The sequence below is a fragment of the Gobio gobio genome, assembly GCF_949357685.1.
Source record: "Gobio gobio genome assembly, chromosome: 19".
Classification (NCBI taxonomy): domain Eukaryota; kingdom Metazoa; phylum Chordata; class Actinopteri; order Cypriniformes; family Gobionidae; genus Gobio; species Gobio gobio.
The window spans coordinates 8,983,056-9,491,680 of NC_137112.1; the positions used below are offsets into that span (position 1 = coordinate 8,983,056).

Sequence of the window (508,625 nt, forward strand, 5' to 3'; positions counted from 1 at the left end):
TATCAAATTTAGGACTAAGATAGTTCCTTATTAGGTAATCAATAATTACTGAATAGGATTGGCATCACTAAGAACTAATAGGTAACTATGACAAATTATAAAGAATTACGAATCACAACATTAACGTGTTTGAGATGTGAGAAATAGTCTTTTTTTACTCTCAATGTGGTCATAAAATGCATCACTAATTACTCAAGGGTTGCCGGCTCTTCAGAGGTTCTTCAGCGGTTCTTTGACATATTAAGCCCTATTCGGACGGGATTAGTTTAACATGGGGAGGTGGGGGTAAAGTAATTTTACCTCAGGACGTCTGTAATGTTAATGGCCAATTCGCACGGGATAAGACATCTCAGTAAATCTAGCAGAAGTGGGAGGGGTAACCTGCTTTACGCACCACAATAACCTCCTTGTCGTATGACGTTGCTTCCTGTTATCACGTGAGCAAACACACCAACAAGAAAAACGCGAAACTGGAGCAGGGAGGAAACGCTGTGTTTAATCTCGGAATATTAAAAAAATCTTTAACATTTTTATATTATATGAGTATTAAAAAATATTCTAATGTAATGCTAAAAGAAGTGTTGTGCCTCTAATAAGTGCTTTCAATCTTCTTTTTGGTTTAAATGGTAGGCGGAAAATACTGGAGGTTTGCCACAGAGTTGTCCCACCACCTACAACGCAACCGAGTGCTGTTTGAAGCGGCTCCATGCTTGCAAAACGCGCCAAAAACTACTTTTAAACAGTAAATGACGGAGTTTTACCGTACACTTTTACAGCAGATCTATTCGAACGGGATTAGTATTACCCGAGGTAATTTTTCCGGACCTTTTTTTTATAGAAGGTAAAAGTCTCCGTAATCTTTACTGACATTGTCCGTAATGATTACCGAGAGGGCACATTCGGACGGGACTAAAATCATAGAGAACCTCTGGTAATAATTACTTTACCCCCACCTCCCCATGTTAAACTAATCCCATCCGAATAGGGCTTAAGGGGCTATATAGCACCTCTGAAGAACCGCTGAAGAACCACTGAAGCACCAAAATTGGTGCTATATAGCACTAAAAAAGGTTCCCCTATGATTACGAGCCAAGAACCATTTTTGGTACCATAGAACCTTTTTTTTAGATTGTAGGTAACCCTTGAGTAACTAGTGATGCATTTTATGAATTTATTCAGAGTAAAAAAGATGATTGATTACGTCTCAGACACACAATAATGTTCTTTATAATTTGTCAGTTAGTTAATAGTTATTAATGAGGCTAATCTCATTCAGTAAGTATTGATTACTTAAGTATTGATTACCACACATTCAGTAAGTATTGATTACTGTCGCCTTTGGCTTGGCTTGCTCAGTTAGGGACACAACATTTTCAACTAAATATCCAAATAAATCTAATTAGTAAACTAAATTAACCATATAAACTAAATTACTGATCTAATCACTGATCTAATGCCCACATTGTCACTGTCTGATAATTGAAATGAGCTAGATGACATCACCGGTACTATCTCCTAAATGTGATATTACTTAATTAGTTAATAGTCGTAGCTGAAGTGTTAATGTAGTACTACTCATTAGCCCTGCATTACTTCCTGCATAGTTACCTATTAATGATGGACCATTATTCTAAAGTGTTACCCATATTTTTATTGAAATCCCAGAGCTTCTGACCCTCCATAGACATGCAACGCAACAAATGATAGACATCTATTAAGTAATAAATGTGACTCCAGTGTTTGGGTTTTATTTTTATTTTTTAATGAAGTGACGCGAGTGCTTTGTTTGTGCAGAATTTTTTTTTTTTTACCACTTTATTCACAAAAATATTGTCTACAACGCGGATTACATCATGACGCATGCGTGTTGTGTTCAGGCGCGTCAACACAACGCACATGCGCGAGTGTTCATGAGCGCACCACGATGCATGCGTTGAGCTGACGTTGTGAAAACACTTTGGATAATATTATTTTGTAAATAAAGTAGTAAATTATGTGTTGTTGTGCAAACAAAGCACTCATCTCGCTTCATAAAATTGAGGTTAAACCACTGGAGTCACATGGATTAACATACTTTTATTGATGTAGGCTATTCCCTACCTTTCTGGGGCTTGAAAGTGGTAGTTGCATTGGATCTATATCTCATTACATTTCATTTCGAAGGCTACGTCCTCCGGAGGACACATCCTGTGAAGGATGCGGTATACGGAGGCTGCGTCCGAAAACCTAGGCAGTGACCGCGCTGCCTTATCAGACAAAGACTTGTAAGGCAGCGTTTGTGCATGAAGGTACCTCACGAACTAATTTCGGACAGACTTTTAAGGCAGTGTAACAGTTTAATGATCTACAGCAAAATAGAGAGAGCTTTGGTGAGAACTAAACACATATTTAATTACTATATTAGTAATTTCTCGCTAGAAATTACATCAGAAGTGGAAAATGTTGGTAAAAAATGGACATTTACACACAAACGGACCAGCAAACGCAACTTTCGGATGCCATCTTTTTTCCCCAGCTCAACTGTCACAGAATGAAAAGCACAGGATTGTGGGATATCAAAGGCAGTGAAGGATACATAAATGCTGCCTTCGAAAATCGATCAGATGAAGGCATCTCAGGAGACAGGAAGTGAAGCTAACATTAGATTCGGACATGCCTTGATGCCTTCCTGCCTTGAAATGCGTCCTCCGAAGGCAGCGTTTTCCAGGTTTTGGACGCAGCCTGAGTGTCCTTAATCAGAATTAAACGAGACGTCCTTCGTAGGACACACAGGCAGGAAGTATCACGTTGCTATGCCAACACGTTCACAGAGCCGTTGCGCTCTCACACCAGTTTCACGAGTTCACACTTACAAATAAGTCAGATAGAATGAATGGTATGCGTATTTGGCGTGCTGTCCGAGGAGAGGGCTCTGAGCTCGGTATCTGGCCCGAACCCAGAGTACTCCCCCCGTGTCTCTGGTTAGGAAAGTAACCAGGTGAGTGTGAGGAAGATGGCGTGGTGGAGGTATGCTGAAAACCTGTCAAGGAACTTTGTTGAGTTGACTGGGTATTTATATGATCCTCCACTTGTGCTGATTGGGTACACTCTAAAAAAAAAAGGTTCTATATGGCACCAAAAATGGTTCTTGGCTCGTAATCATAGGGGAACCTTTTTAGTGCTATATAGCACCAATTTTGGTGCTTCAGTGGTTCTTTAGCGGTTCTTCAGAGGTGCTATATAGCACCTTAGTCAAAGAACCGGTGAAGAACCTCTGAAGAACCGGTGAAGAACCACTGAAGCACCAAAATTGGTGCTATATAGCACTAAAAAAGGTTCCCCTATGATTACGAGCCAAGCACCATTTTTGGTGCCATATAGAACCTTTTTTTTTTTTAGAGTGAGACTTGACGATTGTCCAAAAGATGACCATTGACACCTTGCACAAGGAGGGCAAGACACAAAAGGTGTCCAAGCACATTAATAGAGAGGCGAAGGGCAGGAAAAGATGTGGTAGAAAAAAGTGTACAAGCAATAGGGATAACCGCACCCTGGAGAGGATTGTGGAATAAAACCCATTCAAAAATGTGGTGGAGATTCACAAAGAGTGGACTGCAGCTTGAGTCAGTGCTTCAAGAACCACTAAGCACAGACGTATGCAAGACATGGGTTTCAGCTGTCCCATTCCTTGTGTCAAGCCACTCTTGAACAACAGACAGCATCAGAAGCGTCTCGCCTGGGCTAAAGACAAAAAGGACTGGACTGCTGCTGAGTGTTCCAAAGTTATGTTCTCTGATGAAAGTCAATTTTGCATTTCCTTTGGAAATCAGGGCCCCAGAGTCTGGAGGAAGAGAGGAGAGGTACACAATCCACGTTGCTTGAGGTCCAGTGTACAGTTTCCACAGTCAGTGGTTTGGGGTGCCATGTCATCTGCTGGTGTTGGTCCACTGTGTTTTCTGAGGTCCAAGGTCAACGCAGCCGTATACCAGGAAGTTTTAGAGCACTTCATGCTTCCTGCTGCTGACCAACTTTATGGAGATGCAGATTTCATTTTCCAACAGGATTTGGCAACTGCACACAGTGCCAAAGCAACCAGTACCTGGTTTAAGGACATTGGTATCCCTGTTCTTAATTGGCCAGCAAACTCGCCTGACCTTAACCCCATAGAAAATCTATGGGGTATTGTGAAGAGGAAGATGCAATATGCCAGACCCAACAATGCAGAAGAGCTGAAGGCCACTATCAGAGCAACCTGGGCTCTCATAACACCTGAGCAGTGCCACAGACTGATCGACTCCATGCCACGCCGTATTGCTGCAGTAATTCAGGCAAAAGGAACCCCAACTAAGTATTGAGTGCTGTACATGCTCATACTTTTCATGTTCATACTTTTCAGTTGGCCAAGATTTCTAAATATCCTTTCTTTGTTTTGGTCTTAAGTAATATTCAAATTTTCTGAGAAACTGAATTTGGGATGTTCCTTAGTTGTCAGTTATAATCATCAAAATTAAAAGAAATAAACATTTTAAACATATCAGTCTGTGTGTAATGAATGAATATAATATACAAGTTTCACTTTTTGAATGGAATTAGTGAAATAAATCAACTTTTTGATGGTATTCTAATTATATGACCAGCACCTGTACATTGCTCATCACCACAATGTTCAATGATTCTCATACGACACGAAGGATGAATCAGTCTCACTAAATCCCTCTGCTCTGATTGGTCAGATGGCCCAGTCTGTTGTGATTGGTCTACCGCATACAGCGCGTATCGTCCATTACCATAACTGAACTCCAGCTCCGTCTGGAGGCTTCCTAAAGCTCAGCGATTAATGTATACACTGTAAAGACAGTAACGATGACGAAAATTTTACACCAATCCCAGCGCAAGTCCGAATTGATGATGAAACATTGAAAGAACTAGTTATTCAACCCGAACCGTGACGTTTCTCAGTGATGCTACTCAGTTTGAGGTACATTATGAGATGTTTCAACTGTAATTCTTCACCATCAGCATTATCCATCATTATCTATGTGTGTGTGTTTCTAATTTATTGTGGTGCACATTCGGGAACTGTATCAATAACAGCTCATACGTTAGCCGAGCACTAACGTCAATGACTGACGTAACATTAAAGTTTGCAAAACAAATCTTGCTCCATCCTTTATCTTTACTCAAAGTAGTAAGAATTACAGACAATCTGCATTAATAGACACAGTTTTAGGTAAGTGGCCCACAGCTGATTTACAGTTGTATTTCAGTAAGACGGTAATAACGTGAGTAAACCGGGTACCTACAAAATTTGAAACACATTGTAGAGCCCAGCTTCTTCTCGACATGATGTTGTCCAGTATCCACAGGAATCAGCTGCAGTGTTTGAGCTGGTTCAAGGTTTCCTGGTGTCTGCGCATGCAATAAGTGAACGGGCAATATGATAATGTTTTGTCTTGACGTCACAATGAAACAGCTTGTGATTCGTGTAAAAAAAACTATTTGTTTAATTGACTCAGAGTCGACTCTTACTTTTGAGAGACAATAACTTTATATACGGTGCACTTTCAAATGTAAAACTTTGCAGGATGTTTTCATTCACTTAGAACTTTGTTACACATGAAAGGTAACTTTTGAAAATCCATAATTTTTGAAATTTTTTGGGGCACTTTAAATAATTTGTTGGAAAAAACCCGAGCTTTTTGCAAAACACACACTTGCAAAGAAATATATAAACCATCCACATGCACCAACAAGTTAACAATAAGCTATCAAGTTCAGCTCTGTTCTATTTAGATAATGCCAGCTCCGTGTCTGCAGGGCCAGGCATCCAGACTTCCCCGCTTGTGGAATTTCACAAACCTCTAGTGAAACAGTAGAGAATAGTGTGTGTGCATGCGTGTGTGCATGTGTGTGTGTGTGTGTGTGTGTGTTTTGAATTTTAACTAGATGCTCTAAAAGGGAAGTGGCGTGATGCTACAGGAGGTCACAGGGCCCGGTTCAGGGTTATCATGCTCGGTTTCACTTTAATGGGTCCTCGTGGAGTTTTTTTATTTTCCACTGATGGAAATTCTCCATCTTGCCCTCCATCCAGCTTCTCGATAGCTTCTTAATTAGAGAGACAGGTAACACTATATCCCGAATCACAAGACCCTTTGTCCACAAAAACACGCTATCCACCTCTAATCTGTTTAATCCCTAAGAATCTTCAGGATCCGATTTGTTGTGCTCTAGTAAACAAGGGCTAAATTGTTTGACGCGAGGCAGTTGTAAACCTGAACTGAACGATGGCACACCTGAACTACAGGCAACACAACAGCCTGAACATGAGCACAGTGTTTTAGTGAGATGCTACAGGTGCAAAAGCAAACCAGGCCAACACACAATGCATCTGCTATGAATCATTAATATGTTTAATTTTCATTTTAAATCAAATTAATAACCAAACTATTGAATCCAACATGTAAACTACAAAAATGACAACCAGTCATAAGTCTCACGGGTATATTTGTGGCAATAGCCAACAATACATTGTATGTGTCAAAATTATCGATTTTTCTTTTATGCCAAAAAATCATTAGGGTATTAAGTAAAGATCATGTTCCATGAAGATATTTTGTAAATTTCCTACCATACATATATAAAAAAAATCTATTAATATATTAGATATATGCATTGCTAAGGACTTCATTTTCTACAACTTTAAAGGTAATTTTCTCAATATTTAGATTTTTTGTTTTACCCTCAGATTCTAGATTGTCAAATAGTTGTATCTCGGCCAAATATTATCCTATCATAACAAATCATACATCAATGGAAAGCTTATTTATTCAGATTTCAGATTATATATACAATCTTGTTTCTGATTGAAATCGTGTTTCTTGTTTCTGTCCCAAACAGAAATAAGATTATTTTTCTTACCCCATTGGCAGATAATTGAGCTTGTTTTAAGCAAAAACTCACTTCATTTAGATTTTTTTCCCCCAGAAATTTTTACTTATCTAGTAAATGAATCTTGTTTTAGAAATTTTTTAATATTTGGACTGGAAACAAGAAAAAATGCTAAATAAGAAGAGCATTTTTGCAGTGTAGTCAAATCTTTTGATCATGTAAAATATAATAGGCCTTTTTAATGTGCCTTTGTTGACTACATTCTAAATAAACTACAACAAAATATATTTCCTTTGTCCTGTTGCTTAGCTCCCTGTCACATGCCTGAAGCTCATTCATTATGCAGCTCATTATGCAGGTATTTTGTTCCATCAGGTGTGATACCCAGCATTATTCATGATCGTTCACGCCTCCTCACATATGGCCTTCGATCGTCTCAGGGAAGCTCGTCTGCATCGGGGCCCCGTCCTCATCGGGGTCTCGACCTGACTGCAGTTCGTCATCGTAACTGACTTGAGTGGGCAAATGCTCACATTCGATGGTGTCTGGCACTTTGGAGAGGTGTTCTCATCACGGATGAATCCCGGTTTTCACTGTACAGGGCAGATGGCAGACAGTGTGTATGGCATTGTGTGAGTGAGCGGTTTGCTGATGTCAAGGTTGTGGATTGAGTGGCCCATGGTGGCGGTGGGGTTATGGTATGAGCAGGCGTATATGTTATGGACAACAAACACAGGTGCATTTTATTGATGGCATTTTCAATGCACAGAGATATTGGGACGAGATCCTGAGGCCCATTGTTGTGCCATTCATCCACGACCATCACCTCATGTTGCAGCATGATAATGCACGGCCCCATGTTGCAAGGATCTGTACACAATTCCTGGAAGCTGAAAACATCCCAGTTCTTAATGGCCAGCATACTCACCCATTGAGCATGTTTGGGATGTTGGTCCACTCCTCTTCAATGGCTGTGCGAAGTTGCTGGATTGGGAACTGGATCTGCGTATACGACAATGTGTTCCAGTTCCTGCTAATCCAGCAACTTCGCACAGTCATTGAAGAGTGGACCAACATTCCACAGGCCACAGTCAACAACCTTATCAACTCTATGCGAAGGAGATGTGTTGCACTGCATGAGGCGAATGGTGGTCACACCAGATACTGACTAGTTTAAGGACCCCCAATACAGTAAAACTGCACATTTTAGAGTGGCCTTTTATTGTGAACCTGTGCAATAATCATGCTGTCTAATCAGCATCTTGATATGCCACACCTGTGAGGTGGATGGATTCATCGGCAAAGGAGAAGTGCTCACTAACACAGATTTAGACAGATTTGGGAACAATATTTGAGAGAAATAGGCCTTTTGTGTACATAGAAAAAGTCTTAGATCTTTGAATTCAGCTCATGAAAAAAAAAAACCACTTATGGTTTTGTAATTTATGTAACCACTGTGGTTTATTGTATTCATATTTGCCCAGCAAAACTATGACTATTTGAACTGTATAAACTATTTTTAAAAACAAGCCTAGGCAGAGACACTTTAAGCCTATATTTACGTGCATGATAGGTTATCAATATATGCGTACCCACTCACCACATCTAAAATTTACTGAAAGACTATAAGCAGCATAATATTCAGTGACAAGACAATAGCTCCTTGTCTGTTTCTTGCTCCTGGCTTGCCCTGTGACCAGTGTTTACTTCTCATAGTTTCTGATAACATCTTAAGATGTGCAGTAGTTTGCCCAGTGTTGGCTAAACTGCGCTGTGGTTTATGTAAATGTACATTCCTGTTTTGGTCCAGTTCCATTTGTCAGGACGGATGCTGAAGGTCACACCCCTCTGGTGTGGGAGGGGCTTGAGTCTCAGGTGAGGTACAAAGCAGCAGGATTCTGAACTCAGAGCTGAGATGAGACATGGGGCCACACGGACAGGTGATACTAACGCTACTCGTCCTGATGTTTGTGACCTACATCTGTGAGGCAGGTATGGGAAACTTGTGCCATTTTCCTTTTTATGTTTTTCTTATGTTACTTTTGCTTTGTTTATGATAATGAATTATCAGTATCCGATGAAGAGCCACTTATATATATATAATATTTTTATTATATTTTTGGAGCTGTGGTGTGTTGGAGCTTCCTTTTTTATCAGATAGTTTAAGATATATATATGATATTTTATACTATTATTTATATTATTGTTTGTTTCTATTTATATTAACATTAATTTTAATTAACATTTACATTTATAATTTGATGCAGTGCATGTATTGTGAACATAGCCTATGTTTTTACATTGCATTATATTTTAAAAATCCCTGTATGTAATTACTTCTGTAATTAATTTCTCTATTTATATCTATAATTACACTGTTGACCCTTCACTTACCCCTTAACCCACCTTTAAACCTAGCAATATCACCAAACCTGTCCCTAACCTTACCCATATCCATCATTAATAGCTGCAAATGCTGGAAATGAAAACAAAAAACTTATTTTTTTTACTTTGTAGTACATTGTAGTTAATGAAACCTAATATAAAGTGTGACCATTGCGATTAACATGGAAAGAAGATACACACAAATAGTTACATTTTAATTATCAGTAATAATCGCGGAACAAGATTATTCAGACATTTTGTATAAAATTGAACTCCAAATATGTAAAAAAATATTTTTTATATTAGTAAACTAAACTTAATTTACTGTGTTTATCCAATTGACTTGACCAATGTATTTGAATTGACGAAATGTTGAGTTGTCCTAACTTTTGGAACTTTTGAAAAAAAAAGAAAGAAAAAGAAACAAGTTGCAATTTGTACAGTGTAGAAGTTTCACAACAATAAACTGATGATTTCATTGAGTTGTTTTGTTGCAGCACTGCTCCGGAAGTCTTCCGCAGAGGATTTTCTGCGGTCTGGGAGAGAGAAGCGTGCCGTGAGATGTCAACACGGAGGCTGTAGCTCTGAAGACAGTGAGGCAGAAGAACTACAGGAGGCCAACTCGGATTACGTGAGTTGACTAAAAACTAATGTCAGAATAGTCACTAATATTTAGATATCATATTGAACATCAGCCATTCCAAACCTTTTATTTGTATTGGTGGTTTAGTGAGACAATCTTAAGGGTTTGAACCCTGTCAGGTGTATTTGATAATGTGATGTAAGATGTTTTTGTTCATTTTGAAACTGAAAAGCACCTCATGAAAACAGCTAATCTATTTTCACTCATCAGGAGCAGGACAACTCAAAGATGTTCTTTAATGGTGGATCTCAAGTAGGGGTGCACACGGTAAGGACAGACAGACAGTTAGATGAAAACACCACAATTTTAATTTCTTGTACATACCCTTATGAAAAAGAAGTATAGGCTACTAATATCAGTGTACTGGAAGTATACTTGTAACTGTTCAATACTGTTCAAAATTTCAATACTTTTTAAAATATAAAAGTATACGTTTAAGTGTACCATAAGTGTAACAGTAGTAAACTCTAAGGGCCCTATTTTAACAATATAAGCGTATGGTCTAAAGCGCACAACAAAAGTGCACTTAGGGCGTGTCCGAATCCCCTTTTGCTTGTTTAATTACGGGGAAATTGTCCAAAAGGGTTGTACCTAATCTCTCAATAAGTCATGGGTGTGTTTTGGGCGTAACGTGCAATAAACAAATTAGAGTCTCATCTCCCATTCCCTTTAATTTGCGAGAGGAAAGACTGAACTCTTCTCCAGAGAAGAATCATTTTATTTTTCATATTTAAAAATGTTTGTGTGCTGCTGCGTCCCTGTGTGTGTATTAAGCAGTGTACGCATGCTGTGCAACCATCTATAGACCCATATACTAACGCGCTCTTTAAATAACACAAAAACTACTCCGCTATTGACTTTAGAGCAGGTTTTTGTTGGTCAATGGCTCAGTCGTTTTTAGTTTCCTCAAAATAGCAACGCGTCAACAATGCGCCTGAACACACCTCGTTTTTCAGACCAGCACGCCCATGGGAGAACAGATGGACACAAATGCATTTGCTATTTAAACAACATGGCGCAGGACGTGAAAATGATAACTGCATCGGGCTGAAACTAGCAAAACACATTTGCGTCGCGCCTGGCGCCACATTGCACCAGGTGTGTGATAAGACCCTAAGTGTAGTAACTAGTTCACAACTACATTTCTCATTTGTTCTGCATCTGTACTATTAGTGAACTTATATGTATACTAGTAGTTTACTATTTTAGTGCATTTTATAAAAGTAAACTTTGAGGTGTGTACTCTTAGTACTAGTTTAGTAGTTTTATACTGTAAGTATACTTGTAAATTTTCTTTAAGTGAACATAACATCTAACTTATAATTTAGTATTTGTATATTATTTTTGCACTTTAAGTATTACATTTTTATACTTGAAATATGCCTTTAATGGTACTTTAATTTTTTCCATTTTAAAAACATTTTATTCTAGCTTCATGCATCCTTTTGTATCAACACTTGAATGTGGGTAAGTTTCAATAAAAAAAGCAACATTTTAAACAAAAACATTCACCCCTAAAGACATGTAATTTCCTCTTCATGGATTCGACATTTCATTTAGTAACGTTTGACAGTTTTGAATTTATAGGCTGTTTTAATGTTTGTTGTTAAAGTTATTTTACATTTGCATAAGCAATCTTCTATCGCTTGTTTCTGCTTCTTCTTCACCTGTGTTTTGATCTGGAGATTCTGTTCTAGAAGATGTGTCATAGCACCCCCTACCGTATAACAGTGAAAACATGGCATCTCATGTCAATCTTGAGTACATATAGAGTAGTATTGCATCCTTCATATCTCCGAAAAGTCTTTAGTTTTATCATATTTATAAAAGACAGATACGCTGTACTGAGTCTTTCCGGATAAAACCGAGAAGCTGGAGGCGTATCGTGTGGGCAGAGCAAAAGAGTCATGAGCGTGCGCAGCTATTGCGTTGAGAGCGTCTGAAAGCTGTGACATCCTTAGAAAACGTGGAAAAAAACATTGTCCTAAATAAACGATGGCTATCAATCAGATTCAGCCATACATATATGATACAGAATCAGATCCAGAGGCAACATCGTCTCTATGTGGTATGTACTGTAACTATATATATTTGCTTAGCGGCTTGTGTAAATTACTAATTTCTACTTTCATTATGTCGTCGTAATTGTTTTTCTTTGCCCGTTTTAAAAGGTGTACATGTGAGAAGTGCACATCGTATGCTTCATTGATAAATTAACTATACGTTCATGTTGTCCACTTGATGTGCACTTACGCGCCGATAGCCAACAACACACAGACATTTGAAGCAGTTTTACACACCGTCCGTGGTTCCAACGCATCATAATTCATGGTTCGGACTGCTTCATCTTTCAGCATTAGATGATCAGCAAATAGCCGAAATTCAGGGAACAAACAAAAACATTTGCGCAACTCCGTTGCTGTTAAGGAAAAACAAACTCCATACACTGTCCCCTTAACGCTGGGTTATTTGGGAAGCTGAACAGGGTTGTCTTGCCCTGACAACCAAAATCACACTTCTTTGGTGAAATTTTTTATTTCGTGAAGTCCTGTGACCTGTGAAGTGCAGCCCACGATTTCCCTAAAGCAGAGCAAAGCGCATTGACACTTCCGGGAGAAGTACCCGTACAAGGAAATTTCGCCCTGGTTGACGTCACGTAGGCCCATACTCAAAAAACATTTTCCGAAACTTATGAGAAACCGGAAGGAGTATTTTTGGCACAGAAATACTCCATCAAACGTCCAACTTATTTTTTGAAACATTGGCCGTGTTTTGCATGGGAAAACAAGTCTTTAACAGTGTAAAAAATGTTGAATGCATGAACCCCCCCCCCCCCCTTAAACTTTTCTGACAGTATAAGTCAAGTATAATTAAGTACAATTTTAAGTATATTTCTGAGAAGAACTAGCCTGACAAGACACCATTGGCAGGGCTCAATCCGAGGGGCGGGATAAACGATTGTCTGTCAAATTCTCTCTGCACGCAATAGAGACAGAGCGTATTTAGGCCACGCCCACACCGGGGGGGAAAACAATCCAACGCTCTCCATTGACTTTGCATTGCGGGAGGCTGCCTCATTGTCATTTCGGACTTATAATAAAAAACAGAACAATGTCTAAAAGCTGATATGTGACAAGGTGTACAGCAAACAAGCTAAAAAACACAGAAATACGTTTTTATAAGCTGTCGACCCAAAAAAACAAGAGTTTAAGGAGAAAAAAGTGGATACAGGCAATACGAAGTGACGCTTCAGCAGGATGAATGGGTAAATTTTGGGATCCTGACACTCAGTATGTCTCAGTATGTGTATGTGTGCAGTAAACATTTTGTCACTGTTAAGTCAAATATCCAAATGTCCGTTTTATATATGATATTTCCTGTCGTTGATTACATTACCCTCTAGTCGCCTTAGTTATCAGTGAAATATGACCAGTAGCGCTTTGCTTACAAGTAGCACGCGGAACCACCACAACTCTGCCATCATTATGTTAAGCCCGCCCACCGACCCTATACACGATGTGATTGGTCTGACCAGAGTTTGTTTTTTTCCAGCTCGCAAACCAATGGAGAGTTGCTAGACTACCCTGGCTGCAAATTAGATTTCCTGCCGCTAGGGTGCGTCTAGGCTAGAGAAGAACATAAAAAGTAGACTGAAAGTACACTTTCTTATTTTTATTTTAAAAGAAGTATACTAAAAGCACACTTGAATGAACTTTTTTTTTCGTAAGGGTAATGTTCCCAGGATAAAAAAAACAAAAACAAAAAACTGTACTGTATGTCCAGTGTTTGCTCACATGTCTCAATTACTAACATGTAAAGTGGAATGTAACACAATCCATCCATTGGGGGCTTCTCTGAACTTCTTCCTTTTCTCTCTGCCCGCCTCTCAGAGGCCTGACGGCGAGCCACAGGGAGAGGGCTCAGGAATGTAACCCTGCGGCTCATGGCTTCAGAGCTGTGAAGACAGAGAAAACCTGGGGGAAACTCAAGGCCTCTACTGTACTGCATGATCGGATACAAGCACAGGTGCTCCAATGTGGAATAAAGTCAGATACTATAATAAAATCTTAGAATGAATTGTCTTAAAAAATGAGAATAGCCTTCTAAAGTGTTTCTGGATGTTAGAAAGTCATGCTGAAAATGATGATTCAATCTGAGACGGATACATTTCTCATGTAATTCTAACATAGATGTGGTGATGCCAACTTTGGTGCTTTTTAAAGAATGCTGCTGAAAGCCTTTACCTGTTGTACAACCTGTTATGACACTATAGTCATGGTGCTAAATTGACATTCATTCTAGAGGACAGTATTTATATACTATAAAAATATAATGAATAAACCTAACACAATATAACTTCACTTACCAAAAAAGGTACCTCAATGCTACCATGCATATTCCATTACAACTTTTTTTCCCTGGTGTCAAATGGGTCGATGTATTCAGTATACTCAGATGCAAAGAAATCTCTGCTATAACCATCACTTCATGCTTTAATTTCCTTGTCATAAAATATGTCATGGAAAATACCTTGAATGTAATGCAATAATATTCTTTGGAATGCATTACAATGAAACGTAAATACCATGGTATATGAATATGCTAATCATCAAAGGACGAAGGTATTGCCATCATGTTAGGCCTGCATTTCTGTTTATGTCAGTGTATCCAAACACGTACAATACAACCTATATTATTAGCCATACTGTATTTAATTTACAGTGTAGATCATTAAACTCAAAGCTGACTATATTATTTCTTTGCTTAAAAGTGCACCCTATTGATTTTTCTCAGTGCAAATGCTATTATACCCCCTAAGGTAATTAAAAATAAAGATTAACTGCTTTAGAAATATTACATATTTCCCTTTTCTGCTTTGTATTCTGGTTTTAATGTCTATATATGCTGTATACAAAAGCTTGCTGACATGAATAAACAGCATTATGCAATCTTGCTGGAACATTTCATTCATAAAACTAACAGTATATTGACCTTGACCTTAAGCTTGGCTGATCGATCAGGCATAACATTATGACGATAATGATTGCCAACACAATAAGATTGTGTTGGCCCCCCTTTTGCTGCCAAAACATCCCTGACCCGTCGAGACATGGACTCCACTAGTCCCCTGAAGGTGTGCTGTGGTATCTGGCACCAAGATGTTAGCAGCAGATCCTTTAAGCCCTGTAAGTTGCGAGGTGGAGCCTCCATTCGGACTTGTTTGTTCAGGACATCCAACAGATGCTGGACAAGGGTCAGCATGGGCACCCATCTATATAGCCCCACACGCAACAAACTGCGATGCAGTGAGTATTCTGACACCTTTCTATCAGAACCAGCATTAGCAACTTGAGCAACAGTAGCTCGTCTGTTTGACCAGCCTTCACTCCCCACGTGCATCATTGAGCCTTGGCCACCCATGACCCTGTCGCCGATTCCCCAATGTTCCTTCCTTGGAGCACTTTTGATAGATACTGACCACTGCAGACCGGGAACAGCCCACAAGAGCTGCAGTTTTGGAGATGCTCTGACCCAGTCGTCTAGCCATAACAATTTGGCCTTTGTCAAACTCGCTCAAATCCTTACGCTTGCCAATTTTTCACATCAACTTTAAGGACAAAATGTTCAACATACATCCCACCCACTAACAGGTGCCGTGATAAAGAGATAATCAGTGTTATTCACTTCAGTGGTCATAATGTTATGCCTGATCTGTGTATTTGCTAGATTTTGATTGTCTTCAGATGGCCTTTAAAGTGTTTCTGCTGCCACCTCCTGGCTGTAACTCATATGGCACCAACGCAATACCAGTCAGTCACTTACATTCCACAGGTTGCGCAACATGCAGAGAAAAGGGAGAAAATCGTGTAGAGGAAAGCAATACTTGCAATTGTGATATCTACACCTGCTCTATGGGACAAACGAGGACATTTTCTTCTACCTGAGCTGGAATGTTTAAGAATGTTGAGAGGTAAAGCTTTTTTCACAGGAACACCAGAGAACCTCAGCCCACCTGACACCACTTCTTGCGACTGTGTGTGGCGTCCCTGGTGGCAGGTTGCTAGGCGATGCCAGACATGTAAACATGGTAAGGTGTCAGCTATACCGTGGGAGACCGAATGCTTCAGTGATTTGAGGAACCAGAAGGCAGGAGGGCAAGCCGGGGCCATATGAACAAATTTCAGGAGGAAATGGAACACCCCGGAGCCCCACAATAAAAGGCTGATCAGACTCTGCAGGGAAGTTTATGTATACTAGCCTTCTGCCAAATTACACAAATGCTGAAATACGACAGGCTACAAGGGAAAATTGTATACGTTATAGTATTTACTATAACAGATGTGGGTTTATGTGAAGAAACATAAATGGTTTGTAGGAGTATAGTTTTATGAGACAAAAAGCAATAGTCTGACATTTTAAAATCAGTTTTAAAATAAGAAGCAATGCAAAACCTGTGATACAAATGTAATCCACCTGGATGCTATTTGTTCCTTTAAATGTGCCATGAAGGTATAGCTTTCCAAGATGCTGTAAACATGCCAAAATGCTTGCCATATGTTTGTAAATCTAGCAGGCTAGTTCTACACTAGTTTGTTTTCAACCAACCTCACTGTACCATTTGCCCCCCATCTAGTTTATTGCTCTCATAAATATAAAAAGTATTCTATATGCAGTACATTTTTGAAAGTTTGGACAGTTTTACACTAACTTAAATTATCTATAATCAATAATAAATCTATAATCAATATATAACAACATGTGTTTTAACTTTTTTATAAGTTATAAAAGATACATTTGTTAAGTGTTTAATGTCATTTAAGTTTAAATGACTTAAAGGGATAGTTCACCCAAAAATGAAAATTATCCCATGATTTACTCACCTTCAAGCCATCCTAGGTGTATATGACATTCTTCTTTCAGACAGATACAATCGGAGTCATATAAAAAAATGTCCTGGCTCTTCCCAGCTTTATAATGGCAGTGAATGGCAGCCCAAAATTTTGAAGCCCAAAAACGTGCATCCATTCATTATAAAAGTGCTCCAGGGGGTTAATAAAGGCCTTCTGAAGCGAATCGATGAGTTTGTGTAAGAAAAATAGCCATATTTAAAACTTTATAATATCTAGCTTTCGCCAAACCACCTTCTATTCAACTTATGGTGAAAGTGTAATGCCTCTTGCTGGAACGATATTCCACTGAAGGCAAGTTGCAGAACCCAAGTGCAGTTTTATTCGTGCCGGAGCTATGGGGTCATGGACTGGAACCGTCTCTGGACGCTGGTCAGGGGCTGGACTATGGACGTGGATGTTACAATCCACACCTGTCCCGGACTCCATTTCCCAGGATCCTCCCTGTCTCTCACCTGAACTCACTTCCTCATCGTCTCTCCCGCTCTCCCCAGATTCCCTGCACCTGGTCTATGTCATTAGCAAGGTGTCCCTTTATATTGCACTCACTCCCTGCACTCCTTGTCCGTTGTTATTGTTATGCTTACATGTGTTTGGTGTTTAGTGTTCATCCTGTTAATAAACTTGTCTATTGTGGAAGCTCCGTATTTTCTCTTCCCTGCTGCACTACACACCGTGACAGTGGATAGGCCTCTGGACGTGGACAGGACTCTGGACATGGACAGGACTCTGGACGTGGACAGGACTCTGGATGTGGACAGGACTCTGGACGTGGACAGGACTCTGGATGTGGACAGGACTCTGGACGTGGACAGGACTCTGGACGTGGACAGGACTCTGGATGTGGACAGGACTCTGGACGTGGACAGGACTCTGGATGTGGACAGGACTCTGGATGTGGACAGGACTCTGGACGTGGATAGGACTTTGGACATGGACCGGACTCTGGACGTGGACAAGACTCTGGATGTGGACAGGACTCTGGATGTGGACAGGACTCTGGACGTGGATAGGACTCTGGACGTGGACAGGACTCTGGACGTGGACAGGACTCTGGATGTGGACAGGACTCTGGACGTGGATAGGACTGGATGTGGACAGGACTCTGGATGTGGACAGGACTCTGGATGTGGACAGGACTCTGGATGTGGACAGGACTCTGGACATGGATAGGACTCTGGATGTGGACAGGACTCTGGACGTGGACAGGACTCTGGATGTGGACAGGACTCTGGACGTGGACAGGACTCTGGATGTGGACAGGACTCTGGACGTGGATAGGACTGGATGTGGACAGGACTCTGGATGTGGACAGGACTCTGGATGTGGACAGGACTCTGGACGTGGACAGGACTTAGGACGTGGACAGGACTCTGGACGTGGACAGGACTCTGGATGTGGATAGGACTCTGGACGTGGATAGGACTCTGGATGTGGACAGACTCTGGACGTGGACAGGACTCTGGATGTGGACAGGACTCTGGATGTGGATAGGACTCTGGATGTGGACAGGACTCTGGATGTGGATAGGACTCTGGATGTGGACAGGACTCTGGATGTGGACAGGACTCTGGATGTGGACAGGACTCTGGACATGGATAGGACTCTGGATGTGGACAGGACTCTGGACGTGGACAGGACTCTGGATGTGGACAGGACTCTGGACGTGGACAGGACTCTGGATGTGGACAGGACTCTGGACGTGGATAGGACTGGATGTGGACAGGACTCTGGATGTGGACAGGACTCTGGATGTGGACAGGACTCCGGATGTGGACAGGAGTCAGGACTCTGGACGTTAACAGGACTCTGGATGTGGACAGGACTCTGGATGTGGACAGGACTCTGGATGTGGACAGGACTCTGGACATGGACAGGACTCTGGATGTGGACAGGACTCTGGATGTGGACAGGACTCTGGATGTGGACAGGACTCTGGACATGGACAGGACTCTGGATGTGGACAGGACTCTGGATGTGGACAGGACTCTGGACATGGACAGGACTCTGGATGTGGACAGGACTCTGGATGTGGACAGGAGTCAGGACTCTGGATGTGGACAGAACTCTGGACGTTAACAGGACTCTGGATGTGGACAGGACTCTGGATGTGGACAGGACTCTGGACATGGACAGGACTCTGGATGTGGACAGGACTCTGGACATGGACAGGACTCTGGACATGGACAGGACTCTGGATGTGGACAGGACTCTGGATGTGGACAGGACTCTGGATGTGGACAGGACTCTGGACATGGACAGGAGAGGTGGTCGCTGGACTCTGGAAAGGACTCTGGACGTGGACAGGTGGCGTTGCTGAACTCTTTGGTGTGGTGGGTACTAGGGATGGGTCGCGATTTTCGAATATTCGATTAGTTATTTAATTATAGAATATCGAATAGTATGTGCGATTATCGTCCAAAAAAAATCCCCATGTTGTCGGTGCTGATGTGGTGCTGATGCGTTCATGTAACCAGAGGCGCTGCCAATAACGCTCCTAAAAGCTGCCAGTCGGCTCTCAGGGTGTTTTATACTGGACACGTTTGCTGCGTTCTGAGTCTGATTGTTCCCTCCGCCTCCGCAGTGTTGGTCTGGTTTCACACTCAACTTGAACCCTGGTGCGTTTGCGTTCATCTTACGTCATCACAAACGTGCACGGGCGTGATAGAAAACAGAACGCGGGTCAATATATTGGGCTTTTTTCAATTAATTTGGTGCTATTATGTGCAGCTGAGTAAACGACACTTGGGTTAACGGTATGTGTGTCGCTTGAAGGCGGCTTTGCTGCTTGCAAACAGACTCTTTTGAGGAGACGGTGAATTGCCATTCATTTGCTGCCCTGATTGCACTCTATGCGCGAATACACTGCAGGCTCGCTCTCGCGATCGTATCTCAGCTAAATCATCAACACTATCATCTCTTACGTGTATGTTATTGAACTAATGACATTGTAATCGGCTAAAACGCATGCGCTGGTTACTTTCTTCCACAACAAGTGCGCACCCGAGTGCTGTTTGCACATTCACGTGAATCACGGCTCAGCTCCGAGAGCAACCGAACTCCGGTTGTGTGTTCTCGGGTTCGGTGCCTCAGTGCACACCAAGCTCTGTAGGTAAGCTTTCACATTAGCAATTTTTCATGCTAACCGTGCCCCATTCCGAACTAAAATGCCAGAGTAAAAACGCCCTGAGACAACAGAAGAATAACGTCTCACGCGCACGCTGTAGACTTGTGGCATTTATCAGGTAACTTGGGGCGATGTCACATTACAGTCATATGTTTCAGCATGTTACAATAATATGGCTTGAGTTGATATAGCCTATTCCCTAATGAATTAAACAGTTTGTTATCATACAGATTGAGAGTGTGAATGGTCTAGCTCTCTCTCTCTCTCTCTCTCTCTCTCTCTCTCTCTCTCTCTCTCTCTCTCTCTCTCTCTCTATGTGTGTAGCCTATACATGCGTGCATGCGGGGGAGGAGTTGCGATTTTCGAATAAAAATCGAATAATTCCCAGCGATCTTCGAATATCATTTTTGCTTGAAATGCCCATCCCTAGTGGGTACTGTGAGATTGTGGGGGTCCTTGTCCACAAAAAGATGAACGACATAACAGCAAGGCATAGTCTATGTACTGAACCAGTGTGGGGTATTTTCAGGCATTAAGTAGCTTATAAAATCATTTAAGCCATGCCGAAAAATGTCCTTTAAAGCTACTTCATTAAACCCCTGGCAAGAAAGCCCACAAAATTTCTCCACATAGTCCTCAATGGCCAGGTTACCTTGTTGGAGGCGAGTAAAGCATTACAAGCAACATGCATTATGTAATCAGATTACCTTTTGATCTAACGAGTAAAGTAATGCATCACAAGTAACATGCATTACGTAATCAGTAATCAATTGGATAGTCCTTCAACCAATCAGACCAACGACCCATCGCTTCTCTATCCGTCATTGTGTTAAACCCACCAATAGCGCGCCAGGTGGATAAGCCGGTTTGGGATTGATCCCTGCAAATTTGTAACAGAAGCAGGATAAAAATATTTACAGGTTTCCAGCCTGAGCTGGAGGGCGACATCAAATCGCCGGCAGATTATAAACTTACATTGTTGAAAATATTGATTTATAAATAAAACAGATATGTTCCTAATTCTGAGTATCTGAATTTTTGTGTAGGCTAGTCCACTGGTAGTGTACATGGGAATTTACTTTTAAATCAACTTCACTCTTTCCCCGCTATTGACTGTTTTTTCCAGCTCCCCATGAAGGGGGCTCTATTACGCTTCTTTTAGTACAGAATCTCCAGATCAAAACACAGGTGAAGAAGCAGAGCCAAGTGATAGAAGATTGCTAACGCAAATTTAAAATAACGTGATCATACAAAATTAAACAGCATATAAGTTCAAAACTACCTAATGTTACTGAATAAAATGTTGAACCCATGAAGAAGAAACGACTGACAAGCTTAAGAGGTGTTGATGAACTCGATTTACTCCATCTGTGTTTTGATCATCATTCTGAATCTGATCCGGATGAAGTCTCTGACTAAAATGCAATTTTGTTTAAAATGTTGCTTTTTTTAAACTAAACTTGCACATTCAAGTGTTGATAAAAGGATGCATGAAGCTACAATAAAATGTTTTTTAAATGTAAAGAATTAAAGGTATTTCAAGTATAAAAAATTAATACCTAAATAGGAACATAGTAGTATACTTAAAGTGCAGAAATAATATATACATAGTAAACTATAAGTAGGATGCAAGTATGAAACGTATAAGTATATACTTGCAGTATAAAACTACAAAACTAGTAGTTTACTGAGAGTGTTTCAAAGTGTACTATCATAAACAAATAAAATGTACAATTATTAAAATAGTAAACTACTTTTAGTACAGATGCAGTACAAATGAGAAATGTAGTTGTGCACTTAAAGTTTACTACTGTTACACTTATTATACTGTTATACTTTTATATACTAAAAGTGGGCCAATTTAGTCCCAAGCAGTATTGAAATAGTACACTTACAAGTTTACTTGTACAGTGATATTAGTATACTTACTAAATAATGTATACTTATACATGAACATTACTTAAAGCTGCACTATGTAACTTTTCTGTCCATTAGAAGTCGCCTATTCAAAACAAAGGCGTAGTTTGATGACGCCACGTTTGAGCGCAGAATCTTGGGACATGTGGTCTTCACCTCACAGCCGGTGGAAAAAAATCAGGATAGGACTCGGGCAGACATCATGTTCATGGATAGCACGTTGCGCACGTTGCCCGGAAAGGTCACGCCTCTTACCATAACGGGGAGATGCATGTGCTCAAAGTACAGCGTCCCTGAAGGCCAAAGGTGATTTGACTCCGGAATGAAAATAACAGCGTCTCGACGACATGGTGACAAACACACTACAAATGCAACCGAACGCAACACTTCCTCTTCTCCACGTGGGAGAGCAACAAGACCACGCCCCCTTTTTTGCATATTCTTGTGGGCGGAGGTTAGTCAATAAACTTTTCTACTGACGTCATTAAAGCAGGGAGTACAGGGATATAGTCCAAACCGGCCGTTCGCTGTAGGCTTTGAAAGGGAACTTCTGTTAAATAAAATATCTTTGAGCTTTATAATTTTACAGGTATTATTTATGCTCTAACAGCAACATTACACACTAACTAAAGTTTGAAAAATGGGATCACGAAGACCAGGACCTTTAACGTTACTGTAGTATGAAGCAGAGCAGGACCGAGTGTTGAGGAGCTGAGCAAGGCCGCTGGAGCGATTGTTAAAGGGTTAGTTCAAAAATGAAAATTCTGTCATTAATTACTCACCCTTATGTTGTTCGACACCCGTAAGACCTCCGTTCATATTCGGAACACAAATGAAGATATTTTAGTGTAAAGCTGATGGCTGAGAAAGGCTTCAGATAGGCCTCCATTGGCATTCAGTACACTTATACTCCCAAGACCGATAAAAGGCACTTAAAATGTCGTTACAAAGTCCATCTCACCTCAGTGACTCTACAATAATCTTACGATGCGACGACAATAGTTTTTGTGCGCAAAAAAAAATCAAAATAACACCTTTATCCAGCTTGTTATTGCCTTCCGCGTGTGCCTCCACGATGCATGCGCGAGAATATGACGTAGCGCCGGGGTTCGGGAATCCATGAAATGCACACTTAAGCCCCATTTTGAGAACTACGCCGAGACCTAAAGCACGATCAATGTAGAATCCAACAGCTTAGATACGCGCGTCTTCCTCTGCTCGTAAACAAATCACTTCTGGGTCATCTGTCCGAACGCCGGATCTGCGTCATATTCTCGCGCATGCGTCGTGGAGGCACACACGGAAGGCAGTAACAAGTTGGAAAAAGGTGTTATTTTGATTTTTTTTGCGCACAAAAACTATTGTCGTCGCATCGTAAGATTATTGTAGAGTCACTGTGGTGAGATGGACTTTGTAACGATGTTTTGAGGGCCTTTTATTGGTCTTGGGAGTATAAGTGTACTGAATGCCAATGGAGGCCTATCTGAAGCCTTTCTCAGCCATCAGCTTTACACTAAAATATCTTCATTTGTGTTCCGAATATGAACGGAGGTCTGACGGGTCTCGAACGACATGAGGGTGAGTAATTAATGACATAATTTTCATTTTTGGGTGAACTAACCCTTTAATAAGATGAACGCAACACACGCCTCGCGAGCAACTGGACTTTTATTAAGGCATAGTTGCCGGGTGAGACTTTTATTATGCCACAGTCGCCGACGACACTTCCACTTTTCCGGTCATGAGTATGAGGTAACGTAGCTCTGTGTATCATATTAGACATATCCGAGTGTTTTGAAAATGAGGTTATGACGTTACTCTATGCGTTCGCTTGGCGGCTGCTATGACACTTGTTGCACACTGCAGTGAGAGTAAAGCATTTCTGCAAAATAAAAAAACGGAAACCGAGGGTAACGCAGATATGACGCAATTCACAGGCGACTTCCTCACACGTCCCGGTTCCTTGGTTAAAATAGCAATTTTCTCATGATTTACAAATAGTTGGCAACATTTGGGATATTGTAAGTACTCAACTGAACAAAATATATAACACTAGCCTAGTGGTTTTTGGATATTTTACTGAACAAATGTTACATAGTGCACCTTTAAGTATAGGCCTACTTCATAAAATGAACTTGAAGTATAGGCTACTTCTTTTTCGTAAGGGTAGCCAGGACATATTTAATATAGCCTGGTATATCTCCGATTTGTCTGAACGAAGAATGTCATATACTCCTAGGATGGCTTTAGGGTGAGTAAATCATGGGGTAATTTTCGTTTTTGGGTGAACTCTCTCTTAAATATCCAAGTTGATTGAACTTAAAAAAAAATGTACACGGCACTTGCTAAATTAAACGTGCAATGTTGTATAATATGCTACTGTTTTAAATGTTTATCTTTGCATATTGCATAATGTTTCAGACTACTTAATAGTTAGAAAACAGTAGGCTATAGCTATAGCTTACTTGTGCAGTAAGCAGAATGCATAGAATTCCAGCAGCCTTTGCTATTTTGGTGAACAAATGCAATTTAATAAAACAGACTTTCAGTCAGTATAAAAAAAAGCATTTATGAAATGTGCCATGTGTTACGATACTGATATTTGTTTTGCTTCATTTACATTTCAATGTTTCAGAGAAGTGTGCACAATGGTGACACACACCTACAGGTGGCAGTAATGCTCAGGATAAACATAAGCACATATTTTCACACTCTGTAAATCCACTGTCTTAGATACAAAGAGTCATTTTCTAAATGAGATCTCTTTGCAACTGAAAACAAATGTGCTGAAATGTTGTGCAAATAATATGAGATGACATTGATCGCTTCAGCCTGAAATTAGACTGTGCCTTCAGCCAGAAATAAAAGCGTCACAGCAGTGTGTATCTGCAGCTTGATCCAATAAATGAGCCGCGTGGCTGATCAAAGTCTGAGTATCTTGGTCCCGCGTGAAATTCTATTTTGTGCATTAGATCTGAGCTTCAGGAATCTAAATCTCTTTGAAGCCTGCGCAGACTGAATTAGACATGAACAAACGATGGACTTTATTATCCTGACACAAGAGTTAACAGTGGATTATTCAAAACCTGTTATTTGTCCTAGGCTTTAAGATCAGTTTTTTTTTTTTAGAACAAAGATTTATTTCCAGTGAAACTATTTCATTTAAATATGCAAGAAAGTCAGTCAAAACACTGATGGACATCTTGCAAAACATGTTCCAGTAGCTACAGTTCAAGTTACTGTCTCAAAACATAATGAGCATCCTACATTGACATCATAGGTGTGTGTCACTAGAAGAACAACTTGATTAAACATCACATGCTTCCTTTTCTATCCGTATCAATCATGTCAGTCCAGCAAGTATAGTAACAGGAAGATATTTGGTCTAATTAACTAAAATGCATAATTTCATCTGCCAAATGCATAAATGTAAAATGGTTAGTTCACCCAAAAATGAAAATTCTGTCATTAATTACTCGCCCTCATGTCGTTCCAAACCTGTAAGACTTTTGTTCATCTTCGGAACACAAGTGAAGATTTTTTTGATGAAATCTGAGAGATTTCTGTCCCTCCATTGACAGCTATGCAACTACCACTTTGACGCTTCAAAAAGTTCAGAAAGAGATTGTAAAACTAATCCAAATGAATTGAATGGTTTGGTACAAACTTTCTGAAGAGACACGATCACTTTATATGATGAACATATTGAATTTAGGCTTTCATTCACATATAAACATTCATCAGTGAACATAAATAGAAGTTCAACCGTACTTGCTTGAAGCGCAAGAACAAACCTCTTGCTGAAGCTCAAACGTGCTGTGTAACACGAGAATGAACCTCATTGGTTCTTGAGGAAGCTCAAACGTGCTGCGTAACACGAGAATTAACCTCATTGGTTCTTGAGGAAGCTCAAACGTGCTGCGTAACACGAGAATTAACCTCATTGGTTCTTGAGGAAGCTCAAACGTGTTGCGTAACACGAGAATGAACCTCATTGGTTCTTGAGGAAGCTCAAACGTGCTGCGTAACACGAGAATTAACCTCATTGGTTCTTGCTGAAGCTCAAACGTGCTGCGTAACATGAGAATGAACCTCATTGGTTCTTGAGGAAGCTCAAACGTGCTGCGTAACACGAGAATTAACCTCATTGGTTCTTGCTGAAGCTCAAACGTGCTGCGTAACACGAGAATTAACCTCATTGGTACTTGAGGAAGCTCAAACGTGCTGCGTAACACGAGAATTAACCTCATTGGTTCTTGCTGAAGCTCAAACGTGCTGCGTAACACGAGAATTAACCTCATCGGTACTTGAGGAAGCTCAAACGTGCTGCGTAACAAGAGAATGAACCTCATTGGTTCTTGCTGAAGCTCAAACATGCTGCGTAACACGAGAATTAACCTCATTGGTTCTTGAGGAAGCTCAAACGTGCTGCGTAACACGAGAATGAACCTCATTGGTTCTTGCTGAAGCTCAAACGTGCTGCGTAACAAGAGAATGAACCTCATTGGTTCTTGCTGAAGCTCAAACGTGCTGCGTAACACGAGAATTAACCTCATTGGTTCTTGCTGAAGCTCAAACGTGCTGCGTAACATGAGAATTCACTTAATTGGTTCTTGCTGAAGCTCAAACGTGCTGCGTAACACGAGAATTAACCTCATTGGTTCTTGAGGAAGCTCAAACATGCTGCGTAACACGAGAATTCACTTAATTGGTTCTTGCTGAAGCTCAAACGTGCTGCGTAACACGAGAATTAACCTCATTGGTTCTTGCTGAAGCTCAAACGTGCTGCGTAACATGAGAGTGAACCTCATTGGTTCTTGAGGAAGCTCAAACGTGTTGCGTAACACGAGAATGAACCTCATTGGTTCTTGCTGAAGCTCAAACGTGCTGCGTAACACGAGAATGAACCTCATTAGTTCTTGAGGAAGCTCAAACGTGCTTTATAACACAAGAATGAACCTTATTGGTTCTTGAGGAAGCTCAAACATGCTGCGTAACACGAGAATGAACTTCATTGGTTCTTGCTGAAGCTCAAACGTGCTGCGTAACACAAGAATGAACCTCATTAGTTCTTGAGGAAGCTCAAACGTGCTGTGAAAACACAAGAATGAACCTTATTGGTTCTTGCTGAAGCTCAAACGTGCTGCGTAACACGAGAATGAACTTCATTGGTTCTTGTTGAAGCTCAAACGTGCTGCGTAACACGAGAATGAACCTCATTGGTTCTTGAGGAAGCTCAAACGTGCTGCGTAACACGAGAATTCACTTAATTGGTTCTTGCTGAAGCTCAAACGTGCTGCGTAACACAAGAATGAACCTCATTGGTTCTTGCTGAAGCTCAAACATGCTGCGTAACATGAGAATGAACCTCATTGGTTCTTGCTGAAGCTCAAACGTGCTGCGTAACACAAGAATGAACCTCATTGGTTCTTGCTGAAGCTCAAACATGCTGCGTAACATGAGAATGAACCTCATTGGTTCTTGCTGAAGCTCAAACGTGCTGCGTAACACGAGAATGAACCTCATTGGTTCTTGCTGAAGCTCAAACATGCTGCGTAACATGAGAATGAACCTCATTGGTTCTTGCTGAAGCTCAAACATGCTGCGTAACACGTGAATTAACCTCATTGGTTCTTGCTGAAGCTAAAACGTGCTGCGTAACATGAGAATGAACCACATTGGTTCTTGTTGAAGCTCAAACGTGTTGCGTAACACGAGAATGAACCTCATTGGTTCTTGCTGAAGCTCAAACGTGCTGCGTAACATGAGAGTGAACCTCATTGGTTCTTGCTGAAGCTCAAACGTGCTGCGTAACACGTGAATTAACCTCATTGGTTCTTGCTGAAGCTAAAACGTGCTGCGTAACATGAGAATGAACCTCATTGGTTCTTGTTGAAGCTCAAACGTGTTGCGTAACACGAGAATGAACCTCATTGGTTCTTGCTGAAGCTCAAACGTGCTGCGTAACATGAGAATGAACCTCATTGGTTCTTGCTGAAGCTCAAACGTGCTGCATTACACGAGAATGAACCTCATTGGTTCTTGCTGAAGCTCAAACGTGCTGCATTACACGAGAATGAACCTCATTGGTTCTTGTTGAAGCTCTCTCGTGTTGCGTAACACGAGAATTAACCTCATTGGTTCTTGCTGAAGCTCAAACGTGCTGCGTAACACAAGAATGAACCACATTGGTTCTTGTTGAAGCTCAAACGTGTTGCGTAACACGAGAATGAACCTCATTGGTTCTTGCTGAAGCTCAAACGTGCTGTGTAACATGAGAATGAACCTCATTGGTTCTTGCTGAAGCTCAAACGTGCTGCGTAACATGAGAATGAACCTCATTGGTTCTTGCTGAAGCTCAAACGTGCTGCGTAACATGAGAATGAACCTCATTGGTTCTTGCTGAAGCTCAAACGTGCTGCGTAACACGAGAATGAACCTCATTGGTTCTTGCTGAAGCTCAAACGTGCTGCGTAACATGAGAATGAACCTCATTGGTTCTTGCTGAAGCTCAAACGTGCTGCGTAACACGAGAATGAACCTCATTGGTTCTTGCTGAAGCTCAAACGTGCTGCGTAACACGAGAATTAACCTTATTGGTTCTTGCTGAAGCTCAAACATGCTGCGTAACATGAGAATGAACCTCATTGGTTCTTGCTGAAGCTCAAACGTGCTGCGTAACGCGAGAATGAACCTCATTGGTTCTTGCTGAAGCTCAAACGTGCTGCGTAACACAAGAATGAACCACATTGGTTCTTGTTGAAGCTCAAACGTGTTGCGTAACACGAGAATTAACCTCATTGGTTCTTGCTGAAGCTCAAACATGCTGCGTAACATGAGAATGAACCTCATTGGTTCTTGAGGAAGCTCAAAGGTTCTGCGTAACATGAGAATGAACCTCATTGGTTCTTGAGGAAGCTCAAACGTGTTGCGTAACACGAGAACGAACCTCATTGGTTCACTGAAAAAAATGATTAGTTGAATTTACTACATTTTTTTATAGTAAGTGGTCACAATCAATTTATTTTTATCTCAATTTAAACAAGAACACATGCAATTCCCATAAAACCAATTCATTTTTTTATATTAAAATCAAAAAACTAAATTTAAATTATTTAAACGAGCACAAATTAATTATGCTTAATTTAATCGGGCAATAATCATTTTTTTCAGTGTTCTTGAGGAAGCTCAAACGTGCTGCGTAACATGAGAATGAACCTCATTGGTTCTTGCTGAAGCTCAAACGTGCTGCGTAACACGATCATCATTTCTGAGAGAAATAGTATAGGTGATTGCATATACGAACAAGTTCTCCGTTTAGGATTAGAACAAATTCAACCCAAGAGCTCTTTGGTGACGTGATGATGATGTTACTGTTGATCATCTGTCCATCATCGTATAAAGCCCGCCCTGACAATTTGATTGGTCCGAACAGCTCTGGTTCGAGCCTAGTTGCTCCACAATGGATCAAGTCCAGACCGAACCTCAAATGTTGTGGGCGGGGCTAAGTTCGGCTGGCATCCAGGCTAGGTAACTGGTGACAGAATTAAAATTTTGGGGTGAACTATCCCTTTAAATCATTAGAGAGCAATGTGCATTAAGGTTAAAGCCTAGAGTTGACAGTCTGGAATCTGAATTCTTTGTAATGGATTTAAATTAGGTAAAATGTGTTAAATTAAACAGATAGTACTACAATTTTACTGGCTGTTAAAAGCATTTAAAGAGTTTCCTTAGGGATGCACAGCCTCTGTAGCTCAGTGCATGAAGGTTGAAGAAAGAAGAAGATATTTCAAATTGTCCTGTCCTGTAGGGTGATAAATGTCCTGCACGCCATTGCATGTTATGCATTAATGATTTGCTTCAGGGTTCACTTGACTGTCAGCTTGGAGAGGTTTATTCTTAACCTTAACCTCATGTAATTTGCAAATGGTTCATTATCCTAATTTCTGGTTTATTATCCTTACTTCAGCTCACCATTATTTAAAAAAAACAACATTAAATTGGTAAAATTCCAATCTGTACACACACACACACACACACACACACACACACACACACACACACACACACACACACACACACACACAAAGAAGATACTTAAGAAAAAAAGTCAATTTCACATTAGGACTATTTTATTGTCCATTATAGATAAGACTATACATTTTTGTAGTGTGTGTTATGAACATTTTGCAAATGTTTGCAAGAGGAGTACACACTTTAAACAAAATTAGCAATGCAAATGCCAGTAAAGCAGATAGCCTATATGATAAGATTAATTATGTAACTCATGTAATGAGTAAAAAAAAAAAAAGTGAAAAACCGAGACTTCCGAGAAGTGCTCATGATTATTCGCTAACGGACATAATCCAGAAATGGCCAAATATTGGAGGATTATTGGTTAGGCAGACATATCAGTCTGTCACTCTTTGTTTCCTCACAGCAAAGCCAACCTGGAAACAAAATGAGTTAAAGATGTGGCAACCTCATATGCATGACATACGGGCTGAGAATGTGTTTATTCTGGTAACATTTTATAATAACTTTAATATATAAATGGTTTCATGACATGTCTTGGCATTACTTTTCAGTTCCCAGATCACCACACATTTCGCGGTGGAAATTTACACAGTGAACAATTTGGAATATATTTTCAGACTTTTTAGTCCTGTTTGGCATTATATAACGTATATTAATATCAGCAGTTCATGTTGCTGTTTCTGGGGGTAGCCAACCGAAAACTCAGACTTTGTCAATAAAAACGTTTAAAACTTGTTTCGCCCTGCTTTCTTGGAGCCCGCATTGTTCAGGCGTGAGATGAAAGCTGAACTGAAGCGTTTTCTGCAGGTCTGTAGAGGAGCTGAGCGTCACTGAAGGGCTCTCCACCAACCGCTGCGCGTAATGCACACGGCGCACAGCGAAGAATGGAGAGGGATACGACCTATAGATCAGTCTAAATTCACAGAGATGCATTATACCTACAGCAGATAAAACAAACTGCAAACTTTTCTATTAGATCAATGCGTATCCTTCACTGCATTGGAGAGTTTGGATATTAATGGTGTGCGTTTTACGCGGACCTGGACCAGTCTGTTTTAGAGGGATATCAGAGCGAACCGCGCGGAATTGCTTTTATTAGAGGCAGTTTGCACGAGTTAAGGGCGCATGTCATGTGTTCTCTTCTGGCATTAATATTGGCGCTCTCCCTGAGCGCGTCATGGGGATGCCAACTGCCCCACGACTGGAGACCTCAGACGGAAGCGTGCCGCGCCGAGCTCGCGGAGATCATCGTTTTTGCCAAGGTGCTCGCCCTTCATAAGGAGTCTTACAGCGTGTACAACTACCTGCCGTGGCAGTACGACACGGATCTGTTCTTCTCCGCGGAGATCGAGCTGCTGTGCGATCAGGCATGGGGCAGCATGTTGGAGGTGCCAGCCGGCTCCAGGTTCAATGTCAGCGGGTTGGGATATTTCCCCTGCTACTCGTACAGCGTCATGGAGAACAACTCCTACTATTTCTTTTTGAGGTGAGATTACATGACAATACGGAATTTAAATGTCAATACGGACTCGTTTAAGGTGCACTGAGTAAGGTTTTGCTAATTAAAAAAACACTTATTTAAAAAAAATGAAGATGAAGAGACATGACAAAATCAGTTTTTTATATTGAGGGTCGCCCCCTCATGGGCACTGCCATATTGAGATCACATGACTAGCCATGTCATGTATACAGTAGTTACTTTATATAGTGCTTTTAGTCAGTGCTTAAGGCACAAACAACAGGTAGCCTATATCATAACAACAATAGAAATACTACAGGCACAACATCAATGGAGCCTGAATAGTCAGTAGTAATGTTATGGATCAGCGTAGAACTACAAGAGTATACATTTTTAAATAAGCTGCCCCTGTGAGAAACAAACACACAAACAAACCACAACGACCTGCAGCTCCTAGGACACAGATACTGTGTGTGCAGATCCAAATGAGTGCAAATCATAAATGAGACAATAGGGATGTTTACATGCACAAATATTCGTCAATCCGAATGATTTCATGATTTCTGAAAGGTCTACATAAACTTTAAACTTTGCAATCTGATTCACGTCTTCATTTATGTGATGTTTTGTTAACAAATTTCGGGAGGAGCACGTTCTGGGTTCCGCCCTCCCCGGACAGCATGCCAAAAACGCATAATCTTTACTCTATTTAATTTGATGTAAGTGTGAACTTGTGAAATGAGCATTTATGTATTCTAAATAAAACTTCAGTGCATGTGCAGAGTGCTCTGGTAAACATATGCATCACGACAAAGCGTATTTTTGAATCTTATAATAGCCTATTATAATCTTATAAATACTCACAACACAAACAAATACAAACAAAACAAAAAAACGCTGCAAAAACCACTTTATTGGGTTTTTGCAGTGCTCTTCTATATTTGGCTGTGTTGTGAACTTTTGCTGTGTGTTTCTGTTTTTGGTTGTTTTGTGAACTTTTGCTGCACGTTTCTGTATTTGTTTGTGTGCTTCTGTATTTGGTTGTGTTTCTGTATTTGGTTGTTTTGTGAACTTTTGCAGCGCGTTTCTGTATTTGGTTGTTTTGTGAACTTTTGCAGTGTGTTTCTGTATTTGGTTGTGTTGTGAACTTTTGCAGCGCGTTTCTGTATTTGGTTGTGTTGTGAACTTTTGCAGTGCGTTTTTGTATTTGGTTGTGTTGTGAACTTTTGCAGCGCGTTTCTGTATTTGGTTGTTTTGTGAACTTTTGCAGCGCGTTTCTGTATTTGGTTGTGTTGTGAACTTTTGCGGTGCGTTTCTGTATTTGGTTGTTTTGTGAACTTTTGCAGTGCGTTTCTGTATTTGGTTGTGTTGAGAACTTTTGCAGTGTGTTTCTGTATTTGGTTGTGTGTTTCTGTATTTGGTTGTGTTGAGAACTTTTGTAGCGCGTTTCTGTATTTGGTTGTGTTGTGAACTTTTGCAGCGCGTTTCTGTATTTGGTTGTTTTGTGAACTTTTGCAGCGCGTTTCTGTATTTGGTTGTGTTGTGAACTTTTGCAGCGCGTTTCTGTATTTGGTTGTTTTGTGAACTTTTGCAGCGCGTTTCTGTATTTGGTTGTGTTGTGAACTTTTGCGGTGCGTTTCTGTATTTGGTTGTTTTGTGAACTTTTGCAGTGCGTTTCTGTATTTGGTTGTGTGTTTCTGTATTTGGTTGTGTTGTGAACTTTTGCAGTGCGTTTCTGTATTTGGTTGTGTGTTTCTGTATTTGGTTGTGTTGTGAACTTTTGCAGTGCGTTTCTGTATTTGGTTGTGTGTTTCTGTATTTGGTTGTGTTGTGAACTTTTGCAGTGCGTTTCTGTATTTGGTTGTTTTGTGAACTTTTGCAGTGCGTTTCTGTATTTGGTTGTGTGTTTCTGTATTTGGTTGTGTTGTGAACTTTTGCAGTGCATTTCTGTATTTGGTTGTTTTGTGAACTTTTGCAGTGCGTTTCTGTATTTGGTTGTGTGTTTCTGTATTTGGTTGTGTTGTGAACTTTTGCGGTGCGTTTCTGTATTTGGTTGTTTTGTGAACTTTTGCGTTGCGTTTCTGTATTTGGTTGTTTTGTGAACTTTTGTATGAGGCGCCACGTAGGATTTAAATGTGTGTGTGTGTGTGTGTGTGTGTGTGTGTGTGTGTGTGTGTGTGTGTGTGTGTGTGTGTGTGTGTGTGTGTGTGTGTGTGTGTGTGTGTGTGTGTGTGTGTGTGTGTGTGTGTGTGTGTGTGTGTGTGTGTGTGCGTTTTGCTATTTTCAAACAGCAATGCTATTTTCTGATTGGCTGTTCGGTAGCTGTATTTTTTATTTGATTGGCTGGTGCATGGCAGGGACTTCTGAACTCTCTGTGGAACTCACTTGATTCCTCTCTAATAGCAGCACAATTTGGTGGGCATTGTCCTGGAAATTTCTCTGTGTGAGAAATACAAGGAGTGGCGTGTGAGCAGGTTGAAATGCATGTGTGAGACTTGAGAGCCCTGCGATATACGGCAGATGATGTTGGCCTGTTATTGATGCTTTGTACAGCAGGCGCCGATGGCCGAAACAAAGTGCGCAATTCAGTTTCTGATTCTGACTGCAGTTGAGCAGAAGGCGACACATTCGATTAAAACTGAATTAGCAATTGATCTTATAATAATAGTGGGCAAAGCAAGCACATTTCGCTAAATGCCAATTGCTTCAGTTGTAGCACGATCCCTCTCCATGATTGCAAAGTTGCAAATGCGGTAAATAGGCAGGTTACAAATGACTTCCTTTTACACTGAAATGACTTCCTTTTACACTGAAATGCCTTCCGTTTGCACTGAAAAGTTCACGCACATCTACATATGAAATCACTCGCATATACATATATACACAACTAAAGCATGCATCCACGTTTTATTTTGTATGTGTGCGCGAGTGTTTTATGGATGTGTATGGGCGCATCGAGTTTATATGTATGTGCGAGTGTTTATAGGTGTATATGCATGGAAGTTTATATGTATGTGCGAGTGTGTATAGGTGTGTCTGCGTGCAGTGAGTGTATATGTTCGGCGAGTGTTTATAGGTGTATATGCATGGAAGTTTATATGTATATGCGAGTATTTATAGGTCTATGCGTGCGTCAAGTTTATATGTATATGCAAGTTATTCAAGAGTGTGTATGCATTCATTACTAACATAATATGTATTGGTGTGGATTTCATATTAGTGTGCTCGTGTATTTCATATATGTATTTTGAACATCCAATAGTATAAATGTATATGCGAGTAATTTATAGGTGTATATGCACGTGTGTTATGTATGTATTGATAAGCGAAGTTGGATTTAAATCCTACGTGGCGCCTCATACTTTTGCAGTGCGTTTCTGTATTTGGTTGTGTTGAGAACTTTTGCAGTGTGTTTCTGTATTTGGTTGTGTTGTGAACTTTTGCGGTGCGTTTCTGTATTTGGTTGTTTTGTGAACTTTTGCGGTGCGTTTCTGTATTTGGTTGTTTTGTGAACTTTTGCGGTGCGTTTCTGTATTTGGTTGTTTTGTGAACTTTAGCAGTGTGTTTCTGTATTTGGTTGTGTGTTTCTGTATTTGGTTGTGTTGTGAACTTTTGCAGCGCATGTGTTGTCAAACTGATGAAGATGTTTTCTTTATTTGCAGGTGTTTTTTTCTATTTGCATGTGTTTCCTTCAGTGTCAGCGCGTTGAACTCTCTCGGCCACCGTATAATTATCATTTTTGGGTGAACTATCCCTTTAATATGAAGGCTTTTCAATCCAACGAGCCATCGACCCAATTACTTATTATTTCACAAGCAAGGACCACGCCACAACCATGAATGTTGAATAGGGAGAGGATGAAGGGGAAGAGAGAAAGGGATGGTAGTCAGGCTGATCTGGGCATCTGGTGTTGGCGGCCGGGTGACTCAGAATGGGGGCATCATTTCAGTTAAATGTAGACCAAGTTATGACCCCCCGATACAACCTGGAAGGGAAGAGAACAGGGAATGGTAAAGATGGTTGAATGGATGAGAGATGGGAGGGTTCGAGAGAACAAGACAAACAGTACTGGAAGGGGCGGCCCGATATTAGAAGGTTTTGAGAAGTCAGGTGATTGGTTGAGGTGTGGCCCCGCTCCTGAACCTCAGTTAACTTGTTAACTCCATTTAATTCGGGTGCATGTAAATGTAGCTTTAGAATGACTCACTATGAGATTACTTATACATCACATCATTGGCTTGTTATGGCATTGCGTAATACATTTTTTAGATCATTTAATGTTTGTGACATTTATGGTTGTTTGACATAAGGGGAAACATACTGAATTAACTAAAGTTGGCATGGAACATGGCATGAGCTGGCTTCAAAAATACAACTCAGAGCATTGGTGCTTCTAGGCCACAACTGTCTGACATCTGTGCTCATTTGTTACCTTAGAACTTGAGAATTTATTTGCCTTTGGTTCGGTTTTGTTAATGCATGGTCCACCAGGGATATTCAACAAAGAATGAATACTGTGCCAAACAACCCAAATCTCCCTTCTATTTTCTTTCGTAATGAATGGAAAATAGCTAGCTTGTGTATAATGATCAAAACTTTTGTCAGACGTAATTAGCTCTAGCTTGTCTTTGTTTCTGTGTTTATATTGAGAATGAAATCACACTGGCAGATGAACAAAGGATGAGGTAGCTAACAGAAAACAGATGATTATATGATTCACTATTGTTGTGATTTCACTTTTTCCTAAAGACATGCACTTCGGAAGTGATTTATGTAGTAATAGCACAAGGCTGGAATCTCTTGATGACTTTTTTGCTTGCGTTTCCTGTCTCACCCTACAGTCCAGTCAGTTAAACTGAAGGATGTTTAACTCCCTCATGCAGTGATATACTGAATCCATCACACTCAGCACTTTTCTGGCCAAGTCGTTTGCTATGTAAACTGGTATCTCTGGGCTGACAACATAATCTGTTTTACCAAAGTATTCTTGCTTGTTGGGTCTATGACACTCTTTGGCACTATGTTGTTTCTTTAACTCTTTCCCCGCCAGCGTTTTTGAAAATAGTTGCCAGGATATTTGATCATTTTGACAAAAGTTTCATGGCCCCCTGAATATTTTGTTGTATGAATATCAGAACATGCAATATGTGAAAAGAAAGAACAGACCTATATAAATCTATAAATATATATACACTCACCTAAAGGATTATTAGGAACACCATACTAATACTGTGTTTGACCACCTTTCGCCTTCAGAACTGCCTTAATTCTACGTGGCATTGATTCAACAAGGTGCTGAAAGCATTCTTTAGAAATGTTGGCCCATATTGATAGGATAGCATCTTGCTGTTGATGGAGATTTGTGGGATGCACATCCAGGGCACGGAGTTCCCGTTCCACCACATCCCAAACACTATAAAAACTAATTAGTTCAGTTTACTTAATTAAATTGTGCAAACTTGTTGCCTTAATTCAATTAAGTAAGCATTACTTAATTGCATTAAGTTGTTCTTACTTAAACCGTCAACTTAATTCTATCTGGGATCTGAGGAAGTGTACTCCCAGAGTGCATTGTGGCGTGAATAAATTAATTGCTTCGTTTGACTATTTTTGGCTTTATTTTACTATTTGTATTTTGTCAGTATAACCCCAATAATGACAGCAAGTAAAATAGTAAAGGTCGTATTAATAATAAAAAATAAAAAAATAAACAAAAAAAATCCTTGTTACCATTATTGTGTTTTGCATGCTGAATGTTGAAGTCTGTGTGTGACACACTCAAGCTTGGTCAAATGATATTGTGACAAACATAGAGGGATTATATCAATTCAATTAAAAGGTTATGCCATAAATATTAGCTAAATTATTTGACATGAAATATAGTTATGTTTTATATCATTAATGGACAAATATCACATATATATATATATATATATATATATATATATATATATATACATACATACATACATACATACATACATACATACATACATATATATATATATATATATACATATACATATATATATACATATACATATATACATATACATATACATATATATAAACATATACATATATATATATAATTACTATAATACGAATTAAGTTCCAAGTGTCCAACCAAAGGGAACACTAATCACAATTATGGTGAGAGGAAGTGGAGGAAATGAGTGATAAGTCTATAAAAAATTGCCCCACCTCAAAAACACTTTGCCGGTCCGCCCGTCCGCCTGCTTGTTTTTTTGCTTTGGCCAAATGGTACTCAAACCAGTCAAGTAATGTTTACTTGAGTTTTCTAAGTAACGAAGGGATAGCATGCAAATAGTTCAGATTACTTACTTGTTTTAAGTAAGGTCAACAAATTATTGGACATTAAGTAAAGTTCACTAATAAAGTCTTAGTAAGAACAACTGTTGGATTTTACAGTGAAGATGCTCTATTGGGTTGAGATCTGGTGACTGTGGGGGCCATTTTAGTACAGTGAACTCATTGTCATGTTCAAGAAACCAATTTGAAACGATTCGAGCCTTGTGACGTTGTGCATTATCCTGCTGGAAGTAGCCATCAGAGGATGGGTACATGGTGGTCATAAAGGGATGGACATGGTCAGAAACAATGCTCAGGTAGGCCGTGGCATTTAAACGATGACAAATTGGCACTAAGGGGCCTAAAGTGTGCCAAGAAAACATCCCCCACACCATTACACCACCACCACCAGCCTGCACAGTGGTAACAAAGCATGATGGATCCATGTTCTCATTCTGTTTACGCCAAATTCTGACTCTACCATCTGAATGTCTCAACAGAAATCGAGACTCATCAGACCAGGCAACATTTTTCCAGTCTTCAACTGTCCAATTTTGGTGAGCTTGTGCAAATTGTAGCCTCTTTTTCCTATTTGTAGTGGAGATGAGTGGTACCCGGTGGGGTCTTCTGCTGTTGTAGCCCATCCGCCTCAAGGTTGTGCGTGTTGTGGCTTCACAAATGCTTTGCTGCATACCTCGGTTGTAACGAGTGGTTATTTCAGTCAAAGTTGCTCTTCTATCAGCTTGAATCCGTCGGCCCATTCTCCTCTGACCTCTAGCATCAACAAGGCATTTTCGCCCACAGGACTGCCGCATACTGGATGTTTTTCCCTTCTCACACCATTCTTTGTAAACCCTAGAAATGGTTGTGCGTGAAAATCCCAGTAACTGAGCAGATTGTGAAATACTCAGACCGGCCCGTCTGGCACCAACAACCATGTCACGCTCAAAATTGCTTAAATCACCTTTCTTTCCCATTCTGACATTCAGTTTGGAGTTCAGGAGATTGTCTTGACCAGGACCACACCCCTAAATGCATTGAAGCAACTGCCATGTGATTGGTTTAATTGATTAGATTAGATAATTGCATTAATGAGAAATAATCCTTTAGGTGAGTGTATATATATATATATATATATATATATATATATATATATATATATATATATATATATATATATATATATATATATATATATATATATATATATATATATATATATATATATATATATATATATATATATATATATATATATATATAATATATATATATATATATATATAGAAAAGGAACTGCCCCCCAGGTGTGTCCACAACATCGAATCTGGCCCCCTTTTAAAAAAGCTTGGACTCCCCTGATCTACATCAATGGCAGGGAAAGAGAAATATTATTATGTTTTAATATTATTGGGGGGGGGGGGTTGGGTTATTTTCATAGCTAGTATTTTATGTACCCTAAATACTCACCTTTAAATAACATTTCACACGTATTAGATTATTTAAAATTTGAAAAGAAAATGAAAATATTTACTGGAAAAAGTGCACAATGTGCAAATTGTTGGTCATGGTGGAAAAACTACAGTAAATAACAAAAAAAATGTTATACAGTACATCATTTTTGCATAATAATTACTGTAATTGTACTTGTTTATAATTAATTCAGGATTTTCATAGTTTTATAAATTAATATTTTTCTTAATAATTTCAAATTGAAAGATTGGTCACATGACTAAAATGATTAAACTTATACATAAGAGACGTTTGAAAATGAACAACAATGAATAATGCATAAGCATAAAAAGTGTCCGCTGACCTTTTTAAAACTATTAATAATTAATAAAAAAATATATATATTAAAAGAATAACTAATATCATGCCCTCAAACATAAAATTCCTTGTAATTGAAATAAAAAGAAGTTTTAGCAAAGGGACACTAATATACAGAACCATATTGCAATGTATCTTTCTTTTTTCTTTTTCTTTTTTAACTACAGTGTCAAACTAGGTCACTGCGAATGAAATCATAATCATTAACAGAAAGAGAGAGTTAAGGTAGCATGTTGATTTCATGTTATTCTAAAATAACCTGACATTAGTTCTCTGAAAACATTAGCCAACTTTCATGCCTGTCAAAAGACCAAATATAAAAAAGAAAGAAACTATTAAGAAATAATGGAAAACAGATTATAGTAAGTACGATCCATGTCTGTATTACAGTGAGAAAAATCATAGCCTTCGCAGTTTATAACAAATTATTAACATTCTTGAAACATATGTCAACCAGTCAGAATAAAGAAATAACAATGTCATGGCACAAATTGTATTAATGCATTGCAGCTACAACTGCTTCTTGTTCCTTGTCACAGTGATGTGCTGTGAACATAAAATATAGCTTTTCCCAATGTGGGAAAGTTAGGCTAATTTTTCAGAGACTGAGCATTTAAAACAGCCCTGGAATTTCTTACACTCAACTTAATTACACAGAACACAGTGTCGAACTGCTCGGGTGACCTGAGGGCAGCAGGTTATAGGTCTAATAGAGTGCTAACAGGCTTTTTTGGCATTTTATCAGGTGTTCGGGAGTTCAAGTTTACAGTTTTTTTCTCTTGTTATCAGTGTTGGGGAAAGTTACTTTGTTAACACCTTACAATACGAATGCACTAATATGCATTAATTCATGCTTAACTATTGCACAGATAATCAAGAATTAAATGTATGACTCATGAAGAACTAAACCATGCATTAATGATAACTGCATCAGCAACTAATGAACATTCTATATGATTAATAGATTAAGTAATATTGCTATTAATTACATATGACATCATGTATTCATTTCCTAATAACATATTATATTAACTAATAATGTAAATGAATGTGTTAATTACCACAATGGGTCAAAGCCATGCATTTCAAATTCCGTTTTCTGCTTTATTTAATTATTAGCTAACGATTTGCAAAGGCATCATTATGCTATGCTATGCTACTTTACTTGCTGAGGCACATAAATATTAACTAATTGTTAAGTAATATGTCATTGTGGTTATGGCTTGTGAATTAATTTTGAATTAGTTAATAGTCATGTGCCTCAGCAAGTAAAGTCATAACATAATGATACCTTTGCAAACCTTAGCTAATGATTAAAGGGTTACTTCAGCGATTTAGCATTAGGCTTTGTAAAAACCCGGTAGTATATTCAAATGATCGCACTTTCCCCCCTCATATCCCCCTGAGACGAGAGAATTATGCATTGTATTTCTGGAAAAATTCCTCCGATGACGCAAATATCGTCGTTATCGGATTTTTTGGCCTGAGGCTAGAGACTACAGCCAGTAGAAGGAGCTAGTTCCCTCACAGAATGTGCGGAGCAAAGTGAGTGTTTCAACTTTTCAATTAATTCCTTTGAAAGTTTAGCTACCATAGGCATGATCTGATAACGCGCCAGACTGGACATGCGCCGTGAATAACTGCCGTGCTTACCTCAGCTCTGCTCAGCTCTTCTCGTGATGAATGCAATCTGACTCCTGCTGCATTTGTTCTGTGCCTTTCGTTCGGCTCACTCACACGTTATTGAAAAGACACATTCAGTGTTTAATTGTAGTGTCTATTCTCTACTGAACGATATGATTTTATTACTATGAATATCAAAACGACGGTGGGGGCGGTGTCATGGTGGGTAAGGCTGCGTTCACACCAAACGCGAATAGAGCGGCAAAATCGCGTCTACCGCGTCTAGTTTGACGCGTGAACATTTTGAATCCATTCGCGCGTCCACAGTGAATTGGACGTGCGTATAAATTGAGCGTTTGAAGTGAAATAGACGTGCGTTCAAGGCGCTCCAGGAGAAATATGTCATAAAACGCCTCTTTTCATTTTCATTAAAAATATATATTAAACATTAATAGTCACACAAATGTGGTCCAGGAAACTCCTACATTATCTTCACTGTATGTATATTTAAATATCCTTAAAAAGTAAAGTTATGAAACTTCTCTGTGTAATGAGGCGGAATCGCGTCCATCGCGCCACGCAAAACACATCTATCACGTTGCAGGACCTCCAGTTTCCTTTGACTTAACATTCAAATCCGTCGCTCCTGACGCTCTATTCGCGTTTGGTGTAAACGCAGCATTAGAGATGTAACCAGTAGCCGTGGCTTTGGGAGTGGCCTCGTAGGGCAGCGAAGCAAGTGCATTCTGGAAGTTGTTGTCTTTCATCCACATGAGACAAAAATAAATGTTCTGTCTTTTTTCAGTCTAGGAGGGCACCAAAGGCACCAAATTAAAAAATAATCACATTTCTACTAAATAAATGACCCAGTTTAAATACACATTCATCTTCCCTGTGCTGAAGTACCCCTTTAATAATGTCACAATTCACCAGTGAGAGTGCCCCTGATTTCCACCAGAGGGCACTCCACCCCGGACTGTCATTCCATCAAAGACTACATCTCCCATAATCCTTTGCCCGGACTCATCATCCCTGATTACATCCACCTGTGTCTCATTCCCCTGTTTACCTCACCCTATTTAAGCCTGGCAATCTTTATCATTCATTGCGAAGTCTTGTTTGTTGTTTAACTGCATTTCTGAGCGGTTTCCCTGGTTTCTTGCCTGTCGGTTTTTGGATTATTTGCCTGTTCTGTGGATTACCCGTTTGCCTGATTGGACTGATTACCTGTTATGACCTCTTGCCTGTTTGTTGACTACGAGTGTGGATTACCCTTTAAAATAAAGCTGCATTTGGATCCTCTACCTTCTCTCTCAGAGCAGTAGTGATGCAAAAGCTGATTCATAGGTTCCTGATGTCATCATGCATTGGTGTCACAATGCATTTCTTTTATGCTTTTTTTATGCATTTCTCAGTGTCATGTTATATCAAGTAAACATTGAAATAAAGTGATCTGTGTCAATGCATATTGAATCAATCGAATAAAGTTATTTGCGTGAGTTATTTTGCATTTGGCTGATTATTGCCTTTCATTCACTTAAATTATTGGAGTTTGTGTTCACAGTTAATTCATTTATCGACTGAAAGTTGCACAACTGCACACATTACAGGCACTGATCAACAAACGTGGATATGTGTGTTTTATGTCTAATAAAGAACGAGTAAACCAAACTTACCAACTGTGTGTTTATTGTCCTTATAAACTCATTGATTTAAAATATATTCTGCATGCACAAAACCATAGTAAAAAATTTAATTAAATAAATGAAGGCCTATTTAATAAAACCAGTTCACTTAAGTTAATGGTTGGTGTTTGTGGTTACAGTTTCAATCGCGGATCCTTTATGGCGTATAACCTATGATGGATTGACCAAAATTTAGTAGCCTACATCTTGGATAAGATTCCTAAAAGTTGCACACATTACAGACATGCATAAACTAGGATATGTTATAAAGTAGTCTATATAGAAATAATAAACCAGTCTTATAAACTTATACATTTTGCTTGACAATTTAAAATATAATCTGCATGCACAATAAACTAGAGTAAAATGTATTTAAATCTCTCGACAGAAAGTTTTTTGCAGGTTTTAATAAAATGTTTTTTAATAACAGTAGTCATAATGAGCATATTTCTAGTACCTACGTGCCTCAGGCTTGCGTCGCCAACTCAATCATCAGAATCCTCGGTAATCCTCTGCAAACTTCGACAGCTGGTTGAACCGTCTTGTTCGGTTCCTTTTGAGTCCTCGGTAATCCATTGCAAACTTCGACAGTTGTTTGAACCGGCTCATTCGTTTCTTTTTTAGTCGGACGTGCTAATTCGGCTTTTGCGTCTTGCGTCATCAAACTGGAACTAAAGTTCGATTCAGTCCGATTAGTGAACCGGCTCGACCGGTTACTTGCTGAGAAACGACTCAAAAGAACGATTCGTTCAAGAACCGAACATCACTACAGGGCATACGTTACAAATAAAGTTAGATTAAATACATAAAGTACACAGTATTATTGCAGGTTTGCGTAATGTTCTGAGATTGCATTTGACTGTTTTTATTCACTTTGAGGAATACTGAATCTGTTTTTTTTTTTGCAAGTGAGATGAGTAAATGCCTGCTCGCATTTATTCTAAAACTACAATAAGCATCATGTTTAAACAGCGTACACAACACCTCTGCGCTCATGATTCCCTCAGCATCGGGACAGAAGAGCTGTCAGCCAATACATGGAAAATCAAAGTAACGTCTCGGTTACGGATGTAACCCTCGTTCCCTGAGAAGGGAACGGAGACGTAACGTTAGTGAGTAACGAATGGGGGTTTCGCTTAGAAGCCTATCAACTTCGAGTTTTGAGAAAGGGAAGAAACCCGCTCACTGCGGAGACTTACGGTGAAATACACATGTGGGGGTCGCCAGAGGGAACCATGCACATGGGGCACCTGGCCGGACATGAGGGTCTGGGCTCGAGAGAGCAGACTGAACTGATGTCGGCGTCGACAGTGCTGGAGGAGCTCAGGGCTCTCGGGGAACTCACCTGAGGAAATATCGCACGTATCCAGTCCGTGGAGTGGAGTGGCGAGCAAGCGAAGACACCTGAACCTGGTCCTTACCGGCCCCTCGGGGGAGCGAGTACATAGTCGGACACTGGCTCCACTCGGAGATTATAGAATCTTGCGAATGTGTTGGGTGTCGCCCAGCCTGCAGCTCTGCAGATGTCTGCTAGCGAGGCGCCATGCGCTAGAGCCCAAGAGGAAGCCACACTCCGGGTGGAGTGTGCCCTCACACCAAGGGGACATGGTCGGCCTTGCTGCTGGTAAGCCAAAGCAATGGTGTCCACTATCCAGTGAGACAGCCTTTGCTTTGAGAGAGCACTTCCCTTCCGCTCTCCACCATAACAGACAAAGAGCTGGTCTGAGGTCCTGAAACACTGCGTCATGTCTACGTAGGCGCGGAGAGCGCGTACTGGACAGAGCAATGCCAAGGCTGGGTCTGCCTCCTCCAAAGGCAGCGCTTGCAGGTTCACCACCTGGTCCTTGAACGGAGTGGTGGGAACCTTGGGCACATATCCAGGCCGGGGTCTCAGGATCACGTGAGAGTTAGCCGGCCCGAACTCCAGGCATGCTTCGTCAACCGAAAATGCCTGCAGGTCCCCGACCCTCTTGACTGAGGCCAATGCGGTCAGCAGAGCCGTCTTCATAGACAGAAACTTAATATCGACCGACCGCAAAGGCTCAAAGGGAGGTCTCTGCAGAGCAGTTAGTACTACTGCGAGGTCCCAAGAGGGTACGAGAGGAGAGCGAGGAGGATTCAGTCTCCTAGCTCCCCTCAGGAACCTGATGACCAGGTCGTGCTGACTTACCTTTTTGTTCTCCAAGAGATCGTGGTGGGCAGATATTGCGGCCACATATACCTTGAGGGTGGAGGGAGACAGCCTTCGCTCCAGCCCCTCTTGGAGAAACTCAAGCACGGACCCGATCGGACATTTCCAGGGGTCTTCTTGGCGGGAAGAGCACCAGGTGACGAAGAGGTTCCACTTCAACGCATAGGCATGCCGAGTGGACTCTGCCCTAGCGGAAGTGATGGTGGCGACCACCGTAGGTGGTAGGCCACTCAAACCTGCCGGGTCCCGTCTAGGAGCCACACGTGGAGGTTCCAAAGGTCGGGACGCGGGTGCCAATGGGTGCCCCGTCTCTGAGTAAGGAGGTCCGGTCTCAGAGGAATAGGCCAGGGAGGGGCTGTCGCAAGGAGAAAGAGTTCGGGGAACCAGGTCCGGCCGTGCCAGTACGGGGCGACCAAAAGGACCTGCTCCTTGTCCTCCCTGATCTTGCACAGAAGCTGTGCGAGTAGGCTCACTGGGGGAAACGCATATTTGCGTAGGCCCCGCGGCCAGCTGTGCGCCAGTGCATCCGTGCCGAGCGTGCCCTCGGTCAGGGAATAATACAGGCTGCAGTGGGAAGAGTCGTGGGAGGCAAACAGGTCTACCTGTGCGTCGCCGAACTGTTCCCAAATCAGCTGAACCGTCCGGGGATGGAGTCTCCATTCTCCCGGGAGAGGCTGAAACCGCGAGAGCTCGTCGGCTGCGTGGTTCAGGACTCCCGGAATATGGACAGCACGAAGGGACCTCAGGCGCTTCTGACTCCATAAGACGAGATGGCGGGCGAGTTGAGACATGCGGCGGGAGCGTAGACCGCCCTGGTGGTTGATGTACGCTACTACGGCCGTGTTGTCTGTCCGGACAAGCACATGTTGACCCTTCAGCAACGCTCGGAAGCGGTGCAGGGCGAACCGTACTGCCAGCAACTCGAGGCAATTGACATGCAGGAGGCGCTGGGGTCCTGTCCAGAAGCCCGCGGCTGCTTGTCCATTGCACATGGCACCCCAGCCCGTGGCAGAAGCATCCGTCGATACGACAACATGCCTGGAAACTCGTTCTAAGGGCACACCGGCCCGTAGAAAGCTGAGGTTCGACCACGGGGTGAGTGTCTGTAAGCAGGCCCGAGTCACTTGGATCCGGAGCGTGCCAGACTGCCATGCCCATCTCGGGACTCGATCGCGAAGCCAGTGCTGAAGCGGTCTCATATGAAGCAATCCGAGCGGCGTTACCGCGGCTGCAGATGCCATATGCCCCAGGAGCCTCTGAAAAAGTTTCAGTGGAACCGCATTCTTGCTCTCGATTTGTCGTAGGCAAGTCAGCAGAGACTGCGCGCGCTCGCTCGAAAGCTGCGCGTACATGGCGACCGAGTCGATCTCCATACCGAGAAAAGAGATCCTCTGCACTGGGCAAAGTTTGCTCTTCTCCCAGTTGACCCGAAGGCCCAGACGGGTTAAGTGGTGGAGAACCAGATCTCTGTGTCCGCAAACCTGCTCTCGAGAGTGGCCTAGTATGAGCCAGTCGTCGAGGTAGTTCAGGATGCGGACCCCGTGCTGCCAAAGGGGCGCAAGGGCTGCCTCGGCGATCTTCGTGAAGACGCGAGGGGACAGAGATAACCCGAATGGGAGAACTGCGTACTGGTATGCCCGCCCCTCGAAAGCAAACCGTAGGAACGGTCTGTGTCGAGGAAGGATGGAGACATGGAAGTAGGCGTCCTTCAGGTCGATCGCTGCAAACCAATCGTCCGGACGAACGCATTCGAAAAGGCGTTTCGCAGTCAACATCTTGAACGGAAGCCGGTGAAGGGATCGGTTCAAGATGCGAAGGTCCAGGATTGGCCGTAACCCACCGGTTTTCTTGGGTACAATGAAGTAGGGGCTGTAGAACCCCGACCTCATTTCGGCTGGAGGGACAGGCTCGATCGCACCCTTCGCCAGTAGAGTGGCAATCTCCGCACGCATGACAGGGGCATGGGCCCCGGTCACGGTATAGCGGACTCCCCTGTAACGGGGAGGAGCCTGCGCGAACTGAATCGCGTAGCCGAGCCTGACGGTCCGGGCAACCCAGCGGGACAGCCCCGGAAGCTGAAGCCAGGCTTCCAGAGACTGCACCAACGGGGTCATACGGACAGTAGGCGTACCCCGGGTGGGGCAGCGAGGCAGCGTTACCGGCGCGGACAGGGGAGGCTGTTGGGCGTCCCCGGGTCGGAGCACGGTTAACGGCTGCGCCCTGACAGAGGAGACCAGGGAAGGACTCGCGTTCCACGGGGGTCTGCTCTGCCAGGGGGCTGGCGACAGAGAGGGACGAGAGTGGCGTGACCCGAGGGTGGCGCGCACTGCCGTCACCGATCTCTGGGGGCTCAGGGATGGGTTTGTCAGTTCTTTCTTTAACCACATTAGGGAGCTGAACAAAAGATTCTCCCTCGGCCCTCCACCGGGGGAAGGAGCGGCCCTGCCGCCGTCTCCTGGAAAGAACTGCCCATCCCTGAGCCGTCCGCATCAGGAGCGCCGCTTAGCCTGGCGTTTCTTCGCGGGCTGCGGGGCTGGAGCGGACTGGGACGCCTTTCTGCGGCTGCCTCTGCGCGGCCCGGGTGGAGGCTGCTGCTTGGGTGGCGCAGAGGCGGAGGAAGCCGCGGGAGGGCGTCCTCGGCGGCGAGCAGGCTGAGGCACCTGCGCGGGCGGTGGGGTGGAGGCAGCAGCTGACCGCCGGGGCAGGATGTATTTTATAGCCTCAGTCTGCTTCTGAGCGGCCGAGAACTGTTGGGCGAAGCTCTCGACCGCTCCGCTGAATAGCCCATCCTGTGATATGGGGGCGTCGAGGAAACGTGTTCGCTCGGCGTCGCGCATATCAGACAGGGTGAGCCATAAGTGTCTCTCCTGGACCACATTTGTGGACATCACCTGACCCAGGGAGCGCGCGGTCACCTTCGTCGCCCGGAGAGCGAGGTCGGTGGCGGCACGCAACTCATTGCTGAGCCCTGGATCAGCCCCTCTCTCGTGCATATCGCACAGCAACTTGGCTTGGTAAGCCTGAAGAGTTGCCATGGTATGCAAAGAAGCGGCGGCCTGCCCCGCAGCTCTATAGGACTTCGCCACCAGAGATGACGAAAACCTACAGGCCTTGGAGGGGTGCTTTGGGTCACCACGCCAGGACGAAGCGCTCTGTGGACACAGTTGCATCGCAACAGAACGTTCGACTGGGGGGACCCCAGTGTACCCATGAGCCGCGGCTCCATCGAGAGAGGTGAAGGCGGAAGAGGCCGCCAAACGTTCACGGGAAGAAAAAGGGGCCTTCCAGGAACGCGCGACCTCTTCATGCACCTCGGGGAAGAAAGGTATTGGAGGAGCGGCCGGACGGGTGTCCGAACGCGCCGCCCCCAAAAACCAATCATCCAACCGCGAACGCTCGGGCTGAGGCGGAGGGTTCCACTCCAGTCCAAGCGCTGCGGCGGCCCGAGAGAGCATGGCTGTCAACTCTGGGTCCGACTCGGGCAATGCTGGGACACCCGAAGGTGGCAGCACAGCCGAATCCTCATCCTCAGATGACTCCAGCCCACCTTGTGATGCGGCGATAGACATCACTTCCTCCTCCGCCGCGCCAAACGCCACAGTCGGGACAGCAGGAGCCGGCCCCGATGTAGACGCCTGAGCGCGGGCCGGGTCAAGTGCCTGAGAGGGGGGTGTGGGCCGAGGAACTAGCGTCGGAGCTTTATTCCACACCGTCACCCTCAGATCACCCTGGTCACCAGCCAAAGTGCCGCCTCCAGAGGAGACCGCAGATTGGGGGGGGACGGAGGGGACTCTCGTTCCGGCATCAGCACGGAATTCACGGAGTCTCGATCGAAGCACTGAGATGGCCAGGTTCCCGCAGAGAGAACATGAGTCATCCACGAGCGCTGCCTGAGCGTGCTGAAAGCCCAAACACGTCACACAGCGCTCGTGCCCGTCGAAAGAAAAAAGCGATCTACCGCACCCAGAAGTGCACGGACGAAACATCCTGAAAAGGACGCGTCACGTGCAAGCTCTTTTGTGAGAGGAAACTTCACAGTCGATGCCGAAGCGCCCAGGGAAACACACACCAGCTGGATGCAGACCACTGCACAGATCAGCAGGCAGGAAGTATGCGATCACTGGAACGCGCCGTCACACCAACACCGACTGGAAAGCTGCTCGTCTCGAAGAAGCTGACAGAGTCTCAGAAGGCTGTAGGAGTGAAGAGGTAGGTACTCTTGGCTCCGAAAGCAGAAACATAATGCGATATTGCCTCGTACTTCCTTATATACTCACGCAGTGAGGCGGAGCTACGTATGCAAATTCCGCATGCCCCATGGCATTGGCACGCCATTGGGCGTTTTCTCAAAACTCGAAGTTGATAGGCTTCTAAGCGAAACCCCCATTCGTTAGTCACTAACGTTACGTCGTAGTGACTGAACGAAAGGGAACTTGCATTACTTGAAAATGTAACTCAGATATTTTGTTGTAAATTTAAAAGTAAAAAAAGTAATCCGATTATTTGTATTGCGTTACCCTCAACACTGCTTTTTTTCTGAAAGAATATTCATCAAAAAGTATGTTTATAGCAGGTCAGAACTGACCTCTCCCCAACATTCTCCACATTACCCTTGATTTCATTTCTCAATAAAGTGCTTGGGGTGTTGGGCTTGTTGAGACAGGTAGACTAGCCTCCCTTACATTGTACATAAAGACAGTATCATTGGAGTCTTTTGTGCATTTGATGAAAAAAAAAATCCTACAACTCTAGATTTCAGAGACATTGCCTAAAGAAGTTAGCTTGTCCCTCATTTCTTGATCTCTTGTATTTCACAGTAAAACCATTGAGACATGTCCTGATGTCATTCAGTGAACAAATTCACTTTGGGTTCATGAGGTCAAGTTACTCTCCAGCATGTTTCACTTAGAGTAATGGTGAAAGATTCTGTCATGCATGTGTGCTGCGAGAGAACTCTGGAATTGCCATATGATAGCTTTGTTTGAGGAACAGTCTAAGAACATCTAAGAACAGTCTAAGCAGTTATTCATGTGATGAGCTTGCACACACATCTCGTCCATTCTGTATATTCTTATATGAATATTCATATTGTTCTGACACACATAAGAACCGATACCAGTGTCAATGAGGTCAAACCTAGGTGTCAAGGCATTTAAAATGGCAATGTTTGATTTAAAATGGTTAAATGAGGAGGGGTTAAATTCTGAATATCGACGATGGCTAGGAGTTATACAGTAATTTGTTGTACGGACCATGTTTATGGTACTTTTGTGTGCTTTTGTTTTTTCAATATTTAAAGCTCAATGGCATCTCATTTTACTTTCATCATATGAACGAGTATTCAGTCTGCTTTCTTTTGGTGTTCCAACAGAAAAACAACAGTGTATGGTTTTGGAATGGTATGAGGGTAATAATGACAAAAAAAAATGTATCCCTAGATCTAATAGAAGACCTCTGGTTCTGGTTCTTATCCTGAACTTTTACTCCATTGTATGGGTGCTGAAGTAGTGAACATTTCCATACTGCTGTCTTGTGACTTCCATATTTCCTGTGAAATGTTCCGAACAAGAGTCCACAAAGCCATACTCAATTCATCATGGCATGCACTGCCTTAATTCCGAAGAAGACAAAGGGAAACACAACTTCAAAATGGCCCACTTGTTGAGCAGACTTGGACTTTGCCTCAATGCCAAACTTTTCTTCTCTAACTTTTAATGTCCCATATGACATGAATCTGAGCCATGAACCAATCAGACAGCTGGTTCCAGTTTGGCAAGACAATTCTCACCAGTCAAACCATCAAACCATCAAAGCCTGAGAAACTGGAGACTCTCTGCATGGAAACAATAATTAATGCAATATGGTGCACAGAACAACTACATTCAGGTTTCCTTGAGAGTCTCTTTTTTAAAAGAGGGTAGCCAGTAAATTATTAAGCTTATATCCTGAAGATGTATGAACATGTGTAGGATATCAAGAGGAACCATCTGAAAGTTATATAGTATTGGTTTTTAGTTAGAATTATGGTAGAATATTCAACAGGGCTGGTGCCACTTTCAAACACTGCTCTCAAGAAATGTAGGAAGATGTTCATACATCCTTACCTTACAAAATGCATTACGTTGCAGCATAAACTGTGCGAAATGATATGCCATCACATGTTCCATTGCACACTAGAGCCTGCTGTAATCCACACTTTATCTAAACATTTGTATCTCAAAACCTTTACAATAAAAAGGCACTTTGATTAGGCAAGTATTCAACGCTTTGCCAGTAAGAATGTGTTTACTAAATATTTATCTCTTACTCATAGAGCCTATTTTTGGATTCTCAGTGTGACACTTTGTCCTTTGGAATGTTCTTGGAAAATAAAATCTTGCCTTAATTTTCCTTTAAGGAATAGTTCTTCCATAAATGGAAATTCTGTCACCATTTACTTAACATGTTTTTTAATAAAAACACCGACATCAACAGAAAAACAGAAAAGAAGAAAATTCGAAGGATGCTCCTGAAAGGAACAAGCTGGCAAGCTGGTAATCTCCAAAAAGGACAAGAAACCCCCTTTTAAACGATCTTAAAAGTTGTCTGTACAACTCCATCCATCCATTCTCCAAATCACTTGTACTAAGTATTAGTACTAATAATAGCCTTTCTAATGCATTACAGATGTCATAGAAATATGCTCTCTTTTCTTTCTTTTTTTTTGCTTTTTAAGGGGCTCAACACCCATGGTCACCATGAACTGACATTGTACAGAAAAGAGGAGAGTAAAGATATTTATTTTTCTCCACATAAAACTAACAGCACAGCTTTTTACTAAAAGTTTGCTAAAGCTGAGACTCAAGGCTTGGACATTTAGTACAAAATAATTCTGAAGCTCAGTTAAAATCCATCAGAGAATTCTGGAACTCTAGTTGGATCTAGATGTTCCATGTCTGGCACTGAGCACAGGTTTTGTAAAAGCCCCTGAGCTTGTGATGCCCCTCTAAAGAGGCTGAATTAGATCCAGATGGAGGGACTCTCTGCTGTCAAGTTCCAAGGCCAATGTTTCCGTCAGGGAAAAAAGGCCAAAGGAGCCAGGTGGAAAACCATTCACCTCAAACCGATTTCCCTCATTGAGAGCAATGGCATTTGAAGCCAACAAACCTATGAATAAAGCTTACATATGATTGTATATACCTAATCATATAGTACCAATGGGGAAAAAGCCTTAATTATCCAGACTGTTCAATAAACCATAAAAAAAAAGATGCCTCATTGTAATTCTGGCTCTCTAACATATGCACATGCATTAACTTATCATTTGTTTTGAGTAACTGTGTTTTCCATAAAAGCCATTAAAGGATTAGTTCACTTCAATATTAAAATGTCCTGATATTTTACTCACCCCCATCTCATCCAAGATGTTCATGTCTTTCTTTCTTCAGTCTAAAAGAAATTAAGTTTTTTGAGAAAACATTCCAGGATTTTTCTTTACACCATTGACTTCCATGGCAACCAAAATGTTGAAGGTCCAAATCAATGGAGTTTCAAAGGAAGGGCTTCAGAGGCTCTGCGCGATCCCAGACGAGGAATAGGGTCTTATCTAGCGAAACCATCGGTCATTTAAAAAAATATACTTTTTAACCTAAATTGCTCATCTTGCCCTGCTCTGCTACGTGCCAAGGATTGCGCAATCACGTCGGAAAGGCCACGCTCGACATAGGCAGAAATGTTTGCAAAGTGCTCAAGCCTAATTGTGCGTTCACACCAGAGGCGACTTGCGTGAATAAATTGCGCTATTCATGCGTTGGACGCTTGAACATTTTGAGTTTACGCGCTTCATTCGCACATGACATTTACTTCACAACAGACTCAAATTCACGTCATGGAAGGGGCTTCTGCCAGGCAGCTCCAGTCTCGTTGCGAAATGGCTGACATGGATTGTTTTAAAATACAGTGAATAAGCTCAATTTGCTGGCTTTAGCCAGCTGTAGTCTCAATATACACTACAAGAACAAGCTCCTGATTGGTTAACGTGGCGCGAATATCCGCCAAAGTTCAGATTTTTCAACTTGCGGGATTCACGCGAATCATGCGTTTCGCACGCCAAATGTTCAATTTGCGTCTTTGCATTGACTTAACATGTAAATCACTCGCACTTAAAGGGTTAGTTCACCCAAAAATGAAAATTCTGTCATTAATTACTTACCCTCATGTCGTTCGACATCCGTTCATCTTCGGAACACAAATGAAGATATTTTAGTTGAAATTTGATGGCTCTGAATGGCCTCCATTGGCACAATGCACGGTTCACTCTCAAGACCCTTAAAAGGTACTAAAGACGTCGTTACAAAGTCCATCTCACTACAGTGGTTCTACAATAACTTTATGAATCGGCGAGAATAGTTTTTGTGCGCAAAAAAACCCTAAATAACGACTTATATAGTGATGACGATTTCAAAACACGGCATCATGAAGCTTCAAAGCGTTATGAATCAGTGAGTCGAAACAGCAGTTTGGGTCGCCAAATTTCAGCAGTTTGGCGGTTTGACACGCGATCCGAATCATGATTCGACTCACTGATTCATAACGCTTCGAAGCTTCATGATGCCGTGTTTTGAAATCGTCATCACTATATAAGTCGTTATTTAGGGTTTTTTTGCGCACAAAAACTATTCTTGCCGATTCATAAAGTTATTGTAGAACCACTGTAGTGAGATGGACTTTGTAACGACGTCTTTAGTACCTTTTAAGGGTCTTGAGAGTGAACCGTGCATTGTGCCAATGGAGGCCTTTCAGAGCCATCAGATTTCAACTAAAATATCTTCATTTCTGTTCCGAAGATGAACGGAGGTCTTACGGGTGTCGAACGACATGAGGGTAAGTAATTAATGACAGAATTTTCATTTTTGGGTGAACTAACCCTTTAAAGGGATAGTTCACCCAAAAATGAAAATTCTTTCATCCTTTACTCGGCCCTCAAGTTGTACCAAACCTGTATGAGTTTCTTTGTTCTGCTGAACACAAAGAACAAATCAGATAGTTGCTTGGTTACAAACATTCTTCAAAATATCTTCTTTTGTGTTCAGCAGAAGAAAAAGACTCCTACAGGTTTGGAACAACTTGAGGGTGAGTAAATGATGACAGAATTTAAATTTTTGGGTGAACTATCCCTTTAATGCTTCATTCGCATCTGGTGTGAACGCACCATAATACAGACGTCCTTTAGCAAAAAAAAAAAAAGGTAAAACAACGATGTCGGATGATTTTGAGGTTGAAGATGGAGGGCCCTATCTTGCACCCAGCGCAATTGACTTTGTACACCGACGCATGTGTCATTCCTATTTTGCACCCGCGCAAAGCGCGCTTTTCCCTCCACAGAAGCACGTCGCTAAACTAGTGAATGAACTTGCGCTACCTGGGCGGTTCAGCGCAAAAAAGGAGGCGTGTTCCGGCGCAAACAATCCCTGGTGCTATTTTGCTGTTCCATTAAACAATTGCGCCACTGACCAGAAAAAACCTAGTCTAAAGTCAGTGGCGCGTTGCACGTTGTTCATTATGCTATTTTAAGGGCGCATGCTTGACCATAATGTATAGCGTGCACAACGCGCATACACTTTGCTCATGTAATCTACACAGATGCAACAGTTATTTTTGCAAATCATAAATTGTTACACTAAAAAATATTAACACATGAGATGACGGAAATCATTGTGGTGTGCCACGTAGATGTGAAAAAATAGGCATAAATCTAGCTTACAAATTATTCAGGCTAATTGTAGTCTAATAATTAAGGAGACCTGTTTGCCCAATAGTGGCAACTTCTGGCAAGACATATATGTATATAAGGACATCTAACAAATTGGTTTGTCCGTCAAGAACCAGGAAAAAAAATCGGTGAGGGTGGACGCAGCGATGTCCTCTGCTGGCGTCAGGTCCTGAGTAGAGGCAGATCCACCTCCCGTTACACGGCGTGCCCGATTGATGCTGGCAAGCTTGGACTTTCCCCGTCTTCTGATGTCATTGTAGCGCTTGCGGCACTGGTGCGACGTCCTGGGGATGCCAGCTGATGAAACAATTGTGGCTATTTCCTCCCACGCCTGTTTAACCGACGCTATTTTGGGTGGGTTTCTCCCATCCCCATACAACACAACTTCTCTGTCTTTCACTGCTCTTACAAGCACATCAGTCTCCTCGGCTGTGAACCGCTCCTGGTAAATACGCCATAATAATAGCAATCCATAATGGAACTTGCGCACCTGCTTTTACAGGGAATGTTGGATGACGCTCTGATTGGTTTATTCACGTTACGCCCAAACCACACCTATGAATAATGAAGCTACTTCAGACCAACCCATTTTAGATTTGCGCCGGGCGCAAGAGCCATTTATCCCGCCGGGAAAATAGCAACAGCGCCGAGACCCGCCCACAAAGTTACTTGCGCTTCGCGCTTTGACACTTGCGTTTCAGATCGTTAAAATAGGGCCCGGAGTGTTTTTTGGTAAAGGGCGTTTTATTAGTCGCTTGGGGCGGTACTTCCGCCTACGTCTACACTCTAAAAAAAAAAAAGGTTCTATATGACACTAAAAGTGGTTCTTCGTCGTAATCATAGAGGAACCACTTTTGATGCTATATATAGCACCATATCTTAACATGTTCTGTATATGGTAGCAGTGCAATATAGCACCTATGTCACTTTTGCACCTTAGCAAAAGAACCGGTGAAGAACCACTGAAGCACCAAAAGTGGTGCTACACAGCACTTAAAAAGGTTCCCCTATGATTACGAGCGAAGAACCAATTTAAGTGCCATATAGAACCTTTTTTTTTTGAGTGTAACGCGACCTTTCCGACTCGATTGTGCAATCCATGTTACGTCGAAGTGCAGCGCAAGATGAGCAATTTAGGTTAAAAAGTATGTAATTTATTTATTTATATTTTTTAAATGACAGATCATTTAGCTAGATAGGACCCTATTCCTCGTCTGGGATCAAGAAGAGTCTCTGAAGCCCTTCCTTTGAAACTGCATTGATTTGGACCTTCAACATTTTGGTTGCCAAGGAAGTCAATGGAGTGAAAAAAAGTCCTGGAATATTTTCCTCAAAAAACTTAATTTCTTTTCCACTGAAGAAAGAAAGACATGAACATCTTGGATGAGATGGGGGTAAGTAAATTATCAGGAAATGTTCATTGTGAAGTGAACTAATCCTTTAAGCTTGTATTTTGATGTCTTAAAGGACCACAAACACATATACGGGGCATGAAATGTGAGAGATTTTCCTGTAAGCTGATTAGCCAAATTACACACTGAATAGGGGAGAACAAGCGTTGTGAAGAGTCTGTATGAAAAGCATGTCTCATTTCCCCACATTGTGCCAATGTAACCATGTTTTTTTCATTAGTCTTTTTAAAACCACCCTTGAAACTTTGATAACAGGCTTTCCTCATTTCCTCACCACTGGGAGGTTTGTGTGCATGTGTGTGTTGATGTGTGAAATTCTGCAAGCCTGCAGGCCGAAACAGCAAGAGACCCGCCAAAGAGCAGCTTTGAATGCCAGTCATAAGTAATGAATGCTTCACTCACATAGATAGAGATCCAAGAGAAAGAACAAGCTATATGTATAATTCTTGTGACACTTATGCTGTATAATTAACCTCTTATTTTTACTATGTATGTTTTTAATACTCACTATTTTCTTTAAACGTAATACTTAAAACTTTAGCTAATACTTAAGGAACACAAATACAACTCTAATACAAACACACACATGTAAAGAACACAAACAGAGCTGTCCCAGCATACCCTTTATCGGTACCTCCCCTCTCCTTGGCTGCTTCCATGTGTAAAAACATATGGGTCATTGACATTAAGTGTCCCAAGTGGTGGTGAACTATTACAACACTGAGGCCCACACAGGAGAAACACAAATACACAAAGATTGTGCGAGTTTTGTAGTGTAGCATGCTTTTGTAGTGCTAATTTTGTTCCTCGTGTTTGATAAAACCCTCTATGGTGAGTATGGACATTGTAACAGGCCAAAAATATGCCTTATAAAGCAAGCTTTTACTTTTTTTTCACGACGCTAGCGTCTTGCAAGGCCATTGATGGGTATTCCAAGTGGTTTTGAGGATGTAGCTATTCACTAAAGTGCCAAGTAGCTTCTAGATGGTTAGTTACTGGCTCAAATTAGTCAAAAGACCACCCTAAAGCTCTATGATATGGATATGGTTTGGGTTATATATATATATTTATCATCCACTTTGTGAAATCATAAGTCAAATTGCTTAGAAAAGTCATAGTACACCTCTTTTCAATAAGCCTGATAATTTATCATTCCTGACCATAGCATATATGGTGTGGGAAGAGTTTAATATTTAGAGTAAGTGGTTTGTTCAAATCATATTTTAATCATATTCCACACATGATGATTATTATTTTTCATATAATGTTGTGTGTGTGTTACGTTTCTTCTCAGGATGGACGAAAACTACAGTATCATTCCTCACGGAGTCAACTTCCAGGACCCCATCTTCCCTGACACACCGGAGAACCACCGCATGTTTGCCAGCTTGTTTCAATTTTCCAACTGCACTGCTGGCACCCAGGTTCACATGTACACCCCAGATTGGGAGGTCCAGGAGGACAACCGAGTAAGCTACTTTTAATATATAAAAATAATAAAATAATACACCAAAAAATACACCATGTCCCGGTTTCACAGGCAGGGCTTAAATAGGACATTTAAGTAACATTTATAAACATGCCTTAGAAAAAAAACATTACTGGTGTGCATCTTGAGACAAAACAATGGCACTGACATATTTTAAAGGGGTGGTTAATCAGCTTTTTTCAAAGGCTTGATTCTGTTTACACTCTCAGAAAAAAGGTACAGTGAAGGTAAAATTTTGTTCCTTGGGGAACAAAACGTATAACTGTACCTTTAAAGGTAAACGATTGGTCCTTAGGGTACAATTATACCATTGTTTTCCTCTACTTAGAGCAGGGGTAGGCAAGTTCGGTCCTAGAGAGCCGCTGTCCTGCAGAGTTTGGCTTCAACCCTGAAAGACATCTATAGAAGCTCTTATTGAGAATTAACAGAGGTTTAGATGTTGATGTTTTATTGAAAATGTTTGGTCACTATTATGGAGATGAGTGTTTCCTTTAGTTGGGCAGTTTGACTCTTAACTTTTTATGTGAGTTTGTGTTTTTTGTTACAGTGTTAACAAAACACATAATCTGTTCAAATCAAAAGAAGCCATAAACAAATATTATCATGGATAAAAATGTTTGACTAAACTCATCACTGACTAAAAATGTTAATAAATAATATTCACCAACACTACTTTCTTGCCACAGGTCAGACATTCTGAATTTTGATTTTTAAATACATTCTAGGGGGGAAAGTATAGACGCACACAGATATCAAGAATCAGCATATGAATCTCAACAATGGTGACATAATTAATGCTGCAATGCATGCTGGGAGCCATGAGTTTTATACTGTGGTGGCTTAGTTGGAGCTAAACTCTGCAGGACATCAGCTCTCTAGGACCGAACTTGCCTACCCCTGACTTAGAGGTACAAAAACTTACCCTTAAGGGTACCACCCCAGTGACGGACACTTGTACCTTACAGGGTACACTTTTGTACTCTTTTTTTTTTGAGAGTGTATGGGGTGCACTGTAACATGGGTTCATGCTTCGTTTCACATATTTTACTTTTATTCTACAACGCTAAGTCCCTAAAAATGGCTAGAGAGCTTCCTGGTTCTATGAAGCCCCTCCCTCAGAAATACGCAATGGCTCAGAATGCTCACCTGGCCCCGTGAGTTGTGATTCACTAACCGCCTAGTGCACGCATTTCCGGAAACGTCACGCCCCTTACCATTATGGCTAGTTGCATATGCTCATGTGTATTGTAATAAACATTGGCGTCAATATTGCCTTATCAATTTGAGCCCAAATCAGACCCAGAGAATATTATGCTGCGTTCCAGGCAGGTTTTTAAAACCGTAAGTTACGACTTCAAACCACGACTCACAACTTTGTAGCGTTCCAGGCAAAGTCACGCTAAACTGCCTGAGCGGTAGCTAGATGTAAACAAAGCATGGTGGACCGTACGGGGCTTATGCTCATTACAATCATTTCTATCACCAAAAGTGCTTACTCCTTGCTTATTTGAGTGAAATGGAGGAGAAAAAACGGCACATATAGCAAGAGAAGCTGTTATAACATTTATTACACGTTATTTGTATCCACTGTTGTTTCGCGGGCTATGTGATGTCAAAGCGTAACTGGGAGCACATCGATCTAGTACGAGTTCATGGGTGGGGAGTCACAGGTTTGACTGCCGTTCCAGAGCACTTTCACGGGTAGAAGGTTGGAAAAACACAAGTTACGGGTTGCCTGGAACGCGGCATTAGTGAAGAGGATTGAGCAGAACCTGTGCAAGAACAGCTGTTACAGGACATTTCAGAATGGTATGTTTTTTTATTTGTAGTTGTCTCGTACTTTGTAGATATGCTGTTATTTGTAAATGCAACTAATGTTAGCTTTTGATATACAGTTTTAGCCTTATTAAAGCTTTAGTACAGCATGATTGCCTTGTAGCTTTTTTTTCATATAATAGTTCTAACAAATTATACTACAGTTCTCGAAGGGATTAGCACCGTTAGTTTTGTATTTATACAACAAGTATAGCAAAATATCTGTCGCCAGGACGATAAGACCATTACGAAGACTAATCATGGACTTATTACAGTGGCCACATCAAACACAGAACCATGTTTAGCGTGCCTGCATTTACACTGATCACTCAAACGCCAACAAACACCAAGTTCGAAGTTCGCTAGTGGGATAAAAAGGGAGTTTAGGTGTTTATCGGATAAATTTGAATTAGCAATTAAGTGTTTTAATCTTATTAGATTATAAAATTTGCAACTCATTTTTGGATTACAACCAATCCGTTAAAAACCTCTGTTATAGACTCCTTGAAAATTACTTTTTCAAACACTTTATTAGTCCATTTTAGTCTTTCTACTAACTTTGACTAACTTTGCAACTACATGTCAGCTACTTCAGAGTAAACTGTCTGCTTAATATCTGCTAACATTTTATTTTGATGCACCCCCAACAGACATTCTTATTGTGCAAATACATGTCAACTTATTCTACTAACCCTAACCCTAACCTAACAGTCTACAATACTCTAATTAAAGTTAGTTGACATGTAGTTGTAAATTAATGAGGTAATTCACTTGTACTTCTGGAGACTCTATGTAGTTCCCTTTCGTTCAGTCACTACGACGTACGTTAGTGACTAACGAATGGGGGTTTCGCTTAGAAGCCAATCATCTTCTTCGTATTCAACAGCGCCCAATGGCAGTGCCAATGCCATGGGCATGCGGAATTTGCATGCGTAACTCCGCCCCACCTCGTGGGTATATCAGGAAGTACGCTGGCAACATCGCATTATGTTACTGCTGCAGGAGCCAAGACTGAACTCCGCGTTCCAGGCAGCACAGCTGACGTGGCAAGGAAACGTACGTCTCCGTTCCCTCCTCAGGGAACGAGGGTTACATACGTAACCGAGACGTTTGCAGTTCTGGACTATGGTGGCACTGGAGACTAAGAATTAAGGCGAAGAAATAAGTGTGAAACCACAAGTAACTCTTGTCTTTTGCAGTTAACGTGTGGCTCACTTTCAACCTGTTTTGTTGTTTGTTTGTTTTTTGTGACCTTGCTGACCCAATGAGCATTCCACTGTCCAGTGTTCATACCTTAATTGTGCAGTTTCTAGTACTGCATTGGTTTTGCATGCTTTTCATGGGCATTTATTAATTGTTGACTTTTCAGTGTGAGTTAAATCTCTTTCTTGGCCCATTTTACTTGAAAAAGAAAATCTCTGAAAAAGAAAATAGCTTAATAATTATGCACATCTGAAAATGAGGTCTCATTTACAATATCCTCCTGGGACCCAGGAATAGACTTTTGTCCATGTAGTGGACATTATATTTTAGTGAATTTCTTTGACATCATACATGTCACAGTTTTAAGTCTCAGTCTGGATGTCCTATAAAGAGCACATTCGGGGCTTTGCAGAGATACCAAATGTTTGGAGGTTTCACCAGGACAACAACTTCTTGGTCTTTCAAAACGGCTGACATTAATGTTTAGCACTCTTATGATAATATGATAATATTTTGATAATATGATAATATTTTGTAATTATAATTTAAATCGGATTAATTTTCAAATTGTTTGCTATAAATCAACAAAAATGTTATGGGGTGTCTTATCAAAATATGACTTTCTGTTACAAAGCAGGGCATTGAGTTCATACATGTCCACTGTATGGATGCCAGGACTTAAAGAATGTTTATCAGGCATTTTGGAGACACAACAAGTGAATAGGGAAAGAAATTGCATATCAATATTCCTATAAAATATTAGATATTATTATGTAAATGTTGCCAAGTATTCCTCCCATTATTACACTTCTATTTTCTTTACATGTTGCACCAAGAACACATGAATATGCAAATTAGATGCAGTGTATTGATACATTGTATTGAATGGGAAAATCCAAGTATGGCCATTTTACCCACATATTGCATAAAGTAAAATATTATATCAATGCATTTCGTTATATCTTTCATAACAAAGTTCATGAAACAAAGTTTAAAGAATCATCTTTAAACTAAGTTTGGTTTTAAAAAAAAATCCTAAAAATTGATTGGTGAATTAAAAATAAATCCCATTGTTTTTGCCTATACATGCAATTTTATGCCATTTTATTTTGAAAAGTGGTGTATGCTACAGAGGACATATCCTAACATATGAATAAAATAAATGTTTTCAACAAAAAAAAAATTCTAAATATGCTGTCTAAACAATGTAATGACATTAAAAAATACTAAATAATACAACAAAAAAAATTCTGGGTCCCATCACTTATAAATAAATCATAGTAGTTATTAAGATTGATGTGGTTTGGAATTTGTAAAATGTGCTTGGAAAAAAATGCATGCATGCTCTGTAGTTAGTAGAGTTTCTAAAGTGGAATATCGAAATAAATTGTAACCTAAATAAATTAATTAACATATGCCCTGACATGACTAATGATCTTTGCACAAAGCAGAGAATATTGCTGACAATTCTGTTCTGCTTTCAATCAGAATCAACCTGGAGCATGTTTATTGTAGTGTTAATTAGAGAGACTTGCTGTGTGCTTGTCTGTATGCCCATTGATGGATGTTATTAGGGAGACAGACTCACCATAGTGAGAAAACAAGAGTGGAATGGCAGTACTGCTTGTTCGGGTCTTTTGCATGTCTGTTTGTGGTTCTCTTGGCTTGTGAAAGCATCAGGGGCTCCAGAGAAGTTTTTGCGGCTATTGCATGCTGAACACACAAATCAACATTTCAGTTGAAGATGTGTCTAAACATCAGCTAGTCTGCCAGAGAAATCCTGCAAGAATAAGTAGGCAACTTCTCTCGAGAAACCAAACTTACTGACATTTTTAAACCTCTATTTTGCTTCCAAAGTGTAGTTTAAGTGTAGTTTATGTCTGGGTCCAAGTCTCAAGAGAATTAAGAGAAATGATTGCAGGGATATTAACATTCCTCTTTGGACATCTTTTCTTCTTTAGCTTTTCACTTGGGAGAACATGTTTCTTATAATGTTGGTGGTATGTTTAAACTTAAAACCAGAGATCCTCCGAGGATTGCGACTCCACATTGGGTTGTGGGAGGTTTCTATGAAAAGTATGTTATTGTTGGCATATTTTGTAAAGTTGCTTGAATCTTTATAGCCAAATAGTTTTAAGCTGCTAGTACTTAATGGTAAAAAATTATTTGTATTTGGACCAAATACTGATTCAAGTGATATAAATGCTGCATCATTACAAAGGGAACGCCACCAGGCATGAACGGTGTCTCAAGCACATGTGAAACACGTCAACTAGTTGGTAGACGCTAGTCCTATGACGTCACATGGAGCTTCTGTGCGTATAAAAGTGTGCCTGCATTAGATGTCATCAGCTTCATTGTCTGAAGGAGACCCGCAGGCATGCCTGGTTTTGGCTTCAGCAAGATCCTTAATTATATCCTCCATGTTCAGGGATCTTCTGACTCTCTGCTCAATAGAAATCATTGCTAAGCCATTCAGTCGTTCCTGACACGTTGTGGATAGTTTTTCCTGTGGATAGTTTCTTCTAGTGAAATCCAGAGGCTTAATGCTCTTACTATGCTAACCTGCTCCTGGTAGCAGAACTTACCAGGGAATTCATGGCCCTAGCTATGTTGTCGATAACACTGCAATAAGCTGAACCAGACAACTGATGAGACACAGAACCACTCACCTCAACTCTACACATCCTAATCCGTTACTACCTCTTAAGCTCTAGGAACAACCTTACCGAAGGAAGCAAGCAAGGTAACATCTCAGCAGACTGATCTCCAGACTTACGTACTGGAGAGGGCGACCGACAAGAGGCTCAGTCCACCTTCACTCTGTCAAGGTGCCCGCTCCGACCTTCGTTCCGCCTCTTGAAGAGGGGCATTATTAAAAGCAACCCATTCACAGGGGAATATAAATACCCTGTTTTAATTCCCAATTAATAATTGTGGAGGGCCAATAATTGCGCTTTACCTTTAAACCTTATTGGCTGATGGTTGACTATTCCTAAAGTTCTATTGAGAAGCAAATCCACCTCCGGCCAAAGTGTGGGATGGGAGGACAAAGTAAAGGCAATGATGTCCACTTTTCCAGGTCCACACTGGAGGGGCGACAGATGAGGGAGTTGTACGCAAGCGTGGGTATTGCCCAATCTTCCCAATCTGTACTGTATTTGATTACAGGGGAAGCACATTGATACTACCTCTGTACTCGTTAGCCATACATATGTGAATATACAGAAAGCTTGTAAATGCTTCCTTAGTACTCCAGGTACTGGAAGCAACAGATGAGGAAGTGGGACACAAGCAGTGGAAGGCCAACCTTCCTCTCCTGTAACAGCTAGGCCGGTATTGCCCAGACTTCCTCAACTATAACTGCCTATCACAATAGGGAGCGGCAACGGCCTTCACATCTTATGTACTGGAAGGGACGACAGACGTAAGAGTGCGACAAAAGAGGTGGCCATGACCAATCTCTTTATCCATGCCCACTTTTACAAGGGAGGGGCATCAATATCAATTACACCCCAGCAAGCAATTTTGTGTTTAAAAGACATCTAATAGCCATCCAAACACAGCCCTGAACTCTAGGTTGCTAAAACAAGGCAAAATTTGGCCGTCAGTGAAAATTTTAGACATCTAACCGTAGGCCAAGAATAGACTAGTTATCTAGAACATGAACATGGCAAAGAAATGTAACCAAACACCTTGTAATCACTGTCGACTTTGCTTACATGTTGGAATATCATACGTACATCTCACAAGTTAATTTAGCAAAAACAACATGTAACCAAATTCAAAGTTATTTTGGCAAGAGTGAGTTACTCATAGCTGGGCTATATCGGGTCTATAGTTACCCGAGATGGTGAAATGATGGCTATTGCTTGCTGAGATACCTCTGGTACTGGCGACACAGATTTGAAGTCCCACTACTTCAATGATCTCTGTACCGGGAAGGGCAACGTGTGAAAGAGTCACCTTCTACTCTGGAGAGTGCTAGAGATAACTGAGATGTCTTGTAGCGACAAGGTCCTCTTTATTTCATCTATCTGCCCATACCTTCCACATTTTATGGCTATATTCTGCAAGGCTGGAGGGAGGGCACCCGGGAAAAAGGAAGGGGTAGTATCATCTCACCATGACCAACACCTTCAGCGGCCCTAAGTAGAACTTACATCATAGGACCATGCTAAATGACAACATTGCTCTGGATCAGATAAGAATGTGGATTGCTCATTTCACCACGACTCATGCTCTCACTTAACATAGTCCAATGTCTGAAGCTAAGTCCCAGAGGACCATGCGGTACCATGAAAGCAGACCCCGACTTCTGTGGAGTGTGGAGGGGGATGATCCTAGAACAAGAGAGAAATATGCTTCCTTCATCTCTGACCCATACTACTTCTTCAACCCTCACAGACCCCAAGAGAGGGATATATTTCCTGAAAAGCTGCTGACTGAGATCACACCTCTATGAACTTCTCTATGACAGGTCAGAAGAGGCCAGAGTGCAAGATCAGAGCATCAAGGAGAGTGCGCTGGGCTCTCCGCTCCGTGTGTGTGCCGACATGAAATTTCTCTAGACTTGTTTCTGTTTGCAATAGCCCTACTGTGCTGTAATATGGTATGGTATAGCCGTGCTGGGTTAAAATGACGCTTACCCTAGGACTATACTTTATTTTGATAATTGGTCAAAAAATGAATTTATTAAATCTGATTCTGTTGCATAGAACTGAAAAAAAAAATATATATTGATATTAATATATTGATATTTAATATTATTTTAATATAGGCCTATTTTCTGTTATTTTCTATTGTCTGTTACCTTAAATAAAATTGTGGTTATTTTACCTTCAGATTCAGTAAAATTATTGAATTTAATAAAAAATTCTAATAATAATACAATTATACAAAAAACGAAAATAAAAAAATTAATTATTTTTAAAAAGTCATTTTTGCTTTTGGTTCTCGGCCAAGTGTATCCAGAAATTTTGGTTTGGGCCCAGAATTTTCATTTTGGTAGATCCCTACTACAACCCCAAATCAGAAAAAGTTGGGACGGTGAGGAAAACATAACAAAAAAAAAAAGAAGTGATTTCTAAATTTACTTTGACTTGTATTTCATTGCAGACAATATGAACACAAAATATTTCATTTTTTGTCTGGTCAACTTCATGTCATTTGTAAATATGCATCCTTTCCTGTCATTCAGACCTGCAACACATTTCAAAAAAAGTTGGGACAGGAGCAATTTAGGGCTAGTAATGAGGTAAAATGGTTAAATAATGATGTGATTTGAAACAGGTGATGTCAACAGGTGATTGTAATTATGATTTGGTACAAAAGCAGCATCCAAGAAAGGTCTAATCCTTTAGGAGCAAAGATGGGCCGAGGATTGCCAGTTTGCCAACAAATACGTGAGAAAATTATTGAAATGTTTAAAAACAATGTTCCTCAAAGAAAGATAGGAAGAGATTTGGATCTTTCACATTCAACAGTGCATAACATAATTAAAAGATTCAAGGAGTTTCAGTGCGTAAAAGACAAGGGCGCAAGCCTAAGCTGAACAACTGTGATCTCCGATCCCTCAGGCGGCACTGCATCAAGAATCGTCATTCATCTATAAGCGATATCACCACATGGGCTCAGGACTACTTTGGCAAACCTTTGTACCACAATACGTAGTTACATCCACAAATGCCAGTTAAAACTGTACTGTGCCAAAAGGAAGCCCTATGTTAACAGTGTCCAGAAGCGCTGTCGACTTCTCTGGGCTCGGAGGCATCTGGGATGGACCATCACACATTGTAAACGTGTACTGTGGTCAGATGAATCAGTATTTCAGGTATTTTTTGGGAGGAATGGACGCCGTGTGCTCCGGACCAAAGAAGAAAAGGATCATCCAGACTGTTACCAGCAACAAGTCCAAAAGCCAGGGTCTGTCATGGTATGGGGTTGTGTCAGTGCCCTTGGCAAAGGTAACTTGCACTTCTGTGAAGGCACCATTAATGCTGAAAAGTACATAGAGATTTTGGAGCATAATATGCTGCCTTCAAGAAGACATCTTTTCCAGGGACGTCCATGCATATTTCAACAAGACAATGCAAAACCACATTCTGCACACATTACAAAGTCCTGGCTGCGGAGGAAGAGGGTACGGGTACTTGACTGGCCTGCCTGCAGTCCCGACCTGTCTCCAAAAGAGAATGTGTGGTGCATTTTGAAGCGCAAAATGCGACAACGAAGACCCCGTACTGTTGCCCACCTTAAGACTTTTTGCAGGAAGAATGGGACAAAATTACACCTGAAACACTTCATCACTTGGTGTCTTCAGTCCCTAAACATCTTTTAAGTGTTGTGAAAAGGAATGGCAACATTACAAAGTGGTAAATGCTTTACTGTCCCAACTATTTTTGAAATGTGTTGCAGGTCTGAATGACAGGAAAGGATGCATATTTACAAATGACATGAAGTTGACCAGACAAAACATGAAATATTTTGTGTTCATATTGTCTGCAATGAAATACAAGTCAAAGTTAATTTAGAAATCACTTCTCTTTTTTTAATTTGCATTTTCCATACTGTACCAACTTTTTCTGATTTGGGGTTGTAAATTCACATGAAATGTTTCAGTTACGGTAATGCAATCTGAATGGGTTAGATTTACATGAATTACAGTTTTTCTGCTTGTATCAGTAATTGGCGTGAAGGCGATAAAATCATTAGTCTCCTTTATGATTCAATTTATATTACTTATTCAAGAAAAGCAAAATATATTCTGAAAGTAAATGACAAGTTCTCAGTTGTTGTTGTTTTTTCTTTGTTTTTTTCTTTTTTTATGTAATGTACAGACAGTTGACCCATAAATAAAAATTGAGATTAATAATTGACATTATTTACTCTGCATCAAGTTGCTCGAAGCCTATATGACTTTCTTTTTTTTTCCGTGGAAAACAACAGGAGAAATTTAGAAGAATATACTGGTCTCTCTTTCAATACAATTAATTAAATTCTTGCCTGTCAATTTTTTTAAATTCCTTTTTTTTTTACTACATTAGAATGGCATTAATGTGATAAAATGATGACAGAATTTTCATTTTAGGTTAATTTTAAACTGTAATCATCCAATCAGTCCTGGGTGCATTTTATGTGAAACTGGCTATGATATTGAATATAATTAAGCAATAACATTTCCCATGTCAGTGAGAGCAGTCAACAAAAGATTACTTCCTATTGGAACTGAAAGTAGCAGCCAATGAAAATCAACCCTGTCTTCTTTTGTTAACAATCATGTAAAGACATTTTATTTTCTTTTTTCTTTTTTTGCAACACTGAAGTACTTTTGTATGATCTCAGTACTTAAGTATGACCTCTATTTAGTTTCCTAAATATATTCCACATTGATGACAGTCTTTACATGTTTATATCACGTAAATCTACAATCACATCTGACCTACACACAGGTTCAGGTGCAAGCATGATGGTTAGAGCTACCCAGGAAATCTAGACTTACAGAAAAGCCCAGCTGTGACAAATTTTCAGATGTAAAATATTTCCAAGACTCGGGAACACATGTGAGAGGCAAGCATCAAATGCTTTGCTTTTCCCAGGATTATAAAGTTACCATTACGTATCAAGAATAACAAATGCTATCAAAAGTTTCAAGTGAGTTTCAGCTGCTTTGATTTCCAACTGATAATCAGAGCCTGATTAAAATACAGCCACATTAATCATGTTTTCTCTCTTCATCATACTCCTTGTACATAAACTACATGCCTCATGCACAGCAATAAAGGAATTTACACTGTACTTCCAAAAAAAAAATTGTTATGTTTTAAAAGGCGTCATGAACTGGCTTTTTATGTATTTTTTATACTGTTGGTTAAGTTGAGGTTAACTTATGACGTTTGCGTGGTTTTTACATTCAAAAACATCATAATGAATAAGTAATAGGCTATTTTCTACCCTGGTTTTGAGCCTCTCTCAAGAAACGCTCGGTTTTTATGGGCGTGCCGCACTGAAGACTTGGAAGTAACGCCCACTGCTATGATTGGATAAGCTTTGCATATTATAATGAGCTCCGTCTCCCCCGTGAGTACACATGAGGAATTGTTTTGAAACCGTGTGGGAAACAGCAACCAGAATTATTCGTCCCTCTGGGCTCACAAAATGTCTTTATCAAACAAACACAATGGTTTATCTCTCATCCACCCGCAATTAATTGGAATGTTATTTTTTTATTACTTGGCCCACCCGATCGGTGGATATAACCATGAACCGTGCATCACTAACACATACGCACACACCAAGCGGCAATCTCCCGCAGTTCCTCTTGAAGTCAATACGGAAGTGACTTAAACTGCAATTCATCGAGTGGCTCCATACTATGGAATTCCAAACCTGCCATTATTAAAAATAAATAAATACATAAATAAATAAACAAATAAATGTAAAAATAAATAAATAAATATAAAAATAAATATACATTACATTATTTATACATTTATTTCCTTATTTATGTTTGTATTAATTTTTTTCCATATTTATTTATTTATTCTTTTATTTATTTCCACATTTATTCATTTCTACATTTATTTATTTCTACATTTATTTATTTTTAAAAAATGTTATTCCTTCATTTATGTATTTCTACATTTATTTATTTCTACATTTATTTCTTCCTACATTTATTCCTGCGTAGGGTAATGAGGAGGGCATACTTGTTGTATGTCGACCACAGGGTGTCACTGTGGCCTCAACCCTTCGCCCTCGTCTACTCTGAGCTCAATTGCTATGTCTGAGGTAGACCACGCCATCCTCAATACCCTACGCAGGAATAAATGTAGGAATAAATAAATGTAGACATAAATAAATGTAAAAATAAATAAATGTAAAAATAAATAAATGTAGAAATAAATAAATGTAGAAATTAATAAATGTGGAAATAAATAAAAGAATAAATAAATAAATATGGAAAAAAATAAATATATACATAATGTATTACATTATACATTATTTATTTTCGTTTTTTTGCTTTTCTATGTATATTTATTTATATATTTATTATTATTATTTTTATTTTTTTTTACATTTATTTGTATATTTATTTATTTTTAATAATGACAGGTTTGGAATTCCATCCCAGAAGGGAGCAGAATCTCATTGAGCCCCATGTTAAAATGCCCAACTTTACAGCAGATTAAAACATGTTTACAGTCTGGTACAAATTGTGGTTTTGGTCTATACGGTTAATTTTGCCCTTCATGACAACTGTGAGGGGGGTGAATTTTTTTATAACTCATTCGTTTACATTATATAAAGTATTAAAGTTCTGCATAATTAAGGGCATGGCCACTTCGAGTGACAGGTGGACAGCCATTTATCTGCTGTCTGTTAGTCATCGCGTCACTTTAGCTCCGCCCACGTCCCGCCTTTTTGCCCATTTTCTGTTATTCGGGAGTGACGCGCGATGACACGCTGCCACGATGGCAACGGCTATCTCGTCCATACTTTGCGCTTCAAAACTGCTCATCAGAATCCTATGGGTGACGTCACGGACACTATGTCCATATTTTTTTACAGTCTATGGCACACACACACAAGCCTCACTGCAGAGTCAGACAAATCTAAGCATGATCAAAACTTCCACGATTGTATTTTTCCTTCAAATATCAAGTCAAGAGAGTGAACAACACACATCAAGAAAGGAATGTTTTTTCACTATTTAAGCCCATTGCCAGGCCCGTGATATGTGTTGGTAGCCCGTCTGGAAAATACATAGCCCGGGGATGTTGGGCTTTGCGAGCCCTGTGACAGTGTGGTAAGTTATGTTACACAAACACATTATCAATAGATATCAAACGATCTGTAACAATGCAATAATGTCACATTTAAAAAAAATTATAATTTACTCACATTAGTGTGTTGCTTCATTCAATCATGTAATCTCGTTCTGTCTGTAAATCCAGTCTCTTGTTTACAAATGAATCCGTGGTGAAATTAAGGAACAAACGCGCAATGTCTTACCCAGGTGAGCTGGATATTCATTAAAAATAAAGTTCATCCATGCATTCATAATATTGGAATCCGAATTAAGCTTATGCAGCATGTTTATTGCTTGGAAGTTCGATCCGGTTTAGCTCCACATAGGCCTATAATCGGTAGGCGGGGCTACAGAATCAGACGTTGTTCTCCATCTGTTGAGGCGGTGTTTCACCACACTCTGATGTCACAGCTTGGCACATTCTAAGATCTCTCGTCTGCTGGGCCTGGTGTCTATAAAAGCTTTTCTTTGACTAACAAGGAAGTTTTCAGCTCCAACACGTACAGGATATTCTTATATCACAATTAACTTTTATATATCAACGGCTGAATGAAAAGTTGATTTCTCAATTCATGACCAGTTAAAAAAAGGACCACAAATTAATATTAAATAGCTATGTTTGCTATTGGTGAAAACAGAAATTTGCTTATTGCTGGAAACGTTTATATTTCATTAATATTTTACTTGCTTTAAATTGCCAGAAAGCAGCATTCAATCTGCTTCTGAAGTTTACTTTAGACCATGCTTATAAGTATAGGAGCCAAACAGATACTTTATGTATTTTGTACTTCCTGTTTACTAAAATGTACTTCCTGTTTACTTTCATTTAGCTATGGTGCTCCAATGTGCAGAAGGCCTTATTTGAGGAGGAAGAGAAAGTCAAAAACCTCTCTCAGAAAGTGAAGATCCTGGAAAAGGCCAACAATCACCTGAGGGACAAGGTGAAGAACATGAAACGTCTTTTGAGGCAGGCCAAACGAGAGACCAAAGAGCCGGTTCAAAGCTTCAAAGAGCTTCACGAAGCCGAACCAGAGTTACCCCATCCACAACAGGACACCACCCAGGACCAGAAGCCTACTCTCAGGAAAATCCTGCCCAAAAAGCTTAAGAACTAAGAGCCGTTCCTGCACTGAAGGAGCATTGATTGAAATGATGGTGCATTGGCAGATCTAGACTAATGCTGAAAGGTCATAGGGATCTATGAAGATACTGTAGCCTTCAGAAGGTTCTCATGTGTAATGAACCTTCTTCTGTGTTATCCTTCAAAATGGATAGACAAATAAATCCATCTTGCAAAGAGACATTAGACTAGTTAAATTGTTCTTTAATGACTTCAGAAGGTTTAAACATACAACCTTTCATTTAACTAAGGCTGCTGTCACTGCAGGCAAAAGTGGCCCAAATTCGATTTAGTTTTTGCTCATATGTGACTCGAATCTGAATTATAACAGTGTGAACTGCACAAACCACATGAAATCTGGTCTGAGTTCAGACTGTCAGTCCAAATCCGATTTTTGTGCATATCCGATTGAAATCCGATCAGATTTAGCATGTGTGAAATTTGTTTCAAGCTAAATTCATATGTGGTTTAAAATCCTATTTCAATCGCATTTCTACCAGAAAGACTCGGGAGATAGAATGATGAATGAAGCATACATTTATTGACAGCCCAGCAAGCATAATAACGTTTTGGCATAGGCCCCGTCCATAGTTTATAATCCGAGGCTAGCGGATCTGCATATTCCTGCCTGAAGATGAAGGCAGGGGCGCAGCCGACCCCCCTTTGGAGGTATGGACGGAACCATCCTGGTGGTGGTGGGGAGGGTGGAGGTTGTTGTCGCATCGGCATCTGCGAACTCAAACATGTGTAAGTACGACCTTTATACAGAAAATATGAAGACGTGATTGGATAGAGATGAAGTTAATAAGTGACGAAGTGATTAAGTCTTCCTGGCAGAACTTAAGCTGAAGCTTCCATTTCTGGAAATCCGTTTCAGTCTAACCGCTCTGATCGTATTTTGCATGGTTTGTGTGACTTTCTCATGCCAGACGTTGTTGTAGGAAACAAAAAAAGTGCCGGTCAAGCAAAAAATGACAATATAACGGAGACATGTTTTGAAGCCGGCGGAAACAACAGCACGGAATAAAGCTGATCATACCTCCTATGGTTCAGCCGCTGCCAGCAGTAGTTCAGCGTGTTGCGGCTACACAATGTCATGTTGTAAATAAGACAACATCTCTACTGCAAACCCCTCTGTGTTGCGGTTGTTGCTGCTGTTTTTGGCTTATGCCTACCAACGCAACGTCATTGCCATAGAAACCAATGCAGATATTCTGGAAAACAAAAGAGCTGCATTGACACACAAATCGGATCTGAACAGTTGCGATACACAGTGTGGACGTCAATAATTTGAGATCAGATTCCAATCGGATACACAAATAATCGGATTTGGACTGACAGTGTGAACATAGCCATACATATGTGGTCCTAAATCAGATACATGTCATATGTTTAGCAATGCGACCTCAGTCTGAACAGAATGTATGCAACATTAGCCGCGTTTCCACCGCGGGAACTTTCCCCAGGAACTAGGAACTTTGGGGTGGTACTCGGTGTGTTTCGACCATTGGAACCGGGGTCTAGATGAAGTTCCGGGTAAAAATATTTCCCCCTCAAAACGGCCCTGCTCGTGAGGTAGTACTTTTTCAAAGTTCAGGAACTTTCAGGGGTGGGACTTGGACGCTGAACATGCTGATTGGTTGAGTTCACGCAGCATTTTGATTGGTCGACGCGACACAGCATTTTAAAAGTCTGTTGCGGACGCGGTGTGTGCAGTAAGAGTTGTTTGCTATTCGAATCAATGGAGTTTAAAAATACGACCGATGGGCAGACGACAAGGTTCAGGCTTTATTACGTTTATTTGCAAAGGACGAAATCCAGTGGGAACTGTAAAGTCGCTTGCAGTCCTACGTTACCAGACTAATCTTCACGGTACTTTAGACAATGATAGAAACGCAGACAGCAGCAGTTCTGGGGGAAAAAGAGTTCCTGGGCAAAAAAGTTCCTGGGACAAATTGTTCCGGGTAATTTTGGTGGAAACGGGGCTATTTACGTCAGTCTAGATCGACATTCATCATAATTCTGCGCTGATGAACATCACTTTAAAGATTTCACATACCATCAGATCTTTGAATATGGAAGACAGCAGCGAAGTTAGTCAGCAGAGGGATGGTGAGCTGTTATACTCTGTTATAGTATTATGGTGACAGCTCTATAAGCAAAACTGTACATGAAAAATGTTGCTCTCTTTCTCCTCATCTGCACTCTTCTTATCCCCTGCGCACAAATGCACTGGCTTCTGCAGCACATCACCCTATAAATGAACACGTAAATGCTGACTTCAGTAACTTCTGTGCTTACTTCCGTGTGGCAGCATGCTGTGCGCCCGGAACAATTTGTACCAGGAACTTTTTTAAAGGAACTTTTTCCCCCCAGACCTGCTACTGTCTGTGTTTCCACTGCGGTCTAAAGTACCGTGAAGATTAGGCAAATTAGTCCAGAGACGTGGGACTCCGCACAACTGTTCCTCCCAGTCACCAACGGACAGTAATCACTTTTGTGCGACACTGTCTGCAACAATAACAAGAATGGAGGAGATGCAAGCAGCGCTGCTTTTGCTAGTTATGTATTGGTTTACTAAAGAGGTAATTAACAAAACGGCGGAAAAGAGACGAGCACTGATACTAAAGCGTATTCTGAAAGCTAGATTTAAAATAAGACAACGTATGTTATTATCAGCTATTACGGACATTGACCGTGAGATTGCTGAGACGAACGTGCGCCATCGGACAGAAAGAGCAAGACTGATTTTTTACTGAAAGCAGAACGAACCTCGCAAGACTTTTAAAAATGCCGGTTGAAATAAAATGCTGCGTGAGCTCAACCAATCAGCATGTTCAGCGCTCAAGTCCCACCCCCGAAAGTTCCTGAACTTTGAAAAACCCCAAAGTTCCTAGTTCCTGGTGATAGTTCCTACGGTGGAAACGTGGCTTTTGCTATCGTTCTTTTGCGCGTGTGGATCAGTTTAGGACTGCAACCAGTTCACAGTCAAATCTGATATTGGCCCTGTTTAAAAGATAATCTGAACAGCCAAACAAAAAAAATCAGATCTGAGCAATAAATCAGAATTAAGCATTAAGGCTTGCAGTGTGAACATAGCCTAAATATATAACATCAAAAGGCAAAACAACAAAAATCAAACAATGTTTTGACTTCATAATCTTCAAAGTATCATGATCCTTTATCAAAATGTGAAAATGCTGATATACATCACAACGTTCAATTACAGCATGAGGTTTAGGTCTGTAAAATCCAATGATAGTTGAAAATAATGTTTTTGTGAAAGCAAATTTGGTCTTTCTGCCTAGATGCAGATGTCATTGTTAATCGGGCAGAGCCTGACAATCACTAATACAGATGTCTTGTGAATTTACTTGGCTAGGTGTTTATATGGAAATCATTTTGGCACAGTGTAGCAGCATCGACTTTCAGTCCATGAAAAAGTCACCCTTTTCATATTACTCTAAAAGTCTTTCAGCTGAAAACTCCAAGAAACATTCATTTTCTTGAACACAAGACAGACACAAAATCTGGTTTGGAGCTTTTGTTAAGAAGTTCCATACATAGTCTTATTTGACCATTTATGGCTAAAATATTATCCGACGAGTCAATGCACATCATGAATCTCCTTGTTTAGGATCAGCTTTCCCTTTTACCATTTGAATCTTTTTTTACGAGTTTTATAATTGCAAACAGGGTGCTGAGCACCTGATATATATAACCTTTACTCAGTGAAGCTAACGTGAAAATGTTCACCATTTAAGGAAGCGTTTACTAAAAATTGTGTTTTTTAATTGCAAAACAATATGTATTATCATTTTCTGTGTAACACATTCACATGTATTCCAATGAGTAATTAAATAAAAATCACATTCCCCTTAATAATTGTCCATACTTTTTTATGTTTCTCTAATGTAATGAATCTAAAGCAATGTTTGTGTCTTTTAAGGTGATGTGTGAAGTTTCAACACGTTCTCATGAAATGCATACATATAGCACAAATTGTATTTAGCATGCAATTTATACGCCAAAATGAGTTTTTACGTGCATATGATGCGCATTGTTTTAGTGGTGTTTTAGGTTTAGTGGTGTGGGGTACATGCATACAGCATAATATACACTCTAAAAAATGGTGCTATATGGCACTAAAAGTGGTTCTTGGCTCGTAATCATAGGGGAACCACTTTTGTTGCTATATAGCACCGTATCTTAACAGGTTCTGTTTATGGTAGCGGTGCTATATAGCACCTCAGTCATTTAAAGAACCGGTGAAGAACTGCTTAAGAACCACTGAAGCACCAAGACTTGGTGCTATACAGCACTTAAAGTGCTTCCCCTATGATTACGAGCCAAATAACCACTTTTAGTGCTATATAGATAAATTCTTTTGAGTGTATATTACACTTGGGTAAGTTTAGTGGTGTGGGGTACGTGCATATAAAACGTTTTATTACACGGCTCTGTGGAATACTTGATTCTGATTGGTCAATCGTGTATTCCAGCGGTATGTTTCTTCCAGATAACAACCACTAAAGTGAATAACACACCGCTCATCCGGGTACTACGAGTTATCTTGACCGGTACTACTTATATGCTTAACGTGTCACTCGGCTGTCGTTGACTGTCTGGCGCCATCTTGTGACTGAAAAACACTTAACCACCACGGGTTGCAATGGAAGACTTCAAGGATTTCACGGCCGGAACTTTACTTTATAAAGTTTTAAATATGGATATTTTTCGTACACAAACGCATCGATTTGCTTCAGAAGGCCTTTATTAACCCTCCAGAGCCATGTGGAGCACGTCATTTGATGCAGGACTTTTTTAATATAACTGAATAGAATAGAATGTCATATACACCTAGGATGACTTGAGGGTGAGTAAATCATGGGCTAATTTTAATTTTTGGGTGAACTATTCCTTTCGGCATTCATTTCAACATATATATGGTAAAAACAAATCTACTTGAGAAAGTGAAGTAAAAACTAATTTACTTGAGACAAGTAGCCGTGTAATAAGTGGGATAATGTACATTCAGCCGGTTGTTATCGCAGAATAAACCCCTTCAGAGTGACGCAAGTCCTGATCACTCTGTCAGGGATTATTCTGCGATAACAACCGGCTGAATGTACAGTATCCCTTTCATAAAGTGCGTATCATATGCACACAAAAACTGCGTATCATATGTACGTAAAAAAAATATATTTTGCTGAATAAATCGAAGCACTTTACATGATCTCCTCAACCACCACCAATGTGTAGCACCACCTGGATGATGTGATGGCAGCCATATTGCGCCAGAACGCCCACCACACACCACACACCAGTTTACTGGTGGAGAGGAGACAGAGTGATGATACCAATCATATAAATATATATATATGGGGATGATTAGGAGGCCACGATGGACAGGGGCCAATGGGCAAATTTGGCCAGGATGCCGGGGTTACACCCCTACTCTTTTATCGAAGGACATTCTGGAATTTTTAATGACCACAGAGAGTCAGAACCTCAGTTTAACATCTCATCTGAAGGACGGTGCTTGTTACAGTATAATGTCCCATCACTATACTGGGGTGTTAGGACCCACACAGACCACAGGGTGAGCGCCCCCTGCTGGCCTCACTAACACCTCTTCCAGCAGCTACCTAGTTTTTCCATTTGGCCTCCCATCCAGGTACTAACCAGGCTCAGCCCTGCTAAGCTTCAGTGGAAACCAGTCTTGGGCTACAGGGTGATATGGTTGCTGGTAAGGGTTAGGGTGGATTTATCACCCTTGGTTTCTGGTACAGTAAATCAAAGGTGAAGGTAAATTGCTTTCACTCATAGTACAAGCTGTCAAGTGTGGTCTTGCCAAGCTATAACATGAACTACAGGCAGGAAGTACATTAATGCAGGTCGGGTTTGATTGGCACATTTAATTGGATAGAAGAAGAAGGGATGATATATTGCATCCAGAGTACAAAATATCATTCAGTCCAAGACTTGTCACTAGAATTAAATTTAGTCCATAAGGCCTCTGAGGCCTGAGAAAGATATCTTTCGTCCTTTCATGTCACATCTCAGGAATTTGAAGCCCTTGGAGGAACGTTGTTTCCAAACACATGCACACGTTAGCCAAATTTCTGACTCAGACATGTAATAAGAATCATTTTTAGACCTTAAAATAGGCTGAACTCTACTGAGGATACAGAAGGGATCATAAAGGCTGTCTGGATTTTTCCCTGTGCTTGAGAAACTCCCAATCTAATGACCGTTTTTGACTTATGCAATGTGATGCTAAGCCAAGTACAAAGCGAAAATGTTTCCTCACATCCCAAATCTCTTCTCTAAGGTTTTTTGAACATATTCAAAGATAAATCATATACTTTATCGAGGAATTGTCTTGGCAGACCTATTGCTTGATTGATTTTTATCAACACTATTTCCAGGAGGTTAAAACCCAATCATTTCCATATGCGTGTGAATGTTCCTGAATGGGGGAGGAAGGAGGGGTATGGCCTTAACTAGAACAACTGAGTCTTAAAAACTTTACAGTGTGTTCTCTTTTGCAATCATCTGAAAAAAGTGATATTGTGGTGAATGTATGAAGGGGAGAAGTGTGACAGACATTTATAGACTTTTTACATGCCAAGAGCAGGGAACTGGCATTTTGAACAGGATGCAGACATTGAATTGGAAAACTCGTTCCAGTGACCTCTTTTTAAAGCACTACATCATAGTAGAGCTGCACCCTGCAAGAATCTGTCATTACTCCATGAACACACTCCAAAAAAATATATGCACACACTGCGTTTTAAACATAAACCATTTTCTCGGCCAAGCTGCAGACCAGATGTCTTGACAATATGGTGTGCAGCAGTGATCTTCCTTGGAGACTTCACGCTTGTTATAGACATGACTTAATATGTTTTATTTTTATTTATGTTTTTGCATTCCATTCAATTCAGAAATTTGGAGTTTCTTCTTGATTTCACTAGAATGCAACATGATATCGGATTTCCAACCTGGAACCTTTCATAGAAATATGAACATTTACTTTTTGCTGAGATGGTGCTCAAGTAAATTGCAGATGGAATGAGTAAACAATCGCTCCGCCATAACAAGAATAGGGGAATCTGGGAATCTGCCTCAGTGAGCTGAGCTGGGGATCGGGAGGCCCAAGGCAGAGACGGAGAGTTGGACGGGGCTAACGTAGAAGGCGGAGCCAAGAAGCTGGATGACATCTGCACGGGCGATGAAATGGTTCCAGTGGAGGAAAAGGGACCAAAGGGGGAGAAAGGACTCTGGATGGGACAGTTGCTGGGCCCATTACTTTTCTTTGTTATACTCATTTTGGTTGCTGGTTATTCTTTCACACTCTGTCTTGGTAATCCAACAAGCATGACGCAGATAGAGATATAAAGTCTATAATAGTAGTAGTAATAAAGAGAATACACAGGATATACAAGGAGTAACAACTAAGCAATCCACACATTAAACAATGCATATAACTGGCAAAGAACAGAATGAAACAGGGAGCATATATACAAACATAACGAAACACAGGTGATAATCTTAAATAACCATAGCAACAAACAAAGAGATAATCAGACACCAGTGGTGCGTCCCAATTCGCATACTATCTGTCCTAAATAGTATTCGAAAATAGAATTAGTACATCCCAAATCGCAGTATGCTGAAATTAGTATTCCAACGATACCCAGATAGTCTACTATTTCCGGTTAGAATTCGAAGTGCAGATTGATCCACACTCTAACGGCTGATATCGCCCACAACCCATTGCTTATTGGACGAGGATTTCGATTAGAACTACAAGCGCGGATAAAAAGTGTTAAAAAATTACAGACATGGAGGATGTGCGAGTCCGGCAGTTATGTAGAGAGGTTGAGGTTGAGTTTGAGTTATAAATGATCAGTATCTAACTTGACAAAAATATATTTATTTAATGTTTTCCATTATATTTCACCTGCAGCCGCATTGTGAACTTTTATAATGATACGTTTGGCCATTACCTTTTAAATGCACCATTATATTCAAATTGCAAACACATGAGGAGAGTTTCCGCTTGAAAGATGACTGGCAGATCAACGTGCTACAACATTTATCTCCGAAACGGTAGGAAATTAAATTAGATTGAATGTGGAGGATTTTAACTGTGACTGGGCAGTTTACGGTGACATGATGCACGTAACTAAGTGACAGAGCATCCGTTAATGATGATGAAGAAGTATGTCCCAAAGCTTGCCTATACTCTTCTGCTACACACTCAAAAGATTTTCTTCATAAAAAGAGTACATAATTTTATGGCGTAGTATAAGTAGGAAAATTGGGATGCAGCACAAGGAAACTGGAACTAAACAGAGCATTAACACCTGCCAACGTGCCAAATGTGGGTGGATTTCAGCAGTTGCGTGTAACACAGTCACTCCTAGGCAAAGTGGCGGATTTAATTTTATATATATCAATATCAATATATCAATTGTAGTCTTTTAAAAAGGCATTAGTTAATGTCAAGCCCTGTATACATATATACATATATATATATATATATATATGTATCACTCAATTAACCTTTAGATTTTAATGAATAGCAAAGATACCAGAATTATATGTCAAACTCATGAAATTATTTTGAATAATAACCCCATGAAGTACAATAATTGTTACACTAAAAATAGTAACATTAACACATCTTTATGTGAAGCGATAAACCATTTTAGCAAACATTTTCATACTGTTATTTAAAATGTTTATCTGTTCTTTATGTTAAATAACTAAATACTATTTATAGTAGCAATACAATATATGCAGCACAGTATTTAGTAAGCAATATTCCATACATTCCAGTTCTATTCATGTTTTCATGCCTTTCGGCGAATGCAACTGAAAAAAAGCTAAAAAATATGTTTTGTTCATGTATCATACTTCCCAGTCATATCTGAAATGTTCACATAACATTTGACTTGAACTCTAAACCTGCAAACCTGATCTTAAACCCCAACTCTTAGACTCCATAGCCAATTCAAAATGGGAGGTAGCCCTCAGGCATGTGGTAAGTAGAAAAATTTTCAATTTTCCAACTATAATTAGGCTATGACTAGGCTATAATTATTCAGAAACCCTATATTAGTATGATGTTTGGCAAGCTATACCCTCTCTTTCTTTATTTTTTATTTTTTTTATAATATAAAACATGAAACATGACAAATGCATTGGTCTATATCTTGGAGTGGGCACTGTACTTTCCACTTTTTTTTATTTATCTTTTCACCGATCAGGTGAAATATTTTAATATCCTAATATTGTGTTGGTCCCCCTTTTGTTGCCAAAACAGCCCTGACCCATCGAGGCATGGACTCCACTAGACCCCTGAAGGTGTGCTGTGGTATCTGGCACCAAGATGTTAGCAGCAGATCCTTTAAGTCCTGTAAGTTGCGAGACAATGACACCTTTCTATCAGAACCAGCATTAACTTCTTGAGGAATTTGAGCTACAGTAGCTCGTCTGTTTGATTGGACCACGTGGGCCAGCCTTCACTCCCCGCGTGCATCAATAGCCTTGGCCGCCCATGACCCTGTCGCCGGTTCACCACTGTTTCTTCCTTGGACCACTTTTGATAGAGACTGACCACTGCAGACCGGGAACAGCCCACAAGAGCTGCAGTTTTGGAGATGCTCTGACCCAGTCGTCTAGCCATCACAATTTGGCCCTTGTCAAACTCACTCAAATCCTTACGCTTGCCCATTTTTCCTGCTTCTAACACATCAACTTTGAGGAAGAAATGTTTACTTGCTGCCTAATATACCCCACTCACTAACAGGAGCCGTGATGAAGAGATAATCAGTGTTATTCATTTCACCTGTTGTGCCTGTTATAATATATGTTATGTCTGATCAGTGTGTGTGTGTGTGTGTGTGTGTGTGTGTGTGTGTGTGTGTGTGTGTGTGTGTGTGTGTGTGTGTGTGTGTGTGTGTGTGTGTGTGTGTGTGTGTGTGTGTGTGTGTGTGTGTGTGTGTGTGTGTGTGTGTGTGTGTGTGTGTGTGTGTGTGTGTGTGTGTGTGTGTGTGTGTGTGTATATATATATATATGCAGACTTGCTTGATATGTGAGACAGGGAAGAGAGGGATATGATGAACCTGTGAGTAATTTCACCCACCCCCTGTATCTGTCACTATCCCAGTTCTGTGTATTTTGTTTTGTATGGACTTTTATGTTGAAGTGCCTTCTCTGTTTTTGTTGTTTCCATGTTCTCTTCCTGTTTGGTTTCTGCCTCTCCTCGTTGTCATATCAGTTGTTATGGTTACCTTCATTGAACACACCTGCAGTTGATTATCTACTCATTGTTCTGTGTATTTAAAGGTCCCATGGCATGAAATTTTCATTTTATGAGGTTTTTCAACATTAATATGAGTTCCCCTAGCCTGAATATTGTCCCCAAGTGGATAGAAATGTTGATCGGTGTAAACCCGAGTTCTGGCTGTCTTTCTCTGCCTTTGAGAAAATGACAGGCCAGACTAGCCAATCCTGAAGTCTCCTGGTTTGACGTCCAAGCAGGAACGGTTACCTCCCTTTCCTCCGCCCAGAGAATCTGGCACGCCCATGCAAGCGCTCGAGAGATCATTCTTTGTGAACGAGTGAATGCTGGCAGTTTCTCAGTGTTTGGATGTACAAATGAAAACAGAAGTCTTTTTTCAGTTCCTTCTGATCTGTGATCAGTAATTTCTGATGTGTAGCTAATTATTTATTATTCGTGCACACAATGCGGCTTCTCTCTCTCCAGACAGAACAGTGTTTTCGTGTTTTCTATCTTGTGAGTCCGTGTTTTTGTACGTCCTCGTCGCGTCTATCGGTTCTAAAATGAGCATACAGTCATGAGTTTCTGCTCAACATCGGCCTCACACACGCCGAAGCTCGGGCTGCACTGGCCATTGGCCTTCAACATCCCCGACCCCCAGTACTGCATCTGGCCCACAGCGGAGGCACCAAACGCGGCGTGAGATTAAGCAGAAGGGGGTAAGCGTGAGCATATTCGGGCTAGCCAGGCTAGCCCCACAATAAACTGGATTACATTCGATTACTGCTGTTGTGTCTTTGTTTGCGCTGTGTACTCAACGCGCGTCACTGACGCTTTTATTTTATTTGAAAAATAATGCTATTATCAACACTTACTTTTAACTCGTTCATCTCGACAGCTGTAATGGTACTTTGCATGTGTTACAAAGTTGGTAATAATGATGAAGACGGACTCGGCGTGACTGGGACTCGTGTTTATTCAGAACTCTCAGATACAAACACAATAAACTTGCGCTGACTGACAGCGCTCTCACAACTCAATAGTTACTATAAATAACTTTGTTAGCAATCGCTGATCTCCGTCTCTGGTGCGTTAGTGATGTCCGGTTCGCGAACGATCTTTCTTTTGAACCGGTTCTTTTTAGTGAACCGAATCAGTTCACCAAATCTGACTGAATCGTTCTAAACGGTTCGCGTCTCCAGTCAGCGCTGATCCATAATTTACTAAAGTTACTAACTTTCTGACATGAGTGACAGTCCCTCCGACTAGAAATAGACTAATAACCTGAAGTATATGCTGTAACTACAACAGTTCAGACATGCTGAGAACTGATGTGAAGTGAACTCCGGTCCATCCGTCTCTCTGGCAGCAGCTCGTGCCTGCTCGTGCCTCATAGACCAAGTTAAACCACGCCCCCTCCGCTCATTTAAAATACAAAGATGTCAGCCAATCAAAACAGTGGGCGTTTTTACTGAAGTCTCACAGTAGACACGCCTCTTGAAGCAGGGCATTCAGCCTCAGGGCAAACAGCAATATTGAAAAAATGCCTTTTATTTCTAAATTATGACATTTTATGATGTAAAAGTCATACTAACAATATAAGTACACCTCAGGAAACATTATAAAATAATAGAAAAATGCCATGCCATGGGACCTTTAAGGTCTTGGTTTTCATTCATGGTTTGCTAGTTGTTAAATGTAGGTATCTGGATGTACTGATGTGTTTGTGTTTGTGTTTGTGTTATGCTGTTCTCTGTTATGGATTGTGTTTGTGTTCTGGATCTGATGTCCCTGTACTTTATTGTGGAGTGTTGTAATTAAAGCGTGTGTGCAAGTGGATTCTCTCTCAGCCTCTTCTCTAAGCGATTCGTTACAGAACGACTAGCCAAAGATGAATCCAGCCGCACTGATCTTTCGCCTCTGTCAAGGAGATTGGACAATTGAAGAACATGTCAGGGAGTTTATTGAACTGGCACATTTAACTTCACTGGACACACTATGCCTTATGATTTTTTTTCAAGGAGGATTATCTGAGCCACTCAAATCGCTCATGCCCTTGCATGACCTTCATTGGACTTTTAGAATATTATAATGAGATCGCATTGCAGCTGAGTGGCTCCGCATTTACTGTGGGTGTTGAGGAAGAACAACACTGCACTCCCGCAGTACCCACCAGTCCAGAGTCTAGTCCCGTCCTAGTCTCCTTCCAGAGCCCAGTGACGTTCCCTGTCTTCGTCCAGAGCCCAGTGACGTCCCCTATCTTCGTCCAGAGCCAAGAGATGGCTGCAGCCACTGACCAGCGTCCAGAGATGGCTCCAGCCACTGACCAGCGTCCAGAGATGGCTCCAGCCACTGACCAGCGTCCAGAGATGGCTCCAGCCACTGACCAGCGTCCAGAGATGGCTGCAGCCACTGACCAGCGTCCAGAGATGGCTCCAGCCACTGACCAGCGTCCAGAGATGGCTCCAGCCACTGACCAGCGTCCAGAGATGGCTCCAGCCACTGACCAGCGTCCAGAGATGGCTCCAGCCACTGACCAGCGTCCAGAGATGGCTCCAGCCACTGACCAGCGTCCAGAGATGGCTCAAGCCACTAACCAGAGTCCAGAGATGGCTCCAGCCACTGACCAGTGTCCAGAGAGGACTTTGTCTCTCGTTCTTGTCCCGAATCTCGAGAGTATATCGTCTTCAGTCCCGAGAGGGCTCCTTCCACTTCCTGATCTCATACAGAGCAGACGTGCCTTCTATCTGCTCCCCGCTCTGCTTTGGCACTGATCTTTTTGTCTTTTTTTCTTGACTCCCTGCTTGCTGGACTCCTGAAAATACTGAAATTGAATTATTAACTGGTCTCTCAGCGCGATTGACAAGATTTTCTCACTGAGGAAGGGTGCTCCGGGAGAACCCACCTGCCCGGATGGGACCTTCCCGGCGGGCTACACACGGGACGCCTGGAACAGCTGGCAAGTCCTGTGCATTGATTGCGGAGCTGTATTGTAACATCTCAGCCCGGACTGCGGAGACGCAGGGAAGATTGGGCTCCATCGGGGGTCAGGCTAGTGAACTGCTACGCAGTATGTCTGGTCTGACCATGAAATTGGATGAAATGTCCAAGTCCATTCATGAACCGGACGCTCGCCACTGACGCTGAGGATCAGAACGGATTGATTGATTATGGTCCGGAAAATTACAGAAGATCAGCTAAATGGATTAAGATATTTTCCCTCACCCCAACGTCCAGCGTCCCTATCTCTCGGTTGGGAGGTCAGCTTGACAGCTGGGTCCTGCTATCTTGCTTTCGTTCCCTGTGCACTGCCATATCTCCCTTCAAGGACAAGCCACAGAACTGAACTTTGAAAACATCTGAAGTTATGGCTAACATTCTCACACAACACAGGAAGCTTCAAGACTTTTACTCGCATCATACATACCTCACCCCATCCAACAGTCTGCCTACCCTTTCCTCCTTCCTATCTCCCTTACTATTCCCAACAAAAAATACCATCACGTGACCATGTGTACTGTGTGTACTATGTATATAATGTTTGCATGTATGCTTAGCAATCTGCATTTCTTTATTTCTGGAGAGCGTGTGGCGGCGCTTTCAATAGCTGCGGCTCGGAGGCTTGCTCCAAACTTAATTTCGTTGCATTGTACTTGTACATGTGTAATGACAATAAACTTGAATCTCATCTCATCTCATCTCATCTCATCTCATCTACTGTCCTGAATCCAGAGAGAGCTCCAGTCCATGAGCTTGCTCCATAGCTCCGCCCAAGAGATATTTGGGAGGGGGCTATCCATCCACGGAGGCCATTCCTAAACTTTCTGTGCAAGCCTGGTCTCCTGAATGGCCTGGCCTCCAAAACCGTATGTGCCTCGACGGTCCCTTGAGCTGCCCGAGGCACTATGGCTCTCTAAACCGCTCCACGGCCCAGGTCCGCCCATGCTCCCAGGCCTATCCATGCCTTGCCAGGGTCCTTGTCCTGTTCCGCTTCACGGGCCTGGCCTTCCATCTCGCCCCCAGGTCCGCCTCCGCTCCACCACCCTCCTGGAAATTTAAATCCAGTTCTGTGTATTTTGTTTTGTATGGACTTTTATGTTGAACTGCCTTCTCTGTTTTTGTTGTTTCCATGTTCTCTTCCTGTTTGGTTTCTGTCTTTCCTCGTTGTCATATCAGTTGTTATGGTTACCTTCATTGAACACACCTGCAGTTGATTATCTACTCATTGTTCTGTGTATTTAAGGTCTTGGTTTTCATTCATGGTTTGCTAGTCGTTAAATGTAGGTATCTGGATGTACTGATGTGTTTGCGTTTGTTTTATGCTGTTCTCTGTTATGGATCTTGTTCGTGTTCTGGATCTGGGGGGTATTCCAGAAAGCAGGTTATGTGACATACCCGGGTATGTTTAAGAGTAAGTTAGCGGATAACCTCAACTTTTGATTACAAAAACGGAGGTAACTTTCAGGGTATGTAAGCAGGGCTTAAAAACGGAAAAAAATATCAATCGGTTCACTCCGAGCAGAATCGATATTATAGCGTTTCCGTTTTTGCGTTCCTCAATAAACATTACTGTTCCGAAAAGGGTTTGATTTAAAAAAATACCGGTTAATAACGTTATTTTAATTTAGCCTATACTTTAAACAAATATGTGACTTATTTTCACTCAATAATAATATAACGCATGGTAATTAAACTTGAATATTTATTTCATAACATTTTTAAAACCACAACAGAAATACATGCATTAATTACAAAGCATAAACAGCGGGACAAATATTGACCTTTTTTAATGGAGCGTTAGACAATCGAAAGTGGCCCTTATGCCTAATTCTTTTCAGAAGAGTGATAACATTCTTTGTACATAACTTTTTTTCAACACGACTTGTTTTAAAAATTGCATGAATAAAGAATAAATAAACTAGATAACCATTGCTCTTTTAATGCACCGTCAACTGGTAATTTCAAAGCAACACTGCGCAACACGTCCTTGCATCACATAATCAAATTCAGTCAGCTAATAAAGCTTGATCATTTAATGCATAACATACCATTTAATACGAAGCATCAACCGTCTATATAGAAAACATTGACCTGTCCTGTATTGGCAATCTGAAAGAATAGGAAAAATGTTTGATAGATGCTAGTAACCTACTTTGATAGGCTTAAACGGAATCCATAAACTAGACTAAATCAGACTATTTGAGCTTAAAGTCCGTACTGCTTATTTAAACATTCGAAAAGAATGTCCTCCAATACCTGCACATTCATTGTAGACCTCAGCGGGGAAAGAAATGTACTTGAGGCATGAAAATGCGCGCTCTACACTGACTTCCGTACCGGTAGATTCATAGATGATGGTGCGCGGGCATTTCACTCACGCGTGATCCGTCAACGTCACATGCTGTACTACTCTATTCATGATTGGTCACTGCAAAATTAAAATATTAAAGAGAACGATAAAATAACGTTATTAACCGGTTAATGGTCATTTCAAATTAACGTTTCTGTTCAGAACGATTCAAATTGATTTTGATTTCGTTTTCGTTTTTGTTCCTCTTAAAATTTCGTTCGTTTCCGGTTTTCGTTTTCGTTCCTTGAACCGGTTCGGAGCCCTGTATGTAAGTAACCATGGCAACTCACTCTCTGAACATGTGTTTTATATAATTAATAGTTATTAATATAACCACATTTCTTTCAGTTATATAATATACAATATTATATATTAATTCTAAAGAATTAGAATAAAAAATACATTAGGAATAAGTTTAAATGTTAATTCAATTAAAATATATTTATTATTTGTTTTATTGTCATCTCACACATGGATCTGCATTCAATGAATTAGCATGAAACACACAATATAATTTTTTAAAGATTACTTATTAAACAAAATAATTATTGCATACCCACCAAATAGGTGGCAATGTGCACTAAGTAGGTTATGTAAATCGCCATTACACAAAAGAAGAGGAAGAGGCACACTTTTTCTTAGCATCTGTTTCCATGGGGAATCGTTGATTTGTCACTCTGTTGAGAATGCCTTGTGTGTTAAACGGGAACATACTCTGAGTTGTCTGAACTTACTCCCGGACTCGTTTTTGGAACCAGCATACCTCGAGTAAACAAGGTTTGGGTTAGTCAACCGAGAGTTCAAGGTATATGTGACAGTAAGTTAACCTTGCTTTCTGGAATAAAAATTAAGATGTGATGTTATATGTCCGTTAGCAATACAATGAAATATTGAGTCAGAAAAGAGATCTAGTTCAGTCTTCTACAAATAGAAGGTCACTTGCCTTGTATTTGTCACAAGGTCACAAGCTCATTGCATTGTGGGATACAGGAATAGTAAAAGAGTATGGTACACTACTCTGCATATAACCCTGGTCTAAAATCCTCAATAGGTTCTAGATTCACCAGTCTGAATTTGTTGAGATGGGTTAATTGCCTGAAACTAGATTTAGGCAGAGGTTAAGGTTAATCCTAATTTTGTTACACTTACTCTTGATGGTGCCACATTTTAGGTAAACTGCTTTGGGACAGAACCGTTTATTTTAACCTTCAGCTGTAATGCGTTCCTATAAAATGCACTTCTGAGCTGCAGTAGAAGTTTTGGTACCTTAACTACAGAGACTGAAATACTACACAGAGCAAGAATTGGTGAGATGGGGCAAAAGAGGGGGGCTATGAATGAACAGAGTCTTGTAACCTTTGGGCCCTTTTTTCCTCAACCCAAGAGACAACAAAACAACAAGACTGCCAAGAAAAGCAGTGGAACAAGCTGCATTTTAAACACAGAGCCACAGGCATAACAAAGGCAAAGACAGCACACATATAATTAAAGAGTAAATTAGGGGTGGACAAGTGCCAGGACATTCTGCTCCGTTGCAGATGGGAAAAGAGCAAACCTGCTAGATTAGCCACATGTGATTAGCAAATTTTTTGTGGGTGTCTGTGTGTGCGTGTGCAAAATCTGGCCTATAGACACAGCCTTCCAAGCATGTTTTATGGCCCTCAGCATCTCAGACAGACAAGAATGCTGGCAACAATACAGTCTCTGAGAGCTGATGTGTTTAACAGTTTCCCCTGCTTTTGATTCTGTAGGAGGGTTTCTATTCCCAGAATTTCCCCCAAATTATTCGGTTTATCCTTTGAACAGAAGCCAATGTAAATTTAACAATTCTATCTCAATCCATTTCAAGATGGCGGCATTAGAGGTGGACGCTTTCGCTGACGTTCCTGCTACACTACATCTACTGCTACATCTACGGACACATCATCTGTTGATACAGCAAAATGCGCGCCTTCAAACCCTTGCTTGCCCGGTTTGCCTGAACACCAGGATGATTTAGATCTTGTTCAATCTTGTTTCTTCAGTCATGACTGCTGGAGTTCCTCAGTTTTGAATCCAAATCGGGGCTGGTTGAATAAAAGTGTTTGTTTTCCATCAAATGTTGTCCAGTCTTTTTTACTCACAACATTGATTCTTTGGTTTAGTGTCGAAGAAGGGGTACTTGAGACTTATTGATGCCGTTGTGGGGGTACTTGAGGCTAAAAAGTTTGGGAACCACTAATGTAGTTGAGGTGTGCTTTTGGTTGAGCATTTGAAATCTTACCATGATGTAATCAAAAGAAAGAACATACACGTTACAGTCAGTGGTGCAAAAAGTGGGTATGCACTATATGCGGCGCATAGGGGCGCAGCACCTTGGAGGCGCCAAAGCGATGGTATGAAAAAAAATATATATTGTTGGTATTTTCTATATGTAGCTGCTGTTGTGCATTTCTAAATAATTTCTTTATTTCCTCAATATTATATAACATTTTAGTGGACTAACAAGCTAGAGTAGGCGCCCTCATAAGATTCCATAATATAATTTTGGATAATAATGGAATATCGCGAGTGGGCGCCCCGGAAAGCTAAAGTGTTCATATACGCTTGGGTTCATATCCCGTTTTCCGTGACCCCAGAGCATTAAGAACGTTAAGAACGCGCGATTATATGGTAAATAATGCGTCGAGGATGTGCGCTATGAGTTGGACAAAACGCCCGTTATTAACGAGTAGGCTGAACAGGTAGGCCTAAACCAAACAGGCAGTGCAAACTTGTGTTTGAAGTATCCAAACAGACTAAAGAACGTGCTCTTTCCTAAACTATTTTAATTATAGAAATATGAAATTATTCCAGGCCTATGAAACTATAAACTGCCAGAATATTTGGCGGCGTGAGTGGATTGTTCAAAAACTGTGAATTATTCGAGAACGAAACCTATACTTTGTTTGAATCTATATTTGTTGGAAAAATAGAGCAAAACTGTAAAAAATGACAAGTTGTTGTTTGTTGAACTGTTGTATAAAATTAATATCGCATTTTGCAATCGTGCTAATATAGGCTACTCTGGAAAATAGCACTCTTGCTCGTATGATATTGCTTAACTCAAAATTCCCTCTTTAATTACTTTTAAACAAATGTTTATTTTTATGTTTGTTATTCTATTTTTAATGAAAATACAACAACAATAAAATAGTATTTTATAGTACCCTTTAAAACGGGGAACCCTCAGTTTGTGGTTTGTGTTTTGTTTTTTTTTATTAACAAAAGTGATCTTGCGCTTGTGCCTCCGCTATCGTCCTGTCAATCATCTTGCTCACGGCAATGATTACAGTTACAGTAAAATTTAAATTCACCATCATCGGTTCCCATCCTCAGCCGATCTGCATGACAGTTTTTGCAATGACCATCAAATTGGGCGCCAAAATTGTTGCTGCATACCCCTCTGGCATTGGGTAGTTGCGCCCCTGGTTACAGTACACACTGTGGACTGAGGCCGGTGGGACTGAAGTGGAGCCGGAGGGAAGGTGGAGCCAGATCGGTGGAGAGACAGAGCGGCAGGTCCATATCACAAAAAAAAGGCTTGTAAGTCACTGGTGCAGGCAGGACGACGTTTGATCAAGGCAAAGCCAGAGGGTCGAGGGAGCCCGGTGGAACCACAAGGACAGTGGAATCTGTTGAGGCCGTGGGAGGGAGGGGCTAAGACTGACAGGTAGGTGGACCAAGGTGAAGTAACAGGATCAGCGGCTGAACCGATGATTTAATGAGTCCATTTGAGTTAATGACGCAACTTAAGTAGTGAACAGAAACAAGATGATTAACTAGACAAATAAGCTGGGACAAATGAACTAACAAGGGTAACCATGGGAACAAAGGATTGGCGGGAAACTGAACAAAGGAATTAATCAAAATACAAACTGAAAGTCCAAAATTCAAAAGAGCTGAAAAGTGATTTGGAGTGGTTCCCTGTGTCTCCTGTGGTTGGCCGATTCTCTTTATAGAAGCAGTTAGAAGCAGATACTGATGTGAAAAAAGTCCCAGATAACTTGACACTGAGGAGAATACACACAGTGGAGTGGTGTCAGAGGAGTCGTCGAGGGGCTGAAGTGAAGCAGCAGAGGTGGAGTTGACAGACTGGCTGAGTTTGGAAGAGGAGGCGAGAGAGGGAGACTGGACGGGTTATCTCAGCAAACACAGGAGATTTCATGCTGGACGTGACCAGCGGGGTCACAGGAGACTTGTGCTGGATGGGAACAGGAAATTATCCTCTTCCAAATCAATTGTTCCCAGAGGCCAGGCACAACACATCCACAGAGGCGGGTTGTGGGCGGAGCATCCCTCAATGCCTGAACTTCACAAGCAACCCCACAGAGACGGACAATGTAGCCGGTTCACGCATCTGGTAAGACATTACGTGATGTTAGGCTCAGTCATCTTTATTGGCGCTGGCTTGTACAATCGCAGCTCGCTCAAGTTCTCCGTCTACGGTGGGCTCTGGCGTTATGTCAATGCAGCGGGGTGATGGCTGGCTAGGCTCTGGATGCGGAATGGGGCTGGAAATGTCCTCCTCAGCAGATGGTAAACAATGCTCCATTACATTCCAACACCCGCTCCACTAATGCAGGGAAATATTCCTTTGGACCGTCCACTGGAAGGTGTGCCATGGTCCGAACTGCAAATCAGGCACGCCAGATCGATAAAGCCCTGGGTATGGTTCTCCAGTAAGTGTCAACTGGTCAGAGATATAATGTTCATTCAGTCTTCTGAGCATAGTCACATGTTACTATCATTTTTTTCTGAAAATGTAAGGGGCTCTTTATTACAATTAATGTTCTTCATAGACATAAAATCCAAGTTTGAAGTCCAACAACAAATACAAAACGACAACATTGGAAATGAATGTAATAGAGCCTAAAGCTGATAATGAAAGCGGTGAGGCTGATCACACAGGGTGAAGCTCAAACCATAAATAAGTCTAGCTGTAGAAAATTAGAAGGAATTTTTGGCTGTTGCTACCAGAATGGTGGGTCCATTAAAACTCATTCAGTCATCTGTCTCTTTTTATCAGTTTATTTGACATGTAGGAGTAGTTGTTGGTTTCTAATAAACCCATAAACAAAAATAGAAACAATTCATGTAATACAAACACATTAGCATGTATTAAATCATACATCTGAAAGCAGCATTAACAAAATATCTAGGATCAAAGAAAACTAAACATAACTAGAATTCAATGTATTAAAAATACAATTCACTCGGATGTGCGCCATTCCTTACGTTGGCTTGCACGAGTGCCAACTACTGGGGGAACCTTTGCAATGGACTGAATTGGAATGTCCTAAGCCCTTAATCACTTGGAATCCACTATGGAGTTGATTTATTCATTTATTTTTCCTTACAAAGTTGTTTAAAGCCCTATTCGCACAGGATTAGTATTATCTGGGGACCTCTGGTGATTTGTAATAATTGCAGAGAATGTCTGTGATCTTAATCCCGTGCGAATCGACCATGTCTGTAATTAGTAAAGTAAAAATTCCCCCGTAAATTACCTACCATATTTTGCAGAAAACCGAGGTCCTGTGATAATATTAGTCCCATGCGAATCGGCATCTCTGTGATTTGGCCGGGATTAGGCGGATCGTATATAATTTTTGCAAGGTTTTTGTGTCCTTTGGGCATTTTTATCTTTATCTTTCACGAAGAATGGCGCTAGGCTGCATATAATGCGCAGTTATGAATTATCATGCAGCCGCGCGGATTATACTTTCACTTTAGAATGAGCACCAATTTGGGAGTAAATTGCTTGAACGGTGTGTTAAATATTATTCTTAATGAACCCAATTTGCCTACTTATACTACGCCCTAAAAGTACCAGGCCAGAAACCTGACTGATCTAGAGAAGATCTGTGTGGAGGAGTGGGCCAAAATCCCTCCTGCAGTGTGTGCAAACCTGGTGAAAAACTACAGGAAACGTTTGACCTCTGTAATTGCAAACAAAGGCTACTGTACCAAATATTAACATTGATTTTCTCAGGTGTTCAAATACTTATTTGCAGCTGTATCATAGAAATAAATAGTTAAAAAATCATACATTGTGATTTCTGGATTTTTTAGATTATGTCTCACAGTGGACATGCACCTACGATGACAATTTCAGAGCCCTCCATGATTTCTAAGTGGGAGAACTTGCAAAATAGCAGGGTGTTCAAATACTTATTTTCCTCACTGTACATGTACAGTCATAATTTTAATATTTAAACCACTTCTATTATTGATTGCTATCAGGATGTGAAGAGTTTCAACCAGACTAACAAAAAAAGTGTTAATCAAGTCAAGTCACCTTTATTTATTACAGATTGTTTCAAAGCAGCATTACAGTGACAACAGGAAAATAATGCAACAAAATTTGTTTTGGTTGTACAGCCACTCTGGAGACCAGTGATGTCATTGTCCAGCTCAGTTCAATTCTCATACAATGGTGTCAATGCGGCGGATCAGTAATATAGTTGAATATTTATTCACCAAAACTCCATCAGGTGACAGAATGGAGGAAAAAACCTTTGGAGAAACCAGGCTCAGCCGGGGGGCCAGTTCTGGCCAATGAACAAACAGTGCATGATTATGATTCAGGCAGCATTACAGGTCAGAAGTCAGATGAGATCGGAATAGTTGTCCAGTTCCATCTGATTGAAGATCGGAATCATCACACCGGAGACAAGCTTGTTGAGGATCAGTGCCACTGGATGACGTGTCGATGAGGCCTTCACAGGGCAGATTCTGGTTGACGAAATCTCTGCAGACACTTCAGGGAAGCGTTGTGGTCGTGTCTAGGCGCAGGTCCACCATCTGATCTGGATACGGCCTGGACCCGGCTGCAGTAAACCTCGGGATAAACAGAGACTAAAATTAGCGTAGATGCCATTCTTTTTATGATGTAAACAAGAACATCAGGTGTTATAGGAAGTGTTTCCGGCTGACCTTGTTAATGCAGCCTAAAACAATCATTTAACTGATTTGAATAATATAAATTAAAAATGTTCTATGTGTATGCCATAGTAAAGAGATGTGTTTTTTGTCTAGATTTAAACTGACAGTGTGTGTCTGCTTCCCGATCAATGCTAGGAAGACTGTTCTAGGGTTTAGGTGCTAAATAGGAAAAGGATCGACCGTCTGCAGTTGATTTTGATATTCTAGGTATTATCAACTGGCCAGAATTAGATGGAGTATAATGCATTAAGAGCTCGCTCAAGTACTGGGGAGCCAAAACATTTAGAATATTCAGCAACCCAAGCTTTATCATTTGTTCATCTGTATTTTATCGTTTTTTTATTTGTTGAACAATTAAATTGGGAGTTTTTTTGCATTTACTAATTCAGGGAACAGACACAGCCTCTATGTGATGATGTCTCTATGTGTTGGGATTTATCTGATTTCTGTGACGAGACAGCTAGCAGACGGTCAGTTTGTCTGCTTCCTGACCTGGGTCCCAGTTAGTCAAGGTTCAGCTCTAAGACTATGTGCCATATTACTAGAGAGAGGAGTGGCACCACCCCAGGAGGGATGAATACCATCTCTTTTTAACAGGTCAGGTCTGCCCCAAAAACTTTTCCAATTGTCTATGAACCCTGTTATTCTACGGACACCACATAGACAGCCAGCCATTGAGTGAAGACAGTCTGCTAAGTATCTCATCAATCCGGCGAATGGGAAGGGGGCCAGAGAAAATTTTAAATTTTAGTGGCATACTGGCAAAGGCCAACATCAATACGTAAATAATCTTAGAGAACGTCTCGGTTACATATGTAACCCTCGTTCCCTGAAGAAGGGAACGGAGACGTACGTCGGAACTGACCGACGAATTGGGGATCTGATTTCAGAGACCAGTCTACTTTGAGAGTTAAAAACGAGCCAATGAAGATTGGCATGTGATTCACGCATTCCACGCTCCTCCCCGCGGCGTGGGTATAAATAAGGAATTAGAATGCCAAATCATTGTTTTCTGCTGAGGAGCCGCAGCACCTGGCGACGGGACGTACGTCTCCGTTTCCTTCTTCAGGGAATGAGGATTACATACATAACCGAGACGTTCCCTTTCAGTTGGTCACGTCAGAACTGGCCGACGAATTGGGGATCCTACCAAAACGGCAGGATGCTGGCCCTTCCAGCGTGGAATACACATAAGGACAAAGCTAGGGTTGGGTCTGCCTCCTCCGAAGGCAGCGCTTGCAGGTTCACCACCTGGTCCCGAAAGGGAGTGGTAGGAATCTTGGGCACGTATCTAGGCCGGGGTCTCAGGACAACGTGAGAGTTGTCTGGCCCGAATTCTAGGCACGATTCGTTGACCGAAAGTGCATGCAGGTCCCCTACCCTCTTGATAGAGGCAAAAGCGGTCAGGAGCACTGTCTTCATTGACAGGATTTTAAGCTCTATGGACTGCAAAGGCTCAAAGGGAGGGCTCTGAAGTGCTCTGAGCACTAGAGCCAAGTCCCAAGAGGGTAACGAGTAGGGGTGCTCCGATTGATCGGCAACCGATCTCGATCAGTCGATAATCGCTTTGGGATGATTGATCGGCGGTCTCCAAAAAGGCCGATCTCATGAACCGATCGCATGCTGACGACACATAAAACCCGCACCTGCCGTGAGAGGTAGGGCATGATATGCAGCGACACCGTCTCATTCTCTTTCCAGCGCGGGTAAAACAATTATAATGCTGAAGGTGAGGTACAATTCATATTTCTATATTAAATAACTTACGCAGTCATTTGAAAACTTTCTGTGGGATGTAAGTTCACAAACAGCGCGAGTGAATCACCGCGTGCGCGCGCTCTCTCTCTCCCTTTCAAAATGCTCAAATGGCTTCACATCAGCGCATCGCATGTGCACTAAAATCGAGCTGCTCAGTTGACACAGGATTTGCCACTTTGCACAATCGAGGCAGTGTCGCATCGTCACTAAAGTTTACCATTTGCATTTATTTTTAAGTCTTGCCAGTGTTCAAACCGCTCAGCACTCGCGCGCTCTCCAGACCGTGCGCGCGCACACACACACACACACACACACAGGCCATCTGATCTCACAAAAAGCTTGCGAGACAAATTGCGCTGAAATGGTCAGATACACACAAATGTATGTACTAAATTACCGTCTTGACGAGTATCCACGTAAACCCCGTCGTGACTCGCAAGTGAACATTTGTGCAACTGTAACTGTATCTGTGTTCGCTCTTAAAGTGACAGCTGTCGAATAAACTGCTGCTGTCTCTGAGTTTCTCTTTGTCTTGTGTTGTTTGATGAACCTTTATGACACTCACTGCTCTTGAATGACTAACTTTTGCAACCTTAAGTGTAAGGATTAATCTGATTTAATTTATTCAGGGAAGACCAATATTAATTTACATTTGATTTCTTGTTAAATGTATTTAGTATTTCTTACCTCAATACTAATGTTAGACCTACCTGAAAAATTGTTTTTAAAAACAAAATGCACTGCATGATAAAATATTTAGGTGAGATAATTATATACATTTATTATAAACATTTATTTGGGAAAGATGGCCTACAGTAGCCTTAACCCTTTAACTGTCACCGTCCCACAGGTGGGACGCCTGGTGCTCTTTTTTTGATCGCCTTTTTTTCATATCATATATTTAAGTAATTATCACAAATTAGGTATCATTTGAAAGCTTACAAACTCAAAATTCATCCTGTGAAAACCATTTTGAAATCGGACATTGTGTTGCCATGGAAACGTTACTCTAAATTATTCTAGTGGGCTCCTCCCCTAGTGGGCGCTGTCATGTTTCATATTACAACAATTATTTTAACTACTTTATATTCAAAATCTTTTCCAATCTTAACAAAACGCATATTGTCGGAAAGGTCTGAGTCTCAAGGGTCCATATTTGGTGACTGTTTTGTGATGGAAGTAATATTTGGACAGAAATTTACAGGAAAATGCATCAAAACAACAATAAATGGAATTTGAATGACACCCGGTGGCTATTTTTGGTACAGCACCCTAAACAATCTCATGGGGACTTCAATTTTTGTGATATCAACTTCAAATTTGGAACACAAATTGGTTAGACATATGGCTTTGATTTTATAGTAATTTTAGAGTAAATGCTTTTTTGTAAAATATATATTTTATATGAAATAAAAAATATTTAGTACAGTATTTTTCATTTACAGTAAATTTAAACTTCCATAACTATTTCATACTTTCATATTTTGAATTGCTTTCACTTCAGCAATAATCTGCAGAACGTCGTCTTTAAAACGAGACCAAACTTTGGTCTATATTCCAAAGCATTCTTGAATTACAGCCCTTTAAGTTTGGATAGTGCATTTTCATGTGTATTCTCAAAAAGGGGGGTGACAGTTAAGAGGTTAAGTTATCTCATTTTCTAAAATAAACACTTGGTGGTTCTTCAAGATCTCGACTCAGTTAATTTAAAGTTCGTTTCATGTCTACAAATGGTGCAAACTCTGCAAGATTATAGATAAAAGATTGCCATTCCCCTGCCATTCTGTGATCGGTAATCGGCAGATCATGATCTTGGTGATCGGTAATCGGTGATCGGCCCCAAAAATGCTGATCGGAGCATCTCTAGTAACGAGTTTGGACGAGGAGGATTTAGCCTCCTTGCACCTCTGAGGAACCTGATGATTAGGTCGTGCTTCCCTAAGGACTTACCTTTGACTGCGTCGTGATACGCCACTATTGCTGCGACATACACTTTGAGGGTGGAGGGAGACAGCCTTCGCTCCAGCCCATCTTGCAGGAAAGAAAGCACAACATTAACCAAACACCTTTGGGGGTCTTCCCGGTGGGAAGAGCACCATTCAACGAACAGGTTCCACTTCAAAGCGTAGAGGCGCCTCGTAGAGGGGGCTCTAGCAGAAGAGATGGTGTCTACCACTGTCTGTGGTAGCCCACCTAGAACCAGACATGGAGTTTCCAGAGGTCTGGACGCGGATGCCATAGAGTGCCCCGTCCCTGAGAAAGAAGGTCCTTCCTCAGGGGAATCGGCCAAGGAGGGGCTGTCGCGAGGAGAGTTAGTTCTGAGAACCAGGTGCGGTTGGGCCTGCTCCTCGTCCTCCCTGACTTTGCACAGGGTCTGTGCAAGGCGGCTCACTGGGGAAAACGCATATTTGCGTAGGTCCCGGGGCCAGCTGTGCGCCAGTGCATCCGTGCCGAGGGTGCCCCGGTCAGAGAATAGTACAACTGGCAATGGGTCGAGTCCAGAGAGGCAAACAGGTCTACCTGTGCGGCTCCGACCGCTTGAGGATGGCGGTCAGCTGGACCGCCTGGGGATGGAGTCGCCACTCCCCTGAAGGTGTCGGCTGCCGTGAGAGCTCGTCGGCTGTCCGGTTAAGCGCACCTGGGATGTGAATGGAGTCAGAAGCAGCTGAGGTCGCTTCGTGCCAAAGGAGGAGGTGGCGGGCGAGTTGGAACATGCGACGGGATCGTAGACCACCCTGACGGTTGATGTACGCAACGGCCACAGTGCTGTCCGTACGGACCAGTACATGCCTGCCACGTAGCGGCCCCTCAAACAATGTACCGCAAACAACTCGAGGCAATTGATATGCCAATGCAATTGAGGTCCCGTCCACAGACCCGCAACTGCATGCCCGTTGTATGTGGCCCCCCAGCCCGTGGACGAGGCATCCATGAAGACCACAGCATGCCTGGACACCTGTTCTAAGGGCACTCCGGCCCGTAGAAACAAAGGGTCCAACCACGGGCTGAAAGTTTAGCGGCAGTAAGGAGTCACTGGGACCCTGTACTTGCCGCTCTGCCACGCCCACCTCGGGACTCGGCCGTGAAGCCAGTGCTGAAGCGGTCTCATATGAAGCAATTCGAGCGGCGTTACCGCGGCTGCAGATGCCATATGCCCCAGGAGCCTCTGAAAAATTTTCAGTGGCCGTAACCCACCAACTTTCTTGGGTACAATGAAGTAGGGGCTGTAGAACCCCGTCTTCATATCGGCTGGAGGAACCGGCTCGAATGCGTCCTTCACCAGTATGACATTGATCTCTGACCGCAAGACTTGAGCATCGCTGCTTCGCACGGAGGTGAAGAGGATGCCCTTGTACTTGGGCGGCCAGTACGCAAACTGAATCATGTAGCCGAGTCTGATGGTACGGATGAGCCAGCAAGACGGTCTGGGGAGCTGTAGCCAAGTCCCCAGAGACCGCACAAGCTGGACCAACAGCACCACAGACGTACCCAGGGTGGGGCAGCGAGGTAGAATAGACAGACCCGACTCGGGAGGCCCAGAGTGTTGTCTGAGTATTCCAGGGTGGGGGCTGAGTGTGGGTGAGAAGGCCTGGGGGCGTCCTCGAGCCACACACTGCTGCCCCCTGGTGAAGAGAGGGGAGGAAAGGAGGCGTCGCGCACCGCTAACCTGGCCCACTTGGCGCCCAGGGAAATAGGAAACTGCTCTTTTATTGAAAATGTGGGACTCCGGAGAGCCAGCGGCAGAATGTTGTAACCAGTCAGGGCCCCTAGTCCTCCTCCGGGGGGGTGGGGGAGGGGTGCGGACACCATCTCCCTCAGAGCAGCTCCTGATCTCCCTGGGCTGCCCGTCTCAGGGCCGCTTGCTTGGGGTTTAGCAGCACCCTGAGCGGATTGGGCGCCTCCCTTATAGGGGTGGGGGAAATTTTGATTCTTAGATGCATCGCGATGTGGACGATTCTGAATCGATTCACAAATTTAAAAAAATCGATTTTCTAAATGTTGATAGCGTAATGTTGACGGAACGCAAAAAGCGCAACTCTGAAGCGCGCGCCCGGTGGACTGCCTGTGGCGTCAGCGTGCACATAACAGAGACTCATGATAACGACATCAGACCAGCACCCTCTGCATTAAAAGCTAGCGTATATATGGAAGCACATTGGCTTCTATAAGTCGAAGGGGAAAATAACCTGGACAAGAGCCACACTATATGCAAGTTGTGTCAAACTAAACTAAAATATTTTCGAAACACGCGAAACCATATCACACGTTTGGCTGAACCGGTAACGTTAGACGCTGCCAACCAGAGGACCACAAACTCAATCACAAATTTGATGGTCAAGGATTTGCGTCTGTATTCTCTGCAGATATTAATTTAGTGTTCAGATGTTCGTTGCATAAAATATTTTTTTATTGTGGTATAACAAAAAATTGTCTGTGCTAGACTTTATTTGTGTATAAGAGCAGCTGTATCAAAGTTATTCAGAATATGCTGAAGTCCACAAGCATTACTTTTGTATGAGAGCTGCTGGTACAGATTTCTATATTTTTTGTATAAAAGCTGTGATTTTGGTACAGCAACATTTTTATTTTATTTTTATGTCTGAAGGATTATATTATTCATTGCACATAACAGGAGGGTATCGCTCATTACTTTATGTTAGTGATTTAGAATATGCTGAAGTCAGTATTAATTTACAAGTATGCTGCTACACATGTATCCTGTTGGTTCTTCGAATGTTGGGACATATTCTGGCAAATGTAACCTTTCTATAACACTTCTATTTGTTTTATTAATACAAAATATTGGAAGTAACTTCATTATGGGTCATTACAAATACTTTGCTTTAAAATTACCAATAGAGAAAAAAGAAAATCTGTATATAGAAAAAGATGCATCGATAATCGTTTTATAATCGCATTGCAGCCCTCTGAATCGTAATCGAATCGAATCGTGATGTGCCTAGAGATTCCCACCCCTACTCCCTTACGTCCAGCACCATGCTTCCCGGATGGAGGCTGCTGCTTGGGTTTCGCAGGGGCGGAGGCGGACAGGGGGACGCCCTCGGTGACAAGCTGGCGGAGGCGTTGCAGCCAACGACTGTGTGGAGGCAGCAGCAGGTCATCGAGGCAGGATATTCTTGATCGCCTCCGTCTGCTTCTGGGCCACGAGAACTGCTGGGCGAAGCTCTCGATGGCGTCGCCGAAGAGGCCGGCCTGACAGACAGGAGCGTTGAGGAACCGCACCTTGTCGGTATCACGCATGTCTGCCAGGTTCAGCCACAGGTGGCGTTCCTGGACCACAAGTGTGGACATTGCCCGACCCAGGGAGCGTGCGGTGACTTTCTTCGCCCTGAGAGCGAGGTCCATCGCTGCACGCAGTTCCTGAATAACGCCTGGGTCGGAACTACCCTCGTGCATTTCCTTAAGCGCTTTGGCCTGGTGGACCTACAGGAGCGCCATGGCATGCAGAGATGATGCGGCTTCTCCACAGGCAGTGTAAGCCTTGCCCGTTAGTGCGGACGTGAACTTACATGCCCGGGAGGGGAGACGCGGAGCACCCCGCCAGTCCACAGTGGTTTTGGGACACAGTTGCATCACCACAGACCGCTCGACTGGGGGGGGATTTCCACGTACCCCTTAGCCGCACCACCATCGAGGGTAATAAGGACGGAGGAGTCAGTCGATCGGTTTCTGGCGCTGTAGGGCGCCGTCCACAACTTCGTGATCTCCTGATGCACTTCTGGGATGAAAGGTACTGGGGCGGGGCGCTGAGAACCAGCACGGGCCGTCCCAAGAAACCAATCATCCAACCGCGACAGTTCGGGACACGGTGGAGTGTTCCACTCGAGCCCGACACTCGCGACGGCCAGGGAAAGCATAGCCATAAGCTCTGGGTTAGGCTCGGGCAACGCTACCACACCCAAAGGGGGCAACGCAGCAGAGCCTTCCTCCCCGGAGCCCAAAAGCTTGTCCTCCGATGCAGCAATCGGCATGTCCTCAGCCGGAGCCCCAAAAGTAACAACTGGCTCCCCATGGGAAGGACCAGCGTGCTCTTCTGAAAACTCCACCGGCGAAGCGGAGGGGGGAGGGGCCCGAGGAGCCGTTTGACCCGTCGGGGAAGCCCTCACAGTAACCCTCAGGTCTCCACCAAGAACATCAGTCAAAGTAGCAGCCCTCTGCTTTGCAGCGGGAGGACCACTAGATCGGGGGATGCGCAATGGGACTCCACCTGCCCTGAGGTATTGGAGCCTAGACCATAGCACTGCGATGGTCATGTTCCCGCAGTGGGAAAATGAGTCATTCACGGACGCTGCCTCAGCGTGCTTAACGCCCAAACACGTGAGACAACGATCATGACCGTCAACCGGGGACAGAAATCGACTGCATCCAGTGTGAGCACTCAGAAGGGAACGCTCAGCCAACCGACACTCTCTCTCTCTGAAGCGACCACCCGCTGAAGCGCGCCATCATACCCGCACTGGAAGCTGCAGTAGACCTTCTCACGAGACTCGTCGTAGAAACACTCTCCGTAGAAACAGGAAGAAACATTCACTGTTCGGCTCCGAAGTAGAAAGCAATGATTCGGCATTCCACTTCCTTATTTATACCCGCGCCGCGGGGCGGAGCATGGAATGCGTGAATCGCATGCCAATCTTCATTGGCTCGTTTTTAACTTATGAAAAGCTCCTTTTCCCAGCTTATTAAGGTCAAATACACAAAAAAAATTGTCTCAATGTCCATCTTGGTGAGTATTAACGCAAACAGTTTGCATCGGGTCTTAAAGGGCCAGCAGTTATTTATTATTCAAACTACAAAAAGACAAACGATCACTTACTGCTCTTGATTAAGATCTTAAAGTATCTTTAATGGATTAATCTGTATTTAATTTTTTACAATGAAGATCCAATGTTATTTTAAATTTGATTACTTTTTTTTAATTCAGTTTCATAACTGAATACTGTTAGACCTACCTGAAAAAAATAAAGCAGTCTATTTCATTTGTATGTTTATTCTATTGTATTTATTTGTGCTATTGTTTGTAATTTGTTTGTTTGTTCTTATTTTATTACTGTTTACACGTCTTTTTAAATTCAATTTGAAATCAAGCTTCCTTGTGCTGTAGCTATTCCAACACAATTAGTTTAATTGTGAGATAATTGTAATGGTAATTGATCCACGTTTATATATGAGAAAAAACTTAAAAGCTTAATCATATAAAGTGATCTCTTCAGAAGAAATTTAACTGCCTAGACTTTCAATAGATGGACAAAAAAAGAAATTACATTAAAAATATCTATTTGAGAGTATATGCTATGCAGCGGTTTACCCCCGTGGTATCGAATATTGATATTGTTTTAGGTATCGTATCGAAGTTAGAAATTCCAGTATCGTGACAACACTAGCGCGGACAAATACGGATGCCGTGCGTTGTTCACACAACTTCATGAATGAACTCAGTGACATTATTCTGAAGTTTTCTCTTCTCCAAATCACTAAACTCTGTCAACACAACTCGCTGCACAGTCTCTGCTCCTTATCTTCACCCAGACGGCGAGAAGAACGTGACGACAGCGCAGGAAAACCCGGCATTGTGATGTTCATCGCAGGGCTGATTTATATGCAGTATGTCCATAAAAATGTATTTTAAATTTGATGCGAGTAGATTAAAACAGCCAGTAACATGCATAATGAATGAAAGGGAAAGTTACTTTGAAAAGTAATGCATTACAATATTGAGTTACTCTCTTAAAAAGTAACTAATTGCATTACTTTTGCATTACTTTTTCTTACCTGGGCTGGGCTTGTTTTTTATTTAAAAAAAAGGTTATATTTTTGTGCAGATGTTAAGAAAAATGTAAATAAGCCTCAGGCTGAGGTAAAAATGCAAATTCACCCATGAACAGTTGAGGGCGCAGCTCTGCTGTGCTGTCATTCTGGATAATGGAAGAATAGGATGCAGGAGAAAAACTTTTACCAATAAAAACAAAAAATCTAGTAATTTTTGTTCATGGTTTAACTGAATCATCAAAGGTCAGCAGCAAGACATTGGTCAATAAAGGTAGATTGAATGTATAAAAATATTTGTTTTATTTAACGTTTAGTTTAGTTAGATCTTTCTCGAGAGCTGTCAGTCACATAAATGTGAAAAACTAACTCATATTTGTTGTAAGTTTGAAAAGTAATGCGTTACTTTACTAGTTACTTGAAAAAGTAATCTGTTGATGCGTTACCCCCAACACTTAGTGAGTAATCCGAATAATAAAAATTGCAGGTAAACTGAATGAAGAGTTCTGCTTGTGTCATGTAAACATCTTACTGCGATTAGGACCTTACTCGGATTATTAGAAATAATCCCCTGTTATTGACTATGTTTACATGTGCACCAATAATGTGAAGATGACATGACTCACCATGTTTGTCGACTGATCCAACTGATCCACAGTTGCCTACCTCAGTGGTTTTCAAACCTGTCCTGGAGGACCCCCAGCACTGCACATTTTGTATGGCTGCGTCCCAATTCGCCTACTTATACTACGTCCTAAAAGTATGTACTCTTTTTGTGAAGAAAAAGTACATACTTTTGAGTGTGTAGCAGAAGAGTATGCAAGCTTTGGGACATACTACTTCATCATCTTTAACGGACTCTGTTACGTGCGTCCCGTCACCGTTTAAACTGCCCTGTCAATCATCATCACAGTTCAAATCCCCCACTTTCAATTTAATTTCCTACCGTATCGGAGAGAAATGTAGTCGCTCGTTGATCTGCCTTTCGTGGGTCTTTAATGCAGAGACTCCTCTCAAGTGTTAGCAAAGTTAATGGCCAAACGCATCATTACAAAAGTTCTCAATGCTGCTGAAGGAGAAATATAATGTGGATAATATTGAATAAATATCTTTTCGTCCGGTTAAATACTGATAATTGCTCACTCAAACCACTTTATCTAATTCTCTCCACTTAACCGTCAGACTCGCGTAACCGTCATGTTTGTAGTTTTTAAACACTTTTTATCCGCGTTTGTAGTTCTAATCGAATCCTCGTCCATCTCGCAATGGGTTGTGGGCAATATCAGCCGTTAGAGTGCGCATCGATCTGCACTTCGGATTCTGACCGGAAATAGTAAACCATCCGGGAATCTTTGGAATACTTTTTTCAACATACTAAGATTTGGGACATACTAATTCTTTTTTCGAATACTATTTAGTACGGATAGTATGCGAATTGGGATGCAGCATATGTCTCCCTCATCTAACACACCTGATTCAACTCATGAGCTCATTATTAGAGACTGCAAGACCTGAAGTGGTTGTGTCAAATATGGGAGACATACAAAATGCGCAGTGCTGGGGGTCCTCCAGGACAGGTTTGAAAACCACTGGCCTACCTTACCTTTAATCTAACCTTTATGATATGATCTATGGCATCCTCTGCAATCATGTTATGGTGGATTTTCCAATATGCCAGAAAAAGTATAGAGGAGTGGCTGACACCATACCTGCAGTGAATGAACACCTTATCTGTGGATATATAAAAACAAAGACAGTAAAAAAAAAAGAAAGCAACCAACATTGAGGTCAAAAAGTTTGTCACAGCAGAACATTTCATAAAAGATCTTACGCTGCAGCGTTCAGGATGTGGGTAATATAATATCCATATCCTTCAGAGTGGCTCGGTTCCTTGCGGTCTCTCTGAATAGGAACACAACAGCCTAGATTAGTCTTTTAACTAAAGAAATATAATTGTTTTTGATTCCGGTTCATACTCCTGTATTACATTAGACTTACATTTTAGACTTATTTCCTACGAAGACATCGGTTCAGACCTCAGCGACAGGCCACAATGGCCCTTCAACTGGAAAAAGTAAACGAAAGATTAGCCACTTTAAGATCATGCTTGGAAGGCTGTGCTGAGACCCCAACAAGCTTTTGGAGGAATGCACTAATTTTGTTCATCTTCCTCACTTTGTTTCTTTCTGCTGGGTCGGTAAGATCTTCAGACAGCAGTGTGTGGCTCTACAGCTTTGAGACGGCATTGTTGATATCAACCTCCAGTTGCACATCTATTTCTACTGAAGGGCAGTAACTGGGTGGGATGTTCTTGATGTTAACCTCCAGACCTTCTGAGGACACAGCTTTCGGCTCAAGAACTGGGAAGCTTTATTGCTGAGGAACTACCAGATTCGTTTGAAAAGCTTTTGGAAGAATGCACACAATTTGCTCTTCTTCTTCACTTTGGTATTTTCTGAAAAAGAAGGAAAACAAACAATATGTTATTAGAAACATCTCCAACCACAAATTCAACATGAATACTTTGTAAGAGTCTGATTTGTAAGACATTTCTTTTTGCTTCTAACTGTAATGTTGCATCTCAAAAGCTTTGTTGACAGTCACCTATTGGGCTGTTCTCCTCAGGGGTTTCAGGAGAAGCATCCATGCCACCCGGATCGATCCCACTGCTGCTCCCTGCCACTTCTGATGAAGGGTCGGTCAGATCTTCAGACTCCAGTGACTCAAACTCTGAGCTGACATCATTGTCCTTAGACTCCAGCTGCACATCACTGTTGACCTCCAGACACACCTCTCTCATGTTGTCTGTTTTCTTCTTTCCAATACTGTCAGATCAAACAGAATATGAAAATGCCAGATGTACAGTTGTCAAACTGTATGTACAGTTCATGCTAAGTACAGACTATTTGTGTGAAATGTGTATTTGCAGTTACCATTTTATGCTGGTGTATCTCTGAAGAGGGGCGAGGATGTCATCAGCATTCTTCTCCTCACTCTCTTTATACAGACTGTGATCTTGAATATATCGCTCCACGGGGTCGGGCAGCAGGTAGCGTACACTATGTCCTTTGCTTATGGCAGAGCGCACATGTGTGGACGAGATGTCATTGGTCACCCATTCTTGAACCACATGAATGTTTTTACGGTGTCTGGACAGCACATCAGACTGACTGATACATTTCTCAGCGTCACTGCCAGTTCTTGAGATGCACACCACACCGTACCGCCCCACTATCTCTTCAATGTCCTCGGGCGTCCATAGGTTGGGGACACCAAATGACTCCAGGAGATCAACACCACACAACAGCTTCAGTTGAGGGGTGTCTAAAATATATGTATATAACAAAATACACATCATATTAATGATTTTGACTGCTTTAATCACAGATCTTTTTATAGAAGTCATGATTTATTTGAAATACTATCCAAAGCCTCATGGACAAGCAAACACTACATGTTAATTATGGTTATACCGTTGTACTGCAAGTAAATATTATTAAAACATAAAGACAGTATGAAGAATGAACTAGAATGCCGCAACAAAAATAAATTGTATTTTAGCTTATATTTTTAAAAGTTACATTACAGTTTAGTGTTAATTTCGTCAGACGAGACGAGACTAAATATGTTCGTCAACGATTTTTTCCCCCATGACTAAGACGAGACGATGACGAGACACCAATGTCAAAAAAGCTGACTAAGGCCCCGATCACACACAACGCGATTTTGCAGCGAGAGGCGCCTCTTTTAAATAGATTTCTGTTGGCAGAGAGCGTTATGCGCGCTGCTCATGCGCCCCGGGCACCTTGTGTTTTAGAAGGAGCGCTCTGAGCGCATGAAGTTGAAAAAAACGCTCTGAGCGGAAAAGCATTTTTTTTCTATTGTCCAATCGAATGAATGGAGAGGCGGGCTTTCCGCTGTGGCGACCGTTACCTTGATTAGACTGACAGCACAGCTGATTCGGGGATTTCCTAGCAGCGTAAAAAAAAAACAGCGGCACACTGCTCTTTTCTCAATTAAAAAACGTCAACCAATAAAGGCAGTGCAGTGCACCTCGCGTTTTCAAACCTGAAAAACGCGTTCTGTGTGATCTAAGATCTTCTGTGATCTTCTGTGTGATCTAAGATCTTCTGTGTGATTCTAAGACTAAATTAACATGCATTATTGTTGACGAAAAAAGACGAGACTAAAATGTTTTGCATAGAATAAAAACTAAGGTAAAATCTCTCTTCATTTTTGTCTACAATCGTCTCCACTTTTTCATCATGAGGTATTCAGCTGTTACGCCTTCAAAATATTCCGAATGAGTTTGTGCTGTTGCTCAAGTACAGTCTCATACTCCTGTGGCTGCAACACGAAACTAGGGCTGGGCACAGAACTGCGATACTTTTATGGTATCGAACGAAAAACTCCAATACTATGAGTATCGAAAAAAAATTATTTCTCTTTCGGTGCCAAATTTCAGTTCCAAAAGCCAAGCGGCTGTGTCTGTGTGAGCCTGTAGCATACTTGCATGTAAGGACCTAAAGCACCGGCGATTGGCTGTCCAACACCACGTGGCGGGGAGGATTTCTGAAGATACTCGCAGTCACACAACACAAGTGTAGTTGTTTTTTCTCATGTGTTCTACTGCGTTGTTTTACAATGCCAAAGAGGTCTAAAGTGTGGCTACACTTTATAAAAGTGGAGTCAGCAAAGTGCAACAAATGCGGTATAAGAGTATTGCAACCAAAGGCGCAAAAGGAAAACTTTCTGTGTATTTCTTACCTCAATACTAATGTTAGACCTATTTGTCTTTAAAAAAAAAAAACACTGCATGATCAAATATTTAGGTGAGATAATTATATACATTTATATGACAAGAGTCACCTAAGGGGGGATTCCCCCATTGTCAGAAATAAAATTCAGGCCCTGAATGAATGTCTGTAAAATTCCCTATAAATAATTCTACATGATAAAAAGAAGGCTTCAAATAGATCGGTATCGATGATCGTATCGGCAGATACTGCTTCGGCTCCAAAAATCCTGATCGGAGCACCCTTACAAAAAGCACAACCAGTTTTATTAATAATGTTACCCTGAGTGAGAAGTGTTACTAGAATTTGTTTTAATTAAGGTGAAAAATAAAAGTTGTGTGTTTAATGTATTTTTGTTGATGTTGAAATTTTTAAAACATATGGTATCGAAAAAAGTATCGTTTGGAACCAGTATCGAAAGATTTTGAACAATACCCAGCCCTACACAAAACTACATGGAGCAAGAACACAACACCCATAGACAGTAGCGAACACGAGCGACGACATAATAATAATAATAATAATAAATTTTATTTGTACTGCACTTTACATTTGGAACAAATCTTAAAGTGCTACAGTTAAGATCATTTAAGAAGGATAAAATACTAATAGATTGAATGGTTAAAAGTCATAAGTTCTCCTAAAAAGAAATGTTTTTAGTCCTTTTTTAAAAGTCTCAGTAGTTTGAGGTGCCCTCAGATGGTCGGGGAGGGCACTCCAAATCCGAGGAGCGGCAGAACAGAAAGCCCGATCACCCATAGTGCTGAGCTTTGTCTTGGGGAGAAGGAGGCGGTTTGAGTTTGTTGATCGAGTTGTAGTTGAAGGTGTGAGTAGTTCTTTCAGATAGGGGGGGGGCATTTAGGTGAATGACATGCTAGGTAGAAAGAAGAGGCTCGATATTTGGTCGTCTTTTGCGAAAGGCGAATTTACGAGTATGTCCCTCTTTGGCTAATGTACTTTCAAGATGGAGGGGCAACATGGCGACCCGCATTCGAACCCCTTATCCGTATGTATTTTCAATGGCATATTATGAGCTTACGAGAATACTTTATTACATGAAAGAAGTAAATATACATTAATGAGCACATATATTTTTGAAAGAACTAAGTGTTTTTAGCTAAGAATAAACTAAAAAAAGTTACACAGTGTAGCTTTAAGCGACGTCTAAAGGCTAACCACCCACACATTCACAGGGTTGCCAACCCTCACGCATTTGGCGTGAGACACTTTCAGGCTCTGTCTCTCACTCTCACTCTGCCCAAGTAAATCTCACGCCAAATTCAAACCATAAATATCGTTTTGGCGCACTTAATGTGGCATAACAGTTAAAGCCAGAGCCGAGTTGCGACATGCTTTCATCTTGCGGTGGTCGCGGTCACGTGGTTCATGGAGCGCTCAATACTTCTAGCGCTGTCAATGCATTTGAATGGCTAAAGCGGATAGACAACAGCTCCACTATACAGGTGATTGCAGCAATTTTTGGTAAACAGTACAGCACAGTGTGCATTGATTATTACGTCAACCACATGTACAGTATCATTTTATTATGGGTGATGGAGATGCAACATTGACTGTTAACATTAATGTTTTTCTTGTATTTAGCCCTCAGGTTTTCAAGTGTCCAGACACCTTAACTATTTTTAAATTAAATGGCCTATATTTTAGTTCTTTTGGTACTAAATACTATTTGTGCAATAATTATGGTCCATTAATGACCACTTAAAAAAAAAAATCTAATATTTTTTATTATTTATATTACAATTAGTGTAGTAATTAAGGTTAAAAAAGAGAATTCCAATGCGAAGAGGCAAATTGGAGTCATTTTGTGGCTGAAAAAACCCCCGATATATCTGAATGACTAAATATGACTAAAACTAACAAGGACATTTGGCACAAGACTAAGATTAAATTAAAATAATAGGTGACAAGAATAACACTATTACAGTTCCAAAGTTTGGGGTTACTAAGATTTTTTTTTATTATTATTATTAAAATGATTTTTTATTCAACAAGGATACACTTAATCAATCAAAAGTGGCAGTAAAGACATTCATGATGTTACAAAATATTTCCATTCAAAATAAAATGCAATTATTTTGATTTCTATTCATCAAATTTTAAGATTTGCCATCACAGAAAAAAACAAACAAAAAAACATTTTTAAATATATATTTTTAAAACGACCCCAAACTTTTAAACAGTAATGTATATTTCATACAACAGTTAGTATTTTTACCATTTTTATATTTTATTTTATTTTATATTTTTAAATGTATAGGCCTACTATGTTATAAATGATATTGTTTTGGAGTTAATCAACTAATCACAAATATAACTCTTATAATTTCTCTACTGTCCTGAGGGCATATCAGCCGTTCATTTTATTCCCGGTTGCTCCAGGTGTTGTGACAGAGTGATATTCTAAGATAAAAACCAGTTTAAGTGCACTGAGAAGTAGGAACATTCATTCTATGGAGGATTGCTGTGGATTGTTTCCATACCTGCTTTTGTGTTTATAGATAAACGGATCCGGCAGATGATTCTCCTCTTCTCCTCTCCTCCACACCTCACTGTGTTCCCATCATTATTGTTAGATATCGTTATATTATTGTTGCAGCTGGAAATGAGTTTTGCATGATGGTGCCTAATAAAGAGAAGAATGATCTGATTTAAGGTCAATTTTGCATAAACGCTTTGATCGTTTTCACATAGTAGCACATCAAATATGACATCCAACCACACAAGACGACATTATCAGATGTGACATGGAACTCATGCAAAGGTAAAAAGCCCTACAATAGATGCGCTTATAATAAATGTGTCAGATTTAATTTTTACGGCTATCAAAATGAAACGTTCACTAAAAGCACATGATTTTAAGATGTCCCCACCGAGCTACTTTGGCTGTCTCCAGCCACACCGGCTGCTGAATCTCCCAGTCATCCACAGTGATCCACTCAGAGTTCTCTGTGGCCAGTCTAGCCATCTCTACCCGATCACAGCCGGCAATCAGACCTTTCTTTTTATACCCATCTCCAACTGGCGAGATTATTCCTTTCACCACCGTGTAAGCTCCTATGTCAACAAAGAAATACACAAATATGAAGTTATAGATGTTACATATGTAGTATGTTTATCTCAAAAAAATATTAAATATAACGTTATAGAGAATTTTTTTACCAGTGTCTTCAAGGTAATCTCGAGCCAGCTCGAACATCCGCAGGTGCATGTTAGTGATGGGGTTGAAGGATCCACACGCCAACAGCACCACTTTGTTCTTCTTTTGGCCGGTCATGGTCATTCCTATTTAGCGGAGTAACACAAGTAATACAGGAATATGAAGAAGTTTTGTTAAGAGCAATGTGTCGCTGCATGAGCTGGTCACGGTCAGTGAAGCTGATAATATTCTGAAGAACTCAAGATTCCAAAACTCTATCGCTTCACGCGCTGTGACGTCACGCGTGGAATGTTTTTGTTTAAAATGTGGCGCCATAGGTAGAATGGGTGACACTTTCCTCAAAACCTGTTTAGGTTTAAGGAGTTCGTGTTCAGAACTAATTTGCAGGTGTTGATATTAGTAAATAGCCTAATTTTAACGCTCTCTTGGTGTACCTTTTTGTTATTTGCGTTCCTTAGACGCTAATCGCTATAATCCACGCGCTACAAACCGCTCACTTTTGAATATGGAAGGGAAAAAAAAAGTTATGAAAGCATAATCTGATTTGGATGCAGTTGCTGGACAGTGGTTTCGTGCAAAGTCCTGATACACCAGGGGGTATTCCATAACTTACCGTCACATATACCTTGAACTCTCGGTTGATGAACCCAAACCTCCAAAAACGAGCCCGGGAGTATGTTCAGACAACTCGGAGTATGTTCCCGGTTAACACACAACTTTCTCAACTGAGCAACGAATCGACGAGTCACCATGGATGGAAACAGACGAAAAAGCGCGCCATTCTACTTCCTCTTCTTCTTTTGTTTAATGGCGATTTACATACCGTAACCTACTTAGTGCACATCGCCACCTATTTGGTGGTTATGCAATCAATCAATATCTTCATTTTCATTTAACTGAGAATAAGGATTATATTGTTTGTTCGATGCTAATTAATGGAATGTAGATCATGTGTGAGATGACAATAAAATAAATAATACATATATTTGAATTGAATTAACATTTAAACATTACCAATTCTTTAGAATTAATATATAGTATTGTATATTATATGACTGAAACGAATTTGGTTATATTATTAACTATATTAATTATATAAAACACGTCTGAATACCTCTTAAGCATTAAATAAATGATGTATTACAAAATGATTCCCTTTGTTAGAGAAGAAATACGTGGGTTCTTTTTAAACATGTGGCAGGTTGTTGGATTCCAAAGAGATGATGCATTTAAAAGTAAAATGCCCAGCAGACAAGCGATATGCATATTTATTTCACACAAATATTATTTCATATGAATCAGACTTAATAGTTTCTTGTCTCAAAGATCTTCTTATTCCACATTCATCTAGCAGATTTTTAAGCTCTTCTGATTTTCTTCTGTATGTCCCTCGATCCTGTTTAAAAACGAAGGGTCAGATTTACTAACAGCTTGTGCCAGCGCAAACCCTCTTTTGGCGTTAAAAAACTACTGTCAGGATTTACTAAAGACACGCAGTGAAAAAGGGCTGTCACTAACGATTATTTTGACGATTAATCGAGTAATCTGAGAATTTTTTTGGTAGTAAAAATAGACCTATGCAAAAATAGCCTTTAAAATGTCCTAAAATACATAGGCTATATAAAAACAATGAGGCAACTGTTACGGAAAGCAATTTGAAGACGCACGTAACCTTAACGCATGTAAATAATTAAAGCACTCAATAGCACTATCTTTGAGAATTACAATTATATTTACAAAGAGCCTTCGAGTCATCTCCCGCCGCAGGTGTAATTCACATTTTGAGAGTTGGTCACTCTCCCACTCTTTACAGTGCAATTTATATTGAGGCCACTTTAGCATTTCGATTGCTTTAATATACAGCTACACGCAGTGACGGCGCTACACCGGGGCTAGGGGGGGCTACAGCCCCGTCAGAATTTTGAATAGCCCCGGTTTAGCAGTGGAACGTTTTTTGATAAAGAATACAGAGTGCAGGTAGGAAACACTGTCTCTGATGGGGTCCAAAAGGAGAAAAGAAAGAGGAGTCAGAGAGAGAAATGCCCTTATCGAAGGCCATTAGGCTACAGACAGTGCTGCCGCTCCCACCATGCGCATCACACGCTACGCATAGGGCACCACAAGAAAATGCTCTCTCTACCTAAGTGACTCTAAGTGATCTACTCTAAGTGATCACGCTTAGGGCATCAAAACGGACTGTGTACACACCTTAATCTAACTAAATCTAATCTAATCCGTTAATAAGACGTACGACGAAGTGACTCCGCAGGATTTGTGATGCACAATGCGCATTAATGGCGCACTTACTGACGACCATTGTCGTTATAGTGAGCGTGTACACAAATAAAAGTAGACAATCTATAATTTATAATTATGTCTCACAAGCACATTTATCTGTATGGCCAAAAATGACGGAGTATTGTGAGTTATTCCCGCTGTCATGAGGAAAAAAATCCATCAGAATGTGCCACCGCCTTCGTCGACCAGAGGGTTAAAGAAAACGTATAGCCTATTTAGTTTCATATTTATGTTTAAATAGTAGCCTATTTTATAATTTTTTTTAACATCTATGTTAAAAAGTGAACTGCTTGAGCAAGATCACTACATCATAAGACATATCATAAGATGCCCAATATGTCGGGGGACATAGATCAGACATGATTTTGACTTCATTACGTTTTGTTTTGCAGAAAGCCTTTCTTTAAAGTGAATTTCGTTTTATTTAAATTGTATCTTTACTTTAATCAATAAAGAAGCAAACCAACCAAGAACGTCAGGAATGGATTGACGTGCGTAACGAAAACCTGCCTGTTTCCGCGGCCTTTAAGACTGAAACGATAGCGTCTTTCTGTTTTTAATAGCCTACATTTCTTATAGATCATATTTGTTGTGTTTTTTTTAATAAGTGTGCAGCACATATTCACATAGGCTATTCATCTAAATGCTATCGCACTGCAAAAAATGTTCTTCTTACCTAGTATTTTTGTCTTGTTTCTAGTCTAAATATCTAAACATTCTTAAATCAAGATGCATTTACTAGATAAGTAAAATGACAAAATATATTTTTTCTTGTTTTCAAAATTTAGTTTTTGCTTAAAACAAGCTAAATTATCTGCCATTGGTCTTTCACCTTTGCATGTAAAAGGTTTTTGTCGTTGTCTTGTGGTCACCTAAATAAATTTCTATTTATTCTAAATAGATTTATTCTATTCTAATAAAAATCTATTTTGTTGAATATGTCTATTCTTTGACCATATATAATTTTAAACTACACTTCTGATGAATGTGGTGTGTACCATAGCTGCTTTTATTAAAAGTAAAGCTGACGTCATGAATACTGATTATTTTCTTAGCACCCCCACATATTGGTCTAGCCCCCCCTTAGCACCGGTAGAGAAAAAATTCTGGCGCCGTGCATGGCTACACGTTCAAAATCCTGTCCCTTATCGTGCTGAAACCCTGTGACTCATGCTGCGTCCCAATTCGCCTACTTATACTACGCCCTAAAAGCATGTACTCTTTTTGTGAAGACAAAGTACATACTTTTGAGTGTGTTCAATTCAAATGTATTTATTTCAATTCAAATTTGTGTAGCAGAAGAGACAAGCGCTGCGTCCAAAATCGAATACTTCCCTACTATATAGTGTGCGAAAAACAGAATGCCAACAGAGAAGTATGTCTGAATTTATACGAAAAACAGTAGGAGAAAAGTCCCCGGATGACCTGATCCACGTGCATCAATGAGGCTTGGCCGCCCATGACCCTGTCGCCGGTTCTCCACTGTTCCTTCCTTGGAGCACTTTTGATAGATACTGACCACTGCAGACCGGGAACACCCCACAAGAGCTGCAGTTTTGGAGATGCTCTGACCCAGTCGTCTAGCCATCACAATTTGGCCCTTGTCAAACTCGCTCAAATCCTTACGCTTGCCCATTTTTCCTGCTTCTAACACATCACTAATGTTCACTTGCTGCCTAATATATCCCACCCACTAACAGGAGCCGTGATGAAGAGAGAATCAGTGTTATTCACTTCACCTGTCATAATGTTATGCCTGATCGGTGTATATTTTATGAGTGCTGGGAACATACTCAAGGAAAAAAATGCAGTATAGGATAGAGGGATAGGTACGCAATTAGCCCAATCAATGGGAATGGACCAGAGGAATTATAGCCAACATGTGCCATTGCCCCGCATTGCCCGCTATTCCACCATGGATGTGTCCAAAGCCATATATAGACATTCGGTTACACAAAGAAATTGAGGAAAATGAGAACCTATCAGAAGAATAGGCTACATGGTAAAGACAAATGATAGATATTTTCACTGACAAATCAAAAGATCCAATCTCAGGGAAAACTGGAGCAGCTGTATTTATTCCAAAATATCAGATTACCATCAAAAATTCAATTCACATTTATTTGTATAGCGCTTTTCACAATACACATGGTTTCAAAGTAGCTTTGCAGAAAATGCATGCGTCTACATTACAATTTTGAGGAGACCAAGTTGTGCATTTCAGAAATGTACATACACAAATCACGCAACAATGTACAATTTAGGGTGGAAATAAACTAATTGAAGAAATTATTACGAGTTGTGGACATGATGATTACAATACTTGGGAAATTTAGCATTGGTACATGTTGATTCAGAAAAAGAGAGCAGATCATTTATCAGTATCCACTGTGGAATTAGTTGCAGTTCTCCTCACTTTACAGTGGGCTGAGGAAATGAACATTGTGATAGGAGCTATATGTACCGATTATATGGCAGCCCTGGAAAGTTTTTAATTCGGTCATTCTGATAGCAGACAAGATATTATATTTGAAATCTTACATTCATTATACAAAGGAAATTACATCAGATTTCTTTGGGTTCCAGCATATGTAGGGGTGGAGGGCAGTGAGGTGGCAGATAATCTGGCAAAGAACTTAAAGGCAGTGTAGAGATGCATTTACATTTATGCATTTGGCAGACGCTTTTATCCAAAGCGACTTACAGTGCCCTTATTACAGGGACAATCCCCTGGAGCAACGTGGAGTAAAGTGCCTTGCTCAAGGACACACTGGTGGTGACCGCTGGGATCGAACCAGTAACCTTCTGCATATCAGTTAAGTGGTTTAACCCACTGGACCACCATCTCCATAACAAGAGATCCATAACAATATGAGCAAATCAGAAGCTAAGACCTGGAGAAGGAGAATCTTCGCACAAGACACACGGGATCAAATGCCAATTTACAAAAAAATCAACAAACATCCTACAGGGACGTGCAATAAGTGTACTGAACCAAAACATGTTCTCATACACTGCATAGCATATCAAAACAAAAGACATAAGCTGCAGGAAATTGAACATAAAAATAATGCACTATCATTAGAAAATCTGGAATAATTCCTGTGCAATTTTGAGGTTTTTGAAAGACACAGGAATTGATATAGAATATAGTCTATAATATATAAATTGATATAATATAGAATATAATAATATATAGATAGATGCTTCACTCCAGTTTATTTGGTCTGCCAACCGCCAATAAATAAAAAAAAAGAACAGCTTCACTGACCTTTACCAGCAGATACAGCGAAAATGCTTTAAACAAACAGCAAGACTGACAAATTTCTTAATATTCATATATAACCTGTGTTGTGACAACAGTACTTCAACTAAACTAAATACTGTAGGACTCACGAGACACAATCAATGACCGCACAAAAAAAGAACAAAGTGGTGCTGTTGGCGTGTGGATCCTTCAACCCCATCACTGACATGCACCTGTGGATGTTCAAACTGGCTCGAGATTACCTTGAAGACACTGGTCAATTTTAAATAATAAATGTATTAATGTAAATATATATATATATATATATTTAAATGTCGTATGTTTTTGTTATCAGATTATAGACTACATATTTAACACATATAACTTCATATTTGTGTATTTCTTTGTTGAAGATACACGGTGGTGAAAGGAATAATCTCGCCAGTTGGAGATGGGTATAAAAAGAAAGGTCTGATTGCCGGCTGTGATCGGGTAGAGATGGCTAGACTGGCCACAGAGAACTCTGAGTGGATCACTGTGGATGACTGGGAGATTCAGCAGCCGGTGTGGCTGGAGACAGCCAAAGTAGCTCGGTGGGGACATCTTAAAATCATGTGCTTTTAGTAAAAATAAATTTGGAGACCCCAAACTTTTGAACTGTAATTTTATTACTTTTTAAAATATAAGTTAAAATACTATTTATTTTTGCCGCGTCAATCTAGTATGTTCTTCATACTGTCTTCATGTTTTAATAATATTTACTTGCAGTACAACGGTATAACCATAATTAACATGTAGTGTTGGCTTGTCCATGAGGCTTTGGATAGTATTTCAAATAAATCATAACCGCTATAAAAAGATCCGTAATTAAAGCAGTCAAAATTATTAATATGATGTGTATTTTGTTATATATATATTTTAGACACCCCTCAACTGAAGCTGTTGTGTGGTGTTGATCTCCTGGAGTCATTTGGTGTCCCCAACCTATGGACGCCCGAGGACATTGAAGAGATAGTGGGGCGGTACGGTGTGGTGTGCATCTCAAGAAGTGGCAGTGACGCTGAGAAATGTATCAGTCAGTCTGATGTGCTGTCCAGACACCGTAAAAACATTCATGTGGTTCAAGAATGGGTGACCAATGACATCTCGTCCACACAGGTGCGCTCTGCCATACGCAAAGGACATAGTGTACGCTACCTGCTGCCCGACTCGATTTATACTGACGATACTTTAAATACGATCAAATACACATTTCTGACAACCCTTCGAAACCCTTCAATTGTCTGTGTGTAGACGTTACCAGCCAGTCTTCAACGACTTTGGTTCACTCGTTTAACTCACCCAATCGAAAACTGAACGAACCTTTGAAAAAAAACGCTCGTTCCTCGGCCACCGGCCAACGGACCAAAAGAGAAGGCCATGTCGGACTTTAGGAAGACGCAGGTCCGGCCAATACCGGATATTAAAGAAAGAATTTCGAATGTAGCTTTTCAGCCATTTTGACAGCCCTATAGTGTACGCTACCTGCTGCCCGACCCCGTGGAGCGCTATATTCAAGATCACAGTCTGTATAAAGAGAGCGAGGAGAAGAATGCTGATGACATCCTCGGCCCTCTTCAGAGATACACCAGCATAAAATATAGTGTTATGCAGAATATAAGAAGGTAAATATTTGTATGATGCGTTGTCAATACAAAATATAACCAAGAGTATGATGTTACCCCAAAATTCAACATATCTGACTCCAAATACACATTTCACACAAATAGTCTGTACTCAGCGTTAGGGATGGGTATCGAGAACCGGTTCCAAATTTCCCAAAACCGGTGATTCGATAAGAAAGGTGCATTTAAATTCCTGTGAGTGCATTTTAATGTGATTTTAAACCATTCAAACGCAAAAGACTCTGCACACATACAAAACATGCACACAGAAAGGGTGAGCAAATTCACTCGCTGTTCTAGACAGAATCACTTTTGTAACTATTTTTGTAATGTATGGGCTATGTTTTATGAATCAAGTGCAGTGATATTTTACATTTGATTAAGGTTTCTGTACCTGAATACCTGAAACTGTCTCTTTCAATTATCTTTGTTCAAATGTATTTATTTGTGCAATTGCTAATTTGTTTATTTGAGTGTTTAGTTGTCTTTAATAATGCTGGAAATGTATATTAGTAAAGCTAGTTGTTTTTGCTTTGGTATTTTTAAACCATAGGCAAAAGTTCCTAGCCTGTTGATTTTTGTTCATGGTATTCAGCCACAATGAAATGTTTCGATAAGCAGAATCGATAATCAGAATCAAAATTCAAACGATACCCAACCCTACTCAGCGTGTACATACAGTTTGACAACTGTACATCTGACATTTTCATATTCTGAATGATCGGACAGTATCAGATACAAAACGACAGACAACATGAGAGAGGTGTGCCTGGAGATCAACGTCAACGATGACTTCTATTGCGGTGACAGTTGCTGGGTACCAGATGAGGAAGATCTGCAGCTGGAGACTTAGGACAATGATGTCATCTCAGAGTTTGTGTCACTGGAGTCTGAAGATCTGACCGACCCTTCATCAGAAGTGGCAGGGAGCAGCAGTGGGATCGATCCGGGTGGCATGGATGCTTCTCCTGAAACCCCTGAGGAGAACAGCCCAATAGGTGACTGTCAACAAAGCTTTTGAGATGCAACATTACAGTTAGAAGCAAAAAGAAATATCTTACAAATCAGACTAATTAATCATGTTGGAGATGTTTCTAATAACATATTTGTTTTTCTTCTCTTTTTTTCAGAAAATACAGACGCGAGGAAGAACAAAAGTAGAGCATTCTTCCGTTTTTTGGGATCTCAGCACAGAAAAACCACTTGAATTTCGAAATAGTTTGAAGCTCAGGTGTGTAAAGATTCAGATTGTTTTATTTAATGCCATGTCAGCATCTAAGGCTATTTTCATGGCAAAATTTTAATTAATCATAAATAAAAATAAAATATCATAAAAAATACACTAAAACCAAGCAAACAAACACGTTATATTATACAAGATTTTTTTTAATTAACATATGCAACCCTCTACAATGCGAGAGAATCTTCACTATCTACACAAATCTTCGACTAAATAATATCTATCATTAGCCATTGGCTAATAAATGCTTAGATTTAACTCGCCAGTGTGTGTTAGAAGCTAAGAATAAGTTTAGCATAGATATATTTTCACTCGCTGAACAGCCAGAGAAACAGTGTTTCGCTCTCCGTCAAGCGATCGCCTATACCAGTTCAGCTCAACGGATGCGCAGCGTCTCTGTATTTGACGTCCCGTAAACCCTAGTGTGGAGGCGCACAACTCGCCGTCGCATTGCTGAGAGCGCTAGCTGTGTTTCTCTCACACACACACACGCAAAGAGAGAGAGAGTCTTACATACCACGCAGAATCGACGCGCTACAAGTAAACCACATTCTTTGTTGTATTTTCCTGTCAAAACAACGGAGTTCATTTGGAATTGTTCAGCTTTTCAGAACAAGCAGAAGAAATGCTGGTCTCTCCGGTAGTGGGCAGGACTAATGCGCAAACGGAAATCTCATTGGATGGTGCTCATTTATTACCGGCCCTGTTTTGATTTCAGCAAATCAGTTTTAACGAACGCAGACAACGCGATTAATATTCATGAACCCGGCAGCTCATCAATCCTCAGTGCGATGGATACATTCAGAAACACTGAATGACCAACAATATCTTAAGCACCACCACCAGTCCTCAATTCAATTAAAAATATTAAATATGCATTCATCCATGCTGTCAAACGATTAATGGCGATAAAAGTTTGTTTACATAATATATGTGTGTGTGCTGAACGATTAATTGCATTTGCGATAATATCGCGATATGATAAAACACAATTTCCTAACCGCAAAGGCTGCGATTACAGTCTGGTCACGTGACAAGAAGGGAGAGTAAAGTCTGCAGAAGCATCAACTTGGCACGTTACACATATCATATGCCTGGCCTATAGAGGTGGGAGAAAAGATACTATCTTCAATGATTCTGGATCGATTCTGAGCTTAGATTTAAACTGCAGGTTCGCGGTGGCTCTGCGTGTGTTTTAGAAACAATAATATTCTGATTGCTTCCATTATATCTCTCTCTCTCACACACACACACACACACACCACTCAAACCATAAAATAATATTTCATAACGTTCGGAAAGGTTGAAGCGAATTACAATGACATTCGCGGGCTTCATTGCACAGGATATGCGCTGTGAGAAACTTTGCTTGATGTGACGCTTACAGTGCGTGTTCTTGTCCGCCGGTATTTTCCTTACAAATGCTCAACGAAGGCTTCCTTTATGTCGTTAGGAATGCAGTGTGCTTATATATTAAAAATAAGAAACTCACTGACAAAAGGCTTTCCGTTTCTTTGTGAAGAGTGCTCGCGCTGTGCTTTGTGAAGAGTGCTCGCGCATTCGTATGTGCGTCTCAAAATGCTTTTATGACGCAATATTAATGTAAACACCGTCAGTAATGTCTTAATGAATTAAACAGGGCAAACCACATCTTATATTACAAAAGAGATCTGTGCATTAGTGTGAGTGCAGATCTCCCGCTGTCTATGATAATGTCATTAATTAGCAACAGTAAAGGCAGTTCAGATACTCTTAAATACTGAAAGCACTCTTTGTTCGTTGCTTGTAATATGTTTTTTTGTTCCTCTTTATGATTTACTAGCTTTTATGTTTTGCAGCTATATTAGTTTATATATTTAAAATTATTAACATGCAATTGTTTTAATTGAAATGTTATAATGTGTAGTTATTTTAAAAAGCACTTATAATTACATATATCATTTAAAAAAAAGATTTTAAGATTTTAATAAATGAATAAGATTAATTAATAAGGAAAAAAGTTCAAGAATTGTTTTGGAGTCAGATCGTGACTCCCAGAACCGGAATCGGATCGTGAGGTGCCAAAAGATTTCCACCATTACTATACAATGATGTATTATTGAATAATACAGAAGATATAGAGTTTAAAATAATAATGGCATATTAAATCGCAATCGCAATATTGGTTTAAAAAAAAAAAATTTGTAATTCAATTTTTTTCCAGAATCGTTCAGCCCTAGTACTGTGTATAATTATGTATATTTGAATACACACACATACATGTATATATTTAAGAAATATCTGCATATATAAAGCTAGTAAATATATATATATATATGTATATACAGTGAGGAAAATAAGTATTTGAACACCCTGTTATTTTGCAAGTTCTCCCACTTAGAAATCATGGAGAGGTCTGAAATTGTCATAGTAGGTGCATGGCCACTGTGAGAGACATAATCAAAAAAAAAAAAATCCATATTTATTTAAATAAATCCACTATTTATTTGTATGATACAGCTGCAAATAAGTATTTGAACACCTGTCTATCAGCTAGAATTCTGACTGAAAAAAGAGACTAGATGAACATGTGTTTGGACAGCATATCTTTAAGTTACCTGATGTTGTGGAGTCTCATCTTCCTCATCAGAGATCTTCCTCAGTGTCAATTGTAGCCTGAACAGAACAGAAAGTGCATTGCAGAGGGGAAGAGAAGACAGAAGAGAGTGTAATTATGAGATAAGACAAAAGTTATAGAAATGAGGCAAAATGAGAGAATGGAAAAAATAAGTGGATTAAATATTAGATGGGACTATTTTAGGGGCCATATCTCATACATTTGGTTTTGATGGAGTTGCCATTTTATTCGTCTCCATCCACTGACGCTAAGCCAGGGGTGTCCAAAGTCCGGCCCGTGGGCCAAATGCGGCCTGGGGATGAATTTCTAATGCAGGGTTTTTCCTACATTTAATTTTTTTGGTCCCGCCAAAGCCTTATTTGATGAGTTATTGTGATTTATGAGTGATGTAAATGACTGTTGCGCTTGTGATAGGGCGCAGGTTAACTGATGACAGAGAGAACGGGCAGAGAGCCTTCCCCGCGCGCACTCTCTCTTCAAAATCAACACTGTCTAAGCTTTCTAATATTTCACATATTAATCAAAATCAAAAGGTCGGAAGACCGAATCCATGTTGCACGTGGCGCATTCAGACATTTTTTTTCCTTGAATTACCGCTGGGTGTGAATTGCGCTCAAAAAACGTTGACTCTTCTCTGACCAGCTGACATAAATCATACTTTCAATAAACGGGAAACAAATCCTGTCCAGTTATTAAGTGTTCCCTTTCAAAAGCTACACTCAATGCTGCATAAGCTTATGCAAATGGGAATGTCTTTGACATAACCAGCTGTGAAAATAGTGTGAAAACACGTCAATGAAATTGACCCGGAGGTATTTATAGCCTCGGCCGGTGACGTCATAGGCGCACCTGCTGCACGAGGCTATAAATAGATGAGCTTCCGCTGGAGCAAACCAGGTCTTTTTGTTTTCAGACCAACTCTGTGTTATGGTGTGTTACAAAGTCTCTGAAAAAAAAAAAAAAAATTCTCTCTGTCTTTCAAGACTCAACTCGAGATCTTTGTTAGGAGTTAGTTTTCAACATGGCAGTGTGCAGATTTCTCTCTCTTTCTCATCTCTGTTACAAAGAAACATTAGTGGAAAGAGTTCTAGTTAAATCTGATCAGTTGGAAACGAGTCAGCAGAGTAAAACGCTGTATATCCATGTTCTCTTTCAAATAACAGAACTGGATGCACACGTTTATTGCTGTGTGTGTTTGGGGAAGAGTATGCGGTTGCTGCATTGAGTCAGACGAGTGCGAGCATTGCAAGCCTTTACAGTTAGAATGCTTTATGCTCGTCTGGGCTACTTTCAGTCCGCACCAGTTTTCGGAGCTCTCGAATGGGTTTGTTGACGAGCAAGAGACGGGTCCGTCCCTTTCGCTTGCTCGCTCAACAAATGCATGTTTCCCCGCGTGATCCCGAAGCGCGCTCCAGCGTTTCTTCGGCTCGCGCGGGGAATGATGATGAATCTCTGGGTCCGCGGACCTCGAGCAGCCGCCTGCGATCGTTCCTCACATGATAGTGAATCCATACGAGGAATTTATCGAGGTGGTTGTTCGCGCGGTGGCCAGGGCAGTTTGTCTGGTACCGTGAATGAGAGATCCCCGAACGCAGTGAGCTTGAGGTTTCTGTCTAAAAAAAAAAAAAACATTTACTTCACGTGTTTTTGTACCCTTGACGTCGACATTTTCGACTATCATGGGTGCGAAATCGCGTGGATATGTGAGAATACCCCAGGTGGGAGACGCTCACGAGCTATCTCTCTGGGTCTGCATTTTCATTAAAGAGACATACCTCCCCACGAAGCCATGTAGAAAATAAACGTCGGCTGTCATGGGCAAAGCTTATATATATGAATTATATATTGTATATTATTTTATATGGAATATATATATATATATATATATATATATAATATATTATTTTATATGGAATATATATTGTATATGATTTATATAAGAATAATACATATAAAGGGACAGGCTGGTGCTGCGCTGCACACTATGGCTGTCTTGCAAGCATATCAGGCTGACCTTCTGAAGGATTTGAGTGGTTCATTTGGTGACTCAGTTAACTCTGTAGTGGCCAGATTTAAAGGAGTGGAAAAAACATGAAGTGTTCACTCAGTTTCTTCCTCAATGCACTCAAGGGGAGGGGCTATCAGCCACACAACCTCTCTTCGGTCCTTCAAGATTTAGGGGGGTAATAAGCAGAGTGTGGCGAGTCGCGCTCTCCCTCGTAAAGACTGGAGACCGGCTCGTCATCCTCAACAACCTCCCAGGGCAGACTTCGTCAATATAAGAAGTCCGGTGGTCTGGTGCCCAGTCTGCCCCCACGGGACAGGGCATGTCAAACATTTGCTCGCCCCACCCCGTTATCCTCAAAACTACTCCATCCCCGCCGCCTCTGGTGATTCGGGGGGGCAGTGGTTTCCAGTGAAATGTTAGACGTTCAGTGTTTAAATCCTGCTATCATCCAGGACATAGAACGTCTAACATCCCCTCAACAGGAAGTGTTAAAATTGTCACTCTCAGAGTCTCAGGCAGTGAACTTCTGCCAGGCGTTTCTGCATGGGTGTTAAGCACAGTAAAAATTAGTAAACTAATTTATTTGTCATCCTCCTTGTTTGAACGGCGTGGTCTCCACTTCCGTGAAGGCGGAGTTGGCGTTCGTACTGTCACAAGTGACAGCAGTTACTTCCTGGTCCCCAGTAGGGTGGGGGGGTGTCTAATCTCAGATCTTCGAGTCTTAAACCGTGAAGCAGTTAAAGTACTCAAGGTTAAGATGTTACAGTGAAGGCGGTCGTGTCGCATATTCAACATTGTGATTGGATTCGGCACGATTGATCCGAAGGACGCATGTATTCGCATATAAAGTCTGCCACAACACAGGAAGTTCCTGAGGTTCGCTCTTGGGGGCAAAAGCTTACCAATTTCGGGTCTTCCATTTGGCTAGCCTTGTAACCGCACATAAACAAAATGTATGGATGTATTACCGGCTCCATTGGGATTCCGGGGCATTCAAATTTTGAATTACAAAGGCGATTGCTAAAATTAGCACAATCACATGAGATGGTGCTTCAACACAGTGTGTTGGCTCATCTAGTTTCTCTAGGGTTGAGACTCAACACCAAGAAAAGTGTTCTTTCTCCTGCCCAGAGAACGACTTATCTAGGGTTTGTTCGGTTTTTGGTCACAAGGTGGGCACAATGGTTTCCCGCTTGAATCAAGACCATTCAGTATTCCCTGAGCAAAGTCAGGCTAGACCAAGATCTTACTGATCATCAGCACCAGAGTGTTAGGTCTAATGGCATCAGCATCCACGGGTTTCCCTTTGGGGTTGTTGCACATAAGACCGTTTCAGTTGTGGCTCAAAGCCAGAGGACTTAGGGCCAATCCTCAGGCAAATAAAGTGGCGTGCCATGTGGCTTCGTACACTAACTATGTGGTTCAGACCCCGGTTTTTGCCTTGGGTCCCACTCTAGGCGTACCTTGTCGTCGCAAGTTGCTAACGACGGACGCTTCCTGACGGGCTGGGGTGCGGCCTTAAGTGGTCGTCCAGCCCAACGGGAATGGGAGGGTCATCAACTCAGTTGGCACATCAACTGCCTCGAGTTGACGGCTGTATTTCTGGCCCTGAAATACTTTCTCCCCCAATTGAGGGGCTGTCATGTCCTAGTGCGGGTGAACAGTACAGCTAAATATCTTGTATATAATCACCAGTACAGAGCTGACCACAGGGAGTGGACCTCTTCGCCTCTTCTCAGACAGCGCAATGTCCCTGCTTCTCTCTGTCACCCAGCCCCGCTGGGTCTGGATGTGATGGTTCATACATGGCCCAAAATGTGTCTGTATGCCCTCCTTCCAGTCGCTCTGCTCCTGGGAGTTCTAGCCGGGGTTCGCCAACAAGGGTCTTGCTTCTTATCAATAGCGCTGCGTTGGTCGAGCAGGGTTTGGTTCTCGGAGATAGTGTCTCTCCTCAACGGCTCGCCTTGGGCGATTCCGGCGAGGAGGGACCTTCTGTCTCAGGCAGAGGGCACGATATTCCATTCCAGGCCCGACCTGTGGAACCTTCATGTTTGGCCCCTGAAGGGCACCAACTGAGGGACACGGGGCTTTCGCCTGCAGTTATTGAGACCATTCTAAGTGCTAGAGCTTCCTCCACTCGGAAGTTTATGCTAATAAATGGGGTGTCTTTGAAAGGTGGTGTACGACACAATGTAGATTCAGTCAACTGCCAGGTAACTTCAGTTCTGGATTTTCTGCAAGAAAAGTTGTCATCAGGCACCTACCCCTCCACTCTCAGGGTTCATGTGACCGCTCTTTCGGCTTGCCACGCCTTGGTGGATGGGGTGCCGCTCGGGTGTCCTCTACTCGCTCGCTTCATTCGTGGGGTAGGCGGTTGAGGCCACCTGTTAGAACCAAGATCCCTTCATGGGACTTAGCTTTAGTCTTCGAGGGTCTGGTTGAGACCCCCTTTGAAACATTAGCTTGCCCCTCCACTCTCAGGGTTTATGTGGCCGCTCTTTTGGCTTGCCACGCCCTGGTGGATGGGGTGCCGCTTGGGAGGCATCTTCTGCCTGCTCACTTTGTTGTGCCAGGCAGTTGTGGCCTCCATTAAGAGCCAAGATCCCTTCATGGGACTTAGTTTTAGCCCTCGAGGGTCTGGTTGAGACCCCCTTTGAACCTCTAGAATCAGCGTATGACGAACTTCTGACTCTAAAGATGGTTTTTCTTATGGCTATAACTTCTCTGAAGAATTGGGGACATGCAGGCTCTGTCAATATCGCCATCCTGCATAGACTTTGCCCCAGGTTTGGTGAAAGTGATTTTGCATCCCCGCCCTGACTACCTGCCTAAGGTTCCTTTGTCGACTGTACATCCTGTCACTCTTGAAACCTTCTGCCCTCTGCCGTTCACAACGCCGGATCAGGAGAAACTTCATAGACTGTGTCCAGTCCATGCTCTTCAGGCCTACGTCCACCGCACTAGCCAGTGGCGTAAGTCAGAGCAACTGTTTGTTTGCCATGGGGGCCGTAACAGAGGTTCTGCCACCATCAAACAATGTCACATTGGGTCAGGGATGCTACTGCTCTTGCCTATGAGGTGCGCGGTCAAGCTTCGCCTATAGGATTAAGGGCTCACTCCACCAGGGGAGTCGCTTCTTCTACTGCGTTAGCAAGGGGTGCTCCCTTACAAAGTGTTTGTGATGCGGCAGGTTGGTCCTCTCCGCACACATTCTTAAGACTTTATAGCTTGGATGCTCATGCCACTCTGGGCTCTCATGTCCTTGAGTCGACATCACAGGCTAATGCCTGAGGCTTCTTGCGTTCTTGTGCACACCTACACAACCGTAAGGGGTCCAGGCACCATCAAGCACGGCGGCGTGGGTATTCTCGTTCCCATTTGCATAAGCTTATGCAGCATTGAGTGTAGCTTTTGAAAGGGAACACTTGGGGTTACTTGACTGTAACCCTGTTCCCTGATAAAGCGGAACGAGATGCTGCATTGCTAGGCCGTGCTGATGATGCTTCAGGACTGGTCTTCAAACAAAGAAGATCTGGTTTGCTCCAGCGGAAGCTCATCTATTTATAGCCTCGTGCAGCAGGTGCGCCTATGACGTCACCGGCCGAGGCTATAAATACCTCCGGGTCAATTTCATTGACGTGTTTTCACACTATTTTCACAGCTGGTTATGTCAAAGACATTCCCATTTGCATAAGCTTATGCAGCATCTCGTTCCGCTTTATCAGGGAACAGGGTTACAGTCAAGTAACCCCAAGTGTTTTCAGTGTGTTGACCAATCTTGCGCGATGTTCTAACAGACGGGATTCGCACACAACGCGTCTGCTAATGTCTGATTCGTGACCTAATGACTCCTTTGAACCGAATCATTTTAACGACTGAGTTAGAACAACAGATCTGTCCAACACTGAACCAACAAATCAGTTTAATCAATTACTCAGAACACATCTGAAATCAGAACACAAGAGTGCTTACACAAGAGTGGCTAGTAAGAATTAAGTTTAATTATCCAGTCTTTCAGCTTATTTATATTGACAATGTGTAGTAAAATAAATAGCCTTTACTCATTTAGTTAGACTGTGAGGTGAAACCAGAACAAAGTTGTTATTAGCTAGCTGATCAATTTATTAAATTGTATATGGCAGAAAATTAGGCTATTTGTTCATTTTTGAATACTACTTCTTAATATTGATATGTTTCTATAAACAATTATCTGTAAATAGTGTAAAAATTATGAGAAACAAAAACAAACATCAAGGTATCAAAATAAGATAAGCAAAAATGACAAACATTAAAACACGCCAAAAGCGGAATGAAAAATAAAGATAAATGGCTATCCACCTGTCACTCATAGTGGCCACGCCCTTAATTATGCAGAACTTTAAGGCTGTATACAATGTAAATGAAAGAGTTGTAAAAAAATTCACCCCCCACACAGTTGTCACGACGGGGGAAAAGTAGCCATATTTAAACCACAATTTGTACCAGGCGGTAAACATGGTTTTTTTTTCTGCTGTAAAGTTGGGCATTTTAACATGGAGCTCAATGAGAGTCTCTAGTGGTCCGTCGATGAATTACAGTTTAAGTGTATACAAATGTGTTTTGATCACGCGACCACTAAACAGCCAATGAGAAGCGTTCGAGTTCAGCGCAGAGGTCTCCGGTACGAGCTGCAAATGTCTCTGTGATTTCATTGCGTTTAAAGGTAGTTGAAACAAATAGCGCTGACTTAATCAACAACACTAACGAGCAAACCAGGAGAAACAGTTAAAATACTTTTCAAACAACAATTCACCAACATTTATCATGGATGTACTGTGGTAACACTAACTTTAACCATGGTAATATGTCAGAAATGTAGGTTAATATCTCATTTTATTTAAAATATAAATTATCATTATGTATTAAATGAGTAATAAAGGCCACATTACAGACCATAAACTTGCAGTTGTGTGCATTTGTATTTATATTAAATGTGTTTATAGACTAAATACCATAAAGCCATTCTAGATATAGAAATAATGTCTTACTTTTTACCATGTAGTGAAGGTGCCGTGTGTGCACTGCAAAAAATGCCCTTATTTAGTATTTTTGTCTTGCTTCTAGTCTAAATATCTAAAAATTCTTAAATCAAGATGCATTTACTAAGTAAAATGACATCAGATATTTTTCCTTGTTTTCTGGAAAATTAGTTTTTGCCTAAAACAAGCCAAATTATCTGCCAATGGGGTAAGAAAAATATAGCCTGACAAGCCAGACCCACATCAAGATGTTGGGTCTGGAAACTCACCATTAGCAGGGCTCAATCCGAGGGGCGGGATAAACAGTTGTCTTTCAAATTCCCTCTGCACGCAATTGGATAGCGCCATGAGCGCCACAACCAACCAGAGCAAAGAAGAAGGTGAAGCCGAGCTAACGTTTAGTTTATAGAGTAAACTTTCGCCGTATACGGTTGGCAAAACTCAGAACACATCTTCTTTTCTTAAGAATGACTTCAGTGCCGTTCTTTGTTCTTTTCTCAAAGAAAAGCTTAACTCCAAGTCTTCCGCTGTTCGCCAGCTTCTTTGTTTACGTGTAGCACGTAGAACCTCCGTAACTCTGCCGTCATTATGTTTAGCCCGTGTCATAATCTGAAGACCACGGGGGGGGGGGGTAATCCAATGCTTTCCATTGACTTTGCGTTGCGTGAGGCTGCCTCCTTGTCATTTCGGACTTATAACAAAAAACAGAACAATGTCTAAAAGCGGATGTGTGACAAAGTGTACAGCAAACAAGCTAAACAAAACCCAGAACCAAAAACCCAGAAGTTTTTATAAGCTGTTGACCCAAAAAACGAGCGTTTAAGGACACAAAAGTGGATACAGGCCATTGAGACCGAGCGCGACACGTTATATTACACTGAGAACTACACCCACTAGAGAGGAACGTAATCAGCGACAGGAAATATAATATATAAAACTGACATTTGGATATTTGACTTAACAGTGACAAAATGTTTACTGCACACATAGGCAAGCTGAGTGTCAGGATCCCAAAATGTACCCATTCTTCCTGCTGAAGCTTCACGTTTTATTGCCTTTATCCACTTTTTACTTTTTTGGGTGGACAGCTTATAAAAACGTATTTCTGTGTTTTTTAGCTTGTTTGCTGAACACTCTGTCACATAACAAAAAACAGAACAATGTCTAAAAGCTGCTACAAGTCCGAAATGACAAGGAGGCAGCCTCACGCAATGCAAAGTCAATGGAAAGCGTCGGATTGCCCCCCTCCCCCCTTGGTGTGGGCGTGGCCTAAATCTGCTCTGTCCCAATACACGATGTGATTGGCCTGACCAGAGTTTGTTTTTTCCAGCTCGCAGGCAAATTAGATTTGCTGCCGCTAGGGTGCGTCTAGATTTCTAGGCTAAGAAAAATAATCTTTCTGTTTGAAATCTTTCTTTCCCAAACAGAAACAAGATTATTTGTCTTACCCCATTGGCAGATAATTTGGCTTGTTTTAAGCAAAAACTCACTTCATTTAGAACAGGGGTCTTCAACGTTTTTCAGGGGAATGACCCCTTAGGCGATAAAGACTTAGAGCGGGGACCCCCGATACAAAATGTGTCAAACAGAGCTGTATATTAAGCATAGAGCCTTCGATATTAATAGAAACTAACTAAATTATGATTAAGAGTAAGATATAATATTTATATATATATTAAGACAGTAGATCAGAATCAGAACATTCTCCAGAGCGCAAATTCAAACGCAATGTTTGCCAAATCTGTTTCTACAATATTATTATACTATTAAAGTATCAACGGAGGGTGCTCTGCTTTTGTTTCAGGGTGCTTATAATTGAATTTGACTTTGTGATGTTTTCACCCCATTTTATAATTTTTTTTATTAAAAAAATGATATGTGATCAAACATTAATTGGCGGACCCCCTGCAGTTCAGCTGCGGTCCCCCGGTTGAAGACCCATGATTTAGAATTTGACTTATCTGGTAAAAGCATCTTGATTCAAGTTTTAGATAATTGGACTGAAAGAATAAATAAATAAATAAGAAATAGAGTTCTAACTCATTAATAATATTTAAATTTTACCCTTTAAAACCGAGGTAGTTGAAAGTTTTACAGATATTGTTGTATTAAATACACATTTGTGTCCCATCTCAAACTACTCTACTGTCAGCTCAAGCTTTTTTCAAATCTGTCATGTTTATAAGAAACAAAACCTGTAATATATATATATATATATATATAATAGAAAAGGAACTGTGCCCGGTTGCATAAAGCACTTTAAGTTTTTCCCTCAAGTATGATACTTAAGGGGCGATTTCCCCTTACCTAAGAGAATAACTTAAGGGTGTTGCATATAATCTCTTAAACGGTTCTCTAATGGTGCGTTCACACCGGACGCGATTCGCGCGAGTGAGTTACATGTTAAGTCAATGCAGAGACGCGAAATGGCATTCTGCGGCGCGATTCGTGCGAATGGGGCGGCGCGAAGGACGCTAATTGAGCGTTTTGAACGCGCGATTCGCTCAAGTTGAAAAATCTCCCTGCGCGAGTGTCTCCACGTGATTGTGTGTGTCTCCCCGCGCGAGTGTGGGCATGTTTTTGTGAAATATCAGGACACAAATGTGTATAATGACATGGGTATGACATAGGTATTACAAAAAGAGGGTGAAATATGAGGACGTTCCCCATGTTCTCACTTTTCAAAATGCTTATAAATCACACAGAATGAGGTTTTTTTCACAGAAAGTAAACTGCACAGTCTCCTGTGATGGGTAGGTTTAGGGGCAGTGAAAGGGGATAGAAAATACGGTTTGTACGGTATAAAAACCATTACGCCTATGGAATGTCCCCACATTTCACAAAAACCCCCCAGTGTGTGTGTGTGTGTGTGTGTGTGTGTGTGTGTGTGTGTGTGTGTGTGTGTGTGTGTGTGTGATTTAGTGTTTGTTTGATATTTTGCGAGTTCTCTGAGGATTTCCCCTAGACGATTCCTGGGACAGACGGTAGCTGAAGCTAGGGCTGAACGATATGGACAAAATTTCATATCTCGATTTTCATGCCTGATATCTCGATATCGATACAATACGATATGACTACGTGTTCGGTGAAAACCAGAATCTGAATTAAAATCTATTTGATTTAAGCCTACATTTCAAAAATTTGTGTCAGAAAATGTATTGTTTTTAAGCCTTTGGCACGTACGATCACACAGGTGTAATCAGTCTAGGCTGGAGCGGATGATCAAGTGCATCACATGATCAACAGAGACAGGCGCGCTCAGAGCGGTCATATATCACAACTTTTAAGTGTTTTCAACCACATACTGTTTACTTTAGGTTTCAAACATATAAGTACTAAAAAAAACAATACATTTAGAGTTTGTAAAATACACACTGATGTCTATGGAAGAGGTAATAATAATCCTTTCCATTATAATTCGACACGTTTTATTCATATCAGATACACATTGTAAGTAACTTCAATGCTTACTCTATTCTATTCCCAGTTCACCAGCCACTTACTTTTAAGTATTTCGGGAGAAGTGGATGAATTCACGTGTTGTAAACATAGAGGTTGTAAATCCAACAGATCCGATTCTCTGAACTGCGTCTGCGGCACAAACTAATGCTGCCTGGATGATTCCGACTTCTGAAATCGTGATTACGAGCGCATTGCATTCAAGTTTCAAAATGTGAGGGCGTTCATGTGCAATGTTTACCTAGGAAACTCGTATTTACGATAATTCCGAGAGCACGTGAAGGCAGCATTACACGGCGGCGCCCATCGCGCATACAGCTCAACTAACGCGATCGTTATAAAGGTGTTTAAACAACAATATACTTCCACTTGCATGTATTTGACAATCGGAATATCAGATATTTCATGCCATAGCTAACACATTTGTGAATATTCTGAAGAAAAAATTCAGCGCTGTTGCTGCTGCGGTGTGTCACGTGACAAGCAATGACGTGTCACCATGGAAACGCCGCCCCCCTCTCAAGTCCCTGTAGTGCGCGCGCGCGCACTGGCTTTAGCGGTGCATTCAAGGGCACTCAGTTGTATGCAGGGCGAGCGCGGAGAGGGGAAATCTATATCGTCTATATCGTTGCTTTTTTCGATAGTAATATCTTGAAAGTTCATATCTAGATATAGATACGATAACGATATATCGTTCAGCCCTAGCTGAAGCTCATAAAATATGCAAATATTATCCAATCTTACTTTTTAAGAGTTTACTTCCAAGTCTTCAGTGCGGCACGCCCATCAAATCCTAGTGTTTCTCAGAGAGCCTCAAAACCAAGGCAGAAAATAGCCTCTTTTTGAATGTAAAAACCACAAAATGTTGTCTGAAGTTGACTTCAGACAACAGTATAAAAAATGTCAAAAAGCCAGTTCATGACCCCTTTAAGAGTTGTTCAGTCGAGAAAGTAATTGTTTAAAGCTCAAATCTGTGGTTTATTTGTAAAGATAGTGCCTATTTAAAAATGTTGTGAGATCCCGGCGATCACCGGAAGCTCGCGCTCATGTAACCTGCCTGGAACAGCCTTACCTCGGCTAGTCCTCCTGACTTTTGCAGCTGGTAAACGAGAAATGTTTAAATTCACAATCTATATAGCTTCGGTTCTATTATATGAAAAATATAAGTTAAAAGACATGAATTACTTGTTATAACGTCAAACGACTTCTTTAATTATGTGAGTTTTTCTTCATCTCATTCAGAAATGTACGCATGACTGCAAGTGTTCAGTGTCACAGTGGTTGTGATGTGTGACGGTCAAATCGGTATTCTTGCTAGGGTTGAACGATACATCGAATTTTCATTGTCATCGCGATATGAACTCGCGCGATGAACACATCGCAACAGACAGCCTGACACGATGAATAAGGGAAAACAGTTTACATGCGCCAATCTGAGTAACGTATTCTGAATACTTGGATTACTTCCACATTGAATTGCGTTTTATAAGTGTAGGAATGCGACCATCAAATCCTGCTTACTAAACATATATTATAAAATATTTAGCTGACGTCAAACGGGGTCATCGGCTCTTGGGCTGGTAAATCAGCACATAGGAGAATGTAAAGTTGCACGTCAATAAGCAGGAGCACCGGCGGTGGTTGGCCAAAACACTTTTTTTTTTTGTATGTGAAGCTGTTTTACGTGAATAGTAGGCTATGACACGAGTGAAACAGTGTTAATTTCGTTGACGAATAATTTGTGTCACAATTTTCGTCAACGACCTTTTTTCACTGATGAAAACGAGACGATAACTAAATAAAAACTAGTGATGGATGACAAAAACTATAACGAAAATCAACTGTCATTTTCGTCAACAAATAAAAACTAAATAAAAACTAGTGATGGATGACAAAAGCTATAACGAAAATCAACTGTCATTTTCGTCAACAAATAAAAACGAGACGAAAATGTTAGGGAGGGACGATTAGGGAAGAGATCCAGTCAGAACTGATGTCCTGTGTAACAGACGAGCACGTTTGATGTGAACGTGCTGATCTAACCGCTGGAGAACACGGCGACGTTGAGCTTTTAACGTTACAGGCTCACGCATCCCCAATACAGCGCTCCAGAGCGGCTCACAATCAATGAATAACACACATTTATGCCAGGCAATTGTTTATGAACTAATGATGATGAATAATGACAATGTTTACTTTACGATGTTTATATAGTAATGTGTTTTAGACGGTTGTAACAATGCATATTTATCTCCTCATCTGAACTTGAATGAGCTCCTGCAACTGCAACAATAGTAAGGCGAGATTTCAAAATAAGAGTCCCGGTGTATTTCCAGCTGGTTTATAATTAAAGTCACGCATTATATATTTGTTTTTGCTTACACAATAAACTGTATTTAATTGAATTCCCATTTAATTCATATTCAGGAGGAAAGACCAGTATTTGACACATATTAAATAAGGTATCAGGGTTATAATAGTGAACTAAAACCATTTAAAAAAATCTTTGTTACTTGAAATTAAATAAATGTTAACTGAAATTAAAAAAATAAATAAACAAACTTATTTGAAGCTTTAGCTTAACATGATATACTAACTAAAACAGAAATACAAAGTTTTAAAAACTATATAGATGTTTTTAAAAACAAACAAAAAAGTGAATTGAGCTCTTTCGTGTATTTTTAATGTCAAAAACAAAATGATGTCAAAATGTCAGTTCAAGTGACAGTCGGTTACTTAAATGCTTAATGTATTACAATTTAACTAAACTCATTAGATTTTAGGAGACTAAAACTAGACTAAAACTAAAAACAATTCAGGTGACTAAAATATGACTAAAACTAAATGGCATTTTAGTCAAAAGACTATGACTAAAACTAAATCAAAATATGCTGTCAAAATTAACACTGGAGTGAAACACAAAGCTTTATTTACAAAATAAATAATAGGTTCGCAATTAAATGTTACATCACAGCCATGGAAACATATGGATTCATGCCGAACGAGAGAGGAAGCTTTGTGTGGTGAGCCAAATTTAAGTTTGCTTGCGTTTTGCGATCTGGTCACACAATTTTCCACGAATTTAACAATAGGTTTACTCCATTTTATAAACTACGAACGCAAGGCAAGTGGACTTTTACCTCAATACCAAAACTACGTCTGGCAAATTATAACGTGAAGTGAACGAACAAATTCAGACAAGACTAGGGTGACATTTAAGGGATAATAATCAGGGCTTGACATTAACAACCGCCATTTGCGGGTGTAACGTTATTTCGGCTGCACACTAGTCACTCTGGCTGTTGAACTTATTATAGTCTTCTCAAAAGCCATCTGTTATAATCACGTTGCGCATTATAACCACTCACACGTGTTTCTATTGAGTTTATGAATGCTAGGTCTCATAATCAGAGGCGTTCAGATTAGCCGGAGTTATGTTCAGAGCGCGCGCCGCGCTCACTCGCTGAAATCTGCACTCAAAGCGGAGATAAACGTGTAATGTATGCAGGAGATTCATTCATCATTCAGTGGATGACTGTTTCTGTTCTATTTCAGCAAATGGTTTAAAAAAACACAGCAGAACCACAGCGCATCTGATATGACTGGCATAACGCTGGCGAATTTAGGGACCGTCTCTAAAGTTACATTCAACATTGGTAACGTTACACGCGTTTCAAACTTCAATAGCATTTGAAGAGAATGACAGTCATAAAACTGACTGTAAAGTGATCATTTAGGTGTCCGGTATGATGCACACATTTTGATATTTAATAAAATTAACTGTCAAATCATATGGAAATATGGATATGCATTATTTCACTAGGATACTGTTTGGGCTCTAACACAAAATATGCTAGATTTAAATGCATCATTGCTGAACACTGATGAGAATATTGCATGAGAATATATTTACAGAGATAATATTAGAGATTATATTTTCGACAAATTATTATTATTATTTATGCGTTGCTATTGACCACGGCCATTAAGGAAGGAAATCCCACAGAATCTAGCTTAAAAAAAGTGCTTAGAGCTGCTTTAGTTATTTGTTGATTTTCAAATATAAAACTTGTTGAAATGTTTTAAGTGAGTGCATCTGTTCTTTTTGAATACTTTCATCTCGTTTGAACAAAACCGTGATAATATTGATAACCGTGATAATTTGGTTAAATTTCCATACCGTTTCATCCCTACGTTTCACTTAAAGAAAGTGAAACGTTTCACTTTTTTCTGCAACATCCTTAGGTTTAAGGGAAACATAAGGGCGAACTTAAGGGAAAATTACACTTGAGGTGCTTTATGCAACCGGGCACTGGCCCCCAGGTGTGTCCACAACATCGAATCTGGCCCCCTTTTAAAAAGTTTGGACACCCCTGCGCTAAGGCCTTACTTGTTTTTAGTAAAAGTTTTCCAGCCTCATTATGGTGCCTCCTACCGCTCAGTGATCCAGCAGGACATTCCTCTCTGGGTCACTTAACATGTTTTGTTTTTGTTTATCCATTTTATGAGCACATACATGGTTGCAGCTTTTACATCTGATTGTCAGCCTCGGCACGCCCAAGGACCGCCCGTACGGGTTCATCGTCTGCCGTCAGTGAAGGTCTGGCTACGCGAGATTTTCCTGCAAAAAGAGCGGCAATCAGATCTGTGACTATCAAATCAAATTGCGCATCATTTTTCGTTTGTCGACCACACAGACTCTGAAGGAAGAATTCTACTTGATGTAGTCTATATTTGTTCAATCATTTTAAACTATTGGAAGTTACTATTGTCATGTTCACTGTTTGTATTGTGACTGGCATTAAAAACACTCTAAAGGAAAGGGTATTATAAGGACAGCTGGATCTTTAAAATCGAGCCGTCCTAGAAAAGGAGAACAGAAGATACTTGCAACTTAGCGGAGAGTGGGGACGGTCGCAACACTTTTAGCATTTTCTTCAGTTTCTCAGAGACTGTTATTGGAAAGCCAAAATTTTAATACATTAAAAAGCAAATCAGTCAGCTACCCACCCACACCGTTGTTGCAACTGACCTCATAAGAGGGAACGGTTGCAACATTCATTAAAATATAATACAAATAATTCCTTTAACATCATATTGCAATTTCTTTATTTTATTTGAACACAGGGTCTTCACTAAGTTATATTAACTGTATAAAGACTGGGGGGGGGGGCTATTTCCAAGTAACACAACCATATTTTGGTTAATTACCTACATTGTGGCCTAGTCTGACAGAAATTACTTAAAAAGGGGGATATACCTGCTGGCTATTGAAAGATGTGATTAGTAAGTTAGTTATTAATAAAATAATTTTTAAAGTACCTTACACAATACTGGTCATATAGCTTACATTAATTGTTGTCATAGGGGACAGTTGTAACAACATTTTGCAACCGGTCTGTTGTCCCATTTCCACCGAATCAGCGCTGGTTCTCGAGCCTGAGGTGGACTCGCGATCTGCGGGTGGACTTCGAACTTCAGACCGCCGTCCCGCGATTCACTCGGAGCCGAAAGATGCCGCGACGCGCCTGACTCCATAACCTGCAATAAACAAACAGTCTGAGAACATTTTACCATACGAATTAATTATATTCATTAACTTTAGAAATAAAGTCGTGTTTTATGCAAGGGGTGTTTCAATCACGCAAAAAGACCGACGAGACACTCGTTACATTGCGTCCCTGTATGTTGTTCTGCATTAAATACAATTATTTAAAGCACAGTAATGATATTATTGATCAAATAAAACACACAAACCTCAATTTCACAGAGGAAATACGCTGAAAAGGAACTGCTCCGGAGACTGGAGAGGAAAACAGCCGCGCTCACTCAACCGTTGAGCTGTCTCGTCTCGTCGGAGGGTGGGGGAGGGGCGCGTGTTAACTTATGCCGCGTTCCAGGCAACCCGTAACCCGTGTTTTTCCAACCTTCTACCCGTGAAAGTGGACTGGAACGGCAGCCAAACCCGTGACTTCCCACCCGTGAACTCGTACTAGATCGATGTACTCCCAGTTACGAGTTTTGACGTCACATAGCCCGCGAAGCAACAATGGCAGCCCCCTACGGATGCAGTGTTTATGAAACAAGTAACGTTATACAAATAACGTAAAATAAAAGGTATAACAGCTTTTCTTGCCGTCTGCGCTGTTTTTCTCCTCCGTTTCCCTCAAATAAGCAAGGAGTAAGCACCTTTGGCGATAGAAATTATTGTCAATGAGCATACACCCCGTACGGTCCGCCATGCTTTGTTTACATCTAACTACCACACAATTCCTTGCACTCAGGCAGTTTGGCGTGACTTTGCCTGGAACGCTACTGGAACGCTATAAAGTCGTGAGTCGTGGTTTGAAGTTGTAATTTACAGGCTCAAAAACCTGCCTGGAACGCAGCATTAGGCTACTCCGTTTTTGTAATATTTGTCTTTCTTGAAACAGATCAATTTAATTCTCCATTCTCAAATATTTTTATAGAAAAATCAGAAATATATTAAGTATATTTAAAATAAATAATTGGTTATTCAAATACTACATAATTTTAGTGAAAAAAACTTAAATATATCTGTACATTTTAGACTAAATTAACTGTTGGATTTTTAGTCAATTATTTTGGTATGTTCAACTGAAACCATCAACTAGCTAAATGATATTCAGAGATTTTATTAAGTTCATAAAATTAATTATTTCTGTGATAAGCAATGTTGCAACTGTCCCACTCTCCAAAATATTGGAGAGATTTGCTAATGTGGACTATTTAATCATAGGAAAGTGCAGCATCCAGTGCTCGACAGTGAGAGCTCCTGTCGCATTTCCCCCATTACGATATTATACATTTAACAACATTATACAGTAGTTTAATGTAGTACTGACACTAAAACTCTGTAAACTTTAATTTTCCTCACATACTGTAGTAATTTTCATTTTAGGTGAACTATTTACAATACATATTCTCACTATCCACGATACATATTGTTGCAGTTTTGTATTGTGATATTGTTACACCCCTGAACTCACTGCATCAGCATTTATTATTGTCTCCCCTCAGACGTTTCTTGATGACCATGCAGGCAACGACATTGCCCCTTGCTCAAGCTTGGACTCTGACTCTGAGGTAGTGTTAAAAATGTACCATTTTTTGATGGTCTTTGGTCTTGTCTCGACCACATTTGTTCTCAAGACCAAAACTGCTGGGATATCTCTAAATTGCCAGTGCTGCCTGATTTATTTATTACATTTATTAATGTGATTGGATGTAAAACTCATCCGATGCAATCAATAACTTATTTCTGATTTATTTTGTGTGCCAATTGGTTAATTATATTGTGATATAATTAACCAAGAGCTGTTTTCACAAATTTGTGCATTTACCAATTCAGATGCATCTTCTGTAATATCACCTCTGTAGCGCAAATATGAATTTTGTTGTTAATGGTTTCATTTTATTGGTAACAGCTCTATATAGTGTCTTAATCTAATTATATTTTTAAGTCATTTGTTATCAGTTATAAGTAATTTCTTTATCAGGTGGCAATGTGGATCTCTATGAATTTAAGGAGTGCTGGTCTGGTCTTGGTCTTGGTCTTAACCCCTCAAAGTCTTGGTCTTGTCTTGGTCTCAACACACATTGGTCTTGGTCTCGGATTAGGTGGTCTTGACTACAACACTACTCTGAGTTTTGTTCACATTTTAAATGGTTTAGAGCTGAGAAATAGTGATGTTTAGGGTGATCACTTGGATCCAAAACATAATACACGAGTTGTGCTTTAAGCTAAATATACAATATATATATATATATATATATATATATATATATATATATATATATATATATATATTTATTTATTATTATTATTTTAATATAAAAAATATTATCTTCTTTTTTACTTTGCCCCTTATCGGCCAACCGAAACATAGAGAATTTAAATCTGGGAGAGTATTTGAACTACAAAAGATCAGGCTTCACTTTTAACTCTGATGGTGTTGCTATCTTCAAATCCTCCTCTATATGGCCCTTGCTATGTAATATAAATGAGCTCCCATCTAATATAAAGAAAAAGAACATGTTTTTAACAGGACTATGCTTTGGTGTGGAAAAAATCAACCATCTCCACATTTTTTTAGACCATTTATCAGCAAAATGAAAACTCTTGGTTCAATCAAAAAATCAAATCAAATCACTTTATTGTCACACAGCCATGTACACAAGTGCAACAGCAGGTGAAATTCTTGGTGCAGTTCCGAGCAACATAGCAGTCATGACATGTACAACATTTAAAGCACATCATTACACATCTGATGCGCCCACAATTACTCACAGCACAGTAAACACTACAATAAATAATTTACACAATGTGAGTGTAGTTCTCACAGCTTTAACCAATATACACATACTTACAATATACATATACTTTAAACAATATACACTAAACATACATTAAACAGTATACATTAAGCTATAATAGTAATAATAATATACAATGTACAGTATCCATTATTATTCACAGTAGAGATCCAATTTACAATAGGTGCTATATGATAAATGATAAATAATAAATTATAATAAATGTGTATATAATGTGTGTGTATCTACAGTGGGTTGTGCTGAGTGATATTCTGTCCGGTGTGTGTTATGATCCTGATGGGTCAAGAGTTAAGGAGTCTGATTGTTTGTGGGAAGAAGCTGTTCTGGAGTCGGCTGGTGCGTGTTCTGATGCTGCGGTACCGTCTGCCTGATGGCAGCAGTGAGAGCAGCCCATGGCTCGGGTGGCTAGAGTCTCTGATGATCCTCTGAGCTCTCTTCACACATCGCCTGGCGTAAATGTCCTGGAGGGAGGGAAGCTCACCTCCGATGATGCAGCTGGCCGTGCGCACTACCCTTTGCAGGGCTTTGCGGCTGCGGGCGGTACTGTTGCCGTACCAGGTGGTGATGCAGCCAGTCAGCAGGCTCTCTATGGTGCTGCTGTAGAACCGTGTGAGGATGTGGCGGCTCATTCCAAACCTCCTCAGCCGTCGCAGGAAGAAAAGGCGCTGATGAGCCTTCTTCACAACGGCCTCGGAGTGGACGGACCATGAGAGTTCCTCTGTGATGTGGACACCGAGGAACTTGAAGCTGCTGACTCTCTCCACCGGTGCTCCATCGATGGTGATGGGGCGGTGTTCTCTCTCATTCCTCCTGAAGTCGACCACCAGCTCCTTGGTCTTGCTGACGTTGAGGGAGAGGTTGTGCTCCTGACACCACCGTGTCAGAGTGTGCACCTCCTCTCTGTAGGCCGTTTCATCATTGTCAGTGATGAGACCTACCACCGTCGTATCGTCAGCAAACTTGATGATGGTGTTGGAGCTGTGGGTTGCCACACAGTCATGTGTGTACAAAGAGTACAGGAGTGGGCTGAGAACACAGCCCTGAGGGGCTCCAGTATTGAGAGTCAGTGGTGAGGAGATGTTACTGCCCATTCTGACCACCTGGCGTCTGTTTGACAGGAAGTCCAGGATCCAGCTGCATAACAGGCTGTTTAAGCCGAGAGCCCGGAGTTTCATGTCAAGTATGGAGGGCACAATGGTGTTGAATGCTGAGCTGTAGTCTACAAACAGCATTCTCACATATGTGTTCCTCTTTTCCAGGTGGGAGAGAGCAGTGTGAATTGTTGATGAAATGGCATCATCGGTGGAGCGGTTTTTGCGGTATGCAAACTGCAGTGGGTCCAGTGAGGGGGGGAGAACAGAGCAGATGTGGTTTCTGACTAGTCTCTCAAAGCATTTGCTGATGATGGGGGTCAGAGCAACAGGACGCCAGTCGTTTAAGCAGGTGGTTTTTGCTTGCTTCGGTACAGGAACAATGGTGGACGTTTTGAAGCATGTGGGGACCACAGACAGGGAGAGGGACAGGTTAAAAATGTCCGTGAAAACTCCAGCCAGTAGGCGCGCGCACGCTCTGATGACGCGGCCGGGAATCCCGTCTGGACCCGCAGCTTTACGGACATTCACCCGCCGGAAGGATCGGGTTACATCCGCTTCAGATACGGAGAGTGCACTAACCTCTGTATCTTCAGCCGCGAGCTCTCTCTCCGCGAGGGCGGTGTTTGTTCCCTCAAAGCGAGCATAAAAGGTGTTGAGCTCGTCCGGGAGAGAGGCAGCGGTGTTCACGGTGGAGTTTGAGTTCCCTTTATAGTCTGTGATGATGTTAATTCCCCTCCACATGCTTCTGGAGTCGGTGGTGTTGAACTGTCCTTCAATCTTGTCCCTGTACTGGCGTTTTGCTGCTTTGATTGTTTTCCGGAGGGCATAACTTGCTTGTTTATGCTCCTCCGCATTACCGGAGTTAAAGGTGAGGGACCGCGCATTGAGTGCCGCGCGAACATCCCCATTTATCCACGGCTTCTGGTTTGGGTACAGCCGAATTGTTTTGGTCGGAACAACGTCATCTACGCACTTCCTGATGAAACACGTTACGCTATCAGCGTAGACCTCGATGTCGTCATCAGAGGCCGACCGGAACATCTCCCAGTCCGCGTGATCAAAACAGTCCTGTAGCATAGAGTCCGATTGGTCCGACCAGCACTGGATGGTTCTGAGGGCTGGTGCTTCCTGTTTCAGTCTCTGCCTGTAAGCGGGCAAAAGTAGAATGGACGCGTGATCTGATTTGCCGAATGGTGGGCGAGGGAGGGACTTGTAACCCTCCTTGAAGGGGGAGTAGCAGTGGTCTAAAACACGGTTCCCTCGCGTGTTGATGCTAACATGTTGGTGGTATTTGGGTGCGATGCGCTTGAAGTTGGCTTTGTTAAAGTCCCCGGTCACAATAAACGCAGCCTCAGGATGCGCGGTTTCCTGCTCACTCACTGACCTATACAGTTCCTTTAGTGCCCGGTCTGTGTCGGCTTGTGGGGGAATATACACCGCGGTGAATTCCCTCGGTAGCCAGAATGGTCGGCACAGAACCATGAGAAATTCCAGATCAGGAGAGCAGAAAGACTTGATAGAGTGTACGTTCCTCTGATCACACCAGGATCGGTTGATCATAAAACACACACCCCCGCCTTTGCTTTTCCCGGAGAGATCTTTTTCTCTGTCCATCCGATGCACGGAGAACCCCGTGGTTTCGATGGCTGAGTCTGGAATCTCAGCGGACATCCAAGTTTCTGTAAGGCAGATAATGCAGCAGTCCCTCGTGTCTCGTTGGAAAGAGATCCGCGCTCTCAGCTCGCAGAGTTTATTGTCCAGAGACTGAACATTTGCCAGTAAAATACTGGGAAGCGGGGGTCGGTTTGCGCGGCGTCTTACTCTGACGAGTACGCCAGCTCTACAGCCCCTTCTCCGGCCGCGTCTCCGCGGCCGGGCCACCCAGACAAAGGGTTCCGCTGCTGTGTTTGTAAGCGGCGTGTCGTCGTTGATGAATTTAAAGTCCGGTTTTCGGTGTGCGATTGCCGAACCAATGTCCAAAAGTGTCTGTCTGTCGTACGTAGTAAGGCAGACAACATCCAAGACAAAAAACACAAAAACTATAAACAGAACAAACAAAAAACTACAATGCTTCAGCAGAGCTTGCGACGTTGCGGCCGTCCTCGGCGCCATCTCAACACATCCAGCATGTTTGAGTGCCGTTTAAACGGTAAGATTATAAAATCTTATGCAATAGTTTATTCATGTGATAATGTCGGGCTATGTTACAAAATATCAAGCAATTCAATGGGAATTTTGGCTGCAACTGGTGCTACATCCAGGGGAAAAAGTCAAGCAGCGTTTGTATTCGTCTGAAAGAAGAATGTCATATACACCTAGGATGACTTGAGGGTGAGTAAATCATGGGCTAATTTTTATTTTTGGGTGAACTATCCCTTTAATCCTACCCAATATACCTAACCTTCACTACATTACTAATTGTTTATAAGCAGTCATTAGGAATTAATTGAGGGCAAAGTGATAGTTAGTTAACAGTGAGAATTCAACTCTAAACTTAAAGGGTTAGTTCACCCAAAAATGAAAATTCTGTCATTAATTACTCACCCTCATGTCGTTGGACACCCGTCAGACCTCCGTTCATATTCGGAACACAAATGAAGATATTTTAGTTGAAAGCTGATGGCTGAGAAAGGCTTCACACAGGCCTCCATTGGCATTCAGTACATTGACACTTCCAAGATCCATGAAAGGCACTTAAAACGTCGTTACAAAGTCTCTCACCACAGTGGCTCTACAATAATCATACAATGCGACGACAATAGTTTTTGTGCGCAAAAAAAAATCAAAATAACACCTTTATCCAACTTGTTCTCGACTTCCGTGTGTGCCTCCACGACGCATGCGCGAGAATATGACGTAGCGCCGGTGTTCGGGAATCGATGAAATACACACTTAAGCCCCATTTTGAGCACTACGCCGAGACCTAAAGCACGATCAATGTAGAATCCAACAGCTTAGACACGCGCGTCTTCCTCTGCTCGTAAACAAATCGCTTCTGGGTCATATGTCCGAACGCCGGATCTGCGTCATATTCTCGCGCATGCGTCGTGGAGGCATACACGGAAGTCGAGAACAAGTTGGATAAAGGTGTTATTTTGATTTTTTTTTGCGCACAAAAACTATTGTCGTCGCATTGTATGATTATTGTAGAGTCACTGTGGTGAGATGGACTTTGTAACGACGTTTTAAGTGCCTTTCATGGATCTTGGAAGTGTCAATGTACTGAATGCCAATGGAGGCCTGTGTGAAGCCTTTCTCAGCCATCAGCTTTCAACTAAAATATCTTCATTTGTGTTCCGAATATGAACGGAGGTCTTACGGGTGTCCAACGACATGAGGGTGAGTAATTAATGACAGAATTTTCATTTTTGGGTGAACTAACCCTTTAAGTGTAACCATATCTTCAAAGAATATCATGACTAGTCATAATCACATTGTATATCTGTATCAAAATTGCAGAATATATATTCTTTGTTGGCAGAATTAGGTTTAGGGGGCTATTCCAGAAAGCAGGTTATGTGACACATCTGGGTATGTTTAAGGAAAAGTAAGCGAATAACCTCAACTTTCAGTTCCGATAACGGAGGTAACTTTCAGGGTATGTAAGTACTAGTCATAGCAACTCACTCTCTGAATATAGCCAGAGCAGGTTATGGTCCAGGTTAGTTTGCTTAAGAGGTATTCAGACGTGTTTTACATAATTAATATAGGCTAGTTATTAATATAACCAGATTAGTTTCAGGTATATAATATACAATATTATATATTAATTCTAAAGAATTCAAATAATTAACGAGGTAATGTTTAAATGTTAATTCAATTCAAATATATTTATTTTATTGATCATCTCACACATGGATGTGCATTAAATTAATTAGCATTAAACAAACAATATAATCCTTATTCTCAGTGAATAAAGATTACTTAAAGCAGCACTAGGTAGTTTTTGCTCTCGGGGACCCCCTACAGTTGGGAAACAGTATTGTCCTCTACTACTGTCGTAAACTGTCATTCTACATCAGTGGATGCATCGCACATGCATTTATTGACATGACAACCATGATAGCCCTGAACACTGCGGGAGGAGTTCACCTGTCTATGGAGTTCACATGCAGGTGTTCTGCTTGCGTCGCGTGTGAAATGTCTTCATCCCAGGTACAGTGGCATATGTTTCAGCATGTCATATGAATATAATTTCATGGGTTTTATTTTTTTCAAACGCCAAATGATCGCGATGCTCACGTTTACAAGCCAGGGTCATTATAGTAGCCTAGTCTATTGGTTCTCGTTTTACAGAATCTATATGATACTTCAATTCAATGTTTGAGTGGTAGGTAATAACCATATATCGTCAATATTATAATATCAAGCTACCCTAGATGAATCTGCAAATGTGAAAAATCGATTTGCATTATAGCTTGAGGCAATACAAATAAACCAATATCACAGACATGTTAGGTATCCTAAAATATGATTTTGTACGTCTTACGTATTTACTAGCAAGAATGTAGCCCCTCCTCCTTCAGCTCACGCCAACGAGCAAATGCTGGCCCAATGTTGATCTTTGTCCTGCCTTTAATCCGATCACTTTCTCGTTTCCTCTTTTTGCTTTCCTCCGACAAAACCTTTGCTTTCTTATTTTTCTGTGCTGCTTCGGCCATGACTATAACATTCGGCAAACAAATGATAGTTTTTCTCGCACGTCCGAATTTAAGGAAGTGGGGGTGGTGGTGGAAGTGACGTATATGCCGTAAAGCTTTTTTTTCTCGGGTTACCACCCGAAACCCGAAGTTTAAAAGTACGATTAAAAACGATACAGACCCCGTCAGGCTATGGCAGACGTGTCATTCAACCTATTGTAAGTCGATGTATCATCACAAGAGGTTTGAAAATATATTATAAAGGTTGAAAAGTTACCTAGTGCTGCTTTAATAAACGAAGACATTGGAAAAATGATTGCATAACCACCAAATAGGTGGCGATGTGCACTAAGTAGGTTATGTAAATCGCCATTAAACAAAAGAAGAAGAGGAAGTAGAATGGCGCGCTTTTTCTTAGCGTCTGTTTCCATCCATGGTGACTCATCGATTTGTTGAGTAAGTCTTGTGTGTTAACCGGGAACATACTCCGAGTTGTCTGAACTACTCCCGGGCTCGGTTTTGGAGGTTTGGGTTCATCAACCGAGAGTTCAAGGTATATGTGAAGGTATATAGTACCCCCCGGTGTATCAGGACTTTGCACGAAACCAGACTGTCCAACAACTGCATCCAAATCCGATTATGCTTGCGTAAATTTTTTCTTCCATATTCAAAAGTGAGCGGTTTGTAGCGTCTAAACGCGTGGATTATAGCGATTAGCGTCTGAGGAACGCAAATAACAAAAAGGTACACAAAGAGAGCGTTAAAATTAGGCTATTTACTCATATCAACACCTGCAAATAAGGTCTGAACTGATCTTTTTTTTTTTTTTTTTTTTTTTCTTATTAAACATTCACTTACAATATGCAAAGGTGAAGCCATAAACCAGAAAACATAGCCAGAGGTTCAGGGACGGAGAAACGTTACATAATTTGAGTTTGGAGAAAAACAAATAAATAAAAATGAAAATAAATAAACAGATGAGGAAGCATCAATTAAACACAAGTCTTCCCACAAAATATAAAATAATAATAATGAAATGAGAAAAAGAAAAAAAAAAAACTAAAGAAACAACAACATTATATTAATTACCAATACATTAATTAAACAAAAACGCCAAAATTTGAGCATACATTCAGAGTTTTAGTAGCCTTTTTGTTACAAGAGGTAGATATGGATTTAATATAGATCTTAACATCTTCTTGAAAGTGAGAAAAATTGGGGGTAACTTTAATAGTTTTACATTTGTGGATACAATATTTAGCAAGAAAAATTATTAGGTTGCAAAGAAAAAAAATATTTTCATCTTGCTTCTCATAAATGAAAAACCCAAACAAAACATCCTTGAAATAAAGCTCAAAATCTTTATATATATTGTTTACAATGAACTGGCAAATATCTTGCCAAAGTTTTCTTGTATGACCATAATGCCAAAAAAGATGCAAGATTTCTGGTTGTGAATCACAAAAAGTACAATTTGCATCTATACTTAATTTAAACTTTGACACCATGAAAGTTTTGACTGGGTAATATCGATGAATAAGTTTAAAAGAAATCTCTTTGACCTTATTTACCAAAAGGTACTTGTCAGAGAGAGTCCAAACCTTCTTCCATGAGATATTTTCCACTAATGTATTCCATTTTGTAACAACATGATGAGTGGAAACACAGTCATTGAGAAAAAGAAAACGAATATCTCTATTATTTTTTAATGTAGATTTAAAACATATCTTGCCTACATACGTGTCAGCCGGGTCTCTCCATAGGAACGCGGCATAAGTTAACACGCGCCCCTCCCCCACCCTCCGACGAGACGAGACAGCTCAACGGTTGAGTGAGCGCGGCTGTTTTCCTCTCCAGTCTCCGGAGCAGTTCCTTTTCAGCGTATTTCCTCTGTGAAATTGAGGTTTGTGTGTTTTATTTGATCAATAATATCATTACTGTGCTTTAAATAATTGTATTTAATGCAGAACAACATACAGGGACGCAATGTAACGAGTGTCTCGTCGGTCTTTTTGCGTGATTGAAACACCCCTTGCATAAAACACGACTTTATTTCTAAAGTTAATGAATATAATTAATTCGTATGGTAAAATGTTCTCAGACTGTTTGTTTATTGCAGGTTATGGAGTCAGGCGCGTCGCGGCATCTTTCGGCTCCGAGTGAATCGCGGGACGGCGGTCTGAAGTTCGAAGTCCACCCGCAGATCGCGAGTCCACCTCAGGCTCGAGAACCAGCGCTGATTCGGTGGAAATGGGACAACAGACCGGTTGCAAAATGTTGTTACAACTGTCCCCTATGACAACAATTAATGTAAGCTATATGACCAGTATTGTGTAAGGTACTTTAAAAATTATTTTATTAATAACTAACTTACTAATCACATCTTTCAATAGCCAGCAGGTATATCCCCCTTTTTAAGTAATTTCTGTCAGACTAGGCCACAATGTAGGTAATTAACCAAAATATGGTTGTGTTACTTGGAAATAGCCCCCCCCCCCAGTCTTTATACAGTTAATATAACTTAGTGAAGACCCTGTGTTCAAATAAAATAAAGAAATTGCAATATGATGTTAAAGGAATTATTTGTATTATATTTTAATGAATGTTGCAACCGTTCCCTCTTATGAGGTCAGTTGCAACAACGGTGTGGGTGGGTAGCTGACTGATTTGCTTTTTAATGTATTAAAATTTTGGCTTTCCAATAACAGTCTCTGAGAAACTGAAGAAAATGCTAAAAGTGTTGCGACCGTCCCCACTCTCCGCTAAGTTGCAAGTATCTTCTGTTCTCCTTTTCTAGGACGGCTCGATTTTAAAGATCCAGCTGTCCTTATAATACCCTTTCCTTTAGAGTGTTTTTAATGCCAGTCACAATACAAACAGTGAACATGACAATAGTAACTTCCAATAGTTTAAAATGATTGAACAAATATAGACTACATCAAGTAGAATTCTTCCTTCAGAGTCTGTGTGGTCGACAAACGAAAAATGATGCGCAATTTGATTTGATAGTCACAGATCTGATTGCCGCTCTTTTTGCAGGAAAATCTCGCGTAGCCAGACCTTCACTGACGGCAGACGATGAACCCGTACGGGCGGTCCTTGGGCGTGCCGAGGCTGACAATCAGATGTAAAAGCTGCAACCATGTATGTGCTCATAAAATGGATAAACAAAAACAAAACATGTTAAGTGACCCAGAGAGGAATGTCCTGCTGGATCACTGAGCGGTAGGAGGCACCATAATGAGGCTGGAAAACTTTTACTAAAAACAAGTAAGGCCTTAGCGCAGGGGTGTCCAAACTTTTTAAAAGGGGGCCAGATTCGATGTTGTGGACACACCTGGGGGCCAGTGCCCGGTTGCATAAAGCACCTCAAGTGTAATTTTCCCTTAAGTTCGCCCTTATGTTTCCCTTAAACCTAAGGATGTTGCAGAAAAAAGTGAAACGTTTCACTTTCTTTAAGTGAAACGTAGGGATGAAACGGTATGGAAATTTAACCAAATTATCACGGTTATCAATATTATCACGGTTTTGTTCAAACGAGATGAAAGTATTCAAAAAGAACAGATGCACTCACTTAAAACATTTCAACAAGTTTTATATTTGAAAATCAACAAATAACTAAAGCAGCTCTAAGCACTTTTTTTAAGCTAGATTCTGTGGGATTTCCTTCCTTAATGGCCGTGGTCAATAGCAACGCATAAATAATAATAATAATTTGTCGAAAATATAATCTCTAATATTATCTCTGTAAATATATTCTCATGCAATATTCTCATCAGTGTTCAGCAATGATGCATTTAAATCTAGCATATTTTGTGTTAGAGCCCAAACAGTATCCTAGTGAAATAATGCATATCCATATTTCCATATGATTTGACAGTTAATTTTATTAAATATCAAAATGTGTGCATCATACCGGACACCTAAATGATCACTTTACAGTCAGTTTTATGACTGTCATTCTCTTCAAATGCTATTGAAGTTTGAAACGCGTGTAACGTTACCAATGTTGAATGTAACTTTAGAGACGGTCCCTAAATTCGCCAGCGTTATGCCAGTCATATCAGATGCGCTGTGGTTCTGCTGTGTTTTTTTAAACCATTTGCTGAAATAGAACAGAAACAGTCATCCACTGAATGATGAATGAATCTCCTGCATACATTACACGTTTATCTCCGCTTTGAGTGCAGATTTCAGCGAGTGAGCGCGGCGCGCGCTCTGAACATAACTCCGGCTAATCTGAACGCCTCTGATTATGAGACCTAGCATTCATAAACTCAATAGAAACACGTGTGAGTGGTTATAATGCGCAACGTGATTATAACAGATGGCTTTTGAGAAGACTATAATAAGTTCAACAGCCAGAGTGACTAGTGTGCAGCCGAAATAACGTTACACCCGCAAATGGCGGTTGTTAATGTCAAGCCCTGATTATTATCCCTTAAATGTCACCCTAGTCTTGTCTGAATTTGTTCGTTCACTTCACGTTATAATTTGCCAGACGTAGTTTTGGTATTGAGGTAAAAGTCCACTTGCCTTGCGTTCGTAGTTTATAAAATGGAGTAAACCTATTGTTAAATTCGTGGAAAATTGTGTGACCAGATCGCAAAACGCAAGCAAACTTAAATTTGGCTCACCACACAAAGCTTCCTCTCTCGTTCGGCATGAATCCATATGTTTCCATGGCTGTGATGTAACATTTAATTGCGAACCTATTATTTATTTTGTAAATAAAGCTTTGTGTTTCACTCCAGTGTTAATTTTGACAGCATATTTTGATTTAGTTTTAGTCATAGTCTTTTGACTAAAATGCCATTTAGTTTTAGTCATATTTTAGTCACCTGAATTGTTTTTAGTTTTAGTCTAGTTTTAGTCTCCTAAAATCTAATGAGTTTAGTTAAATTGTAATACATTAAGCATTTAAGTAACCGACTGTCACTTGAACTGACATTTTGACATCATTTTGTTTTTGACATTAAAAATACACGAAAGAGCTCAATTCACTTTTTTGTTTGTTTTTAAAAACATCTATATAGTTTTTAAAACTTTGTATTTCTGTTTTAGTTAGTATATCATGTTAAGCTAAAGCTTCAAATAAGTTTGTTTATTTATTTTTTTAATTTCAGTTAACATTTATTTAATTTCAAGTAACAAAGATTTTTTTAAATGGTTTTAGTTCACTATTATAACCCTGATACCTTATTTAATATGTGTCAAATACTGGTCTTTCCTCCTGAATATGAATTAAATGGGAATTCAATTAAATACAGTTTATTGTGTAAGCAAAAACAAATATATAATGCGTGACTTTAATTATAAACCAGCTGGAAATACACCGGGACTCTTATTTTGAAATCTCGCCTTACTATTGTTGCAGTTGCAGGAGCTCATTCAAGTTCAGATGAGGAGATAAATATGCATTGTTACAACCGTCTAAAACACATTACTATATAAACATCGTAAAGTAAACATTGTCATTATTCATCATCATTAGTTCATAAACAATTGCCTGGCATAAATGTGTGTTATTCATTGATTGTGAGCCGCTCTGGAGCGCTGTATTGGGGATGCGTGAGCCTGTAACGTTAAAAGCTCAACGTCGCCGTGTTCTCCAGCGGTTAGATCAGCACGTTCACATCAAACGTGCTCGTCTGTTACACAGGACATCAGTTCTGACTGGATCTCTTCCCTAATCGTCCCTCCCTAACATTTTCGTCTCGTTTTTATTTGTTGACGAAAATGACAGTTGATTTTCGTTATAGCTTTTGTCATCCATCACTAGTTTTTATTTAGTTTTTATTTGTTGACGAAAATGACAGTTGATTTTCGTTATAGTTTTTGTCATCCATCACTAGTTTTTATTTAGTTATCGTCTCGTTTTCATCAGTGAAAAAAGGTCGTTGACGAAAATTGTGACACAAATTATTCGTCAACGAAATTAACACTGTTTCACTCGTGTCATAGCCTACTATTCACGTAAAACAGCTTCACATACAAAAAAAAAAAGTGTTTTGGCCAACCACCGCCGGTGCTCCTGCTTATTGACGTGCAACTTTACATTCTCCTATGTGCTGATTTACCAGCCCAAGAGCCGATGACCCCGTTTGACGTCAGCTAAATATTTTATAATATATGTTTAGTAAGCAGGATTTGATGGTCGCATTCCTACACTTATAAAACGCAATTCAATGTGGAAGTAATCCAAGTATTCAGAATACGTTACTCAGATTGGCGCATGTAAACTGTTTTCCCTTATTCATCGTGTCAGGCTGTCTGTTGCGATGTGTTCATCGCGCGAGTTCATATCGCGATGACAATGAAAATTCGATGTATCGTTCAACCCTAGCAAGAATACCGATTTGACCGTCACACATCACAACCACTGTGACACTGAACACTTGCAGTCATGCGTACATTTCTGAATGAGATGAAGAAAAACTCACATAATTAAAGAAGTCGTTTGACGTTATAACAAGTAATTCATGTCTTTTAACTTATATTTTTCATATAATAGAACCGAAGCTATATAGATTGTGAATTTAAACATTTCTCGTTTACCAGCTGCAAAAGTCAGGAGGACTAGCCGAGGTAAGGCTGTTCCAGGCAGGTTACATGAGCGCGAGCTTCCGGTGATCGCCGGGATCTCACAACATTTTTAAATAGGCACTATCTTTACAAATAAACCACAGATTTGAGCTTTAAACAATTACTTTCTCGACTGAACAACTCTTAAAGGGGTCATGAACTGGCTTTTTGACATTTTTTATACTGTTGTCTGAAGTCAACTTCAGACAACATTTTGTGGTTTTTACATTCAAAAAGAGGCTATTTTCTGCCTTGGTTTTGAGGCTCTCTGAGAAACACTAGGATTTGATGGGCGTGCCGCACTGAAGACTTGGAAGTAAACTCTTAAAAAGTAAGATTGGATAATATTTGCATATTTTATGAGCTTCAGCTAGGGCTGAACGATATATCGTTATCGTATCTATATCTAGATATGAACTTTCAAGATATTACTATCGAAAAAAGCAACGATATAGACGATATAGATTTCCCCTCTCCGCGCTCGCCCTGCATACAACTCTGGCAGTCACAACAAACATCAGTTTGAGTGCCCTTGAATGCACCGCTAAAGCCAGTGCGCGCGCGCGCACTACAGGGACTTGAGAGGGGGGCGGCGTTTCCATGGTGACACGTCATTGCTTGTCACGTGACACACCGCAGCAGCAACAGCGCTGAATTTTTTCTTCAGAATATTCACAAATGTGTTAGCTATGGCATGAAATATCTGATATTCCGATTGTCAAATACATGCAAGTGGAAGTATATTGTTGTTTAAACACCTTTATAACGATCGCGTTAGTTGAGCTGTATGCGCGATGGGCGCCGCCGTGTAATGCTGCCTTCACGTGCTCTCGGAATTATCGTAAATACGAGTTTCCTAGGTAAACATTGCACATGAACGCCCTCACATTTTGAAACTTGAATGCAATGCGCTCGTAATCACGATTTCAGAAGTCGGAATCATCCAGGCAGCATTAGTTTGTGCCGCAGACGCAGTTCAGAGAATCGGATCTGTTGGATTTACAACCTCTATGTTTACAACACGTGAATTCATCCACTTCTCCCGAAATACTTAAAAGTAAGTGGCTGGTGAACTGGGAATAGAATAGAGTAAGCATTGAAGTTACTTACAATGTGTATCTGATATGAATAAAACGTGTCGAATTATAATGGAAAGGATTATTATTACCTCTTCCATAGACATCAGTGTGTATTTTACAAACTCTAAATGTATTGTTTTTTTTAGTACTTATATGTTTGAAACCTAAAGTAAACAGTATGTGGTTGAAAACACTTAAAAGTTGTGATATATGACCGCTCTGAGCGCGCCTGTCTCTGTTGATCATGTGATGCACTTGATCATCCGCTCCAGCCTAGACTGATTACACCTGTGTGATCGTACGTGCCAAAGGCTTAAAAACAATACATTTTCTGACACAAATTTTTGAAATGTAGGCTTAAATCAAATAGATTTTAATTCAGATTCTGGTTTTCACCGAACACGTAGTCATATCGTATTGTATCGATATCGAGATATCAGGCATGAAAATCGAGATATGAAATTTTGTCCATATCGTTCAGCCCTAGCTTCAGCTACCGTCTGTCCCAGGAATCGTCTAGGGGAAATCCTCAGAGAACTCGCAAAATATCAAACAAACACTAAATCACACACACACACACACACACACACACACACACACACACACACACACTGGGGGGTTTTTGTGAAATGTGGGGACATTCCATAGGCGTAATGGTTTTTATACCGTACAAACCGTATTTTCTATCCCCTTTCACTGCCCCTAAACCTACCCATCACAGGAGACTGTGCAGTTTACTTTCTGTGAAAAAAACCTCATTCTGTGTGATTTATAAGCATTTTGAAAAGTGAGAACATGGGGAACGTCCTCATATTTCACCCTCTTTTTGTAATACCTATGTCATACCCATGTCATTATACACATTTGTGTCCTGATATTTCACAAAAACATGCCCACACTCGCGCGGGGAGACACACACAATCACGTGGAGACACTCGCGCAGGGAGATTTTTCAACTTGAGCGAATCGCGCGTTCAAAACGCTCAATTAGCGTCCTTCGCGCCGCCCCATTCGCACGAATCGCGCCGCAGAATGCCATTTCGCGTCTCTGCATTGACTTAACATGTAACTCACTCGCGCGAATCGCGTCCGGTGTGAACGCACCATTAGAGAACCGTTTAAGAGATTATATGCAACACCCTTAAGTTATTCTCTTAGGTAAGGGGAAATCGCCCCTTAAGTATCATACTTGAGGGAAAAACTTAAAGTGCTTTATGCAACCGGGCACAGTTCCTTTTCTATTATATATATATATATATATATATTACAGGTTTTGTTTCTTATAAACATGACAGATTTGAAAAAAGCTTGAGCTGACAGTAGAGTAGTTTGAGATGGGACACAAATGTGTATTTAATACAACAATATCTGTAAAACTTTCAACTACCTCGGTTTTAAAGGGTAAAATTTAAATATTATTAATGAGTTAGAACTCTATTTCTTATTTATTTATTTATTCTTTCAGTCCAATTATCTAAAACTTGAATCAAGATGCTTTTACCAGATAAGTCAAATTCTAAATCATGGGTCTTCAACCGGGGGACCGCAGCTGAACTGCAGGGGGTCCGCCAATTAATGTTTGATCACATATCATTTTTTTAATAAAAAAAATTATAAAATGGGGTGAAAACATCACAAAGTCAAATTCAATTATAAGCACCCTGAAACAAAAGCAGAGCACCCTCCGTTGATACTTTAATAGTATAATAATATTGTAGAAACAGATTTGGCAAACATTGCGTTTGAATTTGCGCTCTGGAGAATGTTCTGATTCTGATCTACTGTCTTAATATATATATAAATATTATATCTTACTCTTAATCATAATTTAGTTAGTTTCTATTAATATCGAAGGCTCTATGCTTAATATACAGCTCTGTTTGACACATTTTGTATCGGGGGTCCCCGCTCTAAGTCTTTATCGCCTAAGGGGTCATTCCCCTGAAAAACGTTGAAGACCCCTGTTCTAAATGAAGTGAGTTTTTGCTTAAAACAAGCCAAATTATCTGCCAATGGGGTAAGACAAATAATCTTGTTTTTGTTTGGGAAAGAAAGATTTCAAACAGAAAGATTATTTTTCTTAGCCTAGAAATCTAGACGCACCCTAGCGGCAGCAAATCTAATTTGCCTGCGAGCTGGAAAAAACAAACTCTGGTCAGGCCAATCACATCGTGTATTGGGACAGAGCAGATTTAGGCCACGCCCACACCAAGGGGGGAGGGGGGGCAATCCGACGCTTTCCATTGACTTTGCATTGCGTGAGGCTGCCTCCTTGTCATTTCGGACTTGTAGCAGCTTTTAGACATTGTTCTGTTTTTTGTTATGTGACAGAGTGTTCAGCAAACAAGCTAAAAAACACAGAAATACGTTTTTATAAGCTGTCCACCCAAAAAAGTAAAAAGTGGATAAAGGCAATAAAACGTGAAGCTTCAGCAGGAAGAATGGGTACATTTTGGGATCCTGACACTCAGCTTGCCTATGTGTGCAGTAAACATTTTGTCACTGTTAAGTCAAATATCCAAATGTCAGTTTTATATATTATATTTCCTGTCGCTGATTACGTTCCTCTCTAGTGGGTGTAGTTCTCAGTGTAATATAACGTGTCGCGCTCGGTCTCAATGGCCTGTATCCACTTTTGTGTCCTTAAACGCTCGTTTTTTGGGTCAACAGCTTATAAAAACTTCTGGGTTTTTGGTTCTGGGTTTTGTTTAGCTTGTTTGCTGTACACTTTGTCACACATCCGCTTTTAGACATTGTTCTGTTTTTTGTTATAAGTCCGAAATGACAAGGAGGCAGCCTCACGCAACGCAAAGTCAATGGAAAGCATTGGATTACCCCCCCCCCCGTGGTCTTCAGATTATGACACGGGCTAAACATAATGACGGCAGAGTTACGGAGGTTCTACGTGCTACACGTAAACAAAGAAGCTGGCGAACAGCGGAAGACTTGGAGTTAAGCTTTTCTTTGAGAAAAGAACAAAGAACGGCACTGAAGTCATTCTTAAGAAAAGAAGATGTGTTCTGAGTTTTGCCAACCGTATACGGCGAAAGTTTACTCTATAAACTAAACGTTAGCTCGGCTTCACCTTCTTCTTTGCTCTGGTTGGTTGTGGCGCTCATGGCGCTATCCAATTGCGTGCAGAGGGAATTTGAAAGACAACTGTTTATCCCGCCCCTCGGATTGAGCCCTGCTAATGGTGAGTTTCCAGACCCAACATCTTGATGTGGGTCTGGCTTGTCAGGCTATATTTTTCTTACCCCATTGGCAGATAATTTGGCTTGTTTTAGGCAAAAACTAATTTTCCAGAAAACAAGGAAAAATATCTGATGTCATTTTACTTAGTAAATGCATCTTGATTTAAGAATTTTTAGATATTTAGACTAGAAGCAAGACAAAAATACTAAATAAGGGCATTTTTTGCAGTGCACACACGGCACCTTCACTACATGGTAAAAAGTAAGACATTATTTCTATATCTAGAATGGCTTTATGGTATTTAGTCTATAAACACATTTAATATAAATACAAATGCACACAACTGCAAGTTTATGGTCTGTAATGTGGCCTTTATTACTCATTTAATACATAATGATAATTTATATTTTAAATAAAATGAGATATTAACCTACATTTCTGACATATTACCATGGTTAAAGTTAGTGTTACCACAGTACATCCATGATAAATGTTGGTGAATTGTTGTTTGAAAAGTATTTTAACTGTTTCTCCTGGTTTGCTCGTTAGTGTTGTTGATTAAGTCAGCGCTATTTGTTTCAACTACCTTTAAACGCAATGAAATCACAGAGACATTTGCAGCTCGTACCGGAGACCTCTGCGCTGAACTCGAACGCTTCTCATTGGCTGTTTAGTGGTCGCGTGATCAAAACACATTTGTATACACTTAAACTGTAATTCATCGACGGACCACTAGAGACTCTCATTGAGCTCCATGTTAAAATGCCCAACTTTACAGCAGAAAAAAAAACCATGTTTACCGCCTGGTACAAATTGTGGTTTAAATATGGCTACTTTTCCCCCGTCGTGACAACTGTGTGGGGGGTGAATTTTTTTACAACTCTTTCATTTACATTGTATACAGCCTTAAAGTTCTGCATAATTAAGGGCGTGGCCACTATGAGTGACAGGTGGATAGCCATTTATCTTTATTTTTCATTCCGCTTTTGGCGTGTTTTAATGTTTGTCATTTTTGCTTATCTTATTTTGATACCTTGATGTTTGTTTTTGTTTCTCATAATTTTTACACTATTTACAGATAATTGTTTATAGAAACATATCAATATTAAGAAGTAGTATTCAAAAATGAACAAATAGCCTAATTTTCTGCCATATACAATTTAATAAATTGATCAGCTAGCTAATAACAACTTTGTTCTGGTTTCACCTCACAGTCTAACTAAATGAGTAAAGGCTATTTATTTTACTACACATTGTCAATATAAATAAGCTGAAAGACTGGATAATTAAACTTAATTCTTACTAGCCACTCTTGTGTAAGCACTCTTGTGTTCTGATTTCAGATGTGTTCTGAGTAATTGATTAAACTGATTTGTTGGTTCAGTGTTGGACAGATCTGTTGTTCTAACTCAGTCGTTAAAATGATTCGGTTCAAAGGAGTCATTAGGTCACGAATCAGACATTAGCAGACGCGTTGTGTGCGAATCCCGTCTGTTAGAACATCGCGCAAGATTGGTCAACACACTGAAAACACTTGGGGTTACTTGACTGTAACCCTGTTCCCTGATAAAGCGGAACGAGATGCTGCATAAGCTTATGCAAATGGGAATGTCTTTGACATAACCAGCTGTGAAAATAGTGTGAAAACACGTCAATGAAATTGACCCGGAGGTATTTATAGCCTCGGCCGGTGACGTCATAGGCGCACCTGCTGCACGAGGCTATAAATAGATGAGCTTCCGCTGGAGCAAACCAGATCTTCTTTGTTTGAAGACCAGTCCTGAAGCATCATCAGCACGGCCTAGCAATGCAGCATCTCGTTCCGCTTTATCAGGGAACAGGGTTACAGTCAAGTAACCCCAAGTGTTCCCTTTCAAAAGCTACACTCAATGCTGCATAAGCTTATGCAAATGGGAACGAGAATACCCACGCCGCCGTGCTTGATGGTGCCTGGACCCCTTACGGTTGTGTAGGTGTGCACAAGAACGCAAGAAGCCTCAGGCATTAGCCTGTGATGTCGACTCAAGGACATGAGAGCCCAGAGTGGCATGAGCATCCAAGCTATAAAGTCTTAAGAATGTGTGCGGAGAGGACCAACCTGCCGCATCACAAACACTTTGTAAGGGAGCACCCCTTGCTAACGCAGTAGAAGAAGCGACTCCCCTGGTGGAGTGAGCCCTTAATCCTATAGGCGAAGCTTGACCGCGCACCTCATAGGCAAGAGCAGTAGCATCCCTGACCCAATGTGACATTGTTTGATGGTGGCAGAACCTCTGTTACGGCCCCCATGGCAAACAAACAGTTGCTCTGACTTACGCCACTGGCTAGTGCGGTGGACGTAGGCCTGAAGAGCATGGACTGGACACAGTCTATGAAGTTTCTCCTGATCCGGCGTTGTGAACGGCAGAGGGCAGAAGGTTTCAAGAGTGACAGGATGTACAGTCGACAAAGGAACCTTAGGCAGGTAGTCAGGGCGGGGATGCAAAATCACTTTCACCAAACCTGGGGCAAAGTCTATGCAGGATGGCGATATTGACAGAGCCTGCATGTCCCCAATTCTTCAGAGAAGTTATAGCCATAAGAAAAACCATCTTTAGAGTCAGAAGTTCGTCATACGCTGATTCTAGAGGTTCAAAGGGGGTCTCAACCAGACCCTCGAGGGCTAAAACTAAGTCCCATGAAGGGATCTTGGCTCTTAATGGAGGCCACAACTGCCTGGCACAACAAAGTGAGCAGGCAGAAGATGCCTCCCAAGCGGCACCCCATCCACCAGGGCGTGGCAAGCCAAAAGAGCGGCCACATAAACCCTGAGAGTGGAGGGGCAAGCTAATGTTTCAAAGGGGGTCTCAACCAGACCCTCGAAGACTAAAGCTAAGTCCCATGAAGGGATCTTGGTTCTAACAGGTGGCCTCAACCGCCTACCCCACGAATGAAGCGAGCGAGTAGAGGACACCCGAGCGGCACCCCATCCACCAAGGCGTGGCAAGCCGAAAGAGCGGTCACATGAACCCTGAGAGTGGAGGGGTAGGTGCCTGATGACAACTTTTCTTGCAGAAAATCCAGAACTGAAGTTACCTGGCAGTTGACTGAATCTACATTGTGTCGTACACCACCTTTCAAAGACACCCCATTTATTAGCATAAACTTCCGAGTGGAGGAAGCTCTAGCACTTAGAATGGTCTCAATAACTGCAGGCGAAAGCCCCGTGTCCCTCAGTTGGTGCCCTTCAGGGGCCAAACATGAAGGTTCCACAGGTCGGGCCTGGAATGGAATATCGTGCCCTCTGCCTGAGACAGAAGGTCCCTCCTCGCCGGAATCGCCCAAGGCGAGCCGTTGAGGAGAGACACTATCTCCGAGAACCAAACCCTGCTCGACCAACGCAGCGCTATTGATAAGAAGCAAGACCCTTGTTGGCGAACCCCGGCTAGAACTCCCAGGAGCAGAGCGACTGGAAGGAGGGCATACAGACACATTTTGGGCCATGTATGAACCATCACATCCAGACCCAGCGGGGCTGGGTGACAGAGAGAAGCAGGGACATTGCGCTGTCTGAGAAGAGGCGAAGAGGTCCACTCCCTGTGGTCAGCTCTGTACTGGTGATTATATACAAGATATTTAGCTGTACTGTTCACCCGCACTAGGACATGACAGCCCCTCAATTGGGGGAGAAAGTATTTCAGGGCCAGAAATACAGCCGTCAACTCGAGGCAGTTGATGTGCCAACTGAGTTGATGACCCTCCCATTCCCGTTGGGCTGGACGACCACTTAAGGCCGCACCCCAGCCCGTCAGGAAGCGTCCGTCGTTAGCAACTTGCGACGACAAGGTACGCCTAGAGTGGGACCCAAGGCAAAAACCGGGGTCTGAACCACATAGTTAGTGTACGAAGCCACATGGCACGCCACTTTATTTGCCTGAGGATTGGCCCTAAGTCCTCTGGCTTTGAGCCACAACTGAAACGGTCTTATGTGCAACAACCCCAAAGGGAAACCCGTGGATGCTGATGCCATTAGACCTAACACTCTGGTGCTGATGATCAGTAAGATCTTGGTCTAGCCTGACTTTGCTCAGGGAATACTGAATGGTCTTGATTCAAGCGGGAAACCATTGTGCCCACCTTGTGACCAAAAACCGAACAAACCCTAGATAAGTCGTTCTCTGGGCAGGAGAAAGAACACTTTTCTTGGTGTTGAGTCTCAACCCTAGAGAAACTAGATGAGCCAACACACTGTGTTGAAGCACCATCTCATGTGATTGTGCTAATTTTAGCAATCGCCTTTGTAATTCAAAATTTGAATGCCCCGGAATCCCAATGGAGCCGGTAATACATCCATACATTTTGTTTATGTGCGGTTACAAGGCTAGCCAAATGGAAGACCCGAAATTGGTAAGCTTTTGCCCCCAAGAGCGAACCTCAGGAACTTCCTGTGTTGTGGCAGACTTTATATGCGAATACATGCGTCCTTCGGATCAATCGTGCCGAATCCAATCACAATGTTGAATATGCGACACGACCGCCTTCACTGTAACATCTTAACCTTGAGTACTTTAACTGCTTCACGGTTTAAGACTCGAAGATCTGAGATTAGACACCCCCCCACCCTACTGGGGACCAGGAAGTAACTGCTGTCACTTGTGACAGTACGAACGCCAACTCCGCCTTCACGGAAGTGGAGACCACGCCGTTCAAACAAGGAGGATGACAAATAAATTAGTTTACTAATTTTTACTGTGCTTAACACCCATGCAGAAACGCCTGGCAGAAGTTCACTGCCTGAGACTCTGAGAGTGACAATTTTAACACTTCCTGTTGAGGGGATGTTAGACGTTCTATGTCCTGGATGATAGCAGGATTTAAACACTGAACGTCTAACATTTCACTGGAAACCACTGCCCCCCCGAATCACCAGAGGCGGCGGGGATGGAGTAGTTTTGAGGATAACGGGGTGGGGCGAGCAAATGTTTGACATGCCCTGTCCCGTGGGGGCAGACTGGGCACCAGACCACCGGACTTCTTATATTGACGAAGTCTGCCCTGGGAGGTTGTTGAGGATGACGAGCCGGTCTCCAGTCTTTACGAGGGAGAGCGCGACTCGCCACACTCTGCTTATTACCCCCCTAAATCTTGAAGGACCGAAGAGAGGTTGTGTGGCTGATAGCCCCTCCCCTTGAGTGCATTGAGGAAGAAACTGAGTGAACACTTCATGTTTTTTCCACTCCTTTAAATCTGGCCACTACAGAGTTAACTGAGTCACCAAATGAACCACTCAAATCCTTCAGAAGGTCAGCCTGATATGCTTGCAAGACAGCCATAGTGTGCAGCGCAGCACCAGCCTGTCCCTTTATATGTATTATTCTTATATAAATCATATACAATATATATTCCATATAAAATAATATATTATATATATATATATATATATATATATATTCCATATAAAATAATATACAATATATAATTCATATATATAAGCTTTGCCCATGACAGCCGACGTTTATTTTCTACATGGCTTCGTGGGGAGGTATGTCTCTTTAATGAAAATGCAGACCCAGAGAGATAGCTCGTGAGCGTCTCCCACCTGGGGTATTCTCACATATCCACGCGATTTCGCACCCATGATAGTCGAAAATGTCGACGTCAAGGGTACAAAAACACGTGAAGTAAATGTTTTTTTTTTTTTTAGACAGAAACCTCAAGCTCACTGCGTTCGGGGATCTCTCATTCACGGTACCAGACAAACTGCCCTGGCCACCGCGCGAACAACCACCTCGATAAATTCCTCGTATGGATTCACTATCATGTGAGGAACGATCGCAGGCGGCTGCTCGAGGTCCGCGGACCCAGAGATTCATCATCATTCCCCGCGCGAGCCGAAGAAACGCTGGAGCGCGCTTCGGGATCACGCGGGGAAACATGCATTTGTTGAGCGAGCAAGCGAAAGGGACGGACCCGTCTCTTGCTCGTCAACAAACCCATTCGAGAGCTCCGAAAACTGGTGCGGACTGAAAGTAGCCCAGACGAGCATAAAGCATTCTAACTGTAAAGGCTTGCAATGCTCGCACTCGTCTGACTCAATGCAGCAACCGCATACTCTTCCCCAAACACACACAGCAATAAACGTGTGCATCCAGTTCTGTTATTTGAAAGAGAACATGGATATACAGCGTTTTACTCTGCTGACTCGTTTCCAACTGATCAGATTTAACTAGAACTCTTTCCACTAATGTTTCTTTGTAACAGAGATGAGAAAGAGAGAGAAATCTGCACACTGCCATGTTGAAAACTAACTCCTAACAAAGATCTCGAGTTGAGTCTTGAAAGACAGAGAGAATTTTTTTTTTTTTTTTCAGAGACTTTGTAACACACCATAACACAGAGTTGGTCTGAAAACAAAAAGACCTGGTTTGCTCCAGCGGAAGCTCATCTATTTATAGCCTCGTGCAGCAGGTGCGCCTATGACGTCACCGGCCGAGGCTATAAATACCTCCGGGTCAATTTCATTGACGTGTTTTCACACTATTTTCACAGCTGGTTATGTCAAAGACATTCCCATTTGCATAAGCTTATGCAGCATTGAGTGTAGCTTTTGAAAGGGAACACTTAATAACTGGACAGGATTTGTTTCCCGTTTATTGAAAGTATGATTTATGTCAGCTGGTCAGAGAAGAGTCAACGTTTTTTGAGCGCAATTCACACCCAGCGGTAATTCAAGGAAAAAAAATGTCTGAATGCGCCACGTGCAACATGGATTCGGTCTTCCGACCTTTTGATTTTGATTAATATGTGAAATATTAGAAAGCTTAGACAGTGTTGATTTTGAAGAGAGAGTGCGCGCGGGGAAGGCTCTCTGCCCGTTCTCTCTGTCATCACTTAACCTGCGCCCTATCACAAGCGCAACAGTCATTTACATCACTCATAAATCACAATAACTCATCAAATAAGGCTTTGGCGGGACCAAAAAAATTAAATGTAGGAAAAACCCTGCATTAGAAATTCATCCCCAGGCCGCATTTGGCCCACGGGCCGGACTTTGGACACCCCTGGCTTAGCGTCAGTGGATGGAGACGAATAAAATGGCAACTCCATCAAAACCAAATGTATGAGATATGGCCCCTAAAATAGTCCCATCTAATATTTAATCCACTTATTTTTTCCATTCTCTCATTTTGCCTCATTTCTATAACTTTTGTCTTATCTCATAATTACACTCTCTTCTGTCTTCTCTTCCCCTCTGCAATGCACTTTCTGTTCTGTTCAGGCTACAATTGACACTGAGGAAGATCTCTGATGAGGAAGATGAGACTCCACAACATCAGGTAACTTAAAGATATGCTGTCCAAACACATGTTCATCTAGTCTCTTTTTTCAGTCAGAATTCTAGCTGATAGACAGGTGTTCAAATACTTATTTGCAGCTGTATCATACAAATAAATAGTGGATTTATTTAAATAAATATGGATTTTTTTTTTTTAGATTATGTCTCTCACAGTGGCCATGCACCTACTATGACAATTTCAGACCTCTCCATGATTTCTAAGTGGGAGAACTTGCAAAATAACAGGGTGTTCAAATACTTATTTTCCTCACTGTATATACATATATATATATATATTTACTAGCTTTATATATGCAGATATTTCTTAAATATATACATGTATGTGTGTGTATTCAAATATACATAATTATACACAGTACTAGGGCTGAACGATTCTGGAAAAAAATTGAATTACAAATTTTTTTTTTTTAAACCAATATTGCGATTGCGATTTAATATGCCATTATTATTTTAAACTCTATATCTTCTGTATTATTCAATAATACATCATTGTATAGTAATGGTGGAAATCTTTTGGCACCTCACGATCCGATTCCGGTTCTGGGAGTCACGATCTGACTCCAAAACAATTCTTGAACTTTTTTCCTTATTAATTAATCTTATTCATTTATTAAAATCTTAAAATCTTTTTTTTAAATGATATATGTAATTATAAGTGCTTTTTAAAATAACTACACATTATAACATTTCAATTAAAACAATTGCATGTTAATAATTTTAAATATATAAACTAATATAGCTGCAAAACATAAAAGCTAGTAAATCATAAAGAGGAACAAAAAAACATATTACAAGCAACGAACAAAGAGTGCTTTCAGTATTTAAGAGTATCTGAACTGCCTTTACTGTTGCTAATTAATGACATTATCATAGACAGCGGGAGATCTGCACTCACACTAATGCACAGATCTCTTTTGTAATATAAGATGTGGTTTGCCCTGTTTAATTCATTAAGACATTACTGACGGTGTTTACATTAATATTGCGTCATAAAAGCATTTTGAGACGCACATACGAATGCGCGAGCACTCTTCACAAAGCACAGCGCGAGCACTCTTCACAAAGAAACGGAAAGCCTTTTGTCAGTGAGTTTCTTATTTTTAATATATAAGCACACTGCATTCCTAACGACATAAAGGAAGCCTTCGTTGAGCATTTGTAAGGAAAATACCGGCGGACAAGAACACGCACTGTAAGCGTCACATCAAGCAAAGTTTCTCACAGCGCATATCCTGTGCAATGAAGCCCGCGAATGTCATTGTAATTCGCTTCAACCTTTCCGAACGTTATGAAATATTATTTTATGGTTTGAGTGGTGTGTGTGTGTGTGTGTGTGAGAGAGAGAGATATAATGGAAGCAATCAGAATATTATTGTTTCTAAAACACACGCAGAGCCACCGCGAACCTGCAGTTTAAATCTAAGCTCAGAATCGATCCAGAATCATTGAAGATAGTATCTTTTCTCCCACCTCTATAGGCCAGGCATATGATATGTGTAACGTGCCAAGTTGATGCTTCTGCAGACTTTACTCTCCCTTCTTGTCACGTGACCAGACTGTAATCGCAGCCTTTGCGGTTAGGAAATTGTGTTTTATCATATCGCGATATTATCGCAAATGCAATTAATCGTTCAGCACACACACATATATTATGTAAACAAACTTTTATCGCCATTAATCGTTTGACAGCATGGATGAATGCATATTTAATATTTTTAATTGAATTGAGGACTGGTGGTGGTGCTTAAGATATTGTTGGTCATTCAGTGTTTCTGAATGTATCCATCGCACTGAGGATTGATGAGCTGCCGGGTTCATGAATATTAATCGCGTTGTCTGCGTTCGTTAAAACTGATTTGCTGAAATCAAAACAGGGCCGGTAATAAATGAGCACCATCCAATGAGATTTCCGTTTGCGCATTAGTCCTGCCCACTACCGGAGAGACCAGCATTTCTTCTGCTTGTTCTGAAAAGCTGAACAATTCCAAATGAACTCCGTTGTTTTGACAGGAAAATACAACAAAGAATGTGGTTTACTTGTAGCGCGTCGATTCTGCGTGGTATGTAAGACTCTCTCTCTCTTTGCGTGTGTGTGTGTGAGAGAAACACAGCTAGCGCTCTCAGCAATGCGACGGCGAGTTGTGCGCCTCCACACTAGGGTTTACGGGACGTCAAATACAGAGACGCTGCGCATCCGTTGAGCTGAACTGGTATAGGCGATCGCTTGACGGAGAGCGAAACACTGTTTCTCTGGCTGTTCAGCGAGTGAAAATATATCTATGCTAAACTTATTCTTAGCTTCTAACACACACTGGCGAGTTAAATCTAAGCATTTATTAGCCAATGGCTAATGATAGATATTATTTAGTCGAAGATTTGTGTAGATAGTGAAGATTCTCTCGCATTGTAGAGGGTTGCATATGTTAATTAAAAAAAATCTTGTATAATATAACGTGTTTGTTTGCTTGGTTTTAGTGTATTTTTTATGATATTTTATTTTTATTTATGATTAATTAAAATTTTGCCATGAAAATAGCCTTAGATGCTGACATGGCATTAAATAAAACAATCTGAATCTTTACACACCTGAGCTTCAAACTATTTCGAAATTCAAGTGGTTTTTCTGTGCTGAGATCCCAAAAAACGGAAGAATGCTCTACTTTTGTTCTTCCTCGCGTCTGTATTTTCTGAAAAAAAGAGAAGAAAAACAAATATGTTATTAGAAACATCTCCAACATGATTAATTAGTCTGATTTGTAAGATATTTCTTTTTGCTTCTAACTGTAATGTTGCATCTCAAAAGCTTTGTTGACAGTCACCTATTGGGCTGTTCTCCTCAGGGGTTTCAGGAGAAGCATCCATGCCACCCGGATCGATCCCACTGCTGCTCCCTGCCACTTCTGATGAAGGGTCGGTCAGATCTTCAGACTCCAGTGACACAAACTCTGAGATGACATCATTGTCCTAAGTCTCCAGCTGCAGATCTTCCTCATCTGGTACCCAGCAACTGTCACCGCAATAGAAGTCATCGTTGACGTTGATCTCCAGGCACACCTCTCTCATGTTGTCTGTCGTTTTGTATCTGATACTGTCCGATCATTCAGAATATGAAAATGTCAGATGTACAGTTGTCAAACTGTATGTACACGCTGAGTAGGGTTGGGTATCGTTTGAATTTTGATTCTGATTATCGATTCTGCTTATCGAAACATTTCATTGTGGCTGAATACCATGAACAAAAATCAACAGGCTAGGAACTTTTGCCTATGGTTTAAAAATACCAAAGCAAAAACAACTAGCTTTACTAATATACATTTCCAGCATTATTAAAGACAACTAAACACTCAAATAAACAAATTAGCAATTGCACAAATAAATACATTTGAACAAAGATAATTGAAAGAGACAGTTTCAGGTATTCAGGTACAGAAACCTTAATCAAATGTAAAATATCACTGCACTTGATTCATAAAACATAGCCCATACATTACAAAAATAGTTACAAAAGTGATTCTGTCTAGAACAGCGAGTGAATTTGCTCACCCTTTCTGTGTGCATGTTTTGTATGTGTGCAGAGTCTTTTGCGTTTGAATGGTTTAAAATCACATTAAAATGCACTCACAGGAATTTAAATGCACCTTTCTTATCGAATCACCGGTTTTGGGAAATTTGGAACCGGTTCTCGATACCCATCCCTAACGCTGAGTACAGACTATTTGTGTGAAATGTGTATTTGGAGTCAGATATGTTGAATTTTGGGGTAACATCATACTCTTGGTTATATTTTGTATTGACAACGCATCATACAAATATTTACCTTCTTATATTCTGCATAACACTATATTTTATGCTGGTGTATCTCTGAAGAGGGCCGAGGATGTCATCAGCATTCTTCTCCTCGCTCTCTTTATACAGACTGTGATCTTGAATATAGCGCTCCACGGGGTCGGGCAGCAGGTAGCGTACACTATAGGGCTGTCAAAATGGCTGAAAAGCTACATTCGAAATTCTTTCTTAAATATCCGGTATTGGCCGGACCTGCGTCTTCCTAAAGTCCGACATGGCCTTCTCTTTTGGTCCGTTGGCCGGTGGCCGAGGAACGAGCGTTTTTTTTCAAAGGTTCGTTCAGTTTTCGATTGGGTGAGTTAAACGAGTGAACCAAAGTCGTTGAAGACTGGCTGGTAACGTCTACACACAGACAATTGAAGGGTTTCGAAGGGTTGTCAGAAATGTGTATTTGATCGTATTTAAAGTATCGTCAGTATAAATCGAGTCGGGCAGCAGGTAGCGTACACTATGTCCTTTGCGTATGGCAGAGCGCACATGTGTGGACGAGATGTCATTGGTCACCCATTCTTGAACCACATGAATGTTTTTACGGTGTCTGGACAGCACATCAGACTGACTGATACATTTCTCAGCGTCACTGCCACTTCTTGAGATGCACACCACACCGTACCGCCCCACTATCTCTTCAATGTCCTCGGGCGTCCATAGGTTGGGGACACCAAATGACTCCAGGAGATCAACACCACACAACAGCTTCAGTTGAGGGGTGTCTAAAATATATATATAACAAAATACACATCATATTAATAATTTTGACTGCTTTAATTACGGATCTTTTTATAGCGGTTATGATTTATTTGAAATACTATCCAAAGCCTCATGGACAAGCCAACACTACATGTTAATTATGGTTATACCGTTGTACTGCAAGTAAATATTATTAAAACATGAAGACAGTATGAAGAACATACTAGATTGACGCGGCAAAAATAAATAGTATTTTAACTTATATTTTAAAAAGTAATAAAATTACAGTTCAAAAGTTTGGGGTCTCCAAATTTATTTTTACTAAAAGCACATGATTTTAAGATGTCCCCACCGAGCTACTTTGGCTGTCTCCAGCCACACCGGCTGCTGAATCTCCCAGTCATCCACAGTGATCCACTCAGAGTTCTCTGTGGCCAGTCTAGCCATCTCTACCCGATCACAGCCGGCAATCAGACCTTTCTTTTTATACCCATCTCCAACTGGCGAGATTATTCCTTTCACCACCGTGTATCTTCAACAAAGAAATACACAAATATGAAGTTATATGTGTTAAATATGTAGTCTATAATCTGATAACAAAAACATACGACATTTAAATATATATATATATATATATATATATATTTACATTAATACATTTATTATTTAAAATTGACCAGTGTCTTCAAGGTAATCTCGAGCCAGTTTGAACATCCACAGGTGCATGTCAGTGATGGGGTTGAAGGATCCACACGCCAACAGCACCACTTTGTTCTTTTTTTGTGCGGTCATTGATTGTGTCTCGTGAGTCCTACAGTATTTAGTTTAGTTGAAGTACTGTTGTCACAACACAGGTTATATATGAATATTAAGAAATTTGTCAGTCTTGCTGTTTGTTTAAAGCATTTTCGCTGTATCTGCTGGTAAAGGTCAGTGAAGCTGTTCTTTTTTTTTATTTATTGGCGGTTGGCAGACCAAATAAACTGGAGTGAAGCATCTATCTATATATTATTATATTCTATATTATATCAATTTATATATTATAGACTATATTCTATATCAATTCCTGTGTCTTTCAAAAACCTCAAAATTGCACAGGAATTATTCCAGATTTTCTAATGATAGTGCATTATTTTTATGTTCAATTTCCTGCAGCTTATGTCTTTTGTTTTGATATGCTATGCAGTGTATGAGAACATGTTTTGGTTCAGTACACTTATTGCACGTCCCTGTAGGATGTTTGTTGATTTTTTTGTAAATTGGCATTTGATCCCGTGTGTCTTGTGCGAAGATTCTCCTTCTCCAGGTCTTAGCTTCTGATTTGCTCATATTGTTATGGATCTCTTGTTATGGAGATGGTGGTCCAGTGGGTTAAACCACTTAACTGATATGCAGAAGGTTACTGGTTCGATCCCAGCGGTCACCACCAGTGTGTCCTTGAGCAAGGCACTTTACTCCACGTTGCTCCAGGGGATTGTCCCTGTAATAAGGGCACTGTAAGTCGCTTTGGATAAAAGCGTCTGCCAAATGCATAAATGTAAATGCATCTCTACACTGCCTTTAAGTTCTTTGCCAGATTATCTGCCACCTCACTGCCCTCCACCCCTACATATGCTGGAACCCAAAGAAATCTGATGTAATTTCCTTTGTATAATGAATGTAAGATTTCAAATATAATATCTTGTCTGCTATCAGAATGACCGAATTAAAAACTTTCCAGGGCTGCCATATAATCGGTACATATAGCTCCTATCACAATGTTCATTTCCTCAGCCCACTGTAAAGTGAGGAGAACTGCAACTAATTCCACAGTGGATACTGATAAATGATCTGCTCTCTTTTTCTGAATCAACATGTACCAATGCTAAATTTCCCAAGTATTGTAATCATCATGTCCACAACTCGTAATAATTTCTTCAATTAGTTTATTTCCACCCTAAATTGTACATTGTTGCGTGATTTGTGTATGTACATTTCTGAAATGCACAACTTGGTCTCCTCAAAATTGTAATGTAGACGCATGCATTTTCTGCAAAGCTACTTTGAAACCATGTGTATTGTGAAAAGCGCTATACAAATAAATGTGAATTGAATTTTTGATGGTAATCTGATATTTTGGAATAAATACAGCTGCTCCAGTTTTCCCTGAGATTGGATCTTTTGATTTGTCAGTGAAAATATCTATCATTTGTCTTTACCATGTAGCCTATTCTTCTGATAGGTTCTCATTTTCCTCAATTTCTTTGTGTAACCGAATGTCTATATATGGCTTTGGACACATCCATGGTGGAATAGCGGGCAATGCGGGGCAATGGCACATGTTGGCTATAATTCCTCTGGTCCATTCCCATTGATTGGGCTAATTGCGTACCTATCCCTCTATCCTATACTGCATTTTTTTCCTTGAGTATGTTCCCAGCACTCATAAAATATACACTGATCAGGCATAACATTATGACAGGTGAAGTGAATAACACTGATTCTCTCTTCATCACGGCTCCTGTTAGTGGGTGGGATATATTAGGCAGCAAGTGAACATTAGTGATGTGTTAGAAGCAGGAAAAATGGGCAAGCGTAAGGATTTGAGCGAGTTTGACAAGGGCCAAATTGTGATGGCTAGACGACTGGGTCAGAGCATCTCCAAAACTGCAGCTCTTGTGGGGTGTTCCCGGTCTGCAGTGGTCAGTATCTATCAAAAGTGCTCCAAGGAAGGAACAGTGGAGAACCGGCGACAGGGTCATGGGCGGCCAAGCCTCATTGATGCACGTGGATCAGGTCATCCGGGGACTTTTCTCCTACTGTTTTTCGTATAAATTCAGACATACTTCTCTGTTGGCATTCTGTTTTTCGCACACTATATAGTAGGGAAGTATTCGATTTTGGACGCAGCGCTTGTCTCTTCTGCTACACAAATTTGAATTGAAATAAATACATTTGAATTGAACACACTCAAAAGTATGTACTTTGTCTTCACAAAAAGAGTACATGCTTTTAGGGCGTAGTATAAGTAGGCGAATTGGGACGCAGCATGAGTCACAGGGTTTCAGCACGATAAGGGACAGGATTTTGAACGTGTAGCCATGCACGGCGCCAGAATTTTTTCTCTACCGGTGCTAAGGGGGGGCTAGACCAATATGTGGGGGTGCTAAGAAAATAATCAGTATTCATGACGTCAGCTTTACTTTTAATAAAAGCAGCTATGGTACACACCACATTCATCAGAAGTGTAGTTTAAAATTATATATGGTCAAAGAATAGACATATTCAACAAAATAGATTTTTATTAGAATAGAATAAATCTATTTAGAATAAATAGAAATTTATTTAGGTGACCACAAGACAACGACAAAAACCTTTTACATGCAAAGGTGAAAGACCAATGGCAGATAATTTAGCTTGTTTTAAGCAAAAACTAAATTTTGAAAACAAGAAAAAATATATTTTGTCATTTTACTTATCTAGTAAATGCATCTTGATTTAAGAATGTTTAGATATTTAGACTAGAAACAAGACAAAAATACTAAGTAAGAAGAACATTTTTTGCAGTGCGATAGCATTTAGATGAATAGCCTATGTGAATATGTGCTGCACACTTATTAAAAAAAACACAACAAATATGATCTATAAGAAATGTAGGCTATTAAAAACAGAAAGACGCTATCGTTTCAGTCTTAAAGGCCGCGGAAACAGGCAGGTTTTCGTTACGCACGTCAATCCATTCCTGACGTTCTTGGTTGGTTTGCTTCTTTATTGATTAAAGTAAAGATACAATTTAAATAAAACGAAATTCACTTTAAAGAAAGGCTTTCTGCAAAACAAAACGTAATGAAGTCAAAATCATGTCTGATCTATGTCCCCCGACATATTGGGCATCTTATGATATGTCTTATGATGTAGTGATCTTGCTCAAGCAGTTCACTTTTTAACATAGATGTTAAAAAAAATTATAAAATAGGCTACTATTTAAACATAAATATGAAACTAAATAGGCTATACGTTTTCTTTAACCCTCTGGTCGACGAAGGCGGTGGCACATTCTGATGGATTTTTTTCCTCATGACAGCGGGAATAACTCACAATACTCTGTCATTTTTGGCCATACAGATAAATGTGCTTGTGAGACATAATTATAAATTATAGATTGTCTACTTTTATTTGTGTACACGCTCACTATAACGACAATGGTCGTCAGTAAGTGCGCCATTAATGCGCATTGTGCATCACAAATCCTGCGGAGTCACTTCGTCGTACGTCTTATTAACGGATTAGATTACATTTAGTTAGATTAAGGTGTGTACACAGTCCGTTTTGATGCCCTAAGCGTGATCACTTAGAGTAGATCACTTAGAGTCACTTAGGTAGAGAGAGCATTTTCTTGTGGTGCCCTATGCGTAGCGTGTGATGCGCATGGTGGGAGCGGCAGCACTGTCTGTAGCCTAATGGCCTTCGATAAGGGCATTTCTCTCTCTGACTCCTCTTTCTTTTCTCCTTTTGGACCCCATCAGAGACAGTGTTTCCTACCTGCACTCTGTATTCTTTATCAAAAAACGTTCCACTGCTAAACCGGGGCTATTCAAAATTCTGACGGGGCTGTAGCCCCCCCTAGCCCCGGTGTAGCGCCGTCACTGCGTGTAGCTGTATATTAAAGCAATCGAAATGCTAAAGTGGCCTCAATATAAATTGCACTGTAAAGAGTGGGAGAGTGACCAACTCTCAAAATGTGAATTACACCTGCGGCGGGAGATGACTCGAAGGCTCTTTGTAAATATAATTGTAATTCTCAAAGATAGTGCTATTGAGTGCTTTAATTATTTACATGCGTTAAGGTTACGTGCGTCTTCAAATTGCTTTCCGTAACAGTTGCCTCATTGTTTTTATATAGCCTATGTATTTTAGGACATTTTAAAGGCTATTTTTGCATAGGTCTATTTTTACTACCAAAAAAATTCTCAGATTACTCGATTAATCGTCAAAATAATCGTTAGTGACAGCCCTTTTTCACTGCGTGTCTTTAGTAAATCCTGACAGTAGTTTTTTAACGCCAAAAGAGGGTTTGCGCTGGCACAAGCTGTTAGTAAATCTGACCCTTCGTTTTTAAACAGGATCGAGGGACATACAGAAGAAAATCAGAAGAGCTTAAAAATCTGCTAGATGAATGTGGAATAAGAAGATCTTTGAGACAAGAAACTATTAAGTCTGATTCATATGAAATAATATTTGTGTGAAATAAATATGCATATCGCTTGTCTGCTGGGCATTTTACTTTTAAATGCATCATCTCTTTGGAATCCAACAACCTGCCACATGTTTAAAAAGAACCCACGTATTTCTTCTCTAACAAAGGGAATCATTTTGTAATACATCATTTATTTAATGCTTAAGAGGTATTCAGACGTGTTTTATATAATTAATATAGTTAATAATATAACCAAATTCGTTTCAGTCATATAATATACAATACTATATATTAATTCTAAAGAATTGGTAATGTTTAAATGTTAATTCAATTCAAATATATGTATTATTTTTTTTATTGTCATCTCACACATGATCTACATTCCATTAATTAGCATCGAACAAACAATATAATCCTTATTCTCAGTTAAATGAAAATGAAGATATTGATTGATTGCATAACCACCAAATAGGTGGCGATGTGCACTAAGTAGGTTACGGTATGTAAATCGCCATTAAACAAAAGAAGAAGAGGAAGTAGAATGGCGCGCTTTTTCGTCTGTTTCCATCCATGGTGACTCGTCGATTCGTTGCTCAGTTGAGAAAGTTGTGTGTTAACCGGGAACATACTCCGAGTTGTCTGAACATACTCCCGGGCTCGTTTTTGGAGGTTTGGGTTCATCAACCGAGAGTTCAAGGTATATGTGACGGTAAGTTATGGAATACCCCCTGGTGTATCAGGACTTTGCACGAAACCACTGTCCAGCAACTGCATCCAAATCAGATTATGCTTTCATAACTTTTTTTTCCCCTTCCATATTCAAAAGTGAGCGGTTTGTAGCGCGTGGATTATAGCGATTAGCGTCTAAGGAACGCAAATAACAAAAAGGTACACCAAGAGAGCGTTAAAATTAGGCTATTTACTAATATCAACACCTGCAAATTAGTTCTGAACACGAACTCCTTAAACCTAAACAGGTTTTGAGGAAAGTGTCACCCATTCTACCTATGGCGCCACATTTTAAACAAAAACATTCCACGCGTGACGTCACAGCGCGTGAAGCGATAGAGTTTTGGAATCTTGAGTTCTTCAGAATATTATCAGCTTCACTGACCGTGACCAGCTCATGCAGCGACACATTGCTCTTAACAAAACTTCTTCATATTCCTGTATTACTTGTGTTACTCCGCTAAATAGGAATGACCATGACCGGCCAAAAGAAGAACAAAGTGGTGCTGTTGGCGTGTGGATCCTTCAACCCCATCACTAACATGCACCTGCGGATGTTCGAGCTGGCTCGAGATTACCTTGAAGACACTGGTAAAAAAATTCTCTATAACGTTATATTTAATATTTTTTTGAGATAAACATACTACATATGTAACATCTATAACTTCATATTTGTGTATTTCTTTGTTGACATAGGAGCTTACACGGTGGTGAAAGGAATAATCTCGCCAGTTGGAGATGGGTATAAAAAGAAAGGTCTGATTGCCGGCTGTGATCGGGTAGAGATGGCTAGACTGGCCACAGAGAACTCTGAGTGGATCACTGTGGATGACTGGGAGATTCAGCAGCCGGTGTGGCTGGAGACAGCCAAAGTAGCTCGGTGGGGACATCTTAAAATCATGTGCTTTTAGTGAACGTTTCATTTTGATAGCCGTAAAAATTAAATCTGACACATTTATTATAAGCGCATCTATTGTAGGGCTTTTTACCTTTGCATGAGTTCCATGTCACATCTGATAATGTCGTCTTGTGTGGTTGGATGTCATATTTGATGTGCTACTATGTGAAAACGATCAAAGCGTTTATGCAAAATTGACCTTAAATCAGATCATTCTTCTCTTTATTAGGCACCATCATGCAAAACTCATTTCCAGCTGCAACAATAATATAACGATATCTAACAATAATGATGGGAACACAGTGAGGTGTGGAGGAGAGGAGAAGAGGAGAATCATCTGCCGGATCCGTTTATCTATAAACACAAAAGCAGGTATGGAAACAATCCACAGCAATCCTCCATAGAAGGAATGTTCCTACTTCTCAGTGCACTTAAACTGGTTTTTATCTTAGAATATCACTCTGTCACAACACCTGGAGCAACCGGGAATAAAATGAACGGCTGATATGCCCTCAGGACAGTAGAGAAATTATAAGAGTTATATTTGTGATTAGTTGATTAACTCCAAAACAATATCATTTATAACATAGTAGGCCTATACATTTAAAAATATAAAATAAAATAAAATATAAAAATGGTAAAAATACTAACTGTTGTATGAAATATACATTACTGTTTAAAAGTTTGGGGTCGTTTTAAAAATATATATTTAAAAATGTTTTTTTGTTTGTTTTTTTCTGTGATGGCAAATCTTAAAATTTGATGAATAGAAATCAAAATAATTGCATTTTATTTTGAATGGAAATATTTTGTAACATCATGAATGTCTTTACTGCCACTTTTGATTGATTAAGTGTATCCTTGTTGAATAAAAAATCATTTTAATAATAATAATAAAAAAAAATCTTAGTAACCCCAAACTTTGGAACTGTAATAGTGTTATTCTTGTCACCTATTATTTTAATTTAATCTTAGTCTTGTGCCAAATGTCCTTGTTAGTTTTAGTCATATTTAGTCATTCAGATATATCGGGGGTTTTTTCAGCCACAAAATGACTCCAATTTGCCTCTTCGCATTGGAATTCTCTTTTTTAACCTTAATTACTACACTAATTGTAATATAAATAATAAAAAATATTAGATTTTTTTTTTTAAGTGGTCATTAATGGACCATAATTATTGCACAAATAGTATTTAGTACCAAAAGAACTAAAATATAGGCCATTTAATTTAAAAATAGTTAAGGTGTCTGGACACTTGAAAACCTGAGGGCTAAATACAAGAAAAACATTAATGTTAACAGTCAATGTTGCATCTCCATCACCCATAATAAAATGATACTGTACATGTGGTTGACGTAATAATCAATGCACACTGTGCTGTACTGTTTACCAAAAATTGCTGCAATCACCTGTATAGTGGAGCTGTTGTCTATCCGCTTTAGCCATTCAAATGCATTGACAGCGCTAGAAGTATTGAGCGCTCCATGAACCACGTGACCGCGACCACCGCAAGATGAAAGCATGTCGCAACTCGGCTCTGGCTTTAACTGTTATGCCACATTAAGTGCGCCAAAACGATATTTATGGCTTGAATTTGGCGTGAGATTTACTTGGGCAGAGTGAGAGTGAGAGACAGAGCCTGAAAGTGTCTCACGCCAAATGCGTGAGGGTTGGCAACCCTGTGAATGTGTGGGTGGTTAGCCTTTAGACGTCGCTTAAAGCTACACTGTGTAACTTTTTTTAGTTTATTCTTAGCTAAAAACACTTAGTTCTTTCAAAAATATATGTGCTCATTAATGTATATTTACTTCTTTCATGTAATAAAGTATTCTCGTAAGCTCATAATATGCCATTGAAAATACATACGGATAAGGGGTTCGAATGCGGGTCGCCATGTTGCCCCTCCATCTTGAAAGTACATTAGCCAAAGAGGGACATACTCGTAAATTCGCCTTTCGCAAAAGACGACCAAATATCGAGCTTCTTCTTTCTACCTAGCATGTCATTCACCTAAATGCCCCCCCCCTATCTGAAAGAACTACTCACACCTTCAACTACAACTCGATCAACAAACTCAAACCGCCTCCTTCTCCCCAAGACAAAGCTCAGCACTATGGGTGATCGGGCTTTCTGTTCTGCCGCTCCTCGGATTTGGAGTGCCCTCCCCGACCATCTGAGGGCACCTCAAACTACTGAGACTTTTAAAAAAGGACTAAAAACATTTCTTTTTAGGAGAACTTATGACTTTTAACCATTCAATCTATTAGTATTTTATCCTTCTTAAATGATCTTAACTGTAGCACTTTAAGATTTGTTCCAAATGTAAAGTGCAGTACAAATAAAATTTATTATTATTATTATTATTATGTCGTCGCTCGTGTTCGCTACTGTCTATGGGTGTTGTGTTCTTGCTCCATGTAGTTTTGTGTAGGGCTGGGTATTGTTCAAAATCTTTCGATACTGGTTCCAAACGATACTTTTTTCGATACCATATGTTTTAAAAATTTCAACATCAACAAAAATACATTAAACACACAACTTTTATTTTTCACCTTAATTAAAACAAATTCTAGTAACACTTCTCACTCAGGGTAACATTATTAATAAAACTGGTTGTGCTTTTTGTAAGGGTGCTCCGATCAGGATTTTTGGAGCCGAAGCAGTATCTGCCGATACGATCATCGATACCGATCTATTTGAAGCCTTCTTTTTATCATGTAGAATTATTTATAGGGAATTTTACAGACATTCATTCAGGGCCTGAATTTTATTTCTGACAATGGGGGAATCCCCCCTTAGGTGACTCTTGTCATATAAATGTATATAATTATCTCACCTAAATATTTGATCATGCAGTGTTTTTTTTTTTTAAAGACAAATAGGTCTAACATTAGTATTGAGGTAAGAAATACACAGAAAGTTTTCCTTTTGCGCCTTTGGTTGCAATACTCTTATACCGCATTTGTTGCACTTTGCTGACTCCACTTTTATAAAGTGTAGCCACACTTTAGACCTCTTTGGCATTGTAAAACAACGCAGTAGAACACATGAGAAAAAACAACTACACTTGTGTTGTGTGACTGCGAGTATCTTCAGAAATCCTCCCCGCCACGTGGTGTTGGACAGCCAATCGCCGGTGCTTTAGGTCCTTACATGCAAGTATGCTACAGGCTCACACAGACACAGCCGCTTGGCTTTTGGAACTGAAATTTGGCACCGAAAGAGAAATAATTTTTTTTCGATACTCATAGTATTGGAGTTTTTCGTTCGATACCATAAAAGTATCGCAGTTCTGTGCCCAGCCCTAGTTTCGTGTTGCAGCCACAGGAGTATGAGACTGTACTTGAGCAACAGCACAAACTCATTCGGAATATTTTGAAGGCGTAACAGCTGAATACCTCATGATGAAAAAGTGGAGACGATTGTAGACAAAAATGAAGAGAGATTTTACCTTAGTTTTTATTCTATGCAAAACATTTTAGTCTCGTCTTTTTTCGTCAACAATAATGCATGTTAATTTAGTCTTAGAATCACACAGAAGATCACAGAAGATCTTAGATCACGCGAGGTGCACTGCACTGCCTTTATTGGTTGACGTTTTTTAATTGAGAAAAGAGCAGTGTGCCGCTGTTTTTTTTTTACGCTGCTAGGAAATCCCCGAATCAGCTGTGCTGTCAGTCTAATCAAGGTAACGGTCGCCACAGCGGAAAGCCCGCCTCTCCATTCATTCGATTGGACAATAGAAAAAAAATGCTTTTCCGCTCAGAGCGTTTTTTTCAACTTCATGCGCTCAGAGCGCTCCTTCTAAAACACAAGGTGCCCGGGGCGCATGAGCAGCGCGCATAACGCTCTCTGCCAACAGAAATCTATTTAAAAGAGGCGCCTCTCGCTGCAAAATCGCGTTGTGTGTGATCGGGGCCTTAGTCAGCTTTTTTGACATTGGTGTCTCGTCATCGTCTCGTCTTAGTCATGGGGGAAAAAAATCGTTGACGAACATATTTAGTCTCGTCTCGTCTGACGAAATTAACACTAAACTGTAATGTAACTTTTAAAAATATAAGCTAAAATACAATTTATTTTTGTTGCGGCATTCTAGTTCATTCTTCATACTGTCTTTTATGTTTTAATAATATTTACTTGCAGTACAACGGTATAACCATAATTAACATGTAGTGTTGGCTTGTCCATGAGGCTTTGGATAGTATTTCAAATAAATCATGACTTCTATAAAAAGATCTGTGATTAAAGCAGTCAAAATCATTAATATTAGATTAGATTAGATTCAACTTTATTGTCATTACACAAGTACAAGTACAAGGCAACGAAATGCAGTTTAGGTCTAACCAAAGATGTGTCCAACCTATGATGTGTATTTTGTTATATACATATATTTTAGACACCCCTCAACTGAAGCTGTTGTGTGGTGTTGATCTCCTGGAGTCATTTGGTGTCCCCAACCTATGGACGCCCGAGGACATTGAAGAGATAGTGGGGCGGTACGGTGTGGTGTGCATCTCAAGAAGTGGCAGTGACGCTGAGAAATGTATCAGTCAGTCTGATGTGCTGTCCAGACACCGTAAAAACATTCATGTGGTTCAAGAATGGGTGACCAATGACATCTCGTCCACACATGTGCGCTCTGCCATAAGCAAAGGACATAGTGTACGCTACCTGCTGCCCGACCCCGTGGAGCGATATATTCAAGATCACAGTCTGTATAAAGAGAGTGAGGAGAAGAATGCTGATGACATCCTCGCCCCTCTTCAGAGATACACCAGCATAAAATGGTAACTGCAAATACACATTTCACACAAATAGTCTGTACTTAGCATGAACTGTACATACAGTTTGACAACTGTACATCTGGCATTTTCATATTCTGTTTGATCTGACAGTATCGGAAAGAAGAAAACAGACAACATGAGAGAGGTGTGTCTGGAGGTCAACAGTGATGTGCAGCTGGAGTCTAAGGACAATGATGTCATCTCGGAGTTTGAGTCACTGGAGTCTGAAGATCTGACCGACCCTTCATCAGAAGTGGCAGGGAGCAGCAGTGGGATCGATCCGGGTGGCATGGATGCTTCTCCTGAAACCCCTGAGGAGAACAGCCCAATAGGTGACTGTCAACAAAGCTTTTGAGATGCAACATTACAGTTAGAAGCAAAAAGAAATGTCTTACAAATCAGACTCTTACAAAGTATTCATGTTGAATTTGTGGTTGGAGATGTTTCTAATAACATATTGTTTGTTTTCCTTCTTTTTCAGAAAATACCAAAGTGAAGAAGAAGAGCAAATTGTGTGCATTCTTCCAAAAGCTTTTCAAACGAATCTGGTAGTTCCTCAGCAATAAAGCTTCCCAGTTCTTGAGCCGAAAGCTGTGTCCTCAGAAGGTCTGGAGGTTAACATCAAGAACATCCCACCCAGTTACTGCCCTTCAGGAGAAATAGATGTGCAACTGGAGGTTGATATCAACAATGCCATCTCAAAGCTGTAGAGCCACACACTGCTGTCTGAAGATCTTACCGACCCAGCAGAAAGAAACAAAGTGAGGAAGATGAACAAAATTAGTGCATTCCTCCAAAAGCTTGTTGGGGTCTCAGCACAGCCTTCCAAGCATGATCTTAAAGTGGCTAATCTTTCGTTTACTTTTTCCAGTTGAAGGGCCATTGTGGCCTGTCGCTGAGGTCTGAACCGATGTCTTCGTAGGAAATAAGTCTAAAATGTAAGTCTAATGTAATACAGGAGTATGAACCGGAATCAAAAACAATTATATTTCTTTAGTTAAAAGACTAATCTAGGCTGTTGTGTTCCTATTCAGAGAGACCGCAAGGAACCGAGCCACTCTGAAGGATATGGATATTATATTACCCACATCCTGAACGCTGCAGCGTAAGATCTTTTATGAAATGTTCTGCTGTGACAAACCTTTTGACCTCAATGTTGGTGGCTTTTTTTTTTTACTGTCTTTGTTTTTATATATCCACAGATAAGGTGTTCATTCACTGCAGGTATGGTGTCAGCCACTCCTCTATACTACACTCCTCTATACTATACTCTATAATCCACCATAACATGATTGCAGAGGATGCCATAGATCATATCATAAAGGTTAGATTAAAGGTAAGGTAGGCCAGTGGTTTTCAAACCTGTCCTGGAGGACCCCCAGCACTGCACATTTTGTATGTCTCCCATATTTGACACAACCACTTCAGGTCTTGCAGTCTCTAATAATGAGCTCATGAGTTGAATCAGGTGTGTTAGATGAGGGAGACATACAAAATGTGCAGTGCTGGGGGTCCTCCAGGACAGGTTTGAAAACCACTGGGCAACTGTGGATCTGTCGACAAACATGTTGAGTCATGTCATCTTCCCCTGTTATTGACTATGTTTACATGTGCACCAATAATGCGATTATTTCTAATAATCCGTGTAAGGTCCTAATCGCAGTAAGATGTTTACATGAACCAAGCAGAACTCTTCATTCAGTTTACCTGCAATTTTTATTATTCGGATTACTCACTAAGTGTTGGGGGTAACGCATCATCAGATTACTTTTTTAAGTAACTAGTAAAGTAACGCATTACTTTACAAATTTACAACAAAATATGAGTTAGTTTTTCACATTTATGTGACTGACAGCTCTCGAGAAAGATTGAGAGTAAGTGCAGAGGCGTTGTGTGTGAACACGAGGGTTATTGTAGTTCTAGACTAAATGTGAGGATTTATTCATCTCACTTGCTCAATAAAGATTCAATATTCCTCAAAATGATCAAAATCAGTCAAATGCAAAATCAGAGTTCTAAGCAAACCTCCAATAATTAAACGTTAAATAAAACAAATATTTTTATACATTTAATCTACCTTTATTGACCAATGTCTTGCTGCTGACCTTTGATTCAGTTAAACCATGAGCAAAAATTACTAGATTTTGTTTTTATTGTTAAAACGTTTTTCTCCTGCGTCCTATTCTTCCATTATCCAGAATGACAGCAGAGCTGCGCCTTTAGTGATTTGGAGAAGACAAAAACTTCAGAATAATGTCATGGAGTTCATTCATGAAGTTGTGTGAACATTCATGTGGACAATAAAACAACGACAAAAAACATTTTGCTCTACCAAAATCACAGCTTTAATTAAAAAATATAGAATTCTGTACCAGCAGCTCTCATACAAAAGTAGTGATTGTGGACTAATATGGAGCATATTCTAAATGACTAGCCTAACATACAGCTGCTCTTATACACAAATAAATAATAGAGTCTAAGACAAATGACTTCAAACTAAATCCTGAGCACAGACAAATGTATACCACAATTGAAAACCGCTTCTATTAAATGAATATCTGAACACTAAATTAACATCTGCAGAGAATACGGACGCAAATCCTTGACCCTCAAATTTGCGATTGAGTTTGTGGTCCTCTGGTTGGCAGCGACTACCGGTACAACCGAGCGTTGGAAATGTGTAATATGGTTTCTCATGTTTGTCGCGTTTCAAAAATATCTTCGTTTAGTTTGACACACTTGGCTATAGTGTGGCTCTTGTCCAGGTCATTTTCCCCCTCAACTTCATAGAAGTGCTTCCATACGCTAGCTTTTAATGCAGAGGGTGCCGGTTGGATTTCTCGCTCGGCTATCATGCGTCTCTGTTATGTGCACGCCACAGACGGTCCGGGTGCTGCACTGCCCGCATTTCAGAGTTGCGCCTTTTGTGTTCCGTCAACATTACGTTATCAACTTTTTTTTTTTTTGACATTTGTGAATCGATTCAGAATTGTCCACATTGCAATGCATCTAAGAGTCAAATTTTCCCCCACCCCTAGCATACGTATACGTCCGCGCACATGCGCACTTTGGTCAGAGCGGCAATATTGTGATTAAGGTTTACATGCCGCTCCTCTCTCTAGTAATATGGCACATAGTCTTAGAGCTGAACCTTGACTAACTGGGACCCAGGTCAGGAAGCAGACAGACTGGCTAAACTGACCGTCTGCTAGCTGTCTCGCGTCACAGAAGTCAGATAAATCCCAACACATAGAGACATCATCACATAGAGACTGTGTCTGTTCCCTGAATTGGTAAATACAAAAAACTCCCAATTTAATTGTTCAACAAAAAACCCCCGATAAAATACAGATGAACAAATGATAAAGCTTGGGTTGCTGAATATTCTAAATGTTTTGGCTCCCCAGTACTTGAGCGAGCTCTTAATGCATTATACTCCATCTAATTCTGGCCAGTTGATAATACCTAGAATATCAAAATCAACTGCAGACGGTCGATCCTTTTCCTATTTAGCACCTAAACCCTAGAACAGTCTTCCTAGCATTGATCGGGAAGCAGACACACACTGTCAGTTTAAATCTAGACAAAAAACACATCTCTTTACTATGGCATACACATAGAACATTATTAATTCAGATTATTCAAATCAGTTAAATGATTGTTTTAGGCTGCATTAACAAGGTCAGCCGGAACCGGAAACACTTCCTATAACACCTGATGTTCTTGTTTACATCATAAAAAGAATGGCATCTACGCTAATTTTAGTCTCTGTTTATCCCAAGGTTTACTGCAGTCAGCCGGGTCCAGGCCGTATCCAGATCAGATGGTGGACCTGCGCCTAGACACGACCACAACGCTTCCCTGAAGTGTCTGCAGAGATTTCGTCAACCAGAATCTGCCCTGTGAAGGCCTCATCGACACGTCATCCAGTGGCACTGATCCTCAACAAGCTTGTCTCCGGTGTGATGATTCCGATCTTCAATCAGATGGAACTGGACAACTTTTCCGATCTCATCTGACTTCTGACCTGTAATGCTGCCTGAATCCTAATCATGCACTGTTTGTTCATTGGCCAGAGGAGAACTGGCCCCCCGACTGAGCCTGGTTTCTCCCAAGGTTTTTTCCTCCATTCTGTCACCTGATGGAGTTTTGGTTCCTTGCCACCGTCGCTTTTGGCTTGCTTAGTTGGGGACACTAAATATTCAACTATATTACTTAGAGATGCACCGATACCAGTACTCGGGTGTCGGTCCGATTCTGTGCTCAAGTACTTGTACTCGTAAAATTATTCCGATACAGCCGCACCCGATACCACTTTATGGCAACGCATCTTCGGATGAGGATTTTTGCTGCGCACCCCGGGAGTATAACAAGCCTAAGTAAGCTTAATTGTTATACTAGTTTGATATTACATGGAAGAAAACGGAAAAATTGTGTAAGCTTTCAAAATCGGCTATATTCTCCCAGACTATATATCGGCTGATATATCGGAATATCGGATTTTTAAATGACCAAATATTTGTATCGGTATCGGCCTTAAAAATCCTTTATCGGTCTATGCAAAACTTAAATGTATGCAAAACTTAAATGTGCCTAAACTATGTAAACGACTAGTATTTTCCAAGTCATCTAGCAGCAGCAGCACTAACGTTGAATCGACCTAACGTTAGTCACTAACGTTTTTTATGAAACTTACCCATATTCAAGTGTTGATTAAAAGAAGAATGCATGAAGCTAGAATAAAACGTTTTTGGGTTAGAAGCAGAGGCTCTGTTCTTTCTTTTGATATATAGCTTACCGGTATTCAGATATTCATTCAACAAGATATTCTGGGGGCCATTACATTTTTGTGAAAATGATCTAAAACCCTAGTCTGAATGCCAGCCGAATTTAACCCCGCCCACAACATTTGAGTTCGAGAAATTCGGTCTGGACTTGATCCGTTGTGGAGTAACTATGCTCGAACCAGAGCTATTCGGACCAATCAAATTGTCAGAGCGGGCTTTATACGATGATGGACAGATGATCAACAGTAACGCAACCATTCACGTCACCAAAGAGCGCTTTGGTTGAAATCGTTCTAATCCTAAACGGAGAACTTGTTCGCTGTACCGTCGCAAGGGCTGTGCCATATGTGCGACCGCACAGGGCCTCGCGCAAAAGTAAAGTGATTCAGTGAGAAAGCAGTCCAAACTCATTCAAGTGGATTCAGGCCGTTTTGCAAATGAGTTTGACCCATTCATAATTTAGAACATAATTTTAGCGTCAAAATGTGCGCACTGCGCACATTTCTTCTACCTCTTGAACCTAGTTAAACTGAATATACAAGTTTTTTTCTTAAATATCCACATAAACAACAAATTGTTCGTCACTATAGAAACAGTATACCCTGTTAATATACCCCCGGGCCTCGCACATGATGCATGTGTTTTTTCTGAGGGACTGCCGTTTTGACTGTTTCCACCTGGACATATTGTCATATTTTCTAATTATCTTTAATGTATTTGCCCTGTTTTGATCCGATTCTTTTTTACAACACCGTCAAAAATCGTTTACACTCATCTTCTTCTTCTACTTCTTCCAACATGCGTGCAGTTGAGTTCTGTTGACAAACATTATGCGTCACTCCGTTGCTCTGATTGGTTGTAGGTCTATCCAATTGAGGTCTTTCCTGGTTCGGTTGGAACGCCCCATAATCAAAGCTCAATGGAACAGTATCAGACTCATATTCTGACTAGAATTGAGTATGACGACGTCAGGCTACAAAAACGCTGGCGCTGGCTGGGAACCTTTTTTAAAAACGCTGGCGGGTAAAGAGTTAATATGTGCATCATCAGTAGATCGCGCACAGAACTTTCCACTGCCATCTGTGCTTTTTTTAAATAGCGCTCTCACACTATTTTGCCCTTTTTAGTAAATCTGGCCCTAAGCCTTTTCAGTCGCTGCCCCTCGTTTATGGAATCAATTGCCACTGGACATCTGCTTTGTATCTATTGTCATTTTTAAAAAGAGGCTGAAAACGTATCTCTTCTCCCAGGCGTTGAATCTAATTTTAGTATTGTTTTATTGTCTGTTGTCTATTTTGTTTTATTCTGTTTTTCTATTGAACTTTTCCTTACTCTGTTTAGCACTTTAGTCAGTTTTGCTGTTTAAACTAGGGATGTCCCGATTAGGGTTTTTTTAGCCCTCGAGTCCGAGTCATTTGATTTTGAGTATCTACCGATATCGAGTCCCGATCTGATACTTCTATAATACATAAAAAAAAGAATAAAGAAGAGCGAAAAAACAGATCCAGGATGTTCCTTATTTTTTATTTAATTCACCTTATTTAACCAATAGCGTCTCTGCAACAAAGTGATGTCATGCCGCACGCGTTGCTGTTTCTGTGTGGAGTCAAAAGGGTCTAACTCTGTGCCAATGTATATATATGAGAATATATATACATATATATCCGAGTCCTGATCGGGAGGTAACGTCCGATTCTGATCGAGTCTGAAATCACATGATCGGGCCCGATTTCCGATCACGTGATCGGATCTGGGGCCTCATTTATAAAACTTTGCGTAGGATTTGCGTCAGAAGTGGCGTACGGATGAAACATAGGACGTGCGTATGCACAGAAATATTCGCATTTATAAAACCGTGCGCACGCACATCCTACGCAGTTTTCCCTTAATAAATCACAATCAATTCTAAATGTAGCGCAGCTTTTGCGGCTTCATGTCACGCCCATAGTTGCCCATAAATAGTCCGTGAAACGCCCACAAGTTAATATTCATCGATTGCGAAATCATGGCAAATACAGAGAGGAAATCAAAAAAACGTAACTTCACGTAAATTATCGTTGGCGAGGTGGAAAAGAGGAGAAAAATATTTTTTGGAGGGCACAGTGTGGGCATTACTAATGCCAAAAAGGCACTTGAGGTGCAAAAGGTTGCAGACGCCGTAAATGCTGTAGCCTCACAACCTCGGACCGTGGCCGAAAAAAAGAAAAGAAACGGACAACAAAGTCGAGTCAAAAAAGCGTCTAGCCGCTCCATCGCCAGAGTGTGTCTGCCACGGGTGGGGGAAAGGGGACACCCTCTTGATGAGAGACAATTATTGGGGAATCCCTATTAATCCCTATCCCTATTATCTACGTGGAAATGGGAAATAGTTCAGTGCAAATGTAATTTCTTGCAGCTTTCTGAATGGTTGAGGCATACGTCATATGTTATTTTATCGAAAATAAAACAAACTAAAGGCATTTGCATGAATACCATGATTTCGTAGCTGATGAAGAAATTTTTACTATGAAAACAACTTTCCCCAGTGGACAATTAATACATCTATCTATCTATTTATCTATATATCTCCCTAATTATCTATCTATCTGTCTATCTAATTGCATCTATATCTGCTCCGCCAGACGAACACATTGACGAGAATATCAGTTTTGTACATTATTTCGTTCTGTTTACCATATTATTTGAGGATGAATTGCATAACATGCCAATATTGTTTCAGAACATATTTCACATTTTTTTTTTTTGGCATTTCTGTTGTAATTTTTGTTTGATTTTGTTTGTTTTACACTGCAGATCGATCAAACGGGTGTTCGTGTAGGCTGTAAGTTGTAATACTTGCTTTGTGAAGTCTTCAAGTTATTTATGAGAGGCAGTATTGCCATTTCTTTTACACAACGGTCTACAGTTTCACACACTTTCACGTGTTTCTTCCATCTGCTGACGGTGTCGCCATTTCTCATTTCACCCGTTTTTGTGCGTACGCCTGGGTCAGAGCTTGCGTGAAGGACCGCACATTTTCCCGTCAAGTTTGCTTTTTATAAATACCAATTATTGCGTAGAGAGTGGCGTACGCCTTCTTTTGTGCGTACGCAACGTTTATAAATGAGGCCCCTGGACATCCCTAGTTTAAACCTTTCATGCATGAATTATTGAATCACAAAGTAATATTTTTTTTTTATGTTTGTTCCAGTGTTGTAGTCGAGACCAGCTCATTCGAGTCCAAGTCGAGACCGAGTTCAGAGAGGGTTGAGTCTGAGTCGAGGCTGAGTTCAGAGAGGGTTGAGTCTGAGTCAAGACTGAGTTCAGAGAGGGTTGAGTCTGAGTCAAGACTGAGTTCAGAGAGGGTTGAGTCTGAGTCGAGGCTGAGTTCAGAGAGGGTTGAGTCCGAGTCGAGGCTGAGTTCAGAGAGGGTTGAGTCCGAGTCGAGGCTGAGTTCAGAGAGGGTTGAGTCTGAGTCGAGGCTGAGTTCAGAGAGGGTTGAGTCTGAGTCGAGGCTGAGTTCAGAGAGGGTTGAGTCTGAGTCGAGACTGAGTTCAGAGAGGGTTGAGTCCGAGTCGAGGCTGAGTTCAGAGAGGGTTGAGTCCGAGTCGAGGCTGAGTTCAGAGAGGGTTGAGTCCGAGTCGAGACTGAGTTCAGAGAGGGTTGAGTCTGAGTCGAGGCTGAGTTCAGAGAGGGTTGAGTCCGAGTCGAGGCTGAGTTCAGAGAGGGTTGAGTCCGAGTCGAGGCTGAGTTCAGAGAGGGTTGAGTCCGAGTCGAGACTGAGTTCAGAGAGGGTTGAGTCTGAGTCGAGGCTGAGTTCAGAGAGGGTTGAGTCCGAGTCGAGGCTGAGTTCAGAGAGGGTTGAGTCCGAGTCGAGGCTGAGTTCAGAGAGGGTTGAGTCTGAGTCGAGGCTGAGTTCAGAGAGGGTTGAGTCCGAGTCGAGGCTGAGTTCAGAGAGGGTTGAGTCCGAGTCGAGACTGAGTTCAGAGAGGGTTGAGTCTGAGTCGAGGCTGAGTTCAGAGAGGGTTGAGTCTGAGTCGAGGCTGAGTTCAGAGAGGGTTGAGTCCGAGTCGAGGCTGAGTTCAGAGAGGGTTGAGTCCGAGTCGAGGCTGAGTTCAGAGAGGGTTGAGTCCGAGTCGAGGCTGAGTTCAGAGAGGGTTGAGTCCGAGTCGAGGCTGAGTTCAGAGAGGGTTGAGTCCGAGTCGAGGCTGAGTTCAGAGAGGGTTGAGTCTGAGTCGAGACCGAGTTCAAGACCAAGTTTGAGTCTGAGTAATAAAACACTTTTTTTCTTCTTCTTTTAAACAAGTGAAAAATCATGCCAATAATTTTTTTCAGAATATATTTTATTTTTAGGGAATTACATATCTGTCCACTGCAGTGGACACCATGCATCAATAGTATAAAAAGTGATTAAATCGAACTCATTGTTTGGTCTGAAAAAAACATGTTTTTAAAACAAACTCGAAAAATTCAAATTCTCTCACCTAGGCTATCTGTCTCTCTCTTATTGCTAACAGAAACAATATAAAAGTCTGAGATTTTTCAGAGTGTGGTGAGATGTAACCTCTGAATCGAGGGCACTGGTCTTTTGTGTTAGACAGCTATCACCTCCATGCTGATGGATGTGGTAACCACACAGACTCTTGATGACTGACCAACACAATGTGCTGCTGTTGAAAGGTAAGTCTGCTGAGTGTGTGCGTTCATTAATCCTGGAAACATTCATCACATTGTGGTCTCTGACATGACTGCATGGTTCTCTATGATACACATAGTGAAGACAGAGGACTATGGAAACAATCCAGAAAGACCCTCATACATACTCCTTTATTCTGTGATGAACACCTGCAAAATGTAACATATTCATATCTGAATACAGTCTTTTCGGGGTCATTTTGAAGATGTTTGCATAAAAGAGTCTAAAAAATGTTTTGTTTAAAATAGCAAGGGGTTGGTTAAGCAAAAAAATTTCCATCAATGGTGGAGAAAGAGTTAAAGGTGCACTGTGTCAATTTTAGCGGTATCTAGTGGTGAGGTTGTGAATTGCAACCGCTCACCCCTCCCTTTCGAAGCACATAGAGAAGCTACAGTGGCCGACACAGGACAAAGATGTCGTCATCTGAGAAATTAGAGAGTAGCTAGCGCTCTGTAGAGCAGTTTGTCCGTTTAGGGCCACTGTAGAAACAAGGCGGCGCAAAATGGCGATTTCACTGTAAAGGGAACCTGTGGTGTGTGTAGATAGAAATGGCTCATTCTAAGGTAATAAAAACATAACAGTTCATTATGTAAGGTTTTTATACACCACTGAAAACATATTATGCATATTATATTTCATTTCTGTCAATATATCCTCATAAATACACACTGCACCTTTAAGTGATTTTTATATAACATGTCTGACATTCTGCATAGGCCAAGAACTCCAAAGAATTTCCACTGTGGTGCAGGAAATACTAAACCTCTGAACAAAAATCCCACTTTTAAAACATACTTAAGTAGGCCTATTACCATAACCTGCTATTATTCACTTCTACCATATCCTTCCACTCATCTCATCTCTCTCTCTCTCTCATTTATTCAACACGCTAGATAGCACACAGAAACAGTGCGTAGACAAGGAAAGTTTAATCCACTTTACAGTTACAAATGTTTTAAAAATACAAATCATTGGCGTCAATATCGAGCAGTACTCCATTACAAATACAGTAAATACCTATGATGCACTGCATCCATACAAGTTATGGCTCAAAACAGCTTTTACATGTCTTACAAAAAGGCTAAACACAGTATGTATATTCCAATGGTTATAGTCTACACATTTATACAGCATACTGTTAATATTTTGTTCAAATCAAATCAACCTTGAAATACAATCTAAACACATGTATTATGGAAAATGACAAATCTCATTTTGGTTTAGAAATAATTTGTTTAGATGCGTTTAGAAAGAGGAATGAATCTAACGTCAATTTTAAGACTATTTGACTAAAATTAGCAAGACATTTGTTTTAAAGAGTCAAGCCCTTGAAAATCATTTTGCATATTTACTAAGGCCAATGATACACATTTTAGGAGTGTGGGAAAATGGGGCACTTTTTTAATATGCGGATTGAAATTCTAGTATTGTTGCCATCCTGAGTTGTTTTAAGTTGGTGCATTTTCACACCGTGTTCATCCCCAAACTTCTTCCAAGATACTGTCAGAAACACTTTGTCCAAGAGAAATAAACACACAACTTCTGCAGAAAGCATTCAGAAGCCAGAGAGGTAGCTATCAACACTTTACTCCTAGTCATGGAGAGCAGGGATAGTCAGAATAACATATTACTCTATTTGTGCGGTGTGCAGTATGCATACTTAGTGCGGTATACTGACCTCCTGTAAATGTGCAGTATACAGCAGAGCACACTGAGATAGCCTGCTATATCCCATGATGCAATGGACATGCAGTTTATTTTATTTTAACTAACTGTTACACAAAATGTAATTAGGAATGCAAAATAACATTTCTAAACCGTTTCACATCCCCTTTTAAATGATAGGAGGCAGTATACAGTAGGCCTATATAATGTGCAGTATGCAGTACACAGCACACTTGTGTTCCACTCCGAACATAGTTAATGACAATCATGACCCCGTCTCTACACTGTAAAAAAAAGTTGCTGCTTTAAATTTTTGAGTACAATCAACTTGAGCTGAATCTTGTATAACTTATGAACAAAGTTGAAAATTGCTTAACTTAATTTGATGAGTTAAAGCAATGTAAAAACATACTATATTGCCAAAAGTATTGGGACACCCCTCCAAATCATTGTATTCAAGTGTTCCAATCACGTCCATGGCCACAGGTGTATAAAATCAAGCACTATGCATGAAGACGCTTCTACAAACATTTGTGAAAGAATGGGTCGCTCTCAGGAGCTCAGTGAACTCAAGCGTGGTATCGTGATAGGTTGCCACATGTGTATATAAGAATAAGTCCATTCGGGAAATTTCCTCACTACTAAATATTCCACGCTCAACTGTTAGTGGTGTTATAACAAAGTGGAAGCAATTGGGAACAACAGCAACTCAGCCACGAAGTGGTAGGCCATCTGTGAAATCACAGAGCGGGGTCAGCGCATGCTGAGGTGCACAGTGTGCAGAAGTTGCCAACTTTCTGCAGAGTCAATAGCTACAGACCTCCAAAATTTGTGTGTCCTTCAGATTAGCTCAAGAACAGTGTGTAGAGAGCTTCATGGAATGGGTTTCCATGGCCGAGCAGCTCATCAAAGCCTAACATCACCAAGTGCAATGCAAAGCATGGGATGCAGTGGGGTAAAGCACGCCGCCACTGGACTCTAGAGCAGTGGAGACGAGTTCTCTGGAGTGACCAATCACGCTTCTCTGTCTGGCAATACGATGGACGAGTCTGGGTTTGGCGGTTGCCAGGAGAACGGTACTTGCCTGACTGCATTGTGTCAAGTGTAAAGTTTGATGGAGGAGGGATTATGGTGTGAGGTTGTTTTTCAGGAGTTGGACTTGGCCCCTTATACCCCTTTTCCAAAAGATGAGAAAGATGAGACGTATATAGGGACGTAAGATATAAGTATATAGGGACTTTGTGGTGGCTCTCTAGCATGTGGAAAGGCAAATCGGTTCTTAGAAGGCTCGTCAGTCAAACCAACTCCGAACCGGCACTAGCACTAGCACTAGCTCTGAACTAGCACACCGTTCATGCTGGTGGAAAAGGGGTATTAGTTCTAGTGAAAGGAAATTTTAGGGTCATATTTACTAAACAGGGTAAATTAGCGTGAGAGTGCAATTCCATAAAAGCGCCAGTGGGAGTGTACAGTTCTGTGCGTGATCTACTGACGATGCGCAAATTAATGAACACAGACGGATCGTTTCCATAATGATCAACACAATCTACCCATTAGTGTGCGGTTTAAGGTGGTAAACAATGGCACAAACACCAGTAAATTGACGAGCGCAAACCTTTGTAAATCACCTTGCAAGATTCATTTAAATACTCTCCTCCCATACATTTTGCATCTGAAAGGGAAACTCCTACCAATGTATTTGCAATAAGGTCAGCCGCAAAAATAACTGTCCACGCTTTTCAGCGCTAATTTATCACTGCGTGTCTTCCGGACAGTAGTTTTTTAACGCCAAACGAGGGTTTGCGCTGGCGCAAGCTGTTAGTAAATCTGGCCCTTAATGCTTCAGCATACCAAGACATTTTGGACAATTTCATGCTCCCAACTTTGTGGAACAGTTTGGGGATGGCCCTTTCCTGTTTCAACATGACTGCACACCAGTGCACAAAGTGTCAGTCCATAAAGACATGGATGAGCGAGTTTGGTGTGGAGGAACTTGACTGGCCTGCACAGAGTCCTGACCTCAACCTGATAGAACACCTTTGGGATGAATTAGAGCGGAGAATGTGAGCCAGACCTTCTCGTCCAACATCAGTGCCTGACCTCACAAATGCGCTTCTAGAAGAATGGTCCAAAATCCCCATAAACACACTCCTAAACCTTGTGGAAAGCCTTCCCAGAAGAGTTGAAGCTGTTATAGCTGCAAAGGTTGGGCAAACTCCATATTAAACCCTACGGATTAAAAATGGGATGTCATTAAAGTTCATGTGCATGTAAAGGCAGGCGTCCCAAAACTTTTAGCAATATAACGTATGTTGTCATAACTTATTTTTTACAGTGTATCGTTGGATCCATGGTGCCATTTAGCCAAGGAAAATATTTTTGAGGTTTACATTGATCTTAAATTGAACTAGTAAACTTTTATTTTTTGCACATTTAACAATAGCATATATTTCTGAGTAAACATATTTATCTGTGTATTTACAATAATCTGTTTATGTATGTACATAAATCACCACAGCATGCTTAAATCATTTGCTTCTGACTATATCAACATATATATGGATATCAAATCCTCATTTCCACTGTCTCAACCACAATCACTATGCAATATCTGTGCATTACTGTGCAAAATACAATCATACATATATTTTTTGATAACGCCACAGCATGTAAAGGGCTACCACAGCAACGACTGATTAGTTCAATTGAATTTATTCTTTGACCCACCATCTCACAATGGCACCTTGATCAATACAGGAAGTCTGCGCAAGCGACACAGCAGGCAAAATCACATGACAGAATGTTCCTCACGTTTTGGTTTTCACTATAACTCTTTTATACTTGTTTAAAACTTCATTTCATCCTTCACCACGTATCGAAAATAAATTCAGAAAGCAGATGCAGATATAGAACAAAATCATCTTATAGTTGTTCATCAAAATGTATAATTCTTTGTTTTTTTTTTAATGAAGAAGTTAAAAGTTAATTTCTAAAAATGTTTTTTCCCCCAACCTCACATTTTCTTATCTATTGGTAAACAGATGCACCAGAATGAAAAGTTTAACCCTATGTTGTTATGAGAACCTTCCAACAACCATTCCAAACATTATAGACAGATGACAAAGGGTCTATGAAACTGCTGTCACAAATCAAGCAGTATGATGTACTTTTACAATATCAATAAATCCAAAACGTTTGGTATCGTTTGAGAATGTAGCACTGTGTATTATATTCATCCAAAGCATTTAACAGCATATATACATTTTTGAAAATATTCCCTAAAAACAAAAAGTTTCAACGCATTATGGAGAGCCACCATCTTGTGGACCCGTGGAAAACTCTGCGACTTTTATGAAACGGTTTTTCCACCTAATGGTTTTTTTTGGGGGGATGGGAGTGAATGGAAACAAACAAAACAATAAAATTGGAGTCAAGTCAGACATTCATGTCATTTAATGGAGGTTACTTTCATACAGTTCCAACATGAATATAGCTATATAATTTGGACCACAGTCTCGTACTAGTGAGTGACATGTTTTCAGTATCCTCTAGTTTTTTTTCCTTGTAAAACGTCCATTTAATATATCAAAATTCTCTGATTTCTATATATCTCTAAATATTTCCTCCCCTGAGTACTTTTAATGTTGTAATAGAAAGGGGTTTACAAAAAAACAAAAGCTTTGCAGTATTTACAGGATGGCAGCATTAAACATTAGACATTTACAAAGCGTCCACCGACAGTGCATAGCCTAGGATAGCCGTATATATGCCTTGTAGATGAATTTGACGGTAAACAGCTATGTGTACAGCTTCCAACATTCCCAACAGAAAAGACGAAACGAAACACCTTTGAACAAATAAAAAAGTAAAACATTGATACTGAATCCATGAAGGCACCACAGAAAACATTTGAAGCGAGAAAGACGCTCTTAAACATACTGACAATGAATTCATGATCTGTTGAGAAGACTTTAGTGTGCAAAAAGACGTTAAAAAAAGATGTCTCGAACCCAAACTAAAATATATTTTACACCTAATCAGCGCTTCTTATGGAAGAGACAAACGATCATGTACAATCTCATGGATGTAAAATCTGTTCGTACCTTAGTTGAAAAAGGTGTGAATTTAAAATGGACGATTTTAGCATCAATTCTCAATCGAATAAAAAATTTTGCCGAATCTAAAATGTGTGTGCATTAAACTAGGCCACATACCAACAGCCACTGTGGCAAGAGCGTGCATTTTGAATGAAAAGAGAAACAGGCCTGCATACTTGTAGTTTAGGAAAAGAAAAATGAAAGTAGACGGTGTTGTTTTAAGAAATGAGTTAAAACACTGTCTCTATCCAGCTCCCATCAAAGCATATATTACCCATGAAGCGCCTGTGGCAATCTTCTTGTCTCTTTTCTTTTCGTACTCTCGTTAAACAGAATCCCTCCATTGGAATAGTAGTGACCCCGTTCCCACCTGGGTTCTTTACACTGCAGTGCCTCCAAGTGGAGGCACCAGGATGCTGGAGCTGCTCAGTATTCCTGGCCAGACTGGGGGTGTGGCAGGACTCCAGTGGAAAAACAGGACAGTCAGTCATTGGTTACTGCAGGATTATTGACACTCAGACCCGACTAGTAGGATGGACATGGTAGGTGCAGTTCTGGATGTCATTCCCTTCACCGACACCCTCAGAACAGCCACTATTTTCCCTCCGCAGGGCTAGGAAAGAGAGAGAACATTTTATTAGTTAAATTTTGACCCCCAAAAAGTCATCATCATCAATGCAAAAATGAATTGAAATGAATTTAATGATATATTATTTCAACTGGAAACTTTATGGTTATATGTGTTTAAATTTATGCTGATTTGAATAAATAAAAAAAAAATTGTCTGGACAGGCTGATTTTCGATACCGTGTTCCTCTAATTAGAATGAGATTTCTTACACAGTACAATAATGAAAATGAGATTTAACATTACAGTTATGAATCTTTGTGGGACATTTTTTTTTCATTAAAAATAGTGTTTAAAAAGAATTAAAAAAAAATTGGTCTTTATGTAAAATATAGTGCTGTCAATCGATTGAATCTAAAATCGAAATAGTCAATCTAAAAAAAATAAACATTTACATACTTTTTAACCTCAAATGCGCGACTTCTGTGTGGTTCTTCTTCACGGCGGAAAGGTCACGGCCGTTACATACGTGTAAGTACCGACCCAGTGTAAAAACGAACGTGCAAAGACTATGGCTGTGTCCGAAAACCTGGGCAGTGACTTGTTGCCTCGCTGCCTTATCAGACAATGACTTGTAAGGCAGCGTTTGTGCATGAAGGCACCTCACAAAATTAATTTCGGATAGAGTTCTGAGGCAGTGTAAACGTTTAATGATCTACAGCAAAATAGAGAGAGCTTTGGTGAGAACTAAACACATATTGAATTACTACATTAGTAATTTATCGCTAGAAATGACATCAGAAGTGGAAAATGTTGGTAAAAAACGTACATTTACACACAAACTGACCAGCAAACGCAACTTTCGGACGCCATCTTTTTCCCCTAGCTCAACTGTCACAGAATGGAAAGCATAGGATTGTGGGATATCAAAGGCAGTGAAGGATACATAAATGCTGCCTCCGAAATCGATCAGATGAAGGCATCTCAGGAGACCGGAAGTGAAGCTAACATCAGATTCGGACGAGCCTTGATGCCTTCCTACCTTGAAATGTGTCCTCCGAAGGCAGCATTTTCCAGGTTTCGGACGCAGCCTAAATCAAACGTCCTTTACAAAAATAAAGGTAAAACAATGATGTTGGAAGATTTTAAAGTTGGAGGAGAACTTGAGAGTTGTTCGGCACTGGGTCGGTACTTCCACCGTGACCTTTCCAATGAGATGGCGTCATACGCCGTGAAGAAGAACAACACAGAAGTTGCACGTTTGAGGTTAAAAAGTATACAAATGTAATTTTTTTTAGAAAATGACCAGTGGTTTGGCTAGATAAGACCCTATTCCTCGTCTGGGATCGTGCAGAGCCTCTAAAGCCCTTCCTTTGAAACTGCATTGGTTTGGACCTTCAACCGTAGAAAAAAAAAATATATATATATTTTGAAGTAGGGCTGGGCGATATGGCCTGAAAAAAAATCCCTTTTTTTTCCCCCACAAAAAAGCCGATTTACGATTTAGATCGATTTTTTCCCTCCTACTTACCCTTAAAATCAATCTGCCGATGACAAAGAAATTGTCAAGTTCACTTTATTTTGTTTTTGTAAAATATTTGCGGCTTGGTAGCACATACCTGGGGTCCAAAACTTTCAGCATGTGAATAAACTAGTCAAAGGTTTATGAATTGATATGCAGATAAAATTAACTATTAACAACAGTAATGTGCAAAAATTTAAATATTCTGCTCTTATTAAATATAGGTTACCATTGTTCTTTTATAGTATCACACTGAACTGACCGACAGCTTCAGTGACTATTAAAGGAGTGCTCTTACTTGGTTTCTGGGTAATTTATTCACAATTTGAAGAAAAGTTTTGTTTTCCATTAGACATTGTGACTTCCTACTTTTGTCCATATATTAGGGAGTGTAAATGGCTAATAGATCAATAAGTGCTCCTATGCCGCCATCTATTGGTTATAGTGGTAATTTCATGTCTTTTTAAAATAAAAGTGCTTGTTTGCCACAAAGTGGTCTACACCTTTAAACTTTATTTTTTACAAATCATCACATTCAAAATAACATTAAAATTGGATAATATTTAGAGCTTTGAAGTGCTGGGAAAAGTGTGAAGCACTTGAATGTTTATGATTTGTGGACTGTAACCCCTGAACTTCATTCATGGCTCAATGTTTCTCCTGGTCTCCACATCAGCTCTGTTTGATCTGATGTCTGTGGTTTATAACAGAGAGTTCTGCGCCGAACGCTTCCACTAGATGTTATTCGCAGTAGCGATGTTATTAATTCTGTGGTAAATTCAAACTCTTTCTCACTGGATCCCCCAGCGCTGTGTATCGGTGTCACGAGATCGTGTGTATGAGCTCGCGCTGATAAACGGTCAACGCAGCGCAGCTCAAACGAGTAGCGCGGTTCCGTTCAGACTTCAAACACACTTTGCGGCGTGGTATTGTTTGTTCTGCGACTGATCCTGAAAAACCGAACCACTTACGAATGACACTGTATGTTGTAAGATGACTGTCCTTGTTGTTTGTGTATCTCTATGGCAAACGCGCGGGGGGAGGGCTGAACCCATTCTGATCTACAGGAACCCAGAGGGGAACGTTGGCGGATGTTAAAGAGAAAAACGATTTTCATTCAAACAAGTCAACGTGAACTACACATTCGAGTTAATCGATAAAATCGATTTATCGGCCAGCCCTATATTGAAGTGAACTAATCCTTTAATGACAGACAGCATTAGTGGCCGCTGTCACTTTAAGATCTGCCACTGCTGAATATCTCACACGCGTCTCATTTTCTCACAACTCTTTACGTTCATTCAAGACTTTAACTAATTTAAGACTGATCTTATCAGGATATTCGACAAAACGGACATTTTGGCATAACTGTGTGTAATTGTTCGTTCAAGCGCAAAAGAGTACTCGATTCTGGCGCACGTCTATCTGTTGCAATTATTCTGCTGATTGTAAAAGTAAAATACAATAAGTTTGTATCTGTAATCCCATATTCATAACTGTGACCAAACTGTCTGCTTACAGCAGCGGTCGGGAACCTCTAGGCTCGCGAGCCATTTTGTTCATTATATTTGTGGCTCGACAGCAGGAAAAAACAATCCCGATTTTGAAACCTTTTTCATCATTAATCAAATATATATATATAAATTACATTAAAAAGTATAAACATCACTCATTTTTATAAAGTAACAGTGTCCAACAGCGACACCTGCAGGTAAAGTTACAACGGGTTGCCTGAGCCCATAAAATTTTAACAGACCTCCCAAAGTCGCGCTATGATTGGACCTGGGACAGCGTAGCGTGGCATGGGGACGTGCCATTAATCGAGCTATGTTCTATAACATGTAAAACAGGAACATGAACGGAATATTCTAAAAGCAACTCATGTAAACACTTTAACCCCTTCGAGTCGTTGGTCGCGCCAGCTCTCTTTTTTATTTATCAGTGCCCAAGAGACTCAAATAACTCGTTTTTTATCATTCAGGCAAGTGTTATACATCATTATAATCAGAATATTGTCTTATTCAGAATAAGGTCAATAATTAGATTACTGCTGTCCATGTTAACATAGTGAGTGACAGGACATTCACAGACAGCGGGTTCTCTTTAGTCTTATTGCGCTTAAATGGTAAAAAAACATCACATGCGTTAACACGTTAACGTTGACAGCACTAGTCAAATATAATTTCGGTCTTCCTTTCTTTATATTATGAGGTGAAATATGTTCTGGCTTGACTAAAAATTGTACCAATACTGAAATATACAGATATGTGATGCACAGATAAATGATAGCCATAGTGGTTTCAAGTTCAGACAGTGTAAATATTTGGTTTGCTTCAATATGACTGGCAGTTAACAGTAATGTCCGTCTGTGTGAAAGGGTATGCAAAAACAATAGGAAATGTAAATGTGATATGTTTAGATACTGACAGCTCTCCTCCTCGTCCCCCTCGGGCAGCAGCAGGTTTCCGTGGCACGGGCTGGGCAGGGTGGACTGCATTTGGCCCTCCTGACTGGTTCCCAACTGCAGCCTGCGCATGTGACGAACTACAGCTGTGGCATTAAATGCTTGCTGTGAATGATAGAGAAAAATAGCCACCGAAATCAAAAACCATGCTTTTCATCTGTAATTTGCAGTACAGTATATAAGAAAAAAACACTCCTTCCACTCTCATATCCAAGGATTTACCTTCCACTTGCTTTTGGCAAAGTTCTTCTTGATTTGGGCACTGACAGATTCATGGATGTTCTTATCCAACGCTGTGTCTCCAGCGATCCTGAAGTACAAAACACATTCATGTTCAAGTTTCCAATGTCTCAACTAGTAGTCTGTGTGCCAATAAAAGCAAATGATCTCTTTGAGTAGCCAATCTGCTGTTTTAAGCAACGGTTTATACAAAATGCAAAGCTATGTCAACATCTATTCCCACTTCCGTTCCAAAGTGGAACGGCTTACTTTCTCACTACATTGGAATTCTTATGAAGATACAGTAGGTAGTCAACCACAATGTTTCAGGAACTGATCAAAATTTCCATCGCTATACACTGAAAATGTTCCCCTCAGCCCAAGCGCTCAAATGTCACTTCTGCGTACTCAAACTTCATATGACATGATGATGTGAAAACCAACGGCATTCAACATCATAAGCCGCATTTCCACTGTGGGGCCAAAAGCGAGCGTGCTAGTGTGTGCCAGGGCCGGGCCCAGTCGTGTTTCCACTGTCACTTCCGGGGCTTGATCGGGCCTCGCCAGGGTTTTTTGGCCCGCTGAATACCTTGGTCCAAAGCGGGCCAACTGGGGCTTGAGGAGTGGTTATAAACAAAGGTGGAGTTTAGTCAGGAGACGGTTAGTCTTGCGCAACTAGACCTTCAGACTGACGGCAGAAGGTATGGACTTTCATTGGTCAAGGACCGCCCAAGAGGACGTTTGACTGACATGTAACGCAACCAATCACAGTTCAATTTGTTCCACGTCATGTTTAGGTTGAAAATCTAAAGTCAATGTCCCAGACCGCCGTGCATCTATAAATTATTGATGTGCAAATATACTGCAACAATACTTTTGAAAATCCAGCGTTTAGTTGATCCTGGTAAGCACTGCCACAGGTGTAAACACGACGGCGTTCTTCTTCCACAAAGGAGTTTGGAGTCACGGCATTCGTTTCCAGGCGGACCGTTAAAGAACGCAACACACACACGTCTCTGGACATCCTGTAAAATTGAACCTATAAGATGATGACTTTGCAACTCCTGGAGTGTTTCCAGAAAAGTGTCCCATATGCATCAGACGTTCAGCCAACGGTCCGTGGACGTGACGTCTGAAGCTGAGACTAGGAGATGGGTCAACACCGCTGCTCATTTCCCACGTTATTATATCAGGCTATCAGCTAACTCCAACATTTAAACAATTTTCAGCTCAAAACGCACTTTCAGAAACAAGCGAATGTTTGAAATACTGATTTCATTTCACAGTTTCATAAACAGTTAATTAACATTAAGTCACTCATATTGATTGTTTTTGTTCTATTTCAGCAGCGAAAATATTTCCAAGATCACATCAGAACCATAACGCACCTCACAGCAACAGTGTGTTACTGAATGATTCAGAGTTTTGAATGAATCGGTTGAATCAAAGATTCAATGACCCGCTCATAAACGTTTGAACGAATCGACTCAATGACTCACTCTTTAAGACCTGCCGCAACATCCCTACAGTGTCTTATTCTAGCTTAATTTATTGATCAAATTTAAGAATATAAAAGGAAAGCTGAAGAATAGCCTATATTTAATAAGATTAGGGAAAAATGCCCTTTATAAAAGGTAAAAATATCATAAATGTAAACTGGTCCACAAATGGTAAGCACAATTACATTAACCCAAAACTAACTTAATTAAAATGCCACAACCCATATTGTTTTTTTTAGTTTTTTTTATTATTAGAATATAGACATTAAGAGAATAAATTGTTATGCAAGTACTTTTACTTTTAATACTTAAAGTACATTTAAAATCAGGTACTTTTTACTTAAGTAGGGTTGTCATTGTGGTACTTCTACTTTTACTAAAGTAAATATATCTCTGGTTATTTGTACTTTTACTTAAGTACTGAGATTCAGTACTTCCTCCACCACTGAGGGTGGGTTTAGGGAAGTGCTGCAGGGCTACTGGCCCGACAGTGGAAACGTAACTTGATTTTGGCCTTGGTGCTTGATGTCTGAGGCTATTGGCCCTGCCCGGCACACCTGGCTCACATTGACAGTGTATTGATGACAGGCCAGGCACCAAAACTTTTCATGAGTATTCAAATATATGAATGAGATTTTAACGCTGTGGCAGATTTTCAGTGAATAACGGCTTAAAAGCCAATATCTAAATCTAAATGGACAATACAAATTTTTCATGGAATATTGCAGTGTTTATTACAAATGATTTATTTCTGCACATATTTTTTTTAAAAACACATGGCCTCATAATCTCTTCTCTGATGACGTGTCATTTTCGGAGCTCTTTAGCATTCATCCCTTCATTTACTTTCACTGTATGGAAAATAGCAGCGTAAACAATATTCAAAATAGTCCTTTTTTGTTCCATAAAAGAAAGTTATATGGTTTTGGAACGACACAAGGGTCAATAAATTACGCTGCTGGAAAGAATTCCACAAGCTCTACATCATCAGGAAAAGGCACTCATAGTGTTCTTGGATCTGTTGACAGATATTTGAAAGGTGATGGTTCATGACAATGTCTGATTGCTTTTTCAAGCAGTAAAACCACAACATCTGGTAACCGTAATATTTATGGCAATAAATATCTGTATGCAAGCTGTATTTTTTTTTTTTAATTGCTATGCAATATGAGAGACTGTAAAGTGTGGACTGTAAAGTCTCAGTGTGGAGTCTGAACTCATACCATGGGTGCTGAAGAGCCTGTTCACACGTGTAACGCTGGCTGGGATCTTTTTCCATTAAATGCACAATAAAATCTTTGGCTGAGAAAAGAGCACATGGTTAAACTTAAGAACATGACTGTTAAGAACATTAACTGTTTCCATAATGTCAATGAGAAACAAAAAGAACTGTCAGAGGAAGAAAGAAAGAAAGAGAATATAACTTGGGTTCAGATTTCCCAGACATAAATTTAATATTTTGACTCTCTAAATGTAGAGTTTGGTAAAAGAAAGCATGAAAAGTCACATGTCATCAGCATTAAACTTCATGAAACTTTGAAAGTAGTTTGTGCCATACCTGAGTCAGAGATATCATCCCAGTATGGCGAATCAAACTCATACTCCGCCTTCAGGATCTGCTCAAAGAGCTTGGCATCATTCTCATCGTAAAATGGCGGATAGCCACATAAACTGAGAAGAGACGGACAGATGGTGAGCCCAGTTGAAATCTTGGGAACATATTCAGTTCAGGTACAACATGAGGAAATGATAAATGAAGAAACAGAGAGGAGAGAAAGGAAACGATGTAAGAATGCACATATAAAAAGCAGCAGTAGTAGTCGCACTCACAGGATGTAAGCGATGACCCCGATCGACCAGCAGTCCACTGCTTTACTGTACGGCTTCTGTGCCAGAACCTCAGGAGCTGAAGATCAGAGTAAACGAGATCAAACATCAATTCATACATTGATTTAACAGTTTAGCCTTTTCTAGCAAGTAGACCCACCGGGTCGGAACGCTTTACAAATGACAATTTAACCTGATAGTTTGTGATTAATTATATAAAGATAATGTTATTAATCATTCCCCTTGACCCATATGTAAATTCTGCAAGTAACTGAGGCACCAATATTGCTATGTGCAATTAATTAATTGGTATATCGTATAATCAATTTGTTAATATAATAATACAGTCAATTTAAAGGCACAACATGTAAGATTTTTGGATTCAAATATTCAAAACTCACTAGAACTATTTGATATATTTTGTTGACTTATGTACTTACATTATCCCAAATGTTTCCAAGAATGTTTAAATCGAGAGAAACAAGCAATTTTAACCAGGACACGGGTGTCCGTGCGTTGCCTATTAGTGACATCTAGGAGTGTAACGGTACACGTATTCGTACCGAACCGTTTCGGTACAGGGCTTTCGGTTTGGTGCGCGTGTGTACCGAACGGTTACGAATGCAGTCTTTAACAGTTAACAGTCGGCTTGTTTTAAGAGCAGAACACACTTTAATCCGAGCTCCCACACGAACATATTAAGTATTCAGTCCATTTTATCACGAAATTCAAACGATAAATGCCGTTTTGACGCTCTTTAATGTGACGACTGATCACTGTAGACACGTCAGCTCAAGCGGCCGCGGCGCGAGCGTGTGAGCGCGATCATCTCTTCCTAAAGAATAAACATGAATTAATATCTTAAGGTATGTTGAGAATACATTAACACCGAAACGTATCATGTGGTGTAATCGCTCAATCAGTGTTTCAACCACGGAAAGACGTCAATATTAAAACAGCTTGTAAACAATGTCATGTTGCATCACATTTACCTCAGGCAGTCATTCAGTGTCCACGGCTGTTATTTCACTGGAGAAATCAACTATTTCGCTAAATATATGCTCTATATTAGTTTATGTATTCATTATATTCTACTTTACCTGTTAGTGATGTCTTGATTATTTCATAAATGTTTAAATAAACCTGTCATGAAAATGACACTCGCTGTGTATAAATGATTAGGCTATAATTCAACAACGAATTGGAGAAAAAACATAATTTTAGAAATTAGATTTAGAGATTCATGCAAAAACAGCCTTATGTGAAGCTTAGGAGTGTTGAGTATTATACATAAAAATAAATAGCAACTGAATTTAGGCTAATAGTTTTGGCTCTGTTGTTAACCTTTAATATTATAGTAATGTGTAAGTAAGGGCTCCCTATATAATTTACACAGCAATATCTTCAATAAACTTTTAGTTATAATTTAATTAATTTAAGGACAGACACTTTTTTTTCAGTAAACCACTGTTTAATAAAAATAAGTAAAAAGCAATTTTGTAAAACTGCTGTACCGAACCAGTACCGAACCGTGACTTCAAAACCGAGGTACGTACCGAACCGTCAGTTTTGTGTACCATTACACCCCTAGTGACATCATACCCGCGTCAGAGTCCTGCATGGATGCGGGTACCAATATTGCTGAAACGGGTGAAAAACATCCTAACTGTGTTGGATACGGGTGCGGGTCGGACAAGGGAGAAACACGGGTCTAAACATGGGTTTTAAACAGTCACGTGCAAACGAATATATATATAAATATATGCTTGTATATTGTAGATGTGTTCCTAAAAAATATATGCATATTTTTAGGAACACATCTACAAAAATATGCCTTGCCTGTATTTCAAGTTGATAAAATAATTTAAAATCCATATCAGTTTATTTGTGGCCGCACAGAAGAATCACAACCGCGCGCGCGATCTGCCTGCACTGCAGTCGTCGAGATGGATTGAAGAAAAGATAGCCGCAAATGTTGAACTTAATCGCTGAGAAAGCACGCAGATAACTGTGGTAACAAACAAAGCACAAGCGGTTCTATCGAACAGTATTTTTCAAAAGGGGACAGAACTGAATGTGCCTCGTAGGGATGATAAGGACACATAACCATGTTTGACAGCTTCGGCTGAAGTTGTCCTTGGGCCCTATCTTGCACCCAGCGCAATTGACTTTGTACACCGACGCATGTGTCATTCCTATTTTGCACCCGCGCAAAGTGCGCTTTTCCCTCCACAGAAGCACGTCGCTAAACTAGTGAATGAACTTGTGCTACCTGGGCGGTTCAGCGCAAAAAAGGAGGCGTGTTCCGGCGCAAACAATCGCTGGTGCTATTTTGCTGTTCCATTAAACAATTGCGCCACTGACCAGAAAAAACCTAGTCTAAAGTCAGTGGCGCGTTGCACGTTGTTCATTATGCTATTTTAAGGGCGCATGCTTGACCATAATGTATAGCGTGCACAACGCGCATACACTTTGCTCATGTAATCTACACAGATGCAACAGTTATTTTTGCAAATCATAAATTGTTACACTAAAAAATATTAACACATGAGATGACGGAAATCATTGTGGTGTGCCACGAAGATGTGAAAAAATAGGCATAAATCTAGCTTACAAATTATTCAGGCTAATTGTAGTCTAATAATTAAGGAGACCTGTTTGCCCAATAGTGGCAACTTCTGGCAAGACATATATGTATATAAGGACATCTAACAAATTGGTTTGTCCGTCAAGAACCAGGAAAAAAAATCGGTGAGGGTGGACGCAGCGATGTCCTCTGCTGGCGTCAGGTTCTGAGTAGAGGCAGATCCACCTCCCGTTACACGGCGTGCCCGATTGATGCTGGCAAGCTTGGACTTTCCCCGTCTTCTGATGTCATTGTAGCGCTTGCGGCACTGGTGCGACGTCCTGGGGATGCCAGCTGATGAAACAATTGTGGCTATTTCCTCCCACGCCTGTTTAACCGACGCTATTTTGGGTGGGTTTCTCCCATCCCCATACAACACAACTTCTCTGTCTTTCACTGCTCTTACAAGCACATCAGTCTCCTCGGCTGTGAACCGCTCCTGGTAATAGCCATAATAATAGCAATCCATAATGGAACTTGCGCACCTGCTTTTACAGGGAATGTTGGATGACGCTCTGATTGGTTTATTCACGTTACGCCCAAACCACACCTATGAATAATGAAGCTACTTCAGACCAACCCATTTTAGATTTGCGCCGGACGCAAGAGCCATTTATCCCGCCGGGAAAATAGCAACAGCGCCGAGACCCGCCCACGAAGTTACTTGCGCTTCGCGCTTTGACACGTGCGTTTCAGATCGTTAAAATAGGGCCCCTTGTGTTAATGGTCGTGTAATAACTTCTGTATGCTGGCAATAAACATTTTTGTAAGTGTGTCTATAATGTGATATGCTAAACTGATTTTATTTTGGGTGCGGGTCGGGTGTCGGTTCTATTTTAAGCGGATCGGGTCGGGGGCGGATTTTAAATAGTGCTGTTGTCGGAAAACGGGTCAGAAACGGTTTTAAACACTGCGGGTTCGGGCGGGTGCGGATTTACAAAATCGGACCCGTTCAGGACTCTAACCCGCGTTACCCTCGATTTCCCGTTTTATTTGATCATACCTAATATCGATCTAGCTTACTGCAGTGTTATCTCATAGTAGCCGCGAGTAGCATTATAACATAACTTTCAACACACTCAAATGTATCTAATATGATAAAACAGCGCTGCATACACATGAGCGGAAGAAGCGGAGGCGTTCGTTTATGGCATAATAAAAAGCTCTGCGAAATCAAGGCGTCATCAAGCTACGTCTTTGTTTTGAATAAGCGAACTCTAGCAGCGAAAAATACATATTGTGCCTTTAATATAATAAATTATATGAATTATAAATTACTTACTAATTAAAATTATGAATTGATTGGAAACCCAAAGGCTGTAATTCAAACCCAACGAAGGATCATCTTCATCACAATGCAATTCATGGAAACAAATTCCAAAGGGCTCAGTAGTATGACAAAAAATACTTTTCCCGTCATATTCAGGGGCAGGGTTTGTACACATTTTTACCAATAAATTTCCATTACTTTTCCATGACTTTTGAGGCAATATGCATGACCTAATATTCCATTAAAGTCTATGTATACATGTAAAATAAGAACAAAATCAAATGTTCAAATTTATCATAGTGCATGCTATTTGTTTGCTTGCAATTTGTTTTAATAATAAGTATTAATTTATTCATATGATCACACCATAGAATAAGAGCGGCTTTCAAGCTTTGGCTGGCACTGAGCCAGAAAGGGACTCAAACCAGTGCTTGGCATATATCACAACTGATCTGTGGTTTTAACCACATAATGTTTATTTTAGGTTTTAGACATTTAAATACACATAAGCACTAGCTAGAGGCGGACTGGGACTAAAAAGTGGCCCTGGACTTTCTGGCACAGAGCGGTCCGCAACACACCACAGATAATATACTGGCTCATTTTGCACAGAGACTTTTTTTGGTCTTTCCTGGTGGATATTGCAAATAGAATTTGAAAGTATTTTTCCATTCAGGGACAATTTATTATCAATAAAGCTGAACTATAATCTAGCATAAAATCAGTCCAAATATGACAAATTGCTCTCAGAAGACTTGGAACATAGCGCAGAAATGATGTGGATTGTGTTTATGGTGCCTTTGTAGCGGTTACGCATTTGTGCTCCTTTGGAGAAATTCACCAAATGTGAGCAGTAGTTTGTCGGGGTGTGACGAGATCTTTAAAACGTGAGGATGTTTCTTGTAGAGGTGAAAAGTTTGCATGTTTTGATGTCCACATTGTATTTCTATCGTAAAGAAAAGGCCATATTAAAATTTAAGTGGACATTTGAATTAAATGTTGGATTTGATCATGCTGTGCAGGACATTTATAGGCCTAATATGTACATTACATTATGTATTTTAACAATGTTGTTCAATAAAACCATATGATTACTTGCCTTTGATACTTTATTTCAACCAATTATCATTACCTCATTGTTATTATATGTATAAAGACTATTGTTCACACAAAAAATAATCTGATTAAATGGCAAAATAATCAACCGATTACTCAATTAATTGCAACTAATTTGATCTGATATTCTGACAGTGTTGAACAAATATCCATGACTTTTCCAAAACCTTCTGGTTTTGGAACTATTCCAGGCCTGGAAATTGCCATTTTAAAATTGTATGACTTTTCCAGGTTTCTCGTGAGCATACGGAACCCTGAGGGGTTAATCCTGTTTGATTTTACAACTGTTCATGTTTTATGTTTTGGAAATAGTCAAGATGAGAATAATGGTTGTAGAAACATTTTTAGATTTGTTGTTGCTTGCTCTTCTGCAGTCATCCATGCATAGTTGGCAAAAATACTTGTACCCAAGTTTCACTTCTCGCCTTTCTGTTTAAATAACCCACATCTAATTTCCCTGACACATTTACAGGATATTCTTTAGAATCAAGCTACACATAAAAAAAAAAACTAGAGATAAGGAAAAGAGATGAGGGTATACCACAGGTTCTTACAACACAAATTTTATCTGCAGAATGTTATAAAATCAGAAAAGATGGATGATAGACCAAGTTTACACCTGGAATTGAACTACAAGTCCAGGCAGAACATTTCACTGATATTCTTAGAAGCTTTATATGTATTTTTCTCTTCATTTCAGAAACAAATAGTGTTTAAACCCTTCATCCAAATAGATACCATACTTTTGCATATTTGCATATGAAGGTGTGTCTTACCAACATATCCAGGAGTGCCACATGCAGTGCTCATCACACTACCCGAACCCTCAATCTTTGACAGACCAAAATCGCTGATCATGATTTTGGAGTCTTCATCCATACTGTAGTACAGCAGGTTCTCTGGCTGCATCAGAAAACAGACACAAATGGGTGATTGAAACTCTTGTGTGAGTGGTAAACACAATGTAAAATGGATATTTACTGTCAGTAAATGATCAGACATAAACACACATTCTCTCTGTATTCATGTGTTAGCAGAGAGACTTATTATAATTAACCCGGGCAAGAATCACACTGAACATCCTTCACTGCACCGGTTATAAACAAACAAACTTTGCATAACTGTAACACACCAGAAACCATGAAGGAAAGTAACTGTTGGAAAACTTGTTTACGTATGATAATAACTAACTCTGTTGCAAAATTGTAAGGGTTGATCAACACCTAAAATATGATGTGACTTCTTGTGGATAATAACACAGTACATGAGCAAAACTCGTATTTACACTACTGTTCAAAAGTTTGGGGTTCAAAAGAAATGAATGCTTTTATTCAGCAAGGATGCATTAAATTGACTAAAAATTACAGTAAATCGTAAGCATCAAATCAGCATATTAGAATGATTTCTGAAGGATCATGTGACTGGAGTAATGATACTGAATATTCAGCTTTGATCACAGGAATAAATTATATTTTTAAATATATTACAGTAGAAAACAGATATTTTAAATTTCACAATATTTTTTTTCCTTTTTTTTCTGTATTTATGATCAAATAAATGCAGCCTTGGTGAGAGACTTCTTTCAGAAACAAATTACTTACTGAAAAAAAAAAAAAAAAAAAAGCTAAATAAAAAATATAAAGAATTGTGGTTGCTGAGGTGTACCGAGTGTTTTTTTAATATATTTCTACACGGTTTCTAGGGCGTTAGCTAGGTGGTGACTATGGGATTCAGGGTGGTTATTTGATGGATATCTACTGGCAGAATTCCAAAGATATGACTTGAGTCGCTCATAATAAATACATTAAAAAACATAAACTGTTAAAGGTGCACTATGTAACTTTTCCGTCCACTAGAGGTCGCCTGTTCAAAACAAAGGCGTAGTTTTATGACGCCAAGTTTGAGCGCAGAATCTTTGGGACATGTGGTCTTCACCTCACAGCCGGTGGAAAAGAATCGGGATAGGACTCGGGCAGAAATCATGTTCATGAATGTGATTATTAACATTACTGTAGTATGAAGCAGAGCAGGACCGAGTGTTGTGGAGCGGAGCAAGGCCGTTGGAGCGATTGTTGATAAGATGAACGCAATACACGTCTCACGAGCAGCGGGACTTTTATTATGCCACAGTTGTCAGCACTACTTCTGCTTTTCCGGTCATGAGTATGAGGTAACGCAGCTCTGTTTATCATATTAGATACATTTGGGTGTGTTGAAAATGATGTTATGGCGTTACTCTGTGTGTTCGCTCGGCGGCTGCTATGATACTTATTGCACACTGCAGTGAGAGTAAAGTGTTTCTGCAAAATAAAACCAGAAACCGAGGGGAACGCAGATATGACGCCGGCGACTCCCTCACACGTCCCGATTCCGTGGTTAAAATAGCATTTTGTAACCATTTACAAATAGTTGGAAACATTTGGGATATTGTAAGTACTCAATTTAACTAAATATATAACACTGGCCTGGTGGTTTTTTGATATTTTACTGAAAAAATGTTACACAGTGCACCTTTAAATAAATATAGTGTATATATATTTGAGAGAGGACAGGAAATGATGGCGGGAAGAGGACCAGGAATTACACAAGCTGGACTCAAACTCACATTTCACATATGAGAATGAGTCGATGGGAGTGGACAGTTCTGCACGTGATCTACTGACGACATGCAAATTAAAGAACACAGACCATCCAGATCATTTCCATAATGACCAACACAATCTACCCATTATCATCTGCTTTAAGACGAATACCAGTAAATTGACGAGCGCAAACCTTAGGCCCTGTCCGCACTAATATGTTTTCGTTTGAAAAAGTATATTTTTCTCACCGATTTGGCCTTTCGTCCACACTAAGATGGCGTTTTAAGTCAACAAAAACGTAGCTTTTTGAAATCGCACTCCAAAGTGGATACATTTGAAAACGCCGTCTTCACGTCGTAGTGTGGATTGTGAAAACGGAGGTATTTGAAAACAATGACGCATGTTTAATCATGTGACGCATATTGTACCAATAGGTATTCATGTTTATACCGCTATTGTGCCTGTTATGTACTATGTGTAAAATATAATATTCCACATTCAGGTCTAATTTTTCACGGAGTGTCTTTAGTAAATCCTGACAGTAGTTTAACGCTAAAAGAGGGACCAAGAATGTGGTACAACTCTTCACTAGTGGTATAACGATGTCATGATTCGATACATCTCATGGTACTGAGCTCACGAAATGATATAATTGGCCCCCTGAACCGAATGTACCGCCATGGCATATGTAACCATATGGTAAAAGGTTAAGAAAAAATATACTGTTGATTAAAATGCAAAATTTGGTATCACATTGGGGGTGTAAATTAACAGGCCTGGACTTGGTGCTGGTAACCCAGTGCACAGAATAAAAATATTCATGATTCTGAAGCTGAAAATACAGAATTATTTTAGATGAATATGCTTGGACTAGATATATTTGAAATAATGTAGGCCAATTTTTAATGGTAACATAAGACATTTGGCATTATCAGGACCCACAAATATTACAAATATCAACATTATATATAGTAGTTTAATGTAGGACTGACACTAAAACTCTGTAAGCTTTCCTTTTTTCTCACACAGAAATTTGAATTTTGGGTGAACTATATACAACATTTTGTCACATACATATTGTCGCATCTTTGTATTACGATGTATTGTTAAACCCTGATTCCTCACCTTGACTTTATTATAAAGTTTAAAAATGAGACTGGAGCCATCGATTGATCCATTTACCTAGAACTACTTTCCTGTTCTCTGGGGGCAAAGACCCAACTATTAATATCAAGAGCACTATCAAGGACTCCTGAATGAAATGATGAAGCTCTATGGATGGGAAAAGATGATTTCTGACACTTTTTTGGTCGAATTTCATCAGACCCGTTTCATTCCAGAGCAACTGCCATCTCACCTTCAGGTCTCTGTGGACAATGCCCATGTCATGCAGGTATTTCACAGCATCCAGGATCTGCTGGATGAGCTTACTGGCATCTTTCTCAGTGTAAAATCCTTTTTCCACAATCCTGTCGAAGAGTTCGCCTCCGGACACTCTGCCAATGGAAAAACAGAGAGATGCTTGAAAAGCTGTTTGTGGTTTCTGCGTCTTTCACACACACCAACGCACATGATCACTCTCTCTGTTTTTTTTACCCTAGACAGACTGGTGCGCAGCAGGAACACGGCAGAACCACATGGTGATGCTGTACCGCATCATAACCACCAGATGAAGCTGTTTCACTCACTTTATGTTGAAAGACTAGGCAGTCGGGCCTCTCTTACACACATCTCATTGTGGTTAAGTATACTTCATGACTCATTAAAGATCTGTAGTAAGAAGTCAATTCCCTTCCTCAGAAGTGGTGACACTACCTATACTACCAGATTCATGATTATACTCTTGAACTAACAAAAGGGTACCTTGGTAATATAATATAAAGTTTGGACATGTAGTAAAAAGTACTGTAAAATACCTCAGAATAGCAAGTAAATTCCATGGTATATGAATATGCAGTTATATCAAAGTAGCAATACCATGTGGTATAAATTGGTCCATCACTATAAATTGGTGCAAACATACTATTCTTTTTTTTGTAAGTGTGATCTGGGTTTTAATAATAATAATGGAAACAAACATTTAAAGGGATAGTTTACCCAAAAATTCTGTCAACATTTACGCACCCTTACTCACCTGTATACATTTCTTGGTTCTGCTGAACACAAGTAAAGATATTTTGAAGAAAGTTTGTAACCGGGCCACTTTGGGGCACCATTAAGGCCCCATTTACACTGCATGGTTCAAGTGACCCAATTCCCAGTGCCGCTGCTCCCACCACGCGCATCACGTGCTGCGCGTAGGACACCAACTGCTGAGGGCGGCACCACAAGAAAATGCCCGCCCGTGCATTGTGCGTCATTGAAAAAAGGGACGGAGACGGATGACGTTAACTCAGGTGGACACGAACTGCAATCACATGACACTAATGGTGCGATGTAGGACGAAGGTACGAAACAGTGGAGTAATGTGGAGGTTTGCTGACCTTTAAAGGGTTAGTTCACCCAAAAATGAAAATTCTGTCATTAATTACTTACCCTCATGTCGTTCGACACCCGTAAGACCTCCGTTGATCTTCGGAACACAAATGAAGATATTTTAGTTGAAATCTGATGGCTCTGAAAGGCCTCCATTGGCACAATGGCACGGTTCACTATCAAGACCATTAAAAGGTACTAAAGACGTTGTTACAAAGTCCATCTCACTACAGTGGTTCTAAAATAACTTTATGAATCGGCGAGAATAGTTTTTGTGCGCAAAAAAACCCTAAATAACGACTTATATAGTGATGACGATTTCAAAACACGGCCTCATGAAGCTTCGAAGCGTTATGAATCAGTGAGCCGAATCATGATTCGGATCGCGTGTCAAACCGCCAAACTGCTGAAATTTGGCGATCCGAACTGCTGATTCGACTCAATTCGACTTAATTTGTGTTCCGAAGATGAACGGAGGTCTTACGGGTGTCGAACAACATGAGGGAAAGTAATTAATGACAGAATTTTCATTTTTGGGTGAACTAACCCTTTAAAGATTAATACATTGAATAATCATTTTGTTTGTGTCCATTGCATATTGCGCTGTTTTACTTCCTTTTTTCGGGTCAGAACGTCTTGGGCTGTTTCGCCAGTGTATAGTGTAAATGCAAATATCAGATACTGGTCGCTTTTAAAAGATGATGTAAGTGGGTCGTCAAAAAAAATTGGATATAGTCACCAAATCAGAATTGTGCATCAAGACCTGCAGTGTAAATGCGGCCTAACTCCCATAGCCGGAAAATAATACTATTAAAGTCAATGGTGCCCCAGAACTGTTCATTTTCCCACATTCTTCAAAATATCTTCCTTTGTGTTCAACAGAACAAAGAAATTCATACAGGTTTGAAACAACTTAGTGACTAAATGATGACAGAATTTTCACTTTTGGGTAAACTATCCCTTTAAAGGAAAAACTTCTCCACCCTTTCTAAAACACTCCTGCTTTTTCGGTTTGGGTGAATTTCATGGAAATGTCACACATTAAAAATCAAAAGAACAAAAAACAAAAGAAGCACTAGTACATCGGAGACATTTTCTCTTCCAATTATAATCACCATAATGCAAACAAAATCCCATTCTCTATAGGACTGCTATAGAGTGCTATATACTCCTTTTTGCGGTAGCTCTCTATATAGGGTGAATTCAGGTTGAATGGGACACTTTTGAATGGGTCATCTCAATGGCAAAAAGTGTCCCAATCAACCTGAATTCACCTTATATCTATGGCATCGCTGTCAAAGAGTAATTAGCTGGTGAAGTGGATTTACACATTAACTGTAATTATGAGCCCGAGCCCGATTTAAACCCGACCATTTTTTAATACGTGGGTGTTTTGACAATAATCCGCTCTATGCCAGCGCTCCACTCATGAACTGCTCACCGGTAAAATTACATTCTCTCAAATCCCACTCAGACATAACATTTATCTGTACTGTAGCCTACTATACTTGTTGTAGCCATTAAACAATGTATTTTGTTTCATATTATAATGTTATTTTAAAATTTAATCTGATTATGAAAAGTGTAAAGATGCGAGAGGGTCCGAAATGATTTTGACCACTTCATTAAGTTTTGTAGAAAGCCTTTCTGTAAAGTGAATTTCGTTTTGTATAAATTGTATCTTAATTTTAATCAAGGTTTCATCAGCCAATTGCCTGGATTTAATAAATAAAAAGCAAATAGGCGATTGCAGACAATAATCGTGACACGAAGGCGCCGGAGCGATCACTTTCATTGCACATGAACTGGAGCGCGTCTCATAAATAAACCAAAACTCAGCAGGCTACTTGCCTCACAGACGTGAGAAATATGTGTATAGAAAGCTTGTCTACTTTTCAACAAAACAATTCGAAACGAAAAGAAATAGTTAAGCAAAGCGCAGTGTTCACACGAGCAGCTCATGACTTGCGTCTCAGAGCGTTTCTGTTCAGAATGATGCGCTTCTTCACTGCATGTGCTGTGAGTTTAACACATATTTTTAGACTAATCCTGACTTGTGCAACTTTTTACACATTGTTTCTTAATTGTAGTATTAGTTATTACTTTAAAAAACCACAAATGCTTGATCAAGGGCCCGGACTGGCCCAGCCCGGCACAAGGACAGTGGCAGGAAATAACGGCCCGACTCGGCCTGCGGGTAGGGTCGGGTCAACTTCGGGCTCGGGCAGAGAATCTAAACTCTAATTTACTCACCCCCACATCACCTAAGATGTTCATGTCTTTCTTTCTTCATAGACCGTAAGGTGAAGACGTTTTTCGTTTAATCCCGTTCCCATGTATGGGGCACTAAATTATTTTCATTCCAATAAAAAGATCTATTGGTTTTGAGCGAGAAAATAAAAGTTCTCCATATGTAATCCTGCAGTTTATTTTTTATCAGTGTTTAAAGTCGGCAATAGTTCCTCCCTCGCGTAATCATATTTTGATCATGAGTGATGCGGCTTCGCGGAACATTCGTCACGTGCTTCCCGCTAGACCAATAAGGTGGCTGCTTTTAGGAACGACGTTTAAATGTCAGTCGAAGATGTCGTCAATATCGAGCAGCGAAGATGATGAAATTACGGCCAGACCTCCTTTTAAACTCCGTAAAAAGCGTTATAAACAATGCTATATGCATCTCACGTCCATAAAGAATGAACAAACAAAGGATTTTACACACACACGTTGGGATACGTTCAGAAACAGCGTCAAACGGTGGCTTGGCTTGCAGGGTGAGAATCAGAGAATAGCAGAAACATACAAACATTGTCTTGAAATCGAGTTTGACAATGTTCCCGAAGACGCTGGGTTTCACTCCACTTGCTACAGGCGTTTCATTGACAAAAAGCGTTTGGATGCGGCCGAGAAACGGGTCACGCAGCGTCCTTACGCTCAAGTTCAAGGCCAGTACGCTCAAGTTCAAGGCCAGTCTGTGTCATCGGCTAGTAGTACCTCAACAATTGAATGTCCGACCAAGAAACTAAGGTCCAGGACGGGCCTGCCAGCAGCTTGTGCAGGTCCTGTGCTTCCTGCCTTGTGCATAATTTGTAAGAAAACGGACAAGTACATTACTGTTGCAAGCAAACGCCAGAAGGACCATCTTTCACAAGCAGAAACATTGTCAGCAGGTAAGAAACAACAACAACAACAACAACAACACACACGTTTGAACTTTAAAGTTTAATATAATATGCAGGTTACCATGGCTAACTGTCAAATTCAATTACATTATTTATTTAATATTTATTGTACAGTCAGATTATCAGTGTTTTGCATACAGTGTCAGAACACTTAATATTGTTGGTGTTAACAGTTTTTATTTGATGGTTTTTATTTACAATTTTTTATTATTATTATTAATTACAGGCCAATTGCTGAAAGCTGCTGAGATTAAAGAAGACACTAGCATTCTTGTGCATATTCGAGACAAAGACTGTGTGTCTCTGGAAGTGCGATACCACAAGTCCTGTTACAGACAGTACACCAGATTCTTGACAAAGTCTACTGCAACAGTTACTGGGACCTCAGAAGAACAGTGAGTTGTTATATTGCATTATCAAATAACAATTCATAATTCCCTCACATTATTGCACATTTCAAAAGTAAAGCCCCATCATTGCAGTGTTAATTTTGAAAGCAAATTTTGATTTAATTTTTATCATTAGTCTTTTGACTAAAATGCCATTTAGTTTTAGTCATTATTTTAGTCACCTGAATTTGTTTTGTTTTAGTTGACTAATTCTACAGTAGATTTAGCCTCCTAAAATGTGAGTTTATTTAAATTGTAATGCATTAATTGTGCATTTAAACAATACATAACCGACTGTTACTTGAATACATGTCAGAATTTTGACTGTTTTTGACAGTTGAAGCACAAAAATACACGAATTAAGCTCAATTAACTTTTTTTTATAGTTTTTTATAATTTTGTATTTCTGTTTTTGTTAGTATATCAGGTTAAGCTAAAGCTTCAAATCACTTTTTTAATTTCAAGTAATTGTTTTTTTTAAGGTTTTGATATGAATGATAAAATGTTTAGTGGTTTGTGAAAGTAGAATAAACTAGAAATAATTTATTACCAATGCATTTTCTTTCTAAAGAATAAATTAAAAAAATCTTCACAAATCGCTTGGTCAATTGCTTTGGATTTTCTACTATTTCTACTATATTTTAAATAGAATGCATGGTGAAATAGTTATGGCACACTAAATAATATATATAAATTCGATTTTTAATGTTTTCTTTTCAGAAATGATCCAACCTTCGATGCCAGCTACAAGATCTTCTGTGAGAGGATCATCCGCCATAGAATAATTGTAAACCAAGAGGTGCTGACAATGACGCAGCTAAGAAGGATCTTTTTAAATCTTGTGAAAAAACATCAAGATCTTGATGCTTCAAACTACAGGTAATTTAAATACCATGAGTTTCTTTGGCAGCTTTTATGCAATATATATATTTATTAGGGGTGTAAGAAAATATCAATACACGTGAGTATCGCAATATTTTGTTTAACAATACTGAGTGTGGCGTCATTTCGGCCTAACTTGTACAAGGAAGTAAAAATGAGCGTACTAGAATCTCTTTTGTACCTTGTCTGTAACGAAAGCTGAAATGACACCACACTTCGGTTTTTGTACACCGAATCAGGAGCTGGAACCCCATTACTAGCAGCGAACTATATTAACATTAACATTAATGATGTGCCATTATGCTAGTACTATTTTTGTTCAGATCAAAATGTTAGGACACTGCATGTTACAATTGTAAACTGAAACTAAACCTTTAAAGCAGGGTCTATAAATATATATGGTCTGTTTATAACAGCTTACATTTTATACATTTAATATACCGGTAACTAAAGAATCCTGCAAGCACTTTATTTTTCACCCTTTACTCGTAATGCTCAAAAAGGTTTTTTTTTTAACTAAGGTTTGTATTTGGTGGTGTGTTCTTTATGACAGCTTTCCTAAAATTGTATCATATAACTAAAATAAGAAATATTCCAATATATCGCCTTGCTTACAGTATCGCAATTTATCATATCACAACCCCTGTATCGTGCTGCGTATCGTTCATATCACCATATTCTTGCCGATACACAGCCCTAATATGTATAATAATGATAACCATATTTTATAATGTGTAGAAGCTGACACAGTGTATGTTAACTTATTTGTTTTCAGTGTTAATATATCTATATTTATACCGTTGTGATAATTTTTCACTGTATCTTTGTTTCAGGCAGGATAAATTAAAGAGGAGGTTGACCCGTGATTTCCCCCAGCTGGTGTTTCACGCCCCTAGCAAGCGCAACATCAGTGAGCTGGTTTTTGTTGAGACACTCTCTGCAGATAAGCTAATAGACAGGCTACCTCATCCATCAGGTACAGAAACAACGGAGTCAACTGAGGTAACTAGCCAAAGTGACAGTGAAAACACGGCAAGTACAGTGGCTGGTCCGCAAAGACCAATTTCAATGGCCTCTGTCAATGCTACAGAGGACACAAGGACACTTTACAGTGCGGCATTGATATTAAAGATGCTTCTATGTGACTCTCCCAGTATGACATGCCCGTGGCCACCCACGTCAGATGATTTAAATGTGAGCGAAGCAAAATCTGTTGTGCCACTCGAACTGTACAATCTGATTTCCTGGATTATTGGTGCAACTGAGGAACCAACACTGGCCCATTATGTTGATATTCCAGATGATTTGAACCTTAAAGTAATATCTATTTGTCAAGACATTGTGTATCTTGCATCTAAGGGACGGAGGCAGACCCCTAAATCATTGTGTCTTGGTCTAACTGTTCGCCATTTAACAGGTTCATCTCAAATTGTGTCACTTCTAAATAGACTAGGACATTGTGCTTCATGGGACACAGTTGTTAGTCTAGACACTAGCCTTGCCCAACTACAACTAGTAGAGGGCAGAGACAAAATACCAAAGGGATTTTCAAAGAAGGTTCCTACAATACTTGTGTGGGACAATATTGACTTTGGGGAGGAGACACTGTCAGGTCGTGGAACAACCCACCACACAAATGGGATTATGCTGCAAAGTTCTGTAGTTGAAACGGTGTCAACAACAAACAGACAACCATTACAGAAGGGAGTTTCCTCATTCAAAGCACCCCCTAGCATCCCTGTGGAACAGTACCATCAGTCTAAAAGACAAGGACCACAGAACTTGTTCCATCATGAAACTATTCCATTACAGACAGACACATACAAATTGAACACTGTGTCTGCTGCACAAACTGAACTGGCATATGTTTTTGTAAAGTCCATAGATGCTGAAAGATGCACAATCCCAAGCTGGACAGGTTTCCATACATTGCTTCAAGGTGATGGCACTCTGCAAAAGTCAGCACTATATTATCTTCCAGTCATTGAGGCTTCACCTACAGAGATGTCAACAGTCAACACAATTCTGAAGCGAAGTGTCCAAATTGCTGATCAGCTAGAACTGGATCATATAGTGTTAGTTTTTGACCAAGCTATATATGCCAAAGCTCAGCAAATCCGCTGGAAAGATGATGATTTTACTCAGCGTCTAGTGATTAGACTAGGTGAGTTTCACACATGCATGTCCTACCTGGGCATTCTAGGAAAAAGGTTTGGAGATGCAGGACTGCAAGACATACTCATTGAGTCCGAAGTTGTTGCCCCAGGATCCATCAATGGAGTGATCAGTGGTCATCACTACAACCGCAGCATGAGGGCACACAAACTTCTGTATGAGAGTCTGCAACGCATCAGAATTCTCACCTTCTTAGACTCTTTGCCACCAGAGGAGAGAGATGAGTTTATGGATGTTATCAATGAGCTCAGATGTGCATTCCAGGACAGAACAATGGATGGTCTGTGCGCAAATGAGAAATTTGACAAAATGTGTTCAAAATATGAAGACTTTGTGAAAAAAAGAAGTGCAGAAAACCCAACATTTGCCTTCTGGAGTTCATACATTGACATGGTACAGATACTCCTTCTGTTTGTGAGAGCAACACGAGAATCGGACTGGCAGCTTCACCTGTCAACAGTGCGCTTGATGATGGCATGGTTTTTTGCATACGATCGTGTCAATTATGCAAGGTATTTACCTTCATACTGGCTGGAAATGGTCAATTTGCCCCTCACACATCCTTCTTGCCACAGTGAGCTCTGTGTTAAAGGCCAGTGGACTGTCCAACGCCAAAGTGTCCATGGGTTTGCCTCGATTGCTTGTGACCAGGCCATTGAGCAAACATGCAACAGAGATTCCAAGACAAAGGGTGGTTGGACAGGGCTTACACAGAATCGAGCTGCATTATATCGCTGGATATTGTCGCAACATGAAAGGGCAGCCATAGCAAGACAATGTGAGGCAATGGCAGGTAAATCTTCTGATATAAGGAAACGAAAAGACCTTGACAGCACACGAATTCATGCTGATGAAAAAGATGTGACCAGAATCATTTCCACCCTAGATTCCATGCTGAATCCTTTTGACTCACACCAAGATGGCATTGTGTGTCTTAGCTCTGGGACAGTCGCAGCTGAAGAAATCATGAGGGATTTGCTCACAGCTTCGGAAAAGGGGGAAAACGCTGTCAAAGAGTTTATGGACCATAGACTGTTATCACCATCAGTTGACATATTTGCTCCCATCAAAACACAAAAACTAAAGACCTTCAGTGATCAAGCAAAGACAAAGAAGAAATCTGCAGCAGGCAAAGAAGTGATTCTGCGTGCTGACAAGAAGCTATTCTCCAGACTACTCGTCATAGGTCAAAGTAGAAAGATAGACCTGCGGGAAATTCTGTCCTACTCCTTGGGAACTGTGTCATATCCTTTAGCTAGTGCTGATGGTTCACTTGCTAAAACAAACAAATCCGCTCTTATGGATCTATTGGAAACCAAAGGTGGAGACTGTTTAGTTGACAAAGTTCCGGCAGATGGAGCTATTCTCTTTGATGGCATGGCAGTCATTCAAGCCATTCGATCCAGACCAAGTACCTTTGGAGAGCTCGCCGACACCATTCTGCAGTACATAGTCAAGCTTGCTCTGAAGCACAACTGTACACGGATAGACTTTGTGATTGACCGGTATCCGGAAATGAGTATTAAAAATCTAGAACGGTCACGTAGAGCTGCTGGTGGTACACAACTGGTGAAAATTTATGGACTGGATCAGAAGACACCAACACAATGGAAAAAGTTTCTATCAGATGGAGCAAACAAAGAGGCACTGGCAGAATTCCTCTATGTTGCGTGGAAAGATGCTGATCTTACCGCTGTGGGCAAGGACTTAAGCTTGTACATAGCACATGGAGACCTGTGTCACTGTGTGACTGTAATGGAGGGTTTACAAACTCTCAGTGCAGTTGAAGATCTGACATGTGATCATGAGGAATGTGACACTAGGGTGTTTTTACATGCACAACATGCTGCACAGGAACATCAAACTGTAGTCATCAAGAGCCCTGATACTGATGTGGCAGTGATTGCTTTAACTCTGCAGCCAGACTTACCATGTAGGTTGTATTTTTTCACGGGGGTTGGCAACAAAACAAGGATCATTGATTTAGCTAAGGTGGCATACGCTCTTGGCACCAGTGTGTGTTTGGCACTTATTGGGATCCATACCTTCTCAGGCTGTGACTCTACAAGCGCCTTTTATGGCAAAGGCAAAAGAAAGACATTTTCTGTTGCTTGTGAGAAAGAGGAATACCTGGCTGCATTTACAAATTTGGGTAGCAGTTTTAACCTGGGCCAGTCTACCTTTGAACTTCTTTGCAAATATGTGTGCCACCTGTATGGCCAGTCATCTGCTGAAAATGTGAACGATGCAAGATACAAAGCATTCTGCATGGCATCGTCAGCTTTGCCAGAACTATCCATGCCCCCAACAAGTGACGCCCTGTACCAACATTGCCAAAGGGCAAACTACCAAGCAGCCATAATGAGACACTCTCTGAAAGGTTTAATGTGTGCCCCTTCACCCGTTGGCAATGGATGGCACCTTGAGGATGGGGAGTTAACGGTGACCTGGATGACTAGAAATCCTGCCCCTGAAAGTGTGTTGCAGGTAGTCCACTGCAGTTGCAAGCAAGGCAAATGTGAGACCGGAAGATGTTCCTGTATGTCTGCAAGACTGTCTTGTACTGATTTATGTCGGTGCCAAAATTGTTCAAATGTTTCACAGGAAACAGAGGAAAGAGCTACATGGGATGATGGCTCTGATGATGATGATAGTGATAGGGATGATACTGATGAGTAAAGACGTGCTGTCATATTTTAGACTGATTTTGAGCTGTAATGAATCTATTGTGAAATTTTTCAAAATTAAGGGGGCAGGGAAGCATTTTGAGTAATTTCAGCCAACTTGGGCCAAAGTGTGCTGCTTTTTTAACTTTCTGTGATTACATAGTACCTACTGAAATTTTTGATGTATAAAACATCACAGTTTTGCTACATTTAAAATGTGTATGTTTAATTTTGCTTGGTGCCAATCTATTAAGTTGAAGAGTATTTTCTACAAATTTGCCATATTTCATGGTCTACATTCAAACTTGAGTATAGTAATGCACCAATGTCAGTCTCAAATGTTAAGGTACATGTATAAATGTCAGTTTGAGATATATTTTGTGTTGCTAAAATGAATAAAAATACAGATACAAGCAAAACCAGCAGTATAAGATTTTCGTTTTTTTCAATTCACAATTATATACATTTATGGATTGTGACAAAAAACTGCAGGATATTTTGTGGAGAACTTTTAACATAAAGTTTAAAAGGGTGTTGTCTATGCAAAAATTCATTTAAAAAGTAGTGCCCAGGTGTGGGAACAAAAATCACTTTTTAGACCCTTTTTCCTAGTTCACCTTATGGCCTATCAGTCGAAAATAAATTTCAAGTGTTTGAGGAAAACATCCCAGGATTTTTCTCCATATAGTGGATTTTAACGGGGTTGAAGGTCCAAATTCCAGTTTCAATGCAACTTCAAAGGGCTCTACACGATCCCAGCCGAGGAATAAGGGTCTTATCTAGCAAAACGATCATTAAAAAATGTAATGGGGGAAACACTTCAAATCTGCGAACGCAAGGCAAGTGGACTTTGACCTCAACACTAAAACTACGTCTGGGAAATAACATGAATCTTCCATGAAAGCAGCAAGTGGCTTTGAGCCAAAGACGAGCAAACAAGTTCAGACAAGACTAGGGTGACATTCAAGGGAAAATAATGTATATTCATTGTACACATACACAGATTTTCTTTACCACATAAATAATTACAGGGACATATTGAATTGAGATTAATGTTTTAAATCTTGCCTGTCTATAAATCCATTTTGTACAGCGTACAAAACCATCATCCAGACAAGATGATCCCAAGAAGTTATAGTAATAATTATAGTAGTATTAATAGTAAAGTCCTCTGATTTCATTTTCAATACAATCAAAAACAGAGACGCATTGCATTTGAAGGAAGCGAGAGTGAGTCCGTTGTGATACGTGGATGTGCGCTGTTATAATGCGTTGCTATTGACGACGGTCATTATAAGGAAGGAAATGCCACAGGATATAATCTTGCCTAAAAAAGTGCATAGAGCTGTTCGCTGTATTTGTTGTTTGTTGATTTTCAAATATAAAACTTGTTGAAATGTTTTCAGTGTTTGCATCTGTTCTTTTTGAACAATTTCATCTCATTTGAACAAAACCGTGATGATACTGATAATCGTGATAATTTGAGTCACTATAATCGTGATATGAAATTTTCATACCATTCCATCCCTACTGCATTGAAACTGGAATTTGGACCTTCAGCCCATTGATTCCCATTGAAGTCCACTATATGGAGAAAAATCGACTGAGTTTTCGACTGAAGAAAGAAAGACATGAACATCTTGGATGATGTGGGGCGAGTAAATTATCACAAGATTTTTCAAATGATGGTAATGAAAATTAAGGGAGGATTGTGCTTGACAAAGTGTCATGAAAATAACGTCACAATGCAATACATTTTATTGGTCCTGAAATAAGGTTCATTTCTTTAACCTCTTAAGCTCTGGGACCATTTTTGGGATTTCCGCCTGGATTTGGCCGACCCAAATTGAAAAGCTTCCCATTCCCACATACAGTGGTCTAAATTCAAAAGTTTGGTGTCATTTTACAGGAAACCCATTGCAGTTTCATAAACCACTGCCTGAAGTGATAAACATGTAAGTATATGTTGTCTGAGCTGTAATAACCCCCTCAAAAAAAAAGACGATTTTAGATTTTTTTTATTTTTTATAAATTCAGTTTTGAAAGTGTGTAACTCAGGCCCAGTGAGCTCTAGCACCCTGCAGACAGTTTGGGCTGTTTCCACTAAATTCCAGAAAATAATGGAAAAAAGATTTTTGTCTGTATCATGTTGTATGCAAGATTTATACAAATGGATGTTTCCTGTAGCTTAAACAGTAGAGCGTGGCGCTAGCAACGCCAAGGTCATGAGTTCGATTCCATGGTAAAGCAAGAACTGACAAAACGTCAAATGTGTACCTTGAATGCAATGTAAGTCACTTTGGATAAAAGCGTCTGTCAAATGCATAAATGTAAATGGATCTGAAGGGAGGACCCTTACCCCCCCTCCCCCATACCAATATACAGTGGCATAAATGCAATATCCCAGTCTCATTGAATAATTTTTTCCAGTGTTTGCTGACATATGCTGGAAACAGCCAAAACTTTCTGCAGGGTGCTAGAGCACACAGGGCCTGAGATATACATTTTTCAAAAATGAATTTATAACAACAACAAAAAATCAAAAACGCCTATATTGTTTTTTTTTATATTTTATATGTTTCCTATATCAAACACAACATATACTATAATATTTATCACTTTCAGAAGTGTTTTAAGTAATTTCAGTTTTTCTGTAAAAAAAGACACTGTATATGGGTGAGGGGGTGCAGACAGAAATTACATAAAAAAGGTAATATTCCTCCATTCAGATTCATTTGAATAAATATTGCATTCATAATCCACACAAAAATCTTTTTTCCAGTATTTTCTGGAATCTAGTGGAAACAGCCCAAACTGTCAGCAGGGTGCTAGAGCTCACAGAGTTACACACTTTCAAAAATGAATTTATAACCAAGAAATGCCTCTTTTTGGGGGGTTATTACAGCTCAGACAACATATACTTTCATGTTTATCACTTTTAGCAGTGGTTTATGAAACTTCAAAGGGTTTACTGTAAAATGACACCAACATTTTGTATTTAGACCACTGTATGTGTATGTGTATGTGGGTATGGGAAGCTTTTCAATTTGGATAGGCCAAATCCAGGTGGAAATGGTCCCAGAGTAATTCAGTGTAAATAAGTTACTTTGCGTAAAACAAATGCCAAAGTGATGCATATCTCCAGAAAGTAGAGACTCTAAGCTTTCAAATGGAACCACATATGAGGTCAGAGCTCCTCCACAGACATTTAAAATTGAAAGTATATACTTGATAATGTAATTCCGGACCCTGTACCGGGTCCGCAGAGTTTAAGTGGTTTTAAGACACATAATAGGAATATCATTTATTTTGATTTCGGGGGTGATATGATCTCAGCATTTCTCTGTGAGATTCACTCATTTGTGAAATGGACAAGACGTGCTGCCTATGCGTGTTTCCTGCTAACTTCTCAGCACAAGCATTGTGGTCGCAATGAAACTTCATTCAGCAGTGACTGGTTTGTCTGTTCGTGTGTGTAGGATGAAGCAAACGCTGAGGGTGGGATTTCATAGTCTGTGGTATTTGAAGCATCAAGACTGTGGGTGCTAACACACACACACATACACACACGTACATGGATGCAGAGTTAATCTCTCGCTGAGTTGAAAGCCTTGGCAAGCTTAGAGTCCTGCTGTCTGCATGCAGAGCTGCCATCACCAGGAAAATACGACAATGCACATCTCTCGCGTCCCTTTCTGTCATTCTGTCGCTCTTGATCTCTCTGTTAACACAGCTGTTGTGGAAACCGACCCTTTGCTGTGTTTCTCTCTCCATCTTTTGTCACCCGTGATATAATCTGTCTCTCCTCTCTATATACGCGACTGATTCTCTCTCTTTACTGACATTTCGGATGGTAGGTGTGAAGACGCAGGTGCGAGCATATTTTCCTGGCTGCGTTCAGTGGGCTTATGCGCCTGTGTGTGTGTGGTTGTTTAGCCTTTTCCTTGATTTCTCAGTGGAAAAGACAATAGCGAAGCTCGCTGGCACACAAGTAATTAAAACAGGTTGACACTATGAGGGGGCGAGAGAGAGCCGAGGGGGGTGACACACAGTGTCATGCATTACCTGCTCCTCTGTAGCTCTATGGGGCCAGTTAGAAAGACACATGATAGCTTCTAGTATTGTGTCATGTGTCTCCTGTGGGTTCATCTAGTCTAGGGGTGGGCGATATGACTAAAATCTTATATCATGATATGAGTCATTTTATAGATATCAACATTTTTCAATTTCACAATTCTTCTCACCATTTTCAATCATCTTTAAAGATGGTGAAAATCAAGTTTTTAATGTGGTTTATATATCTTTGTGGTGTTTTTAATATGCTTCAAGACAAACCATGTGCCAGAGATGGAAACTCGACTCAATATCACAAAACATTTCAAAACACACCAAGCCAGCAAGCGCGTGACGCATTTGAAGGCACGCAAATTCATCACCCATTAGAAAACTGCTGTTAAATAAATTAGCAACAGATAGTAACAATATAGTCAAGCCTTATCTTGCAAAACGTTGTCATTTAATTTGTAAAGCAATCAATTAATCCGAAGGGAAGCTGCGGTGTCGCACAGCAGCAGAGGCTTACTTGCAGTCCATTTTAAAGAAGTACATATTTCCATGTCCTTTTTATGCTTTTCCCCAATGTAGGCTATTTGCTAACATATGCGTATAATCCAGATTTACCAAGTTAATTTACATCTGGATTGCACAAGCACTTTCATACGCAATTTATGACCCTGTCCGACTCATTTCCACAAACAAGGCACGGAGATGGAAATGTTCTTCTTTGTGTCATTTACTGTAACGCTTGTCTTCACTGGAAGACTACATTATACAGCATTTCTTGAGATCTACAGCAAACTACGCCAACTCAAACATGATTGAAAACATATATAGCTCAATTAAACTAGTATTTCAACTTGCCATTGTGCTGCGTTTACTTCAGTAAAGTTGAGCGAGTGGATCTCTGAGCTGGTGCGAGTGAGTGGAGGCGGGGATCATTTGCAAATTCATGGATCCGTGTATACTAAATGAAGCAAGGGTGTAGCATTGCATTCTAGCTATTTTAAAGCATGAATTTAAAAAAATTCACAGGAAAAAACTTTTAAATATGGCGTTTGGTGATCAAAGATGAGTTTTAAGGGATACAATTATTGACTACAGGGGGATTTTAACTATTACTAGCCTAAAAAACTCTTACTGAAGACAAGTAAACAGGAATAAAGAAAGAGCAAAGAAAACAAACTACAATAGAACAAAGACACACATAGACCTCCCTGAAAAACTTTAAGCACTAGAAATAATAAATACTACATAAAATGTATAAAGTAATCTAATGTATAAAACACACTGCATTGTCTTTCCTGTGTAAGTTAAATATACATGTATTCTTATTAAAGTTACAAATGTACTGATTCAGTCAAGAGCAGTGACAGATTTTCTCTTTAAGGTAAATTTGCGTTTTCTTTACTTTTCTTGAACTGTTTACGTTCACTAAATACATAAATGACTCTGTTTACTTGGAAATACATGGTCACTTTGACACAGGTATTGATATTTAACCGCTCAAGCCCAATTAGGCAGAAAAAAACACTCACTTCAGTTCTCACACACTCTATGAGCAACGGCTTCATGTGCGTCTCTCAGACAGCGATGACAAACAGTCTCTCAGTCAGCACGCATGTCTTTCGCTGCTAATTGCGCTTCAATGGTAGCCTAGAAATCTAGACGCACCCTAGCGGCAGCAAATATAATTTACAGCCAGGACGTCCAGCCCACAAGTTGGCTTGAGGGCTGGAAAAACCAGACTCTAGTCAGGCCAATCACCTTTCGAAACGGCTTTGGCAACGACTCAGGAAGACTTGGAGTTAGGGCAGCAGCTATCGATTATTTTTGTAATCGATTAATCTAGCACGTAATCGATCGATTAATCGAATAACAATTTTTTGTGTGTTTATAAACAACCAAAACTTATGGTGCGTGTCATAGGAATTTAACGAGGCTTCGAGGCAGAGTTTTTGCCTCAAGGAATTTTTGTAATCGAGTTAATCGAGTAACTCGATGAATCGTTTCAGCCCTGCTTGGAGTTAAGCTTTTCTTTGAGAAAAGAACAAAGAACGGCCCTGAAGTCATTCTTAAGAAAGGAAGATGTGTTTGGAAGTTTTGCCGACCGGATCCGGCGAAAGTTGAATCTATCAACTAGCTCCGCTTCACCTTCTCCGTTGCTATGGTTGGTTGTACCGCTATCCTATTGCGTGCAGAGGGAATTTGAAAGACAACCGTTTATCCCACCCCTCGGATTGAGCCCTGCCAATGTTAAGTTCCCAGACCCTACATCTTAATGTGGGTCTGGCTTGTCAGGCTACTTCAGTGGTTTAAAATCACCTTTTTTTTTAAAACCGCAATGCTTAAAAACGCACGCAAACGTTAAGCTTTTGTGACCGTGTAGCACACACGAGGGTAACCGCGATAGAGACGATAGTCCAAAATCTCTACCGGTTGACAAATTTCTACCAGTTAATCGTGTATACCGCTATATCGCCCACCCCTAATCTGGTGTGTCTAGTGTGTCATAACTAGCCTGACAAGCCAGACCCACATCAAGATGTTGGGTCTGGAAACTCACCATTGACAGGGCTCAATCCGAGGGGCGGGATAAACGGTTGTCTTTCAAATTCCCTCTGCATGCAATTGGATAGCGCCATGACCGCCACAACCAACCAAAGCAAAGAAGAAGGTGAAGCCGAGCTAACGTTAGTTGATAGACTTTCGCCGTATTCGGTCGGCAAAACTTCGAACATCTTTTCTTAAGAATGACTTCAGTGCCGTTCTTTGTTCTTTTCTCAAATAAAAGCTTAACTCCAAGTCTTTCAGAGTCGCGGCCAAAGCCGATTCAAAAGACCGTTGTTTGTCAGCTTTGTTTACGAGTAGCACGCAGAACCTCCGCAACTCTGCCGTGACGTGCCGTCATTATGTTAAGCCCGCCCACCGACTCTACACATGCTGTGATTGGCCTGACCAGAGTTTGGTTTTTCCAACTCTGAGGTCTACCGAGAGTTGCTAGACTATGTCATAACAGCTTAATATGCAAAAACTTAACTTTAAAAAAAAAAAAATTGTGATGGCAGATTGAGGGAGTGTTCGGTAAAACATTTTTTTGTGAGTCTGTTAAATGAGGCAAGTGAGGCTGAAATTACACACCCCTGTCCTTCTTTAAACTGACCATACCTGTTTTAGTATTTGCCCATGAATGGTAAGTTTTCTCTTCTCCTGTGTGGTCTATCAGTAGATCAGAGGAAATGACAAGAACACTTTTTGCTTAATTACTTTGGCTCGCTCTTGACATTGGAGATGACAATAAACCTCCTCTACTCCATTTCATGAAATGAAATGATGTATAAAATCTAAATTAAATGCTGAACCTAACCATAAGTTGAACCAAAGAGAGCTTTATTGAAAAAGTCCTCCTATAGTCAAAACTCATATTTTCTCATCAAAATGTCATATTTAAAAAAAATAATTCTGTGAAAAAAATGAATATTCATGTCTTAAAATAGCTTGAATGTAACTCCCTTGCTTCATTTAGTATTTGCGGATTCATGAATATGCAAATGATCCCCGCCTCCACGCACTCACACCAGCTCAGAGATCAACTCGCTCAACTTTACTGAGGTAAACGCTGCACAATGGCAAGTTGAAATACTGGTTTAATTGAGCTATATATGTTTGAACCAGAAACTGATTCAGTAGAAGTGGAAGTGTGAATTATACAGGCTCTTCTAGAAGTCGATGTATCAGAATAGTAAAGCGTTTTATGTATTGGTCTCTACAACGTCGGGCATATAACCGTAATTAATATGATTATCCTTTGGCTTGACTATGTTATCAAACAAGCTAATAATGTGTTGCTAATGTTACACAAACCATGTTCCCTTTCACCATCTCAGAGTCAGACAGCTGCCTAACAATCAGCATCCTTAGAAACACTTTGAACAACTCAGAACGTCAGTGGAGAAAGGCATATAGTTCATCATAACATCATAATATACATCATATAACATAATTCACCTGCTATATTGCTAAATCTATCCGATTTTTCATATCAACAGAAAATTATAGCGGGACAACCTTGCTTCTTTTGAGACCCCCCTGCTTCAGAGCATAGTTAATGATATGCTAAACCCCGCCCACACATTGACATGATTGGTAACAAGGTCGTTTGTGATGTCAGAAACACCAGCGATATCAAGCCGCGTTTTTTTAGTCTTTTTTTCACTGCAGTTTTAAGGAGAAGTTTCTCAGCAATGGTGTTGACTTATGAATTTGCACATGTTTTGTCTTAAAACATTAAAAACCTACATATAAACATATAAACAACATTAAAAACTTGATTTTCACATGGGGTGGTGGGGGGGCTTTAAATATTTGTAATTACACATTTCTAATGGTGAAGTTGCAATTAAAATATATTAACTGTAAATGTAATATCAAATAAGACACTACAGTTAAAACTATAATCAAGTACTATGCATGTACTTTTTAGAATGTTAGTCAAGACATCAATATAAGTGTACCTCAAAAACATGACAAAGGATTATTAAAACATACTGATTTACAATGTCCTTACAGTAATTCAATACAATTAGGCACACTTTTTTTCACAAGAGACCCAAGTATGCAAATTTTATGATGTCAGCGCTTAACCAACGCACTGCAAATCATAGCAGTTTCTGCTAATGCCACTATAGTGCCTACTGTGTTACGGAGGAGTTCTGACATATTTTATAATACAATAAAGTGTTTGTGTTCATGTACATATGTAGAGGATATTTTTGGGTCTAAATGTCTACATTTATGTATGGTAGCAATAATAATACATGTAATAATGTCGGTTCTCTACCTTTACATCTCCTGCATTTTTTTTATGCATTGTTTAAATTGAATTTTAAGTGTTGTTCAATATAAACGCTCTAAAATAGCCTTTGGCCTGCATTTAGATTCGTTCACCATAAAAGCCACACAAACTTGGAGAGCCTTTAAGTCACGGAAATGAATGAGTTCGAGATAAGGAGCTAAAAACGGCAACCAGCGCATGGCAGCTGCACTAGATAATAGCTGAATTGTTTGGAGGTCGGCTCATGCACTCTGTACGGAAAGCACAAAAATATGGGACAACAGCAAAGTTAAAATAAAGGATTAATCACTCACAGTTGCATGACAAGGTAGAGGTGGGATTTACACTCAAAGATGTCCTCCAGGGAAACTATGTTGGCATGTTTAATCCTGAGAGAAAGAGAAAGGAGGGAAAAAAACATGTCAACCCAGGAATGAGGCAAAATATCTAGGCTTAGTACTTCTTGGTGCTTCAAAAAAGAAATGATATGAAAAGACATACTTCCAGAAGAAAAAGTAGTATCAGAGACCACAATTAATTGCAAAAAGCTCTAAAATTTTATATAACTTTACACAGGAAATGTTAGTTAAAGGGGTACTTCACCGCTGGAAAGATGAATGTGTATTTAAACTGGGTCATTTATGTAGTAGAAATGTGAAATTATTTTAGAAGTTGGTGCCTTCTAGACTGAGAAAAGCCAGAAAATGTATTTTTGGCTCATATGGATGAAAGACAACAGCTCCAAGAATGCACTTTCTTCGCTGCCCTACGAAGCCACTCCTAAGTCACGCCTACCGGTTACATCTCTTGCCCACCGCAGCACCACCCCACCGTCGTTTCGATTTTTATAGAAATAAAATAATTTAGTTCAGTTAGAGAACAGACACTACAATTAAAAACTGAACGTGTCTGCTCAATACAGCACGAGCCGAACGAGAGTCTCAGCGCAAACACAGCAGGATTCAGATCATTTATCAGAGAGTGAGGATCTGACAGACCAGATGATCGTGGAAGATTTGGTTTCAAAGTGAAATGCGCCTATTTAAGTGAGTTTGTCATTGTACCGTTTTGTTGTTGTGTTTTCATGAACCCACAATTCAAGCAACCTGCCCCCGAATTGGCGCTAATTCAAAACCGAAAATGAGTACGGCCGACCGGCATTCATTCACGGCCGCATTGTTGTTCATTCATTCACGGCCTCACAGTCATTCACGGTGCATGTCCAGTCTGGTGTGTTTTCAGTTCATGCCTATGGAAGCTTAACTTTCATAGGAATTCATTGAGAACACTCGCTTTGCTCCGCATCGCTCCGTTATGAATGTCCGTGCGGCCCGTCTGTGTCTTACATTCTGTGAGTGAGATCCCACCCGCTATGGGCGGATTGAAAACATGTGGAACTAGCTCCTACTACTGGCTGTAGTCTCTAGCCTCTGGCCAAAAAAGCCTCCGATGACGCAAAATGACGATATTTGTGTCATCTGAGGCTTTTTTGGCCCGAGGCTAGAGACTACAGCCAGTAGTAGGAGCTAGTTCCACTTGTTTTCAACTCCAGACATAAAATACATAAGTCTCTCGTCTCAGGGGGACATGAGGGGGGAAGCACGATCATTCGAATATACTACCGGGTTTCTACTGATACAAAGCTTAATGCTAAATCGCTGAAGTAACCCTTTAAGTGACTTCAACACACTAAAATCATATTGACATGCTGTTTCTGTCTTGTAGCATATCGGAACAGTGAGTAATTTTTGCGGTGATGAACATTACGTTACAAGTGCAGTCGACTAAGCATTACCTAGTATTGAACATGAAATATTTCTTTAAGGCACGAAGCCAAGAGCATTATATGCAAATCTGTTTGGGTGGAGCCGAAAGTGTCAAAGAGTGTGTTATAATTAGTGTGACTGCAGCTTCACGGCTCACACTAACAGCTTTAATCAGCCTGTCTCCATGAAAACTGATCTGACCCCAGATCTCTCCTCGTCCAAACCAATCTCTGCCGTTAAACTGACCCAGAGATGCTTCATAAATATTTACCAAGGGGATCTGGAATCAGATTTCTAGTTTTCTATAGCCTGACATGCAATGTAAATATGAAACCAGGTCTGAGTGCATTGAATCCTGAGAAAGAGAATGAGTAAAGCCAGACAGAGGGGGAGGGAGAGAGTTCTCATTTGGTTTTAATCAAATGTCTCATGCCTATTACAAACATACTGTAAGACATGTTACTAACAACAACATAATGTGACATTTGCAGAGCAGCTGGCACAGTGAGCCACTCGTAGCAAGAAGGCAACAGGCAGAAACATCTCACAAAGCGTGGAGAAAAAATGTTTCATCTTTAATTTAATCAGCGGCCTTCAGCGGTTCTATGAGAATTTTTCCTATCCATTTCCTTCTCCACAGGGAGTCCAAAGCCATCAATCAAAGCTAGAAGACTCTGAGATGAATTACAATATCACAATCTTTCATTTTAATTTTTAAGCAAAAAAAAAATTATTGAAAATTGGATAAACCAAAAAACTAAACTTCTTATTGTTAAGGAATTAACTACTCAGCTGCTCATTGGGAATTATGCAATTGAAAACTCAAGACAAATTTTTTTTGATTTGAAACAATATATTTTAGTTTGTGACTGCAATATTTTTTTTGCTCACCAGCCACTATGGCTAGTGGTTTTCCATAGTTACTAGCCACTCACTCCACTGGCCCATAGACTGTAAAAAAATATGGATATAGTGTCCGTGACGTCACCCATAGGATTCTGATGAGCCGTTCTGAGGCGCAAAGTAGGGACGAGCTGGCCGTTGCCATCTTGGCAGCGCGTCATCGCGTGTCACTCCCGGATAACAGAAAATGGGCAAACAGGCGGGAGCTGAAGTGATGCGATGACTAACAGACAGCAGATAAATGGCTATCCACCTGTCACTCAAAGAGGCCACACCCTTAATTATGCAGAACTTTAATGCTTTATATAATGTAAACGAATGAGTTATAAAAAAATTCACCCCCCTCACAGTTGTCATGAAGGGCACGAATTGGATGCGCGTAAAAAATTGAGCGTTTGAAGCGGAAAAGACGCGCATTCAAGACGCTCCAGGAGAAATATGTCATAAAACACCACTCTGCCTCTTTTCATTTTCATAAAAAAATATATATTAAGCATTAATAGCCACACAAATGTGGTCCAGGCAACTCCTACATTATCTTCACTGCATATATATTTAAATATCCTTAAAAAATAAAGTTATGAAACTTCTCTTTGCTCTCAGTCAAAACGATTTGGTAGACAACAAATTATAGATTCATGACACCAAAGATCGCCCGTTAGATCCACATAAGACGAACCACTACAGGACATCAGAGCAAGCGGCAAACGTCAGAAGGACTGGCCGAGGAAAGGCTGCTCTCGCCGGGGTTAATGAGCGCTGAGCGCCCGGTGATCGCCTGGATCTCACAACTCCAAAAACACAAGATTATTTTTTTAAATAGGCGCTCTCTTTATAAATAAACCACAGATTTGAGCTTTAAACAACAACATTTTCACCTGAAAAAACTCTTAAAACTAAATTTTATGACACAATAGTAGTATTTTTAAATTATGCAGGGTTTCTCGTCATGTCACTTTACCACGTGACAGCAGCAACCAGGGTCCTGATTGGTTAACGCCGCGCGAATTGATGCCAAAGTTCAGATTTTTCAACTCGGGCGTCAGACGCGAATTCGCTTCAAACGCGTGAATGCACAAAAAGCACCACTCACGCATAATGTTCGTATCACGCAAGACGCTCAATTCGCGTCCAATTCGCACCATTCGTGAGAATGAGGCAGAATCACGTCCATCGCGCCGTGCGAAACGCGTCTATCGCGCCGCAGGACCTCCAGACGCGCGTCAACACGCCTTTCCATTGACTTAACATGGAAATCACTTGCGCCAGACGCTCTATTCGCGTTCGGTGTGAATGCAGCATTAGGCTCCTGTCACTTTAAGACCTGACGCACGGATCCATGAAATTCCATACACATGCGTTTTCTTTCTCAGCGGTTTACGTTCATTTAAGTGCATTTTGATATTATTTTGTGTGTATTTGACTGTTTAAGTGCAATAAACAGTGAAAAATAACTAAATTTAGTACTGAGAGGCAGCTTTATGTGTGCACTAGTGCTGTAACGATTTGACCAAAAATAAAAATATTGATTAATTGAACATTTTACCTCGATTACGATTAATGAACGATTATTTTGCTCTTCTTTGTTTTTTTTTGCTTTCATTTTTTTGCCCTCATAGTTCACTGATAAAGTTTGTACTGAAAGTAAATATGTTCAACTATTAAAGGTGGGATATTTTTTTCTAATGGATGTGCATTTCTGCAGCTCACTTTCAGCAGTTATTGTCTATGGGGCAGATTTCTGTTAGTTGTACATCAGATACAGATAAATTAGCACAGTAGGCCTACATTACATTTATTTGAATGCATTAATGAGAGAGTGATTGTGTGTGTGAATTAGTCATACCGTCTCTATTAATTATGAAGCTGTGGTTTGCACTTACTTCAAAGGTATTAAAATCTATAACAGTTGAGTTTCTAAGCTACTTTAGTGATGAATCACAGGGTAGCGTTGACAATGAGTTTCTGCACTCCTCCGATCTTCACGTGATGTGCGAGCTACTGTCTGAGTGTTTGTGTGTCACAATATATCAGGCATTATATCAATGCCTGATATATTGTGACACATGAACAAATACACATCTGATGGTCTAAAATCACTTCAATGTTCAAAACTGGCAGGCCTTAAGACATACAAATGACAAAGCTTTGTGAGGAGTGAAAGTGAAGTGAAAGTGATCTGGCTTCAGGTCGCGCGCGTTGTCAGAGACACGACACTGCTCTCTGTGTCACAGAAAAAAAGCTCACGAGCACTGAACGGAGAAGTTTTCCATAACGTTGTTCTTGAATAGTGCACAATCGCTTTAAAGGACAACTCCGGTGAAAAATGAACCTAGGGGTAATTAACACATGGTTACCAAGTAGATCGTTCTCTGGGATGCGTTTTCATGTAAATCGAATGTAAAGAGTTCTATCTCTAAAAACAGATTAGCTTATAACGCTATATGGGGCATAGAATAAGTCAAATTAAATCGCTAGTTAATACCACTAACAAGGCTCAAAATAGCCTCACACTAACACGGTAGCATAACGAGGGCCCCTACATGCAAACCGAAGCATTGAGAACTTTGTAAGTGTACAAACAGTTTAATAAGAAGATACTTTATAATTTAATAAGAAGATACTATATATTATTTCAGATGCCTTTTTAAAAGACTACAATTGAAAAATGTATATACATTATTATATCTAAAATTCAACCTGCTTAATGTCTATCCCTGACTATTATATGTATTCATATATGAAAATGTTTGTTTTATTTGATGTAGTTCCACAGGTACATGATGTCGTCATCATCATACTCAATCCCAAATCTGTCTGACACAAGTTTCATCTTTGTTCGATGACGATTTGGGGAACTCTGAATGAACGAATCCCACCATGAGAAATAAACTCTAACAGAAACCGCCTGATCAGTGCAGGGAGCGGTGAACACTGCGTAGGATCCCTGAGAATCAGAACGCAGCTTGTGACATATTGAACAGACTGTACTTCCCTCCCACACAGCCTTGTGTTCATTGAAATTAAATATGCCGTCTATTCTGACTAAAGTCTACGAGGGGGTGGATTTTGTATTAGTCTAGTGGATAATAAAGAAGAGTTAAAGAAGAATGTATAAACTAATGTCACACATCTTCCTCCGTGACCCCCGGCTCCCAGTCTTCACTGCCCCCACAACAGCCAACAGCCCAGCTGATTTTCATTGACTTACAGAAGGACTGCGTGCGTGTGTGACATGCGGGGGCTCTAATTGAGCCGAACGGTGGAATCCCACACACCTCCCCACTGGCAATACGACACGACAGAGGCACCTGAATGAGTCACTGAGGCTCTCTTCCACTCATTCTCATTCTTTCTCTCCCGTCAAAAACATGTACACTCACCCACTCCCCTTCTCTCCTTTCAGGCATTCTGGTGGCCTCGTCTTGGCCTTCTTCCAAACTATACACCACTCCGACCCACACAACTGTGGGCAGGCACGATTCCAAAACAAGGATATTACTGTTAATGAAAACTAGTACTATTATAAACCATAAAATACAGATATACAAGAAAAAACAATATAGAAGAAAAGTCAAAACAAATCAATGAATAATTTCACACCAGTTACACCTTAAGGACATGCTTTTTTGCATGAAATGAAAGACAAAATAATTTCAATCGTATTTTCAATGAATGTTGGATGGTCTGATTTATTTCACACTAGTATTATTATATTTATTTTTTTAATATCACAGTTACCGCCAATATTGGTATACCGCGACACTCATAATACAAATAAAATAAAAAAGGATGTATGATGACCAAAATACAAGACTGAATAAAAAATGTATATTTTTTGCGGCTGACCAAATTGCATACGTATTTGTAGGAGTTTCCCTTTCAGACACAAAATGTATGGGAGGAGAGTATTTAAATGAATCATGCAAGGTGATTTACTAAGGTTTGCGCTCGTCAATTTACTGGTGTTTGTGCCATTATTACAAAAAAAGCATGTCATTAAGGTGTAACTGGTGTGAAATTATTCATTGATTTGTTTTGACTTGTGTATTTTCTTTTCTTCTACATTGTATTTTCTTTATTTATGGTTTATACTAATGTTGAATTTTTTTTTGTTTAGTGTACTTCACAAATTTTGTTCCTATATTATCATTCACAAGTTATGTGAAAGTAATGTTAGAATAGCGTAACTTTTCTTTGGGAATTTGTTGGGGGAGGGAACGTTATCAGTGGAACACACCTGCCGGGTTTCCTCTTGCACGACATGCGATTGCCTATCAGTCCCATGTGCTTTTCGCTTTTCCCCTCAAAATATTCTGGTATGGTGATGTTTCTTGATTAAAACGTATATTTGTTGCTGGAAGAATGTGATTGACTTATAGTAACACTTGATTATGTTAGCTATGATGAAAATGTATTGTTTAATGTGTTATTTGATTAACTATTTAAATCTCATTAACTTATATTAAAATAAAAAAGTATACATGTGAGCTACAATAACAACAAAAACTAAATTAAATTAAAGACAAAATAATTTCAATTGTATTTTCAATGTATGTTGGATGGTCTGATTAATTTCGCACTAAAATATTTAACATTGTAGTATTAGTATTATTATATTTCATTTTTTAATAGTCACAGTTACCGTCAATATTGGTATACTGCGACACTCATAATACAAATAAAATAAAAAGGATGTATGAGGACCACAATACAAGACTGAATAAAAATTAAAAAAATTCTTCCAAACTATAATAACTCTGATTCAAAAGTACTTGTACTCGCTGACAGCAGACATGAGTGAGGCCTTGTCCCAGGGTGCCCTATGCTCTGGTTTGCACAGTAAGGTCACTGAGCATGTCTTTCCTTGAGGACGCCCTGTCAGATTCACAGTGAAATAATCTGGACATTTTACACAACGCTGACATCACATTCCTGCTGTCTCATCTCTGTGGGTGACAAAGACCGGGGACTGTCCCTGCAGTAGATTACAGTAAATTGCTTTGAGCAAAAAAGCATTTGTTAAAAAAATGACAGCTAATCTGTTCAGTTAAGATATAAAGTTGTGCCACAAGGGCATTTGAGACAATACAGACTTAAGCTGTTACAAAACCTAGAGCTGCCTCGCTGTCTATGCACTACGTGGGCAGCCTGCCTGAGCCTTCTCAGGCAGCATGCTAACTGAAAACGGACCTCATACAATGCTACTTAAAATGACCAACATAATGCTCAACTTATAATTGATTTCAGTAGCGTTTGACGTTAGCATGTTGCTAAGCTAATGACACGACATGGTGAAGTCCAATGAGATGGAAATTCACCCTCCATCTATTTTCTGAATGCATGTTATTGATCTTATTGTGAAAAGTTTTTTGGACATAATTTTTAATCAAAATGTCACTTAATTTTCCAGTGAAATGACAGACTTCTCTCTGGTGACGAATGTCTTTAATTATTAAAGGCCAGATTTACTAACAGCTTGCGCCAGCGCAAACCCTCTTTTGGCGTTAAAAAACGACGGTTAGGATTTTCTAAAGACACGCAGTGATAAATTAGCATTGAAAAGGCATTGGCAGAGTTATTTTTGGGGCTTACCTTATTGCATATGTATTTGTACGAGTTTCTAGCCTGGATGCCAGCCGAACTTAGCCCCGCCCACAACATTTGAGTTCGGGAAGTTCGGTCTGGACTTGGTCCGTTGTGGAGCAACTATGCTCGAACCAGAGCTGTTCGGACCAATGAAATTGTCAGTGCGGGCTTTATACGATGATGGACAGATGATCAACAGAAACGTAATCATCCACGTCACCAAAGAGCTCTTGGGTTGAATTCATTCTAATCCTAAACGGAGAACTTCACTATTTCTCTATGAAACATTAATTATGATCGTGTTGGTAAGTACTCTGTGTATCCTTACTTTTTTTTTTCAACACCGGCAAACATCGGGAGGGGGGAGGGGGGTCCACGGTTATCCGAAAAAAAATGGCATTTGGGGAGTCAAATATGTGTCACATAATTGGGGTCGCTTCAAACCGCGGACATGGAAAAACAGCCCGTGGCAAAACCGTGGACTTGGCAACACTATGTGCAGTTGAGTTCTGTTGACATTTGACAACTAACATTATACGTCGCTCCGTTGCTTTGAGTGGTTGTAGGTCTATCCAATTGAGGTCTTTCCTGGTTCGGTTGAAACTCGCCCCCTAATCACAGCCCAACGGAGCAGTATCAGACTCATATTCTGACTAGAATTGAGTATGACAACTTCAGGCTAAGGAGTTTCCCTTTCAGACACAAAATGTATGGGAGGAGAGTATCTAAATGAATCTGGCAAGGTGATTTACTAAGGTTTGCGCTCACCAATTAACTGGTGTTTGTGCCATTGTTACAAAAAAGCATGTCATTAAGGCACAATATGTACGATTTTTGGATGAAAACATCCAAAACCCGCTAGAACGTCTCGGTTACGACTGTAACCTTAGTTCCCTGAATAGGGAACGAGACGCTGCGTCACCGCTTTGGGAACGCCCCTGCGTGATTGCGTCGTGAAGCACGTATGTCATCAGTCCAATAGAGAGACGGAACGTCATAGGCGGGTGACGTCATAGACCCGGAAACTAATAAGCACACCGGCAAAAACACACCGTTAGCTTCTGAAGAAGGCCTGAAACGAGGAGCATGGCAGGGTGACACAGCGTCTCGTTCCCTATTCAGGGAACTAAGGTTACAGTCGTAACCGAGACGTTCCCTTTCAAGGGAACTCGCGCTGCGTCACCGCTTTGGGAACGAGAATACCCACGTCCCCATGCGAGTCTGAATGCCCGCCTGTGGCACGAGTTAAGAGGCGAGCACCCGAGACCCCGGAGTAGCATTGACATCAAGTTCATAGAATCTGATGAACGTATGTGGTGAGGACCACCCCGCCGCATCACAAACTTCCTGCAGGGAGGCCCCTGCTAAAAGAGCTTGAGAGGCAGCCATACTCCTAGTGGAGTGGGACCGAACAGCTAAAGGGGAGGGCTGTCCGGCCGCCACATAAGCAAGTGAGATAGCCTCAACCACCCACTTGCTCATTCTCTGCTTTGAAACTGGACCTCCTCTCGAGGGAGGCCCGTAACAGACAAACAGTTGATCAGTTTTCCTCCACAGGGCAGCTCTGTGGACATAAGCGTCTAGTGCGTGAACAGGACAAAGCAGATTTAATTTTTCCTGGCCTGACGTCGTGAAGGGATGAGGACAGAAGGCCTGGAGAACAATAGGTCTCACTGGGTTAGTGAGGACCTTAGGAATATACCCGGGCCTCTGAGAGAGAAAAGCCTTAGCCATGCCCGGGGAAAACTCCAAGCACGAGGGTGCAACAGAGAGGGCTTGCAAGTCCCCTATTCTTTTAAGGGAAGATATAGCAAGGAGAAATAATGTTTTTAGAGTGAGAAACTTCTCAGGAACATCCTCGAGCGGCTCGAAGGGAGCCTCGGACAGGCCCTGAAGGACGATGGATAAGTCCCAGGCCGGCACCCTGGTGCGTGTCACAGGTCTCAGTCTCAAAGTTCCACGGAGGAAACGGGTTACTAGCGGGTGTCGCCCTAAAGAAACTCCACTCAAAGGAGTGTGGTAAGCTGCTATGGCCGCCACGTACACCTTCAGTGTGGAGGGAGCTAACACAGCAGAGAATCTCTCCTGCAGGAACTCCAGCACCACGCTCGCAGGGCAGTTAACTGGATCCCGCAGGCGATCTCGACACCATAAGGTGAAGAGTCTCCACTTTGGAAAGTAAAGTTTCCTCGTAGAGGGAGCTCTGGAGTGAAGAATGGTCTCAACAACCTCAGTTGAGAGACCGGAGCTTATGAGCTGGGCCCCCTCAGAGGCCAAGCCCACAGTTTACACAACTCCGGGCGGGGGTGTACAAAGATTCCGCCCGCCTGAGAGAGAAGGTCCCTCCTGATAGGAATCTCCAGGGGAGAGCCGTCGAGGAGAGACACTAGGTCCGAGAACCATACCCGGCCCGGCCAGAATGGGGCTACTAGCAGAAGACGGGCCCCGTCCCGACGCACTCTCTCTAGAACTCCCGGAAGCAGAGCAATCGGGGGAAAAGCGTACAGGGGCAGCCTCGGCCACTCCTGTACCATCGCGTCCAGTCCGAGAGGAGCTGGGGGCGACAGGGAGAACCACAGTCGACAATGCGAATTGTCGTGAGTGGCGAACAGGTCCACTTGAGCCCTGCCGAACTTCTCCCAAAGGAGCTCCACTACCTCTGTGTGAAGCCTCCACTCCCCGGGCCTCGGGCCCTGCCTCGACAGGGCGTCTGCTTCCACATTCGCCCTCTCTATAGCCCCCTTTTGCAGCAGAGTCTGTACTTCCTGAGTCATCACCAGAGCCTGCTCGGGGTCCACCACAGTGGAGAGGACCCCGTTGAAGCTGGGGGGACGGCATCTGAACTGGATAGCGTACCCCAATCTTACACATCACAGGACCCAACGAGATATGTGAGGCAGATTCTCAAGTTCAAGTTCAAGTTCAAGTTCAATTTTATTTGTATAGCACATTTCCAACAGCCCCCAGGCTGACCAAAGTGCTTTACAGAAGAGCAAGAATATCACACATACAGAAAAATAAAAATATATAAACCACATAAGAATATAAAAACCACCTATAAAAAAACTCCCACTCTGACACAAAATCTCCCACTTCTCCCACTACCACTTCTCCCACTCTGACACAAAATCTACTAAGGGTACCAGCCTCTCGAGGCTGGCCTCTGATGTACTCTGCACCGCGAGTGCAGCGCCCTGAAGCGGCGAACCGGCAGGGAACGACTGACTCGACGTCATAGTTACCCTCCGAAGAGGGTGCGGGCCATCCGCGGGGTTTCTCCGCGCCCCGGCACTCGGGCAGGGTTGGCGGATTGACCCCGTGAGGGTACCGCGGACACACGGGTACCGTATACAGCGGTGAGCACCGTGCGCCCACGGAGGGGATCACCCTCACTGTCCTGGGCCCAGAGGCGTCAGGACTTCTTAGACGCAGCCTTCCTCGCCACGGTGACTGTCCTCAGATCAGCCCTGGGCTTAGAAGGCTGCGCCTGTGAGCGCCGCGCACCCGACGACCCTTTCTGAGGGGGTGTACGAGTTGCGACACTCACTTTCTGCTGCGCCCTATGGGAGGAGCTCGTACTCGGGGTCTGCTGCTCCCGCCCAGCAGCAGACGAGACCTGGGGCTTACGGGGAAGGAACTGCTTGAGCGCCGCCGCCTGTTTCTTTGCCTCCAGGAACCTGTCGGTAACAGTGGTGACAGCGTCACCGAACAGGCCTCCCGGAGACAGCGGCGCATCAAGCAAAAAGCTTTTATCACGTTCCTTAATCTCCGTAAGATTGAGCCACAAGTGCCTCTCCGTGGCCACCTGGGCTGCCATAGAACGGCCAACGCATCGGGCCGTCTCCTTGGTGGCACGGAGAGCGAGATCAGCTGTAGATCGGAGTTCATTGATGGTATCAACTCCGATCTCGTGGCTCTCACCCAGGTCTCGCAGCAGATGAGCCTGGTATGCCTGCACGATTGACATAGTGTGCAGACACGCAGCGGCCTGACCTGCTGCCGAGTACGCTTTGCCCACAAAAGATGATGTCACTTTTAACGTTTTTTTGTGGCCTTTATGGCAGACGCAGACTCGGGTGAGAGATGGCTCGCGAGCCTCTGCCCAACCCGGGGCATCTGACCATAACCGTGTCTTTTCAACCCCGCGATATTGCTGTACACGGAAGTGTGCAGGGTGAAAATGCGTGCAGACACGGGCCGCTTCCAAGACCTCGACACCTCGGTGTGGAGGTCCGGGAAAAACGGCAGATGGAGGCTGAACAGAGCGCGCAGGGAGAAGCGCTCGTCGAGTCTGCTTTTTACGGCAGCTCGCTCATGTTGTTCAGGTGGCCAGTCAATATGTAATCTGGCCACCGCTCTGCTCAGCACATCCATCAGCTCCTCACCAGCAGGGGAATGAAGTGGCGAGTCCTCACCCCCTGCGTCGATGCTACAGACATCGACCTCCTCGGAGGAAGATATCTGTAACACCGCGGCCGCTCCCCGGGCGGGAGAATCCGCAGAGCGGGCTCCCGAACCCAGAGAGGCGGCACTGGATCTGCCGGGTGAAGGATGAGATAGGGCGGGGCCCGTCTCCATCCCCTCCCACAGATCATTTTGCGAACCCCACGACATAAGTCGTCGCTGAGCCTCAGCAGCAGCGGGACCCGTGCCGTGGGGAGCGCGAACCGGGACGCCCTCCTCGAAGAGCGCCCGGCGGGATCGCAGCACGCGAAGAGGCAGCGCCTCACAATGCTCGCAGCCGGCACCCTCGAGAGCCGACTGCGCGTGCTGCTCACCCAGACAAACAACACACATCAAGTGTGTATCCCCACTCGTAATGTAGCGTGAGCAGGGAGGAACACACTGTCTGAACACTGTCCTATGGACAAGTGTTGTAAATTAGCAGTTTTGCTATAACACTAGAAACAATGTATCTGGTTTGCCCAATGCTGTTGTTATGTCCATATCAAATAAATAAATAAATAAAATAACTGTTGTTCGCTCGCCATAGCTTTTTTTCTCTCTACAAACGTGAGTGTGAGTGTGACTTGAAAACAAAAAAGTCTGAACTCAGACACAACACAGAATGACTGGGACAGAGTGACAGAGAGCGCTTGTTGAAGGCAACAGAAGCTAAAGGCGTGTGTTTGCCGGTGTGCTTTATAGTTTCCGGGTCTATGACGTCACCCGCCTATGACGTTCCGTCTCTCTATTGGACTGATGACATACGTGCTTCACGACGCAATCACGCAGGGGCGTTCCCAAAGCGGTGACGCAGCGCGAGTTCCCTTGAAAGGGAACAATGTTATATATTTTGTTGACTTGTGTACTTACATTATCCCAAATATTTCCAAGAATGTTTAAAACCTGAGAAATAAGCAATTTTAACCAGGACACAGACCATACGTGACATCATCCTCGCGTTACCCTCGCTTTTGTTTTGTAGACACCATGGAACACCACAAACGATTTAATATATTATATGTTTTATTAGACAGGTGAGCAACTGTTTGGAGACATTTATCGACAGAAAACGGAGACATTTATCAACAGAAAACGAATCGTTATATAGCTCTGTTATATAAAACTGTAATATAGCTCAACACAGTTAGTCTTATAGTTTAAATCTGGTTTTCTTGATTTACCATGAGTACCATGTCTAATATCAATCTAGCAACTGCAGTGTGAATAAGTGAATAAGTGAATAGTAGCCGCCGAGCGAACGCTCAGAGTAGCATTATAACATAACTTTAACACACTCAAATCTCAAGCTAACATGATAAAACAGCGCTGCGTTACCCCACATACACATGAGCGGAAGAAACGGTAGTGGTCGTCTGCAGCATAATAAAAGCTCCATTGCTCTTGAGCCGTGTGTCTCTCATTAGCAATTGCTCCAGTGCCTCGTTCCGCTCCCCCTGCTTCATACTAAAGTAACGTTAATAAATATTTAATACATTAGCTCGTCTATGAATATGATTTCTGCCCGAGTCCTGTCGGATTCTTTTCCACCGGCTGTAGAGGTGAAGACAACAGCTCCCATGATTCCACAAAATCAAGGCGTTATCAAGCTATGCCTTTGTTTGAATAAGCAACCTCTAGTGCCGAAAATGACATATTGTGCCTTTAAACCAGACGCTAATTTGCGCTGCCCTTAGTAGATTGCGTTGGTCATTATGGAAATGATCCGCTGCGTCTGTGTTCTTTCATTTGCACGTCACACGCTGAACTTTTCACTCCCATTGGCTCTTTTGTGGAATTGCACTCTGACGCTAATGCCCTGTTTAGTAAATCTGGCCTTTAGTCTGTTAAACTCTGCCCCCTTTTTACAATTGACTGCAAGCTCACATTCAGATCTGACTCCATCCAGTTAACAACCGATGGACAGAACCAATTCCCTGCCCTACAATCTTTTTCTTTTCCGATAATCCATTTCACCCGGATATACACTATATTGCCAAAAGTATTGGGACACCCCTCCATATCATTGATTTCTGGTGATCCAATCACGTCCATGGCCACAGGTGTATAAAATCAAGCACTAGGCATGAAGACGCTTCTACAAACATTTGTGAGAATGGGTCGCTCTCAGGAGCTCAGTGAATTCAAGCGTGGTACCAGGATAGGATGCCACCTGTGCAATAAGTCCATTTGTGAAATTTCTATTCTACAGTCAAATGTTAGTGGCATTAAAACAAAGTGGAAGCAATTGGGAACAACAGCAACTCAGCCACGAAGTGGTAGGCCACGTAAAATCACAGAGTGGGGTCAGCGCATGTTGAGGCACACAGTGCACAGAAGTCGCCAACTTTCTGTAGAGTCAATAGCTACAGACCTCCAAACTTCATGTGGCCTTCAGATTAGCTCAAGAACAGTGCGTAGAGAGCTTCATGGAATGGGTTTCCATGGCCGAGCAGCTCATCCAAGCCTTACATCACCAAGTGCAATGCAAAGCGTGGGATGCAGTGGGGTAAAGCACGCCACCACTGGACTCTAGAGCAGTGGAGACAAGTTCTCTGGAGTGACCAATCACGCTTCTCTGTCTGGCAATCTGATGGACGAGTCTGGGTTTGGCGGTTGCCAGGAGAACGGTCCTTGCCTGACTGCATTGTGCCAAGTGTAAAGTTTGGGGGAGGGGGGGTTATGGTGTGAGGTTGTTTTTCAGAGGTTGGGCTTGGCCCCTTAGTTCCAGTGAAAGGAACTCCTAATGCTTCAGCATACCAAGACATTTTGGACAATTTCCTGCTCCCAAATTTGTGGGAACAGTGCACAAAGCATCAGTCCATGAAGACAGGGATGAGCGAGTTTGGTGTGGAGGAACTTGACTAGCCTGCACCGAGTCCTGACCTCAACACCTTTGGGATGAATTAGAGCGGAGATTGCAACCCAGACCTTCTCGTCCAACATCAGTGCCTGACCTCACAAATGCGTTTCAAAAAGAATGGCCAAAAATTCCCATAAACACACTCCTAAACCTTGTGGAAATCTGTTATAGCTATAAAGGGTGGGCCAACTCCATATTAAAACCTACGGATTAAGAATGGGATGTCATTAAAGTTCATGTGCATGTAAAGGCAGGCGTCCCAAAACTTTAGGCAATATGGTGTACGTCACAGTATGGAAGAAAATATCTGTCAATACTTCTGTTACATTGTGACTTTAATAAGCATAAAAAAAATACATGGCACACACAAATATTGTGAACATGGTTTAATTTTTTTGAGCTTTTATTTATACTTTTTGGTAATATTTTTGACTGAAAAGTGAATTTTATTTAATTCTTACGCCATCTTGGATGGATTTTTTAAAAGTGATGTTGTTGATGTCGCAGTGCATTCTGTTCTTCTGATAAGATTTTTCACCAAAATGAGGTACCTTAGAAGGCAACATAATGCTGCTGCCGACCTTTTGGAACAGTCACCACGTTCAAACCTGATGATGCCTTCAATTGCTGTCTAAGTAGGGCATCTCATTTAGGTTGTTAAATAAATGAATGAGGATGCATGCGATTTTTTTAATACCCTATTTTAAGTCTAAGGCCATTTCACTGGTGCCAGCAGCATTGTTGAGAAATGTGACTTTGCAGCAAGCTGTGAGTGCTTCCTCATACACACGTTGCCTCAAATATCTCTGTGAACGCTGTGCCTCTTTGCCTGTGGTAACCCAGGCAACCCAGACACTAAAAATAGCGTCGGCTGCTTCGGCTTCAGTCATTCCCACAGAGCTTTATGATTCCAGCGGTTTAAACATGAGTTTCTTAACACACACACACACACAAATCACTTACTGTCCTCTCACCCTGAGATAACATGGCTGTTACATATAGATGAAGGACTTTACAACTCTGGCCGCAGTGTTCATACAGCTGGTAGGTGGTGATATTGAATGTGTGTGTGTGTGCGTGTCATATACATCTGTTTTAATGACTCACTTGTGGAGCACAGCGATCTCATTTTCAATGCTGTTTTCTTTCCCCTCCAGAGCTTTTTTCGGGATGCACTTGATCGCCACTAGTTTCCTCGTCCTCTTCTCCTCGGCAAGCACCACCTCAGAGAAAGCCCCCCTGTAAGACAAAATCCATATGACCAATCAGAATTCAGTAAAATCAGGGGTCAACAGACTACTAGGGGTCCATCAAGGTCCCATAAATATAGGGACAAAATATTTAGACTATAAATAGCATATACATTTCATAGTATTTCTAACTAAATGAATGAACATTAACTAATAATCTAAGTATGTAGTTAATGTTAATATTTTTCATGAAAGTTAGTGTTTTTTTGAAAATCAAGCTTTTTTATATTGGGTTGGCTGAGAGTCTGGTTGAGGGTTCCTGGCCGTGTTTTTATTGTAAAAAGAAAAAAACTATGATTTGTTTTGTTTAAATAAAATATCAATATTTCATTACTTGTGACATAAAAAACGTACCAAAAAAAAAAAACCTTGATATGTTCCATTGGCAACTAACTGAAATAAATGTTTAAGTACTAACACTACTATGTAATCGATTCGATTCGATTTCGATTTCTTGATCCAACTCAATGAATATAGATTTAATACAAATACTATATTTATAAAAAAAAAGAACCGTGAACATAAGTTTACAAGTGTTCAAAATAAATTAAGAGCCACAAACCTGTATATTAAACTCTTTTAATTTTAGGTACACTGGGATACATTAAAACAGAACCCATCACTAAATTTCGAATGCATACAATTATGTTAAATACAAATTTTGATGCAACTTTATTCTAAAATTTTTATCTGAGAAGTATTTTATACAATTTAGTTTTTATGGATATTTTGATATATTTATTCTAAAACATAAAAAGGATATTTTTCAGCAATTTTCAGTACAAAACAAGCTTTTCTTGCGATTTTGCCACCCGTCATGTGTGCAGTTACTTTTCATACACGAGAGGCGCGTTCATACCTGAACACAAGTAGTTGCCGTGGTAACAAACAACAATACCTAACGTGCTGACTTATGTGGACAAACTTTTATTTGAGGAAATCTATTTATAATATAAGCAATTAGGTTTGAATTATTGGTCCTGCGCTGTCAATTGAACATGTCTATAATGGCTAACGTAAGTGAACGCTCAAGTTTAATACAATGATCATAATGCAAGGCAAGAATTCGCATGAATGTGATCTATTTTCAGCGGTTGTGTGCTCAGCTGTGGGGGTGTTGCAATGTCTGGGTGATGTCTCATCAAATGGTTCCGCAGATTTGTAGTATTACTACAGCATTTCACCTCAGCATTACAAACGTCGACAACACACTGGAAGCGCCATTTAAGCACTGAATGAATGAATGAATGAATGACAGGCGCGCCTCTCGCTGCTCTGTAACATCGCGCAAGGCAAGAGGCAAGAGAACTAATTCCATCGTCAAGTTTGCGGACGACACTACGGTGATTGGTCTCATCAGCAACAACGATGAGACTGCCTACAGGGAGGAGATCCAGCACCTGGCCACATGGTGCACCGAAAATAACCTGCTCCTCAACACCACCAAAACGAAGGAGCTCATCGTGGACTTCAGGAAGGAGTCAAGAGGCACACACGACACCATCCACATCAATGGAATGGCTGTTGAGCGTGTCTCCAGTTTCAAGTTCCTGGGGACCCACATCTCGGCGGACATGTCGTGGACGACCAACACCTCCAGCCTGGTCAAGAAGGCTCACCAGCGCCTCTTCTTCCTGAGGACACTGAGGAAGAATCAGCTCTCCTCGGCTATCCTGGTGAACTTCTACCGCTGCGCAATAGAAAGCATCCTGACCAACTGTGTTGCAGTATGGTATGGGAGCTGCTCTGTTGCGGAGCGCAAGGCACTGCAGCGGGTGGTGAAAACTGCCCAGCGCATCACAGGGACTCCACTGCCTGCCATCGAACACATCCAGAGGAAACGCTGCCTGCATCGAGCTCGCAGCATCCTCAAGGACTCCTCTCACCCAGCCCACAGACTGTTTTCTCTCCTGCCCTCCGGCAGGCGTTTCAGGATCCACCGGACCAGGACCAGCAGACTAAAGAACAGTTTTTTCCCCAGAGCTGTCTCCTTACTGAACTCAAACCCCCGTTGATCCACTTCCCTCATAAACTGCGAACTCTCCTACCTCACACCTACATTCACTTTGTTATTTGCACTACCGACTGTTTATTACAGTAACAACTGTTTACTTATGCATTCTGCACCACCATACCGTAACTGGATTATGCTCATTTGCACTGCCGACTGTATTTACAGTAACAATGTTTACATTTGCATTTTGCACCGTACTTCTAACTGGAATATGCAACCACTTTCCACTGCACTTTTACACTTTCTTTCGGATAGCTCTGTCCATAATTTATTGTACTAACTTAATCCACTGCTATATTCCTCATATTAGCCTAACATATTATTGTATACCTCTAACTGTAAAATTCTGTTCAAGTAATAACCGTCTGTATATTTATTCATAGTACATATTCACCTGTAAATTCTGTTTATAGTAATAGCCATCTGTATATTATATTCATAGTACATATTCACCTGTAAATTCTGTTTATAGTAATAGCCATCTGTATATTATATTCTAGTACATATTCACCTGTAAATTCTGTTTATAGTAATAGCCATCTGTATATTTATTCACTGTATATATTCATCTGTAAATTCAGTTCTACTTATAGTAATAACCATCTCTCTACTTATACATATTTATATATATTCAGAACATTTTTATGTCCTGCACTTACGCAACCATTGTATATCCTGCACTTGCTGCTATTGCACTTCTGGTTAGACCTAAACTGCATTTCGTTGCCTTGTACTTGTACTTGTGTAATGACAATAAAGTTGAATCTAATCTAATCTAATCTAATCTAGTGGAGAAGACTAGTAATTAGATTTACGTTAATCTTATGTTCAATGTTTGCGGAAATAAAAATGGAAAAAACTTGATTCGTGGCCTTTGAGAATCGATTTTGAATCGACCACTTTTTAAAAAACAATTCATTTAAATTTTTATTTTTTTGCCCAGCCTTAATGTACCTATTGTGTACAAACATGTTTTTACATTGTACTTATATTTAAAATTCCAGCAGTAATTCATTTCTATAATTAAATCCTAATATTAAGTGTGATCACTAAAACAGAAATACAATTCAATTAAAGCTACATAGAAATATACATAAATAAGATCAAAGTTATTAAAACAAAAATGAAATCATACAAACAAAAGCTCATTCAAAATATTAATAAATACTACAATAGTACATAAATAGTAGTAAAATAACATTAGGGTCAGAAAAAGTTAGTGGGCAAGTTTGTGGGCATCCACTAACTAAAACAATGGCAAATACCTATATGCAAAATTCCTAAAATTGTTGGCAGGGGTAACATCCTGCTGGGACAGAACTCCTGCTATTTTACTATTAATATGATCAGTGCAAGTCACAGATGGGTCGAATGTCGACATATTCTCAAACAGACTTGTCTCAACAAGAGCTAACCAGACACAACATGGTACAGTGGCGAGCAATAAATGCTCTTCCATGTAAATTCGAGTTCTTATCTCCAACTGTAAATGTGACAAGAATATTTTGTTTCTCTGGCCCTGCCCACAGAGAAATCTCATTTGTTCAAATTACCACTGCACATTAAGCGTCACGTTTAACTACTATAGTGGATCAGAGAGCGTAGGAAAACAGGAAGCAGATGTTAACAGACTTCCTCTGAAATGATAATAGCACAGGCAAATAGTTCTCTAGAAGAGCTTAAAGGGATAGTTCACCCAAAAAAGAAAACTGTTATCATTTAATCATCCTCACGACATTCCAACCCGTATGGGTTTGGTTAATCTTCGAAAAAACAATTACGTTTCTGTCCAGGTAACCAAAACTAAGAAGATCCAAACAGGTCATAAAGGTGTCGTAAACTGAATCCATGTGAACGTGATGTGTTTATATGTGAGTAAATGCCTTATTAAATCTTTTCATCATATAAAGTGAGCATATCTCTTCACAATACTTTGAATGAAACCACTCACGACACATTTATGACCTTTTCTGTTAACTGGACTTTTAGTAGAGGGAAAGAAACCTCTCAGGTTTCATTAAAAATATCTTAATTGATGTTTCGAAGATTAACCAAAAGTCTTATGGGTTTGGGAGAGTAAATGATGACAGAATTTCCCTTTTTGGCAACGGATGGATGTATTTTAATTGTCTGAGAAGATCTGTCTGAGAGTTACATTGAATCAGAATTCAGAGTTTCATAATGTTTATTTTCCTGATAAAGTCATGGAATCAAGGAATGTGTGTCAGGTCACCTTCATTTATATAGCGCAGATTGTTAAGCAGCTTCACAGTAATACGCAAGAAAATAACAGAATCAATTATGCAAACTTTATAAAATATGAGACCGCTCTACAGAAAACAATAGTGTCATTATTCAGCTCGAGTCAGTTCAGTGTTGTTTCAATTCAGTTCAATAACTGTAAAATTCATCAATTATGAAATTAGTTCAATTGAGCTATAAAAAGCTTGACAGAAGACAACAGTGTAGTTATGAAACAAATATGATTCAGCTATAAAAAAAACAGAAGACAGTTGTGTCATCATCCAGCTCAATTCAGTTAAAGTTTTGTACTCATCCGATAGTGTCAATGCAGTCAAATCGATAATATTACTGAATATTAAGTGTCTTTTGAAGGGATACAGTTCACCCAAAATTTTTAACTAGCCCATTATTTACTCAACCTCAAGTCATCCTAGGTGTAAATGACATTATTCTTTCACACGAATAAAATCGGAGTTATATAAAAAAAATCCTGGCTAATCCAAGCTGTATAATAGCAGTAATTGTAGCTCTGTTTTTGAAATATATAAAAAATGCATCTATCCGTCAAATAACGTGCTCCACAAAGCTCTGGAGGGTTAATAAAGTCCTTCTGAAACGAATCGATGCGTTTGTGTAAGAAAAATATCCATACTTTAAAACTTTATAAAGTAAAGTTTCGGCCGATCACCTTCCATATTCAATTTCTGGAAAAAGTGTTGAAAGTGCCTCTGCAGTTTAAAATGCTTACACTACCAGCATAGACTGTAAACAAATATGGACGTAGTGTCCGTGACGTCACCTATAAGATTCTGATGAGCAATTTTGAAGCGTGAAGTAGGGTCGAGCTGGCCGTTGCCATCTTGGCAGCGCGTCACTCCCGGATAACAGAAAATGGGCAAAGAGGCGGGACATTAGCGGAGCTGAGGTGACACGTTGAACAGACAGCAGACAAACAGCAATCCACCTGTCACTCAAAGTGGCCACGCCCTTAATTATGTAGAACTTCAAGACTTTATGTAATGTAAACGAATGAGTTATAAAAAAAATTCACCTCCCTCACAGTTGTAATGAAGGGCAAAATTTGCCTTATGCTGCGTTCACACCAAACGCGAATAGAGCGTCAAAATCGTGTCTACCGCGTCTAGTTGGACGCTTGAACATTTTGAATCCATTCTTGCGTCACAGTGAATTGGACGCACGTATAAATCCAGCGTTTGATGCGAAATAGACGCGCATTCAAGGCGCTCCAGGATAAATATGTCATAAAACACCACTCTGCCTCTTTTCATTTTCATTAAGAATATATATTAAGCATTAATAGCCAGATTAGCCACACAAATGTGGTCCAGGCAACTCCTACATTATCTTCACTGCATGTGTATTTAAATATCCTTAAAAAATTTAGTTATGAAACTTCTCTTTGCCCTCAGTCAAAACGATTTGGCAGACAACAAATTATAGATTCATGACACCAAAGATCGCCCGTTTCATCCACACAAGACGAACCACTACAGGACATCAGAGCAAGCGGCAAACGTCAGAAGGACTGGCCGAGGAAAGGCTGCTCTCGCCGGGGTTAATGAGCGCTGAGCGCCCGGTGATCGCCTGGATCTCACAACTCCACAAACCCAAGATAATTTTTTTATAATAGGTGCTCTCTTTATAAATAAACCATAAACCAGATATGAGCTTTAAAAAGTACATTCCCACCTGAAAAAGTCTTAAAACTACATTTTATGACACAATAGTAGTATTTTTAAATTATGCAGGGTTTCTCATCACGTCACTTTACCACGTGACAGCAGCAAGCAGGCTCCTGATTGGTTAACGAACTGGACGCGCGAATGAGGCGGAATTGCGTCCATCGCGCCACCCGTCTACAGGACATCCAGACGCTCGTCAACTCGCCTTTCCATTGACTTAACATTGAAATCACTCGCTCCTGACGCTCTATTCGCGTTTGGTGTGAACGCAGCATCAGGCCGTGTGTCCACCAAAGCGTTTTTTCATGCAGCTGGCTGGCGTATTCAACTGTTTTCAATGGGAGCGCCGCGTTTTTAGAACGCCATGAGCGTAACGAGGCACTGAGCGAGTGCTGAGCGGTCAGCGTTTTTTGTACTGGTCACCAAGAGTTGAAGAATGTTCAACTTTGAACAAAACGCAGCGCTCATCATTGTCACTTTTCACCCAGCCGTCCAATCACAGTGGAGGAGGGGCGGGACTAATACAACACCGACCAACCGCCACATTCTGCGCATAGAACGTCAACAGATGAAAACAACAGTATAATAACAGAACAAAATCATTTAAAACAAGAGCCAGAGCAAATACTTTCCATTGTATCAGCATTTTTATATAGAATCAATACAGAAACAAACTATCTGTGAAATGAGATACTAGAAACACATCCGCGGATATTCCGTATCATAACAAGCAAAGAGTCTCAACTGAAAAAAACGCTGCGCTGCCAAAACGCTCTCAAGCGCCCAGAGCAAGGCTTTTCAGCAGAGCGCCTAGTGTTTTCAGCCGGATAAAAACGCTTTGGTGGACACACGGCCTTATAGACCAAAACCACAATTTGTACCAAGCTGTAAACATGTTTTCTTCTGCTGTAAAGTTGGGCATTTTAACATGAGCTCAATGAGATTCTGCTCCCTTCTGGAGCCTGTCTCTAGTGGCCAGTCGATGAATTGCAGTTTAAGTCACTTCCGTATTGCGCCAGACGTCGCATAAGCATTTTGAATTGTGAGAGACACTTTCAACACTTTTTCCAAGGAAGGCGATCGCCCGGAACTTTACTTTTAAAGTTTAAATATCGATATTTTTCTTACACAAACGCATCGATTCGCTTCAGAAGGCCTTTATTAACTCCCCAGAGCCATGTGGAGCACGTCATTTGACTGACAGATGCATTTTTTATGGACTTCAAAAACAGCGCAACAACTACTGCTTTTTTTATAACGCTGAGATTAGCCAGGACTTTTTTCATATAACTCCGATTGTATTCGTCTGAAAGAAGAATGACATATACACCTAGGATGACTTGAGGGTGAGTAAATCATGGGCTAATTTTCATTTTTGGATGAACTATCCCTTTAAACCCCATCTAAGCAAAACAAAGGCCAGGTGAACAATGATTTTCTGATAGTCGATTGAACTTCATCTGTTTCAGTTGACTTTACACCACAGCACACAGAGATCCAGTCACAAGACATAATGAGCAGAGGATCATGCCTAAAAGCTCTGATATCATCAGCAAACCACCCAGCCTGTTTAATATTTGAGAATGGAATGAAGATTAAGAGTAAACTCATTATTAAACAGGATGTGATTATAGCAGCACAGATCCGGCCAGGCAGCCTTATCCCGGAGAGCTCAGCACAGCCATGGAGGACAAACACTGATATGATGCATAGTTAAGCCTGTACTCGTATGTGTGTCCTCAGCACATGACCAGAGGACAGGGGAAGAGTGTGGGCTAAACCGCCGACGAGGACACATACAGGACATATCCCATCAGCCCATGCACTCGCTCGAGTACAGCAATGCCACACTAGTGCTCACACACAACTGAACATGGCACACAGATATTGACATGACGAGCGTAAAGCAGCAGACAGTGCATATGTCGGATATCTTTGTTTTTAGTGCAGTGCTGTGACCTCATCAACTTAATATGGTTCGACAACTGGAATCAGTTGCTCTACTGTAAGGAAATTGCACACTAACACACACAAACTAGACTACGTTCAGACTGCAGGCAAATGTAGCCTAACCTGATTTATTTTGCTCACAGTGTGAACAGCACAAAACACACGCAATATATATACACATTTTTTATTATATTCAATGGGGAAAAAAGGGTCATAATTATTGCATAAATATTAATTATAAATCATAAAATTATCTCAAAACACCAAAAAAGAAAAGAAAAAATATTATTGAACAAAAATATATTTCATTGATTTTACTCAAATATCTTAATTATCTTAATTATCTTAATAAATCATTTTTGACCTGAAGGTCCTGAGTGTGACCCATAAATTAAGAACCCCAGAGGGTTAATAGAACTCCGATTGTGTTCATCAGAAAGAAGAAAGTCATATACACCTAGGATGTCTTGAGAGTGAGTAATTTTCATTTTAAAGTCAAGTCAAGTCAACTTTATTTATATAGCGCTTTTAACAATGTAGATTGTTTCAAAGCAGCTTTAAGTGAACTAATCCTTTAAATTAGCTGGCTTCCACGGCAGATCACACTATAAATAAACGTGTATCTTTGTCTTTTGTTGTTTGATTAACAGTGACTGCAGCAGATTTATTAGGCTGCTGTCACTTTAAGAGCTGCTCGGATCCAATATACTGTTACGCACACGCTCTTTCATAGTGTTTACATTCCGAGGTCGGTTGCTTACTGGTCCAAGTCAAAAGAGCCTGTAAGTATGATTATTAGTAATAAGGGCTGTGCGATTAATCGTAATTGATTTTCGCATGGTCTAAAAGGGTTGTACCTAGTCTCTTAATGACACGTGGGTGTGTTTTGGCCATAACGTGCAATAAACCAATCAGAGTCTGATCTCCCATTCCCTTTAAAAGCCAGTTGCACTCGCACCATGGCGGATTTGCTGCTTACATGGCGGAATTTGTGAGTGGAAAGACTTTTATTTTTAATAGAGGTCGACCGATAGTGGATTTTACCGATACCGATAAATAGGTTGGACCGCACTTGCCGATAACCGATTAATCGACCAATAGTTTTTTTTATGGATACTGAATAAAAAATAAATGAATAAAAAATCATAAGTAAAACAGTGCTGAACTTTATTACAAGAAATAAAAGAACGTTACTGATCCATGAAAATGTGCTAAATTAAAAACCTATGGATATTAAAATGAGAAGTTTTTTTCCAAAAACATTAAAATATTACAGGTCAAATTTGGTCCTTTAGCTATAATCTAGAAACATGCATGTACATTTCTAAGGTAACACTATGCAAGTCCCTATGCAACAAGGATGTATTAGCTTACATGAACCATAAGCATTATGCAATATACATTTTTACAGCATGTATTAATATGGGCACTACAATTGTACCTTGATCATACATGTTAGTCCATAGTGCATTAACCAAGGTTAACAGATAACATACTAACAATGAACAATACTTCCACTGCATTTTTTAACCTTAGTTAATGTTACAAATGGAATCTTATTGTAAAGTGTAACCATTTCATATAAATACACACAGTCTGCTTTTTTAGAAGGCAATTAACGTTATCTAATAAAAAACGAGTGCGCTTCTGCTTTCTTTCGGCAGCATGACAATACAGTTTGCTTTCTCACGTCACTCATTTTATATGTGCAACATTTGGGGTCAGACTTGCGTGTGTTTTTATCACATTGTTTTAACTGCTTGAGGTACCGCTAATGTTAGCGTCCTCTCAGCCTCGTTGACAAACATACACACTGCTGGTCTTTACCTGCTAATATAATGTTTTGGTGTTCTGTATTCGTACCGTTTCGTTGTCGTGTTTTAAACGCGCATCTGATGTGTCAGCGCTCTCCGTGCAGCCTCACGTGTGAATGTAATCAACAGTTTTTATTTGGCCTCTAGAGGCCGCTCTCGTGCTATATAATGCCAGCAGACCCTTCTCAGAGCTCCAAAAAAAATAAAAAAATATTGTTTCTGCGGATAGCCGATTGTTCCACCAATCAGCTATCGGTGCCGATTAATCGCCCAAACCGATTAATCGATCGACCTCTAATTTTTAATATTTAAAAATGTTTATGTGCTCCTGCGTGCGTCCCTGCATGTGTAATAATCAGAGTGTACACACGTTGTGCACCCGCCTAGCTGCATATTACTAACGCGTCCTTTAAATAACACAAAATTTACTGCGCTATTGACTTTAGAGCAGGTTTTTGTTGGTCAATGGTGCAGTCGTTTTCAGTTGCCTCAAAATAGCAACACACCAACAATGCGCCTGAACACACCTGGTTTTCAGACCAGCAGATCCATTTGCTATTTAAACAATGTGGCACCGGACATGAAAATGATAACTTTGTTGGGCTGAAAATAGCAAAAAACACTTGCGTCGCGCCTGGTGCTGCATTGCGCCGGGTGTATGATAGGGCACATACTGTTCCCCAAGTGGCCTCCTATGCACGCGCTGAGACAGGGCGGAGCGCGCATAAGCAAAATATATTGCGGGCTTCAGATAAGGCCTAAACAGTTAAATAGCCTACACACAAATATGTCGAAATGCCGTTTTGGTAAGTATTCTCATAAACACAGTCGGTTATGTATTAAGTGAATGTAAACACTGAGAAAGAGCGCGTGTGTAACAGTCTATTGGATCTGTGCCGCTCTTAAAGTGACAGCAGCCTAATAAACAGCCTGCTGCAGTCACTGTTAAAGGGTTAGTTCACCCAAAAATGAAAATTCTGTCATTAATTACTCACCCTCATGTCGTTCGACACCCGTAAGACCTCCGTTCATATTCGGAACACAAATGAAGATATTTTTGTTGAAAGCTGATTGCTGAGAAAGGCTTCAGATAGGCCTCCATTGGCATTCAGTACATTTACACTCACAAGACCCATAAAAGGCACTTAAAACGTTGTTACAAAGTCCATCTCACCACAGTGACTCTACAATAATTTTACGATGCAACGGCAATAGTTTTTGTGCGCAAAAAAAAAATCTAAATAACACCTTTATCCAACTTGTCCAACTTTATCCAACATGCACGAGAATATGACGCAGATCCGGCGTTCGGACACATGACCCAGAAGCGATTTGTTTACAAGCAGAGGAAGACGCGCGTGTCTAAGCTGTTGGATTCTACATTGATCATGCTTTAGGTCTCTGCGTAGTTCTCAAAATCGGTTTAAAGTGTGCATTTAATGGATTCCCGAACACCGGCTCTACGTCATATTCTCGCGCATGCGTCGTGGAGGCACACATGGAAGACAAGAACAAGTTGGATAAAGGTGTTATTTTGATTTTTTTTGCGCACAAAAACTATTGTCGTCGCATCGTAAAATTATTGTAGAGTCACTGTGGTGAGATGGACTTTGTAACGACGTTTTAAGTGCCTTTTATGGGTCTTGGGAGTGTAAATGTACTGAATGCCAATGGAGGCCTGTCTGAAGCCTTTCTCAGCCATCAGCTTTCAACAAAAATATCTTCATTTGTGTTCCGAAGATAAACGGAGGTCTTACGGGTGTCGAATGACATGAGGGTGAGAAATTAATGACAGAATTTTCATTTTTGGGTGAACTAACCCTTTAATCAAACAACAAAAGACAAAGATAAAATCACTCACTGAATGACTCTTGAATGAATAAACTGTAGTTTTAATAAAGATTTGTCTGTATGTAATGTATACAGCAGTGTTATTTTATATTTGATTACTTTATTGAATTTCTGTTGTAGGAAATTACTTTATCATCTTCCTGAATAACCTAAAGCACTGTTTATTTCATTTGTATTTTTGTTCTGTTGTATTTTTTTGTTTGTAATTTAGTTTCTTTGTTCTAACTGTATTACTGACTGTTAACATGTCTTCTGTAACTGTTTTGAGGACTTTTACTTACAGTACATTAATTATCCTAGTATTAGGGTTTTTTTAGTTATGTTTTTGGCCTTTTTGTGCCTTTATTGGACAGGACAGTAGATATTTCCTTTTTGCTGAAGAATTGATAATTGTGAAATTTCACTGACATTTAAAATGACTAATTTCACGAAATAAGACTTTGATCATATCACCCACCTGTAATCAAGTTAAATAATACAATAGTGATTTCAATATTGAGCAAAATAATCGTGATTATGATTTTTGCCATAATCGAGCAGCCCTATTAGTAATAGTTCAGAGCTAGGGCACTGGGGCAAAGCAGCACATTCCTCTCCGGTCAGAGACACAAGAGGACGGCCATCTGGAGGAACCAGGGGATGTGGACTAGATTACAACACAGGCCTGTCTGTTGTGGCTTCCTGATTATACTTTCCGAATTACAAAGAGGACAGAGAGAGGGATGCTGGGGGCAGAGATGGACTCCATAACATTATCTGGAATTATAATGTTATGCCTGAAAGCAGAGGTCAAATTGTAAAAAAATAAAATTCAAGGGGGATGGTGTGGTCATGGGGGCCGGGGGAGTGGGGTCGTGCTCCTGTAGCGAACCTTTATATATTTATAAACCTTTTATATTTTTTTAAAACATTTTTATTTATTGGATTAAAGAGTAAAATATAAATATAGGCATTATATGTGAAATAATGTATATCATTGTATCACACACAAAATCCTTGTGTTGCTAGAATGATAAAATGAGGATTTGGAGGGCACTGAAGTGTTTATCAATCTCATTAACATATATTTTTTTCAATAAAAATAACTCTATAAATGAGTTCCAAACGACAACTATTTTTGAGCCCCACACTTTTCAGGGCTCCATAGCTCTAACATTGAATGGTAAAGAGTAAAGATGAAAATAATAGGGTTATCAGTTCCGAATGGAATGCTCTCTCTCTCTCTCTCTCTCTCTCTCTCTCTCTCTCTCTCTCTCTCTCTCTCTCTCTCTTCTCATCTTTTTAAAGGGGTCCTATAATGCTCCTTTAGAAAAGATGTAAAATAAGTCCCTGATGTCCCCAAAGTGTTTATGTGAAGTTTTAGCTCAAAATACCCCACAGAGAATTTTTATAGCATGTTAAAATTGTCACTTTTTGAGGCTGAGCAAAAACATGCGTTTTTGTGTGTGTCCCTTTAAATGCAAATGAGCTGCTGCCGGCCCCCTTGCAAGAAGAGGGCGGAGCTTCAAGAGCTTGTGTTAGCAGCTCAGATTACCTCACGCAGACACACTGAAAATGTTGTAAACTGTTCAGCCTAGGGGTGCACCGATCCGATATTAGGATCGGATATCGGCCGCGATACTGACAAAATAGCTGGATCGGGGATCGGAAAAATTAACAGATCCACAAGCCGATCCAGGTGTTTTTTTCCGTCGCAGCAGAACCTACGTCATTCGTCAGCTTCACGTGTGTCGCATGCTAGAAGGGAGCGAGCCAGAGAGTCGGCTGTGTGGAGGAGATATTTCACGCTTGCCACGCCAACTAGTTCGTCGCTGTTTCGAGGGTATTACTGCAAAGTCAGGGTCTTTCCTGCATTGACATTTTTTTGACGGCCAAAGCCTAATTTGATGAGTTATTGTGATTTACGAGTGATGTAGAACAGATGCTGCGCTTGTGACTGAGTGACAGAGAGACCGATCTGAGAGCTCCTCCCCCGCGCGCGCTCTCTGGGTCTTCAAAATAATCAGTGTTCGCTCTCATATTTCACATATTAATCCAAATCAAAAGCTCGGAAGACCGAAACCATGTTGCACGTGACACATTCGGACAATTTTGTCCTTGAATTATCACTGGGTGTGAATTGCGCTCAAAAAACATTGACTCTTCTCTGACCAGCTGACATAAAGCATACTTTCAATAAGCGGGAGACAAATTATATCCAGTTATGAAGTGTTTTCTGTGTGTTGACATCTTTCGCGATGTTCTAACAGACGGGATTCGCACACAACGCGTCTGCTAATGTCTGATTCGTGACCTAATGACTCCTTTGAACCGAATCATTTTAACGACTGGCCAGAACAACTGATCTGTCCAACACTGAACTCATGAACTCAGTTTATTAATTTACTCAGAACGCAACTGAAATGAGAACACAAGTGTGCTTACCCATTTTAGCAAGAGTGGGTAGTAAGAATTATTTTTAATTATCAACAGTATTTCATCTTATTTCTGTTGACAATGTGTAGTAAAATAAATAGGCCTAGCCTACAATCATTTAATCTGGAGTGAGGTGAAACCAGAACAAAGTTGTTATTAGCTAGCTGAAAATTTTTATTAAATTGCATATGGTAGAAAATTAGACTATTTGTTAATTTGTAATGCTACTTTTTAATATTGATATGATTATATACCAAAACAATTATCTGTAGTGTAAAAAATGTTTGGTAACTGTCAGATTACTATTGTATGTTTGACCAATACACTGTTTTTTGTTTCCACTGCTACATTTTATTTATTTAAAGAAGTTAGATTACATTCTATTTTAGATTTGAATGCACAATTGTTTTTTAAATAAATAAGAATTCAACACCTTACATACATCTGTTATTTTGTCTTAGTTATGTTTAGTTAGTAAAGTCTGGTGCCTTTAGTCTCTTCAAGGAAGGTATAAGGTGGAAGATATACAGTTTATTATTAATTCAACAATATATCGGATCGGTATCGGGTATCGACAGATACACAAAGCCCAGGCATCGGTATCGGTATCGGGACTGAAAAAGTCGGATCGGTGCACCCCTAGTTCAGCCTTTTATGTTCAAACCCGAAGAAGTAACAGGATGAGACAGGACGTTTCTGAATGGTTAGTTGATGAATTTATGTAGCTGATGTGGAGTTAACTATCTTCAAGTCATCGATTAGCATATTCTTTAATGATAATCTATAAATCACTCGTTTGGGAACTGTTGTGAAATGCTTACAAAGCCAGAGAATATCTGCTGCATGAAGATAGACCAGGTATAGTTTAGTTTAATTACGGTTATAATTTATGTTGTCATCTTGTTTTATGACATGCTATTGCATTTGTGCTATGTACTATATGGCAGTAAATGTGAAAAGACGGATGTGACAGCTTGAGCAGACTCCCAAATGTGCTCTATTACAACAACTCTTCCTCTTCTCAACATGGCTGTTGTTGTGTGTTCCTGGGGGCGGGGTTTATGTAAATTTTTGGATTAGTGATGTCACTAACCTGTGAATAAGATCATTGTAGTCCCTAAAAAGCGATTTCTTTTAAAGTAAATATCTCCCTTTGCTTCAAACTTTGAGCATCGTAACTTTGCAGATGTTGTTTATGCTCAAAGAGCAACATTACACACTAACGAAAGTTAAAAAAGGGAAATCATAATCAACCACACCTTTAAAGAACGTCAAAAGATGCGTTCTCCTGGACATTTTGAACAAGCGTAAAAAATTCCGAAAGCTTGCTTGACTGTGCGCAGCGCGTTACAATATTGAGTTCTGATTGGTCAATCGCTGTTATTTATAGAGCTTACGGTATGTAGCTCCGCCCCTTTTCAGCCCTGCACTCGATGTGTTCTGTCTTCCGGTTTGTGTTTCCACAAAATGAAGGTAAGTTCTTACGGATTTATGAGTGAACCACTCATTTTAAAATCTTCCTGGTCTACTGATATTTATGACAACATTACAAAATGCTCATGATAACTTCCATTAATTCTACAATAAGTAAATCCACTTCACCAGCTAATTACTCTTTGATGGCGATGCCATAGATATATAGCCTAGAAATCTAGATGCACCCTAGCAGCAAAAAATTTATTTTGCCGCGAGTGTAGTCTAGCAACTCTCGGTAGACCTGAGAGCTGGAAAAACCAAACTCTGGTCAGGCCAATCACAGCGTGTGTAGAGTCGGTGGGCGGGCTTAACATAATGACGGCACGTCACGGCAGAGTTGCGGAGGTTCTGCGTGCTACTCGTAAACACAGAAGCTGGCGAACAGCGGTCTTTTGAATCGGCTTTGGTCGCGACTCTGGAAGACTTGGAGTTAAGCTTTTATTTGAGAAAAGAACAAAGAATGGCACTGAAGTCATTTTTAAGAAAAGACGATATGTTCGAAGTTTTGCCGACCGGATACGGCGAAAGTCTATCAACTAACGTTATCGCGGCTTCACCTTCTTCTTTGCTCTGGTTGGTTGTGGCGCTCATGGCGCAATCCAATTGCATGCAGAGGGAATTTAAAAGACAACCGTTTATCCCGCCCCTCGGATTGAGCCCTGCCAATGGTGAGTTTCCAGACCCAACATCTTGATGTGGGTCTGGCTTGTCAGGCTAATAGATATATACAGATCTACCACAAAAACTAAGGTTCAAAGGAAAAATTCTAAAGATGGCTGCATGCTTGTTTCTCTGGCGCATAAGGTCTATAGTTCGTTAGTTATCATATAGAGAATTTAAACATTTATTTTACATGATAGTTTTACATAATACACAACCCTGTTAATCTAATGGGGGTTGTTAAGGGGGGATACCGCATCCCCCCTCAAATCGAGCCCTGCCTGAAAGATTTTGATTAATGCTAAACACAATCCATGTTGTGACTGTCAGCTGTGCTTTTAATTTTTATTTGATTGGGGGGAAAAGCCAGTATATTTTAGGAATTTGTTCACCAAGCTTGTCGCAATGCACTCTTGAATTGAACAATGTTTCTGAGTACCATTTGGAACAATCATTGATATCATCGTGATACTGTCACATTCTCCATCCTTTATATTTGCTTTCCCTTTCCATTAAGCACTCTTTCCCATTAACATACTTTCTATTTCTCTCTGCTTCTTTCTCATGTACCATTAAAAACACACTTGTGCTTGGTTTGGCCGCTTGAGAAAATGTGGTTTTTCCCTGAGAGGAAACAAGAGGTCAGGAGCATTGGAGAGGGGAGAGTGACTTCCAGTCAGTGTTACACGACTCTCACTTTAGAAGAGAAAGCCTTCTCGGAAAGAAATCTGAAAGGAATAGTTCAATAACCACTGCAACCAGATCACCGTATCAGTCAGAACGGTATCATTCCAAATCATAAACCGATCGTTCAGATCATGTTTTTAACCAGATCAACCAATTCTTTGAAAACGATTACCACATAAAGTTATCATATGGTTACTTTTATGATGGTGCTTTTGTGTCCTTTTGGAAGCGCAAAGGCCCTGGTGGGAGTGCTGTTTAGATGAAAATGCAAAAATACACTCACCTAAAGGATTATTAGGAACACTTGTTCAATTTCTCATTAATGCAATTATCTAATCAACCAATCACATGGCAGTTGCTTCAATGCATTTAGGGGTGTGGTCCTAGTCAAGACAATCTCCTGAACTCCAAACTGAATGTCAGAATGGGAAAGAAAGGTGATTTAAGCAATTTTGAGCGTGGCATGGTTGTTGGTGCCAGACGGGCCGGTCTGAGTATTTCACAATCTGCTCAGTTACTGGGATTTTCACACAAAACCATTTCTAGAGTTTACAAAGAAAGGGAAAAACATCCAGTATGCGGCAGTCCTAGAGGTCAGAGGAGAATGGGCCGACTGATTCAAGCTGATAGAAGAGCAACTTTGACTGAAATAACCACTCGTTACAACCGAGGTATGCAGCAAAGCATTTGTGAAGCCACAACACGCACAACCTTGAGGCGGATGGGCTACAACAGCAGAAGACCCCACCGGGTACCACTCATCTCCACTACAAATAGGAAAAAGAGGCTACAATTTGCACAAGCTCACCAAAATTGGACAGTTGAAGACTGTTGAAGAAAAATGCTGGTGGTGGTGGTGTAATGGTGTGGGGGATGTTTTCTCGGCACACTTTAGGCCCCTTAGTGCCAATTGGGCATTGTTTAAATGCCACGGCCTACCTGAGCATTGTTTCTGACCATGTCCATCCCTTTATGACCACCATGTACCCATCCTCTGATGGCTACTTCCAGCAGGATAATGCACCATGTCACAAAGCTCGAATCATTTCAAATTGGTTTCTTGAACATGACAATGAGTTCACTGGACTAAAATGGCCCCCACAGTCACCAGATCTCAACCCAATAGAGCATCTTTGGGATGTGGTGGAACGGGAGCTTCGTGCCCTGGATGTGCATCCCACAAATCTCCATCAACTGCAAGATGCTATCCTATCAATATGGGCCAACATTTCTAAAGAATGCTTTCAGCACCTTGTTAAATCAATGCCATGTAGAATTAAGGCAGTTCTGAAGGCGAAAGGAGGTCAAACACAATATTAGTATGGTGTTCCTAATAATCCTTTAGGTGAGTGTATATGTTGTGTGATTTCCTCTCAATAACAAAATACAGACACAACAAAAATGACAGCGTGAGAAAACAGCAGTTAAGAATACATCTATTCATAGTGACGTGGACGTTTGGACCAGCTCTGCAATTTGGCACTCCAGTGTCAAGTCACATCACGTTTATGTGAAATGACATCATACAACTTTGTTCTTCAGTTTAGCTTGAAGTATATCAGGGCCTTAAAGCTTCCTTTTAGTTTTAATTGCATGAAAAACAGTAACCAGTACATTATTAAAGGCCCCCTGTAGTGAAAATCAAGTTTTTAAATGTTGTTTATATGTCTATGTGGTGTTTTTAATGTGCTTTAAGATAAACCATGTACAATGTTCATAAGTCAACACCATTGCTGAGTATTTTCTCCTTAAAACTGCAGTGAACCAAAGACTGAAATGGTTGGTGTTTCTTTCTGACATCACAAACTACCTTGTAACCAATCACCCAGCATATCATTAACTATGCTCTGAAGCAGAGGAGTCTCAAGAGAAGCCAGGTTATCTCTGTGAATTGTTTATATGATGTGTATTATGATGTTATGATGAACTATATGCCTTTCTCCACTGACGTTCTGAGTTGTTCAAAGCGTTTCTAAGGATACTGATTGTTAGGCAGCTGTCTGACGCTTAGATGGCGAATGGGAACATGGTTTGTGTAACATTAGCAACACATTATTAGCTTGTTTGATAACGTAGTCAAGCCAAAGGCTAATCATTATTTACCGTTATGTGTCCGATATTGTAAAGAGCGATACCATTGTACAGCGTTTACCTCAGTATAGTTGAGCGAGTGGATCTCTGAGTTGGTGTGAGTGAGTGGAGGCGGGGATAATTTGCATATTCATGGTTCCGCGAATACTAAATGAAGCAAGGGAGTTACATTCAAGCTATTTTAACTCTTTCATGCATAGAGGTCACTACAGTGGAAAGCTATTCAAAAAGCATTTTCTTGCATATGCATGGGTTTTGATGGCATGGTTGCACATCCACCTCTACAGTGGACCCTTCTGCATCATCCTATACATTGCCACCAAGTGGCAAACCGTTGCATATCCATTTCCCCCCCTCCAAACCAAGATGGCCAGTGGCCAGTCAGAAATGCCAAGTTGCTCCGGAATATCCATCCATTCCTTCTATACTAGGAGATGTTGTAGCATCAAGTAAAATCGAATGAGTCATATTACAGTTCAATTTTCCAAGTATTGATTTTAGATTGGGAGAACATTCTGATTAATCATCTGTCCACTACAGTGGACATCATGCATCAATAGCTTCAACTTCAGCTACAATTCATACTAATACTGTGACTATTGTTTTTGAAAATACTTCATCTGCAGTAACTTTTTTTTTGGACTGTAAATAAATGTATTTGTGTTATTAGAATGTAATTTGCATTAACATCAAAAAGTAATCTGACTACATAATGCACGTTACTTGTGATGCTTTACTTCACTTGTTACATCAAAAAGTAATCTTATTACATAATGCACGTAACTTTTAATGCATTACTCTACTCATAATATCAAAAAGTAATCTGATTACATAATGCACGTTACTTATGATGCATTACTTTACTCGTTACATCAAAAAGTAATCTGATTACATAATGCATGGTGCATGTAATGCATTACTTTACTTGTAACATCAAAAAGTAATCTGATTACATCATGCACGTAACTTTTAATGCATTACTCTACTCATAATATCAAAAAGTAATCTGATTACATAATGCACGTTACTTATGATGCATTACTTTACTCGTTACATCAAAAAGTAATCTGATTACATAATGCATGGTGCATGTAATGCATTACTCTACTCGTAATATCAAAAAGTAATCTTATTACATAATGCACGTTACTTATGATGCATTACTTTATTTGTTACATCAAAAAGTAATCTGATTACATAATGCATGGTGCATGTAATGCATTACTTTACTCGTAACATCAAAAAGTAATCTGATTACATCATGCACGTTACTTATGATGCATTACTCTACTCGTAATATCAAAAAGTAATCTGATTACATAATGCACGTTACTTTTAATACATTACTCTACTCGTAATATCAAAAAGTAATCTGATTACATAATGCATGTTACTTTTAATGCATTACTCTACTCATAATATCAAAAATAAATCTGATTACATAATGCACGTTACTTTTAATACATTACTCTACTCATAATATCAAAAAGTAATCTGATTACATAATGCACATTACTTTTAATGCATTACTCTACTCATAATATCAAAAAGTAATCTGATTACATAATGCATGTTGCATGTAATGCATTACTTTACTCGTAATATCAAAAAGTAATCTGATTACATAATGCACGTTACTTTTAATACATTACTCTACTCGTAATATCAAAAAGTAATCTGATTACATAATGCATGTTACTTTTAATGCATTACTCTACTCATAATATCAAAAATAAATCTGATTACATAATGCACGTTACTTTTAATACATTACTCTACTCATAATATCAAAAAGTAATCTGATTACATAATGCACATTACTTTTAATGCATTACTCTACTCATAATATCAAAAAGTAATCTGATTACATAATGCATGTTGCATGTAATGCATTACTTTACTCGTAATATCAAAAAGTAATCTGATTACGTAATGCATGTCACTTTTAATGCATTACTCTACTCGTAATATCTAAACGTAATCTGATTAGATAATGCATGTTACTTGTGATGCATTACTTTACTCGTAATATCAAAAAGTAATCTGATTACGTAATGCATGTTGCTAGTAATGTGTTGCCCCCAACACTGCTCATTTAAGATGAGATTGAAAACACCTGATCGCTAGGTTTTCTCAGAGGAGAGCTACGGTAGAAATGTGTCTGTGGCGAGCAGCGAGGCTGAGGGACCGTGAGAGCAGGACGAGGTCATTAGTGATGATGAATCACGTCCTCATGTTCTGATATACAGTCAATAATAAGCAAAGTTAAACTTGTATGAAGTTCAATTGCGTTTGCAATATTGTGCATCAATATTTTTAATATATATTTTATCGTTTTCACATGATTTTATATAATTTTATTGATTGGTTTGTTAAATACACACAATATTGCCGTGTTATTACTGTATTATGTTTAATACAGTATATCTTCAGTTTAAACTAGTGGACGTCTGCAAATCTTTAAAAGACCTGAGTTCATTTTTGGGTCAACTAAGTCAATTTTAAATTAGAGCACTGAGGCAAACAAATTAAATGGGGGTGTGACATTCTTTAAAAAACGATTAATCCAATCTAATTAGATACCACAAACAATTTAATAATTCATCTCTCAAGAGACCACCGCCACATGACATCTTGCTTCCTGAGGCAGTGCTCAGCCCAAATTCAGTTTAGTACAGGTCCCACAGACTAGACACGGAAACTTCATTTCTGCTGATTGCGTTACGCAACGTCCCCTAAAATAAACAAAACGCAGGTGCAGCTCATGTGCTGGAGGCCAGACTGAGACCGAATTGTGTGATTCAAGTCTGACGGCCCAGTGTCTCTGGACGGATGCCATATATCTCGGTTTAGTTCAGGCTACCCATAATAGCAGCTCCAGGGTCTGTGCGAGAGTGCCTAATCAACTGGTCTGAGAACAGCGTTGTGTATTATGCATTCTAGCTTCATAATCTGGATTTGGACAAGGCATGGCTATCCAAAACATTCCATATTGGTGAACTGGTTCTTTGCTGCATTTTTGGGTGTATAAATTATTTACAGTACAGTCCAAGGAGGGAATTACTGCATACACATGCTATAAATCAGACACAAGTTTGCTTGTGCATTGATTCTTAACCATGTTAACTGATGAACTAGAGGTTGAACTGATTTCTAAACACCAAACATTGTACCAAACATGTATTTTTTTATATTTGCTAGAAATATTTATATTTTCATTAAATATTTGGATTTCTTTAACAAATGGGCTGTTTTACGGTTCATAACGCAAAAGAATAATCCATTTTTATTTTTAGCAAGATTTTATATTTGCAAAAAAATTATATTTTTTTAAATTTATTTTTCATTAATGGCACTTTTTTATATAATTGTTTTATTCAAATATTAAATGTTTTTGTATTTTAACGTATTGTAGTATTTATTCATATTTTGAATTATCTTTTATGTTTATATTTTCAGTTTTAGTCATTTTGTTATGTGCTGCTGTCATTTTTATTAGTTTTTGTTTATTAAAATATTTCTATTTAGCCTTAATTTATTTTCATTTCAGTTTTTTTATTTCAGTTAGTTGCAAAGGTAACATTACTAAGTTTAAGTTTTTGTCTAATATTTATTTTATTTCAGCTTTATTTCAGTTAGTACTGACAAATTGATTAATCCCATCTAACATAAATGTTTTTGTGAGTATATATATATATATATATATATATATATATATATATATATATATATATATATATATATATAAATACTGTATATATATATATATAGATACACATATTCACACACACACATATATATATATATATATATATATATATATATATATATATATATATATATATATATATATATATATATATATATATATATATATATATACATATTAGGGGTGGCACGGTTCACAAAACCCACGGTTCGGTTCGTATCACGGTTTTAGGGTCACGGTTTTCGGTTCTGTACGGTTCTTGTTGTTGTTGTTTTCTAATCGTTAACACTCCAGAAATTTACTTCAGCATATGGTATATATGGCTTAATCATCCACAATTTAGGATACAGTTTTAAAAATTGTTATATCAAGTTGTTTCCTAACTGGCTGTCTACCTAGTCTGACACATTGGCGTAACATTTTTCATGTTAATCATATCAATTTTGATCAGAACCATACACTGTGGCTTTAATTCAGCTGACCTGATGAACACATTTCACCATGAAGTGTCCCGTGTGTTTCACAATCACCATATGACATCCAGCGCTGTGAAAAAATAACAACACTGCCAGAAGTTTCTGCCCAAACTTAAAAGGCATGTTTAAATTATTAGAACTAGAAGCATATCTTAACTTTTAAATGTTACATTTATCATGTGAACTTATATACAACATATGCATGTGTGTATGAGACATCAAAGCACGAGACAGACAGGGGTCGGAGGAGAACACCGGAAAATGTGACAGAATGGACTATATTTGCCTGTATTTGCAATCCACGAGCCGAGGTTCAGCTGCGCGACTCGCGAGAGTGTGTGTATGCGCAACGGGCACGCGCGGCGCGGCTCCCGCTCTCCTCCTGCACTGCTAGCGCATCCTCCAACTCTGGGCAGCGGCCTTCCTTATCTCTCCCACTTTCATTTCTACATGTGACGTGACCTGCAACACTTCACTTTTACTTTACTGTATGTCCACACACACCTCTTATTTCGCGCGAAAAGCACACCCACTGTCTGAGGTAACATACGGGCACGAGGATACATTGCGCATGCGCGAACCGTGCGACGCACACACTCCGAACCGAGACAAGCAAACCGAACGTTTCGGTTTTTTTCCATGTACCGTGCCACCCCTAATACATACACACACACACACACACACACACACACACACACATATTATAAACAAAAACTTATGCTAGATGCAATTAATCGCGATTAATCGACTTGGCAGCACTCATTTCAATTAATGAAAACATTTTTAACAGTTTTAGTTAACAATAACAACATTATTTACAAAAAGAAAATTTGCAACAAGATGGAAATTAAACAGCTGTAATGTAACTTTAATTCATAAACACACCTTGGTTGGAAATTGGTTAAATAAGATTTTAAGGTTTGTACGCTATTCACTATAGCATAGAGATGCTTAGGGAACATCTAAGCAGATAAACGTTACGTTTTGTCTCTATCCTAGACTCTTTGAAAGCATAACACTAAAGGACAGCTGGCGTAATCTCATCAAAAGTGGTCAGAAAATCCAGAAGAACAATGTTGTGAAATGCTATAGTTGTCTATCTTTTTCCCTTAGGTCATTGTGATAGTGTCGCTATACATTTCTGCCACACAGATGATGAGAACAGTTCCACTAGACATGCGATTCACAGAAGAGCACTTATAATGTGGTCGATCAGGGTCACACCCACAAACATGCACAAACAGCAGCACTGATTGATCTCCTGGGATATTTTTGTTTCCAAAACAGGACTTGCGACCTCACACCTGGCCGTCGGCCGAGCCCGGAGGACAGCCTGCAGACATGCGAGTAGTGATTCCTTGCAAAGCCTGAGGTATTTTACTTAAAGGGTTAGTTCACCCCAAAATAAAAATAATGTAATTTATTCCTAACCCTCATGCAGTTCCACACCCGTAAGATCTCCGTTCATCTTCGGAACACAAATGAAGATATTTTTGTTGAAATCCGATGGCTCAGTGAGGCCTGCATAGCCAGCAATGACATTTCCTCTCTCAAGATCCATTAATGTACTAAAAACATCAGTTCATGTGAGTACAGTGGTTGAATATTAATATTATAAAGCGACGAGAATATTTTTGGTGCGCCAAAAAAACGAAATAACGACTTATATAGTGATAACCAATTTCAAAACACTGCTTCATGAAGCTTTAGAGTGTTATGAATCAGCGTATCGATTCAGCGGTTCGGATTAGGACTGGGTATTGACACAAATTTTGCAATTCGATTCGATTTTGATTCACAAGATTGCAATTCGATTCGATTTCGATTCCGATTATTCAATATAGATTATTTTTGGATAAAGCCTATATTTTCTCAAGGAAAACAAATCTCTAAAAGGATAAGTTCAGCCCAAAATGAAAATTTCCTGATCATTTACTCACCCTCATCTCATCTAAGATGTTCATGTCTTTCTTTCTTCAGTCGAAAAGAAATTATGTTTTTGAAGCAAACATTCCAGGATTTTTCATCATATATTGCTTTTCAATTGCAACCAAAATGCTGAAGGTCCAAATCAATGCCGTGTCAAAGCGCTTCGATGGGCTTCAGAGGCTCTGCTCGATCACAGCTGAGGAATAGGTTCTTATCTAGCAAAACGGTTGGCCATTTTCAAAAATAAAAATTAAAATGAATATACCTAAATTGTTCATCTTGCGCAGATCTGCGATATGCTAAGCATGACGTAATCACGGCGGAAAGGTCACGCTAGACGTAGGCAGAAGTACCGCCCCCGAGTTTACAAAGCGCTCGTGTGAAGACTAATACAAACGCCATTAATCAAAAACACTCAATTTTCAACTTCAAAATTGTCCAATATCGTTGTTTTACCCTTTTTTTTGTTGCTAAAGGGCGTTTGTATTAGTCTTCACACAAGTGCTTTGTAAACACGGGGACGGTACTTCTGCCTACATCTAGCGTGACCTTTCCGACGTGATTGCGCAATTCTTAGCACCTCGCAGAGCAGCGCAAGATGAACAATTTAGGTTAAAAAGTATATATATATATTTTTTTTTTAAATGGCCGATGGTTTCGCTAGATAAGACCCTATTCCTTGTCTGGGATTGCGCAGAGCCTCTGAAGCCCTTTCTTTTAAACTGCAGTGATTTGGACCTTCAGCATTTTGGTTGCAATTAAAGTCCATTGTGTGGAGAAAAATCCTGAAATGTTTACTCCAAAAAACGTAATTTCTTTTTGACTGAAGAAAGAAAGACATGAACATCTTGAATGGCACTGGGGTGAGTAAATTATCAGGAAATTTTCATTTTGGGGAGAACTAATCCTTTAACTAATGCTGTAAACTTTGGGAATTAACTGATTTGTATACAAACACTTAAATTAGACTCAATTATGTTTTCTTTTTTTATAACAACGTTATATGAAATATAAACATTTAAATGGTGGCTATCATAAAAACTTGCCAGATTTATTCAAACGTGCTTTAAATATTGAAATACATTAAAAAGTATAATGCATATGTATGCTCCTCTCTAGAGTAAAATTGTTTTTGAATTTCGTAATAAAATGGACGTAATTTGAAATCTGAAACTTTGTTTCATATCAATAGTAACAAAGCACAAAGATTATTACGAATTATTGGATGGGAGGTGCGCTACAATGCTCCATTCATTCATCAATTGAAAACAGGATGACTAATCGATTCTTGGGATTTAAGAATAGATATCGGTTCGTAAAATCGAGAAACCAATATTTTTTACCCAGCCCTAATCCGAATCATGATTCAACACGCTGATTCATAACGCTCCAAAGCTTCATGCAACAGTGTTTTGAAATCGGTTATCACTATATAAGTCGTTATTTAGTTTTTTTGGCACACCAAAAATATTCTTGTCGCTTTATTATATTAATATTGAACCACTGTACTCACATGAACTGATGTTTTTAGTACATTAATGGATCTTGAGAGAGGAAATGCCATTGCTGGCTATGCAGGCCTCACTGAGCCATCGGATTTCAACTAAAATATCTATAATATTTGTGTTCCGAAGATGAACGGAGATCTTACAGGTGTGGAACAGCATGAGGGTGAGGATTAAATGACATTTTCATTTTTGGGTGAACTAACCCTTTAAGACCAAGGCTTTCAAAACCCTCTACTAATCTCAAAAATATTCAGAATTTTTCACATTTTCAGGTTTTTGTCAATCAATAATTTTTTTATTATAAAAAGTAACTTTACTATTCAAAATAAAGTCACAATGAGCTAGACGTATTTATACAACAGGCACATTTATTTTCAAAAAACTAGCGAGCTACCTTGCTAGCAGTCTATTGTCTACATCAGCAGCCTTTTAAGCCAACATACTAAGGAGCCATTCACACAGAATGAGTTTTTGTATTGCACTGTATTATGTAAATATTAGGGATGCACCGATAGGATTTTTTGGGGCCGATGCTGATACCGATTTTAACAAACAATTATTGGCCGATACCGATATTTGTCACTTGCCCTCTTAATTGAAATGTTGTCATTAAAATAGATAGTGTTTTGATCATGTTTTAAATCAGCAAAGTTAAAAAAGAAAAACATACATTAACTTATAGCCTACAAGCTAGTTTATTGCTGCATTATCAAATAATTTCTAATGAACTGGATCCATTTAACATTCAGCATGCCAACATAAATAATAAATACAACAGAACAAGATACATATGAAATAAACAGTGCTTTTAAGGTAGGTTTAACAGTTTCCAGGTACAGAAATTATGTAAACAAATGTTAAATAACACTGCATATTCTTCACTGTATAAAATTAAATACATATATTATTATTTCATTGCAGTAGCCGACACATCACTGGGCCTCTGGGGCGTTATATCACTACACATCCAAATTTGATTGGATGATGACACAAGTCAGTCAAAGTTATAATCAAATGGAAAATGGCCGCTTCAACGGAAGGCTAACTATACCATAGATATACATAATAAAGGCTAGATGTCTCGTCCACGCTGCTGGCCAATGGAGGTCGACGTCCGCACCTGGCGGCCATCTTGTCACAGTCAGCTCGCTCACTCGTAACATTGTGTTTTAATGGTGCATGTACTTTTTAAATAACTCAATTTTCTACCGATTTTCAAAAGGCTTGGTCTGTTATAAATATCAGATATGTAGTTATGACACTGCATACTTATGAATAATTATTATTAATAATTTGTTCAACCATCCATAAATATAGCCACGTTAATAACGTTTGTAAGAAACCAAACCATTTGTAAATCCGTCAAGATTTCAGTGAGATAAGAGTATTTGTGTTCGTACAGATCACTCGCCTTACATCAGGGCTGCGTTCAGCCCTGACAAAACGTTGCAAAACGTTTTTTAAACGGAAACGGTGCAGCGTTGAACACCTTGTTCTGATGACGCAAGAGTTGTAACTATGGCAGCTGAGAAGGCCATTCTTTGTGTTCTTTTTGAGGAATTTTCGGAGCCTGATGAAATCGATATAAATACGTGTTTAATACAGCAAAATACATGCAATCACTCATCCCAAACATCCCAATCCCATTTATTAAATTTTTTATCTCCTGGTAATCAATTCTAATTTAAATAATTTTATTTCTAGTTCTTACTTTTTTAATAGCTTGTATTTTCTTTCTCATTTTATGTCAAGCACTTATACCATATATGGAATTTGGTATATAAATAAACTTGCCTTGCAGTGAAGCTAAAGATATAAATAAATACATCATCATGTTGACTATATATATTACTATATTACTATAAACTCTTACGACAATCATGTCTTCTAATACATTCAATTGTTGCGGATACATACTGAGCTGCAGCGGACACATTTGTAAACAACTTTACTTGGACCCATTGTGCGAGCTGTCTCTTTAATACCGCGTGGTTTATATACATGTTGCAGCTGATTGGGCTAACATATTTGACACACCCACCAAACGAGAGAAAACGCATCTCAAACCCGTTGCACACCGTTACACACCGTTTCCAGGAAACATGACGTTCAACCGGAAACCGTAGCAAAATGTTGTGCACCGGTTTGAGCTTTGAACGTGCCGCAGGTACCACAGAGCCCTGCCTGTGACAAGATGGCCGCCGGTGATGACATCTAGCCTTTATTATGTATATCTGTGAACTATACTACTAGTACAGGTCCACGGAGCTGTGATAAGTTTAGATTTGTGACATATGGAAAACACAGCTCAGCCACACACAAAAAAAAAATATATATATATATTTTGGAAATATAATTGTAAAGTACTGAAATAAACAGTAATTGAATTTAGACACGTTCAGACACACATTACATTTAATTTAATTATTGAAAAATATATATTTTTTTTAATTGACAGGGCTTTAAAATGACCAGCGAACTGGTGAGTGACACTGTTTGATATACTCGCCAACGGCATTTTTTACTCACATTTGATGCTTGGCGAGTGTTCATTTTAGGCAAGCAATGGCATATGTAAGAAGCAGATGCATATGTAAAATAACGCGATCATTAACATTCCTGTGAAAGTATGTCTTCATCGAAAGCTCCTCACCTTCATGATTTTATCAGCTAGTGCCAGATGGTCACACCTGATAGAGGAAATGAGCGAGGGGCTGATGATGCAATGATTGATGAAGCAGATTAGTAAACCGGGGTGGGTTGGTGGATGCGGAGAGACAAGCGACAGCAATCAGGAGATTAACCTTTCATTCCAGGCATAATCGCTGCCGAAGACACACCTCGATTCCACTCGTGCGTGTGAACGGCTGGAAAGCTGAGAGTGTGTTTGTGGGTGTACATGCGTGAAAATGTGTGTGTGTGTGCACAAGGATTGGTGATTGAATAATAAATGCACAGGGACACCTCATGGTGTTTACCAGCCTGGTAGAAACACCTGCTCCCCCCCCCCCCCACACACACACACACAAACACACTTTCAGTTAACACTCGCACCTCCACTGACACATAACAAACAATTAAAACCCAGACAGTCCAATCTGTTTTTTTGTGTGTGTTTTTTTTAAGTTAAATAACAAAGTGTCTATGCCACACAATCGAAGATCTCTCTTTACACAGAAAAACAAACATCAACCTTCAATGTCAAATTAGCGGTAAGCATGTGGCTTTCACTTTAAATATTTGCACAGCCAACCAAACTGCTCCGACAACACTTTGGATGACACGCCATGCTCATCCCGCCGTGGGTTAAAGCAACACTCACAACAGTCCGTAACTGCATCTGCTAATGAGCAGCAAATGGAAATTCAACATGCCCTAGTGTGCTTCACATCAATGAAAGGGAAACCATTAAATCGCTATGGCAACTCAGCAGTGATTGGTTCAGCTCAGTGCCTATTCTGAGGGATTATGGGTTCTTCATAATCAAATCATGTACCTGGAGGAAACGGTGGATATCCCAGAACCGAAACATTCTGCTGTTAAACAGGATAATGTTACATAGCAAACAAAGTGAAAACAAGAATCATTATTACTATTGCTCATAGCTTGTGGGGATTTGAACAAACCCAGATCTGACACGGCGTGTAGCTTATCCCACACGAACAACACCTCAAATTGTGGCTTATTGAATTTATAACATATTCATCACAGAAAATTTGAGTATAATTACATTATATTAGTCTAGATCAGCATTGTTATTTTCTTAACTAAAACTGAAACTTAAAAATGATTTGTGTTAATTGAAATCAAATCAAAAATAAATATTGTTATAACAAAATAAATATTCATTAAAAAACGTAAAAAGTAGAAATGTTGCCAAGGCCAATTAACTGAAATGAAATAAGCTACTAAAATTGCTCAAACTAAAACTGATATACATGCAATTTAAAGTTAATTATAAAAAATAAAAAAAAATAAAAATGAACAAAATGAAATAAGCACATTATAACTATAACTAAATTAAAATACTAAAATAACACTGGTCTACAGTGTTCAGAAACTTTTTTTCGTGGAATCTTAAAAGCATGCAAAAAATAGAAATTTGCTTTTCCTTGTCTGCTGAAGACTTTCTTGTGCAGACGATAAACACTTAATAATAATAATATTAAAGGGGTACTTCAGCGCTGGGAAGATGAATGTGTATTTAAAATGGGTCATTTATGTAGTCGAAATGTGAAATTATTTTTGAATTTGGTGCCTTCTAGACTGAGAAAAGACAGAAAATGTATTTCTGTCTCATGTGGATAAAAGACAACAACTCCCAGAATGCACTTGCTTCGCTGCCCTACGAGGCCACTCCCAAAGCCACGGCTACTGGTTATCACTTGCCCACCACAGCACCACCCCCACCGTCGTTTGGATTTTCATAGTAATACAATCATTTCGTTCAGTTAGAAATTAAAAACTGAACGTGTCTTTTCAATAAAGTGTGAGTGAGCTGAATGAAACGGCAACCTCCCGCATTTTCTCTTGAAGCCAATACGGAAGTGACATAAACTGCAATTCATCGACTGGCCACTAGAGACAGGCTCCAGAAGGAGCAGAATCTCATTTAGCCTCATGTTAAAATGCCCAACTTTACAGCAGAAGAACACGTTTACCGCCTGGTACAAATTGTGGTTTTGGTCTATACGGCTAATTTTGCTCTTCATGACGACTGTGAGGGGGGTGAATTTTTTTTATAACTCATTTGTTTACATTATATAAAGCATTAAAGTTATGCATAATTAAGGGCGTGGCCTCTACGAGTGACAGGTGGATAGCCATTTATCTGCTGTCTGTTAGTCATCGCGTGACTTCGGCTCCGCTCACGTCCCCCCTTTTTGCCCATTTTCTATTATCCGGGAGTGACGAGCGAAAACGCGCTGCCAAGATGGCAACGGCCAGCTCGTCCATACTTTATGCTTCAAAACTGCTCTTCAGAATCCTATGGGTGACGTCACGGACACTACGGCCATATTTTTTACAGTCAATGGCACAGAAGCAGCAGGCGGCAGTCATTTACGACGCGTGTCCAGTCTGATGTGTTTTCTGATCATGCCTATGGAAGCTTAACTTTCATAGGAATTCATTGATAAGTTGAAACACTCACTGTGCTCTGTACCGCCCAGTTATTAATGTCCGAGCGGCAGCGGCCGTGCGCATTTACATTCTGTGAGTGAGATCCTCCCCTTTGGGCGGGTTGATAACATGTGGAACTAGCTCCTTCTCTTGGCTGTAGTCTCTAGCCTCTGGCCAAAAAATCCTCCGATGACGCAAAATGACGACATTTGCATCATCAGAGGATTTTTTCCAGAAATAAAATGCATAATTCTCTCGTCTCAGGGGGATATGAGGGGTGAAAGCACGATCATTCGAATATACTACCAGGTTTCTTCTACTGATACAATGCTTAATGCTAATCGCTGAAGTAACCCTTTAACAAAATAGCAATAAATACTATAGGCGATTTGATAACCAAACACTTATATCACGATATGAGTCATTTTATTTCACGATAATGATGTTTATCACGATCAGTTAATCGTTAATTAATTACTAGTTACTAATTACATCTTCAATAGTGTAATTAGATTGCTGTACAAATTACTCTATCCTAAAAGTATTTAATTACTTACTACTAATTACTTTCTAAATCCCATATCGACCTCGACTAGTTAAGTGATTCAAGGATGGAAACGACTCTTTTAATTCATTTAAATAAATAATATAAAAATTATTAACTGACCAAAGTTTAACAAATGTGAGGAGGATACATAAAAACATGCATTTTAAAGTTATACTTTAAAAGTTGATGTTAATTCCACTATTGTATTATATAATTGTTCTACAGTCTGTATTTAGTTAAATTACATCAGAAGTAACTGTAATTAAATTACAGAAAAAAATAAGAGTAATCCCATACTTTACTTTTTCAAGGGAAAAGTCTTTAAATTACAGTAACTAATTACTTAGTAACTAGTTACACCCAACACTGATCACAATATAGTTATTTTTGCTTTACATAAGGTTTTTATGATATCAAAAAAATTTTATACCATTGAAACGTGCTTTTGATGGTTAAACTTTGTGACTAACCTAGGGTCCATTCTTCATTCCTTGATTTGACAGATCCCAGATCTTTTATTCCTGATAACTGATCCCTGGCTAATTTGGTTCTTCAAATGAATTTGCGGATTGGATTAAAATATCTGGATTAAGTTGTCTAAGATTACTGCACGTTCTTAGTACTTTATAAAGTAAAGTGGAAAAAGTGTTGAAAGTGCCTCTTGCCGTTCAAAATGCTTAAGCTACTTCTGACGAGCGTAACTAGTGTAAGCATTTTGAACTGCAGAGGCACTTTCAACACTTTTTCCACGGAAGGCGATCGGCTTGAACTTTACTTTATAAAGTTTTAAATATGGATATTTCTCTTAAAAACGAATCGATTGGCTTCAGAAGGCCTTTATTAACCCTCCAGAGCCACGTGGAGCAGTTATTTGACGGAAAGATGCATTTTTTATGGACTTCAAAAACAGAGCAACAATTTCTGCTATAATAAAGCTTGGAAGAGCCCAGACTTTTTTTAATATAACACTGATTTTATTCGTCTGAAAGAAGAATGTCATATACACCTAGGATGACTTGAGGGTGAGTAAATCATGGGCTACTTTTTGATTTTTGGCTGAACTATCCCTTTAAATCGAATATTTATAGGACTCTTTCATTGAACGATCAATTTTCACAAGGGTCTAATTGATTTCTGACATTGGACAGCAGCTGAATGGACCTCCATGAACGTTTGTAAGACATCTGAGCACACTTCACTGTGCACTGTAGATCTGGTGATAAACAGGCGACCTCCTGCTGTGCCCCGGTGTGACTTTTTACGGCTGGGAGAATGAGTCCCAGTCGTGTTATTGGAAGCAGGGCCATATGTCTTCCTGAGAAACCCCAAATGCAGACTTGCTTGTCCAGAGGCGCATAAAGCTAAGCAGGTCTCGCACAACTATGCTGACCCGACAGAAATTTGTCAAACTGCTGGCCGTCCTGTGCTCTCACTGTCTATCAATCACTGAAATGAGAGTATGAGAGAGCACGAGGTCAGTGGCAAAAGCAGAAGCGGGCACAGGCGATCCATACTCCCAATTGATTTTAGATTATTCCAGTGCTTTCAAATCGCTCACAAACCGCCAGCCCCCGCGAAGCATGCTGGGAAGTGTCATAGTTCTCAGTGCCACCAAATAAGGTTGGGCATGTGATCTGTTGTGGAACAGAAACACATGCTAGAAAAAAAAAACACTAACAAAGACAAATACATTAGGCTAACTTACAGGGCATGATATTGATGGTAAGTGACTAGATTTACAATTTCGGCTCGTTTGGCAATAAAGCAGGTGGAAAAAATCATTTATAGATTACTATAGAGACACTATAGGGCTGTTGCCAATCAAATTAAATAATTTACACTTAAAAATGTTATGAGATTGTTTTAAACATTTTTTGATTATAGAAATAAGAAATGTTGGAAAGAATGTTTAAACATGAAACTAAACCATCAGTAGGTGGCGTAGGTGACGGTCTTAATGAGTGAGTCATTGAGTCGATTCGTTCAAACGGCTGATTCATTCAAGAATGAGGCAGTCGTTAACGAATGGCGATTCATTCAAAACGCTGAATCATTAAGTAACACACTATTGCTGTGAGATGTGTTATGCTGCATTCACACAAAACGCGCATAGAGCGTCAAAATCGTGTCTACCGCGTCTAGTTGGACACTTGAACATTTTGAATCCATTCGCGCGTGCGTCCACAGCAAATTGGGGAAATATGTCATAAAACACCACTCTGCCTCTTTTCCTTTTCATTAAACATATATATTAAAACATTAATAGCCACACAAATGTGGTCCAGGCAACTCCTATATTATCTTCACTGCATGTATATTTAAATATCCTTAAAAAAATAAAGTCATGAAACTTCTCTTTGCCCTCAGTCAAAACGATTTGGCAGACAACAAATTATAGATTCATGACACCAAAGATCGGCCGTTAGATCCACACACGACGAACCACTACAGGACATCAGAGCCAGCGGCAGACGTCAGAAGGACTGGCCGAGGAAAGGCTGCTCTCGCCGGGGTTAATGAGCGCTGAGCGCCGCTGATCGCCTGGATCTCACAACTCCAAAAATGCAAGATTCTTTTTTTTTAAATAGGTGCTCTCTTTATAAATAAACCACAGATTTGAGCTTTAAACAACTACATTCTCACCTGAAAAAGTCTTAAAACTACATTTTGTGACACAGTAGTATTTTTAAATTATGCAGGGTTTCTCATCACGTCACTTTACCACGTGACAGCAGCAAGCAGGCTCCTGATTGGTTAACGCGGCGCGAATTGACGCCAAAGTTCAAATTTTTCAACTCGGGCATCAGACGCGAATTAGCTTCAAACGCATGAATGCACAAAAAGCACCACTCGCACGTAACGCACAAGTCGCTCAATTTGCGTCCAAAACGCGTCTATCGCGCCGCAGGACCTCCAGATGCGCGTCTACGCGCCTTTCCATTGACTTAACATTGAAATCACTCGCCCCTGACGCTCTATTCGCGTTTGGTGTGAACGCAGCATTATGGTTCTGCTGTGATCTTTGTTTGGAACTATTTTCGCTGCTGAAATAGAACAAATGCAGTCAATATTGGATCTAAAATGTAAGAGACTTGATGTTAATGAATTGTTTATGATGGTATTTAGGAAAACAGCACTCTTGGTCGTGTGATGGTGTTTAACTGTATCATATGTTATAAATATAAAAACTCCACAATTTGTCATTTTAACCATGTATGTTAACTGTAGTTTTCAACTGTGATGATAAGAAATCTTTTTTTGAGCAGCAAATCAGCATATCAGAATGATTTCTGAAGGATCACATGACACTGAAGACTGGAGTAATGATGCTGAAAATTCAGCTTTGATCCCAGGAATAAAGTACATTTAAAAATATATTCAAATAATAAATAGCTATATATTGCAATATTTTAAATTGTAATAATATTTCACAATAGTACAGTATTTTTCATCAAATAAATGCAGCCTTTGTTGAGTACAAGAGACTTAAAATTTAAATAATCTTAAAAACCCCAAACTATTGAATGGTAGTGAAATGAATTTAAGTATGTTCCACCTGTTTTATTGTCAAAAGCCATTGCTAAGGATCAGAATATCATAAAGACAATGAATTGGACTCTTTTTGACCCAGAAGACCATATAGAAACCACCAAAAATACCATAGCATTGGCTCCCACCACCCATTCTATTTTAGCCTGTTATAGAAATATGTGTCCTGCACAGCATCCTTTTACATAAAAATGCTGTGTGAATAAATATTTTGATTAGTCGTACAAAAATCTGCCAACCCTACTCTACCCTATTAACCAAAAATAACTCTGGCTACTGGCCAGCGGCACTCTCTTAGTTAACACAAAACTGCTTCAGTCACAGTTTTATTTCCCATTCCCACCTTCTATTTTGGAAGATCGATTTAAAATCTTTATTTTTAGGTTTTTCAGGTTTTCTTATTGAAACCAGGAACAAATTGGCAAAAGAAAAGAAAGCATTGTAAAAATGTAAAAGGTAAAAATGTAAAATAGAGATCACTTTTCATTCTAATATGCTGATTTGCTGCTCAAGAAACATTTCTTATTATCAATGTTGAAAACAGTTGTGCTGCTTAATATTTTTTAAAACCGGGACACTACCAAGTTAAAAAAGAAAAGAAATGAATACATTTATTCAGCAAGAACACATTCATTGATCAAAAGTGCACTGTGTAATCTTACAAAACATTTCTATTTAAAATAAATGCTGTTCTTTTCAATAATTTATATATAAACCGATCAGGCATAACATTATGACAGGTGAAGTGAATAACACTGATTATCTCTTCATCACGGCACCTGTTGATATATTAGGCAGCCAGTGAACATTTTGTCCTCAAAGTTGCTGTGTTAGAAGCAGGAAAAATGGGCAAGCGTAAAGGATTTGAGCAAGTTTGACAAGGGCCAAATTGTGATGGCTAGACGACTGGGTCAGAGCATCTCCAAAACTGCAGCTCTTGTGAGTATGGGGCGGCATAGCCGCAGACCAGTCAGGGTGCCCATGCTGACCCCTGTCCACCGCCGAAAGCACCAACAGTGGGCACGTGAGTATCAGAACTGGACCACGGAGCAATGGAAGAAGGTGGCCTGGTCTGATGAATCATGTTTTCATGTTTGGGCAATGTTCTGCTGGGAAACCTTGGGTCCTGCCATCCATGTGGATGTTACTTTGACACGTACCACCTACCTAAACATTGTTGCAGACCATGTACACCCTTTCATGGAAAGGGTATTCCCTGGTGGCTGTGGCTCTTTCAGCAGATAATGCGCCTGTCACAAAGCAAAAATGGTTCAGGAATGGTATGAGGAGCACAACAGCGAGTTTGAGGTGTTGACTTGGCCTCCAAATTCCCCAGATCTCAATCCAATCGAGCATCTGTGGGATGTGCTGAACAAACAAGTCCGATCCATGGAGGCCAAACCTCGCAAATTACATAACTTAAAGGATCTGCTGCTAACAACTTGGTGCCAGATACCACAGCACACCTTCAGGGGTCTAGTGGAGTCCATGCCTCGACGGCTCAGGGCTGTTTTGGCAGCAAAAGGAGGACCAACACAATATAAGGAGGTCATAATGTTATGCCTGACAACAAATATATTAAGCAACAAAACTGTTCAACATTGATAATAATAAGAAATGTTTTTTAGAATGATTTCTGAAGGATCATGTGACACTGAAGACTGGAGTAATGATGCTAAAAATCCAGCTTTGATTACAAAAATAAATTATATTTTAAAATATATTCAAGTTTTTTTTAATTGTAATAATATTTCACAACATTACTATTTTACAACCTATTTTAATAAATGCAGCCTTGATGATGATAAGAGACTTCTTTAAAAACAACAATTAAAATTAAAAGGAAAAAACATCAAGCACTGAAAGACAAGAATCTGTTTTGTGACAGTAGGAGAAACTGTATTCAGGAACTTTGAAAAACACACATGCACACTGAAACTGCCGTGACACAAATGTAAGCCTAATGTACATTTGCTAAGCATTGCAATTATGTATACTTTACTGAAGATTACCCAACCCTCTTAATGATGTCCTCAGAAAACAGTTCTGTTTAATCTGAAAGAGTGTCCACAGGAGTCACTTAGTCAAACATTTACTAAAGGAAGTCATTATGGTGTTGATAAACCGAGTTTGTGGAATAACTCCATGAGAGCTGGGGCACGAGGGATTGGGCGGGGGTGAAGAAGCATGACAGTTTTCAGCGCTGCGTACATCAACAACCGTTAAAACAACATGGAACAAACAGCGTCCACCCAAAAGCTAAATACACTGTCTGTTGCTCTTGGATACAAGCAGAGCAAACAAACAAGGCTTTCATGAGAATCAGAATACATCAGGAAAACCGTACCATATCTGAAATATATCTGTAACGTATTCTATGACAACGGAAACATGCGTAGGGCCATTCAAGACCAGAATCGAGTCCTCAAATAAAAGCACAACAACAGATGTGGAGAAGAAACCACAAAGATATCAGAACTATTTCTAGCATATTGATATGCCGTTGTTAAGGTGTTAATATGGGTGGTTGATAGGGGGTTCTGGGGGATTGCTTGCTTACTGACCAACTGATATCTAATATTATACTCTCTCAATTTGGCTCTGATTCCTCCTTCAGTGCTAAGGTTCATGCCAATGATGACAAATATAACTAAAGTTTTAACACTCTTTCTACATTTATGAGAATATAGATGTCCATACCACAACTCTGGATTAGGGATCGACCGATATGGATTTTTTAGTGCCGATGCCGATACCCAATTTTTTTCATCAGCCTTAGCCGATGACCGATACGGGCTGCCGATGTTCTTGAGCCGATATTTGGAGCCGATACTGCTTTTGCTCCCTTAATTTACATCATAAAAATGACACAATGATCATGATGATAACAATTAAAAATGTACAATTTAAAAAAGGAACATTTATTGAACTAAAAAAAACACTATTTAACAAATAGTAAAAACAGGTGAGGTAGAACAAGAAAAAAAAGAGTTCAGTGGTGAAAAAATTCTGAAAATAAATATTTAAGCATAAATAAAATAATTACACTATTGCACACAGTATCAACAAGCAAGCAGCATAATAAAGTGCACACTGACTGTACTATACTTCATTTTAAAACTATTTACAACCTAGTCATTTAATGGTTACACTCTAAAAAATGCTAGGTTAAAAATAACCCAAGTTGGGTTGAATATGGACTAACCCAGCAATTGGTTGTTTTGACCCAGTGGTTGGGTTAAATGTTTGCTTAAAACAACCCAATTGATGGGTTAGTCCATTTTCAACCCAACTTGGGTTATTTTTAAACCAGCATTTTTAAGAGTGTAGGTGCACTTAACTTAATCTCTTGTAGAGCAACACTAGCGGTAATTCAGGAAAAAATCTCCCAATGCTCCACGTGAAACTTCAGTCTTTCAACCTTTTACCATCGTGTCAATTCTCAATTGATTTTGATTAATATGTGCGAGGGAGGGAGAGCAAGACAGTTTGAAGACGGTGAGAGCTGCCTGTGGACGCCTGTCTGTAAATAATGCAGGGAAAAAAATATCGGCGAATGCAGCAGCCTTATATCGGCTGACGCCGATACGTAAAAATCGCAAATATCTGCCCGATATATCGGCCGGCCGATATATCGGTCTAACACTACTATGGATGCACCCGATACCATTTTTTCAGAACAGATCCGATACCAAAAATTATCAGCCGATACCAATCCGATACCAGCGATACCTCAGTGTGTTGAACTGATAATCACTCTTTTGTGTGTTAAACACAATCTACTAAATCCAGACTAGGGATCCAAATTATCGATTAATTCATTAATCGATAGTTGATTGACCTTATCGATCGATTAACGATTAACTGATAAGCGGCTATTTTCCTGAGAATGTACATTTCTCACGGAATCAATAGTGTCTTTAACATTAAAAAGCAAAATATTGCTTATATACTGAATAAAAATGCATGTTATATTGCTCAATTGATGTTTTATTGTAACAGTTGGGATACGGTACAGATAATGGCATTTATGTAGTTTAACTAAATAAATTATGCACAGAAAATTTCAATACATAAAAAATGATTGTGCACTGGCTCACCTGTTGCATGTGAAACATTAAACAACATAAAATACATTTTTTATAAAAATCTATATGGGTAGGCTTAGCCTACACTATATTAAGCCTACATATAATAATCTATCTTGTAAATTACTTATATGAAAAACATTAGCAGCAGCACTTATAATCCCCCTTGGTCTGAGAAAGTTTTCTGTAGTCAGTGCCGTCCAACAATCCGTCGTCAGAACCTCATTAGCCGCGGCTAACTGTGTTTTTAGCTCAGCCTTCTTGTTTTTGTAGCGTGCTTCTAAGTGGGTAGTTATGGTCGCTCGAGAAGGGATATTATATCCTGGCTCCATGAAGTGTATTAACTCCCGAAATCCCTTACTATCAGTGGTGCTAACTGGCATCATATCTTTTTCGATCATGCCGCAAATCCTCTGAGTAATGCCCTCTGCTTTCCTGTGGTCACATACTCGCCTTCCCACCACAGCAGCGATTGTAGGTTCTGAAGACGACAGACTTTCTCCCTGCAACACGGCTGTATGCAAGTTAAGAAGGTGGTATCTTAGTGAACCCATAGCTGTTGTACTTAATCGTAGTACCGCAAAGTTTACAATGGGCGTCTTTGTCATCATTAATTAATTTGAAATGCTCCCACACTCCACTCCGTTTTGACCGCCTCATGTTTGTGTCGGGTCTATCGCCGCCCGCGAGAATCTCGTGTCACGTTCCCAATGTTCAATTAACCAACAATTAATTTAATCGAGTAAATTCTTGTCGACAATTAATCGATAATCGATTAACCGTTTACATCCCTAATCCAGACAACTTCATTATAAAGAAAAACAACTAATTAAAATTGAGCCTTTTCTTTTAACAGTTTAACATTTCAGTTACCGTGCGTGTGAAGAACAATACAATCTCTAGTCCAGTGTTGTGATCTAACAGACACCCGGTAGAAAGTACCCACCGCTAGCCTAGCTTAGCACAAAGACTGGAGGTAAACGGCCATACCATGGGAGCAGCAGGCACAATGATATTACGCAGCGCCTGAAACTAGGCTAACTTCCGTCAACATAACCAACATGACAACCTGCTTGCTAGGGACTATTTTCAGGCGCTGTGTAATATCATTGCGCCACTGCACTAGTTCCTTGACTATTACGCAGGAATGAGAGTATAGTTCCTAGCCATATCGGTCTAGAAAATCTCAACTTTTAATTTTCCGTCGGTCTTAGCACACGATGTAACTATACACATCACAACATGTAAAGAAGAAAATGTTGGTGTTATTTTGTCACTTATTGAGCAGTAGGCTAGCTGGAGCCATTTACCTCCAGTCTTTGTGCTAAGCTAGGCTAGCGGTGGGTGCGTCAGTCAGAGTTATGGCATGCACAGAGATGAGAATGGTATGTATGGTCTTATCTAACTCTGGGGGATACAGTGAATAAGCTAAAGTCCCAAAAAGTTGGTGTGTTCCTTTAAGATGATGCTAGCTGTGATTTAGAGCATATTAGCTGGTTTAGCTGGCCAACTGTCAATAGCATTACCATGTTCATAAATTCAGCTTAACCACCTTGGTTTATTGCTGGTCTTAAATGGCCAACCAGCTTGATCCAGATGGTAATAAGTTGGATTTTACAGCAGGCTTATATGACTCCACGCCAAAGGAAATGGCTTTGGTTTTTCAAAAGATGCATCAACTTACATTTCCTGAGTCTCTCACTTACTCAATGAATCAATAGCGGTTTTAGTGAAGCACATTAACAGTTTGACATCATATCGACATGTTCTCCAGTTTATGAACTAGATTTTATGAGGCTGGCTGAGTATGTTTAGAGAGTTTGTTTAGGTTGATGAGGTTTGAAGAGGAGCTGTGTAACATCCCTCAGAGCGGTGAGCGTCCGCTGCAGCACAAAGTCAAACATGGGGAAAGCCTAAGGAAATTCAGCAGAGCATCACGACTGGACAAAATGCCCCCGAAATCTTTTCCACTAGACTGAACATCGAGGCTCTCGATCCTTACACATTTACTCGCCGGATTATTAATAGAAAATAAAAACTTTGTTTCCATAGCAACAGTTATAGTCTATATGGAAAGTGTCTCCTCCTGTTGCCAAGACAACCAACCCACGATGAGCTCGCAGTTGAACGATGTAGAGAGCTGTTGATCTATCCCCAAACAAGCCTGGACAACATACAAAACTGACCTTAACAATAGAGTTTAGCCAATATTGAAATCTTGAGACTTGAGAAAGAGAATCTTATTGAGATTTGCAGTATTATCATAGATTTTAACATGTGTTCCGATTGAATTCTGGGACAGTTTAAAACATAATGGCCTGGTTTCACAGACAGGACTTAGATTAAGTCAGGGTTTGTTCTTAGTTTATTTAAGACATTGAAGTAGCTATTATAAACGTGCATTTTAGTCTAGGACAAGGAAAAAGCCTTGTCTGGGAAACTGGGTGAATGTCTTTCTGCATTCTCATTAAACCTACAGTAAGAGCAGAGAAAACCAGACCCTCCTAAAACTCTAGTTAAATAAATGAAAGCACAGTTTCCCCCTCTCTCTGTCCGTCCTAAACTGTTACTGCAGACATGATGTCACTGAAGATTCCATTAACACTGCAGTGTGCACTGAATCCAGGCCTGGGATATGGGCCCATGGAGTTTTCCCACTCTTGACACTGTGTGAGCAGAGACCAAAGTTCATCTCACACACCTAAAATCTATAGCCCCAACAATAGCCTCCTTTAAACTGGCTCTGAGTAAAACATGTGGAAGTGTTTAATGAGGGTTTGGAATTTAGAATTGGTTCCTGTTCAGAAAATGGTTAATGGTTCCTGACAGTGTTTTGGGAGCAGTGCTGTACTGCTACTGAATCTACAGTGCTACAGCAAAACAAATTACGTAGAGTTTGAATTGAATGTGATGAGAAAGGGAAAACAAATTGAACAAATTACTCCTGTGAGCCGGTTCTATGAGCCATTTCAAATGCTTCCTGCCTCACCGCAATTCTTTATTTCATCAAGTCAAACTTGTTGACTTGTTGTTGCCAGTTAAATACACATCTAGACAATAGCATAGTTTTTTTTTTTAGTAGTTAGCCCCTAATATGTGGGATGAAGGGTTTCTTCAAAGGGGCTAAACAAGTTTATTAAAAGGTTAGTTCACCCAAAAATGAAATTTCTGTCATCAATTACTCGCCCTCATGTCGTTCCAAACCCGTAAGACTTTCGTTCATCTTCGGAACACAAATTTTTGATGAAATCTGAGAGATTTCTGAGAGATTAACTTAAAAAGTTCCTAAAAAGATCATAAAGCTAATCCTTTTTAATTGAGCAGTTTAGTTCAAATTCTCTGAAGTGACTCGACCGCTTTATATGATGAACAGATTGAATTTAGGCTTTTATTCACATATAAACATACATCAACGCACACATCAGTTGTGATAAACGGAAGCTCAAGCATGTTCGCTTGACGTGCGAGAACCAGTGAGGTTTATTCTCGTGTTACTCAAACGTGCTGCGTAACACAAGAATGAACCTCATTGGTTCTTGCGGAAGCTCAAACGTGCTGCATAACACAAGAATGAACCTCATTGGTTCTTGAGGAAGCTCAAATGTGCTGCTTAACACGAGAATTAACCTCATTGGTTCTTGAGGAAGTTCAAGCGCTCTGCGTAACACGAGAATGAACCTCATTGGTTCTTGAGGAAGCTCAAACACTCTGCGTTACACGAGAATGAACCTCATTGGTTCTTAAGGAAGCTCAAACGTGCTGCATAACATGGGAATAAACCCCATTGGTTCTTGAGGAAGCTAAAAAATTCTGCGTAACATAAGAATGAACCTCATTGGTTCTTGAGGAAGCTCAAACGCTCTGCGTAACACGAGAATGAACCTCATTGGTTCTTGCTGAAGCTCAAACGTGCTGCGTAACATGAGAATGAAACTGCAATCGCAATCGATGTGTAAATAGAAAGGGTGTATCGTTACACCCCTAATTTATAGCATTTTATCTTTATCTCTAAAATAATGTTCGTCAAGGTTTCTTTTGAAACAAAAAGCCTGCTTTTGCTACTGCACCTTTAAGACTTCTATTTGCAAATGATCTCTGTTATGACAGCTAATTTCCACGTATACTCTGATTCGTCAGGGTGGGCCAAGTCCCTAAATACTGAATGTTCCCTATTAAAAGTCCATTAAAAGCTTGACTTTCTAAGCAAACATCATGACCATGCACTTGGAATCAAAGAGAAGTGCCCACATAGGTCGACACAAAAACATCCTCAGCACAAAATTGCAGCATAATTCACTATAGACAAGTATGATTAACGTCAGGAAGAAAGGACAGCCATCAGCTGAAATGCAAACATCAGCGGCATCTTTGTAGCAGCCGAGTTGGAAGTAAAATGTTCTTATACTTACGTTCCCAAAACCTCTTTGAAGTCATAGATTTCCTTGATGCTCGATGTTTTCTTTTTCCAAGAGTGTCCATCCTCTCCCAATGGCATTTTGCTGCGGTCAATGATGGAAAGACTGAGAGAGGAAAAGGAAACCATTCCGTTACTATACAATAAAGGCTACGCAGAACATCCCTACAGATATTTAGGGAAATTAGCCTGACACGAACTGATCTTCAGCTGAATCTTCAGGCTTATTGTGTGGTATAATAAAAAGTGTCACATGAAGACACATGATGTGCCTTTAATGAATTAAGATCTTTTACTATGTGTAAATTGTTATTGTCATCGTGTCACAGCAAGTTCTCCCCGGCTGTCTGTTTTACCTTGAGCATTTCAAAGCAAGAGGTCTGACAACTACACACTTGCAATATCTGAACTATCAGCCAAGCCTGTTTCGTTTAGCTCAGGCTTCAATAAGACATGAGAGTGTAAAGTGAGTCAGCCGCAGTTACTTAAAGAATCTTGCAACGCCTGTTTGTCCACATGGGTATATCTTCACACAGAGAGAATGTGCTTTTTATAGGTTGCTAATTTGTACTTACAAAGACAATTAGCAAAGTTTGTTGCTTAGCTAGATAAAGAGTGGTGAAAATCTTATGAATTATTAAGTCTTACATATTGTGTCTTTATTTAAGACTTAAAGGATTACTAGTTCACTTCAAAATAAACATTTCCTGATAATTTACTCACCCCCAACTCATCCAAGATGTTCATGTCTTTCTTTCTTCAGTCGGAGAGGAAGTACATTTTTTGAGGAAAACATTCCAGGATTTTTCCACATATAATGCACTTCAATGGCAACCAACGGTTGAAGGTCCAAATCAATGCAGTTTCAAAGGAAGGTCTTCAGAAGCTCTGAGCGATCCCAGACGAGGAATAGGTTCTTATCTAGCAAAACGATCGGCCATTTAAAAAAAAAAAAAAACCTTTTAACCTCCAATGCTCAACCTCGGTGTTGGGATTAATGGAGGAGAACCTGAGAGTTTTTTGGCACTGGGTCGGTACTTCCACCTACGCCGTGATGACGTTATACGTCGTGAAAAATCACAACACCGAAGTCGAACGTTTGAGGTTAAAATGTATATATATATTTCACGAGTTCACACATACATATAATTTATAGAGAGTACATTTAAATGCTTATTAGGCGTGCTGTCCAGGGGGTGTAGACTGGGTAAACCCAGCCTGATCTGCCGCCAATTTGATTTCGTCCAGCAACTCAGTCTGGAAACCTGTACATTAATTTCTACTGCTTCTGTTACACTTTTGCGGGAACCAATCACAAACTGGCTTATCCACCTTATCCAGAGAAGGGATGGATCGATGCCCGTTGATCACGCCTCTTGTGGTCTGATTGGTTGAAGGACTATCCAATTGCATACAGAGTCTTTTAATTTATGCTCGTTTATCACACCTCTTGTGCAGTAGAAAATACATAGCAGACTCCCCAGACCAATGTTCAATCTTAAATTGAGCTTGGTCTGGTGATAGCCAGACTACGGGGGCTTGGAATTAGCTTGGAATTTGTCCCGAACCCAGAGTACGTAAGTGGTTAGAACTAAAAGTGTGGAGAATGGGTGGTGGAGGGATAACTGTCAACAAACTGTGTATATATACCTCTTACTGTTGATTAGCTGAGTGCTCTCCGCGTGTGTCAATTATCTGAACGTGCTCCTCCCGAACCTTGTTAATAAAACATAATTTTTTAATGACCGACGATTTCGCTAGATAAGACCCTATCCTCGTTTGGGATCGTGCAGAGCCTCTGAAGCCCTTCCTTAGAAACTGGACCTTTAACCGTTGGTTGCCATTGAAGACCATTATATGGAGAAAAATCCTGGAATGTTTTCCTCCAAAAAACGTACTTTCTTTTCGACTGAAGAAAGAAAGACATGAACATCTTGGATGAGATTTTCATTTTGAAGTGAACTAATCCTTTAACATAAGTTATTTAACTTACCTTCTCTATACCTGATCAAAGCTTCCACCAGAACGAAAAAAGGCTTTTTCCATGTCAGTATTTGCCTCATTTACTATAATTAAGCAATAAGGAATGAGAAGCTTTGCTATACTTTGAATATATTAATTGCTAAAGGGCCCTGTTAGGGGCCATTGATACAGAAAACATTTTGCGTTAAGAAAAACACGAGACGCAAGGCAGTGGAATGAAAAAACGCAAGGTCTAGACTCTAGTCACGTTTTATAAAAGTAGATTTTTTCGACCCAGTTCGATGCTGGATTTGCAGATTGTTTGATACTGAAACATGGAGCTAGCCTGACAAGCCAGACCCACATCAAGATGTTGGGTCTGGGAACTCACCATTGGCTGGACTCAATCCGAGGGGCGGGATAAACGTTAAACGGGTCATTATGTTAAACCCGCCCACCGACTGTATACACGATGTGATTGGCCTGACCAGAGTTTGGTTTTTCCAGCTCGCAATTCAACGGAGAGTTGCTAGACTACCCTGGCAGCCGCTAGGGTGCGTCTAGATTTCTAGGCTAAGGGAGCGGTCCCAGCGATAAAAGACCCTGGTCATGAGTCAGAACCGCAGGCGGTGATTGAAACTGCATCAAATGTCTGTGTTTTGTTGGCAAACGGCGCGTAAGTGCATATAATGTATACAACACAAACGTATAGTGAATCTTTAGCTCCGCCTACTGCACGCCTCCAGAAGCTCGACTGTTTTCGGAAAGGATTGGTACAGCGCATCTGTCTTTTGTAAATATGATCAAACTAAAGACTAAATGACCCATTTAATGGACACGTGCACGGGGCAGCCATTGTAAGCCCACAAGAGCGTAAGTACATATGAAGTGTGCCATTTGGGACAGAGCCATTCACGACCAAAAGTATCAATTTATAAACATTTTTAAATATCAATCAAAATTAAATTATAACTATATAATCATTCACCATTAAATATCAGTAGATCGTTTAATTGTTAATTTCCTTTCATTTTATATTTAGATAACCATTAAATTGCCATCATCGAACACTCACCTAAAGTTAATCTTACACTAAAATGTAATCTTTAGTAAACCTCAAAAATGCATTTCTGGTGCTTAAATTCACTTGTAACAACTGATTTGAGTTTATTCTATAGTTTTATAATTTGACATTTTTCAAATGCAATTACACAAAATAGTCTATACTAGGGGTTGGACAAAAAAATAGATATATGCCGATTTATCGCGATATTTCCTGCCGCGAGACGTTATCGATACTCTGGCACAAAGTATCAATATTTTTTTATACATACAGACAGGGGCACCGCTAGCAATTTTGGGCCCTATGAAAGAATATGAGTTTCTTCCCCTCCTGCACCAAACTATAATGCGAGCTCGCTCATTCCACTCAGGGCCGCTATCACCCAGAATGGCCATTGTGACATGCTGGTTCGAAAATATGCTAAATAAGTAAGGCTGCCACCGACTTAAGTTTTTTCTACTAGACTAGTAGTTGTTCAGCCATTAGTCGACTAAGCACTTTTTTAATTACAATTAATTTAATTACATAAATATATATACTGGAGAGAATTCTAAACCATAGCCTAATTAGCGTTTAAGTAATATATTAGCCTATTCCGCACCGGCAAAAGTAATGATTGTGAATGTGTCAAAAATAGCAAGGAGACATTTTAATTGTTTATTAATAGGTAAACTAGTGTTTTCTGTCAGTGTCAGCTGCAAATATAAAATTGAAGATGCTGACTCGTCATCTCCGCGATAGCCAAGAGACAAATGCACATTTCATACAGATTACATGATCAGAGAGTGGCCTACATCTTTTCATTTTTAATGGCTTCGATTACATGACATTTCAAGCTTTCTATTGACATATTTCTCATGTGTGTGAGGCAAGTAGCCTATACGCTGAGTTTCGGTTCATTTATGAGACGCACTCCAGTTCACACGCAATTCAAGTGAACGCTCCTGCGCCTCAATATATTGTCTGCAATATGTGCTTATTATTTATTAAATCCAGGCAACTGGTTGATATAACATTGAATAAAATTAAGATACGATTTACCCCAAACGAAATTCACTTTAAAGAAAAGCTTTCTACAAAACAAAACTTAATGAAGTGGTCAAAATCATTTCTGAACCACTCCAGGTCTTCCGACATTGCGCATCTTATGACGTGTCCTATCTTACTCTTGCTGTTCACTTTTCATAATCAACATTACATAAAAAAATAACATAATATTTAAACGTAAATATGAAACTAAATACCTTTTTTTTTAAATGGCTACAACAAGTTTAGTAGCCAGAGCAACTCTTTGGTCAACATTTATACATTACTACTAGCATTAAATTACGACTAATATAAATTTGAGATTAGGGGTGCACCGATCCGATATTAGGATCGGATATCGGCCGCGATACTGACAAAATAGCTGGATCGGGGATCGGAAAAATTAACAGATCCACAAGCCGATCCAGGTGTTTTTTTCCGTCGCAGCAGAACCGACGTCATTCGTCAGCTTCACGTGTGTCGCATGCTAGAAGGGAGCGAGCCAGAGAGTCGGCTGTGTGGAGGAGATATTTCACGCTTGCCACGCCAACTAGTTCGTCGCTGTTTCGAGGGTATTACTGCATTTTTTTGACGGCCAAAGCCTAATTTGATGAGTTATTGTGATTTACGAGTGATGTAGAACAGATGCTGCGCTTGTGACTGAGTGACAGAGACCGATCTGAGAGCTCCTCCCCCGCGCGCGCTCTCTGGGTCTTCAAAATAATCAGTGTTCGCTCTCATATTTCACATATTAATCCAAATCAAAAGCTCGGAAGACCGAAACCATGTTGCACGTGACACATTCGGACAATTTTGTCCTTGAATTATCACTGGGTGTGAATTGCGCTCAAAAAACATTGACTCTTCTCTGACCAGCTGACATAAAGCATACTTTCAATAAGCGGGAGACAAATTATATCCAGTTATGAAGTGTTTTCTGTGTGTTGACATCTTTCGCGATGTTCTAACAGACGGGATTCGCACACAACGCGTCTGCTAATGTCCGATTCGTGACCTAATGACTCCTTTGAACCGAATCATTTTAACGACTGGCCAGAACAACTGATCTGTCCAACACTGAACTCATGAACTCAGTTTATTAATTTACTCAGAACGCATCTGAAATGAGAACACAAGTGTGCTTACCCATTTTAGCAAGAGTGGGTAGTAAGAATTATTTTTAATTATCAACAGTATTTCAGCTTATTTCTGTTGACAATGTGTAGTAAAATAAAAAGGCCTAGCCTACAATCATTTAATCTGGAGTGAGGTGAAACCAGAACAAAGTTGTTATTAGCTTGCTGAAAATTTTTATTAAATTGCATATGGCAGAAAATTAGACTATTTGTTAATTTGTAATGCTACTTTTTAATATTGATATGATTATATACCAAAACAATTATCTGTAGTGTAAAAAATGTTTGGTAACTGTCAGATTACTATTGTATGTTTGACCAATACACTGTTTTTTGTTTCCACTGCTACATTTTATTTATTTAAAGAAGTTAGATTACATTCTATTTTAGATTTGAATGCACAATTGTTTTTTAAATAAATAAGAATTCAACACCTTACATACATCTGTTATTTTGTCTTAGTTATGTTTAGTTAGTAAAGTCTGGTGCCTTTAGTCTCTTCAAGGAAGGTATAAGGTGGAAGATATACAGTTTATTATTAATTCAACAATATATCGGATCGGTATCGGGTATCGACAGATACACAAAGCCCAGGCATCGGTATCGGTATCGGGACTGAAAAAGTCGGATCGGTGCACCCCTATTTGAGATGTTGCTGCTATGAATGATAAGTTAGAGATGTGACCTTTCTTTACTATCATTTAGTCACAAAAACTGTTCTCTCTAGCAAATAAGCATTTTTCAAGCTTATGGCTGTTTGATAGCTGTATAGAGCTCCGGAGGTCACGTGACCTATTCTGTTTACGACGGCATTTTGAGTTTCAAGGCAACGGAGTTCACTTCGCACTTTAATTTAAAAGACATAGACTTGTACATAGCAAAATATAATTTATATAATGCCCCCGGGGTGCTTTTCACGTGTATCGATAAAGGAATGGATAGCTTTCCTGTCAGGACACCTGTTGCAACAGCTGAGCGCAAGTTACAACTAGCCTAGTTTTGATGTAAATGGCCACTAAGTTACAACTTATGCACTACTAAATATTTTTGCGTTGCACCATTAAACTTAGTTGAAGCCTAAATCTACGTATAAACAAAAGCCTCCGATCAGGAGTAAAATTAACAGATAGAATAGCAGACTGAACTGCATCAATACGCTCTTGTTTTACATGACAGTCTTCAATTCTTTACACGTATGTGATAATGCTGACATATAGGCCTACATGCACCTACATTTTAAAAGAGAAAACATGTGAATAGATTAACGTTATATGTTAGAGGTTAACGCAAACCCGTCCAAAACAGCGTGCCGCTGTGTGCATCTGTCCCATGGGTTGTGCATGTCAAATAAAATCAGTCATAATCAATAAATGCCATTTCTTATTTTTTTGTTTCAGTATTAATTTATTGATCCTTAATTTTGTTTCAAATAGCCAACAGTTTGTGAATGTTATTTATAAATAAAAGCACTTATGTTATTCATGATTGAGTATCGTATTTAATGGGAACTTATTTTTATCATTAGTTACGTGAGACAAAAGTAGTTAAAGGGTTAGTTCACCCAAAAATGAAAATTCTGTCATTAATTACTCACCCTCATGTCGTTGGACACCCGTAAGACCTCCGTTCATCTTCGGGACACAAATGAAGATATTTTAGTTGAAAGCTGATGGCTGAGAAAGGCTTCAGATAGACCTCCATTGGCATTCAGTACATTTACACTCCCAAGACCCATAAAAGGCACTTAAAACGTCGTTACAAAGTCCATCTCACCACAGTGACTCTACAATAATTTTACGAAGCGACGACAATAGTTTTTGTGCGCAAAAAAAATCAAAATAACACCTTTATCCAACTTGTTCTTGTCTTCCGTGTGTGCCTCCACGACGCATGCGCGAGAATATAACGCAGATCCGGCGTTCGGACACATGACCCAGAAGCGATTTGTTTACAAGCAGAGGAAGACGCGCGTGTCTAAGCTGTTGAATTCTACATTGATCATGCTTTAGGTCTCGGCGTAGTGCTCAAAATGAGTTTAAAGTGTGCATTTAATGGATTCCCGAACCCCGGCTCTGCATCATATTCTCGCGCATGCGTCGTGGAGGCACACACGGAAGACAAGAAGAGGTTGAATAAAGTCGTTATTTTGATTTTTTTTGCGCATAAAAACTATTGTCGTCGCTTCGTAAAATGATTGTAGAGTCACTGTGGTGAGATGGACTTTGTAACAACGTTTTAAGTGCCTTTTATGGGTCTTGTGAGTGTAAATGTACTGAATGCCAATGGAGGCCTGTCTGAAGCCTTTCTCAGCCATCAGCTTTCAACTAAAATATCTTCATTTGTGTTCCGAAGATGAACGGAGGTCTTACGGGTGTCGAACGACATGAGGGTGAGTAATTAATGACAGAATTTTCATTTTTGGGTGAACTAACCCTTTAAGAATGAAGAATAAACTGAAATTCACGGCATTTCAACAACTTACTACGGTAAAATGATTTCCCCTTTGCTTTCCCCGCCTGTACTGGCATCCTGGCGCACAGCAGTTGTCCATCATGTTGAAATAGTAAGGTTTAAACAGTCTGGTTTTAAATTATTTTATAGATACACCAATGCTACAGCTGCATTAGCGCTCCCCCGATTGCCTGCCAAAATGGCGGAGTTTAGGCTTCGTGACGTCAACCTCCGGAGCTCTATATGCACTTATTGTACATTGTTGCTATTAAAAAAAAAATACATGACCTGTTAATAAATGAAATACATGATCATATGACTTTTTGACATTTTTTTGATGATATTGTGATATATCGTGGATGACTTTCTTGCAATATATCGTCTGTCACAGAATATTATTGTGGTTATCGTGGGCAAAATATCGTGATAGTATCGTACCGTGCGATAACCTGTGATTCCCACCTCTAATCTCGGCTCTAGAGTACCTTTTTAGTATCGCCATAACATGAACATAATTACTGGATTATTGCATTGCTAGAATTTAATATCAGTTCATCCCTAAAACATACTTTCAATATCCAGCTTAAATTTACACTATTACACTGGAAAGATACAATGTGGCAATGTGTGGCAACTAAAAAAATAGTACAAGTAGAAATATGGCTTTCATAAAACATAAAATGTGTGACTTTTTAAATCTTTAAATACCGTTTTGCCATTTGATTTTCAACAGTATGATTTACATTTCACCAAACAGCTTTGGTGAATGTTACTTTCCCTCCACATAGCCTTAGGGATATTCTAAGATCAATACCAAAATAACATGTATGCAGTTTTGCACATTCGGTCGCCTCAGCAAGCACTTTCAGGGTAGACTCACGACTTGTTCTCTGTTGTGTGGGGGGTTTGTCGTGTCTAATTTAGAGAGTCAGTGCACAATCATTTCTTCATGTTAAGAGTTGCCACCATCAATCCACCCCACTATGTCTCTCATAGACAACAAACCAGCGTACTAATGTCTTGTATCTAAGGAACTCATGGAGATGGTTCATGCTAAACCTTGTCACCTAATGTCAACCATAACCGTCTACTGTGCTGTTTTTGGATATGTCTAACTTAAACACAATTGGTGGTCTACTGTATTCTGTCTTTTTATGTGATGACAATGTTTCCATGGGAACCCGGTGATCCACGGTGTGTATAGATCCAAATGGCAAGCTAACAGAGCAGCTGCGATGGGATCTTGGGTGGTTTAGGCATACAGTTTGGGTAAACACTCTAAACTGTTTGAATGTTTGTATTTAGGGAGGGCTGTCTCACCAGTAAAACTCTGTGTTAATTGATTCTCAATATGAGACAGTACATTTCCTCTTTCCTAACAGAAGTTGTGCAAATCAGGGTAGCAATATTAAGCAATGTCACAGCCATGTTACACTGATCAGACATCTGAACATTTAAAGTTTGCTGCCATCAAATGTTAATTGCATCAAAGTCATACCTAAAAAAAGTTCCAGGTTCAGTAAGTTAAACTCTATCGACAGCTTGCTGTCAGTTACCACAGAAAATAGACCAGCCCCTTATACAAAGGTCAGATTCAAAAATACATTAACAAGCAATTCATACATACAATGACTTGCAGACAGCTCTTCTATGATGCAATATTTTAATTTCTGAATTAAAATTTTGAAGAGGCATGAAGTCAAATATGTCAGAGTGATACTAATACTGTCCTGACATGAAATGCCTCTTTGAAATAAATAAATAAATACTTGAAAAGAAAGTGTTTGGTATCATCTTTTATTTTTATAGATAAAAAAACTTTTTTTCCAGCCAAATCATGCAATGGGAAATGTGGTGTGACCAACAAATTCATGTGATGCAACCAACGTGCAAAAACATGCAGGAAATAAAAACGGAAAACATAACATTATGTAATAGAGAGGACACCCTACATCTGATCATTTGACCTTTTTATGACATTACAAAATTAGATCAGGACCAGGTTGTAAATTATCATATACAACCCTTCAAAAAACGTAATAATTAAAGATTTTCCAGTCAAAAATGACCAAAAAAATTGGTAACACTACAAAAAGGTCTCATTTGTTAACATTAGTTAATGGGATGCACCGATATGAACATTTTTGGCCGATACTGATATATTGGCCGATCATTTTTGAGAGCCTGATATACCAATATGGTGGCAGATATATCGTGAATCCCTAGTAGTAACTAACATGAACTAACAATGAGCAATACATTTGTTACATAATTTATTAATTATTTAATTAAAAATATAACTGTGTTCATTGTTTGTTCCTGATAGTTCACAGTGCATTAACTAATGTTAACAAAATACAACTTTGGATTTTAATAATGATGCGTAAATGTTGAAATAACATTAACTAAGATTAATAAATGCTAGAAGTATTGTTCATTCATAGTTCATGTTAACTAATGCACTGTAAAAAAAATCCCCGTAAAATTTACGGTAAAAAAACGTCAGTTGTGGTTTCCAGAACTTTACCGTAAAAAATACGGTAGCAACATTTTAGATTTTCCGGGACAGCACTTAGTTTACTCTCCATTTTACAGTTCAAAACCATATATTTTAGGGCTGCACAATATACCAAAATTATCGAAATATCGCAAATGTTCATATCGCGACATGCATATCGCGACATGCATATCGCAACGGCACGCAATATCTGAATGATTTTAATAGGCTACTTCAACATTGTGAAAAGTGTACGTTTCAGGTCGAAGCATATAGCAGAGAATAGACTGGGCACACGACTGTTACTTATGTGACTTGCTTGACGTTAAAAAGAGTTATTAAACGCAATAACTTGCGAAAACAACTCCTTGCAGTCTCTTTTTGTTTGTTTACATAGATGTTAAAATTATATTGTCCAATTTGTGACATTCATTTTTGCTAAAACACATCACTTTCAGAAGTTGTAGCGATGCTTTCTTTTCCCAGAAAGAATATGAAACACATAAATGGTATCTGTGATGGCCAACAACGTGGCCACACAGCAAGGCGGTAACTAAACCACACACACAGACATGCATCCTTCTCTTTCATTTGTTTACATGTTATTTTGGTTGTCCTTTAGTATATTTCATAATTAAACATTTTAGTTGCAGATCACCTTATATATATTTTCATATATATGACATAGCTTTGGTTCATTTTCACCACTTTATTCCTAATTTACACTTTTACCGTGCATGACTAGTTTGGGTGCACACTTTCTAGATATTAGTGGTATATTGTGTTAACAGTTATTTCTTTTCAGTTTAAGTTACCGACGTGTGGAAAGCGGAGGTTTGATGCTGTCTGGGCAAAGCGCTGCACTTCAGTGGAGGTCCGTTCTAGTAAAGAACCGGCTGGCGCCAGTGGCCGCCATTTTGTTCCAGTGGTTGATCCCATGTTGCAGATTAGCTGGGGGGATGTAGGGTTGTTTGTTTATTTGTTTGTTTTTGTTCATTATAATTGTTTGTGTATATAACTAATTTGTTTATGACCCATTTATTTATTTTTGTGAATGAATTATGGTATTCATTCTAACTGGGTTTTCCCATGTGTGGCATTTGGGAGGCCATGTTTTTCTTTGTCTGGTTTGTTTGTTTGATTATTGTTCAGTTTTGATTCTCTTTAGTTTACCTTTGTTTATGGGCCCAGACCTGACTATTTTCCTTCAGTTTTCCAAGTTATTTAATTTGTCACTTTGTTTGGCATTTAAAAATTATTTTTTGGTTGGAAATCCTGTATTCTTTGCCCTTGACTGCTTGGTCCCTCACAGTATCATTCTCAGGTTTTAAATATTTTTTTAATATATTATTTAAATAGATTTTACACACTTAAAGCAATATCGTTTCGCATATTGAATATCGCATTATTTAACAAGGTATTGCATATCGCATTTTTCTTCAATATCGCACAGCCCTAATATATTTTAAAGGTTTATATTGTAATAATTATGTGTACACTGTAAAAATGTACATTAAATTTACGGTAGAAAAACATATTTCATTAACTGAAATAATGTTCAATTACCAACCTACTGAAATACTAATATTTGTTATGTACCTTTGATATATTCTGACAACCACCAATCACAGTGGAGATGAGAGTCACATGATGAATCAAAGCTTTTAGGAGGACAATACTAACATATAAGGTGCACAGTGTCATTCACACAAACCCTAAACACCATCATGGTAATACACATGACATTTTAAAAGTGCAATAAACATTAATTTAATAACATTAGATGTAACATAAAACCCTAATGTACATAACTGATTAGAGAAAAACTAAGAAGAGTTATTTCAATGAAAATACATAAAATGTGAAGTGTCACACAAGGAATTATGGGAATGTCAATTTACGTTTTTTCACTGTAAATTACACTAAGACTTGTTCTTTTTCACTTCCAAAAACTGTACGTTTTACAGTATTAAAATGTGAAATTAAATTAAATCTAAAGATCTATTACAGTTATTTACCGTATATAGTACGGAAATTTTATTTTAACCAAAGCATTTTACAGTCTTTTACCGTTAAAATCATGATAATTGTTTTACAGTGTAATGAAGTTAACTCAAGCTAACTAGGGCTGTCACTTTACGTTCGAAAATCGATTGCACAATCGATCGGACCAACCAACACGAGTTTCGTAAACGAAAATAGGGAATCGATTTTAACCAAATATGTACACTATTAATTTTAAACGAATGAAAAAAGATAGATGTAAAAAAAACTCACAAACAAGCCGACAAATAAAATAAAGAATTTTGAAAGTGCAGTAGGTGTTGCGCCAGCTAAAAAGAAGATTCTCACCAATTTTACGCGCCTATAGTTTCAATCGGCTGCTCCTGGTGTTTTGCCAAAAAAATGGAGGACAACGGCGATCAACCTGTGCGACATGAGAGACGAGTGATACCCCCTAATAACCTGAGGAGTTCGATATGGATGCACTTCGGGTTTTGGACTGTAGATCAAACTATGAAGAAGGAAAAAGTGGTATGCAAACTGTCCCATATCACAGCAGCACTACAACTATGAGGGGGCATATGCAGCTTCATCATCCAGATGAATACAAAGACCTAGACCCACTAGAGGTAGGCTAGTCCTTCAGTGAATTTTATCTTTTATTTTCAACCTCTTTTCATGGACATTTCTAATAATGTAAACACAGCCACGTTGAAGCCTGCAGTAATGTTTTTCATTGGTGTTATGGCAGTCCACTCTGCTTATTGTTTTTCGAGAATTTTGCACTCCTGTTTGTCATTGTGCACGAAATTTCACGCCAATAAATCAGATATATTACTGACTTGTGTGTCTCAAGCACCCTTTTTACGTTCGTCCTAATGCCTGTTAGTTGTCCGTGGATTGGCCTATATTGGCGTTGAAAATGGAAACGTCTTTAGACATGGAAAATCTATTTTACAATCGATTCAATGAACACTTGTCTCACAAATCGAACAGGTTTTTTTCACAAAAGTGACAGCCGTAATGCTAACTAATGAATCCTTATTGAAAAGTGTTACCAAAAAAAATAAAGTTTATAGGATAATAATTGTATATAGATTTCCATCGATCATGATTTTACATGGCCGATTCCGTTACCGATTTTTTTCAATTAAACTGGCCGATTCCGATACCGATTTCCGATTTTTTACAATAAAAGAATGAAAGTATACATGAACAAGATGTTTATTTGGTATTTAACAGGCTAAATTGGCTTTTGGCTAATTAAAAAACAAGTCCGCAATCTGAAATTAAAAGGAAATTGAATTGGAAATTAAAAGGCTGAAAGGTGAAATTAAAGGCAACAACTGCATATTCTGCAATCCAAACAAAGATGTTACTTAAATCAGCATTTGTTTTTAAATTCAGTGTAAAGAAAAAAAGTCTTTACCAGTGAAATTAAATAAAACCAAAGTATATAATTGTTCCAAAATGTTAAATCAAATAATGTTTAGTGCAACGAAAAAAAACTAAGATGCTACAGCAGGTGCTTTTTAAATCAAATTAAGTCAATGTAATTTTAAGATAAAATAAAAATGATCATCCTATAGGCTACAGAACTGATAGAATTTCATTTCAAAAGTGCATGCATGTTCTTCTTTAGGCTACAAAAAGAAGTATTTCGGCTTTGTCACAAGTTAGTCTGTTTCGTTCTCATCCGATCCAACACGTGAGAAGCTGAGCTGAAGCATTTTCCGTTTGTAACACACAAGTGACATGTTCGCGAATGATTGCAATATAGGCGTATTTACAAGCGGGCGCACTTCTGGAAAAATCGGCAGAAAAATACAAAGAAAACCAATTTTTGTCCGGTCAACTGGTGCATCTCTACTGGATACACTGCTTGCTTGGCTGTAAAGCCTCTCAGACTGAGCATTCATACTTCACTAGACTGCAGGATGTGGTATATTAGGACATCCTTGAAGTCATAACAAAACAGACTCAATAAATATTGATTTCAAGTACTATGCGCCATATAATTGAAATCCAAATTGGTTTATAAATGCTAGAATCACACTTTTGCTTAACATTCAACATACAAATGGATCCTTTTATAGTGGAAGACTTTGTTGTTCTAATCGAAAACCAAGAAATCTGATTAGCTACCAACATTTAAATGGGCTAAAAAAAATGAAGAGACTTTAAAAAAACAATGTAAATGTAGTGGCACAATGGTCGTCCCACAGACGTACTCAAACCGAGGTATGAGTACGCCTGTGATAATCAAAAGCATATCACATAAGTTGTTTATAGAATGTTTATGTAAATGCTGGACTGGTATACTTCCTTAAAACTTCTGCATTACAGACAGTCGGCAAGCTCAAAACAGCAAATAAAGAGTGCATGAATTAAACTTGACGACCAGACCGACATCTAACATGAACGCATGCAAAAGGAGATGGGAGACATTAAATTCCCTCTATTGGCAAATTCATTTTCTCATTGAGAATCGCCAGAGCCTCCAGTCCAGTAGTTGTGAAACTAAACTTCATCCAAGGCTCTCCAGGCAAGCAAAATATGAACATACACCAAAGATTCATAGGCATCCAAAATCTCAGGCAAGAAGTTTTAAGAGTCGTATACATAGGCACCTTACATCATGACAAACGCCCGGTAGGTATATTTTGCACCATTACACATGCAGGTCCAGCAGTAGAAAGGGTTCAATTCATCGTTTGTTAGTGAGGAACCACATAAAGGTCAAGAAATAGATTGAAAGCTATAAACTAACCCACGTACAAAGGAGAATCAAAAGGCAAGCTTGAAGGATTGAAAACAGACACATCCATACAACGCTACCATCTAGATCATCATGCAGCATTCAGAATGTTTTGAGTTCATCAGACAGACGATGGAGATACTCACTGGTTTCCCATGGCTGCTCAGAAGAGGACAAAAGAGATACAGAGTGACACCTAAACCTTCAGTCGGTCAGAACAGTGTCACATCACACTCAGAGCGATTCATGATTCGTGCTGAAAGAGTTTGTCATGGGCGTTCATAACCACAAACTGCGCTTCCCCTTTTAAGGTGAGAGATCTAACCACACCATAACTCAAACTGCGGAAGCATAGAGCGTATATACACATAAAGGGTCACCCTTAGCGAGCTTTCTCTCACCCTGAAAAAGGCCTCCACTACAGGATGTGCAAAATCAGGCTACAGAAATGACTCATAGGTTTCAAAACTAACAATGATCAGTGAGAAATTAAAACAATCAACATACTTTCGAACATTGCGGAAGATTACCTGTGAATAACTCAAATGTTGGTCTGTTCGCTGTTCACATGAATCTCATAAGTCGTATGGAGCTTAATAGACACGGTAACAATGAACTGGAATTGTGAGCTGCATCTTTTAATCTTCATTTTAATTATATCAATTATTAACCCTCTGGGGTTCTTCATTTATGGGTCACACTCAGGACCTGCGGGTCAAAAATGACCCAGAGGGCGGGATTAAGATAAACAAAGATTTGAGTAAAATCAATTAAATATATTTTTGTTCAATAATATTTTTTCTTTTCTTTTTTGGTGTTTTGATATAATTTTATGATTTATAATTAATATTTATGCAATAATTATGACCCATTTTTTCCCATTGAATATAATAAAAAATGTATATATATATATATATATATATATAATTTTTTTTTTTTTTTTTTTATTACTGTATTTCATTTTACAGTCAAGCCTAGGCCTCATGAAAGCAATTTTTAAAATGAGATCGGTGCAATCCGGTGGACACATTGAGCATTTTTATCACGCAATAGCATATTTTTACCACTATAGTGGATCTTGCGTTTTATAAAAAATCGTAGCTTCATCGGAATGGTCCGAAACTTGGTGACTTTATTGGTACTTGGTATATGAACACCCCTGGGGACAGGATTTGAAAAGTCTAAGTGGTCGTAAAAAAAATAGTCACACTCAGGACCTTTGGGTCAAAAATGACCCCCATAGGAAATTGTCAAAAATACAAAAGTTTTTTTGTATATACAATCTACAAATCAGCCAGGATGCAGATAAAAAGGACTCAACAGTGAAGGGGTGAATCTCTAAAACATCAAGAGTGCAAAACAGACAAACCCTTCACTGTTGAGTCCTTTTTTACTGCATCCTGGCTTATTTGTAGATTGTATGCACAAAAAAAACTCTTTATTTTCATATTTTTGCCAATTTCCCATTCATTTCCTATGGGGGTCATTTTTGACCCAAAGGTCCTCAGTGTGACTATTTACGACCACTTAAGACTTTTTAAATCCTGTCCCCAATTTGTTTAGGTGTTTATATACCAAGTACCAATAAAGTCACCAAGTTTCGGACCATTCCGATGAAGCTATGATTTTTAAAAAAAAATATTTTAAAAAATTCGGGTCAGAAATGACCGAAGAGCCCCAGAGGGTTAAATCCTAAGAATCAATCGCAATTTCGAAACGTCACTAAACATTACTTGTAGAGCGCCTGATATGGAACAAAGTCTCAGCTTTCAAATTCAGTCAATTTTACCATGAAATTTTAAACAATTAATGTCGTTTTGTGGCATTTCTTGTGGTGTCTGAGATAAAGAGAGGGAGCGCATGTAAACTAGGGGTGTAACGATACACCTTTGCCACGGTTTTGGAGCCACGGTTCGGTTATGTTTGATGTGGAGTCAGGGTCCATGGCAGGGCACCAGCAATAATAACACTTGATTCACGTTTAACTTAATAATAACAACAGCAATAATTTAACTTATACATTGGCTTCACGTTTTCTTTAGAGCAGTTAGCATACCTGAGTAAACTCAAATGAAATAAGAAATAATCTACTCATTTTACCATTTACCATAATTTTTAAAAAAAAGCACATTTATTTCGTAAAAATTGATGACGCACACAAGTAATGCCCCACGGTAGTCTACTTAAACACATTAATTGTATGACTATGACTCAAACTGATTAATAAATAGGCCTATAAGTTAAAGATATTAAATCGCAGTTTTTGTTAATACTATAAAGTAGCCACTACACTAATTTAAAAAATAAACAAAATAACATAAAGTGAAAATAAAGTGGTATTTTGTGGTTATGGAAACAACAGTTACCATGGCGAATACACAATACTTCATGAACTGTTAATGAAACATGAAAACTGCTCCTGATAAACAGAATGCACATCATAACTGCATGCAAATCCTTCCCAGCTCATGATTTATTGGTACTTTACTTTTATTTCTTGACTTACAAATTGACATCGTAACGTGCATGCTTGTAGTTTCTCTTGCGCTTATAATATATGGCGTGATCAGGACAGGAAAGCATTTTTTTAAGGTGAGAGAGATTTTTTATTTTATAACAAGCTACGAAAATGACGATGTTGCTGGGACTCCAAGGTAGCATTTTGGGGAAACTGGCTCTCTTTGTCCTTCCACCATGCAGCTTGAGCAATCACCCAAGTGACGTGACATACACTTGGAAGACAAAAGTTAGTGTATGTTTAGTAAATAATATTATTATAATAATATTTAGTAAAAATACAACTCTTATTAGTTGTTAAAAGTGTACTAATTACTATTTAATCTAATGTCAAGGAAGAAAAAAAATATTTTGTGGCATAAGGTGAAGTGAGAGCTGGACTGGGGCAGCAGGGGGCGGGGCACGCTCGGTTCGACATGAGAGTGTCGCGATTCGAACCGTGGGTGGTGCATCGTGTTTTTTCGGTTCGGTTTGAATATCGTTACACCCCTAATGTAAACTGATCATCATTTCCTCTTTACTAGTTACAGCATCAAATAATCATCAATGAATATCAGAACGCATGTTGAAAGAAATGTACCATGTCTCATGTAATCGTTCAATCAGTCTTTCAACTGCAGAAGGACGTTGGAAAAAAAGCTTTTAAACAACGTCACAATGTTACATTTAACTCAGGAAAGCCATCTTTCCAACGTTTCTGACATTGTTTAAATGTCTATATTGAAAATGAAATGGAGTAACGTTAGAATTATGATTATATCATTAAGGCCACATCCACACAAAGACAGAGCTTTCGCCATCTGATCTTTGTTTTCCTCTCAATAAATAACTGCATACACACGAAACTAGGCCTCGACGCTGTTAATTAGTCGACGTCAATATTTTTAGTCGACTGGGTAAGTTGGGTACGATATGAAATTGTATTAGTACCGGTTCTTTGACAGCACTCTAATATGAACAGTATTTCTGAATCTGCGTCGATGTGTGACAGCAGGAGTGAGGACGTGTGTGTAAGCTATGCTTCCACCGTTCACTAAACAATGGAAGCAGAACAGTCAAATACATACGCGCAGCTCAGGAAAAAGAAAGCAACAGAAAAGTGCGGCGCGGCCGGGACGTGCTCGTGCGCTGCCGGACTCTGTCGCGCAGCCGCCTTTCACTCAGACAGAACGTGGCGCCAGTTTCGCGGATTATTGGGTTTGAATGGTAAAAAAAAATATGTAAAAATGCACGTCCTGGCATTCGGGTATTCGGGGTTCCGAATATTCCTGAGTATTCGGGTAAACGCAGTCGGATATGTCTTTAGTGAACGTATACAGAGTTGAATGAGAAATCGGGTGTTACAATGAATTTAGTCCATGCGGCCGAACCTAATATTCTGTGTGAAGCAGGGCAGGGCAGGAACATGCCGGCCAAGTGAGTTTTTAGTTTTACTTAACCCTAAAACAATGATAAAACAACGAAGAGTAAGTTCTGTCATATTATTCAATTACTTTTACTGGTTTTTTGCCATGGTATCGATTCAGTATTGAGGTATTTTAGTCTGGTATCGTATCCGTATCGAAGTCATAATTTTGTTATGTTGGTTTACAAATTTTTACCTTTTAAAAAAAATTCTCTTTTAGTTTTACATTTTGTCAAGGGCTTGTTTACATTTATACTTTTTTTATAGTACACTACTAAAGGCCAACGTTGCAAGTTTAATTAAATTTTTTTAAGTAAAATTGTTGAAAATTATTGCGATAAATGAGTCGATAGATTAATCGACAAATTAGTCGATAGATTAATCGATATAAAATAGTCGTTAGTGGCAGCCCTACACGAAATCACTGAGTCCGACTCAAAACGATGTAGTATACGTGCCAGACCAGTGTGTGGCGCTTTAATTCTGCAACAGAGATGTACTCAAAACGGAGAAGAAGACTTGGAGTATGGAGACGGGGGGGTGATGACATCATCGCTTCACAAAATATACCGATTGGCTGTACACACGAAAACGCAAAGGTGTTACAGACTTATCCACTCTGGGACCCGGTTTAAAAAAAATAGTGGTTTCAGGCTCCCAAAATGCTGGATCCGTCTGGACGAAACACAGATACGATACATTTTTATTTATACAGCTAAACGCGTTTCCGTGTGTACGGGGCCTACATTCATCTGCCTGATGTGCAATTTAAAGGGGTCATGAACTGGCTGTTGTCTGAGGTCAACTTATGACGTTCACGTGGTTTTTACATTCAAAAACATCATAATGAATAAGTAATAGGCTATTTTCTGCCCTGGTTTTGAGGCTCTCTCAAGACACGCTCGGTTTTTATGGGCGTGCCGCACTGAAGACTTGGAGGTAAACACCCACGGCTAGGATTGGATAAGATTTGCATATTTAATGAGCTTCAGCTCCCCTCAGTACATGTGGGGATTGTTTTGAAAGAGTCTTTTGTCGACACAGGACTCGCAAAATGTCTTTATCAAACAAACACAATGATTCATCTCTCATCCACCCGCCATTGATTGGAATGTTATTTTTTAATACTTGTCCCGCCCGATCTGTGAATTACCACAACCTGTACACACACACACACACATGCGTGCGCAAGAAAGGAATGTTTTTTCACTATTTAAGATAGCCTGTTTTGGTAGCCCGTCTGAAAAACACATAGGCCCGTGACATTGGGCTTTGCGAGCCGTGGCCCATAACGTCACAAGTCCGAGTCTGATCCCGAATGAACCAATAACACCTCAAATAAAGTATTCTCCAGCCTGTGACAGCGTGCTAAGGTATGTTCAGTTAGACAGTAGACACGTACACATAATCAATCCGATCTGTAACAATGCAATACTATCACATATAAAAACATGTTTTACTCACATAAGTGTGTTGCACCATTCCTGTCGGATCCAATATAGAAGGCACAGCATTGTGTTTTAATCTCAATATGTCTGCAAATCCAGTCTCGACCTGTGTCTTGTTTACAAACGATTCCGGCGTGAAATGAAGCGAACAAACACGCAATGTCTTACACACGTGAGCTGGAACCGGCATGTTTATTGCTCGGCAGCGCGATCCGTTTAGCTCCACGAGTCGGTGGCCGGGGCTACAGAAGCAGGCGTACACATTTATCTGTTAAGGCAGCGTTTCTGCATTCTATGACGTCAATGGTCGACATATTCTGAATCTGAGATCGAGTGTTTTCTTGGCCTGGTGTCAATAAAAGCTTTTCTTTGACTAACAAGGAAGTTTTCAGCTCAGAAACAGGATATTCTTACATCACGATGAACTTGTATATATCAAAGGCTCAAGGGAAAGTTGATTTCTCAATTCATCACCCCTTTAAATGTTTGTATAAAACTAAATTTTTGACTGTCGATTATTATATTTAAAAATAAACAGCAGTTGAATCGGTAGTTTGGATTCTGTTGGTAATTTGAACCATTAATATTAATTAATATTCCCTGTATAGTTTACTGCCTCAGTTGAGAGAGATGTTTTCCTTAAAAACTACTGTACCTAATATATATCCAAATCAAATGAAAACCAATTGAGATCAGGATCAAATTGAGCATGTGATTCGAAATCAAAGAGTGAAATATGTATCAATACCCAGCACTACTGCATAAAGAAGATTATTTGGAATAAATGATATTTTTCAAAGAATGTTTTAACTTCAGTGTTTCCCCTACAATGTATTCACAGCGGATTTTCAGCGCCACTGCAAAATCTTCACATGATCAGTAATATCACATTCACTTACACACTGTAGAGAGAGAGATTGACGATGGCCAGAGAACTAAACAAAAATGTAGTTTGCTTACACTTACACAATATCACAGGGCTGTGATATTAATCTTATTTTATTTTCGCTTCCAAGTATTATAAAAAGAAGATATGAGGTAAAACTATTATAAACTATGCTTGCGCATCGTCTAGCACAACTTCCTTCCCTTCAGCGCGCGCTGTCATTTCTCCCCAACAAACATGCATTTAACGTCAGATTCAGCACAATCTGTGATTGTTGTCAAATGCACTCTCCACTTTGGCTAAATTGCAGAACGTGTTTGATGAAAATGAAAAGCACAATAATCCGCGCAATAGACGCTGTTTCCAAGTTCAAGGCGGGTGTGTGTGTGTGTGTGTGTGTGTGTACGTACGCTGCGAAACGGACCGATTTGCACATGTGCTTCGTTTGCACGACTAAACCATCAAATACACAAAAAATAGCCTATATCTCAAAATGACAGGCTTGGAGAGTATTCACTTAAACACAGTTTAGCTTAAATGGGCGTAAATAGTTGGGAGAAATTAATGGGAGAATGATATTAGATCTGCGTCTTAAAGGGGCAGCATCTAATAAACCTGGTGACGATTGAGCCAATAATGTGAATCAAATAACAAAAGGCAAAGAGAAAATTACTTGCAGCTCTTGTATGATATGTGATGGCCTTACTTTTTTTTTTTTTTTTTTTTTGCCTTTTTATTAATCATATAAATCATATATATATATATATATATATATATATATATATATATATATATATATATATATATATATATATATATATATATATATATATATATATATATATATATATATATATATATATATATATATATATATATATATATATATAAAATTTGATTAATAAAAAGTTTAAAAAACAACATCATGTAATAAAATTTTTGATTAAATAAATGCAGGCTTGATAAGCATGAGACTTTTTGCAAAAACATAAAATAGTATCCAAATACTTTTTTATTTTTAAATATTGCCCCTTTCTTACATTTGAGCCCTTGCCCCTTTTTGCACGTCCCTGCAGGTTATTGAAGTAAAATAGGCTATAAGCTAGTCACCTTTTAAACTAATAAAAAGCTTAATTTGGATTTTAATGTTCAAAATGTCTATTTCTATCCACAAAACTTGCCAGAAATCATGGTTTAAGGGTTTTTGTTTTTTTTTATTCCGGAGGTGCATGCCCCTGGACCCTCTGACGCGTGGCTTGGTAACAGCACCGCTGCTGGAAAAAATTCTAGGGGAAACACTGAACTGTTATGCCCATACAACGAATTTCAATCGGGTCCAAAACTATTTGGAAAAAAACAACAACACTGAGACAGTTTTTTCTTCCACAGAAGGTTTGGAATGAGGGTAACTGAATTTTTCTTTTTGGTGCACTGTCTCTTTAAGCATGATGCTTAAAGAGACAGTGATGCTTACAGATACACAAATACCATATGGTCCGTTGGGAAAGTTAACCCATTAAGTTTGTGATCCACAAGCTATTTGCAGACGGGTTCAAAGTTCAGCTCTTAATTACAGCACCATCGTGACATGCTATATAACATTTTTTTTCTTCCCCTCCCAGAGGCTTCACTGAAGCAACGGCACACTCGACATGACACTAAAGGGAAGTGAATGCAACGTGAAAGCACGGGGAAGTTCAGCTCCCGCATTGTTACTGTTTTAGAACACTTAAAATGCAGCAATAGCTGACTTTATTTCCTCCTACAGCCTACAGAACTGCACAAATGACAGTGCAAAGGAAGGCTTTGCGAAGAGGAAGACGCCACTTCTAACCAGCCCTAACATTAATGCGTCTATCTGCACATCACAATCACATTCTGACTGTCAGAGCAGCCCGCAACAGCTGATAAAGACTTGATCTATTCTAGTACAGCAACGGGGCAAACAATAGACTGTTACTGACTACATCTGAGATTATGAATTGCTAAAACCAACCTTAGGCCTGATCCCTAAAAGTGTGCAACTGAGGAAATCAAACAGCCAAAGTGCTTTAAATAATGCCAGCATTGGCTGTGCTGTGTGGCAAAGAGGAGGAAATAGCACGAGAATGCAGCAAAGAAATGCAGAAAGAGAAAGAGGCACACATGTGGAAACACTTGATTGACTGGTTAAAAGAAACAGATGCTATGTTGAGATAAGATAACACTAATGAAACCAAAATATTAAGCGGTTTCAGTGTATTTAAGCAAAGATTGCCCTTTTATGGTCAGAACTGTGCAGTGTGGTTTGGGAGTCATGTAACACATTTTTTATAATTTTTTTCTTCTAAATTCATTATTTATCGGGATCAACAATATATTGGTATCGGCTGATAAATGTTTTATATTTTTGTTAATGTTGACTGTCAGATAAGAAAATTAGGTAGATATAAGAAGTTAGAAGTGAAGATTAAGAAGTTTTGGTAAAAATAGGCTACAACAGTTGTTGTTGTTGGGGGGGGGGGGGGGGGGGTTTGGGGGGGGTTCTTTTTTTTCTTTTTCTACAGTGAAGATTTCAAAATAAAAGCAGTTGTACACTCTAAGGGCCCTATTTTAACGAGCACATGGTCTGAAACGCATAACGCCGGTACACTAAGGGCGTGTCCGAATCTACTTTTGCTATTACAACGGGAAAAACTGGTCGGCGCAACCGGTGCATGGTCTAAAAGAGTTGTACCTAGTCTCTTAATGAGTCATGGGTGGGTTTTGGCCGTAACGTGCAATAAACCAATCAGAGTCTGATCTCCCTTTCCCTTTAAAAGCCAGTTGCGCTCGCACCATGGCGGATTCGCTATTTACATGGCGTAATTTGCAAACGGGAAGACTGAACGCTGTGTGTGTAATAGGCATGTGCCGGTATCAAATTTTAATGTTGTGATTGAAGCTTTTATTACGGTATACGGTATTATCACGACCATTTAAATACAATAAAGCAATACACAAAAATGTATAAAGTAAACAAAAAATTTTAATTAAAGTGCAAAAGAATTATAAAGAACAATAGGTAACACTTTACAATAAGGTCTCACTAGTATTAACAAAGAGCGAATAGCTAAGTTTTTACATTCTTTGATAATGTTAGTTAATAAAAGCAACTGTTAGTTAGTGTTAGCTCAGGTCCATTAAATAATACCGTTACAACTTGACGTTACAACTTGACAACTTGATGTGTTATTAAACGTCAGAAGGACTGGCCGAGGAAAGGATGCTCTCGCTGGGGTTAATGAGCGCTGAGCGCCGCTGATCGCCTGGATCTCACAACTCCAAAAACGCAAGATTTTTTTTTTTTAAATAGGCGCTCTCTTTATAAATAAATCACAGATTTGAGCTTTAAACAACTACATTCTCACCTGAAAAAGTCTTAAAACCTCATTTTGTGACACAATAGTAGTATTTTTTAATTATGCAGGGTTTCTCATCACGTCACTTTACCACGTGACCACAGCGAGCAGGCTCCTGATTGGTTAACGCGGCGCGAATTGACGCCAAAGTTAAAATGTTTCAACTACAAACGCGTGAATGCACAAAAAACACCACTCGCGTGTAATGGGCAAGCCGCTCAATTCGCGTCCAATAGACCCTTTTCACAGACTGTGATGATGCGTTTTAACGGTCATCAGTATTGTAAATCCTGCAACGTTTTTTGTATTTTTATTTTTTATATATGTACATTTATAACAATTATACTTTGTATTTTATTACTTTTGCATCACATTACAATAAAAAAGTTACCGCTGCTGTGAGTGTGTTTAGTAATAGCGTCTATGGGAGTGATGGTAAAAATTAACATATTTATCTATTTTTACTGCCGTTATTAGTCTATTAGTCTATATTGCGCAGCGTGAAACGCGTCTATCGCACCGCAGGACCTCCCACACGCCTTTGCATTGACTTAACATTGAAATCACTCGCTCCTGACGCTCTATTCGTGTTTGGTGTGAACGCAGCATTAGAAGTATTTTTCATAGTCAGTTTGTTGAACTAATGAATGAACTAATGTTAAATAATAGAGCCTTATTGTAAAGTGTGTGACTCAACAATAAAGATTCAAAACATATTCAAACAATATCTAAGGTATGTCATTTATTAATGTATTCCAGGTTAAAATATAAAATGTTTAAGTTTGAAAATGAATAGCCTAAAGTCTTCAAATATTAAGGATTTGGTTATGTGATGAGAAGCGAATACAGAAATCTGAATGGCTGTGTGTTTAGTAGCGTGAGTGTTTTGTTTACAACTTTGTTCATATGGAGCTGGTTAAGTGATGCAAACTACAAAATGTACGTAAGTGCTTGCTGTTTTACTGCCTCTAGTGTTCATTTCTGTTGGAAACTGCAGTGATATGTACATATTGGTACGTATTTTGGGGTTTGCAAAAACGTTGGCAGAGGTACATTTTGGCAATGAGACCAGGTTGCAGCCAACAGTCCATTTTTGCTGCTTTGTCTCTAAAACTTCTTTGTAAATGTCAAATGAGATGTCAAAGGAGATAAAGCACTTGTGTGCTGTGGGTTTGCTGTCGAGTTCATTTAAAAAAAAAAAAAAAACAGCCTGACAAGTTCACTAAACAATAGTGGTGTACAAGTCCCCAGAAGTGTACCACTCAAACGGTTAAGATCACTCTGAAATGATCAGGGACCTTGTTAAAAATAAACTTCAACTGCTCATTTCTACCATTGGGATTCTTCAGGAGGATGTGCGGTGCGGGAAACAGCACAAAATGTGACAATGTTCCTACATTTGACTCTTATTGTTATTATTAGTTATTCTAGTTATCTAGAATAAAGCATTATTCCCAAAGCAAGCAACTATTATGAACAGTTATATAGTAATGACATGGATTGACAGCAGACTAGCACTACTGATAAACGCAGATGATAATTTGCTGAATCGTTCACTTGACATCAGAATGTTCCGGAAGCTCAAAAGCGTCATTTTTGCTATTTAGGCTATTTCAAAAACTGATTTGGAGATGTTTTGACTTTTAAAGCTGATTTTTTGTGTTCAAGATTTACAAAAATTACATAATGAGAATGTACAACATGAACCGTGTTTTTGTCTTAGCCTGAATCATTATGATACACTTATAATACGTGTTTATATCGGGACTATTTCAGAGCGGTCTGGTAGGATCCGCGGCGGAGGAGCACAGTCCCTGCGTGACTCGCCATAGACATAAACAGAGAGAAGTAGCTCCGGCTGCAATGTTCTTCCGCAAGACGCGTGCGATTCTGTTTATAACCCGCCAGAGCGCCAAAAAGTTAATATAAAATAAGAGCATTAGCTGCCTCATATGACAACTTAGACAACAAACATTTACTGTTTCTTTATCCTCCGGCATTCTTTCAAGCCATCAGCTGTCAAAGTTTCAGTGCATTTAAAGACTTAACAGAGCGGTAAACCACATCCACCCTCTGAGTGAGATAACTAACCCATCATAAAGTCACTTGGGTAGAGACAACCAGCACTAATACAAACTAATGCAGACTGTAATCTCTTAATCTGTTAAACCAGCCTGCATTTGCGAAGTGCATGATTATTATTCCCGTGCATCATTATAATTCAAATTAAACGTTTTGTGCACATGCATGCATACATTCATACATGACATCAATACATAAAACCAACATTACAGGCTACCAAAAGATAATGTCTGATATCTAGCGAAGGGGAAAAGAAGCAGTTATCGGTCATGCACGGCTGTCCTGAATATTTATTGTTAAATACAAGGTTAAAATGCAGTGGATGTCGGTACCTGTGCTGTGTGTCGGAGAGGTGCAGAGGCGAGTCTCGTGCTGTAATGTGAACGAGGTGCGCTCGCGCTAGACTCGCAGAGGTCTGACTGCTGGTTCCTCTCGCTGACCCAGTCTCAGCGCGCGCCTGACGTCACGGCGACTCTCCAGCTCTGCGCCAATCAGATGAGAGAGGTCGCTGAATCAGGTAATAGAGGCGGGGTTATGTCTGTCTGACTCGGTGTTCCCAGAATTTGATATCCTTATTCCATAGAGCTCAGGATGTGCTGATCTGACATTTAAGAAAATATTTCTTAAGGGAATTATCAATATATTTATATACATGATATACAAAAATATGCCATGTGTAATGCACTACTTAGTAATTAATTGCTGTATTTTAAGTACTTTTCCCTTCAAAAAGGAAAGCAAGGAATTACATTAAATAATGTATCTACTATAGAACAAAACAATAGTGGATTAAAACGAATAGTCGTTTTTAAATTCATGTTTGTATGTGACCCTTTCCCCTTAAATACTTTGGTGTGCTCAAGAATAGTGTGTGTGGTTGTGTGTGTGTGTGTGTGTGTGTGTGTGTGTGTGTGTGTGTGTGTGTGTGTGTGTGTGTGTGTGTGTGTGTGTGTGTGTGTGTGTGTGTGTGTGTGTGTGTGTGGTTGATTATGTGATTCATGAGGACACATATTTGTATAATGACATGGGTATTACACTGGTATTACAATGAAAACGTGATATTTCCTGTGTCCTCGTAATAAAAATGGCTTAAAAAACATACTAAACAATGTTTTATTAAAAATGTAAAAATGCTGAATGTTTTCTGTGATGGATAGGGGTAGTGAAGGGGGATATAATGAACAGTTTGTACAGTATAAAATCCATTATGTCTATAGAAGGTCCTCATAATGTAGTTGAATCAAGTGTGTGTGTGTGTGTGTGTGTGTGTGTGTGTGTGTGTGTGTGTGTGTGTGTGTGTGTGTGTGTGTGTGTGTGTGTGTGTGTGTGTGTGTGTGTGTGTGTGTGTGTGTGTGTGTGTGTGTGTGTGTGTGTGTGTGTGTGTGTGTGTGTGTGTGTGTGTGTGTGTGTGTGTGTGTGTGTGTGTGTGTGTGTGTGTGTGTGTGTGTGTGTGTGTGAGTGAGTGAGTGAGTGAGTGAGTGAGAGTGTGTGCGTGCGTGTGTGTGTGTGTGTGTGTGTGTGTGTGCGTGCGTGCGTGTGTGTGTGTGTGTGTGTGTGCGTGTGTGTGTGTGTGTGTGTGTTATATCACACCCTTACTATGATATTAAAATATGTGAATTCACAATGACATTTTAGATTTTGCGTTTCACAGCATGAATTAAAAAAAAATCATAAAATTGTATAACTTTGCGGTTTGTTCAACTGTGGCAGATGTTTTATTTATTTTTTTATGCTAGAACTTTATTGAACAACATAAACTTAAATACTTGAACTTAAATACAAGAACTTTATTGAACAATAGGCTATAAACTTTAATACTTGAACTTGAAACTAGATACAAAATTGGCCTGGTACAAAATATGAAATGTCTTAATTAGAAAACTGGCAGATGGTTTTTACTTGTGGTCACCTGCCCCAATCAATGTAAATATATTAATAAAAACATTACGCCACCTATTGGTGAAAATAATTATTGACTTGATGTATACTGTACAGCTTTAACCTTCATATTTGCAGTATGTGGAAGAGGAAACAAATGTAGTATGAAATTTAATTACATATATAGCAGCATATATATATATATATATATATTAGTGCTGTCAAACGATTAAAATATTTAATCGCGATTAATCGCATTAATGTCATAGTTAACTCACAATTAATCACAATTAATCGCACATTTTTATTTATTCTAAATGTCCCTTGATTTCTTTTTGTCCCATTATTTTTTCTTATTTTAATGCTCGTATCAACATAGAAAAGTGGATCGGCTTGCTTTGTTCAAATGTTTGTTTTATTGAAAACAACATTGGCATACTTTAGTGTTCGATTTCACACCAACATTCTCACTTGGAGCAAATAATCTCACACAATGTAACACTGCCCATCAATAAAAGGGTGAAACAAATACTTTGTTGCACAAACAGCCCCTTCAACAGCCCTTTCTAAGGGATCAAAACAGGGTGATACAAAATAAAATTACAAAGTGCACATGCAAGGTAAACTAGGACTCCGCCTATAGTGCAGTTAAACCAGGGGTCGCCAACTAGTGAACTCCGGTCCGAATCCGGACCGCGAAGCCTTTTGACATAATGAAACAGTTAACGTTGCAATGCTCAGTTACTACGTTCAGACCCAGACGCGCGGTCATCCGGTCAAGCATGCAGTGAAGAAGAGACTGATGGTGCGCTCACACCGGACGCGAATGACGCGACATGCACACCGCTTAATCCGCGCCGCAGAATGTCTATTTGCGTCTTTGCATTGACTTAAATCACTCGCGCAAAACGCTTCATTCGCGTCTGGTGTGTAGGCTACGCACCATCAGAGCAGAAAGCAGCGCTCAAGACAAGCACTTTTAGTTGAAGACCCCTGAGTTAAACCATGGCTTAATACGTTTCTCATTTCGGCGTCTCACGCTTGCCATCCACGTCTACTCTTTTAATGGCCCAAACAAGTGTGGGCAGCCGCAGCGTGCCTGATGTTTTGTTTCCGGTCTAGCTACATCCGGAGTGGTGTTGTAGTTTTTCTAACGTTACTAGTTGTTGCAACTGCATGTGAAAAAACGACAAAGTTTGTTAGATCAAAAAGAACGTTAATCTCGCGATAAAAAAATTGACGCCGTTAAAATAGGTTTGCGTTAACGCCGTTAATAACGCGTTTAACTGACAGCACTAATATATATATATATATATATATATATATATATATATATATATATATATATATATATATATATATATATATATATATATATATATATATATATATATATATATATATATATATATATAGCCAAATTCAAACTTTTATTGTCAACATATCTTATTTGGCATGTGTCGCTGAGCCCATAGAGGGCGCTGTGGTGAAACTGAACACACATTAGACCGGAGTGTGTGGCGTTAACGCGGACAGTTGCCTGGTGACGCCGAAGCTGTGCTGGGCTGTTTCCTGCGCCCTCTGTCACCCAAAACAAGTTTCAAACCACAGACAAATTACCGTCTATGCATTGAGAATAACGCGCTTACTTGTATTTGAACTCCTGCGGAGGGGCTTACAATCACTCGCTATGTGATACAGACAGCGCCTGTGGACGGAGGATCATGGACAGTTACTTATTCGTTCGAGTCGTGGGGAAGGGGAGCTATGGGGAGGTGAACCTGGTCAGACACAAATCAGACCGTAAACAGGTAGAGTGAGCAGACCTGCTAGTCACTAACACACTGCTTTATATATTTAACTCATTGCAAAGCTGAACTAATGTCGTAGTTAATAACAGATTTGTTTGTTGTTGTTGTTTTTACTGCTAGGAGTTAGTTAGCCTCTTCCGTTAAAAAAAACTTCAGGGATTTTTAATGCCTTCTGCGGGTCTTAACAAGTCTTAATTCACCCTTAGAAAAATGAAGGCCCTTAAAAGGCCTTAAATCAGAGCATAATCAAATGTTGCATGCATGGCAAAAAAAAAAAAAAAAAAAAAAAAAAAATATATATATATATATATATATATATATATATATATATATATATATATATATATATATATATATATAAAAAATTGGAAACAAGACACAAATACTGAGGAATATATATATATATATATATATATATATATATATATATATATATATATATATATATATATATATATATATATATATATATATATTCCTCAGTATTTGTGTCTATATTATATATATTATTGGAAACAAGACACAAATACTGAGGAATATATATATATATATATATATATATATATATATATATATATATATATATATATATATATATATATATATATATATATATATATATATATATATATATATATATATATATATATATTATTCCTCAGTATTTGTGTCTATATTATATATATTATTGGAAACAAGACACAAATACTGAGGAATATATATATATATATATATATATATATATATATATATATATATATATATATATATATATATATATATATATATATATATATATATTTCCTCAGTATTTGTGTCTTGTTTCCAATACAAATATCTAAACGTCTTTAAATCCAGATATTTGCTGGAGATACAAAAAAATTGATGATTGTCAATGAGTTATGAAAACGTCCCTTTTTATTTTAATTAAGTAGATTTTTTTCATTGGCATAAACTCACTTCATTTTGATCAATTTGACAGAAAACAAGACTCATATTTTGTCATTTTCTATCTCCAGCAAATACTTCTTGATTTGACAATAATCTTTAGATATTTGCACTGGAAAACAACTTAAAAAATACAGAGGAAGAAAATCACTTATTTGCTGATGCGAATGTTTCTCTCTATTTACATTTAGAGAACATATTTGCATATTGTTTTGGATTTTCTTGAATTGGACTTAAATAGATCTTTAAAAGTCTTAAATTCATCATCTTAACTGCAGAAACCCTGTAACTTGAACTAGGATCAACATGAACAATACTTATACAGCATTTATTAATCTTAGTTAATGTTAATTTCAACATTTACTAATACATTATGGTCTTATATTTGTTAACATTAGTTAATGCATTGTTATTAACACAAACATAATTAACAGCTGGATTTGTATTAACTAACATTAACAAATATTAATAAATAATACTGTAACAAATGTATTGCTCATTATTATTTCATGTTAGTTAATACATTAACTAATGTTAACAAAAGAGACATTATTGTAAAGCATTATCAACATTCCTTGTACGTAATACACCGATCAGGCATAACATTATGACCTAATATTGTGTCGGTCCCATTTTTACTGCCAAAACAGCCCTGACCCGTCGAGGCATGGACTCCACTAGACCGCTGAAGATGTGTTGTGGTATCTGGCGCCAAGATGTTAGCAGCAGATCCTTTAAGTCCTGTTAGTTGCGAGGTGGGGCCTCCATGGATCGGACTTGTTTGTTCAGCACATCCCACAGATGCTCGATTGGATTGAGATCTGGGGAATTTGGAGGCCAAGTCAACACCTCAAACTCGCTGTTGTGCTCCTCAAACCATTCCTGAACCATTTTTGCTTTGTGGCAGGCGCATTATCTGCTGAAAGAGCCACAGCCACCAGGGAATACCGTTTCCATTAAAGAGTGTACATGGTCTGCAACAATGCTTAGGTAGGTGGTACGTGTCAATGTAACATCAACATTGATGGCAGGACCCAAGGTTTCCCAGCAGAACATTACCCAAAGCATCACACTGCACCCGCCGGCTTGTCTTCTTCCCATAGTGCATCCTGGTACCATGTGTTCCCAAGGTAAGCAACGCACACACACCCGGCCATCCACGTGATGTAAAAGAAAACGTGATTCATCAGACCAGGCCGCCTTCTTCCATTGCTCTGTGGTCCAGTTCTGATGCTCATGTGCCACTGTTGGCTGTGGGCAGGGGTCAGCATGGGCTCTTTGACTGGTCTGCGGCTATTCCGCCCCATACACAACAAACTGTGATGCACTGTGTATTCTGACACCTTTCTATCAGAACCAGCATTAACTTCTTGAGGAATTTGATCTACAGCAGCTCGTCTGTTTGATCTCCCATGACCCTGTGGCTGGTTCACCGTTGTTCCTTCCTTGGACCACTTTTGATAGACACTGACTACTGCAGACCGGGAACAGCCCACATGAACTGCAGTTTTGGAGATGCTCTGACCCAGTCGTCTAGCCATCACAATTTGGCCCTTGTCAAACTCGCTCAAATCCTTACGCTTGCCCATTTTTCCTGCTTCTAACACATCAACTTTGAGGACAAAATGTTCACTTGATGCCTAATATATCCCACCCACTAACAGGAGCCGTGATAAAGAGACAATCAGTGTTATTCATTTCATAATGTTATGCCTGATCTTTATATTTATAATAATTTAAGAGGCAAATTATGAGCCTATAGGATTCTCCATATCAGAGTGATCGTGTACATTCAAATATGTATGAATCAGATCAATCTTTTAAGCATATAAAGTAATGTTTTAAATGTCATTGTGGCATCCTGCAGTGTATAATTCTCTAAAACTATTTTGAACAGCTTTTTTTTTTTTCTTTTAAATGAACATTTTTTATTATTCTTTAATAAATGATCATACATGCAGATTTTGTGACCATTTATTTTGTATTTTTTGTCATTTGTAAAGCAGGAGCATTTAAAGGGACAGAAGTTTCGTAAGATTGTGGAAAATCTTAAAAGAAATAGTTAGCCCCGCTTAAAACACACTTTCCTTTAAACATTTATTGAACAAAATGAAAATAATGGACATTTGGATTTGGAACATATGATTGCTGTTATGATCCTTTACTAATTTAAAATCTGGATATTTTCCATCAGAATTCATGTCTAATGTGCATGGTTTTTCTATTGTATGGTTTTGACAGTATGTGATCAAGAAGCTGAACCTGAGAACATCCTCCAGACGTGAGCGGCGAGCCGCGGAGCAGGAAGCACAGCTCCTCTCTCAGCTCAAGCATCCCAACATCGTCACATACCGGGAATCATGGGAAGGCGAGGACTGTCAGCTCTACATCGTGATGGGTTTCTGCGAGGGTGGAGATCTGTACCACAGGCTCAAACAACAGAAGGGAGAACTGCTGCCAGAGAGACAGGTGGTGGAGTGGTTTGTTCAAATAGCCATGGCCCTTCAGGTAAGTCAATATCCATCAGTCCGTCCATTTGTCATTTCCTTGTTTTCAACCGAATAATAAAGCTGTTGCCTTTTTCTTGATCCGTAGTATTTACATGAGAAGCACATTCTGCATCGAGATCTGAAAACACAGAATATTTTCTTGACCAAAACCAATATAATCAAAGTGGGCGATCTGGGCATCGCACGGGTCCTGGAGAATCAGAACGATATGGCCAGCACTCTGATCGGCACACCTTACTACATGAGTCCAGAGCTGTTCTCTAACAAACCTTACAACTACAAGGTACCGCATGGACACAACTCACGATGACAGTTAGTACAGCCCTGGATTCAGTCTACGTCAATAGCCATGTTTCCATCCACCTGTTTGTATGTGCATTTTGGGATATCGGATAAAAAAAAAATGCTGGATGGAAATGAACAAAATGCACATCAATTCTAAAAATGTGCTTATAAAAACGCATGTACTCTATTGACCATATGAAACAGCTACTTCCTGGTTTTCGATAAGCCAGATTGGGCATTTCCGGTGAACTGCATCATCACAAAACCATCAAGGGTTGACTTTTTAATGTTGTATTTTAATGCAGTTATCACACTTACCAAATTTGCCAATAAACCAGTTTTATTGATTGCAATAATGACAAAGCTAATGGGAACGTTGGAAAAGGAAACACATTTTTCCAGGACATTAATGTTATTTTTTTAATGTGATGACCAAAAACTTTATTGGTTCACCCTTCTGAGATTGTCCCCATTTGTGAAACCAAATGCTTTAACATTTGATAAAAATGTATTGATTTAAAAATGAAAAAGACATTAAAAGGATAGTTCACCCAACAAAAAAAAAAGAAAATTACCCCATGATTTACTCACCCTCAAGTCGTCCTAGGTGAATATGACATTCTTCTTTCAGATGAATAAAATCAGAGTTATATTACAAAAGTCCAGGCTAATCCAAGCTTTATAATGGCAGTAATTGACCTATCGGTAAGCCCCTCCCATCGAACGCAGAAGAGCCAATGGCAGTTGAATATCAGTCGCGCTGGGACCGGAACTCGGACATCTTTAGGTTTCAGCGCCATAGAGAAACATTGGAAAATCCGAAGCTGTCATCGGTTTGATGGTGTTTATGCTACAAAAATGGTAAAACGTTGTGCCTGAGGTACTGTAACACTGACTCCAGGGATCCTGAGAGGATTTTCTGGTTGTCATACTCTCATTAAGTTACTATTAAAGTTAGTAATTCCCTGCTAATGTACAAACCGACTAACGTTAACTAACTAACTGTTCTCATGCAACGGTGTAGGTCAGAAACACGAAGGTCTACATTTCAGTGCATCTCTCCATAATTAAACTGATTAAATGTCAATTTATGTAATCTTACCCTGCGGTACATGAACAGTGTTGATCCTGTATGTTATTATCTGCGATCGTAACGAGGCTTCTCCCGTTTGCATTGAGATCTGTAAACCATCGCTTCCAAATTAATCTCTCACCATATTTATTTTATTCCCATTTTATTTCTGTGAGTTTAGATATGTTAAAAGGTCTGCATTATCTGTCTTATAAGGAGGACTCCTATTTTGAAATTTTAGTGAAAGGGAGAGCTTGCACGCAGTTTATCGGAGTTGTTTTGCAGATACAAAGTTCACCAGTTATTAACTGCACTCCGGAAAAGGCATAAGGTCTGTGTATATGTTTGTTTACTGTAAGTGTTTTTGTGTAATTTGCTGTGTATGTTAATGGTAATGCCACGGAGAGAGGGCTAGAGAGAGAGAGTTTGTGAATGAGACGTTAAGGCGCACTTATGCTTTGTTTGTTCAGCTCTTATGATGATTTTTTGAGTGAAAAACGATGTAATAAACTTCATAAACCATCAGTAAAGTTTGGCCATCATTCGGACGGGGTATACGCTAAATTCTGTGTCCAGAAACATCTTGGGATAAGGTTTTCCACACTGACAGCTGTACATTGTAAGATATAGCAACTCCGTTTGTTTGTCCGAGTTAGCAACAGTAACTAAGGGGGGCGGGGCTTACCGATAGGTCAATTGTTGCTCTGTTTTTGAAGTCCATAAAAAAATGCTTCTGTCTGTCAAATGACGTGCTCCACACGGCTCTGGGGTGTTAATAAGGGCCTTCTGAAGCCAATTGATGCGTTTGTGTAAGAAAAATATATATATAACATATTTTATATTAAAAACATATTTAAAACTTTATAAAGTAAAGCTCCAGTCGATCGCCTTCCGTGGAAAATTGTTGAAAGATGTGTGCGCGATGTCTGACGTGCGTACCTGGTATCGGAAGAGGCACTTTCAAGACTTTTTCCATAAATTGAATACAGAAGGCAATCGGCCGACACTTTACTTTATAAAGTTTTAAATATGGATATTTTTCTTACACAAACGCATCTATTGGCTTCAGAAGGCCTTTATTAACACCCCAGAGCCGTGTGGAGCACGTTATTTGACAGACAGATGCATTTTTTTTATGGACTTCAAAAACAGAGCAACAATTACTGCTATTATAAAGCTGGGAGGAGCCAGGACTTTTGTAATATAACGATTTTATTCGTCTGAAAGAAGAATGTCCTATACACCTAGGATGACTTGAGGGTTAGTAAATCATGGGCTAATTTTAATTTTTTGGGTGTTCTAACCCTTTAAAGCTGCAGTCCATAACTTTTTTTGGTAACAAAAAATTATCCAAAATAAAAATTTTGAACAAGTACACAACAAGCCAGTATTCAGTATTCATCTCCTTACTTTATTCACAACGGTAAGCTTGTAATAATGTGTTATAATTAGATTTCAGCGGGAAATTCAAGCATGTCTTTTGCGATATTACGTCACATCTATATACATAAACCCTCGGTTTCCGGTTTTATTTAGCAGAAACGCTTTACTTTCACTGCAGTGTGAACAAGTGTCATAGCAGCCACAGAGCGAACGTCATAACTTCCTTTTCAACACACTCAGATATATCTAATACGATAAACAGAGTTGCGTTACCTCATACTCATGACTGGAAAAGCAGAAGTGGCGCTTGCGACCGTGTCATAATAAAAGTCCCGCAGGCGACTATGCCATAATAACAGTCCCGCTCTTCAATTGCTCCAGCGGCCTTGCTCAGCTCCACAACACTCGGTCCTGCTCTGCTTCACTACACTAATGTTAAAGGGTTAGTTCACCCAAAAATGAAAATTCTGTCATTAATTACTTACCCTCATGTCGTTCGACACCCGTAAGACCTCCGTTCATCTTCGGAACACAAATTAAGATATTTTCATTGAAATCCGATGGCTCAGAAAGGCCTCCATTGGCACAATGCACGGTACACTCTCAAGACCCATAAAAGGTACTAAAGACGTCGTTACAAAGTCCATCTCACTACAGTGGTTCTACAATAACTTTATGGAGTGACAAGAATAGTTTTTGTGCGCAAAAAAACCCTAAATAATGACATATAGTGATGACCGATTTCAAAATAATGCATCATGAAGCTTCAAAGCGTTATGAATCAGCGAGTCGAATCATGATTCGGATCGCGTGTCAAACCGCCAAACTGCTGAAATCACGTGACTTTGGCGATTCAAACCGCTGAATCGACTCACTGATTCATAACGCTTCGAAGCTTCATGATGCCTTGTTTTGAAATCGGTCATCATGATATAAGTCGTTATTTAGGGGTTTTTTTGCGCACACAAACTATTCTCGTCACTTTATAAAGTTATTGTAGAACCACTGTAGTGAGATGGACTTTGTAACGACGTCTTTAGTACCTTTTATGGGTCTTGAGAGTGAACCGTGCATTGTGCCAATGGAGGCCTTTCAGAGCGATCAGATTTCAGCTAAAATATCTTCATTTGTGTTCCGAAGATGAACAGAGGTCTTACGGGTGTCGAACGACATGAGGGTAAGTAAATAAAGGGTAACTAAACCCTAAACCAACTTTTTTTAGTTAATGATCTGTAATACTGGGGCTTTATTAATGCTGTTCATTGATTCGAGTAAATGTTTTGACATTTGAGTATAAAGTGTTTTAATTCTATAAAATATGGTGTAAAACCGCCAAAGTGCTGCCCTCTTAAGGTTGAACGGTGGCTACTGCAGTTGAATTTTCCTATTGGATGTTGTGGTACATCGTGACGTAGGATGGTACCTCCAACGGCTCTCTATCCGCGCCCCTGGCACGAGCTCACCACGCCCTCAGAAATGTTTCCCCCAATCACATGATGAGAACGACTTCACTCCAGTATGAGCTGTCATGTTACATGAAGTAGAAACATTATGAATGAAACTCACTTGACACTTGCTTTAACATTGTATTGAAGAAAATGCGGTTAAATAATGCAGTTGTCAGTACACGTCAGGCTTTTCTTGCGATATTATTGCCGCCCATCATGTGTACAGATAAGTTTCATACATGAGACGCGCTTTCAAACCCTGACACGCAAGTGGTTGCCGCGGACGCAGATAGATCACGCGGTGACGAATAACAATACTGTAACGTGCTGTTAACGCAGTTTGAGCCAGCGGCTCGCATTGATAAGGCTCTGGGTCTGTGTCTGACTCTACAGACAATCCACCCTTCTCCACTTCAGATGAAGGTAGGGGAATTACCGCTCTGTTGCAAAGCTGGCGTCACTCTAGTCATTCTCCATCTCTGCGACTCGCGAGTCTGACAGCTGTCAATCAATCCGTCACTGCGGGTCTCAGGTGCACGCCCTCCGCTCAGCCCCGCCCTCGGTTCATCCCCTCTGTCTCCGCTGGGCTCTGCCCACTTTTCCAGCATTTTTCAAAATTTGCCAGTGGGTGGAGTTAAGCTCTGAGCAGGGGTTTAGTTACCCTTTAATGACAGAATTTTCATTTTTGGGTGAACTAACCCTTTAACAATCGCACACATGAACATGATTTCTGCCCGAGTCCTATCCTGACTCTTTTCCACCGGCTGTGAGGTGAAGACCAGATGTCCCAAGATTCTGTGCTCAAACGTGGCATCATCAAACTACGCCTTTGTTTTGAACAGGCGACCTCTAGTGGACGGAAAAGTTACATAGTGTAGCTTTAAGCACTAAATCAGCATATTATGATTTCTGAAGGATCATGTGACCCTGAAGACTGGAGTATAGATGCTGAAAATTCAGCTTTGATCACAAGAATAAATTATTTTAAAATATAGAAATAGAAAACAGAACATAGTTTATAATTGTTTTTTCACCAAAATGTTGTGTTTAAGATGAATCTTTATTTATGTTAGTTCATTTCAGTCATGTTTGTTTGTGTTTGCAGTCGGACATATGGGCTCTGGGATGTTGCGTGTACGAAATGGCAACTCTGAAACATGCCTTCAACGCAAAAGACATGAACTCTCTTGTCTACCGGATCGTAGAAGGGAAGGTAGAGGATTATATTCATCTGTTTCACTGAACTGTGAATATTCATTCATCTATAGAGCTGTCCACTCATTTCATCCTTCCTCATGTTATATTAACAGTATTATTAATTATCCATTTTTAATATTCAGCTGCCCCAGATGCCGTGTAAGTACGACCCCCAGCTGGGCGAACTGATAAAGCGGATGCTGTGTAAGAAACCAGAGGACAGGCCTGACGTCAAACACATCCTCCGACAGCCGTACATCAAACATCAGATCTCCATGTTCCTAGAAGCCACAAAAGAGTATGTGCCCTCATTCCTACCTTTTCAATAAAACTCTAATAAAAAGATTCCACTAGTTTACAATAGGGTTGTAACTAGGGATTCAACAACTATTGGCCGATTCTGATATCTCATTTGCTCTCTTATTTGATCTTTTGTCATTACAATAGATTCGTTTTGATCATGTTTTAAATGAGCAAAGTTCAAAAAACGCATATATTAAAGGATTAGTTCACTTCAAAATTAAAATTTCCTGATATTTTACTCACCCCAATGCCAAGATGTTCATGTCTTTCTTTCTTCAGTGGACAAGAAATTCAGTTTTTCGAGGAAAACATTTCAGGATTTTTTTCCACATGGACTTCAATTGCAACCAAAATGTTGAATGTCCACATCAATGCAGTTTCAAAGGGCTTTGAGGTGCTTCAAAAGGTACTGCGCAATCCCAGCTGAGGAATAGGGTCTTATCTAGCGAAACGATCGGCCATTTTCTCAAAAAAATTTGTATGTATATACTTTTTAACCACAATTGATTGGCTTGTGCTGGTCTGCAATGAGCCAGGCATTACGTAATGTACGTTGAAAAGGTCACGCCGAACTTGGGCGGAAGTACCGCCCCATTGTTTACAAAGCGAACGTTCGAAGACTAATACAAACGCTTTTTTAACAAAACGGGTAAAACAATGATTGATAAATTAAATAATAAATATGTCATTCAACATACAATACAATTTGAACGATCCTTCTTCTCCACACTTTTAAGCAATGGGGCGGTACTTCCGCCCACGTTCAGCGTGACCTTTCCAACGTACATTACGTAATGCCTGGCTCATTGCAGACCAGCACAAGACGATCAATTGTGGTTAAAAAGTATAAACATTTGAATTTGTTTTAGAAAATGGCCGATGGTTTTGCTAGATAAGACCCTATTCCTCAGCTGGGATCGCAGAGCCTCTGAAGCCCTTCCTTTGAAACTGCGTTGATGTGGACGTTCAACATTTTGGTTGCAATTGAAGCCCATTGTGTGGAGAAAAATCCTGACATGTTTTCCTCAAAAAACTTAATTTCTTTTTCACTGAAGAAAGAAAGACATGAACATCTTGGATGGCATTGGGGTGAGGAAATTATCAGGAAATTTTCATTTTGAGGTGAACTAATCCTTTAAGTTATACTAGTTTGTTTATTGCTGCATCATTAAATCATTTCTATTGAACATGGATTGGATCTATTTAAAGGGGTCATGAATTGAGAAATCAACTTTTCAATCAGCATTTGATATATAAAAGTTCATAGTGATAAAAGAATATCCTGTACGTTTCGGAGCTGAAAACTTCCTTGTTAGTCAAAGAAAAGCTTTTATTGACACCAGGCCCCGAAAACGCTCAATCTCAGAATATCGTGTGGTGAAACGCCGCCTCGAGCCCGCCCACCGGCTCGTGGAGCTAATCTGGGCTACCGAGCAATAAACATGCCGAAGAGAGCAAGATATTGCGCTGTGCCTGGTTGTGGAAGAACACAGTCGCTGCATAAGCTTCCTTCGGATTCTAATATTAGGAATGTGCGGTTGAACTTTATTTTTAATGAAGGTCCAGCTCACGTGGGGAAGACGTTGTACATTTCTTTGCTTCATTTCACGGCGGAATCGTTTGTAAACAAGACACAGGTCAAGACTGGATTTGCAGACATATTGAGATTAAAACACAATGCTGTGCCTTCTATATTGGATTCGACAGGAATGGTGCAACACACTTAAAACGAGTAAAACATGTTTTTTTATATGTGATAATATTGCATTTTTACAGATCGTTTGATATTTACTGATTATGTTGCGGAAGTTTTGAACATGCTGATTTGTCAGCAGTGAAGTTTTGCTGATGCACGTGCTTGGCTTGTGTGTGTTAGTGATGCGCGGTTTGCGGATATATCCACCGATCGGGCGGGCCAAGGAATTAAAAAATAACATTCATATTAATTGCGGCTGGATGAGAGATAAATTACTGTGTTTGTTTGATTAAGACCTTTTTCGAGCCCTGTGGGTGGATTCCGGTTGCCGTTTCTCCACATTGGAAGTTTTCAAAACAATTCCCCACATGTACTGACGGGGGAGCCGAAACTCATTATTATGCAAAACTGTTATCCAATCATATCAGTGTGCGTTTACTTCCAAGTCTTCAGTGCGGCACGAAGAGTAGTGAAAGTCAAGAGTAGTGAAAATGTGTTGCCTTGTTTGATTAACATTAAAACACAGCAGTAGGGCTGCACGATTATGACAAAAATCATAATTGTCGATTATTCCCTTGAAATTGTAATTGCAATTTATTAATTACGATTATTCTATAGCATAAAGCCTCAAAAGTCAAATATACATTGGTTTGGTTTCTTTAAATAAAAAAGTAAAAATATGCATGGTATAATGTTATACTAAAAATAAAAATAAAAACAATGTGGAAAAAACTTAAGATAACCTGTAGAAAAGAAAAAAAACACGTTAAGTACACTTAAGAATAATATAAGTGGACTTTTTTTTTGATAATTGCAATTACATTTTATTGAACGATTACATAATTGTGGCATCCGTAATTGTAATCATGATTAATTGTGCAGCCCTAGACAGCAGCACAGCAGGGATATTAGGCTGCTGTCACTTTAAGAGTTGTTTTACTCACTGCATGTGCTGAATGTGTACCTTTACACCCCTAGTTTACAATGATCTGTCCTGTTACTGATCTAACAGGAAAACGGCCAAATCACGGAAAAATGCTGTAAACAGCAAACCGAATGCCGGATCAGATGGCCCAACCAAAACAAATCATGAAGTTCAGCCACAGTGTTTTAACTCGGAGTCAAAGACCAGAAGAAAAAAGGTAGGATGAAATGGGAATCCTGTCCCGCTGCCAAGTTGCTTTATTTTTATGCCTGTGTGTGTGTGGACATGATCTCAGTTCATCTGTTTTGTTTTCCGCATTTCATAGGTTGAAGAAAATCACTTGAACCAACAAAAACCCTGTAATGGTGAAGTGGAAAATGTCGTTCCCGTCCCACCCTTGCCCCCCAAATCTCCTAGCCGGGACATTCTTAACTCAACAGGCCAATCTATAGCCACTATTAGCAATATAGACTTTGAAATCCAATCCCAGAAACAAAGAAAAGCCAAACCGCCACAGTCAAAACCCAGCAGCCATCAGAACCACAAGCTGCAAGTGAGCAAGAAGAGGGAAAAAGAGGAGAAAGAAGATCCCAGTCCTCCTCAGACACGCCCTCTGAAACAAGAGTTCGGTGTCAACAGGACGGAGGATAAGATGTCAGCGAATGGATTGATATCAGAAAGCTCGAGCACACCCAAGCCTGCAGAGCGAACCAAGAATAAGGCTCTTGAAGCAAGTATGGATCTTCAAGACGACACTATGAAGCTCCTGCAGGAGGCAGGGGTGGAGGACATCCCCTACGAGCCGTTTGAACAACATCACAATGCTGAGAGAAAGTCAGAGAGCCAAAGAACTTCATCAGCTGTTGACGATGATCACAGCAATGCTTGTGTCCTAAAGGATGCTCCTACTGGAAGCTCAACTGAGGAGAGTGAGGTACGTTACTGTAAGCTTCTGATAGGGTTGCCTAATCTAAAGCCCAGTGCACACTGTACGATTTTTAATAGTCCTTTACGACTGTTGCTTGTCAGACTGTACGAACATGATCCGCGCTCTAAGCCATGTCACACTGTAGGGTCTCAGTTGTCACTTATGTCTAGACTGAACAGCAGTCAAGATGCGCTAAAAACGGACGCATGCAAGAAGACTCGTCTGGAGTTTAACATCATCAATAACATGTGATACAAAACTTGGTTTTGTGGTTCTGTGCTCCTATTTGTTTCTGATATGACGCTTGTCGTTGTCACACTGCAGGACTGCGCCTCAAAACTTCTCAAAAGGTCAAATTTGATCACAATGGTCATTAATCAGCTTGAACATGTCAAGACTACAGATTTTGGCCTAGGATCAGAGGAATCTTTTAGAATTCACAAACTTTGTCTCAGGTGGCAAAATCACACAGTGTGAGCCCGGCTTTAAACCGTTACTCTCTTAAAGTCCCTCTGACATTGAGGGGCTTCAGTATGTTTTATGATCTGTGCTAAAAGAAAGATTCATAAGGGGTAGTTGACCAAAAAATGACAATTGTCATCATTCACTCACTCTCATGTCATTCCAAATGTGTATGACTTACTTTCTTGTGTGGAGTATAAAAGGAGATATTTTGAGAAATGTTTTCCGTCCATACAATGGAAGTCAATGGTCATTGGTCACCAAAACCACTTTTCTTACCAGCATTCTTTGAAATGTCATCTTTTGTGTTCCACACAAGAAATAAAGTCGTACAGGTTTGGAACAACATCAGGGTGAGCAAAATATTACCAAACTTTCAGTTTTCAGGGACAGAACTATCCCTTTTAATGTTTTGTTTTATTTGATTGATTGATTGATTGATTGATTGATTGATTGATTGATTGATTGATTGATTGATTGATTGATTGATTGATTGATTGTTTGTTTGTTTGTTTGTTTGAATGGATTTGATTAATGGATTGATTGAATGGATTGGATTGATTGATTGATTGATTGATTGATTGATTTGATTTGATTAATGGATTGATTGAATGGATTGATTGAATTGATTAATGGATTGATTAATGGATTGATTGAATGGATTGATTTAATTAATTGATTGAATTGATTAATGGATTGATTGAATGGATTGATTTAATTAATTGATTGAATTGATTAATGGATTGATTGATTTGAATAATGGATTGATTGAATGGGTTGATTGATTAATGGATTGATTTGATTAATGGATTGATTTGATTAATGGATTGATTGATTTGAATAATGGATTGATTGAATGGGTTGATTGATTAATGGATTGATATGAATAATGGATTGATTGAATGGGTTGATTGATTAATGGATTGATTTGATTAATGGATTGATTGAATGGGTTGATTGATTGATTGATTGATTTATGGATTGATTTGATTTATGGATTGATTTGATTAATGGATTGATTGAATGGGTTGATTGATTGATGGATTGATTTGATTAATGGGTTGATTGATTGATTGATTGATTAATGGATTGATTAATGGATTGATTGATGGATGGATGGATGGATGGATGGATGGATGGACGGAAGGAGGATTGAAGGTATATATTTGTTTGCTATCATAATTTTTTGTCCTTCACATTGCAGGGAAGTTTAGACTCCACAGAGAAACTACTCAAGCCTGTTCCTGTAGTTTTAATGGTAATGGTTCCTTTCTTTCTTCCTTTTTTTCCTTACTTGCTTCTATCCTTCCTTCCTTCCATTTATTTATACATTTATATTTTAAAATGTATATTTTAAAGGGGTCATGAACTGTTTTATAATGTTTCCTTGGGTGCACAGTATGATTTTTACATCAAAACATTTCATAATTTAGATATAAAAGGCATTTTTCCTACCCAGATTTCTCCAGTCTCCGAATGCTTTCATCATAACTATCACTGATAAACTCACGCTGTTTGATTGACAGCTCCAGCGAGTGTAAAGGGAGCGTTCTTTGATCGCTTGCCATTTGTAATTTAATCACAGTTTAAATAACCGATTATTTTCATCTACTAAGAGACACAATGTGAAGTTGATCGTTCAGTCACTGGTTTGATTTACTGACACACAGACAAAGAACATCTGACTGTACATGAATCATTACATTTTAGAAATCACTGGTCTCAAATCAGGCATTAGAATTAACACAGTTACTCACATGTTGTGGCAATACTGTCGAGTCCGTGATGAACACATTCACATTGTTGGAAATAAAAAAGCACATTCCTAGCATCAGGATCTTTTGGATGGTAATGTTATTTGTAGTCCATCCTCTATCGCTCTCCTCTCCTCGTCATCGGGCGGGTCTTCTGCAGAGGCGGTCTTTCACCTATAGGCACATTCAACGAGTCGTTATCTGGGCTTTGTTACAATAAAAGCTGTTTTTAGACTAACAAGGAAGTTTTCAGCTCTGAAACTTACAGGATATTCTTATAGTATGATGACCACTTGTGTGTCAAAAGCTCAAGGACATTTATATTTATCAATTCATGACCCCTTTAAATAAATGTATATTGTTAAATACTGTTGGGAGAACAAGTATTTGATACACTGCCGATTTTGCAGGTTTTCCTACTTACAAAGCATGTAGAGGTCTGTCATTTTTATCATAGGTACACTTCAACTGTGAGTGATAGAATCTCAAAAATCCAGAAAATCACATTGTATGATTTTTAAATAATTAATTAGCATTTTATTGCATGACATAAGTATTTGATCACCTACCAACCAGTAAGAATTCCGGCTTTCACAGACCTGTTAGTTTTTCTTTAAGAAGCCCTCCTGTTCTCCGCTCATTACCTGTATTAACTGCACCTGTTTGAACTCGTTACCTGTAAAAAAGACACCCGTCCACACACTCAATCACACAGACTCCAATCTCTCCACAATGGCCAAGACCAGAGAGCTGTGTAAGACTTCGACATGCTTTGTAAGTGGGCAAACCTGCAAAATCGGCAGTGTATCAAATACTTGTTCTCCCCACTGTAAATACTACATACAATTTTTATTTATTCATTTGTTTAGATTATCATTAATAATACAAATATTTATTAATCCTTTAAAACATGATAGTAAAACACAGGTGTTATTATTGTTTTTTTTTTTCAGATTGGTGGTTCAAATACAATTACTTTTTGTTCAAATCATTAATTCATTAATTTTTGTTGTTGTTGTATATTACAAATCTTTCTAATTTATATATTTATTATAAATATTTATATAGTCCTTTAAATAATATTTAAACATTACTTATAATAACATTTAGGAGCCATGCAATTCAGAGTCCACAGCACTCTCAGATCAATGCCGACCAGTTCTTCGGCCTTCCTCCTCTTCCTCCGAACCGTCCATGTCACGTCAGCGCAGGCAGAGGAAGAAGGACAAGTCTCTAGATGACCAGAACAGTCCTGAAGTAAATAGTTTGGGCATTGGAATTATTGTATTTTATAACGTAATGATTAATTAAGTTATAAATAAATCTTGTAAGATAAATCTTTTTTATCAAAGAATTAACACAAACCAGAATGAATTCACATACTCCTCATAATATTACTGCTGTCTGTCGCTGATCTTACTCACTAAAACATTTGTATGTTTAGGTCAAAGCAGTGCCCAGACCTCTACCGCCTCTTCCTGAAGATGTCCTATCGATAAACAGTGCACAGAAAGGCCAGAGTAACTCCGAGAAGAACAGACCTATCAGTCTCTCGTCCAAGAACACTCCAGAACAGCAGGTGAACATTAGGGACTGTATTAAACAGCCCTCTAAAGAATGCATGTGCACATGCAGTAATCTGATATTTCCCATGGCATCATGTTTCTATTAAACAGTTTGTTTGAAGCTTTGTTTCAGTAAAGTTTCTTCTGTGAGTTTGTTGTTAATGGAAATGGCTGAACTTACAGAATCGTCCACTATCTGCCAGGGAAAGGAGAAGACTGAAGCAGTTACAGGAGAACTCCAGACAACAAGGTTTGTGAATTTCTTTTGAAATCAATTAACTTGTATTTAAAATGTTTTAAAAAAAAAACTGATGGTAAAGTTACAGCAAAAATATACCAAGACCAGTTCTGAATACACTTGGTTTTCCAACTAAGGTCCATATTCTGTTTGAGGCTTTAAAGGGGTCATGAACTGGTTTTTTAAAAATTTGTATACTGTTGTCTGAGGTCAGCTTATGAAGTTTGCGTGGATTTTACATTCAATATCATTATGTCATAATCATAATGAATAAATTAATAGGCTATTTTCTACCCTGGTTTTGAGCCTCTCTCATGGAACGCTCGGTTTTTATGGGCGTGCCGCACTGAAGACTTGGAAGTAAACGCCCACTGCTGTGATTGGATAAGCGTTGCATATTTAATGAGCTTCGGCTCCCCTGTCAGTACACATGAGGAATTGACCTATCAGTAAGCCCCGCCCCCCTTAGTTACTGTTGCTAACTCGGACAAACAAACAGAGTTGCTATATCTTACAATGTACAGCTGTCAGTGTGAAAACCTTATCCCGAGATGTTTTTGGACACAGATTGTAGCATATATCCCGTCCGTATGATGGCCAAACTTTACTGATGGTTTATCAAGTTTATTGCATCGTTATTCACTCCAAAAAATCATCGTACCTGAACAAACAAAGCATAAGAAGTGCGCATTAACGTCTCATTCACAAACTATCTCTCTCCGTGGCATTACCATTGACATACACAGCAAATTACACAAAAACACTGTATACAACTAACAGTAAACAAACATATACACAGACCGTATGCCTTTTCGCGGGTGCAGTTAATAACTGGTAAACTTTGTATCTGCAAAACAACTCCTTTATAAACTGCGTGCGAGCTCTTCCTTTCGTTACCCGGAGACTATAATACCCATCAAAATAGGAGTCCTCCTCAGTAGGACAGATAATGTAGACCTTAAACATATCTAAAATGAAATTAATTTACATATAACCAGTTTAATATGGAGAGGCACTGAAATGTAGACCTTCGTGTTTTTGACCTAAGTTTCAGTGTTACATGACGTGAGAACAGTTAGTTATTTCGGTTTGTATGTTAGCAGGGACTTTAATCGTAACTTAACGAGAGTATGACAAACAGAAAATCCTCTCAGGATACCTGGAGTCAGTGTTACAGTACCTCAGGCACGACGTTTTACCATTTTTGTAGCATAAACACCATCAAAACGATGACAGCTTCGGATTTTCCAATGTTTCTCTATGGCGCTGACACCTAAAGATGTCCGAGTTCCGGTCCCAGCGCAACTGATACTCAACTGCTATTGGCTCATCTGCGTTCGAGGGGAGGGGCTTACCGATAGGTCAGTTGTTTTGAAAGCGTGTGGAAAAACGGCAACCGGAATGATTCATCCCACAGGGCTCGCAAAATGTCTTTATCAAACAAACACAATGATTTATCTCTCATCCACCCGCGACTGATTGAAATGTTATTTTTGTATTACTTGTCCCACCCGATCAGTGAATATAACCACAAACCGTGCATCACACACACAAGCCAAGAATGTTGCAGACAGCATGATTGATCAAAACTTCTGTGATTTGTATTTTTCCTTCAAATATCAAGTCAAGAGAGTGAACAATGCATATCAAGAAAGGAATGTTATTTCATTATTTAAGATGATTCGTATTGGTAGCCCGTCTGGAAAACACATAGCCCTGGGACGTTGGACTTTGCGAGCCCTGTGACAGCGTGTTAAGTTATGTTCAGTTAGACATGTACACATAATCATTAGATATCAAACGATCTGTAACAATGCAATACTATCACACATAAAACTTTTTTTTACTCACATTAGTGTGTTGCTTCATTCATTCATGTAATCACATCCTGTCTGCAAATCCAGTCTCTTGTTTACAAACGAATCCGTGGTTGAAATGAAGGAACAAACGTGCATTGTCTTGCGCACGTGAGCTAGAATTTCATTAAAAATAAAGTTCAACCACACATTTCCAATATTAGAATCCGAAGGAAGCTTATGCAGCGACTGTGTTCTTCCACAACCAGGCACAGCGCAATATCTTGCTATCTTCGGCATATTTATTGCGGTAGTGTGATCCATTTAGCTTCATGAGTCGGTGGGCGGGGCTACAGAATCAGACGCTGACGTCAATGGTTGGCATATTCTGAGATCGAGGGTTTGCTGTGCCTGGTGTCAATAAAAGCTTTTCTTTGACTAACAAGGAAGTTTTCAGCTCCAAAACTAAGAAATATTCTTATATCAGGATGAACTTTTATATATCAAAGGCTGAATGAAAAGTTGGTTTCTCAATTCATGACCCCTTTAAATGCTTCATAGCTTTAGGGTTATTATCATTAACTAAAACTATTAAACACATTTTTTCAGTTGAAATAAAGCTTAATAAATGTTCGATGTTGAAGTACTAAATTACTGATTGGAAATAAATAATACCTAAACCTTAACAATAACTAAAGCTAAAACTGAAATAAAAAAATTTAAATATTAAACCTAAATAGTAATATTTAAAATAAAATAAAAAAATGACAAAAGCATATAACAATTGCTAAAAACAATTGACCTAAAATGAAAATATAAAAATAAAAGCTAATTGAAATTATGAATAAAAACTATTAGTATGTAAATTATACTAAAATAACACTGCACACCTATTGGAATGTAGACAAAGACATGCACATTCTTTTTCTTGTATTCTTTTCTGAAAATTGAAAATGAGCATATTCTAACTACTGTCAGAATTTTTTTTTTCCGTATATAAACAATCAATATGTATGCTAGATTCTCTTTGACTTTTCACTTTTTAGTCCACTTAAAGGGTTAGTTCATCCGAAAATTAATATTCTCAGGTTGTTCCAAACCTGTAAATCAAAACTACACCAGAACTGTTGCGCATCTCCAAGCGATTCGAATGAATATGCGTTTGAACGATTGAATCAATGACTCACACATAGACTTGGCACCACCTACTGGCGGTTTTATTTTCATATTTATACTTTGCATGAACTTTTTATTTAAAATATCAAACTTTTAAAGTTTAACTTGTACATAACCCATTTCTAAATTCAAAAACTTATATTTAAAACATTCATACAACATTATTTACCCATGAGCTGCGCGCGTCCCGTCATCTTAAACAGTCTAAACAGCACTTCAGATTGAGCTGCTGTGCCACTTCTACACTGCAAAGATGGATCTTTTGATGCTGATTTAATTAGATTGGTAACAGTCTGATTGTGTCTTATTGCTCTAACTGAATTTATTGTTTAAATTAACATTTTAAAAACAACTTTTTTATTTTAATTGAAGAAATTGACAAGATGATCCATATATTTAATAAGATTAGAAAGCATTGCTCTTATAATGGTAAAAATGCCCCTGGACATTAATTTAAAGGGACAAAATAGTCCTGTGATGGGAAAGTTAAAATTGGAATGCGTGTTCTTGATCAGAAAGGGCTCCTACATTTTTGACTGTGCTCCTCAAGAAAATTGTTAGCGTAGAGCCCTGCCCCCCCACCCCCCATCGCCATTACTATGGAAGTCAATAGGGCCCATCAACTGTTTGGTTAATTCTTTAAAATGTGTTCAGCAGAAGAAAGAAACTCAAACAGTTTTGGAAAAACTTGAGGGTGAGTAAATGATGACAGAATTTTTGGGTGAACTATCCCTTTAAAGGAGGTCTGACTCTCATTCTGTTAAAGAGGCCTCAACACCCTTAAGAACAGTTTTGCCGGATCAAAGTGAGGCGTTTTTGCGTGTGTCCATTAGAATGCATAAGGGGCTGGAGAGCTGCCCACTATGATCAAAGCCCTCAGGTGCTGCATACATGAATTCAGATGAAAGGGGATATTGTACAGTTTCAATGAATATGATTCCTTAGTTTCTTTTCTTTGAAGCAGTGTCCACTGTCAAAAGGGCACCCTGTGATGTCCCCTCATTAGACAGTAAGCAGACAGACCAGCTAGACTGCCCAAGAACTGCCAGCACTACCTTGGAAACTAAAAAGGTACGTCTAATTCTTACTCGCTGACTCAGAACAGCCTTTCAAAGAGCATACACTTCATACTTGCGATATGAGACCGTTTAGACAGAATCCTTGCTTAAAGGAACACTCCACTTTTTTTTAAAAAATAGGCTCGTTTTCCAACTCCCCTAGAATTAAACAGATGACTTTCAGCCAATCATTTGTTTGACCAGAGATCTTGTGGCATTAGACGCTATGCTGCTGCGTCCCGATAAAGATTCTACAGCGGGTTTTTTAAGCCGTTTCAGCGCAACTCCAAAAAAGGAGGACAAATGACTGTTCGGCTTGAGGCTGCGCCGGACGCCAGACAGGGGGCTTAAAATCCGGACGTATGGCCACCCTAGTCACCTCACGTACACTAGTTTGGGAACCACTGCTCTACATCTACTCAATGTTATCACCTTACAATGCAAGATCTCAGCTACTTGGTCAAAATGGATCTTCCCTGAACTGTTTTGGTTGTCTTTGTGTATCAGGAGAGGAAGTCCTCATGGAGACAGTCTGACGAAGACGAGTGTAGTTCCTCCACCAGCTCCACTGAACGTTCAGAGGGGGACTACAGAGAACGGTAAGACCTCGCATTAATGAGACCTAACTGCGGCCACATTTACATATGTGTGTAAAAATTCTGAATAATGTTGGGATTGGGTCATATTGCGGTTATGCATGCATGTTCTTCACATTGTTTACTACCAATAACAGTGACAAAACGGCAATGTTTTTTGGGGTTTTTTCTACAGAAAGTGTGAGACCAATGATATGCAAGACTTGGTTCAAATGATGACACAGACCCTACACATGGATGCCAGAGATGTATCATTTGAGCCGGATAGGCTAAGATGCAACTCCACTTCACTGCCCGAGTTCAAACTAAATAGGAAGTATAGGGACACCCTGATGCTTCATGGGAAATCCAGAGAGGGACAGGGAGATTTCCAAATCAGTGGCTTCCCGCTAGGTAACTCTCCTGACAACTAACATTCATCATCAACACCTTTAAAACAGAAACCTGCGAACGTGAATTGAGTAAAGGCCCTTTCACGCCGGACGCGTAACGAAAAAGCGAAGCGGAAAAAGCGAATATTTTGTGTGCGAATAGTTCGTGTCAAAACCTTTCACACCAGCCGCGACGCGAGTTTGCGACGTTTCAGAGCTCCAGCATTCCAAAACATTCGCGCCGACAGCTGAGAAACACGGACACGTAATCATTCAGTGGACACGAGCTTTTAATTTTCTTTAAAAGACAGAGAAGAAGGTTTTGGGTGCACCCAGTCTTAAAGAACATGCAGGTCTGAAGGGGATGATGCTAATCTTGTACAGGAGCTAAAACTTTATGGCCGGTTCCGCACTTACTTTCAAATGTCCGTGGGACAATTTGAGGAGCTCCTCCAGACAGAGACGGTAGCAGCGCATCTGACGAGACACACACACACACACACACACACACTCTAAAGGAACGGCTCGATCCGGAGCTGCTGTGTTTCCAGTTGAGTGACAATCTAAACATTTAAGTGCCACAGTCGTACTGACGGAAACACATTCACTTTCTATAGACGCGGACGCAATTAGATTAAAAAAAAAAAAATCAATGTATTGATTATAATATCTGTAGCATAGTGGGCAAACACATCTGCATCTGAACACAACTACAGCTGTAATCTCGTGAGAAATGCCATACCTGGCAAAGGTTAATGTTGATTGAATGGCTAGTGACATCAACTGGACATTTCGTGACCTTTGTTTCCTTGTATGTGATTGGTTTAAGCCTTTTCTGTCGCTGCGAGTGTTAAAAAAAATCGACATCGAAACGAAAAAAATAAACATCGTTTTTTCGCCGCAGCACATTCACGTTCGGTGTGAAAGCACTCATTACACAAACAGCTGATCAAAAAATAAAACCATCGCGCGAATTATTCGCGCGTCAAAATCGCGTCCAGTGTGAAAGGACCTTTATTCTTAATTTTCAGTACACTAGTCTGGCAACAGAATCCATCATCATGTTCCTCATTTTCTGTGTTTAGATGACAGCACGGGTCCAGCAAAGGTCAGGAGAGTGATCGAGCACTTGCGTACAGATGTGGTTAAAGGACTCGGTGTGAAGCTATTGGACAGAGTCCTGGATATCATGCAGGAAGAGGATGAAGTTAAGAGAGAGGCAAGTTAGTGCTTGAGCAGACTGGTGACTCAAGACATTTGAAAATGATGTTTACAAACAAATCATGACTTTTTGTAAAGTTTATTCTAATTTGTTTTACAATGCAGAAACAACTGAAACCACACTTACGCAAAAATGACATGCGCTGGGGGGCCTTAAAAGGGATAGTTCACCCAAAAATTACATTTATGTCATTAATTCATCGCCCTCATGTAGTTTCAAACCCGTAAGACCTTCGTTCATCTTCAGAACACAAATGAAGATATTTTTGATGAAATCCGAGAGCTCTCTGACGCCTCCATAGACAGCAACGTCCAATTTTCAAGGCCCAGAAAGGTAGTAAAGATATCGTTTAAGTAGTCCACATGCCTACAGCTCTTAATGCATCACACGCATGTGTCGTGGTGCTCACGTAAACAGCGTCGACCAATAATGAGCCGGCGTTCTGACATAGAACCTGGAAGCGCTGCGCTGTATTTACTATGTGGACAGCGTAGGACATGACATGGACGAGAAGAAATTGTTGAATAGTCATTATTTTTGTTGACTTTATTTTCGACACTTCATAACATTACGGTTGAACCACTGGAGTCACATGGACTATTTTAACGATGTCTTTACTACCTTTCTGCACCTTGAAAGTTGGACGTTGCTGCCTATGGCTGGTTCTGAAAGCTCTTGGATTTCAACAAAAATATCAAAAATATTCTGAAGATGAGCGAAGGTCTTACGGGTTTGGAACGACTTGAGGGTGAGGAATTAATGACAGAATTTTCATTTTTGGGTGAACTAACCCTTGAAGATTAAATATTATACATCTTAAATAAATTTAATCATATTTATAAAGGTTTCTCGGCGTGAAAATACAGATTTGCGCGTTGGGTCGCTCATTTAGAATACTCCTAATTCACGAACATTAGAGGTTAAAAGTGGGGTTAAGTGCTTTCTGGTAACCAATGTTGATATTTCAATTCACTAAAACAAACAAGCCCAAAAAGGGTGTTCTCGCCCCTATTTTAATAGCTCCGCCCCACACATACGCAACCCAGGCAACGACTATGGCGGAATCTGCTTTGCCCTTTGGCCGAGGGTATGATGTCATCAATAAGTGAAAGCAATAGAGACAGAGCGACACGCGTCATAATCTGAAGACCACGCCCACTGGGGGGGGAAACAATCAAACGCTCTCCATTGACTTTGCGTTGCGTGAGGCTGCCTCCTTGTCATTTCGGACTTATAACAAAAAACTGAACAATGTATAAAAGCTGATATGTGACAAAGTATACAGCAAACAAGCTAAACAACACCCAGAAGCAAAAACCCAGACGTTTTTATAAGCTGTTGACCCAAAAAACGAGCGTTTAAGGACAAAAAAGTGGAATCAGGCCATTGAGACAGAGCGCGACGGGTCATATTACACTGAGAACTACGGCGACTAGAGAGGAACGTAATCAGCGACAGGAAATATAATAAATAAAACTGACATTTGGATATTTGACTTAACAGTGACAAAATGTTTACTGCACACATACATATTGAGGCATACTGAGTGTCAGGATCCCAAAATTGACCCATTATTCCTGCTGAAGCTTCACTTCGTATTGCCTGTATCCACTTTTATCTTCTTAAACGCTCGTTTTTTTGGGTCGACAGCTTATAAAAACGTATTTCTGTGTTTTTTAGCTTGTTTGCTGTACACCTTGTCACATATCCGCTTTTAGACATTGTTCTGTTTTTTGTTATAAGTCCGAAAAGACAATGAGGCAGCCTCCCGCAATGCAAAGTCAATGGAGAGTGTTGGATTGTTTTCCCCCCTGTTGTGGGCGTGGCCTAAATACGCTCTGTCTCTATGTGTGTTACTATGGTAATCCAGGTCAAATGTTCAATGAAAAAGTCATCCCTTCCATCCCAAAAACACAAACACAGTTCTCATGAACAATTCGATAGCACGAGCACGACAGACCAACTAACGAACATATTACAATTAAGACAAGATTAGAGGGTTCTATCGATCACGAAAAGAGGAACCAAAGGAAACAAACATATATTAGGAGAATATTATCGTTCTTTTCGGACACACTTTGGGATCTGACGCTTGAAACGGACAGTGGAGGAGGTTTAGACGCTCCAGGCTTATACGGTGTGGAAATGAATGGGTCTTTATCATCGCTGAAGTGAACGACAATACGATCGCAAATGTACAAGCAAGCGAACATGACACATGAGCATATTCAAGCAAAAGCCAGCATATATTAGTTCTGTGAAACAAAACAAAATCAATGTTACTCGCCTATCGAGAAGAAATAAAGCAACCTCGGCCTTCGCTCCTTGAGTTCTCTCCAGAGCTGGAAAACTGATCCGATATTTACACGGTCCTACTTCTTGCCTGATCGTAAGCCTTCTTTTGTTCCACAGACATCTTTTCCATCTGCCATCTCTCTCTCTTTCTGTTGTCGCTCGGCTAATGTCCGTCCTGTGTCGTGTCTTTTGAATAATGACGTGCACTGAGCGCTCTCTTCTCCCCGTCATTAGTAGACACGCCCCTTACTGCTGATTGGCTACAGGTTTGTTTTGGTACTCGGCCTGAGACACTTTACTAAAGCAGCTTTGAAATAACACTTACCCCACCTTTAAGAACAAATTCATAGGCGAAATTACTAGTGCACGACACCCATTAATTTTAGACTACTACAGTTACATTTAATTGCCTGTTTCTCACTGTAAAGCTGCTTTGAAACACTCTGTATTGTATATAGTGCTATATAAATAAAGGTGACTTGACTAAAGGGGATGTATTTAGTGAAAACAGTTTGCTAAATGGAAGAAAAAGCAGTTATGCTATTATTTTTATACTGTGTGTTTTTCTATCCAGCATTTACTGCAGGAGCAAATGGGGGAGGAAAAATACAAGCGGTACGCAGTGAAAGTGCGACAGCTGAAGTTCTTTGAGGACGTCGCATTCAAAGACTGAGCCAGATGCACACGAGGGATCCCTTGTGAAACACTGATGTGCCATCACATCTGCTGGACAGTACGGATTTGTGCTCAGAAAAACACTTCACTGAAGCCTATCAGCAATCACTGTTACTTTTTTTTACGCTTTTGTAAATGTATAGGGATATACCTGAGCTTAACACTAGATCTGTAATAAAGTTATGTTATTATGCACCTTTAAATTTCACAAAAGCATTATTTTCTATTGGAAATGTGAACCTATGCTATGTAGATAGCAATCTTGAATAGTTTTCCTATTTGTATATTTATATTATGAATGATGTAAATCAATAAGTGATGATTTTTAATAAATTACATTTTCAGGAATGCTGTGCTTTCTTTTGCACTAACAAACCGTTAAAAAAAAAATAAGTTCCACACAAATATAGCAAACGCAGTTCTTTATTACACATATTGAATGTTCAAACTGACAAAAATGAATGGGTTTTTATATAGATTTTGTTGGTTTACTGTATATCTATATGGCTTTTCTGTGCCAAATCCAAAATGAAATGCTGCTGTGAATCACTTGTGCTTCTTCTTCTTCTGACTCTGATTCTCTTGAGGTTTGTCACGGTTTTCTCCAGATGTCTCAGGAATGGCCGGCTGCCAGCTCAGAGGGCTTTTTCTGTACATCGGCCAGGGAGGCAGGGTGAGCTGAAGAACAGGACACACGCATTACACAAGAGGATTTTCGAACCTTTACATCAAGCAAACAGAAGTCCCATGACATACCAAACAGGATACTGTGAATCCAGCCAACATTATGTAAACCGTCCACCCAAACTGCTGAATAAATAAGCCATAGATGAAGCCGATCACCTGCAAGGAAAAGGACGTGAGGCAGAGGAGAAATGACAACGTTGTGTTGGGTGTGAAGGTGATGCCAGTGTTGCTTACCGCTGACACCAGAATGATTCCTTGGAAAATTTGCTCGGCGAGTTTCTGTCCCTTATAGTCCTGCAAATAATCAGTGTAAATATATATAAGAATACTCACTGTAGATCATGCATAAGACACACTTTCTCTTGGTGTAGGTTTTGCAAAAAAATACTAATATATTCTAGTGTAAATAAATAGTTGGACACATTTCAATTGCAAAATACACCCAATATATGTAATGGATTACGTCATAAATAAGTGGATCAATACTGTATGCTTTTATAGTAAGACATTTTTGTTCATAAATGTTACATCCCCAATTGCTCCCAAAGCTGTTCAGTGCACACTAGATTCACATATTTAATAGGTAGCTTTCGTTCTAACTAGTTGGTGTTATTGTGCTGATTACAGCAGCAAAACCAAAGTTTTATTTTAAATAATTAATATTTGCAAGGGCGACGCTAGTAATGCGTTAGCTGCTAACATATGTCAGTGTTTTGAAACGGCTCTAACCACCTCAATATAAACACTTGCATTGTAATGTATCAGAGGAAGGCTTACCATATGTGTCGGAATGGATTTAAACATTGAAAGCATTTTGAAATAACAAAATAAAGCTGCTATTCAGAAGAGAGTGATGGTTTCCTGTTTGAAAGTGTGTACGTAGAGATCCGCAGGACCCCTTAAAAAACATCGACCGGCTAAAATGCATCCGATCCTCGTGGATCTGTGAAAAAAACCTCTAGTGAACTCTGTGCAAATTTTGATTAAATAATAGGATGATAAGCTTTCAACGCTGTCTGTAAAATTCTAAATTAAAATACATTTATGTTTTTAATCAGGCAGCATCCTAGACGCAAACTTCAGACCATTTATGGTCATGGGCGTGTTGATGTACGTCATCAGCCGCTGAAACGAACAGATCTGTAACTCATATTAGAGAACGTGAGGAGTTTGATTCAGCTCAGTGACTCGAATCTTCTGTATCATTTCATTTCGTTCTGAAAACAAAATTGTGTGTGTGTGTGTGTGTGTGTGTGTGTGTGTGTGTGTGTGTGTGTGTGTGTGTGTGTGTGTGTGTGTGTGTGTGTGTGTGTGTGTGTGTGTGTGTGTGTGTGTGTGTGTGTGTGTGTGTGTGTGTGTGTGTGTGTGTGTGTGTGTGTGTGTGTGTGTGTGTGTGTGTGTGCAAATAAATAAATAAATTAAATGCATAAATCCACGTATTCCTGCATAAATAAATCAATTAATTAAATGCATAAATCCACATATTCCTGCTTAAATAAATCAATTAATTAAATGCATAAATCCACATATTCCTGCATAAATAAATCAATTAATTAAATGCATAAATCCACATATTCCTGCATGAATAAATAAATTAATTAAATGCATAAATCCACATATTCCTGCTTAAATAAATCAATTAATTAAATGCATAAATCCACATATTCATGCATAAATAAATCAATTAAATGCATAAATCCACATATTCCTGCATAGATAAATATATAGATAATTCAATGTGCGAGGGGATAAATAATTGAATAAATAAAATGAACGTTTGTTCATTTTTGACTGTAGCTATTTTTCATTGGCCTAATATGCTAATGAGGGGGGTGTCAATCAAACATCAGAAGGCGGTCTGTGTCATGTATACTTGTTTGCCACCATTGGCTGATGGATGTTCAAGCCCTCCTCATTAGCATATTAGGCTGAGGAAAAATAAATAAAGAGCTACCTTCAAAAATGAATAAACGGTTAAAAGGGGGAAAAAAATTACAACTTTCAGTTTAGCATTTGCTTTAAAACAAAATTGTATTACCCCCAACATTCATTTTATTTATTTAAGTATTTATCTCCATGCACATTTAATTATGTATGTATGTATGTATGTATGTATGTATGTATGTATGTATGTATGTATGCAGGAATATGTGGATTTATTATTTACGTATTTATTGGCACATTTGTTTATGTATTGTTTTTGAAGGGTTTGTTTCGTCCTCCATAAAAGATGTCTAGTTCAGGGATGTAGATTGTTTCAAGTGGCATTATTGGCATGGCAAAAAGTGTTTACGTTGCCAACGCATTAATAACATTAAAGTAAAGACAAACACATTAACACACAATTCAAAAAAGAGAAAAGCAAACCAATCAGTGCCGCTCATTCAGATTCAAATCATCGACTCGTTCGTTTTGCGAACTGAAGGGGGCGGGTTCGTTCAACAGGTCAAGCCAATGAAATGCTGCTTCACAGACGGCACTCGAATTCTATTGGCTCTCGCTACAGTCTGTCTTGGAGGAGTTGAGTCGGCGAAAGAGAGACTGATTCGTTGAATCAAAAGATTCGTTGGCTGTTGTGCTCTATCGTGATGCTATACAATCAGTGAAAGGTCTTTTGGGCTCTGGCTGGCGTGTTCACTGCAGGACTGAAGGGTAACTGGACTTGTTGATGTTGAGTTGGCGTTTTGGATGAAGAGCCGAAGAGAGTCCAGACGTTATAATAAACAAGGTTTGTGCACACCTGCAATTCTCAAGGCTTTATGTTTGAACAGTTTTGGAGTTGCTTCTTTGCTAAAATGCATTTTGTTTGTATAAGCAGGTATTTTTATCTATGTTTTTAACCTGCTTGTGTTATATTCCACTTCAGCCTGCAGTTAAATACATATTTCTGTCGTGTTGTTTTCTGTTCACTCATGTTGGTTGGTTTTGATTCAGGATTGAATCTCGAGTGCCATGACTGTACGAAGAGGTGAGTATATACGAGTTTTCAAGCTTTCTTTAAACGTTATATGTTAACATTTGACACATATCCTCTTTTTTCCAGTCAATGTGGTTATTCTTGTGCTGCTTGCCATCGCCTTTTTAATCATTTTGCATCGAAATCTGCTAAATCTCAATGATTTCCTGAAGCAAGAGAATCCAGGTATGAAGATGCTGATGTTGGTGAAGTGTAAAAGTTTTTGGCCCCCTGAAATGCAGCACCTCACTGGTTTTCCTTTGTGTTTGCAGACACAGTGCCTGGGATGGCCCTGCCCTTTGAGACTGACTTCCTGTCGGACCATAAGGTCCTCAGAACAGGAGATGAGATCCCAGTGCTCATCACCGCTCCAGAGGAGAGGCTGGGAGCCGCTGTCACCGCCATGAACAGCATCTACCGCAACAGCAAAGCTAATGTAGTGTTCAACATAGTGACTCTAAATGAGACTGTGGTCCATCTCAGGTACACCTTATATATCGCATTACAACAGTTTATTAAATCAGGGGTTTTCAAACTGGGGTCCGCAAGGAGTGCTACGGGGGTCCATGACAAAGTTTACAGAAAAACAAAAAAAAACTGTTCAAGAGTTTGGAAACATAATGTTTTTGAAAGAAGTCTGTCTTTTTATGCTCATCAAGTCTGCATTTATTTGATCAAAATACAGAAAAACAGTAATATTGTGAAATAATATTACAATTTAAAATATTTTTTTTCTATTTTAATATACTTTACAATATAATTTATTCCTGTGATCAAAGCTGAATTTTCAGCATCATCACTCCATTCTTCAGTGTCACATGATCCTTCAGAAATCATTCTAAATGATGATTTATTATCAATGTTGTATTTTTTTTACCCTGTGATACTTTTTTCAGGATTCTTTGATTAATAAAAAGTAGGGTTTTTTTTTTAAATAACCGCTTTTATTTAAAATAGATATCTTTTGTACCCATATACACTAACGTTCAAAAGTTTTGGGTCAGCCATTTTTTTTGTTGAAAGAAAGAAATACTTTTATTCAGCAAGGATGTATTAAATTGATAAAAAGTTATGTATATTTTTTAGAGAAGATTTCTATTTTTAATAATTGCTTTTTATTCCAACATTGATAATAAATCAGCCTTTTAGAATGATTTCTGAAGGATCATGTGACATTGAAGACTGGAGTAATGATGCTGAAAATTCAGCTTTGCATCACAGGAATAAAGTACATTTCAAAGTAAATAAAATTAATATAAATTAATAATACATTTCATTTTAATTTCAATATTATTTTAATCATATTTCACAATATTATAGTTTTTTCTGTATTTTTAATCAAATAAACGCAGGCTTGATGAGCATAAGAGACATCTTTAAAAAAAAATAGTAATAATTTTTCCAAACTTTTGACCGGTACTTTGTATATATATAAATAATATTAAACTAAATGAATAAGAACTTGATTAACAAATCTAACATTTGTTAGACATTTGTTAATCATATTAATTTAGTACCATTCCACAGTGATTAGACCAAAAAAGGGAAATGCTAAATTATATTTTACGTTAACCTGACAAGCCAGACCCACATCAAGATTTTGGGTCTGGGAACTCACCATTGGCTTGACTCAATCCGAGGGGCGGGATAAACGGTTGTCTTTCAAATTCCCTCTGCACAACCAACCAGAGCAACGAAGAAGGTGAAGCAGAGCTAGTTGATAGATTAAACTTTCTCCGTATCCGGTCGGCAAAACTCCGAACACATCTTCCTTTCTTAAGAATGACTTCAGTGCCGTTCTTTGTTCTTTCCTCAAAGAAAAGCTTAACTCCAAGTCTTCCAGAGTCGCGGCCAAAGCCGATTCGAAAGACCGCCGTTCGCCAGCTTCTTTGTTTTCACGTAGCACGCGGAACCGCCACAACTCTGCCGTCATTATGTTAAGCCCGCCCACCGACTCTATAAACGATGTGATTGGCCTGACCAGAGTTTGGTTTTTCCAGCTCGCAAGCCAACGGAGAGTTGCTAGACGTCCTGGCTGCAAATTATATTCGCTGCCGCTAGGGTGCGTCTAGATTTCTAGGCTAATTTTACGCTTATTTATAATATTTTTCCACAGTATAAATGTAGTCTTTAGACATGAAACTAATGATTTATTCATCAATAAATATCACAATTTTATAAAAAAAAATGCATCTAACAGTACAGTATTATAGGAGAAAATATAATACAGTACTATTGTGAATTTTAGGATGAGGGTCGATTGCATGAGACTGGTCATATTTGGGAGTCCATGGCATGTAAGGCCCTGTTTACACCTTGTATTAAGATGCGTTGTGGTCGATCGGATCACGAGCAGATGAGGGAGACACATTCCTGTTTACACCTGGTGTCTCTTTTTTGTCCACTTTTAACCACTTCTGTCCTGATTTCTTCAAGGGGAGGGTCTATGGGCAGGTAAATGTGTGGGTTTTTTTTCAGATCTTTCGATCTAATGGACAAAATAAGCTTGTGTAAGCTTTCTGATTGCCGCAAGACCACGCCGAACACTGTGAGTGTGTGTGTGTTAGAAATTAGAAATGGAGACGAGAACATTGTGCGTTGGACGTTTTTCATCTTCAAACCAAACTTGGGTCTCCAGCCATAAAAGTTTGAATCCCTTCTGGCTAGTGCACTTCCCATAATGCTTAATGTCAGGTAAGTAGGCGGAGAGTAGGCGCTCTTTTGTGGCTGTTCAAATGTATTTTCGACTATCTCTGGAAGTGGACAAGCTCAAAATGTGTTAGCGTCGTCCCCTTGCGATCTGATCGATCAAAACACATCTTAATAGCAGGTGTAAAAAGATTGAAAACCCCTGTATATCAAACTATATTGTGTTTCATTACCTGTGATCATTGGTACACATCATTATTTCTCATTCCAGAACATGGTTGAGTAAGACTGACTTGAAACATAAAATTATCATTTTTGATCCGAAGATCCTGGCGGGGAAAATTTCGAATGATCCTCAGAAGGTGGAGGCAGTGAAGCCGGTAATCGTGTGAAAATGCTACTATTTGAATAGAAGTGTACGGTGTTGTGTAAATGCCAGTCATACATCATCATAACCGTATATGTATTTTATTTTTCAGTTGACATTCGCCAGATTCTACATGCCAGTTTTCTTGCCGGATGCAGAGAAAGCAATTTACCTAGATGATGATGTAATTATACAAGGTGAAGTGCATAGTTTTATAGTTTTTAAAGAGCCCAGAAAACACATCTTGTCCACAGGGGCATATCCAAATATTTGTCCAATCACATCAGTCTAGAATGAGAAATATCTGAAGGAGCCTGAGAAGTTTTGAAACAGCGCCACCTAGTGGAGATTTTTATTTTTCAAATGCTTATAAGTTTGGGTGTGGTTGACATATTTTCATGGGAGTAACTTTTTTTTGTCTCCTGAATCCTTGCCGAGTCAAACGATACCAGACTTGCCATGTTTCGGCGTATATGGTTTGTGCAGCGTGGTAATTTAGCGCTGATAAAACGTTAGCTGATATCTTCGAAACCACTAGTCCGATCGAGACGAAACCAGCGTCAGAAGTTCGGAAACATAGGTCGATAGTAATACTTCAATGCCCAAATGTCAAAATATTGATAGTAAGGGGGAGTAAAATCCAATCAAAGTCAGGTGAAACGTGTTTTTTCATATAAATGTCTATAACTCCAAATCGAAATGAGAGATTTTCACCAAAATGGACACACATGTATGGGCTCACTCTGAGGACACAAAAAATGGGAGGATTGTGCCTCTTGGTGGCACTATAATAGAACAAAACATGAAAATCCCATTGACTACAATGCATTTTTCAGCCTTTTTGCGTAAAATCATCTTAAAATGTGTTTAAATGCTCATTGCTGCAGTTGATCTGACACTGCCAGCCATTTTGGCATGTCTTGTCTTCTTCTTTACGCTTGTTAGTAATTATGTCCACCACAATATTTGGAGGCCCCATCCCTGCTAAATTTACAGGAATTAGGAGTGCCCATATATTAAAATATTTAACTAAAGAATTTTAAACTAAAAGATTTCTGAAAGTTTAAAAGGGTGTATTAACATTACACAAGGGTGTAAATTCTGTCATTAATTCCTCACCCTCATGTTGTTCTAAACCTGTAAGATCTTTGTTCATCTTCAGATTAGAACACAAATGAAGATATTTTAGATGAAATCTGACAGATTTCTGTCCCTCCATTGACAGCTACTCAACTACCACTTTGACTCAAAAAGTCAATCATAAAGGGATCGTAAAACTAATCCATATGAATTGAGCGGTTTAGTCCAAATTTTCTGAAGAGACTCGATCAACATCTGCATATTTTACGCACACAGAAAGTCTGCAACAATAAGTGCTAATTGTATTGTTTTCTATGGTTCAGGGGACATTCGGGAGCTTTTTGACACCAGTCTTAAGTTTGGCCATGCAGCAGCTTTCTCAGAGGACTGTGACTCCGCCTCCTCTAAAGGAGTCGTCAGAGGAGCTGGAAACCAGGTATGATTACTCTGTCATCATCTCACCTGCCTGGATTCCAGAATCCACACTGTACTGTCAGAATATTAGCATCGTGTGAGATGACAGACACACAGAGAAATATGAAAACGCAGGAAGACACAGGTCTCTCATTATCAGAATACAGCCATGGTTTTTAAATATATAAACCATTTATTTTCTATATTTGTACACTGTCACTGTGGTGTAGAATTATTCATGCAATCCAGCCCCAATTCAAAAAAGCTTTTCAGAACACATTTCATATACAGTCATGCGCAAAAGTTTACATACCCCTTGCAGAATCAGCAAAATGTGAATTTTAATTAAGTTATTTTTTATTTACTGCTGTCCTGAATAAGATATTTTACATAAAAGATGTTTACAAACAGTCCACAAGACAAAAAAAAGTTGAATTTATAAAAATGACCCTGTTCAAAAGTGTATGAACCATTAATTATTAATACAGTGTGTGGTTCCCTGGATGATCCACGGCTGTGTGTGTGTTTTGTGATGGTTGTTCTTGAGTCCCTTATTTGTCCTGAGCAGTTAAACCGCCCAACGTTCTTCAGAAAAATCCTTCAGGTCCCAAAAATACTTCAGTTTTCCAGCATCTTTTGCATATTTGAACCCTCTCCAGCAGGGACTGAATGATTTTAGATCCATCTTTTCACACTGAGGACAATTGAGGGACTCAAACACAACTACTAAAAAAGTTTGAAACATTCACTGATGCTCCAGAAGGAAACATGACGCATTAAGAGTCAGGGGGTGAAAACCTTTTGAATTTGAAGATAAATTGTACTTAATTTGTCTTGTAGGAAACATGCAAGTATCTTCTGTTGCTTCCAAAGGGCAGCACTAAATGAAAAAACTTCTGAACTAAATGAAAAAAAAGATATTTAAAGGAACACGCCGACTTTTTGGGACTTTAGTTTATTCACCGTATCCCCCAGAGTTAGATAAGACCATACATACCATTCTCATCTCCGTGCGTGCCATAACTCTGTATGTGTATATATATATATATAATACAATACACTAGGAATGTGTACAAGGGTTTTTTTAAGTAAAGTATTAAGTTTAAGTTAGGTTTTCAAGCCTTTTAAGTAAAATAAAGAAATAGTATTGCAATAAAAAAAATAGTATTTTTTCTCCTTAAGCTCTTGCTGTTCCTGTCACCTAAGAATAGAATAGCAAAAAACTGATGTGACTAGCCATCAGAACCGAACCGAAAACCGTGGTTAAAAACCGAGGTATGTATTGAACCATGGACTAACTGTATTGTTGCATCCCTAGTATGGACTTATCTAACTCTAGGGGATACGGTGAATAAGCTAAAGTCCCAAAAAGTCAGCGTGTTCCTTTAAACAAAATAAGAAACATTTGGATGTTTTCACCCCCCAGCTCTTAAATCCTTCAGACTGTATTTACATGGATTTGTTTTACCTGCTACAGAACAGCTATATTGGTTTTCTGGACTTCAAAAAAGAGGCGATCAAGAAGCTCGGCATGAGAGCAAACACTTGCTCATTCAATCCTGGAGTCTTTGTGGCTAATTTAACCGAGTGGAAGCAGCAGAACATCACCAGCCAGCTTGAGTTCTGGATGGAGCACAATGCTAAGTTAGTATCATGTTTTATTACTTGCATCGTGTTCTGCTCTTGTGGAAACTATATCATTCATAACATTTTAAGGACAGCTGTTGCATGTTACTAGGCAAAGACCTGGAATAAAACCAGTGTTCAAATCCTCTAGATCTCTAGTCGAGATCTAGGCTTAAGACATCTTGAGGCGGTCCAGGGCTGTTAATGGTTTTGTGTGGTCGTTTTGCTCTAGAGAGGACCTTTACAGTAAGACTTTAGCGGACAGCATCACAACGCCACCCATGCTCATCGTATTCTACAAGCACCACGCCAACATTGATCCCATGTGGCACGTCCGACATCTCGGTAAGGAAATCAGAGGCTCTGGCTCATGAATATAAAGCAGCTTTCTGAATCTTTGTGACCAATAGTTTTTCATTTTGATCTTTACGTTTCTAGGGGCGACGGGAGCGGGGAATCGGTATTCTCCTCAGTTTGTGAAGGCTGCTAAACTTCTCCATTGGAACGGACATTATAAACCGTGGGGAAGAACCTCCTCTTTTTCTGACATTTGGGACAAATGGTACATTCCAGATCCCACAGGTAAATTCCACCCAATCCGGAGACACGCTGAAGAAAAATAGACTGGTTTGGACTAAATAAGACACACCCACACGAGTACTTTGTGGAGGGACTTTGTTCGTGGGATTTCTGGATGCAAAATATGGGGCCTTAATGTTCTTTCTAGGCCTTCAAGAAACCCAAGTTACTGGGACCAACATTGGAAAAGAGCAATTCAACACCAATCAATGCACTACCTCAGCATTCATGGTCCAATTATAAAGTAGTAACACTAAAACATTTATGGTACAGCTTTTACATTTTGTATACTACATCCATGCAAGTGTCTAGATTAAATATGTGGTATAATCCTGAATATTTTGGGGAGGAATTGTGGACCTGCTTCTTCCATTTCATTATCAAATATATTAGTCTGTTTCAGGGCTTAAGACACAAACCTGTGGCAATGAATTAACATTTCCGATTGTTTCTTTGACACTACAGGAACTACTTTCTCCTTCTGTTACGTGTTCCGTTATATTTCTGTGGATCCATGTTTTTTTCCACATGTCAGCTGTTACTCAGCATGTCAAGTTGTCTAATATGCTAATTTGTACAGAAACAGAAAGTGTTCTAACAAAGTATTGAATAAAGCTCAGAATGAGTTTTGTATACAATGCAAGAGTATTAACCCTTTATTTAGTCAAATAATATGGAACGTACATTTATTATGTATTAACACACACAGATGCACTCCAACCGAGTGCGATTTCATAATCCGATTCCTCTCAGTCCATAAAAAATCTGCATTTGTTGATGAAATGTTACACAAAATCTGTGTTGAAATCATATGCGTCGTCATTGTTGTTGTGCTGCATTGATGTCAGGTCAACGTTGACGGGGACGAACTTCACTTTCGTTGCTTTAGTTGGCTTGTCTACAGAAGATAAAAGACAAAACAACTGAGATAGACAGAACACATCAAAAAGGAAGCGTAATGTTGTAAATCACAAAACGACATACCTTTTCTCTTTTGTGTTGACTCCTGAATCGGTGTCGACTCCTGAATCTGTGTCACTGTCTTTGAAACAGGGGGTTCAGCCTCAGGCTTAAAAACAAAGTGTGTCAATCAATATTCAACATCCCACAATTACTGCATTCTGAGAAACTATAGACAGCAGCTGTGTACCATAATCTGTTGACATGACACATTTGTAAAAATAAATATGCGGGACTTCTCCAACTATTTAGTCCGCTTAAACCCCATCCCTCGACAATCAACTGCATTTTTTCAGTACAATACGACATATCATCCAATCAACAACTGATGGATAGAAATGATACTCATCCTACTTTCCTTCTTTGTAATTCATTTCACTTAGATGCATGTCAGTTCTGTCTCTACTTCGGTTCAAACTCAACTTTAAAGTAACACGATATTGGGAAAAAAAAACTGACATTACGATGTTTTGTTTTTTCTGTGATGTATATTGTGATGACTTTGAATGGCTCTATTGGGGTGATTTTGTAGGGGAGTGAATCTGCATAAACAAGTTGCAAGCATTAGATATACAACAGAACAAATTAAATAACAGCTCTTTAGCCCGTTTTCAGGCAAGTCTAACAGTATCAGTACAAAAAACGGAATAATCAAATTTAAAATACTCCATAGTCTGTATAAATCTAGAAGATACAAAAGTTATTTTCTCCGTATTTTGTTGTTTGATTCAGCAGGTTTATTACGCTGCTGTCACTTTAAGAGCGAATGCACAGAGCAAACACAATCCATTTTCCGTTCTCAAATATTCATCTATATTACTGATCCGCCCGCATTGACACTATGATAATTGAACTGAGCTGGATGACATCACTGTGTTTGCGTGCGGTGCGCAAACAGAAAACAGCACAAGTTTCGTCTTCTTTCGGGTCTTCTTGCACTCTAAGGGCTTAAATTGCTTGAATGTTTAAACCGACAGGACCTAAAAAACCAAATTATTAACTTTCACTCCATAGCCCTATTTGACGGTAATTGTTTCATGTGGAAGTCCGCAAAAATAAAATGTGCATGCCACCTCAGTGATCAAACTCGTGCATTCGGATGGTGATTTATTCACGGTGGAGAAGCGAGTTTTGTGATCCTGGGAATGTGCTGCTCACGTGGTCAATAACATGATTGTCTGCTGAAAATAAAGTCATATGCTTGGTATAAGAATAAATGCATATTTAATTTAATAATATCCTAATTATTACTAAATAGGAAGGTATATAGACGCAATAGTTAACATGGTTTTCGGTCATTTTATTCCACATGGAAATGAGTGAATACAGCCTCTTATTTACATGAGGTGAATAATGCTGCTTGGTTATTTTAACATATAATTCTCAAATGTGAACATGCTTTTATTTAAATTTTTTGAGCGGTGATGAAATTTCAGTAATAAAGTCTAGATCTTTAAAATTAATCCAAATTACAGCAAAACGCAACCGTATGGTGCCCTGCAGTGGTCAAAAAGGATATAAGTGAATTTTGAAGTGATATATTCTTGAAACTCAGAGATGTGGATTCGGACAGCAATTAAATTACCACATGACCTTGGTGTTTGTAAAAAAAAAATTTGCGATAACCGTTAAAAATTCTCCCCACGATAAGAATTTGTCTTCCCGCGATAATAACGATAAAGCCTAGTCGATGGCGCGACCCATCCGCACAGTGCCGCCGCTGGTCGTTATTACTTTATGATGGCCGCGGTGGCTGCATCTGTCACTTTGTATAGCTGAACGGGGGTTGGAGAGAGAATTGTCTTGTGGTGCCCCCCGCAGCACTCACTCGGTGCCCTAAGCACCGTGCGTGATGGGAGCGGCGGCACTGAATCCGCATCTCACGTGCAGAGCGAAAACAACTATTGCGGAAGCTGCGGAAGAGTTCATAGCTAAACGAGGGGCTACCTGAGGGCAATCTGAACCTGTACATACAGATGTATTTTCACTCGCTGAGCACTTGGACTGAGCGCTTAAGATATTCGCTCTCTCAATCGATCGGTAAAGCACACTATTTCAGTTCATCTCAATGAATAGGCAGTGTATTTGACGCGCAGTAAACACTAGTGTGAGGCGCGCGACTGAGAGAGCTCAGTGTTTCACACACACTCAAAGAGGGAGCGAGAGAGTCTTATACCACACAGAATTGACGTGCTACATGTAAACAATATCCTTTGTTGTATTTTCCTGTAAAATAATGGCGTTTATTTGGAATTATTCAGCCTTTCGTGAACAGGAAGAAACGAATGCACAAACGGGAATCTCATTGGCTGGCGAGCACCTATTACTGCGCCTGTTTTGATTTAAGCAAATCAGTTGGAATGAGCGCTGACAACGTGATTAATATTCATGAACCCAGAAGCTCATTATTCCTTAGTCCAGTTTATTTTTCTTAGTAGAAGAATTCGTGGTATTATTAACTCAAATTACTGAAGTTCTATCATTAAATCATTATTTTCAACTTTTTTGTAATCTGAAGACATTTTTGGATATTTACTTTTGCTGTTTCTGCTATTTTTACCACTGTTTGCACCATGACATGAGTGTATGAATACATACAGAATCGGTTTACATTTAAAACTTGTCATTGATTTTAATTATTATTGTTTGCATTGTGTGATGTTTTTCAGCACAGTTGCACTATTTAAACTTTACCTGCACTTTTACAGAAGACAATTATTTATGCAACTTTTCCATTTCTGAAAAGGAATTTTACATTTAAAAAAATCAAATAAATAAATAAATAAATATATATATATATATATATATATATATATATATATATATATATATAGTGTATTATAGGAGCCTATTTGATGACAGGCACGTTTTAATAGATCATTGTTTGTTTTTCTGAGTCTCTCAAGAATGCATGCAGCTTTCACTTGTATCCAAAAACATGGGGAATGATACTACATTTATCGTCATTGATATCGTTATCGCAATAAATTCTAGAAAATATCGTGATAAATTTAAGCCCATATCGCCCATCCCTACTGACTAGCCCCTGTCAATTATGAAAATACCTAATGACCCCACAAGAAACGATTACCACCCAGATAGGGCTTATGATGGTTAAAAACCTTTGCAATTAATCCGAGAATCACATGTGTTTCAAATCGTGGTGCCTGGTTCACACAGATCAGGTATCAACTATGATCCCTATACTTGACATCACCACATGTGGCCATCATGACATTTATTGTGCAGCTGATGTGAAGTTACCATTTTAATATTTACTTCATATACGCGCATGTGCAAAATATATATGCAAGTTACCAGGCTTACCTGGAAGTGAAATATTGGATATAATTTAGCAAAGACCAGTTAGTAGGTGATTTCAATCAAACTAATCTCACGTCAACATGTTAAATGTCTCGGGCTACACTTTTAAAACTGTGTTGGCTGTTTATGGCAATGCAGTGCTTTGCTGTACGGCCTTCCATTGTAAATGCATTACTGTAAATAGGAGTTTTTTTACGTACTGCAACAACCCTAAATTATCTTTTGTAGTAATCGACAGCATAAGAGATCTTGATGCTTTGAACCTCAGACACTTCTTCAATGTGCACTCTGAGAAACAATGACATGTGTCTCATACATGGTTTGTGAATATCGAATTTACTGGAGTTGCTGTCAGAGAGAGATCAGAGTTGGATTAAATGGTCATCAAGGACTTATGTGAAGAAAAACTCATCATTTCTCATGGTCTCTGATGACAGAAGTGCTCCAAAAGGCAAGTCGCTCATATGAAGTACCTCATCTTTGCTGGTGGTCATGTCCACCTCCTCTGCTACTGGCGTTGCTGTTGCTGTCGTTGTTATCGTCTCTTTAGGCAGCTCACTGTCATTCAGCACACCAGCAGTGGGGCCTTTGGAGTTAAAACTTATACTGCTCGTTAGATTTGGGAACCGCACACCTGAGGACAGGTACATTTCATTAATATGTTGTTTCCTAAAATATCAAGTGTTATATTCTGATTTGTTCAATGAACCGATGTACCTCTGATAACGTTCTCGTTGCCCTTCCTCACCATGTCCATATTCAGACCCGACTGCAGTTCAGTCACAATGGCATCAGAGAGGTATGAGGGGAGGCCCTGCCGCTCTGGAGCTCTGCTGTTGTAACTCAGTTTAGCCCTAAAACATCAACACAACACTTAGGAAGAGGGAGGCTACAGGACAACTGCTGATTCGACTTGAACACAAAAAGAGTTATGTATGGTGAATATAATCTGAAACGAACCCAGTCCAATCGTTGAGGAATGTCGTGGCTGCCAGCTCTGTGTTTGGAATGCTACCTTTCTGCAGGAGACCTCGTTTCTTGGCCAAGGTGGTCAAGAACTCCAAGGAGTTTCTGTAGTCTGGGACATTATACTGTAGCATTATCTGAAAGAGACACATGAAACAGCATTACTGTATGAGGTTAAACAGAAAATGAACCCCATCCAGTTTTGCAGTTGTCTTTTGTATATTTTTGTAGCCACCATTTCATTCTCGTGTGTAATGCAGCTCACAGTCACTGAACGCGTAATTGATTGATCATATATAACTCTGGACAGGTTCTCTTGCGTGCGTCCGTTTTAACGCGCCTTGACTAACATACAGTCTGACAACTTGGATCTTACAGTGTGACATGGCTTACAGCAGGGATCATGTTCATTTAATCATAAATCGCACTGTGCACCCAGCTTTAATTTAGAATTCTATGAGTTTCTTAGACCTGCCAACCTGTATAAAAAAAAAATTCTGGTACAAAACTATGCAAAAATCTGGTGACGCCTTTGGGGCAGGACATATCAGTGAACTTCTTTCCTAAAAATATCCTTTAGTTTACAGCACAGACTGGAATACCAGATAGTTTATACCACAAACGTAAGCAACACAGTTCAGGGCTCCAGACTAACATTTGAGAGCACCTAACAGTTCTACAGCACCTGATCTGGTGGAGCTGGGGGGAAAAATCAAAGTTGATGTAATCCTAAATATACTATTGATTTGCATTAATAAGTGCAGTAACCAATAATATTACATGTTTGTTTATTGGAAATATAACAGTGTAGCACTGAGCTTGAATTGATATGCAGATCAAATTAACTTTTATTAACAAAAGTAATGTGCAAAAACGACTAACGTGGGAAAATGCAAATAATCTACTCTTATTAAATGTACCACTGCTCTTCTATAGCATCACACTGAACTAACAGACACCTTCAGTGATTTATAGAAGTGCTCTATATAGGGCTGAACGATACATCGAATTTTCATCGTCATCGCGATATGAACTCGCGCGATGAACACATCGCAACCGACAGCCTGACACGATGAATAAGGGAAAACAGTTTATTACATGCGCCAATCTGAGTAACGTATTCTGAATACTTGGATTACTTCCACATTGAATTGCATTGTATAAGTGTAGTAATGCGGCCATCAAATCCTGCTTACTAAACATATATTATAAAATATTTAGCTGCCGTCAACGGGGCCAATGGCGCTTGGGCTGGTAAATCAGCGCATAGGAGAATGTAAAGTTGCACGTCAACTAAGCAGGGCACCGGCGGTGGTCGGCCAAAACACCTTTTTCTGTTTGTAAATGCTGTTTTACGTGAATATTAATGATACGAGTGAAGCACAAAGCTTCATTTACAAAATAAATAATAGGTTTGCAATTAAATGTTACATCACAGCCATGGAAACATATGGATTCAGGCCGAACGAGAGAGGAAGCTTTGTGTGGTGAGACAAATTTAAGATTGCTTGCATTTTGCTATCTGGTCACACAATTTTCCTCGAATTTAACAATAGGCTTAGGCTTACTCCATTTTATTCTACTGGACATGGAATCTCTTATTTGTTTCCCCAAATCCTCATTTACGTCTCTCACAGGGGATTAAACGTGTCTTCCTTGTTTGATTAATTTAGGAGTAGCCTAGGCTATTTTCGCATCATTTACTGTGTTAAAGTAGAAAACGGAGTAGGACAGATACATTTTACTTCAAACTTTACTTTATTTAACACAGTTTGTGCTTGCTATTAGACTTGGTCAAATGTATGTGTTTATAGCGTATTTCATACACGCCGGAGATTTTTAGTTTCGCTTTCTCTCAAAGCGCATAATCAAACAAAGCCTCAGTTCTTGACCCTGTGGAAGATAATTTCGTTCTTCACATTTTACTACAAGTAGCCGATCAGTTTTGGAACATCAGGAGAAAACATTAAGATATCAGAAAACGATGCTTCTTTCCTGCTCGTGTCTTCCCTTTCAGCGCAAAGAGGCATGATGCACGTCTGTGAGGAAATATAAACAAATTTTTTCTTTACCTAATATTTAACTTATACTATTTATATTTCGATTATTTACAGATATTTATTTAAATGTTTTACAGACTGTAGTTTGTTGTTTCACTGACGGAAGTAGGGCTACTAAAATAAACACGCATGTTTGAGCCTTTATATATATATATATATATATATATAAAATATATAGCCTATATATACACACGTCAATGTCAATTAAATAGCCTACATTTTGAAAATAAAATATATAAACGAATAATATATTTTACGAATATATAACAAATTTATATATATAATATAGGCTATATAAAAAAATATATATAGGCGTGCGTGCGTGTATAGCCGCCACCCCAACCACCGCGGCACTGCACAGTTGCACTGCCGTGTTATATTTTGTTCTCCCTTCTCTTTCTTTAATATGAAATGCTGTTTGAATTTCCAAGATAGAAACGATTTCTTGCCCTGGCTCTGTTCAGTTCTGGCTCCATCTCTACCTCTAGCTCCCGCTGCTCCTTTTCCGACTGATCACGCAAACTGTGCATTTTTTCGTTTTCATATTGGGGCGTTCTGAGAAATGCATTGAGTTGCCTTGATTTATTTAGAGAGTAAATAAACTCATGAAACAGAGAAGTATGGTTAATGTCAACAATGTAACTGTATTCTAAATATCAACTATTTAAATTGTAACTGTAACGGAATACAGTTACTCATAATATGTATTCTGAATACGTAATGCCGGTACATGTATTCCGTTACTGCCCAACACTGAACACGACCTATTAAAGCACTAAGACGTGGGAACAGTATAGCTAACATTCACATTTGAATATTTATCGCAAGTCATATCGTCATCGCAATAGTAAACAATGTTATCGCACATCGCAGCTTTTCCTCATATCGTGCAGCCCTAGCTCTATACTTGTTTTCTGAAATTCAGGTCACAATTTGAAGAAAATCTATCTTTGTCTTTGTGACTTCCAACTTTTTTCCCCGTCTATATCTACCACTATACTATAACAACTTATCATTCAGTTAGCGTTACTACATTAAGTCCATGGTAAATGCTGGGGATTTGTGGATTTTAAAGCCTTCTATCTCTTGTTCATTCATGGCACAATATTTCTTAAGACTGTTATTGTGTTATTGACTAAGAAGTCCTCACCCACTGAAATGAGAGTATAATGCTACGTTCAATAGAGCGTCAGGAGCGAGTGATTTCAACGTTAAGTCAATGGAAAGGCGCGTTGACGCACGCCTGGAGGTTCTGTGGCGCGATGGACGTGATTCTGTCTCATTTGAAGCGAATTGAGCGTTATGCGCAAATGGTGTTTTTTGACACCCGAGTTTGAATTTAAACTTTGGCGTCAATTTGCGCCGCGTTAACCAATCAGGAGCCTGCTTGGTGCTGTCACGTGGTAAAGTGACATGATGAGAAACCCTGCATAATTTAAAAATACTACTATTGTGTCACAAAATCTAGTTAAGACTTTCAGGTGGGAATGTAGTTGTTTAAAGCTCAAATCTGTGGTTTATTTAGAAAGATAGCGCCTATTTATTTTTTTTCTTCCGTTTTTGGAGTTGAGATCCATGCGATCACCGGGCGCTCAGCGCTCATTAACCCCGGCGAGAGCAGCCTTTCCTCGGCCAGTCCTTCTGACGTTTGCCGCTGGCTCTGATGTCCTGTAGTGGTTCGTCGTGTGTGGATCTAACGGGCAATCTTTGGTGTCATGAATCTATAATTTGTTGTCTGCCAAATCGTTTTGACTGAGGGCAAAGAAGTTTCATAACTTAATTTATTTTAAGGATATTTAAATATACATGCAGTGAAGATAATGTAGGAGTTGTCTGGACTACATTTGTGTGGCTATTAATGTTTAATATACATGTTTAATGAAAATGAAAAGAAGCAGAGTGGTGTTTTATGACATTTCTCCTGGAGCACCTTGAACGCGTGTCTATTTCGTTTCAAACACTCGATTTATACGCGTGTCCAATTCCAACTAGACGCTGTAGACGCGATTTTGACGCTCTATTCGCGTTTGGTGTGAACGCAGCATAAAAGAACGAGTGCGAGGCTTCCACTTTGTCTTTCCTAGCTGCACAACCTGCAATCCGAATTGACCTTGCCAAGAATAAAAGCTTATAAAAGACACTTTGCTCGTGTTTTTCAATTCCAGCTTCACCATGATAATGATTAAAGTTTATTTTTTCCACGACATGAGTAATAGTGTTGCTTACGTGCTGTTGATTGCACTGTTTGAGTAGACTCCTGACTGCTTCCAGGGGACTCTCCTCCTTCTCCTCCACCTGCAGGCTCCTGAGGGCCATCACATCTCCTGGGTTACTGGGGGCCGCCACAATCCCTGGGCTGTCAATCATCTTCACCCTTTTAGTAATATGCACTTCTTGCATACATCTATATGGGGGGGGGGGGGGATAATTGAGGGTGGTATGTTATTGAGGCTCAATACCTGCCAGCAGAAATGCATTTTGGGATATGAAGCTCAGTGTTGGATTGATGGAAGACTTCATGCTGTGGTCAGTCCAATATAGTCATCATGCTTCAAATTCACATATCCTAGAACGCTAAAATAATGAAGCTTTACCTAGTCAATCCCCTCTGTATGCCAACATGACAGGCCCGGATTTCTTTCAGACTATTGATGATGCTGCTCTTTCCCACGTTAGGGAAACCTTAAGACAAGGCAACAGTAAAAGGTTCAATATCAAACATTTTTAAAAGAAACAAAGCCGGTCAAGAAATTATTTCACGATGAATAGATTTCACCGTGGTCCAAACAAATGACAAGACTTACCGACAATGCCAACTTTAAGCATGGTCTCGCTATCTTTCTTGTTAGCCAAGTCAGTAAGCGTCTGTAGGAGACAGTCACTTCCCAAACATGAAGCAGCTCTGCTGTGATCCAGAGCTGCATTAATCCCCCTCTGCTTCTTCTGATTCTGTAAATCAGAGAATATGAGATGACAATGAGAGCGTTTACATGAACGCTCTTAACCCGATTATGCTTAAGAATGTTTCATGCATTTTTCCATCTTAAAAATACATGCTCTCAATGCAAAATGCTGAACAGTTAGTTCATGCGTTCATAACCTCAAAGCTAGATTATTGTAATGCTCTACTGGGTGGTTGCCAAGCATGCTTAAAGGGATAGTTCATCTACATTAACATCAACAAAGCAGATAGAGCAACCATTGACTACCATAGAAGGGGAAAAAAATACTATGGTAGTCAATGGTTGCTCTATCTGCTTTGTTACAAACATTCTTCAAAATATCTTCTTTTGTGTTCAGCAGAACAAAGAAACTCATACAGGTTTAGAACAACTTGAGGGTGAGTAAATGACAGAATTTTAATTTTTGGGTGAACCATCCCTTTAATAATTTTTCAACTAAACATTGAAATAAATCTAATTAATAAACTAAATTAACCATTTCAACTAAATTACTGATCGAATTATTGATCTAAAGCCCACACTGTCACTGTATGATAATTGAAATGAACTGATGACATCAGCGTTTTTTACAGAATGGCTATACAGCTGAATAAAATTATGCTGCATTATTTTCCTGTTTAACACTGTAAAGCTGCTTTGAAACAATCTACATTGTTAAAAGCGCTATATAAATAAAGTTGACTTGACTTAATAAACAAACTCCAGCTGGTCCAAAAGCAGCAGCTAGAGTTCTTACTAGAACCAGACAGTATGACCATTTTAGCCCCAGGAATGGTGAGAGAACATTGCGCTTGGTATGTTTTTCATCTTCAAAATAAACTTGGGTCTCCAGCCGACAAAGTAAATATACAAAATAAATGCAACTTTGAGTATTGGAGACTTATTTTAAAAACCATCATCAACAAAAACAGTTTAAAATGTTAGCATCCAATCAATTCTGAACCAATCAGGGCCACCCAACAGTTTTTCCTTGTTGCATATCCCATTTAATTAAGGAATGTTTTGTATTATGGAACCACATACCACAGTTCTGTCCTTTAGCTGCATCGATGATTTGAAGAGGAAAGTTGGACACTCAGCTTCAAGATACCCAAGCCATTTCTCTAGGTTTTCTTTAGGAACAAGATCTAGAAAGTAAAGAGAGACTTTAGTAACCCGTTTCCATCATGATAACTGGATGACTTTAAGGTTATGGAAATACAGACTGCTCTTTACCTATTTTGTTCAATATGAACATGAGTTTCTTCTTTCCCTCGTGTTTCAGGACGGTTTCCTCCAGCTGAGGACAGCGGCAGCCCAGAGGATCTCTAGCATCCAAAACCTCCACGATCACATCAGATGCCTCAATAACCTGCACAAGAATTCAATCCAATGTAAGATCAACCTTGTGAATGTTGGAGATCATCACACAGATTCAGGAATATATTATTGCAAATTTGTTATGCTGGATATCCGTTTGTCAACTTGCCTTGTTCAGCTCGCAGCATTTGAATTTTTTTGCGCTTTTCTCTTTAACTACCGCAGCCCTTGCTTCTCTAGCTTTCGCCCCCTGCAAACAAACAATACTGTTAGAAGTGAAGCTAGGGTCAGTGAGTTACTTTTATAGTAAATGTTTCTATACCTTTTTGTCCTTTTTTTCCTTTTTAGTCTTCTTGGCTGTAGGTTCAACTCCAGCTTCCTTCTCATTTTTCCTCTTTGCAGCTCTTTCTTGCTGTTTTACAATCTTGTTTTGCTCTTTCAGAGCTTCAAGCTTCAACAACACACAATTAATACACATCAGTTTAGTGCAAAGACATTTGCTTCAGTAATAGATATGTACAAAACACTTTACAAATTAAGTTAGATTTCCACTGGTTTTAGTAATGATCTTACCTCCTGTTTTCTCTGCTCTGCTTCTCGAAGCACTTCCTCTTTAAAAGGTGCACTGTTTGGTACTCCAACATCTGCCTTTGGCTTTCGGCTTATCCCGTTCTTCTTTGCTGCTTTCTTTAATTTACGGTTATGCTCCCGAACCTAGCAATGGAGAAAGATTACAATATTAAACATTAAGCCGTGTCATGCGTTTGTCCTTTGGACAAATAAATCAGACATTCCCTTGAGTAAAGATTACTTTTTTTTTTTTTACTTAAATCTGCAAATTTTAGACTTTTCCCCCTGTAATTGATTTCCAGATAATTTTCCCCCAACCTTATTAAATGTGTCATCTTTCTCGTCACATTCTTAAATTTTAATCAATAAATTCCATTAGAATAAGACACTATAGCGCTGTTAACAATACAATTAAAGTATCGACAAAATCCATCTTTGCACAGGAAATGCAGAAGCTGCATCTGAAGTGGCATTTAATTTCATGAAGCTTAGAGGTGGGATGAATGCCTTTACACTGCATAAATAAAGTTGTGACTAATTCTTAAATTTTTCAATATACATATATACACACACACACACACAGTACTGTTCAAAATTTTGTAAACATTACTATTTAAAATTTTTTGGAAAGAAATCTCTTCTGCTCATCAAGCCTCCATTTATTTGATAAAAAATAAAGAAAAAACAGTAATATCGTAAAATATTACTACAATTTAAAATAATGGTTTTCTACTTGAATATTCTTTAAAATATAAATTATTTCTGTGATGCAAAGCTGGATTTTCAGCATCATTACTCCAGTCTTCAGTAGGGCTGAACGATTAATTGCATTTGCGATATCACGATATGATAAAACACAATTTCCTAACCGCAAAGGCTGCGATTACGGTCTGATCACGTTTTTTCCACCATTACTATACAATGATGTATTGTTAAAATAAAATAAAAAAATAAAAACAGCAATTCGATTTTTCCTAAATCGTTACAACCGAGTCTTCAGTGTCACATGATCCTTCAGAAATCATTCTAATATGCTGATTTATTATCAATATTAAAAAGAGTTGTGCTGCTTAATATGTTTATATCATGCGATATATCTATCTATCTATATATATATGAATGATACTTTTTCAGGATTATTTGATGAATAAAAAGTTCAAAAGAACAGCATATTTAAAATAGAGATGTTTTTTTATCAATATACACTACCATTTCCGAAGTTTGGGGACAGTGATTTTTTTTTCTCTTTTTTTTTGTTGAAATAAATTAATACTTTTATTCAGCAAGTATGTGTTAACTTGATAAAAAAAATGAAAGACAGTGTTATAAAAGATTTATATTTGGAATAAATGCGTTTTAACTTTTACATCAATGAATCATGAAACTAATATCACAGGTTCCAAAAAGATTAAGCAGCACAACAGTTTCTTATATTGATAATAAATTAGCCTATTAGAATGATTTCTGGAGGATCATGTGACACTGAAGACTGGAGTAATGCTGAAATCACAAAGAAATTATAGGCCCAAGTTAAAATAGAAAATTGTAATAATATTTTACAATATTACTGTTTTTTTTCTGATAAATACAAATAAATTCAGGCTTGATGAGCATAAGAGACCCCTTTAAAAAAATATAAATAGTAATATTCCCAAAATGTTGACCTGTACAACATTGTGTGTGTGTGTTAAACCTCTAATGTACACATGGCACTTTTTTGAAACCAAGCTCTAGTTAACTGACAACCAGGTCGGTACCAAAGCCCATATTAACTTATATAATGTACATGGACAGTTTAAATGTCTTACCTTCTTTTGTATTTTGAAGCGTTTGGCGCATGACACGCGTTTGCTCGCCTTCTTCAACTCTACAAAAGACACGCGAGTTAGGTCAGTGTGTTAGACTACTCCTGATTCATCCTTATAGCCAACAATGGGTAAATATAACGATTTGCGTTGTGGTTGTATAGTTAAAGTACGCTAATAATAACCACATGTTTGAGAGTATGTACTCACTCGGTCTCTTCATGTCTGTCGCAGCTCCAGCACGCGCTCCTCTCTCTCACAGCGCAGCACGTGTCTCTACTCCTCACTTCCGCTTCCGCTTTCGCGCTGTAACGGGTTAATTTTTTTTCCTCTCAGTTTCTTAATAAATCACTCAGCCTCCTTGTTGAATGTGTGTCAGTCCTCAGACAGCTCACAGAGACAGCTGATCAGACACGGACGGTAAGGCCTGCAGCTCGCGCGCTCTGTGTATTGTTTGCAATGTCTGGTGTTCATGCTATAATAAAGCGCGAGCATCATCACGCAGAGTCAGTGTTGCATGGCCCAATGCGTGTGCGCGCGCGCGCGTGTGTGTGTCTGTATATGTGTATGTCTTTGTTTTTCTCCGCCTGTGCTGATGCATGTGTCACACAGCTTGTGTCTGCAGACACATAACGGTCCCATCGTCTTCATCATCATCACCATCGCACTGCAAAACACTGAGTCTCCTGCAGACACTGTTGAAGTGGCTGTGATTATCAGACGTGATCATAAATGCATCTGTCCACGCATTGTCTCATAGCTGCACATCACTCATGTAGGAGATGCTATTGTTATTACAGCATAATAAAAATCAGGTTTGTGCTGAAGCGGTGCCCTGTTGATATGCAGCTTCTGCATACTCTCTTACAAAAGTGTGAACATCGCTTAAATAACACATGAATGTTTAGACGTATCAGCTGCCACTAATTCTGTTAGTTAGAGGGAATTAACAATCATTGACAAGATTTAGGATTACTGCTAATGTTCTACTACACAACAATAAACAATTGTATTAAATGCTTATCTCATTGCTTGTAATTAGGGCTGTAAACTCGATGAATCACATCTAACATAAAAGTGTGTGTTTAGGTACCTATTAAGTTCACCAAAATCTACATTTTAGTGCACAGGGTATTGGTTTGAGTACAAGAAGTTATTCTCTCAGACAATGATATTTTATTTTAAATGACAAAATTAAGATCAAAAAGTCTGGCTGTGCTTTAATACATGTTTGTATCCTTTAAGCACATCCCTGTTGCCATTAAGCTCACATCATGTTTTTTGGGGGGAAATTCTTGTTTATTTTAAACAACATTTTTAAAGAATAATTTCATAAAGATTAACTTGAAGTGACAGCCATCAGTTAATATTTAAAGTCTGTGTATGTGTATGAAGTATTACAAATATGTTCAATGTGGATGAGCTTAAAGGAGCACACTGAGCTTTACTGGAACAGCAAACCGTTTTTAATGAATAAATATTATTACCAGTTAGGACAATTTTGCTAAAAAAAAAAATTATCTAGGTCATGTATTAAGTCCATACAATTTTATTATGAACAGCTATTATTGAAATGAAATTATACTTGATGTCCCACTGAAGCTGTGATTTTCATAGTAGTGCACCCTTTAAACACACTTTACATAAGTTTACAGCAGTGTAAAACCACAGAAAATCAATAAACTGTATGTAATGTATTTAAAAGTACAAGCCTGCAATGCCTGTGAAGTAATATATTAGTGTAGCATACAATCTTATTCAGCTAGTAAGCTAACAATGTTCCGTAGCATCTGTGCTAAGTTGCTAAAGCTATCTTTTGGATCCAACTGTAATTATTTCCCATGTTCCAGGTTATACTATGCAAAAGTATAAACATTAATCTCTTAATTTTGCAGTAAGAAGTTATACTTATGGAAAATAAAGGTTTAAACATCTAAAAAAAAAATATTTACATTTGCGGGGCTACTCTTCTGATGAAAGTTTTCAGACAGCTTTCAAAATGGCAGACAAACAGTGTGAATACATGAATACACATATCTCATTGTGAAATGGTCTAATTAGCTTGAAATTACAGGAGGTATATAGTAACAAACACATCAATTGGTTAAGACATCAAGTAGGATGATACTTTATTTATTTTTTTATAATCTGAGCTCAAAGATAGTAGTGTGCTTAATGGGTCCTTGAATAGGTACGTTTACCCTACATAAGAAATTATAAATATATGTGTGTGTGTGTGTGTATATATACAGTATATACACACACACATAAATATATATAATATAGTGATATATACACATAGACTTTTATGTTAGATGTGATTAATCACAGTTTTCGATTTTACAGCCCTACTGGTAATACATACACTAATTTGAAAGTAATACCGATTTTCCAAAGTCCCGATTGCCCTTGGTAAGCATTTTCCACATAGGCTACTGTATATGTTCAATGATTTAGATTAATGTAAATACTATTTAATTATAATTTACATTACAATATTTATAAGCAGTGTTAGAAGCTTTCAGAATCTTTCTCCGATTTTGGTGGTGACCCTCACTAGTTACAATTTTCTTTTACCAATAATAATTGTAGTAACAATTTTTTAAACTATGGCTACCATTTTTATAAACACAACACTGGTAAATGTATGTCTAAAAATAATTCCCTTAGTAAATGGTACTAACTAGTATTACTGTATTGTGGGATTACTGTTAATTCACGACAAAGCCAATTACAATACTGTATGTGTATTTTTAATAAATACGTTATTACATTTGATTTGAAAATGTTGGTTTACTGACCATTTACCATGATAAGCATAGTTTCCACCAGAATACCAGTCACTACAATTATTTTTACTATTATGAAATATTTCTAAATTGACATTTGGTCTCATTTCTAACAGAGTTTTCAGAATCTTTTTGATATTTGATAACAGCGTTGGTAGAGAGCAAATCACCACAATTGTATCTTATTGTTAGTAGCTGTAGTGACTGGTGTTTTGGTGGAATCAGTGGTTTGTAAGAGCAGCTCTTAATCACATAACTCTGTTAGTGCCCTGGTATTAGATTACTAGTATTACTGTGCAACAACTTTACTTCGACAGCAATTTATAAAATATATTTAAGGATCTCAGTTTGATCTAAAATAAGCTTCTCAGTTTGATCTAAAATAAGCTTAAATTTGATTGAATATTAACTGACTTGTATCTTTTTTCCAGCTTTTACAATGGGCTCAAAGCGACGGAGAGCCACGTCTCCATCCAGCAGTGTGAGCGGAGGAGATTTTGAGGACAGCCAGACCCCATCCCTACCTTCAACCAGTCGGAAGAGGAGAAGAACCACAAACATCCCCACGGTTGACCCTGTGAGTTCAATACACTTCATGTCTTTAATAGTGTTGTCACGATACTGGAATTTCCAACTTTGATATGATACCTTGAAAAGTATCGATATTCGAAACTGCCATATATACACCAATCAGGCATAACATTATGACAGGTATAGTGAATAACACTGATTATCTCTTCATTACTGCACCTGTTAGTGGGTGGGATATATTCGGCAGCAAGTGAACATTTTGTCCTCAAAGTTGATGTGTTAGAAGCAGGAAAAACGGACAAGCATAAGGATTTGAGTGAGTTTGACAAGGGCCAAATTGTGATGGCTAGACGACTGGGTCAGAGCATCTCCAAAACTGCAGCTTGTGTGGGGTGTTCCTGGTCTGCAGTGGTCAGTATCTATCAAAAGTGGTCCAAGGAAGGAAAAGCGGTGAACCGGCGACAGGGTCATGGGCGGCCAAGGCTCATTGATGCACGTGGGGAGCGAAGGCTGGCCCGTGTGGTCCGATCAAACAGACGAGCTACTGGAGCTCAAATTGCTGAAAAAGTTAATGCTGGTTCTAGTTGAAAGGTGTCAGAATACACAGTGCATTGCAGTTTGTTGCGTATGGGGCGGCATAGCCGCAGACCAGTCAGGGTGCCCATGCTGACCCTGTCCACAGCCGAAAGCGCCAACAGTGGCACGTGAGCATCAGAACTGGACCACGGAGCAATGGAAGAAGGCGGCCTGGTCTGATGAATCACATTTTCTATTACATCACATGGATGGCCGGGTGCGTGTGTCGCTTACCTTGGGAATACATGGTACCAGGATGCACTATGGGAAGAAGGCAAGCCGGCGGGTGCAGTGTGATGCTTTGGGCAATGTTCTGCTGGGAAACCTTGATCCTGCCATCAATGTGGATGTTACTTTGACACGTACCACCTACCTAAGCATTGTTGCAGACCATGTACACCCTTTCATGGAAACGGTATTCCCTGGGGGCTGTGGCTCTTTCAGCAGATAATGCGCCGCCACAAAGCAAAAATTGTTCAGGAATGGTTTGAGGAGCACAACAGCGAGTTTGAGGTGTTGACTTGGCCTCTAAATTCCACAGATCTCAATCCAATCGAGCATCTTTGGGATGTGCTGAACAAACAAGTCCGATCCATGGAGGCCCCACCTCGCAACTTACAGGACTTAAAGGATCTGCTGCTAACATCTTGGTGCCAGATACCACAGCACACCTTTAGGGGTCTAGTGGAGTCCATGCCTCGACGGGTCAGGGCTGTTTTGGCAGCGAAAGGGGGACCAACCAAATATTAGGAAGGTGGACATAATGTTATGCCTGGTCAGTGTATATACCTCCATACAGATAATTTGTTTTTTATTTTAATTTGGGTAATTTGGTTGCAATAGCTTACACACAGAACAGGGAGGCTTTGTTTGAATCGTTGAACTACATTTACAAAAAATAAGAACAAAAAAACAAATTGCAAATGAAAGCACAAATAAATACATTCAAATAAATGAAATAAACGTGGCTTTACGTTTTTCAGGTGGGTCTAACAGTAGTATTTAGATAAGAAATACTACAGAAATTAAAGTAATCAAATGTGAAGACTATACAGAAATACAGATTAATACTTACAATTAAAGTTACAAAAGTTATTCAGTCAAGATGTGCGAGTGATTTTCTCTGTGTTTTGTTCAACATGACAGACAGCAGCAGGTTTGTTAGGCTGCTGTCACTTTAAGGGCCCTATCATACACCCGGCGCAATGCGACGCCAGGCAAGTGTGTTTTGCTAGTTTCAGTCCGACGCAGTTATCCTTTTCATGCCCAGCACCACGTTGTTTAAATAGCAAATGCCCTCGCGCCCATCTGTTCGCCCATGGGTGTGCTGGTCTGAAAACCAGGTGTGTTCTGGCGCATTGTTGGTGTGTTGCTATTTTGAGGAACTGAAAACGACTGCGCCATTGACCAACAAAAACCTGGTCTAAAGTCAACAGCGCAGTATTTTTGTGTTATTTAAAGGGCGTGTTAGTAATATGCACCTAAAGGCGGGTGCAGAACACACGTACACTCTGATTATTACACACACAGGGACGCAGCAGCGCACAAACATTTTTAAATGTTCAAAAATAAAAGGATTCCTCTCTGGCGAAGCGTTCAGTCTTTCCGCTCATAAATTCCTCCATGTAAATGTAAACGGACGTGCGTCTGACGTCAATGTCTTTGACAAGAATGAATGAACGGACGCATATCGTTGCCACTATTGATCATTGAGCATTGCTTGACTATTTTTTATTCGTTACGTTTAAAGGTGGACATTTCAAGCTTTATATACACATATTTCTCATGTTTTTGAGATGAGTAGCCTGCTGAGTTTCGGTTTATTTGAGACGCGCTCCAGTTCATGTACAAAGCATGTGATCGCTCCCGCGATTATTGTCTGCTATAGACTATTTGCTTCTTATTTATTAAATCCAGGCAATTATCTGATTAAACGTTGATTACAATTAAGATACAATTTATACAATACGAAATTCACATTAAAGAAGGCTTTCTAAGCAAAATCATTCAAAATTTCGTTCAAAATCATTTCTGACCTTCTGTCTTCTGACATATTGCGCATCTTTTCACTTTTCATAATCAATGTAGCCTAGATTGAATTTAAAAATAACATTATAATATTTAAACATAAACAGGAACTTCCTTTAAATGGTCTGAACCATACAGAAAATGCTTTCACACTAGAAACGAAACGAACCTTTGTTCAGTTTGATCCGGACCGAGACTACCTCTTTTCGTCGGACCAAATTTCGTCTTTTTGGTCCGGACCGTGGTACGGGGGAGGTTTCACACCTGTAATTTTGATTCGGACCAAACTGAAAAATCCGAAAATCCGGACCAAACAAGGTAGGTGTGAAAACGCCCTTAGTGTACCTGCGCCATGCACTTCAATAGAGTTTATGCACGGATCCAATATACTGTTAAACAACATGCGTTTTTGCTCAACTATTGATGTTCCAAAACTGACATAATTTTGTATATATTTTATCATTTAAGTGCATTAAACCACAAAAAAATAAGTAAATATGGTACTCGCAAGCTGTTTGAGATGCGGCTTTATGAGAGCATCACTTATATAGATCAGTGGTTTGCGCACTTTTGGTGTGAGGGCGAAACCTGTGGGAATGACTAAAATTACGAGCAATTCAAGCACTATTTAACCAGAGCGAATGGGACGAGTGAGTGACAGGGGGCGTGTGTGTGTCAATTCACCGTCAGAGAGAAAAGAGTGTCAGTTTGGTATCGGCGTATCAATACTGCAGAAAAGGAGTAATGAAACCCTTTCAGGGATTTCAGTAGTTACATATCGAATTATCTATATTTTTGACTACGCTAGTCTTTAATGTCTCTGACATCATTAACTGCATATTAACATCGCTCATTCACAGCTGTCACGTTTTATGTTTTAATTGCTCTTCTGATACAGATCTCACAGAAGTGACTTCACAAACTGCTTTAGGAATATTGCAGATGCGGTGTGTCATTGTGCCCCATCTTTTTTTCTTACAGATTGCTGTGTGTCATGAGTTGTACAACACTATCAGAGACTATAAGGATGATCAGGGCAGGATGCTGTGTGAACTCTTCATCAGAGCACCAAAGAGAAGGTCCGTCACACATGAGAGATCTAACCAGTTATGCAGTTTTAATGTCATTTGCTGAATATCTAAAACCTGGGGCCAGATTTATTAACAGCTTGTGCCAGCGCAAACCCTCTTTTGGCGTTAAAAAGATTTACTAAAGACATGCAGTGATAAATTAGCTCTTAAAAGGTGTGGACAGGGTTATTTTTGCGGCTGACCTTATTGCATATGTATTTGTAGGAGTTTCCCTTTCAGGCGCAAAATGTATGGGAGGAGAGTATTTAAATGAATCATGCACGGTGATTTATTAAAGGTCCCATGATGTGGATTTTTTAATTAATTTTATAATGTTTTCTGAGGTGTACTTGTATTGTTAGTATGATTTTTACATCACAAAATGTCATAATTTAGAAATAAAAGGCATTTTTCTATCCTGATTTTAGCCCTCTGGCTTGAATGCTCTGTTTGAAGGGGCGTGTCTGCTCTGAGACTTCAGTGTAAACGCCCACTAATGTGATTGGCTTACATCTGTAATTCATTTCTGTAGTTACATTTATAATTACACTGTTGACACTTCCCTTACACCTAACCCTACCCTTAAACTTACCCACACCACCACACCTGTCCCTAACTTTACCCGTTTCCCACCTCAATAGAAGCAAAAGTGTTTTGCAATACAATATGAACACAATAAGTACATTGCACTTATATTTTGATGTAAGTACATAGAAGTTAAGGCCACCTAATATAAAACCAAAACTTTTACAATTTTTTTTTACTATTACAGCTGTTGAGATGAACGAATCGTGAAAGTGTTGATTATAGCATTATTTTTAGATCTTTTCCCATCACATGAAATGCTGCAGTGATGAGCATTGAGTAGACAGATCCACTGTCCACTGCACTTTTATGGAATTGCACTCTCACGCTAATTTGCCCTGTTTAGTAAATCTGGCCCTAAAACTTAAACTGTTTCAACATCACAATAGATAAGACATGCAATGCGTCCCTACAGGAACCAGCCGGATTACTATGATGTGGTGTCCCAGCCCATTGACATGATGAAGATCCAGCAGAAGCTGAAGATGGAGGAGTATGATGACGTTGAACAGCTCACAGCCGACTTTCAGCTCTTATTCAACAATGCCAAGACATACTACAAAGTGCGTATTTATCTTACACTATTGGTCACAAGTCTCTCATGCTTCCCGAGGCTGCATCAATAAAGTAAAAACAGTAATTTTGTAAAATATTATTACAACTTAAAATAACTGTTTTAATATATTTTAAAATGTAATCCAGTATTCAGTGTGTCACATGCTGATTTGCCCGCTTAAATGCATGTCGCCCACTATTCGCTGTTTTCCTGAGGCAACCGGGGAGCAGTGCTCCTGGGTGCGAGGGCCCTTTCATCGCTGCTTGCATCTTTAATTATTATTGTTGTTGAAAACAGTGCTGCTTCATATTTTTGTGGAAACTGTGATATTTTTTTTTTAAATTCTTTGTTGAATAGAAAATGCAAAAGAACATATAAGAAATATAAACCTTTTGTAAAATTATACATGTATTTACTGTCACTTTTGATCAATTTAATGCATCCCTTTCTGAATAAAAATATCTCACTTAGCCCAACCTTACCAGTTTCCACAAAAATAATGATAATATGAAACATTGATAATTATATTTAAAAAAAAATATTATTCAGCAGCATATCATCATATTAGAATGATTTCTGAAGGATCATGTGACACTAAAGACTGGAGAAATGATGCTGGAAATTCAGCTTTGCATCACACAAATAAATTGTAATAATATTTAATATTATAATATTATTTTAAATTGTAATAATTGTTCTGTATTGTTGTCCAAATAAATGCAGAATTGGTGAGTGTAAGAATGTTCAAAAACATTTCATCTAAATCATTCTAAAATATTGAGTGGTTGAATATATATATATATATATATATATATATATATATATATATATATATATATATATATATATATATATATATATATATATATATATATATATATATATATATATATATATATATATATATATATATATTGTTTCAATTATTGTGTCATGAATAGGTTTGAGAATATGAGATTGAAATATTGATGTTCCTTGTATTATTGCTTTAGATCTACCAAATTGTTCAAATAAGAAATTCCCAAATTCAAAAAAATAAATAAATCAAAATCAAAATACACTGAAACCTCTTTTCCTGTGCAGCCAGAAACTCCGGAATTCAGAGCGGCTTGTAAACTGTGGGATCTGTACATTCGCACCAAAAATGAGTTTGTGCAGCGAGGGGACTATGATGAAGATGATGATGATGACGACACTCAGGAAAACCCTGGAGGGGCCACAGAGGAGGAGGTCAGGGGCCACAGATCTTGACTGTCACCAGAGATGATTTGGGCCTAGCCACATGTGTGCAGACTAATTAATTCTGGTTTGTTTTGTTTGTGCAGTCCATCTCAAGCCTTAAGGAAGTTCTTGGGCAGCTTCTGGATGCTGCGCTGACTTACACAGAACATGGGCGTCTCATTAGTGAACTTTTCCAGAGACTTCCCTCTAAAGTGGTAGTTGTCTCCGATTCATTTGAGTACATACACAAACATATCATATTATTATTTATTTAAACATTTAAACATTCTTTTTCAGCAATATCCAGATTATTATGCTATTATTAAAGAACCAATAGATCTGAAGACCATTGCGCACCGAATTCAGGTATCTTATTATTATGATCACATTCTATTACAGCGTATCATTATTTATTATCGATTCGCACTGAAGTCTGTGTCTTTTTTCCCCTAGATGTGCTACTATAAAAGTGTAAACCATATGGCTAAAGACATTGACTTGTTAGTCAAAAATGCCAAAACCTACAACGAGCCCGGATCACAAGTGTTTAAAGTAATGTGTCAACTAAAATTCTCTTTATATTTGCATACAACTTATGTAATATCTTGGATTTGCACTGATTAGCATGTTGTCATTTTCGAATACATGTATAATGCCATAAATGTATATTCAGTACATAAAATGTAAATTCATGAATTTCCAGGATGCAAACACCATCAAAAAGATCTTTGCACAGAGAAAACTAGAGCTTGAACACGCCGAACCTGTTAAAAGTAGCATCAGGATCAGGTACGTTATATTATGGATTACATATTATCATAACATACTTTATTAGTAAGTTATTTTAGCTTAAGTAAATAGAATAGGTTAATTGGTAACACTACAATAAGGTTTTTAATAGGTAACTACATTAGTTTACATGAACTAATAATGAACTGCACTTCTACAGCATTTCACTGTAAAAAAATAAATAGTTGAGCTAACTTAAAATAATAAGGCAAATTATCGCATTCAACTTTTTAAGTTAAAGGAACACGCCGACTTTTAGGGATTTTAGCTTATTCACCGTATCCCCCAGAGTTAGAGAAGTCCATACATACCATTCTCATCTCTGTGCGTGCCATAACTCTGTCTGACGCATCCACCGCTAGCCTAGCTTAGCACAAAGACTGGAGGTAAACGGCTCCAGCTAGCCTACTGCTCAATAAGAGACAAAATAACGCCAACATTTTCCTCTTTACATGTTGTGATGTGTATAGTTACATCGTGTACTAAGACCAACGGAAAATGAAAAGTTGCGATTTTCTAGACCGATATGGCTAGGAACTATACTCACGATTTATTCAAGCTCAAATGTATTTATTTTTTACAGTGTATTAATCTTTGTTAATGTTAATTTTAAAAAATTTACTCATACATTATTAAAATCTAAAATTGTATTTGTTCACATTAATTAATGCACTGTGAACTGTCATGAACAAACAATGAACAGCTGGATTTTTATTAACTGACGTTAACAAATACAGTAACAAATGTATTGCTCAATATTAGTTAATGTTAGTTAATACATAATGAAACCTTATTGTAAAGTGTTACTGAATTATTATTGAATTGTATGAGATATGTTAGTTTTCAGCATCAGGATGAGGTAAATTATGGATCACATTCTACCACACCAGACTTATAGTAAGATTTGATAGTTAATATAATAATAAATTGTACCAGATATACCAGTTTTACAATATGCAGCATTTTTTTTACTTTTGGAAATATAATATTTGCATTGTGTCCACATAATTTTAAAATAGTAAAAATTATATAAAAGTACCAAAAAGTATCATTTTTCCCCTCATTTTTTTAAAGGTATGTAACATGGTGTACCCACAGTACTGTGTGGGTTTTAACACAATTAATCATTTTTTTTCTACAAACAAAAGCATTTATATTCTGTGAAGTATGACTTATTGTATTGTTTTTGCACTGGTGTTTGTGAACAGGAACAGAAGGTTTGCACAAGGAGACAGACTGTCCTCCATCACCACTGCTCTACAGTACGGCTCAGAGAGTGAAGAGGATGCCATACTAACTGGTACTACTGTTGAACACATCAATATATTAAGTTATTGTGTTTGTATTAATATCTCATAGTTGTCATATATACACTAATCAGATGAATGTTTCCATGTTCTTAAGGCTCTGTGCATTACGATGAAGGCGAGTCAGAGGCTGAGAGCCTCCACTCCAGCATGGACATGTGCAACCCCATCTTCCAGATGTACGAGGCAGTGCGGGGCGGCAGAAACAACCAGGGACAGCTCCTAGCCGAGCCCTTCTTTCAGCTACCCTCCAGGAAAGACTACCCCGACTACTTCCATCAAATCAGCCATCCAATCTCCCTCCAGCAGATAAGGTGCAGTAGGACAGCATCGCTGCATGTGCTTCAGTTTTGAACGGATGATGACAGGTATGTTATCTCTCCTCAGGAGTAAGATGAAGAACAATGAGTATGAAAGTGTGGAACAGATAGATACAGACCTCAACCTGATGTTTGAGAACGCGAAGCGCTACAACGCTCCCAACTCTCAACTCTACAAGCGCGTGCTAAAGTTACAGCATATATTGCAGGTAATATAATGTGAATCCATTCCACTCAGTGACATGTTATAAATTACTTGACCTGCACATGGCATGCAGAATAAAAACATAGATATTGTAGCAATGAATTAATTCAATTCAATTCAAATTTATTTGTATAGCGCTTTTCACAATACACATTGTTTCAAAGCAGCTTTACAGAAAGTGCATTTCATAGATGTACAGTAAAAATGTTAGAAAGACAATGTTAAAGAATAATCGAAAAAGTTAATCAATCGTGTATTAATTTAGGCCATAACAACGCTGGCGTTGAGTCGTCTCTTCACGGGCGTGGAGTCGTCTCATCACAGGTGTTGGGGCATCTGAAGTCTCCATGAGAGGCTGGATACAAACTGGAGCTGATGAACTATTTACCTCGGGACTAGTGTCCCGAGATAACAACAGAAAAGCAGATGGGAAATGATTAGCGTAGCTGCTGTTCAGAATATTATATTAATGCTTTTGATCCGATTTAACTGTAGTATAAAAAGATAATTATAATGTGAATGCTTGGCTGAAGAGATGCGTCTTTAATCTAGTTTTAAACTGGGACAGCGAGTCTGAACCTCGAACAATATCAGGAAGACTATTCCAGAGTTTAGGAGCTAAATGTGAAAATGCCCTCCCTCCTTTAGTGGACTTAGATATCCTAGGAATGACCAGAAGCCTAGAGTTTAGTGATCTTAAAGAGCGCGATGGATTGTAGGGCGATAGAAGATCCGTTAGATACACTGGAGCTAAACCATTTAGGGCCTTATAGGTCAGTAGCAATACTTTGTAATTGATACGGAACTTCACAGGTAACCAGTGTAGAGATGATAAAATTGGTGTTATATGATCATATTTTCTTGACCTAGTAAGAACTCTAGCAGCTGCGTTTTGGACTAACTGTAGTTTGTTTATTGAGGATGCAGGACAACCAGCTAATAAAGCATTACAGTAATCTAATCTCGAGGTCATGAATGCATGAACTAACTTTTCTGCATCAGAAATAGATAGCATGTTACGTAGCTTAGCAATGTTTCTAAGGTGGAAAAATGCCGTTCTTGTAACATATGAAATATGATTTTCGAATGTCAGGTTGCGGTCTAATATAACACCCAGGTCTTTTACTGTAGTGGATAAAGTGACAGGACATCCTTCCAAGGTAAAATTGTATTGCGAGAGGTTTTGTGGGCAGTTTTTTGGACCAATAAGTAACACCTCCGTTTTATCTGAATTTAATAGCAGAAAATTACACGTCATCCAGTATTTAATATCTTCAACACACGCTGTCAGTTTAGATAATTTAGCGTTTTCATCCGGTCGTGATGAAATATATAATTGAGTGTCATCAGCAAAACAGTGGAAATTAATTCCATGTTTTCTTATAATATTACCAAGTGGCAGCATATATATTGAGAATTGCAGAGGGCCTAGCACGGATCCTTGCGGCACCCCATAGTCTACTGACGTCATCTTTGATTTTTCCCCATTTAGACAGACAAAATGGTAGCGGTCTGATAAGTACGATCTAAACCAGTTTAATGCCTGTCCCTGAACACCAGTATAATTTTGAAGTCGATCTAAGAGTAGTTTATGATCTATAGTATCAAACGCAGCACTAAGATCGAGTAGAACTAGTATTGAGATACAGCCTTGGTCAGAAGCTAGAAGTAAATCATTTGTGATTTTAACGAGTGCAGTTTCTGTGCTATGAATTAAAGGGATAGTTCACCCAAAAATTATTAATTCCTCACCCTCATGTCGTTCCAAACCCGTAAGACCTTCGTTCAGCTTCAGAACACAAATGAAGATATTTTTGATGAAACTTCACTTTCTGAAAAGATCACTTTCACTTCCGTCCTCATGAAGTTTGTCAATTAAATGCGTTTAAAGGCTTGCCAGTTTGAACATTCAAGCGATTTTACACCGTTCAAGAAATATGGCAAACATCTCCGTTCAGTGCTCGTGAGCTTTTTTCTGTGACACAGAGAGCCGCGTCGTGTCTCTGACAGCGCGCGTGCCCTGAAGCCAGATCACTTTCACTTGCGTCCTCACAAAGCTTTGTCGATTGTATGTGTTTTAAGGCTGACTGTTTGAGCATTGAAGCGATATTAGACCATTGGATGTGTGTCATTATGTTGAACTAATGCCTGATATATTGTGACACACGAACACTCTTATAGACAGTAGCTCGCACATCCCATGAAGATCACGCTTGCAGAGAGGAGCGCAGAAACTCATTGTCAATGCTGTCCTGTGTTTCATTACTAAAGTAGCTTAGAAACTCAACCGTTATAGCATAGATTTGTCAGCCTTTGAAGAAACTACAAACCACAGCTTAATAATTAATGGAGATGGTATGACTAATTCACACACACACACACACATGTTGGGTGTGCTATCCTTCTGGGGACTCGCCATAGGCGTAATGGTTTTTATACCGTACATACTGTATATTCTATCCCCCTACACTGCCCCTAAACCTACCCATCACAGGAGACATTCTGCATTTTTACATTTTCATAAAAACTCATTCTGAATGATTTATAAGCTTTTGTGCCCATGGGGACCTCAATTTAGGTCCCCACGGTGACACGAGTCCCCATGAGTCTGTCTACAGTCAGGTTGAAGTCCCCACCAGGCTAGAAAAACATTTGCACACACACACACACACAATCACTCTCTCATTAATGCATTCAGATAAATGTAATGTAGGCCTACTGTGCTAATTTATCTGTATCTGATGTACAACAAACAGAAATCTGTAAGAAATGTTACGACCCATAGACAATAACAGCTGAAAGTGAGATGTTTCCTTCAATATTTTAAAATCACAAAGAAATGCACAAAAATATCCCATCTTTAATAGTTTGACATATTTACTTACAGTACAAACCTTATCAGTGAACTATGAGGGCAAAAAAAGGAAAGCCCAAAAAAAAAAAGTGCACAATAATCGTTCATTAATTGTAATCAAGTAAAATGTTCAATTAATCGAGATTTTGATTTTAGGTCAAATCATTCCAGCCCTACCAGGAGACTAGATGAGGGAAATTAAACCATGCATATGAGTTGACATTCTCTTGATGTGTGTAATAATCGTGATTGTCAGTTTAAGCATTATCATGTAGCCCTAAAACAAACTACAGTTCCAGAGAGAAAATCCAGAACCGTTCACATGCAGTTCCATCCAGAAAGAGTCTAAACGCTTTTTGTCTTTACTTTATGTTTGGGTTTACGTTAGGGCTGTCAATCGATTCAAATTTTTAATCGCGATTAATCGCACACTTATCGTAAAATTAAGTATACGCCATTTATCTCATTAAACACATTCATTTTGTCATCATTTGCTATATCCAGCAAAGTAAACAATCAGAAAACTGTGTTTTCTGCAAGCTTCAAGGATCATTGGAGACTCCAAAAGGACACCAAATAACCAAATATAAGGAGTCCATATAATTATATGATATAATACATTTATACACACCTAAGCACCTATGAAAAAAAAACATCACAGAAAAAAAGTTACAGAATTCACAGTGTATAGTATGTGCACAGAGCAACAACAACGGGATTGTTTTCATTTTAGACAAGTCAACCTGCAATACCGAGCAGGAACACACGGAGACCCCCAAAAAACTCCTAAATCAACCGCTTTGACTGCATAAACCCACGATTACTAAACACAACAACGTACACATGACAAATCAAACATTATCCTTCGCGAATGTACTGAAATGTGTCTGTACATGAATGCAGCGTGCGATCAGTGACCGAGAGCGGGCACACACACATTTTGTTCTTTGTGCATCAATATACCAGACTCCAACGTGTGTACTGTACATCACCAAAATTGTGCTCTTCAGAAACAATCAGATCAAAAATACGACAGAGCTCGTGTTTTAAAGCAAAGCACACACTGGAATGAATAATTCACTAAAAACGTGATGTGAGTCTATTTTCTCTGATGTGATCAGCCTGGCCTTCTTTTCATTAGCACTGTTTTGGACTGTTTGAATGAATTCAATTACTGGATCACTGAACACTTTCCCAGAGTTGAAAGGCTTAAAATGGCCTAATCACATCAGAGAAGCAGAATTGGGTTAAAGAGTTAGATGGACATTTCCTCCTCCCAGGGTTACAGGTGCTGTAGATGCTCAGTGTGATTGTGATAAACTCCAGTCTTCTAACATCATCTAACTGTGTGACAAAAATTACGTTAATGACGCAGGTTCACATACTTCTGTCATTTATCTGCATTAATAGTGTTAAATTATTTTAAGGATGCGTTAAGTTGTTAGCGGTGACAGTTTACGTGTGTCTTCAGATGAAGAGGAAGGAACTGATGAGAAGAGTTGATGAAGATGGCGACAGTATGCTCTCATCCACTCTTTCTGATGGCGGCAGCATCAAGCGCAAAAGGTACATTTACAGCATTAGTAAACCACTGGTAGTACAAGTTTGCCACTAATGACACTATACGGTTGAGTACATAGTGTATAGTGAGTCATTTGGGACGCAACTATAGTCTTAAACATTCATGCTTTGCAAGGGTGGCAGTTGTTTTAGGCCTTAACGCATCACCTCTTGCAGCCATAAGAAGAACACAAAGAAAAACCGCATGAAGGCTCTGTACGCTGCTGTGGCAGAGACTCGGGAGATGGGCACAGGACGGAGACTCTGCGACCTCTTCATGGTCAAGCCCTCAAAAAAAGACTACCCAGACTACTACAAGATTATACTGGAACCAATGGACCTGAGGACCATAGACCACAACATCCGCTCCGACAGATACCCCAGTGAGGACTCCATGATGGAGGACATGAAGCTGATGTTCCGTAATGCACGTCACTACAATGAAGAAGGCTCACAAGTGAGTTTAAGGAGCACTAATAAGCTTGGAAAGACCGTATAGAGCAGGGGTGCCCAATCCTGTTCCTGGAGATCTGATCAAACCCTGATCAAACCAGAACCTGAACCAGCTAAATGAGATCTTCAGGAGCAGTTGATAATTACAGACAGATGTGTTTACATTCACATGCTGACCACTTGATGTTGCCACGACATAACAAGAGCATTTCGTTTTTTTGTGTCAATTTTGGCAAAAACAGAATAAAAACAACATAAAATCGCTTTGAAATCAGCAGACTAAAAGCAACAAACAAAGGTATTATGCCGCGTTCCAGGCAACCCGTAACCCATGTTTTTCCAACCTTCTACCTGTGAAAGTGCACCGGAATGGTAGTCAAACCCGTGACCTCTTACTAGATCGATGTACTCCCAGTTACGAGCTCTGACGTCACATAGCCCGCGAAACAACAATGGCAGCCCCTACAGATGTGGTGTTACATTTCCAAATATACAAATAATGTAAAATCAAAAGTATAACAGCTTCTCTTGTCTTATGCACCGTTTTTTCTCCTCCGTTCCCCTTCTCCCCGTACAGTCCGCCATGATTTGTTTACATCTAGCTATGACAATTCCTTGCACTCAGGCAGTTTGGCGTGACTTTGCTTGGCTACAAAGTCGTGAGGCGTGGTTTGAAGTTGTGACTGACGGGCTCAAAAACCTGCCTGGAACGCAGCATTTTCTTAGCTATTTCTAGTTTATTACATAAACTTAAGGGGTTAAGTTTACCCAAAAATGAAAATTACCCTATGATTTATTCACTCTCAAGACATCCTAGGTGTATATGACTTTCTTCTATCAGATGAATACAGTTGGAGATATATAAAAAATGGTCTGGCTAATCCACGCTTTATAATAGCAGTGAATAGAGGATGATATTTTGAAGCCCAAAAAAAGTGGATCCATCCATCATAAGATATATATCCACACGGCTCCGGGGGGTTGATAAAGTCCTTCTGAAGCAAAGGTCATGTGTTTGTGAGAGAAAAATATCCATATTTAAACCTTTGAAAGTTTAAATAACTAGCTTCCGGCAGGCGGTCTACGCAAGTCGACTTACGGCAAAAGAGTAACCCCTGACGTGATGTAGGGGTAGCGAAAGCTTTGACGCCTCAACAAGTTCAAACAAATAGGGCTGGGCAACAAACTCAAGCTCCTTTTCTCTTTAATAAATCTTGTTTTAAACTTCTAATTCATGACCGGTGTTTTGTTTTGCTCTATCCTCGTCAATGCGTCAGGTCAAGGGTTGCTCTTTCGCCGTAATCAATCAAAGTGTACGGCCATCTGCCAGAAGTTTTAAATATGGATATTTTTCTTACATAAATGCATCGCTTCGCTTCAAAAGCTTGGAAGAACCAGGACATTTATATAGTCCTCATATAACTCAACTGTATTCATCTGAAAGAAGAATGTCATATACACCTAGGATGGCTTGAGGGTGAGTAAATTATGGGTAATTTAATTTTTATTTTTGGGTGAACTAACCCTTTAATGTCTTATGGTAAAGTTTTTTTTTTACATTTATGCTTATTGGAAGCAGGACTTGCCAACATCTTGGAAGTGACGTCAAATGACGCGTCTTGCTGAGGTTGGGGTTGATCGATGTACCCCTAATTCACAGGTCGCATGTCTGACTTTGAGTGGCATTCCAGACATTATTTCCAAGAACGAGGTGGGAAAAATCCAATTTCCGTGCTGTCTGGAACAGCAGAATATCTCTAAGAACAGGATTGGGCACCCCTGGTATAGAGTAAATGAGCATGAAAATTAGCTTTCTGGAGAAATGTAATTGTCGTATTATAATATACGATATACATATATATATATAATATACAGTATTATAAATACTTAATGGTCTGCCGTTTCATGACTAGTTTGTTATTTGGTTTGACTTTAGGTTTACAATGACGCCAACATTCTGGAGAAGATATTAAGAGAAAAACGAAGGGAACTCGGACCACCGCCGGATGACGAGGATATCGTTTCACCCAAGCTGAAAATTAGTATGTTTAGAAAGATTTTTCCCCCAAATTGTGCCGCCCTACTTTGGGGTTTGTTGTCCAGTTTTAAACTTGCAAACATGTTTGTCAGACACTCTTTGCTGGACAGTTTTTAATCAATTCTACCACAACAAATCAGAAAATGCAGTATAATCCTATTTAAATGGGAAGTGTATTATTTTTCAACCACTTGGAATTGTAATCAAGGAACTTTGAGCCGTACCATGGATGCAGCGGCGCATTGATATTACGCAGCGCCTGAAAATAGGCTAACTTCCGTCAACATAACCAACGTGACAACCTGCTTGCACAGGGAGTGTGCTGGGGACTATTTTCAGGCGCTGCGTAATATCATTGCTCCTCTGCACCCGTGGTACGGCTCAAAGTTTCTTGATTACTAAGCAGGAATGAGAGAATAGTTCCTAGCCATATCGGTCTTGAAAATCACAACTTTTCATTTTCCGTCGGTCTTAGTACACGATGTTACTATACACATCACAACATGTAAAGAGGAAAATGTTGGCGTTATTTTGTCACTTATTGAGCAGTAGGCTAGCTGGAGCCGTTTACCTCCAGTCTTTGTGCTAAGCTAGGCTAGCGGTGGATGCGTCAGACAGAGTTATGGCACGCACGGAGATGAGAATGGTATGTATTGATCTAACTCTGGGGGATACGGTGAATAAGCTAAAGTCCCAGAAAGTCAGCGTGTTCCTTTAATAGATGTGATGTTCTCAGCAGTTCGGGTGGAGGTTGGCAGCTCATTCCACCAGAGAGGAACAGAGAGAGTTTTTTTGGAGAGTGACTTTTTGCCTCGTTGTGAGGGAACAACAAGACGTTGCTTATTCAGTAACCTGAGCTGGCGGGAGGGAGCAAACATTTGTAGTAGTGGGTTGAGGTAGGGGGGAGCTGTTCCAGCGTTAGAACTTTTAACTTGATTCTGGCCAAAACTGGGAGCCAGTGTAGTGTGATCAGGAGGGGTGTGATGTGGTTTCTCTTCTTGAAGACTAGGCGAGCTGCCACATTCTGGATCATCTGCAGAGGCTTAGTCGTGCTAGCCAATGGCTGCGTCCGAAATCGCATACTCTCTTGAGTAGGTACCTATTTTGAATAAGTCATTACTTCACCTCCGCTAAAAAAGTATGTTCTATATGCGTGTATTACATTCGCTATAGAGACAGAGCGACACTCGTCATAATCTGAAAACCACGCCCACCAGGGGGGGAAACAATCCAACCCTCTCCATTGACTTTGTATTGCGTGAAGCGGCCTCCTTGTCATTTCGGACTTATAACAAAAAACTGAACAATGTCTAAAAGCTGCTATGTGACTGGATGTACAGCAAACAAACTAAAAAACCCAGAACTACGTTTTTATAAGCTGTCGATCTAAAAAAACGAGTGATGCCAGCCAAACTTAGCTCCGCCCACAACATTTGAGGTCGGGAAGTTCGGTCTGGACATGATCTGTTGTGGAGCAACTATGCTCGAACAGAAGCTGTTCGGACCAATTAAATTGTCAGGGCGGGCTTTATACGATGATGGACAGATGATCAACAGTAATGTAATCATCCACGTCACCAAAGAGCGCTTGGGTTGAAGTTGTTCTAATCCTAAACGGAGAACTTGTTCGTATACATTCACCTTTACTATTTCTCGCAGAAATGATGATCGTGTTGGTAAGTACTCTGTGTATACTTAAATTTGTTTTTACAACACCGGCAAAGATCGTAAAGATTCTACTTCTTCCAGCGTGCGTGCAGACAGGGTTGCCACTTCAACCCGCGGACATGGAAAAACAGCCCGCGGAAAAGCACGGACTTGGCAACACTGTGTGCAGTTGAGTTCTGTTGACATTTGACAACTAACTTTTATGCGTCTGATTGGTTGTAGGTCTATCCAATTGAGGTCTTTTCTGGTTCGGTTGAAAACCGCCCCATAATCACAGCCCAACGGAGCAGCATCAGACTCATATTCTGACTAGAATTGAGTATGACGACGTCAGGCTAACACAAAAGTGGATACAGGCGATTGAGACAGAGTGCAACATTTCATATTATTCTTAGATTCTTACTGGAGGGGAACATAATTGGCAACAGGATATGCTAAAATATAATATATAAAACTGACATTTGGATATTTGACTTGCCAGTGACAAAATGTTTACTGCACACATAGACATACTGAGTGTCAAGATCCCAAAATTAACCCATTCTTCCTGCTGAAGCTTTATGTCTTATTGTCTGTATCCACGTTTGTCTCCTTAAACGCTCGTCTTTTTGGGTCGACAGCTTATAAAAAAGTAGTTCTGGGTTTTTTAGATTGTTTGCTGTACTCCCAGTCATAAAGCAGCTTTAGACATTTGTTCTGTTTTTTGTTCTGGCCGCTTTACGCAATACAAAGTCAATGGAGAGGGTTGGATTGTCCCCCACCCAATGTGGGCGTGGCCTTGTCTCTATGTTGTCATTATCATGTGACTTACCAGTGTGGGGCTTCACTGGCATTCACAAATCCTCTCCCGTGGCCTCATGGGATAGTAAAGTTTTCATCGTATACACACTTCAGAATCTCGTCAGAAGTAGTAGGTCATCCGTGTACTTTTTGCCTACTCTTTTATGAGTACTGTGAATTCGAACATTCTTCTTTTGTCACATGCTCTTTTTCGCCTACTATATAGTAGGGATGTATGCGATTTCGGATGCAGCCAATATCCTGCTTTTTATAGGTAGTTCCACCCCAAACTCATGCCATTGTTTGAATTGGACCACTCAAACAAATTGTGAAAGAGCCTCAGAGCCACAATATTTATTACTGTCAACCTTCAAATATTTGTAGTTGTTGTAGTTTGGTCAAAGTATTTTAACATTAAAAAAAACTTTAAACTCTTATTTTTGGAGTTCTGGATTTCTCCAATCCTCTTAGGAGAAGCTGTGACTGACCATGTGCCACTGTCTTTCCAGGGAAGAGTGGCATCTCTCCTAAAAAGTCCAAGTACCTGACCCCTCTGCAACAGAAACTCAATGAGCTCTATGAAGCAGTGAAGAACTACACCGACAAGCGCGGACGGCGCCTCAGCACAATCTTCCTCCGTCTTCCATCCCGCTCTGAGCTTCCAGACTACTATGTTGCCATCAAGAAACCCATAGACATGGAGAAGGTCAAGAGCCACATGCTGGCCAACAAGTACCAGGATGTTGATGCTCTGGTGGAAGACTTAGTCTTGATGTTCAACAATGCTTGCACCTACAACGAACCTGAATCGCTGATCTACAAAGATGCATTGGTGCTTCACAAAGTGCTTTTAGAGACCAGGAGAGACTTGGAGGGAGGCGACGACACTCATGTCCCAGATGTTGCACGGCTCATCCAGGAGCTCGTTCGCAATCTTTTCGTCTCAGTGCTTGGCCACCAGGACGACGAGGGGCGTTGCTATAGTGACTCACTGGCGGAGATTCCAGCTGTCGATCCCAACAATTCCGATAAGACTCCACTGAACTTTGAGATCATCAGAGCTAAGGTGGATAAGGGCCGTTATAAGAGACTAGATGTGTTCCAGGACCATATGTTTGAAGTTTTGGAGAAAGCCAGACGTCTACACAGGTGATGCTCTTCATGTACTCCTTCTGTCTAGGGGCTTTTGTACCTGGGGAGATAAAGAGTTGGTTTGCACGATACCAAATGTTTAAATTGTGTTGTAGGACGGACTCTGAGATCTTTGAGGACTCTGTGGAGCTCCAGCAGTTCTTCATCCGGATCAGAGATGAGCTGTGTAAGAACGGAGAGATTCTGCTGACGCCCGCCCTCAGTTACACCACTAAACACCTGCACAGCGATGTGGAGAAGGAGAAGAAAGAGAAGCTGCCTAAAGAATATGAGGAGGATAAGCTCAAGAGAGAAGAAGAGAAAAAAGGTACTGTGTTTATGTATTCAAAAATACATAATAGAATGCAATTCATACATACAATCACTTGAACATACCTCTTCTGTGATAAACTGTGATAAAATGTTTTTAATTTCTGATTTCAAGTTATATATATATCACTTAATTAAAAAAAAAAATACTTGAATTTCTTGGGGTAATTTTTTTCTCATTTATTATTATTTTATATATTAATCAAAACAAGGTCATGTGGTTCAAAAACACCCTCATGTCATGACTATGGCGAGGTCAATAATAAAATATGAGAGGAAAAAAATGACCCCAAGAAATTGTAATCATAACTTTAAAATCAGAAAAATGTATTATGAATTAATATTTCATGTTTAGAAAAAATACATAAAAAATAAGAATTTTACATTTCTGAAATCAAATTTAAAAAAACTTAATCAAGTGAAATCCTTAAATTCAAGTGAAATATTTATGAATTAATATTTCATGATATTTTTAAGGAAATTATTTAAAAAGGGTATTTTTTTATAATGATGTGTACATGCACATTCATTAAGATAAATATGTAATACTTTTACACACCACATTTTCAGTCACTTTGATCAAATTTAAACTTGTGTTTAAAATGCTTTTCAAAACCATATGACCTACATAAAAAAGAGTACATTTCTAAGAAATAAATATCCAAATAAAACGGATTTAAACCACAAACTAAAATCAAACCGGATAAATATTTAGCCTTTATCAACCATCACAATTTTGGTAGTGACTACTTTATTCCTTACACACAAAACAATCATGTAGGGGAACTCCTGTGTGTGTGCGCTTGAGGCGGCGGCGCAAACGAGCAGAGGAAACATAAAATATACTCCGTCATTTTGGTCATACAGATAATAAGAGTAGGACAATGTTCAAAACTGCAAAGTGTTTACTCACACTGTCCATCTGTAAAATAAAGAAAACAAGATGCGCTTTCTGTCGTCTGGGTATCTTTTCCGTGAACTTATTCGAGGAGCGCTGCGCTCACAATAATGACCCAAACTCAGCACAGTTTTTTTCTTTCTTTTTGTTAATCTGTTAATTATTTAAGTCAAATATATTTCACAAATTTATTCCTTTTATATAGGCCTATAGATTGATTTTATGAGATACATTTTTTTTTTTAAATCTTCCTGGCGACCCATTTTTTAAGTCTTGAGACCACTGGTGTAGATGGCTTGATGTTATTAATCTTTTCACATTGTTCTGCAGAGGCTGAGAAGAGTGAGGACACAGCAGGTGGCGGATGGCAGGGAGTCCTTCAGCGCAACTACAGCCAGGACTGCAGCTTCAAGGACAACATGTACCATGTGGGAGACTATGTTTATGTAGAGCCCACAGAACCAAACCTGCAGCCGCACATCGTCTGCATAGAGCGCCTCTGGCAGGACGATGCAGGTATTACATTCATAAATCATTAAATAGATGCTGTCAACATATATATATATATATATATATATATATATATATATATATATATATATATATATATATATATATATATATATATATATATATATATATATATATATATCAGGCATAACATTATGACAGGTGAAGTGAATAACACTGATTGTCTCTTCATCACGGCTCCTGTTAGTGGGTGGGATATATTAGGCAGCAAGTGAACATTTTGTCCTCAAAGTTGATGTGTTAGAAGCAGGAAAAATGGGCAAGCGTAAGGATTTGAGCGAGTTGACAAGGGCCAGATTGTGATGGCTAGACGACTGGGTCAGAGCATCTCCAAAACTGCAGCTCTTGTGGGGTGTTCCTGGTCTGCAGTGGTCAGTGTCTATCAAAAGTGCTCCAAGGAAGGAACAGTGGTGAACCAACGACAGACCAGTCAGGGAGCCCGTGCTGACCCCTGCCCACAGCCAACAGTGGCACGTGAGCATCAGAACTGGACCACAGAGCAATGGAAGAAGGTGGTCTGGTCTGATGAATTACGTTTTCTTTTACATCACGTGGATGGCCGGGTGTGTGTGCGTCGCTTACCTGGGGAACACATGGCACCAGGATGCACTATGGGAAGAAGGCAAGCTGGCGGAGACAGTGATGCTTTGGGCAATGTTCTGCTGGGAAACCTTGGGTCCTGCCATCCCTGTGGATGTTACTTTGACGCACCTACCTAAGCATTGTTGCAGACCATGTACACCCTCATGGAAACGGTATTCCCTGGTGGCTGTGGCTCTTTCAGCAGATAATGCACCGCCACAAAGCAAAAATGGTTCAGGAATGGTTTGAGGAGCACAACAGCGAGTTTGAGGTGTTGACTTGGCCTCCAAATTCCACAGATCTCAATCCAATCGAGCATCTGTGGGATGTGCTGAACAAACAAGTCCGATCCATGGATGCAAAACCTCGCAACTTACAGGACTTAAAGGATCTGCTGCTAAAATCTTGGTGCCAGATACCACAGCACACCTTCAGGGGTCTAGTGGAGTCCATGCCTCGACGGGTCAGGGCTGTTTTGGCAGCAAAAGGGGACCAACACAATATTAGGACATAATGTTATGCCTGATTGGTGCATGTGAGTTATGCATATAACTAAGTTGTAATTGATTGAGAATATACATTACTGTTAAAAATGTGGGGGTCAGTAAGATTTTGTTTTTGAAAGAAGGAAATTGATCATTTGATATAGCAAGGATGCATTCAATTGATCAAAAGTGACCGAAAAGACAATGTTACAAAAACAATTAAATGCTGTTCTTTTTAACTTTCTATTCATCAAGGAATCCTGAAAAAAAGGTATCATGGGGTTTCCACAAAATTAATAAGCATATTAATCCGAAATGTTTCTTGAGCAGCAAATCATCATATTAGAATGATTTCTGAAGGATCATGTGACACTGAAGACTGGAGTAATGATGCTTCAGTATTGCCATTACAGGAATACATTTCATTTAAAAATATTTTAAAATAGAAAAGTGCTATTTAAAGTTGTAATTATACTTCACAAGATTACTCTTTTTACTGTTTTTTTTTAATCAGCCTTCCAAAACATAAAAAAATTTACCGACCCCAAACATTTAAACTGTGGTGCATCTATTAAACTATGTGTATGTATCTTTTCATGAAGGAGAAAACTGGCTTTATGGCTGCTGGTTCTACAGACCCAATGAAACATTTCATCTTGCTACACGCAAATTTCTCGAGAAAGAGGTTTTCAAAAGCGACTATTACAACAAAATTCCTGTCAGTAAAATAATGGGCAAATGTGTCGTCATGTTTGTGAAGGTAATGTCATTCAGCAATGAGTCCAAAACATTCCCACATTTTTACATTAACAGTTCATTTTAAAAACATTACAAATCTGTTCTGATAAAACCCCTTATTTCAGGAGTATTTCAAGCTTCAGCCTGACAGCTTCCGACCTGAAGACGTTTTTGTCTGTGAGTCTCGTTATTCTGCTAAAACCAAGTCCTTCAAAAAGATCAAGATGTGGACGATGCCCCTGAGCTCGGTGAAGTTCGTCATTCGTGAAGTGCCCTTGCCTGTGGTTCGTGTGGCCTCCATGTTTGCGCCCAAACATGACAGTGAAAAGCCTCCTGAGGTGGCAGAGGAGGGCAAAGCTGTACCGTCTATCATTGATAAGGTAAGACATACACTGCCCAGCAAAAAAAAAATACAATTGAAAGTCTTTGGGATGTGCTGGAGGAGACTTTACAGAGTGTTGGACTCTTGCATTGTCAATACAAGATCTTATGTATAAATAATGTATACAATTATAATAAATGTATGCACCTTTTGATGTGATATAAATAAATGTGAATACATTTTTGGTCAAGCTCTTGTATGGACAATGCAAGAGTCTAGCACACTGTAAAGTCTCCTTCAGCACATCCCAAAGCCTTTCAATGAATTTAAGGTCTGGACTGTCATCCTGGAATATGCCCATGATGCTACATGGTTGTTTAAGAAATGAAAAGCTACACACTCCATGAATGAGGGTTAGAAGAACTGTTGCAAACATATAACATGCTAGAAACATAATATAATGATCCAATCATTGATTCTTAAGCATTTGCCTATTAAAGGAACACGGCGACTTTTTGGGACTTTAGCTTATTCACCGTATCCCCCAGAGTAAGATAAGTCCATACATACCATTCTCATCTCCGTGCGTGCCATAACTCTGTCTGATGCATCCACCGCTAGCCTAGCTTAGCACAAAGACTGGAGGCAAACGGCTCCAGCTAGCCTACTGCTCAATAAGTGACAAAATAACGCATGTTTTTCTAGACTGATATGGCTAGGAACTATACTCTCATTCCTGCGTAATGATCATGAAACTTTGCTGCCGTACCATGAGTGCAGTGGCGGAATGATATACGCAGCGTCTGAAAAATAAGCTAAAGTCCCAAAAAGTCGGCGTGTTCCTTTAAGCAAATCCAAACAGCAACTTTTTTGGCAAGGCAGTGTATATTGACATATATTGAATATCTTTGACACATACTGCCTGACCATCAATCTGTGTCATCAGGAGAGGGAGGATGTTACCATGGAGATCAGTAATGGCGAGCCAGGCTGCCAGTACTATGAGCAGCTCTGCTACAACGACATGTGGCTGAAAGTGGGAGACTGCGTCTACATCCGCTCTCATGGGCTCGTGCGCAACCGTGTGGGAAGGTAGGGACCCGATGCTGAGTGGCAGTGTCACTCGTGTTGTTCCAAACCAGTGAAAAAAGGAGATATTAAGCTGAATATTCATGCTGCCTTTTCCATACAATGAAATCAAATGGGAACGGACAATGTAGAGCTTCGAAAAGGCAAAGTTTTTTTCTGTCAACAATAACTCAGTTACATCATTCCAAACCAAGAAGGTTTTGGTTCTTCTTTGAAACACAAATTAAGATATTTTAATGATTTTTCTGTCCCTCCATTGAAAGTCCATTTGACCAAAACTTTGACACTTCAAAAATATGGAATTTCAAAGCTGCCAAAATTAAAAATGAATAGATAAATATACACTGTATGCAGAATTATTAGGCACGTTGATTTTCTAATCATTTTATTTTTCCAGGCACATTTGACCAATTCCAAACCACAGTAATCATAATAACTACTATTAATTTAGTATTTAATAATGTATAAGTGATATATAATTGTTCATGAAGGCTGGAAATGAAAATCACCTTATATTCAAGTGTGCAGAATTATTAGGCATGTTTTCTTTTACAGATAAATTGAGCCAAAAAAGAGATTTAACTCAGACTGAAAAGTTAAAAATTATTAAATGCCCATGAGAAAGATGCAATACTAGACATTGCAGTTAAGGCGTGACCATTGGACAGTGAAATGCTCGTTGGGTCAGCAGGGTCAGACAAAAACAGGTGGCGGAGAAAATAATTAAGGTGAAGAATTAAGTGTGATATACATGAAGTGTGTAAAATACATGAAGACTGTGTGACTCTTGAAGGACCAGCACCACATCCTCTTGTACCACTTTTTGAAGAATTCATCTTCCAGAATCTGGCAGTACGTTTTGGGAGTTCATTTGAACTCCCAAAACTTACTGCCAGATTCTGGAAGATGAATTTTGGTACTAGAGGATGTGGTGCTGGTCCTTCAAGAGTCATTCTCAACCTATCTGTCTTCATGTATTTTACAACACTTCAGCTTGTGATTCTTATTTAGTGGGGGTCATTTTTTAGGATTCTTTACCTAATTTAAGTCTCTGAGATCCTGACACCTTGCACCTCTGGAGACTCCAGGTAGGTGGCGCTGATGGTTTCACACTCGATTCTTCACCTTATTTCTTAATTATTTTGCAGTAAACATGTGTCTTTTCTTCGCCACCTGTTTTTGTCTGATCCTGCTGACCCAACGAGCATTTCACTGTCCAATGGTCACGCCTTAACTGCAATGTCTAGAATGGCAGTAGTATCACTTCTAAATTATTAAATACAAAATGTATAGTATTTATTCAGTTTAATGTGGTTTGGAATTGGTCAAATGTGCCTGGAAAAAAGATATGATCAGAAAATCAACGTGCCTAATAATTCTGCACGCGGTGTACATAGAAGAGCAAAAAAACAATAAATAAATAATTATTTATACATTTATTTCCTTATGTATATATTTATTTTTTTCCACATTTATTTATTCTTTTATTTATTTATTTTTACATTTATGTATTTTTACATTTCTTTGTCCGTAGGGTAATGAGGAGGGCGTGGTTTACCTCAGACATAGTAATCGAGCTCAGAGTAGGTGAGGGCGAAGCGTTGAGGCCACAGTGACACCTTTTGGTGTGACAATTTGCTTTACAATAAGGTGTAAGTGTAGGATGTGTACGTTGGAATGGGTTAATAGGGCCCTATAATTTCCGTGTTCACCAAATCGCGGACGGAATTGCGGAATTAATTAATTAATAATTAACATATTAACGCGGAATCTAGTGTTAAAACGGAATTTCACATATTTGGAATAAAATGCTGTTTTGTGTGGGAGAATAACGAATGTATGGGGAAAATGCAGACTGGGGGAAGCAAATCTGGGCGACACAACCCCTCCCGTCATTTCAGCTCCTCCTTCAAAACAATGAAAGTATGGCGAAGCGGCTCTCCACGGCTCTGCTTTCATCGGCGAAAAAGTTAAGAAACTCAACGCTAAGCCCTCAGTACGGAGCCGAGCAGTTCCCTCGCGGGGAGTGCTTGCTGTATTTTGCCTCACTTTTAATGCACTTTAATGTACTGTATGGAAAATAACATCTTAAATGAGAGAAAATGAGATGCGCGGGACAGCGCGTCTGATTCGCGTCATGTTCGGCAGAGGTAGATCTTAAAGTGACAGTAGCACTGATGATGTCTGTCATTAATGTTCATCAAAGAACAACGGGAACAGAGAAAATTGTAGCGTTAATGATGATTAATCTATATTTCACTTATTATTTATGCAGTTAAGAAAGGTGTTTGATAGCTATTCCATTTCTGTGTAGGCTATGTCTGACAGGGAAGGCCATCCGTACATATAACATTTATTATAATGGGTTTATGTAAAGATTGTTTTAAGTTAAATTAAATCAAAAGTTGTTTTTTAAAGCCTAATAAATGTTGAAATTGGTAGCTTTCAGTTATACTGTAATGTAACGTCATTAATGTTTCATAGAGACATTAGTATCAGTGATACTGGCATTCATTCATAAAAAGATGCCATTACATATTTAAAATATACTGTCTTTAAACTGTTTCTTCATTAATTTGGAGAGTAACTGAAATTATTACAAAATCAAAATATTAAAAACTCCAATTATTTGCAATTTTTAATTGCAAATAATCATGATTAATTACAGAATAAAATGTGATTAATTCAGTTTTTTTATCAATTCACAGCACTAAATGTGATGTTTGTTACCTCAATAAATTTAAGGTCATTTTTATTTTATGTTTTATGTTCTATTATATTAACATTAAAAGCACAATCTTTTTACGAATAAAATAACAGTTAAGGGTAAAAAAAAACGGAAAAATTAAAACGGAAAAAAAGGAATTAGCAAAAATTAAAACGGAAAAAAAGGAATTTGGGAAAAAATAAAACAGATTTTATAGGGCCCTAGGTTAGGGATGGTTAGGTGAAACTGTAGGTAGTGGGGGCCCCTTTTGGAAATCTGCTTAGGGCCCCCAAAATGCTTGGGCCGGCCCTGGTCACAAGAGACGGCGTTAAACTACCTCATTCTGAACTTAAAGAGCTCTGACCTGTATCCCCTGACTGCTGCAGATTAATTTCGACATTGATAGTGTTGCCATTGAAACGCATAAATTCGAGTACGAACTGCTCCGAGTATTACATCACAGGTTTCCATCTCTTCCAAATGACAGTAGTTATGGTGTGAACGCAGCATAAGCTGGTTGTTTTGGTTCAGGAGGAACTGTAAAAGGTGGCTTCTGTTTCGTTTGTGGTCTGTCTAACTCTGCAAAGCATGAAATGCGCTGATGACGTGGCAGGCAGGTAGGACATTGTATCATTAATATGCATATATACTCATTTAGACCACTTAACTTAGTGATAGCTATCACACCAGCATAAAGAAAAAATGTTTTTGGAAAAAATCAGCTACCCTGCCTTTAATGTTGCATACGAATCCCACTTGTGTTTGTACGTATTGTAGCTATAGATTCTAAATCTCAACTGCCACTTCCTAACATGCCAATAACAAAAAGACCAGCAATCTTGGATCCACGACAGTGCCTACTGATTTATGAATGACTTTGTCTTGTAATAGGATAGAGAAGATGTGGGTGCGAGATGGAGCTGCCTATTTTTTCGGACCCATCTTCATCCATCCAGAGGAGACCGAGCATGAACCTACTAAGATGTTCTACAAGAAGGAAGTGTTCCTCAGTAACCTGGAAGAATCCTGCCCTATGACCTGTATTGGAGGTAACAGTGTTTTGGCTAAGTTCCATCATTACAGTTTTACTGAGTGGTTTCAAGAGCATTGACTGAGGGGCATTGCTTAGCTATTTACAATAAAAGGACTATTATTACATGAAGTGATTTGTTAGTTTTCCCGATTAAATCTTATCACCATGTCTTCTCCCACATCTGGAATGTTTTGTTGTCCTCAGGGAAGTGTACAGTGTCTTCTTTCAAAGATTTCCTGTCATGCCGGCCAACTGAAATGCCGGAGGAGGATGTGTTGCTGTGCGAGAGCCGCTACATCGAGAGTGAGAAGCAAATGAAGAAGTTTAAAGGGCTCAAGCGTTTCTCTCTGTCCGCCAAAGTAGTCGAGGATGAAATCTATTACTTTCGGTCAGTTGCTTCATTCTTGATCCAAAGAAAAACCAAACTTGATTTACATAGAAAACAGACTTTAGTGTATAGCCATGGGATTACTCATTTCTATCCCAAAATTGAACATTGGACTCATGCTTCTGGTTCTCTCTGTCAGAAAGCTCATAGTGCCTCAGAAGGAGCCGTCTCCACTGCTGGATAAGAAGATCGAGGAGTTGGAGGCCAAGTTTGCGGACATGACGGATGAAGAGCTGGAGGATTTGGGCGACGATGATGGAGACGGTTCTGATGCTCACGGCATGCCGCAGCTTCAGACTCAGCTGACCGGCGACATGGACATGCTGCATTATGCACCCCCGCAGGTCTGCAGTCCGCTGCCGTTGAATGAAAATCATTGTTTGTGCTTGTGCAAGAGCAATAGGAATAGCAGTAGGTGACCCTCAATGATTGAAACCGCTGATCTCAGAAGGGGCTTTTCATAGAGGTTGTCTTTGTATTATTTTATAACTGGCCGCATTGTCTGATAATCAGTAGTCTCGAGGGTTTTCATTATTTTGAAACTTAACTTATTCTGGTCAAAAACTGCCAACTTGGGGACATACTGGGGACATACTGGTCATTTTTAGATTAAGGGCCAGATTTTCTTAACGGGGAAATTAGCGTGAGAGCGTTATTCCAAGAAAGCGTTTTGGGTGGTAAATGGCACAAATACCAGTAAATTGACGAGCACAAACCTTAATAAATCACCTCGCGTGATTCATTTAAATCAGGGGTGTCCAAACTTTTTTTAAAGGGGGCCAGATTCGATGTTGTGGACACACCCGGGGGCCGGTCCCTTTTCTATTATCTATATACTATATATATAAATATGACATGTTTTGTTTCTTGGAAACATGACAGATTTGACAAAAGCTTGAGCTGACCGTAGAGTAGCTTGAGATAGGACACAGGAAATGTATAGATATTTAACTAAATCTGTAAATCTTTCATCAATCAAAACGTTTTAATGGGTGAAATGTATATATTATTAGTGAGTTAGAACTCTATTCTTATTTCAATTTAATAAGTGCTCTATTTACATCACCACAGGTAAAACCCCACTACAAAAAATACTTTTCTTACTTGGTATTTCTGTCTTTTTTTCCAGTCCAAATATCTAAACATTCTTAAATCAAGCTGCTTTTACTAAGGAAAATTACATATTTTTTACTTGATTCCTGGGGGGGGAAATCAAAATGAATTGAGTTTTTGCTTGAAACAAACTCAATTATTTGAAAATGAATTAGAAAAATAATCTTGTTTCTGTTTGGGACAGAAACAAGATTCCAAACAGAAACATTATTTTTCTTACCCCGTTTGCTCGTTTTAACCAAAAACTCACTTCAATTTCATTTTATTTTCCAGAAAATAAGAAGAAATATATAATGTGATTTAACGTATCTAGTAAATGCATCTTGATTTAATAATTATTAGATATATGTATACTAGAAACAAGACACAGCATTTTTTGCAGTGCACACAAGGCAAAAAGTAAATAAAAAAATTATATATCTAGATTGGCTTTAAGGTATTTAGTCTATAAACATAAATACAAATGCACAATTGCAATTCGGCATTTAATACATGTCTACATTAAAAATGAAATACAATTAGATATTAACCTACATTTCTGACAAATGACCACGGTTATAGTTAGTGTTACCACAGTAAATCCTTGATAAATGTTGGTGAATTGTTGTTTGAAAAGGATTTTAACTGAATCAGCTCAGTGTTTCTCCTGATTTGCACGTTAGTGTTGTTGATTAAAGGTCCTGTTCTTCATGATCCCATTTTTCAAACTTTAGTTAGTGTGTAATGTTGCTGTTAGAGCATAAATAATACCTGTAAAATTATAAAGCTCAAAGTTCCATGCCAAGCGAGATATTTTATTTAACAGAAGTTCCCTTTCAAAGCCTACAGCGAACGGCCGGTTTGGACTACATCCCTGTACTTCCTGCTTTAATGACGTCAGTAGAACAGTTTTTTGACTAACCTCTGCCCAGAAGAATATGCGAAAAAGGTGGCGTGGTCTTGTTTCTCTCCTACGTGGAGAAGAGGAAGTGTTGCGTTCGGTTGCGTTTGTAGTGTGTTTGTCGCCATGTCGTCGAGACGCTGTTATTTTCATCCCGGAGTCAAATCACCTTTGTTTGGCCTTCAGGGACGCTGTACTTTGAGGACATGAATCTCCCCGTTATGGTGAGAGGCGTGACCTTTCCGGGCAACGTGCGCTAAGCTGCTGTCGAATCACAACACGGGAACCGCTGGCACAATCAGAACTCGTTACGTATTTTTGAAGGAGGGACTTCATAGAACAGGGAAATCCTCAAGCCGTTTTTAGGACAGTGAAAACAGCGGTATACAGATAAGTAAATTCTGTGAAAAATACTGTGTTTTTTTACACGCGAAACATGAACACATGTTATATTGCTCACTGTAAACACAATCAAAGCTTCAAAAACACAGGAAAAATGGGACCTTTAAGTCAGTGCTGTTTAACTGGATTTAAATTAAATCAAATCACAGAGAGATTCGCAGCTCGTACCGGAGACCTCTGCGCCGAACTCGAACACTTCTCACGGGCGGTTTAGTGGGCGCGTGATCGAGACACTCAGCAGGTAAACACATTTGTTCAGAGTCAGAGCTTGCGAGTTGCGTAGAGCACAAGTAGCGCTGTTTCGTTCCGCTTTGGGCGCTGTTTCCCTGGCCTTAAATCTAGTGCTGCCACCTTGCGTTGACATCGTGGAACTGTACGATTTGTAAATTATCCATGGCGGGCCACATATAATATATTTTAATAGACAATCTGCGGGCCGTTTTAAATTCATCCCCGGGCCGCATTTGGCCCGCGGGCCGGACTTTGGACACCCCTGATTTAAATACTCTCCTTCTATATATTTTGCGCCTGAAAGGGAAACTCCTACAAATGTATTTGTAATAAGGTCAGCCGCAAAAATAATCCTGTCCACGCCTTTTCAGTGCTAATTTAATTCAGTATAATGGTAGGCTCCCATAGTTTACAGTAATGGTTAAGAGATTTGTTTTCCTAGAGAAAATAAGCAAAATGTATTGGACCTGATATATATCCAAAATAACCGATATTCAATCTAATTGAATTGCAAGCTTGTGAATCGAAATCGAATCGAATTGTGAAATTTGTGTCAATACCCAGCCCTAGTAGAGACCAATACATAAAACTCTTTACCATTCTGATACATCGATTTGTAGACGAATACATTTTTTTACAGGAAAAAAAGGTTTCGATGTCATTTAGGTGAACAAAGATGATTTCATTCAAGTTACTAATTTGAGACTAATTGTAAATGCCCTTTTATAAATTGATTCCCAAAAAGTTATAGGTATATTTCCCCACATTTTTTTAAATTCTGCATTTTGCATGATTACAGAAGATTTCTCCACACGGATGTTTGCTTCTCGGATTTGCTGCGTTGACCAACAGAAAACTGCTTGGTTTGGAAGTGACTTCTGTGTGAGCTGTGCTTCATACATCGCTGCACTATTGACAACAAAAAATTGACTTTTTGGATTATGTAATTTCGCTAATGTGACTGCACCTTTAATCTGAATTACACAAAAGAAGATATTTTGAGAGTTTTGGTGGCCATTTACCTTTATATTGACAAAAAAAGGAAATTTCTCGAAATATCTTCTTTTGTGTTCTTCACAAAGAGAAAGTCTTACAGGTTTGGAATGACATGAAGATGGGTAAATGATGACAGAATTTCCATTTTTCGGTGAACTATCCCATTAAGACTTCATTTTTGGAATGTTATGACTTCACTCTCAAAATCTTAGGGCTTTTTAATATAATTATTATTCTAACATGGCACTAAAACAGCTCCATAAATCTGAAATCAATGGTACCACAATAACAGCCCGGCTTGCCACAAAGTGGTAGCTCAATTCCAGCGTCTAGTTCTGCGGAAACGCTCATGGTAGCAAATTGCTATGACTAACCCCTTTAAGTTACATTGAATCTTATCAATCATATTAAAGCGAGGGATTCATTTGAATCTAAAGTACCACGAGCAGCCTTATGCATCCTGTCTAAGGCCGAGACTAGATAATCAGCATCTCTTTTTCCCACAGTCCACACCAAAGTCGATTAAGGGTTTGTCGAAGAAGGAGGGGTCAAAGAGGAAGATCAACATGAGTGGGTACATTCTCTTCAGCAGTGAAATGAGAGCTGTCATCAAGGCCCAGCACCCTGACTTCTCCTTTGGAGAGCTCAGTCGACTGGTGGGCACCGAGTGGAGGAACCTCGAGGCCACTAAGAAAGCGGAGTATGAAGGTAAAGTGACAAAACATTTGCTATTCTTCACAAAAGAAATTTGCCTGGAAATGGAAACTGATGCATGGGATACAATGTCTTCAGGTTCTCCATAAAACATCAAAATGTTTTTTATGTTTTGTCGTCGATTCAGAGCGGGCAGCTAAGGTGGCGGAGCAGCAGGAGAGAGAAAGAGCAGCGCAGAACTCCCCAAGAGCAGGTACCCCAGTAGGGGCGCTCATGGGGGTAGTACCTCCCCCGACCCCCATGGGGATGCTTAGCCACAGCATGACGCCTATGGCAGGTAACCCCTCTCAGGTGTGGTGGACACACAGAGCTGCAATACGAAGCCTAACTGCTTACACATTCATCTCCAGTGCCATCTTCAGCCAGTTCATTCCTTCCGCTAAGCTGCCATGTTTTATCGCAAAACTAACTTCTGTTTTCCGATGCATTTTGAATGCATCATGTCCTTGTCATCCATCAAATGAGTTACTGCATGAACTGTAACAATCATGAAAGTTTACTACCCCTTTTTCATTGGAATGGTGCTCAGCCATGGGTTCATAACAAATTACTTCAACTTAAATATGAACTGATGATATGAAAGCAAAATAAAATAAAAAATATTAATAAACACTAAAACGCATAACAAATGACTTAAACTTAAATATGAACTGAAATATGAAAGTAAAAGGAAATTTAAAAATGTGAATAAATACTAAAATATGCCTCATCGGTGACTTCATAATTATTCACGAGTCTGCCTGTCCTTATCCTATGAGAAGACGACTCGCTTAATTATTCATGACTGTATACTATCATAGACTGTAAAAATTATGGACGTAGTGTCCATGACGTCACCCATAGTATTCTGAAGAGCAGTTTTGAAGCGTAAAGTAGGGTCGAGCTGGCCGTTGCCATCTTGGCAGCACGTCACCGTGTGTCACTCCCGGATAACAGAAAATGAGAAAAGAGGCGGGACGCCTGAGGTGACGCGATGACTAACAGACAGCAGACAAACAACAATCCACCTGTCACTTAAAGTGGCCACGCCCTTAATTATGCAGAACTTTAAGGCTTTATATAATGTAAACGGATGAGTTATAAAAAAAATTAACCCTCCTCACAGTTGTCATGAAGGGCAAAATTAGCCGAATAGACCAACAGCACAATTTGTACCAGACTGTAAACATGTGTTCTTCTGCTGTAAAGGTGGGCATTTTAACATGAGGCTCAATGAGATTCTGCTCCTTCTGGAGCCTGTCTCTAGTGGCCAGTCGATGAATTGCAGTTTAAGTCACTTGCGTATTGGCTTCAAGAGAAAATGCGGGAGGTTGCCGCTTGGTCCTTATCCTATGAGAGGACGACTCGCTTAATTATTCATGAGACTGCGTGTTCTTATCCTATGAGAGGACGACTCGCTTAATTATTCATGAGACTGCGTGTTCTTATCCTATGAGAAGACGATTCGCTTAACACAGCAGCATGTGTTGATTGACTGTAGGGATGGGCGATACCACTTATTTTGTTTTCGATATGATACCGATACTTTCAAGGCCAGTATCACAATACCGATACGATACTTCTAAACTGAACTTTTTCATTATTAAATGTAATAAATTATTAAAATTACTAAGAGTAGAATGGGTAAAGATACCCACTTAACATCATAATTGAAAGGTATTTTAACATTCAATATGCGTTAATTGCAACTTATTACGTCATAATTTTGTTTACACGTGGTTAAAATATGTTTACTTGTAGTGGTAACCATGGAAATCTACAAATACTTGTTGAACTATGGTCACTGTAGTAAAAAATAAATGTTCATAAGGGACTGCCAGTGATAGGATGTTGCACCCATAAAATGCAACCTTTTTATTCTGACTTGATTTATATTAACATAAGTTACCGAATAAAACATGATCAAAATCAACTTTTAACATTATACATTTAAAGAGTGTAATTGCACTATGTAGGCTACAATTTCTTTTTGTTTATTGTGAAATAACTTTGTAAAACATATTTGTTTGTCTTCTTGATAAGTATTGTTCTGGGCTGCGTTTCCAAAAGCATCAATGGTTTCTTATGATAGTTTTGCATCAATGTTTGTATACGGTGTCATCAGTGAGCGAACGCTCTCTCTGTGATTGATTGGTTCTGTCTTGCAGCAGGAAAATAGTCCTATATACAACTATTTGCTAACATAGGTTATTTGTATTGTATGCATAAAATAATCTCTTTAAATCAACAAAATTACTGGGGGAAAAAACACCTTAGTAACGTTATTTTTATTTGAGTAGTGATCATTTTCGATGCTCACATCAGTATTGATATATCGATACTTCATAACGATACGCCCATCCCTAATTGACAGGCGCTTCAAAGAGTGAGATCGCATTCAGTAAGTGAGAGATGCATCAAAAAACGAGTGTTTGTTTTTGCGTTGTATGAGTTTCTGCGTCGCTTTAGTTCTCTTCAGTAGATCCTGAGTCTTCGAAAACAAACGTGATACATCCCCACTCTGTAACCGCTCTTTACAGCCCATTAACCAATCAAACGGCTCAGTCTCCCCTCATCCCCCTCAGCTTAACCACGCCCACTTTTACAGCATTTTTAAAACTGGTGATAACTGACGGCTGCTGAAACAGGGGGTTTCATGATCCTTTAAGCACAGCTCTGGTGCCTAGGTTGTGGAAAAGGGGTGTGTGTGTGTGTGTGTGTGTGTGTATGTTGGGTTTCATGTTTCTAAATCAGCAGACTTCCTCTAATTGTAGTTTTCATTTTCTTTTTACATGTAGTGCATGAATTCATTCTCATAACTGCATGATATACTGATGCATGCGTATGTTGTGTCGCCACCTTCCTCTTCCAAGGAAAAGGCATGCTGGGTAGTTACGGGCCACCCATGCTGCCCTTTCAGGGGCCTGTCGGTGGCATGATTAACTTGGCCGGCATGCCTCCACATCCCATGGGGGTGCCTGCCTTACCACTCCACTTCCCGTGGGGTATGCCTGGCATGCCGTATCTGGGTAAGGACCACTTCACAGCCACACGTCCCCACTCGCAGTTGCTTCCTGTCTGCCTCTCCAATCCTAACAAGAGGGGCTACCTGTACCATAGAGCAAACTGTCTGCCCTGACCCAGACAAAACCAACCGAAGAGACTCCTGTAGAGGAATAGCTCATGCAAAAATGACAGTTCTGCCATCATTTACTCACCCTTAAGTCTTTCATCCGTACAACACCAAATTAGGTACCACTTTACAGTAATGTTTCATTCGTTAACATTAGTTAACTAAGAACAATACTTCTAAAGCGTTTATTAATCTTAATTTCAGCATTTAATCATTCATTATTAAAATAAAAAGTTGTGTCTGTTAATATTATTTAATGGACCTGAGCTATCAACTAATAATGAACAGTTATATTTGTATTAACGAACGTTAACAAGATTAATAAGTAGTTACAAAGGTATTGTTTACTGTTAGTTCATTGATTAACTAATTTGAACTAATGGGACCTTATTTTGGTGTTACCCAAAAAAAGATATTTTGGTAACATTTTCCAGTAAAGTTTGATTTATTAACACTAGTTAACATGAACTAACAATGAACAATACTTCTACAGCATTTATTAATATTAGTTCATGTAAATCTCAGCATTTATTAATACCTTTTTTTTAAACCAAGTTGTATCTGTTAACATTAGTTAATGCACTGTGAACTAACATGAACATTAACTGACATTAACAAAGATTAATAAATGCTGTAAAAGTACAGTTGCGAGAAAAAGTATGTGAACCGCTTGCAGAATCGGTGAAAATGTGAATAATTTTGACTAAATAAGAGAGATCATACAAAATGTATGTTATTTTTTATTTAGTGCTGTCCTGAATAAGATATTTTACATTAAAAATATTTACATATAGTCCACAAAAAGTGGAATTTATTCAAATAACCCTGTTCAAAAGTGTATGAACCATTAGTTCTTAATACAGTGTGTCGTTCCCTAGATGATCCACAGCTGTGTGTGTGTTTTGTGATGGTTGTTCTTGAGTCCCTTGTTTGTCCTGAGCAGTTAAACTGCCCAACGTTCTTCAGAAAAATCCTTCAGGTCCTGCACATTCTTCAGTTTTCCAGCATCTTTTGCATATTTGAACCGTCTCCAGCAGTGACTGTATGATTTTGAGATCCATCTTTTCACACTGAGGACAATTGAGGGACTCAAACACAACTACTAAAAAAGTTTGAAACGAAACTGATTCCTCCTTCACTGATGCTCCAGAAGGAAACACAATGCATTAAGAGCCGGGGGGTGAAAACTTATTGAATTTGAAGATCAAGGTAAATTGTACTTCTGTGAAACATGCAAGTATCTTCTGTTGTTTTCGAAGGGCAGTACTAAATTAATTTTTTTATTTATTTAAACAAAATAAGAAAAATTTGGACATCTTCATCCTGCTCAAAAGTTTTCACCCCCCGGCTCTTAATGCGTTTCGTTTCCTTCTGGAGCATCAGTGAATATTTCAACCTTTTTTAATAGTGTTTGAGTCCTTCAAGAACATTGGGCAGTTTAAGTGTTCAGAACAAACAAGGGACTTAAGAACAACCATCACAAAACACACACAGCCGTGGATCATCCAGGGAACGACATAGTATTGAGAATCAATGGTTCATAAACTTTTTAATAAAAAGGTTAAAAGGTTATTTTAATAAATTCAGCAATTTTTTTGTCTTGTGGACTAAATGTAAAATATCTTATTCAGGACAGTACTAAATAAAAAATAACATCCATTGTGTATGATCTCTCTTATATAGTTAAAATTATTCCCATTTTCACAGATTCTGCAAGCGGTTCACATACTTTTTTCATGCCACTGTATATTGCTCATTTTGAGTTCATTTTAGTTAACATCAACTAATGTTACCAAAAATGGCACGTTAATGTAAAGTTCTGTTCAACATAATGAAAACAATAGTGACTAGGAGCAGTTAAGTTTCAAAAGGACAAAACACACTATTGCTGCATCCAAATATACCTACTTTCCTAGTATGCAGTATGCGAAAAACAGAATGCAGTATGTTTGAATACATAGTATTCGAAAACCAATAGTCAAAAAATACCTAGTAAATGACCTGCTACTTCTGCCGAGATTCTAGAGTCCACATTCGATAGGCACTTTACTATCCCATGATGCCACAGGAGAGGAGTTGTGAGCGGCAGGTAAGGGCAACTGACGCTGAAGCTCGGTCACACAACAGTGTATTGGATCCAGATTGCATTCAAACGAAACACACTCATTCTTTAACGGACACACAGCAAGTTCTTAACCAGCTGCCTCCTCAGACAGTATGTGATTTCGGATGCAGTAATTAATAGTCCATATAACTTGTGCAATGCATTTCAAGTCTTCTGAAGCGTTCTAGTTTTGTGTCAGGAACATTCAATTAAAATCTGTTTGGCTGATTGGTGCTTTTAAAGGGTTAGTTCACCCCAAAATGTAAATTGTTTCATTAATTCCTCACCCTCATGTCGTTCCAAACACGTAAGACCTTCGTTCATCTTCAGAACACAAATGAAGATATTTTTGATGAAATCCGAGAGCTCTCTGTCCCTCCATAGACAGCTATTTAATGAACACTTTCAAGGTCCAGAAAGGTAGTACTTTTAAAGACATCGTTAAAATAGTCCATGTGACTCCAGTGGTTCAACCGTAATGTTATAAAGCGTCGAGAATACTTTTTGTGCGCAAAAATCAAACAAAAATAAGAACTTTATTCAACAATTTCTTCTCGTCTGTGTCAGGCTCCTCCACAGTTTATGTTGGTCAGCTCCTGCGTTAGCATCACACACATACGTCGTGAAATTGTTGAATAAAGTCATTATTTTGTTTGTTTTTTGCGCACAAAAAGTATTCTCGTCGCTTCATAACATTTCGGTTGAACTACTGGAGTCACATGGACTATTTTAACGATGTCTTTAAAAGTACTACCTTTCTGGACCTTGAAAGTGTTCATTAAATAGCTGTCTATGGAGGGATGGAGAGCTCGTGATTTCATCAGAAATATCTTAATTTGTGTTCCGAAGATGAACGAACGCTAATTATTATTACTCAGTACACTATATAATGATGCTATAACAAAGACACTTTAAAATAAAGTGTAACCCAACTTCAATTTCGATCTTCTCCAAATATAGTTATCATATGACTTCAGAAAGTTCACAATATTACACAAGTTGTATACGGTACTTTTATAGTAAATTTTTTGGAGCTTGACAGCCCCTGGTCACTATATGAATTTGTTGTATTAAAAAAAAGAGCAGCGTAAACGTTCCTCAATTCGTCCTTTTGCTTGATTTGGGACTTCAGATGTCTTCATTTCTGTGGATTACGCCACAAGCTACTATCAGACTCTAATGGATTCAGCAGTGGAGAACTGATTATCTACACAGATAAACATGAACAGAAAGAGCTCAGGGTATCAGTTTCCTTTGAAAGTCTCTTATTCTCAGTTTATGCTGATACGTCTTTCACAGGTATCAATGGAATGGCCCCAGGTTCAACAGGAAGCACTTATGGGACTCAGGTAATGCTGATTTCCACGTTTGTCCCTTACATGAATGCTAAAATTATTTCTGGCAGCAAAAAGCAACAACGGTTGTTCTGAATCTTTGCGTTTCTGTAGATGGGTGTGATGAACTCAGGCCAACAGGCCCCACCACCGTACCCGGGACAGGGGCAGGTTGGGCAGCCCTCTCTGCAGCAGCCCTCCACCCCCATATTTGTGGCTCCTCCACCCAAACCTCAGCGACTGCTACATTCAGAGGCCTACCTGAGGTATATAGAAGGACTCAGTGCTGAGTCCACTACTGTCAGCAAATGGGACCAAACACTCTCTGGTGAGTAAAAGGCAGATTTACTGTGCATTATGTTCTAGTGGTCGACCAACATTGCCAATGCAGATACTTGGAGAGCAAGGTACAATAAGGTTTTATTAGTTAACTACATTAGTTAACATGAACTAACAATGAAAAATACTTCTACAGCATTTATTTATCTTAGTTGATGTTAATCTCAACATTTACTAAAAACCTTTTTTAATATCAAAAGCTGTACCTGTTAGAGGATTAGTTCACTTCAAAATGAAAATGTCCTGATCATTTGCTCACCCCCATCTCATCCAAGATGTTCATGTCTTTCTTTCTTCAGTCGAAAAGAAAATACGTTTTTTGAGGAAAACATTCCAGGATTTTTCTCCATATAGTGGACTTCAATGGCAACCAACGGTTGAAGGGCCAAATCAATGCAGTTTCAAAGGAAGGGCTTCAGAGGCTCTGCACGATCCCAGACGAGGAATAGGGTCTTATCTCTCAAACCACCAGTCATTTTCTACAAAAATAAACATTTATATAATTTTCAACCTCAAATGCGCGACTTCTCATTGGAAAGGTCACGGTGGAAGTACCGACCCAGTGCCGAACAACTCTCATGTTCTCCTCCAACTTTAAAATCTTCCAACATCGTTGTTTTACCTTTATTTTTGTAAAGGGCGTTTGATTTAGTCTTTGCACGTTGGTTTTAACACTGGGTCGGTACTTCCACGTACGTCACGTGCGTGACCTTTCTAACATAATGACGTCATACGCCGTGAAGAAGACCAACACCGAAGTCGAGCGTTTGAGGTTAAAAAGTATGTAAATGTTGTTGTTTTTGTAGAAAATGACAGATGGTTTGGCTAGATAAGACCCTATTCCTCGTCTGGGATCGTGCAGAGCCTCTGAAGCCCTTCCTTTGAAACTGCATTGATTTGGACCTTTAACACGTTGTTTGCAATTGAATGCTGGAATGTTTTCCTCAAAAAACTTAAAGGGTTAGTTCACCCAAAAATGAAAATTCTGTCATTAATTACTTACCCTCATGTCGTTCGACACCCGTCAGACCTCCGTTCATCTTCGGAACAGAAATGAAGATATTTTAGTTGAAATCTGATGGCTCTGAAAGGCCTCCATTGGCACAATGCACTTTACACTCTCAAGACCTTGACTTTGGCGATCCAAACTGCTGAATCAACTCGCTGATTCATAACGCTTCGAAGCTTCATGATGCAGCGTTTTGAAATCGGTCAACACTATATAAGTCGTTATTTAGGGTTTTTTTGCGCACAAAAACAAATTCTCGTCGCTTCATAAAGTTATTTTAGAACCACTGTAGTGAGATGGACTTTGTAACGACGTCTTTAGTACCTTTTAAGGGTTTTGAGAGTGTACAGTGCATTGTGCCAATGGAGGCCTTTCAGAGCCATCAGATTTCAACTAAAATATCTTCATTTGTGTTCCGAAGATGAACGGGTGTCGAACGACATGAGGGCAAGTAATTAATGACAGAATTTTCATTTTTGGGTGAACTAACCCTTTAAAGGGGTCTTGAACTAGCTTTTTTAAATTATTTTATGCTGTTGTCTGAGGTCAACTTATGACGTTCACGTGGTTTTTACATTCAAAAACATCATAATGAATAAGTAATAGGCTATTTTCTGCCCTGGTTTTAAGCCTCTTTCTAGACACGCTCGGTTTTTATGGGTGTGCCGCACTGAAGACTTGGAAGTAAACGCCCACTGCTATGATTGGATAGCAGTGATTTGCATATTATAATGAGCTTCAGCTCCCCCCTCAGTAAGCATGTGGGAAAATGGCCACCGGAATGATTCGCCCCTCAGGGCTCGCAAAATGTCTTTATCAAACAAACACAATGATTCATCTCTCATCCACCCGCAATTAATTGGAATGTTTTTTTTTATTACTTGGCCCGCCTGATCGGTGGATATAACCACGAATCGTGCATCACTAACACGCACACACTCACACATGCACAAGCCTCACTGCAGAGTCAGTGGGCTTTGCGAGCCCTGGCCCAGTCTGATCACGAATCGCAGCACAATTAACCAACAACTCCACAAATAAAGGATTCTTCAGCCTGTGAAGAAACAAGCAATGTCTTACAAACGGGAGCTGGATCTTCATGAAAAATAAAGTTCATCCATGCATTCATAATATTGAAATCCGAATGAAGCTTATGCAGCATGTTTATTGCTTGGAAGTTCAATCCAGTTTAGCTCCACGTAGGCCTATGTTATTTATGTTACATTTCTTCTACAAGTCGGTGGGCGGGGCTACAGAATCAGGCGTTGTTTTTTCTTCTATTGAGGCTGTGTTTCACCACACTCTGACATCACAGGCTGGCACATTCTGAGATCTCTCGTTTTCTGGGCCTGGTGTCAATAAAAGCTTTTCTTTGACTAACAAGGACATTTTCAGCTCCAAAACTTACAGGATATTCTTATATCAGGATGAACTTTTATATATCAAAGGCTCAAGGGAAAGGTGATTTCTCGATTCTCAGCATTCCACAGAGCCGTGTGATAATATTAGTTAATGCACTGTGAACTGACATGAACATGATTTTTTTTTTATTAACAAAGGTTAATAAATACTGCAAAAATATATTGCTGATTGTTAGTTCATGTTAGTTAAACCCTTAAAGGGATAGTTCACCAAAAAATGAAAATTACCCCATTATTTACTCACCCTCCTGTGAGCAAAGCTGAATTTTCAGCATCATTACTCCAGTCTTCAGTGTCACGTGATCCTTCAGAAATCATTATAAATGCTGATTCGCTGCTCAAGAAACATTTATTATTAGGGGCCAAGCGTTCCAATTATTATTATTATTCTGTCTGGGAGTCTATGGCAGCCCATAGAACCGCTTGCGGTAAAGTTGTGAAATTTGGCACACTGGTAGAGGACAGTCTGATCTGTCACCATAGCAAATTTGAAGTCTCTAACTCAATCCCTCTAGCGCCACCACCTGAGTTGCACTCATGTTTATGCTAATAACTTTTGAAACATAAGGGTTAGAAACAAAATGATTAAATTCCTCTGATTCCTTGGCTCAAGTCGATTCGATTGCACCCTATGACGTAATTTTCCATCATGAAATTTTACGAAAAACCTACTCACAAAAATGTAACCAGATCATCTCCAGACTATGCTGACAAAACGGTATTAGATTCAAGATGATTAGTCAAACTGTTCTCGAATAACGCACAAAAGAATTTGACAAAGTGCCCACAAAAGTGAATGTCAGGCTATATCTCTGCAACGCTTTAGCATATTCTAACCAAACTTGGTGTGTGTTATGCCAACCATGCCCTGAGGCAGCCTGCAGTGTTTAGGCGCAGTGCCACCTAGTGGTCCAGAGATACAAATTTTTTTTATTTTTGATTATAACTTCAGAATGCTTTAGCCAAAAATCACAAAACTGGTCTCTTTAGATTCAGGGCATCACGCCGAGCCATACCATACCCAATTTTCCCATATCAACCATTTTGTGCGTCGGCCATTTTGAATTTAGTCAAAAAGTGCTATATTTCACAAACGCATTGGCGTATCATTACAAAACTCTGTATGTGTCTTCGGCACCAAGCCCTGAAAGTACTCAGAAAGTGTCTGGGCATTGCCACCTTGTGGACAAAAGTTATAATACATTTTCCAAAAATGCTAATAACTTTTTATTAAATTTGACTATTGTCATAAAACTGGTTTGACTAGATTCCTTGGGTCATGCCAAGAACATAGATCCCAATTTTACCACATTTGGCCAAACTTCCTATTCGCCATTTTGATTTCCTTTACAAACCTACTTTTTTGAACCAAAATCTAATCGTAACATCTTCAGATCATGACAGTAAACAGTTATTAATATCGTATCAACAGACGAAACCGTTTTCATATACCGCAGCGACGAAGTTGAGGCATGATGCTAAAATGAGGCTGTATCTCTGCAATGCTTCGACATAATGACACCAAACTTTGCCTGTGTCATTTTCACCTCACTCTGAGAACACCACATCAATTTAGTAACTGCGCCACCTATTGGTCAAAAGTGACTATATATGATTTTTCCGCCATTTTGCCTAAAATCATCTTAAAATTGCTCCTTTTTGCAGTTGGTCTAACACTCCCAGCCATGTTGGCAATGACATGTCTTATTGGCTTATTTGCGCTTGGCCCCATTAATTGCTGCCCGCAGCTATATTTATTATTATTATTGTTGAAAACAGTTGAGCTGCTTCATATTTTTGCGGAAAAGGAGATGCGTCTTTTTCAAGTTTCTTTGATGAATAGAAAGTGTGAAGAACAGAACATATTTTGTAACAAATGTTTTTACTGTCTCTTAAACTTTTGAACGATAGAGCATGTAACAATATTTACTCAGAATTCACTCAAATATATTAGAAAACTATTAACAATATGAGAAAAATGTGTGGTATCTACTGTTAACAAGTCTGTGTGTTTGACCCCAGCTCGCAGGAAAGATGTGCGGCTCACAAAAGAGCAGGAGAGCCGTCTGCCCTCTCATTGGCTGAAGAGCAAGGGAGCTCACAAGACCATGGCTGACGCTCTGTGGCGACTACGGGACCTAATGCTGCGAGACACACTAAACATTCAACAGACGTACAACATCCAAAACATCTGAAGCATTCCTCTTTATTCTCAAACAGTGAGATGAGCTGTTCTTAGCGTGTTCATGTTGTGTTCGAATAACGTTCTGTTTAGGGTTTTGTAATGCTAAATATCGTCTGTTGGCTTTGTTAGTGTTGATGTTTCTTGATAGCACTTTCAATTGGCTGATTTTGTATGTTGACTATTAAATGTTCTTAGACCAATTTAAACATTTTTATAAAATGTTGAACTTTAAAGTGTTGACCTTAATGTTTGTTCATTGTAATTTGTGAAGGGATTAAGTTAGTATTGTTCTGAAAGAATGTAGTAATGGCCGTTTTTTGGGTCTTGGTTCGTAAAATGGTATATGACAAGAAGTTAATAGGCCTATTTTTCATATCATCCCAGTTGTATTAGCAAAAATCATTTTGGAATGGACACTATCTGTCTATTGTTTCAATAAACTAACAGTGACTGAACATAATTGGTTTTGTATGGTAAGAAAAATAACCCTTTTTATAATTTACCCTGATATATATATACACAGACCGATCAGGTATAACATTATGACCACTGACAGGTAAGGATTTGAGCGAGTCTGACAAGGGCCAAATTGTGATGGCTAAACTACATCTCCAAAACTGGTGTTGACTTGGCCTCCAAATTCCAATCCAATCGAGCATCTGTGAGATGTGCTGAACAAACAAGTCCGATCCATGGAGGCGCGACCTTGAACAACTTGAGGGTGAGTAAATGATGACAGAATTTTCATTTTTGGGTGAACTTTCCCTTTAAGCAGTCATTCTGAACCAGTAATCACTTTTTTGAATTTCAAAAATGTATTTTTTTTTTATTAATTTACTTAAATTATGACTATATTATCATGTAATTATTTGTCCCATTTTTATAAAAAAAAAATTTTAAATGTCAAACTTTATATGACAGGATTATTGGTTATGTATGATTATAGCGTAGCTAAATTCTAATTTAATAATTACATTTATTAGGCTATAATCTATTAATTAACCTGTCTAAAAAATAATAATTTTGTCTGCAAAGCTGTGATAATATTATATTAAGATATTATCCATTAAAAAAACTATAGGCTACCTTTAGAAGCACAGATGTATCTGTCACCGCTGTTGCTTTAAGTCAGTCAGTCTGAGACACTGAAATGCTTCTCACAAAGTGTGCAGTTGGCCTGAGGTTCATCATGAGTTACTGGACAGACCCATTGATACCTTTTTGATATTCAGTTCTATATCTGGAGATCCTCTTGCGTTTAAACGGTGGACGCGACGCAAGCTCGACATGTTTTTAAAAAACCGGCAAGTTTTCAGGCACACTGGCACAGCGCATGTTCTCGAGACTCCGCCGCTATGACAACAAAGCCCGCAATCACGCACAAATGAGCTCCTGTACTACTTATTGTGAAATTGATTTGTTTATATTTGCTATCAGTATTCTCCACACTGCAAAATCCTTGTGTGTTTATTGAACTACATGTGGACCTGTGTAAAATACGGGACAAATCGCGTCCCGTATTGGTTTGATACGGAACGCGTCATTTTGCTTGTAAATACGGGACGATTCCGTATTTTACGGGACGGGTGGCAACCCTACTCGCAACTTACTAAAGGATCTGCTGCTAACATCTTGGTGCCAGATACCACAGCACACCTTCAGGGGTCTAGTGGAGTCCATGCCAGGACGGGTCAGGGCTGTTTAAGCAGCAAAAGGGGGACAAACACAATATCTGATCAGTGTATAGGCACAGACACACACACCACTTTTTTTTTTTTGAAAGAAGTCTGCATTTATTTTGATCAAAATACATTAAAAACAGAAATAAATTCAAGAAATATTAGTTTTCTAGCAAACCTGAATTTTCAGCAGTAACATGATTCATCAGAAATCATTCTAATATGCTAATTTGATGCGCAAGAAACATTATTTACATAAAACAAACGGCATTTTGTGGAAATTTACTTTTAACGAATATAATTTATTAGAAGTCTTGTGCAACATTATGAATGTCTTCACTGTCACTTTTCTCGCTGAATACAAGACTATATGATAAAAAAAGTGACACTAAAGATATTGAAAGGTGGGTTTTGTCCGCCATGTTGGTGACGTCACCCGCGAGGGAATGAATGAAGCGTCATCCTTCAGGAGCAGCTTTTGCAGCGCGAGGCCTCACTGCACGCGCAAACACTTCATTAGATAGGACTTATTGCGTTTATTAACCTCCAAATCATTACATTATACACGCAAGACAATGTGGAGCGCCGGAGCGGTGAGTTGTGTGCTAATCTCGTGCTTGTTCTGCGCGTCGGTTAGCGCGGACGGGCTGGTGAATGAGGACGTGAAGCGCACGCTGGACCTGAGCACTCACCTCGGGAAGATCACAGCCGAGATTCAGCTCGCGAACCACGGGTCCTCGCGGGTGCACAGTTTCACGCTCGCGCTGGAGCCCGAGCTCGCGCCGCATCTGGCCTTCATCGGTGCAACGGTGAGTAAATAAAATAAAACATTAATCTGCAAGGAGATGGGAGTGATGATGGAGGCTCTTTGCTAGCTATCACTCAAGACTCTTTGGTTCGCTTTTTAATTGTAACTTATTCATGTCGGACTGTTTCGTGCTTATTAAATGATGCTTAAATCATTTCTGAAACTTATTTTTTGGCGTAGAGACAATAGGGAGTGCAACTTTTCATGTACTGTAGCCTAAGCTAGCTGCATAATTCCGCTTGATTTGTACATTTGCACATATTTTTGGCAATGTTTATCTCAAACAACGTAGTTAAGGTGTAATGTTGGTTCAGATGAATAATTTAAATGAATTATACTGTAATGCACACGGCATTGTTGAAGTGTTATATCTAGTAGTTAGCATTAGCAGCGGTTGTGCAGCGCACTTCCGCTTTGCTCTGTCAGTGCCAGCGTGACACGTAAGTTCTGGATGCACAGTTCACTTCCGTGATGAATCCAGCGTCATTTGGTTTTCTTATTTTCATAAAAACTTTAGCTTCTAGTGCTTAAATGTGTAAATAAGCATCTGTGTGTTTGACAGACAGCTCATTTGTGATCTGTAAGCAGGGGGCTTGTTTTTTAAGCTTCAGCATTTAGGGTCATAGATTTTCTTGCTGTAGACTCTGCATATTAAGAGGTTTGAGATGAGATTCAAGTGTATTGTCATTACACATGTACAAGTACAATGCAACGAAATGAAGTTATAATGAAGTTTCTGGTTATAACTGAAGCTTTTATTTATCTTCACCAGGTAAAGGGGGAGGAAGAGGAGGATGAAAGCCTAGAGCTGAAAGAGAAAACTATCCATGGACAAAGGTAAACACTGGGGAAAATATTAAAAGGATAGTTTACCCAAAAAGGAAAGTTTTGTCATGAATTACTAACCCCCAAATTGTTCCAAACCTGTATGAGTTTCTTTCTTCTGTTGAACACAAAATATATTTGAAAGAATGTTGGTAGCCAGACAATTGATGGTTGCCATTGACTTCTATAGTATTTTTTTTCTTCTCCTACTATGGAAGTCAGTGAAGTCCATCAGCTGTTCGATTACCAACATTCTTTCAAATATCTTTTGTGTTCAACAGAAATTTGAAACTCATAAAGGTTTGGAACAACTTGGGGGTTAGTAAGTGTTGACATAATGTTCATTTTTGGGTGAACTATCCATTTTCAAGTCGACATGAAACTGAAATTGCTATCATCTTTTCTGCCCTATTGTGACGAATATCTGAGTGAAATGCTTCTCGAGACTTTTTGAGCATTAGTTGGAAGGTCGTGGTCTGCTTTTGGTCGATCTCATGTGAGTGACAGGTTGTCCCGCCTTTGCACCAGTAAACACATCATAAGAGATGTCGCTGGAAGAGGGAGGGGAAGTTATTTTGATTAAAGAATATGAGGGCACATCAATTTTGTTTATAATAAATACTACAATAAATAATAATAATTGTTGTTGTTGTTAATATTTTATTTCATTGTGATTTTAACATGTTCTGCATCCAATTTAAATTAGGGCTGCACAATAATGGTTAAATTGATAATTATGATCAAATTATAATTTATAAGTCGTTCTCATTTGAGAAAACTCTTTACATTTCATCAGAATCATTCCACTTTCATGTGAGCATACATCAAGAGAACGTCAACTCATAAGCACGGTTTATATAGTTATCTGGTTTTCCTGTCATCCTTTCCTGTCATTCAGACCTGCAACACATTTAAAAAAAAGTTGGGACAGTAAAGCATTTACCACTTTAATGTTGCCATTCCTTTTCACAACACTTATAAGACGTTTAGGGACTGAAGACACCAAGTGATGAAGTGGTTCAGGTGTAATTTTGTCCCATTCTTCCTGCAAACAAGTCTTAAGGTGGGCAACAGTACGGGGTGTTCGTTGTCGCATTTTGCGCTTCAAAATGAGCCACACATTCTCTATTGGAGACAGGTCGGGACTGCAGGCAGGCCAGTCAAGTACCCGTACCCTCTTCCTCCGCAGCCAGGACTTTGTAATGTGTGCAGAATGTGGTTTTGCATTGTCTTGTTGAAATATGCATGGACGTCCCTGGAAAAGACGTCTCTATGTCCAAAATCTCTATGTACTTTTCAGCATTAATGGTGCCTTCACAGAAGTGCAAGTTACCTTTGCCAAGGGCACTGACTCAACCCCATACCATGACAGACCCTGGCTTTTGGACTTGTTGCTGGTAACAGTCTGGATGATCCTTTTCTTCTTTAGTCCGGAGCACATGGCGTCCATTCCTCCCAAAAAATACCTGAAATACTGATTCATCTGACCACAGTACACGTTTCCACTGTGTGATGGTCCATCCCAGATGCCTCCGAGCCCAGAGAAGTCGGCGGCGCTTCTGGACACTGTTAACATAGGGCTTCCTTTTGGCACAGTACAGTTTTAACTGGCATTTGTGGATGTAACTACGTATTGTGGTACTTGACAAAGGTTTGCTAAAGTAGTCCTGAGCCCCATGTGGTGATATCGCTTATAGATGAATGACGATTCTTGATGCAGTGCCGCCTGAGGGATCGGAGATCACGGTTGTTCAGCTTAGGCTTGCGCCCTTGTCCTTTACGCACTGAAATTCCTCCAGATTCCTTGAATCTTTTAATTATGTTATGCACTGTTGAATGTGAAATATCCAAATCTCTTCCTATCTTTCTTTGAGGAACATTGTTTTTAAACATTTCAATAATTTTCTCACATATTTGTTGGCAAACTGGCGATCCTCGGCCCATCTTTGCTCCTAAAGGATTAGACCTTTCTTGGATGCTGCTTTTGTACCAAATCATAATTACAATCACCTGTTTCAAATCACATCATTATTTAACCATTTTACCTCATTACTAGCCCTAAATTGCTCCTGTCCCAACTTTTTTTTAAATGTGTTGCAGGTCTGAATGACAGGAAAGGATGCATATTTACAAATGACATGAAGTTGACCAGACAAAACATGAAATATTTTGTGTTCATATTGTCTGCAATGAAATACAAGTCAAAGTAAATTTAGAAATCACTTATTTTTTTTATTTTTTTGTTTTCCATACTGTCCCAACTTTTTCTGATTTGGGGTTGTAGATGTCATTCCTGTACAGGGTCCGCAAACTCTTAGAGATTTACAATATGGATGTGATTGTGAGGAAATTTTTCATTTTTAATCCACGTTTGGTAATACTGATATACATTTATATTTAGTTTACATGATAGTACAAGAGACATTTTTTCTCTTTGTGTATGTAGGCATGTTTCCTCTTCTTGGAGGTGTGTGTGTGTGTGTGTGTGTATATATAACTTACAGCTCCAACTTGTTTGCTTCCCCTCCTGCAGTGGTAAATTCTTCGAGGCACAGTTACCGACTTCTCTCGCTCCGGGTGCTAAACTGCGGGTGAAGGTTGAGACGGTGTTCAGTCACGTGCTGAAGCCTTTCCCCACCCAGATCACCCAGGCCGAGCGACAGCTGGTGGTCTTCCAGGGGAACCACTACCTGTTCTCCCCATACCCCACCCGCTCCCAGACCACCCGTGTCCGCCTGGCCTCCAAAACCGTGGAGACCTATTCCAAACTAGGCAACCCCTCCAAGAGTGACGAGGCCATTGAGTATGGACCATTCAAAGATGTTCCTCCCTTCAGCCAGGTGACTGACCACAATAGTCATTCTGTTGTATAGTAATATACTTCAAACAGTGTGTTTACATGATAGTGTTTTTATGTGGTAATTATGAAATGGACTTACAGCATGCGTCACGTGAGTTTTTCAGTTTTGTTTTTACATGCACTATAAAGTTTGGGGTCAGTCAACAATGTTTGTAATGTTTTTTAAAGAAGTCTATTGCTCACCAAGGCTGCATTTATTTGAGCAAAAATTCAGTAATATTGCAAAATTACTTTTTTCTATTTTAATATATTTTAGAATAATTTATTCCTGTGATTTTAAAGCTGAATTTTCAGCATCATCGATGTTAAAAACCATTGTCCTGCTTAATATTTTTGTGGAGTCTGTGAGAATACTACATTATCAACTAAGGGTGCTCTTGATTGCTTTTGAGGGTGGTTATCATCTCACATTACTAGCATTAAATCTGCAACTTGGCTGGCTAACGAATGCTTAAACATGCCCAGTTGGATGTAAACTAATGCAAATAGACCACAAGCATGACTTTTAAAGGATTAGTTCATTTCAAAAAGAAAATTTCTAGATAATTTACTCAACCCAATGCCATTCAAGATGTTCATGTCTTTCTTCAGAGGAAAATACATTTGAGGAAAACATTCCAGGATTTTTCTCCATATAGTGGACTTCATTGGCAACCAAAATGTTGACGGTCCAAATCAACGCAGCTTCAAAGGAAGGCCTTCAGAGGCTCTGCTCTATCCCAGCTGAGGAATAGGGTCTTATCTAGCCAAACCACCGCATTTTCTGAAAAAATATATTCTTTTTAACCTCAATTGTTCGTCTTGTGCTGGTCTGCAACATGCCAGACATTACGTAATCACATTGGAAAGGTCACGTTTGATGTAGGCGGAAGTATTGTTTACATAGCGAACGTGCGAAGCATAGATATGTATACGATATACAACTTGAATTATTTTCGACTGAAGAAAGAAAGAAAGACATGAACATCTTGGATGACATTGATGTGAGTAAATTATCAGGAAATGTTCATTTTGAAGTGAACTAATCCTTTAAACATTGATTTCAGATTTGCATGTATTTTTGCCAAATTGTTCTAGTCACTTGAGGTAGGCCATCAACTGTTCATGTCCTCTCAGCCTTGTCAGCTACTAATGCAGCATCTAGTCAACAAATGAAGAATTTTACACGGTGTCCTAACTACACGCGACGTGATAAAAGGCGTCTTTTCCATGTTATTTAGAGTTTTTGTCCTAACCAGACACACAAGTTTCTATTTCTGTGACGTAGCGGCTGGAACAACAACACAAAACATAATCTCAGGTAGTGTTTATGTGCTTTATTTAATGTTAAAAGCGTGTAATGTGACTTTGAATATCATTTAGTGCTCCTAGCTTTGTCGTACTAAAAGCAACAATGGATAATTCACCTCAGATCTTGAAATTAAACAAATGAAAACAAGAACGTTCAAACTGTGAACAAACAAGTATATTCTATGACAAAGATTGTTTTAGTAAATCAGTATGTATTTTTAGTGATGTTTAAATGGTGTAATATTTGTGAATTTGATTATCTGTTTCCCTGCGAGTGCCGCCCGCCCACAAGCTGTTCTGATTGGCTGTTTTGATTGATTTGTCGCATCTCGTAGTCACGTCGCCTTAAGGAATCTTATCGCGTTGCGTGTAGTTAGGACAGTGTTACAATGACAACCGGTTTATTTAGTGTACATATATCTACCTTTTCATTGTCAAAGTTTTAAAACTGCATCTGATTTATTCTGCTCCGTGCAGACTAGTGTAGCATAACGTGTCAAAACAAACAGGCGCCAGTTATAGTTTATATTTTGCTCTCGTACTGTGTAATGACAGCAGACCCTTCTCAACTTTTCCTGCAACAGATGTAACCAGGTGTGGATTATTGCCGATAACTAATAGTTCCAGAAATCAGTTATTGGTGCTGATGAATTGGCAAAAATGATATGTATGTGTGGACCTCTACTTTGAACAGTAGTGTTTAACCTTTTAAAAACTTTTGGTTTGTAGGATGCCATGAAGATCCACTATGAGAACAACACACCCTTCCTCACCATCAGCAGCATCACTCGAACCATCGAGGTCTCTCACTGGGGCAACATCGCCGTGGAAGAAACCATCGATCTGAGACACACCGGTGCCTACCTGAAGGGACCCTTTTCCCGCTATGACTACCAGAGGCAGTCTGATAGCGGCATTTCCTCAGTCAAATCTTTCAAGGTGTCTTAACACTCTCTTTTCATTTATTTTTTTTAAAAGCCATTTTAAATGACAGCTGCTTCAACATAATGGCTCCGCTGAAGGTGGCGTTCCAGTAGGCAACTCAAAATCTAAATTATATTTGGCTTTGCATTCAATTAAGCTTACATTTAAAGCTTAAATCGGTAGAAGTAGAGAAATCTTGACAGCCATAGGGGATTTTGCACCAGGTAGTTCTAGGATCTTAAGCCGAAAGTATACTTGCGTAAATGCGTATGCGCACAGTTGAATGCACAGCCTTGCAAAGTATACTACCTTTGACTCGTACGTGTACACAGGCGTGCAACGCATACGTAGTTTTGAGTAATCTCATCACATGTAAATACAAAGTACGCACAGTTACAAAAGTCTGCCGTTGCGTGTTTAGTACAAGTATACTCTTCTGATGATGAAATTTGCGTCTTGCGCACTGTATGGTGACCCTCGTGTATGCGTAAACAGTAAAGTATACTTTGGCCTTTAGTTCTAGGAACTAGCCACCAAGGTGGTTCCCAGAGAACTAAAAGTTACCCTAGGAATGTTTTCCTGATTGCATTTGCATTTCTTGATTTGGTGTTCCTTAATTTATCTATTTTGTCTTCCTTCAGACCATCCTCCCAGCCTCTGCTCAGGACGTGTACTACCGCGATGAGATCGGGAACATCTCCACCTCTCACCTCCAAGTTCTAGATGATTCTGTAGAGGTTGAAATCCGTCCCCGTTTCCCGCTGTTCGGTGGCTGGAAAACACATTACATGATTGGTTATAATCTTCCCAGCTACGAATATCTCTACAATCTGGGTGTGTGTCTGGTTTAGAATTAACCGGATTAGAAACATTTTCTTTTCATTTAAAGTCATTATAATGTTACGCATCCATTTGTTCTTTAGGAGACCAGTATGCCCTGAAGATGCGTCTGGTCGATCATGTCTATGATGACCAGGTTATTGACCAGCTAACTGTGAAACTGATCCTTCCTGAAGGAGCCAGGTGAGCATCTGATATGCACCGATATGCATCACATCTCAATCAAACTTTTGTTTACTTGCAAACAAAGTTTAATTTGGTGACTTGCACTTACAGGTAGTATAAATGGATATTTAAAAAATATCCATATTTAAAACTTTATAAAGTAAAATATGTAGCGTATTCAACTTATGCTACATCTGATGTCATCGTCGCGCCAGTTACACTTTAACTTTCATTTTTGGGTGAACTATCCCTTTAACTACTACTTTGTTTGTCCCCTAGAAATATCCACATGGATACACCCTACCCCATCGCCCGCAGTCAGGACGAGCTGCATTACACTTACCTGGACACCTTTGGCAGACCTGTGCTGGTGGCCACCAAGAGCAATCTGGTGGAGCAGCACATTCAGGACGTTGTGGTAATCTCAGACTTTCATAGGAGACCAGCAGGGTCATTTTAAATGGTGTTAAAGCTCTTGAAAGGATACAGAACCTTGCCTTCCTCTCGGTTCCTCAAGTACAATACTGTCCCATCTTCTTTACAGCAGTGCTGAGAAAATATGGGCGGAACTTTTTAGTTTTTAGAGTCTGGTCTAGTTGGAAGGCTAAGAGTGCCTCTTAAATGTACTAATTTAAAAAGTAAATCACATGACAAAAAATAGACCTTTTAAAATTGTTTAATTAAAGTTTAAAATGTTAAATGTAATGAAATTCAATTTACAAATGCTTTATGTAAATGTTACAAATGATTCGAGCTGTGACGGTAGCAGTTTTTTTTGGTGTGTGTGTGTGTGTGTGTATGTATATATATATATATATATATATATATATATATAATATATATTCGGTACGTACCTCGGTTTTGAAGTCACAGTTCTGTACAGCAGTTTTACAAAATTGCTTTTTATTTATTTTTATTGAACCGTGTTTTACTGAAAAAATTGTCAGTCCTTAAATTAATTCAATTATAACTAAAAGTTTCTTTAAGACAATGCTGTAAACTATAGGGAGCCCTTACTTGCACATTAATATAATATTAAAGGCTAACAACAGAGCCCAAACTATTTGGATAAATTCAGTTGCTATTTATTTTTTAGATATAATAATCAACACTCATAAGCTTCACATAAGGCAGTTTTTGTATTAACTTCTAAATCTAATTATATATTTTTTTTTTCTCCAATTTGTTGTTGAAATATAATCATTTATACACAGTGAGTGTCATTTTCATGACAGGTTTGTATAAACATACATTAAAAAAACAAGACCACTAACAGGTTAAGTAGAATATAATGACTATATAGGCTAATTTAGTGCATATATATTTAGTGAAAGAGTTAAAAACACACATAAACGCTATATATGTGTGGTTGTGTCCTTTACCGGCACAGCCCTACAAATGATACATATTTAAATGATACATTTAACTACATGTTTTTAATTAAAAGGTACCTCACCTTTTTACATTTTCATTTTTCAATAAGCACAAATTATTTTTTTAAACATTTTAAATTCATTAAGAAAAATAATAATGATGTAAAATAAAATAAACGTTTTTAAATGTCTAGAATATGTTTTTTTTAATCTTATATGTAAAAGTAAATTAACATATTTTAATTTACGTTTACATATTATATTCGAAAACCTACTTTTGTTTTAAAATATTTTTTTTCAGTTGTGTCAATTTCTAAAGAAAAACTAGAGCAGTTGCAGTATGTAATTTCACAGCCTGTGTGTAAACATGGTTCCTTTGCCATTATTCACGGCAGTTCTACTCTGCCTCTAAAGTGCAGGGGCATCTGCTCCACAATCCTTCCTTCAAATTTGTCCAATGGAATCACTTTCCACACATTGCATGCAGTGTCCGCACAAGTGTGCTTGTGCAAAAAGTGGCGAGGATAAACCCTCTGTGTTTCTCTCATTAGGTTCACTACAACTTCAATAAGATCCTGATGCTGCAGGAGCCATTGTTAGTGGTGGGAGCGTTCTACATCCTGTTTTTCACTGTCATCATCTACGTGCGCCTCGACTTCTCCATCACCAAGGTGCGCCTGGAGCACACCCTATTGTTGGAATGACTATGAAGGTGTATGATTTTTAACTAAGCCGTCTGTTCCCTCAGGATCCAGCAGCAGAGGTGCGAATGAAGGTGGCCTCCATCACCGAGCAGGTCTTGACTCTGGTGAACAAGCGTCTAGGTCTGTACCGCCACATGGATGAAGTTGTGAACCGCTACAAGCAATCCCGGGATACCGGAGCACTAAACAGCGGCCGCAAGACTCTGGAGGCCGAACACCGCACCCTCACCAATGACATCACGGCTTTACAAGCCCGTCTCAAGGCAGAGGGCTCCGATCTAGCTGAAAAAGTAGTCGATCTCGTCAGAAGTCGTTGTTTTATCTCATTTCAAAACGCTTAAACCGGTTCTAAACGTTTAGCATTTCTCCACCTACAGGTTGGTGAGATACAGAAGCTGGACGGCCAGCTGAAGGATCTGGTGTGCCGATCCTGTCAGGAAGCCGAGCGGCTGGTGGCTGGAAAGGTGAAGAAGGACGCCTACATCGACTCGGATAAAACCCTGGCAGGCAAGAGGCACGAGCTGGTCACCCGCATCGACAGCCTTCTGGACGCCTTGTAAATCTCTAACATCAACAGTCCCCGCCCTCGAAACGGTCACCCTCACTGCAGATCAACAGTGTACACTCACATACAATATGCATCATTCTGTGAACATCATGTTGGTGCCTTTGTGGGAAGTGATTTTTGCAGGATGTGCACGTTGCTGAATGTGTGTGTGATTGTGGAAGAGGGTTTTGTGTGTTGGATGCAGAATCTTTTTTTTTTTTTTTTTTTTCTTCAAGTTGCTGAATGTCAGATGCAGTCTTCATTACCACAGTCCAGCAAACCTGTTCCTTCTCATATTCATTTGCAGTTTTTGGAGTCGGACTTGAATTTAAATTGGTTCCACAACCTCTCATAGTAATCTCACCTGAAAATATTGCACTTAGTTTCAAGAAAAAGAAAAAAGAGATAGTGATCTTCCCCGTCCTAAAACACAAGTATGGAACATCAGGTGCTGAAATGGTGACACTGATATGCTCATGTTTGCAAATTTTCTATTGGGTTCTCACATTTTTGTATGATTTTTTTTCTTTTTTTTGTAAATGATGTACTTCAGTTCCACAGCAAATGACACGAATGAGATTGATTTTTGTATGTCAAGGGTAAATGTGACAGATTTTGCTGGTGAAACATTTTCAGTCCGTAAATAAACAAGGTGTTTAAAACCTGACCGGTGATCTGATTTATTGAACTAAATCTTTGCAATGTAAAGCAATTCTACTTCAAAATGTTCAGGCCATTAGGCACCTGTCATTAATCCATTCATCTAAAATAACTTTAAATAAATCTTTAAAAAGCTTTTAACCAAAAATGAAATTTGTCATTTACTCACAGGTTTTGAACAATTTAAGTGTATGTATTTCTTTTTTCTGCTGAACACAAAAAAATATATATTTTGAAGAAGGTTGTAAACCAAACGGTTGATGGATCCCATTGACTTCAATAGTAATTTTTTTCTTTCTCCATAGTCTACTATGGAAGGTTATGGGGTCCATCTTGGAACTTTTCCAACCTTCTTCAAAGTATATTTTGTGTTCAGAAGAAAAAAGGAATTCGTAAAGGTTTGGAACAACTTGAGGGTGAATAAATGATGACAGAATTTTCATTTTTGGGTGGATGACTATCCAGTTAGAATGTAGCCTATACCTCCCCCTCCCAGACAAGGCTTAAACTAGTCCCAGACTAAAATGCACGTTTGAGCTGTTTTAACTGAAAGAAACTTGCACTTACTTAAAATATGTCCGTGGCATTAGCTATGTTTCCATCCAAAGTTGTGAATGTAATTTATTTGCCAAATTGCAATATCGCATAAAACATTTGCCAATAAAGCACCGTTTCCATCCAGTGAGTCAAAAAAAATAATTAAGCAACACAGGAAATGGCACCATATATAATTATTGCCGCATCTCAATAAACTTGTCTTGCTTTTAGAGGCAGATTCTGCTGTTTGGCAACGCAGTCGTGTAAGACAGTTCTAGGAGGGAAATATACCGAGTATCTTTGACAACAGACTTCTGAATGACCAAAACAGCTTTTCAGACGCGTTGCAAACAAGATTTTTCCGCTGGTTAGTCCCGTTATGCTTATTTTTTTATGCCCATAGGGGAATTTATTCGGTAAATGCATTTCCATCATAGTTTATGCGCATGTTTTCGTATCGAACAGAAAATTGATCTGACTCAAACGAGAATTTTATGCACATTTTTTTAATTTATGCGCATCTTGGCGTTTCCATTCAGCATTTTTTGATGCGATATCCCAAAATGTGCATAAAAATTGTTGGATGGAAAGCTATTGTTTTGGCTCAAGATGCACACATACTGTTTGTTCTAAGGCACGTTTATAAAAGTTGCTTAAATGTCCCCAACTGAACTAAAGCCTAATCCTGGCTTAATCTAAACCCTGTCTGTGAAACCGGGCCATAAACAGCTATACAGGTGCTGGTCATATAATTAGAAAATCATCAAAAAGTTGATTTATTTCACTAATTCTATTCAAAAAGTGAAACTTGTATATTATATTCATTCATTACACACAGACTGATATATTTCAAATGTGTATTTCTTTTAATTTTGATGATTATAACTGACAACTAAGGATCTCAGTATCTCAGAAAATTAGAATATTACTTAAGACCAATACAAAGAAAGGATTTTTAGAAATCTTGGCCAACTGAAAAGTATGAACATGAAAAGTATGAGCATGTACAGCACTCAATACTTAGTTGGGGTTCCTTTTGCCTGAATTACTGCAGCAATACGGCGTGGCATGGAGTCGATCAGTCTGTGGCACTGCTCAGGTGTTATGAGAGCCCAGGTTGCTCTGATAGTGGCCTTCAGCTCTTCTGCATTGTTGGGTCTGGCATATCGCATCTTCCTCTTCACAATACCCCAGAGATTTTCTATGGGGTTAAGGTCAGGCGAGTTTGCTGGCCAATTAAGAACAGGAATACCATGGTCCTTAAACCAGGTACTGGTTGCTTTGGCACTGTGTGCAGGTGCCAAGTCCTGTTGGAAAATGAAATCTGCATCTCCATAAAGTTGGTCAGCAGCAGGAAGCATGAAGTGCTCTAAAACTTCCTGGTATACGGCTGCGTTGACCTTGGACCTCAGAAAACACAGTGGACCAACACCAGCAGATGACATGGCACCCCAAACCATCACTGACTGTGGAAACTTTACACGGGACCTCAAGCAATGTGGATTGTGTGCCTCTCCTCTCTTCCTCCAGACTCTGGGACCCTGATTTCCAAAGGAATTGCAAAATGTACTTTCGTCAGAGAACATAACTTTGGACCACTCAGCAGCAGTTCTGTCCTTTTTGTCTTTAGCCCAGGCGAGACGCTTCTGACGCTGTCTGTTGTTCAAGAGTGGCTTGACACAAAGAATGCGACAGCTGAAGCCCATATTTTGCATTCGTCTTTGCGTAGTGGTTCTTGAAGCACTGACTCCAGCTGCAGTCCACTCTTTGTGTATCTCCCCCACATTTTTGAATGGGTTTTGTTTCACAATCCTCTCCAGGGTGCGGTTATCCCTATTGCTTGTACACTTTTTCTACCACATATTTTCCTTACCTTCCCCTCTCTATTAATGTGCTTGGACATAGAGCTCTGTGAACAGCCAGCCTCTTTTGCAATGACATTTTGTGTCTTGCCCTCCTTGTGCAAGGTGTCAATGGTCATCTTTTGGACAACTGTCAAGTCAGCAGTTTTCCCCATGATTGTGTAGCCTACAGAACCAGACTGAGAGACCATTTAAAGGCCTTTGCAGGTGTTTTGAGTTCATTAGCTGATTAGAGTGTGGCACCAGGTGTCTTCAATATTGAACCTTTTCACAATATTCTAATTTTCTGCGATACTAAATTTGGGATTTTCCTTAGTTGTCAGTCATAATCATCAAAATTAAAAGAAATAATTTTTTTGAAAATAGCATCTCGCTCAAAAAATGACCAAAGAGTTTGGATATTTTTTTTATATATTTCGACTCTTGTTACATTGTGTACTAAGACCGACGGAAAAATTAAAAGTAGCGATTTTCTAGGCCGATATGGCTAGGACTGGGGACTATTTTCAGGCGTTGTGTAATATCATTGGCCATATCGGTCTAGAAAATCACAACTTTTCATTTTCCGTTGGTCTTAGTACACGATGTAATTACAGAAGAGTCAAGTTTTAAATAGGAAAAATATCAAAACTCTTTGGTCATTTCTGAGCGAGATGCTAACGGTCTAATCAGATTCAATGATCTATGCTAAGCTATGCCAAAAGTGCTACCGCCAGACCCAGAGATCGGCTGAATGGATTCAAAAACGGTAAAACTCAACTGTTTAACTCTAGGGGAGTTGGAAAATGAGCCTATTTAAAAAAGACAAATAAAAAAAAGTGGAGTGTTCCTTTAAGGCAACATTTTTTGGGGTGTAGCAAATTAACTTAAATATTTTGCACCTTAGATCTAAAACTTTAAGAAAAGAAGCTTGTTCGGCAGTTTCACATGCTTTTTACCATGTAAACGGAAATATTCTAAGCAACTAGTCGACTAGTCTAACAAATTATAGTATATATTACATGATACAGAAATGTTTAACATTTTTGTTTCTGAAATCCACCCTTCTGCTGCGGGATCAGATCAAAACTTTTGGATTTAGTAATCCAATCTAATTTCAGAATCCTTTTTTTTATTTTAAACAATCCATTTTCAAGATTTGATCAAATCTGATAGCTTTTTGAACAACTGGGTGAAAAAGTAAAGTAAAAGAAATCCACCTGTAGATCCTCTCTTTAATGAGTTTGTGTTATGACCACAAGAGGGCAATCTCACGCTGTACTCGTGCACTACTAACCCGTCTGCTGGACTATGTAAGGCATGAAAAAGTAGATACAGATACATTCCCAAACAAATCATTACACAACCGTTAGTAATGGGTTTGATCACTGCATACAGGGCCAGAGTTTACCATTAGTGCGCTATTTTGTAGATCTGTGACAAAAACAGTGGGAAACATCTTGATAACAGCTCTCCTTCATTGCTAACATGCACAACAAATCTGTATCATCATAGGCCAGCCTTACTCGAGGTGCTTCTATACAGGACTTCCACATCATGCCCAGGATCCCATTCTCAGCCAAACCCAAGACGCTGGCAGAGGCCAACCTGAGGTCATCGCCTCCCTCATGAGGTCATCACTGGTCACCACAGGGCCATTTCCTGTGCCAAAATAACAAGAGCCATTCTCGTCTCCATGATAGCGCAGACATATTGTATATGCTGTACAATAATCATTCTGAAAATACACACTGGAGGGAAACCAAGACAATGTCTGTTAGCACTGATGCTTAGAGCGCCCGGAGCCTCACAATGGCACGCACTCTGTGTTTGTGGTTAGTCTTTTGCACCGTTGGGTGGGAAACCCTGTGAAATGCTCATTCTCACACACTCGCAGACAAAATGCTGTCAAAATGGCTTTTGTGAAAGTCAAGGGCATGTGTGAATGCTGAACAGAAACATTTTCTAGAATGGCTGTATGCTTGTGCTTTTCATTGTCATGCGTTACTACTGCTATAGTTCTTATGTTTGTAATTACAGGACGTGATAACATCTGTCAGCACATCTGTTTGGGTCATACTAAAGCGAGAGTATTCTATTACACATGGACAGTACTGACATAATTGCGCATACTGCTGGAGGATTTTGTAATTATTTTATTTGTAATTATGTTTTTTTATAGTTTGCGGAAAGAAAGATTCACACTTTTTTTCAGCATGGAAGCATAAAAAGATCAAAAGTGACAGTAAAAACATTAATAATGTTGCAAAAGATTTTGGTCACACATTCCAGTTCTCACAATTAACTACAACTTTTGCCTCAATATACTCCCAATTACTGCTTATTTAGTATGGTAGTTGTTAAGTTTAGGTGTATTAAGGGATGTAGAATAGGTCATGCAGAATAAGGCATTAATACTTGCTTTATGAGTACTAGTAAACAAGTAACATGCATGCTAATAACCAACTAGTTAATAGTGAGAATTGTACCTTAAATTAAAGGGTTAGAAAATATTTATATTTCAAAGAAATGCTTCTCCTTTGAACTTTCTATTCATCAAAAAATCCTGGATAAAATGTATCACTGATAAGCAGCACAACTGTTTTCTACATAATAATCATAAATGTTTCTTGAGCAGCACCAGATCTTGGTGCTTCAGTGGTTCTTCAGCAGTTCTTTGGGATGACTGAGGTGCTATATAGCACCGCTACTATATACAGAACCTGTTAAGATATGGCGCTATATAGCACTTAAAGTGGTTCCCCTATGATTATGAGCCAAGAACCACTTTTAGTGCCATATAGCACCTTTTTTTTTTTTTGAGGTGTGGGCTCTTTCTGACTTGGGCCAGTAAGTAACCACCTAGCAACCACCTATGATTAAGAGGCAAGAACCACATTTAATCAGCATGTTAGAATGATTTCTGAAGGATCATGTGACACTGAAGACTGGAGTAATAATGTTGAAAATCCAGCTTTGATCACAGGAATAAATTACATTTTACAATATACTGACATGGAAAATAGTTATTTTAAATTGGAATAATTTTTCACAATATTACTGTTTTTACTGTATTCTTTATCAAATAAATGCAGCCTTGATGAGCAGAAGATACGTCTTTCAAAAACAATAAAAAAAATCTTACTGACTCAAATGTTTTGTTTGTGTTTTTTGATTAAGGATATGCTAACACTTTTCTAAGAAATCTAAATGATGAATTTTTTTTTTTTAAATCCCATAGACGTACACTGACAAAGTGGTTCTCAAAGTGTGGTACGCGTACCACTAGTGGTACTCAGGCTGCCTCTAGCAGAGAAATCACTAAATAAATTAATGTTAAAACACAATACATTTTAATTTAAAATTTATTTGAGTATTTTTTTTTACATGTAAGTACAGTACAGTTTTAATTTAACTGTACAACACATTTTAATTTAATTATTTTATTTTACCTGTATGTAAGCACAGTGCAGTGTTAATGTACAAACTGTCTATTTACAATGTTAAAGTGGCTGACAACAATAATATTCTTATCAGGAATAAACTGCCTCATTTTTTAACTGTTCAGAGCTGTAGCTGAATAGTTAGGCATACCACACTACCTACTGTATTTTAATGTTGGTCATCATGGTGGTACTTGGAGAGCCAAATATTTTCTGAGGTGGTACTTGGTATAAAAAGCTTGAGAACCACTGATCTAAGCCTACTGATCTACAGAAACTGTACTGCTTCCTGTACTCCCAAGTTGTAAGTCGCTTTGGATAAAAGTGTCTGCTAAATGCATAAATGTAAATGTAAGCCATATATACAGACCGGAATATCAGCGAATCAGTGCACTCTAAAAAAAATGGTGCTATATAGCTCTAAAAGTAGTTCTTTGACTTGTAATCATAGAGGAACCACTTTAAGTGCTGTATAGCACCAAATCTTGGTGCTTCAGTGGTTCTTCAGCAGTTCTTTGGGATGACTGAGGTGCTATATAGCACCGCTACTATATACAGAACCTGTTAAGATATGGTGCTATATAGCACGAAAAGTGGTTCCCAATGATTATCAGCCAAGAACCACTTTTAGTGCCATATAGCACCATTTTTTTAGAGTGTGGGCTCTTTCTGACTTGGGCCAGTAATACCCCTTTTCCACCAGAATGAACCGGGTGCTAGTTCAGAGCTAGTGCCAGTTCGGAGTTGGTTCGACTGAGGAGCCTTCTAAGAACCGGTTTGACTTTCCACAGGCTAGAGAGCCACCACAGAGCCAGGTCTTACGTCACTGTATACGTCTCATCTTTCTCAGTGAGGCAGCGGGAAACACAAACACTGAAACACACCAGGCTTGTTCGAGATGCATCGGCCCAGCGCAGACAGATGAGCGTATGATATCAAAATACAGCATGAGCGATTCAAGGAGTCGTATGCTCTCGTTGTACTTTGATGTCATACGGAGATCGGTCTGCTCAGCGCTGATGCATCTCGAACAAGCCTTCCATCAACAATGGCGAACGTTGCGTTACTATTGATGCACATGGCGTTACGATCCTACATCTGCATCAAAACACAGCGAATCCAACACATTCGTGCAGCCCGCCGTATATTGTATAGACGGAGATTACAATCGACCAGCTATTAGCTCCATTAGCTGCTATTTCAAAAATGGCGGTCACAAGTTTGTGTTCTTCTTGTTGGTCACGGTAACCCCGCCCCCAGCCCCTGACACAAACGGTTCTTACGGTTCTTACTTACTTACTGACCAGCAATGTTTTGGTGCTACTTAAGAACCACTTTTCCTGGTTCGGAGCTGGTGCTTTGGGTGTGGAAAGACAAAGAACCGATTTGAAACTAGGCTCTGGCTCCGAACCAGCATCAGCACTGCCTCGGTGGAAAAGGGGTATAAGTAACCACCTAGCAACACCCTAGCAACCACCTACAACTTAGTATAGAGGCGGCAAGTTTTGCACTGAATTCATCTTTAGATGTCAAAGCATATTTTATCTAGCAACTTTAGCATTTAGCAACTCTCGGTAGACCTGAGAGCTGGAAAAACCAAACTCTGGTCAGGCCAATCACAGCGTGTAGAGTCGGTGGGCGGGCTTCACATAATGACGGCACGTCAAGGCAGAGTTGCAGAGGTTCTGCGTACTACTCGTAAACACAGAAGCTGGCGAACAGCGGTCCTTTGAATCGGCTTTGGCCACGACTCTGGAAGACTTGGAGTTAAGCTTTTATTTGAGAAAAGAACAAAGAACGGCACTGAAGTCATTCTTAAGAAAAGAAGATGTGTCCGAAGTTTCACCTACCGGATACGGCGAAAGTCTATCAACTAACGTTAGCTCGGCTTCACCTTCTTTGCTTTGGTTGGTTGTGGCGCTCATGGCGCTATCCAATCGCGTGCAGAGGGAATTTGAAAGACAACCGTTTATCCCGCCCCTCGGATTGAGCCCTGCCAATGGTGAGTTTCCAGACCCAACATCTTGATGTGGGTCTGGCTTGTCAGGCTATATTTTATCATCTTTACTATAAAACTCACATCAAATAAAACCAGCATAATTTAGGTCCTGGATGTTGATTGGTCAATATTGCGTTCCATCCATGCTATATTCACGAAATAGCACGGCCTCTCATACCTTATTCCATCAAGAAACAACTTTTCATTTCAGCTTGATTTTGACACCGAGCCAAACGTCAGATATTTGACATTAATAAGCACGCACGTGCATACACGCTGGGGGTTGTCTAGATTTCCAGCGCGAGCTGATTGGTGACCGAGAGAGGGTCGTTACGGGTGATGCCGCTCCATCACAGCTTCATCTAGAGCATACAGTACAGCTCCTGCCAAAGCTGCGGTTTAGCTGTTGACCAGACCGGAGCTTAAATTCTGTTTGAAACCGGAATCCAGCAGCAGTACTGTATCCTGATGTGGTGCACAATGAAAGCTGAGACCGAGAAAGAGGTGTATGTGAGGGTGTGGGGGGAGGTGGAGGGTGGGAGCACACACACACACACGCTCCAAGCTGAAGAGTTCAATGACAGTTTCTCAAAGCCCAGGCAAAGAGCTCAAGAAAGCTCAAGAAGACTCCAGCACCGAACAAAGAGTCCAACTTGGCATCACTAGCGATAGAGCGCCGACAATAGAGGCGAGTGTGAGGTGGTCTCGGGCCCCAGGACCGCACTGACCCGCCGTTGATTGATTGTGCCGGGCCGGGCTCACCTGCAGCCCCTGCACACGCACACGCGCGCACGTCCTGACAGCCTGCAGAGAGACCCGTCAGTGTCAGAGAACAATATCCTGCACTGTGCAGCTTGCAACTGAGCACGCTCATAAATCACCACGGTGACAGAGACACCGCCCTCACTGTCCGCACTCCGTGACACGCACAAACACACACACACACACACACACACACACACTGTCAGAAAACCTCAAGCTGTGCAACTACATGAAAGGGGTGTTTTTGAAAGGTTACATTGTTGCACCTGACTTGGGCCAGCAAAAAAATATTCAGCTTATTAACTGCGTCCTCTCTGTTGAACAACTGTTTTATTTACGTAATTATGAAACGGATATTAGGCATCCTGGTCCTGCTTGCTGATTGGTCAATACAGCGCTCAGTATTGTAATAGAAATGACACCAGTTTACCTAAATCACCTATAATATAATCATCATTTTTCATCAAAATATAATTATTTCCCTCTTTGGCTTGCTTCTCCCATGTGACGTATACATTTGCGGTAAAATATTGTAGGGGTTGTATGGACGGCGGATGATCAACAAAAACATGGGATTTTATTTATTTTAGTGTCCTTGTTACATATGTTACATGTATAGTAAAAACAATACATTTTGCATAATCACATGCAACCATCCCTAAACCTATAGTAAATACATGTTGTTAATTATCATTACTATTAATTGTGTTATTACACGGTAGACACTTTGAAATAAAGTGTAACCGGATTTTTCTACTCTCTTTCAAAAGTTGAGAGTTGTTGTACACTCTCAGAAAAATGTGGAAAACTTGTACATTTAGGGGTACAACAGCTTGTCACTGGGGCAGTACCCTTAAATCAGGGGTGTCCAATCCTGCTCCTGGAGGGCCACTGTCCTGCAGAGTTTAGCTCCAACCCAAATTAAACACACCTGAACCAGCTTATCAAGGTCTTATTAGGCATACTAGAAACTTCCAGACAGGTGTGTTGAGGCAAGTTGGAGCTAAACCCTGCAGGACAGTGGCCCTTCAGGACCGATTTTGGACACCCCTGCCTTAAAAGGACCCTTAAAAGGTGCACAGTAGTACCTTGGAGCAGCAATATGTACCTTAAGGTACTTCTATGAACCTTTTAGGTGTAAAAAGGATAGAAAAATGTAATTTTAAAGGTACTGCCCCAGTGACAAGCTACCCCTAAAGTAGGGGTGTCCAAACTCGGTCCTGGAGGGCCACTGTCCTGCAGGGTTTAGCTTCAACTTGCCTCAACACACCTGTCCGGACATTTCTAGTATGCCTAATAAGACCTTGATTAGCTGGTCCAGGTGTGTTTAATTGGGGTTGGAGCTAAACTCTGCAGGACAGTGGCCCTCCAGGAGCAGGATTGGACTCCCCTGCCCTAAAGGCCTTTGCACACTGGGTCTGAAATTTTCCCATGCGTTTTTTCGTATTCGTGATCAGAAAAATGTGTCACGCACAGAGACCTTGCACACTGAGTCCAATGCGTATTAATGAATGCGTTGGGAAAAAAACTCCAAAATAATACAAAATGGCGTCTTCAGTGGAGTAGGCAGAATTTTATTTTTGGTCGGGCCTGGGCAAAAGTGAGCGGGCACTTTCACGCGGGGGGGTCATTATCACTATCATAAACTAAAACTCTAGCTACAACCTGTCCACATACAAAACACGAGCAGTGGTTACAACCAACGTTAGACACTTTATTTCCACTTTTCAAATATTTTCTTCATTTTTAAATGAAAATAAACGCCTTTCCGATCTGATATGTGATGGGAAAAGGAAGTACAGATAGTTCGGCAAAAGGCGGATTCGAACCTCGGGTCAAATTGCGTCAAAACTTAGTGCCACGCATCTTACCCCTACACTACCACAACTGACTAATACTGATGCCGTGTTCCCGGCTTTACAGAATGAACGCGCGCTTGGAATAGAAAAGTCTTAACGTATTGTGGCCTGATGGATGGGTTCTCTCCCGCGTTAATGCGAGCTTTTAAAAGTCCTTTTTATATAATTATGCATCGCTGCTGTTTATCTATCACACACCTGCAATTTATAGGCTAAGTGAATAGGTAAACACACTTGATGAACTCACAGGCGCGATCTGCGTGACATACATGAGACAGCCTGACACCTAACACTGCTGTCAATCAAACTCATCAAGCATTATGCAAAAACCACAGACTGTAAAAAGAGTACATTTTATTTATTTTAGTATTTGAGATGCTATAAAAATGTTGTAATTACGTTAAAATAATTTAAACAACTGTTATTTAACAAATATTATTATATTTGTATAATAAACTGGGGGGGCCTAGTCATTATAGTGGCGCGCTGGCTACTATCCGTGACTCTATCAGAACAGACCCACTAGTTTAGAGCCACTGATATTGTAACTTTACTCAATCCAATCAACTCCCAAAAGGTCGCACATACATTTTTGGTTATACTTTATTTGAAGGTGTCCTTGTTAAAGTGTAATTATACATTTAAAAACTGAGTAATATTAATTAACTACATGTACTTAGTATGAGGGGTTGGTTTAGAGTTCCATGTAATTATGCATAACTAGTTATTACTATAGAGTAACTACAATGTGTAACAATGACATTGTGTAACCAGATTTTTTTTTCTCATTGAATGTTCTAATCCCGTCATAAACATAACATTACAGAAGTAAAATTGGTTGCATTTCATGTTGTTTCAATGTTTTCTATTGACTTGAATGTAACTTTTTTTTAAACCTTCCAAGCGTTCAGCTTTTATACGAGAAACAAAGACCTCCAGTAGTGTAAGAGGAAACAGACACCCCTCCACAGGTGAATCTATGACCTCTACACATCCCCACACGGACCTGAGGCCCGAGGCCCAATCCTCCCCTCACAACAACTTCTATCTCAAATGCACTTTCATCTCTCTTTCATCCCATCTTTTTTTGTTTTAATAAAGAAAGATGAAGTCCAGCTGCAGCTTCCTCTATGTCTATCTCTTTCTCTCTCCTCAACATCCTCCAAAAATATATTTTCCATTCTGACTTTTAATGACATTTTTAAAACATATGGATCTGACTATACATTGTAAAATCCAATAGCTGTTCTTACAAAGACTTTTTTAGTAAACTTTACTTAATGTCCAATAATTTGTTGAACTCACTTAAAACACTTTAGTAATCTATACTGTTTGCATGCTATGCCTTTGTTACTTAGAAAAATCAAGTAAACATTACTTGACTAGTTTTAATACCATTTTGCAAACGCAAAAACAAACAAACAAACAAACAAACAAACAGGCGGGCAAAAGGTTTTTGAGGTGGGGCAATTTTTAATTGACTTTCCACTCATATCCTCCACTTCCTCTCACCATTATGGTGATCAGTGTTCCCTTTGGTTGGGCACTTGGAACTTCATTCATATTTTTGTAATTCTCTTCCTATTGATGCAGCGATGCAACAAGAAATCACAGTTATGATTTCAAAGGAAGGGAAGTAATAAATATTTGTGAATTAATGATATATAACACAACAATTTGAATATGTCAAATAGATCTTTTAAAAATTTTTGCTAACACTTATGGCATTAACTTTTAATTGGGTTGATATAATTCCTTTATATTTGTGACAATACCTTACAATTGACCATGCTTGAGTCACACACAGATTTCAGCATTCAGCAAGCAAAACACAACAATGGTAACAAGTTTTTTTATTTTTATTATTAATTACTAATAAGACCTTTACTAATTTATTTGCTGTCATTATTGGGGTTAAACTGACAAAAGACAAACGGTAAAATAAGGCAATTAATTTATTCATGCCGCAATGCATTCTGGGAGTACACTTCCTCAGATCACAGATAAGTTGACAAAACTTAAGCGGATTAAGTAAGAACAACTTGATGCAATTAAGTTATGCAATTAATTGAATTAAGGCAACGAGTTTGCACAATTGAATGATCAAAAACTGAACACATTTGTTTTTACAGTGTATACATTCTGATTGGATGATATGTACTATATACACGTTCAAAGTTGCTATGAGATTTATTTATTTTTTATTCTGATTAATTAATGTAATTTACTATTTTCGAACTTTTGCGTTCAGTAATATTTTTTTGAAAGATATTAATACTTAGGATCAACAAGGATGCAATAGATGATCAAAAGTGATAGTACAAACATTTAAATTGTTACAAAAGATTTCTATTTGAAATTAATTCTGTTCTATTCATCAAAGAATCCTGAAACAAATCATGGAATCACAGTTTCCATTAAACTAATAGGCAGCACAACTCTTTAACACATTGATAATAATAATAAATGTTTCTTGAGCATCAAATCATTATATCAGAATTATTTCTGAAGGATCATGTGACACTGAAGACTGGAGTAATGATGCTGAACATTCAGCGTTGATCACAATATATTGACATAGAAAACAGTTATTTTAAATTATAATAATATTTCACAATATTACTGTTTTTACTGTACTTAATCAAATAAATGAAGCCTTGATGAAAGGTTTGTGTGTGTGTGTGTGTGTGTGTGTGTGTGTGTGTGTGTGTGTGTGTGTGTGTGTGTGTGTGTGTGTGTGTGTGTGTGTGTGTGTGTGTGTGTGTGTGTGTGTGTGTGTGTGTGTGTGTGTGTGTGTGTGTGTGTGTGTGTGTGTGTGTGTGTGTGTATGCGTACGCGCGTGTGTGTGCGCGTGCGCGCGTGTTTGTGTGTGTTTAGGTATGTATTATTAATGAAACAATACATATAATTAAGTAAATGTTTAATATACAAAGATTTATATATTATACATATTATTTATTATACAATTGTATTTATTCTTTTTTTAAATAATACATTTAAAGTAACTTTATTCAATGTCAATGCCTTTTATATCCTCCTGAGAACTTGGGGAAAAGTTTTGGTGAATTTAGTTTTTTTTTTAGGTCATTATTGAATAAAGACATTTTTAAATATATATATTTTATTCCTATGTTATGCTATGATGACGCCCAATTTACTAAGAAATTTAAAATACACATTTTTTTCATTCACTAATACATTTTTAGGTTTCAAGCTTTTTTATCCAAACTTTGTTAATTCTCAACTATGTCATGAAAGGTATAACAGAATGATTTTATGCAATATGTGTGTGAACAAGGCCATAAATGCCATCCCCATTCTAATTTGCATATTAATGTGTTCTTGGGGGAACATGTAATGGAAAAAACACATGTAATATTGGGAGTAATAATTGGGAATATTTTCCTAAGAATATTGATATATAATTTCTCTATTCACTTGTTGTGTCTTCAAAATGCCTGGATCCAAAATACAGAGGACATGGATGAAATCATAACAGATTTGAAACCCCATGAATTGGGGGAAATAATTTGAAGATTTGTCAGATTATCATATTTCCATAAGAGTGCTAAATTTGATCATTCAGTCATATTTAAAGACCAAGACAAGGGAGTTATCAAGGTGAAACCTTCAAACATTCGGTATCTCTGCAAAGCCATCCAGACTTAAAACTGTGACATGTATGGTGTGAGAGAAATTCAAAGTGTCCTCTACAGAGGCAAAAATCCTATTCGGGTCTCAGGAGGATATAATGGCAGCAATAGCAATATGATAAAAGCAACAAGACACTCTGCAGTGATTTCATGGTTTAAACACACACCCGTGTAAAATACAAATCAGTGTAATGCACGGCTTCAAGTGGCTTTGCCAACCACAGAGCATGGCGGTTTAGAAAAGTGCTCAACAATAGAGTTTGTGAGAGAAGCCAGGCACTGCCCTGTCCGGCGGTCATTCCACACTGACAGAGCTTTAGTAAGAGAAAAAGAGGAGAGAGCAGGATGAAAGGTGAGTGGTGCCCTGCGCAGGTGGCAGGTGTGATCACGGCGGTAAAAGACGAGGGACGGCAGGAACAGAGGGACACAAAGGACCGGTCTGTTTCCCGCTCACAGCTGCAGGGGGTGGAGATGAGTCCGGCTGACAGATAGACAGACACGACAGGGGAGGGGAGGGAAGAGGCACGGAGGGAGACGGAAAGATGGAAGGAGAGCTCTGACGGTGATACTTCAAACGCAGGATTGGGTCCTGGGTGCCGAGAGACACATTCTTTCTAAGAGAAGGTGGGGGCAGGCGGAAGAAAGAGGGAGATAGAAAAGAGTAATGCTGCCCGTGCGCAAGTGTGCGTGCCCGTCTCTTGATGTTCAGCCGGGAACAATCTATACAGTGGCTTGGAAAACGAGTTGAAAGTGTCTGGATGGCAGTGCATTCGATAAAAAAAAATGTTATCCAACAAACAATGCTGGAGATTTTCGAAGAACTAACTTCACTTTTCAGAGCTTTCTTTGAGTAACCACAGGTGTAGTTTATCACATTAACTATGAACATGGTCCACTAATAATTGACGAATCCGAAATATCAGCATCAGGCCATATACGATGTAAAAATGTTCATCTGAGTAAGTTTGATAAGTCTTTCTACTTCAAAATTTCATGTTTAATCCAATATGTTACTTGCCGTTTCTGTGTATTTGTGAAGTTTACTATCGATTTCTGAGAGAAAATGGTTTTATACACTAATTTGTTTCTAATTTGTCTACATTTTGAACATCTAAATCAATGACAAATAAAAGTGCCCATGATAAAGAAATTGGCGAAAGTATTTCAAAATCTAGTGCCAGGTTCTTAGAAATGTAGTCATCCTTTGTTTTCATGTTGGTTTCATTTGATTTTGAAAACTTTTTTAAAACTTTTCACCATCCGAGCTGCAGGTAAAAGAAAATTAATCTGTATGAAGGCGATATGACCGACCGCACACTCACTTGCAAATACTTTATTAGATAAAATAAAGTATTTGCATTTAAAACCTTTTATACCATTTTCAATTTTTTTTTAAATCTAATGACTGTCATGTGGTGTAACCATCAAGAACAAAGTAACCCTTACACCTTGAATACATGTGTGTACACATATTTACAATTGTTTAAAAAATTTATATATATATATATATATATATATATATATATATATATATATATATATATATATATATATATATATATATATATATATATATATATATATATATATATATATATATATATATATATATATATATATATGTATAGGGTTATAACGTTTTGACCATTTTTCAAATAACTTTAGCAAACAATGAAAAACGCCCTAATTCTATTTTCAAACATTGTGTTTTGAACTAAGAATAAGGGCCTTTTTCATTGTTTTTAAGCAAAAATTATATAAAAGTTATATATATATATATATATATATATATATATATATATATATATATATATATATATATATATATATATATATAGTCGCATCCAAAATAAATACACACATATATGTATATATTTAAGAAAAATATGTTATGTGTATATAAAATATTTATATATAAGATAGATTATATATTATATATACAGTATATACATGTTTCTTAAATATATACACATTAATAAGTGTGTATTAATATATAAATAACAATTATACACAGCACACATTATGTAAACCCAAACTTTTATTTTGGATGTGTTTAATCAATTGCCCATTATTATTAATATATATATATTTTTTCATGAGTGTGTGTGTTATTCTTTGCCTCAGCACGACTCCAAACGTAGTTTCAACCCAGCTCCCTGTCAAAATACACACAGTCCAACCACTTCAGGACGCAACACACGCACACATCAGTCGATACATGAATTTTTTTGAATGTGTTCACAACCATCCGTGTGCATACATTATCACACATAAATAGTCACATGAACTTGGACTGACTGGAAGGGAAAGGTCACTTCCCATTGGCCGCAAGTCTAACCCTCTGTTTTCCAGGGCAGCCTTTTATATATATAGCCTTTATTTATATATATATATATATATATGCTGTGTATATAATGCTGTAAATAGTTGCACAACAACATTTTTAACCTGAACTAAGTTTGTCTTGTCATAAAAAGTATGACAAATTATCTGATATTTTAAGAGACTTAGGAATGTATTGCTTGGTCTACTGTGAATATAGACTTTGCAATATACAACATCTCTGTGTGACGCATCTTTATACGCATGTAATAACAGTGTTTATTTTCATTATAGATCTGTGTTGATCATAGTCTTATCCTCCTGCTCTCCTCTTCATTTGCGTTACTGTCCAGCGCTCCAGCTAAGACCCCCTGATCTCTGCCACATGGCATCCCATCAAAGCACCTTCTCTCCGGGCTTTAAGAAGGAGTCAGCCCCCTGATTCATCTCTGGAGGAAGCATGCCTGTGTCAGATCCCCGTCTAATGTTTTTTCATGAGTGTGTGTGTTATTCTTTGCCTCAGCACGACTCCAAATGTAGTTTCAACCCAGCTCCCTGTCAAAATACACACAGTCCAACCACTTCAGGACGCAACACACTCACAGTCGATACATGATTCTTTTTGAATGTCTTCACAACCATCCGTGTGCATACATTATCACACATAAATAGCCACACAAACTTGAACTGCCTGGAAGGGCAAGGTCACTTCCCATTGGCCGCAAGTCTAACCCTCTGTTTTCCAGGGCAGCCTTTTCCCCCTACTGGACTGCTGATAGGAAACTTAGATCTCTGCAGAGACAAAAAGACTTTTCCTTCTCACACTTCAAAACATCTTTCCATGTCCTTCCTTCATACTCTCTCCCTCTTTATCTTCACTTTTTTTTGTACCCTGCCCCACAGTATTAACTATTTGCCCTCTACCTGTCAGAGCGGAACGTGAAGGTGAGGCCAGGTGCGCTGTCCACTGGAACGTGAGGAAGCCTGAGGTTGGGAGCTGTTTGACAGATAGGAAGTGACCTCCTGTCCCGGCAGCTTCCCGTATCACTCTTTATTTACCCCTTCACCAAACTGTGTGTCGGACCGCAGGACCTGCTGTCCTCTAACATCTGAAACTCACTTCCACCTGCACAGCCCCAGACCACCCAAAGCTCTTCACTGAGAAGAAAAGCTCACACTGACCTACGAGCTTGACCTCTGGTTTTACAACTGAAAACATGTTCCAAATCATAAAATAAAAGATTTTACCTGCTTTTTGATCAGTCTCAGTCTAGGGGACAAAGGTATCTCAGTGTCAGCTTTGTTTTAGATGTTTCTCCTAAAAGACATACAAATGAGACAACAATTGACAGTTTGAAAAAAAGAACTATAAAAATTCGACTAGAAAGTCGATACTAGAGTTGCATGCAGAGCCGGCCCATCCATTAGGCAGTACAGGCGGCCGCAAACCTTTACATGAACATGCTGTTTTCGAATACACGGATCGTGCAACTACTATGCTCCCAGGCAGTTGTGAAATGCATAATATGGACTTCATTAAACATGTCATATTCATACACATTTGGTTAGTTAGACTCTTTTGAAGCGTCGACAATACATTTTGGTCCAAAAATAACAAAAACTAAGACGCTGCTGACGTAAGACGCTGTGACGTGTTATCTGGTATCTGCTATCGCACCCCTGCTATCGCACCAGATAACACGTCACAGCGTCTTACGTCAGCAGCGTCACTGTGGCGTCGTGAACGCGGATTCAAACACAACCGGAAGAGAAGACAATGCTTAATAAAGTCTTAGTTTTTGTTATTTTTGGACCAAAATGTATTGTCGACGCTTCAAAAGAGTCTAACTAACCAAATGATGTCACATATGGACTACTTTGATGATGTTTTCATTACCTTTCTGGACGTGGACAGCAAAGTGTTCATACACTTACATTCAAAGGACTGAAAGCCCTCGGACTAAATCTAAAATATCTTAAACTGTGTTCCGAGGATGAACGGAGGTCTTACGGGTGTGGAACAACATTGGGTTGAGTCATTAATGGAAGGAATTTTTGGGTGAACTAACCCTTTAATGCTAAATCGCTGAAGTAACCCTTTAATATGCACTTATACACATATTATTAAAATATAAAAATCATTTTATGTGCTTTCTTGTCAAGTTGCTATTACAGTTTTTACACCAATAGGGCCAAATTTCAAATCTTGCCTAGGGCCCCACAACCCCACGGGCCATCACTGGTTGTACGACTTCGTAACAAAACCAAAATAGCAATCTGGCTTAGTGCAATTATCATTATATGGCTTAGTGCAAATGCTGCGATTTACTTAAATCAGATGGTTCCCAACCTTTTCCAACTCGTGGCCCACACAACCAAACAAGTAGGTTTCCGCTGCCCACTGCAAGACTTTCAACGGACCGACTATTTGCCGCGTTGTTTAATGAGGACGGAGATTGTTAACAGAGTCTTTATTGAATAAACTAGCAATGAACAGAAAATGCAGATAATGGGTTACCGAGCCCAGACCCAGTTCCAGAATCAAATCAGGTGCTCTAGCCTTAATGCACAAAAATCAGATTTTTGTCCCGTCCATTGCTATGGTTACTATGTTAATCATTGCAATTTCATTGAATTCCGCATTTGCAACATGTGACTGATGATCAATGAAGTCTTCTACACTGCACAATAAATCTCTTTACAACATGTCAACACCGTTTGTTAATGTGAGAGGAATTGCGAGCTTGCAGAACTCAGGACTGAATAAAAACTCTTGCAAACTCTTAAGCAGTGAGTGAATTCTGACTAACTTAAAGGAACACACCGACTTTTTGGGACTTTAGCTTATTCACCGTATCCCCCAGAGTTAGATAAGTCCATACATACCATTCTTATCTCTGTGCGTGCCATAACTGTCAGACGCATCCACCGCTAGCCTAGCTTAGCACAAAGACTGGAGGTAAATGGCTCCAGCTAGCCTACTGCTCAATAAGTGACAAAATAACACCAACATTTTCCTATTTACATGTTGTGATGTGTATAGTAACATCGTGAACTAAGACCGGCGGAAAATGAAAAGTTGTGATTTTCTAGACCGATATGGCTAGGAACTATTCTCTCATTCCTGCGTAATAATCAAGGAACTTTGCTGCCGTACCATGGGTGCAACGGCGTAATGATATTACACAGTGCCTGAAAATAGTCCCCAGCACACTCTCTGTGCAAGCAGGTTGTCATGTTGGTTATGTTGACGGTAGTTAGCCTATTTTCAAAGTATGGTTACTTTAAACACCTCTGATTGGCCATTGCGTTCAATAAATCAACAGATATGTCTGTGATTGGCTACATTGCTCAACGCTGCAAAAGCACATTGTAAATAGAAACATTTGACGGCTCTCCAGAGCGCAAACACAAATACCAAATACACGCACCAGAGCATTTGCCAAATTGGTTTTGCCGATATCCCATAGAGCTTCAACTGAGGGTGCTCTTGCTTTCGTTTGAGGGTGCTTGGCACCCTCTGCACCCTAAGGAACCGGGCCTGACCGAGCCTCAAGAAACTCTGGCACATAACAAGGGTAAAATAAAATCTTTGTGATTCACCTGATGCAATAGTTGGTGTTGTTTACTGAGCACTGGATGTCGGGCTGAAGAGAAGAAAGTTGCAAATGGAGATCAGGCTTCACGTGAGGCTGATTCCAGTAAAATATTGTGTACAGATAAAAACACACATGTGAAGACCAGCGCTAGGTAGTCACTAGTGTTGTAGTACTCAAGACCGGTCTTAAGATCATTTTTTAAAGGTTTTGGTCTTGTCTCGGTCTCGACTGCATTTCTCCTCGGTCTTGTCTTGGTCTCGGACTTGAAGGACTCGGGATTTTATCTCAAGACCACACCTGCAAGGATATCACTAAATTGCCGGTGTATTGTCTGATTTAACATCATTAATGTGATTTGATGTAAAATTTACAGCTTAAAATGCAATAAATAACTTCTTTGAAATATGATTTATTTTGTTACTGTGCTGCCGGGTTCAGAATCAATGCAGCATTGTCTCAAAAATGCCCAAAATTAGATTGAGATTTAGTTTTTTTATATAACATAGAATATAATTAAGCAATATCGCAAGAGCAAGAGAGCTATTTTCAAGAATATAATCGGGATTGCAAATGATATTGATTTATAACAACTGCTTTGAACAAATCGGTTGAATAAAGGATTCTGTGACTGTTAAATAATGTTAATGTTTTAATGTTAAATTAATCTGAACATTTTTTATGCAGGTGTAATTGTACCAATTCAGATGGAACTTCTGTGCCATGAATTTTATTGTTAGTGATTTGATTGGTAACAGCGCTATAGTGTCTTACTGTTGTAATTGTATTTATTCATTAAATATAAGTCATTTCTCAGACAGTAGATATGGATCTTTTAGATGAATTTAAGGAGTACTGGTCTGGTCTTGGTCTTGACTCGGTCTCGCCCTGTCTTGGTCTTGTCTTAGTCTCAACCCCACAAAGTCTTGGTCTTGTCTTGGTCTCGGCACACGCTGGTCTTGGTCTCGGTTTAGGTGGTCTTGACTACAACACGTCAGGCATTGCTGAAGATTTATCCTTACTTGTAGATGAAGAAACCTCTGCATTCGTCCTTTTCAGCGACCCTGTTGATGTATTTATCCACTAGATTTATTTTAAATCTAGTCTACAGTAACTGTGTGCTATGGAAGCTTGTTTCCACCACAGAATAAAACAATTTAAAAGATAATTGCGACTTTTTATCTCACAATTGTCTCGTAATTCTGATGTTTGAGTCCCTCAATTGTCCTCAGTGTGAAAAGATGGATATCAAAATCATACAGTCACTGCTGGAAAGGGTTCAAATATGTAAAAGATGCCGGAAAACTGAAGTATTTTTGGGAACTGAAGGATTTTTTTCTGAAGAACGTTGGGCGGTTTAACTTCTCAGGACAAACAAGGGACTCAAGAACAACCATCACAAAACACACACACAGCCGTGGATCATCAAGGATTCGACACACGGTATTAAGAATCAAGGGTTCATAAACTTTTGAACAGGGTAATTTTAACAAATTCTATTTTTTTGTCTTGTTGAAATAGGGTGAATTCACATTGATTGTAAATCACCCTGAATGTAAACATCTTTTAAGTAAAATATCTTATTCAGAACAGTACTAAATAATAACATTTTGTAGCAGTTTGTATGATCGCTCTTATTTTGTTAAATGATTCACATTTTCACAGATTCTGCAAGGGGTTCACATACTTTTCTTGCCTCTGTATACTAACAAAATTATTATTATTATAAATAGTAAATGGTGCCCCACCAGCAATACCGTCACGGCCCACAGGTTGAAAACCACTCATTTAAATAAATATTTAAATATTTAGCTCATGATCTGGTGTTTGGTGGATCAGTGGTTTGGTTCACAGTAAATGAAAGTGCTCTGATTACTTATTATTATCATCTTTTTTTTTTAAATACCATGAAGTATTGCAATAGTAATATTTCTCATTTTGTTTATTATTTAGTAGTAAAAAATATGCTTAAATCCCCCCACACCAAATCTTGCAGCCATGCACTCTGAAATCTCGCTTCTGATTTGTATCTTGGCAAATCGGGGCAGTTTGTAACATTGTTGAGATGTTTTCTGAGCAATATGTGAGATTATTAGATTATTATTATCTCATCGATCTCACATGAAAAATAATTGAGTTATTGACTGCAATTTTTCTTTCTGGTGGGAGCATACATTTTTTAAAAGGTACACAATGACAAAATCAGTACAGTGCTTATAGTGCTATAAAGAGGTCATGATAAGAGTAAATAAGGAGTCGCAGCCGAACATAGATCACTGGAAAGAGAACAATGCTGGGAGATTGTAGGGAGTGATTTTGGAAAGATGATGTTTTAGGGCAGAGTGCAGACAGGAACGCTGGGGTGAGAGTGAGTTGGACATGCATTATGGAGAGTGGACGGTTTGGGGAAGGGAAGAGAACCCACGAGTTGGAGCCAGTTAAGAGGAATATCAGGAAACTCCCCCCCCTCCTCAGTCAGGACCACCCCTCCCGGCTCCCTCTTCCTGCCAAAACTCAGCACACTTCCTCTGCAGCTATTGGGATTCCCACCTGGGACATTCCATCCATGAAATGTACCTCTCTCTCTCTCTCTCTCTCTCTCTCTCTCTCTCATTTTGTGTTTTATTTACAAACTGTAGGCTACACATTATTATGGTTCCACTCTCGGTTAAATTATTTTCCTGTTTGAATTCATTCCTTGTTTTTCATAATATTACTCTCTATGCAGTGTGCAATATAATGAGTTTTAGTTCCTTAAATAAATTTCTGTCAGTCATTTTCGCGGTTGTTTGGTTTTTTTTGGCGCTCTTGAACATTCGATTTTGGCTCATTTTTAACATTTGGCTACTAGGCTAAAGGTTTTGTGATAGATGTGTTGTGTGAATATATAATAAAGTGGAAAAATAACGACAGTACTTGTGTTTTGTCGATGCGCGGTCCGATAGGATCCTCAAAGACGTCGCTCGAGCAGCCCACAGGTCTGTTGCTATGGTTACCCCTCAGTCGAGTTCTTTTCGCGTGCGTATTTCGCTCAACTTGTAATCTAACTTTTGTCACATACATAAAAAAATAATACTTACACATAAGACCATCTCAACGACCCAACATAATTCGCATCCTGTCCATCTGGTCTCAAAAGGGAGTGTGGAAGCTGACCATATCGCGCTCTGACCACTAGAGGTCACTATATTACAAAGCAAAAGTCAGTCAGGATCCGTTCATTGCGAGCTACTTGTATTTTTCCAACACAAAACGGGTGATGTAGACAGTTTTTTTACTCAGTTCTCACATAACTCAGAAAAAGCCATTACCCTGATGAAATTAGCTAAATGAAATGACAGAGAAGCGAATGTTATGCGAATGAATATGCAGGGACTCGCAGGAAGGGTGGAAATACCAGGTTTCATGACTTTGCGTTTGACCTTTTCGGAAAACGAGCTAATCCTGGGGTATAATAGACTCTGGTGCAGATATGGAAAACTGCTGCTCCGTTATCTGAGTTGCCGTGGAGACCATCAGCGCGCGCGCGCCCGGTGAAGATGCCGTCTTATTAAAAGGGGAGTTTGTATATATTGGAAAAAGGCGCTTTTTGTCATAAGTGTCACTCACATGCACAACGTCCCCCTCTCGATTGTAAATGGAAACCTGTCTCTTTTCTCTAAAATAACAAAATTCACTTCGAGCACGGTTAAGCATGGAAATCCATTTCGTGTGCAGAATGGGCCCATCAACGGCGCTCAAAGTCTAGCATCTTCTCCAAAACTAGAAATGATCACTTCAGTGATCGCATTAATGAAATGCACAGTTGATCATTTACTAGAACAACACAGCCTCTAAACAGAGGTATCAAGTTAATAAAGATTTAGAAAGACTCTAATTAATATTTATTTTTATAATGTAAAAAATGTTTCACAATTAGCTATCCATTAATGACTCTGTCATTTTTAATTTCTATAATAATGTTTTCAGAGTTTCAACTTTATTTTCTTCATTAGAAAATCGATTAAATTCACTTTAAATTGACTTTTTTTATTTTGAATTGAAGGGCAGCGGTTGCTTTTATTTGGTTGCCTTCTGTCAGAGCGGGGACGTGTAAAATGAAATTCCTTATGAGAAACCATTATGACTTGTACACTTTCGGGACACACGTTTTAATGGAATTAACTTGTAGGCGTTCATTAGTGATGAAACGAGATCACCGCTGTTTTAAAGCCTAATGGACGGGCTGATATTCAATTACAGAGAACTCTAGTCTGCCTCTGCAGAAAACTCTATGAAGCCTACTAATGAGAGTTATTTTGACCAAAAACTAGGCCTAGAAATATTTTAAAGGGCAAGTGTTCCTTTTTTATTTATTTAAGCGACTCTTTATATAGCCTAACGAATTATTGTTGATTTAAATCTAACTAGAAGAACCCACCTTGTATTGGTTTTTATAGTCATTTACACAGTACAGGCTATTGCAAAGCGCCAAGTGTTTTCAGCTGTCTGCATTTCAATTAATTTATAGGACTATTGATTTTATTTCCCATAAGAAAGACGTGCTGAAAAGGTGGGCGACGATAACGACACCGCTGATACCCACTGGATAAAGAAGGCAAAACAAGTGTTTGGATGAAACGAGCTAATTTCACAACTAATTCAACACGTAACAGATCTAACGACAAGACAGAATAATCACGCAGATACCTATCAACAGTAGCGCTACAATATGAAGGATAATGGATGCATTGATATGTTAAGCGTGTGTACCTCTTGCCCGTCCAATAAACTCGCTCAAAACCCCAGCTAATATTGGCCCGAACACGTTAAATGTGTAAATATTTCTCCTTCGGGTAGCCTATCTGTCTCTATCACCCCTGCGATCTTCCCCCTCAAATGATGCATTAGATGCATTGAATGTATTTGTTGTGGCGGTTTGAAAAGGCGGCGATAATCTGGGGGAGAGAGATAAGAAACACCAATTTATTCAGCGCCACTTTGGACCCTGTTTCCAGCCTCGCTCGGTCCTGACACCTCCAGCGGTAAGCTGATAACGATTAGGCCATTTATTATCTTCACAAAGAACAAAGATTGCCTCACGCCGATGAAATATTACCCCCAGTAATAATCGGAAGGAGAGGGCCCTGGCATCTGATGCATGCATATATAAATAATAACTTCAGAGCCCTTTAAAAAAGTAATAAAAATGATGAGAATAACATAGGTATGAAAATGGAATAAAATACAAACAACCATAATAATATGTCATTTAAAAGTCTTTAAGGAGAGTGTGGAATATAAATGCATTATCCCACATAAAAATGGACGTATTTGCCTTAGCATGATGGCCACATAAAAAATAAGAACTTGTGAACTGTTTCGAGGATAAATGAGTCTGATTCACGCGCACGCTTTACTTTGACGCATTGGCAACTCAGACTCAGAGACAGCTATGCACGGCTCTGCTGCGCCTTTGATGGACAACGTGAAATGGAAATGTCACCGTGTCTGCCACAGTGTGCACTGCTGGAAAGGAGCAGGCGAGCTTAGCACTCGCCTTTATTAGTCTAAAGTAGGGTTTTTTTAATGCGCGGGAGATGCAAGCTCGAGACTGATAAGCGCTTATCTCGCTCGCATCATGAGTGAGCATCTTCTTCTGCTCAGATCGCAAAGCTCCTGTAAGCCCAGCACCTACTGCTCTTAACGCTTTACCATGATAATAGATGCATTAATAAGATCTTTAATAATAAATCCGCGCGCACGGAAGCCGTTTATTTTTTTTTTATGATTAAATATGTTATTATTTTGGTTTTGGGTTATATAATAGTAAATAAATAAATAATAATAATAATGTTAAAAAATATGTTTTGATAGTTGTGACAAGGCGTTGATCATTATTTTTTCTTCGTTAATCCGCATTATTCATTTCTTCATCTTCATATGCTACTCCTCATTTAGTCCTTTAACTTTTGATAAAGAATTCTCATCAAGGTTTGTTTGTCTCGACACAAAACTTTAACAAGGCGGGCAAAAAAATATTTTTAGCGGTGCGAAGTAAAGCAGAACTTTTCGAGATGTTTCCGCCAAAATTATACGTGAACTAAATTTGTTTGAAAAAAGAGGGATATTCGCTTGCCAGGATAGTTGTAATAAGATATGATTAAGTCGGCTACGAAAAGACATGCCAACTCATGTCATGACATTATCCTCACACATTGATAAAACTGATAACTGAAGCACTCAAAAAGGAACTGATACACACAATACAAAACGATTATTCTTGAAATGTTGCACTTGCCGGAAACTCGGAGTAGCCAAATACTTGTCTTTCTTTTAATCTGTTATTCTATCCTTATTGATAAGTGCAAGACAATGGGATTTCGTCGAATTTTGATTTGTATCATAGGCTAATCCTATAGGCCCGCTTTTTCAGCGACCAACTCTGGTTTGACTGACTTGAATCCTTCACCGTTCGTGCAGTCATTTGAATGAAAACAAAACAATCGCTGGCATTTGGACATTGTTATTTTGATCATTCTATATAATGCAATTAATTCTGTCAGAGTTCACTCCTCTCGCGCTCTCATTGTGCTCGTGCACTCTTGGGGGAAGCCGGGCGCGAGAGGCTGGAGCTGCACCTGCCCTGCCATGAGCCGCTGCACGCGAGCACAGGGTCTTGTGCCAGAGATTTACCGAGGCTTTGCATGTTTTAAAAGTTGGTGTTATGTGTGAGAGAGTTAAAACTGGCTGGGCTGGGGGAAGGCAAGGTCGACCGCGACGTCGCGACTTATTATAGACAAGATCGAGAAGGAATAGAATTCATTAAGATGGGAAGCCTAAAGGCGCCTTATATTAAAAGTAAAGATTTACATATTCACAACACTCACGCAAACACATCTGCAGCATCGCAGTGATCAAATGGAGAAGGTCAATAGCCTACTTCATGTGCAAATCACGGATACTGGAGCTTTTTATAATTATTGCAATCCGAAAATATATCTTCTCAATCTCACAAAAAAGTGGCGATATATGCCAAACCAAGTAAGAGTGACAGTCTTAGGTGCAAATCCTCTCAATGGATTTGCACGTCGCATTGTTTGCTAATGTGAAGTTCAAATTTGAAGAGCTAGGCGCATGCCTTTAGCGACTGGGTCTTGTTTCATAATTATACGAGTGAGAACACCACACACAACAGCTTCAGCACAGCTTTTAACCATCAAAGCACGACCCGGAAGACCAGATTGGCTGACGCACGGCTACGTTGCAGCAGCCCTACTTTGTGCCTCAAGTTTCGCTGTTTCCAGAGAGAAGAGGGAGAGAGAGCGCGCGCGCGCGAGAGAGAGAGTAAGACAAGATAGAGTACGAGGTGTCAGACACTACACCACGCCGAAAGATCCTCAGCGAACGAATTCTGGAACGACGCTCGACTGTCAGGGAAGGTTGGCATCGCCAGCTAGAGAAGACTGTGCCCGGAGCTTCAGCGCTTCGCAAAGCACAACGAATCACCGACACTCTTCCCTCAAAGACGGTGGCACACGGAATTGGCCCCAGGACACATTTCTCTGCGAAATGTCAAGAGAAGAGAGCCTAATCGTAAACACCGGTAAGATGCGTTTTGCGTAGACTATATCATTCGACACAGCGAGCGTGAAGTCGAGTAATACGAGGAGATTATTCACGCGTTTTAGTGAGGTATTTACAAAGAGGACTGGTATTCCAAAATATGCTAATTATGAAGTATTCCATACATCAAGTTTATTTTAATTTGATTGCAGTTTTAAATGGTTTATAATAAAACAAAAAGGACTAAATTAATTATGCATTTTGTATGGCTGAATAATAATAATAAATTCAAAACGTATGTTGTTACAAGGGCATATAACCCAGGCATTTGGGGTTATAAGAAACGACAGAAAGAGTGTTTCACGTTTTTCGTATAGCTCAAAGATATTTAGTCACAAGTGCTAATAATATTAATATAATATATTTAAAATAATATTACTTATTTTAAATGTATGACATAATTAACCATGCCCTTCTCTTTGTAAACATGTTCAAATAAAATACAAATGAAACCATACCAATTAAACAGACTAAAATGCAATGCATTTACACCGCATATAGGCTACAACACATATTATCAATTAAACAAATGAAATTAAATAGATTTTAAGAGATGCATGTGGACATTTGATAGGATTTTGTTATTTAATAAATCTAACAAGAGCAAGAAGAACGAAGTCATTTTCCGCCAACATTTCAAATGGGCATTTGAATGATTCTAGATGCGAAAGCGAATGTGGTGTGTGTGAGTTGAGGAATTAGCTTTCCCTGGAATGCCCCAAGGAGCCCTGCATTAGCCCACCTGTGCTGTTTATTTAAATCATTGACTCCGTGAGCTGTCATCCACAAAAGAAGGGCGGGCGCGCTGTCATCGCCATTCAGATTTATGACTGCCACAGGATCATTTTCCAACTAAACAAATGCCATCACTCAGAAGAAGAACTTTACCCAATATGTCGCACAAGACATCAACCAGCACGTTAGAATAAACGCTACTAGAAGGGTCGTTTAATTCTGCGAACGCGTGCACAAGTATGAGCCTCAAAATAATGTGGATTGTTGGTTGAAAAAAAAAGAGGGTGAAACGCTTTCAATCCCTGTTATTCATGCTTCGGCAGAGGACAGGAGGCTTGTGACTTTGCCTGTGCTTGTGTCTGCCCCCGAGTGCCCTGTCACAATCTAATTACCCGTGAGTAAAGGACAATACCGCTTCAGCTGGTCTGTGTCATTCCCCCTATATCCCAGTGCCTGCTTATCTTCACAAACCCTTCTGCGCCGCTCTCTGCCCCCTCCTGCCCTCCTTTAACCCCACGGAGAATGATAAATGCGCGGTGAGGGAACGAACGGGCAAAGCCATTTCACGGCACCTGTTAATTAAGGGAATGATTGCCTCCATTTTCGCGGAGCTTGTTTCCACCGCTCTCCATTATTTTTTTGATGCAATTAATTTAAAGCAAAGTAATGTGACATCACAAACGTGATGTCATTTACCGTCGTCACAGTCACACGTGTTAGACGACACAGCTTATGTTATAAGAAATAAAGCCTGAATCTGCACACACATTAAAAATAATACGGTGTCCGTTGAGTTAGAGTCCTCAGTCGGGTCAATCTCTTTAGTAACACCCCCGACCTTAAATGTTAAGTCCCTAAAAGGACAGTCCCTTTTGTTCTAACATCGAGAGCACCTGGATTACCACAGGTATTTAGTTCAGGTATTCTCTAAAGAATATTTAGCCCTAGGTGAGCTGAACCAAGAGCCGTGATTAGCGCAAATACTGGTTGTGATGGGCATGGCTGAGGCTAGCCTGAAAACACACACACACACACACACACACACACACACACACACACACGCACACGCACACGCACACGCACACACACACACACACACACACACACACACATGTTTGTTTTTGTGAAATGTGAGGACATTCCATAGGCGTAGGCTAATGGTTTTTATACCGTACAAACCGTATTTTCTATCCCCTTACACTGCCCCTGCCCCTAAACCTAACCCTCACAGGAGACTGTGCAGTTCACTTTCTGTGAAAAAAAACTTGTTCTGTATGATTTATAAGCATTTTGAAAAGTGAGGACATGGGTAACGTCCTCATATTTCACCCTCTTTTTGTAATACCTATGTCATACCCATGTCATTATACACATTTGTGTCCTGATATTTCACAAAAACATGCCCACACACACACACACACACACACACACACACACACACACACACACACACACACACACACACACATACATGTGTGTTTCCATGTTTTATGGGGACTTTGCATAGACATAATGATTTTACTCTACCTACCCATCACATAAAACGTTCTTCATTTTTACATTTTGACAAAACATAATTTAGTATGATTTATAGGACAAGGATTTCATAAATTGCCATCTTTGTGGGGACATTTTGTCGTCATAACATAGGGGTTACCAGGAGACACACACACACACACACACACACACACACACACACACACACACACACACACACACACACACACACACACATACATACATACACACACACACACACACTATAACAAATTATGCCATATTTACACCTACAAGTGCGCACTGAAGCTGCATGTGGCATGTAGCCTAAAATATTTTGGTTTAATGCTGCTCATAGCGGCAGAAATTAATTTTACACCGATATTACAATATAAAAATGTTATGAAATAGCTGTTTAACATAGTGAGTAATATTTGTATTTTATTTTCCATAAGGGCTGAGGTGGGCCAGAGCTGGAATATTAAAGCATGGCTTTTATAATATGCCACTGCGTTTTTACACAAAATTAGTGTGAACATTTGTGATAAAGCAAGCAGCCTCAACTCGCCTGATTAAAGACGCCATATTGCGTTTCATTAGCACACAGTCTACAGTTGTGACAATGTGAAAGACCACTCTATACGCGTATATTTAAAAGTTTATATTAGCTTCCATTTATGTCTGCATAATCTGCTATTGCACATTTTTTAATGTAAGACTGTGTATAAAATGCATCATTACGCAGCAAAACCAAGCGTCATATTTTCCTGTACATTCTAATTTGTAGGCTTCAGGCTGCCAGGGCTCTTTGTGCTGTGCAGGGCCCCTGGCAGGAATCCAGTCTGTTAAAAAGGGATTTAAGCATCTGATATTGTCACACAATAAGGCCAAATAGCCTGTTTGAGCATCTTTATAGATCCAACGTTGACAGAAGTTCTGTGGGTTAAGTGCTCCATGCCTCATTTGTGTCCAAATTGATTATTTGCTCTTCAGCCGGACCAAGGCTCAACAAAATATAAATACATAAATAAATAAAATAATATAAAATGTGGTTATATTCTTATATGGAAACATATGAAAACACACAATGCCTAGAACTAGACTTTTAATACTGTAGTTGTATGGCTGTGGAGAAGTCGTTGCGGCGCGTCTAGATCTTTTTCTTCTTTACTGAGATACTGTGACATCAAGTCATGGCGTCAGAGTGGCGGCCGATAGGGGCTCTGAGCTCGCGCTTCAATTATTGCCTTTCAATCTTCAGGAGAGCACGCAGACTGAAACTCCTACTTTAAATAATAATACAAACATATAGGCCTATTGCCAGAGAGACATCCCACCATTATTTCAGTTAAAACTCAATTTCTCATTTATTAAAAACTGGTTCTTCTTGTAGACCTGAGCTTTTACAAAAACACAACAACACTGTCTTTCTGGATAGATGAAAACGAGCCGGAGCACCCTAGTCAAGTCTATCTGGTGTTATCTTTGATTGATCCAACCAGACAAGTTAAATAATTAATATACACAAAGCGTTGTTACAAGCATTTAGAGGCCACAGAGCTATCCACGCTGCTATATCCACTCTGTAGGCATATCTAATATTTCATGCGTTCATTTATATTAGATTATTTGAATTGGAGCTTCCACTGCATGAAATTAGCAGGCTACGCAAATTTGTTGAAACAAATGTAAAACATGGAATAGGAAAGATAGACGAGCGAATGTTATGTTGAGGGGTGAGAGCCGCAACAATTTATTAAACCCTATGTGCAAATGAGGTCTTCAGTTGACTAACCTGTGTCCACAGTTTATCTAAACGCTTATCAAGCTAATTGGCGACGTTCTGTCTTTCTGCCTGCGGTGGGCGAGTCTGCTGCTTGTTTTGCCACGAGATAATTGTAAGTAAGAATCAACGAAGCTGCCCTAATGGCCACCAATTGGCTCTATTTGGACCTGCCCATGCGACCTGTCGGCACCACCGAGAGACGGGCCCGCTATTAATATGTAAAGTGACGTTTGATCGCTCAAAGCAGCATACAAAGACTGTTTTCACAAGAAGAATGCGGTGACAACTAATTTAAAACAATTAGACGCGCGAGAACAATAGCCCCCAATTTAGAGACCATAAAATACTCCTCCCCAATTAATGCCTGAGGTGCTAGGAATTGCGTTTGTTTGCATTAGGCATATCGCATGTGACACTTCAGTGTTACAGGTTTTGTTGTTTTAAGCAATGTTAAAATGTTAATGGTCGGGCAACAGGTCCTAATCACAACAACAGTTTATGATAACTGCAATAAATCAATAGAGAAAATGCAAGTAATTGCCGGTTGACACTATGTTCGTTCATTTATGCAGCCTAACCAACGTCTTTATGTTATTATTAAGTCTTTTTACCGTGAAAAACTTTCTGAGCACGTATATATAAGACTTCAGCTTTACATTCTTAATTTCAGGACCTTCTGTCAGTCTTTGTGTAAAAGGACAACATTATTACATCATCAACTTGAAGCACTAAGAAAGGTAAAAAGATCTCAATAAATCGCTCCGCTGAATGAGGAGTCTCTCAGCTCTGAATGTGGAGCACTAGGCCGACAGTCGCCGTGGCAGTTTGGAAAGCATGATGCTCGAGCCAATGGCAGTCAGCGCGGTCTGCTATTGGTTTACAGAGCGATCCCTGCCAGCCCGTGACCCCGCCCATGTTCGTAAGATATGGAATCTACTGGCGCCAGTTCCGACAGTACACAGGCACAATTCATTAATGAGACTTCTCCCCGCTTCAGACAGACGCAGAGTTTTAGGGAGAGTTTAACAATTGGGCTGTGGACAATTTAAACCACGGGCGAATTACGAATGTCAACAGAAACCTTGAGGATTAACATTCTTTGTACAGGACTAACACGGGAAAAAAATACGAGGATTGTTGTGCTGAAATGCCACTTCGCGTCGTAAGTACTTCTCGATAGTTATTTGAAATTGCGTCCAGTTGAGCCCGAGTTATTTTACAATTTGCAACACACGGCGTGTATTCTTGGTACTAATTTAGCTATGTCTTGAAATGTGTTTAACGTTCAAATTGAGATGCATCTATTTGTTCTCTTACAGGTGTCCCTGAGCATTGTTGAAAGCAAAGAAGCAGGACCTCTTCTCCGAAAATAAGGGCATGCGTAGAAAGTGAAGCATCACCAACTGAAGCACAACGACAAATATTTGAATAATCTAAAGGACAACAGTGCTGCTCCTGGGTCTCTTAGTGTCCAAAAGGTTTTCGGTAGGCATCTAGAAAACTTTTTTAAACGTTTTCTAAGCGCGGACACTTTAGACATGGAGGTTGCGGCCGATCAGTCTCGATGGATGGCCCATCATCATGCGGTACTCAACGGCCAGCACCCAGAGTCACATCATCACGGGCTTACACACAATTACATGGAGCCCATGGCCCCTCTTCTACCCCCGGACGAGGTGGATGTGTTCTTGAATCACTTGGACTCGCAGGGGAACCCCTACTACTCCAATTCTCGGGCCAGAGTATCATACGGACAAGCGCACGGTAGGATTCTTTATGTCAAAATTCTCTCGCATGAAGTAGGCTGCTTATAATATTTTAATGACAAAATGTGTAACAGCATATCGTGCATATTTCATTGTGTAATTTTATAGACATGTTTCAGTCACACTTTACATTAATCACGAACGAAAGTGTGTCATATAAATTACATAATACTGTTTGTTGATTTAATAGGTTATACTGAATGTGAATTAGGCTAATTTAAAAAGCTGCATGGAATAATCCTCTTACTGTTATTGCTAAATTATTTATTATTTATACTTAAATGTGCAACGAACAGTTCAATGAAAAATGTTGCCCATATTTATGGCGATCATTTGTTTGTGCTTTAAAAAGGATAAATGAACAAACTTGACCTTGTCGACACCATTTATGCCAATTTTGTGTAAGTGTAGCTTTAGTAGCTACAACGTGCTGTGCGCGTAGTGTAAAACCGAAAGATTTCGATGGTTTTTACTCTCACTTTGAGGTGAATCCTAGTGCGGCCTAAAGACTGCCCCGTGGCTAAGAAGTGTCGATGGTTAACCAAAAATATATGCTATGCTTAACGTTTTTTATTTATTCATGTTTTGCTGTTGTTTTGCACAAACATAATGCGTATCTGCCTGGCAGCTACCGATTAGCCGAGCAAAATGATGACAAAATTGTGTTTAAAATGTAAGATATCGGATTTCTTCTCTGCGGTGCGAACTGTCATCTCCAAGAGGTGCGTGTTGAAAAGTAAAGATAAGAAGAAAAAAGAAAATGTCCAGCGAATGACTTGATGAGGAAAGGGAAGTTCGTGTCAGGGAGAGAGAGGGGGATCAAGGCACTTCCCGGATGCCAAATCAAAACGAAAAATTCCCGATGAACTTCTTAGTTCAAGTGTCTAATTTGTGCGAAGAACAGGCTGTAGTGAGAATGATTCGTTAAAAAAGTTGTAGTGTGTCGCTTTTGTAAGGAGATTGTATGTCTGTTTCTTGGTAGTAGGCTACTAATTGCGTTTTTATTTAGAAAATCATGTCGAGACGAAGAAAAAACATTTTAAGGTGTTAGCGAGCAAACACTGGACTAAAGGGGGAATCGACTAATGCGATTTTGTATTTAATATAATTCCATTTTATCTCAATGTCAAGTTTGTATTGTTCGAGTACGGAGTCAACAGGTGAGGTTGAACATTAGACATTTTGTTGTTGGAAACAAACGGGTGTTTCGGCAGCGTAGGGCTAGACAATGTTGCTCGTAATTTTCGTTTCGAATTGAGCTTTCATGTTCGTTTCATGTCTTATATTTCTCAGCTCGTCTCACGGGAAGCCAGGTCTGCCGGCCACACCTCATACACAGTCCCGGTATTCCCTGGCTGGACAGCGGGAAGGCAGCGCTCTCTGCCGCCCACCACAACGCCTGGGCGGTCAGTCACTTCAGCAAGCCCGGCCTGCACCCCGCCAGCGCCGGTTATCCCTGCAGCAGCAGCTCCAGCACCGCTCCCGTCTCCTCCCTCACATCCGCAACCCACTCCAGTCCGCATCCCCTTTACAATTTCCCCCCAACCCCACCGAAAGACGTCTCACCGGACCCCGGTCCTTCTTCTCCGACCTCCACCACTGCAAGAATGGACGAAAAGGAGTCCATCAAGTACCAAGTAATCGCTGATGGGATGAAAATGGAGGGATGTAGTCCTCTTCGGGGAAGCCTGGCTATGAGCGCACAGACACAGTCCACGCATCATCCCATCCCGACCTACCCAACGTACTCTCTCCCCGCGCCACACGAGTACGGCGGCGGTCTGTTTCATCCTGGTACCCTCCTCAGTGGATCCGCTTCGAGCTTCACACCTAAATGTAAAAGCAAGACGCGATCGTGCTCAGGTGAGTTTAGCTCTGACTCGATCATGAAGTGAAAGAATACAGGCTACGTTTAGAGACACATTGGGTTGAGAGCATTTTTAAAAAGCATTTTGTTTACATCAATTATCAAAAATGTTACCTTTACAAAAGGCCCATGTAATTATAGGCGTATGTAGCCTATAGGATTTTTGTGATATTTAAAAATAATTCAATTTATACAAATTAATCCCCAATGGTGCATTGGCCTAAACAGTTAAATGTTCCAATATCACAGCTTTTTTATTTCTTGGACACGACAGATTTGACTTATTTTGTTTTGTCTAATTAGATGAGTTCAGCCGCCATTTTAGGAATCTCCCTCGAGGCAACTCTACACCAAAGTCTTTAAATTATGACACGCGACAAGTTCCAGCAGCTCTTAAAAATGCTACATCAAAATATAACCATGGTGGCACTCTTTAAAAAGAAGTTAAAAGTGGCTATCATACATAAACTACTAACCAAAGCCAGCTGTTTAGTGAAAAAAAACTATACAATCTATTTTTTACGTAGCCTTTTAACATTTTAAAAATAAATTTAAAGAAGTGACCAAGTTACAACCTATTTGTTGCATTTTTCGAACACACTGAATTTACTTTATGATGAAGAAAATGTAGATAAAATTGGAGAAATTATAAAGTTAAATTAACCGCTTAAGGGATCCAGCCAAAAAATACATTAAAATAAAATAAACACAATAAAATATGACAATTGAGCTTTTGGCGAGGTTGCAGAACTTTTGGCATTAATTAGCCTAAATTACACAAATGTCTAGGCCTATATCCATGAGATTCGATTATTTATTTATTTTGCTTGTTGTCTTAAGATGAACGATTTCATTTGGTGGGCCGCGTGTTGCCTCACGATATGTTTTCCTTTAAATGTAGCCTTTATTGCGCTTAAAACGTTGAGGAGTCACGACGCACTGGCTCCAGTCATATCCTGTATACCTTTAGCTGAACAAATCACGACATACTCCCCCCCTCCGCCCTCTCACGACCCCAATACTAACAAAACCCCGGCGGGACAGGCCTTCACAGGCGACGGGACCCTGCTGTTTGTGTGCTTATTTATGCACGATCTCGGCCTGATGCACTGCTATCAACTACCTTTAATACGTAACAGTTAAATTATATTACACATGCATAGTACATGCAATAAAAGAATGAATGTTACATTTAAAAAAAAACGAATAACAATATGTAAATACAAGATGCTTAGTAAATTAATGCATAATGAAAATGAATAATATTAGCCTACTCAGAACAAAATGTAACAAAATGTAGAAAATGTTTTGGATGGAAAAGTTAATGTGTTGAGTGTGCATTGGTGAATGGATCCTTTTTGAATTGCATATTATTTTTTTAACAGTATTAATTCAAACATGATAGGGCAAAAAAAAAAAACCTTCATGTTTTAAAATTCAGAAATTATGAAAGAAGACTGTGAAAGCCACTTAAAAAAAAGTGCCAGAAACTCTAATATCCGCCTCTAATTTAGGTAAACCTCTATTTACTCAGCCCATTCGCAGGGCTGTTTTCACCTAACCCGAGCACCAGGTTTCAGTACATTCAAAATGCAAGTGAAACTTCTAACCATAGACTGAACAGAAAAAGGACTGAAAATGACTGAATTACAACATCACATACACTTCAAAAGAGCGTCCATTGTCCGGGCGGTTTCTTTTCTCTGGTCAGGGTGGGACAGCGACTATCTCACATTATAATGTGAATAATAGAGAGGTGCTCAGGGGAGTGAGGAGGAAGAGCATATGAATTAAAGTGCAGGGCCCTTTCCAGCAGGTTAGGGTGCTTTACTGTGATATGACACCTGAGAATATAGGACAAGCCTGGACAGCTGGCTGATAAACAGGAGTGAGAATGTGTAACATGGAATTAACTCGCAATTTAATTAGCGCCTTAGACTGATATTTAGGGTTCTTTCTGTCGTAGATAAACGAATGGGGTTAGTCTGTTGTTCATTTAAAAGCAGAACCTGGATGTGTTGTTCATTTTCAACCTAGTCATGTAGAGTAAAAAAAAAAAAAAGCGATTTCATCCGCAACACATGCACATTCACAAATTCCGATATCAGTTATGTAATGCATCCAGCTCAGATGTGAATGTCATAGATGTTGCCTATTTAACTTGGGAGTTGTTTGCCCAGAACGTGCCTTTCCGTGACCCCGTGTTCCTGTATTGTAGATGGAGTGTGAACTTCTTAATTATATAAATTTCCCTTTGCTTTCCCTCCACTTGAATTCTGCACAGAGGGGCGTGAATGTGTGAACTGCGGAGCCACCTCCACCCCGCTGTGGCGGCGGGACGGAACGGGCCACTACCTCTGCAACGCGTGCGGCCTGTACCACAAGATGAACGGCCAGAATCGACCCCTTATCAAGCCAAAGCGCAGACTGGTGAGTAGATGAGCCCTCCAGAACTCGTTCAGTTCCTTGCACACGTGAGAAAGAGGGCTAAATAGGAGCTCAGAGCAGAAAGCCTGAGCACAATTCCAGGAAAGTTATATTTTCCCTATAATCTTCCTGGAATTGTTTGTCGCCCTCACCCCCTGGTGATCCCCTACTCTGCCTGTTACAATACTGCTACTATTGCCATTGTTCCCGCTATCATTATTGCTTCTAGTTCTGATACTGTCACTGATACCAATGCCCATGCCGGCACAATTATCACCACTCCACACTGAGAGAAACCTGTTGTCACACTATTGCCTGAGCGCATCTGTTTAGATCTAGCAGTTTGATCGAGTTGTACTTTTTCTGGGGGTGTTTAGAAAGCCACATGCCATTGGTTTTGTTTTCGTGTGGCTGGCTTATGATTCTGGTTCCATTTTAAAATCGCTGCCAGCAGAATTATCTCGTTTAATCTCCATGAGACGAGATGTTTAAAAGCAGATTTGGGATTTTCTTTCATCTCGATGACTTTTCGCATTGGGAAGATCGATCGAAGGTTTTCCTATTGAGAAATCATTAAGGAAGATGTGTGAAAAGTCAAAGTTGATTATTCTTTGGTTATTAATCTGTTCTTTTTAGCTTGTAAAAGAAGGCTCCTCTTTGCTTTTATTTAAATATAAATTATATCTCGCTGGGCAGGGGTGACAGTTTTTCAACATCAAGATTCTACACAAACAGATGACTTTTCAAGAAAACAGGCAGGATATTATTTTCCCAAACTAGATAGATTTTTCTATTCACGTAATCTTATTTTATCGCCTAGCGGATGAAACTCTATATCTCTACCTCTGTCTCTTTACACTGTTATTGAGTCATTTTTACAGTCTTTCAAAACGTGATGTAATATTATCATAGAGATTCTTTTGGAGACACAACAAGCTGTTTAATTGAGTGAGACCGTCTCTTTCTATCAGCCATGTGTCATAATTTAATTTTCACTTGGCTAAGTGACCATCAGAGTGTAAATATAAGCGTCTCAGAGGGAATCTTATTTCCAGTGGTTTAAAAGAGACACTTGCATACTCAAAGCCTTGTAGCGAAACACAAATAGAGTGACATTTTCAAAGAGGGATTGAAATACAGATTGCAAATGCAATTCCCAATTATGATGACCATTGTTATTTTTAGAAGTAGTACATAGCTGTTCCTACATTTGAGTTTTTTTCTTTAGTTTCTCTATATGTTCTCATGGTGAAAAAAAAAAAAAAAAGACCACAGGGTTTTCCATGGAGTCAGTGTGCTGGCCCATGCTTTTGCATTTTGGGCTGAAGTGTTTTCAGAGCGCTGTTCAAAGGCCATCCAGTTGTTTCCTATCCGGATATCTGCCCGGGCCCGATAAGGAAGCCAGGCTCCCGGGTGTTTCCGTCTTCAACAAACCCGGCTGAATTTTCTCTGGCCCCGGCAGGCCCGAATGACATCTACTGTAAAGCGATTATCAGAGCACTATGTGTGAAGGGGCTGGGGCAGGGATTGGAAAATAAATGGATTTATACTCTTTGCTCTCTTGTTTGTCATGCTCGACTGGCTCTGAGTTTAAGTATCGGAATGTGCGTGTTTTTGTTGTCGTCTGCGTTTTGTTTCATTTTAGTCAGAGCGGCGTTTTTTTAATTATTATTATTCGGAGCTTCCTTTTACAAAAAAGTATTATGTAAATCGTCAAAGAACACAAGCTGCAAATGCTATATGTGTTGGACTGCGGGGGAATTGCGTTGTACGCCTATAGATGTTTCTCATTATGTGTGAAAAATTGATCCGTAATGGACAAAAAGCGAACAGAGGATTGATGACCCGGCTTTGCAGTCGCTCCGCCCACTAAAGCGTTTGATTCGCGGCATCAAGGCGAGCAGTGTATCGAAACGATATAAATTAATGATCTGTACTGAAATATGGGAGACTTTATTAGATACAGGTCAGGGGGAAAAAACACAAGTTTTTTTTCTAATCAGGGCACAAATTGGAAAATTGAATTTAGCCTGTTTAAATGCACAGAATGGGCTATATTTAATTAGGCCAAACACGGAGGCGACTCCTTGTAAGAGATTTCATATGTTCAGGCTGCATCGTTGCGGGATAGTTTTGAAATGCTGTCTGGTGCAGAGTACACATAGGATGGGTGAGTCATAATATTCGTCACCCCATCAGATTCTTATCATGAATGCATTTACTCTAACCAAAAGCCTATGTAATCCCCGTTTGATATCAGTGCGTACTCTGTGGGATAGAAATGCAGAAATTAGAATGCAGTCCAATTGCTTTCAGTGCAATAAAAAAATATCTCAATAAAAAATGACAGTAGGCTAAGCCATGATGTTACTGTGAAAGAAAAAACAATCGGCGGCAATAGCAATATGATAAAGAACAACAAAAAATAGCTACATTTATCATTAGTAATAATAAAGTTTCCACCTATTATAATGCACTAGCCTGTTTTAGTCTTTTTACGGTTGACGAGCAACTTTTACTTCATTCATTGGGAATAAACGAAATTCTTTACAGTATTTTAAGATGTCCATGAGATTGTTTGTTTAAAAATGTGATGTTTTAATTTAGTACCAAGTATTGAATATTCTGTTTTCTTGCCTACAGTCTGCTGCGAGGCGAGCTGGCACCTGCTGCGCGAACTGCCAGACAACCACCACCACTCTTTGGCGGCGCAACGGGAACGGTGACCCGGTGTGCAACGCCTGCGGGCTCTACTACAAACTCCACAACGTGAGTATTAAGATTCGCAAACATTGAAAGTGACAGCGAAGTGCTCAAGTGGGCGGACAGCTTGTATCGATTAAAGAGAGGGTGAGAGTGAGACCGGGGACGCAAAGCCGGCTTTCCCTGTCAGACAGAGCCCGTTGACCGTTTTCTTTTTAGATTAATCCAGCTTTGTTTCAAAGGAGGGCGTTATTCCCAGGAGGGACGGCAGGGCGGGTCTGCCATTCAAGATACGGCGTCAGTTATAGGCTATCAATTCGGAGTTGTCTGAAACTAGCCTTTTTAATGTTAAGCTTGGCTGCGATCTATTTAGCAGACGAATAAATACATCTCACCTTAATGAAACAAGCGAAACAAAGGAGGGAAGACAAAAAACGAAATGTGACAGCTGAGCTGCTGAATTGCTTTTTTCCGAATAGTTTTCGTTTGAAATTCAACCCTAAAAGCCCAATATTGACTACATCATACCATTTGTTTAAAATATTACATCTAATAAAAATAAATACATGTTTACATAGTGTAAATTATAGGCTATAATGACATTACAAGGACATTTCTGGGGACATTAAAACAGGTTATTTATATTTTATAAAACCAGGCTATTTTATTGTACGAATATATAATAAAATAAACTGGCAGACAAAATGATAAAATTGTAAAAAAATTTGAAACCAAAAAAAAATGGTTTCCTCAAGCGAACGCGGTTTCTTTTCTCAAGCGTCCAGTTAACTTGTTACTTGTGTTTAAAAACTTGTATGCAAAACATGTACTTTGAGACCTCCTCTCCTTTTGTTTTTACTTCCTTTGTGCCCATCATTAACCTACCCTATCTCATTTCTTACAGGTCAATAGGCCACTGACCATGAAGAAAGAGGGCATCCAAACACGCAACCGCAAAATGTCCAGCAAGTCCAAGAGGAGTAAACGATCTGGCGAGGGTTTCGAGGAGCTCTCCAAGTGCATGCAGGACAAGACCTCTCCATTTGGCAGCGCCAGTGCTCTGGCAAGCCACATGCCACACATGGGCCACCTGCCACCGTTTAGCCATTCTGGACACATGCTGCCCACGCCGACTCCCATTCACCCCACATTCAGCCACCCTCACCATTCCGGCCGCTCTCCCGCCTGGGCCGAACCTCACTGAATACCCACACATGATTGCATCCCCTTTATACCGAAAATCTCAATGCACTCAATCTCAAGAAATCTCCCCTCCCGTCAAGAAAATCTTCCACAGGCGAGGGACGCGAAGGGGTTCGTGTCGGTTTAGTTCCTGGTCGGACACTGCAGAGGAAGGTGCCATTTCATCAACAACCACCACGTCAACTTGTATAGAGGACGGTTTAAAAAGCACCTCTCCCTTCTAGACGTATGCCGAGGACCCTCACAGACAGAGCAGAGGGAGAGAGAGCTGTCTTTGCTTTTAGCCTTTCGTTACGTTTTACTGAGTCACTTTGGTACTGTCCTGAAAGAGAGGATATGTCTTTGCAGAATCACTGTGTGGCAGTTCCTTTGAGAACAGCCACCTCAGAAACTCTCTAGTAAAGAACTCGCTCTGACTCTCTGCGAACACGATGAGTCAAAGAGAGAGAGAGAGAGAGAGAAAGAGAAGACCACTAAATTTATCCCTTCCTAACATGCTGGAATACACCCCCCTTGGGCATGATTCCCTCTGAATGGACTCTATGGATACGACATACAAGCAAAGAAATGTTTATAAAGGTTAATTGTTATTATCGTTATTGTTATTATGATAATTTATTTTCACCCTTTATCTCTTATTTCGCTTTCCTCAGAACACATTGTTATATTATAAATATTATTTGACTGTTATTGATGAAAAAACACTGACCTATCCTAGCCAAGGCGATGTTGCTGAGCTGTACGTTTTTATCATTTTCCATTACACAAATAAAGGAAATAAAGTTTTAATACTTCATCTTTTCCCCCCCGAGTACTTCCTTGCTAACGGAATGTGAAAGCACAGTCACTCTTTACCTAAATGGAGACATTTCTGCGGCTACAGGCTGGTTTGCTCATTTATGTTTCCGATTCCAGGGCATCGTATTTCCCCTGCATTTACTGTAGTTTAATATGAGAAATGCACACGAATGCCAAAACATGCACGCGGCCAAACACAAACACACCCAAGCGCTCGGATAAGCTGCTGTTCCATATACTAAGTGTCAGAGGGAATTTCACCTAGGCATCGCTGAGCTCCAAGGTAAGCGATATCAGATGCACATGCTTAGTGCCTCAACTGCAGTACGTCTAGGGTTGTTTCCTACAAGAAGGAGAGCTCTATGGCACATAAGCCCCCCCGGGGTGCCTCGGTTTGACCCAGACAACAGGCTCCAACCACTGGTCGAGTAGGGGCTTCCAATCAGCCATACTGTACACAGAATGCATTTAGATGGACGAATTTGTTGTCCCCGTGTCCTCCTTTTCAACTGACCTACTCAACCCCCTCGCTTCTGGCTTGTCTTTCTGGAGCCAAAGGAAAAGTAAGCAAAAGGACAGCAAGTTTTTTGGTGGGAGAGAGAGAGAAAAAGTAAGAAAAAAAAAGAGAGAGGGAGAAGAGGAAGGAAAGGCAATCAGTCCAGTCCATGAACAAACACGTGGGGGGCAGTTTGGAGCCTTCTCCCACAGATGTGCTTGCAGCTGAGGCTTGCAGGAAACAGCTTTTAACCTGGTCTCATTTTCAAGCTATTTAACCCAGCGCGGCGACTGAGGAAACCATCAGCCCAGCCAACAGTTAATGAGAGAGACCCAACAACAGCACAGACCATGCTGAGGAGGGCCGACTTCAGGTCAACACCGACTCTTGCACAAGTGCAGATGCCCATCCCCCCCATCCAAATAATCACACACCCCTCTTTTGTTTTCTATTCTATTCTCATACACATATATTATATAAAACAAACTTATGTTTAGTTGTGATTAATCGTGAATTCATTGATTTGACAGCCCCAATTCTAACATTCATTGAGGCATTCTTCAGTGGTATGATTAATCTTTGGTTCATTCGCTAAAAGGAAATCGCTAAAGGTTTTCTTGAAGGGATAGTTGACCAAAAAATCTTCAATTAAATGTTTTGAAACACAAATGAAGATATTTTGAATGAAACCAGAGAGATTTCTGTGCCTCCGTTAAAACTTCAAAAAGTTAATGAAAACATCCTAAAAAGTTACCCATATAAATTGAGAGGTTTAACCCAAGTCTTCTGAATAGATTTAATTTAGGCTTCTTTAGGATTCTGCACACATATATAGAGCCACATCAAATGTGGTAACCGGAAGCTCAATCGTACTTGCTTGACATGGGATAATCATTTGTTCTCTTACGTAAGTAAGTAAACATGTTTGAGCTTCATTTATTATACTTGGTAAATTGATTTTTGTTGAAATTTTGTTGGAATAAGTCATCTCAATGGCAAAAAGTGTTAGCCTGTCTCCGCCCTCCTACGTACTTCTGCTCAATTTTCATTTTCCGTCAGTATGTCGTCTGGGTTATTAGCTGGTTTTCTCCGGTCAAATTTTAACCGGTCCAATCAGCGAACAGAGGGAGTGGCTGAGAACGATGACGTTGATGTTGTGCGCTAGTTTGAGTTGTAGTTCAGTAATGGCGGCAGAGACAGATACGAGCGAAGCCATTCGTGGCAACGCAGCCGAATATACAGAAGTTAAAGCCGGAGCAAGAGCAATCTTTGCTGAGTTTTGTTGGTGGCCATGATGTTATAGCCCTCCTCCTCACAGGGTTCGGGAAAAGTTAGATTTTCCAGCTCGCTCCGTTAGAGTTGGCTGAGGCGAATGCATGACATATACGTTAGCGATTGGTTATGGCAGATCCAGAGTGGCTCTGGGCAGATCCAATAGTTTTAAACTTCAACAGAGTTCCCGCCTTCAAGGAAGTTAACGCTTGTCAATGGAGAGTGGCCAGACTCTCTGTACAAATGAAATGTACAAGAGTCTGGTAGGACCAGGCTAAAATGTGTCCCAATCCCCCTGAATTCACCCTACATCAAAGCATATCTAATTTGGCTGATAAACTCCTAAAAGATAATTTAAAGTCATTAGTATGTTAAATGAGAAAAGCATCAAATAGACTACAAATATTTGATTTGATTCAAGATAGAATTTATTACACATTAGACTTCCACTGCCATGGGGGTGAGTACATGACAGAATTTTTGGGTGAACTATTACTATAATAAGATTTTTTATTAATATGGAAATATGAATTTTTTAAATAAGAAACTAAAACTGTCTGTAGGTAACGGTAAATGTCTAAATGAGTAAGTCATTGAGTCATTCATTTTATTAGATTCGTTCAAATGGCTGATTCATTCAGGAATCAAGTAAATGGCTCTCTTTATGAATGGGTCATTGAATCATTTGTTCTCCCAGTTCGTTCAAAACGAGAAACACCGCTGTGTTGCTCTGAGAAGCACAGTCCTGACTCATGACGCTTCTGCTATGGCTTTATAGGTAACAAGAACAGACAATATTGTGCCTAAAATATATTAACTTCTTATTTGAACTGTTGCATAAAATCACTATCACATTTGCACTCGTGCTATTCGGAATAAAAAACATCATTTGATATAAATAGGCTATGAGACAAAAGCTCAAAAGCCATTTTAACTGCCTACTTTTAACATTTCAACCAATCAACTGTATAACAAATATATATATACTGTATATATATTATCCTTACAACGAATGTCAATAGGGTCCTGCATTTCAATATGAACTCAAACATGTCTTATAAAACATATATTTTTAAGACCATACAATCTGAGCTTTTTGTTTTTAACTACACATATAGCGCCACAATCTTACCGTGTCAACAATTTCCTAATCTGTTTCTATTTTTATTTCTCATAAGGAACTTAATGAGAAACATGAGAAAAAGTCAACACACTCGTGACAAATAACACAATTCAATTAAAGGCCCACTGAAATCAAAATAAAGTTTTTTAGCTTTAAGTATGATTATCTTAGCCTTAAGGTTATGAATAAGCTTGTGTGTTCCAAAACAATGACAAAATTAGCATTTAGGAGATATAAGCATTCAAAACGTACCCACATGGAAAGAACCTATATAAACATATATGTTTTAATATAGGTTTTTATATAGGTTTTTAATATATGTGACATATAAAATTGGCCATTTTCCTATATTATATGTACATATATGCACATATATGTACATATATGTGTACATATATACGAGCATACATATACCTATATAGGTAGATATATGCACATATATGTGTTCATATATGCACCTCAATTTTGCCTATATGTGGTCTATATACACGCATATTTACACGCATATATGTGGCATATATACGCATATATGCGGCATATATACGCATATATGCAGCATATATATTATCATATATGTGCATATATGCTGTATATATGCAGCATATATGTGCACATAAACTGCATATAGGTTTCATATATGTGCATATATCCTCATATAGGTTCTTTCCATGTGGGTATACAGTCTCTCACTTCCGTTAAAACGAATCACAGATTTTGATGACATCATCGCAGACTTCACCTTCTCATCAAATCTTCTGTCCAATCAAATACGCTCTAGAATCTGAAGTCCCGCCCCCTGCTTTATAAATAGACCCTGAACTGCGTCTGAAAACGGTCAGTTGTTCACGCATTTACTATTTTCTACATGGTGAACGGCACATAGCGCACCATATATGCGATAGGAAACGGTTCAGACAGTGTAAATATGTTTTCAATTGAGGCGAATGAAGTCTGGGTTCACGATAGTTTCACGCGCACCGCAGCAGCGCACACACATGGGGTGCGTCTCAATCAGCTCCCTAGTTCAGTAGTCAGGGCACTGATCAGGGAATCAGCCCATTGACTTATGTCCTGATCAGTGCCCTGACTACTGAACCAGGGAGCTGATTGAGACGCATCCAAAGTCTAGACCAGAGCAGTTGACTACTCACAAGAGCGCAGCGCGGATCATATGCGCGAGTCGGCGCAGACAACAAAACATATCGGAGCCATTTAAATGCTGCACAGAATGCTGTATTTCAAGGAGATATGGAGGAGATTATGATAATAAACGGTTAGATTCGGAGGAAACTGGCATTAAAAAAACAGAAAGGCTCTAGTCAAACTCTGGTAATAACGAAACGCTATTAGCTGTGTCAAAAAAGGGGAGGAGCTGCTAACAGCTGGAGCCGTTTGAGGGGAAACTACGTCAACACATTGAATAATGCTGCGCGTTCCAAGGCACTTCAGTGGGCCTTTAATTCATAAAGCACATTTAAAACAACCTTGGTTGGCCAAAGTGCTGTACATAAAAAGAAATAAAAAAATAAAAATAAGAGCAAAAAACACACAAACAAAAAATGACAGAGAATGTACAATGTAGGCTACTCCCAAAAAAAGGGACTAAAACCCTCACTTAAATGACTCATTCTGGTAATCAAATGAGAAATGAGAAATCTGAAATCTGACAAGATATACTCAAAAAGTGAGTTAATAGTCTCACGCAAGTCTTTAATAAAGTCCACAATATTCCGCCTCACTGATGAAAAACCTGTGTTTGTAGTGTTTGTAGCAGTAGTCCATGACTGTAACTGTTCAGCTGCATTCCTGCTGTGTTTGCCAGTTACAGATGCCACTGGGCTTTTTTATTTGTGTGTGTGTAGAGGTATTTGTGTGAGCGAGTGTGTGTGTGCGTGTTGTTCTCTTTGGCAAGGCTCCCAGAGCATGAAACATCCAACGGACTCAAACAGGGCACTCCTGAGGGAACTAGCTGTCTTCCCCAAAATAATAATGGATCGGGCCGCGTCAGAGAGACGGGAGAGGGAAAAAGAGAAGCTTTATTCAGCACAGAGGCTGAGGCACCGTGACGTGCTCGTGAGGTTTCACGTGTGTCCTTGTCCTCTCCGTCCCCACATGTGTGTTTTCATATGGTGTAAGTGGTCTGTTCTTATGTATATTTGGGTGTGGTGGCCATGCTCGGAATGGAATCGTAGCTTCTTAATGAATATCTATAGACACGCTGCCTACAATTTTTATAAAAAATAGCAAGTAGAAGAATAGAAATTATGCAACAATAATATTAGCATGAAGTAGAATAGTGTCCATGAAAAATAAAATATAAAAAATCTAGTGTAAAAACATGTCAGTGAACTCTTTGTATTCATGTTGGTTTCATATGGTGCATATTGTTTGCACCACATGACATACAATGTATGTATGAATTTCATTTTTATTGTATAAAGCTTTCTGTTCCTCCAATGACAGCGAAACTACATCTTTGACGCTTCAAAAAGTTCATAAAGATATCATAAAACTAATTCATATGAATTGAACGGTTTAGACCAAATTTTCTGAAGAGACACGATCACTTTATATGATTAACAGATTGAATTTAGGCTTTTATTCGCATATAAACATTCATCAACTCACATATCAGTTATGGTAAAGAGAAGCTCAAGCATGTTCGCTTTACATGCGAGAACCAATGAGGTTCATTCTCGTGTTACGCAGCACATTTGAGCTTCCTCAAGAACCAATGAGATTCATTCTCGTGTTACGCAGCACGTTTGAGTTTCAGCAAGAACCAATGAGATTCATTCTCGTGTTATGCAGCACGTTTGAGCTTCCTCAGGAACCAATTATGTTAATTCTCGTGTTACGTAGCATGTTTGAGCTTCCTCAAGAACCAATGAGATTCATTCTCGTGTTACGTAGCATGTTTGAGCTTCCTCAAGAACCAATGAGATTCATTCTCGTGTTACGTAGCATGTTTGAGCTTCCTCAAGAACCAATGAGATTCATTCTCGTGTTACGCAACACGTTTGAGCTTCCTCAAGAACCAATGAGATTCATTCTCGTGTTTTACGCAGCACGTTTGAGCTTCCTCAAGAACCAATGAGATTCATTCTCGTGTTACGCAGCACGTTTGAGCTTCCTCAAGAACCAATGAGATTCATTCTCGTGTTTTACGCAGCACGTTTGAGCTTCCTCAAGAACCAATTATGTTAATTCTCGTGTTACGCAGCACATTTGAGCTTCCTCAAGAACCAATGAGGTTCATTCTCGTGTTACGCAGCACGTTTGAGCTTCAGCAAGAAACTATGAGGTTCATTCTCGTGTTTCAAGCAGGTATGGTTAAGCTTCTGTTTATGTTCGTCGATCAATGTGAATTTCAGTTTTCAGATTTTTTATAAAAAAGATGGTCATTTGTGTTCCGAAGTTGTACATCCTAACGTGTGTGTATATATATATATATATATATATATATATATATATATATATATATATATATATATATATATATATATATATATATATATATATATATATATATATATATATATATATATATATATATATATATATATATATATATATATATATATATATATATATATACACACACACATACTATGTAGTTGTCACATGACCTCATCACGTTCGGTTATATTCCAGCATTTTCATTTAAATTTTGTAAAAAAGTGTAATTAGTTGATTCATAACACTGGAAATAGAAGAGCACGATGCATTGTGGTATACAGTATTCCAGGCTGTTGTTGTTATACTGCTAATGTAATATGTAGTTTGAGTTTTCTATGCATATGGAATGTCTGCATAGGGTGTGTATACACTGCAAAATTATTAAGACTAACCTGCTCTTATGAACATAGCCTTTGGCTGCATCCGATATGCAAACTTCCCTACTATACAGTAGGTGAATAACAGTAAAGAGTAATATGTAAGAATCCACAGGATCAAACAGTAAGCGAAAAGTTCCTTGATGACCTACTACTTTCGGTGAGATTCTGAAGTGTGCATCCAATGGACACTTCACTATCCCATGAGGCTACGGGAGAGGATTTGTGTATGCCAGTGAAGTGATAGGTCACACGACAACATGGCGGATGTAGTAAAGTACACGCAGATTACATTAATTCTACACACATTCGTACAATATAGAACATACTTTTTAAAGGTTGCAAATGACTTATTCAAAATAAGTACCTATTTAGAGAGTATGCGACAGCATCTTCAAATACAAATGGATGCAAAGCATCATTGGACAATATACCATAAGATTAACGTGACACATGGAGGCAAGGTAAGATCTACGTCCATGAAGAGTATTCTACAAAAACAACAATATTTTACTTCTAAATTAAGATGGCTAAATTATGACTAAAAAGAAGTTGGATCTTTTAACGGCCCGATTATATAGTATGGCAGAATGAAAGCACGGAGACTTATGACTAAGGCTTTAGAAACAGCACGGTGGCCTCTCGTCTCCGAGCCATGAGAGCTTTATGAGCTACAATCAAGACGAGTCTCCTCTTCTTTTCATCCTCTCATCCTTCCCTTCCCCTCTCCCTTCATCTCACTCTCCTGCCCTCCCTCACTCCCTTCATGTATTTGTTTATGTATTAAATTGAATTAAAGGAATCAAAAGGTGGCGGGGGCCGTGCGCACACAGACTCGAGTTATGGAGCTAAAGATGAAAGCGTAAAGAAGCGAGGAGAGCGGTTCAACCACAGGTCTCTAGCAATGCGAGGGGTCAGACGCTTGACCTCATACAAACATGCTTCAACTAAACACGCCGTGCCCTCCCTTACTCTTTTGTTCTTTCTCATTTTCTCCGTCTCTCTTTTTTGGTCACTCTTTCTGCAACCCGCCAAGGAAATAAGGAGTCATATCCTATGAAGGGCAAAGGAATTTTGCTCATTCCTAAGGCGATTTAATTGCCTCCAGAATAAAGCACTCTTATGTATCAGTGTTTTGAAATAAAATGATTTTCTACAACGCCTGTCCTTGATCTGAGCCCACTCATGTGACGGCACCAACCATATTTGCTTTAGGTTTACACAAATTTACAAGATTTAACCAAATTTAAAAACCCAAACACTGAAGTGACCCTGGCCGCCACAGCCTTTTATTATAGATTGACACTAGAGAAAGAAAGAAAGAAAGAAAGAAAGAAAGAAAGAAAGAAAGAAAGAAAGAAAGAAAGAAAGAAAGAAAGAAAGAACAAAAAGAGGAAGGACAACCTTTTCACTCTTGGGTTCTCTGTTGGAACCACTGCAAAGGTCACATGGCTCCTTCTGATGATGGTGGGGCATCCCAGATCACACTCGTTCACCTACACAAACACACGCACGCAAATCACACATCGCATTAGTTTGATATTATTAGCTGCACTTCCTCTTTCAGGTCTGACATAAATTCATAGAAATATGGTCCCTTGGTAATGAAATGCCAAGCAAGGGGTGGAGTAACGGTAACCATGTTCAATAGCCTGAGAAAAGTATGTAGGAGGGTACTGCAGTTACAGCATGTGCTCTTTCATTGTTTCTCCCCCAAGAGACACATTCATAAACACACATACACTTAAAAATACATACATTGGGGTCCAAAAGTCTGAGACCACAAATCTGGGATTCAAATGATAATCTAATTTAAATAAAGAAATATTATGACACAAAATTAGTAAGAAATGTAAAAAATTCAGCACTTTTAGCAATTAACTCGTTGATGGTCATATGCTCTATGGAGCTTCTTGATCATCCGATTACGGTTACAGTTTAGTGTGAGCTTGAGAGCTGCGGCCATTCAAATTGAGATGTAATGGAAGTAGCGACAGATCATTTTCTTCCATATTGCGAGGTAAGGTGAACGTGATTTCACCAAGTACAACATGTTCCTGAATCAACATCTTTGTTGATCCTGGAACAACATTCCAATCAACCAAACAGATTTGAGGGACAAGTGTACAGTTTATGTCAAGTTTAGGCTTACAACCAGGGTTTGGTGCTTCTACATCAGTGTTTTATTCATCATTTCCCTCTAATTTTAGGGAAAAGTGATGGGTAGGGTCAGGTTTAGGGGTCGGGACAGGGTTAGGACTAAATGTTCGGGCAGGAATGTCTTGGCAAAATCAAGGTGACCGTGACGTATATACGAGTGAAACGGATTATCAAAAAAGAAAAATAAGAAGGGCAGGGACTTGGTTCTAGCCATTGGTTGTTGATTTGGTTGGAGGCAGATCTAACGCGAGCTTGCAGGCCATTGTAAGAGAGGGCCAGTGTTTAAGCAGACTAAATGACTGGAGAAGTCCTGTATACATGACCATAAAAAGCCTGTGGTTTCAACGGAAGATCCGGTTCTATTTCGGTGAGTGCAGCGAGGGTCTGTGATGGGCGATGGGGGTATGTGGCAAGTAGGGCGGTGCCAAGAGCCATGGGAACGGAGCAAGGCCAATGTAGGGCCCTATGATTTCTGCGATCACGGAATCGCGGAATTGGCATATTAGCAATATTTTGTTGTGACTTGAAGTACTTAGAGTGCAGTATTATGTTGCATCATGCGGTATTTGTCCTGAAAAGTAAATGTGATATTTGTTACCTCAATAAATTTAAGGTCGTTCCTATTTTATGTTTTATGTTCTATTATATTAACATTGAAAACACACTCTTTTTACGACTAAAATAACAGTTCAGGGTAAAAAAAAATGAATTCCCAAAAATTAAAACGGAAAAAAAAGAAATTAGCAAAAATTTAAACAGAAAAAACGGAATTTGGGAAAAAATCAAACGGATTTCATAGGGCCCTACCAATGTCGCAAGTCCTAATGAGCGTTGAACGTTTGCCGATTCCCGCCTTCTCCTTCCCTGAACTATCAAACCTCGTTACAGAGAACAAACCAAATACTACACTCTAAAAAATGCTGGGTTAAAAAAAACCCAAGTTGGGTTGAAAATGGACTAACCCAGTGATTGGGTTGTTTTAACCCAGCAATTAATTTAAGCAAACATTTAACCCAACCGCTGAGTTAAAACAACCCAATTGCTGGGTTAGTCCATTTTCAACCCAACTTGGGTTATTTTTAACCCAGCATTTTTTAGAGTGTAGCCTTCACTCCTGAACAACAAACTGGAAGAAGCCGGGTCCCTCATACTAAAGGCCAGGACAAAGGCAAAGCCCTGAAAAAATTGCAGCTCTTCTCTCATTACACTATACAGTTGTCTCTTTAGTTTCCAGCTGATGTATAAGGCAGTTGTTTAAAACCTGCAGAAAGCTACAGAAGTTTATTCATTTGAATGGAGGAAGAAGACAGGGAAGCACTTTTGGTTTAACTTTGGATGACTGGCTGATGAGAGACTGCACCTAAAGAAAATATGATGGGTGTTAGTCTGTACAAAAAGTCTCTGACACAATGCTAAAGTGTTGTGGGTGGTTGTCAAGGCATTGCTAAGGCATTTTGGGTGGTTGATAGGGTGTTCTGGGTGGTAGCCCACCACCAAGTCTCAGTAATATTCTGGTATTTATATGTAAACATGTTTAATGTAAGTCTGTAAGATTTTTTCCCCCGCCTGTTTTATCATCTGCCATCTTACCAAAAATTGGAAGTCTGATTACTTCCACAGCACATATTTCTTCAGTCAGCATGATGTGAGGTATCAATCATACTTTCAGATCAAAAATACTAAGGGTTAGGGGTTTATTCAAATCCATAAATGAGCAATAGTGATGTAACAAAGCAGAAATAAATGATTCATTTCTGTAAAAAATAAAATTCCTAAAGCACAGATCATCGACTAAGATCAGAGAATCTGTGATTGCTTCTAAGAAACGTTTTCCAGGAACAAACCAGATGCAGGTATCAGGATGTTTGTTTCTGATTCTGTTTTGGTCTTTCACTCTGGCTCACACTCTTTCTTTTATCTTTATCACTCTCTCTTCATTGATTTATACTGGACTAGTGCTTAAACCAAACCACCATACAACCAAAAACCCCTACTCAATTCTGCTCGTCTTGAGCTCTGTGGATCACATTCCACACACACACACACACACACACACACACACACACACACACACACACACACACACACACACACACACACACACACACACACACACACACACACACACACACACACACACACACACACACACACACACACACACACACACACTCACACACACACACACACACACACACACACACACACACACACACACACACACACACACACACACACACACACACACACACACACACACACACACACACACACACACACACACACACACACACACACACACACACACACACACACACACACACACACACGCACAAAACAGGAAGTGAAAACATTAAGCAGGAAATACTTATCTTGTATTATTAGGCCTGAATATGCCCCAAAATCTGTCTAAAAGGCAGAGAGAAAAATCTATTTTTCTAAATGATCCACGGCTGACTGCTTGTCACACTTGGTTGTGCACGCCTGCTTTGCAAAGACAATACATCTGTACTGTGTTTCACTATACACTGTACAGTTATGAGCGATACAAAGAGTGAAAGAGAAACATGTAAAGAGAAGTGAAAAAGATAAAAAGGAATAGAGAGAAAGGGTTTCACATAAATACTCGTGGTTAAGGGCCACCTTTATTGCTTTTTGTGGTTTTCATATTGGCCGTGAGGTTCTGAGTATTCCGAAGGTTTTGTGAAGCCCACATTTCCCATGAAACTCTTGTATCAGTGTAAAATGGTTTGAAAGTCCATAATCACTGTACACATGCAGCTTGAAGCTTTAAGGCTTATGATGTGACGTTCTACTGCTGGATTGTCCAGTGTTGAGGACAAGGTCGAAAATGAACATTTAACGGTACACTATGTAACCTTTTTTTGTTCAATATTACCAAAAGTCAATACATCATCAATCCTTCAATTCTCACTATTAATTAACTATTAACTATGACTTTTCCCTCAATAAACTCCTAATTTACTGCTTATTAGTAGTTAGTAAGGTAGTTGTTGTAGTGGTTAAAGGGGTCATGAACTGGGGATTTAATTTTTTTTATACTGTTGTCTGAGGTCTATTTATGACGTTTGCCTTGTTTTTTCATTCAAAAACATCATAATGAATAAGTAATAGGCTATTTTCTGCCCTGGTTTTGAGGCTCTCTCAAGAAACGCTCGGTTTTTATGGGCGTGCCGCACTGAAGACTTGGAAGTAAACGCCCACGGCGAGGATTGGATAAGATTAGCATATTTAATGAGCTTCAGCTCCCCTCAGTACATGTGGGAATTGTTTTGAAAGCGTGAGGGAAACGGCAACCGGAATGATTCACTCAGAGGGCTCGCAAAATGTTTACACAATGCACAATGGTTCATCTCTCATCCGCCCGCGACTGATTGGAATGTAATTTTTTTTATTACTTGGCCTGCCCGATCGGTGGATATAACTGCAAACCGTACACACACACATGCGCGTGCCCCCTTCAAATATCAAGTCAAGAGAGTGAACAACGCACATCAAGAAAGGAATGTTATTTCACTATTTAAGATAACCCGTCGGTATGCCGGGCTTACGTTTTGGTAGCCCATCTAAAAAACACATAGCCCCGGGATGTTGGGCTTTGCGAGCCCTGGCCCATACATGTCCGAGTCTGATCCCGAATCGCAATGAACCAACAACACCACAAATAAAAGTATTCTCCAGCCTGTGACAGCGTGCTAAGGTACATTCAGTTAGACACGTACACATAATCAATACGATCTGTAACAATGCAATACTAACACATATAAAAAAACATGTTTTACTCACATAAGTGTGTGACCATTCCTGTCGGTTCCAATATAGAAGACACAGCATTGTGTTTTAATCTCAATATGTCTGCAAATCCAGTCTCGACCTGTGTCTTGTTTACAAACGATTCCACGGTGAAATGAAGCGAACAAACGCACAATGCCTTACACATGTGAGCTGGATTTTCATTAAAAATAAAGTTCAACCACACATTCATAATATTAGAATCCAAAGGAAGCTTATGCAGCGACTGTGTTCTTCCACAACCAGGCACAGCGCAATATATTACTCTCTTCGGCATGTTTATTGATCGGTAGCGCGATCCCTTTAGCTCCACGAGTCGGTGGGCGGGGCTACAGAAGCAGGCGTACATTTTTATCTGTTGAGGCGGCGTTTCTGCAAACGACGACGTCAAGGGTCGATAAATTCTGAGATTGAGCGTTTGCTGGGCCTGGTGTCAATAAAATCTTTGCTTTGAATAACAAGGAAGTTTTCGGCTCTGAAACTTACAGGATATTCTTATATCACGTTGAACTTTTATATATCAAAGGCTAAAGGGAAAGTTGATTTCTCAATTCATCACCCCTTTAAGTTTGGGGTAGGATTAAGGGATGTAGAATATGATCATGCAGAATAAGGCATTAATATGTGCTTTATGAGTACTAATAAACTAGTAATATGCATACTAATAAGCAACTAGTTAATAGTGAGAATTGGACCCTAAACTAATGTGTAAAATGTCTTACCCTAACTGATTCACTATGGCAGTGGTTCTCAACCTGTCCTGGGGATCTCCCACCACTGCACATTTTGTCTCCATCATCAGACACACCCACTAAGGGCTATTTCTCAATATGCATTCTTGTCTGTACATGTGTTCTTGTGGACTTGTGAAACGTCATCAGTCGCTGCCCAAGTACTGTTCCAATTCAAAGTTCACATCTAGCCAAGTACAGTTTAAATCCCCAGATGTGTCCTTAATCCCGCCCTTGAGACAGACATGTATCCCAGAATGCATCTCGCACCAACCAGCAAGCGTCAATAGCGGATGAGAAAACCTGCATAATTTAAAAATAATACTGTTATTGAGTCACAAAATGTAGTTTTAAGACCGTTTCAGGCGAGAAATCTTGTTGTTTAAATCTCAAATCTGTGGTTTATTTATAAAGAGAGCACCTATTTGAAAATTTTATCTGGCGTTTTCGGAGTTGTGAGATCCAGGCGATCACCGGATGCTCAGCACGCGTTAACTCTGCCAAGAGCAGCCTTTCCTCGGCTAGTCCTTCTGACGCTTGCCGCTGGCTCTGATGTCTCTGTAGTGATTAAAAATTAGATATCATTTGTTTTGTGTAGATCTAACGGGTGATCTTTGGTCTCATGAATCTATAATTTGTTCCCTGACAAATAGTTTTGACAAGGGCAAAGTGAAGTTTCATAACTTTATATTTTTAGGTTATTTAACCGTTGTAGCCTAGTAGAGCGCTGACTTTGTTTGACTGAATTGTTTGCTTTATTTCTTGTACAGATTCTTATACCTTTTACTTATACTTTTATAATGGCTATTACGGATCACACATAAACTGACATTTAACAAAAAGAGACTGGGTTGTGTTTTATTTCATATTTAATTTTATTATAGTGAAAATCATATATATGCACACTTATTGTCCGAACCACATATTAATGTGTTTAATCATTTAAAAAAAAATGTAAACAAAAAGATGCAGGGTTGTGTTTTATATGTGTTTTATGAAGATTATCAAGGTATGCATTGCCTGAACCACATTTGTGTGGATATTAATATGTTAAAGATTATTTTTAGCCTAAAATATACATACAGAGATAACTGGAGTAGCCAGAGCGAGATGAACGCTGCTGTTCCATTAGCAGAGTACCGGTGTCCTGCTGTCCTCGGGAGTTCGTTCTCCGGAGTCAAACCTGGCAAGTCTGAACTACCAAGGACACAAGTCACGTACTTGGTATTGAGAAAGGGTCCAGGTCATGCAGTCTCTACTAATGAGGTGATGATTTGGATCAGGTGTGTCTGATGAGGGAAACATGCAAAATGTGCAGTGGTGGGGATTCCCCAGGACAGGGTTGAGAACCACTGCACTATGGTAAGCCTATTATAAGTGCTTATATTCAGACAGGTCGGGACGTTTTTTGCGGGAAATTGTGTACATGTGTCACTCGTCCATGCATGTCTTGTCATTTCCATAAACAGAGAAGAGTTGCTCCGGCTACTTTGACGGGTGTATGGTGAGGGAGTGATATGGTTAGTTGTCACAACGAGTGAGAAAGGTTGACATGGAGCCGCTAAATCTCCAACCTCCGGGGAATCACCCGTTTGAAAAGGGAACATTTTATGCAAAATGTACTTTTATAAGGTGTTTGAACACAGATGTGTGTCCACAGTGTGTGTAAACAACCAGCCTATAATGGTAAAAATCCACCCAATAAATTTTTTGAATCCCCATCAATCATTATACCTCTCATAATACATTGTTTCAGATTCCCCCCTACTCCTACGTAAGAGTAGGGAAACCCCACCCATGACTGTTGATGATCTGTCCTTTTAGCAGAGACACACCCCTGAGTGAGAAGCACAGAGACGCCATTTCTGTTGACTCGCTGTATCAGCGCTAGAGTATTACAATGTCTGCGCAAAAAACATTACAAATGTTCTGTTGTTGGATGTACAAATGAACATACAAGTCTCCATAGACTCCCGGCATCCGAGCCACTGAAACACGTGAAATAACCAGTATATATTTGCGCAAATCATTTTACGCATGACTGCTTCACCAACGAGGGACAGTACAATGGTGAATTTGGCAAAAAGTTGTTTCTGAAGGATGGGTCAATACCAACGCTTTATGCTCTACCTTCATATCCAGAACAAGTAGGAATGGCACTTCATATTTTGTTTGCAAATTTCCTTTCTGAATGAACTTTCTACATTGCTGTAGGCTAATATGGCTAAAGTTACCATAGTCTCTGACTGTATTCACAGAGATGTCGTTAGTTTTATCCCGAAAATGTCATTCATAAACGCACATTTATTATTCATTGTATAGTCAGATCACAGACTTTTTATGTTCCCACACAAGCACCAACACAACAATTTATAGACTAACATGCCGGTACATGCTAGTCAATGAGTTGAAACAACGTAACGTTATAAATTTATCCACTAACCATTCAGAAATGTCCAGGTGAAGACTAAAAGTTGCAACCTCTTCCCGACTCCGGTTCAAACATGTAAGGCTGCACTTCAGAACTGGTTATTTCTGACATTTTGGCTGAGTGAGATTTGTTTAGTTGTTTATGGTGTATCCAAAGCTTGTGTAAAGGAGCTGGAAGGGTGGCGAGCAGCAGACCATTTGCATTTAAAGGGACACACACAAAAACGGCGTGTTTTTGCTCACACCCAAATAGGGGCAAATTTGACAAGCTATAATAAATGATCTGGGGTGTATTTTGAGCTGAAACTTTACAGACACATTTTGGGGACACCAGATTTATATTACAGGTACATCTTGTGAAAAGGGGCATAATATGTCCCCTTAAAACAAACGCCAAACAGAGGAGAGTCTGCTGGCAAAAAGATTGACAGAGGTGGTAATAAAACCAGAATCAACATTGGCTTTTCAGAGATGGTGAGAACTGAGGGATTTGAAATGTTTTAAAAGTGACACAGCGATCGTGTTTTCATTACTCAACAGGTGAGTAAGGTATTATATTGCCATATGTAGCACATTTTAACGCATTATCATTTGTCAAGGGTCATATTCATCTGAGGCAGAGCCGAAGCACAACCAAAACAATGTTCTTCTGCAAAATGTATGCAGTTATTTTTAACCACAAGAGGGCCGGAAGTTACAGTGTACCTTGAATGCAGTATATATATATACGTCCACAGTACATCACTCGCATCACTTACATCAAACTCATTTACATCAGACTATCATTCCTGTAAAACTTTTTTCACATTTGACTCTGGGTAAGTGTTCATTTTGAACCCAGCATGGTAAAAACAAAAATCCCAATATAAATAAAAGGACACTATCCAGGCGGTTTTCGTTCCTGTCAATGTTAAGTGAAAAACTCCTACAGCCGAGTCCTGTGCTTGACAGTAAATAAAGTCTAAAGTGAGAGGGTGTGGTCCTGGTCCTGACTGTACTTTGTGAGAAAATGGGTCGGCGTGCCCACCTGGGACAGGAGTATTGTATCCTTTCTCTATCAAGAAAGCCAGAACTGGAAGGGGGCTAATACAGAAGCTGTGCGATATCTAGCATCACATTTCTTTCTTCTTCGTTTTTTTAACTGTGGAAAACAGCTACTTGTTGAGTCAGTAATTATGTACTGATAATCATGTTGTTGACTATTTTTGGAAAAACAAGCAAACAATTCAGACACTGATTTAATTATCGTATGCACAAGAAATTGGACACTGATGGTCTTGGGATGTCGCATAAACATCTTTATAACAAATTACACATCTACAGTTTTGTCAGCTTTGTGGTTTCTTGGATGTTATGGTGATATAGTAAACTTCATGATTGGTTTGTCATGTTTAATTTATGTGCTCATAATCACTGAACTCACTGTCAAACAAAAGTCAACACAAATGTTTGTTTCACGAACATACCAATACTTTCCTAGAGTTTTTTTTGCTATTGAGTTAGCATTTGTGTTCTTAAGCTGACACAGTAGAAATGTATAAAGTTTCTGTTATTTTTATGCTTAGCATCCCTCTCTATAAAACATTATAGTTTATGTTGTGTTCATAACAGAACATTGTAGTGAATGCACTCTGATTTTGTGAATGATGAATTGTACAGTAGATGAATTTGTGGATGAAGATATTCCTATGCTCAGAAGATGGTGTATAAGAAATCCTGAATTTTTTTCAAATGTCAATAAAGTCTTTTTTCAATTAAATTACGGAGGATAAAATATGCCATCCTTTATTTTCAAGTGTATGATTATCCATAATGAGGATAAATCAGCAAAAAATTCATAGATGAGCAATAGAGCTAATCATTAATGCTAACATAGTCAACAAAGCAACTCCCATCTATGAAACTTGGGGGTTGAATATAGCAAAGCAAAGCAAGTGCTCATTTTCATTTCTCCTGAAAGGACCAATATTGAGGCTAGATTTGAGGCCACTCTCACCTGTGAGAGGTAACATTTAGCAGCTTCAGCAGTATTCATATGTCCCACTCGAGACACTCTTGCATTCAATGCATCCTTGTGGGACAGACAACATTCAGGCCTTCCTGTTCTTTTCTGAGGCAGACAAATTCATCCCCACTGTCTGTGCACAAACAGGCACATTCATCCAGCCTTCCATTGATAGAGCAAAGGGGGCAAGTGCTAATGCCAGAACAGGCTCAGGGGAGTGTTAGTCTGGACGGCCCATCCCCATCCGCACCCCATGTGCTTTCACCATCAGGTAACTTGAGAGGGTGAATCTAGGCCAGCTTGGCACATTACAGAAGTTGGGGCTGAGGGGATAGAGAGGTATGGGACATGGTGTCTGTCCCCGAGAGAGTTTAGTGGGACCAGGGATCAGCCAGAAAAAAGACCCCAGAAAGCTTTTTTTCCACAAAGATTGAATGGACAAAAGCTTACAAAACGTTTAGTTTTTTTGGAGTAGGATCATTTGGCAGGGTAGATCGATTTGGACTATCGCTGAGTAAATGCATGGAGAATTGACAAATTGGGTTTGCCTTGGAGCTGAGAAACCTTCTAGCCAGGCCTCATTTAAGCAACCTTTGGCTCTTCAGCCATGCAGAAGAGCGAGGCAGCACAGGTGAAAACCTCTCCAGACAAAACACACAGCATTGTTTTTCCACACTTCTGCTTTTGTTGTGTCTAGCATCTGTGCTGTTCCCGAGACCCCTATGTCTTGAGTAGCAGCGCCACTACAGAATTCATCCTCGCAATCTATGCATTGAGCTTCCAAGATCATCTTCACAGATTTATCAAAAACAAACGAAGTAAAAAAAGTTCTCATCTAACTCACAGACCTTTAATGGGCCTGACCTGCAATGGCCCCACCAAATAAACACGGCAGTCGCCTCCTTTAATAACGGAACACTTATACAAAAAGTTTCCAGATGGGAGTCTTCACTTTTGGCTTTCAGCGAGGCGACATTCATGGCTGCATCTCTCTCCAGAGCGAAAGCATGGTTATGACTCTTACATAGGGCCATGTGCATATGCTTGCTGGGCTGGTAGACGCCAGTCTCTGTGAGATTAGAGCACTAATCAGTGATGCTGAGGGTGCTGGAAAGGCTCTATCTCATAGGGAAATCACTATGAAAACCTGTCTGCTCTCTCATTCGCTCAGTGGGATGTTGCAACTCCAGCATCTAGTGGGCCTTATCTCCGCGAAGCAGATTGCAGAATTTGATATGCATCTGTGAAATGGTCGGAAATGACAGTCTCCAAAAAAACTACATGATGAGTCAAACGGTGTGTCTCAACATCACCTCTCTTTTTCTCTTTCTTGCTCATCCTTTTGCTCTCTCTCCATCTCTCTCCCTCTCTGATCGCTTTCAACATCTAATCTCTGATTCCGGAGAGAAATGTACACCAAGCAGATCATTTTCCTCAATAAACGAGTGTGCACAAATTAAGGCAAATACCTTTAGATGCGGTGTGTCCATGGATACGTGTTTGTGCATTAAAATGACTTGTGGGACGCATGAAGATTGGCATCAGTTTGATGCCATCTTACTCTCCAACATTAACATCGTCACCGATAAGAGTTTGTCCTCGTCAGCACGACACACTAGCAGCACGACAGGGCTTTATCGCAGGTTGGGAGTGTTATAAGGTGTGCTTGGGCCTCTATCAAAGTACTATCTGAAATGATGGCAATTGGAGGGTTGGGGTTATGATATGAAGCGAGCGTTTGAGTTGTGATACGTGGAGATAGGAGGTTTGCATGGGTGTCTGCAAGTGTGATAATGTCTTATCCGCAAAATACCTAAAACTGCATATTTATGCATGCATGTTATGCATGCAGGCAGGCAGGCGATACTCTCCTAACCATCTAGCTGCTGTTTACAAGTTTATAGCCAAGGGAGTTAATGGTCACCCATGTGCCACCGTTAGACCACCCTGAGCAAGCATAGCTGTGCTCGGAGCCAAGATGAAAGGTAAGACATTGAGGCCATTAGACTATGGGTCCATTGTAAGGAAAGGGCAGCAGGAAAAGAGGGACACTCCGACAGTTTTACTTTGCTTTGCAGCACGCTCTATAAAAGGAGAATTAATCTGCACATAACCATGGAGGGAGATAGGCTCTCCAAACAGGGGGAACAAGATCATTTTACTTCTCTCAACTCTCCCACCACACAAGCTCTGGGAGCCACAAGCAAAGCTGCCCTGGGGTCACCTCCCAACCGCCCCGACTTCAGCCATGACATCACAGGGCGCAGAGGTTGCCGAGGAGCGTGCAAAATGCCACGGGTTACACAGTGGATCAGCAGTTAGAGGTCGACTATGAAGAAAGAGAGGGAGAAAGACAGACAGACAGAAGTACAAAGAAAAAGTAGAAGGCCTTTTGATTAGTTTCCTTGGCAGGAGAACAAAACTGTAAGGAATGTAGGCAAGTGGGGAGAGAGAAGTGACCGAGAAAAGAGAGGGGCAGAAATAAAGAGATGAACAGTGGAGGCTACAAGATCTGCTGAGTCAGACTGGCCTTGTTGATTCATTTCCTCTTGTGCTAGTTCTGATTCCCCCCTTGTTTAAAACTCTTCATTCACACAATGAGAGCACATATTGGTCAACGGTTCCTACCCGTCGACTATAAATATACATAATCACTGAGCACAGGTTCAACAAACCAAGCTGACAAGTTGTCTATATTTCATGAGTTTACGTTAATGTAATCCTAAAGGTAAGGTAGACATGTTCTGCGAATTTGATTATTCCAACCTGATCTCACAGAATTCCAAGAAATGAACACGGGTCCCTTAACTCAAAATCTGTGGCAGTTTCACGGAATTGCCAAAAAGGAAGTGATGCCTATGTAAGTCAATGACAGTATACAGACGCATTAGGCATGGTTATCGTCATGAAACTATGATTTTGCCATTATGACATGGAGTGTGATTCTCGATTTAATCAGCCAGCATCGTTTTATTTACAATTATTTTCTTTTTTTTATTTACAGTTTTCAGACACGCTTTGAACACGTAACCCAATCCCTTCCCTAAACCTACCCATTTGTGTATTATAAAAAACAGGATATAACAGGCAGATACGACTGCAGGCACAATTTATTAAAAAAGTACAAATATTCCAAGTGTTCCAAGGCCAAACGATTGATTTGTGTGAAGAAATCCCTGAAAGCGATCAGCAGCGTCGAGTTCATCCGCTAAAGATCATAAACACATTTCAAATTTTACCGCTGGAAGAAACGTTACGTCAGCTTTGACAGCATTGGCTGTCGTATGTCTCGTGACCAATTGCGTCATTACGTCGGCTTTGATTGTAAAATGCCATTGGCTCTCGTGTGTCTCGTGACAGATTGCGTCACGCTAAAGAGTCGTGTGTATTATTTGAATGAGTGTGTTCATGGAGCGGCGGGATCATCATTTTAGCGATTAAAACATTAAGATAAACTCTGTTTTTTACATGAAGACATCGTGTGACTTCAAAAGACTTGGAATGCAACATGAGTTAATACTTTTATACTGTTTTTGGTCAGTTTTTGCAATAAATACCTGTGATTGTACTTGTATTTGCCTGTTATGTGTTTTATATTGTTGAGAGTGGGTAGGTTTAGGGTAGGAGTGGAGTTAGTTGCTCCAAAATAAAAAAGTAGCCTATAAATATTCATAAATTTTTTACTGTCATTGACATAGGAATCACTTCCGTGGACACATCATGGAATTTTCGGCGATTCCGTGAAACTGCCACAGATTTTGAGTTAGGAGGCCCGTGTTCATTTCACGGAATTCTGTGAGACCAGGTTGGATTATTTGCACTGCCAAAGATTTTAATTGACAAACTTAAGCGACAGGAAGTCATTCCTTTTTGATGGGAGTTGTTAAATTGTGGTGACATAAGCAACAATGATCATTGCTGTGGCTTGGTAGTCAGATACGTTGTGTTCGATCGGATCAAGTAGATGAGGGAGAATTTAAAAAAAATCTGTCTCTTTTGTCCACTTTCAAAACTTCGGTCCTGATTTCTTCGAGGGGAGGGTGTATGGGCGGTTAAATGTATGGGCTTTTTCAGATATTTCGATCCAATGGACGAAGTGAGCTCACGCAATTTTCATATGAACTCGCCCAGAGATGACGAAAAAACACACGGAGAGCAGCAGCTTTCGTTTCTGCTCTGATAGTCGCAAAACCACGCCGAACACTGTGAGTGTGTGTTAGAAATCAGGAATGGTGAGAGAACATTGTTTGGTACGTTTTTCATCTTCAAACCAAACTTGGGTCTCCAGCCATCAAAGTTTGAATCCCTTCTGGCTAGTGCACTTCCCATAATGCTTAATGTTAGGTAGGCAGAGAGTGGGCGCTCTTTTGTGGCTGTTCGAATGCATTTTACCACATGAGCGTTTACACTACGAAAGCAATCCAGTCAAATGCGTTTTCGACTATCTCTGGAAGTGGACGGAAGTGGACAAACTAAAAACGTTTTAGACCCCGTTTACACCTTTATTTAACGTCATCCACCAAATCACATCTTAATACAAGGTGTAAAGAGGGCCATAAGGTAGGGTAAGACTTAGGGATTGGGTTAGGGTCTGGAACAACAACCTTATCAACCATTTATTGCACTTCAGGAATAATTTTATGGCTAGGACAGGGGTGTCCAATCATGCTCCTTGAGGGTCACCTTCCTGCAGAGTTTATCTTAAACCTGCTCCAACACACCTGCCTCAAGGAGCAGAACTGGACTCCCCTGGATTGAGACTATGATTGGTTGATATGAATGTTCTCCATTGCATCCATTGTTTTTTAGCATTATGATTAACAGTATTAGGTGAATGTGCTTCTATTGATTGAAACAACTTGATGTGCAAATGTATTGTCTGTTTAATAATGTGGACGAATGTTTATGCTTGATTTAGGGGGGCGCATACAAATGTGCTGTTTAATCCTGACTGTGTAACTGAATGTGAAGAAGCTCAGTCGCATGGCAATGAGGCAAATGGCAGTTGCCTGAAAGTTTTTCAGGCCTATGAGCAGATCAAAGATAGGAACGTCATTCACAAATAAACTCTTTCACCTCATACTGATTCCCATTTACACACACAGCCTGGCATTGTCTCCTTCTGGTGTCCAGTTGAAGCATCACATACACGCACACGCACACCAATGTCAGGCCCATTTCACAGTGCGTCCTCAGCCTCCTCTGTGTGTGGCCGGGGGGCAGCGATCACTCTATTGCTATGTAAACACTGGGACACAAGTTCACACCCTCCATCTGATTAATGTACTAAGAGCATTGGACATGACAGCACAGCCAAGCCTGCAAGATCCAGCAGCACACAGTGCAAAAGACTGCTCTGTTCTTCCCTTGCTGGCTTTCTCTCTATTGATATACTGTCCTTAAAAGAAAATGAAAAAAAAAAAATGATTGGAGTGCTCATGGTTTTTAGCCATTATATGATCTCTTAGATGAGCCACTTTAAAAAGGCAAGATGGCGTGTAAGTAATTACTTCACAGAATTAGCAAATATCTGAATTAGCTGCAGTAATTTGCCGGTAAGATACATGATCAGGTTAGATAACAAAGATAGGACAGACATTTTTTAACATGTGTGCCTTTATTTGAGAGCACAGAGAGTGGTCAGGGAGTGAAGTGGGAGAGAGAAAGAGAGACAGGATCAGAAAGATTCTAAACTTGGGTCGCCTGAAGCATAACCCATGAGTTTTAAAAGCCGGATAATTATTCTATCTCAAAATGTATTTTGATTGATATTGAAACTTTGATAGAGTTAAACATTTGAGTAAAAAGTCATTATAAAGAATGTTTATCTCCATTGTGAAAGCAGTGGTGAATATGGATTTACTTTTACTTCAAATTTTTTATACCATTTATGATTAATTATTTTATTTAACGGTGTCATGAACTGGCTTTTTTATTTTTTATATTGTTGTCTGCGGTCTACTTGTGACATTAGCGTGGTGTTTACATTCAAAAACATCATAATGAATAAGTAATAAGCTATTTTCTGCCCTGGTTTTGAGGCTCTCTCAAGAAACGCTCTGTTTTTATGGGCGTTTTTATAAGACATGGAGGTAAACGCCCACGGCTATGATTGGATAAAATTTGCATATTTAATGAGCTTCAGCTCCCCGGTGAGTACGTGTGAGGCATTGTTGTTTTGAAAGCGTGTGGAGAAATGGCAACTGGATTAATTCGTCCCTCAGGGCTCGCAAAATGTCTTTATCAAACAAACACAATGATTTATCTCTCATCCACCCGCAATATGAATGTTATTTTACATTACTTGGCCCACCCGATCTTGGATATAAACGCAAACCGTGGATCATAAACACGCGCGTGTGCGCGCCAAGTACGTTGCAGACAGCAAAAACTTCCGCGATTGCATTTTTCCTTCAAATATCAAGTCAAGAGAGTGAACAACGCACTTTGCGAGCCCTGTGACAGTGGTAAGTTATGTTTAGTTAGACATGTTCACGGTGTAACATTGTATTTGATCTGTAACAATGCAATACTATCACATATAAAAACATTTTTACTCACATTAGTGTGCAGTGTTGGGGGGTAACGCATTACAAGTAACTTGAGTTTCGTAATAATATTACTTTTTCCAAGTAACTAGTAAAGTAACGCATTACTTTTCAAATTTACAGCAAAATATCTGAGTTAAGTTACTTTTTCACATTAATTTGACTGAAAGCTCTCCTGCCCCCATGTTGAGAAAAATATTGGTTGAATAATGATGGTTATTGTAGTTCTAGACTAAATGTGAGTATTTATTTATCTCACTTGCACAATAAAGATTCTGTACTCCTCAAAATGAATAAAATCAGTTAAATGCAAAATCAGAATACTATGCAAACCTTTTGTAAACATCATTTTCACCTCAGCCTGGGGCTTATTTCAATTTTTGTATGAAGAGGTCTTGAAAAAAATATAACTTTTTTTGTTATAAAAACAAAACAAAAACAAGCCCAGCCCAGGTGAGAAAAAATAACGCAAAAGTAACATAACGCTTTACTTTTCTTAAAAAGTAACTAAGTAACTCAATTAATTACTTTTTAAGGGAGTAACGCAATATTGTAATGCATTACTTTTCAAAGTAACTTTCCCCAACACTGTTAGTGTGTTGCTTCATTCATTCATGTAATCTCATCCTGTCTGCAAATCCAGTCTCTTGCTTACAAACGAATCTGGTGAAATGAAACGCGCAATGTCTTCCCAACATGAGCTGGATATTCATAAAAAATAAAGTTCAACCACACATTTCCAATATTAGAATCCGAAGGAAGCTTATGCAGCGACTGTGTTCTTCCACAACCAGGCACAGCGCAATATCTTGCTATCTGCGGCATGTTTATTGCAGTAACGCAATCCGTTTAGCTCCACGAGTCGGTGGGCGGGGCTACAGAAGCAGGCGTACACATTTATCTGTTGAGGCGGCGTTTCAGCATACGATGACGTCAAGGGTCAACATATTCTGAGATTGAGCGTTTTCGGGGCCTGGTGTCAATAAAAGCTTTTCTTTGACTAACAAAGACGTTTTCAGCTCTGAAACGTACAGGATATTCTTACATCACGATGAACTTGTATATATCAAAGGCTCAAGGAAAAGTAGATTTCTCAATTCATCACCCCTTTAAAAAAATGTTTTTTTGGATCAAATATAAATTATTGGCATATTTTAAATATTTAACGATACATAACAGACTACACTCTCAGAAAAAAAGGTACAGTGGAGGTACAATATTGTTCCTTGGGGAACAAAACGTATAACTGTACCTTTAAAGGTACACAATTGTTCCTTAGGGTACAATTATACCATTGTTTTCCTCTACTTAGAGGTACAAAAATGTACCCTTAAGGGTACGACCCCAGTGATGGCCACTTGTACCTTAAAAGGTACAATATTGTACTTTTTATTTTGAAAGCGTAAAAGTGAAAAGTCATGGTCCCAAAAAGACCACAGATAGAACTTTTTTCAAATAGATGTTTTGGATCGATAAGATATTAATATATTCAGATGTTTAGATCCACATTCAAGTCCACTTTCCACTCTTACAGATTTTCTAGAGCACACAATTTTGTTTTAGCTTGCCATAAAACTCATGTTAGACAACCATGTGAACAAGCATTGACAGCATTGGCATGTTAATGTCAAGGTTTAAGACAAATGCTCTCTCACTGTTGCTTGCTTAATCGGAATGATAACGTCTAAAGGTCTCGAATTGTGTTTCACAATCATGAGGCACAACATTTCTCATAAACAACCTCTTCCAAGATCAGCTGTGGACTAAATAGCTCAAATGTGTGAACGGAAATGTGCTAAATAAAACATCAATTCCGCTACAGATACTGCGAATTACTCCAGCTCACGAATATCACAACACGCCACAAAAGCACATGCGTCTAATGGATCTATTGAAAATGAGCTTGATGTGGTGATCAGTATGCACTGGATTTTGTTTCTTCTGTATTATTGTGCAATTACAGTACACTTTTTTTTATCTTTGTCATGCTGAAGAACAATTGGGAAATTGGCTTAACAAACAAATGGTGAATGGTAAAACTGTATTAACAGACAGTAGACAGGGTCTGTATGCCCTCCTCTCATTGAGTCTGTGATAGTATCAATGCAAAGTAATGTTGACAGTCATGCATGCACTGCAATGTTCCACTCCACCTTTGTATAGCATGCAACATAGTCCTGTGTGTGTGTGTGTGTGTGTGTGTGTGTGTGTGAGCATGACATGCAGACGCCAGACTGATCTGTTTCCACAGGACCAAGGCCTTTCGACACACAAAAGTACGCAGACACGCTCACACAAATGCAAGCGAGCACGCGTCCATTGCCTCTGCTCAGATCATGTGTCATCAACATTAATACTCTATTGTTTGAAGTGAAGGAGTTTGGCTTCAAACTTTATTCGTCATGTGACCCGAGTCAGCACCCCCCCATCCTCGAGTGCCCCACTCCCCCCCCACCCCCCTCCCGCTGGCGCCTACACGGTTTGTTAGGGGCTGCCATAGGCCATCATGTGATCAGACTGCCATTTACCAAACGCACACACACGCGCTCCCTTTGCAAATCAGGGTAAAAACACACATACACACACACATATCAGTCTCTCTTGTTCATTTCATGTACATGTATTCGCTGGCGCAGTGCCTGTTGCTTTCATCAGGGTTGAATCAGAGCGCTAATACTAATCACAACAATAAACGGCATTATGCTGCACACATCAGAGACCTTTCTCTCTCGCTCTCTCTTTCTGTCTGTTAAACCCAAGGCAAAGCAGTCACACCTCAAGGCATCCGATCTCAATGCGCTTACTCAACTCGCTCAGATGACAAGTCGCCAACGTTTTATTTTTTCATGCTTCGTTTGTGTTTGTTGCGGATGGAACACGGACTGTTTGTTAGGTTTTCTGATGTTTGCAGTCAGCAGCATGAATCAAACATGCCTTAAAGCAATACTTTATCCAAAAATGAATTTACTCAACCTCATGTCAAACCCATCCGAAACCCTTTCATTTTTCTGCAAAAGCAAAGTCGCTCTTTTAATATAAGGAAAGCGAATGAGAATTAGGGCTGTCATATTTCAAATCTTCTGAGATCATATGAGATCTTTGTGTGAAAAAACATGTTCATGAGAGTCGATTCAGTTCAAAATTGGTCTGGTTCACTAAAGTGATCTGAAAGATTTGTTCACGATTCTGACTGGATCAAATCAGAACCCACGGCGTTTGGGATTTTTTGTCAAATATACATTCAAATTCCAGTTCTATTTGAGGTTTGTATGTTTTTTTTGTATGTTTATATTATATTTATTAAAAACAAGTCATATCCAAGTCTCATCAATTTTAAGTTCATTTTAAACACTATTGTTCATAGTCCAAGTTTGGATTTTTAATTAAAGGGGTGGTAAAACACGATTTCACTTTTCTAACTTTAGCTAGTGTGTAATGTTGCTGTTTGAGCATAAACAACATCTGCAAAGTTACAACGTTCAAAGTTTAAAGCAAAGGGAGATATTTGCTTTTAAAGAAATCAATTTCTAAGGACTACAGCAAACGGCCGGTAGGGACTACAGACATTCCTCCAGGGTTGCTGACATCACCAGCCCCAATATTTACATAAAAACCCCTCCTCCGAGAATAAGGGGGGCAGGGCTATTTTTTATTGCTGTGGAGAAGTTGTTGTTGTTGTGGTATTCTTAGATTTCATGTGACGTCTAACAGTGGCGCAGACGCCATTTATAGGACTGAATTGCAACATGCCGTCTATCTGCTGTGCTGTGGGCTGTGAACAGCAACTCTGGTTAGTAGGCTGGAGTGTTGTTGCCGCAATGCAGACGAAAACGCTGTTATTTTCATCCGGATTGCATGTCCACTTTGTTCAGGCTTAGGGACGGAGGAGTTAGGGATCAATGGTTATCTCGCTCTCTGTGCTGCACATTTTACGGAGGAAAGCTTCCACAATCTTCGCGAGTTCAATGCAGGATTCGCACAACGGCTTGTCCTGAAAGATGGATTTAAAAACAGAAGCTGTTTACGGGCCACAACCTGTAAGTATGATTTATTTTTTGTCGATGTGTTTTCCTGTAATAGTTCGTATTGTTAATTGTACGTTGTAGCAAGGAAGTAAACAAAAGACAATGCTGTGTGGCTCTACAAACCAGTTTGTTAAATGCTCAACTTTTTTTAAATCTCAACAGCGAACTTGGAATTAGTGTAAATTATTCTTTGATTAGAGTTTTTATGTATTGTTTATCTACATGCTTGTTTATCTACAGGCATGCTAAACATGGTTCTGTGTGTGATTTGGCTACTATAGTAAAGCCAATGTTTAGTGTTCGTTTTGGGTTAATAGTTCTTGCGACAGATATTTGGCTATAATCGTTCTAAAAATACAAAAGTAACGGTGCCATTCAATAGCGATCACTATAGATCCGCTGTCTTTACTCCAAAAAATCAATTTGAGGACTGTGGTAGGCTATACAGCAACAACAAAAAACAAACCATTCTGAAACGTCATTTAACAGCCGTTCTTGAACAGGTTCTGCTCGATCATCTTCACTAAAATGTTCTGGGTCTGATTCGGGCTCAAATTGGTATGGTTTTATTGACGTCATTGTTTCTAATACTGACCAAAGCACAGACTACCGGTAAAGGTAAGGGCCGTGACGTTTCCGAAAAATGTGCACTAGGCGGTTAGCGAATCACAACACACTGGGCCAGCTAACAAATCTGAGCCCATTGTGTATTTTTGAGGGACCGGCTTCATAGAACCCGGAAACCATCAGACCATTTTTACAAGGAGGGACAGAGCAGTGTAGAATAAAGGTCAAATATATGAAAAATAATGCAATTTTTTTAAAACGAAGCATGAACTAGAGGTCTTCACGGAGCCCCCGAGACCCGTGGACCCGGGACCCGTACGGGTTCGGGTCTATATTTTAAATGATCAGCCGGGTCCGGGTCGGGTCCCAATCTATTACTACGGGTCCCGGGTCTGTTTAACATTGTGTGCAATACCCGAGTCGATCCGGACTCGGAGAACACCTGCCCGTGATCAGAGTCAGTCAGCACTGCTTGTGTGTTTTTTGTAACTTGCAACTGTAAAATTAGGATAAGAAAAGTGTGAGCCGGGAAATAAGGTTTAAAAAAAAGAAAGAAGAAAAACACGAGCGATCTCTCTCTCTCTTGCTCGCTCGCCTCACGCGCTCGCGCTCTCTCTCTCTCTCGCTCTCTCTGCAAGCGCACGGTAATAATAATGGTTACCTTCATGAGTGATGTGTGAAAAAAGCTAAAAAACAACGAATATAAAGAAGTTAAACCCACGGGCACCTCTTCTGTCCGGGCATCCTTCATGCATATTGTGGACAAACATGAGAAAAAAGTAAGTGCTGTCTACGTGTGACGCACTGTTGAAGTTTGATTTGAAATTATATTTAAATAATATATTTAAAATCAGCAACAAAATCTCAGTTGAACTGTCACAAATGTTTTCTATGATGCTCAAATTGCGTAAAAAAGCTCATATTTCAGGTTGCTCCAGCCACCGCGCACGTGCAGTATCAAGCCCGTGTCATTTCTATGGCAACCCGAGCTTCCGCTGTGATTGACTTTAATAATAATATGAATTAACCGTCTTATTTCTTAAAGTTTTGGTGGTCAGGCTCGGCTCACAGAGATTATAGCAAATAAATAATGCGGACGTCAGCGGCCACCGAACGAGCAATCGTTATTATAGTTCAAAAAGGCAAACAGTCAAAGTTATTATGCGAGTTAACTCGAGTCGAAATGCAAATCTGCAAAGACGCATTTGTCATCCGTCACCGTGACATAAAGTGGACTTTTAAAGCTGAAATGATGAGTGAATTAAGCATGCTTGGAATAACAAGAGAGGAATAACATGGATTTAACTTTTTGGCAAGGATGTAATGAATCACAAGTAACGTTACAAGGAAGGGAGACGACGGCTAGGTAAGACAAAAAGTTATATTTTTCATAACTTGTTTATTGACTTGTTAATATCAGTTATTGTGGAATATGTGACAAACGGGTCCAGTCGGGTCTGTGTCTTCACGCCGGGTTCGGTTCCAGCTTTTAAATAATAGACGGGTCCAGGTCGGTTCCGGGTACTACGTTTTTGGCATTTCTCGGATCTTCACGGGTCCGGGTCCAGCTTTTGAAATAATAGACGGGTCCAGGTCGGTTCCGGGTACTACGTTTTTGGCATTTCTCGGATCTTCACGGGTCCGGGTCCAGCTTTTGAAATAATAGACGGGTCCGGGTCGGTTCCGTTAAGCACATTACGGGTCTCTTCGGGTTCGGGTATGAATTTTTGGACCCGTGAAGACCTCTAGCATGAACACATGTTACAGTGCACCACACAAACACAATCAAGCCTTCGAAAGAATGTGTTTTACCACCCCTTTAAAATCAATACTGCAGCAAGGATGCATGAAATTGATCAAAAGTGACTTTTATAATGTTACAAAAGCTTTCACGAATTGTAGTGTGGCTTTCCAACACGCAGGACTAATAAATACATATAGTCTTTAAATGAACAAGGAGAATGCTCAGGAGATTCCTAGGAGAATAACAAAGCATACACAAGAACACAACTGAAAACCCAGGGTTATAAATGCAAGCTAAAAACAAAAGAAAATCAAACTAGACACAGGTGAAACTAATAAGTAACCAAAGGAAACAGAACTAAACTGCAATGAAGCACAAAAAAAAACGAAAACAATAAGACAAATAAACCAAACCTAATCCTGACATTACACCCCCCTCCCGAGGATGGGGGTCTGGCACAATGGGCCAACAGCAGAGGGAATGAGGACCAATGCGGAGCCGGAGGGAAGGAGGAGCCGGTGGGTGGTGGGTAGAAGAACAGCCAGAGACCGGGAAGTCTGCGAAACCAGGACGACGA

At 39.6% G+C, this 508,625-nt stretch overlaps 12 protein-coding genes across 20 annotated transcripts; 7 read left to right on the plus strand and 5 right to left on the minus strand.

Moving 5' to 3' along the window:
• Positions 1-30,689: 30,689 nt before the first annotated feature.
• Positions 30,690-75,464, plus strand: ccdc3b (coiled-coil domain containing 3b). The gene is made up of 3 exons (XM_079844255.1): positions 30,690-31,370; positions 57,441-57,615; positions 71,295-75,464. Exons 1-3 carry the CDS (start codon positions 31,015-31,017, stop codon positions 71,577-71,579), a joined length of 816 nt encoding a protein of 271 aa, XP_079700381.1. The 5' UTR covers positions 30,690-31,014; the 3' UTR covers positions 71,580-75,464.
• A 30,502-nt stretch (positions 75,465-105,966) lies between these two features.
• Positions 105,967-111,831, minus strand: LOC307143145 (nicotinamide/nicotinic acid mononucleotide adenylyltransferase 1-like; the record flags this gene model as incomplete). The annotated part of the gene is made up of 7 exons (XM_079844449.1): positions 105,967-106,070; positions 106,163-106,195; positions 106,345-106,565; positions 106,674-107,064; positions 111,038-111,180; positions 111,428-111,611; positions 111,717-111,831. 7 exons carry the CDS (start codon positions 111,829-111,831, stop codon positions 105,967-105,969), a joined length of 1,191 nt encoding a protein of 396 aa, XP_079700575.1.
• A 5,589-nt stretch (positions 111,832-117,420) lies between these two features.
• Positions 117,421-168,520, plus strand: LOC307143146 (nicotinamide/nicotinic acid mononucleotide adenylyltransferase 1-like; the record flags this gene model as incomplete). The annotated part of the gene is made up of 7 exons (XM_079844450.1): positions 117,421-117,539; positions 117,673-117,844; positions 118,226-118,417; positions 118,766-118,923; positions 119,653-119,726; positions 119,796-119,921; positions 168,393-168,520. The coding sequence occupies 7 exons, from the start codon at positions 117,421-117,423 to the stop codon at positions 168,518-168,520; spliced, it is 969 nt and encodes a 322-aa protein (XP_079700576.1).
• On the minus strand, positions 168,517-170,880 carry LOC307143147 (nicotinamide/nicotinic acid mononucleotide adenylyltransferase 1-like; the record flags this gene model as incomplete). Its single annotated transcript, XM_079844451.1, has 5 exons — positions 168,517-168,640; positions 169,370-169,527; positions 169,846-170,067; positions 170,449-170,620; positions 170,762-170,880. 5 exons carry the CDS (start codon positions 170,878-170,880, stop codon positions 168,517-168,519), a joined length of 795 nt encoding a protein of 264 aa, XP_079700577.1.
• Positions 170,881-195,213: 24,333 nt separating this feature from the next.
• On the minus strand, positions 195,214-321,407 carry camk1b (calcium/calmodulin-dependent protein kinase Ib). Of its 2 annotated transcripts, none has more exons than XM_079844684.1 (12): positions 321,256-321,407; positions 294,304-294,414; positions 249,920-250,051; positions 233,563-233,637; positions 213,950-214,088; positions 210,787-210,913; positions 205,002-205,077; positions 204,730-204,842; positions 204,395-204,473; positions 201,676-201,763; positions 201,417-201,558; positions 195,214-197,513 (listed from the first exon to the last, which is right to left on the minus strand). In XM_079844684.1, the coding sequence occupies exons 2-12, from the start codon at positions 294,387-294,389 to the stop codon at positions 197,416-197,418; spliced, it is 1,155 nt and encodes a 384-aa protein (XP_079700810.1). In that variant the 5' UTR covers positions 294,390-294,414; positions 321,256-321,407; the 3' UTR covers positions 195,214-197,415. The 2 variants fall into 2 exon arrangements, with proteins under 2 accessions (XP_079700810.1, XP_079700809.1); XM_079844683.1 differs by lacking the exon at positions 321,256-321,407 and adding an exon at positions 309,352-309,548.
• A 2,892-nt stretch (positions 321,408-324,299) lies between these two features.
• Positions 324,300-350,861, plus strand: nek4 (NIMA-related kinase 4). Of its 3 annotated transcripts, none has more exons than XM_079844032.1 (16): positions 324,300-324,612; positions 327,802-328,068; positions 328,156-328,353; positions 333,364-333,471; positions 333,599-333,753; positions 336,467-336,596; positions 336,705-337,313; positions 338,974-339,027; positions 340,634-340,780; positions 340,968-341,102; positions 341,272-341,338; positions 345,263-345,369; positions 345,864-345,955; positions 346,128-346,345; positions 347,409-347,542; positions 350,415-350,861. In XM_079844032.1, exons 1-16 carry the CDS (start codon positions 324,526-324,528, stop codon positions 350,511-350,513), a joined length of 2,607 nt encoding a protein of 868 aa, XP_079700158.1. In that variant the 5' UTR covers positions 324,300-324,525; the 3' UTR covers positions 350,514-350,861. The 3 variants fall into 3 exon arrangements, with proteins under 3 accessions (XP_079700158.1, XP_079700157.1, XP_079700159.1); XM_079844031.1 differs by having other exon boundaries at positions 324,302-324,612; positions 345,260-345,369; XM_079844033.1 differs by lacking the exon at positions 340,634-340,780 and having other exon boundaries at positions 324,302-324,612; positions 345,260-345,369.
• Positions 350,862-350,922: 61 nt separating this feature from the next.
• spcs1 (signal peptidase complex subunit 1) lies at positions 350,923-352,112 on the minus strand. Its single transcript, XM_079844034.1, has 4 exons — positions 351,980-352,112; positions 351,437-351,496; positions 351,272-351,358; positions 350,923-351,193 (listed from the first exon to the last, which is right to left on the minus strand). The coding sequence occupies exons 1-4, from the start codon at positions 352,013-352,015 to the stop codon at positions 351,062-351,064; spliced, it is 315 nt and encodes a 104-aa protein (XP_079700160.1). The 5' UTR covers positions 352,016-352,112; the 3' UTR covers positions 350,923-351,061.
• A 1,691-nt stretch (positions 352,113-353,803) lies between these two features.
• glt8d1 (glycosyltransferase 8 domain containing 1) lies at positions 353,804-361,513 on the plus strand. The gene is made up of 10 exons (XM_079844690.1): positions 353,804-353,930; positions 354,137-354,170; positions 354,246-354,344; positions 354,431-354,641; positions 357,079-357,187; positions 357,287-357,371; positions 358,578-358,690; positions 360,146-360,312; positions 360,527-360,639; positions 360,733-361,513. Exons 2-10 carry the CDS (start codon positions 354,155-354,157, stop codon positions 360,915-360,917), a joined length of 1,098 nt encoding a protein of 365 aa, XP_079700816.1. The 5' UTR covers positions 353,804-353,930; positions 354,137-354,154; the 3' UTR covers positions 360,918-361,513.
• A 1-nt stretch (position 361,514) lies between these two features.
• gnl3 (G protein nucleolar 3) lies at positions 361,515-375,353 on the minus strand. Its single transcript, XM_079844689.1, has 15 exons — positions 375,031-375,353; positions 374,824-374,882; positions 373,019-373,159; positions 372,768-372,896; positions 372,615-372,695; positions 372,362-372,497; positions 372,170-372,273; positions 370,988-371,132; positions 370,778-370,865; positions 370,410-370,587; positions 366,118-366,260; positions 365,875-366,011; positions 365,631-365,791; positions 361,858-361,942; positions 361,515-361,771 (listed from the first exon to the last, which is right to left on the minus strand). The coding sequence occupies exons 1-15, from the start codon at positions 375,041-375,043 to the stop codon at positions 361,659-361,661; spliced, it is 1,713 nt and encodes a 570-aa protein (XP_079700815.1). The 5' UTR covers positions 375,044-375,353; the 3' UTR covers positions 361,515-361,658.
• pbrm1 (polybromo 1) lies at positions 375,129-422,683 on the plus strand. Of its 2 annotated transcripts, XM_079844686.1 has the most exons (30): positions 375,129-375,240; positions 378,041-378,186; positions 381,726-381,823; positions 382,815-382,962; positions 384,039-384,185; positions 384,281-384,391; positions 384,474-384,542; positions 384,630-384,728; positions 384,880-384,965; positions 386,174-386,265; positions 386,370-386,586; positions 386,660-386,801; positions 391,123-391,217; positions 391,389-391,668; positions 393,601-393,706; positions 396,660-397,299; positions 397,398-397,609; positions 398,840-399,025; positions 400,710-400,867; positions 400,971-401,225; positions 402,114-402,259; positions 405,855-406,012; positions 406,201-406,384; positions 406,524-406,728; positions 410,513-410,714; positions 410,848-410,997; positions 413,579-413,728; positions 417,236-417,285; positions 417,385-417,598; positions 422,062-422,683. In XM_079844686.1, exons 2-30 carry the CDS (start codon positions 378,049-378,051, stop codon positions 422,232-422,234), a joined length of 4,911 nt encoding a protein of 1,636 aa, XP_079700812.1. In that variant the 5' UTR covers positions 375,129-375,240; positions 378,041-378,048; the 3' UTR covers positions 422,235-422,683. The 2 variants fall into 2 exon arrangements, with proteins under 2 accessions (XP_079700812.1, XP_079700811.1); XM_079844685.1 differs by lacking the exon at positions 413,579-413,728 and having other exon boundaries at positions 410,848-410,913.
• A 1,648-nt stretch (positions 422,684-424,331) lies between these two features.
• On the plus strand, positions 424,332-434,906 carry rpn1 (ribophorin I). The gene is made up of 10 exons (XM_079845303.1): positions 424,332-424,712; positions 425,484-425,548; positions 428,070-428,376; positions 430,416-430,625; positions 431,252-431,444; positions 431,534-431,633; positions 431,895-432,033; positions 433,540-433,659; positions 433,737-433,982; positions 434,070-434,906. The coding sequence occupies exons 1-10, from the start codon at positions 424,479-424,481 to the stop codon at positions 434,250-434,252; spliced, it is 1,797 nt and encodes a 598-aa protein (XP_079701429.1). The 5' UTR covers positions 424,332-424,478; the 3' UTR covers positions 434,253-434,906.
• A 27,289-nt stretch (positions 434,907-462,195) lies between these two features.
• gata2a (GATA binding protein 2a) lies at positions 462,196-477,303 on the plus strand. 5 transcript variants are annotated; one of them, XM_079844345.1, is made up of 6 exons: positions 462,196-462,496; positions 467,854-468,298; positions 469,594-470,163; positions 472,452-472,597; positions 475,238-475,363; positions 476,202-477,297. In XM_079844345.1, exons 2-6 carry the CDS (start codon positions 468,073-468,075, stop codon positions 476,499-476,501), a joined length of 1,368 nt encoding a protein of 455 aa, XP_079700471.1. In that variant the 5' UTR covers positions 462,196-462,496; positions 467,854-468,072; the 3' UTR covers positions 476,502-477,297. The 5 variants fall into 5 exon arrangements, with proteins under 5 accessions (XP_079700471.1, XP_079700470.1, XP_079700469.1 ...); XM_079844344.1 differs by lacking the exon at positions 462,196-462,496 and adding an exon at positions 467,317-467,696 and having other exon boundaries at positions 476,202-477,303; XM_079844343.1 differs by lacking the exon at positions 462,196-462,496 and adding an exon at positions 467,488-467,696 and having other exon boundaries at positions 469,594-470,162; positions 472,439-472,597.
• The last annotated feature ends 31,322 nt before the right edge of the window (positions 477,304-508,625 follow it).

Excerpts from the sequence above, each read along its gene's own strand:
- ccdc3b (XM_079844255.1), top strand. The coding sequence starts at position 31,015 with ATGTGTTCTCTTCTGGCATTAATATTGGCGCTCTCCCTGAGCGCGTCA. Across the intron at positions 31,371-57,440 it reads TCCTACTATTTCTTTTTGAG|GATGGACGAAAACTACAGTA; the intron begins GTGAGATTACAT and ends GTTTCTTCTCAG. Across the intron at positions 57,616-71,294 it reads AGGTCCAGGAGGACAACCGA|CTATGGTGCTCCAATGTGCA; the intron begins GTAAGCTACTTT and ends ACTTTCATTTAG.
- camk1b (XM_079844683.1), bottom strand. Across the intron at positions 233,638-249,919 it reads GAGATCGCTGTGCTCCACAA|GATTAAACATGCCAACATAG; the intron begins GTGAGTCATTAA and ends TCTTTCTCTCAG. Across the intron at positions 201,559-201,675 it reads TTGCCAAAAGCAAGTGGAAG|CAAGCATTTAATGCCACAGC; the intron begins GTAAATCCTTGG and ends TATCATTCACAG.
- nek4 (XM_079844031.1), top strand. The coding sequence starts at position 324,526 with ATGGACAGTTACTTATTCGTTCGAGTCGTGGGGAAGGGGAGCTATGGG. Across the intron at positions 339,028-340,633 it reads CTGTTCCTGTAGTTTTAATG|GAGCCATGCAATTCAGAGTC; the intron begins GTAATGGTTCCT and ends AATAACATTTAG. Across the intron at positions 345,956-346,127 it reads GAGGGGGACTACAGAGAACG|AAAGTGTGAGACCAATGATA; the intron begins GTAAGACCTCGC and ends TTTTTTCTACAG.
- spcs1 (XM_079844034.1), bottom strand. The coding sequence starts at position 352,015 with ATGCTTTCAATGTTTAAATCCATTCCGACACATATG. Across the intron at positions 351,497-351,979 it reads AATCCATTCCGACACATATG|GACTATAAGGGACAGAAACT; the intron begins GTAAGCCTTCCT and ends GATTATTTGCAG. Across the intron at positions 351,194-351,271 it reads GATTCACAGTATCCTGTTTG|CTCACCCTGCCTCCCTGGCC; the intron begins GTATGTCATGGG and ends CCTGTTCTTCAG.
- glt8d1 (XM_079844690.1), top strand. Across the intron at positions 354,642-357,078 it reads GAGACTGTGGTCCATCTCAG|AACATGGTTGAGTAAGACTG; the intron begins GTACACCTTATA and ends TTCTCATTCCAG. Across the intron at positions 357,188-357,286 it reads AGGTGGAGGCAGTGAAGCCG|TTGACATTCGCCAGATTCTA; the intron begins GTAATCGTGTGA and ends TTTATTTTTCAG.
- gnl3 (XM_079844689.1), bottom strand. Across the intron at positions 373,160-374,823 it reads GCTTCAAAATACAAAAGAAG|GTTCGGGAGCATAACCGTAA; the intron begins GTAAGACATTTA and ends CTCCATTGCTAG. Across the intron at positions 370,866-370,987 it reads GCTTAAAGTTGGCATTGTCG|GTTTCCCTAACGTGGGAAAG; the intron begins GTAAGTCTTGTC and ends CCTTGTCTTAAG.
- pbrm1 (XM_079844686.1), top strand. The coding sequence starts at position 378,049 with ATGGGCTCAAAGCGACGGAGAGCCACGTCTCCATCCAGCAGTGTGAGC. Across the intron at positions 378,187-381,725 it reads ACATCCCCACGGTTGACCCT|ATTGCTGTGTGTCATGAGTT; the intron begins GTGAGTTCAATA and ends TTTTTCTTACAG. Across the intron at positions 386,266-386,369 it reads AGAGGATGCCATACTAACTG|GCTCTGTGCATTACGATGAA; the intron begins GTACTACTGTTG and ends CATGTTCTTAAG.
- rpn1 (XM_079845303.1), top strand. The coding sequence starts at position 424,479 with ATGTGGAGCGCCGGAGCGGTGAGTTGTGTGCTAATCTCGTGCTTGTTC. Across the intron at positions 425,549-428,069 it reads AAAACTATCCATGGACAAAG|TGGTAAATTCTTCGAGGCAC; the intron begins GTAAACACTGGG and ends CCCCTCCTGCAG. Across the intron at positions 433,660-433,736 it reads TCGACTTCTCCATCACCAAG|GATCCAGCAGCAGAGGTGCG; the intron begins GTGCGCCTGGAG and ends CTGTTCCCTCAG.
- gata2a (XM_079844343.1), top strand. The coding sequence starts at position 468,073 with ATGGAGGTTGCGGCCGATCAGTCTCGATGGATGGCCCATCATCATGCG. Across the intron at positions 468,299-469,593 it reads ATCATACGGACAAGCGCACG|CTCGTCTCACGGGAAGCCAG; the intron begins GTAGGATTCTTT and ends TATATTTCTCAG. Across the intron at positions 475,364-476,201 it reads TCTACTACAAACTCCACAAC|GTCAATAGGCCACTGACCAT; the intron begins GTGAGTATTAAG and ends CATTTCTTACAG.